Source organism: Pezoporus flaviventris, unplaced genomic scaffold (assembly GCF_033815535.1).
Source record: "Pezoporus flaviventris isolate CSIRO_AGI_PZ_B2104156 unplaced genomic scaffold, CSIRO_AGI_Pfla_v1 ptg000037l, whole genome shotgun sequence".
NCBI classification, from domain to species: Eukaryota; Metazoa; Chordata; class Aves; order Psittaciformes; family Psittacidae; genus Pezoporus; species Pezoporus flaviventris.
The window spans coordinates 3767597-4337695 of record NW_026892585.1 but is presented as its reverse complement, the minus strand read 5'-3'; the positions used below and the strand labels follow the sequence as shown (position 1 = coordinate 4337695).

Genomic DNA, 570099 nt, shown 5'->3' with positions numbered 1-570099 from the left:
TTCCCATCCAGTGGGTTTTCTTCTGACATGACCTGTAACAACTACAGTTTGTAAGGACTCACTAAATACAACAAGTACCGAGACTGCAATACAAAGATGGATTACAAAAGAAGTTAAGTGTAAGTGCGTTGGTAGTCATGGTGAGAGTTGATATCTCATGTTCCAAAAGGGTGATCATGAAGAATACAATGCTTTCAAGCATTTATTACTCTATAAACTGCACCCAGAATTTTAAATGGAGAGCTATAATCCTGTGATATTGCAACATATAGGATGGGTAAATTGAATTTACACGTATTTATTTCCAAGCATAACATGAGCAATAAAATATACAAGTACCATGCAATATGAATTGCACAAGCATGTTTATTGCATAGTTAAGGGCAAAACATGCCAAAGGAAGCAAAATAGCGTAAGCCTTAAGATTAGAATTACATCTGTCAGCAGGGGAAGTAGTCTAAAAATGGCTGCCTTGAAAAGTATTTTTGTCCATAGATGTTTAACATGAAGGTCAATGGGGACTCAGCTTTTGTTTAGCAGTGTAAAGTGGGTATTGTTTGGCTCTGATAGGCAGGGTTCCTGTGATCAGAAGAGATGATTTTAGAAAGCCAGGATTTGAGTACTGAAGGTTAATGACCTCAGTGTATTCAATTTCGTGTATCCACAAGGCAATTAAATTGAGTCTAAGACTGGTTTTAGTAGCTGCTGGACATTTTCCATTTGAGAAAGCACTTCTAGTAATTTCAGGGCATCAGAAGCCCAAACAAAATGAAGAAATTTAACCCATTTTACCCAGTCTGAGTGTTGTCTGGGTTCATTGCTGATGAAACCATCTCACTCCTGCTTCTCCTAGTTAGGTTAGGTTTGGCTGGAGAGAAATCCCTGTGAATGCAGTGCAGGGGGTGCTGGGCTGTCTCTGCTCCCATTGAAGTCCAGTAAGAGCAGAAATATTTTAACTGCTAATCTTGATCCTTAGCAGTTAGGATTAGTCTACTTCAGGCTTTGCTCTTATCTTGAGAAAGGAATTCTGGTCAAAGTATTTAGTGAGTGTTTTTAGGCCATTCTGGTACAGGGCATCTGCTTTCTGACTCCCATTTACTTCTGCAAAGAAAGTGCTCTCCAGGCAAGTATTTGGAGTAACCTTCATCTTCTCTGAAGTTCAAAAATCATAACAGTATTAGAGATAAATAGCATCCTTGCAGCTAATGTTATTGAGGATAATATTCCATCTTCATCCAGGAACCTTGTTGCAGACTAATGATACTAATTGGCGGCTCAAGGCGACTGTCCAGTAGCAGTCAAGGATGACTCTATCCTTGTCACTCCCCTCGACCTTCACATTCTGAGTGCTTTCTTCTAATGGTCTTCTACTGAGTTTGAACATCCTGTATTCCTGTAAGGATAACTTCTATGTGTAATATATACTCACGGGTTCACACGGGAAAAGTTCTTGTAATACTTGAAACAGGAAAGAAAGTTTCTTCTTCTTTGATTGCAGAAGTGGTCTTTTTATTTCCAGCTTCTTATTTGATTTTCTTGAAAGACTTTGCTAGCTGTTCTGGAGTACTCACTGGTCTCTCTTTCAGGTACCAACACCTGTTAATCACAGATGTACGAGTCGTCTATTTCAGGTGTGAAAAGGCTGTTGTGATCTGTGTCTAGCTGCTCAGAACACACATGTTTTAAGGAGCATCACCCTCTTACAGTCAGTCTTTCAGGCTTTAACAGCTTGCTGCTGTTGTTTCGTTCCACAAGCTTAGTGATGAGTTCTGCACCAGCAATAAGTATTTTCTGAAGAATACAGTGGATTACTAGAATCAAATCCTAATATAATCCTGTATTTCCTATAAAGAAACTGTCTGTGTCTTTCAATGTCTACAACATGTTTTTTTTGACGTGTGTCACATCTCTTTTGATCCTGATTTCCCATTTATACTGTAGCTGACAGGAAATTTGTAACAGCTACAAAAACTATTCTCGTTTGTTCTGTACTTGGAATGCCACTACCTTACTTGTGCGCAGCAAATCTCCTCTTTGATATTCCCTGCATATATGTTTAGTTTCCGTATATTTATAGATACGGAGATATAGTTCAAAGGGTTTAGAGAGTCAGTAACAAGACTTGAAATCTGAGGATGTACCTCTGTTGTAAAAGTAGATTATTGACTTCTAGCAAGCAGTTACTTGTTTTCTGTCATTCCAGTGTATTTTAGGTAATAGCTAAAGGAAATACCAGGTGTGCACCACTGCTTTGATTTTGGAAGGGTTTTATATTTCAGACTCTTCTCCCCTCTGCTTTCCAGTTTGGGTGACATTTTGTCTTTGTGATCTAAGACAGTATACTGTTTTGAAAGATTGTTTCCATAAACCAGTGGTTTGGAAGGCTTCAGTCGCTCATGTAGCTATCCATCTATCGCACACGTTAATGTATTGTCACCCCTTTATGTTTCCTTTGAGCAAGTGGATGAATTGCTCTGCTTCTAGTTTCAGAGTTATGTTGGTGGAAGCCAGGAGAGCTTTCCCTGTTTCTGTAAACTGTCAGGAAATAATTTATGTGATGATTATTACAAAATGAGTCATTTGATACAAAATGCTTCACTTCATGTAAATTATTATAATTGGATGTAAGTGACAAATTGTAACCGCGTTGAACTTACGAAGTTACATTGCCACTGAAATTGGTCCCATATCCAACAGTGATCCGTAACTGCTATATGCTCAACATGGTACAGCAACAGTTCTTTGTAAGGTCAATTGTTACATGCAGCCCTCAGTTAAATTTTTGTCCTATTCAGGGCCATTTCAAAAATGGCACTGACTGCTCACAAACAGAATCCTGTGTTCTGGTTTCTGGGAGAACTACAGGACTTATTTTAACTGTTTCACGGAATGGCAGTTTTCACTTCATTGTGTTTTGGCCATCTGCAGTTTTACAAATACAGTGTGTGAGGCTTCGTTTTTTCAGGGAGTGTGTCAGATCATCCGCTTGTAACTTAATTGTGGGTACCATCAGCATCTTGCCTGCTTCACTAGTTACCAATCTGCAGCAACAATGTAAAGGGTGAATTTAGTTCTTACACTGTCCTGAAGCTCATGACAACAGTTAAAAGAAAATATTCTATTAATTACAATGAAAAAAAAACCAAGTTGTTTCATTTTTTTCTGGGTGGATGGGGTGGGCAATACCACTGTTTAGTTATCAGACTTCTTTCTTGCATGATAAAACTAATCCTCTATGTCACTTCGGTTTATAATGTATTTCAAGGCTAACTGTTTTATGCCCCTTACAATGCTGTGAGTGCAAACCCATTATTGCTCTGTTTCTGCAGCTGTGTTCAGCACCATTCTGCGTCTTGGAGAGAAGAAGATACAGAAATAATTTTGCAGACTCTTGTGGCTTTATTATTTTAACTCTTCGAGTTTTGAAACTCAACTCTCTGACAAGAGAAAAAGATGAGAAAAATTTCTTGTCTACTTTCCCATGATGAGTGCTTGAAAGTGACTTCATTAGAATCATAAAATGGTTTGGGTTGGAAAGGACCTTAAGATCATCCAGTTCCAACCCCCTGCCATGGGCAGGGATACCTCACACTGGACCATGTCACCCAAGGCTCTGTCCAACCTGGCCTTGAACACTGCTAGGTATGGGGCAGCCACAGCTTCTCTGGGCACCCTGTGCAAGTGCCTCAGCACCCTCACACTAAAGAACTTCTGCCTTATATCCAATCTAAACTTCCCCTGTTTCACTTTGAACCCATCACCCCTTGTCCTATCGCTACAGTCCCTGATGAAGAGTCCCTCTCCAGCATCCTTGTAGCCCCCTTCAGACACTGGAAGCTGCTCTGAGGTCTCCACACAGCTTCTCTTCTTCAGGCTGAACAGCCCCAATGTTCTCAGCCTGTGAAAATTAAAGTGAGAATTAAAATAGATAAATATTAGTGAGAATGAACCCCACACTTCATGTGGCTGCAGCTGAATAAACAAGCTACTCTTTCAAGCAAGGATAAACTTTGAAAGTCAGAGGAACTTTCAAGTCAATGGAGACAAATTCATTAAAGCAAATTTTGAGGAGTTGTCCTTGCCATGTGAGGTGAGAAAAATGACCATCCATATATCACAAGTGACCTTAGTAATACAGTTGTCTGGATAGGGACTCAAGTATTACATTGCAAAATTTAAGACATTAGTATGAACTAAAACTTAAAATCAGAATTCTTAATTCATTTATTACATACTTTATAGTTGCAGTAATTGAAGTACAGCAGAAATTAAAGCCATCATTTGTCTGACAATCTTTAGATGAATCTTTGCAGTTCCCCCTGTTGATGGAGATACATCACTTCTCACAAACCGCGGGATGAAAAGTAAAGTGCTTCTTACCTTCCCCCTGGCAAAAATGAGAGTTGCAAAATTCAAACAGGGCATTCCATTCATCCTTTGCACTTCTCTTGTGTATGTAGATGTTGGACAGGACAACAACAGGTTATAGAATCGTAGAATCATAGAATAATTAGGGTTGGAAAGGACCTTAAGATCATCCAGTTCCAACCCCTCTGCCATGGGCAGGGACACTTCACACTAAACCATGTCACCCAAGGCCTCGTCCAACCTGGCCTTGAACACTGCCAGGGATGGAGCATTCACAACCTCCCTGGGCAACCCATTCCAGTGCCTCACCACCCTAACAGGAAAGAATTTCCTCCTTATATCCAATCTAATAAGGTTATGACCGTATTTTCAACAGTATTTTAGCTGTCTAGTTTTTGATTTGTGAGTTAAAAGCCTTAGTTACGTATGGATCTAAGAAGCAATTCTTTGTTTCTTGCACTGATTCAATATTAACCATAAGATGCTGCTTTACTTGAAGGAATACTTAATGTGAGAAGGAACTGTCATGAGTAAAATTGAATGGTATAATGGAGCATTTATTGTACTGTTGGTAGATGTTGGTATTTTCAAATCAGTTGGGGCTTCCGGAATACAAATAATGGTGAATATAGAAATTCTTACTCCCACTTGCCTTTAATTGAAAAAAAAAAGAGTATTAGATTTGGATTTAGAAATGTTTCTGCAATATTTTCATGAAGTAATGACTGTTACAAAGAAAGCTGTGCTGTAGGAGATAAATCTAGTCACCATGTAATTACATCGCAATCAGATTAGCAATAAAGACTTCATTTCCATTTTTTGTAATAGAAACCCCCACAAACTATTTAGATATTTAAGAGCTCATCACTAAAATGGTCTAGATCTCACTTTAAAAATTAGAGCTTTTAGCTTCCCTCTTGCAGTTAGACTCTCTTCTTCAGTCTACTAAATCCCTGTCAGATGGGAATCTTGAAACTGTTCTGTGTTGAAACTTGCTTGAATTCCATTAAGATACATAGAGGATAATTTTCTTTTCATCCCACTGACTTGTAGCAGTAATTTTAAATTGTAATTCCGCTCTGTCTCTTAGTAGGGACATCTCTTTACTTTCTGTGAAACATTTTCCTGCGTACTTACTCTCCTTAGTCTGTATACTTAATGTTAACACAGGAAATAGTGTTCACACAGGAAATTAGTGTGTATTAGCTGTTGAATTTCAAATTCACCTGTTAGCTTCCTCAGCTAAACAAGGCTAGAGAGGAACAAAACACCCACCTTCAGGTGCATTTTAAAATTGAATTTGCAAGTCAAAAGAGTCTCCCATCTCCTTCCTGTAATTCCATGAGCTGTCACAGAAATGAAGGCAAGGAGGGATACTCTCCTTTAACCCATCTCTATGCAAATGCCATAATTATAAACGTTCTGACCATTTTCACATACATTAAACATCATATACACCCACACCATATTTATAGTGCATCTAAATCTAAATATATGCACGTATAGGCTCTTTTATATGTGCCTAAGATATTATCTATATCAAAAAGATATAACGTAAAGTTTTAACTTGTTTCCTCATGGATTTCAGGATGTTAAAATGATCCTCATTAGAATCAAATCCATTTTGATGTGCATGCATACATATCAGTTATTGAATTTTAGTTATGGTTTCATTCCAAAATTAGCTCCAGCTCTCTTTCATTCTCTCACAAAGATTGTTACATGGCTGGTCCAAACTCCTAGCAAAGTCTGGCTGTTTGAAACCCTGATAGGATCATGCATCTTCAGTCTGATCTCAGTTCTAACGTGATCTGGGTTACAATTTTTAGTAATCCAGAACAAATTCTTCTTCCAAGATTGGTCATTCAGTTGACAACAGACAAATTGTGAGAGTCTTGTAAACGTGTGGCTCTCCTGTACTCTCTTAGAATTACTATTGGAAGAATTTTGTATTTTCTAGAAGAAGCTGTGGGATTTAAGGTCTTTCTTTTGCTGGCATACTGAATTTCTAGAGCAGAAAAACACCAGTCTATGCTATGTGGACTATACACAATATGCAAGTTCTATTTCTTCCTCTTGGAACCATATGTTGATTGTTTCTGTTATCCGAACAATTGACAGTGTAGCAAGCAATGGTATATAGCACAATTGCAGTCTATTCAGTAGGTCCTGTTTGGATTTTGATCATTCAAACACACTCTCAGAAAGGACAAAAGCAAGAATAAAACTTGGTTTTTGGGGTTAGGTTTAAGGAAAGGGATGTTTCTGTCTATCTGCAACAAAGGAAGGAGAACTGGTTACTACTTGCAGCCTTCATAGCTTCTGCAGTGTGCAGTGACGGGAGGGCTCACAGAGAATAATGCTGGTGCCATGAGGTTGGGGGGGTTGGATTGCTGCTGCAGGGGACATGCAGGCATCCTGCACTGGAACAGAGTGTGCCACGTGCACTTGTGAACAACAGAAATGAAATGCAGAGGTATGTGACAGCCCTTTGAGGCTATAATGCCTTTTATTCATGCAGCACATCATTTTAATTTGTAAAACCATTGTAAGAGCAATGTCAGGAGCTGCCAAATGCAGCTATCAGTCAGAAAACAGCGCGTACTGCTTAGCTGTATTTACCTGAGGCACAATGGTAGATCACAAACATCTTGTAAAATGACCTGTGAAAGGCACGGTTGTTTGTACACCAAATTAAGATCATGGCATACAAAACTGCTTTGTTTCAAAGCAATACAATGAAAGTTCTGCCTGTTTTCATGTTGTCCCTATGGATGTTGCTGCTTCTTAGCTATTTATAATTCATTTCCCTTTTGTTCAAAAGAGGAGGAATTAAATTATAAAAGGGCAGCTCAGAAAAGGAGGCTATGTTCTAAACATAGTTGTAACAGGAGGAAGCCTGGTGTATAAACTCCCCTCCAGTAATTACTTGAAAATAAATAGTGAATGCCTTAGGCAAGGAGAGATCCTGAATTCCTCCTGGAAAAGAAGGAAATGATGTTATCCTGTGGTGTTTCACTCTTCTGAAGCCTATTTAGAATTTGAAAGAGCTCCTGAAATTAAAATGCATCAGTCAGAATGCAAATGCTTCAATCCTAAACTGAACCTGAGAGCCAATACCATATTCAAAGCATCTGAAGGGCATCATATGTAACATACATAGCTCAGCAACCTTACAGTAAAGTGTGAACATGGAATGAGCTGAACACAGCAGTATGATTTTAGCTCTTAGCTGGACTCTCTTCATCCAAACAAGAAAGGGGGCAGGCTTGGGAAGAAGTTGAGATAAGCCTCTTTCCATGTATCTGTGGAAACCATGTACTTAATTGAGGCAAGAGCCATCACATGTTAGATGAAGGGTATCTTCTTTTCAATAGAGCCCTTCATCCCATGGCTTCATGAGAACTCTACTGTCTATTTGCATTGAACTTGCAGTGGTGTTAGGAAAAGTCCTGGGTGGAAGATCTGCCCTGACTGCTTTGAAAATAGCCATCATCATTGTTGCAGCTGTAACAGAGAACACGACCATCCTAAGGGCCTGGACTCATCATGACACAGTCAGTATCTTCTGCAGTCGTGGTTGTTCCCACTTATCCACTTCAAAACTGGCACTTCAAAATTGGCAGAGTATCTACTTAGCATGTGATGCACTGGAAGGAGTGATTTAGACACATGATCTGGGGCAGAGAAGCTCGTGTAAGTCTATGTAGTGCTTCTGAAAGCAACTGTACTTCAGACCAGAAGTACTCCATTGCTGTGGTCCTCTGTTCCCTTTGGGGAATATTACACTAAAAAAGTGAGGATTGAAACAACTTAATTGAGAATTTTGCAGATTTCTTCTTTGCCTGGCACGATGAGGGACTGGTAAACACAGCACTGAAGAAAGAATATGGGGAAGTACCAAGGGTTGTAACATAACAGGCCTGAGCAGAAAACAAGCATGTAGGAGTGGAAGGAAATGTTGGAGATGCTCTTTGTTGGTTTGGTAAGAAAGGATAAGAAGGGCAACAGGGGAATAGGGGAGCTCGTGTGTGGTCACCCAGAGCTCTGGAAAAAATGTAATTAAATGAAGCAATTAAAAAACCTTATCTAACAAGAAGTCATCTACCACTGAATATCGTCTGCTTGGTGGGCTATGAATTCAGAACCCTCAGGGCATATAAGAAATCCAAATGATGTCCATGGTAGCTGATGTTGCATTGGGGTCTCAATGTAACTGACAGATATGTAAAATCTCCTGAAGACAGACAGCTCCCCACTGGCTCTGCATCTGAGGAAGGTTCCTGTGCAGTGCTTTAATTAAGGTTATTTATTTCTCTATTATGATGATTGCGTTTTAATCGCTCGTGAAGCACCCCAGGGGTGGAGGTACCACAGAAATATGATTTGACAGTAAATAAAGGGAAAATGTTGCAGTTTTAGAAGAGCAACCAGCAGCTATACACTTCTGATGCAATTGAAGAAGCAAAGCAGAAATGCTTCTTTAAACTCTTTCACACCTTTCAAGTAAATAATGTTATCTGACTAGTCTATTTAACAGTGACTGGCGGTGTAACTCATAGTCTTGTCCGCATCTTTGCTTAACTGATACACTAGCTAACCACATGGAAGCTGTCTGATGTGCATTTCCACTTGGAGAATGTAGTGGGACCTTTTGTATAGGGTCAGGGACAAAGGTCTGCCCTGCTTGTACAGCTTTATATAAGCCTTATGCTTTCCTTTGTCGTCTGAGCAATGGTTTTGCAGCCAGGTACTCAAGTCCCCTCTTTATACTTCTGTGTATCTCTAGTCACATGCACAGATTGTTGCAGGTACAGATTCTTGCTTGTGGCACAAACTTGTGTTTTCGTGCATAACAAAACAAAATCCCAGACTGGTTTGGTTTGAAAAGGACCTCAAGATCATCCAGTGCCAACCCCCTGCCATGGGCAGGGACACCTCACACTAGACCATGTCACCAAGGTCCAACCTGACCTTGAACACTGCCAGGGATGGAGCATTCACAGTTTCTCTGGGCATCCTGTGCCAGCGCCTCAGCACCCTCACAGGGAAGAACTTCTGCCTTAGATCTAACCTGGCCTTCCCCTGTTTCAGTCTGAACCCATCACCCCTTGTCCTGTCACTACAGTCCCTGATGAAGAGTCCCTCTCCAGCATCCTTGTAGCCCCCTTCAGACACTGGAAGCTGCTCTGAGGTCTCCACGCAGCTTCTCTTCTCCAGGCTGAACAGCCCCAATGTTCTCAGCCTGTCTCCATACAGGAGGTGCTCCAGCCCCTGAGCATCCTCGTGGCCTCCTCTGGACTTGCTCCAACAGCTCCAGGTCCTTCTGATGTTGAGGACACCAGAGCTGCACACAGTGCTGCAAGTGGGGTCTCAGGAGAGCAGAGCAGAGGGGCAGGATCACCTCCCTCAACCTGCTGCTCTCCCTGCTTTTGATGCAGCCCAGCACACAGGGGTTCTCTGGGCTCAGGCGCACACTGAAGCTGCTCATGTTCAGTTTCTCACCAACCAACCCCCCCAAGTCCTTCTCCTCAGGCTGCCCTGAATCTCTTCTCTGCTCAACCTGCAGCTGTGCCTGGCTTTGCCCTGACCCAGGGGCAGGACCTTGCACTTGGCTGCACTTCATGAGGTTGGCATTGCATTTAGCTAAAGTGGTGCTTTAGAGGTTGGGTGGTTGGTTGGTGGTTGTTTTCTATTAGCTATTTGTGCTATTTAATTCTTGATTCATAAAAGGTTCTTGTGCAGGGAGAGAAATAGTTTTTCTTTCTTCTCCAGCTTTATTCTCATCACTTAATTTACAAATTTAGAAAGTGATATTTTTCAAGATATTTTGAAGCTGGGGTTTTTGGCTTGCTTCCAACATGGCAAATTGTTCCCTAAAGGAAAAGAAATAATAATAATTGAAGCATTTCTACAGCTTAAATTATTTGACATTGTATAACAATTTGAAATCCATTTGAGCTTTTCAGGTTTTAATATGCACTTTAATTAGGAAGAGATTTGGCATTTTTTTTTCACACAAAGACTTAAAAATAAAGGAATATCTCACTGGGATTATAACCAAGAAGTCTAATTCTGTCTATCTGGAGATACTTTTACTCAGCAGTCAACATAAAATCATATGTCTGATTTTCTCCATCTGATTATGTTAAGGCTTGCCACGTGCATTAAGAAGCATGGCTTACTGTCCAAATTGCAGCTGGTGTTCTGAGCCTGAAGAGTAGTGGTGCTTCTTTTACCTGTCCAGCCACTTAGGAAGTTCATTTAAACTCTGGTTATGGCCATGAATTGGGTATTTTTGCATCATTTTGTGGTGGGATAGTTCTGTGTGGTTTCTGTATGTCTCAGTAATACTATGGTTTGATACTAATCCATAATTTGAAACTGGCTGCTTTGTCACTTACTTTTTCAGAACTAATTCCTGTATCTCAGACAATGTTAAGATTCTGCATGTGAGAATGTCCACTTGCTGCTAAAAACAGTATCACTGTTTATATGGCCACACTTTGCTGCACATATGTGAATAGCGTTCATGTACACAAATCGAAACTACATCTTCCAAAACATTCCTTAGATCTGCTCCCTCTTTATCTGCCTCCACTTTATCTGGCTGGCAACGCATCAGAAAGGATGTGCTACTGTCTGGATCTCCTCAGTCTCTAAAGAGAGTAAAAATCCAGTGGTGACAGGCATTTTCTATGCTCTTTGTTACACCTGCATGTCAAACATCCATGTGAATGATTCTGTTGTCAAAAGTATTTACACTGATGCTCTCCCTTGGCCGCTCAGGAAATTGGTACAGAGCCAGCTCTTTACCACTGGGGATTATCTCCTATAGTTTGAGGGCTATAGGTTCAGGGTAGCAGGGACTTTTTAAGCTATTTCTGCATCACCCTGTGGTTATTCAGTCATTGAATGTTATTAATTTTCATATGAAAGCTGACAAAAATTCTTCCATCCTTCCCCCTTTGGTTTTTTTTCTCCATTTTACCTGTTTCCCTTTTTGTCTTTGTAGCTCCATAGTTTCTTTATGCCTCTTCCTCTGGTCTCTCTTCATCTTCCATTTCCTCCTACCTGTTCCGTTTCCATCCCAAACCAATGCTGTCCAATGCAGTGTCTGCAGTACTCAGTCAGCTACATGGAGACGTACATGAGACAGCTTTATGCTAGCTGATTTGGGTATAGACAGTACTGTTTCTATTTTTGTCTAAAAGACCAAAGAGGTACCCAGCTCTTCACCAAGTACTGCCCATGCCATCATTTTGTGCTACTGTTGGTGTCTGAGCTAGCTCCCATGTGTGAAGGCACAGTGACTGCATTTTAGATGCACCCTGAGTGTAATGCATCAAAGGTTCAGGATATTCACTGCCTCTAGTTTTCAGCTGCTTAGTTATTTCTTACAGGAGAAAAAAGGCACCTAACTTAGTAAGGAGCTACTGGCTTTAATCAGTTACTTAGATGTCTGAAGGGGGCCTCTAAGGATGCTGAGGAGGGACTCCTCATTAGGACTTCAGTGACAGGACAAGGGGTAATGGGTTAAAACTTAAACAGGGGAAGTTTAGTTTGGATATAAGGAAGAAGTTCTTTACTGTAAGGGTGGTGAGGCACTGGAATGGGTTGCCCAGGGAAGTTGTGAATGCTCCATCCCTGGGGGTGTTCAAGTCCAGGTTGGACAGAGCCTTTGGTAACATGGTTTAGAGGTGTCCCTGCCCATGGCAGGGGATTGGAACTTGATGATCTTAAGGTCCTTTCCAACCCTAACTATTCTATGATTCTATGTTTTAGTAACTTAGACCTGTTTATTCTGCAGGAGTCTTAAATTCTGCAGGAATCATGGCATCTGCAAGGCCCTGACTGTATTCTTCTCAGCTGAGTATCTTTAAAGTGTATTCAAAAGGGTACAGATAGGGAAAATTTGAAGGGATTTGAGTTTTTTATTGATTGATAATTTATGGAAATGGTTTCTGAGCTTGAAAAAAAATGAAGTCACAAATGATGTTATAATTATCAGATATTTTATTCCTTTCCCACCATCGCCTCCCATTCAAAACAGAGCTTGATATGAAAGCATCTTTTTTGATTTATTGGTTTGTGCACCTGCATCATCAAAAGTTTCAACATCACTTTCAGAACGTTCACTGATGCGCGGTGTCTGCTACACGTGGGATGGACAGGGAGAAGGCATCGTGCTTAGCAGTGGTCAGATCTATAGCAGACTGCATTAGCTTTAATAGGAGTGGATGACATGAGTGGCAACATCAGCTAGACAACCACTTAACTCATCTGAAATAAACTAGCTCAAAGCAGTCAAGGATAGAGGTGATGCTTGAAGGAATTTATGCAGTAACTTTAGGTAACGGTGGTGTGATGACAGTATCTTACTCATGACTGTACGAACAGTGCGAGATGCTCAGGGAAAAGAGCCTCAGTGTTTGGTAAGTCAGGATGTTTCCCTTCAATCCAGTATGTCATTGCCTTGCTTACCAGTAAATCTCCAACCAGCAATTGCTTAGTTACGTCAACATGCACATTCATTTCTCTTCTGGATCTTCTGTTTCTACAGGATTGGAATAGTTTAGGAACTTGGGTCAGACAGGGGATAGGGAAGCACATCAAATACATTCATTATTGAATGCCTGAGGAGACAATTGGAAATTACTTTGTGGAAGACTAGGTTTGTGTGAGCTTAAGCTCTGCAGCAGAATAACCCTGGTACCACTTGTTTGCTAGATTGCATTTGTGCCTGTCTCTGCTCTGACGGAAGTGCTCTCTCTATTTTGACCTAGCCACTATCCCACTCAGGTTTTTCTGCTGCAGGGTCAGGATTTTATGCAACTGTGGTTTTGTTAATTTTTGTAATGATTTCATTATGTTGCTAGTAGTTCTATTTCATATTGGAACCCAAGTCCAGTAATGTATTAGAAACGCCATGGCAAATTACATTAACTCCCAAGTGCATTTAGCAAATGGTGGTATAGTCTTGCCTTTAATTAGAAAGACCTTGAAGGGTCAGTGCATGAGCCATGTATGCTCAAGGTGGAAATTCTTTTGAAAAAACATATTTTAACCCAGTTTAATGGCAGGTCAGCTCCGGAAGAATAGAAGAGGCGCATTCTGTATGCAGAATGAGCACAGAATATGTCTGATTCTTTGTTATCCTTCTAGGTTTTTAAAAATCCATCTACGGCCATCTACTGAGTGCTCTGGGCACTCTTGATGATGGACTAAGAATTACAATATAAGCTTTGACAAAACACTTCTTACAAACGTATCTCCATGTTCTCACAACTTCCTTAAAATCTACAGAAAGGAAGGAAGGAAAGAAATATGGGCTGGGAGCAAATTAGTCCATTTGATGTCTGGGAAGTAACTACCTCTTTCCAATTACCATGATCCTTTTGAAATAGTGCCATTGTAACCAAGAAATACTCATAGAGGTAAGGACAGGGCCTGTAGGTGTTTTGAGGGAAGTGGTTTGATGTGAACAATTTAAATAAAAAAAACCAACAAAACTGTCCAGAAATATTGGGTATCATTTGTGCTGTTTGGTCATGCAAGCTTTTTTGGGTTTGTTTTTTAAGATCTCCTGTGGCCCTATAGAATATTAGGCTTAAGTTTTTTCTGTAAGTTACACTGAATTACCTGAAGTACGTGAATTCTTCTGCAAAGATCTATGTTGCTGGAAACCTCTGTGTAAAGTGTACCTTTAAGCTTTGAGGGCCACAAGGGTGATCAGGGGCTGGAGCACCTCCCATGTGAAGACAGGCTGAGAACACTGGAGCTGTTTGGCCTGCAGAAGAGAAGCTGCGTGGAGACCCCAGAGCAGCTTCCAGTGTCTGAAGGGGGCTGCAAGGATGCTGGAGAGGGACTCTTCATCAGGGACTGTAGGGATAGGACAAGGGGTGATGGGTTCAAACTGAAACAGGGAAAGTTCAGGTTAGATCTAAGGCACAAGTTCTTCCCTCTGAGGGTGCTGAAGCGCTGGCACAGGGTGCCCAGAGAAGCTGTGGCTGCCCCATCCCTGGCAGTGTTCAGGGCTAAGCTGGATGGGGCTTGAGCGACATGGTCTAGTGTAAGGTGTCCCTGGCCATGGCAGGGGGTTAGAACTCGATGATCTTAAGCTCCTTTCAACCCAAACAATTCCATGATTTTATGATTCTATGATTCTTTTTTTTCACCTTAAAATTTAATAAATCTCTTAAATCCTTATAAAAGAAAATCCTTATAAATGAAAATACCTGGTCTGCAGCTTTCAAGCTAAGTCTGCACTTCAAGCTAAGTATAACCATTAACAGAAACAAGATTTTACAGGTACCCAAAAGTCTGCAGACTTTGGCCACGACAGCTTTCTGTCTTGGACACACATTTCGCTTCCTTCTTTTAAGTGCTAATTCAAATCCTCTAATTCCGTAGAATTGTGGCTCCAGCAGCTCCGTGTCCTTCTTACGCTGAGGACGTGAGAACTGCGCACAGTGCTGCAGGTGGGGTCTCAAGAGAGCAGAGTAGAGAGGCAGGATCCTCCTCTTTGACCTGCTCGTCATGCTGCTTTTAATGCAGCCCAGTATATGGTTGGCTTTCTGGGCTTCCTCTCATCCATTTTCATAGCATACAAACATGAGTGTCTATGATTGTTTAAAAAATAAACAGAACCTATTTCAGTGCAATGCCTCAAGGTTAGTTTGGGCTAGCCTTCCTTTTGCCTGTTTTTGCTTTGTCTGTGTGTGCCATTGTCCTGTTTTTGTAATGTCTCTACAAAAGACACAACTTGTTTAAACACTCTTTCAAGCCTCTGCACCCATAGAACTGTGTTAAATGTTAGGCAACAAGGAAAGCCTGCTTTACTGTTAGTCACACATTAAGATTCCAGCTCCCAAAGCTACAAGTTTTCTCTGTATCTTTTGAGCAGAAAATTTGGCCATATGTGATACAGTTATTAATGAGAGATTTGGGGGGGAAGGAAGAGTTTCTACTCAGGAGATTTTATTACAGGGTGCTGGAAGAACTAGATGCTAATCCAGGCTTATTTGTGATAGACACAAGTCACATTACACAAAAATAATGCTTCTGGGGTCCAGAGATGTTCCTTTCTAAACACCCAATAAGTAGATGAGATGCATACCCAGGCAATGCTTAAAATAATTACAACTGGTGGGTGAATAGTGACAGTCAAATGCCAGTTGTCCATTACCTCTCAGGAATTCTGTAGGAAACCAGGCATGATTGCGTTTCTTTCCATAACAGCATTCATTTCTTCTCACATTTTGATGCTGTGTTTCACCAAGTAGTTCCTTGGCTGTAAAATGAAGATAATTTTGAGTTTTCGCACTCTTCATTACAGAAAAGGCTGGAATCCTCGTGTCTGGAAATCCTCGTGTCTGGAAATCCTGGAAACTCAAAATATCTCATGCATCATCTTGTCCTCTAGATTCTCATGGCATGAAACTATCATTTTGTTTCCGGATGAATTTGTCTTTTTCAGTGGTTCAGAGGTTTTATTCGGTGAGCTTTACTGAAGAACATCATCAGTGGAAAAATTAGCTCTCTTTTTTACTTAGCCTTTATTTAGGTATGGTCACTTTTGACTTGTTAAAGGCTGCCAGGTGAAGATCTAGTTGAGATTTCCTAAAAGGCATGACAGTGAAGCTTGTTTGAGCTCTTTCCTTTTCCAGTGCTCCTTGCTTCTGTACTGCAACCTCCTTTGTGAAACCAGGTTTCTTTGAGACAGGCTTTTCTTGTGTAGGTGGCTTGAGGGTATTTTCAGTTGCTGTTTGCAAGCCCAGCTGTGGGAGTCTGTCATTTGCATCTTCTGATGTTGGACTAATCAGGAGGTGTTTTCTTGTTGTGGTTTCTGTTGCATCCTGCTGGTATCTGTTTTCCAAAATTCCCAAATGGAATTTACAGTTGCTGTATACTTAGAATTGCTGTAACAGACTGCTGAAATCCTCTACTGAACTTCTACTGTTCCTGCAGTCCTTCAAATACAGAGATTTGTGCAAAACTGCTGAAAAGTAAAACAGCTGTTGTAGTTGGGACACATTGTCATCGTGAGACCTGATCAAGTCCAGTGGTAGAAATACACTTATTCATGTATATGCTTATTTCTCCATCCTTGGCAGTGTTCAAGGCCAGGTTGGACAGAGCCTTGGGTGACATGGTCTAGTGGGAGGTGTCCCTGCCCATGGCAGGGGGTTAGAACTGGATGGTGTTAAGATCCTTCCAACCCAAACCATTCTATGATTCTATATTAGCCATCCCAGAATTCATAGTCAGTAACAGGCCTGTATCTACTTGGATGCTGAACACATTGGCTACCTTTCTACTTGTGAAACAACAGTTCAATATTTTCATGCTTTTCCAAGTCAATGTAGCTTGGACAGCTGCTCATATATGCTTTCAACAAGCAAAGATGCTGCTATAGATACATGTCTTCAGGGATGTTTAGAAATGTGTTACCAGGTTCTCTACATGTCTGTAAGCAGCGCCTGAAGCTTTAGGACTATGTTTTCTATACTTTTTAGTAGTGTCACTGTTTCAAAAACAAATATGAGACTATACTGAGAACACAGCTTTGTCTTTGCTTGTGAATGTTTTTGCCATGAGAAGAGTACAATCTATGCATGTGAAATACCAGCAGCGTTGCCTCCTATGTGCTGCTGGGTAAGAAGGCGACACTTTGAAGATTGTAATAGTTTTGGCAAAAGGTATTCTGTTGAGCAACATCACAGGGTATGGAAAGACTACATGCTGTTAGGTGATGGGGTTAATTGGTGTGTAACAATGAATGCAAACATCTGACATGCTTTGAAAGTAGAGTCATGCTATGGTTTTGGTGGTAGATGTATTTAGAAGATAAAATAGACAAGCTTTGAAGAAGTTCAAAGTGGGTTTTGTTTGAACCACATCTAACAATGATGTGTACCTCATCTGAACTAGATTAGCAACCAAGAAAATACTTTTTTCATGCTGCTTCCATTGAAAAGTTCCATTAGAATTAGTGGCATATGTACAGGGTTGTTTTGGGAGGAAGAGGGAAACATGCTATCTAGTAAAGATGATTATTTTCTTACCCAGTTCTAGAAATCACTTTTTAGAGTTGTGTCAGTGTTGATCCTTTTCATTCCTCGTGGCTCCCCTGCCATATAGGGTTGGTCTTCAGTGAAATCCATGGTGTACAGCATGGATCCCATAGTGTGACTTCATACTTGAATATTGCTCTGGGCATTGACTTTTCATAACTCTGCTTCTTATTAGAGAAAAATATCATTAGTAGAAGCCAACTGTCCTGCTTAGCTTTAGTTCATTGTTATGCGGCATGTTAATGCTAGAAGCAAGGCCTTGGTGGAATTGTTCTAAACAAGACCAGATGCTTATACAAGCATTTCTTAAACTCTGACAATAGGGATTGCTCAATTCCATCAGTCATCATTCTGTTCCAAAATCTCGTGTGTGCAAAATACAAGTAACAGGCGATTAAAAAAGCCCCCAAAGCTTTAAAGGAAATCTATGTGTAATTCTTGTTACAGTTGGGTTGAAGCTGTTGTGTAAAGCAGTTGTTCTTCCGTTCAGTTTGAATGAAGGAGCAGTTAATTCTCTTTTGTTCAGCCATAGCAGAAATAAAAGCTGAATGCATAAGATAAGGATAAGAATGAGCAGAAACCTTTTAAGGTAAACCTTTTGGTGGGAAATAACAAAGCACATGCAGGAACTAGAGTTGCTGTGAGGAAGGGGAGAAGGAAAAGGAAATGCAGCTGAATCAAAAGCAAAGAAGCCAAAGTCATGATGACCTTTGAGAAATTAAAGTCTTGGGTTGAGTGCTGACTGCAAGAAGGCAGGGAATTCCTTACTGGGGTTCAGGGAAAGAGGGGTTTATACTCCTGAGTTTATATGTTAATGAAGTTACGCCAAGGTATTTGTGCTCCTATTATGAGTTTTTCCTCTCCAAGGGACTAATCTGAAATCTGCCAAATTTGACTGTTTCATCCAAGAAGTGGGCAGCAGTAATCTGAGCCAGACCCTGACCAGCTGGTGACCAGGTATTCCAAGACAGTCTTCTACTAGTAGCTCAAAAATGACATTCAAGGGTGTACGGGAGATGTGTGTTTCTACTTGTTGGCTTGCCTCCAGAACTGGCTGCTTGGACTGTGGAATCAAAATGAGCATTTGGAAGATCTAACACTTCCCACTGCAGAGTGCAGATAATATGTCTGCAATTAGTAATTTATGCTTGAGTCCATTGAGGAGGCCAGCTAGTTTGTAGATGAAAGTTGTAACAGCAGGGAACTTTCCACTCTTTCTAGGCTGCTCTGCACCTTATCAGCATCAGTGAGGGGTGGGGAAAACAACCCAGTTTTGGTTTTGTGGCTTCATTTTTCAGCTGTCAGAAGCAGTTATATTTGTTGCTTATAAACTGAAAAATGCTGACAGAATAAGTGGATGGATCAGATTTGCTATTCTTGTAAACGGGTACAATTCCATTGAAATTAATACAGTAGCATCAAAATTACCTCTAAGTATCCTTGTACTGTTAAGGTTTTCGTATGCTATTTGGAAATGTGACCTTGCAATGGGAATGATCAGTTTCTTCTTTATTTGCATCTCTTTGCCATCTCATTCCTGTATTTGCAATTGAACCTGGCTGTAAAACTATTTGAATGGTTGAGATGGTAATTTTCCAGGTTGAGGAAGCCTTTACTTCAGTAAAATGAGTTCAAGTTGAGTAAAGTCATCTTTCTATGCTAGTCAACACTCAGAGTGTTAATACCTGCAAAAATAATGACACTAGAAGAAAACTGAGAGAATCTATGATTGATACTAACCCCATGGTTGCAATAGTATCACTTTCCCATTGAAACAAAGGGAGAAGGTTCTTAAAAATATATTCCAGGTAAGCCTTTTAAGTCAGCTTTCCTGTCATCAGTACAGATAACTTGTCTGCTTTCTGAGCTAATCCTGATGTTTTTTTTCCCCAGTCAGCCAAGTAACGTGGCTACTGAAAGTCACAGAGACCAAATCGAACTCTGTTAACTTTCAACATGTAAAAGCTGAGGAGTGCATCCCCTGCCAGCATTATACTAGCCTAGATCAAAGCACAAACACTTATGCTAGGATGCCAGCTTGCCAGCAAAGGAAGTAAGAATTAAGATGCCTTTTGGGAAATCTGGAAAGCTGTAATATTGGAGACCAAGAGGCTGATTTGTCAAAATAAGTGGGATATATAAAGCAAATAATGAAGACATGAACCAAAATTTACTTAGACTAAGAAGTGCTGAATATGAAATTCCTCGGTTACCTGTATTAGATATTTGCAGCTTTGTGCAAAACTTGGGCTTCCATTTGCCTACCTCAGTGTTTCTATAGTTGTTCCCTTTTGTACAGACTTCTTTAGGATGCGGGGCTTCATTAGAGTGGCAACCTTTCTAACCGTGAGACTTCAAGGTGTACTTCTGTGATGTAGTGTTTTCAGTTCTCCTGGAACCACTTCTTCACTTTGCTCACCTCTTCAAGGTACCATTTCAGAAATACTCCAGATAAAATAACTTGACAAAAAATGCCCAGAAGCACATCAGCTGGTAAAGAAGAAATAACTTAACAGATGTTACCTCTATGGCATGTAGGTCTTTCAGAGGCAGTTTCACCTACGTGCTGTTTCTGCCCTAATGGGCAGTTTAAGAGTTCCGTCACATTTAACACCTCCTTTCTTGACAGTCTCTTTCTTTCATGTCAGACAGTGAAGTAAATCCTTTTGTGAACACAGAACCTGCAAATAAAGGAAACAAAGCTATAGGGATGCTGGGGGTGGACTCTTCATTAGGGACTGTAGTGATAGGACAAGGGGTGTTAGGGGGGTGAGACAATGGAATGGGTTGCCCAGGGAGGTTGTGAATGCCCCATCCCTGGCAGTGTTCAAGGCCAGGTTGAACAGAGCCTTGGGTGACATGGTTTAGTGTGAGGTGTCCCTGGCCATGGCAGGGGGGTTGGAACTGGATGATCTTAAGGTCCTTTCCAACCCAAACCATTCTATGATTCTATGAATCCTGGGGAAAAAAAAGTTATAAAGTAGTAGCAGTATAGATTCTGACCGGAGCTGTCAGAAATCCATTGATAGAAGAGAACAGTTGCAATGAGAGTCTGGACATCATTTTTCCAGCAAACTTTTCTTGTTGTAATTGCTATGTTTAGAGTTTTTAAAATCCAATATTGATGAAATTGGCACGAGTCTGACATCTGCTGCATGTTTTTCCTTATAAAACAGTTCAACTACTCCTATGTCTATGTAAGAGACAGATATTTTACAAACTGTGAGCCTGTATCCAGACAGGAAAATGAGATGTCTTTTCATCTTCAGTATATGCAGAGATGTCTGGAATTGAAACAGACACAGAGGAAAAGAGACTGTGAGTAATTCCTGTCTCTCTTTTGTTAAGATTCAGACAGCTTGGTCAGCAGTCAGCACACATAAGTTGAAGAAGGGAATTACAATCAAGACACTCGTGTTCTCCCATTCAGCCCAATACAGTTAAACCCATGTTTATTCCAACATACAGCTCCAGAAGCGATGGGGAAAGGAAACCAGAACCCTAGTGAAGATGCCAAGATGAGCATAATTAGCCATGTTGTCTTTTCAAATGTTACTTTTGTTTAAAGACTGTACTGTTCGTAACTGGGTTTTCTTTGGAATGCATTAAGTAGAAATTGTTTGTACAGCTTTCTTTGGGTGATTATGAAAATATTTGTTAGAAAATGACCTGGTTTTTGGTTAACCTAATCTTTGTGGCATTTATTGCATACCTGGCACTGTGGTATCTTAAAACTACCTCCAAAAGTGACTGAGGAAGTTCCACACTTGAGCAGAGGCTTCATCCTGTCTCAGAAACATGCGGTTTGCTACAGCACATGTTTTGCTTCCTGTAATGTGTTGGCTTGTCCTAGGAAAACTTGCCAGTTGCTTGAGAAGTGGCTCACGGGACAGGATGTGCTGACCCAAGGTAGCATAGAAGTTGCAATTGCTGATTACTTACTACAGCCAGGTTCATCATGAAGTATCTTAAAGTTTTACTTCAGTAGTATCTTGTAGATGGTGTGTAGACAAAGTGTTTAAAATGTTGGATTTGACATTGTGGAACATACTCATTGGGCCTTTTTTAAACATTTGATAATTTGACATACTGCTTTGGTTGACTTGTATCTGAATGTCCAAACCATGACCTTACCTAAAGATCCAAATGTGGTGGATCCTACAGAAAGAAGAGCAACAGAATCCTACCTCTATGTTGGCTTCAGCGGGAGGATTGCGTATCTCTGGCTTAAACCATCACTATCATCATGAGAGCCCCCTGGGACTGCTGTGAAATACAAGTCATGGGCTAACATGACATAGAGACCTTCAGTTTAGGGGCTAAAGATGGACTCAGTATTTTTTGATGTCTAGAGTCTGAGGGTTGGACTAGAAGATCTGCTGATGTTCCTACTTGTCTTATTTGCTATTTTCCTGCCATAGACTTCTGGTATCTTTTTTCCCCTCCCATACTGGCTCTTTGCATACAGTGAAATCCTCTTTGCCCTTTTCTTCTGAATATTCCTATAAAGGATGAGAACCATTTTGAAGTCTTATTTTTCTCTACTCATAACTTTGTTATCCTTGAGGTTCTTACCATTAAGAAAGGTCCTGTAACATCTTTATCTGTTTTTAAGGCATGGAAGTTCTTCCCTGTGAGGGTGCTGAGGCGCTGGAATGGGCTGCCCAAGGAGGTTGTGAATGCTCCATCCCTGGCAGTGTTTAAGACAAGGTTGGATGGAGCCTTGGGTGACATGGTTTAGCGTGAGGTGTCCCTGCCAGCGGCACGGGGGATGGAACTGGATGATCTTAAGGTCCTTTCCACCCCCAACTATTCTATGTTTTTTCTTTATTCTGTTTCTCTGTATTGGTTTTGGGATGAGATCACAGAACATTGACAATCAAGATGCACCAGTGATTTAGGTATTAACATTAGTTTTTATAGTATTCTGTATTTCCTTCCACCTAAAGTCTTATCAAGATTTTTAGGTACTGGCTGCATATTGAGCAGACGTCTTTATTCAGTTCTTCTTGATGACTCCTTAATTTTTTCTTTCCACCAGGATCTTATAACTATTTCAGAAGTTATCAGTGCATCTGAGGAGTTTAAATTGTTCTTTCCAGTGTGCACTACCTTGCAGTTTTCTACATTCAATTTAATCTGGTCGTCATCTCATCCAGTTGCTTTGTTATAATAGGTCCTTGTGGAGCTCTTCAGAATCATTAGCTCAAAGGTTCCTGAGCATTTTATCCTGCTGCCTTTCCTGTCAATAGTAACATGCAACGCTTTAGCAGGAGTTAGTGGATCAATATGCTACCCCAAAGGGAAAGTCTTAGGCAAGCTAACAGAAATAAAACCACTAGGCAGCCATATATGTTATGATTAAAAACACGTTCCTCTTATTAAAACATGACCTTTTTTTCTATAGGCTTTTCAATTATGCCTAACATAACCATATATTTTTGGTTGAACTTTAGCTGACCATTCAAAAGGGTAAGTTGCTATGGAAAATGTATGGTTTTCTACATGGCATTGTATAGGTCTCTGCCGTGAAAGTATAGTCACAATCAACACTAAAATATATTAATGTGTTTGAATAACAAAGCGTGCTTCCAAGGGGAACATCAAGGAGATGTTCATAAATTCTGCATAGGCCCTATTAATAGACCCTGTAAATAAATAGATGCAAAATATTCCTAGAATATGATAGTATTGAATGATTTCTGGCTTGCTGGACGCTGACTCAGTCTTGATTCATTTGGCAGTGTATGTTTACCCTTATATCTGAAGTACCTGTAGTACCATATCAGATCCCTTATTGCTCTTGGCTTTTGATGGTTTTCTAGCTGACTTTTCTGGCTTTTGAAGTTTTTACTTCCTTGCATTTATGTGGCGATGTTCTGCTCTCACTAAGCTTCATGGTACAAAAAATGATTCTATTTTGAACTTCTGAATGAAACAGTTATTGAAGGTGTTTGGGCAAGCGTTTAGTTTCCATTGTAAACTGAGGCTGTTCTCTTTCTGGTGTTGTTCTTTACCCCATGTTCCAATCCATTTGCTGATTGATTCAGAAGAATCTTGAAAACTTTTTAAAGGGCAAGTTATTCTAACATGAAAAATAAAATTCACCCCAACTCCAGGCTTCAGTTCTGCTTTAAATAAACGTTTGAGACAATCTGCTTCTCGCTATGTAAGATTATGCATAGTTTAACAAGGTTATCATCCAGTAAACCACTTGGAATTAATGTACTTTGCAGGGCATTTGCAGTCACAGAATGCTGCATGTGTCTTTAAGGCCAAGCTTATTCTTTCCCTACTTGTGCATTTCCCTACTTGTGCTTTCCCTGCTTGACTGAATTTGTAGTCACAGGTTGCTAAGCGTGTCATTAAGGCCATGGTTATTCTTTCCCTACTTGTGCATCCAGTATTAGTAATGAAATTAAATAATTGATTTTGTTAATATTTTCATTACCTAATTATACATAAAATCAAATCCCGGAGGTTTTTATCTATGGAATCATGAACCTCCCATCACATCCATATTTATCACTCACACTAGCTTAAACTCGAATGCTGTGTGGTACAGGTTGCCTATGTAAAAAGGAATAGAAGAAGGTAGAAATTAAATCAAAATGGTGTTAATTGCTAATAAATGCAGGATGTGAAGCTGGAGTGACATTTTGTTCATAGGTAGAGCCAAGATTCATGTTATTTGGCTGTTTATAATGTCTACAAACTTGCTTGCCTTTACATATTGCTTCCATTTTCAGTGCTACAAAATGTGGAGGTGGAAAATCAGAAATTCAGTGTGATGCCCTATCTTCTCTATCTTCATCCTTGAGATAGCAATAGCAAGAAGCTGTGGGAGAATACTGTGTTTGACAGACTCTTACTGTTCAGATAAGCTACTAATTTGCCTCAAATGCAGGTGAGGAATCATATAAGGAAAGGTTGTTTCTTACTCCAGATGCTGGCTATCCCCTCACAAATAATATCAAGATGTAGACTGAGAACACACAATTTTTCAGACTGTCAGAAATGGCAGGATGTCACAGAGCAATAATGCACTCCCTCTCAAAAATGCACACAAGATGCCAGTCAATTCCTGCAGTAAAAGAACTGTCTGCTTGCCCGTTGTGAACAAAGCACCAAGCCACAGTTCACAACTGCATACTAGATGGGAATATTTTTCTTTGCTATTTGAAATAACAGCCCCACGAGAACTCCGTTCTGTCTTTCATGATTAAAACATTTCTACAGAGGGAGTTAGAGATTGAAATCTATTCATTATGGAAACTATTTTCATGTTGTCGGAGCTTTCATGAAAGATTCCAAGTTTCCACACCATTTATTAAGCAATAACATCACAAGAGAGAAACCCCAGGAATATTTTAGATTAGAGGAAATCTAATAAGGACTTTCAGAATGAGGGTGAACATGTTGTGCTGGAGATTTGCAAATGTTTCAAAGAAATCTTATCATGGCTTTAGAAAGAGGGAATGGTCCCCTTGCCCCTCCCTACCACACTATCCACTGGGACCAAAGTCATATCGTTGCAATTAAATCCAAATTATTATGAGTCATATGGTGACTTTCCGTTCAGTAAATGGGAAACAACAAGGATGTTGGAGCAATAGTCAGCGAAAGGATTCACTGAACTGGAAAATGCAGTTTGACTGTAAACTCCAAATCATTTGAAACCTATGGAGATGCGATGATGGGCTTTGCTGGCGTTTTATGGAGCGGCATTAAAAACTGTCATCCGTTTAACAGTAATTCTGCTGGAATACAGCAAGTGAACAATGTAAAAGAAACCCAAGGGGAAAAGGAGATGAAAGTGTGGTTTATTTTGCATTTGATTGCCCTGTGCAAAGGTCAAATGTAGCCCTGTGACCCACTGTGTGAGAAGCCCACCTCTTTTTCCAAGGGAAAGTAAATGATGCATTTTCCTTTCTGTGACTAACACACCAATATCAGGCAGAGCTGTGCTTTAGTTTTTTGTTTTATCCAAACAAAGAAGAAAGAAAGGTACTGGGAAGTTTCTCCCTTGCTTATTTGTGCATACTGTGACTTTGGAGCTTGGAGAAGAAAAGGACTGGAAATCCTTTGTGCCCAGAACTGAGGCAGGGTAGAACTGATTGACTGCTGTTTCACCCACTGAAATGTACTTCAGTCCAAGTCCCAGTGTGCTTGTGGAACCTGTCAAATGTCCGTGATTTCCTGAATGTCCACCGTTGTCTAAGTGGAGCTGGTAGAAGCCTCCTAATTCCCTGAAATCGCTTGGGGTGATGAAGAGGACGATACCCTTAACACACGGTTAATACATCATTCTTAGCTGTGTTAGCCTAGCTGCTTTGTCAAGCAGGGGCTACATTTCTTTCTTCATTTGTTCTGCTTTAGTCTACTCCTCTAAAATATCACCATTTCCTTTAGTTCAGTTGTTTTATGGGAGAGCCATCACCAGTAATTCTTAAATAGAATGTGAATCATACACACAGCATAGGAGAAAATGGCTTGTGCCTGTTTCACATAGATGTTTGGGGTTATTTTATTTTATTTTATTTTATTTTAAAATATTTTCTATTTTTTATTTCTTTTCTGCTGTTTCATACTATTTTATTTTACTTTCGTGTTACTATTAAACAATTACTGTTTAAGGCTTAAGATTTTCAAGGACTCGGTAAGAGAGATCAAGCACATTTTTTATCTATTGCCTTTGGCTTTACCTCTTGGGGTTGCTGATCTATATTTATTAATTCACGTTTATTTTTAGCATGTGATCAGAAAAATCTCTGCAAAATCATTTCGAAAAGATTAATGTGTGTGTAAGCGTGAGCGTGTGTAGGGGAATATATGATGGACCTTTATTAAACCATGCATTACAGTTTCATTTCTCTCCTCTGGTATGTTCAAGGCATCTACAGACAGGAGCTTCTTTTTTGTTATTATCCACCTGTTCTGGATGCTCTTCTGCCTATTAAAGTCTCCCATAAGAAGTAAATTTCATCTGGAAAAGGTAATGTTTGATAAAAGGATTCAACATTTGTCCAGGGTTAGCTCAGTGGCCAGAAGGCTGCAGCTACCCAGCCTGAGGCAGGGCTGTACAGGAATATCTGTCTTAGATCAAATGCTAGAAATTAAAGAGTTGCATTCACCTAAAGGAGGAGCTGTGCTAATTATCATTGCTGAGACCAGTAGAATATGTGTATAGCATGAGAGCAATAAAAATGGCAATAGGAACTCCTGCAAAATGAAACCCGTCAGAAACATGCCATTAGCAGTCAGAGGCCCCCTTCAACTGTCCCTGGTAAGTTCCTGGAACTGGTCAGTAATTGCCCAAATTGGCAATCTGTTTCCTCATAGAATCATAGACTTGTTAGGGTTGGAAAGGACCTTAAGATCATCCAGTTCCAACCCCCTGCCATGGGCAGGGACACTTCACACTACACCCTGTCACCCAAGGCTCTGCTCAACCTGGCCTTGAACACTGCCAGGGATGGGGCAGCCACAGCTTCTCTGAGCACCCTGTGCCAGCGCCTCAGCACCCTCACAGGGAAGAGCTTCTGCCTTAGATCTAACCTGAACTTCCCCTGTTTCAGTTTGAACCCATCACCCCTTGTCCTATCACTACAATCCCTGATGAAGAGTCCTTCTTCAGCATCCTTGTAGCCCCCTTCAGACACTGGAAGCTGCTCTGAGGTCTCCACACAGCTTCTTCAGGCTGAACAGCCCCAATGTTCTCACTGGGGACTGGAAGGCTTTAAAATCAGATTTTGAATTTTTTAGTATTTGGGCCTGGGTAGAGAGCATGCAAAGAGGAACTGAAAGGAGGAGGAGGTCATTAAACACAGGCGGCAGAATTAAAGATCAGGCTGAATTGTCAAATGTGCAACAAGTCAACAAGTTTCACGGTGCTTTTTACTACCATGTCCTTTGAGGCTAGGATGGAACCCAGCTGCTCCGAGCTCAAGAGTTCCCAATATTCCTCAGCAGTTGTTAGTAAGATTGTGGAAAATGTGGTCACATGTAAATGGAAATAAAAGCCAGAGCATAAAAGGAAACTTTTTGTTGTGAACCCCTTTCATTCTGAAAGCTGTCAGGGGCTGAGATGAGTTGCAGAGATGACAGAAAGCTTGAAACAATATAAATGATGCTCTTCATAATTAAGAATTAAAGCTCTGAAGCTCCTTCCCCAAGGCAAAGAATGGTTCTGAATAGGTCATTTTTGTTCCACAGGAAGTCACCAAGCACCCTTCTGCCTACCACTGTCCCTATCAACATATGAGTCCAGTGCTTAAGAGGATAGAATGTTTAATTCTGGAATAGAGTGTTACTGCACAATTACATGAATTGAGAACATCCATACCACCCTTTTAATGTCTCTGGTTTCCTAAGTCCTTCTGAAATGGGAGCAATCTGTTTATAAGATGCAGGCTTCATTAAAAGAAATGACTCTTTGTAAAGACCATTCCTAGACATCAGCATCTTCCCTGTGGCAGCTTAATTACAGAATAGCATACCTAGTTATAACTAATTTCTTATTTAAGAATGAGGACCCAAGATCAAACTCACACCAAAACAGAGATATCCTGCAGCCAGCTCCTTTTGTTCTCAAGGGATAAAAATTCACAGGCTAACTAATAAACTTCATTAGAATTTACCATTCTGTTGCTAGAAAGAAGTACTTCCACAGTGAATGATTGGAAGGTAGTGTGTGTGCTGGTGAGTTATTTGTCTCCTTAGCACATATCACATTTAAGTACATACTCTTTCAGCCAAGGCATGCCACACAATGAGGGAGAGTACCCCACAGTAGTAAGATTCTATAACCTCTTATGTGGTAAGTGGACACAAAAGCCAAAGGTTAAGTTAGGATTTCCTTGTGGCAGAGCAGGATCTGCTCTGTCCTCATCCCCTGAACTCAAACCAGGTGAATACGGTGATGTCTTCCTGGAGGTCTGGTCTCTGAGCGCTCTGAGCTATGGATTTCATTCCAGTTAGGAAATTCATCGTGACTTCCCAAAAATGTTTCTTTGTCTCACCGGGAAGGGCAAGAAGAGAACTGGGGCTTCAAGGTAGAAGTTTCTGACCTAAAACAGCTGGGGAAAGCTACCACAGAAGCAACTACGGATCTGGAAAGGAGCTCATCCAGGGTCCTGGCTTTTACAGTGCATCCATCCCATGATTAGTTACTGCTCTTCTGTTGCTTTAGCCGAAGTCAGCTGAAATTTCCCATTGACATCTCTGAGTCTTCTCAGCACTTCAGTCAATAGGATTTGTACTATTGATCAGAATGGGCTTAAAGCCAGGTCCTTTGTTTTCCTGAATTTATATCTTCAAGTAGGAGCCAGAGAGGCTGATCTGTCATCACTAATCTGCAGAATGCAAGAGGCTGTGGAGAACTTTTTCCTTAGCCTTTCGGTCTCTTGTAATCCCTGGCAACGCAGATCTCAGACACTGTGATATGATCATTGACGCTTTAAATCTCAATCACAAAGTAGACACTAAAGAGGAATGACAGCAAAGTGAAACTGGGCCCAAAATGTTAATAGAAAACACGTGACCAAAGGTTTCAGATGGATTCTTTGTGATTTGACACATAGCTTTTCTTCCATGTAATGGTAGACATCTGAAATCCAAAGATGTCCAAATGAACCCCAAACATATCCATTTTCAGTTGCTGAGACTTAGGAATTCTGTATCTGAACTCTGTAGCACAGCCCATCGCCTCTCTGTTGCCTTTCTGAGTGCTCAGAAACCTATCCTCCAGGCTGCAGGTTCTGTGTACCGCTGTATCTAGTGGCACCACATCTAGTGGCATGCTGTTGCCTGTCACAACTTGACTGGCCTTAAAACAGAAGTATCACAACGTATTTTATGTTAGAGGGACTTCAGGAGGGCATATGGTCCAACACCTCCCACACCAACAGCTTTCTTAAAGTGGAGGCAAGTTGCTAGCAGAAAAGATCTTTGTGGAAAACAGTTTATATACACAGTTTGGGAAAAAAAAAGACATTTTGGGTCCAGCCCTCAAGAAAAGAAGGTGCTCAGCATCTTAAACCATTAGATCTAGAGCTGTTATGGAAAGTGACATTTATTTCAAGTGAGCGTGTTCGCAGTATCCCAAGAAAAGGGACTTCCTACTCACATTCAAACTTTCATGATGTTCCATCAATAGATGGTGCTGGATTTCAAGTAAGTGTTATAAAAATAAGCTAGTAAGCCCGGCAGATAGACTCATCTTGGGAGTACAGATGAAAGAGATGCCTTATGTTTTAGCCACATGTGAAATATATGGTATATCTGCAAGTTTCTGAGCTATGGAGTAATTAAACAAAGTACAAAAGAGAACAAGAAGCATTATCCAGCATCCAAAATATCAGCTAGTTTATTTTCTCCGTTTGATATGTTTATTAAAATAATCCAAGATGTGGAAGATGCTGTGTAACGCTGTGATTCTCAGCAGGATATTGGGTATTTTTTATTAGTTCATTAAAGTTTTACACTGTTACCTTTTTAATTGAATATATTTTTAATAGGTTACAGATAAACTGATCTGCTGTTCCCATTTCTAGACTTTAAGAAGTCTTCTCAGTAGTGGTCCAAAACTATTAATTGATAAAAAAAGAATGCAAAGACTGCTCATGGTATTAGCACGTGAGCGGAACGGGCTGTTCATAATCTCTGCAGTTTCATTAGGACTGGAAGAGAGTGAGTTGATTACCAGCTATAAACTTATTCATAGGAAAAACCTGTACAAGGTCTATTTTCATAGAATAGAATCACAGAATCATAAAATAGTTAGGGTTGGAAAGGACCTTAAGATCATCTAGGTCCAGCCCCCCTGCCATGGGCAGGGACACCTCACACTAAACTGTGCCACCCAAGGTCTCATCCAACCTGGCCTTGAACACTGCCAGGGATGGAGCATTCACAACCTCCCTGGGGAACCCATTCCAGTGCCTCACCACCCTCACAGTAAAGAATTTCCTCCTTACATCCAATCTAATCTTCCCCTGTTTAAGTTTGAACCCGTTACCCCTTGTCCTGTCACTACAGTCCCTAATGAAGAGTCCCTCCCCAGCATCCCTATAGGCCCCCTTCAGATACTGGAAGGCTGCTCTGAGGTCTCACACACATGAGGTCTCTCACACATTTCCCTCTCACATTAGGTCTTAAATTAGTCCGACAAACATAAAACTCTGTTCCTTCCCATCTCCCACCTCAGCATGAATCTTGGGATAGCTTAAATACTTATGTTGGAGTTAAAATAGTGTTTAGTGTGAGATGTCCCTGCCCATGGCAGGGGGGTTGGAGCTAGATGATCTTAAGGTCCTTTCCAACCCAAACCAATCTGGGATTCTATGATTCTAGGATTCTAAAATCTGGGCTATAGAACTAGTTTGTCCTTCTGGAAGGAAGCAATTCTTATCCCATCTGAAGATGGACTCAGACACAGGGAGTCTTACAAGCAAAAAAAGCTTTGCTACATGCACATTCCACTTTCAGCCTCTGTACCATTCTGCTTGCTAGGACAAGTGGATGTTTGTGTGCTTGTCTTTCTTGTACTCAGGAACCCAGAACTGGACACAGTGCTCTGGATGGGGCCTCGCAAGGGTTGAGTAGAGGAGGAGGATCACCTCCCTTGACCTGCTGCCACACTCCTCCTGATGCACCCAGGATACTCTTGTATCCTGGCTGCAAGGACCAGCTCATAGTTAATTTATCATCCACCAACACTTCTTCTCAGCTGAACTGTTCCCTAGTAGTTCGGGCCCCAGCCTGTATGGTATATATCTTTAGATACATACCTAAGCTATGTATCTGAAGTACATCACTGTTCTTTAGAGGATGTACCATTATTACAGTGCAGAGGTATCCTCTGCTGTGCACAGAGCCTATTTTGATAGGTTCATGAGCCGGTGCAGAGACCTTGACAAGACCTAGAATTGTGCCATAGGGTTTCTTCATCAGAACACTTGGGTACTCAGGTTGTACTGCGGATCTACCTGGCTGTGGAGCAAGCACACTCTTGCAGAGCTAAACACGTGCCTTTGATTTCAAGGGACTTGCGTCTTCTGATAAATGATGCTGTGGATCTATAGCCTTTTCTAGAAGCTGTATCTGGGAACATTTTCTTCTCTGAATAGATCTTATCCAGCAGAGTGCTGTTATTGTGAAAATAAGTCTTCTGTAAAGATACGTAAATCTTACCTTTGAGTACTGTTTTGCAAATCTGAAGATCACCTGGGGATATTACATCCTATTCTAGGTGGATTGTGAGCTTTTCACTGTTGTATGCCATCCTGCCTGTCTGAACTGCATAGGCAGATAAGAAAGAAATTGTCTTCCCTTTCTCCTCAGTAAAACTATCATAATATGGGTTTGGGAGGTATGAAACGTGTCCTCACATTAGTATCTTAAGCCTAAGAAAGCAACTGGTTAAGCAGCAAGGATTCAAAACGTGCTCGACTGCAATGTATAGTGGTTGATTCACCGAGCAGTTGACAGACATTTTGGAAACTCCAGAGTTGCCCTTACATTGAGGTTTTTTTTCCGTCTGAATTTGCAAAATGTAATTGCTTTTCAGATCTTGACATGAAGAGGGGAGAGTGGTTCCTGATGCCATTTTCAGGGAATGACATTGGAAAGGCGTTAGCAAGGTTTTTAAACGTACGGTTCAGAAGACAGCTCTATGCATCTCAAAATGTAATATGGTTTTAATTAGGGTCTCCATTTCAGAACATACATAACCTCTTCCTGCAAATCAGCTGTCCTTAGTGAGCCACTCTCTACACGGTATGCATCGTAAAGCCAGATTTTTGAGAATGTGTGATTTTGACTTTCTGGCTGCAAGCTTTTCACCTTCCACCGTTATTCCCATGGGATGCTAGAACCCTCAGCTCCCCCTGCCATTCACACAACAGAGCTCTGAGCATACTTAGGTTCTTTGATTAAAAGTTTGTTCCTTCGTTTGGTTTGTGCTCCCAAAGGTTTTCCTTCCAGGCAGCTCGCATTCATTAAAGACTGTGTGGAAAACACATGGGACAAATGTAATTCAGCACTGCCGGTCCAGAATAGCAATGCACGTTCAGTGAGAGCAAGGTGCAAGACAGTTGGCTGCTTGGGAGCTGTAAACCATCAACAACATCTCCAGAGACAGCACAGGGTATCAGGAGATAACGGATCTCTCTTCTGTAGAAACACAATGACTTTAAAGGTTACTGTACAGGGTGAAATCACAGCATCTCTTTAACCATTACAAATCGTCCCACTACTCTTGAACTATGTACAGTATACAGTGTCATCTTCATCCCATTGCTTATTTCAGATAGTTTCAGATGGTTTAGGGGGTTTCTGTTATATGCAACAGAAATGGGCTTTGGTCCTGTTTCTGCATTTACTGAGACACATGAAGTGTTTCCATCCAGTTATGTAAAGGGCAAATTGGATTCCAAAAAAATTAATGACTGTTATTTGGTGTATTTAGTAGTAAGTGAACTATCATCTCGTGTAATAAATACCTCATTAATAGCTCGCAAGTCCTTTTACATGTAAATTAGGAGTGAAGTATAATGCAATTATTCAACTCTGCTCTAAAATATTTACATTCCTTAATTGAAATACAACTACAAGGGTGGTTTGCAACAAGCTATTGTAAACGCTACTTAATCCTTTAGACATGCAGATTTCCTGATAAGGTGATTCCACAAAGGATGATTGATCTTGGTGAAAGAAATTCTGCCCCTATTGCCCAAGTGACTTTAAGGAACTATAAAATTAGGATATTTATTTTTTTTAGTGTAAATTTTACTGAAGTTCTGTGTTTTCATTCTCCTGCACTGGGCACTGGTGAGGCTCAATGTCTCTCTCTCTAAGAGAGACATTGAGGGGCTGGAGTGTGTCCAGAGAAGGGCAACGGAGCTGGTGCAGGGCCTGGAGCACAAGTGTGATGGGGAACGGCTGAGGGACCTGGGGGGTTCAGTGTAGAGAAGAGAAGGCTCAGGGGGAACCTGATCGCTGCCTACAACTGCCTGACAGGAGGTTGTAGTGAGGTGGGGTCGGTCTCTGCTCCCAAGGAACAAGGGACAGGACAAGAGGAAACGGCCTCAAGCTGCCCCAGGGCAGGTTTAGATGGAGCTGAGGAACAATTCCTTCCCCAGAGGGTGCTCAGGCATTGGACCAGGCTGCCCAGGGCAGGGCTGCAGTCACCGTCCCTGCAAGTGTTCACACAGCGTGGAGACGAGGCCTCAGTGCCATGGGTTAGTGGTGGCCTTGGCAGTGCTGGGGAATGGTTGGACTGCATGAGCTTAAAGGGCTTTTCCAACCTGGTTGAGTCTGTGATTCTATTTTCCCTTAAAGGCTGGAATTTCTTCTCTATGGCAAGAAGTCATAAAAAATGATATATTTTATAAAAGTACTTGTCCTGAGGAGTTACACTAGAAACTGCAAAGCTATTTTTAATCAATATGCAGCTACCTGAAAAGTATACACAGTAGACATAAAAAGGGAAATTAGCCATCCGTAGGTATATGTAGAAGCTTTTGTTGCATTTTTTCTGTGTTTGCAAGAGAAAGAGATTTCTGGAGCTCATGATAGGGCTGATTAACCTATTATCCAGCCTTTCATTTGCAGCCTGGATCCTCAGCAGTAGAAGATAGGACTCAAAATGAAAGCTGCAGAAAGCTCATGAGTCGACAGCAAATAAAATCCCAAGTCATACAAAAGCTTGAAGCATCCTAAATGCAAAAGACAACCATGAGGGTTGCTGACAACCACAGGTACTCCTGGGGCTGATTTGTCACTGCAGAGACCTCTAGTGAATGGTTTTTAAGCTTTGTTTTGTTTCATAGGTATTTTTTAACCTGTTTTCTTAGGAGAGATGGATTGAGAGACTGCTTTTCCTTCTTCCCACAGAAAGGAGAGGTGATGGAAAAGGTTGTTTCAAGCCATTTTTGAAAGAGAAGGAATTGGAGTTTGGGGTGTGTCGTTTTAGGACCAGAAGGGATGCAACCTTTCTGAAGTCAGAAAGATCTTGTTTAATTTTTCATCTTACTACATATGTCAGTTTTGTACCTAAAATTTGCAATGAACAGCACAAATATTGCATTGTTTCTACTTTGGAAAGTTTTTTTGGTATCTGTGAAGGCCATTTCTCCTTTGGTATTATTGAACCAGCCACTAGTGTTGGATGGGTTAGCGTGAGGGCATTTAACTTCCTCCTCATGCTACCAGAAGGAGTCAAAGACCCAGGAATAGGTCACAGAAACCTTTTATATGTTGTCATCTAAACTGAAACCAGGATTGCTTTTAAGTTGTAGGGACGATGTTCTGGCCATTTAAATCATAGCATGCTATATGCAGCTGACATTTCTCTGCAGTCCCACATTTGTCCTGTTCTCAAGAATAAATTTACAGCTCCCGTGCTCTTGGACATGATATAAATAAAAGGAGAGAGTGAGCTTCTAGGGAGTATTGAAACTAATGTAGATAAGTTTGCAAAGAATCCTGCGTGGAAAAATGGTACCAAATTTAAGAGAGGTGGAGACCTCTCTACAGTGATCTCTACAATGATATTCGTAGGATTTACCTGTTTCATCCATTTCTGAGTGGTGCATCTCAGCCTTTGAATAAATGACCAGTGGACCTTTCTCTTGGAGGCCAAGGCAAGAGTGTGGTTTTCCAGGAGTGAAACCCCAGAACCTTCACACTTTAAAGTTTATTCTCTCAATGTGTGTGCAAGTTAAAATATTCTTTAATCAAAACTAGTCGTAGTGGCAATAAAGGCAGAAGAAGAGTTACACATCATGTAGCTTGGGCATTTAATTGCTTTCTCAGAGCTGTTCTTTAATATTGAAGAAAGAACCTAAGGAGTCCTAAGAGCCCTTTTTACCAACTCATTGGTTTCTACAGTTTATTTCATTCCTTTTAGAAATTACACATATGTTGCCATTCAGTTATGCGTGCTGATGAGAATTTTCTGTGGTTTAGGGCATAACTTCCCTAAGTGAATATAGGGGAAAGCTTTCATGCCAAGAAGAACTTTTTTGATGCCGTGGCTTTGCTGAGCTGCAATGTCATGATATATTAGACACCAGTAAACCAATAAAGATTTCTTGGTACAGAGTAAAGCTTATAAAAGGAATATTAAGAAATGTTTCTTTCTGCAGCAGAATTGGGTTGATGGATACTTCAAAGATCATAGAATCACAGAATCATAGAATGGTTTGGGTTGGAAAGGACCTTAAGATCATCCAGTTCCAACCCCCTGCCATGGGCAGGGACATCTCACACCAGACCAGGTTGCTCCAAGCCCCGTCCAACCTGGCCTTGAACACTGCCAGGGATGGGACAGCCACAGCTTCTCTGGGCACCCTGTACCAGCGCCTCAGCACCCTCACAGGGAAGAACTTCTGCCTTAGATCTAACCTGAACTTCCCCTGTTTCAGTTTGAACCCATCACCCCTTGTCCTATCCCTACAGTCCCTGATGAAGAGTCCCTCTCCAGCATCCTTGTAGCCCCCTTCAGACACTGGAAGCTGCTCTGAGGTCTCCACACAGCTTCTCTTCTCCAGGCTGAACAGCCCCGATGTTCTCAGCCTGTCTCCATACAGGAGGTGCTCCAGCCCCTGAGCATCCTCATGGCCTCCTCTGGACTTGCTCCAACAGCTCCGTGTCCTTCTTATGCTGAGGACACCAGAACTACACACAGTGCTCCCAGTGGGGTCTCACACCAGCAGAGCAGAGGGGCAGGATCACCTGCTGCTCACACTTCTTTTGATGCAGCCCAGTGAGAAGGATTCATCCTGTTGAAAGTTCCGAAGTGCAGTCGGGCTGTAATCATGATCTGTATTTGCTGTTTTCTCTGCTTCCAGCATCTTGCTCTGGTAGAAAGCACCATGTTCTCTGAAACCATTGACTTCAGTCTCCCATGGCTGGTCATTTGATGAAATGAGTTTATTATGTGGGCTTCTGAGTGAGAAAACAAGAACAGCAATAAAAAGCAAGCAGATTGGCAGTTGCTATGGCAATCCCATCCTTTGCTAGGGTTTGATATAAGTCTTAGGAGCTGGGGGAAATGCTCGGAAATGGTAATTAGTTTTTTCAAGGGAATGTAATTTTCCATTGTGAGCAGAGATTACGAAGTCAGTGGTTTAAATGATACAACTGGAATCTAAATTTTCTATTATCTGTTTCTTAAGGGGGGGGGGACACATTTTCTCACCAATAAATGTATTGTTATCTGCAATTCCAATTAGGCAGTGTCCAGTTTCCTTCAGATTATTGACTGTTTTCCAGTGTACCTTAGTGACAACTCATCACAATATTATCTGAGCGAACACAAGCCCAATCAAAGTGTGTTATTTGTTGCAAGAAGTCCATTAATTTCAATATAAAGCACGGTGCTAAAATAACTTGGATTTTCCGATATCCTAAGAGGAAATCATTGAGTGGGTTTTGGGACACAGCTTTGAGGGATGATCTCCAGGGAAGTTCCTGAAAATGAGAGAAAGTTGCAACTCTGTGGTATTTATCCATACTGTACAGTTAGTAGATAGCAAAGGACTTCCAGAATGGAAGTTTGATGCCAAGCCATGTTTTTCCTGGGACAATGCACATACTACTGCTGCTAAGCTTATGGAACACCTCTGAGGATTGGGTAGACGAATGGATTAGGCAATACTACGTTTCCTATAGCCAATTACACTGGCTACAGCACAGACATCTAAATGCTCTTATTTATATACTGCCTTCTTACTCTGAGGCTCTCCTAATATTAAGACTTACTAAGCATTTTCTAGTAATGGATCTGTTATATTTGTGAGGATGGATATTGAATAGATTTGGTGGTTATTTTGGAAGTGTCATACCGAAATGATTTTGGAAGTGTCATACCCAAATTCCTCTCTAGATACTGCAGCACAACCACAGCACACCAGTTGTATTTCATTTGCTGTCTGTTTCCAATAGGAAGTAATGTTTGTTCCCATGAAGAACAAGAGATTCCTACCCTCTGTTTTAATACCAGCACACTTAGAAGAAATAGTAAACGTTCATCATTTGGGAATAGCTGCATTCAATACCCCGTATTTTCTAACACAGATGTAACACTGAGAAACATACTGCTGTGGCTGTGAAGACAAAAGAGACATGCTGGGCAAGTGTGCTGAGAAGACGATGTTTAAAACCACCCACAGACAAAAGCATGGAGTCTAGCTAAGAGCTGGCTCGCAGGATAGGCTGGAACCAAGCTACAAACTCAGCCAAAGAATCCTCTGGCTTTGTTTTCTCTTCAGGTTTTAACAGTAATGTTTAGAACCCCATTTGAAATAAACTGTCATTGCACTTTAAAGGGTATTTTTTAAAACGTATGACAGCCAAACCCAGTCAAATTCTGAGTTATGCTTTTGTTTCATGCCAGAGTAGTATTCTAAAAGCAACTTCAAAGCAGAGGGATACCATAAGTCCCTATCTTCCTAAGCCACAACACAAAGGAGAAGAAATTAATTCATTTCAAGGAGGTACTTCAAAGGCTGAACACGATTTCTTCCTCTCTTGTTAATACCGCTGGCTTCTGGTTTACACAAAGGAGAGAAAAAGCAATATTCGTGTGTGCTTCAATTAAGAGGTACACAGGAGTATTGCACACCTGTGTGGAGAGAAGGCTCTTCATGCATGTGCATGCATTCTCCTTCTGCCTCCTTATTGTCACCAAGTATTCAAGGGACCTCAGCCCTTTAGCTAAATGATGAAAAAGGCAGTGTAAGTAACCTGCAAGTGCTGCACAGAGTCATAGTTCTGAAATTAGGGGATATTACTCTAAAATTCCCATATGCTTGCAGCATACTTGAAGGTTTCCAGTGAGGACTAGACAGCATTCTTGGAACAACTAATACCCACTTGTATTTGTTACAGGATATTAATTCACCTCAGAGATGACCCAAACACTTGCATAACCCATTTACACAAGGCTTTGTACCTTGGTCTGCTCTGTGGGGAATGCCCAAGCATCACTGAGGGCTACACTTGCCTAGTAAGTGACCCCAAATGTAAAAGCAGATGTGTTCCCTCTTGGGGACTGTGGGCTAGCAGCAACAAACGTGTTACACAGCACTTTGCAGCTCTGAGAACCCATTAGAAGATCTCACAAAGAATATTTCCCTTACTAGCCTAAACCTAGTAAGAGGCTGTGCTCTGCAGAGGAACCCAAGTTAGAGTTTTAAGACACTTGGCAAGAAGGAATTGAGGCTTCTCAATCATATGCTATCAGCTGCAGGGGTGTGTTCCTATCAGGAGCACAACTCATGCATTGGCATCTTCCTTAGTGCCCTAAAATCTGGCAAAGCAATGCTTCCATTCATTGAGCTTGACCCCGTGTGCCATGACAGGGGGATGGAAGCATTCAGAGCTGTAGCGTGCATAAGCAAAGAGGCTCAAATCCTTCTGCATCCTCTGTGATAGAAAAAGAAAGAAGAAGTAACAGTGGGGGAAGTGACAGAGGCGATGGGTGGAAGAAAATGGAGTAGTGGGAGGTGTTCTGGAGCATCTAAATGTCTCGATGCAAGAGCACCAGCTCCTTGACATTATCTTTCCTGCCTTGGGTAGTGGAGGTTGCCAAAGTGAAACATGGATTTTAGCAACATTGGGAGAAACAAAGCAGGAACAGGCAGCATTTTCACACAGGCATTTACTTCCTGAGTAGTTAAGCCTTTTTAGTTCTGCAGGTTTCTCTGTGCTAATGTAATGCTGATACAGTTTGTCATACCTTTACAACGTGGTAAGGTTGGAGAGAACAGGAATTTCACAGTAAATGGAGGTACAGTGAAAGTGCCTTGTAAGGTTCACACCCCATATATCAATGTATTTAAAAACCCAAGTAATTTTGATGATATCTTACATTTTAATGTATTAGTTAAAATATGGTTCATGGTCTAAAATTAAACAGCCTAGGGTGATCAGATGGTAGAGGATAAAATATTAATCTCATCATAATTACAGAACTTAAATATAAAAGACTGAAACCTGGTAATGTTGCATTTTGAGAAATAAAGATTCTGTTGTAAATCTGGATCATGTGAGTAACTCATATATAATAACATATGTAATCATACTTTAAAACCCACTCTAGGATTTTAAAAGACTATTTCCTAGCCTTAATACATGCATTTTGTGTTGGTTTCAAGTTTTTCCTCAGTAAAACAGGCAAACTAACAGTGCCCTTTCACTGAGTGGTGGCATTTCCATATTAAAATGTACCTTGCAATGCATATTTTGATATCATGTACACAAATTTGAAATCTGGGGGGTTTACAATAGTACTGCATAAGTAATGGAAGCAAATGCTTCCCTCCCTGCCAAACAGAGAGCGGAAAACCCTCTTGAAGTCTAGCCAAGGAAGATATGAAATATATCCTAGAGAAGAGCAATCAGAGGCAAGGTGATATCAGTTTTCAAACAGGCAGAAGGAAGCTACAAGAAGAGATATTCTGGGTCCATCCACTTTGTTATTCTAAATGTAGTGCTCTCAGAGGACACGAAAACGCCTGTAGTTTGTACCAAGTAGCAGCAATTCACCTTCATTATGTATTCCTTCACCAGTGTAGTGGACAACCCAGGTACGGCAGTTCTAAATTATGATGACACTATGGCTGGGAGCTATATGATGGAAAAAACTGTTATGAGACAACAAGAGAACCTGCTTAACTTCAAATGAAGACAGCTCCCATTCTACCCGTGATTTACTATTAACTGCAATGACATCAAGGTTTCCTGACTCAACTTCTGAATCACAAATTTCTGCCCTCTCTATGGCTGTAATGTTATAATAGTATTTTAGGTTGGAGAAAGGAATATAAGAAGCATGTCCAAATAGCATTGGGCAGGTTTGTTGTAAGTTTGTCACGTGGCTGTTGGCAGAGGATCACAGACCAAAATACATGTAAGCAGAAACCTAATTCGGACTTCAAAAAATGCTTTTAAGGGAAAGGATGCAGTCAGATAAGCATAAAGACACCTAAAGGCAGCTATTGTCAAAGACTTCAGCCTTTTGCTGCCTCTTTTCGAAGTCCAGAAGGGATGGGTTAAGCATCAATTCTAGTAGATAAATGAAAATGGTAAGGGGTGTTAGATATAGATCCCTTCCCTCATTCTATCTTTCCATTGTTGCAGATAGACACTGTTCCCCTGGAGCACTCTTCTTTAATTCTGTTGCATTTACGGTGCCTCCTTTTTTTGTCGTGTGAGCAACTCCTTCAGTAATTGCAAGAGCTTCTGGGTCTGGTTTATACAGCAAATCTCATTAGACAGGTGACACATTCCTGTCTGGGAGGTCTAGAGCAGTGACTCCTTAATAATATGAATCATATTATGCTCCTCTCATTCTGCAGGATTGGTATGTCATGGTTAGAGCAGACAGCAGTGCTCCAGGTCAGCCAAGCACAAGGGAGAGACTTCTCTTTTGAAAGCATTTTGATTGTAGTATGGACAAAGAGCTTTCACAAAGGTCCAGGTCTCTGCCTAATTTTAGACATAATGAAATTTGTATGAATAAGAGGAAGGTAGAAAGAGAACACACGGGTGATAGGGACTCTTCAGGTCACCAGTTTATTGAGCTAAGGCGTGGGATAGAAGTGTGTAGGTAGATTTTCTCCATTCTTCTTTGCATTGAGTATTTTGTTAGCTATGTTTGTGCTGTTCTTGTTAACCTCAGAACAAAGATTGGATGACCAAACCTCTAGTAATATACTCGTCCTTGCTATGTTGTTTGTTACAATTTCAAAATGCATAGGAATGTTAGGTCTACTAAACACTGAATTCATTTCAGCTCTGATGAGAGTTTTGTGAGGGTGAAGGTAAACCTCTCCAGCAAAGTAAGGAATGAATTCCTTTTAGTGAAATCAAACAATAGTTCTCAGTTTAAACACGAAATGAAACACAATTATATAGACATACTTGCAACGTAGGAAGTAGTGACCATGCCATCCTCTCACAGGAATTCATGTAAGCAAGCAGTGCAATAATTGTGCAATAATTACAGAAAATCTTTTGGTCATACCTGCAGAAAACATGCATTACATGGATATATATTTTTAATTTGCTCTTTTGTTAGGGCAAGTTTAGGTTATTTGTGCATCTAAAATCAAGGTTTGGGGCATTTCAAGCTCCTCTCAGCCACAGGTGAGAACGCTTCTAGTCTTCTGATAAGAAAGAAATACTTTTTCCAACCTTGAAGAAGGAAATGTTTCATAAGAACCAATGTAGGAGCACCTCCCATATGAAGACAGGCTGAGGAAGTTGGGGCTGTTCAGCCTGGAGAAGAGAAGGCTGCGTGGAGACCTCATAGCAGCCTTCCAGTATCTGAAGGGGGCCTATAGGGATGCTGGGGAGGGACTCTTCATTAGGGACTGTAGTGATAGGACAAGGGGTAACGGGTTAAAACTTAAACAGGGGAAGTTTAGATTGGATATAAGGAGGAAATTCTTTCTGTTAGGGTGGTGAGGCACTGGAATGGGTTGCCCAGGGAGGCTGTGAATGCTCCATCCCTGGCAGTGTTCAAGACCAGGTTGGACGAGGCCTTGGGTGAGATGGTTTAGTGTGAGGTGTCCCTGCCCACGGCAAGGGGGTTGGAACTGGGTGATCTTAAGGTCCTTTGCAACCCTAATTATTCTATGATTCTATGACATATCCCATTTTGAAACATATATGTTATATCCAATTTTGAACCTTTATAAGAGCTAAAACATGTCGGTTTCAATTGGCAGTAAGTATTCTGGTTCTGCTTATCTGCAGTGTTATACATGCATTTAAATAAACCTGGAGAAAGAAATACATGTACATTGCCTTTTGTAAAAGTAGTGTACAGAACTTGCTTTCTAATTTGGGGAGGAGGAGAAGGCTTCATTTTTGTTGTTTTTTTTAGTATTTGATATTGGCCGTCGATGAGATTGTCATAACATGTAGTCAAACATGATGCTCTTTCTTTTAGTCTTGTCAACAAAGCAGATGGCATTCTACTCTTCATTGTTTCTCTAGTTTTCTGTTCCAAATGCTGTAAATTCGGTTAAATTGACCATCTTCCTTGTATCAAGACTAATCTTTTTAGTAATGAGGTATTTGAAAAGCCTCCAGCAACTTTGACTCTATTCTCCTTTTCCTCCTGGTATAAATCAGCACAGATTAAATAATAGAAACCTACCCTTGTGTCACAGCTAGCACTGAAGGTCCTAAGCTGTGTTTTTCTGGTGGTGTGAAGAACAGGAGAGTTTAAGGAACCCTTTCCTACCAATAGGAAATAAGAATTCAGCCTTTCTTTCCTCTGGCAATGGGTTGCTTGTGAGGTGAGGATAAGTGGAAATGCCCTGACCTGATTATCAGTTCCTTTCATGCAACCCATTTGAACCCCTTTCAGTTTTTGGAATCAGGAGTATTAGTTGTGCACACCCCAGGTGACAGAGCAACTGTGCACAATGGATTTCTGTAGCAGACATGCATGTGGCAGTATTCCTGCTTCCTTGCCTACTCCATAATAGGTAAAACATGATTTTGTGTCCCATGAAACACATCCAGCTGTTAAATAGTGGCAGTTATCAGGGCTAAATCCAAAGCTATAGCTGCAACAACACCAGCAAGAGGGAAAAGTTTGCACCATCTCCGTTTGTAGACAGTCCTTTGGCTATTCCCCATCCCCATACCAGAGCAAGTAAACTGCGGTTAATCTTAACATCAGCAACCTGAACCAGAAATTAGACCTTGTCTGTTATTTATGAGGATGGGTGGAAAATAAATAGTCTTTCTTAACATTAAATTGCAAATTTGGAGAGAGAGATGCTGGGTTTGAACGATGTGACACAGAGAAATAAACCTTACTGCTCTCCCAACTGAACACATCAGATTCTAAAGGCATAAAAATGGTTTTGTGTCCTGCGTCCCCTTTGGTCTTACATGTTAGTGCATTTACTCTCCATTATTTTACAAGAAATGAAAGTAAAACTTGGCTATGCTATCAAGATGGAAGAAGGAAACCATTAGCCCTAAGCCTCCTTTCAATTGCACCGATGTGAAGGAATAATTTCATTGAAATCAATGACATTTTCCTAGTGTGAGACCTGCTGACAGCTATAGGCCCTCTACTAAGAATATAGTAGAGTAAAAGACAGTTGATGGATTTGTTGCTCACTGGCTGCAGTGGCAACACCTGCTTTTCCATTGCCAGCATCAAAATACTAGGCCACAATAAAATCTGCTGCTTGTACAGCTCCCATTGCAAACCTGATGCCTTGATATGAAGGAGAAAATATAATGTGACAATAAAGTGGTTGTCTGCCATTGGCATATTTGAAGGAGCTCTTATTTAACAAGAAGAGACATTCTCTCCCCACTCCATGGTGGGTTCGGTTCCCTCCTTCAGCCAATGTCACGTTTAAAACCTTGTTTCCTGAGTGATGGTAGGAAGATGAATCCTTTTGCAAAGAAGTAAGGACAACTTCCCTTAACTGTGCTCCAGGCTGCTTTCCTTGTTGCCATCACTCTGCAACCACTCTGTATGAAATGGTCCATGTATACAATCCAGAGAGCCAACTTTTGGAATGTGTTGGAGGCTATTGACCCTGGAAAAAATAAGCTAGCATTTCCATTGAACTACTGCCTGGAGTCTTCTCACTTCTGTGTTAGAGATCATTGTCTGCAGAGAAAATCAAGGTTAAAAACCAGGAGAAAGGGCTGGGTACGCATGTTAAATGTAGAAGAAAAGAGCTTCTTGCATATCTCAAAGCTCTCTCTGGGGATGCTGATGTAAACTCAACCAGAAAGTCCAGTTTTTTAATGTCGGTGATGCAGCACACTCACAGCTATGCTTCCAATTTTAATTGTCATGAGTCATGCTGGCTTTCTTCTTTTCCCTCCTTCTCCCCTGTGTTTTGATCTGGTAGGTTTTTAACTCGGTGTTTTCCTGTTTTACGTTCCTCGGGGAAGCTGCACTCGGGAGTGTAGCCTGGAGTCATACAACTCTTTATTACAAGATGTTGCCTGTAGGAGTTTATTATTATCAGGTCCTGCTCCATTGCATACTTTTCCCTATGCACTGCTTCCATTATGGGAGAATTCATTAGCTGATTGACTCTCTCTCCTCATGGAGGCTGGTAATGTCAACTCTCGATCTAAATCCCAATTCAACCCCATGTTGTATGGTCATGGAAGAGCAAGCTAAAGCTAGATCTGTACTGAGGGATAGCGAGATCAAGCAGGAGAAAATTGGGTCCTTGTTCAAGAGCTACTAATTCCTTATGTGCAGCACAGTGTCCTGTCAAGGTAAGTGGGTAGGTTCCTCACCCACATAGTAGGGCATACTTCCTTGAATGAGAAGTCTCCACCAGGGACTACAGCATGTGGAGCTACCAGCTCAGTTAGAGCTGTTGTGGGAAGTGGTGTGTAAGGGCTACATGGCTGAGAGGTACTAGGCTACTAACTAGCATTTTATGGTGATGAGGAATTACATATCAAGGAGGGAGTTACCTTTTCTGCTGCCATCTTACTGCTGCTATGAAGCAGCAATGAAAAATAACTGCTAAGAGGGTTTTTTAGGCAAACTGCATATAAGTTTCCCCTAAAATAGAAAAGAATGGTAATTTCATTAGTCTTTCTAAGAGCTGAGAGCCCAAGGACAGGTAAAAACAAAATCATGCAGATTGTCTAGGACTGAGCTCTTTCTGTATGCTTTGTAGACTTCTGATCTCTAAAGACATGTTGGGTTGCCATACAGAAGAGGAGGTTCAGTTGCTTCCCCATCAGAAAGGTTTGTTCAGCTGCATTCTAGTGGGTATTTTGCCCCATAGTTTGGGGCTGTTCACCAATAAAATCACTTAAGCTCCAGATACATAATCACCAGATCCATCTTGTATCCAGTGTTTCAGGATCCATAAGCCATTTGCATTTGAAATGTTAGTAAATTCTTAATCCATCTGCATAATTTTAGACTGGCTGCAAGGTTACCAACTGCAACCTTTGGTATGCACTTGGATTTCAAAGCTATGTTGTCAGTATCATTCCTTCTCCAGGTGTACACAAGTTACTGACCTAGTTCCATCAGTTTAATAACAAAAATAAGGTTGTGTGTGACTATCAGGTTTGCAGATGGTGGCACAGAGGATATTAGCTGAACTCTCGCTTATATTTACTGCTTAGCAAATATAGTCCACTGTAGATTGGAAATATCCTTCTCCCTTTAAGTTTCCTTTAGTGCAACCAGAGTAGATGTAGGCTGATAAACAGAAAAGGCAGACTGCAGGATGTTAAAAGGCCTTGAAATAACCTTTGGAGCCTGTACAGAATGATGTCATAACTATCATATATAAGGTGCCATATATCCATTTTGTACACAACTGGTTTACGTTTCCTGCTTAAAAAGTCCTTTAGGTAAAAGTTTTGGAAGTGAATGCCTATAATCTGACATTTACACCTGTATTCAGGCACATCAATAAAAGTACACGACTAAATGCATAAATAAGGGTACTCGGTACATAGACTCAGAACTTACATCATGACCGGTGAGTTGTAAGTGACATTTCTTACATAGAACAGCTACAGCAGGTCAGACAAGAGGGCAACCTTTTGGCAATGTCTAATAGCGGGTGCTTTTGAGAGAGTATTAAAAAATGACATGCATATAGTGACACTTCTGTTAGAACATCCAATTTCTGTCTGTTGAACACATCAGGGGCACCTCTTGAGTTGGAGTTTGCATCTATAATAGCATTTGATAGCTACTGAAGGATTTTTCTTACATGAATTTCACTAGTAATCTTTTGAATCCCTTCATAAATGTGTTCTCCTGTGGCCACGAGTTCCACAGCTGAATTATTTACTGTGTTAAATTGTTCTTCTCTTTTGCCTCTTCTTTAAGTCCATACCTTTAAAAATAGTAGTGTGGCAAGCTCAGTCCCTCCTGGACTCTAATTATTGCTTCAATACTTCAAGAATTAGTTAAGAGTGTACAATTTCCACTTGGAAAAAAACATGGCTCTCTTCTTTCTAATAGTTCTTTAGTGCTACCTAGGCTAAACTTCCTTCTCATGCAGATACCCTCCACTAGCAGCCAGGAGGCAGACAAAGACAATACCATATGTCACTTGGTAACGTTCCCAGGTGGTAGGTAAATGATTTCCAAACACAGGAACAGATTGGTGATGTTTTAGACTCTTGTTCTCTAAGGAAAACTACTTCCCATTAAGCTCACTGTTGTAAAAGCCAGTCGATGTCTTCAAATATTCCTTTCAAAGTTATTTATCACAGTGCTAAAATTAGAACGTATCTGAACATTTCAGACAATTTAGAATAAAGAAATGAATCCTCAGGAGGAGAATGTATTGCAGAAGCCCACAGATTTCTTCCCTTTCTAATTTCTGTTATAGTGTCGTTCATGCTTTTTAAGATGTGTTTCTGACAAACAGGAACCCTCTGATACCTCTTAGAGATGTGCAAGCAGCCTCTTCAAGTGAGAGTGGTGTACACCAGTACCTCTGAAATGTCAAGGATTACCTGCCCAATCTGCACAGCAAATTTTAGGCACTAGGTGAGAAATACATTTGCTGCTGGCCCTAGGGTGCCAATCCTACCATCCCTTCTTAATGCTGCTTCTTCACAGTTGTGCTCCTCTTTCAAACTGCTTGTTAAGGAAAAGATCATTATGGCACAAGTATCTCTCCAAATATTGAACAGATAGTTCATCCTGAAGATGAACGGATAGTTCATCCTGAAGATGAACAGGATTCCAAAGCAGCGGGGCATGATTTTTCTCTCCTTAAAAATGTCACAGCTGTCTAAAAACTAAACCTCTGTATCAAATTTATCAGTCTAAAAAGAATTCCTCACCTCCATACAGTGTATACGCCACTGAAGTTAGTCCAGCAGTTTTTAGGTTTGGGGGGGTGTTGTTTAAAAGAATTGACTTTTGGGAAAAGAAAGTAAATTTGAAATGTGCCAATTTTGATGGAAAAATATTTACAGGTTTTCTTAGATTTAGGATACAGACTTGTGCAACAGGGGCACGTGAGATGAAGAAAGATCCCACAGCAGCTAACAGCCACTGACCAAGGCTAAGATCAATTCTGGTTAAATAAACAGGATCTTGTATATGGAACACGGACTCAAGCAAGTGCTGACCTGTCCTGTGTGTGCCTTATACTACAGGCAGGGAGTCTCTCAGACTCTCCAGATTCAGTTATTGTGCTCTGTGTAAGAATTCACTGCTCTTGGCACCACAGTCACAAACCCTTGTGGTGGTTAGATTTCTCTCTTGGTTAGAATGAGGGAGACTTAAGTTGCTTTTCAGTAAGGGCAGGACAGTGGAACTGTGCCTCTCACATGTAAGGTCTTGTTTGCCTGTTCAGCTTCTCATTCTTCCCAAGAACACGCTGACAGTTCTTTTTAATGAGAGCATCCAAAGACTGAAATCTCAGAACTTCTCATGCATTCTGGTTTCCTGACCACCTATACCAAAGCATTCACTAAAGGCCTTCTTTTGTAGAGGCCATAGGTTTTAATTGTCAAAACCACTGCAGTCTATTGGAGAACAACAGCATTGTCGTTGTAGTTATTGCTGCATCTAGATAGACATGGTTTACTCCCCAAAAAGGTTTCTAAGCAGTGCAGTGAACATGTGAAAATATTTTCTGCAATTTATATGGCACATGCAGTCTGCAGTACAGGAGAGATGTTGGAGTGGTTCAGTATGGGATGATCCTCATGACTTCAGCACTCCAGAGTAAATAAGCCTTCCCCTGTTCCTACTGCTTCTTATCACATTGTCAGTCATGTTCTTTCTTCTCTGAGTGCAATACCCCAAGACCTTTGTTTCTTTCTCTATCCATCTCCTTTAATAAAGATACAAACCCAATATGGTTAGAGTCACATTTTCTACCCATTGTATTGATTGATTATTCAGCACAGACTCTGCTCCTTCCTCCATAACTTAAATTAATCCTTAGAGGAGAGCCAGAATAAACTCATATCTTCAGTAAAATGCTAGTGATGTCTGCACAATGACACAACAAGGAATGAGAAATAAACTGTACATAATCATCTTCTAAAAACAGCACTTGGATTGCTCAGAGCCAGCTGCTGACTGTCCACATCTTGGAAGTTTTACTGGGTACAGGAGTGGAGGTCACTGCATTTTTTATCAGTGTCTGCGTGACCATGGGATGAGAGAAATGTAATTTGGCATCACTTCAGCAGAAGGACATCTGGTTTACAGATATTATTGCTGTCCTAGGAGATATTTCTGAGCTTTAAGGTGATCAAATTTCACTTAGTACGTAGACCAGGGGAAAGTTGGCAGCTTATAGACAGTACATGAAACACTTGTCATCTACTGAAAAAGCAGTAAAAATGAATTCCTTTTTTCCTCTGCTTGTCTGCAGATGGAAAAATTATTTTTCAAAGTATTTCTGTGCAATAAAATTCTGAGATTTTATTTCCTTGTCTATCTTATTTTACTCTTAATGCATCTGGGGCTTAATCTGTTAAGGTAGTTAAAATAGAAAGGTAAATGAAATGACATTTTATACCAGGCATGCACTGTGATTTGGGCTGAGCTGAAAAGCCTGAATTGGGTTTCACACCCAACTCTCCTTATGAGTCAAAGAAAGATGACGACACTGGCATCACGAGTCCTGGAACAGCACACTCTGGAAGCAAAAGGCAAGTGTGATGGAGAGAAAATAGCAAATTTAGCTTCAGAGTTTGGATCTGGTATTTTGATTCAGATCAAACTCCCTTATCTCTTAACGTTCAGTTCAGACATGTAGGTATTGCATACCCTGTTGTTAGATTCCCAGAAACAAGGCAGTTCCCACTAGCTGCTTTCCATTGTTTCATACTTCGCTCCCCATCATAATTTTCAATGAATCTGCACTACAAACTGAAACTTGATATTTAATGGAGGGATAAACTTCCCTGTTGCTACTCAGATATTGAATTTAAGGCATGGGAAATTGGGTAGTCTCACTTCAGTACATTTTACCATCGACGGTATCTCTCAGTTTACTCCTTAAATAGTGATGGTTGCTGGAAGCTGGATCAGAACCTGAAGTCAGTTCTCATTTCTCGCCCTTACTTAAGCAACCTTCTCTGGAAATCACTGTGATATAAGCAAGCAGGAATTTAAGCAATACTTCATAATGAGGTCTGTTGGGAACAGGAGCAAGTGTGTGGTACCAAAAGGCAGTGCTGGTTTGTGTTACCTCTCAGCTGGGCCTCGTAAAAGCTACTCCAAGCAATGACACATCTCTGTTAGTCTCATTCTTATGCAAAGCCAGTGGAAATGCTGTATGTTGGATAAATCAGTGAAGATAAAGATGACAACAGAGCTGTGAAATAAAGCAGTAGGCCGGGTGCTGAGAAAACAGCCTGGTTTTACTCCATTTGTAGCTGTGACCAACTTAAATCATTTCACCTGCACTTGGAATTAATTAGAACCTTAAGGGCTAACCAGTACTGAATAATCACTCTAATAATCTACAACATGCAAAGGGCAGTAATATGTACAGGCTATAAATAACTTGGCAGACAAAACTTGAAGACAGAGACTGCTTATTGTGGTTTAATAGAAAATTACTACCTTTTGATCCTTTTTACCTTTGATTTCTTGTTGAAGAGAAGATAGCAATCTCACATTAATATGCTGCCTTTCACCTCAAAGCACATCAAAAAGGTGTATACACATAGTAGCATGTGTGTACAATGTACATAAATTGAAGGCTTTTATTTAATAGGAAGTAGCGAAAAGATGGAGGCTTAGAGGACAAAGTGGGGAAAAAAACCCAAATAACTGTTTTAAATTTGTTTAAGTTCCTAGAATGTGATTATCCAAGTTGGACTGGTTCTGGGAAAAGGATTCCCGACCTTTTGTGGCCATGTAGCACTCAGCATTTCTGGTTTATCAATGCAAACCATCATCTTTATGACAGTATGGTTGCGCAGACTGGGCACAGATCCCTTTCTGTGGCCTCCACGACAATGGAAGCAGTCTCATCAAAACCCTTGGGATTTTCAGTGACCTCCAAAGGCCAAAAGGATCAGTTTTGTTTCATCATCTGAGTAATAATCATGTTCTTCATCATGGTGGTGAGGAACTGTGTAGGTGCTGATGTGGCACAATAACCGGCAGTTTCCTGTGGCTTTGGGCTGGAGCTTCTACTGTCCAGCATGGTGCTGGCCTCATCCTCCTGAGCTTGTGCAAACCAAAGCCATAGCTTCAGGTGTGCCATAGAAAAGAAGGGTAGAGATTGAAGGGTAGAGATTGCTGTGTGCCAGTAGACAGCATTTAGGAACAATTCCATCATTCCTTACTGCAATAAGCAGCTGTTGTGGTCCTCGCAGTCAGAATAGAAGCAACAAAGCATGATTGCACCAATAAACACACCAGAATACATAATACATAGGCAGGGAGTTTACAGTTCGATGAAATCTGTCCCAACCTTCCTTTCTCCTCTTGACTTCAAAGTGTTACTCTTACGAATAACGGGGCTAGAAAGGTGAGCAGTAAATAGTATTTGCTATTGTCCTACCATGTAAATCGTGCTTTACAAATCCTTTTAATCTTGGTTATGTCCACTGCACTGTTATGGGATGGTATAAGCCCCGCCAATGTCAACCTTGATTACAAAATGCATTCATTTTCTCAGATGAGCCATTTCCCTGTGGCATGGGCAGCACTTGAGCCAGGCTGGTTTCCCCAGGGCCCAGGGGAACTGTTATCTTTGGGCTACTTTTTCCAGTGGGTAATATGTCCTATTCCTGTGATCATAATAGCTAAGTTGTTTGTTGTTGGGGTGTTTTCCATTAGCATCATGAGTCTCTTTGTTCTGTAATACCATCAACCTGAGACTGATTTTGCAGCCACCAGTTCAGTGGTCCAACAACTCACCATAGTCTTTTGCATAGTAAGTAACTTCGTCCTTTAGTAAGAGCTCTGCATGGTAAATGTAAGATTGACATAGGACACACTCAGACAAATGAAGTCTTCACTGGCTTGTCACTTACATGGATAAGAATTTCTTGCTTTCACCAAGAAAACACGTTATCAAAAGCAGTGGGCCTTCAGTGGTGACAACTTCTGTGATCACTGTGAGGGTAAGGACATAGTAGCCAAATGTCTTGTATTTTATATAGACAGACTCAGAAATAGGGTGGCTTTTAGTTGAGAGTTAGTAAAAAAAATGTCTTTAATAATGTGATCCCTTGATGGTGCAATGCAGCATCCAGAGGGTCCTTTGGGCCAGAAAGGTTTTGACACAGTTCATGAAGGTGAATTTATAATAAGGAAACAATACCAACCAGTGGTGGGGCTTAGGGGCATGGCTATACATGAGGAACTGGAGCCTAGTCAGGGGCACCAAACACGGGGAAATGATGTGCTCCCAAATACTCTCATTTGTGGCTGCATTCAGAGGTGCTAAGCTGCAATTAATTTTGCCTTTGCAGATGTCTGTGCCTCTCTGGGTTGTTTTTTTTTTTTTTGCATTAGGCATTATTGGGAGGTTGGCCTTGTCGTTTTGCTGCAGGACAGAGCTCAGATACCTCTGGATCTTCTCTTTAAAACTATGAAAATCATTCTGAGTAGCAGACTGTACTGGGAACTGTCACCAGACTGTTTTCCTACCAAACTTCCTACCAGTCTTCCTATTGTCTTTTTCTAGCTGTGAGTGCAGCACTTGCAGAGCAAGAGGTTGTGGAATAGGCCATGTATGTCTAACTAAATTCAATGTCCATCTCCTGCCTCCCTGGTTATCTCTAATACTTTAGCAAGTGCTTGGGTTTTTGTCCTCTCTTTGCAGGTCTTCCCTTTTCCCAGACCAGTTTCTCAACATTTCCCTCATTTCCCATGTCTTTCTCCCCAGCTGTCACACCCCATATCACTAAATTCAGGCAGTAAGCATCTCAACACCAGAATAACCTGAGAGAATGTAAATCAGCACAAAGCAGCTCAAAATCTGTCATGATTGCAATTTATGAAGCCCAGCGGGCTGAGCTTTGGACCTCGATGACAGTCATCTCACAAGGAAATGTGCAGCCAGTTGTGGGCACCAATACCTACTCTGTAACAGTCTTTGTAAGTAACTACATCTATTGTTCAGTTTCAGGGAAAATCAGTGTTATCTCTTGATCATTTTTCTTACTATCCCCCTCTCCTAATTTCCTAGATAAAAAATGGAAATGCCTTGCCAATAAATCCTCATTATTTGAAGTGCATGTGCAAGGCATGAAGAAGTACTCTCTGCGTGTCGTGTTGGGGTGTGTGTATGACAGAGACAAAGCTTTTGGAGAATGCCTTAAACCAGCTAATACAGTTGAGACAAACAATGAGGCTTCACATGTTTGTGCCTGGAAATGTGTCCCTTTTTCCTAACTATCATTTGATCTAATAACAAGATGTGTTGTGTCTGTCCTACAGAACTATAACAATGCATTCTTTATGCATCATAGTTTCCCCAACTCATGACTTGCAAGCAAAGCAAACTCATATGCAGTAATTAATCTGGCACTGCAATCCTGTCAGCACAGAGGAAGTCTGAATGACATGAAGGAGTGGATGTGAGAGACTGCACTCAGAAACACCCAAGTGATTCACTGAAAACTAAATGAAGATTTAAGAATACACCTGTTCATCAACCCTGAGACAGCAGTGAATAAATGTGTTTCAGGAATGAGCCAAAGAAAGTGAAACATATCCCTCTTATTAGGACTGGCAGGAATAAGAGCAGAAGAAATAGTGCAGTGAATTGCTTACTGCCTGTATTGGACTGACAAGTGAGTTATCCAAACAAAGATGGAGAACATAAAGTGAACCAAGACTTCTTTTTATGCCTGATGGGGCAAAATCTGCATGCTTGACTTGACTTAGCTCTGAGCACGACCTATTTATAACCACGCTCCTGCAGACTTAGTGGAAACCTCCTGTAATCAGATGTTCATTGCAGCATCTGGCCTTCAATCAGGACCATGCCTTTGTCTCCTACAGTAGAGCAATGCACGCAGTCAGGTCCTTGCAATGGGAATAGATGTGTCAGAATTACGACCTTTCTTTCCAGCAAAGTGGGTAAAAATCAAGAGATTTGAGCTATAGCAATCTGTCTGAAACGTGCAATTGGAGGTCATCACAGTTCCTCTCTGATTTCATAAAGGTTTATGTAAGCTCAAAGCAGGACTACATAATTCTATGCAGTGAAAGCCACTATTGCTTTCACGCTGGATAGGTAGCAAATTGATAATAGCAGTCTGTGTGTGGTAGTAATTGAGCATTATTAACACAAGCAGTAACTCATATTGCTATCTTCCTTTTGAATACAGAATTCCTTGAGATTATTTACCTTTCAAAAAATAAAATCCATTATTCTTATGAGATAACCACTAATGGTTTGCCCCAGGCCTTTCAAAGTTATGACAAATAAATAGGCAGCATTCTTAGGGCCATGCAAGTAGTAGTAGCATTTAAACCCTGGCAGATGATTTCTGAGGAACAGGTTTTAAAGCGACAATAAACAAGGCAGCCAGGGAGGGCAGGGTTGTGTTTTAACATCCAGAATGTAGCAGCTGACAAAGTTAAAATGAGAGGTGGAATTCAACTGCTTCTGGCTGGTAGAGCAAATGGTAACTCACTTGTATTTTCCTGTTAAAGAAACGCATCACTCTATCAGCATGTTGCTGTTATTTCCAGTGGTATAAACTGCACATTCAGCTAGGCAGAACCTCACACTGAAACTCTGAGCCTCCAGACTCCCCCGTGTCCTCTTGCTGTACTACAGCCTTTAAAATAAACCCTCGTTCATATCAACGTTTGTAAATCTGTCCAGGTTTTGAACAAATGTAGGGCTGGTTTTGAGTTCTCTTCCATAGCATTCTCCATTCAAACAGGAGTAATGTGCAGGAAAATACAAGTATACTCATTTATATTTTGGTGACCTTGGGCAGCTTTTTAAGTAGGAAGAAAGAGAATCCTTCTTCTAGCAGAAAACATAACATACCTTGCTGAACAGGAAATCCCTCCCGGGTCATCCCCTTGAATCATCCCAATTGCTAAATAGATTGGTGGTAAGACCAGGAAACTTGGTATGACCTGTGTTTGTCTATTTAGGGGCTCTTAGCGATAGGACAAGGGGTGATGGGTTCAAACTGAAACAAGGGAAGTTCAGGTTAGATCTAAGGCAGAAGTTCTTCTGTGTGAGGGTGCTGAGGCGCTGGCACAGGGTGCCCAGAGAAGCTGTGGCTGCCCCATCCCTGGCAGTGTTCAAGGCCAGGTTGGACACAGGGGCTTGGAGCAACCTGGTCTAGTGTGAGGTGTCCCTGCCCATGGCAGGGGGTTGGAACTGGATGGTCTTAAGGTCCTTTCCAACTCAAATCATTCTGTGATTCTATGATTTACTTCTGTAATCAGAGTATCTGATAAAAATGGGTAAGCATTGCCTGGTAGAGCATATTCTAGGTGTGCTTTTATGCAGCTTCTTTTTTCATTAAAGGTGCTTATGCACAAGGATTCATAACTTTCATATTTCAAAAATATCTGCTGGATTCCAAAGCAGTCTTGAAAATGAAATTTGATTTTAAGCCAGATGCAAGCAGGAAGCTGTCTGCTTGAAAGCCAGTACCAAACACACAGGGGTTTTGCAAGGGCATAATGTCCTTCAAGGCAAAGAAGTCTGATACCTTACATTTGCATCTTCTAAAGGGATTATTTCTTGCTCTTTCTATACAACTCTCAGCACTGTTGCTGGTCTCATGACTGACTGGTGTAGCTCCATGCTATTTTTCGTATTTCCTTAGACCTTCATTGCTCAGTTCTCTTTAGTTTTTTTTCACATTACGGACAGAAAACCTGTCTATTTGTATGTCTGCTATAAAGTCATTAACCGGGGCTGTTTGTGTCATGGAAAGAGACAGAACTTCAAAATGGGATGCGAACTTTAAAGAGGGCTGTTGCCCTCCCGTATTTATATTCCTTTTATTTAAGTCTTCCCTGTCCTTAAGTCACAAAGTTGGCCAATTACAATTACACTCCAAAAGAAACTGTCCCTAACAGGTTTTGATCTAATGCAAAAGATCTCTCAGCTTTCATGTCATTTCCCCTTGTAGTCAGGGGCATTAGTTATTTAAAACCAAGTAGTTATTTTTAGTCCTTCTACTGAACAAGATAGGAAGAAAGCAACAGTTATAGAGAAATTGAAACCACTTTTGAAGCTGAGAGAAAAATGTTGCTTAGAAAGCAAAATGACGTGTCTCAAATACAGTTCCTGATCCTTGGAGTCAGCAGCAAGGCCTATATTGATGTCATCTGGACAGTACCACTGCGAAAGGTCTTGTGATGCCAATGCAGATGCTGAGCATGCTGCCTAACAGGTTAGAGGCATTGGAGTGGTACCCCTGTTATTTACAACATGGTATTTCTAACCTGTGCTGGTAAAGGGGGCCTATAGGGATGCTGGGGAGGGACTCTTCATTAGGGACTGTAGTGACAGGACAAGGGGTAACGGGTTAAAACTTCAACAGGGGAAGTTTAGATTGGATATATGGAGGAAATTCTTTCCTGTTAGGGTGGTGAGGCACTGGAATGGGTTGCCCGGGGAGGTTGTGAATGCTCCATCCCTGGCAGTGTTCAAGACCAGGTTGGATGAAGCCTTGGGTGATATGGTTTAGTGTGAGGTGTCCCTGCCTATGGCAGGGGTGTTGGAAGTGGATGATCTTAAGGTCCTTTCCAACCCTAACTATTCTATGATTCTATGATTCTATGATACTGAGACATCTTAGGGCAACCACCCAGAGCAGAAGCAAACTTGCTTACAATACAGCAAGAGGCTGTCGTGTTTTTCCTCTAATATTCTCCTTCTTCAGTAATGGATCCATGCAGAAGAAAGAAAGACTTTCATTTCTTTAACCAAAATTAAATCAAGCCTTAAAAACAAATCTGATTTTTAACCCTCCCAAACTGTAGTTCATACAACTGCGCTCCAAGCCTTTCTTATAGTGATCTGAAGCTCACGTCTGAACTTCAGCACACATTTTATTGGCAGATACAAAGGAATTTGTTCTGGAATTTACCTTGAGTAAGAGGGCAAAATGCTTTTCAGGAGCTAGAAAACTACACTTCTCTAAGTATATTCTATGAACATCTATCATATAAAGAGCACAAAGAGAGAGCCAATAGCAGCAACAGCAGTAGAAAAATACTGGCACATCAGTGTTCTGTAAAGCATGCCTGTGTCTTTCCTTTTGAGTTCATTTGTTCTTTATAATTTCTGTGGTCTTCAGAAAGACATTTGACAGAGCTTGTCTCTTCAGGCTGAATTTTCTTTTGCCTGAGTGTATTTTGTTCCCCATATACTCTTTCTTGCCCTGGCTAGGAGAGACAGGAAAGAAAAATCAGGAGGAAACAGAAGAATCAGTTCTAGTTTGTGTTGCTAGTGATAGAATCAGAGCTGACTTTAATATGGGTAATGTGAGAACACAGTTTTTTCCTAACACCGAGGCAGGGAAGCTTCCATGATTGGGAAAACGTGTAGTGAGTAATGGAAACATACGTATGCATATGTGTATGCATGTGTGTGCATGCAGCTGACAAAGAGAAACGAGCTCCTTCACTCCTTTAATAAATGGAGAATGGCAGCTCTCCATTAGGTAAAGCATTTCTTGGAGGAGATGAATAAACTAGTGCCTAGCGAGCCATTGGTGAAGGATGAATAGGACTGAGATGAGGCAGGTGCCACACTGAATGGCACTATAAACCAAAGGGTATTGAATAAATAAAGTCAGTGGTTGGAAGAAGTCGATTATTAGTTGGCTAAAGTTTGATTTTCATCTATGATGAGGCTGAAGAGACCCATTGGAGGTTGAAAGGGTAGAGGAAGAAGGAGGCTAGAGATTTCTTACTGAAGAAGCAATGGAGGATGAACTCCAAGGATTTAGCTGTGTGGTACAGAGGTCCTAAATAGTTAAAGCTGGCAGCTGTAGGGGTTGCAAATGATTACGTCAAAGCTGAAATGTGGTCAGTGTCTCCTAAAACAAATTCAGAGAGAGAAGAGGAAGTCTGAGCTTTGGAATACAAGCACGTGTCACATGAGGGCTAGAATTCCTCAGGCACATTCTATTAGTTGGTGTTTTACACATTTCCTTTGGTTTCTGTTCGTTTGTTCTTTCCTCCAATCCCTCCAGCACTCACTGCAGTGGGAAAAACGACTCATGGTCCTGCTTTAAGACAAAGCACATTGAAAAAAGAGCAGCACTAACACAGCCGCATTCTTTGTGTCTGAATGCAGCCAGAGCCTTGCATTTCCTTTTTCCATGATTTATTTTGAATGGCAGCTTAGGAAAAATGAATTATACCTGAGGTTCTGCTCACACAAGTGCAAAACTCAGTCACCTGTTGCCTGTGTAAATCTGTTACAACTACCTGCACGTGACTTAAGTTGAAGCTCAGTGTATTTAGAAACTCGGACATAACTGTGCAGTCCTAAGGGACTGAGGCTTAATAAGTACTCATACTTCTTCCCACTTTGTCAGTACTACAATATTGCTTTCTTATTCCACTGTCTTAACTTGTATGGCTTCACTGCTCAAGTAGAAACTCATTGACTAGAAAATGAGCTGCTTGCAGTTGGTTCTATAATGTCTGCCTTGGAGGGTAATTTTTAATAATATAAACCTCGTGAAACCGCAGACATTTACATAGGAAGAGGGAAGAATGAAGCAACAATTTCCATTTTGTCTTCAAGAGAACCAGTGGTATGTAGGGACATTGTATTCTTTGTTTCTGTGCCTGCAGCTTTTAACCGAACGCTTTAACATTTGTGAAGTCCTTATTCAAGCAAAATGATTAGCTTCCAAGCCTCAGAATACGACCGTGGGCCTCTAAAACCATTACGATCATCTGCGTTGATGTGGTTTAGGACTGTGAATTGCTAGAGGCTGGTTAATAACAACATTGAAATTTAGCATTCAAAACAGAACCAGATGAATAGATTGAAACCCTCCATTTTCCATGTTCAGCAAGGAGGCTACAGGGCAGACAGCAGGACTATGAACATGGTCCAAGAAAAATCCCTTGCTTTGGAGCAGAGAAGCTTGCCACTAATGCCGCACAAGTAGTTGATCAGGCACATTGATGAAAGAGGACACAGATGCTATGTTGGAATTGAGATGCCAATCACATTTATTTACTGCTGCATGTGTGCGCATACACACACACACACATCATTCATCTGTTCTGTGAATTCAAGTCATGGCACAACATCCCTAGTGAGGGATACCCAAGTCCCACTCTGCTTGTTTCAAGGGAAAGGATCCCTGCTCCTATCAGTCCAAGCTCAACATCTAGCAGGCTGACTCCTCACACTGCAGCCACAAGGCTGGCGGAATCATCACTCCAAATTTCACAGCCTATTTTCTTTCCAAGGATTGGCCTGTTGCCATCCCAATGCATTGGGTTCTGTTCATTTCAGAGTGTGACCAATGTTCAACCCACGTTATAAACACAGTCACCCATGTTTAGGACCTTTTTTTACTGGAATTAAATAAGATGCCAAAACATTTCCTGATCCATCCTTTCCAGGCAAATCCCTATATGACTCTTGCAAATATCAATAATTGTGCTAGATGCACTGAGTAATTAATTGCTTTGAGGTCAAGACAAGGTGGATGGTTGTGTTTCCTTTCTGTGTCACCCTCTCCCAGTGATGGGAGCTTGCCAAGCAGCCAAAGACCTGCTTAGAGGTGCTTGCAAACCTGTCACCCTGTGCCTGCATCTCATTGACAGTGGGAAGGTTGTTCTGAGTCCTTGAGGAGCAGTGCATCACCTGAGCCCAGTGCTGTCCCCGACATGAAACCAGAGTATGGCACTCTGTGAGCCTTGTCTCTCAGATCATAATGCTGTGTCTGGCAATTAATGGCAAAGTTAATGAATACAGCTGATTCACACACATTGCCAGGTACATAAATATCCATGGGATATTCTAAGGATGAAGCAAATCTAGGATTTGATGGTGGTTTGCATGGCAGAGCTATGAGCTGGTCTTCCCACAAAGTCAGACACCTGAGGCCATGGGAAATGAATGGGCAGGGTTTGTGTAGGAGGTTGGCCCTTTTACAAGAACCTTTTACAAGCAGGGATGAAAGCAGCAAATGGTAGGCAAAGGGAGGATGGCACATGGATGGAGAACAAAGAGCGTTTTTAACCCCCTGGAAGATAGTAAAGGAAAGAAAAAGCTCTCTCTGAAAATGAGTTTTTCCCTTATCTATGTAGTAAACAACACTTACACTCTGCGCACAAAAGCAATCAAAAGCAATCAATAGAACAGAATCCACATGCCAGGGTTCAGAGGGTTCAGTGCCATACAGATTTTTACTTATTTCTTTTGTTTTTTCTTCAAAGAAAACACCATATTCTGTTTTGTCCACACTCCACATTTAGTTTTGCTGATAAATAAAAGGCAGATACCTTGGCCATACCTTACACTTGGCTGAAATACTTGACACCTCCATTGCAAGTCCTATTTAGGGAAAAAAAAACCCAACCCCTTCTTTTTCTTTTCCTTGACAAAATGAGGAAAAAATGTTGATGTCAGGACATGGAGGCTCTTGTGGAAACCTTTTGGAAAGCTGCTTTGACCAAGGGATTTCCAGGAATCGCAGCAGCAGACAAGTAACGCACCAATAAATCAGAATCCTACAGTCTGTTTTGTGACCAAATACACTTAAAAATCTCTCTACAAAATGCTAACTTTTACATGGCTGAATTTATGGCCCTTGAAAAACAACGATTACACTGTTTTGTTAAGGAAGTTGTTCAAATACTCTCATCCAGCTATAAACAAGAGATCCAGCAGGCTTCAAATCTTAGAATCATAGAGCTAACTGGGTTAGAAAAGCCCTTTAAGCTCACCCAGTCCAACCATTCCCAGCACTGCCAAGGCCACCACTAACCCATGGCACTGAGGCCTCGCCTCCACGCTGTGTGAACACTTGCAGGGACGGTGACTGCAGTCCTGCCCTGGGCAGCCTGTTCCAATGCCTGAGCACCCTCTGGGGAAGGAATTGTTCCTCAGCTCCATCTAAACCTGCCCTGGTGCAGCTTGAGGCCGTTTCCTCTTGTCCTGTCCCTTGTTCCTTGGGAGCAGAGACCGACCCCACCTCACTACAACCTCCTGTCAGGCAGTTGTAGGGAGCAATCAGGTCCCCCCTGAGCCTTCTCTTCTCCACACTGAACCCCCCAGGTCCCTCAGCCGTTCCCCATCACACTTGTGCTCCAGGCCCTGCACCAGCTCCATTGCCCTTCTCTGGCCCCGCTCCAGCACCTCAATGTCTCTCTTGCAGTGAGGGGCCCAGAACTGAACACAGGATTCGAGGTGCAGCCTCACCAGTGCCCAGCACAGGGGCACGATCCCTGCCCTGGCCCTGCTGCCGCACTGGTGCTGATCCAGGCCAGGATGCAATATATTTTCATTAAAAAAGAAATATAGTGCCACCATGGCACAGTGCAAACAATTTCAGCAGACACCTGTATTTAAAATCTCACTTCCCAGACTTGTAAGTTATGTGCCAATTAATTTTCATTACAAAGCAGTCCCAGCCTTTGAGGTTGGAAATACAGGAGTTTTCCTTTTCTTCTTGAAAGGCACGCTTCAGAAGAAGGCAGAGCTTAACAGAGCTTAGTCTGCTTAATTTGGGAAATGAATTAAGCAAGTTTGGAAGCTGATTGTATTTCTAGGGAGTTTTACATTTATGAATCAGGTTTGCACTATCCTCTCAGGGCAACTTTTAGCTTAATATAACCTTTTGCAACGTATTGACAGTCTGGATGTTCACTGGAAGTTTCATTTCTGCTTCTGAAAAGCTCTTTTACAAATAAATGCATCCAACCAAAAACTGCTGCGTGCTTCTCTAAATGCGGACAGAACAACTCCAGAGGAAAGGAGAGGTAATTTAGGAGGAAAAGGCAAGGAAAATTCCAAGTTGCCTGTTTTTTTACATGACAAATGGTGAGCAGAATCCCAGGAAATCTGTTAGTCCTTCTGAGTGAAATCATTAAGTGTAGAAAGGCTATTTATTGCTGGGCAGATTAAAAGTAATTAGCAATTATAAAGGAATCTGCAAGGCTCGTAATCGTAATGGAACACGAGTTTAGTTTCTGGACAGGAGGGAGGTTCTAAATAGAAGGGAAGTTTCTATCTGTTGTTTATTGTGAAAATAGCAAGCTCTATCTTTTTGCTATGATGGTGATGATCTCTCCAAAGGCCTCCTGGATTTTCAGCATGATGCTGACACAGTAACAACAGCCCTAATGCCAGTTTATTCAAACCCAAGTTCAGGATTAAGCACTTAGTTAAGAACATTGAGCAACAGATAGGAAAAGAATTGAAGAGATCACTACTGTTGTATCTAATAGTTTTTTCATAGCTAATCAAAACTTTCCTTGCATTTACTTTTAGTTTCATTTATGCATTCATTTGTGCCATTACAGTCATGGGTTTTTTTTCCTCTGTTTCCAAGAGCTGAGCAGAAGGTACTTCTGAGAATTAACTGACACCACTCGGTTTCCATGAGGTGTACATCTGGCTTCGAGACTAAATTCCACCTATTTGAGCCTATTTGCTAGGTTCTTGCAGTAAGCAAATCTTTTTCTTGTTTAAAAAGTCTATTGGTTTAGGTATGCAGATCTTTTTAATGAAAGCACTCACTCAAATTTACATGAAGAAGAATTGCTTATGGGGGACGGTTGGAGGATACACAAATGCCCAAGTAGCTGTTGTGGGGTGCAAAGCAAAGTGCAAAGATGCTCCTAAGAAGTTTCCAGTTGTCGTGGTTTAAGCCCAGCCGGCAACCCAGAACCATGCAGCCGCTCACTCACTCCCCTCCTTCCTCTACCTGCTCCTGGAGGGATGGGGAGGAGAATAGAAAGAATGTAACTCCCACAGGTTGAGATAAGAGCAGTCCAGTAACTAAGGTATAACACAAACCACTGCTGCTACCACCAATGATAATAATGATAAGGGAAATAACAAGGGAAGAGAATACAACCGCTCACCACCCGCTGACTGATACCCAGCCCAACCCGAGCAGTGATCTAACCCTTCCGGGTAACTGCCCCCAGTTTGTATACTGGGCATGACGTGCTGTGGTGTGGAATACCCCTTTGGCTAGTTTGGGTCAGGGGTCCTGTCTCTGCTTCCTCCCTGCTTCCCCTCCTCCCTGGCAGAACATGAGACTTAGGAAGTTCTTGGTCAGAGTAAACATTACTGGGCAGCAACTAAAAACATTGGTGTTATCAGCGCTGTTCCCAGGCTGAAAGTCAAAACCACAGCACTGCACCAGCTACTTAAGAAGGAGAAAAATCACTGCTACTGCTGAACCCAGGACACCAGTGCAAAGCAATTTACCAGGTGATCACCAGGGATCTTTAACTATTGGAAACCACTGGAAAATACGACATGAATAACGTCTTATTTTTTTACATAAAGGTGGTCCTGGAACATTTCTGTCAACTATGCAAACTAGGGAAACACTTCAGATGAAGGAAAAGGCAGCAGCAACAAAAACCTAGAGTCTATAGGACATGTGAAGACGTGAGGTTTGTTGAAGAGGTTTAGGCATGCCATGAGAGGAGGTCTTCTCAGTCACTTGCTGTCCAGTGTGCCTAAGTTTCTTCCCTTCTGTGCCACTGCTGTTATTCCTGACTCTGATACACACATGGTAAAATGGATATTTAAGCCTCCACTGTTTCAGTGTGATGTGGAAACCCTTCAAGAAGACAGCGCCTGCCAGTAGTGACTGCTCAAACAGCAGCAGGAATCTTTTATGGCTGAGGGCTTCCTTAAACTAGCTTTCTCTGTTGACATGTTGTAAGAAATGCTTTTCTCCATGTAAACTACTTTGCCTGTGTTGAACAAAATATCTCTATTTTACATTGAGTTACCAGTGATCACGCTCAGAAACGTGCTTCATTAAGATGCAGGTGAGGTGTGTATATGTCCTCAATGCCTCTGGTTTGGAGCAGTCTCTTCAGCATATTTATAAGAAAAACATTCCTATTTTGAAGCCTGGCATCCAGTGTTTGGAGAACAGAGCTAAAATAATTGTGACAATGATTACCATTTTATATTCTAGTAGCCTCTTTTCACATGCAGCCTGAACAGCTGCAGTCTTACCCAAAGAACAGTATTCTCAAAGGCTTTTCAATTCTTCTCCAAGCCTTAAGGTTTTATTTGTCCCTTTCTGAGAACATTTAAAGCTTTGGTAATCTCTTTGTTTTGTTGTATTTTTAGCATATTGCTTCTTTTCCATCTTTAAGATATTATTTGCTTAGAGACTTCCGGTATGTTCGTGCAAGCAACACAAGAACAACTTTCCCCTATTAACACTACCTTTTTGAGAGCCCATCTTGTTATTGTGCATCAAAACAAAATCTGTGAAGGCTGTCCTCAAAGTAGCCAGTATGTAAGCATGTCCCATGTGTAAATGACTTTGGCATTCATCTGTGATCATCTTTTTGGTTCTTCTGCCCTTCCTTTTCTCTTCTTCACGAGTTCTGGGGTGATCTAAGATGAATGTCAGAGACAGAAAAGGATATAAACCCCCAAATACGAAGTTAAGGGGTTTGAAGTTTGTATGCTTAATGTTAGACTTCCAGGACCATCGTGTATAAAGATTTAGGTAAACCTTATTCTCTTAGAGCTGCTAGGTATTTATAGCTTCTGTGATTGCCAGTGATGCAGGTGAATGCTCAAGATGCCTGAAAAGCATGATAATCAGGGGACTGGACCTCCTCCCCTTTGAAGATAGGCTAAGAAAGTTGGGGCTGTTCAGCCTGGAGAAGACAAGCTGCATGGAGACCTCAGAGCAGCTTCCAGTATCTGAAGGGGGCTACAAGGATGCTGGAGAGGGACTCTTCATCAGGGACTGTAGTGATAGGACAAGGGGTGATGGGTTCAGACTGAAACAGGGGAAGTTTAGATTGGATATAAGGAAGAAGTTCTTTACTGTAAGGGTGCTGAGGCACTGGAATGTGTTGCCCAGGGAAGTTGTGAATGCTCCATCCCTGGCAGCGTCCAAGACCAGCTTGGACAGAGCCTTGGGTGTCATGGTTTAGTGTGAGATGTGCCTGCCCATGGCAGGGGAGTTGGAACTGACTGATCTTAAGGTCCTTTCCAACCCAAACTATTCTATGATTCTGTGATTCTAATTAAATGTTTTAACTGTGGATTCAGAGACCCAGTGTTAAGCATAAGCATAAATATAGAAGACAGTAAGAGAACGCTCTCCTGCCTGCTGTCATTTGAGCTGCCCATCAAAATTAGTCCTGTGAATGCAAAATGAGAAGCATTAGTTTGAAAACTTTCTAAAATGGCTCAGGCCAATGTAGTGGTCCTGAAAGTCCAATATCTTCTATATTCTTCCCAGTACTTTTACTGTTAGTTTACTGAGTCTGTATGAGGTCTTTCCTTCTTTCAAGCTCCCTTATCTTTCTTAGCACATGAATAATTTCATGACTTTGTAAAGACCTGGAAATGAATTAAATTTGAGATGAAAGGAAAAGAGATTAATAGTGAAAAGGAAAAAGCTTTCTCCTTCAAAAATGTGGCTCTCATACTACAAATTCACTGCCAGTGCTTTTCTGGGCAGTATTTATGATCACAGATGTTTATAAGCCGAGGCGCTTATGTAAAAAGCCCTATGTGTTTAAGGGATAGGTTTATACCTATCCTTAACAACTCATTTCCAGGTTTTATTTTTAGAACAGTGACACAATATTTTAGTATAATTCATTAAAAACTTAATAGGCTGTTAGCTCTCCAGTTGTAAATGAAGCATGTAGGAGGAGAGGGATTACTCCTGTACAGCTCATGCAACAGGGAATAATTACAGTCCTCCTAGAATAAGAAGGGTGTGGAAAACCTCTGTGTAATAAGTCCTGTATACTTTTGCCTTCCAGTGTGTATTTAAAAGCTCCTGCTGGATGTTTGTTACACACCTTACGTCTGGCCTACAGAGAGAAGGAGTGGTTACAGGCATGGAGGAGTCATCTGTGGATCCTCATGGCGGTAGCTCTGTTGGCAACAGAATTACTGTCCAAGAGGGCAATTTTGCTGGGGTATGTTTTGAAAAGGACGCTGAAAAATTTGGGATGCATTTATTTGCTGGCTGCAGTTCTGTAGATTTGCTTGGTTGCTTTTATTGTACCTCCTAGTTCTCGCTGAAATTGGGAGCTCTTTGAGTCTGTGTGCTGGTTTTAAGGCTGTGTCTATCCCAGAGAGCTTGAAGTCAAACTGGCCCAAGACAGGAGAGAAAAAGAGGAGCTTGAGAAATGACCTGGCTTTTCAGAAGAATGTGCTGAGTGGCAAGCTTAGGAAGAGAAACTCAGCTTCCCCTGGCTCCTACATGAATGTCACATTCACGCTGGATCAGCGTTGCTTATGCACCTCATTCAGACTCTTTGAAGCTGATGGAGATCTATCAGGCTTCAGTTCTCTTGAGTGCTGAGGAGTCCTTCAAGGACAAAGAATTCATCCCACTTAATAACTTCCATCCATTTTAGAAAGACAGATTTTACTTTGTATCTAAACCAGTTTGATCCATGTTCTGTATGCACGGAAAGCTGCCATTTATTTGGGTTTGGAGCTCCCTTTTTCATTTTTCATTAGGTACAAGGATGAATAATGTCTTATCCTTATACAACTCCCATGAGGACTTTGAAAAGGTGTTATAACTCTAGTTGTAACATCAACATGAATTTTGTCCCAGTGAGAGAGAAATTCCAGTCGTTCTCATTTGCTCTTTATTATTACTTATGAATGATAGTGCCTCAAAGGAGCCGAGCTCCCTGGCTTTTGACGGGAGACAAGCCATAACCTCTTTTTAAATTGTACATTTCTTAAGAGGCTCAACTGTAGCCTTCTGAAAACATCTTTAACCTGTGAAAAACTACTGCTGGTTAGTTAAAACCAAACTACTAAACTGCCTTAAAGCGGTTACCCTCAGGTATGCCAAACACACACAGGGATTTCTCTGCAACATGGTCTTCACATATGGTCTGTGCAACCCTTAGGATAATGCTTCCTCAGTAGCTGAGATTTCCTCTGGAATAGCACCAAGCAACTATAGAAGACAGAGCTTTTAGAGAACAGAATGACTTTCAAAGGTTATCAAAGTGGATGGACATTCTGCCAAACAAATCCTCTCTGTGTGGTGCATAGGGGTGCTTTTGAACTTGGGAGTGTTACCTTCTTATAGGTCAGGATAGGTCAGGAGGAAGATGAGGCAAACAGATGCGCCTTTTCTCTGGACCGAAGCTTTATTTCTAGCAAAAAGAAACCTGCTCTTCTTGAGCTGAGATCAACTATTCCATTTCCAGCACCTCCTCTGCATCTGGTTCATCCTGTCAGATCAGGATATGAAGCTGTCTGTTATCCACCTTCAGTAATATTCCTCTACTACCAACTTCAGAGCAAAAGCTCTGGAATGGGATGCTGAGTGACCAGGCAGCTGGGGAGACCTTGTTGTGGCCTTCCAGCATTTAAGTAATACCTAAGCAAGATGGGAACAAGCTTTTTCATAGGTTCAGACTAGATATAAGGAAGAAATTCTTTACAATGAGGGTGGTAAAACACTGGCACGGGTTGCCCAGAGAGGTGGTGGATGAACCATCCCTGGAGACATCCCAGGCCAGGCTGGATGTGGTTCTGGGCAACCTGAGCTGGTTGAAGATGTCCCTGCTCATTGCAGGGGGTTGGAACTGGATGAGCTTTGAGGGTACCTTCCAACCCAAACCCTTCTGTGGTTCTATGGCTAATGAGGGAAGCGGAACAAAGGCTTGACATTTTCAGTGAGTGGTAGTGCATAGGGTAAGGCATTAAACTGGAAGAGATCTGGGCTGGGAGCTGGCACTGTTTCTGGACCTGCATTCCAAGGCTCTATTTCTTTTGGAGCAGCCGCACCAACACCCCTAGAAGCATTCCCTTCCCTACAGGCTAAACCCTAACTCAGTGGTGGCAAATTCCCCGCGGGCATCTCTTCCAGCCAGCCTCAAACCTGTAGAGCTCTCCGGAAAGGTGTCAGTAGGAGTGGTCAAACGGCACCAGAATTCCCAACAGCCCACTCACTGCCTGTAGCAAAAGGCAGGGAGCAAACCGCTGCAGCAGCCACCTGTAATGTCATCTGAGCGCCGTGCTCCTGCCAACAGCTTTTGTGTGCGCTTAGCCTTTGCAACCCCCACCCCCGAACGCCGGCCTTTCCCTTTAGGCGCAGCTCCCGCTATATAACCCAGCGCAGCGCTCAACAACGCGGCTCCTCATCCACCCCAGCGGCTGCCCAGTGGCCCGACGGGGACCGGGACGCCCCCGCCTGCCCGCCCGCGGGGCCCGTTCCCGGGGAGGCCGGGCCGGCGGGAGCCCCGCCCGCGCCGTCGGGGGAGCGGCGGCGGCGGAGGCAGCAGCAGCAGCGGCAGCAGCAGCAGCAGCAGCGAGCGGCTCCGGTGCCCGGCCGCCGGCAGCGGAGGTGAGCGGCTCCTGCCTGAGGGGCTACGGCGCCGGGATCGGCGGCACCAGCCCTGGAGTGGGAGATAGGGAGGGAGAGGATGGGGCTCCGCTTCTGCTTGTCGGGTTGAAGGCGAGCGCCTGCGGGTTCGCGCTGGCAGCGGTGTGAAAGCATTGCGCTGTGGCTGTCCTCCTGCGTCTCGGTGGGCTCGGCTGGAGGTGAATAAGCAGTTTCAGGGGTAGGCACGCAGGGGGAAACTCGTATGGATTGTTTCCACTCTTTTTTGAATAAGAGGAAAGCTGTTAGGGAAGGTGACATTAATACTTAGCATCGGATGAAAAGCATTGCATCTGTTGTAGAAGGGAGGGTAATTTATTTTTTACAGGCAGAATATCTATCTGTATCTGTCTATCATCTATCTATCTACAGGCAGAATATCTATAGCTATCTGTCTATCTGTCTATCTACCTAATCTATCCGTCTAGAGGAGCTACAAGGTGCTTGTCACAGCCAGCGAGCATATGCTTGCTGAGATGCATGTTGGCAGCATACAACCCCAGGCATGAGACTGCTCCGTATCGTAACCAACTGGGAGCCCCCTGGCTTGCGTGTTGGATTTGGAGTAGAGCACTGCATGGAAGGCAGCACCCTCTTATTTTTTAAGCAGGGCTTGAAGCACAGCTGGTTGTAGTGCTGTGATAGGCAGTACCTTTCTCTAGGCGGTTTGTGAACCTTCATCCATTGCTCCTTCATCCATAGTAGAAGGGACCAGAAGACTGTTTGAGGAACAGATTTTAAAGCATAGATTGACTAGATGGGCTGTAACAGATAAACCAGCAAGGGATACCGTAGTTAAGGATTGAACTGACTTCTGCAGGAAAAAATAGGAAGGGAACCGAACCATGCTATGAATAAATGGCTGTGCTTGTGCAACACAACTATGAGGTACATAATCTAACAGAGAAAATCCACCTCTCAGCTGCAGAAAGCAGTTAAGGTCTATGGAGGGAGTCCTTTATATGGAGAGGCTTCTGTGGAAAATGCTGCTAATTGAAGCAAGTGGGATCAGTCCCTCTTTATCCTATTGACAATGTAATGTTTAAAAATGACCCCTTGACTGCCCCAGGAGGTAAATCAGCAGTGGGAATGTGTGTCTGATGAATGAGGCAGTCATTTTACAGCTGCCTTGGGGGAGGGAGGGCAAAATAGTAGATTGAGGAATGCAATTCAAAAGGGAATTTTAAAAAGCTGTAATTTTCTTCTGCTTTGCTGCAGCACCTCTGGAGGACAGATGCCGCTGTTAAATCTGTATGAAGTTCCAACTCTTCTATTTGCAGAGTAGTTTTAACCAGATAACTTGCAGGGATAACAGTATGGTAACAGTGACACTGCCTGTGTCTGAATAGATTCTGGGGACTTTATTTCAATGTCTTAATTAAACCTAAATCTACACATGCATGCGATTGGCTATTGCTTACTATGCTCTTGTCCCAGAGTGACCTATTCTCCTCTGGCTTATGTGGCAGCCTTACTGTAAGTCCTCATCATAAAGTAATCGTTGATGGAGACACAGTGAAATTATTCTGATAGATTTGTTATCAGCTCTTCTGGCTGAGGGGGACCAAGGTGAACATCAGCCTTCCAGGATCTGAAGGGGGCCTACAAGGATGCTGGAGGGGGACTCTTCATCAGGGGCTGTAGCAATAGGACAAGGGGTGATGGGTTCAAACTGAAACAGGGCAAGTTCAGGTGAGATCTAAGGCAGAAGTTCTTCCCTGTGAGGGTGCTGAGGCGCTGGCACAGGGTGCCCAGAGAAGCTGTGGCTGCCCCATCCCTGGCAGTGTTCAAGGCCAGGTTGGACACAGGGGCTTGGAGCAAGCTGCTCTAGTGGAAGGTGTCCCTGCCCATAGCAGGGGGTTGGAACTGGATGAGCTTTAAGGTCCTTTCCAACCCAAATCATTCTATGATTTGATGATCACCCATTCCTGTAAAAACTATTTGGTACTTCTGAGGATTTGAAAATGGCAGAAATACCTTTAATCCTATTAGGACTGATGGAATTTACCCTGTAAACTGATGTTCTCTAGATTAATGCCAGATGTGGAATAGTCTGAACTTTAGTCTTTCTGCTGGAGAGATTAAGGAAAGAGGAAGGCAGTTACAAGTGTTACAGTGGTAGAGATGCAATTATAGGATTGTATATAGGATCTGCAGTTACAATAGCATGATGCAGAATAGTATTAAGCTTATTACTGACAAAGCCTTTTATTTCTGCTGCTAAAACTAATGTGCCAATATAATGCTAAAATAGCTGCAGTAATGTGCATACATTAAAGACATTTATGTATTGACACTGACTGCCTTAAGAAGTTGGAAAACACTGGGCAATCTTTCCTCTATTGGCACCAGGAGGCAATATTCCTAAGTGCTTGTGCTGTAGCATCTGTTCTGGTGCTGCCTTCCTTTGGAGGTCTTGCCAGGGCTGAGTTTCGCCTTACCAGCTGAGCTGAATCAGCACAGATTGCATTTCTTCATAGGCTACAGCTGCCCATAGTCAGAGTTGAGCTAAGCTGAATCCTTCACTGGGCATGTGACAGACCTCCCTTGCTTCAATAAAACCTGACCAACTCCTGCTTCAGTTTAGCTTGTTGCAGTAAGCAATTCCTTCTCTGAGGATGGTAGCTAGACCAGGGGGTCTGGCTGTGCTGGAAACTGGATTAAGCAATGGCCAGGTAAATAGAGGCTATTAATGTACCTAAATTGTGGTGTATATACTTGCAAATGACTTGTCCTGGTTGGAGTTAAGGGCTCTGTGTAAAAACTTGTGCTGAGTGGTTTTGTGGAGTCCTTATTTGTGGAATAGATGAACTGGTGTGCCTGGCTGTATTTGCTAAACAACTCAATGAAGTAATAACCGACACACTTGCATGGTTGTGGCTTTTTTTGCATCCAAAGCTTAGCTGCATGGTGGGCACAACTAAAGGCAATGTGGTGCCTGCAGCAGATCTCCTTTGAGTGAATTTAGGGTAAATTTATGGCTGTGATACTGAAGATGGTTTAGTTAAAATTAGGAGAAATTAGTAAGCCAAAAGCTATCTTGTCATTCCCTGAATTACTCCAAGGAAACTATTAGACAACACCATTACTGTGGGGTAAATGCCTGTAGCTCAACTGGAGGCCTGTGCATGTGTATGACCACAAATATACAAAATAGGAACAATGAAAATTGCTGTTAAGTTTCCAACTTAAAGCTTCAGAGTTGACTCTTACCTGACTCAAGACTGTAGTAGTATTCAAAAGGAATAGGAATGAGACCAGATTGTAATTTTGGACCTATTTGTAATCAAGTTTGTTGTAATTGGAGCTTCAATTAGAGGTACTAGAACTCAGAAGGTTAGAGGTGTTACCTGTAGATCATTGATGAAGATGTGGTAACTGTTGCAATAAGGAGTGATGGGCATGGGAAGAATGATCCCTCTTTTGCTGCTGGCTGAGTGAGGAACAGGATTATGCAGAACTCTTAGCCACCTGTGAGTAAGAATATGGTGCATCTCTGCTTGATAATGGGTAATCCTTGCCACTGATGACAGTATATGTAATCCATAGCTAAAGCACTCATTGTCATCTTTTGCTGATGCAAAATGATGATGTTATCGTTTGCTGATAGCATTCCCTGAAAGCAGTGTATGAACTGTCACACTTACAGCTTTCCTTTGCAAAGCTCTCTTGAGAGCTGTGTAAAGGTCCAACTTGTTAATGGAGATGAATACTCTATGCTCTCATCACTCCTTCTGCATCAGAAAGGTTTTATCCAATGTGCTGTAAGACTGAGGGAAAGATTTGCCTAATTAAAATTGGTTTGGCTGTCTCTGGGATCAGGATATAAAGGACAAGACATAATGCCACAAGTGGGCAATGCATTAAATGCTGCAAGCAGAGTTACTGATCTTAATGCAGACAACAGCAACCACGGGAGCTCTTGCTTCTAAGAGAAGCACAAGAGGACTTGTGTGATTCTTAGAGTAAGAAGCACCTCTGACATCTAGGTTAATTTTCCAAGTCATCGTTTCAGCAGTCCATTGCATTCATGAAGGGTGGAGCCCTCAAATGAAGTTCTCGTCCCACTGTTCAGAATCAGGTTTTCAACTTCACCATGTCAATAGCATACTTGTAAGAACTAAATAATTTGGGGAGCTGGGCCCTGTTTACAGGCTCACAGAACAGCCGAGGTTGCAGGGACCTCTGGAGGTTGTGTGGTCAAAACCTCTACAGCTTCTCTGTGTGACCTTGTGTTGGACCGTCCTCACAGTGAGTGTTTCTTATATTTGAATGCAATAGTTTATGCCTCGGTTTGTGCTTGTTTCCTCTTGTGATTTCACTGGCCACTCCAAGAAAAGTCTGGCTCCATCTTCTGTACTCTCCCTTCTTTGTCACAAGGGGCATGCTTCTGGCTTATGGTCAACTTGCTGTCCACTGGAGCTCCTAGTTCTTTCTCTGGCATGACTTGGTGGCTACCTGTCCTCACCTGCAGGCCCTGCTCTATCCAATAGGTCTGAGATCACAGGAAGATTTAATGTCTTAATACCAGATTTACTTATTTGGAGGTATTTGACATGATGCTGGATTTTGATTTAGAAGAGTGGTACAGTGTTATGCTGAAATCACAACACAAGCATGATGTGATGATTGTAAAGTACAGTGGAATCTCAATACAACCTGATTGCCCAGGCCAGTGGACATGCTCCACTGCAACAAAGAGGGAGGTTTTCTCCTAAGTAGAGAGGTTCCATCCAGCGATTGAATGAAAACATGGAAATGTTCAGAGGGGCTGCAGAGTGAGGCATTCTTAGCAGTTTTCCTTAGCGGTTTGCATTCTGATGCTTCATTTCTAAGAATCAGTGTTGTCTTTTTTTCCATGATAAGTCATTGTAGCCAGTACTTATGAAGGACAAAGCTTGTACTTCATTGAAATCGAGTCCTGAAAGTTGTCAGGGGGAAAAGGAGATCCTGCATATGGTTGGGAGCTATCTGGAGATTCAGTCAGTGTCTATAGGGTAACTGTTCATGACCTTTCAGATCTGAGACATGTCTGCATTGAGGAAGAGGCACAGCTTACTTGAAACATCTTCAGCATCAAGGCATTTTCTGTCTCCATCAGGAGTTTCAGGTTTGAATAGCAGTTAAATCAGGTGTACGTTGTGCCATCAGTGTGTGACATGCCCGCTCTGCCATGGAACATGGTGGGAGTTTTCACCAGGATGCAAGGTTACAGGTGGTTAATACGGTCTCATTGCTGCTGATGTTCAGGCATGTGGAATGAAGTGAGTTAGATTTCAGTTTTCCATGGTAAAAAAGGAGATGGTGGGAGAGAGCAGCCTAGGTAAAGTGTGTGTTACAGACCATATATACAGGAAGCTGTGTTAACCTTTGAGAGGCTTGTAGAAAGCAGAGGCAGTTTCTAAGCAGCAGTAGCCAAAATGTGGAGAGCAGCAGGTGTTATACACCCCATTTTCTGTGCCGTGGTACTGGAGCTACTGTAAGTGACTGCTGAAAACTCATAATAAAACAGTTGAATGCTTTGAGCAGTTGAACACAGCCCAGTCAGATCTGAACTAGGGAGCACTGTCTGTCTGCCAGGAAATGGGTAACTGCACTCTGTTCAGTCAAACTTTCATGGAATTAAACTGTGGTGAAATCCACCATGGAAAAAGTGTTCTGCTTATGGATCCTGCATACAGGGGATCAGGCTAGCAGGTGCACAGGTAATGCTCTACATGCTGTACAGGCTGAAGTGGGAAATTAAGCACATACAAGTGCCTTCCCCCATAAGTCTCACTGATAGAATCTGCAGTGGCTAAGCAGAAAACCTGGTGCTTGGGTTTGGATGACCAGATTTAGGTACCCAGGAGGCACCGCAGCTACAGATATGTTCAAGGAACCTCACTGTGATTCCCCGAGTAGCTCTACCAAAAAGTCCCTCTGACTGACTTTTCCCACTGTCCCACTAATTCACGCAGCTCCTGAAAACCTCTGAACAGTGTCCAAAGGCACTTTCTGGGAAGCAGGGCTGGGGTTTTTTGTTACCTTAATTGCTGAACATAAATCTTGGCCATTCTGTCAACCTCCAGTGTCGCAAATCAGCAGCATCCCTGTTCCTGAGCTAATATCAAAATTTAACTCAACTGAAATTAACTCAGTCCACAAGAATTGACCTTTAACAAATCAAAGAAAATGACAATTCAGAGATGCAAATCAGGCCTTTTCTTTGTGTGCAGTAAAGTGTGTGAATTCCATAAGGCAGGAACATGTTCTTCATTAGATGATATACACACATGGAACGTAATACTCTGGAAAGTCTGCAAAGAAATCTTGGAGTCCTCTAATTACATTCCCCCAAATCAATAACCTGCAGAAGTATTGCGGTCTGTAATCCATTACACTGAAAGCTCTGGAGAGCAATAGGAGCCACATGGCACAGAGCCATATATATTTAAATTGAATGCTTTGTGGAATGTGACGAATAAACATCTCGGACTAACACACCCACTTCTGTAAATGTACAGGGTGCAGAAGCTGGAAGAATTGCTATTACCAGGAAGATCTGAACCAATGGACTGTATGGATATAGATATGTTTGAAGGCATCTGCTCTTCCCATTACAAGGTAAGACCCAAAGGGTTTTTTTTTCCTGCTGGTTTAGTTTCTCTTCGGTGCAGTGCACTTCTCTTCTGTGGCACTGCCCAAGATGGCAAGTGAAGCTTGTTTTCTGAAGCTAATAACTGTGGCCTGCAATGAATGTGTAACTGAACTATAATCAGACCCAAAATGGCTTCAGCTTTTGAAAGTCAATGACAAATGTGGCTCCTCAGGGCCTGTATGATTTGAAGAGTTACTATGTAAAGCATCTGTTCAGATAGCTCTACAGGTTGTCTATTTTTAGTATGTGCTAATAGGAGACCTTCCCACTCACCTAAGGCATCTTTTTTATGTGCTTATTAATTGCTGTAGATTGAAGTAGGTTTGAAACCTGAACTACTTCAGTGTGGGATCTTAATCGGGGGGAAATGTCTCTCACTGGAGATGCAAGTTAGGCCATTTTCTGTGTGGAGTCTTGGTGTTCTTTCCCTTTCAGGATTGCTTTATGGTTTGCTTACAGAAACTGCTGCATTTTTCTTTCTTTTCCTATCTATTTCAGCAAAAACTAATCACATTGCCCTGAGCCCAGGGCGGTGGAGCGCTTGATGCGTTCTGTTGACATCTTTTGCCTGAAGCCTGGGTATGCTGTCACTTGTCCTGAGTGCGTCCTTTACTGAGCTGTTGTCAGGGAAGGGACAAAACTCGGGTTTTCCATATTTTATTTGGAACCGGTAGAAACACAAGAGAGAGAAATGAGGCAAACTAAGTTTAAAGTCAAGCCTTTCATTTCCAAGGTGAGATAGCTCTGTGTGGCTGAGGGATGGCTGCGTGGGACTTCACATTATAATGATCCTGATCAAAGCAGGATTGCTACAGAGCAAATGCATACCCGCAGCACCAGCTCTGTGTTACTCAAGAGCTCAAATCAGGCAGCTGTGCAGTTGCAAAAAGGGGCAGTTACAAGTGGTCTTGGCTGGTCTCAGCTTTAACCAAGAGAGGACTTTCACCTGAAGTCACTCCATTTTCACCAGCCAGTGTTACATGATGAGGGAAGCATCTGTGCTGGGGCAATGCACTGCTATTGCTTCTGTCTGTACAGAAATACTGGACACCAGTGTTAGCAGTCTGCTGTTCTCATAAATACCGGTCCAGTGTTATCAGTCTGCCATTTCCAGGAGCACGAGATGCTCGCCTCCAATTCTTTCGTGGAAGAGCTAAATGGAAGGGATCCTCTCCCTAAGGTGGGGATTGAACAGACTCTGGCACTGCATCCTATGGAAACAGGAGATGCTTGCTGACATAACGGGAATAAAATGTACAAAGTACTTAGAAAATGCAAAGATAAGCACTAGCAAATACAACTTGCAAGGAAAAACACACTCAAACTTTTGAGTGCTTGGGACATTCCAGTAATTTTCTGTAATGGTTGTTATGGAGGAATGCACATAGACTGTGAGAACCAGTAAAATCTGGTCTAGATAGCAGACCCTTCTCTAAAGGGTTCATTTCCCTTCCCAGATGCTTGTGTAACCCTTGGTATCTGTACACAAGTGCTCCAGTGGTATCTGTATTGCCACCAGTTACTGCCAGCTTCCACAAGTAGAAACGCTGGCCTGGCTCGTGCTTTCTTGTTTGAGCTTCTTGGCACTTACATGTTACAAAATCCCCAGCTTTAGTGCAGATCCCTAATACAATGGAGGGGAGGGGAATGACAGCCTTGGTTTCACATATCTGAAATGGGAATGGCATTTTGTGTTGCCACCTTGCCTGCCTTAATCATGTCATTCTCTGAATCGGAGTGTCTAAGTCTGTACTTCCTAGCATGGCAGTTAGCCCAGGCCTCTGGCTGTTGCGTGGCAAGTAATCCTTCCAAACAAGATTTGCATTCTTGCAGCAGCCGTTCTGGGGATAGAGGATGAATACATGGAGGCAGATTCTGCTTCCCCAAACATAGCTCAAGTCCAGCCATTCAGAACACGAGTCAATGACAAACTGACTTGCTCATAAAATGACTCCCTTCAGAAAAGACCTGGTGGCTAGGGAAAATGCACAGGGGCAGAGCGTTTGCAGTGTCTTTAGTTAAGTGGATTTATAGGCACTTATTCACAGCAAAAATGTTGTTAGAGCCTGAGAGTTGCTTTGTTAGGTTTCATTTGCCAAAGGCTGTTATCCCTGCAGAGTTGTCGTGTGGAAATGGGAGCTTGCAGCCTAGCTACTTCTCTGTTCTGTCTTTGTCTTCACTTTAAACTTCAGTGCTCTTTCAGTGCTGTGTACTCTCTAATGTATGTGAGATGGTCTGCTACAGCGACTCTTCAATTTGGGCTGTAGGATAGACTAAATAACTGGAGGTAATAGTGGCTTAAATCAAAGCCAGACCTTGATTCCTTGACTTTTATATTGCCATTTATTTGTGGGCATTATTCTTGATGGCCTTCTAGGTATGCTTATCCTGTTCTAGCTGAGAAGGTATAGAAACATCAAAGGTAACTTAGGAAGTGAAGGAACAGACTATGTTCTGGTTTATACCCAACACGGGTGTTCTGGTATTAACAGAAGCCATGTCAGCTTCAGCTGTTTTCAGCAATCTAACTTTGGAATGAAGGCCTGAAGAAGCAGCACCTGGAAACTTCTGGGAAATCATGTATTAATGACTAAAAATGTCCATCAACTCATAAAAATGTTTTGTAACTCTTGATGGTTTTCTCTGCAGAACATAAAGATGTATGTGTTTGTTCTTTGTATTGAAGCACTGGTGACTTATAACTGCAACATTTCTTTGCAGACTTCAGGACAGCTGAATCAGAACCAGTTCGTTTTTGTAGGAGTCCATAGTTCACTGAAAGGTTTCCATATGTGAAAGATCAATTTATTTTATCTGACTTACTCCTGTCTTTCTCCTTTCTGGCACACTGAATTTGATGTTCCTATTAGTCACTTTTACTAGTAGTGCTGAGGGACCCTAGGTGCTGATGAGGCTTCAGTTGTGCTGGGTACCACACCGGGTCCAACAAAAGTTGCAAATGCACCTTTCTGCAGAGGGCTTATGATCAAGGAAGCAAGAAAGATTAGATGGGTTCAGACCCAGGAGCACAGGAGAGCAAGGCCTTTTTCATCAGCATGGTAAGCAATGGCCTCAAGGGCCCTCAGGCAGCCGTTTACATGTGCAGCTCTGTAGCCTGGAGGTGGTCGAGAATCAAAGCTTTTCATCCTTCCAAGTGGAGATGGATCCAAAGGCTTGCCTGTACTGTCACCATAGTACTCCTGTGTTGTTTTGATTTGAATGGGAGCAGTTTGATTTAAATCGGCTCGGAAACAGGAGGACTTCTTGCAGAAGCCTTTCCCTTTAGGAAGCCAGGGTGATGCACAGCTTGCCTGTCCTGCAGTGTAATTTGTCCTGACATTTCCTGGCACAGTAAGTTCTTATGAACTGCACTGACACTTGACCTGTGTGACATAATTGAAAACACTTTTTCATAATACTTCCACTTGAACTGAAAGAAGCCAAACTGTCTTTTCTAATTTCAGCCCTTTTGATCCCTTGTCCCCGGTGGTAAGTTCTGCTTTGCAGTGTTTCCCAGTACTGCCTGAAGTGAAAGGTTGAGATAACAGCTAGCAAGCCAAAGTTTATCCCCAGCTGCTACTCAAGAGCGTTCTAAAAGTCCTTGATCCTTCCTGAACTAAATCCTTATGGGCTTAGCTTCAGAAGTTAACCCTGTCAAAGCAGACTTTAAGAGATAGAAGTAACAGAGCCAACTAACAATCAGGTGTGTTTGTGCTTGCCTCCATTTGTTACTACTAATATTGGACATCAGTTGGTTTTGTTTGTGTTGATGCCATTGAACATGCTGATGGAATTCAGTATGCATAATTCACTGCACTTGATGATCTGGCCCTGACAAGTTTATTATTCCTAATAGTAAGCAATAACATTCCTTTTGGGGTGGTAGGAGACCATTATGTGCAACATGGGTGAAAAAAGCCCTATGGGTGGTGAAATGCAGTCGAGTGTGGTGGGAATTCACCAGTAAGGAGATTGGGAGCGTGACCTCTGGTTTAATAGCTGGTATAAAAGTAAATTGGTATATTGTGTAAAATCAGCTGGGCAACCTGCTACAAATGTAAACTTGCCATGAGACTAATTTAAGAGGGTCAATAAGTATGGGCAAAACCAACTGGGTACGTGGTTAGGTTATGCAGGATGCATAGTGTTTCCTCTCATTCCTTGTCAAACATAGAAACAAAAACTTGGACACTTTTAGGTCTCGGCTTATTTAGCCTTGGGTTCCTTACAACCTATAACAAGTCCTGGTTTTGAGGGCAACCCGGTATCAGCTATGCGAGGTAAGGAAATGCCCTTATCCAACCCCTGGTACAGATGGCTGCTGAGATTAGCCCAGGATCATGCAAAGCAGAGAACTAAATTCCACTCCTAAAACCAAGTGCCAGACCTGGCTCCTCATTCAGGGCTCTTACACCAGTGGGCTGATCTTTCTGCAGACTGGGGAGGCCATGCCATTCCTATCCTTGATTAGATTAAGGATCAGTCTGAGTTTCAGCTGTGTGTTTCTAGGTCAGATTTAAAGTGAGTGAAAAGGTTGTGCGTCGTTTCAACTTTTTGCTGTTCAGGAAGAGAACTGAAAATAGTAAATGGAGTAGAGAGAGCTATAGAAATGCAGGAGAGACTCAGTTTTGGAGCTCAGCTGCTTACAAAAAAAGAGGCCAAACTGAACTTTTCAAATCTGATCTCTCTGCAAAGGTGAGGCTGCAGCTGCGACACAATCACCTTGGGCTAAAGAAGTCTCTGTAAATAAAGATCCTCATCCTGGAAATCAAATCAGTATAAAAACTATTACAGATGTCCAGAGTGACTTGTGTGTTTCTATATCTGCACTGTTAATGACAAGTTAGGTTATGAAAAGTGCGCTTTTAAAGCTCTATTTGTGGCAGAAGACTTTTGTTTCTGTTTTTATCTTTGTTTTGTTCCTCTCTACATGCATGTACCGATTGCTCAGATTTAGTTAGATGTCTACTGCTTGAGCAAGCCTTTGTAAAAGCAAATGCAAAGTAAAACCCTTTTTGAAACGAGTGCCTTTCAGCTCTTTGCATGCCAGCAGCTGCTCTAAAAAGTCAAAGGAATGCTCAGGAGTAGGAAGGCAGAAGCACATCATGTGAAGTTTTGCAAGTGAAAGCCAGCATCCTCTCCTGCACATAGCTGGAGTTGTTTATAGCTGTAGAGAGCTAGCTGAGTGCTGAATAAAAGTGCTTAGAAAGTGGGGAAAGAGTTTGGCTTCTAAATGTTCTATAAAAGCATGTTTTCATGCATTTTGGTGTGGGGTCCTGATTTAAGTTGTTGGCATCTTTCTAAAGGCGTATTGAAAGCCATGGGAAAATGGGATACATGATAAACTATGTCAGAAGGAGGAATGGTGATTTCTTTTGCTAGAGAGCGAGACAAAGTTGGTCTGGAGCATGGTCTTAAGCACAAGGTCTGATTGGGGGTTTTTGTATGGCTTTAGCCAAATTACCTAATTTACCCACCTTAAATCTTTCCTTTGGTTAAATGGAGTAATGGCATTAGCTTTGTATGACTTTGGGAATGAAATGGGGGGGGGGGGAATCATGTGCAGTTGCTGAAGATCTGTGTTGTTAAAGATGTAAAGTGCTGTTATCCTATGACTTTGGTCTAGTTTGAACGACCCAGTCAGCAGGCAGCTTTGTCTAGACATCTGAATGAACTACCAACAAAGTATTTAATCTCCTAAATCCCCTATTGGGGTTGTCTTTTGATTACCTCATTGGCATAATTCCTGCTTTCTTTTATAGCTATTCAGAGCAGAGATGGTCTGATCCTGGTTTAGAATGTTACATTCTCTGTCCCAGTCATTTTGCTGAATGCTCTGAAGAACTGTATGTTTTGCTCACCTAGCTGCCTCTATGGCTGGCTTTCCTTGCTCAGCTTAGCCAGATCTTGGAGGTAGGGTATATTATCTATAAATTTGAGGTGGTTCATCTGCTTTGCCTTTTATGCTGAGTCTTTTCCACACCATTCTCCAGAAGAGACTTTCAAAGCCAAGAATGACTTTAAGGAGTCACCTTGTACTGTTCTCCTTTCTGATTTGACCTGTTAGCTGCTGCTGTGTTACCATCCGGTGGAGGCAACTGTTCACCAAAAACGGTGCAGGCAAAATCTTGTTGCCAGCTCTTTGCTTTACATTGAAGAATGTTTTGCCTGTCACAGGAGGCTCACTGATTGGCAGTTGCCGATTCCTCTTTTCAGATCTGGTCTTCATGTCCTTATGTCGAATCTCTCTTAACGTGCTACTGTCTTAGGTGCACATCATCTACTTTATTTCCTGATTCTGCCCTGCAACCCGGTAGCTTTCAGAACGGAGGCTGTCAGGTACCAATTGGCAGAAACCACCAGACCACTCTTATTTTGGACTCTCCTTAGCAATGTCGTAACACAGTGTTCTTCAGGTTTCTGTTTCTTCGCAGCAGCTTACATCTTCCCTTATCTCTCAAACTCAATATGTTCATGTCATGCCTTAGGTTTCCCCTTTGGAAGAATTTGACATCTTCCACCTTTCCCCTTAGGCTGTTGAAATCCTTCCTTCATCTTGCTGTGCCTTTCTAGGTCAATTTAAGTTGTCTGCTTACAGGTGATCAATCTGCTTTTATCCAGCTTTACACTAAGTGGGATCTTCTTTGTCTTTCTCTTCTGGGACTCTGTCACCTCTTGAACTTTTCCTATGTAGAGAAATGAGAACATTCTGCTTCTTGGTCACAAAAAACCAAACATATTTTCATGTTGGTAGTTAGCTTTTTATTGTCTTGCCTCCTTTAAGATCAAATAGATTTGCATGGTGTCTCTTCATCTACAAGGAAATGTAGTAGCATTCCTAGTCTCTTGTGCTAAACTTACTAGACAGGCATGTATAACACCATACCTGCCTCTTGCAGCTTCACTTGCATGAAAACGGTGCTTTGTGCTCCTCATGTGTGTACGTAACTTCCCAGTGACATTGTGTTCTTTAAAGTTTCTACTCTTGTTCCATCCAGCATCTTTTATAGTTTAACGTTGCTGCGCTCATGATTCAAGTTGCAGGACACCTAATTTCCAGGTGTGGAGGTGTGAAGGAAATTGGGAACTCGTTAAAGGAATGTTGGCAAGAATGGAGGTGGCAATTTTCAGTCCCTCATCCAGCAATAGGGTGAGAAATCTGAATACCGGTGTTCTCTCTGATGTAAGGGGCACCGCTTATCTTCAGGGAAAGTAGTAGTGATAGGACAAGGGATAACAGGTTAAAACTGAAACAGGGGAAGTTTAGATTGGATATAAGGAGGAAGTTCTTTCCTGTAAGGGTGGTGAGGCACTGGAATGGGTTGCCCAGGGAGGTTGTGAATGCTCCATCCTTGGCAGTGTTCAAGACCAGGCTGGACAAGGCCTTGGGTGATATGGTTTAGTGTGAGGTGTCCCTGCCCATGGGAGAGGGGTTGGAACTGGATGATCTTAAGGTCCTTTCCAACCCTAACTATTCTATGATTCTGTGGAAAAAAAAGAGCAAAATGGAGTGACCTGAGCCTCATGCTGTACACATGGCAGATCAGAACTGAGCAGTCCTAATGAAATAGCCCTTTCTTCTCTCCTCACATAAGCAGCTTCTGGGAAAGAAGTGTTGTCATTTTTTCTCCTGCACTGGTAGAAAAGTGATGTGATAAAACCTGTTAGGAACACGTTCCTTTAAAAAACTTCCCTAGAGTGTTGACTCTCAAGTATGAAGACTGTCTGCACTGGTCAGTACAAACGTTCAGGTATAGAGGAAGCCATTCTGCCTATTTTCCTGCAGATCTTTCCCTAAAGATCTGCAAAACATTTCTAACTGCTTCAGATACTAGAGGCACAGGCTTCTCTAAGCTGCGTGTCTGTCCCAGTGGAGCAAACGGGAACGTGGAAAGGTGTAGGTTGAACAAATGTAGTTCCCCGAGGGAAATTTGTCTTCATATCGAAGATCCATTTCTTAAGTTCTTGTAATTCTTCACAGGGAAAGAAGTAATTGAGTGCAATTGAGGAGAATGGTACTGCAACTTCCATCCAGCCTGCTGTGTACCAGGCTAGTAAATGCACTAATTTAGAAAGCTTTTAGGACCTCTAAAAACCCCAGACATAGGTTTTCGCTCAGTGTAATTCTGATAATTGCACTGGGCAGCTAGCCATGACTGATTTGAAGGCTACCATTAGGACCTGTCCACTATCATTGACAGCAACACATCTTCTCTGTAGCGGTGTATTCCCATGGAAGGTGTGATGTTGCTGCGCAGAGGTGTGTTTGGGAAGTGCTTTAAGACTTGTAGATGAAAGCTCTTCTGTCTGGAACATACAAGGTGTTAGATAAAAACCTCTACCCATTTGATATTCTAAGATCAGAAATAGATAATTGGCTACTTCCCAATATGTGTTTAGTTTTCAGGCTCATAGAATCATAGAGTTAGGGTTGGAAAGGACCTTAAGATCATCTGGTTCCAACCCCCAGTCCACAGGGTACAGTGTCCCAGCAGGGCTTGATAAGGCTTAGCTTTGGATGCATGGCTCTCAGCAGTGAGTCTTTCTCAAGAGAAGAGGTGGGTTTGGATATCGGCAACTGATAGTACAAAAGCAGTCTAGCACCCAGTCTGATAGCACAGCCGGTTTGGTTCCGAGGCGGGAGCTCAGGAGGCAGAGTTGGGGAAGGTGTTGAGGGAGTGGGAAGAGAATTTTCACACTCTTCACAAGTAACATAAGCTTTTTCCTTAATCTAATATCCTGAAATCTGATATGGATGACAACCCATGGGGACATCGAAAACCTGCCATTAAGAACCTTTTACAGCAAATACTCAGTTCTATTGAAACAAGTGGAACATGGCTATTTTTCTGCCAGCTACCAGCAGCAGTGCTCTGTAGCTGTGGCGTGCTACCTTGCAGTGATGACTAGGCTCAGGCTTGCTGAGTATGTTGTGTGCCTTACTTAAACTTCACAATATCCTTCTGAGGCAGTGTCTGCCTTAGGCCAGGCAGTGCTCGGTGAGTAGTCATAGTGTCATTAGTGCAGCTATTGACAAGTATGATGTTGGCTAAAGTCATGGAAGCTAGCCTCATCACGTGTCATAGATCCTCTTCCCAAGGTCTTAATGCTATGACAACAGGCATGCCCAAAATAGAAATCAGGAGGCTCAGCTCCTGGGAGGGTGATTTCATCATTGGGCAGTGTTTCCTCCCTGAGGACCTTGTGCTGTTTGTCTGCTTTAACCAACCTTCTTTCTACCTTTGTTGCAGAGAAACAGTCTGGCCCTAAACCAACTTCTAAGTGAAGGGTAATTGCGCTCATAAATCTCTTCCACAGGGGGTTGGCACTGTCTTTCTTTTTAAGTTAGCTATACTAGAGATCATACTGAGCTGATGCTTGCCGTGCAGGCTGCAGTGCATGAGCATTGACAACACTTGGGCACCTTCTTTGACAGAATGCCCTTACCAATGTGCAAGGCAAGGTGGTTGTTAGTTTGTTGAAATACAGCCAAAACACCACCACCATCTTTTGTTTCCCACCCGTTTCATGACCCTCTTTTCATGTACATATGTTAGAAGCTTAGAGGCTCATTCTCGAGAGAGCCTGCACAGCTCCACTATAATATGTTGGGTCTGTCACATCAGGTCTAATACAGGGTTTTCCCTACCATTATAAAGGGAACAGAACTTGCAAAACATGACCACCAAAGCAGGGTTCAAGCTGATTCCTTATCATTGAAGCTTACTGTCTGTAGCTGGCAGCTGGGTAATCATGTAACTAGGCAAAGGTCAGAAGTAATCCACCACTTTGCATTCTGGCACTGCAGACCTTTCTAAGTACAGACTAGCTGTGCAGGGGGGTTCTGTTTGAACCTCCCTCATAGCACCCACAATGTGATGGGAAAATCAATGAACAAAAGCTTAGTTTCTTACTTTGAGAGGGATTGCCTGATTGCTGTTATTAAATAGCTGGCTTCTCACTGCTTTGCTGCAACATCTCCATCATCCGAAATAACAGGCTGGCCACAAATACTGATCAATCGCACAGAAATGAACTCATGCCATACTGCTGGGTGGGTAGAGACAAGAACTCTTAAAGAGATACAAGATCATTGCATAGATGTGGAGTGGCTTCTGGGATGTATCCCGGGCTGAATTGATTTTCACTCTCTGTTTCTGTATTTTGGACGGTGATTTTTTTGCTATATATGTAATATGTGCTGTATCAGGACTGCAGAAAACAGGCTACAGCTGAAGTATTTTTGAAAGAAGCATAGGGAATCAATGGAATAGGGATGCTGGGGAGGGACTCTTCATTAGAGACTGTAGTGATAGGACAAGGGGTAACGGGTTAAAACTTAAACAGGGGAAGTTTAGATTGGATATAAGGAGGAAATTCTTTCCTGTAAGGGTGGTGAGGCACTGGAATGGGTTGCCCAGGGAGGCTGTGAATGCTCCATCCGTGGCAGTGTTCAAGACCAGGTTGGACGAGGCCTTGGGTGAGATGGTTTAGCGTGAGGTGTCCCTGTCCATGGGAGGGGGGTTGGAACAGGATGATCTTAAGGTCCTTTCCAACCCTAACTATTCTATGATTCTATGAAGTAACCTTTCTATTGAGTTAATCATTGAAATGGTGTTGGCTATATTTGTACAGTTGTACTCAATGATTTGAACAGAACAGATTGGAACAGGACTGGTCGCAGGAGTATGACAAAGACTTAATAGCAAGGAAATAGGGTTTATTAGAAACTCCGTGGTCCTGCACTGACCCTAGAGAACACTGAACTAAGCAGGACCTCTGTTGGCCATGGTGCTTGTTTCTTGACTCCAAAACGATAAAACTCCAAAGTGTGGATAAAGTTGTTGTAGAACGGTCTTCTCCAGAAAGTGTTATTTATTGGGATAAAGCAGCTTTTGGTTTCTGTTTCAGAACTGTTTGAAGAAACACGGATCAGATATTCCCTTCACGAGTCAGTATGAGATTTTGGCCCTGTACTGTTAATGATCATAGTTTTAATTGCAGTGGTTTTGCAGTGTCTTTAGTTGTAATTCTTCTCTTGGAGATGATATATTTTTGTTGTTTTCTGTAATGCACAACATTGTTTAGCATATTTGAAAATTCTGATTTGCCCAAAGTTAGGATTTCTTCCGTCATTTTGCAGTGCAACAGTGGTGGTTTGTTACCATACTCTAGCAGTCTTCTGAAGAACATCATCTCTTGATTCCTGCATCACTTTAGTGTATTTAAAAGGCTGATATGTTATAGTGTACTTTAGATCAAAAAAGACCTAATGAACACTCCAAGAACATCAGTGACAAATGGCAGGTAATAGTAAATCCTCTCCAGAGCTTTTTTTTCTCCACTCTCTAGTTTTAATAGGAAGAATTCAACTATTAATATTTTTATTCTCCTTTATTCAGTGAAGATATAATTCAAAATATAATAGCTAACTGCAGAGTGCCAGAAAAGTCTAAGATAATAAATTACCTTGAAAACTATACAACTTTCTAGAGCTTATTCTTGATTCAGGATCGTATAATTTCATAGCTGCATACTTAGGCCAATGTTCTTTCAGATATTCTCCCACACTTACTGCAGTAGGTTGGCTTTGGTCAGTTTACTATTTGGGGTGAACAGGAGTATCAGAATCCAGTTTCAGGACTAATTTATCTGTTCTAGTCTGTTAAAGGAAATACCAGCAATTTCAGGTCTCTCTTCTGAAAAATTAATTGTTACAGTGTATTTACACTGTTTTCAATTCACATAATTCAACAGTAGATGATGAAAAAGATCATAGATAACATGATTCATTGCCATGCCAAAGCAGGATTGTTCCTGGTGTCGTATTTTATATTGCTTTGCCCAATACACTCTTCAGTGACTTGAAAGACAGATTGCCCATAATTTCCTCTTTCTCCCTAGGTAAGGTTCAGGTTCTTACATGACTGGCAATAAGGGGTTTGTTCTTTGTTGCAGTAAGCAGTTCATCAGTGTGGAATGACACTTGCCGGGTTGATAGAGATGAATCTATGTTTATCACGTAATAATGGAGCAGTTTATAAAACCTCAATGGCTAGGTGATGAAATTGGAAGAGAAAGCGTGTGACCCCTTGACTTACAAGGGTCTGAAAAGGTGGAGGCATTGCTTCTTGAACGTTAACCGTGTAACCGTGCAACTGCATGGAGAAGGCAGCCAGCCAAATGGGTATGCTGCAGGTTATATACTGAGAGATTGTAGAGGGAAAAGATGTGCTTTGCTGGAAGACTTCTGCCTCAAGTCAGCGAGACTTCCTAGCTCAGGCTCTCACTGCTTGCCCCTTTATAGCTGTACAGAGTCTTTCCAGGTGGTTTATTAAGTGGTTGTTTTTAGGGCTCAGCAGTAAACATGGGGCTTTGCATTTCAACCTCCTGGGAAAACTCTGTGGTGAGTAGGTTGTCAGCCAGGGGAAGCTGTGGGTTCAGTCCCATGTTAAGGAAACAGCAATGTTCTGTAACCATACTTACTAACCTCCTTGTAGTCTGGGGAGAGGCTGCTCTCTAGTACGAGTCCTTTCCTTTTTCATAACTCTTAATCTACATAGAATGATAGAATGGTTTGGGTTGGAAAGGACCTTAAGATCATCCAGTTCCACCCCCCTGCCACACCTCACACTAAACCATCTCATGAATAAATTGCCATTCTAACCTCATCCTACAAAGTCATCTTAATCCAGGTGAAGCTTTTCCTTCCTCCTCTCTTCCTTTCCACAGTCCACCAAGTCTTAAGTCCTCAACTAAACCTTTAATTGTATATACGAGATTACTTTGATAATGTTTATTAATTTCCAGATTGCATTTGGTCTCTTCCATAAATAATTCCCAATGTGAAAGTGTTGCAAGTGAGCTCCTTCTTTGAGTGGAAAGTTTTTCTACTCTATTCATTTAAAAGAGCAAAATGCATAGAAGAAGTATAAAACTTCAGCCTCAATAGCTCCTCTTGTGAATTAAGCCAGGTAGCAGAAGTGGTTACTGAAGTATGTACAATCCAGCATTTATCCTGCTTGAGTAACAGATCCATACACTGAATATTGTTTTTCCTGTCTCTGGGGAACTGAATCTTCTTGCCCATCCTTCTCAATTCTGGCCAGGTAACTATCTCTGTAGGATTAAAAAAAGGAAACCCAGAAAGGTTTATGCTTGGCTTTAAAAAGAGATGTTGGATAGTCATTCCCATTCGTCCTTTTTGTTAAGGAATTATGCTGACACAAGCACTTCACTCATGAAATAAGAAGAAAGGGGTGTGCATGTGGCTTGGCAAGTTGAGCAAAGGGAGGAGGTGGGGTTGGAGTTCCCAGCTTCCCAGCTGAGTGACTGATGTGCTCTGTGACACAAAGTACCTTTGCTCTCCCATGTGCCCATCCATAAGAAGGTGAAGTTAACTGATTTAATAGAGGGTTCTGCAGGTTATTTCCGAGATGCTTCGAGACCTTTGAATGAGAAGAGTTACATATACATAGGTACAGCTGTAGAAATAAATGTAGGCATGCACCTCGGCATAGTGCAGTTCCAGAGCCCAGCATTGCTGCCACTGTGGAAAGGACTGGAAGAACCCCTCTGGGAGCTATGATTCTAAGTCTTTTTGGACATTTACTATATGTTACTTTGGCTTGGCAGCAAATGTGGGGTGAATCTCAGCTTAATACATCAGAGTTCTGGAGGGAAGAGGGGGAAGCGTGGGGAGGAGGGGACATCTCTTGAGGGTTTTTAAGTCCTTTTGTGCTCTTACCCTGTCATTAGGGCCAAAATGCATTCTTTCTGCTACAGTCCTACCTATTTACTCAGTGTTATGCCACAGGCATTTTAAAAAGAAAGATTCTCAATAGCCAAGGATTACATCCTGAGGGGAAATAAAAGGCTTTTTCAAGCATGCTCTTCCTTGAAGACAGAATACTGGGTAGATGGGTGGCTGGTCAGCTTCAGGATGGCACTTCTTAGATGATTATAGCAGCTCTGCTCTGAACACTTGTTTCTCCTCCTGCTTATCAATTCCATTTGCAAATCACTCCATTTTAAAACCATTTAATGACTCTATCTTAAAAACTATTCAAGTTATAGTGATCTGCCAAAAATAGTACCACTCTGCTCTTCCACAGCACCAGAGGACCCATTCCCCTGGCTTCTATATGTTTTTTCCTTTAATTTCTTTTTCTTTCTCTTCCCTCAATTTTAGCTGTCTTTTGTGACGGTGATGTTCAGATGGAGTAGAAAGTGAGAAGGAAGATAGTTCCCCTGATGTATTTTTACTGCACAATTGAGTGAGAAGCCTATTTGTATAGGCAGGTGAGAGGTAACAGATGGCATGAAGGGGGACTGAAGAAGCCATGAAGGTACAAGGGAGCAGTAGTTCTCAAACATAAGTAATGTTGTCAAAGCAATACACAGGGAAAGGAAGACAGCTGGGGACCTAAGGCAAAGTTGGTCAGAGCTTGAAAATGGATTAAACATCTGTCTTCCCAGACAGAGCATTCTCTCTGGTGGACTTGATGATCTTAAAGGTCTTTTGCAGCCTAGTTGACTCTGTCGTTCTATTGTGAGTGGCCCATGGTGAGCTGCTGGCTACTGGGGGCAAACCTTTTGCTTCTCCACGCTGAGTGAAAAGACTTGGGTTTCTGGATCAGAAGACATCCAGGCCTCTCAAGTATTTCAATTCATGTTTCTTCTTGGATGATTGGGATGGAGCCACAACCTGTGCTATGCCATTAGGCCGTGTGGTAAGGGATTAGCCACAGCGCTGCAGCTGGAAGCTGGAATGTATGTAGCAGTATGGCTGCATCAGTATTAATGAACAGAACAGTAGAATAGAATAGTTGGGTTTGGAAGGTACCTTCAAAGCTCATCCAGTCCAACCCCCTACAATGAGCAGGGACCTCTTCAACTGGATCAGGTTGCCCAGAACCACATCCAGCCTAGCCTTGAATGTCTCCAGGGAGGGGGCATCCACCACATCTCTGGACAACCTGTGCCAGTGTTTTACCACCCTCACTGTGGTGAATGTGGCTGGCAATTCCAGAGTCGTACTTGGACCCAGAGCACAGGTACGTGCAGCTAATCCCTATAGAATTAAACTCTTTCAGCTTCTAGAGGACAGTCACATGCAAACTGCTTGCTTGGGGTGGTATCTGCGCATTGCTGACTCCCAAAGCGTGCCTGAGAATTGTCAAAACCAAGCCAGTGACCATTTGAATGATTTAGCAGCATTGATGGCCGATTTCCAGCACCCAGAGTGCAGTGGGTTGGCTTTCTCTAAAGGGTATGGAAAGAATGGGAAAGATGATGTTACTGCGGCATGTAGACATAGGCAGTGAGGATGTACAGTGAGACGCATTGATGTTGACAGTGCCACTGCGGTGGTTTGGGTTGACTTTACCCCACCTTCAGGAGCTGAATGTTTTGAATGAGTTTTGCTTTTGGATGGTTGCCATTCGCTTGAGCCTGAGGAGCTCAGCTGGCAAAGTGAACAGGGGTGGATCCCAAGTCACTTTCCACAGAACTGCTGCAGTTTTTCAGCCCTCTCTTCACAAGGGAAACAAGATTTTTGGGGACTTTATTCCATGAGGATGAGCCATAAAACAGGTCTTAAAAGAGGCACTTTTCTGTTGACTGCCCAAGGAATTGCACTTGCCAGTGCTGTTATATGAATGTGATCCTAGTGCCAGTTTGCAGCAGTGCTGTAAGCAAACATGTACTGTGCTTTATTTCTAACTAATTGAAGTCTAGTTCAGGCATGAGTCATTTATACACCAGAATGATTGATTTGAAATCAGAGACAGGCATTTCATACTGAGGTCTGCTGCCTCGATAGTGCAACTTATTGTCCCCAAGATCTGGGGTTGCTTCTCTCTGAATCCAAGCATCTGTGACATTAATGGTGCTGCATTTTATAATTGGCACTTGATAGTTTAAGTGGATAATCAGCTAAGACATAAATGCAGCTTACCAGGAAACAATTGAGAATTTAGGATAATAAGGCTGATTAGACACTGTTTTATGCCAGGCTCATGCTAAGATAATTCTACCAAGCTGAAGTTGTGCAAATAATGCTGTAAGATGCAGTGGTCAGGCATAGCTCTTCAAATACGTTTGACTGCCTGTCTTTGAGGTAGTAAGCTCCTGCTAGTGAGAACAATTAAATGCTCCTCAAGTCAGGATTCTAGGCACTGGTTTGCTGAGATCTTTGCAACTTCTTTAATAAAGAAGCTTGAAAACTGTTAATGATGTTCCATAGCAGTCATTGTTTCAAGTACTTCCCTTCTGTGTTATCTAGGCTTAATATTTTAGACTAAAACACGGCAGGAGGAGCATCTTGTCCACATAAACCTGTTGGCATTCATTTGGAATACTTGGTTGCTGCTAAATCAGGTGTTAATGCTCTGCAGAGGAGGGAACCACATGCATTTCTCTGATGCACAAGCACAAGACTGGGAGCTCATGACTTGTTCTGGCTCTCAGTTCAGGGCTCAAGCCGTGGAATCACGTGGCCCACTCGAGCTCTTGGGGGAGAGGTGAACAAATAAAGCTTTAAATTGCTTTCGTGACTACCAGGCAGGAGGCTTCATGGGGACCAATTTAGTCTCTGGCACAAAAGATAACAGCCTCATTGCCTGGGCAGCAGAGGGAGGTGATGCAGCCTAATGCGGCAGACATCATCGCTGGATATAGTTTCTCATGGTGTTGTTTGCAGAGACCACTCACTCTTGTGTCCCAAAGGCTCATTCCAGCCCTGTTCCCCATGCTGAGGGGATCGAGAGGGCTTTCTCTTGAGGGTGCACTGCTTCCCTGATACCAGGAAGCACTTCCACTGAGCAGATGGAGCTGTCAGTGTCTTGTGTTGTTCTGGGACTTGCTAACCTGAATCATTTGGATCTGTTGGTCAGATTCCTCTCTACTTCCTAGGCTTGTAGAATCCACACACTGAGCAGTTGATGCTGTCTCCAGCAGTGCCGGCTAATCCCCCGAGTGCCCGTTCGGCTTGCCCTTGACAACTTCAGTGTCACAGGCGCAGCAGCTGGAGCTGTATGTTCAGGGTTGGGTGGGATGTGTTAGACATATGCTGTGTGTGTTCAGGGCTATTTAAAGGATTAACTTACATGAGCCACGCAGCTGAACTTGAAGGTGGTGATCCTCATTCTGTGCTCCACCACACTTAAGTACAACATTCATCGTATTCTGTGTTTATTTTCCCCCCTGAGATTCAGTGTGGATGGGGTGGAATAATGGAACAGCCTCTGTGGCTGGTTAGAAGGGAAGGAATGAATTCATTTCCTCCAGGGAGTGAAATGCAGGCAAAACTTGCTTGCTACAGGCTCTGGCAGAAGCCAGCTGCTCAGTCTCAGAATAGCTCAGAATGAGCTGCAGTACGGACTTCCCTTACCCAGGGAAGAGATCAGGTTGAGGGGCATAGGGGCTTCTGGGGTTATGAAGGTACAAGGGAGAGAAGATGACTGTTTAGGAAATAGGCTACTGGTGAAAAGATGGGTCTTTAAAGCAGTCTGGTGGAATGAATGCTTTTGAAACAACCTCGCCAAATTTCTTCATCTATTGTCTATATATATTGGGCTATTCTCTTATCTCTTTACAACAGACTTTCTTTTCTATAATGGTACTTCCCCCTTGTACAATGAGGGTCATTTCACAATGTCCTTTTTTTGTCCAAGGATAGGAGATTTCATGTTTTCCTTTCTTTGAACTTATTAGATACAATTTGTGGTTCTTAAGATAAGATTTATTACTTAACAATACTTTGCTTGTAGAAGTATGGCAAAAGTGTGCATAACCATTGGCCAAGAGGAGGTTTTGCCTTGATGCCAAAGTAATTTGTGTGATGGGATAGCTCTGGTCTCTTCAGAGTTTTGTCACTTAGAACCTGGCTGAGTTGGTTTGAGTGGTATCTGGTAAAATGGGCATCATCCTTAACCCATGGGAAAAGACACTTCACGTCCTTGGCTTACTTCCTAATAACATCACAGTACCGTTTCCATCATGGTTAGAAGATCCTGAAGAGTTTGGAGCTATGTCAGTGGATCAATGGGGCTATGAGTCAGGAAGACCGAGATACTGATTTCTGCCCAGTTTTTGGGATGCCAACTGTACATCTACCTGCCCTCCTATTGAGCTGTTATTGCTACCTGGGCTATACATTAAATTTCTAATAGATGAGTTTTTCTTTCCTCACCCCCCCATCTTTCTGTGAAGTTTTATTTGATTTTGCATGTATTTATTCTTTTATCTTGCATCCAGCAAGATAAATCCATCTGAAGAGCAACTGCAAACTGACTGGAACTCAACCATGTCCTCACACAGCGCTTTTCCAAGGAGACCTGGAAAATCCCACTGCGGCAGCCACAGCCCAGCTGCACATCTGAAACCCCAGTGCCTCCATTATGCAGTTTAAATAATGAAGTAGAGCCTCAACTGTTTCTATTGCAACCAAACAAATAGACACACACTGAGCATAGCCCTGCTGCTATTAACTGATGAAAACCACCAGAAAATGTCATATTTCATGGTGCAGTTAAAAACCCAACAGCCCTATATCAGCATGGCTGTCACATTTATATTGTAACAGTGGTTTATGATGGCCACAGTTTTTATTGATGACCTTTAGTACCCATATAAAATATGCTTTCTTCTAGCAACTGTATTGTCAAACTGACATTGCACACAACCCTGTTCCTACTCCCCATTGAAAGCAGCTTTTCACAGGCATTTCACCTGGTTAGGTATTGAAAAACCAACCAAACCCAACAACTAATCCTCTCCATTAGTGCTAGGTTAAAACTATAAGAGGAAAGATGTCAGGTTGGACAGGGCCTTAAGCAGCCTGGGCTAGTGTGAGGTGTCCCTGTCCATGGCAAGGGGTTGGAACTGGATGATCTTAAGGTCCTTTCCAACCCAAGCCATTCTATGATTCATTTCTTATAGCTCCCCTCACAAAGGGCATGTGGCACTTAGCTTCATGGAAAGAAATGTCAAATCCAAACGCTTACATAGCACAAACTAACCCAGCTCACACTAACGACCACAGCGGCTGTTGTGTGAGATTTGGGAATGATCTCAGCTTTGGTAATGAACTGAAGACAAATCACTTGAAAAATCTGGGCCTTGGCCTTGCCCTTTCAGAGGGAATAAGCTAAGCTTATGTTAAACAGCCATTTCCAGCATGGGTAGCCAAAGACGGTGCTAAAGGAGGGAAGTTTTGTTAAGTTCAGAGAAGCCAAATTGGCACGACAGTCAATAGGATAGTGGGGTTTTTGGATGATTTTGGCACTTAGTTCTGTGCAAAGTTGGAAATACCACGTGAATAGTGTTCCTATGGAAAAACATAGTATTCTATTTGCAGCCTGGCAGGAATCTACAAGCTGGGTAAAGTGGAAACCAAAGAAGATTGTTTGGATTGCCTGAGGAAAGCTTGTTCCGAGTGCTGGACTATGTAATCCTCCACATTAAAACAGCCCCATTATTCAAGTATGTGTCTAAGCTAGTAGGCTTTGAGGAAAAAATCCTCCAAGACTGAATTGGTTTAGGAATGTCAGCTGGAGCTGCATCCCATCTTAGGATGGGAAGTTATTTGGATGTTTTCTGGTAGGAAACCTCAATTAGTTGGGGAAATAAAGTATAAATGCCAGGTATCTTTATGGATCTGTAAACCTATTGAATTTCCAGTCAGAATTTGGTCTTAGTTGGGATAAGAAATAGAGCAGGCTGGATAATCTTTCTAGTAAATGGATGAGCACTGGGAGGAAACAACTGACTGATATTTACCTATAGAAGTAGTTGGTGTTTTTCAAGGTTTCTTCCTTGACCTTTACAAGCAAAGCCTAAACAATGAGGGATGGATCTTCAGAGAATCTTCTTCACATCTTCTAGTAAGAAGTAGCGTGCCTCTGAGTGGATGCCTGGCCCTTACTGTATCATTGCCTGCACGCATGGAGCGGTTCTGCTTGTTTCCAGTTGTGTTGAACTTACTGCACGTTGTTATGCTTAACCCATAGGGCAGGTCTTATGCAGTTAATCTGGGCACCCGCAGCTGCCAAATTCCTTTTAGATATGAGCTGGTCCTGTCTGATCAGGGCTGTTCAGTGTCCAGAAATTCCAGGCAGAGTTGAATCTTTCTGGTCCTTGTCTGTACAACTGTTCAAGCAGTATAAAAAGGATGTGAAGAGGGAAACAGAGTAGGCCTGTCAAGGTCATCTCTTGTGATAGGCTTCGATTTCAAAGCAGGGCTGGTAATTCTGAAGCTTCTGAGTATTGCAAGGAATTGCCCAGTCACCTTGGCTGCATGCTCCATCCTGTTGCTTGTCTATGTATGAAGTTCATAAATATGACCATGTAGTTCACAAATAGGCTTGTGTTCTCCCTTTCCAACTTCAGTGTAAGGTTGGTGTGGGTTCACCTGGAAAGCTGAAGATAAAAGCAGGCGTGGAAAGTGGAGTGACAAATAAATGTTCTTACCTGTTTTGTCTGAGGCAAAGTAAATGGGTTACTGACCTTTTCTTGCTTTAATGATCTGTCTTCCACCTCTTATTCCAGGAAGCTGTTCTTATCTGCTGGTACTCATGACTAGCGAGCATTATCCTGGACACTTGGATAACAAAGAGTTGTTTATTTGCCCCATAAGCAGCTGCAGTGTTGTAGTGCAGCCTATGGGGATGAGAAGAGCACATGATGGACACTAATTGGAAGGCTTAGACAACTAAGAGGTACCTGCCTTGAATGATAACCTTGTGCTGTGCTCCACGCAAGGTCTGTAAGATCAAGGCAGAAGCCCTCACTGAGAGCTAGGATACAGAGGCTGCAAAGAAGTCTGACGGTCCTTGAAATGCTTCAATCAAGGATGAGTGGTAGACGTGCTTCTCGACTGCATCTGCCTGTGGAAGGAGTTTTGTCATGCTGTTGGGGAGCTGTAAGCTGTGTGGTGTCAGGTCTGCATTGCAAATCCTTGTAAGTTTAAGGGAGAGCTAATCCTCAAGACTTGAGCAGGGTGATTTTTCATATATGATGTTCTGCAGAGACTGCTTTGTAGATGGTTCTGTAGACAGCTGTGGACTTCACAAGCATAAATTGATGGGCAAAAGTGAAAACCAGACCTCAAAAGTACAGGCAATGAAAACAGTTATGTCACTATGAGTTGTAAAAAGAAGCTTAGTGATAAAATGTGTCAAATTCTTACTTTTCCCTTTTGGAGCCAAGCGTTGATTTTAGAGGGTCATTCATCACAGCAGTGACTTTAACATGAGGGGAGATGGTGAGGAGGCAACAGCCTGATGGAAAATTACCTTGTCATTCTCATATGATGGCATCATCTGAGAGAAGGGAACTGGAAGAAACGCCACGTGCACATCACAAGATGCATTCTTGTTGTAGGGACTAATGCAGTGATGTTTGCCATCTTTCCTTTGCAGTGCTGCCTAGCAGACAGGCTGCTCTCAGGAGCAGTATCTTGGCTTGCAACAAAGGAAGGGTTGCTGGATCTTGGTTGCTTTTGATAGTTTCACCAGTAGACACCATTTCAATGTCTACTATATTGAGACCCTGTATTTTCTGTGTGTCTCCTTGAAAGGAGTTGTTGCCCCAGTCCTTCTTTTTCCTTGTAGATGCACAGCAGCCTGTGATGAAACATAAATTTAGACTATTGTTCTGTGCCAAAAATCTGTTCAGTGTTTTCATAATGCAACCAGAGTGATTTTAGGCATGTGTTTCTTTTCTCAAACCTGCTTACAAGTCGTGTTCGTGGCCTAAAGAGCACATTGCTCAGTGTACTGCTTGGCCATCTCTGTGATACCCCTTTTCAAATGTGATGTTTTGCGTCTGAAGATGGAAACGTTTTAGCCTTGGCCTTTCACAGCGGCACATTCACCAGAGGTACCCACTTTGTAAATGAAGTATAAGGCTAGATGTAAGGGAGCAGTTGTTTGTTTGGCTTCTTGCTCTGTGAGCATGGGAGTCCAGGGAGAGAGAACTGGCATCGAGCTGGAGTGTAATGGCTGTGTGGCTTTTCAGGTGCAGAATGACAGTGCAGGAGCCTTCAAAGACAAGGGGCATAGAAATACAGGGAGCCCAGTTGTCAGCACGAGCAGGCTTTTAGCATGGGGTATTTATTCCCTTAGAGGACTATTTTGGGGCATGTAGGGAAAATGGTATCTGTTTTTAATAACATATGCATGACAGGTTTTCTAACCCAGTATCTGAAATGCAGGTCTTGCTTTCACGGAAGTGCCAGGGTTAGAGCCTCATGTGTTCCTGTCCAACAAAAAGCCCTTCATTGCTACGTGTGCCTCATTTCAGTATGAAATACTGACCTCGAGCCTTGCTTGTGTTGCTGCTTGTATACCCTGGCAGCAAAGTAGCTGTTGTTGTGGCTGCACGAGCAACAAAGGAAGCCTTTTACCATCTGTCATGTCATACTTGGAGTTTGCAAGATCCAAGCACTGCCCTCCTGGTGTGATGGACTTCAAATCATGATTGACATTAATAGCTGTGTTTAAAAGTCAAAAAAACAGGCGCTGTTTCTGCCAAGGGGGGCAAGATTGACTGATGCTAAACCCATTACAATAACTTAGTTGAGTGCAGGAGTCTTGGTGCAGTGACATTTATGAGAGCTCTGTTTCAGCACTCGCAACTGCATCCTGGCTGTGGCGGGCTTGCTCTGATGCTTTGCATTTAATGCTGTGTTTTGGGGGGTGGAGAAGGAAGGAGAAGTGAAGAGGCACCTGTAGAGGAAGTGAACAGCCTTTCTAGACAGTTGACTTTTACAGAGTGGGGTAGCATAAATGAAGCATAACTCTTAACACATTGACTTTACCCAAGTTTGTGTTTTGTAGATGGTCATACCTCCCCTTTTTAAGCTGTGGCATGCTGACATGGGAATGTACAGGGAGTTGAGATGTTTTCTGCATCGAAAGATGCTCTGCAATAGCAGTGAATCTCTAACTGTTGCAACAGGCTCATTACATGCTTGAGAAAAGTGGACTTTTCAATTAGCCTTGCTTTTGTCATTCATGCCTGGTGCCTTTTTGTTTAATATACGATAAGTAGATATGGGAGATGCAGCCAAAAAGTTTGGATTCAACTTTGAAGCCAAGCTAGCAAAATATACTTCAGCCAAAAGGAGGGGGGAAAATTGGCACACTTGGATGACCAAAGCTGGCAGAAGTAAATATTGCAGTGGCTTTAGTTGCATTGATTACAAGAAGAAGGGACAACTGAGAATGAAATCTAAAGGACAACAGCTGTGGCCTGAAGAATCAATATATTAGAATAAGTTGTGTAAAACAGCTGCTGTAGCTGCAAAGCATGTTCTTGCTGAGGACGTTTTTAGAAGCAGGTATTGCACTTGAGAACTTTGCTCTTCTGGTCAGTGGTTTTCCTCCTTCTGTGTATTTTTCATAATCTATCAGCAAGCTAAAGGAAATTGTGAAGCTGTGGGTTGTTTTTTTTTTTGTGGTGAAATTCCAGATTTTTCAGTATTCAAAACAGGACAATCTCAGGGTTAAAAGAGTTACAAATATGTAAGTTTATGGAATAGCTTATGGAAACAGCAAGCCATGAAAAGCATGAATTCTTATGGGACTATATAGCAACGTGTTATGCGAGTAGAATCGTAGAATCCAGGACTGGTTTGGGTTGGAAAGGACCTTAAGATCATCCGGCTTCAACCCCATGCCGCAGGCAGCGACACTTCACACTAGACCAGGTTGCTCCAAGTTCCATCCAGCCTGGCCTTCAACACTGCCAGGGATGGGGCAGCCACAGCTTCTCTGGGCACCCTGTGCCAGCACCTCACCATTATGGTCATAAATATTAAAAAGGTGAAAAAGGAGTTCGTTTTGATCCAAGTTGGTTTTACAGCTGTCAAGTGTGGTGTACAGAGCTTGTGCAGTCACAACTACAGGCAAACCAGGTCAGTTACTAGTTGAAGGTTTCCTATTCAAGAACATGCTAATGCCAGTATGAGTTGACTTCTGGTGACAACACTGTGGTCATGGTGCTGGCAGTCTGCAGATCCCTGGGTGTCACTGAGCTACTTCTAAATGTCCTACAGCAGAGAGCAATGTAAAATAAACCTCCTGTCAGGAGGCTTAAATTTGCCTGAGACTGTCTCACCTCCATTGGAAAATATCAAGGGGAAGGGTCTGCAAAGGGAGAAAAATTGAAAATCGCTAGACTACACAATTGTGCCTGTATGTTTATAACAAGGAGCTAATCTAACCCCAAATAAAAGCTCTCAGGGTGGCTTATTTTAACAGCTTGCTTCATGTACATATGGGAGAAGAAAATGCTTTTCTTCTGGTTTCTTCAGATGAAAAACATTTAAGTTTTAACATTTAAGTCAACTGGATGCTGACTTGTGGGCCAAAAAAAACATCTCTCATGAGAGCTCTCCTACATGACTGAGCTGTTTTGAGCTATTATAGCAAACAGACAGAATGCTTTTGTGGTCAGCTATCGGCTAGCAAGGCTTTTAAATCAGTTATTTAGATATTAAACACCACCTTGGCACAACTGTTACCTTCTAGCAATGACTTTCTGAGTAGATTGCACTCCAGAGAGAAAGGGAAGTGTCTGCTGTTAGTGTGATTTATGCTTCAAGTGTTGTGTATAACTTCAATAACAATATTTGCATACTCAATCCTAATTCCTTGCAAGCAAATCATTTTAGCCTTTAAGTTACTTTTGCTTACATCATGTGCAACGTGGTTAACATAGAACAAGTGTTAATGGATGGAGCTAGTTGCTACAGAACGGATGCTTTCGCAGGCAGACTCTATGCAACTGAGGTGAGTTTCATGTATAAATTTATGTTTGGATGTTAAATGCTTTCTTTTGTCTAGAGATTGAGGTGATCACATGTATAAATGCAGACTATTAAGTGAAAGTTTGGTTCTAGACCATAAGAAAAGAAACTACTAATAGGCTAGATTTCTTAGGAGGTAGCAGTGTGATGAATAATCTGTTGGTTTACCTTAGTAGTCTCAATGCATTTGAGAGACCTCTTGTCATTTTTTAGCACATGCATATCCTAGGGTAGTTGTTTTAATTGGCTTATTTTACATTTGTGTTTGAGTTTGAATCACAGAATAGTTAGGGTTGGAAAGGGCCTTAAGATCATCCAGTTCCAACCCCATGCCACTGACGGGGATACCTCACATTAGACTAGGTTGCTCCAAGCCCCATCCAGCCTGGCCCTGAACAGTGCCAGGGATGGGGCAGAGTACTTGTGAGCTTTGGCTTTTCTCAAGGTCCTTTTAAAGAAGCAGGTTACTATAATGTTGAGGGAGGCTAGAGCTATAGACTCTGTACTTTGCATGCATGAAGAACTCGGAGTAACAGAAGGATTTTTGCATGTTATCCTGTGTCTTCATTCAAATGCCTTCTGCTAAAGAAAGAGCTTGTGATGGGAGAGGGGACTTGGATCTCTTTGTTAGTCATTCATGTGGTTATGTCATATTGCTCAATCAAGGTCTTTTCCTTAGCCCTGGTCAGCATGAGGAAAGTATTGTCTGTGGCTTGTCTGCAACATGAGGGTGGTGAGGCACTGGCACAAGTTGCCCAAAGATGTGGTAAAGGCTCCATCCCTGTCAATGTTCAAGGCCAGGTTGGACAGAGCCTTGGGTGACATGCTCTAGCGTGAGGTGTCCCTGTCCATGGCAGGGGGTTGGAATTCTATGATCTTAAGGTCCTTTCCAATCCGAACCATTTTATGATTCTATGTCTTCCTTTTGCATGCTGTCTTCTAATGCCATAAGACAGTATCACTCTGAGGATGTTAGATGGAGGATTCCCAACATATCCTCATAAAATAAAATCTTCAACTTCAGAGTGTCGCTGGCGACTCCTCACTGGGAGAGGAGTGCTCTAGAAATAACTGTTCCAGGAAGAAGTGCTTTCTATTCTTGTATCACCAACCAAGTAGAAAGTCATAGAATCATATCAATTGTGGTTAGAAGGGATCTCCTGAGGTCACGTAGCCTAGCCTCCAGCTCAAAGGGGGCTACTGCCATCAGTAGAGCCGGTTAACTGCGGCTGTCCCTTGGTGAGTCTTGGAAACCTCTGAAGGTGGCGATTCTGCACCTTCTCTGAGCAAAGTAGCCCTCTCTAATCAGAAGGTGGAATTAGGCTCTTGAACGGTAAGACCTACATCATTAGTCAGAACACTTTCTGGGTGTGCTGAAGGAAATGTAAAAGTGCAAATTCCGTGCTTTAACCACTTTAAAACACAGCAGAGGAATTTGAAAGTCAATTATACGGACACGACAGCAGGCCGGTGTAGCTCTTCTGAAGAGAGCAGCATTTCTTTCCCTCGTTTTGCTGATCGTGTCATGAGGAATCTGAAGCAGCAATCGGAACCAACTGGAGCTTAGGCAGTGTTTTATCAGCACAACAGTAATGGATTTGTGGTTAACAGCATATCGACCACGTATTTTAAGCGCAGTTGGCAGTTTTCTCCTTTGATCTGTTTGTAATCCCTTTTCGCAGGCTTTTAAAGTAGGCCTTCTCAAATTACATAAACTGCAGAGGGCATCGTGTGTTATGTTATGCCAAGGTGAGCATCTCGTGGTTAGTATGATGCCCTTTCTTCATATTAGGACTATGAAAACAGTTTGATAAATACTGTAGTTATTACCTTAAAGAAAGGGCAAGAACAGAGTCAGGAGTAGGTCAAGCTGGCCTGAGCTAGGTACCACAGTAATTGGTTTGAAAATATATGAAAGACTTGGAACAAACCCAACAAAACCTGTACTGGGGCATGGATGTAGTCAGTGGGATTGCTTTCACAAGTAATTCCTGATTTCTGCTAGGAATAAGACCAACGACACTGAAATAACAGCGATGGAGACCTTTTGAGATACATTGTTGGCTTTGCTGTGTGTAGAAAGTCATCAAGATTCTTTCGAGCTAATTTCCACTGGGAATTGTGTGTGCCTTTTGCAAGCCAGTTTCTCTGTGTCTTAAAGCAATTGCTCATTCTTGAAATTAAGTTGTAACTGTTTGATGATGGAATACACATGGAAATGTGCAATATTAATTACATAGATACGCAAGATGTGCCCAAGACACGTGTACCTGAGGTGAGGTCTTGCTTTGTGCATCACTTCCCTGGTGAGCCGTGCAGGCCCGCTTATCCAGAGATGCGTGTCTTTCTCCCGTATGAAGACAGGCTGAGGAAGTTGGGGCTGTTCAGCCTGGAGAAGAGAAGCTGTGTGGAGACCTCAGAGCAGCCTTCCAGTATCTGAAGGGGGCCTATAGGGATGGTGGGGAGGGACTCTTCATTAGAGACTGTAGTGATAGGACAAGGGGTAAAGGGTTAAAACTTAAACAGGGGAAGATTAGATTGGATATAAGGAGGAAATTCTTTCTGTTAGGGTGGTGGGGCACTGGAATGGGTTGCCCACGGAGGTTGTGAATGCTCCATCCCTGGCAATGTTCAAGACCAGGTTGGACGAGGCCTTGGGTGATATGGTTTAGTGTGAGGTGTCCCTACCCATGGCAGGGGGGTTGGAACTGGATGATCTTAAGGTCCTTTCCAACCCTAACTATTCTATGATTCTATTTCAGAATTTGCAGGTTGCTGTGAGCACGAAGTGGTTCAAAATGTGTTCTCACATTTTCACAGAGGCAAGTTCCTGCCCTTCCAGGGCTGGTTGGTAATGCAGTTACTGTGTAGAAGTAGATAAAAGATAAATGAAGTGCCGTCGCGTTTGTGACGGGTGATATGGGGGAATAAAACACTTCCAGGGCTTTCATTTGTGCTGCGTGGTGTGAAATGGATGAGGAATGGCTTCTTTGTTCAGTCAAGGCTTTTGTTATGAGGCAGATAGGTCACCAAGGTTGGCTTAGAGTGAAATCAGAAATGCTGAATCCTCATTGCTAGCCAAAAGCAGGACTAAGTGAACAGTAGTTCGTTCCCAACAGAGAAACACGTAATGGCATAGAACACACAAACTTTCTGTTTTATGAGAAAACCTAGGTAGAGGACTTTGTTCTCATTGTGAATAGGCATCATACTTGATTGTATGTACAGTCATCGATGTTCAAGGTCTGTTGGTGTCATTATTGGCTGTATTGGTGTCATTAGCTGAGGCCCTTCCTTGCAATCCATGCCAGCCCTGTAGTACCTACATCCCTTTATTACATTGAAAAGTAATGACTGAGAAGTCTTTCTTTCCAGCTCTCTCCCCTCCCTCTTATGGGTTAAGCATTTTCTGTCTTAAGAGATGAATCAATACAAGTGGCTGAAACTCCTTCAAATGTACATCATGTTTCTTTCAGTTAAAGGGTTTTTTTGATGATAACACTTAAATTCTATTATGTAGTTAAGAATCCTAACCTTCCCCTAAGGTAGGTAGGTAAGATTCCCTTCATTTACAGCTAGCTAAACTGCAGCAAAGAGATAAAGTAGCTTGTCAAAAGCAACACAGCATCACTGACAGAGCAGAGCCTGGGACTTACAAGTTTCTAGTGTTCGCTGGAGTGCATTTTTGAATGACTGAGCTGCTGTAGCCTGACATCATAATATGCACATGTCCTTTGCATGTAGTCACACAGGTGAATGAGAACAGTGTATTCTGTATTTGTTGCCTGTTTTTTCATGCCAGTCACATTGTTGTTCATTTAACCAGCCCCTGTTGCTGATGTTTTTGTTAGCCCCTTGTGTATTTTGGCAGGTTTTCTGAGTTCTGTGTCACTGATTCACTGAGAATGTCATAAATTGCTAACAAAAGGGCAAGAGTCAACCTCAATAAATCCCTTCTTGAGGCATTTCTTCATCAGATACAGATCTCTGTGCACCATGTATCAAAGACTAGTGGATTGCTTGGTACCATAAATCAAAGCTGTGATGGAATGAGTGGTGAAATTCTCTGAAGGGTTGAAATAGTAATCTAATTTGCCTGGTAGGGCTCCTTTTAAATATGTTTGTTTACCCCGTTCCAGACTATCTCGATTGATCATTGTTCACCGCTTTCCTTCCTTTTCTCTTTTGCTACTTAAAAGTTACATTTTTTGTTTGTTTTCTGAAAACAAGGCAAATAATAGTTTGTGCATAAAGAGCTGTGCGGAGCATTCCCTCTCTGATCAGAAAAAGATAGAAGGAAATCTAAAGCACCGAGTGGTCAAAACTGACAAAGGACAAATACTGCACATATATGTAAGCTCATAAATCATGTGCAGAAATAGAATCATAGAGTAGTTAGGGGTGAAAAGGACCTTAAGATCATCCAGTTCCAACCCCCTGCCATGGGCAGGGACACCTCACACTAAACCATCTCACCCAAGGCTTTGTCCAACCTGGCCTTGAACACTGCCAGGGATGGAGCATTCACAACCTCCCTGGGCAACCCATTCCAGTGCCTCACCACCCTCACAGGAAAGAATTTCCTTCTTATATCCAACCTAAGCTTCCCCTGTTTAAGTTTTAACCCGTTATATAGTAAAGTCACAAGCCCATGCATGCTTCTTCGCAGTCACTCCAGCTGCTCTACATTCAGTGTGTTCACAGTTGTGTTTATGAACATATTGACTTGTCTGTGTGAGCAGCAGGTGCAAGGAGGTGATCCTGCCCCTCTGCTCTGCTCTTGAGGCCCCACTTGCAGCACTGTGTGCAGCTCTGGTGTCCTCAACATCAGAAGGACATGGAGCTGTTGGAGCAAGTCCAGAGGAGGCCATGAGGATGGTCAGGGGCTGGAGCACCTCCTGTATGGAGACAGGCTGAGAACATTGGGGCTGTTCAGCCTGGAGAAGAGAAGCTGCGTGGAGACCTCAGAGCAGCTTCCAGTGTCTGGAGGGGGCTACGAGGATGCTGGAGAGGGACTCTTCATCAGGGACTGTAGCAATAGGACAAGGGGTGATGGGTTCAAACTGAAAGAGGGGAAGTTCAGGTTAGATCTAAGGCAGAAGTTCTTCCCTGTGAGGGTGCTGAGGCGCTGGCACAGGGTGCCCAGAGAAGCTGTGGCTGCCCCATCCCTGGCAGTGTTCAAGGCCAGGTTGGACACAGGGGCTTGGAGCAACCTGGTCTGGTGTGAGGTGTCCCTGCCCATGGCAGGTGGTTGGAACTGGATGATCTTAAGGTCCTTTCCAGCCCAAACCAGTCTGGGATTCTGTGTACATCAAGACTTAGGGGTTTTTTTTTCCTTGTATCAGAGGTGGGGGAAAAAACTGGTGTGATATGAGGTTGACATTGTGTGGTAGATCCATAGAAAAGAGACGCTTGTTCTACATGTTGAATGCTGGCAAAATTAAAGGTCCTCCTAGCTTGTAGGATTTCCAGACTCTCTGAGCTGGAGCTGCAGTGATTAAGTCCCTACAGTGCTCTGATGGGAGAAGGGGAGAGGCAGACATCCCAGACACTGATAATCACATTAGAAGACCTTCATCTAGAACTATTAAGGTTGCATGGAGTTTGGTATATGGAAAGCATCCAGCTGTATGTGCTGTTGGAGAGCAGCTCAAAGACTCTTCATGTTTAGGAGAAGACTATTAAAAGTAGCGTATTGTCCACAAGGACAGGTCCCTTGAAGCCTTGATATAATACATTATGTCTGGCCAGTGAAGACAGAATAATTAGACATGATCCATGATGTAACTTTGCTTCCTGCATTAAAGATTGGGCATGGAGCATTGCTGTTGGTCCAGACAGCTCGTGACTGACATTGGTTGAACTCTGCTGTCTAGCCAAGCCGTGCATGGCATGGCAGAAGGTGAAGCTTTCTGTCTCCCTCCTCTTTAGAACTGCCCATGTTTTCACAGACCCAGGAACAGGATAAATCTTACAGGGATGTAAGTGAAATTCTTCTACCTCTCTTCCCTCTGATTACATGGTCACAGTCACAGCTTAATCGTCTCCTAGCTGTGTGATGTGAGAATGATTCAACGCTACAAATTAAAGCATTCATCCTTTGGTGTACCTCTTGTGACATCTGCTGCCCATCTGACACTGTATTCCTTGCCTTGTACAGTGGAATTCCAATCGCATACACACACACACATATACTAAATCACTTTTCACTAAGCCATCTCTGGAGTGGGAGATGGAGGCTTTAAAGCTCATGTCAGGGTTTCAGAAGAGTGAATCCATAGGAAATGGCGAGAGGACATCTGCAGGCTGGCACAGCGTCGTTTCTCAGTGAAGAATTAACACTTGGCCATGATCTTCCAAGATTACTTCAGGGTTTTTTTTCAGCCTGTGCCTGATTTTTGCACCCCCTCTGGCCCTTGGTATCACCCCTTGTTTGTCTGCTCAGTCCTGCCTCTGAGGTAAGTCTACCACCTATTGAATCCCCAATACTGTCTTCTGCAATAGCTTTCCATCCAAGTCCTGACCAGTTCCAGTCCTCCTTTATTTAGGAGACCTGACAAGACTGGAGCCTTCTGTCATGCCCACAGGCTAAATCGCCTTCCAGGCAGTCACCAGAGTGTCAGGAGGCAGCAGCCGAGCAAGAGCTTGTACCTTGCTGTGCTGATTCCTTTTACGCTGCAGATGCATCTTTCCAGAGTTCAGTTGTCAGATGCATTTTTCCAGGGCTTGTCAACTTGAGTGGGATGCAGCTGCCTTCCATCAAAGAGAATTTCAGGCACTTGAGGATAATAGAAAGAAAGAAGCAGGAAGAACTTTCAGCAAACACCAAATTGGAGCATGATTGAGAAGAAAAAAGAAAACCTTCCATTCAGTTAATTGATTCCTTGCAGCAGTTTTCTTTCTGCTTTCATTTCTGTGCAAGAATACTATCGAGTGTAATAAGATTCATCCCCTGCACAGTAGTCGCAGGAGCTTTTAAAAGCACTGGCAGTGTGCTATTTCCAGCTGCCTCCTCCCTAGACACCACTTCACCTTAATAGTTTGATAAGGTGGAAAACCCATAGGCACAACACTTGCCATTTATTCCTCTGTGTTTCACGGTGTGTTTTGTGATTAAAAGCCTGCTCCAGCGCCATGGAGATCCTCTGTTGAATGGACTTTAAATAGGACTCCCTCCTTCCAAGAACTAAAACTACCACAACCCAAGTTTATTTGAACCCATGTGGCTCACTGATCATTCCTGGATGCCAGCACAGTGGAGCTATAGCATTTTACCTATGCAGAGTTGAAAGGCCTTGAACACCATTGCTGAAGCTTTCTCTTTTAGCTTCTAGGGGACTTCTCTTATGTAGACAAGAAGAGCGTGTGCAGATGGTGAAGCAGCTGAGCAGAATCACTACTAACCTAGCACCTTTTCAGGCATTCCCTCACCATGCACTGAGCAAGCATCTCTGTCTAGAAGCCCTCGTGTCTTTTGGGCTTTTTCACTGTAAGGCTTTCCTTCTTTAGCAGTTTTCCTTGGGATATTATTACAGACTCCTGTCTGTAATAATTTTCAGTGGTACCATATCTTTCAACCAAGTTCCTGAATATCACATGCTGCAGACTGAAGCTAAGCATTGATGATATCAAAGTTTAAACTGTGGATCCCCAGAATATAAAGGGTTCTCATTTTATGTTGCCTGTAATGAAAAATGCATGCAGCTAAGCCAAATTATAAGGTACATAGCAGCCCCAGTTCTCCCCCTTTGCTCTCCCAGGAACTGATCTAAGTTATTGTGAGCATTGAATCCCAAAGTGTGGGCTATTTCCCTTCAGTAGTAAAGAAGTAAAGCTGCTTATGCTTGCAGATCTTTCCCTTTGGATTTAGAAAGGATAATGCTTTCCTATTCAGGCACCATAAATGAGATAAGGCATCACCATCAGAAGGCAACGGTAAAAGGAAGGAACAAAGGTTAATCTTACACTAGCTTGACATTGCCTGGGTATTAGGAATCCACTGTCCCCTGCTCGCTTTCTACAGCATGAAGAGCAGAGGCCTCATCTTGTTCTGCACGAAGTAGTCATTTGTGGCACTTACCCTGAAGCTCTATGAGCAGTGAACTCCTAATAGAGCTTGAAATGCTCAGCCATTGTAATGTGCCATTGGAAAGATGGAAATGTCTTCATTCCTGCTAAGAAGATATGCTGAATGTGCCCAGCAATGAGAACAAAAGGTTTTGAAGTGGATGAAGCAACCGATATGTTTTGCCACAAATAGCGTCAGCACATATAGGGTGACTATATTGCTCAAGAGGGTATGTTGAAGCACATGACTGTTCATGTATGGATACATATACTCCTGTGTTCTTTCTGTTGGTATTCTCGCCACTCCTGCATAGTGGTCCCATTTTCAGCACTTGTGCAATAACCTTGATCTGAACGGCATCTAGTGAACGTAGGACTGAGAGGAACTGGCATCAAAACTGAGACATGCTTTTCTTCCTTGCAAAATCTCCATTTTCTCTGCTTACCAATCATCCTTGGGGCTTCTCATGCAAATGTCGATAAACTTGCCCCCAGTTGGTGAGGACCAAGAGAATGATGATGGACCAAGAGTTCATTGTGTGCTGCGGATGGCAGCATCTTGTCCATGATGTGACTGCAATGTCTAAGGGAGATCTGATTTCCTCAGGCACATTGGGAAAAATCTGGGAAGTAGTTGGGCATTTACAAAAATAAATCTCTCTACTCTTTGAGTAAGGTGTTAGCCAGGAAAAACAACTTAACTGGATGCTGTATGTGTTTTATTTCCCCTGGAGCATCATTTGTTTATGCTGGACAAAGAATTTGCATAACTTTAATAGGACTTTGTATTAGTTTGTGATAAATAACAAAATACCAATGTATTCATCATTCCAAACATTACAGCTGTCTGCTTTACAAATGATTGACAAAATGCCCTGATTCAGACTTGCACACCCACTAAGTCTGAGGCACAGCATTCATACCAGTTTCTCATCAGGGATAAGTAATTGGCCAATTAAATCACAGGCTATGATATCTCATAGAGTGGCATTGAATCAGTAATATCTAGCTCTGAACAATTGGATTCTTAATGGAGGATAAATTAAGCTCTGGCCTTTGCAGTTACCTTTGTATGGAGACTTCTGTTTTGAATAATGAAAAACCCAAGTTTGTCAGTCAGATAGGGGTTTAGATCTCTCTTTTATCACAGATGTGTTGCCAGACTGGGCTCCACCTCTACATGTGTTACTGAGAAGGCATTACCAGCTTGGTTGTTAAAATTATGCCTGCCTTCTTTATGGCTGAATCCTGACACCTTGAGAGCAGGAAGAGTTTTGTCAGTACAAGGCCTGCATGACTTGATTTTGAAGCTTTCACAGTTTACCTTCCCCCAGTAGTTTTGGCTTCTCGGAGTAATAGTTGAATATTAGTATTCCAGTGGTGTCTAGAGGGTTTGAGCTGTACCAGCGCCCCACTGTATTGTAGTTGCTGTATAAACCCATAGTGGGGAGAAGTCCCAATTCTGCAGAGACTGTGGTATAAAAGGTAAGACAATAGGTAGCAAAAAGGAAATGGTATCTCTGTTTTTCAGATGGGGTGTCACCATTCACAGGGGGTAACAGAACAGTAACACTGTTTTCAGTAGCGTGGAGAAATAAAGCAGTTGGCCAAATGTCCTAAAGAAGATCCCTGTCAGAGCAGGGAGTGAGTGGAATTTTCTTGAGTCCCAGAGCACTGCTCGGATAAAAAACTAATCCTCCTCCTTTGTGATTCCTGAACAGAATTCAAGCACACCTCTGGTAGGCTGGAAGCCGAGTAGCGTTCTTTTGGGAGATGAGAAGAAGCTATGCCGAGAGGGTAAGGGGCAGAATGTCAACAGGGATCATAAACAAAAGTTTTTCTTTTGTCCCTGTTAATAGCTTATAGATACCTTAGCAGTGCCACCAAAAATGTAAGAGCTGCTTCTGTTTGGGCATCGAGCACCACCTCATACTTGGAATAGCTCTTTTTAGCACTCGAGGTTAGCCTGGCTGCTTGGACTAGTAGGAACGAAGCAGGTGAAGTGTGTGTTTGAGTGCAGAGTGACCAAAGTTGTGTATTGGTATTTATGCTCCTGGGTCACGTTTGTGCATTCCTATGCTGGCAGTGGCTGTTCCTTAACTCGGGAATGAATGTTTTTAGGAAAGTCCCTCCCTGAAATAGGCACCAAACTCAAATGCTGATGTTTATATTGAGCCTATGCCCATTTTTCCACACAGAGGCAGGGACTCTAGCAGGGGAGGTACAAAACACAGTGAAATCTCCAAGTTCCCTTAAAAATAGGATCATAAAATCATTTAGGTTGGAAGAGACCTTTGAGATGATCAAATCCAACCATAAATAAAATCCCTTTGTGAATTTGAAGAAGCCTCTCTGCTGATAAAACATGGCTCATCTATTCCTCACCCATCCTCTGGGTGCAAGTCAGACAGCGCATTGGCAGGAGCAGTGATAGGACCATGAAAAGCCCTGCCTTGGGTTACATTCTCCACTGAATCCATGGAGCAGAACCCAGCTTCCAGTAGTGAGGAATTTGGTCTGATGTCTTTTGGCAGATGCAGGGAAGGATGAGGAGGGCAGCAATGCTACTTCTGTGCTACAGGAGGGGTTTCCTGATGACAAAAGCAGAATGTCAGCTTTGGTTGTGGTAGGGCCCTTCCCAGCCCATCATGCAAAAATGAGCTGTCGAGTGGTTCTTTTTGGCTCTCTGTGACCTTTTCATACATTCAGGAAGGAACAGACTTGGCCTTTAACACCACATTGGAAGAGGTTGATTGCTTTTTGGGAGGGAAAGTGCCCAGACACCATCAGGGGATAAGTAGTAAGCAGCTGGTGAGAGGTATTTAGAACAGAGATGCATTTAGACATTAAGTTTTAGCTGTTGCACTGATGGCCTTCAGCCTGGTTGCCTTAATGGGGCAGTCTTGGCAGCACAGAGTAGGAACACCTACAACTGTTGCCTTCCCCAGCCCTGGCTTGGACACAGTGTCATTTGAGATGCTTGGACATCTGCTGCCTGACATTGCTCTTGTGAGCACTTGCACTCATTTTCAGATAGTTGCATATGGAATAAATGCAAAATTCCAGGTGTGAGGGAGCAGAAGCTGCAGGTGAACACCTTTGCTTCCGCAGTGAGCAGCGAGCCGACTTACTTCCAAAGAGCTGCAGAGAAATGGGTCTCATCTGTGGTGCACACTCAGCTTATGTAGTCTCTGAAAGCAAAGCACCTGCATTTAGTCTGGAGAGAGTTGACTCTGAGATTTATCAGGGCTTCTGTTAACTGCTGGTGCCAAACAACGCCCAGGGAGGCACTGGGAGCTGTGTCACTGGCGAGAGACATTGGTGTTATTAATGTAATGCTCTTTAGGTTGTTTAATTTGGAAATTCAGATGTAATCAAATGTCAGCCTCGTGGTCCAGATTCCTAAATGAAACATGAACGGCTTGGAAGCTTTTCCAGAACTGCTGGTTGCTGCATCAACCCCGCAGTCACTTCTGTTAGTTGTAGAAGCAACCATTTTGCAACCACCTAATTTGGCCTTTGCTACAGGAGCTGGAACAGCTGCCTTGGGGCATTCCGAGCCCATTTTCCATGAGAAACCTGTGTTTTCTAATAACATCATCAAAGTCATTTTGATGGAAGCTGAGCAGGAGTGGTAGAAAAACCAACAAAAGGAAGGGTAATTCCCATTCTCATGATGACATTCATTTGGTCTCCTGATCTTGGTAGTTGTCTGCTTAATGACTGTTGTTTCCTTGATCCTCCCCAGGGTATTCACATTTGTCTACTTTGATAAGAAATGAGTCATGCAGCTTGGGCATCATCATTGCGGAAAAGCACCTATGGAGATCTAAATGTAAACCCTAGGATTTGCTTTCCTGGTTAAAGTCATGCTGTGGGACTCCATTCTGCAAACACTGTGCTGTCTAAAGTTGCTTTGTAACCGCTTTGTGGGAAAGAGGAAGATGAGACTTAGACTGTAAATGTGGATGGTTGGTTGTTAACAGATGAAGCTCTGGAGCACCTTTATTTGATCCATACCAGAATTAATGGTGTAGTATTGAACGTGTCTGTGTGCTACAGCACTGCAGTCTGGTTCCTTGTTCCCAGCAGGGCTTGCATGAGTTGTGTGCTCCTGAAAAGCTTGTCCCTCTTCTGCATGGGAATGCTTCACAACTGAAATGCAGGTCATCCAGTTTCCATCCACTTCTGTCCACCCTGGCCCTTTCTGATGGCACTGAGGAGGGGCTGTGAGTCAGCAGCTATTTGGGATTAGAGTCTAAATGCCATGTGTCTCCCCTTGTCCCCTGAAGAGCTGAAGTCTTTTGAGCAAGGGCTTTGCATGAGCCCATTTCATTGCGTAGATGCTTGTGTTATCAGAAGAATTTTCTGGACAGTATGGGTTCTGATTATTTGAAAACCAAGGACAACTGAAACAAATCTATTTCATCATTTTGTAAGGTAATTTAAAACATGATTTAGTCCTTACTAAACAGTATAAAAATGAAATGGGCATTAAATTCAATCCTTTAAAAATAACAGTTGGCACCGTGCTAAGTCCAAAAGGGCTTACAGAAACACACTCTGCTGCTCCTCCCTTCCCAGGATCACAAGCAATGCAAAGCGCTTTGGTCCGTAAATAGACTTAAGAAGTACCACCAGTGCTTAGATTTTTCTTGCATTTGTGCCTAGTCATTCCCTGGGGTTTAGCTTCTTTATTAGATAGTATTCAACAGATAAATCGACTTCCCTTAATAAAACCATCTGGGTGTAGTTCACTTACTCTCATCCTGGAGTTACTGGATGAAAGGCAGTTACAGTTGGGTTGTGTTCATGCAGGATGGATTTTGGCCTGACCCATATACTCTTTACACTGAGAACACCAAGACTCATCTCCCACATCTATTCAGAGACTTTCAGCAGTACCCAAACCATGCATTCTGGTTTGAGTAAGAAGTGAATCTTTAATACTTTACAGAGGTACGCGGGATGCTTTGTTGTAGCAGTTGGGTATTGATGGGACTCTTGGACTTGTCTGATCTGTTGCAGCAGGATGTGACTGCGATCTTCTCACTCTAGGCCAGTAAAAGTCTGTGTGTTTGTGTGTAAAATGTGACTTCTCTGGCTTCAGCTGAGCTGCTGAACAGTTTCAGAAGCCAGCAGAGAGCTCCTATTTACCTTCTCCTCGGTCGCTTTGTTGTTTCTGACCCGTTACTTTAAACTTGTTTTAGCCTGATTTCCACCCAAATGTGACTCTGCCTGGTCACTGGTACCTGCAGTATGTGGAGCAGAAAGGAAGGGAAAGGAGGAGGGAGAAAGGCAGAGGAACAGGAGCTGACCCTGTGGTCAGAAACAGACGGTAAAGGGGTATGTTTGGGGAATAATACCTTGCTTCTGAGAATATCTTATACCTTTGTTATTCTGTTTTTATGGGTTAAGAGTCTGCAGTTAATATTGCCTAGCCTCCGTAACAGCTAAAATGTGTTCTTCCTAGTGCTGTAGAAAGCTGTGTCCCAACAAGTGTGAAGCAAAGCGTTGGAAAAGCCAAATGACATCCTCAGTCCTGAGCAAGGCTTTCCTTTTTTCCTGAAGAGTAATGAAATCTGACAAACCAGAGAAGAAAGCTGCTTTGGCTTAGTATTTCTTACGTTAACAGAGCCTGCTCAAGGGCACTATGGGTATGCTGTGAAGTGGATGTACAGAAGGGGTAATTTCATTTTGTTGCTGTTGTAATGTACTGGGCTTTTTCCCAAAACAAGAGTAGCTGGCATCTCTCAGTACAACTGCCCAGATGACGAGGAGGAGACTAAGCCTTTAAATACAAGATCATAGAATCAACTAGGTTAAAAAAAAACCCTTTAAGATCATCAAATCCAACTGTTCTGAAACGGAGCATCCTGAGCCAGTGTTAGACCTGATGGCTGAAGCCACAGCCAATCCTAGAGAAATCTAGAGGGTCTCAGATCACCTGTATGTACCTGCTGAAGACTTTCTGTCTTGCCTACTTATGTATTCAGTTGATTGAAATGATACATATATATGTTTTAAGAGGATTAACATTTTTTGTGACTGGAAGGATTCCTGGTCTCCTAACACATTGACACCACCTGGCAGCCAGTTCTTTTCCTCTGTGTTTGCATCTCAGCAACATGATTTTTACCAAGTGCCACACTGTGTGGGTAGGATCTTCAAATGCCATAGTTAAACCCCTTGTCTCCTTTATGACTTCTCATGTTTGCAAGGCTGGTTGCCATCAGTGGTTGTGAATGATTAACGGTCTTGCTGATTTTTGCTTGCCATCAGACTGTCAAGCTAGGAGATGACATGCAATCCTCATGTAGAAATGGAAGGGAAAAGGTTCTTTGTGGGTTTTTATTTCTTTCCTTGTTGTAAAATAGGTGGAAAGCTGAATGGAGATGAATGGCATCACGAGTACCAAGGGCTGTGTTTCGAGAGTATTTCATTAAGCCACCCTCTATGAATGAGTGGATTTCTGTTTTACTCAGAGCATTTGGAATAATGATCTTTCACTTGAATATTTTGGATTTTTAGGGAGCTCCTTTAACTCCATTTGGCTCTAATGGGAGTTGAGAGGGCTCAACTTATTAGAGGAGGAGTGCTCTAAAATTATTCCTTTATGCGCAAGACTTGCAATTTGGGATCTGGCTGTCAGTGGTGCTGTATTCAGTAAAATGAGCTGGAATAATAGCCAGAGCAGAGTGATAAAATTTATTCTACTAGCTCTCATACATATACTGAAGATTGGCATGGAAAGCTGTATTTTGCCTGTGTCAGATGGTCTGGCAGTGAACTGAATGAGAGAATTCACTGGCATGATGCTTGGGTATTGCAGGCAGTACCTGGCTGTGAAGGCCAGTCACCCTGTCTCAGCTCCCTAAAGTTGTAAAACATAGATCAATTTTGTTATTCAGATACTGTAAGACCTGCCGTGTGGTCATTGATGCTGTATGATCAGTTAGCTCTTATCTCCACCCAGGAAGTCTTAAAGCAGCTTGCCATCTTGGTAGGACAGTGTTACTGGGCTGTTCTGGGTTAGAAGTTAGTGTGGCCTCATGCTCTGGGTGTAAAGCGATCACGTAGCTTCAGCAAATCCTTCTGATAGCCAGATATTGCTGGGAAGTTTCCCGTTCTCCTTTGGGAAGAAGATGTTTGGCAAAACGGGGGCCATGATAATTGGATATAAGGGTTCTTAAAGGCACCAGAACAATGTGAATAGCTTTACTGGCTCAGAAAACTGTTTGTAACTCCCATCCTAAAAGCAGCATGCATCAAAAGTGACGATTGAAAACAGCCATCCAGTTGGACTGTTTCTTTTGAACACACTCGGTATGCTCCTAGACATGTGTCTGCCTCTGGTTGGCATGATGTGGCATGAGAGATCCCCAAGAAGGGGGCCTATAAGGATGCTGGGGAGGGACCCTTCATTAGGGACTGTAGTGATAGGACAAGGGGTAACGGGTTAGAAGTTAAACAGGGGAAGTTTAGATTGGATATTAAGGAAGAAGTTCTTTACTGTGAGGGCACTGGAATGGGTTGCCCAAGGAAGTTGTGAATGTTCCATCCCTGGCAGTGTTCGAGACCAGGTTGGACAGAGCCTTGGGTGGCATAGCTTAGTGTGAGGTGTCCCCGCCCATGGCAGGGGGATTGGAACTGGATGATCTTAAGGTCCTTTCCAACCCTAACCATTCTATGACGCAAAAATGCATTCTTCCAGATATTACAGTGTGCTTGAGAGAGGAAGAACTCAGTGGCTGCGGACGCATCAGCTGTAGCTGGAATATTAGTAACCATCAGGAAAGCCTTAAAAACAAGCATGGAATTCTGCTTTAATGAGGTTATTGTGGAAAGCAATGTCCTGTGAGAGCCTGGTTTTAGACACTGCTACTCGGAAATCCTGTAGATGACAACGAATGTTACAGAGAAGCCTTTTGCATGGGAAAAGTGGACTTTGGTTTTTGCAATGCAAAGTTATGATCAGGCAGTTAAATAGCTGGGTTACTTGGGTGATGCACGTTGCACTGCTGTGCTATTAGCCATTCCTCTTAGTGTAATGGGTTTAAGAGTTTGTATTTAATTGCATCCTGAGGCCTAGTCTTGTCCTTGTGTTAGTTAGCAAGGAGACCAAGAGCTGCAGGACAGAGCATATCGCTTTAGTGTAAGAAATCCAAAGACTCTGTTAAAGTAGCTCTTTCTGTTATGAGTTCTTCTGTATTCTGCTTTGCATCCTTTGAACACGACCAGGATTTATCCCCCCTAACCCCTCCCAGTAGCAGTGTACATTGTGAGCACCATCTATGTCCCTTGGCTATAGCTGAAAAATAAAGGAGAAACCAGTTGTAGCTATCCCTTCACCAGCGGCAGCACTCGCTGCACGCTGCCGTCACTGTTTGGCAGGCTCTGCAGCTCCCTGCTCAACAGCTGCTACAATTACATTCATTTATTTATGGTTACGGGCTTGCATAAGGAGTGAATTCAGGGGAAATTTCCATTTGCATGGTACACCTGGAAGCGTTAGTCAATGCACAGACTCGGCCACCTTCCCTCTGTGGATGCAGAAGCTGAAATACCACCCATTCCAGCCCTGCTATAAACATCTTTCTTGGCCATGCTTCTGTCATCGCCTCACATCTGGGTGTTCAGTGATCAGCCCCAATGAAAAAGCAAGCCAGCTGGCACAGGGTACATCTGCACTAGCGTTTTAGTTTGGTTTAGCAATCTGGTTTTGATGTGAATCCCTCCAGTTGTCTGCACGTCTTGTGCTTTCATTCACAGCAGTCGTGGTGCTTATGAGCTGGGATGCTTTTGGAGGAAATGAAACAGAAGGTGCACCCAGTGTATCCAAAATCTAGTTCTTATTCAACCTGTGGGAGACTAAAGTAAAACTAGTCCCAAGTAAGCCACCCTGAAATATGTATGGTGTGGTTACTGGGTTCTTAGCACCACTGTTTGTCATACTGAACTATCGCTACTGGGCTACACTACTTGCTCAGTAGATGTTGACTGGGACTACCAAGCTGGGTAGAGCAACTTCAGCTCACACTTTCATGCATCTCTACTCCTGGATGGAGGACACCATATTCAAAACAACCTTGGTGGAGATGGTGGTGGTGGTAGCTTCAGCAGCCCCATAAGTACATTCATTGCTGGGGAGAGTGAGGTCCCTTTCTCAAACACCAGAAGCTAGCCAGGGAGGAATGCCTCCTTTGTCCTACAGTAACTGTGGTCCTTTGAAGATGGGTGGTCCATATGAATGCCATAATTCCTTTTCATTCCTCAGTGAAGAAATGCCACTGCCAGGACTCTGGATCTGTTGAGGGGTGGAAGAGTAATTATGTTTGCTTCATTTCACATGCTGTTAACTACAGAGAATCATAGAATGGTTTGGGTTAGAAAGGGACACCTCACACCAGACCAGGTTGCTCCAAGTTCCATCCAGCCTGGCCTTGAACATTGCCAGGGATGGGGCAGCCACAGCTTCTCTGGGCACCCTGTGCCAGCGCCTCAGCACCCTCACAGGGAAGAACTTCTGCCTTAGATCTAACCTGAACTTCCCCTGTTTCAGTTTGAACCCATCACCCCTTGCCCTATCGCTACAGTCCCTGATGAAGAGTCTCTCTCCAGCATCCTTGTAGCCCCCTTCAGACACTGGAAGCTGCTCTGAGGTCTCCATGCAGCTTCTCTTCTCCAGGCTGAACAGCCCCAATATTCTCAGCCTGTCTTTGTATGGGAGGTGCTCCAGCCCCTGAGCATCCTTGTGGCCTCCTCTGAACTTGCTCCAACAGCTCCATGTCCTTCTGATGTTGAGGACACCAGAGCTGCACACAGTGCTGTGAGTGGGGTCCCATGAGAGCAGAGCCGAGGGGCAGGATCCCCTCCCTTGACCTGCTGCTCACGTTCCTTTTGAGCTGCTGAAGACAGTGCAGGCTACAAGTACTTCCTGAGTAGCAGTGTTTATTGCTGCCGCTATCTGAATGAAATAGGAGAAATTATTGCAGTTACATAGGTGATAAATGATCAGCAGAAAACCCACGCAGAAGATGCCCCACAGCAGCTGAACAAAAAGCTGCAGTTGCAGTTCATCCCACCGGCTGTGTAGTGAGCAGTGTATTTCATCCTTGCCAGGATGACTGGGTGGTCTTTTTTTCTTTCATATTCTACAAGAAAACTCTCTGGTAGCCACACAATACCAGTGTTCTGTTACCATAACTGAAGATCCACTGTATTGCTAGAAACCCACCAAATTAAATGTTGCAAACAACCATGGTGCCGTTTGTCTGGCAGATAGTGCTTGGTTTTCTCAAGAACCATTCCACATGCAGAATTAGAAATGAGGAAATACACTGCATGGTTATTAATTCTCTAATACTTGAAACTACTTAGCAATGAACATGCAGATCAAAGGTTTGCTTGAGAAGATTGAGCTTTCCAGACAGGAGCTATGAGGAGCAGGCTGGAGCAGTGTAACAGAATGCTGTCGGATAAACCCCCCACTGATTACATTTCCATTAGTTTTAAAATCCCTTTTGTGTTCAGTGTAGACGTTTTGGTGGCTCTTGTATTGCAGGTTGAATGTGACGTGTTAACACTCGATCCTTTTCCAAAAATTGGCAGGGTCTAGCTTTCCATTTTAATAAATACACTTAGAATTCCAGTAGCCATCACGTAAGGAGAAAGCAAAGATATTAGTTGATTTCTGACTGTTACCTTAGATGATGAAAGAAAGAAAGGGCTTCAATAATCTTCTCTTTATTGAAACCATACCCAAAAGGGGTACTTCAGAGAGGTCAGGTATTTGAGACCTTGTTTGCTATAACTCACGTGAGTGATAACGTTGTATTGCTGTTGTGATGCGCATTTAATGATCCGGCTCATCTTTAAAGCCCGAGCCTATCTTAAGTACATTTGCCATTGGAGACAGAAATAGTATTTTATGCCCCAAAATTACATAAATCAAAAATGTGACCCTCCGAAAGTCAATGACAATTATACCAGAGATTTTGAAAGTGTCAAAACTTGGCCTCAGGCCTCTTGGGATAGATGTGTGAGCTTTGGAAGATGAATTGGAACTCCAGCTCAGTGCCATGAAAAGGAAAATAAAACATTAAGGGTCATTTGCCTCTCGGGGGCTTTTTAGCATTTAATGCACTCAGCAATTTGATAGTATCAAATCTTCTGCAATGGTATGCTAGTGTGTATTACCATTTAGTGTTATTGAAAAGGATCCATTAAGCAAAATACTGATTTTTTTTCATTGCAAACCCATCATATTTCATTAGAAGTAAATGTGTTCCCCTTTGTGCAGTGTTACTGAAGAGCCTGAATTTCGTCTTGTGAAGCTCTCAGTTGAAGCAAATTAAAATCCCACAAATCCTACATTAGTAAGAACAGAAACTGATCTAATGCATTCTTTGTGTTTCCTTGATGTATAACGTGCCTTTATTTCTGTAATTAGCACAAGTATAAAAAGTAGCACATATTAAGGCAGTAAGCAGTGCTGTTTATAGAGCTTTGACTTTGCTCACGGGGAGGGGAGTGCTGAGTACTGGCTTAGTTAAATGCGTAAGCCAAGGAGTAGATCATCAGAACAGAGAAGCAGGTTTCAGGAGATGCTAATGCTACTTACGTTAACAACCCTCCATGTGATACAGAAAAGATTCAGCTCTTTTACCATTGCTGGTTTTGCCTTTTGCTGCTAACTTGCAAAGCTCCAGTGAAGGAAAAGGTCACCACAAGATTGAATCCTTAGTGTGTTGGGTTCTTTCCTTCTTTGTAAATAAAAAACAGTGGTTTAGATTCCTCCTCCCTATAACCCCCCACACACACACCCCTCTTTTTATCTCCTTCCATCTTCACTGCTACCACTTTCAACCACTTTTGGGTCTGCTTGGTCTGTCTTTAATAGGTCTAAGCAATATTGGGGTGGATTTCGAGCATGTATAAAAATCAGTGTGGCTCCACTGATGGCAGTAGACATACATTGACTTTGACCAAACAAAGAGCTGGTATTTTATTTTTCCAGCGTCTGTTCTCCCAAAAAGATGCCTGAACCTTGACTGAAGTCTTACAAAGATGCATTTAACACCGCTAGATATCAAGAGGTGCTTTCAAAACAGTGCGAGTAAATAACAATTAACAGAAAGTATAATATGCCATAACAGAAATGCAACTGTATCCTCTATGGCTAATTAGCAGTTGAGAGTCAGATTTTTACATTTAATTTGGGTGTGAATAGAGCAAGTCTTTGTAATTGAAGGTTGTCAGAAGAGGAGATTTTTAACAGCTAGCTTTTAATTTATAAGCTGATTTGTGTGTTAACTGGTTCATGGCCACCGGAGTTCCGGGTGCCCCTAAGCCTGTGGGCACCCAGCACGCTGCCCTGTTTTAGCTGCAAGCCTGGAGGCACCATCACAGCAGAGGCTGTTGTCTTAGCAATGAAGTGCTGGGGGTTACATACAGCGAAGAGCTATGTGTAGCAATTTGGACACTCAGAGTGCATCACAGCCCCCTGGACATACCCGAGGCATGTGGTGAAGCACCTTGAGAAAGGCTGAATGATTTGTGCCTACCCGAACTGTGCGCCAGTGGTGCATTAATCCATGCCTTGTATGGGTTCATTGGTGCTGAAGTATCAAACTCTCATGAAGAGGTGAATGTGTAACATTAAAAACGAGGGGGTTTGTAAGCGATAGGCTAGCTTGCACCTGAGGCATCGTGTGTGTCAGAGCAGAAAGGGAGCCTTTTGGCTGGTGACAGGAGGTATATTGAACTTTTCGGTTCGTGCTGTGGTCAGTTGGTGTGATCTGCTTTCCACTGTCTTCTGTTGGGCTGAAGGTGTCAGGGAATGATTTATCCTAGAACTTCTAAAAACCAAATCAAAAGAGGTCTAAATCTGCTGGGTTTTCTGCCCCATTTTGACCTTAAATTCAATGGACCATGGTACCATTCAGTGTAATAGTAGCATGTTGGCAGCAGCTCTGATACATGGAAAACACTGAGAGAAGAGCCTCAGATGGTGCCATTAGCTCAAATTGATGAAGTGCTACTTGCCAGCACCCTGGCTATGTTCTCCTGAATTTCAGACATGTTTACTCAGTTCTTACCCATACATCTTTGTTCGTGTAGTGTCATAGTTTGAGTCAATTTGCTTGATGACAGAGCCATTGCAACATGATGTTGTGCGCAGACAACTGATGTTGCAGTGCCTTTAACGTCATTTTGTCGCTGCATGTGAAGCTTGCATAGTGAGTACTTCTGGTGGCTCAGAGCTTTGGGGTTTGACCTCTTAGGTGTAACTTACAGCAAGCCTGGGAATTCAAAATGCAACGAGCTTCGTCAGAAGATACTTAACGCTGTGTCCATGCTGTTGGGAAGATGGAGGGATGTGGGAACACAGTGTAAGCTCCTTTCAGCAAGGTCTCCACACTTGTGGGGAATAGGGTTTGCAGATCTGGGGAGAGGGTGGTTCTCATGCTGTATGGAGGGCAAGGACATGGGTTCTTCCTGGCCCCTTTAGAGCACTTGGGTGGGAGGGGAAGGTACCTTGGACTTCCGTAGGACTCTACTCTATCAAGAGACAGAAAAAACCCTTTGTTTTCTCTTTGTTTTCTCCTCCTCCATCTTCCTCTGCATCCCCCACGTAACAGTTGTGAAAAATCTTCCCTTATAAATACACTTTAAATACACATCTGTATATTTAGGTACGCACAGGACTGTACATGGGTGTTTCTTGGATTGTCCCAGGGACGTGCAGGTGGTCAGGAGGTGGAGAGCACTAACACATAGCAAACGACCCCATTAACTTTCCTCTGTTAGCCTAAACAATGCCAGCCCTGCTAGTTATTTCTGGAATGTGTTACAGCAGAGCCACGTTCAGCACACCAGCTTTGTTGCTAAGGAATAGTGGCAACCAGAGGGGAAAAAAAAAAGAGCTGATTTGTAAGCTCTTCTAAAACAATGTCTGGAGGGATTTCCCTCGGGAAAAGGGAAATCTAAAGGGGCCAACAAGAAATCTGGAGAGAAACTTGTGACAAGGGTGTAGGGGGAATGGTTTTAACCTGCCAGAGGGGAGACATGAATCTTTATCTCTTATCAGAATTGCAGTGTATTCATGTTCAGGTATCACAGCTTGGCTGGGGGAAGGTTTGTAAACACAGACAAATGTGTCTCCTCTGAGCATAGGGGGTCTTTTTGTTTCAGGAAAGTAATTTGTCCCCTTCAAATGGTTCTTTGCATCATGTGAATTCAGTACTCAGGGGTGGCTCTGGCTCAGCACCCCAGGTACATGGAGCTTCTGCTTAGCCAAACAGCTTTTACTTGGGCAAGGGAGAGAGATGTTGTCTTTTCTACTGGGTGGTGGGTGGATCAGCACCTGGTCAACAAAGAAGGAAGCCTAAGGAGTAAGCAGCGCAGAGTTCTTCATGTCTGCAGCCATCCATATGAGTAGAGAGACTCTGCAGCATCCTTTAAAAACCCAGCACAGTTACTTCCAGTGATGATTGTCCAGGCAGGCCATGGGTTTGCCGCTGTTGCTAGTGAACTGCGGTATCCCTTTAGTGCCAGCAGTAGGTTTGGTGCCTAAAGCCCTATTGCTGTAGCTGCTGTAGTCTGTGATGGTCATTCTACACGAACCTGTTAGCAGTAGGTTTCTTAGCTTCTGTTCAATACCTTGTCTGAGTTGGAGCTTGCAACAGCTTTCTGGAAAGAACAAGGAAGAAAACATTCAAGTGAAGAAGAAAATTGCAAGGGAGGAAAAGAAATCTGTATTTGTCAGCTGCAAACATCATCTCTAAACAGTTGGCTTAAAGCCTCTTCAGCAGCCAGGTACAACCTATGCCCGTAATAGAAGGGTGATGGGTACTGTGAACTGCAATTGTCAATACCCTTTTCTCTGTGTGCTCATGGGAATGGTCAGAAAACTGGATAACTGTGATGTTAATACCTAGAGGCAGTCATATGAATTGTCACTCAGTGTTACCTCCTTCTTTTGCCTTCAGCGATGTGCAACAAAACCTATTTGCTCTCAGTTCACTAGGAAATCTTACAAACTTCGGACAAGAAACTGTTTCTACTTCCCTTTAGCTAAAATATCTATTTTTAATACCACCAAAATTAAAAAAAAACAAAAAAAAACAGACTATAGATTGTGTCCTTTTTTTTTTTTTGAGTATTAGTGTCAGTTGAAATCCATAAAGATGGTTAAAAACTGTCTGCTTCTCTCGACCCTTTCATTTGTAAGGAAAGAAATGTGCCAGGCTCAGCAAACAGATGTCCATGTCATAACAGCCATCATCACAGTTGGCTTGAAATGTTGTCTGTGTTGTAAATGCATTGAAGAACTGGAGTGGAGTTTTACTTCTCTTGGTCTCTTTAGGTCAGACCTGAGAAAATAGCAAAGGAGAGAAGTAACAAAGCTTTGCATGTGAAGTTGTATTGGGGTTGAAATCCTGTGTTTTCCGTCCATGTCCTTTAGGAATATGACGTTATTAAACCAGACATGTAACCAAAAAGATGTAGGCAGTGTTGTTGTGTGATTGTAACTTTACTCACACCTTGCTCAGCCTGGAAGGGGGTTGCGTTACGGATTTAGTGCAAAGGAGCTGGGAGAAGGAATTCAGTTTTATCCCCAGCCCTGGCACAAGCATGGGATCACTGTGAAGGAGCGAGCTCATCAGAACAAGGGGTTGATCTAAATGCTTTTGGAGTTTGCTTTTGCGTATTTGGGGAGCTTTGTGCAAATTCTGTCACTGACTCCCATAAGTCGGGCTCACTGGGATCTAGCTGTATAGTTTTCACATTCAAAGGCTGTACAGTTTCCTGAATCCTGGCTTTCCATCCTTTCTCTGGATAGCAATTCTGCAAGCCAAGAGTAAATTTACAGACAAAATAAGGTGTTTAAACCAATACTTAATTGAGGAAGAACTTTGCTATGGGTGGTATAATTTACCTGCCACCGGCATATGCAAGGCGAGAGGAGGATGCTCTGGGGGTACTTTTGTTCCTGAATGGGTTGCAGGTTTGCTAAAGACAGCGACATCTGCCAGTCAGCATTGCTAAGTAGTATCTCACTGTAGGATGATGCTGAAATGCTGAAGTCCCATTTCATGGGGTATGGGGCAGTTTGGTGCATATGCAAAGAAACTGGAAGTACTTTTAGTGATCTCAAATTGGACTTTATGGGGAGAGGAGCAGGTGATTTTAGACTTCTACGTTGTTAGGGTAGAGTCCTGTAATCAGAACTGTTGCAGACTTCTGCCTCTGGTTTTCTGTAGGACTTGATGGTGCCACAGGTGAAGTCTGCTGGGGCATTGGCATGGGAAGGATCTTTCCTCACAGTCCTAAAAGTAGTCCTGTAATGTTAAACTAGAAGTGTGAGTTTGATCTGTATAGGGAACCTCGCCATACCCAAAGCTGTGCTGCGCTGTACACGGCACGGGTGTCTTTTGGTTCTTGTGCTGTGCTGTGTGTGTAGGATGGTTAGGGGTAGGCAGAGGTGTCGGGAAAATGTTTGTCTTTCAAGAGCACTGCATCCTGCCTGCTTATAGGGAAATGATAACGCCTCTGATAGTTATAGTGAATTTTTTACATTGTTAATTTCCATGGCAACGAGAATAATCTCATAAATATGGGATTATTGCTTCAGGATCAAAGAGGGAGGGAGAGCCTGGGCTGTGAAAAGGAAAGTTCCTTATTTAAACATCTCAGCAGCCAAAGGAGTAACAGAACAGCTCTTGAGATCTGAGCAGATTTCCCTTTACTTATCCATCACCTGCGAAACCAAGCCTTAAATATTAAGCAAATAAAGGCAAAAATGCCTGGCTCTTTTACTGTAATAGCTTGTCAGCATCGTTCACTACTTCTGGGTGCTCAGCAGATAGTGGAAATAATTGCAGTTGGAGCAATAAAGTGTATCTGAAAGCAAGCCCCTCTGACTCTTAGCTATATGGTGGCCTCACACGGCTAGAGGGTTAGAGCCCAAAAGAGTAAGTGATATTGTCAGGTGTTGTGAGAGGAAACAACACATCCCAGACTGCTCATAGTGAGGACTTTAGTGGGAATATTTCTTTTCAGCAGGCTGGTTTTGGGTGGCAGCAAAACCACACATGGGCTCCCTGAAGAATCCTGGGTGGGGGTCCACTGCAGTTTTCCCCATGGGAAAAATCACTCCAAGCATCTCTATGTCCTCTGCTTCTTTTCATCACATGTCATTTTGAAGCTGTTTGTCTCCTGCATACCTATTTACACATCAGAAAGTTACAGAGGAAATGTAGGTTTATAGAAGGGGCTCACCAGCTGCCACTTCTCCTAAAAGAAAAGCTGCAATTTAACCTAGCAATTAAGCAAAAATTTACTCTAACGTGCTGCTTTCTTGCATAAAAATCCCTCTCAGCAACTCTGAAAATCATCTCCAAGAAAGGTAATAGAATAATTCCCAGCATCTTTGATTTGGAAAAGCCATTTTCTGGCATGATTGATATTTCCTTTGTGTTAGCATGGGAGGCCGTAGAAAGAGGAGTAATCTCTCTAATGGGTGTACTCCACGCTGGTGCCTGGGGTCCATGATACATTTGTCAGGCTTTAATTAAAGCGCTGGAGTGGAATTTCCACAGTAATTAACTTTTATTTGCAGTTACACCATGTCTCTCATTTCTGACATGGGCACTTTCCCGTTAGAGAGAGAAGCAGCAATCGGCACAAAGAAGAATGCATGTGGAAATGAAGAGTAACTTAAGAAACGGCTTTGTATTTGCCCTGAATTCTGACAGGAGACAAACCCACTTCTTCTTTCAAAGCTGGTTTGGTGTGAGCTCCCTAGTATGTTTTCTCTCCTTCATGAACACATAGCCCATTACCTTGGTTACCCTTCCTTATGCAGTGTCCAGTAATAAACAAGCAGCTTTTGTGCAGGAGTCAACACGTAGCCTGAATCCAGGTGACGAGAGGTCTCTCTCATCACGGCTTGCAGAAAGGTTTTGTTATCTTTTGGCAAATGTGGACTTTTAAGTATGAACAATATATGGAGCCTTGGGTGACATGGTTTAGTGTGAGGTGTCCCTGCCCATGGCAGGGGGTTGGAACTGGATGATCATAAGGTCCTTTCCGCCCCTAGCTATTCTGTGATTGTGTGTGCTAGGGAGGCTATTGAACCATTATCTGAGACTCTTAAGTTCTGAGCAAGATTCTTCACAGCAAACATCACAGGAGACTCCATTCTATTGCCAACGGTGGGTTTGGACTGCAGGAATCTGTCTCATTGAATGTACAAATTACTTTTTTTAATAAGAAGTTAGGTACTTGAGCCTTCTCTTTGGATTTCAAGTATCTTTCTCTTCCACTTTTAATTCATGTGGTTTTCTACTTGCGTTTCACGTGTGCTGTGAAGTACTGTTATGTAGGAGCGCGAGTAGCAAAAACACGAGACATTTTTAGTTGGCTTGGCTTAACAAAACAGCCTTTCCCTGAAAAGGGAAGCACAGACCTGGAACCCAGTCCTCTTCTGTCACAGCTGCTGTATCCATCACCCTTTGACAGACCCACTGAGCTCCAGCTGAAAAAATGAAGGGGTTTTTATTCCACTGTTGCAGGCTGAAATCTCTGCTGCTCAGTGACTAACTTGTGATTTCCAGCCTGAACGCATTCACAGCTGGCTCTCACCAACCTTGGAACTGGCTTTGTGTAATTTACAGCAGTATCTTGTCCCCCAGATTCTTGAAGTGTGTCTCTTGTTTATAAACTGTGGATCTGGACTTGCTGCTATAGCTTTGAAACTGATGATGGGATGGTCCCTCTGAATGCAGTACTGCCAATAAAGAAGCAGCTAAGAATAGTATCGCTTCTGAGATAAAGCACTAGAGGTAATTAAGTAGACCAGTGTAGTAAATCAGCGTGGCACTTAAGGGCATGGTGAAGACCATGAAGAAGAAAGGTAATAAATTGTATGGTGAGAAATGCTAATTGATCTTTGTTTGCAATTTCAAGCAGTGTCTCCAGATTTCATTTTAATGTTTCTTGTGAAGTGAAAAGCAAGTGAAGAACTGAACTGATTGTGATAGCATAGAAACGTGGAAGCTGGAGAGAGACGTGGGCTATTCAATCACAAATCTCCTGTGAAATTGTTGTGTCTGGCAGTATATTTCCAAGTATTTTGCCTATTTATTTTATAACATACTGGCTCTACTCACGTCACTTGTCTTGGAAGACTGTTCTGCAACAGAATGTGTCTGGGTACTGTGAAATCCTTTATGGTATTTTCTCTATATTTTGTCTTTCTTAATTTGTCTTGATTCTTCCCACTGCTGCCATCTCTATACTACGTGTGTCTATGCAGTGTTTATCCTCTGTCTATTAAAACTGTTCCTTGTAATTTCCCCAGCTCTTTGATCAGTTTTATCTCTGAGCTTACTTGAGTGCTAGCATCTGTTCAAGGCAATACTGTGCCTTGAACTGAGGACCATAGTTGCAGTTGCTCTAGACATATTGTGGAGAGGAGTCTCATGTATATGTTCCGTTGCAACACCCACTTGGAAAAGAAGCTTGAGTTTTAACCTGAAGCACTGGTCAGAGACTCTGGAAGCCTTGGTTTGTTTTCTGATCCTGCTCAAGTCCCCCAGATCTGCTATTGGACTAACCAGTTAAGCTGGAATCTATTTTAGATGGTTGAAAAGAAGGGGAGATGGAGCCTTGCCTCAGGTCTGCTGTGAAGTTGGGTGATAATTCCTCCAGACACTATGGAGTCTTCCAAAGCAAGAATTAATGTGCATGGGCCCTGCATTGGCAGAGAGGAATAGGCACTGATGGGGTCAAAACTCATCAACCATATTTGCAGCACTGTTTGTGTGTGATGTGCTGTATTGTACACTGCTGCTGTTTATCATTTTTGTTGTTAGTGAATTGCCAGTGTTTCCTTCTTCATCTGTAGAGCGTTTATGCCATGAATGTATCATTCATTTCTTCCCGGATCTGTTCGTTTTCCACACAGATCTATTACTTCATGTTTTACAGACAAATCTCTTACCAGGAATAGGGTTTCCTGACTATTAACTTGCTTTGATGGCGTTTTGCAGGCCAGTGCAAGTTCGCTTTGCTTCCTCCTACCCCAACCTTGAATGGGAAGCCTTGTAGCTATCTTAGCTATGCTTGATCCAGTAAGCTCTGTGAAGAGGTTGGCTTTATTCCCTGGAGCATAGCACCACACTGTGTGGTTTTTGCCTTCAGCCAACTCACATCTTCAAGCAAAATGTTTGCCTTTAACTGGAAAAGGCTGTGTAGATATAACACAGATGTTCAGAGCGTGTCTGTCTTGCCTAGGACTGCGAGCTCTTGGCTCCTTGGAGAGATACTTCTTTACATGTAGTTGGTATCTAGGAGCAACAGTTTCTGACATTCCCAAACCTTTAAGCTGTTTGAAGCCCTGCTATTCACACAGTTTTTATTATGCTGTATATCCAAGATGAGAGCATACTGTAGCATTGGCTGGAATCATCCCATCACATGTGGAAGCTTTAGAAGCACCTGCCCATCATCTACAGCAGTCTGTCTTGACTCTTACCGCCGCCAAACTATTGTCAACACAAAAGACCTTCAGTTAACTCAGCTACTTTGCATCCATGTGCCTGTGCTTAATATCTCTGACAAAATGTGTGTGCATTTTTAACAGGGAATTGCTTGGTTTAATGCTGTCCAGAGCATTATTTGTTGATGGTTCGACCTGGGTGTCCCAGTCAAGAAATAGAGCAAGGAAATAGCTACCCGAGTTTCAAAGTTCTGTGTGTTGGTTTATTCTCTTCATCTAAATTATAAGCCAACAGGCTGCAGAATCAGTCTGTGTCTCTTAGTTTGTCCTGCTGGAGCTGCTCTGCCTCAAATAAGTAGTTCAGTGTTCATAGCCAGAGAGAACCAGAGAAACTCACCCTGGCACACAGTGGTGAGGGCACTCACATTACACACAAGAGACTCAGGTTCACTCCTTTGCTGGTTTTATAGCTTAATTATTTATACAAAATGGAAAAAAATAGCTGTAGCACGGCAGTGAGGGAAGTGTTATGTTAGAGTACTCAGTGGAGTAATGGTTAAAGCACTTACCTAGGTTTTGGGTAACTAGCTTAACCACTATGCTAAAGGGTGGAGCCTTATTTGTGGTTGAAATGCCACTTTCTCATCCAAGAAGAGTGGGCAAATATCTGAAGCCTAAAAAAAGTAATAGAAACACTGGGGACAGAAACACATGTAACTGGTCTCACTGAACAACACCCTCGGTTGTACATATACCCCATCAGAAAGTGTCAGCGTCGCATGTCACTCTTCAGTTTTGCATTTCCACCACTGACTAATCAGAGGATGGGGTAACACCGCATCAGCTTTGCTATCTCTGCACTATTCTGGGCCTGTGAATTAAGGCAGTAAATAAAATACAAGCCAGAAAAACTTTGAATTCCTCCTTAGGCAACGACTCTCCAAAATGCACGAGTAGGTGAAACTGGAGTAAGGAACTCCATGAACACCTTGAATTTGCAGTTTCTGGCTAGTGCCATTCCAAAGCCTAAATACAAAGGATCTGTACATATTTTAAGCTCACACATACACATTGTCCTCCTACTGACATATATAATGCCATTTGCATGGTCAGCCTGATATACGGATAGACTCCACAACTTGTTAAAGTTGTAAAGTAGGTATGCTTTATTCAGTGCTGAGGCACATGGGGGATAGCTCCTAGCTCCTCCAAAGGCGTGTGCACCTCAGCGTCGTTTCCCTCTTTACATTTATGCTCTAAAGTTATACATATGCATGAGGTTGCACAACACACCTATACATATTCGTATCCTATCCTCGCTTCGTATTACAATGAGCTAAAAGGTCCTTTGTGCTTGCGCGGTGCCTCCTGGTGGTTGTGGGCGAGGGTCTCAAGATGAAGTAAACGAGTCTTCCTGGGGCCTGAACTTTTCACCCCTAGTTGTTACACACTCTCCCTGGAGGCTTGGTCATTGTCCAAAGCACAGAGCCAATTTCAGCCAGCCTAGGCATCCAAAGGACGGGAATCAAGTCATGGTCCCTACCTCTTAACAATAGCTATGTCCTTTTATCTTGTTCTAGCATACACGGCGAGTACAGTAAGCATGAACATTGTTAAGCAAGCAGCTTAACCCTAACCCCCTGTACATCGGTTAACCCATCGCATCAAGCCTGCTTTAGGGGCAGACAGTTGTCAGTAAAAGTGTCACAGACGCTAGGGAAGATAAATCTGAATATATAGGTCTCATCTGCATTCATAGTACAATGGGAAAGACTGACAGAAAGAAGATGTAAGGAACGGGAGCTTGCAGAAGGCAGCTTTTGTGCGCTAGGTTACTTAGGCAGCCGAATATAGAGATGTGTCCTGTTTCTTCCCAAATTCATGATGAGAAGGATTATTCAGAGCTGCAGTTGATTTGTGGATACTGCAGAGGTAGTGTATTTTTGGTGGATTGCAGGGAGAACTGGTTCATACAGATGAGTTATTAGGGGGCAAGATTTTCTTTCCAAGTGAATAATCAAGCATTTGCATTGCTCTCATAATGTCTGATATTGACCTTTCCCAAGAACAGAACATCAGATTCAGTGGACCACTGCTTTCTCCGACTGTGCCCTCTTCATAGATCCCGTGGGCTGTGATCCCTAGGACAAATCCCACCATTCTTTGATGCGAGAGGTTCTGTTTTCTCAAGAAAACGTGACTTTATTTATATAAAGTCAGTCTATCTCCCAACCCTACCAGACAACACCAGAATTGCTCTTTGTCTGCATCATTCCATGTTCATTTAGCATTTGTTCTGCTGTGTTACAGCATGCTCCTTGTAGCCCTACCTGGTGGGAATAGATGTATCTACTTCTTCTTCAGAAATGCCTTGCAGGGCTTTGCAACTTGAAATGGGCTATTATCTACTGAATAACAGATGTCTTCACAGATTAGCCTCTCGGAGTCAACACACAGTCACACCACACAAAAGATGATGATTAGCTAGTTGAATAACAATAGCCAAATTCCAGTGCAGATGTCCAGAAAACAAGGGAAAGATCAGGCGCTTCTGTTTCTATTTTTCCGAGTTCATTACGTACATTCATTTTTACAATGACATCTTAATGTTACAACTGCCGTTATGCAGCTTTCTCTTTCAAAACCTCTAACTTAGGGTTTTTTTTTTCCCAATGAAAATAATGTATTAATATTTCCCCCAATTTCATCCCAATGAAAGACTTAATTCAGTTTGCAGACAATTAATACAGTATTCTGTATGCGATTGTAGTTAATTTCCTCAAATATTTTTCAGTTCAAGATTTGCATTCATATCTTTCAACATGAACGGAATTGAACTCTGCACTGATAAATCCATAACACACCTCTGAGTAGCTATGGTCCAGCAAAAAGCAGACAGAAGGGTTTTCTGCATTATTTGGAGGGAAGTATGCGAAGAATCAAACACATTTATCTACAGGACTTTCTGTTCTTGATAGTTTCATTGCTCCCTTGGAAAGACTTAAGTGCCTGATGTAATCTGGGAGCTCTCAGAGTCTTTCTGAGTGTAGAACAGTAGAGGCAAGGACTCTGTTGACCTTGAGTGTGGTGAAGTTTGCCGGCTGCCTCACTCAGTAAAACTGTTTAGTTGCCATTCAAAGTGGAATTTCAGGCTGTAGTGGTTTAATTTCACTAAAAACAGTTCAATCTCTGAGGGAAAAATAAAGAGGGGGGAGGGAAATAATGTTTAATGAAATTCCAGTAACTTCTCTTATTTTGTGGGACTTCTGTAACACAGAGCAGGAAACTGGGCTTTATCAGGCGGAGAGGAGGATGCGGGACAAAAGCTAAGAGGGGTTTTTATAGTGGGAGTCAAGGTTAAACGTTTTTGGATTGTAGTGGAAATCTGCCAGATCAGACTGCGTTCTGGTCTGAAGAATCCTTCGCCATGTAATGTGTCCTTAAGTTTGGCTGCTCCTAGGATGTTGTCAGTAGGGAGTGTGCTGCAAACTGGGGATTTGAAGGTTGTGACCCTGGGCAAGGTGGTTGATGCCGGTATTGCAATGATGAAGAAAGGACAGGGCTGGCATTTGGTCTCCATGTAAGGGAAAGTAGAAGAGGGACAAAGGAAATGTGGACATCAAGTGGTAAGACAGAGAGGGTAGGAACAGAGGGGACCTGAAGAGGGACTTTGAAGAAGAGGTGGAAGCAATACAGCAGAAACAGAGGTGGACAGGGTTGGTCTGAGCGCCTAAAGACTCCAGTTCTCGTGGGGGTTTTAAGGGTGTCAGTAGGGCTGTGGGATGCACTTTCTGAGCTGGGGTCTTTTTTGCCCATTTTCCTTTTTGTTTTAATTAAACTGTGTAAGTTACACTTAAAAGCCTGTTAAGGGCGCAGAGCAAAGCTCTCTTAAATAAGGAGAGATTTCAGTCAACACTGCTCCGATGAATCAATATTGTATTTTATCTTAGTAGTTCATTATGTCACCCCTTCCTCCCATGACTGTACATCATTCAGATCCAGCTTTGAAGCCAGTTATTCATTTCCTGGGGAGCACTTTCTGTGGCTTCATTATTGCAGCATGTGAGTACTTTACAAACATGAATGAATTTATCTCCGCCGGTAAGGCGAAATGACATTGTACACCAGGGAAAACAAGGCACAGAAGCATAATGTCAAGAAGGGACATTTAATTTAGGTGCTCAACTTGGGATGTTTGTGCCCTCATTTTCCAGAGATAGTGTCTGGTTGCCCTTTGTTCTGGAGTCTGCTTTCGCCGAGTCCATCACAGTTGGAATTGCTCCACGCTGCTACAGATCAAAGCGCAGGTGGTTTGTGCTCTGCTCTAAGCAAACAAGGAAGATGCAGTTGATTGCCTGGGCAGACTTTGAGTTTTGTGACTTCCTTGGCATCAGGCACTGAGGCAGGGAAAGAATCCAGTTCCCCAGGGCAACTCTCAGCTGCCCTAAGCATGACCATGGTGGTTCTCCAAGCTCTTACCTCATTCTTATCGGACTATCCTGTGCCATCGGTGGCAAGGCAGAGATACAGCGAACAGCAGGTTCCTTCTTGATGTGACCTTGACTTACTGAAGCTTTTCCAATGAGTGAGGGTAGATAGCAGACAAAAAACCCAATGGAGGTGAGTTTGTTACTTGGATTGTCACAGTGTGTACAGACTCTAGCACTGCAGGTAAAGATGTCCCAAAAGGGCTCTCATTGCTTTTTATTGTTGCCCATCTTCTGTAGCTCTGTCATGGGAATTGTAGCCCACGGGAGTAGGGGCTCCTGAAGCAAAAGAGGAGGCTGCCATTTCATTTGAAAAGGATCTTTCTTTGCATCCCTGAGCAGCCTCATTGCTCAATTGCATGAACTGATACAGGGCTGAGGGGGGAACTGTCTTGTATGATACGCCTATGGCTGGGCATCTCCCATCTTCTGTCCTTATAGGGCTGAACTCATGGCTCAGAAGTGACTTGCACTCAGAAGAGACAACGCGTTTCCCCCAGCTTCTTACAGCTTACAGGAGCAAAGCCATGGTGCACTCAAACAGGGCAAGGAGAAAGCAGTCCCTGCTTCCCTGAAAGACTTCTCTGTAGTAGAAAAACAAAAGGTCAGGAAGATAGTGGTGATTTTCACAGATGGGAGTAAGGTTCCATTGGCTTTCAGTATGAGAGAGGAGTCTCACTGAGGTCTGTACCCACAAAAAGTCCTGCTATAATAATCCAGTGCTCTCCCAGTCCTTTCCTGCTCAGTGCTTTACAGCAGGCTATTCTTCCCCTTTTTCCTTCATCAGTTCATTTTCATATTCAATCACATCATGCAATGCAGTCATTGGAATTGTACTGGGTTTGCACTTGACAGCCCAGAATATGATTTAGTCCATCTTAGTTGCAATGTGGGAAAAGAATATCTGAAGTTATCCTCCGCACATTTTAGCTGAGGTAATGTCAATTCATTAAATCTGCCTATCAAACATGAAGTCTCAGGGATTCTTATGCTTTTCTTGCCTATGCTGCTACTTACCTCTGGTAGAAGGAAAAGAACAACCCCCTTGAAACAGTGGCCTTTGCTTGCACTGCTTCACAAATCCTGAGCCAAGGGCTGGGGTTTGTACTGGAACAAAGCTCCCATCAGGGTCAGTGGGTATTGTCCAAGAAAGAACTTGATGCTTCTGAGCACTAAATGAGACTTTTCACTAATCTGTTAGAATAAATTGTGCATCTGAGCCTAGTCTTACTTGGCACCAGGATGTGTTTTCAGATGCAGCTGTTTGAGGTTTCCTATATTCTTTCATATGTGTTTTCTTCTGGCTTGCTTGCACCTTTATATATGTCAGTGTTTGAACCTTTTGAAGGAGAGAAGATGAGCTGTTCACCCAGCAGCAGTCTGGCTGGCTGCACAGAGCGAAAGGGGAGAAAATAAGGCAGTGATCAGAGTGCTAAATCCTCTCTAAAGCTGCAGAGCTGTCATGCGGAGCTAAATCTCAGACAGTGTAAGGTTAGCACATGATGGGCCCTTATCTCTCCTTCTTTTGCCTTCAGTCCTGCTCTCCAAAGCCTGAAGTTGTTGACATCACGTTGACACAAAGCAGGGCATTATTATTCAGAGTTGCATAAGAAGTGAATTTACATTGAGTAAACCCAATAAGCTTCACTGCTCTGACATTTAATTTTCTTGGAAACTCTTTGTATTGAATCAGGCAGGACTACATACATTTGCAAATGAAATGCAGTGTTTGCACTACAGTAACCTTGTACAGACAAGAATGTCTAATTTGGAACTTAGCAAAGCCTGTTTCCTGCCACCTTCCCCCAAACCTCAGGTTTTATGGGGCTCTATTTCTGTTTGCTGCCATGTAGAGTTTTCATTTTATTCCCAACCCCCTATGGCAAAATGTGTGTGAAATATTCTCCTATAAATGGGGTTGTTATTTATGACCAAGTCACCGGTTGCTTGGCCTTATTCTGTGGGAGGCCACTTGTTCCTTTGACATCAAACCCTGGGGCTGAAAGTTGAGGGTAAATAAATGGTGTCCCCTGAACTAGACACAGTCATAATAAACCCTTAGATGAAATGTCAGCTCTAAGTGAGTGTACTCTTCTTTCCAGTGTATGCTGATCAGCCTTCCAAAGCAGAGCAGTCATGTTTCAGAGCTCATTTTACCTCCCTTCTCTTCTTACCATATTGAATGTCTGATTATAAGAGGGGTAGTAAATGGCTCTGTTAGCAGGAGGTTTAACCAGGGAGACATAGGTCAAGGCATCATGTTGTTCTTTGCGGTGTGTGATTGCGTACATGTGTTTATGCATCCATCCAAATCTGCCCAAGGTGTTACTTAGAGCGTGGGTTGTTACCATTTCATAGAAGAAGCTACTTTAGACAGACTTAGTCTTTGAAGCGATAGACTTTATTCCAAGATGAATGTGTGCTCTAAAATAGCTGTGTGAAGGAAACAAGCAACCAGTTTGGTTTGTCTGGATTGTCCCAGAACTGTCACCCTGTCATGAGAGGCTAAGAGGATCATACAGTCATAGAATAGTTAGGGTTGGAAAGGATCTGAAGATCATCCAGTTCAAAACACCTGCCATGGACCCGGACACCTTCCACTAGAGCAGGTTGGTGCAAGCCCCTGTGTCCAACCTGGCCTTGAACACTGACAGGGATGGGGCAGCCACAGCTTCTCTGGGCACCCTGTGCCAGCACCTCAGCACCCTCACAGGGAAGAACTTCTGCCTTAGATCTAACCTGAACTTCCCCTGTTTCAGTTTGAACCCATCACCCCTTGTCCTATCACTGCAGTCCCTGATGAAGAGTCCCTCTCCAGCATCCTTGTAGCCCCCTTCAGACACTGGAAGCTGCTCTGAGGTCTCCACGCAGCTTCTCTTCCCCAGGCTGAACAGCCCCAATGTTCTCAGCCTGTCTCCGTACAGGAGGTGCTCCAGCCCCTGAGCATCCTCGTTTCTCCTCTGGACTTGCTCTAACAGCTCCATGTCCTTCTTATGCAGAGGACACCAGAGCTGCACACAGTGCTGCAAGTGGGGTCTCATACCAGCAGAGCAGAGGGGCAGCATCGCCCCCCTTGACCTGCTGCTCACGCTGCTTTTGATGCAGCCCAGTGCGGGGGGGTCCTGGGCTCAAGCACACACTGAAGTGGCTCATGTTCGGTTTCTCATCGACCAACACCTCAGATCCTTTTCCACAAGCACATGAGGATGTGTTTAAAACCCCCAACTGATATTTTTATTAAAATACCATTGTAGACCTTGTTGTTTTGGTTAGGAATTTGTGGTCTTAAAAATAACCCCTAAACAGTACGGGTTACTAGTAAATATATTAATGCACCATTGAGACTGAATGGTTAAGAATTCAAAAGGTTGTTAGGCTTTCCTGCCATGCTTTTGTCAACTATAATAAAATGTTTCTTTCAATCTTGGGAACTTGTATGTGTCTGTTATTACCTGTCATTGTGAAATTAGATCCTTATGCTGTACGTTATGATTAGAGCTGGTTCAAAACACTCTATCCATCCAAAACTGAAATGGTAATATTCTTAAACATATATTTTGATAGGAAATCTAATATGATTTCACCTTAGAAAAGGTGAAATGCCAGACATGTTTAATAATTTTTTTCTCTTTTTTTTGCTTTCCCTTTGTCACTGGGAGAGGCATGCTGCTATAAATAGGGAAACAAGGAAAGACAAGCAGCAAACACCAGCTATATACGTACATAAATATACGTGCTCAATTCAAAAGCGCACCAATGAATTTATTACTTTTTATCTAACCTTTTTGGCAGCTGAGGTGTTTATATTCTTCTGAATTATGTGATCTTGTTTGATACAATGGGATGGGTCACAACCAAAATACACTGATGGGGCAATGTGAAATGATTGGAAGCTCTTGTTCCTCACCCAGCTTTGGTTTTCGGAAAGGCTGGGTTTAGGGACTGCATTCAGCATCTGATGGAGTCAAAAGAGGGCTATGTTGGTGTCCTTCACTAGCAGTTATTTCTTCTGTGCTTTATAGATGGAGATTAGCCAGAGAGTTGAGAGCCAAATGTATGGGTTGTGGGCTGGCCTCTTCTGTACTTGTCTTACATGAGGTCAGTTGAAATTCCCCTGGGGATGGTCCAAAACTGAATTAGCTTATCTTGACCTTTTCCTTCTTGCATATCCCGTTGATCTTCTTTATCTTTACAGTCTCTTGAGGAAAGTTACTGAAAGGGACCCTATTTATACTTGAGGTTTTCAGAGGCAAAACCCAGTGAGGGAGATTTTTGTCAAAACAATTACAGGCACCTTCCTTCCTTAGCTCTCATCTTTAGTTCGCTGTAGATCAGATAATGGTGATGCGCAATATTAAGCCTCCTTTGTGGTGCTTGAATAAGGGTTGTTTGTTTAGCTGGGTAATTGTGGTGTTTACTAAAGGGAAGATGATTTTGCAGTTAAAATGTTACATTGAGATGCTTCCATCTCTACTGCAGGTTTCTTTTCAAATCACATAGGGCCTATGTAACCGTGTTTTCAGTGCTATAATACAGGTATGTTTGACAGCAAGGCGCTTGCTTGTGTTTTTGAACGCTCAAGCATCTTTATGAAACTGGTATTTTGGTCTGGGTTTCAGAGCATGCATACTCCTCTGTTTACACCTGATGCTTTCCAGTCTCTTGAAAATTGGACTCAGTCAATCATCCTTAGGGATATGGTACCATACTATAAGAGAGGGAATATAATACCTTCTCTTTTGCACCCTTTTTTCTTCTCTACTTGAAGTATTTACATTTAACCAACCTGAATAACGTGAAAAGCCTGATTTCAGCAGCTTCACAAAGGTACACCCCTTGACTCTCCAGTGTTTATTACAGTGCAGGCAGAGCTGTTTGCTTACCTGTTCTTTACATTAAGTCCTTTTTATTGTGTACCCTACACAATAGGAGCAAGGGAACAGCTTAACACAGATGCAGAGAAGTTAACCCCATAAACCCTGCGATTGCTGTAGCTGGACAAAGCACTGGCTGGGATTCCTTTGTACAGATGTTGCCATCCTCAGTGTCAGTGTTATGAGCTGGAATCAACAGTGGACCTTCAGCCCATTGAAATTCAATGGAGAGAAACTGCCCTACATAAATGATGGGTCTCTTCCTTCCAACAGAGGTGTTTTATAGATGTCACAAGCACCCGACTTCAGAGGGGGCAATCTACTTGCTGTCTACAGAGGGAGTAAATCAAATGTCTGCATCCATGCTGTGGATGCCCTCAGGCCAGTGGGATGCTGTGGGGGATGTGGGAAAAACATGCTGTAACAAGAGTGACGTGCAAATTGAGCTTGTTTCTATGTCCATTCCCTGCAGTGACTGACAAGAAAGAGTAAGGCATATTTTCTTTATTTTCCCAGCAGTTATAGATGTATCTTAACCAGTGCAGTTTTGTGTGCCAGGGAGGTCTTTTAGCAGGAGAGCTTCCAATGGTTCCAAAGTTTTCCTGTCGAAGAGCAGACAATTTGCACTGCTTAATGCTTCCTGGGCACAGTGCGGAGTGTGAAACGCTCATTATAAACTTGATGTGATACGAAGAGATTTCCTTTGGGTGTGCTCCAGTAAGACCCATAAAGAAAACTTTGGAAAATTGCACAACTTCATCTTAAATCCATCATTTTTCATATTGTTACGTGCAACAAAGTTGCATCATCAACAGTAAGTTTCAAATGGCCATTAGGAACTGGAAAGAAGTAACTCTAAAGGAAATATTTATGTAGCTAGACCTTAACATATTATTATGAGTTTTCCAGTGGAAGTAAATTGACAAAGCACATATTCACCTGTGTGAGATTTCCTGGCAGCGATTTGAATGGCTCAGGGTGTTTGTATCTCATATTATTGTGAGGTAATAGAGATTTTCATGTTATTCAAGTGGCAGAAGTTACTTCCTCCAGCTGGAAAAATGGCACCGTGGCACTGAAAAGAGAAGAAGCCTTTTTAAACAACAGGAGGCAGATGGGAACCCACAAGCCCTTCTGCAGCAATAGGTTTGTTGTAAAGTAAGGGTGTCTAATGGCATTCTGTCATGCCTTAAAATGAACCAGCGTTAGGTTACTGTAGATAATAGGCAGTGACCTGTGGGACTGTCATTCAGCTTTCATCTCTAATAATTTGATCACAGGAACCAGATGGTGAATTAATTTGGAACTAATTGGCAAGAGTGGAAAAGAATTTTTTTATGTGTGGTAAAACTGCAGCAAAACAATACCTAACTTATAAGCTGCATAGCTTAAGTCGTGGTGTAGGAGGAAAGCGGAGCAAAGGAACTTCTGTTACATAAATGCTACTGCATCTGAATTCAACCATATGAAGGTTTTAAAATGCACACAGGGGTCTTCTCCTTTCCACCCTTAATGCATATGAAGGACCAAATTCTAATTATCCTTATAGCTAAGTCAGTTTGATGCTGAGGAAGATGTTAGCTCCTCAGAGCTCCACAGAGATGAAGGATGAAAAGGAGAGGCTTCTTCTTAATCGTCCTACTCTACAACTAGACAGACAGGCAGACACACATAGGGTCATGTCTGTGCACTCGTGGGAACAAGAAGCAAACGGGGCAGTTGATGTTTAGACTTCTGTCCCACTGGAGCTGCCTTCGAAAGGATTTGCTAACGCTTTATAACTAGGAACGAAATCAAGAAATAAAGTCTCTTGCACTATAAATTGAATGTGAAGGATGCTCAACAGCCCAGTGCTTTATAGTTGTTCTGATCTCCATCTCTGGGACTTCTCAGTTGTAACCATGTGATGCAGAGAGAAGAGATGCTTTGGGGTTGTTTTTTTCCTGGATGGGGTGAGATTCTCTGCTTCTAAATCCATATTACAGAGGATGTAAGTCTTGTCTATGCAGAAAAGCATGGTACTGTCTCTGGTTCGGCTCCTACCTGACTATTCCTTATGCACATATGACAGGTGTACACAATGCCAGCATGGTTCTGATCAGCTGTGATGTCCTAAGGGTAGATCCTATCCTTTGGAGAACTTAGGAAAGGGGAAGGTGTACACTTCTGAGGATAATTATGGAAGTAGATGTGAATTGCTCTTGAATCTGCAAAGACGGATCCATTCCAAAGAGTACTAAAAGTGCTAAGGGCAAAGGGGAAATAACTATCAAAATGCTGCACTCAGGATGTTATAAAGAACGATGGTGATGGTGGTTTGCGTGTTCCACGCAGTGGGAAATAAATCACAGCAGACAGTGTGGCACATGTTGAACAAGAACACCGAATTCCTGCTCTGAGCAATCTTATCACTGCAAATTAATTGTGTTTTTATTAGCATCCCCTAAAGCTTCTGGGGCCATCAGTTTTGCAAAAGAGCAGCTGGGTTGTGGAAGTAGGCCACTGAATTAAGAAACAGATCACGCAAACTTGGAAACACAAAGTCGCCCTTAACCCCTGTGTAGTTGAGGTGCGCTTCAGTTACCCTCTAAGTGACTAACCTGTGGGAAGCAGCGGGTGAAGGCCTTGGTGGTGGAATTTACACTGGGTGAGTAAGTCCTAGGGGCAGTCCCAGCTCTCCGAGTTGCGAGGAGGCTCTACTCTTGCAATCTTATAAGGCAGTCGTTGAACATCATGGGACAGTAGGATATGGAAAGGATCAAGGCTGTGTTTTCTTCCCTGGGGATTCAACAGGGATTGAAGATGGAAGAACTTCTGGGTGTGTCTTTTCCTCTTTGCAGAAGCAGGAATAATACAGTTGAAAACTGTCAGTGATGCAGCTTTTTCTTCTTTCCAGCATGATCTGTAGAGGAGAGAAGGCAGTCAGAAATCATTGACAAAGTTTGGGCGCTTTATGTGATGGAAGTAGCTGTCTTTTGCTTGTCCCTTCTTTTGATTACCCTTTTTTCAGCTGCTTTATTTCATTCTCCTGGTTTCTCTTAGACCAACTCACAAAGAACAAGGATTGTCCATTGACTGTTAGCTTTGCCTCAATGCTTACCTTCTGTTCTCCTCCATTCCTTCTTTAATTCAAGGCCCCATAAGGAATTTTTATTCCCATGAGACATAATGAATGGCTGGGAGCTGTCAGCTCTTTTGGACTCTTTTGTCTTCTATTCATCATTATGTCTTCATTGTTCTCTTTAATTTAGCTGTTGAGGGGATCACTTACTGTGGAAGACAGTATTGCTACCCATCCAGAGGGATTTCACACATCTATTCATCATCCCTTGTAAGATAAACTATACATGAAATATTGTGCACTAAAAGGTGTCCATTTCTGACACCAAATGCTTAGCTGATATTTTGCACACAGGCTAGGCATGTGACACATTTTCTGCAAACAAATTTTCACCAACTTACCTGTTGAAGATGGGTCTTTCTAGAGTGAGGTTGATTTGAGTACAAACTGGAACTGGCTTTATAGAGAAAAAACACCCCAAAGTCAGAATTAGGCCTTTATTTATAGAACTATACAATCACGGAATGGTTTGGGTTGGAAAGGACCTTAAGATCATCCAGCTCCAGCCCCATGCCACAGGCAGGGACACCTCACACTAAACCATGCCACCCAAGGCTCTGTCCAGAGGGTTGCTTTCATTTAGGAGAGCACACCTTGCAAACCCTGACATTTCTGCAGGTTACACAAATGTTTTTAAGGTCCAATTTTAAATGCAAAGGAAAGCATGAAAGAGCCAAAACCCACGTCTGTGTACATGAATTTCCATGTCTAATAACTTAACAAAACCCAAGCATCTCTTGTTGCAGAACTCGGGCAAGAAAAGTCACGATCCTTTTGAGGCTTCCCCAGAGAAGTCAAACATAGTTCTGTTTTCACAAACTGTTCATCATTTATTCAGTTCAGAGGTGTTATTTATTCATTTTACTTGTTTATTTTATGTCTTCATGATTGCATTTTAAATAGGCTCTGAAAGATTTATATGAGGGCATGTTAGAATGACTCAGAAATGTCTCCAGGAGTTCAGAAGATGAAATTATGTTGTCCTGAAAACTAGAGGCCACATAAAATGTTGTTAGTGACTCCCCAGGTGGGATGGTCGGATATTTTTGCTATATCCCATTTTCAGTCAGTTACAAGAGTTACGAGATTCCCACCTACACCAAGATAGATGAACACCACTTTAGGAGAACACAGAGAGGATTCTCCAGTTGCTGCAGCTCTAGCTTTCAGCCCAGGTAGCTGCTGGGGTAGGCCAGGAGGTGATGAGCTGGCTAGCATGATGCTAACAGTTGCCAGGACAAAGCTGCATTTGCTCCTCCACTGAGGACCCTTTCTCCAAACTACAAAGCCTCTTGTGATACTGATTTTTATCAAGTCAGAGGCACGACGTGAAAGTAATCCTCAGTGCGTGTATTTTGTATAGTCTTGAGAATTCTTCCCCTTTTTGGCCATAGCTCTACCCTTCACTGCCACTCTGTTGGAGAATTAAGTCAAGCAAAGCTCATTTAGGCAATTTCCCATTGCTAATCAATACCATTTTCCTGTGAAGCTTCATATTATTTTGTGATCAATAGGTGTAACAATAGCGTGTATCTTCTGTAATAAATCATTTTCTTCTCCTTTTGATTTTTTTCGGACAGAATCATGAATAAACTGGCAGACCAGCAGGACCACATGATACCATGAAGAGAAGCTTACAGGTCCTCTATTGCCAACTGTTTAGTAAGTAAATACTGATTTTTCTTTCTATAAGAAAGGAACTATTCAAATCCTTACATATTTATGCAGGGCACGGTTCAGGGAGATACTTAACCATGTGCCTTGCTTCAGGTACCTGGAGAACCATATGGAAGTTAAATGACCTTGTTAACTGAGGTATTTGGAGATGTATTTAAAAACCAGGTTGAACTACCAGCTGATTCTGCAGAGTTGCACAAGAGAAGTGATTTGCTGTGCCTTGGGACTGTGAGATGTAGAAACAGAGGATGGTGGCTGGAAGAAATAATGCAGTGGTTTTTGTCTAGTTCTTGGTAGACAGAAGGAACCCATCCCACTTGGCACGTCTGGTGATGGTCTCTCAGTATCTATGAATGAGAGAGGGAAGCTCCAGACTCATGCAGACCTAAATCCTATGTCACTTCCTGAGATGACTAGTTTCTTTTTATTAAGTTTTGGCTTGGCATGCATGGAATGAGTAATGGAAGGACCATTGCTTTTATTGGCATGTGTGAAAGGTAAGTGTAACAAATATTTTAGGCACTGTTACAGAAATCTAGTTAATACTGTATCTTGGCTTTACTTACTGCCATCAGGGTATAACGTGGGAGATTGTTTTGCTCTGCTAGATTGACTAGTGTTCCTATTCTTAGTTACAGCTTCTCCTATAACATAGGAGAAACTCAGCTGTGTCTTCATGGCATCCAAGGGTTGATTCTGGAGGTGCACCCAAGATTGTTTTGCTCCCATAAGCATAGAGCTAGGCCAGATGTGTCTACCCAACCTTTGATGTGTCCAGAGCACACCTTTGGCTCCAGAGGTTGGCTGCGGTGCTATGAGGGTAGAGTTCCTCAGGGAGGGCTCTAAACAGAAGCCCACTGACAGCAGTTTTACAACAGCTGGGGAGCCAGAGTACTTTGTCTCATGTTTTATGTGTTGAATAGTTAACTTATTTCTATGTTGATCTCAGCTGCTGGACCAATGTTAGGTTTATTGTAAAGAAAATACTAAACTAAATACATCTCTAATAAGATGGTAGGACCAAAGGAAGTTATACTCCACATCCAACCCATCGCAGTGTTGGGTCTTCCTGTAGTTTTTTAATTCCATGCTTCCCTGCTTGGCATCATTCCCCATTGCTATCCCTGCTGCTTTAAATTACTTTTTTAAGGTAATATGTAAAAGATCTAGACAGAATATAGCGAAACACTGAAACGGAAGAGGGAGAGATTAAGCAAATTATACACACACACATATATGCAGCGTGAAGAAGAAACAATCTTGTGAACTCCATGATGTGATTTGCAAAGATGGATTCGGAACATATTGTTTTTACCGACAGATAAACAAACTGCTTTATTTCCAAGTGCAGCAAAGCTGTGTATGAAGTGTAGTTATCATTAACACATGCAACAGCTAAAGCTATGGAAGAGATATTTTGGGCATCTGGAATGATTTTTTCTCACTTGGCTGGTTTGTAAGAAGCCTATGGCAAGATCCACCAAGTTACTTAATTTCTATTAAATCAGTTTTCTTTTAGATGCCCTCTAGGTGTATTACTTAAGCTCACTTTTCCCCCAGTTTCACCACAGTGCTAAAAACAGTCTCCAGAGCGTGCATTCTGAAACCAAGGAAGAGGAAATGACTTTAATGTGCTTCCTGTAACTGTACTTCATGCTGTAAGACCGGCCCGCAGCATGGTCTTACTTGTTTCATTTGCACAAAAGAGGGAAAATTGCTGTGACTATACAGAGAAGAAATCACCCAAGCCTTCAGAGAGGAAGTATCAGGAGAGGGTGTTCTTCTTCAGGCTGATTCACCAGTGTCCTGCATGTGCTCACCTTCCTCATCTGCTGCTGCAATAAAGGGGTCCGCGGTGCTGCCTTTCTGATGGGGCAGCCTTTTCATCTTGTCTGCTGTGTTGTGAGTGATCACTTGAGGCTTAGGGCTATAGAGAAGTGCCCTATGTGTGTACTCTTGTACACGAGTCGAAGATGAGGGTGGCTTGAATAAAAGGGTTGGTGGGTTTTGTAGCAACAGCAATCATCTGGAGAGACAAAACTCTGTGCTTGTGTGAGTGTGCCTGGGGCTAAGAAATGTAGGAAGAAGCAGTTTCATCTCTAACCTGGTGTGTCGTTACGGGGCTTGACACGTCTTGGTTCAGTCCCTGGGCCAGAAGTGGCTGCACTCATCTGGTATTCATTTCCACCTCTTCACTTGGGCTGTGTTTAGCTGTGTCTGTGCAGTGCCTGCCAGTGGGACACTCACACTTACAAGGGTTGCTTGGCTTTGGGGCTACAAGAGAAGACTTAAGTAGATACTTGCCTGATATACAGACTGGTGAGGTTTGTTAACTGTACCTTTAAAAGTCAGGGCCATACCTAAGTAAGATTGTAAATGTGGCATACTATTTTGTTCGTTTTGTGTGTGAATTCTAGCTGAGTTATGTAATCAGTCTGTTGCCATCCATATTCTTCTGCTGTGCTTTCCAAAAAGAGCATATTCCACCCATTTATGCTGATCAAGAACAGTATGTGTGAAAATGGCACTAGCAGCAGCTGCTCTTTTGAATATGGCTGTATCTGGCTTGAATCTGATCCCAGTTGTAAAGAGGTAGACTTTGTAAAAACTGCAGTGCTACGTTTGGGACAGGGGCTCTGGGTGATGCTATTTTACCTCTTGTCTATTCATAATTTATGAATAAGCGATTAAACACGTGATTTAACTGTAAAGAAGCAGTGCTTTCAAACTGTATCTTCAAAGAGACTATTTCATCTGAAATCTCTCAGACCCTTTGAAGTCACTGGCTAGATTGAGTCGATGAGGACCAATTAAAGCAAAACATGTGTCCACAATTTGCTGCCATTTGTTCTAGGCGCATCTTTATGGATGAAGTTTGTTGCCTCCGCAATGATGAAGATGCAAATGCCTTTCCCATAAGGCTGAGCGATCTCCATCTTTTATAAAGACCTAATGTGATGATTTGAGCCCTCCAGCATGAGCCACAATATGTCTGCATTCTCTGTAAGAAAACAGGAACGTTATAATTTACCAGGCATGCGCTGTTCACTGAGGGCTTCCAAGTTGCATATAAACTAAGGGGGAATGTGGTAACTGGTGAAGCCCTTGGCACACAAGCTGTATACGAGGCTTTCTTCTTCACACATTTATTTTTCCTGAAGAATTGAAGGGCTTTTATTTTGTGTTTACTTACAGCACTAGTGTCTGTCTGAGGACCTGTCACCAGAGCATAGCATCATAGAATAGTTAGGGTTGGAAAAGACCTTAAGATCATCCAGTTCCAGTCCCCCTGCCGTGAGCAGGGACACCTCGCACTAAAGCATTTGGAAGTAAATGCCAGGCTGAGTGTTTCTTCACGCCATTATCACTTAGGTGTTCCCAAGCAGCACTCTCTCATCTCCAAGCTCTGGCACAATGCCCAGTGCTACCAATAGAAAGAGTCTCCTATGTACAGGCTTGCACCACTCTGCAGCAAGCTGAGTGAAACCGGCGGTGTGTGGCTGTGCCTTGTGATGCAGGCTGGCACACATCTTGTGTCCCCTTGCTCTGGAGGCAGCTCACCTTCCTCGGGTTTAACTTTTGATTGTCTCTTCAGGGAGCTCACCCTGCACAAAGGTTAGGACAAGCCAGCGCTCCATTCGGGTCTGAAGAGAGTCCGGGAGCTCATCATTCTTTTCATGAGCGTTTGAGAAGTTGACAAAATTCCTCTTTTAGAGAAGACCCAATTCTCAGTGCCTTCTGAAAGGTGCTGAGCAGCGTTATCTGCTAATGCCTATGGCCTCTAACAGGAACCCGCACCCACCAACTGCTGTTTCTATTGCCAAGTACCGTCTGTGGATAATTACATGGTATTAATAAGATAGTATGCACTGATGGCTCTTTTGTACAATTATACATGGCTCATGTGTAGCCATAGTGGAGAGGCAAGCTAACAGTACAAAAAGACTACTGCCAGAGGAAGAATAACCTGTTCTGTGTCCATAGCAGTAGATAAGACATGAAGAAATGCATTTATAGAGCAGGTAGCTTGACGTTAGACATCAGGCAAAAATGTATTAGCAGGTTAGGACACTGAAATGCTAGAGCAGGCTAGTCAGGAGGATTTCAGTGTGCCCCTGAAGCACTGAGTGGAAAAACCCCATCTCTCAGTGAGACAAAGGTCATCTAGATGATTTCAAAAGCTCCATCGCACCTTCTGATCCTGTGACCACTAGGTACTGTGTCCTTAGCGCAAATGAGCCTGCTTGCTTTGTCAGAGGGCTCTCAGCTTCCACAAGCCATATATAATTAATCCCTGCGGTAGAAACAGAGAGCTGACATATGCTTAAAGGTACTGGGGATCACTTGATAGAGATCAGCAGAGTCTGCTCCTGTCATTCACGAGGCCTCCCAGGGAGAAAAGGAGACAGCATTTGTGTTGTGCTCTGTTAGGCTGGTAGGTGTTAGCTTGAGCAGAGAGAGCAGCAGGGAGCGGTTATCCAGCAACAGATTCCATCTGATTTGCTATGAAATTGGGCAGGTAAACAGCCTCTGGGTATGTTTCACATAGAAAGCTTTTTGGGATACTCACTGGGCTGGAGCATTTGTGTTGGAGAGTCACGTGGCTTGGTAACAGGCTGCCCATCGGGCAGCTCGCAGCAAGCAGTCCATCAATGCTTGCTTTCCCCAGAATTCAATTAAAGGCTCTTGCTTCAGTTTGTCAGCAAAACCTTTGCCTTCTTGAGAGAAACTGCAGCCTCCTATTTTGTGATCCCTTCCTGGAAAACAGACCTTTTGAAAGAGAGCTTTACAGGCAAAGCGATGCACTTGATAAAGAAACTAAACCTGATACGTGTTTTTTGATCAGGTATAGGCTCCACTGTCTTTGATGTGCCCTTTAGTGAGATCTCAGCTGCACACACACACAAAACAGCAGGTTCCTGCTTGCTGCCTGGCTGAGCACAACTGTGGGAAGCGGATGGCTCTTGTGATTCTGAGCCCGAGATTGTTCCCATGAACAGGTTGCAGTGTTCAGTGTAGGTTTGCTGGTTCCGTGAACATTCTTGCCTTTAAAGACATTATAGTTCAGTTGCATTTCACAAACTCATTGAAGAGTTTGAGATACAGGTTACTGGGGAGGGGATGGTCCACTCTGTTCTGCCAAGAGAAGATACAAATTTAGGACATAGTAAGCCCCCCAAACAACTAGATGTTGTGAATACTTCTCCACTGCCTCGTAGATTTGCTGAAGCACAGGAAGATGTGGAATTTCAGGTCATCGGGTAAGTCCTTGACACTGAATTTGGGATAAAAAGCCAATAGACAGTGATTATTATATTAGCTCTTTCTACTGGCAAGCAATTTGTGCCTTTGCACATATCATTTGATCATCTGATTATATTCTTGGCATTAAGTACCTTCAATTTTATGCTTAGACTGGTACTATTTGCACAAGAACCCTCTAGATTTTTCAGAGTAAGCGATAACATAGATGACTTCCCAGTGCTTTTGTTCATCAGCCATCCACACACCAGCTGTGGGACATTATGTCCATGACCCTTATGCTGGAAACCCAGGAGATCTTAAATAAGTGCATAGAGATATGGATGTTTACCCAACTTGGAAAATGCTGCAAGGATTTGGTTTTGAAATTCCTTTCTGTCTTGATAAAACAATAATTGGAGAGGTCAGAAATGAATCCACAATATTATTTCCGTCTTCCGTGCTGAATTATTTGTGGTTTGGACCTGAAGCAGTCCCCACTGTATGACAATGTGTCTGTCTAATCTTCTGTTTTAGATTCAGTATTGTTTGCCTCAGGCCTTGAGAAGAGAGGTTTCAGAGGGAGAGTGAATAGGCAGGAGTGCAAATTTGACTCTTCCCTATTTTCTCTTTCAAAAGTCTATTCATCCATCTCCAATAGAAATGAAACTTCAAGAACAAGGACGTAGCAGATTGTGCAATTTCATGTGTGTCTTTGAGACTCAGTGTCAAGTGGAGGAAGAACTGTTGCTGATGTGCGGACAGGAGCCTAGCAACCATGAAATCTCAGTCCTATTGAGTTCAGTGGCAGAACTCCCATTGACTTTAGTAGGATTGGGGGTTTATTCCCAGTTTTCATGTCCCCACCTTGCTTTGATACATTGCATTGTAAAACAAGAATATCTCCTTCCCCAAAGCCTTCTTTTCTTGCTGGTTGTGCTTATGAGACATTGATATGTTTCGGGCAATGTTCTGATGAAGCCCTAATCCAGCAAAAGCAGTTAAATGTGTAAATAGAGCTCTTAGCACCAGGCAGACTGCTCCTACAGCAGCCACTAGCCATAGGCTTGAATCGCTCTTGGGCTGTGTTCCAGTAATTTGAAGGAAGAATTACTTCAAAGTAATTCAGACTAAGCGTGCACAGCAGGTCAAAGGAGGTGATCCTGCCCCTCTGCTCTGCTCTCATGAGACCCCACTTGCAGCACTGTGTGCAGCTCTGGTGTCCTCAGCACCAGAAGGACATGGAGCTGTTGGAGCAAGTCCAGAGGAGGCCACGGGGATGCTCAGGGGCTGGAGCACCTCCTGTATGGAGACAGGCTGAGAACATTGGGGCTGTTCAGCCTGGAGAAGAGAAGCTGTGTGGAGACCTCAGAGCAGCTTCCAGTGTCTGAAGGGGGCTACAAGGATGCTGGAGAGGGACTCTTCATCAGGGACTGTAGCGACAGGACAAGGGGTGATGGGTTCAAACTGAAACAGGGCAAGTTCAGGTTAGATCTAAGGCAGAAGTTCTTCCCTGTGAGGGTGCTGAGGCACTGGCACAGGGTGCCCAGAGAAGCTGTGGCTGCCCCATCCCTGGCAGTGTTCAAGGCCAGGTTGGACACAGGGGCTTGGAGCAACCTGGTCTAGTGTGAGGATTGGAGCTGGGTGATCTTAAGGTCCTTTCTAACCCAAACCATTCTGTGATTCTATGATTCTGTAAGATGTTCCTGCCAGCACACATGCTGGTGCCTAATGTCCATGAATTACCCAGTGCCTGTGACTGCATTCCTGTGAGAAACACACGAAAATGGCTGTTAGATACTTAATATACATTGTTACTGATGTTGCCCCATGTGTGAACTGCCGTGCACAGGAACACACAGCACTTGGGTCAGTAGCAGAGAAATATTTCTATCCCCATGTTTAGGTGCTGGAAGTTTTATCTGTTAAATGTCTTTGACCGTTTGCAAAGCCTTCAAACTCTTCTCCCTGCACCCACCCCTTGGCACTCTATATCCCGTTGTTAATGAGGGAGGAAGAGCTAACTGTGGAGGTTGTGGCAGCTTCAAGCACTCGCGTGTGTGTCCTTTGTAGCTCACTGCAGGCTGTGTAAATAATTCAGGAGAAATAACACCAGGCTCATTGCAGGCTGTGGAAGCAGTTTGGATGAAATACATCTAAAGCAAAGTCTCATCCAAGCATACGATGGGTGTTGTCCCTGTCCCATCGCAAAGTAGCAAAGATATAGACGGCCTCTCCAGTTCAGGTTCTCCAAAGAACTTGAGTGTATGCCAAGATTTGAGCACATTTAACTCAGTGAAGGTGTTCAAAACTCCCCCTGCAGATAAATCTTGCTGTGAAATATCATCTAAGTTAGCCTTTGGAATGAAGCCATTACTTCTCAAAGCGGCGCATCCGGCTGGTCTTCATTTCGAAGATAGGCATCTGCAAAACTTCCTTGACAAATCAAGGCCTATGCGTAATTGGTATGAATGTACTGTTTTTGTATTATTTGTTATTATTGGTTTAAACTGTGTATATTCTCTACTGCCTGAAATCTGAAGGGCAGGATGTAATCCCAAGGTCTGGGAAAAGCCCATGGTCTCATTTCACATAATTTGTTCCCTCCCATTATTCTTGGATGAAAGGAAGATTATTGTTATATCCCACAAAAGATGTATGAAAAGTGACCTTGGCAGAAAGAATACTCTCCCCCTGCTGTAGTAACTTAAAACCACTCCTCTTTTGGGTTCAAAACCAGTTCTGGAAATGAGGAATTTTATAGCTCATCACATGTCTTCAGCTAGGGAAGTCAGGGAGCCACAGCCCCAAGGCCTGTTTTGTTGGGGTCCCCATGCTGACTGGTGTGTCAGTTATTATGTGCACCATGAGTGCCTGGGAGGAACCCACTGCTCCAGGCTTCGTAGGGACAGTGCAGCGTAACCCCACCAGCCTTCCCATCACTGAGTTTTTCTCCTATACTGTGACAATGACGTGGTTCTTGAGCTACTCTTTTCACTCAAGAGCAGGCTCCTGTCAAATGCAGGGACAAGGATCTCGGGCCAGGTTACTTGGTTGGGTACTCAGTGAGTTTTCCTAAGTACCTAAGCAGGTTATGCTGCTATCTGCATGGTGGCTAAGTGGGAAACTCCTGCAGGTGCCTTTAAGAATTGCACTAGGTATGTCTCTGTGATAGGGAGTGCCAAGATACTTTGGAAAACCTGATGCCTTTTCTTCTAATGTAAGGAGAGCAGACTTTGTTTCAAAACTATGTGATACTGTGCAGAACGTAAATCTGTTAGTCATCAACTGTAAAGCAAAAATCAGTGCTTACTGAGACTGAGTTACTCAGAAAGAGAAAAAAAAGGATGGGTCACTGAACCAAGTGCACATCCATAGTTCCTAGGAGTGGTAACAAATGCTTCTTAGGCAGCACTTGATGAAGTCACCGTATTGTGCAGACACTCATTAATTCATTTGGGTTCCAGTGAAATTATGCAATTAATCTAAGCCTCCAATGTAAAATGTTATAGCTGATGAGCTGATCTGTCTCGTGCACTAGGAGATGCATTCTGTCCTTTCTATGCACCCTATTTACTCTATGCACTATGCATTCGGTTCACAAAGAGCAGCTCTTGTGTGTTCACACTGCCATGGTCAGTGTTCCTTTCATAATATGTTGCTTCCTAATTCTGTTATAACAGATTCCAGCTGCTAAGAGAAGAGTAAGGAAAAGAAACCTTTCTTTTATCCTGTCAGGGAAGGGATCATCAGGAATGAAGCAATGCAAGGGGAGGGAGAGATGACTTGGATATGCTTCTTAATAAAGCAGGTCTATTCATTTCTTATTGCAGGTATAGTTACAATCTGTGGGTGTATTTCATGTACCTATTTAAAACACTTATGCTGATCAAATGGGTGCGTACTCTGTATTCGCTATACTGTTCTCACTCTGTACTGCTGGTGCATATAGATATCTTTCAAGCCACTGCCATCATCAGTGGAAGCACACGTGTATTCTGTGACAGAATAAAGCATGCTCTGCATAGAAAGCTTAAATACTGCCTACATGGAAATGTTCAGTCCATACAACAGACTCTGTCTCATTGGGGTCTTTAATTCATGGAGCTTCCTTATTGTTAGAAAGGGAACAAGGGGCTCTCAGTGCTTCAACATGAAGTTGCTAATTCTTTATGCATTTGAAAAACAGACTGCTTCCTGAAGTTAGCATCTTATGGGAAGAGGAACGATGACATTGCAGGACCTTCTAAAATGTTAGGTATCACTGACTCCTTTAGAGGCTACAAATTCATTGTGGTATCAGAGCTTCTCATTGCTGAGGGTGTTAATGATTAACATAGAAGCACCACAATTATGATATCAAAGAGAAGAAAGTGAAGATAACAATGAGAGCACCTGATAAATGGACAACAGTGTGCTTGCAACTCTTGTAGTAGAGAAAGAGTTAATTCAGAGCCTTAAAGCACAGGGAGAGAAAGAAAGTGGGTTTAAACCCTGTGGTCTTTTGGCCTTGTCTTGGAGGTAGAATGGACCCATTTTATGTCTTTCACTTCAGTAGTGCTGGGGTTTGGCAGTGCTGTTCCCTTAGAGCAACTGGCCATTTCACCTAGTTCAAAGCCGGTTTGTTCTGCCTTTTCAGGAAGGAAGAGCTGGTTTTCTCATCAAGGCCATATGCATGCCTGAGAGCCTCATGTTAAATCCCTGCCACGGGACCTACTTCTTAATGCTGAGGTTGTGAAGCATAAAGTTAATCACATTACAGTCTGTGCTGCACAGAGGTGCCCTGAAAGATATTGAGGATGAATCCTGCACCAGAGAAAGAGCAAGAGGTGCTTAGGGAATGGGGATGCTCCAAGTCTGATTCCTACGAGTAGAAAAGGAGGGGGTAGTTTCTATGGCTTAATAGGAATGGTCACTAGCAGCTCTTTTCTAAGCAGAGCATTCCCTTAGGAGAGAGATCATCTACAAGATAAAGTAACAGGATGCTGGCCTCAGCTATGTATTTTGGAGTGCATCTTTCCTGGCCCTTGGGACATTTGTGACTGGGGCCATTAGTTTACAAAATCACTGCAAAGCATCGGTGTGATTGACAAGGAATCTGATATAAATCCTCTGGCCTCTGAGATGGAGTGGAGACAGCATAAGACAGTGACTGCTTAGAATAGATCATCCAAGGAAGGGCTTCTACAGGAAAAAGGAAGGTCATCTCACCTTGTAGCTTACAGAGCCAGAGAAATCCTGGGGTGAGTGTGCAGTGTATATAGACTTGACTAACTCTTGTGTCAAGTCTGTTTCAGAAATCAAAGGCAATGCTGAGAAAACTGTCTTGGTCTGGATCATTATGGTCTGGAGCATGTCTGTAAGCTCCGGGTATTAAGTGTCTCCCAATTACAAGGCATCTGTCTTCACTGGCCTTTCTTGCAGAAGGTGATGATGCCACTTGGTGACTTCATGTGGTTCTTTGCAGCCCTGAGAAGGCCAGTGCTCCCTCCTGTGCATGTCAGTGCTCATGTAGAATAGGCAGGAGAGTCAGAGAGTCACAGAATGGTTTGGCTTGGAAGGGACCTTAAACCTCATCCAGTTCCAACCCCCTGCCATGGGCAGGGACACCTTCCACTAGAGCAGGTTGCTTCAAGCCCCATCCAACCTGGCCTTGAGCACTGCCAGGGATGGATCATTCACAACATGCTTGGGCAGCCTGTGCCAGCGCCTCACCACCCTCACAATAAGGAATGTCTTCCTTATATCCAGCTTAAATTTCCCCTGTTTAAGTGCAATTCATTCCACGACTCTTTCAATGTAAGGCTGTACAGGCAGTGAACCTGGCAGCAGGGAGAGCTGTGGGGATGCCATAACACCAAGCCGAAACCAGGACGTCTAGTTCAAGGTGCTTCACTCCTCCCAGAGCAGCATCTTTCCCACAGTGGTTTTCACTGGTGCATCAGAGTTTCCAGCATCATTCCCCTGGTTTGTAGGCTCTGTGGTGACCCAGAGCTACATGGCATGGTTCAGCATAGCAGCTTGTGCTTCTCTGGGCTCTAGTCTGGCCGTGCTCCAGAGGAGCCCCATCGCAGAAAGAACAGCTTGAGGGTTACATTCCATTAGCATAAATTGCCAAAGGCCCAAAATATGCTGCAGAGACACTGCATATCAAGCTTCAAAACATGATTCTATGATTCTTGCAGCTTCTTTGCTCACTCTGTGGAGGACAGAAAGCTTAGAGCTCGTTTTGTCATTCTCAGAGGAGGGCTGCTCCTGATGCAGCTGCAAGAGTAAGTCCCTGTCTGCCTCCCGGTATGGGGGGGATCTTGGGCTCTTGTTGCTGCATTTCATAGATTCATGCATTTCTCAGTATCTCTTGTTGCTACATGGCTTATGTTTTGAACTGTACGCATTTTGGACTAGGGGTTGACAGTATTTAGATGTGTTGTACAGTGCCGAGCATACATTTGGCTTTTAGTAATTATAACAGTTAATAGGAAATACCATATGGCTACAAATATTGAAACTCTCCAAAGAATTGTTGGGCCATTTATTTTTTGTGCATATGAATGTGTGCCTCATTTAAGCCAATTATTTTTCTATTAACAGGCATTGGTCGTGCCATCCTTCTGCTTTTATTTTTAGGCATTTTCAGATTATTACAGAAAGTGTGAAGAATGAATGAAAAAGAAAAAAGGAAATCTGTTTTTCTTGTACTTGTCTTTTAAAATTGACTTTCCTGCTTGAATAATGCTACATTTAATCCTCAAAGGGATGAGTCCCCTACAGGGAATGTTCTCTGCACCCTCAGGTGCCTGCTGTCAAAATGTCAATGGGTGGGAGATGAATCAGAATGAGTCAATGAATCCAAATGCTCATTTGGAAATCAGGTGGCGTTTGATTATGATGTTACCAGCACCTATCTTAATATACTGAATTACAAATGGGAGAGTTGTGGAGTACAGAGATGTTGCTGTCCGATTTTAATGTGCAAGCTGTGTTCTGCTTTTCAGACAAACCAGAAGAGCTACGAGTGTCCCTCTTACTCACTGTCTCGTGGCTTGTGGGAGGCTGGGAAATCTCAGTCTTCAGCGCTTCCATTTTTAGGTCTAGCTGAAGTGATGCTTTTCAGCATGGCTTGGATAAGCGTAAAGCTTCTTGCGCTGTGGATTGAAAGGAATCAAGCTTTTTATCCATGGAGGCAAAAGATCACAGGAGGGTTGGAACTGGATGATCTTAAGGTCCTTTCCAACCCTAACTATTCTATGATTCTGTTGCCAAACTGCATATTGTGTGTCCCTCTTTTGGGACTGGAGGCGTATGGTCACTGCCTGGGACAAGAGTTTCTGTTTCTGTTCAGTTGACTGTATTGACAGGAGTGGTATGTTGCTGAGCTTGTGATCAGCTGCAGAGGATGCATCAGTTCTGGGCAGCAACATTCACAAGGGAATGAAACTCGGACCAAGCACTTGGCTTCCCTTGGTACTTAAGTCATCGAAGTAGTATCTACAGGTGATTTTTAAAGTAGGGCATGAGCTTACAGAGGTGTTTCTTCAAAGTCTAGAGTGTTTATTACTATAAAGTACATGACATTTAGCCACAGTGATTGTGAACCCGTTATTCCCCTACCCTGTCTCAACCAGTACAGAACAGGTCTCAATACCTACAAGCGTATTATTAATGTTACTTTGAAAAGCAGTACAGTTTTGCATAGTTTCAACATCCTTCGTGTTCCTGGCTTTGGAACATCACTCTAAAACTCACAGTGAATCTTTTGCTATTGAAACACATGAATTTGGGGGAAACATTAACAAAAAGACTTTGAGAAATGACATTTCATCCCGATGCTCAGTGGAGCATATTCCTGCAGTCGGGAGTCCCTGGCAACCACAAGTGCAAACCTCTTGAATAGAGGCTTCTGAAAAAAGCCAAGGGGGGGAAATCTCCTGTTCTGGTTTTTGCCTGTGGTGCTGTCTCCTCCTGTTGGAAGCTTCCATCCTGCGGTGTGCTTTGTAGGAAAGACAGGAGAAAAGCAAGCTGAAAAAGGCCATGGGAGGGAGGCATTATGTCACGTTCTGCACTCTGCTTTTCTGCTGCATCCATCAGCTCTTGTGCTAAGGGGAGAGCAAAAAGACTTGGTAGAAGGGGAGAACCAAGAGCATTTTGTTTACAGTCAGGGCTAACGAGACAAACGTGCTAAGAAAGATTGTGCAGCACATGTGGGTTTCTCAGTCATGGGATGAGTGAGGGCGGGTTCTTCCTTCTGCTTCTCAGTGCCAAGCAGTTCTTCACCCATCCACCTCCTGCTCTTGAGCCACAAGCTGGCCCTGCTGATGTTTAACTCCTGCCCAGCCCCACGGTTCCATGTATTTCGTTGCTCAGCATCTACAGCCAGAGATGAGGTACCAAAAGAAGCTCCTTTACAGCCAGAGCTGCCCTGTTGGCATCCCTTCAGAAACTCTCACCAAAGGAGGGGAAGAGCGGAGCAGGCAAGGGGTGCTCACCAGCAAGGTGGGGAAGACTGTTTTCTGATCACTGCGATTCCCTGCACGTCAAAGCTGTAGTAAGAATGAAAATGAAGCTGTTCTGTGAGGCTAGTCATCTGTGGCTGCTTTTTCAGAGCAAAACACGTTGAATACAGTGCATCTGTGCAAGAGTAGGAAACAGTCATGAATTTGGCAGGGAGAAAATGTTCCCTTTATGAAGTTATGAGCTGCAGTGGTTTCACTGTGACAGCCCTATAATGCACAAGACAGTGAACTGAGAGCTTCTCAGGTCTGGAAAACTCAAACCTGGTAGTTCTGGACTGAGTTCTGGCAGAATGTTGTGGAATCCTCGGGTAAATGAGCTTTAGAGATTTACATTCTTAGGTTTGCTTTTCTGAGTAAGCCAATCTCTATTAGTGCAGCAGGCAGTATTTTTTATGCAGCAAGTGTAGGATGCCAATAGCATTATACTTGTCATTATACAAGATCAAAAATGCATTCATTTGTAATGCATATTCCAATTTCAAGACCCTGTTAATTTCAGTGAATTGCAGGGTTTAGTCTGAAGGACAAGGATTTTAATGAAGATATAAATCACCACACATAAGCACTGCTTTTGTCATTTTCATATATATAATCAGTAGGTGCATTAGAGGTTCACTGATACCATTCATAGTGCTTCTGGCCGCTACTGAGGATGTATTTCCATGGCAGGTGTGGGGCTTTGTCACTTGTATTAAGCTGTAAGACTTTGGGAGCAGTAAGGATCCAAGGGGAGCCAGGTAGCTCATAGCTTGCTGAATTTGCCACACATTTCAGTGTTTTACAATATTCATTTATTTTGATTCCATTACTCAATCCATTTGTCCAGCGTTCAGCATAAGAGGAGTTCAGCCTGTGTGCCATACACGCGTTAAACACATCTGCTTCCCTATGGTGCAGTCATCAGGCACTATATATTGTTAAGGTACTACATATAGGGCAAGGTTGCATATGAATTCCATCAATCTTGTGGTTTCTTCTCCTTCTCCAGATCTGTTTTCATTTGTAGAGGACCTTGGTTGTCATAGGAATGTGGTAGGATTGTTCACCAGGAGAAGGGGAGATGCATAGCTTTGCCCGTAACTCATTCAAGACATGCCCATCCGCATCAGCAAGGAGCACAACATGGAAAGAATCATCAGTGAGTTTGTACTCACACATCAGTGGTTGTACTACATTCTGGTGAGGGCAGTGGCATTTCAGCATTCCTATTTACAGCCCAAAAGCCTCTACAGACCCCGGCAAGAACCGGGAGCCTGATTTTTAAGTGCTCTACAGACATAAAGGCGATGGATATCTGTGAGTGAGCTTTACACCCTGCTGTTGTAATCTCATGGAGAAGATATATTGCAGTGATACACTGACAAAAATACTGCAGACCTTCCCAGGTGACTTGTGTGGAGACACTGAAGTTACAGCCTTTGCAGAGAGGCAGGGGCTAAACTGTAGAAGGAATGACTAGTCTTCACCCCAAATGAGTGCTCCGTGGCACAGGTTGGAGATGATGTAAAGGAGAGACCTTGGAAATGTCTGTCTGACTGCTGTACTTCTATAGTATTCCTGCCAGAAGCCTTCTGGCTATTTATTCAGCTTTGAACTGAGTTATATTTGTGATGACTTCTCTCCACAGCCAGTTTTTGTGGAGGGGATTTGTGAGGGAAGGGATTAATGGTTCTCTTTTTTAAAAGGAGGTTTGCTTAGTTCTTAGTCCATGTGCTAAAAGCACCCCGAGGCTGTTTTTAATGTATGTTGGGATAGCAACACTCTACACCACTGCTGGCAGTGATGGAACACCTGCAGTTTTCTTTCCTTTAGCTTTATTTTGTAGCATTTGAATGAGAATTAATCGGACCCTGAGGAGAATGCTGCAAAGTTTAGGTAGAGTTGTGGCTACCCAGGCTGCTTCCCTCAAAACACCCCAATGTCTGTCCATTCCCTGTGCTGGCAGTCTCTAAATCAAAGGCTTAGCCTGAATGAGTGAATGGAAGGTCGGGCTCAAGAGAAGATCCAGAGTGTTTGGGGAAGAAAAGAAATAGCCCAGAACTTCTCTTCTCTAAAAGCTGTTATTATAACTGACACAGCAACCTTTTGCATGCTTTGGTAAAGAGGCAAGTGCAGGGCAGTGAATAAAGCAAGAAGTCCCTCAGTGCCATGGGTTAGTGGTGGTCTTGGCAGTGCTGGGGTAATGGTTGGGCTTGATGATCTTAAAGGTCTTTTCCAACTTGGTTGATTCTGTGTATAATGGGAATGTGGAAGCAGTGGGAATGAGGACTGTTTTGTAGTGCTGTTTAGGAGGTATTTCACACAAGTGAAGGAGAATGGAGCAGCATGAAACATGCTGCCTTCACTGTGTTACAAGAAGGATGTCACTGAAGGGAAATCCTGGCATACCCAGTCCTCTGAGTAACATTTCCAGGTTTCAGTCTGAGCTTTCATATTTCAGTATGTGAGCTGCTTGATACCAAATTGTTTCATTGCCATAAGGAACAAGTAAAAGTAGTTTATTCATAATGCTTCTACAGGGTTTAAAGATCACACTCTAGTAGTGTTAAGTGCAGAGTCACACCAAATTTCTTTAATTCACTGAATCAGATTGGCAGTGCACAGAAATCAGTGCATGATTAGCTCAGTGTAAGTGCATGATTAGTTCATTATCACTCCTCTAAAATAAGTTACACTATTTTATATGTACTTTCTATATTATGTATTTATGTCTTATATTAGTAAAATATGGAGAGGGTACAGGCAAGAATGACAGATATAAACTAATTACTTATGTAAGCTGTGACTGGCTTTCTTGTGCCCTACTGTCAGGGTTCGGATTGTTGAAAACACTGTTCATTCTTCAAACCTTTTGTATTAGCTTGGATGTGTACAGTGCATACAATATATAGAATCATAGAATCACAGAATGGTTTGGGTTGGAAAGGACCTTAAGATCATCCAGTTCCAACCCCCTGCCATGGGCAGGGACACCTCGCACCAGACCGGGTCGCTCGAAGCCCTGTTCAACCTGGCCTTGAACACTGCCAGGGATGGGGCAGCCACAGCTTCTCTGGGCACCCTGTGCCAGCGCCTCAGCATCCTCACAGGGAAGAACTTCTGCCTTAGATCTAACCTGAACTCCCCCTGTTTCAGTTTGAACCCATCACCCCTTGTCCTATCACTACAGTCCCTGATGAAGAGTCCCTCTCCAGCATCCTTGTAGCCCCCTTCAGATATTGGAAGGCTGCAGTGCGGTGAGTTAAAGAGCACAGTGACTACGTTCACTCACAGTGTTCATTCCTGTTTTGACAGCAGAGTGATGGGTCCTAGTAAATAGCAGTTAATTTAAATATATTAAAACCTGGTAATAGTAGTAAAATTTAGGTTCCATTTAATATCTTTGCTGGGGATGCTTCTTGCCCATGATGTCTGTAAAAGCTTTTAAGTAGTTAAGCAGCTGATGTGCTGTGACTGGTATTTTTTATGCCAAACAGAATCATTTTCTAGTGTCCTGTTGTGAGTGAATATATTCAGTAAGCTACAGTGTCCATGAGCTTGTTGTTTTATTCTTCTGTTAGACATAATTATAAGTTTAGGACATACCTGCAATGCAAAAACCCACTCCTGGATTAGTGGGTTACATTCAGAGAAGTGAAGACAAACAGTGAAGAAAAAGCAGGTTTTAATTCAAGTTAGGACTTGCTTATCTTTTATTCACAGTTTACTGCAGTTAGTAAAATAGTGATACTCTACTGCAAACCCACTGATTTAGCAGAACATTTACTTGCAAAACTTACAGCTCATAGATATGTCTTAAAGCATCTTCTTAAGGATGTTCCTCCTGTTTTCCACATCAGTGTAGTCTCACAGGAGCATGTGTGGAAGGTCTGTGCAAGTCCTTTTCCACATGCAGCTACTTGCATGAATACTCACACTGAAATCCCTCACGTAGCTCTTAATTTATGTTCTGTTCCTTTGCAGCTTCTTTCTTTTGCTAGTACAGTCATTTAGGCATGGTCAGAGCAGCGCTGGTGCCATCAGCTCCACATTCTCTTCTTGGTTGCTTTGACAATGTAATTTTGAGGAGAAATAAATCCATTCAGCAGATCTTCTTTGGGTTTATACTGGTGTTAAATGTGTTTGGGGCCCCTCCACGCCTCTTCCAATGAGGAAACTGATCAAATTAATGATTTTATTATTTTTCATATCCCTTCCTTGCTACATTTGCTTTAGATTTTGCCTGTTTACAGTAGTCCTAGATAGTAAGGAGCTATCTAAGTTGGTTGGCTGTCATGTGAGAGACCAGTATCAGACATCTGGCAGGGGCAGGATGCTTCATAGGGAAATGATCCCCCTGAATGATCCAATTTTGCAGCTATATGAGTGGTGCAACCCAAGGAGGAAAGTTGGATGAGTGACAGATGGATGCCTCTGGTTGACTTCTCTGTAGGTGCAGGAGGAGCAGATGGCAGGCACTATAATGTCCAGCCATATGATTTTATGGACCTTTGGCCCCACAGCATGGCTCTGAATAGCAGTAAGTAAGACTGGCATCTTGTGAGTTCCTTTTGCATGGCGCAACGTGTTTCTCTCAGCAGAGCAAAAAGAAAACCAGCCCAACCCAACCTCTCTGTTGTGCATTGCATCTTTGGCCATTCAGACATGGATGCAGTTATGAACAATTATGAAGACTAATGTTGTGCATTATTTCTTCTTTTGAGGCTCTCCTGGTGTTTTGTGCAGATAAACCCAACAGCTTATACCTCATTAGTAAGATCAGAAATGACCCTTAATGACTTCTATGCGTGGTGTACTAGAAACACTTGTAGGTAAAAATGGGTAGTGTAACCAGATGCATTATTAGTTTCTTTGCCTGTTTTGTGAGTGGGAAGCTCAATATATGCAGGGAAGAAACTTACAACGTACTTGAATATCCTCAGTGAGCTGGTGGCAGAGCAGAGCTGGAGTGGCATCTCCAGTGCATCCCATAACTGGGGGCTTTTAGTGCACCTGAGCTGGAAGCTGGGGTTTAGGTGTGGTAGGGGGGTTGGACTTTGGGTAATTCCTGTTTGTTGAACGTTTTTGGTGAGCATTCACCCCAGATTTGAAGCTTTCCTCAAAACATTTTTTTGCCTTGACTGGACTTTGCTCAGATGGTGACTTGATCAAAGCAAGAGAGTGATGAGCTGGTTGAGATGGCTTCCATTTCTCTGAGTGATGGCTCGGTAGTTCTCGTTCCTTCTCGGATGAAGTAATGCCGGATCATGAGCAGACATTAATCTCTACTCAGAACAGTTTGTAAAATGGAAAGAAAATGAATCCAGGCTTTTTATTTGCAGCTCTTGGCTTTCTTCTTCCATAGCTGAAAGAACTGAGTGTTTTATAGGAAGAGCTCCAGCTCTTTTATGACTTCAGCCAGCAAGAAGCTAAAAGGCTGGATACAGCAAAGTGGTTGTACAGTCAGGGCATAGTGAGAAGGCTAATCTGTGGTATAACAGAGCCCATGGACTGCTGGGGAGCCCTACAGTCTCCACATCAACAGTTTGCCCACGGTAATGGAATCATATAAGGAAACCTTAACTTCAGGAAGCTTCTTCCTCTCACTGATGAACAGATCCAACCCTCAGTCTCTCACCTTTCAGGAGCTACTGGATAAATAGGGCTGTTTATGATGAATAGGGTGAAGTCACTGCAATCAGAATAGTTCCTCTCAGGCACAGCATTGTCAGGGTTGTGCTGCCCATCCTCAAGTGCCAGAAACAAGGGCCCAAAAGTTGAGAAAACCTCTACTTTTATTATTTCTAGTGATGAGAAGAGTCCCGGTGCATTCAAGCAGGAGAAGGGGTCATTTTTCAATCCCTGTACACACACATGTGCAGTAACACCCTGAGTCCTAAGGCATTCGACAGCTGAACAGAGGGGTGATGAGCAAAAGCATTATTTTACCCTTGGAAAACAGAAATTATGTAGGAATTGGCTTACACAAAATGGCAGGGACATCTGGTAGATCCCAGTTCAACGCTTGAGGTCCTGCCCAATGCTTTAGTGCAAGTTCTTCAATCATTTTATCAACCAGTCCAGCTTTCTGAACTAGGGGAGATGATCTGGTGATGGTTTAGCTCTCTGGTCTTCGGGATTGGAAAAAGAAATGAGCAGCAAAGAGTAAACAGCTTGATTTTTACTTCCCTCAGTACCAAGTCCTGCAGATAGCTGCTCTGTAAGTGATTAGCACTCTGCTCACATAGGGAGCTTATCTTCTGGGGAGGCAAAAGTCCCCTGCTGATTCCACATAATCACTCTGGCTTTAGGAGGGAGAAAAGCAACACGTAGTTTCTGTTCAGAAAGGAAGGCTTTGTACTTATCACGGATGTGGATGAACTACAGTGGAATGATAGTGCCTGTTGAGCACATAGTAGGACACCGTTGCTTGCCCAAAGGACAATGAAGTACATGTATTTATTCCCTTTTTAGTGCACAATGAAACCTTTGCCCCTGCTCTTCTGTGAGACAGATACAATATAAGTAATAGAATGTAATGTAATATGTAATTAAATATATAATGTAACGTAACATAGCATAGTGTAGCATAGCATAGCATAACATAACGCAATATAAAATCTAATTCCAGAGTATTCAGCAGGTACAAACTGAAATGCTCCTGTGCACATCTTTCCTCACTGCCCCTGTGAGAGATGAGATTGCTCCACTTTACAATTTTCATCCTATTAAGCATCTCAGATTCAAATCCACTTTGGTTTCATTGGGGTTTTTGGCTATTTTTGGGGTGCTTACTGTATCATGGAGGGGGGGCATTGACAGAGTTTCTTTCTCTCTCATGTGTTTTTGTTCTCATTGTGTGGATTCTCTTTGACTCTTGCATTTGCTGCTTAGCTCACTGATGCTTGCTGCTGGCATTACCACGCCAAGTGATGCGCAGCCAGCAGGGATGTCTTGGCTTAAGCATGGCAGAGCAGGGCTGAGCTGTTCTGAGTAACTGCCTCCACCCCAACTTCCTCAGTTAAATCTCTCATTTCACCTTGAAAGACGTCATAGAATCATAGAATCCCAGACTGGTTTGGGTTGGAAAGGACCTGAAGATCATCCAGTTCCAACCCCCTGCCATAGGCAGCAAACAGCAGTTGACTTTTCTGAGCACAGCATCCTCTGTGAGACAGACTCAGGCCTGCCCCATTCCTCTACTTCCTATTGGTTTGCAGGTACCAGCTAGACAAGCTTTCATGCTGGTCTTTCAGGATCACTTGTATAAAACCCTACACTTGGGGTTTTGTGCCATATGTGCATGAAGATACAGGCGTGATGAAGACCTAGCATGTATGAGGAGAGAGACTGAGAGAAACGGGGTGGCTTATCAGCTGAGGAGAGATGTTCTGCTCTGGCTGCGGCGTCTCCGGATGTGCTCGGCGCATCAGGAGTATGTGAGTGTAAGATGTTCAGCTGTAGCAGGGATGATCAGGTACTGTAACTGTGAGAGAAGGGATGCTTCTTCTAACCTTATGCTTAGGAACTATTAGGTGCCACATGGCCAAGCATGATCATACTCATTAATTTGATACCCTGCTATTAAAAGCTGATTTTATAAAGCTGCTTCTTAGCACAGAATCACAGACACTGGGAAAAAATATTAGGAGAAACAATCTATTTTTACACTGCCAATTGTCTCCAGATGTTCCCACATCACATTTTCCAGCCCTTACACACTCCTCTTTAATCACACCTTGGAGTTTAAAGTTCCTAAGGAATAACAATTTAAGGTCTGTTCTTTTCTCTCCCTATACCCCATGATCATGCAGAACATGAAACCTAAATATAACACAGGGCTAGAACTATATGGAAAAGCCCCCGTATTTTCTCCTATCATTTCTTTTTTTCTTCTCATCCATATACCTTTGGGTTTGGTATTGAGCTCCATGTATTTCACATTGACACATATCTTCCACTCCTGGTGCATTGATCACGTGCAGATGTGGATGGTCAGATATCCTAGTGTGTACAGAAATTGTCCAGAGAAAGAAGATACATATTTAGTGTCTAGATACATCTAGATATAATATATGTAGATATATACTAGATATAGTATCTAATATATAGTAAATAGAGAACATCTTTGGGGACTTTTGATACTTGATATTGATTAAAAACCTGATGAGGAGTGAACCTCCCCTTTCATTCCTTCTTTACACAAAGCTGGAAGTAGCTTGGGGAATCTTAAGTAATAACAGATTAACATATTGCTTCATATATATAATAATACTACCTACTGCCAGCAAAAAGCATGTTGCACTTCTTCCTGCTGCTAAGATGATGAAGATCTTAAAACGATGGTGTTGAATTTGTCAGCATTAGTATTCAGAGTGAACACAGCTTTGTTCTGATTCATATCACTTCCAGAGCTGGAACTGCTGCTTATGCATTGTGCTGGTCACATTTAGAAGGGGTTTTTGTTTGTTTGTTTTTCTGTTTCTCTGTACTAGAAGCAGTGGCAATTTGAAATCAAATCTCAGGCAGGCATGAAGCCAAGTTGTGACTTTAAAACCGAGGCATTCCGATGGCTCTTTCCATCCTCTCTGAGCCATATATTCAGCGGAATTGGGTTATTTTCTTTCCTTGCGCTCTTAATTCTCTGACTGCAAAATCCCACTCACTGATTCATTGCTTCCTAACGTGCCATGTGTGTGTCTGCCAAAACTGCTGTGGTGTCCCTGTACAGGCCAACCGAGAGCAGGGCACCAGGTGCTAGTTCTACAGTGAGAAATAGGAAGTGTGTATCCTCATCCACGTACCTTCACCTCCCCTCTTAGTGAATGTCTTAAGAAATTCATTCTGGGATTTGGCAAGGGAACAGGAGATCATGGTGGACATACCCCTCTGCACAGATAGCAAAGCAGTTAGTTCCAGTATAAGACAACAGTCAATCGAGCTGCTCTGCACAGAGCCCAGTTGAGGTATGCCCAAAGCCGATCGCAGGATGTGAGCCTCAGTTTGAAACCTCAATACTCTTAGAGCTTTTCTTATTTATTATTTACTATTTGTTTCTTTTGTAGCAGCTCTCCCTCCCTTCATCCAGCAGAGCATTCCCATTGAAATCAGCCAGGCGATTTGTGTAAACGTGGCAGAATCAAGCTTTGGAATATTATAAAGAAAGAATCCATTGATGGGCTGTTTTTTCCTCAATGTAATGCCAGCTCTTCTTTCCACCTGAAGAGACTGGCTGTCCCATGGCAACTGGAATCGAAATAGCATTTTTCAGTTGAAACATCCTAAAGAGACTCCTAACAATGAGGCCCACTCAAGACTGATGCGGGGTGGGGGGGGGGTGGGGGAAATGGGTGTTTGGAATACAGTGCTCTGACCTTTTTAGACAGGGCTATTTTCTGACACAGTGGGGCAGCAAGTCTCTGAAAACCCAACTACAATCAGGCAAAGAATGAACTTCTGCTTTATGGCTGCTACATTGAATTATCACTGGAGGGAAAAAAACACCGAGCAGCTTACCCAGACATCGATTCTCTGTTGTTGTCAAACCCCAGCTGTTCTGTGAAGAGGAATAGTGGGGTCAACACATCGCTCTTGTTCCACACCAGAGAGGATCAATACCTGCAGTATAATTTGGGTACTTGTAATTACAAGGGCTTGGCAGCTTTGGCTGCAGGTTAAATGAGAGTCAGTGCCAAGGTAGTGGAGTTCTTTTCCCTGACCCCTCCCCCCCCAAATGTTCAGTTTCTGCTTCTTTTCTAACAAGAAGGGATCTTTGATTCCTGGCGGTTTTAAATTGCATGCCCTGCAGGCTGGTGGGTCTACCGAGGGTGGGTGTGTGGGGTTAACTCTGGCACCATTTACACCAAGGCATCGCGTTTCTTTGCTTCTCACGCCGCTTGTGATTGCTCCCGTTTTATAATGTCAAGAGGAACAGATTCTGTGAGCCATGGTGGGAATGGGGAAAGGCCTTTCCAATGGCCAGGACTGATTTCCCTTTCATGAGAAGGACAGGGCTGAGGTTTCCATGTGCTGGTGGGCAGATAGCAGCTCTGCAGTCAAATCACCAGTGCTCCAACAGATGTGCCAGAGAGCTTTCGGATGGATTGCTGCTGCTCCTGGGTCTCAAGTGCTCTCTTGAAATTCTCATCCATATCAGCTGTCACTGTGGATTAAATTGTTCCTGTCCTTCAACGGGATGAGCTGGAAGGTTTCTTCTGGACCTGTGTGCATGCAGACAGCCATGCCTTCCTAACTCTGCTGAATTACTGCCCTGTCGTGAGCTAAGCACAGGTTCTGCGATAGACATCTTGCCCCTGAGGGCAGGCATTGGCAGGAGACATGGTTGCCCTTGAAGTGCTGTCCTGCTGAGCACTACTCCTTCTCTGCAGGTCAAAGTGCTGTTACCACCAGAGAGGTGGAGGGCAGCAGCACAGGTTTGGTTCATTAATGGGACTATGGCTTTGAAAGGAGCTGTCGTGGCTTTGTGCCAAGGCCAGATGCAGACAGCTTCCCTGGCAGTGCTTCCCTGCCCAGTGGGCAGCCTTTGCATCCCAGGTCCAGCTAAGCTCTTGCTAGGCAGGGGAGCAACCTGGGATGGGGGTTTCTGTTTTACTCCAGCACTGCTCGGCCATTAGCATCGATGGGAGGAAGACAATGGTACCCAAGATAGCTCACTGGGACCAATTGCCATTGTATTGCCAAGACCTGCTTGACTGGCCCTGCCTAATGCAGACAGCATCTCATGTGAAACAGTACAGGTGCTACTCTATATGTTAAAAATGATATTGTGGTGCTAAACAACATAAAGTAAAAGCAGCATGGTCTGCTGCCCCAAGAGAACCCTGTGCTGGGGCAGCTGGAGCTCCATACACTGACTCCAAAGAGCCCAGAAACTCATGTAGTGAGTCCAGACTGTGGTGATGTGTGTGCATCGTTTTGATTTCATCAGCTCAGTATATATGGGCGCTGCTGAATGGTCCAACTTACATAGCATTAAGGAGGGGAAAAACCTGAGTCACATTAGTTTGTGAAAGGTGAATGCTTTCCCTGACATTCAGTACATTTTGTGCACAGGAAGTGTCTACAGACTGATCTTCTTATACATACTCGCTGGGTGTATGTTCATGTTGGAAGTTCTATATTATGGTAAATATTTCACCCTGAATTACAGGGAAGAACAAGGAGATTTCTTGCTTTGATCTCCCTATCTTCTCAAAAATCTGATATCCACCTAATAGCTGATGTGCATCCAACAGTTTTCCCTGCCTTTGGAACAATGCAGCAGCTCCAGAAATTCAGTTGCCTGTCACAGCAGTACCTTTATGTGGAAGGCCTTAAAGCACAAGAAGATATAAAATGAAAAAAATCCTGATCTTCAAACAAAGATCCATTGTTCATTATTACCAATGATGGAAATGGGAAGAAAATCCCGGCTCACCCTTGCAAATGAGATTTATTCTCCTGCCTTCTCTTTCATCTAAGAAAAATAGCATCCGTAGCAGCATTTAAAGATCATGCTCTGCATTGACAGAGAAGGAAACGTGCCACCCAACAAATAATAGATACAACTGTCAGCAGTACCCAAACCCTACCATTTTTTAGAGGTCTGTCATCTCAGAATTCACTAGATTTAGCTGGTGAGACCAGATGAGGTAATAGACGAGCTATAGACTGTCCCTGCTGTGGACAGCTGGTAAAGTCATTTCATTTTTAGCTGGAGATTTATCTACAGACTTTAACAGACCTGAATACAGAAGCAGGGGAAAGGATTACATTTATCTATCCAAATATATATGTATAATTCTTGCATATTTTAAAGAATGAGAATTTACATATGGGTCAGGGAGATTTCAAGCTTGTGTTGCTCTAATAAGATATAAATTGCTCAATATATCAAATTCATTCCAAAATTGAAGGACAGTGCGAGCAACATAACCTCAGCTCTTCCATATGGATTGGGAGTGAAGCTGTGCAGCAAAATGGAGATAGCTCTCAGTAAAAATCCTGGTTTAAGTTTGATGTTTCTGTAATCTCTCTGCAGTCATGGGATACACAACTAATTGATTGGGATGTGGGGGTTGTATTAACACAGAAAATCCACCCTGTTTGCACTGAAACGTCTGGTATTGGAATTGTTTTGGATCTTCTTTAGCTAGGAATGCCTAGGACAGGCCTTTCAACTAAATATATGCAACAGAATAAGGCAACGATGTTTACAGGAGTCCCTTGAGTCTAAATCAAGGCATTAGCAATCTTTATTGTAATAACAAAGAAAGGTGCATCCCCCCTTGGCAAATTCCTGTTGTTTGCTTATTTCATGTGTGGCTCTCAGGTGTTTTGTTTGAAGAACATTGATTGATTGTTCTTCATTAACAGTCATGTGGTATTGAATGAAAAGAGTCGAGTCATGTTTGATATACTGCCCTCAAACCCCTTAAGCTTAGCACATCCATCCTGGTTGTATTTTTCCCCCACTGCTTCTATTCATTAGTTTTAATGGCCACTTTGAAAGCTGCATGATTAGAAGCTGATTGTGCTTAGTTTGGGTTTTTTTTTCTTCCAAATGAGGAAAGAGCTCTTATATTGTAGGAACCAGCTCATCCAATTTAGTACATCCAACGCTGACTATATCTATTCTGATACTATCTTCCTGGGAATAGCCAATATACTAGACAATGGGGAACAGAGTCTAGGAGATTCCCTAAGGAACGACTCCTAGGTCAACTTTGCTTAATGACTGACTTTCATCCTGAAATAAAAGAGTTTATTGTTCCATTTTAAGCTATTTAGATGAGCAGCACAAAGTCTTTTTCTCCACATGGAGCTAAATTAGCTCTTCTTTGAGTCTTATTAAATTCCTCTTCCTGCAAGAATAACACAGACTAATTGTGGTCACCACCCTGTTTCTCTCCCCTTCTGTTCAAGACCAAATTAGTGTTATTTCTGCAGCATCTCAGTTTTCACATATCTTGCTATTCTAAATGTATTATTGAATTCCCAGACAGAAGAAATAGGAATGGTAGGTTTACCTTTTCTGGCTGTTACTGTGCCGAACTGTTTTGCGATCTCTTTCTGTGTGTGTCTTCTCTAAGCTTCGTATCTTCAATTTATCCATGTAAAAACCCTGATTTCTTTAATTATTATTATTAACATCTTTCACATTGTGCTTCAGCTAGAAAACACAAGGTATTGATAAACTGGGGGCTCGCAACAGTACCTTTTAGCTGATCGTATCTATTCCTGATTCAGATACCTACACTTCTGCTTCGGCAGATTATTGACGACTGAATTAAGGAGAGCAGGACAGGTTGTGATTTTGCTTGGTAATTGTATAAACAAGCTATAAGCCTCAGGAGTGAGATTTTAGCAATCATCAGCTAATTGAACTGAAACTTATAACTGACTGGGGAGGTGTGACCTCTGCTTGAAGGATGTAGTCCTGCTCCTCCAGCGTAACCACAGTGCTGCTGCTGGAGTCCTCAGTTCCCATGCTGCCTGTTGTTCTCTGGATGGTGATGCTGGACACATGCGTCATGCAGCACTGACACAAAGACACTTTATTAAGCCACTTCCATCTCTGATGGAAGTAAATACTACTGCTGATGCCCGTTGCAAAGCCATCTGTATCAGCTGAAAAAGTTCTGCTGTTGTTGCCACCTTACAGGCCATGATTCTTCAGAGCTCTGAAAGAGAAATCAGTGCCAGCTACTAGGTAAACTGGAAAACAAGCTGGTCTAGGGGTGCCCAATATTTCCATCTCCTTGATACTTTCTAGCCTTAAAAAATGTGGGAAAAGCTCAAGAATGTGACCTCATTGTCACAGGACACCCTGCTATGGACAAGCCTTTTAGGTGATTGATCTCCTGCTCTGATCTAGGATGTTTTGAAGCACCCCCAGTTTGCAGTCTGCAGTCTCGTCACCAGCCCATGCAGATGGCAGATGCTTTCCAAGAGGCACATCTATATGTGGATTTTGCTAGATGGATTTTACAGGAAGGTTTCCTGGCTCACTGCTCTCACCAAATAGTCTCCTTTTTTCACTTTAGCAAGATCTCACCTCTGGGAGATGCAGCTATTTCCAGCTTCCATCTCTCCTTAGACTTGATGATCTTACAGGTCTTTTCCAACCTACTTGATTCTATGATTCTGTGAATTCCCAAGTTACCAGAGGCTGTGAGACAGCTCATTTCACAAAAGCAAGGTCAGCTCAGGAGCAGTATCTCACACCAGATACTATGATGTGCTATATATGCAGCTTGGGGCTCTCAGCTTGTGCTGGTTTAAAGTCAGATGCCCCCAGCAGCCAGCAAGGTGCTCAGCAATCCCTGGGAACCAGAGCCAGGAGACCTGCGCTTGGAGCTACTGCTACCAACCAGCTATCAAGCATCTTCTAGGCAAGTCTGCTCCGAAGTGCCAATAAAATGGCAATATCAGCTCCAAATAATGATCAGTTGAGCACTGTGTCCTGTTCAGGCCTGCATCAAAATATTCTAAAGCTTATTGATGCATCATGGGTTTTTTATATGGGTGAAGGTAGCTCTACTGTAGATCATGGGGTTAGTATCAGAGCACCAGAGCAAGCTTTGAAGCTTTTCTCCTCTGCCCAAGACAATTTATCCTATGGTCATGTACAAGCAGTAGCACACTGACGGATAAACAGTGTTCCTGCTGTGTCCTGTTTGGGAGCTGTAATTATTACTCAACAAATGACTGGATACCCTGCTGGGACAATATTTAACGTTACCTCAGGTGCACAGGAGCTGATTAATTGAATGTTCCTGTATGCAGGCATCACATTTCAATAGGATTTAATTGTTTTGTCTCCCCTCCACTGGGTACTTGGAGGGCTTTCTTATTGCTTAACTATCCCATGTCACGATCTTTTTCAACTAAGGAGGAGATCTAGCCCTTCAGAGACCGTCTGGGACCGTGACTTGGCTTCTGTGAGAGTGTGCATCACCTCAATTAATGTAAATCATAATGGGTAGTTCTTAGGCTGATGTGACTGAAGGTTTTCCTCCCCGTCAAACCCATACATCAGATTAGTGAAGCCATTTAAAATGACTCTCAGGCACAAAAGAGACCAGTAATCAGGGCACTTTAGCCTCCCAATCCAAATGAGTACATCTGAGGTAGAGCTTGCCCTTCATATGGTGGTTGTTGGGATCTTGCTAATCAGGATGGGTTAATGGCAAGATGAGTTTGGACTGCTTGTGAGTTAATCCACAGCAAAGATCTAAATTAGCTGTCTGAGTATGGAGAGCATTAGGAGATTTTATAAACCTTTAAACGGCTCGTGCAGTTCATGTTTTATTCTGCATTTTAAATCAGTCTCATGCAAATCAGCCCCATGGGAGGACAAGGGTTAGTTAGATCCTGATTTCTAACCTGCAGGTTTGCTTAAATTGTGTTTTTCCGGTACTAATTTACAGTCCTGGTGTATAATTCTGTAAGCAGAACCTCAGATGGACTAAAATGTGATCGTTTGCACTAGGAGAGCACCGTCATTTGGCTCTGCCTAAATTTATGATGCAGTAAAGGAAGAACTATTTTTGTTCTTTCATTTTGCTTTATTTGAGGGACTTCATCCTGCAGAGGAAGTAGGACCGCAGATAACAAAAGATAGTTTGGAACTCCGTTAATATCATTTTGTTAAATATACTCAGAGTTGGTTTTAGTGTCTGGCTGCCTAGTGCTGATTTCTAGTGCTTTTCATGCAAGTGGCTGCATCCCTTGTTATGAATGTCCTGATGTCCCTGCCCATGGCAGGGGGTTGGAACTCGGTGATCTTAAGGTCCTTTCCAACCCAAACCATTCTATGATTCTATGGTTTCTTAACTCCAATTTCACTCATGTTGTTACCTGGATCAGTTACCTTAAGGTCCATGGTAAGACATGTACCTGCACTTGTGTGTGTGCTGACTTCATTGTTAATGTATCTCAGCCACAACTGGAAATTAACTGCACGTACATGGAAAAGTTAATCTGATGAGCAACTCCTCTTTCTTCTTTTCCCTTGTGCTCCTTAAAGACCTTAATTAATCTCAGTGGAGAAAAAATAATAGCACTTAAACAATAAGGTTTTGCTGAAGACCCCGGGGGGGGATATTTTTTAAGCAGCTCATGGTGGTTCAGTAATATGCAACTCATTTGAATTCAGTGAGAGCTGCATGGCTAAAACCATGCAAAGCACTTTAACATTTGCACATACAGCAATGTGCATGTGTATTTTATGTACTTTATGTATGTACGTACATAAAGTATGAACACAGCTTGCATTCAAGTAGGTTTTCACCCCACATCTTGTGCATGAAGAGGCATCAGTTCCACTGAAATGTTTAGATAGGAAGATGTCATAAACGTATTGTGTTTTACTGCTGGCACCTTCTGAGACATGGCACAAGGTTGGTATCTTCTGTCTGACCCAGTATCTTCCTTTATCTATAAACTTACCCATGAAGTCTTCTAACTCTAAACAAGTAGTGTTATCAGTTTCCTGATTTCTTGGGTGCCTAAAGCATAAGTGACTGCCCTTAGCATGGCCTCAGAGTACTGTGTGTGATTCATGTCATGTTACTCTGCCCGAGAGCTCTCTGCATGTCAGTGACTGGTTCTCATTTAGACTAGCAGTCTAGGCTAGGTCAGCATTTTCATTCCAATTGGGAAGATCCTTTTGAAGTGAATCTGCTGCCTGTCCCCACTTACCGCACTTTGGTTCGCATCGTGGAGCTTTCTCAGTGTGCAGCAGTTTGATCCCCAGGGATGAAACTAGGCTGGATTCTGTGCCCTGGGAGCACACTGTTGTACCCCAGCTGCTGATGGCTCCTAGAGCTAATCGGAAGTAGCCCCACAAAACACAGAGTAGACCTTGGGTCCTCAGCACCTCCTGCTCTACTCTAGAGCTCCCCACATATTGTACCACACTGTTTGCTAAGGTGGACTTTGGTGCTTGCTTCTGAAGTCCTCTAGTGCTCCAAGTCACATTGGGCTGTGCATGATCTCCACTTGTAGTCAGCATTCCTGAGTGAGATAGGTGTCCCCAAACCAGCCACAGTCTCAAGCTTCGTGGCCGCACCACGATCATTCCATAGCAAAAACATTGTGGCTGTAAGATTGCGGCATATACGTGCCCAAGGCAAAATGAAGGTTAGAATTTTCCCTTTGGAACTGGGTTTGCAAGAGACTGAATGAATGAATGTGCAGCTCTTCCTGACACTGGGAACCTAATCCAGAAGTCATCCTGCCCATGTTAAAATCTTGATTACAAGCAAGTGAGGAAAACATCATTTTGGCTCATGATGCCTTTATTTTGATTTGCTTAGTTCTTGGTTTTCATGTGCTCTCAGGTGATGAGGCCCCAGTTGCAGGTGTAATTACTCTAGAAGACTTGGTCAGAATTCCTCTCGGTTCTTCAAACCCTCTTGCCTGTGATAGGAAATGCGGTCAGGTTAACTTGGTGAATGCTTGAAATGAGTGAATAAACTCCTACTTTGAGTGTAGAGGACGGAGGTTCAAAGCAAATGGTTTCATATTCAGAGCTTAAAATAGAAATGCTACATAATGAGTATTGAAGGAGCAGGGGAAAAAAGCCTCCTTTCATTGTGTGGTGAAATGCTGAGTTCTTTCAACTTCCCTTGCAGCTATTCTGATGTTTATATCGTTCTATGTTTTAAACCACAATTTAGATTTGATACTATGCCACAGGAGATGATTTATCTTTGACTGCATATTTGTACTTAATCTATTTAACAGGTTTCTGCTAGCTCTGTCAACCATAAACACAACTGTATACCCTTACACAGATTTGTTTCAGTGCTCGTGGCTGTGTGATTACCTCTCCTATCCTTGCTTCTGTAAGCTTTTTTTTCAGCCATAATGGCTTACAGCTTGGTTGTGACTTCTCAAAAGCAATTTTTCTATGCACCTGATTATCCTGTTGGGAATACGGCACCCTCCTTCATCAGGAAATGCATTCCGCGTATACAGCAAAACTGCTCTCCTAAAACACTTCCCACTGCTACTGTGTTTAAGTACCTTACAACACAGTGTCCAGTTCCCAGCTGGCTCTTTGTGATATAAAACATCAAGCACATTATTTTGCATAGTCTCAAGTTGTGTAAATATACATGAAATGGATTGCTCAGGCAGGTCCTGCTTTTCCCAGCCTTGCTCCCACTCAGCATGTGTTTAACATCACACCTCTCGAAGTGGTTCCAGCTGGTCTTCATCTTATTCAACGTCTCTCATGAGTACTTCAGACTATTTATGCTAGTATCTACACTAGTAAATTAAGTATGCCTGAGAACAGCCCTGAGAGCTGGTGACAACTGGCACAAAGCTGAGGTTTATGGGCATCTCTAGGCTTGGTAACTGAACGTGGGGAGATTCAGGCTGGATGTAAGGAAGAAATTCTTTACAGTAAAGGTGATAAAACCCTGGCACAGGTTGCCCAGAGAGGTGGTGGATGCATCATCCCTCCCTGGAGACATTCAAGGCCAGGCTGGATGTGGTTCTGAGCAACCTGGTCTGGTTGAGGATGTCCCTGCTCATTGCTGGGGGTTGGAACTGGATGAACTTTGAAGGTCCCTTCCAACCCAAACTCTTCTGTGGTTCTATGAAACTCTCCCAGCCTGCAGAAGAGGCTGGCTGGGTCCCCACTGTGCTCAGCAGTACCAGCAATATGCCTGGAAACCTTTTTTGCTTCTGGATAATTTGGATCCCCAGGACCTGGGGATCTTCCCGAGTCTTCCATAATCAATTAGTGTAGGCACAGCTTTATTCAGTGTTTGTGTGCTCTTTTCTAAGGAACTTAATACGTACAAATCTCTAAGCCAGATGTGCAATGTAAGATTCATTGCTCTGAGATGGTAAGATTTCCCTGCATTTCTGATGGAAACATTTACAATTGTTCATGCTGCCTAGTTGTCATGCCAGTGCCAAAGTGCTGGCAGTGTAAAGGGGATAGAAGATGGAGGAGACTGCATAGCTGTTCTGTGGAGCACTCCAATACTAAGCAAAATCAGAAACATTGGACTTGGAAATCAGCATTGGTGCTGTGTGGTAGAAAATGGCTATGGAATTACTCCTTTTAGTTGACTTACAGTGCCAAGTGCCTCTGGAAATGGACTGCGCTGGAACCCAGCGTGAAAGACTCAGAAAAGCCTTGTACCCGAATCAAGAAATAAAGAGAAACAGGCATATATGATTTGATCAAGTTTGATACTGGAGTAGTATTTAGTAAAAGAGCTCAATGTAACCATTTTTGTCTCTTGGATGGGGAGTTTGCGCTGAGTTGGGGAAGAAACTGTTACTTTCACTCAGTCTACTTGAGGAACTGTTTTAGTTGCCAAATCACTCTTTTCAGTAGGGAAAGAACAGAAAAAAAAGGAAAAAAAGGCTTTAAACACAAATAATTCTCTCTTCCAATTCAATTATTTTAACACCATGCATTTTATAGAAGTAAGTTTCCATTGATTAAACAGTATGGAGCGAGCCAGAAAGTTCTGACTCCGTTTTTTGCAGTGATGGATTGTAATAATGCTTGTTCCTCTTTGAAGTTAAGATATGCCAACTGAGCTTTATCTAATTTAGGCAAAAGAATTGCAACAGCAGCAGTTTGTTGTTCTGTTGTGTTGCATTTTTGGCCCACTGAAAAGGATGGTAACAGGAGCTGGTGGTGGGTTTTGCTGAATGAAGGAATAAAAATGCCGATCTCTTTTGGGTGCATTCACCTGTGTTCAATCATCTTTCCATAAGGAATGAGATCGGCTGAGAGAGATGGAGACTTTTTTCTGCCATGAAATGCAAGTGAGGAGATGAGTTAATGTTCTGCTGTTAAACATCCTCTCGATAGGGAGCCTCTGCCTCAGTTCAAGATAATAGACAACGAAGCTCTAAGACAGGAGCAATTGAAATGACATTTTAATCAACTCTCAGGAGGGAAGGCAGCATTATATGAAACCATTAATAGAAGAACAGCAATGTTTCTTACTCCATCATTTGTGTGCATTATGCCTGAACAATCTGATGAATTAACAGATTATCTCCTAATTCATTCAAACACTCTTCTGTGATGCTTTGAAAAAAAAAACCCATCCTGCCTTCATGAGCAATAGCATCAGAGAAGAGTCTCTGATCACTGCATTTCAAATCTGATAGAGGGGTGAGGGTTGAAGGCGATGCAAATGGAGGAGGTAGTGTTGTTCTCACCGCTGTGTTGTGACTTTGAACAGAGATATTTTGGCTCCCTTAGACTTTTACACACCCTGTCAGCGTCGCTGGAAATACCTATAATCTGTGCCTGCACTAAAGACCTGGCTCGGAGCCCAGTGAGGGGGCTGTGCTTTCGTGTGCTTGTTCTTCCTCCAAAAAGCAAACTCAATCAGCAAACCGTACCAAATGTAGAAACTATTGAGTGTGAGGTAGCAGTGACAGAGACGGAACGGTCAGTGTGCTGCGCTAATCCCACTCCCCAGGCTGTAAATGGGAACTGCTGATTAAGAACAGCCAACCCATTTGCTAACTCCAGCTCTAAAAATAAGGTGTGCTACAAATAGCAAATTAATGGGAAATGGATCATGTGGAATGGGTCAATCAATGGAAATGGAAGAGAAGACAAATGACATATGACTTTACTTTTACCTTGCCTAATCAACTTCATGCCCATATGCAACCAATAAAGGGAGAGGGAGAGATCACATTAATACAAATTAACCAACCACTCCTCCAGCACCCTGAGGAATTAGTGCAGGAAAGAGGAAAAATGTTTGACATGAAAAAAGCTTGTATTGCAAAGAGTCTTGGTTTAGCTGGAGTAGAGCAGCTATGTGCTTTAGATTATGCTCCGACCCACCAGTCTGTAGTGAGGAGATACTGGGGAAGGGGGAAAATATGGGCAGGAAGGAGAGGGGGTGATGTCTAAGGAGCTTACACTGAACAAGAGGAGATATCAAAGGGTGACCTGTTTCATTGCTCATTGCCATTACTGGGTTTAATTTGCGATCGTGGTCTCACCTCACATGCTATCCCAGTGACCGCTTTGGGATTCCTTAGGGTGAAAGCAAGGGAAGAACTTTACCTCTTCAGGTTGAGTGACGTTAGTGAGATTTGGAGGAAACAAGGCAAAAGTAGAACTCCTCAGCTCAGAGGTGCTGTCGTGCTGCGGCGCGGGTCAGTATGAACGCCTGCGGTTGTGCTGTCTTGTGCTGAGTTCCCTCCTCCTCCTTCTAGAGGAGAAACAGCCAGGTTTGGCCTTTCCTGGGATTCAAGTGTCTGTGTTATCGCCAGCACCTGGATATGCAGCTCTGGCATGGCACGGCATCCCAAGGAGAATGCTGTGCCTGAATCTTCAGAGATGCTCTTGTGTTGTCAGCTTCCAGTTTATGTTTATTGGCAACCTACAGCATGTTGCCATGCAGCTGGTATGCAAGATGGGGAGAGCAGAAACAGCACAGTTGGGAGACAACACAGCAGCAGCAGCAAAACACACGTTTTGACGAGAATTCCACACGGAAACAGAGCAAAGCAGAGAACCAGTCTCCCAAATGATTACTTTTGTGGCAAACCTTTCCTCACACCTGAGACTTCCTCTTCAACAAACTACAGGTGTAACTCCTCACTATTGACTATAAGGAGTTTGGCAACCTGCAGGCACAGGTCTAACTTGAAGATAGCCTTGAGTGCTATCATCCTGAAGGGAAGGATTACCAGGACTGCCTTATCTTTGCTTTGCCTTTACTGATAGAGGTAGCTGTCATAGTCCTTAATAGCTCTAAGGCAGCAGCATCCATCAGCTCAGGGCTTTGGCCAGGACACCGCAGCCATGCTTTGCATACACAGCAATGAACGTTAGAGCACAGGGTACTGATTTTCAGAACAACAGCAAAGTATGCTACAGGATACTTTTGTGATTAATGCATAATTGGTTTGGGGTGCTGAGGTATATTCTGAGGGGAGATGTTTGGGTTTTTTCCTTTCCTAAGCATGCCATGTCATTTCCCAGCCTCTTACACTGGTAATGCAGCTTAACCTCCTGGTTGGCTTTCCTTCCTGGACTCCCCGCTCTTCCACCCAGCAATGGCTTTTTGGCACAACATCCAGGTCTTAAGGTGCATGTTTTCTGTTTTAGATGTCGTGGCAGTAGTTCATGAGAGCTGGGCATTACTCCAGCAGATACACCCTAGTGATTCTGAAATCACTGCCTGCTTCTTCCCACTAACTGCGTGCAAACTACTCAGCATGCCTTACTCTTCTGCTTCCCACTAACTGCATGCAAACTACTCAACGTGCCTTACTCTTCTGCTTCCCTCTGTCTGCAAAGGACTGCAAATCAGGTGCATGCCAGGAAAATAGACAGAAGTCACATTTGAATTGAATCTCTTTGGAGAGACTGGAGTGTCAGAAAAGAATAGCAGGTCAAAGGCAACCTTGGCCCCCTCCAGTGTGCTTCAACCTCTTTGACTTCAGAGATGCCTTTTCTCTTCACTGCTTGGTCTTGTGTCTCTACAGTCACCTTAAGCTCCGCTTTGTGAAGGCAGGATGTTGGCAGTGCTCCTTGTCTGGATCAAGCAGTACTGGTGGAGAGTCTGACTTAAGTGAGTGCCACAGCCTTCCCATGGGAACAGATTTGGGCTTTGCTTTTGAAAAAACGGATGTCAAGGATCAGATATATGGAAAGGCAAGCAGTTGTTATGAAGTAATTTAGTCAGTAAAATAAGTGGATTTCACATCCCCAGCTGGAGTCATTGCAGTCCTAAATGCTTAAAAATCATTAGTCAGGCTCTGAGAAATCCTGAGATTGTCTTAAACAATATGAGATTAGGAAATGTATTTGTGGTTCATTTAGTTGCCTTTCGATATCAAATCATTAGAGGCTTAGGTGGGTTAGAAACTGTCCTGGGTTCAGCAGCAGCAGTCATTTTTCTCCTTCTCAGTAGCTGGTGCAGTGCTGTGGTTTTGACTTTCAGCCTGGGAACAGCGCTGATAACACCGATGGTTTTAGTTGCTGCTCAGCAGTGTTTACTCTGACCAAGGCCTTTCTGAGTCTCATGCTCTGCCAGGGAGGAGGGGAAGCAGGGAGAAAGCAGAGACAGGACACCTGTCCCAAACTGACCAAAGAGGTATTCCATACCACAGCATGTCATGCCCAGTATAGAAACTGGGGGCAGTTACCCGGAAGGGTGAGATCACTGCTCGGTCTGGCTGGGTATCAGTTGGCGAGTGGTGAGTGGTTGTATTCTCTTCCCTTGTTATTCCCCTTATTATTATTATTGGTGGTAGCAGCAGTGGTTTGTGTTATACCTTAGTTACTGGACTGCTCTTATCTCAACCCATGGGAGTTACATTCTTTCCATTCTTCTCCCCATCCCTCCAGGAGTGGGGGTGAGGAAAAGGGGGGAGTGAGCGAGCGGCTGCTTGGCTGGGCTTAAACCATGACAGCAACATACTTTTATTAAAAGTATGCTTTTCAGTGGAGCTGCTTCCGGGTTTGAAGAAAGTCACAAAACATGGCAGGAATTGCTGAAACAGTTCCCCTAGTTTCAGTCTGGGATGGGAGAGCATCATCAGCTTTCCATGGGTAAGTGCTTGACTCCCCTAACTCCGCAGGCATCAAGGCAACTGCTCCAGATTTACACCTGAGCGTGTGAGACCAGAGTTAGAGAAGACTTCAGCTGACACAAAATATTTACCTTCTAATTCCCTCACATCCCTTCTCATTTTCTATGTCAGGCAGCAGTGCACAGCGCAAAAAATGCAGTATTATACAATGAATAAGTGCATTGTATTGTTCAATGAGTATGTGCATTCATGCACTCAGGGTCATGTTTTCTGCAGTAAATATGATTCTTTCCAGTTAACTCCATTTATATGCTGGCATGAAGCATACAAAATTGAGGATTTTCCTTTGAGATATTCACGTGTCTTCAAGAGTGATAAAATCTGTTACTTGCTGTAATCCCTAAGCAGTGGCACTGAGGTAGGTTTTGATGAGCACAGTCTAAAAGAATCTAACTTCCTTATTGATACAAAGTGATTATAACTAAATGTGCAGGAGTTCTAATTACAATGTCAGTGTAGTGACAGTGACGTTGAGAAGATGGTTGCACAGTCATTCCTTTTTAAATGTGTCTCTTCTTGGCAATTGGGGTAATTCCAGATTTAGGAGGATTAGAAGAGCCATATACCCTAAATTCGTTCTTGGAAGAAACTTATTGTGCCATTGCAGTGAAACCAGAGGCAGGGTAATGACAGATAGAGAGTTCTCCCTCTCTGAAATCATGTCTTGTGTCTTCTGGAACATCTTCACATCTATTATATGTGTGGCTAGAGAGAGTGCAGGCTGCCACAGGTGCAGAGACGACACTAGAGTGGAGGGATGATGGAAGAGTGCTTCTGATGGAAAAAAAAGGGATGCTGCTTATGATAAGACAGTCTCCTACAGTAAAACCTTGCCTGCTTTTTAAACGGGACTAATGCTTTGGGGCAGCTCAATCTAAAACACTGTGAAGGTTGGGGAGTAAGTTTTTAGAGGATGGGCAGTAGCAGTCTGTGTGGAATCAGGATGCTGTGGTGCTTCTGACACCGATGCTCTAGCCAGAAGAGGGGTCAGGAGATGTGCCTAGTGAGTTTGCTTCCTTTCCTGTTAGGGTGGTGAGGCACTGGAATGGGTTGCCCAGGGAGGTTGTGAATGCTTCATCCCTGGCAGTGTTCAAGACCAGGTTGGACGAGGCCTTGGGTGATATGGTTTAGTGTGAGGTGTCCCTGCCCATGGCAGAGGGATTGGAACTGGATGATCTTAAGGCCCTTTCCAACCCTAACTGTTCTATGATTCTATGATTCTATTTCCCTCATTTTGCTTCGCAGAAGACTGAGAGAGTTGGAGTTGCTCATCCTGGAGAAGGGAAGGCTCTGGGGAGACCTTATTGCAGCCTTTCAGCTCTTAAAAGGGGCTTATAAGAAAAATGAGGAGAGACTTCTTAGCAGGGGCTGTTGTGACAGGACGAGGGGTGATGGTTTGAAACTAAAAGAGGGAGATTCAGGCTGGATGTGAGGAAGGAATTCTGTACAATGAGGGTGGTAAAACACTGGCACAGGTTGCCCAGAGAGGCAGTGGATGAACCATCCCTGGAGACATCCCAGGCCAGGCTGGATGTGGTTCTGGGCAACCTGATCTGGTTGAAGATGTCCCTGCTCATTGGAGGGGATTGGACTGGATGAGCTTTGAAGGTCCCTTCCAACCCAAACCCTTCTGTGATTCATGACTCTTTGATTCCATGGTTATATGCAGCACATATGCTTGTGCAGGCCAGCAGAGGAGGTGAGGCGGTGGCAGTGCCAAGCTTCTGTCCCCCTCCATGTGGCAGGCTCAGCGCTGCCTACCCACACCAACAGGATTTTCTCTGATAGCTGTACAGTGTGTGGCTCATTGCTTCTCCTTTAAGCAGCAGTGTGTCATTACAGCTGGTAGGAAAAAGCCCTCAGAACAGGAGCTGAGAAATGAGGTCCCAGGGTAGGATGAGAGGGAATGGCCAGTGCTGTGGGGTGCACCACACACTTAAGGCAAACCCTGACATCTCATGACTAGTTTGAATAACAGCCTCATCATGTATCAGAGTGAAGGAATGACGTGTTGCTGTGTATGTCATTCCTGTTCGTCCAGTACCTGTTTCTCCTGCACAAGGGGATAGATCACCATGCACTCACCATGATAATGCACCAAATTACTTTATAACTTCTTCCTACCTTTTCACATGTCCAGTTCTTGCAATCTCTTCTTTTAAAGCGAGACAAAGTCACACCTTAACTATACTTAACCACTCTTAAACAGTTGGACTTGGTGATCTTAAAGGTCTTTTCCAACCTAGTTCATTCTGTTCACATTCTGATACTGAAATCCTTAGCTCAGGGTAAATTTCCTCTGATCCCAGTGCAACTCTCATTTGGGGGATTGAGGGTTAATTCCTTAACATAATAAACACTTGCTGTAGTGGGTAGATGCGGCAGAGCCCAGTGCTGTGCTGGGAAGCCCTTGGTTCAAGGTGGTGGTAGCACAGCCCTGCCCAGCCACACTGAAGCTGAGGCCACATCCAGTGTGGCTGGAGCCGAACAGGAGATCCACGGTCTTCTGCCTGCCCTGCACTGGGGCATGTCTCACCCACCGGGCTGGTTAGCTTATAGGTGTGGGCATCCCCTCAACGCAAATCCCATTCCCTTAAGAATGCCTCTTGTTTCTAAAGGAAAATGTATAAATGACAACATAAAGAGCAAGCCAGAAAGTGGTAATTTATGTCCCGTGCACATGTGCAGCGTCACTGATAATGTTGCCTGGTAACAGAGGAAGGGATGGCAGAGCCCTGCCAGGAGCCAGCCGCAGCCTGTGAGTCCCCTTCAAGGCTGAGGCTTTGCCCAGGGGCAAGAGAGAGCCCTACAGACAGCCCTCTCCTCCTCAGAGACCCCCATATGCAGACATACATGCGTACATACGTGCATCCACACATTGCTTTTGGGGCTGCAAAATGCCATCCTGAATAAATAAAGACAAGCACTCGCTTTTCATCTTGTAGCAGACACTTGTGTTTTGCTGTAAAGTGCCTACAAAGGGCTTTGACTAGCAGTGTTCCAGTGAGGAAAATTTTCACTTCCTAGTCCTTTGATCATGATGGCATGGGGAGGAGGAAGCAGACTGTCTTCATTTCTGTAACTGGGTAGGGTGCCCAGCTTGACAAGAAAAACAGTTCTTACCTTACCAATTTGCTTTCCATGACCTAAAGAGCATTAGAACAATTCATGCATTTGTAAGTGCAGTAAGAAGAGGCTTGAAAAGAAATGGCAAATTCCTCAGGAATCAGCATTCTTTTTCTCCCTTTAGCATATTCCATTGGATGAAATCTGTTTTCCTAGGTTTTCTTTAGTGTGTTTTCCATAGTTAAAAGGCTGGTGTCATTTTGGACTCCTCCGGCAGTGCATAAAACTGTTAACTAAAACTGGTATTCGGTCCATAAGCAGAAATACTTTATTACTGCACAAACTATCAAGGCCACAAGTATATACACTCCTAAATGCACACTCCTGGCAGGCCCCAGCAAAGATCTTGGGTTCAGCTACTCTGAGTCCCACCTAGTGCTGAGAACTGCATCAAAAGGAGCGTGACCAGCAGGTCGAAGGAGGTGATCCTGCCCCTTTACTCTGCTCTTGTGAGACCTCACCTGGAGTATTGTGTGCAGTTCTGGTGTCCTCAATATAAAAAGGACATGGAGCTGTTGGAACAAGTCCAGAGAAGGGCCACGAGGATGATCAGGGGACTGGAGCACCTCCTGTATGAAGACAGGCTGAGAAAGTTGGGGCTGTTCAGCCTGGAGAAGAGAAGCTGTGTGGAGACCTCAGAGCACCTTCCAGTATCTGAAGGGGGCCTATAGGGATGCTGGGGAGGGACTCTTCATTAGGGACTGTAGCGATAGGACAAGGGGTAATGGGTTAAAACTTAAACAGGGGAAGTTTAGATTGGATATAAGGAGGGAATTCTTTCCTGTTAGGGTGGTGAGGCACTGGAATGGGTTGCCCAGGGAGGTTGTGAATGCTCCCTGGCAGTGCTCAAGACCAGGTTGGACGAGGCCTTGGGTGATATGGTTTAGTGTGAGGTGTCCCTGCCCATGGCAGGGGTGTTGGACCTTGATGATCTTAAGGTCCTTTCCAACCCTAACTATTCTATGATTCTGTGATTCTATAGCTGGAAGCCCAGGGTAGAGTCCACCTCCAAACAACGCACATTGTGATGTGAAAAGTGCGCTCAGAAACAAAGGTTCCATCTTGCAAGGACAACTAATTGTATTGGGTGTTTTAGTGCTGAGGCCTCCCAGAGGTCAGAACAGTCTTTGCCTGCGCTTGAGTGGGATCACAAAGGATGTGCATAAGACACTATGTTATGCATTCAGCTAAATTCTTCCATGCTAGAGGTGCAGCAGAAAGTGCTGGTGGCCAGCACGAGCTTGTGGAAGTCATCTACATATGTATCTGCATAAAGTGATTTTTGCAATTCATTCAAGAAACTGTTTGTTTCTCTCAGTAATTCCTAAGTGCTGTATTAAAATGTTGATGGCACTGGCTGCAAAGGAAATAAAAGGATTTTTTTAGTGATGAAAAGCCTGTAAGTAATTAGTAGCTCATGCTTAGGAACCCATCCACCTGCAGCAAAGCCCCAAGACATTTTTAGCATCTACCTCTAGCTATTTCTTAGAGCATAGCAGATTAGAGTTAAGAAAACCTGTTAAACAATTGAATGCCAGCTTTTACAGTAACTGTAATCTAATGAAAGATTAACCCCTCAGAGCAGATCTATAGATGTTGCCAGTAGAGAGCTTTTTGACTGAGCTGTTAGATGTGTCCCTTTCATCACAGGCTAATGACTAGATAAAGAAAACAAGCTTATAAAAGAGTTTCAGAAGGCTTTTTTTATGGTTAAAAGAATTAATTGCCTCCAATCAAAAGTGGAAATATGAGGATACAAGGGAGATCTATTATGTGAAGGGAATCATAAAGACTGTTAGGAGAATTAAAAAGTTACACCACATACAATGCGGTACCTCTCACCACAATCCTATGAAGAGGAGAAATACCAGCTTTGGTTTTAAAGTCCAGCAACTCTAATTGAGGACAATAAAGAACACGAATGTCATCTTTTAAAGGCACTTTTATGGACTGCATTATTCAGAGGCCGAGTGCTCAATCCACTGAAAACCATTTTATGTTTACAATCCTGACCCATACAACTCTGCAGGAAGGATACGCAGCCCCGATTATCTTTAGCTGTGGTACACAGGATTGATGGATTTTGTGTTTGCTTGTGATTATCACAGGAGCTAAAAACAGTATTTCTGAGCAAGAGAGCTAGTGAAATATTACCTAGTGCATTGAGTAGCCAGGAGATTGGAGGCAAGGTTAGATACCCTGAAAGGTGCTTTTCTGCAACTCTGAAGCCATGAAATTGAACAGCAGCCAATGCCTTTCAAAGGCTGTGCAGTAATGAACTGTAGAAAGAGGGATAGTTCAGTGAGATACTGCTTTATAAACAGTAGGAGAGAGTTTCTGGCTTGCAGACAAACTCCTTCCAGCATCGTGATGAAGCACGTGTCGTCTTCCAGCTGGGATGCTGCCCATTAGCATAAATCCAGACCACATCGCATTGGGGCTTCCACAGGAGCCTTTTGCGCTAATGACATGAGCAAATACAAATTCAGATAGCACCTTTTAACCTTATATGGCTTCTTTGTGTGCTTTATAATCACTAAACACAACTGTAATTACAATAACAACATGTCTGAAGAGGGAGTAAAATTAGGATGTGGAAATACAGTGCACCGCCACAAACCCGTGTCAGGCCAATCATCTGATCTTAGTGGGAGCCTCAAGCTGTGGCAGTCGGGTTGCTGTTAATATAGCTCCATGACTGCTTACACCGAGGAAGAAAACATAACCAGCAAAGCCTATTTATTGTCCCCTTCTCTGTTTGCTGTGGTCCTGCTATAGTGTTTTTGCCAAAGAGCTGCTGTAAGGAAAGGATTCAGGGGAGGTTGTTACAAATGGTGTCCTCTCCTGTTCTCAATGTAGAACATACCTGGTTTTGTGGGGTTTCTCTCTGAGCCTGCTCACTTTGAATGTTTCCTGATGACAATCTAGCAGATTAAATTCCAACCATCAGAAGCTTTGTTTAATGCTGTATTATGAAGCAGATTGAGCCATGGCAGCCGTAGGGAGTGACAGAGGAAAATAGGTAAGCACAGCAGGATGGATTTAGGTACCATCTGGCTTCAGGAGTTCTTTATTACCTGGCTTTTCTCATTTTCTCCAAATTACTTCTTCCAGGAAGGGATTACTTCCCTGGAAATCAGCTCACTTTGTAAGGTGCTAGAATACGTACTAACGTACTTGATGTGTTCACAGCTGATGATTTCTAAGAACTCACAGTTTGAATGGGGATGGGGGAGAAAACTTATGGAAAAGTTTTTCTTTCACATAAAACAAAAAAAAAAATCTGTAATTTTGAACGCTTTGTTAGATCTGTGCTCTTTGAACCAAATTTTTCCATCATTGTTCATCAAATCATTAGTTCCTACAAACTGAATCTGCTCCAGAAAAGGGAACAGTCAGCAAATAAAAGTAAAGAAGTTTCCTGGAGGGGATTTCATCCTGGGCATTAAAAAGGGAGTAAACTTGATAATGCCATATTTAGAAGCACATAGACCCCGTTTGCCTCTATTTTACCCATGGTTGGTCCAGCACGTTTTGATTAGCCAGGGGTCTCAGATAATCCTTTAAAAGTCTGGCAGGTTTCATTAGTCTTCAGGAGCCTATTGGGCCCAACTTGTTGGTTTGCAAAGCACCAAAATCAGATCTTCAGGAGACCTCCAGTGTGGTTTTGTTTCATGGGAGCTAAAATCCTCACTGATGGCTAAGGTATGGCTTCGTCCGAGTGGAGTATTTGAACCAGTTCTTCCTGAATGCTGTTATCTGCAGAACCACTTAATCTGGAATATAAAACCTGAGGGTGACCTTCTGCACAGCTATGAATGTCATTTACCTTACACCTGCAGTCTCAAGTGCCCATGATTTTATGGCAAAACACAGGGAAAACGGCTCATAAGGATCTCGGGTACCCAAATCTTTGTGTTCACTCGTATATCAGTACGTCTCCGTGTTCCGTGTCCCCCTGCCACATCTAGCATAATAACAAGAAGATGCAGTCCCAGAAACTGACAAAAATGCACGCCTCCAAGCTGCCAAAGGAAGTAAATTTGTCAGCGAAGCAGTGAAAGCATCATCAGGCTGAATCTCATGAATTTCCTAAGGCAGAGAATTCCACCAAACTGGGGCCAGGCACATTCCAGATGGCACAGATGGTTTAGCAAGTGACAGATTGGAAACAGAACCCAAATTATGAGCAAGTACATAAACAGAAATCAGAACTTCTGCAATAGGTAGGAGTCAAAGTCTGAAGGGTCTTCAGAAACAATAACAACATGTTAATTTTAAGCCTCCAAAGGTAGCCAAGTGCAATGCCTGACTAAAGATGGAAGATGACAGGTTGTGAGAAGAGTGCCCCACTTGTCAGGAGCTGCCAAGTTTGGAGAAGATTCTCAACAGAACAGAGAGGCAGGAAATGGCCCCCCAAATGCAGCTATAATCCAACCTGGGAACTGCAGTTCAACAGGTCAAGGTTTCCTTAACAGGCTCATTGCAAAAGCTGGATGGGCGAAAAACTACATTGTTACGTCTTTTCTTTTAATCAAGATGTAATTTTGGCTGACTTGTCTGAGAGCCAAGTGGTAGATGGATGAAAATATGCAAATCATAAAACCAGTAAGCACTCATGGCCATGTGAAGAAAATGTGTGAAAGCAATAGGAGCAATGCAAGAAGAGTCGGAAGTAAGAATATTGCACTATCAATAGGGGAGGGAAGTAAATCACAGCAAAGCTAACCCTCAGAAACAGCATATGGGGAAAATGAGAGGGATCTTAGCTCCGAGTTAAACAAAGACTGATTATTTTATACTCCAGTAATACAACTCACCATATGTGCACTCTTTAAATTGAAGACAGCAGAAAATGTTAATTAATAGAATAATAATGCTAATTGCATTCTAGGGGCAGCATAAGAATGTATGAGTGTGAAAGTACTAATTATAGTTTTGTGTGTATATGTATGTATGTGCAGAAATGTATTTATACACACAGACAGATAATACCTATGCATAAAATCTTCCAGCTGCCTCTCCTACCCTCTTTAAGCCATTGGTAATGAAGCCTCCAAACAGCCATCCTCTTCGTGACAACACCGTCATCCATTACTGATGAATCCCTGGATATTAAACATAGGGTATGGTCCTTACTGATGTGTGTGAATGGGTTTTGTGATGCAGGAGGTGATTTCTGTAGAGGCAGAGTGATGGGGAACATGCCCTGGAACTGGCATGCTCTCTCTAACACCTCCTAGACTTTCTGTGGCATTATGGACAAGGAGTATTTTGCTGGGAAAAGGTAATAACAGTAAAAGCAGTGGTGGTTTGCCCTTTCAGCCATGATAAGCTCTTCTCTGTGGTCTTTTTCCAGAGAGGCTGTGGACATACTCTCTCTTCCTGCTCTTTTTTATGGAGCTGAGTATGTTCCACCTCCTAAAAGCCACCAACAGCTGCATAACATGAAGAGGCTAGAGTGCTTCAGGAATTACACATCCATTCCCTTTCAGTTTTAGGGCTGCAGAGCATCATGTAATCTGATGGGGTTTGTTTATGCTTTTGCCTGGCCAAGTGCACTGAATGCGCATCCCTGGGAGCCAGTTCAAGCTCTGGATTTTTGCTGGGAGACTGTCTTACTGCAGTGATTGCTCCATAGTACTTCAATGCAGAGCTGTATCATAGCTCTCTGTCACTCAATGTCAGAAACCCATGTTTTCAAACAGAGTATGTGTGACCTATGAACAGACCATAAAATGTCTATTTGAGAAAATTAAAGGGGGGGGGGAATAAGTCTGTTCAAGCTGAGTGTTTTTGCCTGCTGACCAGGCATGTCACCTCCTTTTTCATCCTTTAATCTGCCCTATCTGTAACACCATCTCTGTACCGCCTCCCTGGTTTCTTATTTCCCTGTCAGTCTCTGCCCTACTCTTTGCCCCACTGCCTTTCTGAATCTCTTTGATATTCAGATTGACTCAAATATGCTCTCAGATCAAGCAGTGGGGGAAAAAAGGCAGTCATTTAAGTCACAGAGGCCCATACGCACTACAAATCCTAGACAGGCACTAGAGGTTTCTGCCTCCCCTTCCAAGCATCATTGGAATGTTTTCAGGGTCCGATGCCTCCTGCCTCCTCTGTTCTTCCTGAACAAGGGAGGAAAATCCCTAATGGGGAACACAGAGACCCCAAAGCCTCCTGTCTCCTGTGATGTGCAGCAGACGCGGGTTGCACAGGAAGGAGGGGAGGGAGCGCTGCAGGGGGGAGATGTGTGCTCTGCTCCTTGGGTGTAGGTAGGCAGCGAGGCTGTAGCTTAATGAATCAGCTCGATCTGAAGAGGGGATCATGCAATGCCCCTAATTGGTTTCTTCTGAGCAACTGTAGGGCCTAGATCAGCGCCTGGGAGGCAAAGGAAAGAGTTGCTCAAAGGGAAGACAAGGCACTGGCTGTGGTCACTAGAGAAGCAGGCATCACTGTGTCCTCTGTTTAGAAAACAGCGTTTAAAACCTTTGTGTGCCACCATCTGTGGAGGTGACAGTGTTCTTTCACTAGAGGGCTGGGCAAGATCCACCAGGAAATGTTCCCAGTGGCTGGGAAATTCCCTGTGTAATTCCATGGATGACCATACCTTGCTCCTGCTGTTGACTTCAAAGTAACCAAAGAGACTAACTGCGTTTCTGTGCGTACAGAAGGGTGGTTTTGCCGGCGCTGGCTTTGTCAGAAACCAAAGGGGGTCTTCACACCAGGAGCAGATTATCTGGCTTTAATTCCCTCTGTTATGACTTAATTTTTTAAGTGATTTTGTTCTTTCCCTTTCCCAATTCCCCTTCAGATCCTTGATCCTGATGAGTACTTTCTCTCTGACCTCACAGTCTGTTGCCATGGAAATTCAGCTTTGGAACTTCGCTGATGGATTAGGAAGAAACAAAAGATAGACTGGGTAGGAAGTGAACCTTCATTCGTGAAAGGGGCAAGACTTAGGTCGTGGCTGTACTGCTACCGAGCCTGGAAATGAAGTCCTGACTCTGGATTTGCTGTGCCATGCCTGGGATTAGGCTGTGGCCCAGCTTGCGTATGACAGCACTGGGAAAGGGTACAACCGGCAGCCCAGTGCTGGAAAAGGGTGTTCAGTCTGCACCTTTGGTCACATTTTGGTGTCTGGCAGATGAGTGCCAGAGCTTCATCAGTGCACAGGCCTCTGCTGGGAGCCAGGGCTGCAGGGGTTTGTGTGGCTGTAAATCCAACCCTGGAAATACATGCCAAAGCACACAAGGCTCCCTGAAATACTTGCGTTTCAGTCACAGGTCTTCAAGAAATCCTACAGTGAAGGGCTCTCTATTAGCAAGGCAGATATCCATTGAATATTTTGGCTTATTGAGCCTAACATTTGCTGTAGAAAATTGGCCTGCTCACCCCTAAGGGATTGCAGGATGGCTTTCCAACTCCCTTCACACAGCACGTGCTGCCGAGGGAGAATGGGTCTGGCCAGGCACAGAGACATGCAGCACTTAGCTGAGCAGCTCCTGAGATCCCTGCAGCATCCAGGATGCTGGTTGACATTTAGGGAGAATCTTGAGTGCTTGCAGCATGTGCCCAGAGCACTGTATTGATGTCACTTCGCTGGGCGAGGGCCAAGCATCCAAAGGGCAGTGAGCTGGTTAACATGATAATCACGTCGCATCCCGCTCTCTCCACATGACAGAGCTTTCCATTCCTGCTTGTGACGCTGCCACATTTTTCTCTGAGGGCAAATGTGACTTAAGCAAAGTGGCAGAAAGGAAAGAGACGAGTCAGCCTTCATCAGGGGAAAACCAGCAATCTGTGGTGAGAAACAGTCATACTGGTGATGATAAACATCAGGAGCAACTGCCACCACTGTGGGATCTGTTCTGCTGTGTCTGCTAAAACTCTGAGGGCTGAGAACCCCTATAAGCAATAAGCTGGAAAATTAATAACCCGATGAGGAGGCCATGAGGATGCTCAGGGGCTGGAGCACGTCCTATATGGAGACAGACTGAGAACATTGGGGCTGCTCAGCCTGGAGAAGAGAAGCTGTGTGGAGACCTCAGAGCAGCTTCCAGTGTCTGAAGGGGGCTACAAGGATGCTGGAGAGGGACTCTTCATCAGGGACTGTAGCGATAGGACAAGGGGCGATGGGTTCAAACTGAAACAGGGGAACTTCAGGTTAATCTAAGGCAGAAGTTCTTCCCTGTGAGGGTGCTGAGGCACTGGCACAGGGTGCCCAGAGAAGCTGTGGCTGCCCCATCCCTGTCAGTGTTCAAGGCCAGGTTGGACACAGGGACTTGGAACAACCTGGTCTGGTGTGAGGTGTCTGGGTCCATGGCAGGGGGTTGGAACTGGATGATCTTAAGATCCTCTCCAACACAGACCAGTCTGTGATTCTGTGTTACCCTAAGAATTTGCCAGTACTGTCAGCCATGAAATGGCCTTCACTTTCCTCCTGCCTGGCGTTTTCCTTCCCAAATATAACCTTATCATGTAGGTGTCACGAAGGTCCTTTTCCTCTGTGTTTCCTGCAGGTGTGGAGAGACCTCCTTCAGGAGTCTCCAGCCATACTGGCTTCAGCTGGGTTTGTGCAGGCTGAATTTGGTGGTGTTGCTTTGAGCTTGGGAAAAGGGCTCTCAAATGTTCTGTGCCAGTACTGGGCTCATGAAACCTTGCTCCTGGCTGCTGCTTCTGATTTGTTTGTTACAGCTTGGCCTAATAAACAAGGCAAGAGGAGCATAGGGAAGGAAGAGGGCCACGATGCACTCACCCCACCTGATTTCTTCTTTGTCAAACAGATTACATTAGAATCACAGACTCACAGACTGGTTTGGGTTGGAAAGGACCTTAAGATCATCCAGTTCCAACCCCCTGCCATGGGCAGGGGTGCTTCACACTAGACCATGTCATCCAAGGCTCTGTCCGACCTGGCCTTGAACACTGCCAGGGATTTACCACTTCTTTGGGCAATTAACCAAGAATTCCTTGCGTTTGAGTCAGGTGGTGTAGTAACATTGCTCGTGCAATACGTTGCTCAGGCCATGCATTTCCCATCATCAGTCTGAAATGGAAAACTGATGGGTATGGTATTTGACTGGCAAAGCTGCAATGTCACCAGCTGAACCAGAAGCACTTTCAGCTGGGTGGCAAAGTCCTTTCTTAATGTAGCTATACAATACCTCAAAAATATTTGTAATGGATGTATCTCCAGTTGGATCTAAATCCTCCAGCAAACTCTAGACAACTGTGGTGTGTAAAATGCTTTCTTTATACCTTACATCAGCTCCCTTTCAAACCAGATGCTACTTAAAGTTTATGGCATACTACATTACAGTCATTTACCATCATACATATTGTGTTCTTCTGTGGCATTAAATGTTAAAGGACACCTTTCTGCCCTATTTGAAAGGAGGGGGAGAGTAGAAAACCCATGTATTAGCAAAATTGCTGTCATTTATTTCATCACATCGAGGCAAGTACGGTTGAACTAACCAATCCATTACAAGAGAGGTAATACATCATTCATTATTTGCTGCTTGCTATGGCAAGCCATTGGGTCTGCACATACAGACTTGTGGATTTGGTATGTGGAAAGCTATAATGAATGTGTAGTTGTGATGAGCAAAATTAATGCTGATATTTATTGCTCTACAGTGACTGCTATGGATCAACTGTTTCCCCCTCCCTGCCTATTTGCCCCACTCTGTACATGCAGGGAAGTGTTCCATCTATTCCATTTCCATCCCAGCTATCCCCCCGTGCAAGCCAGTCAGCTGGGGCTCCTGCCCCTTAGCAGAACAGAAACCTGAGGGAGGTTGGTTTGCCAGGCTCCCTCATGGCTTTAGCTGTTGTTGTGCCTCTGCATGAGGGCAGCTGTACAAAGATGCTGGCTGTGTGCTTCTCTCCCCACCAAAGATCTTCGTCAAATCTATTGGATCAACTGGAGGATGTCTGGCTGTGCAAAGCAACAGGGAAATTTGGCACCAAATGTTTTGAACTATTTTAACAACATATCTTATACTGGTGGATATATATTACCCTATTTATTTCTGTATCTACATACATACAAAGGAGTGTATGTGGTAGATAGGTAGATATTACTATATCCTTAAAAAGCCAGCTGGTTGAAGCATCTTGTAATAAGTCCTTTCATTTAAGCCCCTGCCCCATTCATTGCAGGGTCAGAGTGGGGCATAAGTGGGCTGGATCACCTGTGTCCTGTCCCACTTTGGGCAAGAGGAGTCCAGGACACCATGGGGACGCATCAGGCTCCATCCCTATGCTCCCAGGAGTTGCAGACAGCCCTTCTGCAGCTTCACAGGAAGGTTCCTTTGTCAGCTCCTGAAAAGGCAGGGGCAGACAGGGCAGCACATCGGATGTCAGGGCTTGGGTGGCTTTCCTTGTGTTCCCTGACGTTCCTTTGCATGCAGGCTCTAAGGTTCCTTTTGAAGAAAACCAGAAATGTCCACGATGTCCAAGCCTAGCTCTTCACAGTCACTTGTCTATCCATACAGCAGGGCATGCTTGAGGTTTGGTGTTCATAGCTTCTGGACTCACTAACTACCTATTCAGGAAGTCATCCATAAACCAAATTCACACTGAGTGATGCACCCCAGTCCCTGTGGTGCAGACATCATTCCTGTACTCCTAGTGCTGCAGTCTGGACAGCAAGAGCACGCTCCAGAATTGCTGAGGCCTGGCCAGAACATACAACTATTCCAAATGCACGTTCGAGGCATTTGAGCCCATACTAAGTCACCTGCCCATTGGAAAGGCAGGGAGAAACACAGGGTCGCCTGCCCACTAAGAATCACTTGTTTCATATGCAGTACAAGAAAATCCAGTGTAGTCTCTACTGGGATCTATCCTACAGTATCCTACCAGCGACTGCTGGTCACTTCTCCTCCCTAAAATCTATCTGATCTTCTTTCCCACTTTAAAAATGCCTTTTTTTTTTTGGTTATATAAAAAAAAAAGGTACTTCCTCATCCCTTGTCCCCCATGTCCCTGGGCAAGATTGTATCTGCTTTTCTTCTTTAATTCTCACTACTATTGCATTATATCATCATGTTTAGGGTTCAGAATGTTTTTCCTGATTAAATTCCCCTCTTTTCCTGACTGCTGATTTGCAGATGCTTTCTAAGTACTATTATTCTGTTATTTTCAAACAAGAATGCTGTATGGACACTGGAAGCCTGAGTGGTAAACCTGTGATTAACCCATCTCTCCGCCTCTCGGCATTCCCACGCCAGCCACAGTAGCTAAATGGGAGTTGGGGGTCAAAGCCCCATAAATACACACACCCTGCAAGCCTTTTCTACAGAGGAACAACTTCACTGTCACACTTCATTTCTCAAAACAGCCAAAAGATAATGGGTCCAGATCTGCCCTCAGCTCTGCTTCCGTAACCCCCGTGACTTCAGTGCATCACAGGTCCCTCGTGGAAAGGCAGATCCTGCTCTCCCTTGCATCTTGGTATGTCCTGATCGTTGTCAGAGCATCAGGGGGAGACTGAACCTGATTGGGAATCCTGATGGCGCAGGAGGACCCTGCAAGCTTTTTTTCTTAGAAGCATGAAGTGGCAGCCAGATCCTTGAGAAACTCCTGTCTTCTGCCCACAGCTCTTGCCCTTGATCATCCCCATAATGCTGGTGAACTACATACGAGCGTTTCTGTCTCAGTATTTCTATTCTTGCCAAGAGAACTTGATCAGGAGCAAAACAAGTTGTTCATGGCTCACTAGAGCAGTGAGCGGTTGGAGCTTTTGACAGCGTGACAACTGAGTAATAGCATGTTTTCACGTGGTAGCCCCGTTTGATGTCCTCCCTGTCTGCCTGCTGTACTTGATGCCCTGTCCCAGGGAATGACATGTGAAACAGGGTACTTAAGTACTGTTCCATAAGCACTGCCTTTGGCTAAAGAAGTGCATGCACTTAGGCTGGTCAGAAGGTTTTCAAGTGCACATGATCTTTAGCAGTAAAGAGCTGACTAAATCACTAAACCAGCTTTTCTTGTCAGTCTGTGCATCTTACATGCAACAAAGAAAGCTTGTTTTTAAGCACCAAACTCATTCTCCTTCAGCCCTCCATTATGAGCAGTTGGAGTTGGGGCTTTTGCTTCCAGCGGCTCCAAGTTTTAACTGTCTATTTTGCTCTTATTAAAGCTGCAGAAGACAAACACGGGTGCAAGCGTTCATCAGAGAACGAATGGGCAACTATAGTGTCCCTGCACTAACTAAAGCAGTGAGGGCCCCTCATCCGATTGACATGTTTCAATGTGAAAGCCATAGATGTATTGGATGATGATAAAACCTTTGTGAGCAGCAGTGTGGGTCTGCTCATGCAGTTCCAGCTGCAGTCTGGGCTGCAAGGCTGGCCTTGAAATATGGGGCTGCCAAAGCAGGCGGTGAGTAAGGATCTGGATGAAGCCGTGCTGATGTTCCCAGTAGTCACCATGGCAGGGTTCTTGTCTGCCAGACATAAGAAACAGATTAAAATCACCTTAAACAGCCTATGATTACTTAATGCTAAGAGCAAAAACATCTCTTGTAGGAAAGAAGAGAGCCACAGGCCCACTCAGGAGCATGTAGGCTCTTAGAAAGCTGATTTATGATGCAGGCTAATCAGTCCTGTGGAAACAAATCACTGTTACGGCTTCGGGCTGATTTTACCTCCATTTTCCACTTGTTCCTAATGTTCTCGAGCAGGTTCCTCAGGTACTTGGTCTCACCCTAAAGGTGACTATTTTGAGAGCCCTCAGCAAAAATCAGACTGGCTGTTTTTAATGAGATGTGGGTGTGAAAAGAAACCAGCTATTCCTATTCGTTCTGGCTGCAGCTTCTCTGCCCTCCTAACTCAGAAACAGCTGATGCTAGGAAATCTGAACTTGTCTTGTTCTATAGAGCTCAGTGATGAAGGAGGAGACAGAAGGAAACCAATTCAGTATTGCTGGAGTTGGGAGCAATTCAAGTCAAAGGCCAAATATGGGGTTGAAATACAGCAGTGCAGCCCCACTGAAACACCAGTCCGAGGGCAGGACTGATCTTGGTGTTTTGTATGTACTCATGGAGAGGTTTGTTTCCCCATCAGTGTTAAACAGGGTGGATGTCAGGTTTGTTCTGCACAAAATGCCCAGTTCCAGCTCTGATGCACAGCCATGGGCTGAAGTATCAATAATGGTCATTCAGCATGGAGTAAATACCTTGGCTGTGTCACCGGGGGGGTTGTGCCATGATCTGAGATAGGATTTGGCCACGTATCACAATTAACCTTTGCAGATAACATCATTCTGGACATGCTTCTTGTATCCAGTGTTGCTTGGTAGGAAAATATGCATACTCTGCCATTTTCCATTCCTATTTTTCTGTTCTCCTTTTTCTTTCCTCTGCCTTTCTCTCTGAGGGCACCTCCTTGCCCTTCCTGCTTCCTTTCCATCCTTAAAGAGATGCTCTAGGCCTGATGTCTGCAGGGGTTTCTGTAATGTCTTCCTCATTCTAGAGAGTGATAGTTAAAGAGTTAATGCTGCCATTTAAGTGTCAGTTTGGGGCTTTGACTTGATACGTTGGTGACAGGAGAGACAAACTTCCATTTCTTAGAAACCCAGAACACAAGCAGAGATTGCATCTCATCGGGATATTGTGGGATCGGACACATAAATCCATTGAGAGGGTTTGAACCAGCCTTTGACTTGGGCTTTTCATTGGGTGAACTTTGTGGCTTCAGGCAAGCTGAGCTTTTGCTTGAAATTCCACATGAATTCCACTTAAAATTCCACCAAATCTGCCTCTTCATCCTCAAATAAGCTGCTTGTCGCAGGAAAAATCACTGTCAGCTGTAAATGGTTAAGGGGAACAAACATGTTAAACCCCCTTAAAACCACAGTGTATTTACAGGAAGTGAATCTTTCCAGCCCCTGCTTGTTATTGTATCGCCATGTGCTGCATCAGGCAAACTGCAGATGAACAGCAGGTAGGAAATGGAGTCTTCCTACTCCTGAACCATCACAAGAAGCCTCCCCAAATGGCCCAGCCATCCCCTGACATCTCTTGATGTATTCTCTGCTTGGTCCAGCAGCCATGTGCCTCAGAAAGGCCCTCCAGGTCTAGATAGAGTCAGAGCACTCAATCCTTACACCTGGGCTGAGCTTCAGCCGTCGTGACACACATTTAGAGTTAAGCAAATGAGATTGTGGCTTCGCTTTGCATAAGCAGGCATCCTTTAAAATGGGTTTATCTTCATAAGCTGTATGCTGTGCATACATGATAGGGGATTTTGACATATGTCAAGGTGATTCCTCCATACGAGACGTTTTTGCCCAGGGTCTGTAAGAGAGATTGCCAAGGGGCCTCACAACTTCCAACAAATTAAAGTCCCTGATGCATTTAGTGGCAGAGGATCTACACTATAAAAGATTGCATTTTTTTCCTTATATGTTTATTGATAAAAAGAACAAATAATCAATATGAAATATATCTTATTCATGATATATATGATATGATTTCTAATACCAGCGTTAGAAATGACACTGCTATGCCAAGCCTTATTCCCCCACCACCACTGCTACAGCATGCTTGTGCCTGTGGGGACACAGAAGGGGTGCCTTGTGAGTCCAGAGGTTGCATCTTTGGACAAGAAGACTCAGCATAATCATACACACATCACAGAACGACATGTAAATGTTCATCACTAGCATCCGCTAGGAGTGGATTTGCATAACTGCCATCAGCAACTCTTACTCCATGGAGGGTGTGTTTGAGCATATTCATGCCTGTGAGTGAATGGAGAATGTACCATTTTGTCCTAAAAACATTATTCCTCATCTCCCTTCTCCTTCTGTCTACCCTTTCCTCCTCCCCCTTGCAACCAGTGTGTTTGTTTAAGGTTACTACCTAACCAGCACTGTCTCAGGAGGGAGGTGTAAGGAGACACATGCCCTGACACAAGCCTGTTAATGAACTGATGCCTCTATGATGAGGCTAGAGCTTTGGAGAACTTCTCTGCACTGCTGGCTGTGAGCGTGGTGTGGAAACATCACGAAAGGATAAAGCACACTTGGCCTTGCAGCTTTGCAGGTACGGAGCCAGCCAGCTGTGGGGTTTGGGTTTCAGTAGGGCCAGACAACTCTGGTCCCTTGCTCTGAAGTGCTGCAAGATGGTCAAGTGTATGTGTTACCTGTGCCAGGAGGTGAAAACAAAGGGCTAGGTGGTACCTGCTCACACCACAAGTCCTGCTGCCTGCTTGCTTCCTTGCTTCCTTTCTTCATGCCTGCCTCCCTCTGTCCCACTGGTTCTTTACCTCCACCTCTTGTGGAAAAGTTAACCCTCTCTAGAGTTAAAAAGGCTGGAATCACGCAGGACAGGTTTTAGCCTCTTGTAGAAAAAGAGCTGAATCTTTACTAAAACTTAAAGGATTTTAAAGAAAAAATGTTTGCAGCAACCTGCTGGTTTCATCCATGATTTTTCTCCCAGGCCCCCGTATGGGCTTTATGGCAGCAAGTAAGAAAACCCTGGTGCTATGTGCATCTGATGTTCCTGGCCCCAGAGCTTGTGATGCCCTCTCTTTCTCACTAGGTCGTTGTGGTTCTGAAGCCACAAAGAGAGCAAGATTCAAAAGGCTTCCCTTTCAAGCAGCAGCGAAGCAGAGCACCTCTCTGCAAAGTGACTCAGCCTGCCCTCGGGCACTTCTCTTTTCCAGAAACCAAGAGGCAGAGCTTTCCAGCTGCACCCTTTCCTCTTCATCCTCATCCCTGTCCTTGCATCCCCTCATCCTCATCCGTCGCATCAGGGTCTGTGATAGGCAAGGTAAGTCAGTGCTATGCAGACAGTCCTCCTGTGTCAGAAGGGTCTTGTTGAGGGAGGTCGTGCTCTCTCTGTGCCTCCAGAACCACTTTAGAGGTGACTGGGCAGTAAAGAATCCGTGGAGATCTGCTCAGATCAAAGCTTGGTGTCGTCGTTTTGCTTTCCAGCAATTCTGCATAATGTTTCACTTTAAAAACTAAAGATTTAATTTGTTTTCAGGGATCCTTTTTAAAACAGCTCCTAAGAGTTGTTGTCATTATATTCACTTTTTCATCACCACTGCCAAGAGTGGCTGCTCCAGTGGTAACAGGGTGTTTGTGAGACCCTGATGAACGAGCAGAGACAAGCACTTGCTCTGCTTCAGTTTGAGGCTGAGCCTTATATTGCTCCTTCTCCTCCTGTCCTCTGGAAATATCATATCTGGACTGCCTCCAAGCCTGAAAAGTTTTAGCCCAGTTAAATCATTATTGTGACAGTTCAGTGTCTCTTAAAACCACAAGCTTATTAGGGATCCATCATTTTGGTTGGTGCTTAAGTACATTCTTCCCTTTGGCCATCTTTTTAGTCCTTTCTAAGCTATTCCACATACATTTTTAACGTGTGCCAAAGGTTTTATATATAAAAAGAGGGAACGTTTGGAAACAGCACTGGGTAAGTTAGGTAGCATGATGTCATTTCAAGGAATAAGTCTAGATGTTTCCCCCCCCCCCCCCCCACATGGTATGTGCCACGTAGCTTGGAAGCTCAGTTAATGCCTTGGACACATGTGTGGTAGGTAGATGAAAAAGCAAAGCAGCCAAGTGTGTGCCTGGTGTGAAGCCTTTGACTTTAGCTGGTTACTAAACCCAAAGATGAACCTGACTGTTGAAGTTACATGTATTAGAAAAAGCCCTGTAAAGCTCCCCAGGCCCTGCTGATACTCATGAAACGTGTGTCTTGCTCAGTGTAGTTTTCCATAATTACTCGTATATGGATTTGCATTGTTCAAAGCCCTAACAGTGAATCTGCTGTGATGGATGTGCAGTAAAACAGAACTAATTGGAAGCATTAATTTAGACAGAGGCAGACGTTGACACGGAGCTCTGAGGACGAGATGCTTTATATTGCCATAGCAAGTCCACAGTGTTTGCTGGCAGTATGCAAGCTCAGATCACACCACCTTCACAAACAAATTGCTGCAAATTATTGCTGTCATTTTTTTCCTCTTTTTGTTTTATTTCCCTCCTGAAAGATATCTTGGACCCAAGGTCATCTTAAGGAAATAGTTGTAATGCAAGAGAAAAGTTGCTGTGGGTGCTGCTGTGTTTCTGGCAATGTAATTGACAGTGAAGGAGCAGGCAGGAGCAGCTCCCAGCAGGGACACTGTTGAATAAATATAATAAGCACGGCAGAATGGGAGAGTAATGCATCTGCATAAAAAGATGCATGCTGTATGTCCCCTCAAAAATACTCTGTGCTTTAGGCCTGTAACAGCAGAGGTTCATGTTGAACTTGCTGCTCCCTCTTGCTTTATCTGCCTGCTCTCACCCTGGTCCTGGTTGAGGGTTTACCGTGTATGATGCTTTTGGCACATGGGTGATGTCACTGACATCGGGTGGAAGCAGCTCTTGCTCCAGTGCCCAAAACAAGAAGTCAAATTCTGACTGCATCAAAATACAGCCTTATGTGTTGGTTGTCATCTGAAGCATTTCAGCCTTAGTTCATGCCACATAAGTTAGGTTTACCTGCTATATACAAGTTGCTGTTTGTCAATAATCTTGGGCCAAGCAGCTGTTTTCTGCATCTTTGGTATGCAAACACTTGGATTTTATTTAAATCCCCTATTTGTCTGAAACACTGATTTCCAACAAACCAGGTAAAGGGGGGAATTAAGCACCCAAGCACTGGTTGTGCTGAGCTGTCGTGATGGCTTCAGGTGGCCCACCCAGCGCCCAGATTTGAAGAGAACAAAAGATAAGCCTCTCTGTTCCTTTGACTACTCCTTCCAGTTCTTATTGGACATAAATCTTCAGATTATTTCATACTTCTCGTTTGGTCATTGGTCTTCAGTTCCCAACCACATTTTACTTCTGTTGGTTATCATAGAATCACAGACTGGTTTGGGTTGGAAGAAACCTTAAAGCTCATCCAGTTCCAACCCCCTGCCATGGGCAGGGACACCTCACACCTTGCTCCAAGCCCCTGTGTCCAACCTGGCCTTGAACACTGCCAGGGATGGGGCAGCCACAGCTTCTCTGGGCACCCTGTGCCAGCGCCTCAGCACCCTCACAGGGAAGAGCTTCTGCCTAATATCCAACCTGAATTTCCCCTTGGTTCCTTTATTTCTGTGTTCTCCTCTCAGAGTCATTTGTATGCTGCATAATCTTGCTGATTGCAGAGGAGTTGTCCTGGATTTACACCAGGGCAGCAGAAGCTACCATCTGTCCCAGTGGACTTCTCCTGACACTGCTATTTGTGGTCCTGGAATTGGTCCCTCAAGCAAGCCTTCTGTTATTTATTTCCATGCAGTCCTTTCAGCTTGTATTGAATGGGGCTGAAACTCAGCACTTTCTCTTAAAATTATGTCCTTCCTATAATGCTGCTTGATATTCCTTCCTCTCAGTGTCCTGACCTTTGCTAAGGCTGTAGCTAATACATTCTCTTAGCCATGGTAGTTAATGTTAATGCAAAGACTAATGTTCTCCTGCAGCTTTAACACTGATGTGCCACACTTAGTGCTCTGTCTCCAAACAGAATTGCTTTCCGATACGGCACTTTACTGGGGGGATAATTCTACTGCTCTGGTACAGTGACAGCTGAGGATGCTGAAAAAGAGAGAGGGGAGAGAGAGGAAGGGGAAAACGTAATAAAGTAAAAGTGTGACAAGACACTTATGTCAGTATTATCATTGCATTTCATGGGAATGTAACATCTGACTGCCACACAGCTCTTGCAGCATCTCTCTGTGGAGGACCCAGAGTGATGTTTAATTGTGGTTCATTCAGAAGGCTTGAACAGCAAGTTCTTGTTATCTTAGGCATTTCAGCCACTGACCTTTGTTCATGCCAGATAACTTGGGTTTAGCTGTCAAAAAACAGTGTAAGCTGTAAAACCATGTTATGAGCTATTTCAGAGATGAATTTGTCTTTCCAAATGCATCACTGGGTACATTTGCAGTTGCATCGTTTCTGAGGAAACAACCCTCAGCTGTGTTTGGAGTTTGTTGCTGATGCATCGGGAGGTCTCAAGCCCTTGCTGGGCTCCAGGCAGTCATACATATTAAGGGCAGTGCAGCAAAGCCAGGTGCTACCACTGAGATAGGCACTGAAACCCCCACAAATCGAACGTTCCCGTTACATGGCTGGCATTTGTGCACTTCCACCAGGAAACAAATCAATAGCCTTCAAGAGCAGAGGCAGTCGGATCACAGGGCTAGAGACACATCACACAGCAAAGCATTAGGACATTGCTCCTGTGATGCTTTCTCAGCACGGGGCACCCAGGCTGCATGTTTGCTGTAGAGGCAGAGGTGTCTGAGCACAGGGTGCTCTCTGCTGTGCAGCATCACGCAGCCATGCTGATGCTCCCCTCCTTCCTGGAGGAGAGATGATGCAGGGGAGAGGCAGGAGAAGAGCTGACTCTGGCCCCCATCAGCAGTAGCTGAAGAGTAAATACCATGCTTTGGGAACTGTGTAATAACCTGACTGAAGTGCAATGGAATGAGGCTCCCAGTGTAGCTGCTGGAGGGGAAAGCGGAGAGATAAGATGACCACGTCATATCACCAACAACATAACTGGTATTAACGAAACAGAAGTCAAGGATGGATGAACCCTGAGGCTGAGCTAACTTTCACGTCGAGAGAAGATCCCTGAAGGGCTGTGTGCTGACAGGGCAACACGGAAAAGCTGGTACGTGCAATCTCTTCACAAGGGCTGTTGTGTGAATAATCAGAAGCAGTTAGGGTTGTCAATCCAATTTCCTTCCAAAATAGAATTAAAGTGTGGAGGCGATGACATGTCAGGAATGGGTGAAGTAGATTCTCTTCTGCGTAGTTAGAGGCTGGTGGAACCAGAAAGGAGAGACAAACATCTAACTTGTGAGAATAACGCTGCAATAGGGGTTATGCTTCTTCTTATTATTACTATTATTCCAAACAGTGATTCTATGTTAACAGTGCAGAGAAGAGCATATATCAGTGCTAGCCTTTCATGTTTAAGGCAAGGTGAAATTGATGACCTGAGTCCACTGTGAACACTTAAACCATTGAATGTAAATGAGATTTCAGATCCGCAGTAGTTTCCTGTGAAAAGACAGGCCTAGGAAAATAAAGGACAAACACGTGTTTGAAATGACACTCTGAAGCAGCACACACAAAGAGACTATCCAGATGGAAATGTGAAACGTTTTACTTTGCTGTGAACTACACGCATGCTGAATAGGAAATACGAGTTGCAGGAGTGAACTGCAGAGTTGGCAGAGCATATTTTTATAAAGTGAGATCCTCTTCCTGACTTCGTATGTCTTTCCACGTGAATTACTGATCCCCCTGACTCATCAGGTAATTCTGTAGCCCCATGCCATCTCATCCTTATGGGTTTTGCGTATGATATTGCATATCTCCATCTCATGAACCTAGTGCAGGAGCAGTTACATGGAGCGAAATATAAGCAGCAGAGTCCTGCTTCCATTAGCAGAAATTATATCCAGCTACTGCTGTGACCTTACTTATAGGAACGTTTGATTTACAACACCAGGTTGGACCATTGTTCCTTCCAGACCAATACCCAGCTTTCAAAGGATGGCAAAAAATCTGTATCTCAGTCTAATGGAGCAAACCCCATTTTCTTCATCTCTGCAGTGAGCAGCTGATACTTCCAGGGAGAGAATTTGATCTTTCCCTTTTATCTTGGTATGTCATAATGCAACCTGCACCCCTGACCCACCTGAGCTTCAAGCATGTACCTCCAGTTTCTGACCCCCTCGGGCCATCAGCAGACCTCATGGAGCACCCATGTGGCTCAGTGCAGCTGGGCCATGGTGAGCATCCAGGTTATTCTGAAATCAGCTTTAGTTGAAACTAGGTTCAACTCAGGACAGCTAAGGGGCAATACAAGCTTTTGTTCCAGAAGCCAAACGAGAGCTGTCTCTAGTCTATAGAAGAACGAACAGAAATGAAAAGTAACAGCTCACTTCTTTCCTTAGCAACGTGACATCCACTCCAGAGGCTTTGCTAGCCCTGTATAATCCAGCAGATAATAAAAGCAGCACATTACAGCCTTTCCAGCTGGTTTATACATAGCCTTATATCCTCAGGCTGTGCTCACAGGAGAAAATCTGGACATGGAAACTCTCACTGCCTTTTATAGCCCAAGTCCACCTTGGGGATTATCCCTATTCCAATGACCCTTTGTACCCACAGAGCCGGTCCCCCGTACTGGAAATGCTGACTCCCTGCATCCTGACCTGGTTTGGTTCTTACTTGCCCAGATGATAAACTGAGGCCGTGAATAACTACATAAGTCCCCAGCATTTGCTTACTCTGAGGCTCAGTGTCCCTTTTGCTTCAACTGGTCCAAACCTCAGAGTAAAGCCTTCCTGCAGGTAAATACAATGGTTACTTTCTAATTACGTGTTACCTGCTCACATAACAAATCGGTGCAAGCTCTTCATTACAAGCTCTCATTGGAGATCAAGCATAAGGGTAACCAGGCACTTGGAGGTAATAATGTGCTTGAAGGAGGCATAAGTAATACATCATCCAAATTACTTTCAGTGAGCAGATGAAATGAGTGCAATACCTTCAGGGTTTGTAGAAGTTAGTCAGCCTCTGCCTTGCTGTAACATCCCTTCTGGCTGTAGCATCGACATCTCTGCATCTGCAGCTGGAGTATTTAAGCACAGCTTTTGCAAATAGAGGAACGAAAAAGGCCTGAATCGTTGCAGCAGAGGGATCCATGAGTAGGGTGCTCTGCTCTGCTCTGCCTCCTGGCAGTCATCATACAGTGTGTTGCAGTATTTGCAATTAGCCATGGGTCAAAGATGGGCAGAGGGATAGACAACCTGTCCCTACAAATGTTTTCTTAGAAAAGGCAAGCTAAAAATGACTGTGCTGTAATGAAAGAGCATCCTGGGTCTCGAATAAGTGTCCTGATTGATGGGTAAGTCAGTGTAAATTAAAGCTGGAGGGTAGGTTTGGAAAAGATGTATAGTGTGGCTCTGGAATCAAAAGCCTCTGACTTGTTTGCCTCCAGCTGGGGTTTTGAAAGTAGTGCAGCAGGTCCAGGAGCTGTGGTTGTTTGGAAAAGGCTTGTGCATGAAGCAGTGGCTCCTGCTTCCTTGTGCTACCTTCCAGGCCCCAGACATCTTGCCTTGCATGCTGTTTAATTGAGAGACAGCAGCTCCTTGCTTCATCTGAATTAGTGCTTGCCCATTTACCCTCTAATATGGGAAAGAAAAATGCTTCCTAATGTGTTACCATGGAAGGGCTGTCTTGCTGTAGTTCACTCTTCATGTCAATGAAGTGTTGCTCTATAAGGTTTGTTGTGTGGTGCTCAGGAGAAACTGGTTCTGAATGGCCAAAGCAGTGGCATTTCCTCTCCTGGAAGGTACTGCAATAGAAAGACTACATTTCACCTTTCCAAACATCACTTTTAGTTATCCCTTGTATGAAGTAAACAAATCCTCGCTCTGCTTTATGATGATGCCACGTAAACAGATGGAGGGATACGAGGTGGGATTCATCTCACCTAATTCTCATCACCTGAAAGCTGGACATCTGGTTAAAGCTCATCATCCTCTATGTGACCTCTTGCTAATGGCAAGAGAGGAGCCTCTCTGGGGTACTAGTCAGTGTGTGGATGGGGTGAATTGCCTGCCAGAGCCACAGCTACCTTAGGCTAAGCATGTAACTTCCATATATCTGAAGTTACTCACTGCTCTCACTGGGGAGTTGTCAGAAACCTTTTGAAGATGGCTCTGAATCCTCCTTTCCCCCTTCTTATTGTTGCTCATTAAATGGATACCCTTGCTTAAGTCAGCATCTGTGACACCAACTGCATCCTCTCTTTGGTGAGATCCTATTTTAGCTTTCTATCAGAGGCCACAGCTATTTGTGTCATTGTTGAAACTCTTCAGAAGGTCCGGTGACATTGACAGGAGGTCTCTTAGAAGCCAGAGGTTCTGCAGTAGCATAAATAGGATCAGCATCAGTAAGTGCAGGTGAAAGAAAAGCCAGCTGCACATCCTTTCTGTCTCCCTTGGCAACAGCATCCTGCCAACAAAAACTGCTGCCAAGTAAAGGCTGGAAAGGAAGGGATGTGCATTTGCAAAGCTGGGGCTGGACAAGCTTTGTGTGAGGGGGGAGCTGTCAGACCAAGGAATACTCACATGCTTTTAAAAGGGTCTTTGGTTTGTTCCATGTGTTTTTGGACAAGGGAATGCACAGAACCTCTGTCATTCAGAAGGCTTTTCATCTGAAATCCCAAACGATGGTTTCTGCAGTTTTGAGCCATATGTTTCCATCCATGACAGCACACGGGGAAGAAATCTGTGTGAGTTACTACTTACAGATGTGGCAAATCCTCCAGCAAAGGTTAAATACGTGGCATGGTTCTCTTGTTATGCCAGCTGCAGCTCTGTGCTAAATCATTGTTTCAGCAGCAAGCTCTTCATCAGCCTTGAGCTCCAGAAACTGCTAAACAAGCTGATATTTGTAAGGACCATTTAGTTTATAATTCACTAAATATCTTTATTTAGAAAAACCTTCAGACTGGAAACAGCAAGGGGGAAAAGTGAGCTGCAGATGGGAAGGAGAAAAGAACCATCAGCAGGAGAACACAAGAATGCAAAGCAGATCTCAGATCATTATAATTTGCACTTTGTCTTCCCATATCCTTCATGCAATGATTGTGGCTGTGAAAATAGAGTTCGTATAACTAAGGGTAAGATATGCTTGTGATATACATATACACCTGCCTAGCCTTCCCGTTAGGGACTTCAGTCAGCACTGGGGTCACTGTTGGAGGCCCCATAGCTGCTCGTGCTGCCAAACTCAAACCTATTGTCACAGCATCATTCCTGTCTGATTCAGCCACAGCATCAACAAAGAAGTCTGGTTGCAACATGCTTGTATCAAGACCTGAAAACAGAAGGATCTTCTCAGCTGGTGGGAGCAGAGTGAAGAAGGAACTGGCTTTTCTCTCTAGCAAAATACTAGGATTGAATTTTGTGGGGAGCCCATGTAACAAACTGCTCGGGCTGCTGCAGGGGCTCTGAATCAAAGCCTGAGTGATGGGGATTGCCCTGGGACTCCCAGGGGATCCCCACACCACTCTCAAGAAGCCCCTAACTTGTTGCTCTCGCACCGTTTCCCTTTTGAGGGATGGGTAGTTGGCTGCACAGGGCACGTTTGTGTGCTCGCCAGGCAGCGTGTTCTTCCAGACACCCAGCTGTGCCAGAGAGACAGGGGAAAAAAGAAGAAATGGAAGAAGAGAGGCAGGATTATGGCTTTAAGAATCACGGGATCTGTGAGCATCTTTATGGCCAGTTCACCACTGAGGAGTGAAGAAATCAAAACCAGACCATGCATTTAGATGCCAGAAGAGAGATGAGCCTCTGATTTCGTTCCCTGTATTTCCCTCTGACAGGAATATTAATATCATTAGAGGTAATTGAATGAAGTGGAAAGTCTGGTGGAGGCACAGAAGCAGGAGGTAGATGTGTAAAAGCCATCCACACACAACAAGCTGGAGGGAGGGCACGCTGCCTTGGAATGGGGACTGAGCAGCTTCCCAAGGGCGTGCAGCTGGGGTGCTTGTGGCTGTTTTGTTCCCAGGGAAGGAGCACTGCCAGCAATCCTCTGGCATCTGAATAGACCCGTGTCAGACAAACTGTATCTGGACTTGATGGGAAACCAAGCTGGAATACCAAGCAGCCCGTGGATCTGCTGGCAGAGAGGGGGTCTGGCTCCGTAAGTAATCCTGCCCTGCAGTGGCAAAGGTAGTCCATAAAGGAGCGAGCCCTCTCGCTGCACAGCCCTGCAAGACACGCCTGCCTGGGCTGTCTCTGCCCTCATTCCTCCAAACCAGTTCCAACAATAACAGCAACTCCTGCTGCAGCTGCCTCATTAGAGAGAAGATGTGTTTTGCCTTTCTCTGCTGAGGGATGAAGCTTCCCAGTCCGTGTGATGTGAGCAGGTGAGGATGTCTGCTGACAAGCCCAAATGATATTTCCAGGTGAGTGATTACCTTAAGCAAGTAGCTAGAGTCAGGCTCTTTCTTCTTATTACCCTCCTCTCAGTCATTACTGTTGCCCTAGATTGTCAGCAAGCCTTTTCACAAGGTTCAGCAGCTCGGATGTCTGTGTATACTTAGCTGAACAGGGGATCTGAAGCATTCCTGTAGGATCTGTGAGTCTCTAGTGCAGTATGAGAATGAACTGGGAGCTGCCTGCTCTGCGACTACGCGATACTGTCCTATTTGTATCGCCCATTGTTTAACTCCCTGGAGAAATGGATTTTGGTTTATAGGCTCACTCTCTTGAAGTCCGTGATGGAAGTGCACCTTAGAGGAAGTGCTGGTGTTCTGCACTGGGTTTATGTGGTTAAAGGGCCGGGAAGTCTTGCCTCATGAGACCTGGAGCCGCCGTTACTGTTGTTGCACAGGGAGTGTCAGTGAGTGCTGCTTAATTTGTGTTTGTACATGTGATTTCCAGAGCTTCTGCTGATGCTGGCTTGTGTTACTGCAAATAGAGCTGTTAGTCTGTGTCTAATGCCCTGCAATGCCTCGTGTATTGAAGTCGGCGTTAATCAACCCAATACTTACAGAGGAAAGCAGGCAATAACTTGTAAATTAATACCTGGGAGTTCTGGTGTAACAGCCACTGAGAGATGGGCAAGGAAGAGAAATTTTCTATGCTGAGTAACCTACTTTTTGTTCCCTCAGTTCTGCCACCAATCATGGGTGAAATTTGCTTAACTCTTTGTTTGTACAAGGGCTGCTTTATTGTGAATGAAAATCATATTGCTCTGACAGATGACAAAGAAACCGTAACCAAAATGACCGTAACGAGAGGAGTGATCTGTACTTTCTGCACAGTTTCCATCTATTAAAGATTCATTTTACTCCTTGTAACGTTTGAGGTTTGCCGAGAGGCACGTGAGAAGTTAATAGCGTTGTGAAGGAAGCTTTCAGCACAACAATAACATTGCTGTTGCTTTGAACAGGTTTTGCACAGCCTTCTCTCACTGTTAGTAAGTCACGAGTGTTGGAAGCGGCTTCAGCATCCCCTGCACTGCCCGTGTGCCCCCAAGCCTTGGGTCTGGAGATAATGGTCCTTTGTAGGAAAGCTCCCTTTGCTTCTCCTGCCCACGGCAGCCTGAAATAATGAGTCCAGCAGTAGGGCTCCGAACAAAAAGCTCTTCCTGACTACCTAAAGCAAAACTGTTTGGCTCTGTTTGTCCTGCTGCAAGGTCTGAGGCAGCAGAGGCCAAAAGGGGTCAAACACCAGACTGAGTGCGTTCATTTGCTGTAGAAAACATGAATGTGCAGCGCAGAAGTTTCCACTGTACCTCTGGCGGTCAGGACTTGGTCCAAAGCCTGCTAAAGTCATTGGGAACCTTTCCATAGGCTTCAGATCAGCACTTGGTTGTAAATCCAAAGTTTGTGTCATTTAAAGGGGGTGCCTCGGGGAGGCTGAACGCATGAGCTGACTCTGCCATGTCGTGCAAAAAAGGCTGCTCCCAAAAGTGCCCATGAAGCGGCCCGTGCAGCACCAGCAGTGTTAGCTCCTAAATGAAGCCTTTTCATATTGTTCTGTGCCAGGACACTGGCTTCTAGCAGGGGCTTCTGAGCTCCTGAGATAAAACAGTCAAAGGATGTCAGCTGCTGGGACCAGAATTGCTTTGGTTTTCTGGTCCGGAGGGAGGCAGTTCTGCCTCCTGCATGCAAATAAAAGGGCTGCAAGGCAGTTCCCAGATGTTAGGACCCTGCAGCCTGGGTGGGAAAGCAAAGTATTCCTAACCCCAACTTCCCTGAGACTCACTGAGGACATCGAGCAGTACTTGGAAACATTGCTGGATAGGAACTCCTTCATTTTCTTCACGTCCACTCCATTTCTGGGCTCCTCATGTGAGTGTATGATGGGAAGAAGCACTGTAGGGAGACGCTGCTGAGATCGCACCATGTTGTTAGGAAGGAGGCTTTATGGCTAAATGCACATCAGCATCTTCTGTGTACTCGTCACTGTGCTGGGCTTCATCCTTGAGTTAATTCATTCTGTGTTAATTCCCTTCTTGGTGCGCTATGCAAAACCAGGGGATGACACCATTCACACTGCAGGGGTGTCAGGTCAATCGGCCTTCTCATTAGGGTTGAATGTTAGATCAGTCCTAACAGTCTTAGGCAGCCAAAACTGAAGGATTTTGGCAAAGAGCTGCTGGACTGTGCTTTGAACAGACCAAAGGCATCTGCTGGGTACCACCTCAGCTGGGATATCCAAACTTTGGCCATGACAACTTGATAGCAACCAGGTTTCATTCCAGTGGTAGTCTGATTGAGGGTGAGCTGAGGCACTGGGGGACAGTTGGCGTCATACCCACCATGGCCCTTTTCTGGGTGCAAAGCAGAGATAGAGGTTGGGAAGGAAGGAAAATGGAAGGGTTTGGATAAGTCCATTTCTGTGATAAACGCCTCCTGCAACTTAGTGGAGGAATTTAGAATACCATTTTCCTAGGCTTAAGGCAGAATTGACAAACAGGGCAGTGTAATATCAAGGACCTCAGTATGAGTCCTACTTTGGAAGACATTGCATATCCTCAAGTGTTAGAAAAGTAACTGGGAGCTCTGGGCAATCAGGTCACTGCACATCCAGCCAGAGCATGCTTAGGTAGTGATGCAGAGCATCTGGAAATGCCAATTCCAGCTTTACTTCTGCTTTCCAGTTGGCTGTTGACCAATTAGAAAGCAAATTAATTCTACTTGAAAGGCCACTGTGAAGTCCTTATTATTATCTGGTTCTCCCTATATATATATATAGCACAGGCTATTTTCACAATGATCTACTAAACTGAACAGTTTTTGAGTAGTTAGGGGCACAGATTAGCTCTGGTTGACACTGAAGGAGTCCTGTGGTCCATTCAAACAGTAAACCAAAGTCCTAAGTAGCTTATGGGCCACGTTGGCTCTGCAGAAGCTGTTAAAAGGAGCCTAGTGGACAAGCAAACTGTGACTGCCACCACCTGAGACAGCCAAATGTCTTGGGGGTCATTGTTTATTGTCAGATAAATGACTTCTGATGTTGTATTTCCTTTGAATAATTAGACTTTACAAGCCACCTACAGGTATTAGCTAAATGCATCTGGCTTCCCATGCCTGGTATGTGGTGACCTGCACAACAACAGGCTGCCCCAGGGAGATCATAAATCTTTGTAGCAGCAAGCTTCTGATTTATCAGTTTTGCAAGCAGTGGAGGTGGATGTTGGGTGGGTGTTCAGCCAAAGAGCAGGGTTTCTAACCCCAGGGCCCAATATGCAGAAGAGCTGTCAACTTCCTCATTCCTTGAGGAAGATCCTGAAGAAAAGTATTAACCCAGTAGAGATGTTTTTCTGCATGAGGTGTGAGAGCAAGTAGTTACACAAAGAACATCCCCAAATCTTAGCAGGCATTATAATCATTCCGATTTAGTGTCTCCTAAGGTCTGCCAATGCAGTTTCTCTTGTGTGCTCAGAAAGCAGGGCTAAAGTTTCCTGAGCCATTATCTCCACACACCATACCCCAAATACATCATCATCATCCTTTCCTCTTTGAATTTGTTCTGTGGCAGCAACTTGTCTTGGCACGAAGTCTTAGCCATATGGACACTAGAATATCTTCTTTGACCTTGACCTCAGAATAAGCGCTACCACAAATGTGCAGATATGGTTCTCCTTTTCACTTCCAAGAGTGATGCTCCATGAATACAGCACGGTCTGCTCTCCTGGTTGCATCTCAGTGCATGGAATATGGTCTTCCTTTAGATGAGGTGTTCCGCTAAGAGCGTGTTGTCTGCAGCTGGCTGGGACCTGGGAAGCAGGATCACAGGCGATGGTTTATTTGGCCTAGATCTTTATTTCAGGAATAAATAAATCAAAAAGCTAATTTTAGCATCAGTAGCACACACATTAGTAACATACGCATTACAAGTACATCACATTACAAGTACATTGCTTGTGATTGTCTTTCACTATGTTACCCAGTCGATGGTTTCATTTTCTGGATGCTGTGAATTCAACAGGAGGCTGGGGGGGGTGGGGGGAGAGATAAGGTGAATTTTGTTGGTTGAAGAATTCTGTGCTGTTCTGGTTCAGAAATCAAAGCTAGTGATCGAAGTAGAGGATTTAGCTGGGTTGGAGGCGTAGGTACTGCTCCTTTGGTCAGCTTTGCTGCATGTGGATGGGTGTGAATGGTGCACAGGATTCAGAATAAACACATTTCATGGCATCTGCATCTGCCCAACATGCAACACAGAGCCCTAGGGCCCACTGGACACCTCGTCAGAGATCTTTTATTGTCTCAAGCCCCTGCCTTCCTTTTCTGCTGGTGCCCGTAACAGGTATTCTTCCCAAGTAGGGTAGAACCAAATGGCCTAACAATGCTCATGGGGGAAGCTGGCACACCTGGGAAGGGTGGAGAAAGGGGCAGGAAGGTTCTCCACAGTCTTGGCTGGAAGGTTTGGAGTCCTGCAGCTTTGATGAACTCGTGTCCCTGATTTATTAAGACTGTGGCAACATTTTTCACCCTGACACTGAAATCCACACTAGCACAGTGCTGATGGTGCCATCTGACGATGCTCAGTGGACTGTGCAGAGTGGATTTATTCCGTGTGCTTCCTAGTGGGCAAAGTTCCACATTACACTCGACAGCTCCAACATATGGAAATGGTGACTTGTGATCGATGTGGTCACTGCATGTCACACTAACTCACAGTGTATTAGCCCTGCATCCCGGGGAGGCTTATGCTACTGCAGCTGCCCATGTCTGTTATCCGGACTAGGGATAAAAGGAAGAATTGATGTTCCTGGTGGGGTGAATCTGGTACTTCATGACATGTGTGCACTGCAGAGAGTGGCAGGAGACAAATTTCATGCAATCCAGTTCCACAGCACATGTGAGCACAGAACAGGGTACCACCATTTGCACATGGGTACAAAGGGCAGTCGTGTTAGATTTGAGTCAGTCCCTTCATAGTCGCCTGACTTTTAAAGATGGCTGTGATTTTCTTCTTGTTTCTTTATGTTTTCTTGTTCACTTTTAGCATTTGGAGGTTGTCCATGTCTCATACTCCAAAAGAAGTGACTAGATTGTCTGAAATTGCTCGGTAAAGGGCAGCATGTATATAACCCAGGAAGCCTTCTCATCAGACATCCCTTCTTGACCTAATTTTCAGCAAGGGCTAAGCAGCTGCTCTCTCAAACCCCAGATTGCTTAATGACATCCAAGACTGGAGGCAGCCCAATTTAGGGTTTTGCAGCCAAAGGAGTGACTAAGGCCCCCCATAGTGATGCAGACATTGAGCTGGAGGCCTCCTGGACAAAACAAAGATGAAAAGATCTTTTGTTTCTACCCCTAAATGCTTTGTCTATGCCTATGGCACTTTAAAGCACTGTCCTGAGTCCATACTCTCCCTCTTTTCCAGATTCCCTGCGACCTTCCCATTCCCACCTCACCTCTTCCACAGCCATGGGGCCACCATGGATTTTCCTTTCCCTTCCTACTTTCCCAGAGAAGCCAACAAAGTTGGATGCTAACTCTGAATATGGAAGGTATCCCTTCCTGCCAGACGCACAAGCTGTGCCGTTCCCTGCCCGCTGGTCCCTCCCTGGTCTCACCCTCTCTCTGTGCTTCTCCCTCTAGGTGTTCTACTGATCTTGGCACTGACAGAAGAGCTGGTGTTTTCTGTTCAGGTACTGTCTCCCACTGTCTCCTCCTCTCAGGGCTTCCCGATGAACACTACCACTGTCACAGCCATGGGAACGACGCCTCGCCACAAAGACCACCACGCAGCAGAGCCCCTTCCCACGTCTGCTCACACCATGCCCCATTCCATCAACGTGGTGGAGAAAGCCCCTTCCACCGGGCAGAAGCAAGCGAGCAGCCCTCGCCTCGGCGACAAGGGAATGTATCATTTACACAACCAGAGTGCTTTGTACTCGGGACAGACTCGCCCCAAGGGGAAAATATTCCAGGTTTTCAAAGGCAACTTCACAGAGTCCTCAGAGCCTTACCTAAAGACGACCCTGCACTCTCCCTTCCCTACCCTGAGGAGCCCCTTCACAGACCACCCCTTTCAGTCCCAGACCCCAGCATCCGGTGATCCGAATGGCGTGGGGCTGGCAAGAACTACACACTCAGACCCTTCACCCCACCGCAGCCCCTCGGGAAGCCTTAGGGAAGCAGAGCAAGGCGATGGGGCCGAGCTAGTGCTGCAGGAGGCAGATTTTGCCACCACAACTGCTGGACCATCAACCGATCCTGAAGCGGTGTCGGTGCCTTTTAAACCCACCCACTACAGCGTATGGGATATGCTGAGCAAAAACAACTCTTGGGTAACCTTGAACCTCAGTACCAATGTCCCTCTGTTTGCTGGCCCTGGATCTGCAACAGCAGCAGCGGGGCACTCGGTTCAGACCAGTTTTGATGTCAGTGTCTCCTCCGCGGCAGCGGGAGACCCCAAGGGACCCTCTCCAACGCAGCATGGGACGGTGAGCAACGTGACCTTGCTAAGCACTGCTCTGTCTGCAGCTCCTGCCACCAGGTTGTCCAGCTCCATTTCCACCGCTGGCTCCACTGCCACTGGGAACTTCCTAAACAGACTGGTTCCTGCCGGGACCTGGAAACCTGGAGTGCAAGGAAACATCTCCCATGTCACCGAGGGGGACAAGCCCCAGCACAGGGCAACCATCTGTCTCAGCAAGATGGACATTGCCTGGATCATTCTGGCTATCAGCGTACCTATATCCTCATGTTGTAAGTTAACAGCTGCTTTGTTCTGCTTTCTCTTTCCATAAAATTCAGATTTCAGCCCATGTTTCAAGGAGGAGGTGGTGAGCTAACAGAGGAGGGTGGCTTGAGATGGACGAGGAGCAATCGCTAGATACGAGATCGCATTCACTGACCAAAGTGCTTCAAAATGCAGAGCTGAAATGTTTACACTCAAAGCATACTTGCTTTGTTGCTATTAGAAATCAGTCATTTTGGGCCTTCGTTTGTGGGTATAACACGAGGCTGAACAACTCCAGAAGGTGAAGCAGCTTTACTTCAAAGCATATAAGCTGGTGACCAAAAGGTTGTACCAGTCTTTAATCTAGGAACTGCTATATACTGCCCTGGAATTGGATTTAAAAAGCCCAGCGCTAACGCAGAGGATTAGTGCCAGTTGCAATGACTGATCCCTGAGGAAACACCGGTTTTCCAGGGCAATATTTCATTGCAGGCAGTTCATGAACTATCAGGTTTTAAAGAATGGCACGCAAAGTGCTGGCTTCCTCCGTTTGAATTCCAGAGAGCAGGAAGAGTTTGAAATCCTGGTCTTTGGGCACCTGCGAGAGCAGGGCAGGTTGGGTTCCCAGAGCTGGCTTTAGGGTCTCAGCATTCGACACAGGTACAAAACCCACTGGAGACATGATGAGAAAGCTGGGTGCTGGGTGTCCCCGGCTTAGCTGGGGTATGTTGGCAAGCTGGCAGTGTATTCTCTGGGGTTTCACTGGTGCGGGGTGTGATTATGCTGATCTGTCTGGAGTGGAACAAGAGCCAACATTACCCAGCCTTTGCTGCCTGAGGAAACATAAAAGAGGAGCAGCCACCAATACTGAGTATTAATTCTGTTACGTATGGCTCCAGGCTGTACTGAGGACATCAGCAAGGGGAGCTGACTGAGCCAGTCCTGCACACACAGCTTACCCCTGCTGCTGTCTCCTGTCCTCCCTGAGGCACAGCCTCCTGATCCTGCCCCTCTCCTTCTGCCTGGGCCTGCCCTGGCACCTCCCTGAGACACTTTCAGATTGCTAAACCCTATTCATTTTGCTCTTTGGTACTTTCTGTCCACCCAGGGAGCTGAATCAGGCTCAGACCTAGAGCTATGAGGCTGCAGGAATACACACCTGGAGAGGGAGCTGCACTAATCCTTTCCAGTCTATTGGGTTGGCTCAGCACTATCTGTTAGACTTGTGCCTCTGGAACCATCAGTTCTGCTATTCCAGTTGTGGTTAAACACATGAGTGAGAGCAAAGCTTTAATCTAAAAGATGGACAATCAAAGAGACACCAAAGCAGAAGTGTGAAAGCACGCTTCTGCAGCAGATGGGGAGGAGAACCTGGGATATAGCAAGCACAGGGTGAGAAGCAGCACTGTTTGATTTGCTGAACAGTGCTTTGTCTATCAATGAGGAAATAGAGGATCAAATAAATTCTCCCAAGCATTATTGTTTGGGCCAATATTTAGAAAGCAAACTGATCTAGAGAGAAAGCATTCAAAGCACTGTGTGCAGTTCTGGTGTCCCCAACATAAGAAGGGCATGGAGCTGTTGGAGCAAGTCCAGAGGAGGCCATGAGGATGTGCAGGGACTGGAGCACCTCCTGTACAAAGACAGGCTGAGAACATTGGGGCTGTTCAGCCTGGAGAAGAGAAGCTGCGTGGAGACCTCAGAGCAGCTTCCAGTGTCTGAAGGGGGCTACAAGGATGCTGGAGAGGGACTCTTCATCAGGAACTGTAGCGATAGGACAAGGGGTGATGGGTTCAGACTGAAACAGGGGAAGTTCAGGTTAGATCTAAGGCAGAAGTTCTTCCCTGTGAGGGTGCTGAGGTGCTGGCACAGGGTGCCCAGAGGAGCTGTGGCTGCCCCATGCCTGTCAGTGTTCAAGGCCAGGTTGGACACAGGGGCTTGGAGCAGCCTGCTCTAGTGTGAGGTGTCCCTGCCCATAGCAGGGGCTTGGAACTGGATGATATTAAGGTCCTTTCTAACCCAAACCATTCTGTGATTCTATTATTAAATACAAAACACAATGTAATATGATAGAACACAAGCACAGGAAGCATAAGCAGTTTGTAAACTGATGTACATCTCTGCCTGAAGTGTGCCATATATGAGCTAATAACTAATGCTAGTAATTATTATTGCTGTTATTGTTAATAATAACAACAATATGAAGAGTCTGTTGGCAGGGCTTCTAAGCCACTTGTTAAATAGTGTTTAAACTCTTATGTGCTGTAACAGAATGTGCTTGTTCTTGTAGTTGTAAGCTGTGCTTTGTAAGCAGGGTGAAAGTTATTTGGAATATGATCTCTAGCAGCTCTAATACAACTGAGCATATACATTATTCCTGTATTGAAGTCCTGGTCTCAGGACCCGATATCCGAGGATGCTCTTTAGCAAGACTCTCCTTTTACAGTCCTCAGCCGTATTTCAGAGTGGAAATGAATGGTAGGCAGGCATTTAAATGGGCATTTTTGGGATCTGCTTGAAATGCCTCATCCAAAAGTTGTGCTGTTTCACCTGTGCCGTGCTGAGTGCTGTTGTACAGTCAGTGGTTATTCCTAGAGAGAACAAAAGCAAGTTGTAATACCAGGACTGCTTTTACCCAGGGGCACACGTGTCGGTCACGGCTCCCCTCTGTGCTGTACACCTGAGGAGCACTTTATTTCCTGACCCTCAGGCATCTGTGTATCTTCAGGCATGGGTGTGCAGGGTACATTGTGCGGTATGGGGTGTACATTGTACAGTATACAGTGTATGGTATTGGGTGTATGTTGTACACTGTACGGTATGGAGTGTACAGGACAGTATGGGGTGTATGTTGTATATTGTACACTGCATGGGGTGTATGGTGTAGAGTGTGCAGTGTATGGTATTGGGTGTAGGTTGTGCAGGGTACACCATACGGCATGGGGTATACGCTGTACAATGCACACCATACAATAAGGCGTGTAGATTGTACAGTGTATGGTATGGGGTGTATGGTACAGTGTACAGCATTGGGTGTACGTTGTACAGCACCAGCTACTACGAAGGAGAAAAACGACTGCTACTGCTGAACCCAGGACAACCGTGTATGGTATGGGGTGTACACCGCACGGTGTGGGGTGTACCGTGTACACTGCGCGGTGTGGGGTGTGCGTTGTACCGTGTGTGGGTGCACGGTGCGGGACATCTGAAGGGGACTGTCGCCACCTCCCGGGCACAAGCGCCTGCAGCGGAGGACAGGCGGCCCCACGCTGGCACTGTCCCTTCTGGTGTAGAGGGGCTTGATGTCGAGAGATGGGTGAAGACCACAGAACACTGGGATCTCATTTCCTCTTCAAGGGGTGAAAACGTTTCCGGTGAGAGGCTCTCGCAGCCTGCGGGCTTGTGCTGAGAAAGCGCTGTCCTGCTCCAGGCTTGGGATGCTGGAATGTGCAGGGATCTCGGGTATCGAGCCTCGGCTCCATGCTCTTAAATATCTGAGCCTGGCTCCCCAGGCGGGGAGGTTGGCAGCACACCTTGGATAGAAGCGGAGGGAGGTGAGGAGATGCAACCAAAGCCTATGAAGAGATGCAGAGCTGCAGGAGCCTGATTAACTGGCTGTTGCCTGGCAGAGCTGCGCAGTGGCCAGAGTAGGGATGCCTTTCTCCACATCCCTGCCCTGCATGAGGGGTGGGGGGGAGGCTGGAGAAGCATTTCTTATCAGGGGGCTTGTGGGGACAGCTTGTGCTGCCCGAAATCCTTGGAAGGGAAGGCTCAGCATGGCGCTGCAGGGACGCGTCCGTCCTGCTCCGACACGTGGACCGCTTGCTGTGATACCTTCTATTGACAAGCACTTGCTAAGTGAAAACCTGTGGCCATTTTAGCTTCCATAGCAGGGGAAGTGACCTGCTAGAGCGTGGCCACAGGAGCTCTCTGGAAGAAGTGCCTGGGATGCTGTGCTTCTCCTCATGTGCTTTTTCCATCTTTCCTGGCAGGAAGGACCCTGCGAGGGCTCCTCGTTGTGCACCTAAGAGCAGGCAGCAGCAGAGGGTTTGCACAGCATTGCTGTGCCCCGGCATCTGAGCCCCACTGAGGACTGGCAGCTCCCTCCCACCATGCTGGTGGCACAGCTCAGTGATTATAAGCACTAGCCTGAAGACGTGGGCCTCAAATAAGAGATGGGATTTAGCCTCCCTGTCCTTATGGTACATGTTTCTTTAAGGACGCATAGGGTTCTGAGTCCCACTGAAATCCCTTAAAATGCTAGCCAGAAAAGTAATTCTTCCAATAGGAATGTGTGGGCCATGTCTGCTACGTGAACCTGGGGAAATCGTTTCACCTTTTGGTACCTCACTCTCCTGGTATAAATAGCAGGGGTAATGTTACCTGTGCCATTTGAGGGTTGCAAAAAATGAAGGGTTCTGTATCACTGCATTCCTGGAAAAGCAAAGTCCTATATAGCACTGATAGCAGCATTTGTGGCGTGTCACAGTTGGGGTTGGATTTGCGATGTCCTTCAGGCAGCCTTGACCATGTTTGTGCCCATGCCTTCGTACATGTGGAGGTGCTGCAGTGAAGAGCAAGACGCAGTATGCATTCATTTAAAACCCCACCGTCCTGGTCCTTGGGCTCCCCGTGCTTGTGTCTCTGTAATTACAGAATGACAGGATAGAACGTGGGAGAACAGAGACTTGCAAATCAGATGTGCAGAAGTGAATCCATTCAGGCAGTTCTGCTGACACGGGAGAACACGAGAGGAAGGCTGAGCCCCTGAACGCCGGCGTCAGCAGAACTCAAAGAGTATGTGAAGAATTGCCTTGGACCTAACCCCACTTAGCTCACATTGCATGCACTGGGATGCTTTCCAGTATCAGCTCCAGCACTTGCTTCCTGGTCTGAAGCAAGAGGGATCCCAAGGCCTGAGTGTAATCCTCAGGTGTGAGCTCAGGCTGAGCTGGAGAAGAGCCTCCTGCCTCCACAGGGAAGCAGCTGTGATCAATAACCCACCCCCCTAACATCTGTATCATAGTTAAGCTATATATATATATACACACATACTATATAGCATATACTACATACTATATATATGCACATATACTCTCTATGTAGTATACTATATATACAACTATAGATGGCCACAGTGAGTTAAGGAAATTGAAAGGGACTTGAATCCTCAATATTGTAGTCATTGAGGCAAGGGTGCCGTAGCAACACAGTTAATGTTACGATCTGCAGGCATAAGGAGAAGGAAATTGCCAACCTCTGGTCTGAGTATTTCCTTCAGGTCTGTTAACGTCGTGTTCTGTGTGGGAAAGGGGTATGCTGCTATGCAAGATTGGTAAACTATTGAAGTGAGTTGAAAGGAAAGGGGAGACTATCAGGAAGTGGTAGGGAGTTGGTATGATCTGATTACACTGTGTTTATGAAGCCAGTATGAAACATGGGTATAATCCTGGTGGATTCTGGTTTTTAAAACATTGGAAGATTAGGAAAGGGCCTTGTGAATGGTTTAAGAGCTGGGAAATGCAACATAACCACAATTGTGTCACACTGTAGTCCAAGAAGAGGCTAAAGCCCACATGTAAGGGGTATTTCTGATACACAGGGAAAGCTTTTAATACAACAGGCAAAAGGAGATTGAGGAAGTGGTGGTTGAAGCTGTATTTAGACAACAAGGGGAGTGTGAACATGCCCCACAATGGAAAATGAGCATTCAAACAAACACTGTGGGAATGGGATGGATATCTGGAAACTCCATGTCCTTCAGTGATGCTGGGTCTGAGATGTGCTGTACCTTAAATGCAGCTTGTGGTTAACAGGGCAGTGTCTCCTGGTGTGCAGGTGTTGTGCAGGAGATGTGGGTCATGAACATGTTCCCAGCAGCCTCAAAACCTGTAAAGCTGTGAGAACCTCATGTCTCCTGCTTGTGGGATGTGTTATGTCCTGTTCCAGTGCAGGGGGTAGGAGATGGACAACAGATAATGCACTTGTAGGGCCAGAAAGAAGCAAGTTGTCAGCTGCTCAGCCCCTGAATGCATGGATTGAAAGTCAGAGAAGAGCTAGTCCTTTTCCTGGCCAGAGGGCTGGCCATCTCTGAAGCAGAGGTGATACATGGCAGCACTGAGCAGCAGCACTTTCTCCTCCATTTGAGGCCATCACATAATGCAGCAGGAAAGATAAGCAGGGTATTGCAGCTACTCTTTCTCCCCTCAGCTCTGTTGTTGGTGCTGTTGCCATCTCTCCCTCCCAGGCCATCTCTGCCCTCTGTGTATCTTCATCCATTTAATATAGCCTAGCTGCCCATTGCAGCTGCCTCTCTGGGAAGAGGTTTTTTGCTGTAATACACATAATTCTAATTGTGGGAGCACATAGGTCTCTGAGAATATTGGTAAAGCTGTACCCTGCTCCTAGGAATGTTCTGGAAAAGATCAGTCCTGTGCTAGTTACATTAATTTCACTAAATTATACCCCAAAAGGGTAGTCCACATAAGATGGAAATAGCCCTGTTCCAGCCCTGCTGTCCTCTCTCTCCCTCTTAAATCTGTGCTTTGCTTTGGTAGACAGCCTTCTGCTAAAACATGTTTTATTCAGGGAATCTCAGGAGCCCATTTGCTGTGGGTTTCCATCCATTTGCTTGTGTGTGCTCTAAGGTTGGAGGCCAAGGGTGTAATTAAGGGAGAGAGCATTACTGCTGTAGGGCAGCCATATCTGCGCATGGCAAGGTCATTTCCTGCTGGAAGAAGAAGGGTATCTCTTGACTGTCACCAGCTTTCCAGCCCCTAAAACCCAAATGCAATGCTTCTCTGTCAGCAGCCACACCATTTTATAGCTGGAAAACCTCAGCACAGCAATCGAGTTGGCTTTACTGGGGTTCTCATATCCTCAGGCACGTTCACAAATGCTCTGTGCCTTAGGGAGCACTTGTTGATGCTATACTTGGAAAGCTCCAAGGTCTGTTGGCTCTCGCCAGCAGTGGGGAGGACTAAAGGTAGGGCTTGCTTCACTTTCTAATCTTAAGGAAGGGTGGGACACGGAGAGGGCAGAGGCAAAGTAGGGATGCAGCCCTTGAGGAGGATGGGCAGTTCTGGTGGCCCCCATGGGGTGCCTGCTAACAGGCACAGCAGCAGGAGTCATGCTGTCAGCAAATGAAGTTACTGGTGACAGAAAGACTGAAGCAATATGAGTCAAAGCTAACAGTCAGTGTGATGATGACCTGCTTTTGTGAGACCTGCAGGAGCTAGTGCGGGGGATTTTTCCATTAGTTTCGGGAGAAGATTTATGGCCTCAGCTCACCTTGCCCTTTGAATGAGACATAAATTGCCTGAACTCAAACCCATCAGGGTTTTTTTTCTTAGTAGCTCATTATTTGGTTTGAAACAGGGCTCTAGCCTTGCACTGCTGTATTGCCACTTTACCCACAGCTTATGGGGAGCTGCAGTGTTTGTCAAAACACGCAGAGCAGCTCTGACCTCTCTGCAGTCTGGTCTCGCCTCTGGGCTATCATTCTAATCAATGATTTTGGCTGTAGCAGAGAAAATCACATCTTTTTCTGCTTCATGAATATTTTATCTCTTCTTTTCTACCACCGGGGGCTTAGAAAGAAAGGGGTGAATTTACAGCAGGGCATTCCCTGGGTAAATCAGGTGGATCGCAAGCACAACTGGTCGGTTCATTCCACAGGTGTAAGGTAAGCACGCGGCTGATGCATTAACCCTCTGAGCAGAGCGGGGTACGTGCCTGGGCTTCTGCCTGAGCAAGGACCGGTGGGAGCAGCGAGTTTGGTACAGTGGGCTTGTGACAGTGCCAGGATCACCCGTCTGAACGGCAGCAGGGATGACTGAACAGAAAGCAGTTCCAGAAAACAGCGCTGCGCTTTGTGTTCGGACCGCGCGCTGCGGGAGCGTTATCCCGTTATCACAGGAGATACCAGGGGAGAGCAGGCAGGTTCCACTTCGCCTTCCCTCACTGCTCTGCTTTAAGCTCAAATATGTCAGACTGCCAGAGCTTCGGTGTGCTCCACAGATAAGAGAAAAAGGCAGGCTCAGAAACTGCTGCTGCCCAGGGAAGTGTGGGGAATGGATTACACTTATCAGTAGATCCCACATCCCGATAGAGCTGATGGAGGCAGGCAGGAAAACCCCAACTCTGGGGTAAATGCTGCACTGGAAGCATAAGCTTCACATGTGTGACAGGTACCAGAGGGTGTCTCCATGCCACCTCATCCCGCTCAAAAGCCCATCTGGTCACTGATGTTCTGGAGCATGGTCACAAAGTACCCAAAATCCAGGTTACAAATGGAAGGTGCCAGAGGCAGGGATCGGTGTCACTTTAGCGCAGAGGCTTTTGGTGTTGAAGACGTGCAACTACCTGCATGTATTAATTTGGTGTCTGAGCCTAGGACACATCTCTCACTGCCCATTTGCTAATGTGCTCGTCGCTGAAGTGTCTGAACACACTAGAAGCAGAAGAGATGTGCACAGCAGCATCCTTCACGTTCCCTGGGGAGAGTCCTCTGTCCTACAGGGTCTATAAATCCCCGCTTAGGTATTAAAATGCCATCAGCTACACCACCCTTAGCCAGGCAGCCACATCTTGGAGATTATAAACTCACATCAAAAGGGAAGCAAAACCTGATCTTTCTGCCAAGCCCAAAGTCTCATCCGCTTGGCCCAGATTCTCACGTAATTGTGTGGGGTTTGGTAGGAGAGAGCTAGATCTGACCAAGAGTGAATGGTATGAACAAAGGTCACCAGCCTTCCCCTTAAGTAACGTAAAACCCAAATCCATGGTACTGAGGAGTCCTTCTTGAAAGGAAATAACCACATTTTTGACATGTTTCCATTGACAGCAGTTCTGCTGACAGTCTGCTGCATGAGGAGGAAGAAAAAGACATCCAACCCAGAAAACAACCTGAGCTATTGGAACAATGCTATTACCATGGACTACTTCAACAGGCACGCTGTGGAGTTACCGAGAGAGATCCAGTCACTGGAGACTTCAGAGGTATGTGCACCTTCAGGGAAACAGCTTTTTGGGAAGGACTCACCCCTACACACGTATGTCACCAAAAGCGGATTGCCATCCTATTCCCAGCTGTTGCACGTGTATTCCATAATGCTGTGTGGTCATGGGAGTTCATCACCTCTAGGTGACTTTGTTCCTGAGTTTCTCTTCCTTTTGAGCCTATGGCCAATGTCTGCCCCGTACCACAACTGCTTAGGAGAGTTCTTTGGGCTGGCTTGTTCCTGACAGTCAGTCCTTCTGCTCTGTGTGCTGTGCATGTCCCACACAGCATCAGGTAAGGGGAGTAGTGGGACTTAATAATGCAAAGAAACTTTATGCTTTTATGTCTCAGGAGCTTCTTCAGTACCAGTTCTGGTGAGTGCTGCCAGGATGTAAGCAAGTGAAACATCAATGGGAGTGTGTAATAGGGGTGTGTACTCATCAGCCTTGACTTGAGGGATCTGACTGGTTCACTGGGATTATTCATACATGTGCAGGTGATCCTATGGGTAGAAATGCATCCCTGGCCTCTGAGACAGAGAAGATTTAGCTTAGTTCAGAGGTATTTAAAACTTAGAAACAGCAGAGAGTTTGGGTTTATGCTAAAGAGCTTTTCAGATCAGTTAGCTACCAACTCATCTCATTAGAGACAAACAAAAGCGTTTAGAAAGCAACCTCTGAGATGTGATTAAACAAGCACTCACAGCCGCTTCATTAACCCCAATCATGTTGCTCAAGCTACGGCAGGAGTTGGTCTAGACTAACCAAGAATCAAATGATATATTTACATATGTATATGATGTATATTCACGTATTCAAAAGCTGTCATCTGGGTCACGTCATCTGTCTGAGGAGGGCCACGAGGATGCTCAGGGGCTGGAGCACCTCCTGTACAAAGACAGGCTGAGAACACTGGGGGTGTTCAGCCTGGAGAAGAGAAGCTGCGTGGAGACCTCAGAGCAGCTTCCGGTGTCTGAAGGGGGCTACAAGGATGCTGGAGAGGGACTCTTCATCAGGGACTGTAGTGATAGGACAAGGGGTGATGGGTTCAAAGTGAAACAGGGGAAGTTCAGGTTAGATCTAAGGCAGAAGTTCTTCCCTGTGAGGGTGCTGAGGCGCTGGCACAGGGTGCCCAGAGAAGCTGTGGCTGCCCCATCCCTGGCAATGTTGAAGGCCAGGTTGGACAGAGCCTTGGGTGACAGGGTCTAGTGTGAGCTGTCCCTGCCCATGACAGGGGGTTGGAGCCGGATGATCTTAAGGTCCTTTCCAACCATAACTATTCTATGGTTCTATGATAAAACATCAGCCCATTCCCCACACGTGCTGTACAGGGCAGCAGAGCGCCCCGTGTGCTCACAGCGGAGGTGCGAGGTGCTCAACCGGCTTCTCTGTCTTTGTCCTAGGACCACCTCTCCGAGCCGCGCTCCCCCGCCAACGGCGACTACCGTGACAGTGGGATGGTCCTTGTGAACCCCTTCTGCCAAGAGACACTGTTTGTAGGACACGAGCAAGTCTCTGAAATATGAGCCCCCAGCTCCCCCGTACTGCAGTTCCATCTCGACTGTCCCCAGATTATAAATAAATATATATATTATAAATATAGCCTTTGTGTAACCCTGAATTACAAGAAACGTTTTCAGCTTTTTTTTTCTCCCTCAGAATTGTCAGCCCCTTTTTTATAAGTGTGGTAAAACTTTACAGAACTGTGGCTTTATAAAATAAAGGTATTTCTAAGCAAAACACCTCTCGAGTGGACTGGTTTCTTCACTGTCATTTACAGCCTGCTGCTCAATATGCTTGGTGTGGAAGAGGATTGGGTAAGGCTGGTTTTGGGGCAGGCAGCATGTGCTGGGCACAGCATCCTGCATCCTACGTGACATCCCTCAGCCTGGCTATGAGCATTCCTGCTCAGCAGCCGTCCCTTCTCCTGCTGTAAAATGACTTTGGTCACTCCTTTCCTTTAGGAACACAAGCAGACAGGACCAGCTCCATTGCCAGAAGAAGTCCTTACAGCTTGAGTGCCAGTCTTCTGTCCTTTGTGTGACTCCAGTACTGCCTGAGCACTGACTGGGATAAACCCTTCAGAATCCTCTTTCCAGTAGGAACCAGCCAGGGTCAGCAGACGGGGAGCAGGAGAGCTGGGCTGAAGTGGGATGACAAGCAAACCTACTGCACCCATAGGATCCAGAGCCAGGCAAGACACGGGCAAACCTGTTGGGGTTGTCATGTTGCCTCACAAGTTTTTTTATGTTGCCTTCTTTAGACTTAATCAGGGGAGCCAAGGTCCAGATTGAGCTCCAGAACAATGAGCATGGACAAGAATTACCTTTTCTCCTGCACAGATGCCCTAACCATACTACATGTTGGACTCAGCTGCTCCACTTGGCCTGGTGTGTGCAGTTCTGGTGTCTGCAGCATAAGAAGGACATGGAGCTGCTGGAGCAAGTCCAGAGGAGGCCACAAGGATGCTCAGGGGCTGGAGCACCTCCTGTATGGAGACAGGCTGAGAACATTGGCTGAGAAAACTGAAACAGGGGAAGTTCAGGTTAGATCTAAGGCAGAAGTTCTTCCCTGTGAGGGTGCTGAGGCGCTGGCACAGGGTGCCCAGAGAAGCTGTGGCTGCCCCATCCCTGGCAGCGTTCAAGACCAGCCTGGACAGAGCCTTGGGTGACAGGGTCTAGTGTGAGGTGTTGTCATGGTTTAAGCCCAGCCGGCAACCCAGAACCATGCAGCCGCTCACTCACTCCCCCCCTTCCTCCCCCTGCTCCCAGAGGGATGGGGAGGAGAATGGAAAGAATGTAACTCCCATGGGTTGAGATAAGAGCAGTCCAGTAACTAAGGTATAACACAAACCACTGCTGCTACCACCAGTAATAATAATGATAAGGGGAATAACAAGGGAAGAGAATACAACCACTCACCACCCGCCGACTGATAACTGCTCTGGTGTGAGGTGTCCCTGCCCATGTCAGGGGTTGGAACTGGATGATCTTAAGGTCCTTTCCAACCCAAACCAGTCTGGGATTCTGTGAAGGGAAGTTTTGAGGTCAGGGTCAGTGTAGCATCGTTAACCAAGCACCTTGTCCAAGGGGAGTCACAGCTGGTACCAGATAGGGGAACTACAGCACATCTGGTCCAGATGTTCCCACCTGCCAGCAGTGTCCTGGTGGCTGCAGTTACTCAGAGCAACCTGGCAACTTCACTGCATGATGGCTGTAATGACACCAAGACGTGGCTCCCCCCGGGACCAAGGGGGCCACAGAGCCTTTGTCACCCTCCTTGCTCCCTGTCCCACATGTGCGCTTTACTGTGCCAGGGTAGACATCCGAATGGGGGGCACAGGGTGTCTAAAATGAGAACACTGTAATGCTATAGGAGCCCTCCTGGATATGTGGTTTTCTGCTCACATCAGGGTAATCCACTGCTTCCTTGCGAGGTGACCAGGGCAGGCAGGAAGACGTGGCTGTGTATGGACACGGATGGGAACTTTGGGAATGTATCTTTTCACAGTGAAATAAACGCAGTGTGGTATCTGTGAGCCTCAGGATCAAATACCAAATGGCCTCCTGGAAATCATAGGTGGATTAAGAGAGTAAAAACTTCCCCAGAGTCTTGCCGAGAGCAAAAGCAGCCCCCTGAGGACCATCATGTCTGTTTCAGCAAGGAGGTGGGAAGAAAGAACAAGGATAGAGAGGATTAAATTCAGTTCTTTGTTTAGGAGTCCATAGGTTTAGGTCTGTTTGCTGTGCACGGGGCTGCTTTTGCGAGGCAGATGTTTGGTTTTTATTTGACACAAGCAAATACACTGAGGATGTCATGTAAGGAACACTGGAGGATTCCTCTCATTTAGCCAACCCAGCCTGCTTGGTCTAACTGCAGAATGCCTAGAGGCCAGGCAGAGATGCTCACCAAGCTGCGAGATGCTGCGTTATTCCCAAGCATCACACAACTGGGAAGTGGGGACCCAACTTTAGGCTGTCTCTCAGTTCTCAGGCTTAAAAAGCAAGTCAAACAAGCACCAGGCACCAATGCGGCGAGCCAGGATTAGGGTCCCACGGAAAACAGGGATTTCTGATTACATTCCGTCTCGCCAAAGCCTCGCCGCCACCCCTGTCCAAACCTACCCCGCATTAGGGCAATGTCCGACATCAGCACATTGCAGGCATGCCTGCAAGGATGGGAATCCTACACTGGAACAAGCCTGGCATCCTGGCTGGGAAGCTTCCCTGGGTGTAGGTAGAAAAAGCCGTATCTAACACTGTACAGTGAAGGATCCCACTGTACCATGAACGCATCCTATTTGCGTACTTAGAAACTGCCCACTTGGTTGCTGCTCGCTAAAGAGCAACGACTTCAAAAGCTGAGCAGGGCAAAACTGCCCCATCTCCTGCAATAAGTCTCAGGGATTGTTCTGCCTCCTTCTTTCAGTTCACAGTTGCCTCACTTGGTGCCACGTTTTGCAGTCAAAGTGAAATGGGCCCTTTTTGAACAGACCAAGTGCAGCTGATAATGTGACATTAAACTGAGAAGGGGCAGACATGAAGGTGCTTGTCCCTAGTTAACATCTGCTGGGTTTGGGGCAATGTGCCTTGATCAGGTGCTCTGCTCTCATGAGACCCCACTTGCAGCACTGTGTGCAGCTCTGGTGTCCTCAGGATCAGAAGGACATGGAGCTGTTGGAGCAAGTCCAGAGGAGGCCATGAGGATGCTCAGGGGCTGGAGCACCTCCTGTATGGAGACAGGCTGAGAACATTGGGGCTGTTCAGCCTGGAGAAGAGAAGCTCATGGAGACCTCAGAGCAGCTTCCAGTGTCTGAAGGGAGCTACAAGGATGCTGGAGAGGGACTCTTCATCAGGGACTGTAGGGATAGGACAAGGGGTGATGGGTTCTGAAACAGGGGAAGTTCAGGTTAGATCTAAGGCAGAAGTTCTTCCCTGTGAGGGTGCTCAGGCGCTGGCACAGGGTGCCCAGAGAAGCTGTGGCTGCCCCATCCCTGGCAGTGTTCAAGGCCAGGTTGGACACAGGGGCTTGGAGCAACCTGGTCTGGTGTGAGGTGTCCCTGCCCGTGGCAGGGGTTTGGAACTGGATGAGCTTTAAGGTCCCTTCCAACCCAAACCATTCTGGGATTCTATGGAGCCAAAGCACAGAGAAATCCAGAAGCTGCAGCAGGACCGAGGGGGCATTTGAGGCTCTGCAGCAGCAAAAGGCTGCTCGGCTCTGCTCGGCTGTTGCCCTGCCAGCTCCTCAGCCGTTTGGGTTTCACCACCTTCAAGTAACATCTCGCTGCAGGAGACTGCCTGGAGCAAGCACGAGTGCGAGCGGCCAATGCACGTGTAACGTGTGTCGCGATACCTGTGCGTGCAAGGGCAGGAAATCACCGGGCTGTCAGCGTAGAAAACACCGCTGGTATTTCAACACGTGTGTGGTGCTGAATGCTCGCCCCGCTGTCCCTGTAAACACCATTGTGCTTTTCACCGGCCACATTTGCAGCAGCAGCAGCAGGGAGATTTCGCCTGCAATGGGATTGCTGACCCAGCGCCCTCCCGCACAATGTGTCGGGTGCTCCCGCCCAGCACAAAGCCCTCGTTCCAGAAAGCCGTCGCACAAAGCCGAAGCCCCCGGCGAGCCCCCGACGTGCTGGGCTCGGCACATCCCTCCCACCAGTGCGGGCCGAGCTGCGGCACGGGCCAGGCCGGAGCAGCACCATGCCCTTGCCGAGGCGCCGGTCGTCCTTCCTGGGCCAGCAGCCCTCCGCCTCCGCCACCGAGAGCTCGGGGCCGCCCGGCCGCCGGCTGAGCATCGGCGGTGCGGGGAGCCTGTCCAGACCCCCCGGTGTCTACGTGGGCACCGTCCCCACGGGCGGCGTGAGCAGCTTGGGCACCCGCGTGTCCCGCAGAGCCCTGGGCATCAGCAGCGTGTTCCTGCAGGGGCTGCGCAGCTCCTCGGCCGCCGTGCCCTTGGCCGCGGGGCTGGAGAAGGGCCGGGGTCTCTCGTACGAGAGCCTCAACAGCTGCTTGGTGGAGTACATCGAGAAGGTGCGAGCGCTCGAGCAGGTGAACCAGGAGCTGGAGGAGCACATCAGAGTGTACCTGGACAAGAAAGCGGCCAGCGTGGGCAGCTGGGGAGCGCTGCGGGAGAACTGGGAGGCCATCTACCATCAGGTGAGAGGGAGGGGAGGGGGGGAGAGCTCCAGCCCCAAGCGCAAGGGTTGGCTGGTGCTGGTGGCGAACGCCGCCTCATCTCAAGGGCTTTGAATCCATCTTCATGGCAGTTATCGTTTCACAGTGTGCTGCGGAAGGCGCCTGTTGAGCGGAAGAGTTGCCTTAGGCAATACACGGGGGCAATTGAAATGCAGCCCAAGGTGCTGATCAAAATGGGGGGAAAGGGTGTTTCTTATGTTTTGCTTGGCGGTAGTTAGGACACTGAGCATCAGAGTGATTAACAGAAGACTGCAAGGGCTGGGTCAGTTTATCCCTCACCTTATGGCTAGCACATTGGGCTGGGTTTATTTATCAGCAACTCAGGTTTTTACTTTATTCCCTCAGTTGCTTCATTGCCTTTCCAAAAGGTCTATTTATTTAAAACCAGTAATTGCTTGATAATAACGGCTACCAATGAGTGGCTCCTTTCCTTCCCTTCGTCACCCCTCCACCATTCCTTACTCCCACCTTCTCCATACGGCACAGGCTGCGGGTGGTCCGGGAAACTGCTTATTGCAGGGGTGCCAACTGGTCTTTGCATTGACCCTGTGGACAAAACCCAGTTCCTTTTGCTGGCCAGGAGGACTTGTGAGTTGATGTCCTTGCTTGCATGAACACAGGGCTCTATCCGCTGAGTTCTCGGTGCGAGTCCCAGCTTCCCAACTCCCAGCCAGTGGAGCCAAAGAGCTGGAATCCCGAGTCTTGCCCATCTCTTCCCAGCAGGCACAGAAGACACCATCTTCAGATGGTCTTCTGCAAGCATGAAGGACTTAAGTTCCCCAGGACAAACATGTGTTTTCCCTTGGGCTGTCCCGAGTTTCACACTGGTGCAGGAAGAAGGGTGCATTTTGATGGTGTGCTCCATTTTTAGGGCAGGTCTTCACCCACAACACTACAAATGGCATCCAAACCCTGAATGCAGAAGGAGAAGCTGTTATACAAAGATCATGTCAACGTGTGCTCCCAAAAAACATGCCCTCAAAACTACCATCCCCTGGGGTAGATGGAGACTGATGCGAGATGGGGGGGTTAATGCTTTGTAACCATCCCATGTTTTCCCGATGAGTGTCCATTTTGCAGTTGTAGACTCCCTTGTAAAACCCACCAGAGCTTATGGTTAGGACCAAAGAAGTAGGACTGTAGGTGTTTTAGGAAGGACCACTTGATTTTTCTCCTTAGGAAAGCCCAGCATTGTAGAGCTGATGAACCGACTCATGTAATGAGTTTTCACCCAAATTGCTTTCCTTTTAACCTTTCTTTATAGCGTCACCCTGCTGCCTTGCCTCTTGTATGAGTAAGTAAGAGCAGCTCATAATGAAATTGAGCTTAGACAATAGGCTTTTCCTATGTAAAACCAGCACAGTAAAGCTATGTAGTAATAGCATTTGCAAGTGTCATAGAAAATAAAAGATTAGCTTAATCCATACCTATTTAACCATTAAAATGCATAACGTTTTCTGAATTACATCACTTTACTGTGAGGGTGCTGAGGCGCTGGCACAGGGTGCCCAGAGAAGCTGTGGCTGCCCCATCCCTGGCAGTGTTCAAGGCCAGGTTGGACACAGGGGCTTGGAGCAACCTGGTCTGGTGTGAGGTGTCCCTGCCCATGGCAGGGGGTTGGGACTGGATGAGCTCTCAGGTCCCTTCCAACCCAAACCAGTCTGGGATTCCCAGGGAGCCCCATCTGTTCAGCCAAGAAGGATGCCCAGCAACTACAGCCCCCTTGGTGCCATTTGCATGGAGCAGCTGTGAGAGTTTTAGGGTGGAAGGAGCAGCCACTGGGTTTAGCCCAAATGTGCATGGTAGGAACCGGTTTTGAACAAGAATCAGCACAGAAACACACACAGCTGGGCAGGTGGGGTATCCAGACAGGAGCCCTTTCCTCCTGCCACGCTGGTGAGAAGACAATGATACAGCACATAGGGCTCTCCTGGTCCCACAGTCAGAAATGTGACGGGCTCATCTCCACAGTGGGATAGAAGAGACGCCAGTGGTCCTGAGGTCCTGTTTCCCCCCTACCTTTCCTGGGGTGTGTTTTGGCATCCCAAATGTCAGGTGGTTTTCCTCCCAGCAATAACAACTGAGTGCCAGTACTGAACACAGAGCTAGGGGGGAAAACGTGACAGCGAGAAGAGAAGGCTCAGGGGGACCTGATGGCTCCCTACAACTGCCTGAAAGGAGGTTGTAGTGAGGTGGGGTCGGTCTCTGCTCCCAAGGAACAAGGGACAGGACAAGAGGAAACGGCCTCAAGCTGCACCAGGGCAGGTTTAGATGGAGCTGAGGAACAATTCCTTCCCCAGAGGGTGCTCAGGCATTGGACCAGGCTGCCCAGGGCAGGGCTGCAGTCACCGTCCCTGCAAGTGTTCACACAGCGTGGAGACGAGGCCTCAGTGCCATGGGTTAGTGGTGGCCTTGGAGTGCTGGGAACGGTTGGACTGGGTGAGCTTGAAGGGTTTTTCCAACCTGGTTGACTCTGTGATTCTAAAACTCCCTCGTGTTGCACCACGATTGTCAGGGCTGTTACTGCAGCAGGGGAACACTGACAGGAGCTGAATGATGGGAAGCCATTATCCCGCTCACAACATCGGTTCTCTGCTGGGCAGCTGGTTTTTAGCAGAGCAGGGGGACACACACTAACCGGGACAGGCAGAAAATGGGAGGAGCCTTGCAGGAAATGAGGGAAATGGGAAATCCTTCTGGAGAGGAATTCATGTGAAAGAAATTCAAATCCATCTCATTTCACCCTGGGCACACTTCTTGTCTCCAGGCTTCATCCCAGTGTTCTTGTGGAAAATCCCATCTCTGATCAAATGTCTTTCGGGCAGGGTAGGAGGTTGGATGTAACAGCAATTCCTTCCCCCAGAGCAGGGCAGCACCTGGGAAAAGAGGGTGCTTGAAATACTCTCAGCAAGTTTATAGAGAAGAAAAGCTCAGCCTCTGTGACCGTGCAATTACAGCTCTGTGGGACACACAGATCTATGCTGTCTATGAGCTGGCATGTAGCATGGTTCAGGTCACAGGAGAAGGAATCGATGTCCTGGACCAACTTGATCACTGCTGTGACTCCTGTGCATGGTTGGGAGCGCTTGAAAAATCATCACCATGGTTTTTCTATAGAGATACTTCTATGTGCACCTGACCTTACCGTCAGCATTTACTCAATGTTAATGTTAAGCCTGGGGAATATACAGGACTGACAGCCTGAGGACTCACATGCAGTGATTTATTTCGGGGGCCAGGAGAGCGGCTGGGTGTTACCTGTAACACAGTCCAACACAACACAGTGCATGAGTAGTGTATGGAAATGTGTGGAATGGCACAACAAACTCCCACCAAATGACATGGAGCTTGATCAACCACCGTTACAGAGGATGGCAATAGATCAGGTTTAATGGTATCGTCTCAGGCACCTCCAAGAGCACAACCTTGGACTCCCTTCACCTGCAGATGTGAGGAGGAGGGCTGAGGTTTTCTCCTTGTGCTTAGGCAACACTCCAGGTTTTACAGAGTGTTTCTTTAGAAGGTATCCTGCTTTAAGAACCAGGCATTCTCTGATGCAGTCCTGTTTACTTATAAAGTATTTGATGTACAAATGAAGTCGTGCTTTCCTGGATGTAGCAGGAATCAGCAAAGAACCCATCAATCTTCCCAGCCATTCCAGGTATTACCTTTACCAAGGTGGTGTTACAAATGCCACTCTTGCTACCTTTGAATCGTAGACTTATAGAACCAACCAGGTTGGAAAAGCCCTTTAAGCTCATCCAATCCAGCCATTCCCCATCACTGCCAAGGCCACCACTAACCCATGGCACTGAGGCCTCGTCTACACCATTTGTGAACATGGAGTTTTCCTTCTTCAGGCCCTGAGAAGAGGTTCAACATGGAAAGCATGACAGTGTTCTGCTCTTCCTGCTTGGCACCTGAGCAGCAGACACTGGGTTGCATGCTTCTGGCCTGGTTTAGGCATGAATTAAAGTGCGTTGGAGGTGATGGGTTGATAAGAACTTCCTTCTGTGTGTGGAAGGAAAGACCAGACCGGCGTCTTCTGATCTTTCTCCAGAGACACATCATTTGCTTTAACTGAACTTAAAAGCCAGATGATTCTCCACTACATGAATAATTAAACCATGCGATTCATTATCACAGGTCAAACCTGAGGCCACAAATATGGCTGCATTCAGAAAGGATTTAGGCATTTATAAGAACGGCAAAACTATTTAAAGCTATTTAAAGCATAGCTAAGATCTTGAAAGGCATAGTAAACCTTGCAATGCCAAGCTTGGTCCCATTAAAGGTTGCCAGTCACCAGGGATAAGTTCTCCCCATGTGTGTCTGTTTCACATCAGGCTTTGAGATGAAGGCTGGAGTCTGCAGTCCCTTGAAGCAGCTGGTTTTCCTTGTTGTCAGTTGTAACACAGTAAATGGGCCGGGATGTTGATGCAGATTTCTGATAAGGTTTTTATCCTAAAAATCAGAACTGCATTTGCATGTCCATAAAACCCCAGTGAAATCAAAGAAAATCGTTGCTGCTCTCTAGTGAAGATGCTTTATACCACAAATAGTGTTAGTTCAAGAGCCGAAAAAAAACCACGTTCAAAAGGTGTATGCACATCACAGCTCCGAGTGTTGAACACAATGCGTGACTTAGAGGAGCCCTTGTTAGTAATGATATTTGCATTTTTATAACACTTCCCATTCTGGCTGTTCAAATGGCACAGGAGCATCAGTGACCAAAGCCTCCTGTAAGTCCTGTGAGGCAGGACAGTGCTGCCTTCTGCTTTATGAACAGAGAATCATAAAATCATGGAATCAACTGGGCTGGAAAAGACCTTTCAGCTCTTCTCCACACTGAACCCCCCAGGTCCCTCAGCCGTTCCCCATCACACTTGTGCTCCAGGCCCTGCACCAGCTCCGTTGCCCTTCTCTGGCCCCGCTCCAGCACCTCAATGTCTCTCTTGCAGTGAGTGGCCCAGAGCTGAACACAGGATTTGAGGTGCAGGAGAAGGCGATGTCTAAGTGCCTGCAGCATTACAAGCCCTCTCATTCCCAATGGACTCAAAGAAACGTGTTTCCTAAACCGCTGCACCGTGCACTTCAGTGCGTGTGTCAGCAAAACGCTGCGTGTTCGCCTCCCGCTGTTGATTGAGTTCAATCAAACCAAAGGGCCGCTAGATGGGACTCTCACATCCCTTCTGCTGAAGCCTGGGAAAGGGCTTCACAGCCTGTGCCAAGCACAGTTTCCCAGGATACCTGGTTTCTGCATAGAGGCTACCATGTCCTATTTACCCTGCAAGTCCACTGCTGGACTTGGAGCATACTCAGCTGATGTCCAGGAGGGTTGAAAGGCTAAAGCCTGCTGGCTCCCCCCACAGCCCTCGTTTGAAGCCTTCCAAACATGAGGCTTTGTTATACTGTTTATACAGTTCAGGTCTGTGTGCAGCTTTGGAGAGCCCTGGTCTTCCTCCCTGAGTATTTGGCATTAGCTGCCGGCCTATGGCAGGGGAGTCAGGTACTGACCAAGTCCTCAGGAGCATGGTACCAGGGTTCCACTGTGGGGCAGGTAAGAAGTCACCTCAAAGGCCTCAATAAACCCACAGGATTTCTACTGAAAAGCACTTTTAAAAAGCACTTTATATAGGGGCAGGAATCCAGGCAGCGGCACATCACCAGCTATTCCCTGCTTCTGCTCTCATTGCAGCCCAAGAGCCATCTTCCACTGGATTCAGCCTCTAAATGTGGCCACCAACATGCCTCTGAGTGGCACCGTGCAGCTCACAGCATTTAATGTTGCTTTTGCTCGTGGGATGTTCCAAATTCCCTCAAAGACATTCATTCTCATCAGACTTTAAGTCAGATTTGGGCTCACTGATGGGTTTGTCCTGACAGGGCAGGGCAAATCACAGGGCAGCTCCCTGATTTGAATCAGGAAAAAGAAATCAAAGCTCCTGTATGATCCACAGGGGTGTGAGTTGACAGGAATATAAAACATTGTCCATAGGGAAAAGGAAAGGGAAAAGGAAAAGGAAAAGGAAAGGGAAAAGGAAAAGGAAAAGGAAAGGGAAAAGGAAAAGGAAAAGGAAAAGGAAAGGGAAAAGGAAAAGGAAAAGGAAAAGGAGGAAGAAAACAGTTCAACCATTGAGTCTGAGTCAAAGAACTGCCTCTAGCTCCATACTGCTGCCATCTAAAAACTGAATGTATTCCCTCCATCCTTCAGGAGACACTCAGATCTCCTGGTGCACTGGGACCCGAGGATGGCAAAGCAGCATGTCCCCAGTGCCGCAGAAGGACAAAGAAGGTGTTGGGGTGTTAAGCCAGTGCTGGCAAAGTGGGGCTGCAAAAGAGCAGGGAGAAGGAAATACGGGGTTGAACAACGAAGAAGAGCCTGTTCTGTGTGCCAGCAAGCACATGAAAGTCTCTTGTACCTGCGTATGGCCCAGCAGGTCTGGCTGGTGTGCCCTGAGATACCATCTCCTTGCCCATACCTATGGCTTTTGTAACATCCCTGGCTCCTGCTCTCCCTTCATTCTCCCATGCTGAAACCCATTTCTGCCCAGCAGCAGTGTTCTCAGGCCTCTCTCCTCTGTCTAGATGCTATTTGCATGCAGCGTGTTGGAACTGCCTGTCTCTGATGGCCTATCCCTCTACCCTATGGGGTGGAATCGGCCAAGAAATCCCACAGGAAAGAGAAATTGGCCGCCAGTGCAATGGTATGAGATCTGTTTCCTTCGGAAGCCAAGCGCCGAGCTGGAGCTGGCAGGAATGGAGCTCCAGCCACAGCCACCTTCCCTCTTTGTTCCTAAGAGTAGGTGAGAAGCAAGCAAACCACTTCTTTTAACTCTTTAGAAGATGCAGAGTGCTTTTAACGTCATGATCCATTATGCACTTCCTAATGTGTGGAATTCCTCCGGATCTCTCCTTGTCAGATGCCTTCATAGATTTCATATTTGCTTGTCCCAGACATTTGGAGCAGTAAGCCCTTTTTTGTGAGGATGAATACTCATAACCACATAGAAAAGCTTCAGCCTTGCATGTTCACCTTCACCCCATCACCAAGCAGCAGGCTGAAGGGCAGGTAGGACCGTACTAAGGCAATGATCCCACTTGTGGTACTTCAGATAACTTGCAGGATGCAGCCTTGATGTCTCCACATGACTTGGCCAGTTTCACCTCAGGGCAGCAGAACACTTTGGGGGATTTGTGATCTCATTTGGTTGCAGACTCAGTTGTCGAAAGAAAGATTTCTGCTTCAAGAACTCTCCCTTTAAATCCCACTTAAAAAGCTGCTTTTATTCACGTGGTGGTTTAGATTCAACTGCAAATCTCCATGGGTATGTCCTGAAAAAGCCCAAAGAGATGCTCAGTTTAGCTCCTTCAGAGCGACATCACGGACCATGGGAAGGCTGGAGTCCTCAGATAGCTGTTTGCAGGGGTGAACTCTCTGGTGCTAAATTCCACATGGTTTGGGTCACTTCCATAGCTCAGTGCACATGTGGTCTTTTTAACCCTTTTATCATTTTATATATCCTTGAATCACAGCAAGCTGTTAAGTCACAAGCCTCTCCGCTTTGCTTACCCCTCAAGCCTCTCCTGGGCATTAAAGATCCACCCCAGAGCCACAGCAATGATAGCACAGACTTATTTGCTCAATCTTTCCAAAGCATTTCCCATTCAGTGTAATAATCTCGCAGGACCCCCTGCTTCTCAGGTCTCACACGTATCACAGGAGCTTACAGGATCCCATCAGAGGAGGAAAACGATGCTCTGGGAGCTGAGGACGGCTCGCAGGCAGAATAAGCAACAAGTATTCCTTGACTCACTGAAGAGGACAACCCCGCAGAGGCCTGCTGATATGGGAAGTAGCATAGGAACTGCATAAGTGCTGCTTAAACTGTACCGTGAAAATATAAGTGGGACTTAAGCGATGCCCGGACCTCGCGCGCTGGAATGAATTTTGCCCCTTGCCACCAGCTGATGATCACAATAAATGTGTTTCCACAGGAAGATGAATGCTGGGGAGGAATGAGTTTGGTGACAAATTACAGCCTCTTTGCAGAGAATTTGTGCCTTTATAGGTACAAATGTAATTGATTACGCTATCTATCTGGAATGAGTCACTTGAACAGCCCTCGGCTAGAGGCTTGTTTTCAGACTCAAAGCTATCCATCTGCTTAAGACACATGTACAGTGCACGTAGTTAGGTGCTGAAGCTCCTCATTGCTTGAGCTCCGTTGTCTCTTTCTTCTAGGTGGGCGAAGCAGTCCTCGAAAATGCTCGTCTTATGCTGCACACCGAGAACATTCAAGCCTGTGCTGAAGATTTTAAAGACAGGTAAAGTTGTGGTGGCACCAACTGGCCACATCCTTTGAAACTTTACCCTGGCAAACCCCTACTCTGTGATGGAGCAATGCTTAGTGAGTAGAATGGGCTCATTCTTTTGACTATTCATAGAATCCCAGACTGGTTTGGGTTGGAAAGGACCTTAAGATCACCCAGTTCCAACCCCCTGCCATGGGCAGGGATGTCTTACACTAGACCGTGTCACCCAAGGCTCTGTCCAACCTGGCCTTGGACACTGCCAGGGATGGAGCATTCACCACCTGCCTTGGGAGGGGGGTTGTAACAGCAAAATAATTCTGATGCTAACATTATTTGGGAATATTTTTAAGGTTTAAAGGAACATAAATGTGCACTACAACATTACGCAAGCTATTCTTTGGCATACAGACACAGGTCTCTTACTGAGAGGTCAGTATTCATTCACATTTGGGTTGACATTTAATAAAGGCAAAATTTCCATGTGCTTTTTAGTTGTGATTTTCAGTCCCACATAAATGGTTTGGGAAGTCACGACCATTCTGCTGCAGCAGCTGACAAGCAAAAACCACACCACTACACATGTCCGCGTGGAAGTGTTAGATAAGAAAACAAATGGGCTGCACTGGTTTTCCTCATCTCTACTGAGAGAAAGGAATAGCAAAAGATCTTAAATACTGGCAAACTACTTGCTTGATGTCTTTTTGTTCTCAGAGTCTGATATTGATGTGCATGAGTGCATGCAGCTCTTTAGATTTGACTCAGCTTCCAGCTTTTCCTCATAATGGGCTCGTTCATTTTCAAATAGATTTTTGCACCACCTGACACACAAACTGTGTTTCAGACTCATTGGGCTTTATTTCCTCTGATTTTTATCATCCCTCTGGTATTATTTTATTTAAACATATCAAAAAGAGCATTAATCCTGTTCTGAGGTTTGCCTTTCATTTCAGAAAGGTACCGCTCTGCGATACTCATTTGACGGCTTTATGTCCTACACTTGCGGTGTAGGCACGCAGTTTCCATCACAAAACCAATGTCAAATCAACCCACTGCATAGGAAAAGCTCCTGATTCTCACCAAGGAGATTCATCACATCTTCAGTGGAAAGCCTGAAATGAAAAGGCAGAAACAAGAGTGATGCAGCAAGCAGCGCTGTAGAATAGCAACAACTGCCTGACACAACCTGTTCCTACCACGGCAGCCACGGTTTAGAAACAAGCAGCAATTCTAGTTGACAAACCAGCCACTCAAATCCCCTTTTTCTTTTGATACTACTACATCTTAAGGATGGGCTGGGGCCCTGGAACATAGACCAGACTTCCGTCAGCATGTCTGTAGTAACAGTAATGCATTTGACGTGCAACGTGTTTTCTTTAACCATAGCTCTGAATAGTCTTCATGTCGATGAAGGAGCAGTGGTTCTCATTTTACAGCCAAGCAAATAGAGAACGAGCCACCCGTAGTCATACTGTATATAAATACCATATGCCTCTCCGTGCTTGTTCAGGACTCCTATTGGGCTGTAACCACGGCAGCGCAGAGCGCAAAGGGGCCTGTTTTATTACACTCTGAGTTCATGAAAGGGTCCTTTGGCAGTTAAATTCAAGCACAGTGAGACAAGGTGAGAGCAAAGTATATCTTCTGTGCCTCTGTCTGGGACACAAGGCAATTAGCCCAAATGGTGTCATTGAAAAGAAAGCAGGTTTTTCTCGCTGAACTGTGCTGGATTAAGGTTTTGGGGGGGTTTTGTGTTCTCTGCAGGTATGAAAATGAGCAGCCATTCAGAAAGGCAGTGGAAGACGAAATTAATTCGCTATATAAAGTGATTGATGATGCTAATTTAACTAAAATGGATCTGGAGAGTCAGATAGAGAGCATGAAAGAAGAACTAACTTTGCTGTCAAAGACTCATGAAGAAGTAAGTCCAGACTCGGGACACTGCAAAGCCAATGTGTGCCTGTTTCATCCGGTTGGTATCATACATCTAGTGCAAACCAAGCACTAAAAAGCTCTGCCTGTCATGTCTGGGGCTGGGGATTCTTCTGAAACCCGCTCTTATGTCTCTCTCTCTCTGTTAACTTCAAGCACTAACCTCTAAATTGCTTGCCTTTAAGTCTTAAGTCTTTCCTGCCTGATAAACATGACATGGAAGACGTGTCACTTCTTGCTAGACACCACACGGTGGTCACAGGGTTGCACCTATGTGGACATCTCACCAGAGAGGTCTGATCCTCAGCCAGAGATGTAAAGAGTGTGCAGGGAACAAGCTCTGGTCCTGCTGCACTAACACTGAACATTATAGCCAGGTCCTTCTGAACATGCCCTGCTTGGCTCAGCGAGCTGCTCAGCTCCCACAGCAGAATCTCTCCTGAGCAACACACCCCAGAAGCAAGTCAGGGGGACAGGCAGCTGGAAGGGAAGCCCATCATTACCCAGTCTTGCAATGCTTTCCCACTTACTCATCACATTCACCAGCACTGTGCATGAAGGTGGTTTATTGCCTTCAGCAGGGGTTTCAGGATCAGATCCACATCACCCTCTTTACTGATGGCAGTTTGGATATGGAGCTACTACTAATTCCACATAAGGGGCAACAAGCAAGGGTCCTGATGCTTCAAAAGTTAAAAGGGAGATCGGGTTGAGGTGGTTCATGGAAGCAAGGCACTATCCTGCCTTACCTTTCTTCCAGGTTATTTCTCCAACCACAAGATTCCAGCATCACTGGCAGGTATATATGGACTTGACTTGCCAAGATGAAGTTCCTTTATCCCCTCCCTGCTTTCACAAGTCTAATCCCAAGGCTGGCATTGTGCAGAAAATAACCTATGGCTCCATCAGTGCTGCACAGCACGAGAAAGATGGAAATAGTTTTAGATAAGAGGGAAAACAAAACATTGATAGAAATACACAGGATCCCCTTTAAGCCTCTGTCTGTGTTCCTGAAACCAGAAATGCTGGCACTGAGGCTGTTCTCTGCCCATAAATATGGCATAACAAGGACACCACCTTCCCAGCAGCTTCTCTTGCTCCACATTTAGCCAGTGAGGAGCCCGTGCAGGGTAGAATGATGTTCATTTCCTTACCCATTTGGAGTATCTGAGCAACCTCAGCACGGACCTGGTTTTCCCATGGCAGCAGCACCAGGGGAAGCTGCTCAAGAGAAGGCAAAGAATAAAGGCTGGAAGCAACTATTGCCATTACTCCAGCTGAGCTGTGGCACAGTGAAGTCCCAAGGACTTTCCTGAAATCATTCCAACTTTGCATTCCTCCAATCCATGTCAAGCTCCTGTGAACACGGAGTGAGCACATTTGAAGGCTTTCATTCTTAAAGATTCATAATTCATGTAATTCCCATCCACTTTCCCCCAGTATTGTCACTGTCAGAGGCTATTGCTTACAAATACAGTTAGCAGATGGCTTTATGCTACTTTTCATTTTGCTCACACCAATAGGACATACGAACAGATCGATGTAAAAGGCCTGTGGTGCCAGATAGTTCAGATACATGTGCAAACCTCATTTATTCTTGTGTTCCTGAACACAAGGTACAGCTGATGGGCTACCTTTAAGTTCTAGACACAGCAATTCTCTACTGCTTACACGGTTTTGGAGCACTTACAAGTAAAGAAACAGAATGCTGCCATGGAGAAGGAGAGTGCTCTTCATCTAACATGCACATGCATAGAAGCACACAGGTGGCTCACACAAGATTCTTTGCACGACTTGTGTCTATGTCGTTGCATGGTGCAGCAGAGAGGGAAGAGCAGGGTTTGGTTTGCTGCAAGCTGTTAGTTCCTTGACCCAATGTCCACACTGCAGCCTTCCTGGCAGCGCAGTTGTGCTGGGTTTGGGCCCCAGGTTTGCAGTGTGCATGTGTCAAGCTCTGACTGCTGGAGAAACTTGCCACGGTGAGGGCAGTGACTTGGTGCAGGGCTTCAGCCTCCTTCACCAAAGGGGAAACGGCTTCCAGTACCCCAGAGCTGAAGCAAGACTCCCCATGAGGCAGCAAAGGCAAATCCATATCTGGCAAAGAAACCCTCCAGTGCATTAAATCATTGATGTAGAGATGCCTTTCGGGGCCAAATGTAATGATTCTCTTTGTTGGCACCAAGCAAGCTCTTCCTCGAGCCTCTCTGAAGTCAATGGTTCAGTTCACTTTCTGCCTGTCATTTTCGTTCAAGGATGTGAAGGTATTATACAAGCAGCTAGCGGGATCTCAGCTGGAAGAACTGGATGTTCCCCTGGGAAGTGGCCTGGATGACATCCTGGAAAAAATCAGGATCCACTGGGAGAGAGACATTGAAAAGAATCGTGCTGAGACAGGAGCCCTGCTTCGTACCAAGGTAAGCACAACAGCACCACAGGTTTGAAGCAAACACCAACCTAACACCCTGCAGTAACTTTGAGGGTTGGGTGTTTGGTTTCTCCTTGAAACAAAAATGGTCTTAAAAATCTAAAGGGTTTTGGTCCAAGTCCATGGGAAAACACACACAGAGTGTGTGGCTCTCTTGGGAGGCAGAGGTAAGCAGTGGTGGGAATGACCCTGCTGATACCACAGGTATCTGTGGGAGGCTTCAGGGGCTCTGAAATGTTGGCCAAGGAAAACAGACTTAGAACCATAGAACCATAGAATGGTTTGGGTTGGAAGGGAGCTTTAAAGCTCACCCAGTCCAACCCCCTGCAAAGAGCAGGAACATCTTCAAGTGGTGGCCCAGAACTCAATCGGTTGATACCCTTCTCGCTAGGGCCGCTCCTCTGCTGAACACTTTAGAGGGGTCTGTAAATCAAAAAGGTAATACATAATGCTCTCTACTAATTACACAGACTCCTCATGGATTCCTCCTTACTACTGTATCCTTTGGCAGCAGTGGGAAAGCTGGATACTAACTCAGAAATGAAAAGTGATGAGAAGAGTAATGATCATAGATGACCATCAGGGAATGATCCTGTCTGTTAGCAGCCATCTCATCCTGCGGTGGCTATTACAGCACAGCATGGCACAGCAGATCATAACTACAGTTGGGCTATATGTAATATTTATATGTAATATATAGTAAAAGCACACACACCCCTGTTCCATGGTACAAAGTGGGGGGAAGTGAAGGCAAACAGCAAGAAAAAAGCCAAAACTGTGTTTGCAAACATATATGCAAGCTCTGAGTAGGCGTTTCTTTTCAACAGAAAGAATGAAACTGTGACAACAGTTGATACCAAAGGTGCCAGGGGACGCACAAGAAGCCAACCAGAGAGAGGGCCCATCAAGTCTGTGGCCGTGCCAGACCATTACTAAGCAAAGTCTCCATCAGGTTGTTCTGTGGGGCCCTGATTTTCAGCCCCAAAGGACATCAGTGACACATTAATAAGCTACGTGAGCCTGGAGAGTGCCTCCATGCAAGGCATAGGCAGCCTTGAGAAGCCAACCCATCCTCAGAAACCTCCTGAGCTATTCCCACAAAATCTGTTCCTGGTTCACAGACAGGTTTCATGCCCCTGACACACCAAATTCCTCAGTGTCCCCACTTCCCTGTGTGGCCTGGTCTGCCTCCTCCTGTGCAAACAAAGCCCCACCACTTCTTCCTTCCTATTTCTTTCACACCTTCCAATACCTGCTCTTGCAGAGATATCATTTGAGGACAAAACTGCCAGCTCATACTAGACTGATCATTGGATCCCGCTCCCGTGTCTTTGATACCTAACCTATCCCTGCTCAGCCATCCTACCCTAAGCTCTCACTAGTTTAAGTTCTTCCTGCTTTGCTTTTCTGGCAAGATCAGTTGTGGTTCTGATCACGTTCTGGTATGACATTCTAGAGGGTTTTGTCCCCAGGTATACCTCTCATTAAATCCGCATGATGATGTATCTCATACCTCATGCGGTTTTATATCTCAGGCAGATGTATTTAGGTTATCACTATTTATACTGGTAACAAGAGCTCAGCTTTTTTCAACTTGTACACTTATCTTACATGGCCAAGTTGCATTACTTGGTTACTCACACTGTGAAAAACCTGCTCTTACTCTTGCAACAGCAGAGGGAGAGCAGTTCCCTCCTCTTTGCCACTTCCTTCAGTTTCTCCCTGTGAGAGTTTCCTTGGTCCCTGATATTTTAACTTCATTTCTCAGGGGGCTGGAGTACAAAAACAGGCTGAGAAAATGAGAGAAGAGTTGCCCATTGGGTAACAGCACACCATTCTGTGCTCCGGGAGTAAAGAGCGATCAGATAATAAAATGGGAACGAGCAAAATGAATGAAGTTACAGACTGGATTCCTCTTTAAATCATGAGCTTAAGCTGACATAGAAAGCTCCCTGTAATTGTTGGAGCAAGTCCAGAGGAGGCCACGAGGATGCTCAGGGGCTGGAGCACCTCCTGTATGGAGACAGGCTGAGAACATTGGGGCTGTTCAGCCTGGAGAAGAGAAGCTGCGTGGAGACCTCAGAGCAGCTTCCAGGGTCTGAAGGGGGCTACAAGGATGTTGGAGAGGGACTCTTCATCAGGGACTGTAGGGATAGGACAAGGGGTGATGGGTTCAAACTGAAACAGGGGAAGTTCAGGTTAGATCTAAGGCAGAAGTTCTTCCCTGTGAGGGTGCTGAGGCGCTGGCACAGGGTGCCCAGAGAAGCTGTGGCTGCCCCATCCCTGGCAGTGTTCAAGGCCAGGTTGGACACAGGGGCTTGGAGCAACCTGGTCTGGTGTGAGGTGTCCCTGCCCGTGGCAGGGGGTTGGAACTGGGTGATCTTAAGGCCCTTTCCAACCCAAACCATTCTATGAGTCTATGATTCTATAATTCTCAGTACCCACTCTTTGGTGTAGCTGTGACCAGCTGAGACCAAGGTATTTCAAATGATGTCCTAGCACTGACTTACACATCAGGGCAGTATTTCTGTTATTCTCTGACTCTTGCCCTTTTTGCTTTGTTTCCGACTGGAACTGCAGTCTTGCCTGGATTTCTCAGGGATATGCAGGCACCAAACCATACCAATTTACATACATACCTAAGGGGGTTTCACATGAGACTTCCTTAGATGAGACAGTAACCTCAAAACTCAAGCCCATTGGTTTGACATCTGCACTTTTCTTTGTCCATAATGCTCGAACCCTTCTCCGAATTGTCAGAAGTGATTTAAACCCTTGTAAGACATGCAAGCTCTTTAATATTCTTCCCTGAAAAATGCTTTACTTAACGACGTGGTGCTGTTCATTCACATAGCTTGATTCCACACATCCACCCCTGCTCATTGCTTACCTGCCCCCCATAAACCCTTCCAGTTCATGATTCATCCCCAACGCAGTAAAACCTTGAGGCATCAAGCTGTTGAGCTTCTGTCATAACGGAGCTAGACCTTAATCCTCTTGATGTGCTGTCTCTTGACCAGCTGTTGATCCATGGCAATGCTCTGCTCTGAACACACAATTATGTGGCTTCCTCTGTGGTCCCATATAGTCCATCTCATGAAAGGTTCTCCCTTGCTTTGCTAATACGTTCCCAGAATTATTCAGAGCTTATCAAAGCCACTTTCCCCCTGCAGCTGTCATGCTGGTCAGACCCTGGGTGATGGTGTTCTATCCCTAATCATCCTTTAATTCTTTTGATTCCATGAAAAACAGACTAATGAGAGATTCTGCACAACGCCTGGCTCAGAACTGTACAGATGGGCTTGAAATCCACACATCCCCAGGCAACTCAGGCACCAAGCTGATTGGTAAAGATTTAGGAGGATGATTTCATCCTCTCCCTTCATTAATCCAGTTGTTTGTGGGCACCACAGTTCAGTATGGCCTTTGCTTTGTGGAGCCTCTAAGGAATAGGAAGAGCAGAGCAGAAACCACAAACTGACAAGGGAAGAGGGCACGAGGACCATGTCTGAACTTCTCTATAGAAGGAACCCCTAGGCTGAGGTTTCTCTATAGAAGAAACCCAAAAGTGAGGGTCCAGCAGCACCCTCCACTTGGACTGTTGGTACAACTCAGCTGGTAATCTGTAAGGAGGTTAGGGAGCCCCTGCGTGTACCAAAAGCTTTAGAGCTCATTCAGTGTGTGCTTACTTGCTGTGTAATCCTTGGTATTTAGGGCCCATCTACTCCATCTGCCTGTTGTATCCTTCATATCGCTAAAGTCAGGTAGCTGTGACTGCTTAGGGTATCTCTTGGAGGAGATTCAACATCACCCGTGGTAAAGGCAAGCTGGATTTATAGGTAGCATTAGGGCCACCAGCAGGGTAAATGTGAATGAGAGATACTAGGCTTCAGGTAATGGGTGTAGGTTATACGTATAGGAGCAAAAGCACCCTTCTTGCCCTTTAAAAAGAGGTATTATAGTCCTCATAGCATAATAACACGCAGGCTACACTTTCAATGCAACTTAAGAGACACAAATGACTCCAGAGTGGCAGGTCCAGGGATCACTAGGCTGGGATCATCAGGACTAGTGAGGTGAGATTAGGTCTCTCTGAAGCACAGCCTCTGTGAAGGACAACTGGTGTTTGCATTGAAATTCACCCTCTGCAATACAGCTTCATAAAGCCTAAATTCTGTTTGAGGTTAACCCTGTACTTAAATGACCTTCTGCACCTGAGATGATTTCGTTCACAGTGACCAAGGTGTGGGGTTCACATGACGGTACCAAAACCATCCCCTATAAAAACTAGTTCTGATGCACGGTCCCAGACTTACTTTAAATTTGTTCTTATTTGGGAAGAAAATGCATGATCAGAAAAGCAGGACAGGGTCAAGATGAACTTTCTGAGTGGAACAGAGCTATTCTGCATAGTTTAACGTCAACCAGAAGAAATGTAGGTTTTGACTGAAGAATTCCATTTGCCAGAGAGCCCAGAGCTCTGGACTGAAAACCTTGACCTCAGCCCTCATTAAAAGCTATAGACACTTCTGGTTTGCTAAGGTACATTTTCCTTCACCTCATTTCAAGGACCCTGACCTAAACACGTATAAAAGCCCACAAGAAACAAGAGCATGAAATGACATAAGAACATCTTAATTCAACTTATCTTTCTGACTTGTGTGAGATGACTTGCTCTGTGACTCACCGAATCCTAAGTGGGAAATCAAGCCACGAATACCTCTGAAATCCAACAGACTAAGTGAAATCACTTTGCTTCTTAAAAAAATTATAGCATAATTCTATTCTATTCTAGATCCTATATTCTATATTTATATTCTATATTCTGTATTCTATATTCTATATCATATATATAGCATAATTATATTAATTATAGCTACAAGATGGAGAATTACAGTCACATTTTCTTTTTATAGGTCATTTTAAATGTACTAGTATGAATGCTGAGCAGCTTTTGTGGTCAGAGATAAAATATACCCACTTAGAGGTATAAGCCATTTTACAGTAAATGCATCGAAAAGATGGTAATTTTGACACTAAGAAGTATCCCAAATTGTTCAACTGAGGGCTTTAAAATAGAAGAACGAGATGTAAAGTCAGGATTGCCATGAACTGTGTAAATATTAGCTGTCACTTTGGTTCGTAAGGAAACTAACCCATCATTTGAGTAGGTTATGATGACAGTGGCAATCCTTTACCAGCAGCAGGCCGAAGCGACCGCGGCCGTGCGAACCCAGGAGGAGGAGCTGGTGGAGGGCCTCAGGACCGAGTTCCATGAAACCGCCTGCAAAATACAGAGCTTGCAAGCAGAAACGGAATCCTTGAGGACCTTGGTAAGTCATGCTGGGGGCACTGCGTGCAAATTCAACGTGCCTTCTGGGGAAAACCCTCCCAGCTTGGGATAGAGACTTAGGAATAGATCCCGTTTTCCAGTGGATGCTGTTTCCAGAGATGCCAGACCTTTCCGGGTTCCTCTTGATTGACGTGGTGCACTAAGCGTACCAAACCCCAAATGTCAATCTTCAATGTCTTCGTACTCAGTAATAATTGCTGGGTGGGCAGTACTTGACAACGTGAAGAACACCTGCACCTTGTAACCAAAGTAGTTCAACCTTTGTCATGGTAATAGACATTTTGCAAAGTATCTAAAGAAAGGAATTCTCAAAATATTCCATCTCCACTTAAGCATATTCAATAGAGATACTGGCCAAACCTGAATAAAAATCCCTATGAGGCATATGTGACCTACTTGGAGCAATCTAGTGGGTCAGGGCTCTAGAAGGTTAGGGGGGGGGCAATAGAGCTGGTTAATATTCAAGCATCACTTCCTCCAAGCTCATGATCAATACACTCCTCTGAGTAAGAAATGAAGCAAAGCAGGCAGGAGCCCTGCAGGGATGAGCAAGGAGCTTCTGGCAAAACTCAAATAGAAGAAGGAAGTTTATGGAAAGTGAAAAAAGGGACAGGCCACTTGTGAGGGATATAGGAACGTTGTCAGAGTATGCACGGATGCGATGAGGACAGTTAAGGTCCATTTGGAATTACATCTGGCAAGGGATGTCAAGGACAACAAGAAGGGTTTCTTCAAGTCTATCAGTAGCAAATGGGAGACTAGGGAAAACGGGGGCCTGCTGCTGAGTGAGGTGGGGGCCCTGGTGATGAAGGATACAGAGAAGGTGGTGTTACTGACTGCCTTCTTTGCTTTAGCCTTTACTGCCAAGGCCAGCCCTCAGGAATCCCAGATCCTCAGGAATCCCAGAAAGGCTGAGAAAGCAGGGCCCGTTTAGCCTGGAGAAGAGCTGACTGAGAGGAGATCTTACCAATGCATACAAATATCTTAAGGGCAGCTGTCAAGAGGTTGGGGTCAGACCCTTTTCAGTGGTGCCCAGTGATGGGATAAGGGGCAATGGGCATGAAGTGAAATAGAGGAAGTTCCATCTGACTATGAGGAAGAGCTCCTTTCTTTTGAGGGTGTCAGAGCACTGAACAGGCTGCCCAGGAGGGTTGTGGAGTCTCTGGAGACATTCAAACCCACCTGGACACATTCCTGTGTGACCTGCTCAGGGTGGCCCTGCCTTGGCAGGGGGTTGGAATGGATGATCTACAGAGTTCCCTTCCATTGCCACCCATCCTGTGTGACTCTGTGATATGAAACCTGACTGTTTTAATGTCTGCTGTCCTGCCCTTACAGAAGAGGGGTCTGGAGAACTCTTTATATGACGCCAAGCACTGGCACGACATCGAGCTGCAGAACCTAGGCTCTGTCATTTCCAAGCTGGAGGCAGAGATGGGGGAAATCAAAATGGAAACCGAGCAGCAGCAGCGGGATCGTGAAAATCTGCTGAGCAGCAAACAACAGCTGGAGAAAGACATTGCTGCGTACCACTGCCTTCTGGATGGAGAACACAGCAGGTACTGCTCCTAAAAAGCAGGTGTGCCACGAGGATGGAGAACACGTGCTGCCTGGGAAGGGGTTGGGAGGTTGCTGGGAGCAGGAGGACTAGGAGGGTTCTCGTGTTTCATAAGGCTGGGTGGTAGATGGTGAGGTTTGGAAAAGCTGCCAAATGGGAAGAACACCTCAACCCCAGTCGTTCAACCCCAGATTCCTAATGTACTGGGGAGATGGTGGTTTGCAGGGAGGATGAGGTTTAGCAATGCTCCAGTAGATCATGAGTTTCACTTCCCTGAACATTTGAGATGCGAGATTAAAAAGCTACTACAGCATCTGGGGGCTACATTAGCCGCAAAGCAGCTCTTTTGTTTCTTGCCTTGGGTACATTACGCCTTCCCTCCTCCTACTATTACACAATCCTAATACTAAAGCTGCTATCCTGAGGAAACTCCCTTTCTAAGCACACCAGTGCCCCTCAAAGTCAGAGCACAGGACCTGGCACTCTGACTGTACCTTTTGTGAAGAAACACAGTTCAGACTCTTGACATTTGTCCTCTGGGAATAACCTGTAAATGCCTTTAGAGTGGGTGGGTTGCTGGGTTGGGCTTTTATAAGAACCTTAATCACCATTAGGCATGGAACCTCTGAGAATCTGATGCAGAGGTTTTGACTTGCTCTTCTGCTCAGGTCAGGGAGATTATTTGTTATAGTAGGATCCCGCTGAGGTTGATGGGATTTCAGCAGCTGAGCCAAAGGCAGGTCTTAGTTCAGCAATTTTCCTACTTGTAGTAGCGACCGGTTTATTTCTATCTTCTCTGTTTTACTTTCAGCTGATTATGAAACTCCCAGCCCACAGAAGACCACTGCCATGCGAGCGAAAGATGTCACTGCCCATTCTGTTCATGGAAGCTAAAAACCCAAAAAGCAGCCTGCTCTATTCAGTTTGACTCAACAATCGAAGTAGGTTGTAGCTTGAACAACTTTATTAGACCCTCCTCACGTAATTGCTTTGCTTACAGATTCCAATTTACTCATGTTGTTAAAATTATAATAAACATACAGAAGATCAAGGGGGTTGTTTGACTTTTATTTCTCCTTCTAATATTTGGCATGATAGGATTAAGAACATGGGCCCTCCACTTCCCAGCAAGTGCTTGGCTCTTTCTTGCTATCAGCATCCCTTAAGGCAGGTTGGCCAAACTCCCTTTGAACAGGCTCCCAAGCAGCATGAACATGTGGGTGACCATAGGTAGTTCCTCTTATTTTGATGGTATCATGATGAAGATTTTGCCCTCTTACCCTTCCTTCTATTTTAAACATTGATATATTCATGGTGTTGCATGTGCCGTATGATCATATAAAGTGCCAAGATGGACCTGCCCTTTCAGAGATAATAACAAACTTTGGCCCCTATTACACAAAATGTTAGAATCCCAGCCTGGTTTGGGTTGGAGGGGACCTTAAAGCTCATCCAGTTCCAATCCCCTGCCACAGGCAGGGACGCCTCGCACTAGACCAGCTTGCTCCAAGCCCCATCTAACCTGGCTGGCCTTGAACACTGCGAGGTTATATATAACATATCCAACCTGAATTCCCCTGTTTCACTTCGAACCCATCACCCCTTCTCCTATTGCTACAGTCCCTGATGAAGAGTCCCTCTCCAGCATCCTTGTAGCCCCCTTCAGACACTGGAAGCTGCTCTGAGGTCTCCACGCAGCTTCTCTTCTCCAGGCTGAACAGCCCTGATGTTCTCAGCCTGTCTCCATACGGGAGGTGCTCCAGCCCCTGATCATCCTCGTGGCTTCCTCTGGACTTGCTCCAACAGTTCCATGTCCTTCTTATGCTGAGGACACCAGAGCTGCACACAGTGCTGCAAGTGGGGTCTCACGAGAGCAGAGCAGAGGGGCAGGATCACCTCCTGGTCACGCTCCTCTTGATGAAGCCCAGTGTAAGGCTAGCTGCATCTGCAGCTAGGCAGATGGCTGCCTTTCTTGTTCAAGTCCCTGCATGGGAAGTTAACATACATGTGTTTGTGGGATGAGGACTTTACAATATTAACAGTTACACAGGGTGACAACATAGTTCGTTATGTGGACTCAAAGACTAGAGAGAAATGGCATGTGTTAGAGAACATAATGGCACACAGCATGTATGAGAGGTGGTCTGTAGACATTCTGATCTTCCATTGGAACACTAGCTAACATAGCTATTTAGTTTTTAATGACTGATGAAATCAAATACACTCCAAATCCACTATACTTGACCCACGAGTGAGTAGCAGGAATCAGCACACAAGTGTTGTCATGGCTTGCCTTGCTCATTTCCCCAGACATGGAAAATCCTTCCCGATAGGATTACTTGACAAACAATTCCTTAATCTCTGCAAAAAAGGCCATTTGGCATGTACCACCTGCAAGACTGTGATGAAAAAATCCCCCAGTTCACTGCATTAAGAGATTACCTAACAACCACCAAGAAAAGAAAGGTTGATGATGACAGATTCCCTTTTTTTCCCTCGCAGTATGCACGCAATGATACCTACTTCCACATCAGTACAGAAGTTACCAAGCTGAGACTCCATCAATAGTGGTGATGAGGGAAAACAGACACAAAAGGTGGTACAAAAGATGGGATGACACAGACCCTTGGGTTGTTCACTGGATGCTGCCTAGGGATAGTCACTTCTGGACATCAGTGAAACATAACCTCCCCCTCCTTCTTGACACATAAGAGAGAGCAGTTTCTGTATGATTTGATAAAGAAGAGGGAATTTACACATTATCTGTGTATTTCTTCATAGCACGCCCCGATAGGTGTTCAGGTTTTCTTTCTGTCTCATGTGTGCTGAAATTACAGACAGCAGCTTCTATAAATAATCAAATCTATAGCACAAAACCATACAATCTGGAGTCAGATCTCTTTGCTGTTTTCTAGTGACGCTGCAGGTATGAAAAAAACACTGCTGGCTATCCCACTGAGAAGCTGTTCTTTATAAATGTCACCAACAGAGAGAAACCTGGCGAAATTATGAGTCCACAACTGTGATATGAGAAGAAGGATTTCTTTTGAGTTTCTTACCTGCCATTCCAAGTGCTTGTTCCAAAAAAAACTTGGATCGTAGGTTCAAACGATCCAGCATATTTCATTAAAATTCAATTAGGTTCCTACCAAGATGTTTATTCAGTGGAATGAAAATAGTTTACTGCAAAATCATCAAGGTACTCCAGGGAAGTGGCTGGAAAAGGAGAGAGCACCTAAGCAGAAATAATGAATTTCCAACAGCTTTTCTCTCTATCCCAAGCAAGGACCAAAAGCAACTGAAAAGATTCTTTCTGTGATTAGTTATCAGAAGTCAAATGTAACATATCTGGCCTTTTGAAAACAAAGTGCTTTCATGGGAAGTGCTAAAGCTCTTGTGAACAGATCTATACCTTCACACAGGTTGACACTAGCTACCTATACAGCCCCTCCAGCACGTCTTGCCAGCCTGAATGCTAGCTAAGCATTAACAGTCCTCACTGTGTGAGATGGGAAACTGAAGACATAAGAGACTAAAGGCTTTCACAAGTATTTGTCAGTGCTAAGGTTCATAAACTGATTTACCTTTATCCTCTGGTCTAGCAGCTGCTGTATTAAATACATGTGAACGTTTCCAGCTGGTTTTCCTAAGAAAACCAAAACCAGGAACCAGATTTGATTAGCTCCTACTGCAGTAACTATCACACCTCTACTCCCATGGAGGGATTTGTGGTGTTTGCTGTTATGAACTCAAGATGCTGTAGACAATACAACCTAACAGCCAGCTGCTGCATAAAGGACTTGCTGTGTTCCCATCACACTGTCCTGTGTTTGCACCAACACCCAACATCTCAGGAGACAGTTCAGGAAGCAAACCCAGCAGAAAATTAGCCCTGCAAAAAGCAGGGAAACCTTCCTGCCACTCAGCTCCCTGAACCAGGCTAACACAGGGTCAGACATGCACCAGTACAGGGCTGGATTGGGCAGGGAGACTAGCACAGTCACCCCCTTGGTGCTTGCTAGTCACTCAGTTGGATTTGCTGCAGTGTCAAACCATATGTGTACTTTATTCTCCTCTTCACCCAGGCACAGCTTTCTCTGTGCCACAGCTGGAACAGACACTGCTGCACCCTCGGGGGAAGCAGAGGGTACCAGCCCAATGCTAGCTCATGCTTCATTTCAGGTTTCACACTGAGTGAGCAGCATCCCAGCCAGGAACTGGTATTCTAGCCTACCAGCCTTGTGTTTTCAGTTTAGCATAAGCAATAGCATACTGGTTCTATGCCTGAAAAATTATTTTTAAGGTGACTTTGAGCTGGCATTGTGTATAATAATACTTAACAAAACACCACGCGCTCCTTCTACCTCTGCCTGCTTTCAGATGGCACCTACTGGTGGAGAAATGGGCATAGCAACACTTCTCCCTTCTGAAACACAGTGAAATCATAGCATCCCAAAGCTGACTGGAAGGTTAACCTCCTCAGAAGAACCAGGGCTCACGCTGCTGCAAGGGCCCACCAGAACCCTTCTGCAGGCTGCTCAGTGCCTAAGGGCACCTTCTCCAACTTCCTTACGCAGGCATCTGTTAAGTGTTATCAGATGAATTGTTCTGCTTGTGCTCTGCAAATGTCAAAGCAGTTTGCAGTGCTATCACCTTCATGTCACAGAGTGGAAATAATTTGGTGTGAAGAAGTAAGGGCAAGATAAAACGCTGGATGACTGGAAAGGGAAGCCTGCTCCTAACTCCTGCATCACCCACAGCTCACTTTAGTCTCTCCATGTGAACAGTGGCTGCTACATCACTTACCCTACAGGGAGCAGCACTTCATCTCTCAGTCTTTGTAAAACGCACCAGGATGCACAAGGAACAGCACCATTGCAAGACTCAGCTACAGGATGGAGCCAAGGCACCTCCGTGTGCCACAACAGGCACGCTGCAGCATGGGGGAGGAGGCAGAGTCCTCCAGGTAAATCTGTACCTGAGCTTCTGCATTCAGAGCAGTGTCTTGGCAAAGGTTGCTCACACAGGTCAGTGATATCTACTGCAGGAGAAAGCTGTCTCTGAGCTCATGCTCCTGTCACAGCAATGTGGCAACCCGCATATATTCCTTGCATTATGAGCATGACTTCTGCCAGTCCATGCCTGTGAGTCATCCTTCAGCCAAATGCCCTCTGCACACGTAGTGAAGATCATTGCATTTGAGCGAGGAAAGCAGAAATACTGACCTTTTCTTTTCCCTGCATCTAACATTTTACACAACCACCTTACCCATAAAGGCTAACATGATGAATTCACAGAGAAACTGCATACAAATGGGATGCACCAGCACGTTTCCACAATTTTACATAAATAAAACTAGAGGTGGGAGGCAAATCCCAGCATAACTGTGTAACTAATGCTGCCTTCAAAGTGCCAGCTGAGACATGCCTTTAAACCTGGACCTAAGCCTTCCAAGGCCTAAAATGTTGCTGCTACTTTCTATGATTTCCACTGAGTCTGTTCCAGATTTAACAGCTGAAATGCTTCTTGGTACTCTGCTCCTGACAGCTTCTAATCCAGAGTTGGGCATTCCAGCCTTACAGCTTCCTGCTGGAGTACAGACACAAAGGAAGGCAATGCAAACACTCCTCCAGATCTAACTGTCCTCTGTCACATCTTCCTGTGACCTTCTAGCAACCAAAGGGGACAGCAGGAGTAGGAGGGGAGCCTGGGTGCACCAAGGAGGCACAGGAAATGAGACTTACCTCCCAACTTCGCTCTCTGCTTCAGTAGTTATTCCCGATACAAATAGGTGCCACTGATCACATCTTTGGTGTTACCAGATGAACTGTCACACTTGCACTCTTTAGTTCTTAGGGCCTGCTCTGTGTGAAGCCAACCCCTGTAAGTGCACAGCGGTGGTAGAGAAATACAGGGAGAACACAGCATGACGGACATAAAGAGGATTGCAACAAATCTCCCCAACACAGAATCATCAACTACAATGGCTCAGTTACAGCTAACAACCCTTTCACAGAGAGTGCCTGAAGTAGGATAGCTGCACCTTCCCTTTGTCAAGTAAGCCCAGGAATATGGGTGGAAAACACTATATAACAGTATTTTCATGGGCACAGAGACAGTCAAACACTCCCCCAAAATCAGAAGCACTTTTTATATGTTTATATACACATATGTAATGATTTCAAGTGAAGAAGTCACAAAGCATGAAATGATCCTGTATTGGGAACACATACATGTTTACTTTTACATTCCTGTAATACAAACCAGTGCTTATTTGACATGTATCTGTCGTTTGGGCTCACGCTTTAGCAGCAGGAACACTTGTCTCCTCCTGAGGGCTGACCAAAGCGAGTCATCAGAAACAACGTCTCATGCAACTACGACTCCTGTTTTCCAACACGTCCTGCCTCAAAACTCTTTAACACATTTTAAAGCCACGGTGAACCTTTTAAACACCGTTCTTCCCCTCTCCGGAGCTCAAGGTCACTGCAGCACGCAGTGACCACTGCAGACACCCACTGTTAGCTTCGTTTTGCCGCAGATACTCCCGAGGATTCACCCTTGACTCAGGGAAGCTCTCACCGACACATCCGGACATCGCACACAGGGCGGTGTGTCACGTCTTACTTAACCGCACCAAGACGGACCCACACCGCATTTACGAGGTGAAAAGCGCCATTATTCCCTTGCACCCTTTACAACGGTGCGCGGCCCTTTCTGGGCTGGTCACCTCAGCGCACGATAGGAGCGAACGCCGATTCGCCTCAAGCGCAGGGCACAAACCCGGTAGGACGGGCGGAGCGCGGAGGGGGGTGCAGCAGCCCCCTCTAGCACCTCAGCCATGGGTCTCCGAAGGGTGATCCCGTCCCGTCCCGTCCCGTCCCGTCCCGTCCCGTCCCGTCCCACCCGCGACCCCAGACCCAGCCCTCAGCGGTAGGCGGGACCGGCCGCGGCTAACGGCTGCCGGGCGCACGCGCCGCCCCGCCCCTCCCCTCCCTCCCGCCTCGGCCCAGCCAATCCCTACCCGCGCCTCAGCCTGCCGGCCCGTTACGCAATCCTCACGTCGTAACGTCACTGCTTGCCCCCTTCTGACTGGCCGGCGGAAGCGTCCTTTCCGGCAACCTCATTGGCTGGAGCACTGGAGCGCATGCGTGAAGGGGGGGGGGGGGGCGCAGCACGGAAGCCCCGCCCCGTTCCCCTCAGAGGGCCGCCCCCACCGCCACCCCCTCCTTCGGGCCGTGTCAGGCGGCGGCCAGCAGCGTGGAGCGCGGCGGCTCGTCCCGCGGGGCCTGTCAGCCGCAGCCGTCTGCCGCGCCGGGCTCTGCTGCTGGCCCGCGCCGCCGCTGCGCTCTCCTTCCCCGACAGTCTCTCTAGCCCCGCCGCTGGGAGCCGCCGCCATGGCGGCCACCGAGGAGAGGAGCCTCGACGACTTCTTCGCCAAGCGGGACAAGAAGAAGCGGAAGGAGAAGAGCAGCCGAGGGGCCGCCGCCGCCGCCTCCAACGCCGCCTCGAGCGCTTCGGGGGCGGCCGGAGGAACCCGCCCGGCTGACGGAAGCGGCTCCGGGGCTGCCGCCTCCAACGCCGGCTCCGCCAAGACGGCCACCAAGGTGCGGGCGGGAGCGGGGCCGCGCCGTCGGGGCGGCGGTGGGGGAAGGGTCACGGCTTCCTCCCGCCGGCAGGGGGCGCCGCAGTGCCTGGCCCGCGGCAGCGGCGCGGCGCCGCCCGGCCATGCGGGCGCCCGGGGCCGATGGGGCCTGGCGGAGCTGCCGGCCTCGTATCCGCTGGCGGGGAGGGAAGGGTGGGGTGGCCGGTTCCCGGTCTCCGGCTTCGGCCCTACCCAGCCCGCACAGGTTTCTGGGCCTCGACGCATGGTAGCAGCCGGAACTGGCTGTTCGGATCAGGTGACGGCTGTAGGCCAGCTGGGTGTGTGGCCTATGGACCTCGGTGGTAAGGTCCCCCGGCTCTGCAGGAAAAGTACTCCGAGCTCATTGCCTTCCCCGTTTCCGGCAAGGGTTGTACTGCCAGTCATTAGTCCTTTTTGTGCCGATTTACAGTGAAACAACGGGAATGCGAGAGAAGCTTAAGTGCTCATAGTTGAGTTAATGCCTTACAACTGGTCGTGCTGTGTATTTTAAGCAATTTGAGGAACACCCTGCTACTTCCCAGTGTTCTTTAACTTGCGGAGCTTGACACCAACAGTAGCTCCCTAAATAGACCAGGGTCAGTGGTACTCTTTAGCTGCTCATTTGCTTGTAGAATAATACATGCTTGTGATTGAAACTTGTAGTTGGAATAGAGATAAAGATCATTAAATGTGAAAGGTACTTTAGTTTGGAAACAGTGATGTTTCCATGGAGATGGGGATATAAGAAATCCAAGAGATTTTAGAGCTGTTGGCTCAGGCTCTTCCAAAGGACTGGATCTTCAGCAGACGGTGCAGTACATCAGGTCATTTTCTGCTTCTGCTGTTACTTTAAAGCAGGTCAAAGTTTTCCTGCTAGAGGTTGATAATGTAAAGGTCCTAGGACAGGGCTCTTAAAAGAAGCTGTATTCCCGGCTGAAAGGGGCCATGCCATGGGTAGACCCTGCTTGCCGGGTCTTCATATTTGAAGTAATAAAACTGCATTTCATGTAGAGTGTAGGAATTATGTTTAACTTAAAGCCTGGTAACTTTAATTAGGCTGAGTGTGTGTGTGTCTTAAAGATGTGACTAGAAACACGGGAGGCCTGCTTTTCTGGTCCATTTCTGGCCTACCTTATCCCCAGAATCTACTGATTACACAACAGGACGAAATTGGACCCACTTAGGTGGGTCCTGATTTCTCCAAACATGCAGTCAAAATCCTGTTTTAAAACCTTAAAGTGGGGCTCTCCAGAGACTTGTATTCCACTGGTTTTGTGTGCTCAGATTGCTGTGGGATTTGAAGCTGACCTTTTTACTATTCTAAAAACACTATTAAAAAGCCAAGAAAGGCTGTAAATGTGGTTGTGAATGTGAAAAAGTCAAATGTACCAATATTAATCTTTGTCATAAATCCACTGTAAGCTGTTCCAAATGTCCTTTAATGTTTGGCTCATGAAATAAGCGATGGAAAAGTAAATCTAAAGCCTTCTGTGCATTCAGGCTGTCACAGAAGCTTTCCTTTATGTAAAGGGAGAGGTCTTGTCCTTGTATTTTCCTGGTCCTGTGCTGCCCTGTGACTTCCCACTGGATTTTTACTGACATGATGTGGTTTTCTTTCACTTGAACAACTTTTTGCTGGGGCATCTCTTAGCTGTGGCAGTGAGTTAGTCAGCTCACAAGTGCATCACATATGGTAAGTGAGGGGAGGAGGGAGTGGAATTCCTTCCCAGTTGGCAGTGGCGCAGATAGATCAGTTTCCCATGGAACTGCACCTTCACCCTTAGTTTTCTTTTTATTATCTTAGTTACCTTAGTTACAGTCTTCTACTCTCAGTGTAAAGAAGTTAACTTGTATTTCTCTTGTCTTACAGGAAGAAGATGATTGGAAGGAGTTTGAGCAAAAGGAAGAAATTGATTATAGTGGTCTTAGAGTTCAGTCCATGCAAATAAGGTACTACTTCTCTTGTTAATTCTTCTCTCCAGTATAATCATTACCTCTGCCTAAAAACTATGTTCTTCAGAGCTGCCTTCCGGGAGTCCAGTTAAACAGAGGTCTGATATGTTTCTGCTAGTGCAGAAGTTTGCTGAGGTTTGACTGTTCTCTGACAACGTTCTCTTTATTTTCTGTATCTCTGTGGATTCTCCAGGTTTGTTTGGTTTGGTTGGGGTTCAGATTTTTATTACAAATGCTTAACATTGCCCTCTGTAAAGATAGTGAAGTAGGAATTTTCCTGAGGGAGGAGTGCAAGACAGTAATTCCCACTGAATCATTGGACTGCTGTAAGGGTAGCTGACTCAGTCCATTCAGCATCTCAGTTTGGGGAGTGAATTCCTGAGCCATTGCATTTTTATGTCAAAAAACCCAATCCTGTGCCATGCCATTGAAGTGGCTAATCACATGTCTCAACAGACACGTGACAACTGGGCTGCTGCTTCACTACCTCTTGGTACTTTGCATTCCGGATGCTTTTGGTGCTGTGGCACATTCTCAGGCGCATGGAAGCTTCTGCCAGAGGATTTTATAGCTACTCAGTAGGTTCAAGGGAAGAGTGGAGAAGTAAATGGAAGAGCAGCCCACTGGAGGTTATAAATTATCCAGCTCTGGAGATCTCTTTGCTGAAAATAAGCCATGGAGTCTGTGGTGGGAGTGGGATGTGTGTGCTTGCTCTGCTGTAGCTAGCCTATAGGCATCTGCCTTTGACTGGAGTTTAAAATAGGATAGTGATGTGTATAAGTTCTTGGTCCAGCTTACTGTGATTTTTACTGTGTTTGGACAATAAAAGGGCATTTAATTTTCAGCAATTATAGGTATTTTTAACTGTTCTCTGATTACTTTTAAAGAAAACTTATCCAATCATGATGAGTGTATTATAACTTCTGTATTCCCACTTTGGTGCTGCGATGCACATGAGTGGCTTTGGTTTTTCTATAGCCTCCCCCTGTACCTTTATCCCATTACACCACACATCTTTCTGAAGCAGCTTTGTTTAGCAGCTTATTTGGAGTCTTTTGACTATTTCTGAGCAAAAAAAGAATAGTCTAACTAAAATAGTTTTTTTCAGAGTATTTCTCTTTAAAAACTGGGGTAATTCTGTCTGTGGTTTTTCTGATTCCCTCTTTTAAAAGCCCAACCAAACAGCACTGACTTGGTTTGTAGATTGCCTTGGTATGGGCAATAGGAATGTTTCTTGGTTGTGGTTATAGGGAAGGGGAGCTCAGGACTTGCTTTCTGTCACTGTATTTTTCCACAATTTCTTCCTCTTGAGTAAAGCATTTTATGAAAGCAGGACTTGTAGCGCTTTCCTTCCTTAGCTTCTCCTCATGTCCAAATGCTTGACTGTCTTGTTAAGTAACTTGAAGCACAAAATAAGAAATCAGTTTATTTGGGTCACTTAGTACAGTTTGAATTCTTCTTTAAGGACTTTTTTTCTTCTCATTTGCCAAGTTATGTAGCAGTGTACCAAAAGCTGTTCAGGTGCAAGTACCAGTGCAGTGGTTACAGGACTGATGCAGTCTGGTTAAATCCAGTATCTTCAGTGCAGCAGCTGTGAAATCTTGTCTGTGGTGATAGCGTAGCCTTTGGCGAGTCTTAAACCTCTGTGTGTAAAAGGCTACTTATCATTGCTCTTTTTTAGTGAAAAAGAAGATGAAAAAGATGATGATGAAAGTGAAAAAAGAGAAGAGCACGGTGACCACTGGGAGGAGACTGGTGGTGGTGGTGTAGACAGATCATCTGGTCCTTGGAACAAGTCAGCTCCTGCGCCGGCACCTGTCGTCGAACCAGTTGGTAAATTTAACTCAAGAGTTGTTGTTTTTTCCAACCAGAAGCATGTTGGGTGGAATGAAGCTCCTCAGAGAGTAGGGCTCATGGAACAGTTCCTATTCAGGCATGTTCTAACATACCATTGGCTTGGTTGACATACTAGGAAGTGTAGTTTTCTTGTAAAGGGATCTGAGGAACTGAACTGATAGCATTGTCAGGTACTTTAAGAAAACACAAGTGGAAGGGTTTTTGGTTTTGGCTGAAAGCGATCTCTCTGCTTTGCTATCTGCAAAATACCTGTTGGAAGCATTTCTGTTGATCCAGAAATACTGCTTTGACAGTCAAGTGGATGTTCAGCCACTATCGGCTGTGTGGATGGCAGTTCTTGGGTAGGGTTCTGTAGCTGGTAGGACGCTTTTCAAATCTGCTCTAGGGCACAGAGAGCATGACATTGTAAAATTGACTCTTTAACTGGGATAGGACTTCAGTGGAGATAAATCACTTGGATGTGATCCGAATTCAGGCTGTTCTCTTCCATGGAGAAACTCATTTCAAAGTGGGCTGATGTATTTTCTCTTGTTTCTGCAAGCAAGGAGATAAAATTAATGAGTTACTTCATTGTAGATTGTTACGTTAAATATGAACTGTTTGGGAATTCTCTTCTGCATCTGGAGAGGTGCTTGAAGTAAGATTCAGCCAATACATAATTATGTGTTTGCATCTCTAGTTTTAAATATAAGCTGCTAATAAATAGCGGATAAGAAACGTGAAGTCCTCATCATTGCTTTTGGTTCCTTGAACTTTGTGAGGCAATACACTGAAGCCACATCTTAATTTGACTACTAAGTATAGTTTAAATCAGGTGACACCTGATGTCAGAGCTTTTAAAAGCGCAAAAACATACCTGTCTTTTCTCTTTATCATTTGTGGTTTGTTTTTTTTTGGTGGTGTTTTCCAGATATGAAGGCAAACTTCTCTTGTCTAAATCTTGTTTTTATACCCAGTTACAGAAGCCCCTGAACCAGTTCAGACTGGTGGTGTGTACAGGCCTCCTGGTGCCCGGGAGGGTGGCAGGCCACGGAGAGCACAGCAAGGACCACCAGAAATCTATAGTGATACGCAGTTCCCATCACTGCAGTCCATCGCCAAGCTCATAGACAGTCGAAGGTAAGTACATCCCTATAAGATGCATTTTAACTGCCTTCTCTAAGGTCTTGCTTCGGTTTAGAGCTTAAGCCTAAATCAGTCAAGAGAGGAAAGAAATAACTAAGAAATTATTTATGGGAAACAGGATTTTCCAACTCTAGGAAGGACACAGCCCAGTGAAATAGCCAAACAAGACTGCCCGTTCCCTTATCTTTGACTTGCTGAAGGGTTTTCCTAAAGCAGAATATTGCTGTAGCAGTGATAGCATCTGGTTCCCTGGGATACTAGCCACGGTGAGGCTCTGTGTTACTAGCATCAGTAGGCATGAGTAGGGTGTCTCGAGCACACTGCCCTCTTATTAGAGCTGTGAAGATGAATAAGATTCCTTCTTAAATGGAGGAATGGGATTTAATACCAATATAAATCAATAAACCTGCTGTTGGAGCTGTGGTTTACAATGATGAGCTCCCAGAGTTTGCTGAAGGGTTTTCTTTTCGTGGTGCTGAAGACTTGCAGTCTCACCCTGCTTTAGAGTCTTCATCTTTTCACAGCCATATTCCCTACAGAAGATATAGCTAGGCCAGTACACTTGGGTTCTTTTGTTTCTTCTGGGTTTTTTGGGGTTGTTTTCTTCTTTTTTCCCTTTTTTTTTCTTTGTGTGGCTTTGTCTGCTTGGCAAATGAGCTGTGCTGTCATTGCTCCTTTAGTGTTTGAGGGGTGCAAATTGAGCTAAGAGGAAATTCTGAGCGAGCATTCTAGAGATAGACTGCTGCCTTTTAAAGCCTATTTTTCATAAATGCACTGAAAGTTACTTTTGAGAATGTTAATACTGAAACTTGGAATGTGATCTGAATTGTAGTGGGTGATGAGCTTATTCTGGAGATAAGGTTTTACAAGTTTTGCTTGGGAATGCTTGGCTGTTGTGTTAAAACTTTAGACCTTAAGTGTTCTGTGTTCTTAATGGTTTTGTTGGGCTGGGGTGGAAGTAGACTAGAAATTCACAATTCACAAGCTAGTGATAAGATATTTACTGATTACATTTATTTTCCCTTAGGGATAAAGAAATGGAGAAGAGCTTTGAAGTAGTAAAACACAAAACTAGAGGTAGGGATGAGGTGTCAAAAAAACAGGCACTTAAACTTCAGCTAGACAACCAGTATGCTGTGCTTGGGGATCAGTAGAGCTGCATACACATTACAATTAAGGAATGCTTTTTTGGTAACCCTTCTACTAAGGTAACTAAACTACAGCTAACGGCTATGATGAACATGCCACCTTATTTCTGCTGGATCTACTGCAGCAAGTGCAGACTACTTTTGACGTAAGTGCTTGGTTCTCCTCCGCTATGGAAGCGTTATATGTTACAACTTCTCCATTGGAAATGGGGCAGATTAAATGTAAATGATTGAACAAGAGTCATCAGTGTTCTTTAATTGCTCAGAAAGATACCTTCAGCCAGTGGTCATTTCAAAATCTTTTTATGTTCAGATACTGAGCCTTCGTAAAGGTTGACTACCTCAGACTTGCTGCACTCATTGTGGACACCATGTGGATCACAACTTCTGGAAGAGAAGGTTACAGCTGTTTTAGTGGCCATCTGAAACTTGAAACCAGCTCTACTGGATTCCTGTCAGAAATCCTGCAGAAGTCAGCCATTTGGTTCCAATTTGCTATAACAAAGATTTAAGTGACCTTAAATGACAAACATATTCTGTTCCCCTTCTGAGGAATCCTGTCATGTGTAGCCATAGCCTACTAGAGACTTCTGGAGCGTACCAATACCACTCATGCTACCCAAGTATAACAGAGCTGTAGTTTGTTTACCTTTTTAGATAGCTGTTCTGAAGTAACTGCAAAACAAATTAAAACTCACTATCAGATTGGGGGAACAATGGGTTTGAATGGTCTGTTTGCATTAGCCATTTTCACAGTTGTCTGTTGAAGCATCTTATTTTTCCTGTTCTCCACAAATGCCTGCCTTGTTTCTGATATCAAATTGCAGTATATTTAAGTAATGATGAGATGTTGTAGTGAAATAGGGTTTATTTTGGCTTTTGTCATGAGGTTTGTCTTTCCTACCCTGCAGCATTAAGAGTTTTTTTTACACAGAGGTATCCAGACTCTTTAAGTAAAGAATTTGGCTTTTAAAAATGAGATACGTGGCAGTAGTGGTACTAGATAAAAACTTCTCCTCTATTAAAAAGTGATTTGTTTGTTGAAGGGTAATGGTTACTTGATAACCAGAATAATGTAGTATGCAGAGGGATAACTAGAGCTGGTAAGCCTTATTTGTTTGGCTACTTCTGTGAAGCATGCAGGCTCTTTGAGGCATAAATCCTCTATGTAAAACTCAAATGCTGTTTATTCAAAGTTGGGAAGTTTAGTACTAATGGAAGGCAGTGACTTCTTCCAGTTGTTTTCATCTTTGATTTAATTGAGTGGAAGTAGGCAAAATGGCACTGATACACTAAGAATTTAGGACACTGCCCCCAACACTGATTTGATGAACCAAACCTGTCAAGTACCAAAAGTGTCCTGCTGTAACTGCTTTTCTCTTCTCTGAATTCTTATACCAGAAGCAAAATGAAGTAAAATAGTGGCATGCTCCAGTGTTGAGGTCTCTCAGAGTAAATGCCAAAAACTAGACCCAACATCTATAGGAGTTGCCAATGGCAAGAAAAACCAGGGAACAAAACAAAACTTGTTGGCTCGTGTGGTAGTTGTGTGTATGTGCAGAAGATGAGGTTAGTGCAGGAATCGCCTCATTGGGTTCCCTTTTGACTGCTGACTTTCTTTAAATCTGCTTGAGGCCAATGGGAATTTTGCTGTTGACTTCAGTGGGGCTGGGGCTTCACCTGAGTCTTCTGTGCACAGACTAAAACTGGCCTTGCCCTTGCAGAGTTACCTGTCTCTAAAACTTCTGCTAGAAGCTGCTATTAAAGAGGGCTCAAGAGACTATCCTTAAAGTTGGAGAGTTCATTTGGAAACAAAACCTCACAGAAAGACTCATACCAATACCTTGGACTCTGAGCCATGTATCTTCCTTGAAAATATGTTGTTGCCAGCAAAACTGTTGATTTGTCACTAAAGATTTCTGTGGAATTCATGGTAAACGGACACGTTGCTTGATGTGGTAGAAACATGAAAGCTTAAAACACTTTTCTTGATGCTCTAAAGTAATTGGGATCACCAATGAACTGAGTTTTAGTCTACTGTATGAAGGGTAGATGAGACTGTTCATTGTACCATCTTTGAGGTTTTGGGCATGAATTCTGGCAGTTCAAGAAAACCCTGTAACAGTTTCAAATCAAATAAAATGGAAATACGGAGTCTGGAGTGTAATGAATCTTTACCTTTAGTTCTAGCTTATGACAGACAGCTGAGGAGACACAGCATTTGGATCTTAAGGGACAGGCCATGGAGTGGGTAGTCAAGTCAGCCTTATGGTCAGGTGGGCTGTGTGTAAGAGCTTATAGCAGTGCATTCTAATACAACTTCTGTTTGTACAGAGAAGTTTAGTTGCTTTCTGTCAGAGTGTCTTCTTAGTCCCACCCTATATGACTGGATTGAGATCGTGAATTGAGTGTGAATGAAGCTTTGATTTGCTTTTCACTTGAAAGTAGCTCTGCTAAATCAAAGAATGAAATAAACCCGTAAAACCTCTTGGATGGGTGCTGCCATCAGAGTCCATCAGCTACTGATAACTAGAGCTGTAACTCTGGGGGGCTTTTCTTAAGCATTTCATTCCAGGTTCTTTCTGGAGGCATCAAGGAAAAGAAAGAAAACACAGCAATTTCCATAGCACAGAATGTTAAACTATTGAAAACTGTTCCTTGTGTTAAATATCGCTGCCACGAACTAGCAAAAAACCAGTTGTCAGTATCTTCCTGTAACAGTGAATTGTTGTGCATGCCTGAAATCTTGGAAGTCATCCCTCTGTGGAAGCTCAGTATGCTTTTGAGACTCTGAAGTCCAACTTTACCTGGTTTGTTGTTGCATCCATTCGAGGCACGCTGAGACTGTCCATGTCATTCCTTCAGAATGCTTCTTGAAGGCTCATTCCATAAATGAAGGATTGTAGAAATGAGATTCTTGGTACCAGTCAGTAAAATGCTGTTGTGTGCTCCTTCCGAACCTGTAACATGCTTTTGTGGTGGCTTGGTTGTTAGTTTCCAACTTCAAGATTCCATTTTACTTTGTCTGTGACATAAAATGAAAATACAGCCATGAAGTTACCGACCTGCTGGTAGAACGTTTAAACGTCCAGTACCTAAAGGGAAAGGAACAGTTGGGATTTGTGACTCTCAGTGGTGCAGTCTGTATTTAAGGAATGTTGAAATGCCAAAACCTAGATCATTTTTAATAAAGTTGGACTTCCCAAATCCCTGCTGTAGGAATCTGGCATCTGTATTTCCTTGAAGTGATGATAAATATAGAAGAGGATTAGTTTTGATCCCTGCTGCCCCTGGTTTAGCTGTGCCATGCTTAATCTTACAAAAAAAGAGGAACTGACAACAAAAAGCAACCATCTCCTGCTCCTTCAGTTTTGTCTCTGAAATTACCTTTACCAGTCATGTCCAAAGTAACTCTTGCAAAACTTGGGAATAGCTGAATTGTTAATAGCACAGACTGTGTTACAGACCTGATACCAGTGTTTTGGTGTCTGCATGTGCTAGCTCTCAGAAACTTTCACCACAACACACTGTTTAGGTCAGGTAAACACCATATAAATGTGATAGGGCTGCAGATCTTAGAGTTTGCTTATCTGAGCTTTTGCAATACTTGTTGGGTTTCTTTTTTTTGTCTAAGTTCAGCCTGGTTGAGTAGTTTTAAACTTGCTTGGGGTTTTCTGTCAAATACTGTAAGTAACGAGCGGATGATTGGTTTTTAGATTAATACAGCTTCATGTGCTTAAAGGGTGCTTAGTTACAAGGTATTAGTACATTATTCTGTCCAATACTGACATGGTCAGAGAAATGAATACCTCCTCTTTTACATGACCAATTTGTATCAGAGGCCCAAGAAACTAAATATATCAAAACCACCTTGAGTACTTCACAGTCTTTATGAATAGCCACAATCCAGGTTTCAGCACCTGGCTGTAACTGAGTTCCCAAATTGTCCCCTCTCTGCTTTCAGTTTTTGATTGCACAAATTGAAGGCAAATTGGGGCTTTTTTGGGGAATGTAACAAAAATAATAACATGCCTTTACATTTCAGAGAGATGAATTAGGTACGTACAAAGGGGGAGGAAATCTGATGGGTATTTGCTAAGGAGTTCTGAAGAAAAAGTTAAAAGGGTGGCTTGTCTGTGTCCAGGTTCATACAAGAACCTGCTTTAGCTGATGGAAGAAGAAATGGCAGCAGGAAACAGCTGAGGAGTCTAATACTGATTTGGATAAGTTGTAACTGTCATGTACCTATAGTTTGGCTTCTGAAGCCCATGTGTAGTCCTACTGTGTTCTGTTTGAAGTGAAACTGAACAGCAAGGAAGAGATTTTTATTCTTTTTAAATAAGGGAGATTGGAAATTATGCAAATAGAACAGAAGGTAAGAGAGGGATTGGGAAGGGGGCTTTCCTAAAGGATAGTGTTAGATGCATAGCCTGAGGCAGGGAGTGGAGTGTAAGTGGTTGGGTAGAAGTGCTGCTTTCGCAAGTGACAGATCCATCTGACCTGAAATGAGGCAACGTGGAGTTCAGTACTTAAGGAAGCCATCCCATTTTCTTTTTTCCCTTAAAGAAAAGGATTGGGAATACCTGTCCAGAGAGAAGGTAGAGTTTTGCATTGGTCCAAAGCTGTCTTAACTGGTTGCCTGTGGAGAGAACAGAGAAAGGACAAATTCCAAGACAGCTCAGCAATCTTCTTAGGAAAAAACTTGTTTCATTTTTAAGAAACCTTTCTTGCTTCTGCATGATGAAAAGCTGAAATGCTGATTCAAATTGCTGTGAAGACCTTTCTTTTTATTGTGAAGCATGTTCTAATGGTACGTATACGAGGGGCTTATATTCAGTAACTTAGGGGCTGCTATGCCAGAATACAACTATTGGAAATGTTAATTAACAGTGTTAATGAATCACCAGAACAAGTTCAGCTGGAATACCAGAATGGAAAAGATTGTCTGAAATCACTGCATGCACTGAGAAGCATCCCATTTTGTAGCAAGAGCATGGACCCAGGAGAGTGGGATTTGACCTTGGTTTTCCACTGTGCTGCTTTGTTGACTTCAAGCAGTTTAGGTTCCCTTTGCCTCAGTTTCCCCAGCTGTACCAAAAAAACCCAGCCACCTACCTCACAGGGGTGTTGTGAGGCCAAAGCTGCTCCTTGTCAAGGTTTGGGACTGCTGGAAGGTGCTGCAGAGGACTAAAAACCTTCATTAGAGGCTCTTTATATTAGCTTTCATTACAGTATTTTAATACTACTTTGGGAAAGGCTTATTTCTACAGAATGTAAATTACATTCTATTTAAGCATTATGTAATTAGACGTAGTATGTATGGGTAAGGAAAAGGCTCAGGCTGAGCACTCCATCTAACTGGTATTTCATCTCTAATTCTCTGTGCAACACAAATGGTATACTAATATAAGGCTTTTTGGGTTTACGAGATAGGGCAAAATTGATTTCATGTATTCCACATAAAAACCAATGTCTGAAATAAAATCCTGTGCACAGTGGATAGCCATCTCTTATAACGTGGCTGGTTTAAAGTCTATTCCAATTATGTGAACTAGAAATGTTCACTGTTGGAAGTATGTATTTGTGTCAGGGTACTAAGTGGTGTTTTGTGATTGGAAAGTAGTTTTCTTCTTTCACTGTAAACACACGATTGTCCTGCTCTTTATCCTTTCCCATGTTGAAGCAGCATACAGGTACAATGGAAATTGGGAGAGACAGTAATCTGAAACTTTAAAGGCTGGTACTGAGGCAGGCTGTGGGGGAAAAAGATGAGGAAATAAAACAAAAGGACACAGTTGCCCATGGGGAGGCCTCTGTCAAAGGGATAAAGAAATGCTCAGAAGGCAGAGCTGAGAGGGGCAGGCAGGAGAGGAAGGTGTATAAATACAGAGGTGGTGATGACCCTATCTACTTATCTCCTGTTTAGCAGTTAACTGCAGCTGAAGGAACATGAAGAAATGATCGTTAGGAATACTAGAGACCCTTGTCTGCTATAGTGGTGAGATCAAGGCTCATTGCTCAGCTTTTACAGTGGGCCTCCACTGGAGAAGCAGAGAACATGATGGTGGCATACATGCAGACAGACTGCAGCTCTGGTGGGGACTGGCCAGAGGTGAGGCCTGGCAGCTATTTTCTCTTCCTAATGTTTTTCTCACTGCGGCACCTCTAAGACAGTTGTTCCTCTGCATCAACCATGACAATGCTCTGTCAGAAATGATTACTGCTAAATTTCAACACATTGCTGCAGTTGCTTCAGAGGAAACGTTGAAGTTGCTGAATTACAAGCATTAATGAATAACACAGGGAGCTTTTTGGAATACTTGATGATGAGTGACATTGAGGTCAAGAGAGTTGTAGGTGGCTTAAAATGGATAAGATAAATATCCTGCTATATGGTGGGGAAGAGAATAAAGGTGTAGATCATCTATCCTTTTTCCCTTTTATTAAACAAATTACTTTGGTCTTGATGTCTTTCAGCTACAAAGAGCTGCTTCTGCCATTCTCTTACCACTTTCCTCCCTATACTTTCCTAATCTGTCACTTTTAAAGATGCTGATGAAACAGCAAATACTCATTGAGGCTCTTTAAGAGAAATACGTGCTGTAATGTTTTTCCATATTATTCTGTCTTTAATGCAGCCTAACACCTTACTCGCTTTCTTGACTGCAACTACACATTGAGCAGATGTCTTCATCCAGCTGTCCATGGTGATGCCTAGATCGTCCCTTTGAAAGATCACAACTAACTCAGAATCCACCAGAGCATGTATGAGCAGTTTAAAGCCCTTCCAGTTTTCACTGCCTTGGGCTTCTTTTCTCTCACCACTGAAATGCCAACTTTACAGAGGGATTTAGCATCCCCTGGCACTCACCCCCTTCCCCAGTGCTGACAAACCTAACAACTTTCTATGGGTATTGATTCTTGCCATCCGATGTACTTCAGTCTTCAGTTTCATGTGTATAACCCACTCTCCCTACCAGTTGTTAGCGCATGGCACGCTCTTACCAATTTTTACTCAGTCTGACCTTTTCTGTTCTATTTCTTGTCTCATGTATTGAGTTTTTACCTAGCTCAGTTATAGCACTTAAGTAACCAAGTTAAAACTACTTCATTTCAAGTAATTTGCCTCCAGAAAACTGTCAGCACAAGCTTCTTTTTCCATTAAAACAAATAACTTACCCTATACCTCTTTCAGAGTATGTACAACCACAACAAAATGATTCAAATTGTAAAAACAGGCTGATGATAAAAGAACAAACATATTGAGAAACAAACAGTCTGAGTTTGATCTCCCAGAGCTTAGCTTCTTTGGTTTCAGTGGAGTTATTTGTGTCACATGAGCTCAGTTTCATTAAAACTTGATTTGAGATCTTCTCACTTGAAGTCTAGATACAGCAGCTGGAAAGGAACACAATGAATAAGCCCCATAGCAAGCTTGCTTTAAGTTCCTGGGTTATTCTCCTCCATGTTTGTGGCAGAGATGAAGCAGATGTATTACTTGGTCTCTGAGCAGCAACCAGCTGGGCTCAGCCACACTTAGCTGAACATACCTGTTGTAGTATTTAACTGGACTTTGAAATTAGATTACAGGAGTTGAGATGGAGATGAGTGCAACACTGGATGACAGGCTTAGTCTTTGTGGTTTGTTTCATCTCTTCACATTCTCATCTTGTACTTTAAAGATGGTACAGCTGTAAAGAAGGTTAAGTTGTTAAGTGCTGACTGCATCTACCAGCAATGCTATATTTATAAATACAAAGGGGATGTCACGAGGGAAGACTCAAGCCTGTTGGAATGCACAGCCTGCCACTTGAGAGCTGCACTGTCTCAATACCAGAATACAGCATCGTATACAACAGCTGCAGCTCAGTTCTAATAGATGAGTAGTATGAAGAACATACCTTGGATTTTTCATGCAAAGTGTCCGGTGTTCTGTTCCACCACTACCAGTATTCTGTCAAAAGCAATTGTGGCTGCTGGTGTTTATAAAGCTGGCAAATTGGAGCTGAGGTGCGAGTTAATTCTGAGGGGATGAGGGGGAAGAGAGCAGATAAGGAGTAACTGAGAGCTGTTAGTGCAGTACTTCATGTGTGTGGGACGGGGTATGAAAGACTCCTCTCTGCTGCTACACTCATCAAAGCCATGTCTTGCCACTGTAAATCCTGTTACCTACTACCCACCCCGTGACCTTCAGGACTGACTAGTTGGTTCTCTGACTGTGCAATGTCTTTAATCTGGGAATTAGGTAGAAGGCAAACTGGCTTTGTGAACTGGCATAACAGTGTGTTCTAGACAATTGGCTCTGCTGCTGGTTTTGGTTGGTTTGGTTTTTTTTCTACAACTCACAGCCCAGCAAAAATCTCCTGATTTGACCTTTTTTCACCCCAGAGCATTCCCTCATTTCGTTCATCTACGTTATTACCATGCCAAAGTTTTCTAGTCAGGTACCTGAATTATTCACCACTGTAGAAATTCACCATTTAGAAAGCTCTGTAAGCAAAACCTGAGTCTTGATCATGCTGTATTTCTTCAGTCCGGGCTCCCAGCATCAAAACATGGCTCCATCTGTTGCAAAACTGCTTAGCAAGTAAATATGGTCTCCATGGGCAATTTAAACCTAGACCCTGGAAGGCTACACAGGAGCCTAATTCCCATGGAAAGAGCAAAATGAAGGCAGGAAGCACTGGTCACAGTACAGCACAGTTCAACTATGAGAAAGAGTAGGGTTGCATGACTGGTAACATGCTAGCTCAAACAAAACTGGCGTACCTGGACATCAGGGTCTGGCCTAAAGCCTTTATTTTTTTAATGAAGAGATGACTGAAGAATAGTCTAACTGAAAAAATAGGAAACTGACTTTGCTTTCAGCAGTGTACCATAATGTCTCACCACCAGACTGAACCTAAAGAAAGGAAGATAAAGCCATTTGAGTGCTTACTGTAGTGCAAAAGAACAAACAATACCATCTGGTTGGGAAAAGGGGTGGCTGGGAGCCCCCCGAGCACAGCAGAAACTGCTTGAGCCAAAGCTGAGTACAATATGATCTGAGAATCCCTGTGTGGCCCCCACAGTTAACACAGGAACCGAATGGTGCCTGTATGTTTATATATATAGTTTAGAGTTATAATTTAAGCTCCAAACCTGAACTCCATTGTTTTGGCAGTAGATTTTTTTTACCCTGGTTTACCTCGCATGGCTTCTGCAGATGACAGCTTCAAACTGTGCAGTGCACACACCCCTTGTTGCCCTTTATGTCCCACGTTAAAGGAATGGTATTGAACTCTGTAAAGCACTTTTGTGATGTTTCCTGTGAAGAAAGCTGAAGAAAATAAACTGATCTTAACTGCACCAACTGAATTCCTACCTCCAGTTTGTCTCGCTCTTGTGTTAACCCCTCTCTTCAGTGACAGAGCAGTCAGTGTGGGGACAGCAGCATGCTGGTTCCAGGCTCGGTGTGGAAGCGGGACTGGCACACACGTGCACACGCTGAGCAGATGCCTGGAGAACAGGTAATGCTCAGATCCCATGTCACTGGTCCCACTGGAGCTTGGGATGTGTCTGATTTCAGCTGCTCCCCTTCTGCTTTGCCCCCAGGATTCACTGTGGCTGTGTGGCTCCAAGACTGCTTTAAAGCTTAGCTAAGTGGGTCAGGGAGTGGTTCCTTAGCTGCAGAGTGAGAATAGCAGCATGACCCTTCCATAGCAGCTTTTTCCAAGGACTGGGAAGAAGAAAATACAGCAAAATCCCAGGACCCTCATGTCTCACCTGCCAATATCCATGCCTGTTTACAAAACTTGCCAACCAAAGCAGCATTTTGGGGATAGAACAGAGAATTGCCAGGGAAATACGAAGTTAACTCAAAATGTGATTTAAGGCATTAAAAGCAGCATTAGTTTCAGCATGTGGATTTGGAGCAAATTGGAGGTGTTTGTTGGGCACCCACAAAGAGCAAAAAGCATTCAAGCTGTTAAGGTCAAGAAAAACAAAGCAGGTGGCAAGACTAGTGCCTGCAGCTCAGCAATCGTGCCACAGCCCAAGTGCCCACTGATGGGAGCACAGAAAAGAATCAGATCCCTCATGGCCACGGGCATCTTCCTGACAATTCCTTCGGGTCATCATGACAGTGTGTTGTGGAGCTCACTGACAAAACATCCCCTGCACTGCAGCAGGAAGCAGACAGCGGAGCCTTGCACACCAGGGCAGGCTGCCTTCCTGTCCCCTCCCACCTGGAGACCTTTAGCCCTTCCTCCACCACTAGTTCTCCCCAGCCTGGGGCAGGGCTCTCCAGACTGCACAGCACTTACTAGATGCTTGTGGCTCCTCCTGTCTTCTAGCTGCAACCAGTACTGATGCAAAGACTTCCTGTACAACAGTATTCAGCAACTAGAAAATACAAGTAGGATAAATCTCCCCTTCAAAACAATGGAGAGGTAAATTAAATATAAAGATGTTACATGCTCCCCCAGACAACCACACTGGGTCCTGTGTAACTGGACATTGTGCTTTTCCGTTCGGACAGGCCACAGCAATTCCAGCTGCTTAAACACAACTCTTTCCTAAGCACACTTTTACCCAAGCACAGTACAACTCACATACAGTAAGTTCAGTAAATAGAGACCCAGACCCCATAGTTACTAAAAGGTCAGTTTGTCAAATGTGGTTGTCTGAGTAAGGCCATTTCCAGCTGCTGGAAACCAGTATCTTTGTTCTGGCTCTGATTCCTGTCACAGACCCAGACTGGGAGCGTGGTCAGGCAAAATTCACCTCTCATGTTAAAGAGCTGGTTCTGTGTTTGCTGAACAGATGCATCAGCACTCAGAATGGCAGCACCTCAGCAGTGCCTCTGCTTTATAGAGGTCATTCATATACTCTTAGTACAAAAATTTACAAGGCAGTTCTTTTTGTCCTGTTCCCCCTTTCCCCTCCAACAGAAAATAACAAAAGGCAAAATTCATGTGGAACCTAACAGAATTCCTGAATAGAATTCTTATCAACTGGTATTTTCCCCACAACACACGCAGAGAAGACATGACAAGCACCTCACAAAGTTTCTTACCCATTATTATACAATGGTGTTCCTAAAGGAAACCATTAGTGGAACAGCTCGCACATTTTGGAGACACTATTTTTTGGATGAGTTCTTGCTGTATTTTTAGATGCTCCTGGTAACCAAAGCAATCTTTCCTATGAATGTTACTGTAAGATTATTTTAATCTCAAGACAAATGAGAAGAGAAACTCAGAAGCTTTTAATTTTGGTGGCAAGAATGAAAAAATATAAATATGAATTTAAAAATGTACAGCTGGAAAGCACAGGAGTTGCTCAGTGGACTTTGGATCGCTTGACTCGGCTCATCTCTCCCACTGCTTTTCTTTTCTGGGACAACCCCGTTCCAAATTCTGGGTTGTTCTGAAGGGAAGATACAGCTTCTGGTAGGCAGTAAGACTCCACTGGGGGAGGTGGATCCTTCAGTAGAAGAAGACAAAAAAAAGACACAACCCATAGATTTACCTTAAGTCTTTGTTTAGCTCAAAAAGCTTCTGAGAAGAAACAGCTCATTTGTTTTCTAAAATGGAAACTATCAAACCCAACATTGCACACCTACATTTTGAGTAGGTTTCACAAGCTGCCTATCCTGCAGCACTGCCAGCTCTAGAACAAGTCAGGTTAAAGTCTGAGGCCACATACAGAAGTGCTGAGCACAGGCACTTGTGGCCAGGATTCCAGCATGCACACCTGGATGAGGTAGTCAGCGATGTACTCTGGTTTCAGGCAGTTCACTCCTTGGGCTGCTGCCTCTGCTATATTGACCCTGCTGTCCCCTGGCTTCAGCTTACTGAAGTCAGCGAAGAGGTGAGTTGTTTCTTTGAAGAGAGACACAGAGTGACCAGAGAACACCTACACATCAAAACATGACAGACAAAACAAGTTTAGTTTTGTGGCTCTTTCCCCAAGACAAATGCAGTTCATGACCTATAATTTCACCCATCAAATTAACTAGTGAACCAATGGGGAATAAAATGCCATTTACACTGCAGTCTGTACCCTCACACACCTTTAAAGAAGGGTGATCTTTCTCATCAGAGCAGGGCACAGAAATTCTATCCTAATTCCCACCAGCACTACTGACTGTGTGACCCCAGGTAAGCTGCTGTGCCCAACTGCTTGGAAATGGAAATGACACAGCTCTTTCCTCCCACCCTGTGACCACGTTTCAGATATCCTGTTGTCGTGGTTTGAGCCCAGCCAGTAACTCAGAACCACGCAGCAGCTCGCTCACTCTCCCTCTTCTTCCCCCCAACTCCCAGAGGGATGTGGAAGAGAATGGAAAGAACAGGTTGAGATAAGAACAGTCCAGTAACTAAGGTATAACACAAAACCACTACTGCTACCACCAGTAATAATAATAATGATAAGGGAAGTAACAAGGGGAGAGAATACAATTGCTCACCACCCACCAACCGATACCCAGCCCAATCCGAGCAGTGATCTAGCTCTTCCAGGTAACTGCCCCCAGTTTCTATACTGGGCATGACGTGCTGTGGTATGGAATACCCCTTTGGCTAGTTTGGGTCAGGTGTCCTGGTTCTGCCTCCTCCTGGCATCCCGTGCCCCCTCCTCACTGGCAGAGCATGAGACTGAAAAGTCCTTGATCGGAGTAAGCATTACTTAGCAACAACTAAAACACTGGTGTTACCAGCGTTGCTCTCAGACTAAAGTCAAAACCACAGCACTGCACCAGCTACTAAGAGAAAAAATGACTGCTACTGCTGAACCCAGGACACCTGTGTAAGCAATTTTCTTGCTTCAGACCTTTTACTCATACAGAAACTGCCCAGCATAGAGTTTAACAGAAAGAACCCCCCCCAACCAACCAAAACCCCACAAAATCCAACACATATGTATATTTAATTATTAAAACCCCAAAACTCTACATACTTTTGCTCCTCCTGACTGAAGAAGGCGTCTGAATCCTGCTTCCTTGGTTTGATCAACATTCAGGATCACTTTCCAGCCACTGAAAGCTCCCTAGATAAAAGACTCAATTTAGTCAAAAGTACATCTGTACTACAAAGACTTACTGGATCTCTCATTTTCCTCTTTCAGGAATATCCATCAGATAAAGATATGCCATCACCTCGTTTTGTCTTTAAGTGTAAATAGCAGAAAAAAAGCACTCTTTCTACCTTTCAATGAATGCTCAACTCCAGTGCTCGATGTGAGAGAAGAGTTAAAAGACTTTAGGAAACACTTTTTGGGACCTCTTTAGGGAGTCTTTTAACAAGAAGGAAAGTCCCACTTTCAAAAGCCTCACTGAAAGACTATGGAACTCGCACCATAAAGATCACAGAAGGTGCTTTAGGGAAGCACCTTACACTGTTTTAAATGTAACAGTATGCACACCGCCCTGTCCTGTCCACCCATGCTGAGTATCTAAATATCTCCACAATACCATACCTCAACAATACCAGTTTCTTGTCTCCCTTTATGGATTTTTTTCCGCCACCTCATGGCAGCAAGTGCTAGTTTCTTCTGGTTTATGCTAATTGCAGGCAAAGCATTAAGTATGGAATTACTTCCCCACTCATAATCTTCTTCCTAGAACAATCAGAAGCTTCAATTACAAAACATTCCTGACAACTTTACCAGCAGAAAAAAAAGTTTAAGAGTAAAAATTCATCCCCCCAATCCTCTCCAAATCCCATCTCACTCTAGTTTTATCCGTTGAGTTTATCTGGCCCAAGCAGCTCTAGTTAAGGATGAGAGACCTGGCTCTTCACTGCACATACATGTCTAAATCTACTCATGTATTTCTGTGACATCAAGTCATGTACACAACCAGATTCCTCTGGCAGTTATCTACAAAGGAATTCAACAGCAAGTGAATTCCTCTGTGTGAGTCCAGAGTAGTGAGCAAATTAACTCACTACTCTGGGTGCCATCAACTCTACATTTCTGCAGTGTCTTCCACAGCAATAAGAGTTGGTGTTGATACATCAAGATATGAACCAATTAGCCTGGTCAATGTAAAAGAACCACCAGACTCAGGAGAACTGTGAAGTAACAGGAAGGTGAGGAGCTAGAAGAGATACTGTTCAAAAACTGTTTATGTCCATGGTTAGAGAGTTGGATTATTTAAAACTATTCCATGCTCATTTACTGAAAGGATCAAGATCAATTCCTGGTGCAACAAAGCCCATGTGATGCCAGCTGATACTAGTGAGAATTTATCAAAAGGTATGCAAGCTGCAGTTTTCAGAAGCAGCTATAAAAACTGTGGGTATTTCATTTAGCCAATACTGGGAGTTTGGTCCAGGACTAGTTTCCAGAGAAAAGCCTGTCAGTCTTTGGATCCTCTAAAACTCCTAAGGCACAGGCACCCTAAAAACCTAATTGGGTTTGAGAGTTTTAAGTCTAAACTAAAAGGAAATGCAGCAGTGTACAAGTACAGGTCACTTGCCTGAACAAAGCAGCCAGCTCCTCTACATGCCTCCAGGTAGGAACGATGAAGCACCCACTTCCCAGCTGCCATCGAAGCCAAGAACTTTTCGTTTCGAAGAGGATGTCCCACAACGGTGTGTGTGCAACTTGGATCAAAGCACTGTTTCTCAAGCAATACTCCACCTTGAATTGAGAAATGAATTTTATTCACGTTATTTAAAAGGTACCATAAAAAAGATCAACTCAAAATGAGAATTACTTGAATCCAGATAAAAATATATTTCACTCAAATTCACATTGAAAGCATTATCACTGAAGTCACACTGGCAAGGAAGGAGAAGCAGCCGGGAAAGAGTGGCTCTGATAAACAGACAGGAATAAGAGAGACACCAGAGGACAGCAGATCCTGGGCACTCCCAGCAGTAAAGAATGAGGCTGTTGTGGAGACAGCTAGAAGAAAACTGCCAGCAGACAAACCCACTGCTGTTTTATGGCAAAGCTGAGTGCTCACATCATAATAATACATTCAAAGAATCACTCATAAGCACAGAAAGCCATAAATTTCAGACCTCAAATCTGGTAAGTCAGTAACAGACGTCCTTTCTTTTCCCCAGTGAGCCACAGCTGACCAGAGACATCCACACACATACTATTCTTTGCATTTCACAAATAGCTGGTACCTAATTCCTCAATCAGATGGCAGTAATCAAATCTTTCTTCAGGATTAAAAGAAGACAGCTGAAATTTACGGACTTTTTCTGGTTCTTCATCAGCCTTTTCTTCTTCTGTAACAGCCTGGAAGTACAGTAACAGATTCTGAATGTATGACAGAAAGATTAGGTTGACAGCTGACTATTTCTCTCCCAAACATTCTGGATTATTTTTATACTCAGCTTTCTTTTAGCCAGCAAAAGCAGAACCAAACCTGTCAATTACTTGACAAAAAACATTGCATCAAATCAATGTTAAGTTCCTGCTTAACAGCCACGTGGTTGCCCCTTTCTTCAGGGCACAACTGAACCAACCTGTCATAAAAACTAATCCTTCATTCATATCCAGTGAATGACAAGTTGAACGCATGAAAAAATCATCATCCATCTATCACACTGCCTCATTCATTCACACTTCCTATAATTCAAGGGTCTTCTGCATTTCTACCACAGCTTATGTACTCGCATGACAAGTTATGCCTCTAAAGACACACTGCTGCTGGAAGTTTGTGCATCAGGTGATACACTACAAAAGACTAAGCTTTTTTTCCTAGCCCTTTCCTAGTTCCCTATAAAGTAGTGGAATTTTAAATCAGGTTTTTGACAGAAAAATAACTTCCCCTTTGTATCTAAGCATAAATTCCAGATACCACAACCAACCACTAAACTTCTTCCATCATCCTAACACGGCTGGAGGAGTTCCAATGAATGCACATAATAACTCCTCATTCCAAAGCCTACCTCAGCATTCCAGCAGGAACTAACTGGACAAAAAGCTTTATCTGTCTGAACAAAAAAAGCTTTTTCTCTTTCAGCAAACATTCTTTGTCCAAAATCTCAAAGAAAGGAGGAAAGAGAAATAGAACTGCACAGAAGTTATCCACAGAATATCCACAGAATATCCACAGAATTCTGTGGTTTTAAACCACAGAATCATAGAATCAACCATGTTAGGAAAGCCCTTTAAACTCATCCAGTCCAACCGCTCCCCAGCACTGCCAAGGCCACCACTAACCCATGGCACTGAGGCCTCATCTCCACGCTGTGTGAACACTTGCAGGGACGGTGACTGCAGCCCTGCCCTGGGCAGCCTGGTCCAATGCCTGAGCACCCTCTGGGGAAGGAATTGTTCCTCAGCTCCATCTAAACCTGCCCTGGTGCAGCTTGAGGCCGTTTCCTCTTGTCCTGTCCCTTGTTCCTTGGGAGCAGAGACCGACCCCACCTCACTACAACCTCCTGTCAGGCAGCTGTAGGGAGCGATCAGGTCCCCCCTGAGCCTTCTGTTCTCCACACTGAATCCCCCAGGTCCCTCAGCCGTTCCCCATCACACTTGTGCTCCAGGCCCTGCACCAGCTCCATTGCCCTTCTCTGGCCCCCTCCAGCACCTCAATGTCTCTCTTGCAGTGAGGGGCCCAGAACTGAACACAGGATTTGAGGTGCAGCCTCACTAGTGTGCAGTGCAGGGGCACAATCACTGCCCTGGCCCTGCTGGCTATTCACCTCTTTTATACCTACTGTCATGTTCAAAACTATTTTAAGTGCCCCTACATCTCTCAGAACACAACTCACTGTAAATATTTCTTCATCTGACCAACCTTTTCTTTGGGCTGAGGTGCAACAGGAGGGTTAGCCAGTGGGAAAGCAATGCTGGGGGCCTGCAGAGTGGGGATCGAGTGATCTTTGATTGGTGTTTCAGGATCTCCACATACAGGATTCTTTAGACCTTCAATCCCATCTCCATCTACAGCCTCAGGAAGAGCTGTGAAAATAAAGTGCTGACTTGCTTTTGGCTGAATATAATTATGGGTAACAAAAATTAACAATTAAAGAAGTAGCTATCCTAAAAGGACAAAACACAACTGCTGCTGTAATACCTACAGTTACATTTCACCACTGCCCTTCCGAAAGATGCTCTTCCTCACACCACAAACCAGCAATTGTAATATTGCAAACTCATGTCCCTGGATGCCTTCCTTGGAAAAAAAGACTCAAAACCTCAACAGTTCCGGTTTCTTTGTCTAAACCACACCAACATGGTTGAACCAAAAAGCAATGGAATGCATTTAGCCGATTTTCTTCGGCCTCCTCTAGGACAAGGCCAGTTTTCAGGATGACTGTTGCCACAAGCAGAAACTCTCCAAGTAGACTGAGGGAAGGAGATGGGGGCAGGAGGGAGGCAGTGGGGAGAGAGGAATAAAGGATTCTGCTATCTCAGGAGGCAGAATGGGAAGAAAGCAAAAGCACATGAAAAAACAGACGTATGTTGCTTCCTTAGTCCTAGCAGCAGACTAAGGCTTAAAAAAAACAGGGAAGACAAATACAGTACCTTCACTGAATCCTGACTGAAGCACATCCATTGGCAGCTCTGACATACCTGTTTTTCAGGCTCATGGGTTATCTGCTTCCTGTAATCTTCATTCTTCACTTGTTAATACTTCCACTACTTTGCTACTAGTATTCCCTTTAGAATTCCACTACCCTGACCTGAACAGGTTATCTGGAAACCAGTTGTGGTTCAGAAAACACTGGGATTTCCTGAAGTTGAGGTAGACCATTTTAGAGAAGCATTGTTTTGGTGTTTGACCACAAATGGTAAATGGATAGGAAAGCTTCTCTTTATAAAACAGCAATACATAATGGAGCTCAAAGATGTGAAATTGCATTTCTGGCATTCAAGAATGGCAACAGTGCTCTTGTTTTGTTTCTTTTTAAGTAGAATTCAAACACTACCATATTTTAAAGTCCCCAGTATTAAATGGATGCTGTAGCAAAGAACAAGGATATTGTATTTCTCATTTTACCTATAGCAGCAATCTCTGCATCAGCTAAAGATCCTTTGAAGACAGTTTCATCTGTGTTCTTATTGGCATTACTCTGACCTTGCTCAGTGTACTGGGAAGGACTATTAGGCCACTGAAAGTTGCTGACAAGTCTTGCCCTCTCCTCCCTGGCAGTAGGATCATCCCAGATGATCTGCTCACTCTGCGATGGCTCTGTGTTTATATCTGCGACAGCTTGGCGGGACTGCCTAAGGAGAAGAGCACAGATACCTTAAATATGCATTTGTTGTACAGACTGCCAGAGCAATGTGTTAACAAATCACATCAACTGTAGCATCCAAGTGACCTCGTTATTAGAAGGCATAGCTGGGAAAGGGGACAATTTCAGTATAAAGGTAACTCCAGCAGCCTGACTTTGGGAGCTTAAGTGTCAGCATGGCTGGAAAAAGGCAACCAAAATCTCACAGAATCACAGACTGGTTTGGGTTGGAAAGGACCCTTGGGTTGGAGAAGACCATCCAGTTCCATCCCCCTGCCGTGGGCAAGGATGCCTCACACTAGACCATGTCACCCAAGTCTCTGTCCAACCTGGCCTTGAACACTGCCAGGGATGGAGCATTCACCACTTCTTCAAGCAATCTGTGCCAGGGCCTCACCACCCTCAACATCTCAGTAGGAGATGTTTTTATTATGTGTCATATTGATAAATTACTCCAAAATGAGTGTACTCCACTCTTTACTGAACCTGTGAATTTGCAAATGATCAAGTTAAAGGAGTAATTTTGCAAGGTTTCCATTACATCCTCACTGTAGCTCAGCACTGTTAAGAGTTCAAAACCTATTCTCTGTTTAGAGAGAAAAGAAACAGAGGAGAACCATCCAAAGAGGCACTTTGCAGGAATACCCACTACTTGTATATGACCTATGTATTGAAATAGTGCAGCATTGCTGTCTTTGGAATTTATGAGAACACTAACTAATCTGAAGAGAAAGCAATCAGTTGGCCTAATTCAATTAAGACCTAAAAAACAATCATACCATTCTGTGATTTTTTCTTTAAACCAAAAGATTAAGGTAACATTCTGACTTTATCTGGCACATCAAGTTAAAGATTGTGAATTGCAAGAGACGCAAATTAAGTGTATCAGTAGAGAAAGACAGTACACTTGAAACCCTGGCCACCTATTCATGTTTCAATGAATGTCTAAGTATGTGCAGAGATAACAGCTCTGAAACACAAACCAATACCTGAGAGCTTCCAAGACCCTACTGCGGCCATTCCGCGCAGACCGTGCGCTATCAGGAGTGGCTGGAGAACCATCAATACTGTTCCTTGAAAGGGATCCTCTTTGCCCTGGTGGTTTCACCAGTGATGTGGCAGACATGATCTCCTGCAGCTGCCTTTGGAAGTTCTCCCTCATTTCTAGTGCTTGGGTTAAAACTTAAAGAGAAGGAACAGAACTCGTAAGATCAAGACTGTTATAACAAGTGAAAAGTAACCAAACCTCCAGTCAGCTTCCCCCCTGCACTGGGACAAAGACAATACATTGAGGAAAAGAAAAGATACCTGGGAAAAATTACCTAGGAAAACTACACATGGCCAGGTCACCTGTCCTAGACACAAGAAGTCTCCCCTTGGCTCACTTCTGAATTTGCTAACATTATCTAACTTGCACCCACAATTCTCCTGTCACACATTTCTTTGCATAACAAAAGGTATATTCTGAAATAGAGATTTCTCATGCTAAAGACCAACTTCAGTGCTCTAAGAACAAGGAAATGGCAGTTAAGTAATTGCAAGGGATGATCATGATTTTCTATGGGCTATCAAAGTCTTCAAAATAGAGAACAAAACCCTTTCCTGTCATCCAGCAACAATAAGAGCTAGCTATACTTGACCAGCATGTAATAAAGAAATACCAGATCTTAATATTCAGCACCTGAAACTAAAAAATTTATCTTGTTAGTGTGATGTTCCACAACTATTTTGATTTACATTTACCTCCTTTGGATTCACTTGCTCCAATTTGTTCTTCTCCTGCAGTGACCATTTCCTTTATTTGGTCAGTGGTTGCATCATCTTCCACATCATCTTCATCCACTGGAATAATCTACATACAATAAAGCAGAATGCTCAAACACCATTTTGTTTTTTGCTTTTTACCCATGTTCACCACCTGTATAAATACTGAAGATCATTAATCTTGCCTGAGAGTAAATCTAACCTTTCTGCTACTGCAGGGACAGCAGAACAGTAGAACCGTGCCATCAGTGACATCTATTCTGCAGTCTAAATGTCAGCTAAGGGAAGTTCACACCTTGGATCTCGTTACCTACAAGGGAAGGCGAAGACTGGACCTATATTCATTTCAAATCTGGGAAGTGCTTCTAAGCCCGAAATGCCTGTGTTTCCATCCACTGCACTACAAAGAAGAGTATTACAAATGCAAAAAAACCTGGAAGAACATCTGCAATAGCTACTATTAATTACTAGCTAAACCTGATACAGGTCATCACTGAATAAGCATCTATGTTTTTTATTTATAGAATAGTTTGTGTTGGAAAGGACCTTTAACACCCTGCAGCCAACCCCCTGCCATATGTTATTATAACAACAAACTGAATCTAAATTGCTTTTTAGTACACGAATTCACATCACACATTATACCTCGGTTTCCTCTGATGGTTTTCCAGTTGATGGAAGTTTACTGGAGGAAGAGAGTCTGTCATCTTGCATTGCACTGATGTCCAGGCTCATTTTGGGATTGTATGTGTGAGGAAAGAGAGATTCAGGAAGCCGTTTACATTCTTGGGCACACTGCAATAATATCAGTTAACGTAAGAAAGATGAGAAAACGATCTAGGATAAAAGAAATTTCACGTCTAAACACAGGAAAAGTATAATAAAAACGCAAAAAAGAAGTATTTTACACAAGAGAAAAACATGGTTCTCTTTCTGGGAAAGACACAGAAGAAACGTTCAATGGAACAGAATTTCTTTCCTCCTCATGGACAGCAAGGTAAAAGTACATCAGTGAATACTGATGAATTTATATATTCAAAACAGGATGCAAAACATCAGTAAGTATACATGTTCAATATAAATGCAAAACAGAAAAAATGAAGGGAAATGGTTTTAAGACTCCATTTCCCTTCAATTTTACAAAGCAAGCTCCATACCTCCAAAAGCCAGTGTTCTGAAACAATATGTATACCCCGTTCTTTAACTGATTTGTACTCCTTATTACTGTCATTTTGTCCTCCCTTGTAGATGAAGTGTGTTACTGATTCATCAAAACACCATCTAGAAAAGAAAATGAAACAGAATCACAGCCTGGTTTGGGTTGGAAAGGACCTTAAGATCATCCAGTTCAACCCCTTGCCATGGGCAGGGACACCTTCCAATACAACTTCAAGATATCATTTCAAATAATTTTCAAATGTAACTCCAAGATATCATTTCTATGAAAAAGTATCAGAAATCCAAAGCAGAAGTAGTCCTATCCCTTGTTCACATTAACATATTGGTTTGCCTATTTTGTTATGCCTAAATAAGCAATGAGCCCACTTTCATCATCAGAAAAAGACAGCAGTTTCAGGATTGAACAACTTCAGTGTCTTTTGAAAGCATTCCTGATGCAAACAAACCAAATGTGATAAACACATGGAATAGGAGGAATTTTGCTTTGGTTTGGTTTGGGTTTATGTAAGTAAGTGGAGTTTCAAATCAGTTTCTGAAAAGAATATGTGACCCAGGATGAGAAAGCTTTTATCTTTGGTTGATGTACTCAGCTACAAGTGAAATACTGATCCTCCAAGCTCAAAATATACAAAATGCAGGATTCTAACACTTAAACTGATAATAAACCCTAGTATTTGCTACCTAATGCAAGTATCTTCAGCATTTCTAAACCAAACATAAGTGTAACCTATCCAACCTGTGAATAGTAACACTTACTGTAGAAATCAGTAACAAAACACATAAATTGGATTTAGTGGGAGCAGTCTTAAATCCCAAAAATTCTTTCCATGACAACCTATTTTTCCTGAGCTTTTCTACACACACAACTTGGCCAGGCTTACAACCTGCAAGATAATTCTTTTTCAGTCTTCCCAAGACAGACTTTTATCAAGACCACAGAGACTGGGGACATGTCAGGGAATGTGTGTAGCATTATTTCTCATTAATAGTGGATGGCCTTATTTGCAATTGAAATTGTTCAAGATGGTGAAATCTAATGTATAGCTATAGCAAAAGCTCATGTAGATAAAGCATATTAGAATCCTAAGATTCATACTTATTAGACGTTACATCACTGCAGAAGCTTAGAAGTTGTTTGTATCAGTTCATACCTGTAGTCTGCCCCCAGAGAAGCTGCTACTGCATTCAGTTCACTTTGTTTCTTACCAAGTTTTTTACTAACATAAATAACAACATCTGCTAGAGGCTTGGGCTCTTCTTCCTGTTCAAGCAGCAAGGATAAAACAGAAGATAATGTCTGGAAGGTTTCTGTATCAATCACAAAAAAACGCTAATATTAAGTATGACATACAATCATAGAATAGTTAGGGTTGGAAAGGACCTTAAGATCATCCAGTTCCAACCCCCCTGCCATGGTCAGGGACACCTCACACTAAACCATATCACCCAAGGCTCTGTCCAACCTGGTCTTGAACACTGCCAGGGATGGAGCATTCACAACCTCCCTGGGCAACCCATTCCAGTGCCTCACCACCCTAATAGGAAAGAATTTCCTCCTTATATCCAAGCTAAACTTCCCCTGTTTAAGTTTTAACCCATTACCCCTTGTCCTATCACTACAGTCCCTAATGAAGAGTCCCTCCCCAACATCCCTACAGGCCCCTTCAGATACTGGAAGGCTGCTCTGAGGTCTCCACGCAGCCTTCTCGTCTCCAGGCTGAACAGCCCCAACTTTCTCAGACTATCTTCATACAGGAGGTGCTCCAGTCCCTGATCATCCTCGTGGCCCTTCTCTGGACTTGTTCCAACAGCTCCATGTCCTTTTTATGTTGAGGACACCAGAACTGCACACAATACTCCAGGTGAGGTCTCACAAGAGCAGAGTAGAGGAGCAGGATCACCTCCTTCAACCTGCTGGTCACACTCCTTTTATGCAGCCCAGGATACGGTTGCTTTCTGGGTTGCAAGCGCACACTGAAGCCGGCTCATGTTCAGTCTCTCATTGACCAACACCCCCAAGTCCTTCTCTGCAAGGCTGCTCTGAATCTCTTCTCTGCCCAACCTGTAGCTGTGCCTGGGATTGCTCCGACCCAGGTGTAGACCTTGCACTTGGCATGGTTAAACTTCATAAGGTTGGCATCAGCCCACCTCACAAGCGTGTCAAGGTCCCTCTGGATGGCATTCCTTCCCTCCAGCATATCAACCGAACCACACATTTAGTAAAATAAGCAATAATAAGAAAACTAACCACACTTTTACTTCTCCCAAAATCCAAGGTCAAAATCCAGTACTATTGTAATTCCATGCACTTGGAATCCAAAAGCTGAAGATTCACCCTCAGCCAGTTTCCCTGGAACATAATCTCCGCATAGAATCATTAGCTAATCCACTTCCAACCCCCCACCATGGGCAGGAACACCTTCCATTAGACCATGTCGCCCAATGCTCTGTTTAACCTGGCCTTGAACACTGCCAGGGATGGGACAGCCACAGCTTCTCTGGGCACCCTGTGCCAGCGCCTCAGCACCCTCACAGAAACCCCAAAGTTTCCTACCTCTTCTGGCTGTGCAGCAGTCAGATGTGGGCTGGCAGTCAGAGCTGCTGCATGCCTCGTGCTGTTTGCCAGGGCCGACTTCAAGTTCCTGCTGATGACTTCAGAGAGGGGTGTGCTCAGCTTCCTGTTTTTTTGATCAGGACCTACTGGACTTTCCAAAGCTGCCAGAGCATCCTACCAAAAAAGAAGCAAGTGACTTTCAGGACCACATTACATGTCCTAAACCAGGACAGGATACTACAGTAGAAGCTGGCAAGTGCAACTATAGTACCACTGTACAAAGGCAGTACAAAACAATCCCAATCTCAGATTATATAAGCAAAATAGGACGGTAAATTATTAGTCTCTCTTTTCATTGCATCAATGAAAACTGCCTTCAGTGGAAAAGCCAGTGGCCAAACCCTGGTATTCTTAACCCCAATCTATTACTTTAATTTACTAATACCTCCCACAAAAGTTGCATATGAGTATGTGATTCTACCTGCACCTTTTTAAGAAGGAGAATTTTTGGTCTAGAGTATGTCACTTTTGAAAATACCAGTGTAAACTATCAGATTTTGAAAAGCAGGGCACCAAACTGAATCACAGAATCACTCAATCCCAGCCTGGTTTGGGTTGGAAAGGACCTTAAAAAGCTCATCCAGTTTCAACCCCCAGCCGTAGGCAGGGACACCTTTCACTAGACCAGCTTGCTCCAAGCCCTGTCCAACCTGGCCTTGAACACTGCCAGGGTTGGGGCAGCCACAGCTTCTCTGGGCGCCCTGTGCCAGAGCCTCAGCACCCTCACAGTAGAGAACTTCTGCCTAATGTCTAATCTAAATCTACTCTCTTTCAGTTTAAAGCCATTCCCCCTCATCCTAACACTACACTCCTGATAAGGAGTCCCTCCCCATCTTTCCTGCAGGCCCCCTTTAAGTACTAGAAGGGTCCTATAAGGTCTTCTTGGAGTCTTCTCTTCATGAAGCAGAACACTGAATTCTTCTGGTTTGGTAATACAGGTTTTGTTTTATTGCAGGCAGAGGCATTAAAAAAAACCTGAAACAAACCAAAACCACAAAACCAACAAAACAACCCCAAAAAATCCCCAAACACCCCGAAAAACAACACCACATCAAAACAGCCAACCTACAACAAACCCCAGAAAAACCTAACAACTCTGCAGGAACTCAATGCACTGATCTTTCACTTAAGGCCTCAAAAATGAAAACACAGATTGCATACTGTGTGAGGTGTAGAACACACAAGCATATGATGCAGTGGGCACAAAGGAGATTTGTTAAGAACATTATTGCATCTACTAGTCAATAAATTTGGTCCACAGGTCATTAACTATATATATTAATACAATATATGTGTGTGTGTGTAAGCAGAGCCAGTTTTCCTGGCTTGGCTTGGGTTGGAAAGGACCTTAAGATCATCCAGTTCCAACCCCCTACCATGGGCAGGGACACCTCACACTAGATCATGTTGCCCAAGGCTCTGTCCAACCTGGCCTTGAACACTGCCAGGGATGGGGCAGCCACAGCTTCTCTGGGCACCCTCACAGGGAAGAACTTCTGCCTTAGATCTAACCTGAACTTCCCCTCTTTCAGTTTGAACCCATCACCCCTTGTCCAATCACTACAGTCCCTGATGAAGGGTCCCCCTCCAGCATTGAAAATGCAAAGTCTACATGTTAAGAGCATGAAACAGGGTAAGCAAAGGTTTCTGAGCTGTTTTAAGATTATACACATCTTTACTGGCTTTACAGACTAAAGAATATGCAATGATGATCACCTTTACATCAAAAGAAGGCTTGAACAACTTGTCCTTGGAAAGAAATTTTGATGGTGTATCAAGATGTAAAGACGGCTCTTTCTGTAGCACTCCCCCTTGGGCAAGAGGGGTTGTATTCCCCATGTGACGAGAGATGGCAGCCTGGAAAGCTTTACTCTGGAACCTGCTGATATCAAGAGGAGTCACAGGTTTTTTTCTTCCAACTTCAAGGAGATAATTATATTGTTTCACATCAGGAGATTTAACAGTTGTTGGTGTCTTGCTAAGCTGAGTAATGGAACTCTCCTTATCTTTAAAAGAAGCAAAAAAAACATAAGCAAGCAATCGATTTTTAACAGAGATCTCACATATACTCTTATTAAACAAGAAGTTCATCTGACCTTTCTTTCCCTAAAAAAAAATATAATTCATATCCTCTCCAATAAATGCTTGAAACTGACAGTTCCATTTTAAAAGCCAGTATTGTAAGTGTCTCTTCCAGTTAACTACTTCCATTAACTACACTGGCACTGAGTGTCAATACTGAGACACCCTAAGTGTCTGAAAAGGAGAGAGCAAGCCCAGGTCTGCTCACACAGTTCCACACATCCCTGTATAGCTCATACACCTCATACAACTACCAAAATACAGATGTAATACACAACAAATCCTTCCCTTTCAACATTAAAGGCATTTCCTCTCTGGCTCCTTACTTCCCAAGCAATGTAAAATGTCATGACTCTTAATCACACCTCTTTAGGTCACTTCCAGTCCTTTATGCCTTCGGATAAATAGGACTGAAATTTAGACAGCAATAAGCCCTCAAAGCTTCTCCATCATAAATGCTTCTATTTAAGCATAGCTCAAAAACATTAGCACAAGAATTGCTTTTACATTTTATTGCTCATGTTCCCAGTTTCCCCTTCTTTTTTTTTTCCTTAAAAATGTAATATACAGGGAAAACATGCCTATGCCAACAATGTATTTTTGTTCTCTAAGTGATCCATATAACTAATTCACAAGGGCACTGGTAGTACAGGTCTGCTAGCATTCAGTATTAAATCACTGAATCATTAGATATGGAAGAAATATTGCCAAATAAAAAGCATGAAGTAAAAGGAGCAGAAGCTTCAGAACATGAAGCAGGCATCAGAGGGGCATCATGTCATTGCAAACTAACAAGTATGAAGTTCTAAGCGGGATCTACCATCAAGTCCCAAGCAACCTACAGAGCAGAATGTGTCCAAAAGGACAAAGCTGAGCAACTGAGCCAGATTCCCAACTGACTGATAACTACAAGAATCCACTAGGTTGCTCCAAAATACTTAGAGCAAATGCACAGTATTGTTTCTGTAATCACAACTCAACAGCAGGAGAAAGAAATATGGAAAAATACTTGGAAAAATATCCTATAGCTCTAATACTTCAAATGTGTCAGGGAAGAAAAATTCATACTACCTATACTCTTCATTATGAATGAACAGTGATGTGACACAACCATATTCCCTAACTTGCTAATAACCAACCTTCAGCCTCTGCATTTTCCACCAAGAACTTGCTTTCATCTGCTCTCTTTCCTGTCCTTGCAGAGTGCAAAAGCCAAGCTACAGTGACTGCTGGTAAATTCCACTTCTTTGCAGCTTCATATTTAGAACCATCCGCTTCTCTTACCACAAGGTGGGTACTGGCAAACATGCCCTTTTTTGCATTGGCTTTCCGCACAAAGAATTCTTGGACTCTAAAATCAGATTAATAAAATACTCATTGAGCCATAAAATCTTCATTTAGTCATAAACAAAATTCATTTAGGGCAGATTTATACTATTGTAAAGTGCATTCAAGCAACAGAAAAAGGACCTATAGAATTATCTAAGACCATCCACATTGTAACTTAACCTACTCTACACTTACAGGCAAAAAACCCCATAACATTTCTCATACTCTAGAAATCCTCACATATCCCATTTTCAAATCATAGCATCGCAGAGTGGCTTGGGTTGGAAAGGACCTTAAGATCATCCAGTTCCAACCCCTTGCCGTGGGCAGGGATGCCTCACAAAAGAACATCTTGCCCGAGGCTCTGTCCAACCTGGCCTTGAACACTGTTCAATGGCCAACAACCATCGTTTTCAAATGTACAATACTTTTCCTCATATTAGTTTTTCTCTTATCATCAAGGACCCATATTCCAAGATGACACAGGACTGAGAACTCACAGGCAGAGAATTTAGTCCAAACAGACCACAAATCAGATCAAATGATATTCTAAGTTGTACAGTAAAAATATATACAATGTATGAAACGGCCACTTCGTGATTAAATATGTTGTTCTTAACAACGGCTGTCTAAGAACAAGAAAAAAGGGTGACAGAAGACATACCTGGCTCCTAGCAGTCCTGCCAGATAAACCAGAGAGTCTCTCTCTGCACCAGTGAACTGGCTAAAAGAAAGAACACAATCTTCCAGAGGGGTAACTCCTTCCATTACCGGGACTGGTGTGAAAAGTGGATTGGACTGAGGATCTAAAAGGAGCTGCTGTTCCACACATGTTAACTTAATGAAAGCGAAAGAGAATAAAATACAAATCAAGCCAAATAGCAACAAAGCCAACAATATTTCAGTAACTGTACTATAGCATTTATGGACTCAACAGCAAGCAATTCTGGGTCCATCCTTACATCTGAGACAAAGTATTTCCCATTGAATCAGACAAATTCTTCCCTGAAGGATTTTGTCAGGTCTGACATACTGAGGCATTATTCAGAGCTTTTCAGTTACTACGCTTCCAACCCTGAAGGCTCCCTGAAAGTAGTTTTAAGACATGTCCTAAGATTCTGCATAGATTTACTTCACAGAAAGCTACCTAGTACTGAGAAATACTAATAGCAGTTAGTCTACATCATGTGCACACTCTTGGCAAATAAGGTTAGTATTTGACTTTGAGCTATGAAGCTGACTTGCAATTAAAAAGCTGTAAAAAGCATGAAACAAAAAGTTAAGCACAAAGATATCATACGAAATCATTATTAGTCAAATGGCTCCTTCTACAATTATTAGTTAGAGAGAATGCTGTCAGACTGTCATATAAGGAGCCTTTGAGTCATGACAATGAAGTCTGTTTAACAAGCCAGCAGAAAACGAAGTGGAACAGATAAAAGATTACTTACCAATGCAGACACTTTAAAACATGCTTTCATTTAGTACACATCAAAAGCAACAAGGCTAATCTCTCAGAATCTTACTTATATTTAAGCCACTCATAACTCTGCATACTGACAAGACATATCTCTAATAGATAAATGTCTACTCACAGAACTGACAGTGTAACTCCCTTACCAGCCATGTGTTTGTGACAACATCACCAACAGTCATCTGCACTGTGCACCCCAGTAAAGGTACCACTGCATAGTCTGCCAGGGTTCTGCTTTGCAGTGGCAGGACATTCCCAGCATTCTCCTTTATAATATCTGCAATGCAAGACTCATCCTCTTCACCAAAACCCAGAAGAAGAAAGCTCTTTCTGACAAACAGTCCTTCTTCAGCTAGTGCAGACGACTCTCCCAGAAAACCACTATGGATGGAAGATTCATTCTCTCCTTGAACAGTCAAGTGAGTAACATCACTGAAGGTTCTGGTTGTTAGTTTTCCAGTTTCATCTGAAAGGGGAAAAAAGAATAAATCTAAACCAACCAAAACCAGTAATTGCTTGATTAGAAAATTAAAGACAACTCAAAATAGTTTCATGAAGAAACTACAGTACTTAAACAGGGGACACTGGGGGCAAATGGAAGGAAGAAGTTATACATTGTGAGGGTGCTGAGGCACTGGCACAGGTTGTCCAGAGAAGCTGTGGCTGCCCCATCCCTGGCAGTGTTCAAGGCCAAGTTGGATGGAACTCAGAGCAACCCGCTCTAGTGTGAGGTATCCCTGCCCGTGGCACGGGGTTGGACCCAGATGATCCTAAGATCCTTTCCACCCCACACCATTCTATGAGTCTGCTGTTTTCAGCCAGGTTTAGTTAAAACTGCTCTATATAGGCCTGATTTCTAAAACACACTAGCTGTGGCTAGCTTCTTAATAACGAAATGCTGCAGGACTTGCATGCTAATAACCATGAGCAGTTAAACTTTCTATGGTATGCTGAGACCAGAACATACCTAATGTAGAATCATTAGTTACATATTGAGAGAGGACATCATCTTCAGCAGCTTTCTGATGCTTTCTAACATTCACAGCTTCTTTCTTCAAGAGACTGTTATTTTTAGGAAGAACTGACTTCATTCCAGGTTGCTCCAAAATTGGATTCTCTAACAGCTGATAGTTTACAGGGATATATTGCTCCACTGGCTGTAGATTATTTTTACTGAATGAGTCCAGCAACCATTTTGCTGTGACTACATGAGGCCTATAAAATGAAGTATGACACACACAAGTTACAGCAGGTTTCAAACCTGTTATTCTTCTTTCCTACTCCACAAATACTAGTAAATACACACACACACGAATTTTGTAACTCCAACACTAAAAAGCTTTGGGCACTTTACAAACCTCAAGTTTATTGTTTGATTGGTTGGTTTTTCATTCTTTGAGTCTAAAACCAAAGAATTTCATACTCATTTTCTATAATGTGAAGTATATCTGCCACTGCAGGGTTGCCAAACCCTTTCCTCCTCAATATATTAACAAATACATGTTAACACTTCTTTTCAACAATTAGAATACTGTTCTTCTATTTCCTGAGGTGACTCATAGCTACCCAAAGAACTACAGTATTCAAGAACCCATGAGGATGTACTTATGAATACTCACTGAAGAACTGGTTATCCTTTCTACAGGGTGGTGGGAGAAAGAAAACAATCTAGAAGTAGACCTTAAGCAACAAAGTTACTATAACCTGTGAGACGTCTTGTCCAAGAAGTGTTTCAGCTCCTCATCATTTTCCCCCCAAATGACATGGGTAACATCTTCATTAAGTTGATTAAATCGAACACCACCACCACAATTAATAAGCCGCCTCATCTTGTCCAACTTCCTGCCGCTGAAGCCACATAGATATATCTGCAAAGGGAACACAGCAACAAAAAAGGCTTTGAAAAAAAAGGAAAATAAAAAAAAGAAAGAAAAGAAAAAAAAAAATATTTTGGTATAATTTGACTGCTGTAGAACACAGAAACAAGTGGTATAGCTTCTGAGAAGCAGCAACAAAGTTAAGCATTTAGAACTCGATTCATTTATCTCTGTGCATAAATCGAGCAAAGTGTTTACTAATGGAATGAACCCCCAGCCACTCTCTATAGTGTTTAAATATATGTCTATGTCATTTTGTACTTATACTGCGTATTTAATACAATCACACACACACACATACAGTTAGACACACATGCAAACTACAGCATGTCGACACAAAAGAAATGTGGCGTTTGCTGCTGACCATGGAAACAATTTACTCAAGCAGCAATTGCCAGCTTCAACCTAGATGCTGCCACAGGGTTAAAGGCTGAACATTTCAAAGTAGACATTGTTAAACATACTCGACACCCATCTAACAGATCTTCGGGGGCTTGAAAGGAACTTATATCCAAGTTTTCCAGCTCATCAGGAAGAGGATCCTGCCTGCTGCTCAGAGCAGAGCTGAATTCGGTTTCATTAACACTACTCAGATTGATGTTGGAAATGTGGCTGACATCTGGAAGGGCATGATCTGTAACAAAAATTAAAATTAAAGAGGAGGTGTTAGTTTTGATTCATCTTTCTCTGCTGCTTCACTAAACAGAACACAAAACTGCCATGTATGATTTTGTTATGATAGAAGGAAACATAAATCTGAATAACAACAAACGCTAGAGAAGTACGACTGGTTAAACCAAGGGCTTTATTTATACGCAGACTGAGTACAGTCTTACTAGCAGTTTTCAAAGCTTTTATCCCAGTTTTGTGCTCACCTATTAGAAACACTCTTAAAAACAGATAATCCTCTCTATAGTAAAAAGAAATCAACATGAAGTCCAATGATGTTAAGAGTTATATGCAGTTTCCATAATACCTAACTTGAATTCCCAATGCTCTTTTGGTAGTGCTAACCCAGCGCTCCTGCTTAGTCACTTCCTGAAGTCCCAGGCAGTAATAGGTGTTTCGAAAGGCACATTTAAAGCCAACTGGGTCTTTCATGCTGCTTTCATGTTTGTTTACAAAATGCTTTTAGTTTTCCTTATGACAACAGCATGGATTAAAGTAAAAAAAAAAAAAAAAAAAAAAAATTAAAAAACCCCAGAAAATTAATAATTAAAATAAAATCAGCATTTGTTTCCCCCCTCCCCAAAACTGCTTTTGAGATTAAAATCATAACAGACTCATCTTAACCTATAAATGTATGAACAGTCATGCTTTTTTAGGAGATACACACCACTGATTCTTAAACAGACAATCCTGTGCCTAATTCAAGTCTACTTTTTAAGTATTCACATGTTAAGTCTACACACATTGGAATATTCAATGTGCATAGAAGTAATCTGTTGTGTTTTAAGCATAAGTAGAATCAGAGCCCAAACTGCCAAACCAGCATTGCAAAAGCAAGCAGTGCCCTACTAATTAGGAACAGTCTTTCTTCCTTACTACACGTTTCCTACCTTAAACGTATTTTAAAATGTCTTACTTACTATCAGGCTTCCCAACATCATTCGTAGGTGTTGATGTACTGGGTGTCAGTTTTGATCCAGCTTCTATTTTATACATTGTCTCATCCTGACAGAAGCCTTTCTCGATGCTGTCAGAAAACCACTTGATAGACACACAATGCACATTCCATTTTCTAGCACATTCATACTTCTGACCTTTCAAATGTAAGCAAAAATACAAACCACAGATCACCAAAATGCTGTCAAAAAGTGATCACTACAAGGTGGCTGGACATGAAGAAAAGTTAAAAATTCATGATTTCAATGTGCAGGTTGTGTTACCCTTGGACTCTTCTGATAAGCTGCTTATTTATTCTCGAAATAAAGTTAGAGCAAAAACTCTCATTAATGATTAGCTCAAGGGTACAATATGACAGGACACTAAAGTAAAATTATAAAAAGGGCTTTAAAGCTTTCATACACAGGGGAAAAAAGAGTTTATAAAGTCCAAGGATATTTACCCATAGGAAAAGGGAGGGAAATTGGGGAAAATTTTCTTCTCACAATAAAACTACAATTGTTTCATCTTCCCAAGAGGAAGGAAAAGTAGCTTAAGGAAGCTTTCATTTTACCTTAGTAGGGTGCTCAGAGGGCACACAGAACAGATCAGGTAAAAAAACATTAGTCCACAACACAATTTCAATCAGAATATAAATTAAGTCCTATGCAGCTCTCCCAAAAAACTTAGTTTTTCCTTATTCTTCCATCCCCTCTTGGAGTCTCCCTTTTTCTTTCCTTAAATACCATCTGGGTCTCTGTTCTTTTGCTCTTTGGTTCTCTTTCTCACGCCTTTAGAGCAAAGTCAGGGTGCCCTGTGTTACTCTTCTTATGAACAGTGCTCCCCTAAACAGCATCAGTGAGAGCAACACTGAAGCAAACTGACAGTTTAAACTCTCATACATATTTACACTACTTCAACTCAAGAAGTGAGAATAATGTTTATTCTGCAGGTCCTACCTTTTGGCTCTTGAACTATCAGATGAGTACATTCATTCATCTTGAGCTGCCCCGTATATTGTCCACCATGTTCAACAGTGAGGCGCTGGACTTCTTTCCTGTCTGAAGTGTTTAAGCCAGTTACACAAATTGTACAGCCAAGGAACACAGGACAAGCATAATCATCCATGTTAACATCAGTGTATGTCATTATGCTAAAGGAGGAAGAGAGAAAAAGAAACAGTTTTTCTTCCAAGTAAAATCAACCAGAAAAGGAAAGCAGACTGTATCAGCATAAGAATTAGCAGTCTCCAAAACAAAACTGGTTTTGTTTAGTTTCTTTATACCTTTGCTGAGACTTATCCCACAGAGTCTTAACCCAAGCTGGAAGCAAAACAGGTTTTTTCAGAGAAGCAGCTACTACGTATTTCTTGCTGCCAACTTCTCCAGCTATCAGGTGAGTTACTGCCACACTGAGGTCTCTGGACACACGTCCACCCATCAGCTGCACATATTTATGAACTTCTTCCTGAGTGAGGAAAAAAATACAGAACATTATGAAGAAAAAAGAAAACCTACAGTACTTATGTTCTACAGTTGGACTTGATGATCTTAAAAGATCTTCTCCAACCTAGTTGATTCTATGATTCACCTTAAAAACCAAAATCGTGGATTTCAGTAGTCCATGGTTTCTCCTAAAAAATGGTTCAAAACACAAAATGGATCTATATGGAAGCCATAAAAAACCCATCAAATATAGTTTACATTTGATTTGTATTTATGATAAGCTGAACATAATACACATTCTTAATATAAATACTACATTCATATGGTACAAGTAAAATTTTATGGCTGGTTGACATCTTTGGTACTATATATTAAAAAGAGATACTGGAATAACTAAAAGGTCAACTTCAAATTAAACCATTTAAACCATAGCTGCCTGGGTAGCAGATCTTTACTATGTAGTTTTGAGTAACCAGAAACAGAGCATGTTGCCTGCAGCGCTACAGCCACAGATAAACCAGCAAGATAAGTGATCTGTCCCATCAGTTAATAAAAATCCCTAAACCCTCCATGTACCCCCATATTAATACAGCTGAAATCTTCTATAACTACATATATACATATGCTTACATAATATATATATGTGCATGCATGGATAAACCACCAGAGAGATACACATTTATACACTACATCTACAACTCCTTCTTTCCCCATACAACTCCCTACATAAATTATATGTAGTGTATGAACTACAGCAGACGAATCCAGACAGAGGCACAGTAAAACTTAGATACAGTATGACTGCTGCTGTAGCAGTGATCCATCTGAAGCAAATGTCAATGACAACCACCTAAGCAATCTATTTTGTACAAAGCATTACCCTAACATCCTTTTCAAGGCTGGTACAGGATACTGTTACATCGACCATGGTCATGTTGTACACGGGATACTCAGCTCTTGGGACACATCTCTGGGCCTGTATACAGTACAGGACTACCTGTGGTCCAACAATCCTACAGCCAAGCTGCAATAAATTAACAGGGGGAAAAAGAATTAGCAGAAGGTACAATGGTATCAGAAAGGTTTTCCTTGTCTCTGAATCCTGAGGAAGGCAGGACCTCTGGTCTGTACTCCTTTAGCATCTCCAGGTAGCTGACAGTTTTGGTTTTACTTTCAGCTGTGGATTTCAGTACAATCCTTGTAGATTTTCTGACCTCAGTAAAAAGCAGCAGATGGTATAAGCTAACATGCCAGAGAATCCCAGCTATTCCTTGCATGTCAAACAAAATCATATTACTCAGGAGGCAAAAAGGTGTGAAAATAAGCTTAAACCTCCACCAGAATCAGAACCGATCATGCCATTTATTTTTGCACGTGCTTCAAAATATTCCTTATGCTTTGCTAGTCATCCTCCTTAAACACAGAACACAGTGAAGCTTCAAAGACTTTATTGTGAATACTTCATACTGCTGTATTCAGTGTAAAAAGAGCATACAAAATAGGGGCACCTATGCTTCTAGAAGAGAATATAGGTAGAAGTAAGTTGATGGGTATCATACCTGTTTGAGATGATTGAAAACGACACCTGTAAAAGGATCACAAATGTAAAGCGATTTATCATTTTCTCTTATATTGAGCGCTGTCCCTTCGTCAAGGATCTGGAGATGTTCTTCTGACTGAAATTCTTTCATAGACTGCAGGTAAACAGCATATACACCACCACTTACTTGATTATCAAATCACAAACAGCCAATCCTGTGGAAGCTACATAAGTACATCTGCCTGAAACAGCTCACAGCAAAGCTACCACACAGGAGTACACTGGCAAAAGAAAGGGCTAAAACACCTCATAGGTGTCACCCTTATTCCCCGGACTCTTCACCACACACACTTTCAGGACCACACAGTGCCCTTAGCTCCCACTATCCTCTCAAGGTGGATTAAGTCTGCTTAGTTTATATGAGTGACACCCATCCAGACCACTTAAACTACATGCCACTTCACTAAATGTCAACAGGTTTTGAAATTACAATTATTTCGTGTTCAGGAAGCAACTTCTTCAATAAAAGCGCCCATCAAACTTTATTAAACACCGGAAGTAGCTTTATTTATGTATGCATGTAAGTTACATCTAAGCCAACCACAGAAATCATTTAATGCCTCACCAAGCTCACTCAGAAAAGCGATCAAACCTACTCACCTCAAGAGCTTTATAGAAATACTCCGAGCTCGCAGCAGACTTTATGAACTTCACAAAAACCAGCTCCTTACTGCGTTTCATTCTTTAACTGAGAAGCAAAGCCCAGTAAGCCTCCTAGCATTACGGCCTAGCCCGGAACCCCCTCCTGCCCCTGATCCTCAACGGCCCGCCCCAGGCCGCCGGAGAAGTAAGGGGCCCACCGGGAGGCCCTTTACCACAGGGTCCCCTCCTCACGAAGGGATCCAGCGCACCCACCGTGCCCTGCTCCGCACCGGGTGCCGCCGGTTCAACCGCACACACACACCCCCCTCCCAGTCCAAGTCCCGGTCCCGGTCCCAATTCCCGGCCCCACAGCAGGACACAAACCCCAACCCGCAGAGAGCGGGAAAGCAGCGCTCACTGCTCTGCGCAGGCGCGGACAGGGGCCAGGCGGCAGTGGGCGGGGAGGCGGGCGGTGCCACGTCGCTGCGTGACTCTGCGTGACCCTGCGTGACCCTGCGTGCGTTCCGGGGGGTAGCTCGATGGGGGTGGTATCACAGTATCACAGTATGTTAGAGATTGGAAGGGACCTCGAAAGATCATCTAGTCCAATCCCCCTGCCGGAGCAGGAACACCTAGATAATGTTACACAGGAATGCGTCCAGGCGGGTTTTGAATGTCTCCAGGGAAGGAGACTCCACAACCTCCCTGGGCAGCCTGTTCCAGTGTTCCGTCACCCTCACTGAGAAGAAGTTTCTTCTCAAGTTTAAGTGGAACCTCTTGTGTTCCAGTTTGTACCCATTACCCCTTGTCCTATCATTGTTTGCCACTGAGTAGAGCCTGGCTCCGTCCTCGTGACACTCCCCCTTTATATATTTATAGACACTGATAAGGTCACCCCTCAGTCTCCTCTTCTCCAAACTATAGAGACCCAGCTCCCTCAGTCTTTCCTCATAAGGGAGATGCTCCACTCCCTTAATCATCTTAGTTGCCCTGCGCTGGACTCTCTCCAGCAGCTCCCTGTCCTTCTTGAACTGAGGGGCCCAGAACTGGACACAATACTCCAGATGCGGTCTCACCAGGGCAGAGTAGAGGGGAAGGAGGACCTCTCTCGACCTACTAACCACCGCCCTTCTAATACACCCCAGGATGCCATTGGCCTTCTTAGCCACAAGGGCACAGTGTTGGCTCATGGTCATCCTGTCGTCCACTAGGACCCCCAGGTCCCTCTCCCCTACACTGCTCTCTAACAGGTCATTCCCCAACCTATACTGGAACCTGGGGTTGTTCCTGCCCAGATGCAGGACTCTACACTTTCCCTTGTTATATTTCATCAAGTTACTCCCTGCCCAACTCTCCAGCCTATCCAGGTCTCGCTGGATGGCAGCACAGCCTTCTGGCGTATCAGCCACTCCTCCCAGCTTAGTGTCATCAGCAAACTTGCTGATAGTACACTCAATTCCCTCATCTAAATCATTGATGAATATATTAAATAATACCGGTCCCAGTACTGACCCTTGAGGCACTCCACTAGTTACAGGCCTCCAACTAGACTCAGCCCCATAGACTACAACTCTCTGGCTTCTCTCCTTCAGCCAGTTCGCAGTCCACCTCACTACCTGATCATCCCCCTCCTTTCCCCTTCCTTCGCCTCCCCTTCGCCCCCTCCTTTTCCCCTTCCTTTTCCCCCTCCTTTTCCCCCTCCTTTCCCCCCTCCTTTCCCCCCTCCTTTTCCCCCTCCTTTTCCCCCTCCTTTTCCCCCTTCCTTTCCCTCTCCTTTCCCCCTCCTTTCCCTCTTCCTTTCCTTCTTCCTTTTCCTCTTTCTTTCTGCTCCTTCCCCCCCTCCTTTCCCCCCTTCCTTTCCCCCTCCTTTCCCCCTCCTTTCTCTCTTCCTTTCCTTCTTCCTTTTCCCCTTTCTTTCTGCTCCTTTCCCCCTCCTTTCCCCCTCCTTTCCCCCCCTCCTTTCCCCCTCCTTTCCCCCCCTCCTTTCCCCCCTTCCTCCCCCCCCTTTCCCCCTCCTTTTCCCCTTCCTTTCCGCTCCTTTCCCCCCTTCCTTCCGCCCCTCCTTTCCCCCTCCTTTCCCTCTTCCTTTTCCCCTTCCTTTCCGCTCCTTTCCCCCCTTCCTTTCCCCCTCCTTTCCCCCCTTCCTTTCCCCCTCCTTTCCCCCCTTCCTTCCGCCCCTCCTTTCCCCCTCCTTTCCCTCTTCCCCTTCCTTTCCGCTCCTTTCCCCCCCTCCTTTCCCCCCTCCCCGTTAGCAGTAATTCTAGAGAAGCCTCTCCAGGTCGGGAGTCGTTGCTGCCATAGGAACTGTCGGGAAATACTGCTTCCACAGTCCGGCACCCCCAGAAACTAGTCTCCTAAACCCCCCTCTGAGTCCATCGGGGAGGCTACATGGAATAGGCTTGGGGTGTCGGTGCTGTGCTAGGGACAGTGTCACAGCTGCCAGGGGCTGCGAGAGGTTGGAAGCGTGAGCATCCCATTGCCGTCCAAGTTTCAATCCTTTCTGTCTTTCCAAAGGAAATAATGGCAGGGAATGTAGTTTTATTCTTGTCGCTTCATGGACAAGAGTGCCAAATGCTCCCCTTCCAGAGCAGATGGCTGGAATCCGGACAACCTGAGGGCGTGCAAAACTTGTGCTGACACCAAGCCTCACTTCTCTTACATCCCACTTGGACCACCGTTAAAGGGTGACCATGCCCACCCATCAATGGTCCTCCTTTCGTAGTGGCCAAGAGTGTTTCCTAAGCCCCATCCCTGGCAGTGTCCAAGGCCGGGTTGGACGGGGTTTGGAGCACCTGGTCTAGCCGAAAGTGTCCCTGGTTGGAACTGGATGAGCTTTTAAGGTCCCTTCCAACCCAACCCGTTTGATAGCATGAAACAATACGGTGTGGCCACAGGATGGCACCCTAATCCTAGGAATTGAAGGGAAGTGTGTGCTCAAGTCTGCTGTGGCTGAGGTGTTCGGTCGCGGGCAGATCCTAAACACACTTAACAATTCTTTTGCATGCTTATTTATTTTACAAACACTTAGTCTTTTAGGATCAGCGTGAATTGTGTGAGATAGTGCTTTTACCATCGGTAAAAATAAAGAAAACCAAATGTGACGATGACCAAACTAGCATATTTAGCATTAGATTATTAGTGGCAAGCAGTTAAGAACACTGGAGTCATCTTGGTGGTCCTGTGTTATCTGATCATGCTGGTTCTTAGTCCACTTGTAAACCCCTGACTTCATCCTGCCTACTCTTTCAGCAACCTGTTATGAAGAGGAATTTGTCTTCATTAGATAGGGAATTTATGTTCAGTTAACGGGGGGAGATCAAGAAGTCTAACACAAGAAAGTTAACCAACTTTAATGGCTTGTATAACACAAAACATTATTACAATCTATTGGCAAAGTCTATAACTGAACGTACCAGCAGAGCTACCAGACACTGTGTTCTCTGTTGTCTCCTTGAATGTGGAGCACAGCTCACTACAGTAGCTGAAATCTGGTTTATTCTCATTTGCTGAAGTGTGGTCCCTTCTCGGTGATGGGATAGCAAGTCTTGATAAGCTGCTGAGGCACTGGGCCACCAATCTCTTCAGTTCCACATCTTCCCTCTGGAAGCTGCTTGTCACTTGGAAACATCCAAATGATGCTGAAAGTAACCAGTTTCTGCTTATACTGATGTGTGTTTTAAAGGCATATGCAAAGTCCAGAAAGTAACAGATGTGCAGGGTCTTACATGCAGCTGAAGATCTTGTATATTAGAAGTTGCAGCATACTTCTGTTCCAGTTCCCACGGGGATGTAGTCCAAAAGTGGGGCTTAATATGACAAAACTGAATAACTTCAACCAAGTGGTTTGCTAAGCAGAGATTTCCCTATTTTACTTCCTGCTTTCACAAGCACATGGCAATGTAAAACCTCTTTGGGGCTGCTTAAAACAGTTGCTTCTTTGAAAAATAATATTTATGAGGCTATCTAGAGGAGCAGAGAAACAGAAATTGCTCTGATGGAAATCAAAATCCTCAGTTTTAATTTCCTGTCTACACAGTTGTCCAAACCCACATATTTTAGGGGGAATACAGGAAATGCTAGGAAGGACAATTTGTCCTAAATTAATACTGTGATCTTAAGAACACGAGTATTCCCCTTTCATTTCATCTTTTCTACATGCTCAAGTGCTTTGTAGCATCTGAGCTTTAAGGGGAACCCCAATCCTATTTGTCCACCAGTCTTACTAATTATGGAAGCTTTTTATCTCAGTAAAACTCCTAAAGGGCAGAAAAAGCCTGCTTCTAAAACAGAAAAGAGATGCTGTAGTCTGTAGAACAGTGAATATTTTTACTTACTCGTATGTTTCAATAACTTAAATGTCTATAGCATATGTTTATCACTGAAAACATCTGGGTCAACCCTGTTCAGACATCATTTTCACACCTCTGATGGTGTTGTGGTTTTGCAGCCATTGCGGCTGTGTTCTTTTGAGATTTTAAAGTTATTCTCTTATGTAGGCTAGAAAAATGGCAAGCAAAATCACTGCACTAAAAAGCTAAACCTGTGTTGATTCAGCCGTATTTGATGTAGCCTGGTTAAAACTCCATGTGCAGTGCTTTATTTTTAAGGTATCATAAACACATGGGTTTTTCTGATCAATGATAGGTCACTGGATTAGCTTTTTAGTACAAATAGCATATAAAGCAGCAGTTGATTAAGAGAGAGCTTGCTGAAATATCAAACTCTTAAGTCACTCACATGCCAACACCTAGTAATCAAAGCTATTATGAGAAAGATCCAAGAGATCGGTACTCAACCATACACAAAGGAAAATATACCTTGAACTATCAGAGTCTATTCTAAATGTGTAAGACTTTCCCATACCACTTGTAAGGATTCTCTATCACAGGCCTCAGTAATTTAGCATTATTTACAGAGATATACAACCAGGCTTAGTAAAAGCTGTGACTGAGACTGATTTAAATGAGTGAGATACCTTGTATAAGGTACAGTCAAGAGATCTGTCCGAAGAACCAGTGTGAATTCCTAACCTCTAGTTCACTTCAAAAAACCAGTTCATGAGCCTGTTAGCTTAGGCCCCCAGCTTTTGTGTGATTTTGGGCTCTCTGATACAAAACCATGCTTTTGCAGTCACACAAAAAAAGCGAACACCTTTTTCCCCCGTACAGGTGAGCGTATCTAGGTAGCTAATTTGATGCATCCTTTTCATTAATCATAGAAACAAAGAAGGGTTTACGTTGGAAGGGATGTTAAAGCTCATCCAGTTCCAACCCCCTTCCACGGGCAGGGACCCCTCACACTAGAGCAGCTTGCTCCAAGCCCCATGTGTCCAACCTGGCCTTGAACACTGCCAGAGATGGGGCAGCCACAGCTTCTCTGGGCACCCTGTGCCAGCGCCTCATCACCCTCCCAGGGAAGAGCTTCTGCCTTAGATCTAACCTGAACTTGCCCTGTTTCAGTTTAAAGCTATTTACATACAAATACCCAAATACATGAGCAAAACCAAGCTTTGGTAAACATGCATTCTGTGGTCTTTTGCAGCTGCCTTGGAGCCAAAATCCAGGACAGATTCTGCAGGTTTCCATCACAGACTTAATTCCACGCTAGTCAATTCCCCCTTTTTGCTGGGCACAGCTTACAAGGCAGCAGAAACTTCTTGTTCCCCAGTAGACTGCGTGTAGGTGGAGCTGGCCCTTTCAGCTGTGTCAACATAGAAAACGGGACAGAATTTAGGGAAGTGGAATGCAAGCTGCTTTCGGAAAAAGCTATGGAGGTACTTCCTGAATTTTTCCCCAGCGAAGGCATAAATGACAGGGTTGATGCAGCAATGGATCATGGAGAGCGTTTCTGTCACTTGGATCGCTTTGTGCAGTTGACCACTGCCTTGACAAGTGTTGATGAAAAAGGCACCTTGAAAATCACGCAGGAAAATGCAGATGTTGTACGGTGCCCAGAAAACAAAGTAGACAATCATGATGATAAAGATCAGCCTGACCGCTTTATGTTTCTTCTCATTCCTACATTGCAGTAATGTCTTTATAATTTGCGTGTAGCTGCAGATCATAATGAACATTGGGATAACCAGTCCCAGGATGTTCATTTTTAAGGTCAGGAATTGCTTCCATACATCTCTCTGCTCTGATGGATAGTGAGCACTGCAGGTGTAATGTGCGTTTTCCTTCTGAGTTGTGTGGAATACCATGCCAGGAACGGAAGCAAACGCTGCAACAGCCCAAGTGACCACGCTGGTGAGGATGCCGTAGGTAACTGTCCTGGCTTTCAAAGCAAACACTGCGTGCACTATGGCCAAATACCTGTCTAGGGTCAACAGGATTATGAAGAAGATCCCACTGTAGAAGCCAAGGAGGTAGACACCGGAGAGAATCCTGCACAGCGCCTCTCCAAAAATCCAGTCGTGGACAGCATAATAAGCCCAGAAAGGGAGAGAAAATACAAAGAGCAAATCGGAAATTGCCAAATTGAGCAGGTAGATGTCAGTCATGCTCCTCAATCTCTTGTATTTTACCAGGATAAGGACAACAAGCATGTTGCCTGTGAGGCCAAAAATCACCACCAAAGAATAGAGCGGTGGCAAAAGCTTCTCTGCTAAGTGCTTTTCCTCTGTTCCCTCACACGGTACTGCATCACCGTAGTCATATCCTGTTGTCTGTTCCCAGTTGTCTAAGTCTGTGGTGTGGTTTTCCATGGTGCGTTGGTCTGGAAAGGAAGAGAAGGATGTTAAAGTAGAGAAACTCCAAGCTTGTCAGTGATGGGAACGAAACACGCTGGTGTCCTCCTCTGCAATGCTTTTTGCTGTTGAGCACATGAGCATTTGCACCTCAGGGTGTGGATGAGAATGAAACTGCAGAGCTCCCAGGAAACCCATCTCTGTACCTGTGAAGCCACACTGCTGCATGTTGGAAGTGTGCTGAGGATGATTTCCTATGTGTACGCTCTCTGGTGTGGTTTCCCTTACCACCAGCTGCCTGACCCAACCAGAAGCAGAGGAATGATGAATTCAATCTGAGCAGCGGGTAGTTTGGTGCTGTTGTGCTCAGCAGTAGCTCAAAACCACCACTTCATTCTCTCTGCAGGAAGAAACTCAGCTTATGGCTGGAGGGAGCCAGGGGCAGACCCTTGGTCTGCTTTTGGTGATGCTCATAGTGATCCACTCTGATTTGCAGCCTGTGAAATCCCTGAAGCGCCTCTTTGTGTCTCTCTAGACAAAACTGTTAAGTTCAAAGGACTTTTTCATCCTGTAAGCACTGATTGCTCAAAATGGCAATGTCCTTACTGTATTTTGTGTTAAAGGGGTTAATTTAGCTAAACCTAAGCTGAGGTCCTTGGGAAGGGACTGGTTGCACGGTCTTTGACCAGTTTCCTGTCCCAGGATCTGAGCCCCTCCTGAGCTGCCAGGTGCTAATGGAGATTCTCATGCTGTAGAGCACAGACAGGAACCTGCCCCAAAAGGAGCAAGAACTATTGGAGCCCAGTCTGCACCTTGGGGACAAAAAAGAGGTGCTGTTTCTGCAAACCTTTTTCCCACCCCTTCCCCAACTTCTTCCCCAGTCCGGCTGTCATCTCTGCTCCGAAGAGCATCAAGACTGAGTACATCCATGTTCATCCATTCCTTTGGTGTGTGGAGCATGGCGTGAAGTTTTCAGGAGAACAAGAAGAGAAACTTGGTGTGTTTTGGGGTTTGGGTCTCAGCTTTGCCCAGACACAGTTTCTTGGGGAGGAAAGATTTGCTGCCAGACTTCTCAAAGGCAATCTCTGTGAAGCCTTTCCCCCCCGCAAGCCATACTAACTACACAGTTATTTGTATACTGAGACAGTGGGATTGTTGGGAAAGGAAGTGGTTGTGGCTCAGGTGTATTGACAGTAAATAAGTTGATTTTAATGTATCTGAGGGTTTAGATTTAAGTATTTTCAGCAACTTTTCTAGGAAAAAAAAACACAAACCCACCTTTATAAAACACTCTTTGGTCCAAAAAATGAACTTCTTTCTTTCAAAACATGACCAGACTCAGACACTGTGAAATAGTTAATATTCCATTCAGCTACATCTGTGTTGCATACCCTGACAGTACAAGTCCCTGGTAATGCACCTAGCCAAATACCTTCATTTCGGATGTGTCACTCAGCCATGCTGTGTATTGGGATTATGGGATGTGGCACTGGCTGCAGCAGAGTGCCAGACTCAGCACGTCCTGTCTTGATCGTTTGGCACCTGCGTGATGCTCGTGTATAAACACGGGTGTGGAAAACACCCAGGTCATAAACCCAGAATGGGATTTTATGAGTTTATGGTCAATAGGATTCATGCAAATGTTACTGCAAAATGCTGCCTCCACATTATTGTGGTAATTCTTTCTGTGCCAGCCCCTTCTCCCTGCTAACTGCTGTCTCAATGCCTTCCCTCCTTTTCCTCTGCTTTCTTGGAAAGACAACCACATCTTCCCTGCGTTTCATCTCCTTCCTCTCAACCCTTTTTGCATGCTTAAATTGTGGTCTCCCCTCCGGGTGCTGCCTTTCACTGAGCCCTATTCCTCTAGCCCAGCCCTTGCTTCAGCAGCCTCTCTGCAAAAGCTCTTACTACTTACTACATTGTATTGTGTAGTATGCAGCACATGCTGACAAGGGAAACTTGAGGTACTAAATGTGGAAAGCAGAAGAAGGAATTGTAAGTGGTTTTGTGCTTTATGCAGAAATCTCACTCCTTTAGGACGCAGTGCTGGCCACTGGCTAGAACGCTTCAGTGGGTTATAATCGACCTGGCTTGTTCACCTGATGTTCTAATGGTCAGATAAGCTCAAAGATAATACTGGAAGATCCCTGAAGAAAGGATGTTTCAAAAAGAGGTCTATCTTATGTTAAATACAGCTTAGATAAATGCAGGATCTCTGGATATCTGCAATCTGCTGTACAAATTCTGTTGCTCTGGTTAAGACCAGCAGTCTGTCATGCAGTTCTGGAGAGAAAAGCTCCATAGAAAGGCTGAGTAACTCATGCCGTGTTTCAGTCTGAGTTTCAGGGCAGAGCCCTCTGTTTCTAAAGAAGCAAGACTTTATTAAGTGATTTTCAGTTCATTTGCACAGTGCTATATAATGGTAGCAGTTCAAAAGCTGTAGTAAATAGAGGTAAAGTGCCAGCTATGCTGCACGTGAACAAGTTCCATGGCACAGTGTTTAAAACACAGCATCAGATTTTCTGTACTCATCCTGTGAGAAGAGTTAGGACTCTTCACTGAAACAAGCTGGTTTGTCCTTGCAGTAGCAGGTTTAAAATCCAGACTTCCATCACTATTTATCATCTTATACATTTCTTATATATTCTCCCTGCTCGTGGCAGGGGTTGGAACTGGATCATCCCAAGGTCCTTTCCATCCCAAACCATTCTGTGATTCTATGATCTTCAGAGAAAAAAAATATCACAAGCATTCTCCATCATATTTCTTAGCTCGATCTCTACAGGTTTACTTTTTTGCTTGCCTGGGTCCTCTGTTCAGGTCTTGTAGTGGTTCTGTCCCTTAGAAATAATGTATTCCATTTACAATATCCCATGCATTTCCCAGTGTAACTGTTAAAGGGGAGTTCCCAGGCAAGATTCCACAAGTGTTTTTTCACCTCAGGCATTAGACTACCTAAGCAACTCCTATATGTGAAAAACAAGCAAAGATGACTTACCATGTGTCTTATGGTGGGAGTGATGGCTTGGGTTATTAGATGGAGAATAACGCTAAACCGACTTGTCAGTCACGAGAGGAAGCTCAAAAACACCTCTTCCTGCTTGAAAAAGGATGTATCCGTTTGAAAACTTCTAGCAAACAAGTCTGTTTGCATTGAAAAAAAAAAAAATAAATCAAGGAGCAGTTCTCTTTTTGCTAAAAATGAGCCATCAGATGTTACTTTGCTGTGAGACGTGCAGAGATGTTGAAATGTGGATCCTCCTAGGAGCTGAACTCACGGTTTCACAACCCGCAGCTGGAGCTTTAGAAAGGGGGGTGTTATATTGTTGTGGTCTCTTTTTGATTGAGCTAAGCTCCTTGGAGCAGGACCAGTTTGCAGGAGGTTCATCCCTTTATGTTTCTGAATCATTCAATGCTTTATGGGGTTTGCCCAGGGACAAAAAGTGAAGCTTTTGTAGAAAGCTTCTGCTTCTACTCAGAATTACCTGTGCTTTGCGTTGGCTTGCTCTGAGTTTCAGTCTTTGTATTTTAGGAGATGTGATTGATTCTATTCTCCTCCAACCTAGTCTTTTGGACTGTGGTTTTTGTTTCAATCCCTCTCATAAGACTATGACTTAGCCTCTATAGTGAGTCTCACTTCTTTTAAAACAACACTGTTACTTCGGAACCAAGCTTCAGAAAAACCTGATAGAATCTGATTTCCGATCAGTTCACTTCCTTGTGGCTGATCCTGTGCCTTTTTGAGTCAAACTGAAGCTGCACCATGAGCAGCTTTTTAGATCCTTCTTAGACATCAAAGAAACCACACGGGAGGCTGGAAAGGTACAGAAAAAAGCAAGAACAAGGTGATGCCTTATCAGATACCTGGGAACCCCTGAGATAGAAACCTTGAGAAGATACCAAATAAAGCACATCCTCCTGTTGTGTCCCCCCCCCTTGACATCTCTTTGGGCAGTTCCAGAGTGTCTGATTCTATCAACCTAGTGAAGGTGCTCAAGGAACATCTTTCCTGCACTCAGTCCTCAGTAGCCTTAAAAGATTCTAAACTGCCAAAAGCCCAATGGAGATGTCTTGCTTTGGATGCTGCCATTCCTTAATGGAAGCCAAGGGAATCACGGCTTCTCAGTTACCTCTCAGATCTGGGGGGAGACAGTAACAAGCAAAAAGCATGGCCTGTTTTCCTCGTCAGCCCTTCTTTGCATGAGGGAAGGACTCTTCAAGGTCTTTATCCCAAAGGATCAATAGATTTTTCTCTTCCTTTCCAAATCACCTGTTTCAGTGAGCTCTCTAAGGGCTGGATTCTCAGGGTCAAAGTGAATGGCCACTGTAGGGTATTTTAAGGGTATGCTCGCACTACCTGATGGACCCCCTATAGAGTCAGTGGGAAGAGATGTTTCCACTCCTAAATAATCAAGCTCCTAATTGCTGCCAAAATCCTGCACTTTTGCCATTAATTCTTATAATTCTCAATGTATCAAATTAATGTTTCAGTGTATAATTCCTAAAGAGCCCACAGACTGAAATTAAGAGACACTTAAAAGAATTCCTTTCTGAAACCTGCCTCACTGTTCTCTGTTACATGTTACTGAGCCTGCTGGAGGCTCCAAAACCTTCCGCAATCTCAGTGTGATCAGCAGCTGGGTATCGCATTTACTGAGCACCACTGTAAGAGTGCAGAGGGGGTTGCACGCCAAAAGAGGGCCTCTGGCACTCACGGTTACAGCGGTTAACCAAGGGGAATGGTTTTGGTCCGCTCATCAGCTGGGTCTTACAGCTGCCTGAGACGCAGAGTGAGAATAGCTGTGACATCTGCAGCCCCAATACAGGGACACATGCTGGCAGCAGGAACCTGCGCTGTGGCTTTTGTTATCAGCACCTACACCGTGTGTTCACTCAGCTCTACAGCAGCTGCACATAAGCAGAGCTGCTGGGAAGTCAGATTTGATCAGGTCTTACATGTGGCTGGAGGTGAGCCCGGGCCCCTGGTGCTGTTTGCTGGCACTGGGGTGCTGCTGGTGTGCTCTTCACCAATGCTGTTAGAGCTTCCTTTTGGCCCCTGCTCCCCTCAGTCACTGTCAATGAACCTCTGCAGGACTCGATCTCCCACCCAATCTGAAGCTCCATCACACCAGGCTGGGACTGGCCATCCTCTTGCTGCATCACCCCTTCCTCCCTGCTGCCTTCATAGAGTCCCAGAATCCCAGACTGGTTTGAGCTGGAAAGGACCTTAAAGCTCATCCAGTTCCAACCCCTCCCATGGGCAGGGACACCTCACACCAGACCAGGCTGCTCCAAGCCCCTGTGTCCAACCTGGCCTTGAACACTGCCAGGGATGGGGCAGCCACAGCTTCTCTGGGTACCCTGTGCCAGTGCCTCAGCACCCTCACAGGGAAGAACTTCTGCCTTAGATCTAACCTGAACTTGCCCTGTTTCAGTTTGAACCCATCACCTCTTGTCCTATCGCTACAGTCCCTGATGAAGAGCCGCTCTCCAGCATCCTTGTCCTTTAGATTGCCTCCATCTAGCGTGTGTGTCAACACTGAGGTATGGACAATGCCAGCAGCATTGCTACAAGTCAGGGTTTTTTCAGCTTTTCTCAGTCCCTTGCCCAGCATCTCTTTGGGAACATGTGCTGCTGCTTGCCAGGAGCTACAGCACATGTAAGAATTTCACCTGCAGGTGAACCTCCTGATTTTACCAAGCAATTGAAGCTATTGTTCAGTAAGAAAAGGAATCACACAGTGGGTTGATGTAGCTCAGAACTGTACCTGTTATGGTTTTATTTCATTGATGAGTAGGAGTCCTGTTTAGCATTGTGGCACTCACTCCCGCTGTAAAGACATTCCTAGAATGATACGGTGAAGCAGAAGCATATTTCCATGTTGAGCTTTAAACGCTTAACATTCCTTAAGCATAAACCTTGAGAGATCAGGTGCATCACCTGGCTGGTGTCACTCTATACAGTGCAAGGAGGTCGGAAATCAGCTGCAGAAAGTCTATGGAGTCTTCATCCCAATATTAAAAGTCTTTATATCACTATTAAGAGTGTCAGCTGTTATTACGCTCCTTTATACCTCCTCTTCTACTTATACACAGCCCTGTTTCTCCAGATTTCACCCATCTAAAACCTGTGGTCCCAAAGCTTTTGTAATGCCCTCTACTCAAGCTTGTGGATAGATAAATCTGGGCCAGTTACAGTAGCTTGAGGACTGGGCAGACAGTTCTTTCTTTGGTTTCTTTTGCTGGAGTGTGGTATGGCGAGGGTTTAAATCTGTTCTATGAGCAGAGCTGATGCCCTTTTACTGATGGAGAAGGACACGGTGCTACAGGGTTTACATTGTTTTTCAGACACTGATTTTATTAATTTCCCTTCATTAACATGGAAACAGAAAGAAACATAATTCCAACAGGGCAAGAATTTAAGCTACAGCAGTAGCAACATCACAGTTACAGCAGGGTTTGTATCACACTGAACTCATTTCTGCTTTAATATTAAAAAGGTGCTTCCCCTTTTGTGCAGTAAAACAGTACAAAAGGAAGGAAGAGTATTATTTCCAAGCAACGAAGCTTACTGTGGGGATAGTTTTGGGTCTTTTGGCTATTGACATCACAAGACAGTGGGCAGATTATAACAGCTGATAGGATAAAAACTAACAACTAACAGATGCAGTGGTTGATGCTACAAGGCTTGAGGGAGAAGAGTATTTGCACCACCTGGATTAAGGCATCTGAACCCAAATGAAGAGGGTTTTCTAAGTTCCTCCTGCAGTTGGACAGGTAATCGTCCCGTTTCAATCATATGTCTGCTTCTGACTTGGGCATCTCTCTTTCTCTGCTGACCACTGAAGGACCTTGAAGATACTTGCTTCAGATGAGGCATGTGAATCATGTGCCTCATGTTAAGTAGTGTGGAATCCCTTCTTGTGTCCTTATGTTGCCTGGAGGTTAGTTGAACTTCCAGATTCCCATAGGCAAGGCCTTACCTGTAAGAGTGGTGCCCTTTGATGTAAATGAGAGAAAAAGCAGGAGGACAGTTCTCTTGTATAAAGAGTGTTCACCTGCACTTCCTTACAGTCTGAAGCAAGTTCTCCCTCTTCTTCTTTGCTAACATCACGTCCCCAGAGCACCACTTTCTTGTACAGCAATGGCATAAATGTATGGCCATAGGACACCAGTTGACTAACGGCTTCGAGTCGTCAATCAGCATGCAGTAGGCCATGAGCACTCTTCTCCAGGTATGACTCCTCTGCAGTTGGTTGCTTTTGCAGTTCCAAGGCTACTGTCTGCCTGGAAGTGTATCCCAAGCATCACACTTAGGAGCTGTGAAGAGCATGTTTTTCTCACGCAGGAGCCTAACCTGACCCACTTACTGCATCTGCCATGTAAAGTCTTCCTCTACACACATGATTTACCTTGTCCAGGAATAGGGAGGCCCCCACTCAGTGCTGTGCTCACAGTGTCCAGAATCCTTCAGAGAATCCTGGTACTTCTTTAAAACAGAAAGTTGCATAGCAAAAACCAAGGTGATTTTCATTCTGGCCTTGCAGATCTCTGCTCAGGGGCTTTTATTGGTTAAAAGTGCTGCTTTCCTTGGAGAAAAACTGCATCCACTAAGCCCACTTTGGAAAATGTTAGCACCTGAACAGAGCTATGGCAGGCATAACATTAAAGAACTCCAACAAAAAGACTATAACTTAGCCTATAGTCCAAAGGATTATGTTGAAAAATTACTACACTATTAGCTAACAGGTAAACCCCTGGGTTAAATGGCCCTGTGAGATAAAGGTGGTTCAACTCTCCCATCAGAGGAGAGATATCACATTGATCTATCTCATATTCATCCTCAAATTCCTTTTCATGGAAATATCTTTTATTCATGCAGGGGAAATAAGGGGCTGGACATGAAGAAAACTTAAGGCCTCCCCCTATCAAATGCCTGTGACCGTGTTGCAGAAAGAATACAGCCACTTCCAAACGTTACTCCATTAATGCTGAATGCTAAACAGGTACATCTATCCTCAAAGCTTCATCCCAGCGTTCATTTTATGGTGTTCACACACCAGTAAATGGCTCTTGTGAGATGATATAGTACTCCTTAGTCTCTTCAATACTGTATTGTCCCCAGGTCAATCTCACTAGCATTGGTTCATTGGACAGAATTTGGGTGAAGAAACAGAATCATACTGGTTTAGGTCCCACCCAAATCTTGATGCTCTGGAGAACTCCATGATTCACTTAGTTTAAGAATGGAAAATGCTATATATAAAACCCCCAGGAACAGTTAACCACAAGAACTGAGGCTCATTCAGTAGTGGTTGGCAGAAAGACCTTCAATAGCATCAGGCGGTCCCTAAGGCAAAGCAAGTGATGCAACTAACTATTGCCTTGGGGTATCTTTACAGTCCAGTAGAGACGTCACGCTCTGCAGTGGATGGTGTGGCTATGGAAGTTACTCTTTCTAGGTCCTCATGATAAAGAGCTGGGCATTTCCTACAGAGGTGGGCAGCAACGTGCTTTCGGAAGAAGACACGGAGATACTTCCTAAACTTTTCTCCAGCGAACGCGTAGATGACAGGGTTGATACAACAGTGGATCATGGAGAGCGTTTCCGTCACTTGGATTGCTTTGTGCAGCCGAGCCTCGAATTCACAACTTGTGACAAAAAGTACATATTGAAATGTGTGCAGAAAAGTTGAAATGTGGAACGGTGTCCAGAAGATGAAGTAAAAGATCATGATCACAAAAATAAGCCTGACTGCCTTCTGTTTCTTCTCATTCTTACACCTCAGTAATGTTTTCAGAATCTGTGAGTAACTGAAAATCATGATAGCCATTGGAACAATGAGACCCAGGATGTTCATCTTTAAAGTATAGGAGTACTTCCAGTTGATTGCGGTACCACTTGGATAATGAGGACTGCAAGTGTAATGTCCATTTTCCTTCTGAGTTGTGTGGAACACCATGCCAGGAACGGAAGCAAACGCTGCAACAGCCCAAGTGACCACGCTGGTGAGGATGCCGTAGGTAACTGTCCTGGCTTTCAAAGCAAACACTGCGTGCACTATGGCCAAATACCTGTCTAGGGTCAACAGGATTATGAAGAAGACCCCACTGTAGAAGCCAAGGAGGTAGACACCGGAGAGAATCCTGCACAGCGCCTCTCCAAAAATCCAGTCGTGGACAGCATAGTAAGCCCAGAAAGGGAGAGAAAATACAAAGAGCAAATCGGAAATTGCCAAATTGAGCAGGTAGATGTCAGTCATGCTCCTCAATCTCTTGTATTTTACCAGGACAAGGACAACAAGCATGTTGCCTGTGAGGCCAAAAATCACCACCAAAGAATAGAGCGGTGGCAAAAGCTTCTCTGCTAAGTGCTTTTCCTCTGTTCCCTCACACGGTACTGCATCACCGTAGTCATATCCTGTTGTCTGTTCCCAGTTGCCTGAGTCTGTGGTGTGGTTTTCCATGGTGCATTGGTCTGGAAAGGAAGAGAAGGATGTTAAAGTAGAGAAACTCCAAGCTTGTCAGTGATGGGAACGAAACACGCTGGTGTCCTCCTCTGCAATGCTTTTTGCTGTTGAGCACGTGAGCATTTGTACCTGTGGAGCTCCCAGGAAACCCATCTCTATACCTGTGAACCACAGAATGATTTGGGTTGGAAAGGACCTTAAGATCATCCAGTTCCAACCCCCTGCCACAGGCAGGGACACCTCACACTAGACCAGGTTGCTCCAAGCCCCATCCAACCTGGCCTTGAACACTGCCAGGAATGGGGCAGCCACAGCTTCTCTGGGCACCCTGTGCCAGCGCCTCAGCACCCTCACAGGGAAGAACTTCTGCCTTAGATCTGCCTTGAACTTCCCCTGTTTCAGTTTGAACCCATCACCCCTTGTCCTGTCACTACAGTCCCTGATGAAGAGTCCCTCTCCAGCATCCTTGTAGCCCCCTTCAGACACTGGAAGCTGCTCTGAGGTCTCCACGCAGCTTCTCTTCTCCAGGCTGAACAGCCCCAATGTTCTCAGCCTGTCTTTGTATGGGAAGTCCTTCAGCCCCTGAGCATCCTCATGGCCTCCTCTGGACTTGCTCCAACAGCTCCATGTCCTTCTGATGTTGAGGACACCAGAGCTGCACACAGTGCTGCAAGTGGGGTCTCAGGAGAGCAGAGCAGAGAGGCAGGATCACCTCCCTCAACCTGCTGCTCACACTGATTTTGATGCAGCCCAGCACACAGGGGGTTTCTGGGCTCAAGCACACACTGAAGCTGCTCATGGGGCTGTTGTGCTCAGCGGTGGTTTTCCAAAGGGATGGAGAGGGCAAGGAAGGCAGCAAAAAGCAAGCACAGCATCCAGTGTGCAAAGTGCACCGTGCTTCTCCTTGGGACACGGCCACCTTCTCACCATGCCAGCCCATACTGCAGCCTAGAGGACGTAGTTTAATCTGGGTCTTTATCCCAGTGGATATATATGTAATATAAATAGTGTTCTTGAACAAATTCTATCTATTATACTGTGTTAAAACAACTTTCTTTGTGTGTAATGCACAAGTGTACATGCATACATATACACTCATCTATTGAATCATGGCATTGTAGAATCATAGAATGATTTGGATTGGAAAAGACTCTTAAAATCATCAAGTCAAATCATTACCACACACTGCCAAGTCCACCACTAAACCATGTCCAACAGCACCACACCCACAGATCTGCTAAATACCTCCAGGGATGGTGACTCAACCACTGCCCTGGGCAGCCTCTTCCAGTGCTTGACAAACCTTTTGGGGAAGAAATTGTTCCTAATACCCAATCTAACTGAGATTTTAAAGCCGAAGGGAACATCTGCAGACTTCCTTGCCAAGAAGTCTGGGTTTGGCTGTAAAATTATCTAGGCATGGAGCACCATGTTGGTGTGTAAGCAAAGAAATCTCCAGCTACCTCTGCTCTTGTGCTGTACATATAAACAGGCTCTTCAGACAGGTTATGATTTGACAACTTGTGATTATTTGGCTTATTTCCCTCTTCCAAAATGACAAATGAACATTGAGGAAGTCTTCGTGGTTTTCAGTTGAGGGGCTTTCTCGTTGGTTTTATGGACTGCATGTGGCCACCAGTGCCCACACCCCCCCTAGTCTCTGCCTGTGCAGGGTCCTTTTGGTTGCTAACAGGAAGTCTGGACGATTTCTGCAAAAGCAGGCAACCGAGGTGCGACCTCACCAGACAGTCCCCTCCATAACGAAACCTCGCTTTGGAAACCCCTCCCCTGCTATAAGAGCTAAGCATTAGAAACAGCTCCTCAGAACTGCCTCCTGACTGAGGAGGTTTCTTCATCCCTGCAGAACTTGCACGGAAAAAACATATTCTGGGCTGGAAGAAACTGCCTTAATTCCCTGGGAAGCCTCAGGATCCAATTGTCTCTATTCCCCACCAAACCCAGAAAGACACTGCAAACATTCTGAGCTTTTATGCATCTAAATAGAGGCAGTCTGTGGTCACAAGACAGAAGTAGGAAGCATTCTTACCTAAACAAATGTACAGTGAAAGAGCAGCATAAGCACCGAAAATGAGCACTCTGAGAAAGAGAAACTTGTGACAGCTATTCAATGTCTTCCTCTAAATCGTGGCTGTATGTTTAAGAGGACTTTTCCCTTGTGTAGGCAAAGTCCTGTGCTAGTATCTCTGTTCAGTGGTGTGGGTTTTCCGCAGTGTTCTCTACTTAAACTGCTTCACATAAAACATTGAGTTGTAGTCACAACCCATCTGGAGATGAACTCGAATATAAGAAAGAAGGATAACAGTCCGGAGTGGAGATGGCCACTTGCATGGCAGGATCATGTCCCGGTCATGTTATTGCTATAAGGGTCTCCACGCAGAGTTCAAGCCCACTGTTCCTTGCAAATCACAGTGCAGTTTTCCCATGAAAGCAAGTGTTGCTATAGCTGCATATTTGATATATTACACACACACAAGTTATATTCTTAGGCTGTTGTAGCTGTTTTCACTAATACCCAAGTGGCAAGTCTCATTTATCCAAGCAGAGAGCTCACCATCCCTTGTATATGGAGAGAGTACAATTCCAGTGTAGTACTGATGAGTTTTATTCATGGAAAAACGTGTTCACAAAAATTGCAAGCCAGATTATGGCTGATGTCTCCAGCTGAGTTACGGGGTAGAGGCTTTCTAATGTAATAGCACAGAGACATCACATTAAAAAGCAGAACTGATCCCAAAGAACATATTCTTCTATAACATGACAATGAAACAGCACTTTTAACAGATTAAACAAATAACACAAAGAAACCATGCGATAGGATAATGATGAGGAGAGGAGATGCAGAGCATTTGCATCTCACAGGGCAAGATGCAGCTAGGATTAGCAGAGGTTAGGTTAAGCATGAAGGGTTTCACATCTGAGTGGTTTATATCCTTAGCAGAATACATCTTCAAGCTACTGATCTCCTGGAACAGGTTCAAAATCAAGACCCAGTAAGTTTCTAGTACAAAAAAAGAATAGCATTTCCTACACCGTTTGTCCAGTGCAATCCTCTACTCTCACATTTAACCTCATCCCCAGTCGCAAGCTAGTTACGAGACTCAATTGTTCTTAAAGATAGTGCCTCTGCTTGAATGGTTGCTCTACTGCCACTGTCATTAGGCACATATACATCCCCACTGAGTGAACCTGTAACTGCATAGACACATTTACATGTAAAAAAGGAAAAAAAATAAGCTACTCACTGATTTATCAAGCTGGGGCTGTCTGACCGGGTCTTCTACTTCGTGAACAAGCACATAGTTAAACCCTATATCTGAAAATAGGAAACAGCACTTCCTGTGTGATGTGTGTTGCACATAATTACAAGAATCAAGGGCATGGTTCTTCTTTTCTGGAAACACTCCATTTCCAGGCTGGGTTCAGAACTGAGGGATGAAGACCTTATGGGTGTCCTGCTCCAGCTGGAACTGGAGCAGTCAGTATCTCAACTGCTGGGTTAAGACTGGGTGGTTGAATTCAATCAGACCTGAGTATTTCTAGCTGCTCTAGACACTTCTGCAGCCCGACAGAAAGTGGTGTGAAATACCTGGCATCCAGAACGTGTGCTTTAGAAATGAAATTGTTGTCTCTGTTGAAACAACACCACCAACGTATTCTTTACGTTCATTATCACCGATTGACTTGTACATCATTTCGACACGGTTGTGTCATCGCTAGTGAAAAAGAATCTGTAAGCAAAATTAGGATGTGTTTATACTGCGCAAACCGTTAGTGTGCCAAGTTCAATAGCATCACACTTGCCTTAGGTGAGCATTGCGAAGAGACACAAGTGAAGGTCCAGAGGCTTCTGAGCTTATTAGGTCAGGCAGAGCACTGTGCTGGTACACCTACCTTCCTTCCAGCTATGTGGTGCAGACTGCTTGAGCTGGTTTACACCACGCTGCACCCTGTGGTGCAGACCCCTTCCTTGAACATCTATTGTAATTTCTGTAATGATCTTACACTTCCAAGAGCTTCTTGTATGAGGCAAGCTGGAACCTGCAGCTCATTCCCTTTCATGATGGGACATCGCGGGATTGAAAGCAATAGAAAGAAAGAGATTAAAATAACACAAAGTAGCTAAGATAAGTTTTTGCTTCAGAGGCAGGAAGTGCAGTCGAGTCTAGAGGGTGGTGTCATGCATTTGTTGGTTTTAGACATTCACCTCACCGATGCCATTGGCACTGCATCTGCAACAGCCTTCAGCTGATGGAGGCCTGTATAAGTGATCATTATCACAGAATCATAGAATCATAGAATCATAGAATAGTTAGGGTTGGAAAGGACCTTAAGATCATCCAGTTACAACCCCCCTGCCATGGGCAGGGACACCTCACACTAAACCATGTCACCCAAGGCTCTGTCAGGGATGGAATGGGTGGATGGATGGGTGGGTGGATGGGAGGATGGATGGATGGGTGGATGGATGGATGGATGGATGGATGGATGGATGGATGGATGGATGATAAACCAGGACTAATGAATGATATGGCCACTTACCTGCTCCCTGAGGAGACTTTGTACAACTGTGTAGCAAGTTACAGCAAGGCTACCCATTGCAGGCTTGCAGGCAGCAGCTCTTGACCATTTTCTCTAAGACTGCTGGGTGGTTTCCTACAGCATTTCTCAAAAGCAGTGAGACTGCCTTGTGCTATAGTTATAGCTGGATTGGGTCATTTCCTAGAAAATCTAGGTAGTTTCAATAAGACCAGCCATACAAGACATGACCACAGGCGTTCCAGAGAGTGTAAAGGAGACTTCGCCAAGCTGGGGCTGGTGCCTAAGCAAGGCTCTAGGAAGAGGGGTTTCTGTGATGGTTGAAAGAAGAGAAACATTTCCTGTTGATCTCAAAGGAGCTGTGTAATTTTGCTGGAAGTAGAGACAGCAAATCACGGAAAACCTTCAAGCCTGAGCAGGAAGGACTTTCCATACAGGAACACAACAATAACAGGGAGACATATACCACAGATTTTCTTCTTGTACCATCTCCCTCTGAGTTGCTGTTTGAATTTGCAGAGTTATGTGGTTTACCACTCAGGAGATCTCTTCCTCCTCCACGTACCGGCTGCTAGCTCAGCAGGTTGGTTTGCAAGTGTCATCTTTGGTGAACTGCTGTTGCTGGTGAAGAAACACTTGGCTTGCAGCACCAAGAATCCTGCCTAAGGCACCTTGTTTTCACTGCCTTATCAAAAAGAGGGGCTTGTCTTCACTCTTGAGAGTAGGGCTCCTCTGGAGTCTATTGCCCAGGGGCTACAGAGGGTTTGAATTGTCTGGGGGGTACCAGAAGTAATCCTCGCTCTGTCTTGTGACATTGGAGCTTCCTTCTGCCTTTTCCAGGGCCTTTCAGGAGTCACCAAGCTCCTTCTTTTTGCTCGCTGTATCAGTTCACCCAAGCAAAAAGCTGGGACAACAACCTGTAAGATGGCAAAAGCCTGGGGAACTTGGCAAATGCGGCACTTTGGGATCGAGTCCCTCCCATGCAGGGCAGGAAGAAGACCTAGTTGAAGGGCAGACAACCGTTTCTAAACAAATGTGGGAAGAAAAAGTGCATGCAAACCTGCAGGCATCCAGATATTGACTGAATTGCTAATATTAGAAGGCTCTCAGGAGTTAATGAACTTGGTTTTGTTTTCTGTCTTACACAGACCAGTTGTAGGAAAGATCATAAAAGAAGTCATTGCTTGGAAGACCTAGGTTTGGTTCCCCTTGTGATGGGGAAGGAGTGACTCGTGACTAAAAACGTATCCTTTGAAGGAAACAAAGCATGATTTTGCACATCTGGTTTTAAAAGAGCTTTAATTCTTTGTGCCTCCAGCTTGGGTGCTTAGATAGAAGACAAGTGGGCAGTGTTCTCAGGTTGCCGGAGCTCCAATTGCTCTCACTTTTGATAATAATGGACAGTTTCTTTCCAAAAAGGTGATGTGAATACTTGGAAGCTACTTCAGAAAGTTTGATGGAGATTACAATACGGGGGAGGGGGGAAAGAAGGATTCAAAAGAGAGGAAATATTTCATATTGGACACTTCATTTTAGGTGACTGGAATGGGTTGCCCAAGGAAGTTGTGAATGCTCCATCCCTGGCGATGTTCAAGGCCAGGCTGGACAGAGCCTTGGGTGAGATGGTTTAGTGCAAGGTGTCCCTGCCCATGGCAGGGGAGTTGGAACTGGATGATCTTAAGGTCCTTTCCAACCCTAACTGTTCTATGATTCTAACTGGGACTACATTTTGAGTTGTAGCTATTTTTGTTATTATCATTGTTCTAATTGTTATGTTATAGAGGATAGGACCTGTTAGAAAGGACAGAACAACCCCAAAATCCCTTTTGCAGGGATCTTGAGACTGAAGAAGTATAGGGGAAAGGAATGCAATGTTCATTGGTCTAGGAAGCATGGTCTGTGAGACAGGATTGGGAAAGGTCTCCCAGACTTGCATCTATGATTTTACTCCTCACATCCTTCCTGCAAGGGTTCAATGAGCTTTATAAACATTCACTAATCCAAAGAACTGCCCAAGAGATGGAAGGGGAGGAAGCAGTGGGAGAAAAGCATCCCAAAAGCACAGACAAGTTTAAGTGGAACCTCTTGTGTTCCAGTTTGTACCCATTACCCCTTGTCCTATCATTGTTTGCCACTGAGTAGAGCCTGGCTCCATCCTTGTGACACTCCCCCTTTATATATTTATAGACACTTATAAGGTCACCCCTCAGTCTCCTCTTCTCTAAACTATAGAGACCCAGCTCCCTCAGTCTTTCCTCATAAGGAAAAACAGTTTGTCGTTCTTCTTGGAAGAGATTGTGCAAGTGTTAAGATGAAAGCCACAAATAAGTGATAAAAATAACCAAGAGAAGAGCTATCTGAGCAAGAGAATTCAAAGGAAAGCTGGTATTTCTACCTCCTTCGGGCTAAAGTACGCTCAGATGAAGTCTTACCTAAAGCTTTAAGTGAATCTTAGCAATAAAACGTATTTGCTTTGCCTGAAGTGCACTTGGATTCACCTGAAATCTCAAAACCAAACTACCACTTGAGTGTTTCTTTAGGGAATTACCATCATGCACTGAGGCTCCATTTCACAAGACTTTTTCAAGTCACTATATGCTTTCAGTACTGTTAGCACTTGTCCTTGGAGAGTGAAGTTTACTGTCTGTTACCTGTTTTTACACTGACAAAGGTCTATTCCTTATCTCCTAGATGTTCATATGCTAAATGCATTAAGCATTAAATACTTACAGAGTGCTCACCACTGACAACTTCCAGCTTCCCTCCCTCCACCCATTGAACTGAAAAGACTGTCAGGTAAGCCTAAGCCCCATAAACCTGTGTTTTTAACCTGAAATCAGGGAGTCCCCTCCTATTGTTTTCTCTGCCTGTGAAAAAAAGCCTGGAAAAGCTAGGCCCAAAGGCTTTGGACATCACAGCCTGGAAAAGCTGTATCAGGAAGCTGTAAGAAGGGAAAACACAGTTTGTTACCAAGCCTGGGCATCGGTGTGAAGGAGGGGGAGAACAGGATGACCCATTAGGAGGGGAGACAGACTGAGCAGCCAACACTGGAGTGCACTGGGATGGATGAGAGAGGCCACCTGGTTATCTTCTCCAGCTCAAGAGAAGGAAAGGAGCTGCTGACAGAGAGAGAAGCTGAGCACAGAAGTCGTCTAAGGGCCATGAATATCTCTGAGATGCTCAGGTTCTTAGAGAAAGCTGAAGGCAGGCAAGCTTCAGAACTTCGTGGCATCATGAGGTTGTTTCAGCAGATACTGTAAACCACAAAGTTTTGTGTCTCACTTCTGGGTCAATTCATTAATGCATTTGGGGTTTGCATTGGATAATGTATTTGGGTTAGAGTGTGTTTCTGATTCAGAAGAGCAGAACCCACACAAGGTGTCAGAAAGAAGACTGGATGAGGTGTGCTTTTGTAGCCAAGGGCTAGAGGTATTTAGAGTGCATGGCCACAAATGAACAATATCAATTTTGGCTGATCCAACTCTTCTTTATATCTTTATCTTAAATAAGAGCAGAAGGTAATAAGTAGTGCTTATCTGGATCTTTTTAACGCTGATGGAGAATGTTATACAAGTCATGCTGACCGTTGCACCCAACCTCACTGAATTCAGTGGTGGATCTCAAATGTGTGACAGAACCTGGCTTTAAATTGGCTATAATACACAAAGCAGTGAAAGCTCAGGGTTTCAGGGTGAGCCACATTCTCTATCTCATGCCTGTGTTGGGTTTCCCCATAGTGGTGCTGTTACTCAGGAATTTGCAGTGCCACAACCCAGCCTGTCTGCCAAGGTGCAGAGGACTACTTCCTTTGTTACAGGAGGTGTAGCCTGGCCTTCAACACTGCCAGGGATGGGGCAGCCACAGCTTCTCTGGGCACCCTGTGCCAGCGCCTCAGCACCCTCACAGGGAAGAGCTTCTGCGTTAGATCTAACCTGAACTTCCCTTCTTGAAGAGTCCCTCTCCAGCATCCTTGCAGCCCCCTTCAGACACTGGAAGCTGCCCTGAGGTCTCCACGCAGCTTCTCTTCTCCAGGCTGAACAGCCCCAGTGTTCTCATCCTGTCTCCATACAGGAGGTGCTCCAGCCCCTGAGCATCCTCGTGGCCTCCTCTGGACTTGTTCCAACAGTTCCATGTCCTTTTTATGTTGAGGACACCAGAGCTGCACACAGTGCTGCAAGTGAGGTCTCACAAGAGCAGAGCAGAGGGGCAGGATCACCTCCTTTGACCTGCTGGTCACGCTCCTTTTGATGCAGCCCAGCACACGGGGGCTTTCTGGGCTCAAGCGCACACTGAAGCCGGCTCATGTTCAGTTTCTCATCACCCAACACCCCCAAGTCCTTCTCCGCAGGGCTGCTCTGAATCTCTTCTCTGCCCAACCTGTAGCTGTGCCTGGGATTTCTCCAACCCAGGTGTAGGACCTTGCACTTGGCATGGTTAAACTTCATGAAGTTGGCATCAGCCCACCTCACAAGCGTGTCAAGGTCCCTCTGGATGGCATTCCTTCCCTCCAGCGTATCAACCGAACCACACAGCTCGGTGTCATTGGCAAACTTGCTGAGGGCGCACTCAATCCCACTGTCCATGTCAGCGACGAAGATGTTGAACAAGACCGGTCCCAACACCGATCCCTGAGGGACACCACTTGTTACTGGTCTCCAGCAGGACATTGAGCCATTGACCACAACTCTTTGTGTGCGGCCATCCAGGAAGTTCTTTATCCACTGAGTGGTCCATCCATCAAATTGATGTCTCTCCAATGTAGAGACAAGGATGTCGTGTGGGACAGTGTTGAACGCTTTACACAAGTCCAGGTAGATGACATCAACTGTTCTACCCCTGTCCATCAGTTCTGTAGCCCCATCATAGAAGGCCACCAGATTGGTCAGGCAGGATTTCCCCTTAGTGAAGCCATGCTGGCTGTCACCAAGCACGTTGTTGTTTTTCATGTTTCCTAGCATGCTTTCCAGGAGAATCTGCCCCAAGACCCTGCCAGGCACAGAGGTGACACTGACTGGTCTGTAGGAATTCATTGTAAGATAGTTTCATGTGATCTTTTTTCTTTTCCAGAGCTGTAACATCCTAAAGTATTGCATCATTCAAGGACAAAGGCAAAGCCCAACACAGAACAAACCAGCACTTTACCCTGCTCTCACACCAGGCACAGCTCTTCATTTATTCCTTATGGAAAGAGGGGGGCTTCATGGGGCCAAAGAGAGAAAGGATGATCACCAGCAGCACCACATCTTACATGATGTTCTTGCTTTTCTCCCCTGCACTGCTTTGTGCAGTTTAATAGCACCTTATTTGTTTTAAAGGTAGGTGTTTTTGAAGGTGTGTGCATTTGGATGCTTTGTTGTACACTGCCAAGTGGTCTTGGACTAGAAAAAGGCCAGACTTTCCTCTCAGTGCCCTCCGCACCATGCAAAAGGGCAGAAAACATGAAAGGGGGGATTGTGAAACGTGTTAGATGAAAATCAACAGCTAGAAAGTTCGGTTGGGTTCACAAACCTTCTAGATCTAGCTAGGGAGATGCTAGCAATGTGAAAAGCGGTACTTGGCAATCTGATAGCAATGGTACGTGTTACAGCTTGGCCCTTGGAGGAACACCAGTTGCTTTAGTTGTGCAATATCTGATTAGGTGATCTGGTCTACAAACATCAGTCGTTTCCTTACTCCATCCTCTTCAGAACAGTGACCAGCTTTCCACTGATTTAAAGGAACAATATTGGGCTAGATATTTTGGTATATATATTCACATCACCTTGTACAGCACCAGGAAATCCAGGTGACATCAAATCTGAATGTTCCTTGCTGCCTTTGCATCTGACAACATCTCAGCACATGAAAATGAACTGATCTGAGTAGACTGCAGAATCCTTTTGCCAACTTTACTTTGTGTCAGAACCCTTTCAACTGAGGAAATAGTGCATCTGCTACCTGCTTTATCCCAAGGAGAATATTATGTCTGCAGGAGAAAGGAGATTGTCATTGACAAGTCTCTAGCTAAAAGTAATTGTAACAGAAAAAATGGCACTACCAGCTCCTTAATAGTGTGATGCTGTGGTCCAGAACTGTTTCAGTGTGTAGAAGTGCAAACATTTTTGAGCACTGCTTACCGTCTCCATAGATTCTTTCCGTCGCATATAGGAGCAGCATAAAATCCTGCGGGTTTTCAACAGTGTCATGTTTAGAGAAGAGGCACAATGCTCCTGAGAGCTCTGCTGTACATGAGAACTTGGGGTTATGTTGGGTATGTTTGTGTCTCTAGTCTGGTAGTTCATACTTAAAAGGGGGAAAAGAGCTACTTGTATTATTGCTTTCTACAGACACATTAGGCAGAGAAATAGCCTTCTGAAGGGAAAAGTGTCCTAAGGATCAGCAATCTTAATCTATGAGAGATCAACAGTGCTTGAGAGAGGAGGGTGTGTGGGTGTGTGGGTGTGTGTGTGTTAGATGTATACTACTGGATTCTTAAATACCAGTCAACACTGCGAATCTCTATGCAATGTGTTTTATGTGACACTGGCTAGAACATCCTTTCCTCCTCCTAACCGAAGCTTGTCATCCATTGGAAAGACTTTCAGGAGCCAAGACAAAGAGGTGCAGTTAATATGTTTATTCAAAGAAGACAATTCTAAAGCAGCAGATGATGATGTATGGAAAAAGAGACAGAGCCTACGTGCTACATGCTACATTGGGTGGTGCTTACATTCAGCTGCAAGCTCTGGGGGCACAGAGTTGGAGATCCCACACCCCCAGCAGTGATGCAGACTACCAGGCTGCTTTGATGATGACATATTGGAGTGTACGGGACTCTATGAGGCACCTGGAGGTGTTGCTTTGCTGTTTTTGAAGGCATCACCACCCCAAAGGCTCCTTTGGGCAGCTGCAGCTGCAAGGACCCCCCTAGCTGTGTCCCCTGGGATCATCCCACAGGAAAGCAACAGGGCCCTGGTATGAGTGGCCTCGTTATCTGGGAGCTGAAGCAAAATGGGAATGGTGACAGTTGCTGACGTGACTCCCTCTTTGCAATGCGAAGTAATCCCATGCCTTCCTAGAGGAGCGTCCCATGCCTGTCCCAGGGATGTAAGGATTCATGTATGGAACAGCTTCCACAAGGCAGAGCATAGTCTGGGGTGAGGCAGAACCGATGCTTTCATCAGAAGAGAAAATAAATAGTAGAGGAAGCACGCTACTTGCTGAAATGAAAGAGCTCTAAAGCTTAGCTAAAACCCATTCTGTGGCAAACTCGTAAAGTCACCATCTTACAAACCCTTAGGAAACTAACGTGGCCTCTTCTTCTGCTCACAGCATACCCCAAAAGGAGGTATACTGGTTCTCCCAAGAGGATGCTGCACACATGGTACCAGCCTCCAGGTCCACGTTGGACCTTAGGCCAACTACTCACACAGGAAGAAGGCAGCTCGGATGGGCTCACAGGATCACTGCACTGTCCGAGCAGCTGGAGATCTGGCTGGGTGCTGGGAACAACTGACCAGCCCCAGCACCTGCAATGGGGCTGGAGAGGACACGGACACAGGACTGCAGCAGTCCCTTCAGATGGGCTTTGAATGTCACCCCAGCAAAGGCGTAGATCACGGGGTTCAGGCAGCAGTGGATGAAGGAGATGGTTTCCGTCAGCTGCAGCGCCAGGGCTATCTGGTAGCTTGCCTTGCAGTCATTGATGATGTGCAGGCTCTGCAGGGAGTCGAGGAACAGCACGACGTTGAAGGGAGTCCAGAAGAGGAAGAAAACAATGACGATGATGAAAATCATCTTGATGGCCTTGATCTTGTTCCGGTTTTTGCATTTTTGCAGGTTTTTCAGTATCTGGGCATAGCAGCAGATGAGGATGCTCAGGGGAATCAAGAGGCCTAAAATATTGGATGCAAACTGAGAAGCAACCTTCCAGGTATTGTCGCCTGGGGGGTATATGGGGACACACTGCACAGACTGCTCGATTTCCAGCTGCTGGTTGAACATGATGTTGGGGACAGAAGCCAGGCCAGCCACCAGCCACAGGATTAAACTGGTGATTATACCACAGGAGGCTGTCCGTATCCTCATGGCATAGACAGCATGGACAATTGCGATATACCTGTCAATGCTCATGAGGGTTATAAAGAAAATGCTGCTGTAAAACCCTGTGTAATAAATGCCAGCCATTATCTTGCACATAGCGTTGCCAAAAACCCACTGGTCTGAAGCATAATGGGCTTGGAAAGGGAGAGGCACAACGAAGAGAAGGTCAGAGGCTGCGAGGTTCAGCAGGCAGATGTCAGTCATTGTCGTCAGCCTTTTCCTGGTCAGGAGAACCCAAAGGACCAAGGTGTTTCCCAGAAGGCAGAAGACAAACACAAGGCAGTAAAGAATCGGCAGGAAGAGGGATTTAAACCTGCGAAAGCCATTTCCTTCATTGCATGGAGCAGTGTTTTCATCATATCCATAGTCATATTCTGTTGTGCCAAAGAATGGGCTTGTGGGATTCATCTCAGATACCTGTGCAGGAAAGAGCAAGGGATAAATGGCTGGTTGTCCTGGCATGGGACTCCCAGAGTGGCTTCTGCCTCCCTCTGTGCTGCATCGAGCCCATGGGTCAGCCTTCAGGCAGAGAGGGACTGCAATATGAAGTCTTGGTCTCATTTGTACCACTCAAAAGCACGGGGCTGGTGCTGGAAGCCTGCCACCATTCCTTTACATGCATAGTTATGAGCACTGGGGTGCTCTTTGTTTCCCCCAAACTGCCTCAGTGGCAGTGAGTTAGCCCCTCATCAGAGGAACATAGATTTAACTAGGTTGGAAAAGACCTTTAAGACCTCAAGTCCGACCATTACCATTAGAAAGAATTCATGCTCTGAATAGTTGTAATGGTGTAAAATGGTACAAAACCTGCATCTGATCTAAGAATCTGGATTTTATCGTGGTTCCTTGGCTGGGGAGGTTCTTCACTTGTAGCATAAAGACCCTTATGAAAGTGTGTTGACTGAAGAAGCCATCAGCCAGCAGCATCAGCACATTTTCAGCTGAGCTGATGAGGGCATGGAGAGCATTTCCTCTCTGTCCTTTCTGAATCATTGCAGTGAAGACAGTGTTAAAATAGTCTGATCTCCTCTCCAAAAGGGAGTCAGTGCTTTAAGCCACCTTTTGGGTTTTGTTTGGTCATTTGTTTCCAGATGTCACCTCATCACCCCTATAAGAGGGATCTGGTTTGCAGGGTGAGGTACCCACATTTTAAGGAGTGATGCTTCTTTCGAAAGACACTGTTTCAAAGGTGTTTGCCTTGTCATTGCCAAGACATTTGTATGTTTCTTGTTCACTGCACCTCTGTTACGCCTGCGTACAGGTTGATCACGTCTTGAAAGACCTTTGAAGATACCGTTTCCAGGACTATAATTATTGCTAATAAGCTCTAATAATAAAATAATTGACAGTGATTAATTCATTAAAGCAGAGGCCATGCTCTTGTAAGTTAAAAGGTATACAAAAAGGCAGAGAATGGTGGAAGTGTTCATATTGACAAGGAAGGAATCAGAATTCACCCCTTCTTGCCTATCTTGTGCCACCTTGTGCAGGGAAATAGGAGGATCAGTATGCACAACACAAAGAGGTGCTGGAGTCAGTGGTCATCCTCTGCTCCAGCTATGGATACTCATCCCCCACTGATCTGCCTCAGCTTTCCTTGGGGCACCAGGACTGTTTCCTCCAAAGGCAACTGGCATATGCAATGCAGAGAAACCTTTTACAAATACAGCACTCAGCCCTATGGAGTTCCTTGTTCATAAATATGAGTAATGAAAAGAAAGCAGCACTGCAACCTATGCTGATCGTGTGATGCTTTCCTATATTGAGGTTTCAGCTGTACGTAGGACATTTGTGTTATTAACTTCAACTTTGTTTTCATGCCTAAGCCCCTAAATATTGACACTTCGAGTCACTAGATAACGGCTGTTCATGCAGCAACACATATGGGTAGAAAATGTTTCCTGCTAATGCTTTTGATGTGTGACCCCTCACACGCACTGTGACTGTTCGCATTTCAGCAATGGCTTGATTTTCTTATTTCCTTGAGGGACCCCTTAAAAGCAGTCAATAGATTGAATCAAAAGTAAAACCAAAAATCAAACAATAATGAATGCTGTGCTATAGATATATATGGGTATATAAATACATGCATCGATTGGTAGATTTATAGATATAAAGCATCTGATTTTGGTTGAATAGGGATTGGAGAGGCTCCGCTTTAGGCTTTCAGATGACTTTTGAAACATTTAATACCTTTGACAGCTTCCAACGTGGGCACATTTTCCATCATCTCCCCTCTCCACATCAGTCAGTGGAACAGTCAGAATGAAAAAGCAGTTTTTCCGAGGAGAGAGGTAACTGCTGCAGGTCCCTTCACCCTGCTTGCCGAGGTTAGACTATTACTTTTATGAGTAGCGCATTAAATGTGGATGGACTTTACCTTTGACAGCAAGAAGCCTCTACTCTCTCCGCTGACCCTGGTCCCGTCCTTCTACCGTGTCCTTGTCTTCTCTTGCAGGCTTGGGAGCTTCCAGGACGCTTACTCCATCGCCTGTGGAGGTGGCTGAGCTTTGGTGATATGCAGGTATCGAATGGGCAGCTGCTAGTTACAGAACAGAGGCAAACCGAAGATCCTGAAGCTGCGGTAAACAGGAAAAGAGGTGACACAAACACATTATGTGAAACAAAACTCAAACACGGCCCTTTTCAAGGCAGCAACGGTAGCACCTGAATAGGTGTTCTCCTTCCAGAGCACTTGCTAAACCCCACTGCTTCACAGCCGCCCCTGACAGAGGTGTGAAGTTGAGATATCTCCATCACAGAGCACATACATAAACTTGCAGCTTTTGACAGAAGCTGGTGGATCATTTCCAGCTTGTGTTATTTTAGTGTTCTGTTTCCTTCAGCTAAGATCTGCACCCTGGCTGGGGCCCTCCCCATCAGTAGCCTATTCACCTTAGGAGCAAAGTAAGAACTCACAGATGCTGATACCTCTTCGCAATCGGTTTTTAAGCAGCTTTTATTCAAGTGGAGCTATCTCAGAGCTTCTTTGCTACTTGGGAGTTCTTTTAGGTATAATCTAATGCATTATTTTAGGTCAAGGATAAAATACTGAAACAAAGACAAGCTTGACTTTCTTTACTTTATTCAATAGCTTTAAATGATGTCTGTACTGTATGTTGTAAACTGTGGTGCTTTGTAAGTCAGCCAAATGATACGTTTCTCATCCATTAATCTCAACAAGCACCAGTTTCCTGATTTATAGGAGCACAGAGAAGATGAGCTTTGCCCAAGAGACACAAACAAGTACTTGTTAGATCCAGAGCTTGGTTGTTATTAAAGTCATTCACTTCTTTGGTAGCAGCTCCAATCCAAAGTAGCTTTCCAGCTTGCTGGCTGGTGCAGAAACAAATAGTGAAAGAGGATCCCAAAAAAAGAGAAGAGCTAAAAGCTGGAGGCAGACAAAGAAAAAGGTGAGAAAATGGGCTAGAGAAAAATGAAGAAACAACCGATTTATAGAATCATAGACTCACAGAACGGTTTGGGTTGGAAGGGACCTTCCAAGCTCATCCAGTCCAACCCCCTGCAATGAGCAGGGACATCTTCAACCAGATCAGGTTGCCCAGAACCACATCCAGCCTGGCCTTGGCATGCTGGCCACACTCCTTTGGATGCAGCCAAAGGACTTGGCATTCGTCAGTAGCACAGGCAGAAAGATAAGACCTCTCCCTTGAGGAATTCAGAATGCTACCAATGACCATGGCACCACTCTGCCTCTAAGCACCCAGTTACAGGGTTTACTGTTAGAACCCTCCTCCTGTTACACGCATAATGTAACTCCATTCTACCTACTTTCATTGTTTAGAAATCAATAGCTTTCATCATTTCTTCTTATGAGCGAACATCAGTCAATTAAAGGTGCCTCCTTTTCCATTGGATGGTTTGTGCATTGGCCAGTAAGTTATTAACATATATACAAAAGTATGAAGAGTTTGTCGTGAAAGCAATAAAACAATGAAATACAGCTAAATTTTAAATATTCATGATTATTTTGAAATGGAAAGAGAATCTTGTGCTTTTTCTTGAATCATTTTCTGCTGCAGGTATTATGCTATTGCAAAAGACTTCAGTTCACTCAAAATGCCTATTGGTTTCAACTGGGAGATCTTCAAGCTGTGTACGTGCAGCAGCAGCAGTCCTGCAGAGCCAGGCAAAGTGAGGCATGGAGGTGGAAGAGTGTGGCAGGGAGCACTCTGTGGGTTGGAGAAAGCAGGAGCAAGCAAGAAGATGCAGAGAACCTTAAAGGCAAGGAAAAGAGCTTGAATTCAAGCAGCAAAAGAGGAGATACAAGTGAGCAGGCCTGGTGACTGCTGTGGTTGGAGCTCCCAGGGTGATGGGTGATCCTGGCACAGTCATCCTCCAAGCTTTCCTCAATGGAGGAAGGCAATTCAGTAATGGCAATGGAAGATGTAATCTGTTGAAGGCAGTGAAATGAGGGGAGCAGCGATGGGTTTAGGAGATGACTAATCTGGCTGCTCACTCTCTTACAGGTAATTTGAGGTGAGTATGGGCAGAGAGAGCGCTGCTGGGCTGGAGGGTGGTAGAGATGAATGTGTGTTCACAGATGTGGGAGGCTGAATGCTGTAGGCATGCTACGCTTCCCTTGAAAGCTCAGAAGAGGTTACCTGGAGGGGGAAGGATGGGAGGGACGTGTTTCCAATGCTCTCCACCATCAGCTATGAGCCAGGCTGCAATGACCTGCACCCTTTCCATCCTTTTTCAGTCTGCAAGTAGCATCGGCAGTGTTCAAGGCCAGGTTGGACAGAGCCTTGGGTGACATGGTCTAGTGTGAGGTGTCCCTGTCCATTGGCAGAGGGTTGGAACTGGTTGATCTTAAGGTCCTTTTACAACCCAAACCATTCTATAATTCTATGACCCTGAGTTACACCTCCTCCTGAGTTACACAAGGACCACGCAGGCAAACAAGGACTCTCTATGGAGCCAACAAACATCCTTTGGAGTTCACCTGCAGAGGATAACAAAGCAAAAACTGTGGTAAACCAGCAAGAGGTTTGAAGTTAAAGGTCACCTGCATTTGAAAGTGCTGAGCTCGGATGGAAAGAGGTGCAGAAATGCTGCGAGGTGGCAGGAGCACCCACATGAGAGAGCTGGGCTTAGCCTGATAAAGGAAAGACATGTGAGGGATACATTTGGAACATACAGACAGCCCAGCATGGAGAAGGGCAGGGGAAAAGAGGATTGTCTTGCTTTACAGAAAGCACAGGCATAGCAGGGCAATGTTTGCAGGTTGCCCCTTGGGCTGAAGGGAGCTGGTGCTGGTGCTGTGGAGCAGCCTTCCTGCAGGAGGAGAGCAAGCCAGCTGGTGTAAGTGCTCCTTGGTTAAGTGTGGGAAGGGAGACACCAGACCCGGAGGCTCTCATAGCTGGGGATGGGGCAGCAGGCACCAAACAGTCCCTCCCAGGGCTTTGGGGGTGATCCCAAGGTGCTGGGTGGGACACGGAGGGCAGGGAGGTCTTAGATCTGCTTGCTAAGAACCCATCCAAAACCCACCCTAGAGCTCCCTCCTCCAGCAGGCCTGGCTGCTGCCTTGCAGCACACTCCAGCTGAGTTTTATCTGGATGCTAAAAGCAGTGGTAGTGATGGCTCCCCATGTTCTTGTGGGCTTCCCTGGTAGAAACACCTTATGGCAAGAGAGACAGCTGATTGTTGGTATCTCCAGTGCTCCAACCTATGGCCAGTTTGGGTGCAGGAGCTATGCCACACACTGCTCCATGCCCCCAGTCAGAACTGCAGAGGGAAGAGCCACGTGGCATCACCACCATGGTGAAAACATTGGTGCACAGGTTCAAAAACTCAGGGAAAATGTCACTGTAGGAGAAGCCTTCTGGTTTGTCTTATGTTTTGATGGTGGTTGCCAGGCTCAGCCTGCAGCAGCCACTTTGAAGTTATGGCTTCTGCCTCAGTGATGACGAAACCTCCCATGCAATGCTTCATGTAGACACTGTCAGCCTAAAAGTGACCAGCACATCTGAGTAACGCAGAGTTCCTCTCCCCCAGACTATTCAGAGCCCTGAGGTCATGGAAGTGATGCTCTGTGGAAGCCCATGTAAATTGGAAAGGCTGTGGCAAATGCCACGACCACAACGAATCTTGCTGTGAGGCAAGGAGCATGGCCACATCTGCAGCTCCTACAGCCAGCCATACCTGCTGGCACTGGGGGAACCACCATGCACACCAGCTCAGCTTCTGACATCAGCCCCAGAGGGTTTTCTTGTCCCTTTGGGGTGACAGCCAGCTTAGCTGCTGCAAAACTATGCCTGCTCTTGTAGAAACCTCTCCTTCCTCCTGCAAATGGTCTGGGTGAATCGAGCTTCATCACAGAAAGGAAACTGCGGTTGAAACAAAAGACACCACCAGCAAGAACTTGCTTTGGCCTCAAGAGCCTCAGCCACAAGCCCTGCTATAGCTCTGGCTGTTTGGTCAAGTGGAGGGGAGGCACCTTTGTGTCACCATGGTAAAGGCTATGGTGTTGGTGCAGCAGCCATTAAGAAAGGATGGGAATAAAAGCAGAGTAAGATACCCTACCTGGTAGGATATTTCCCAAGAAAAGACTAAGTCTTTCCTGGAACTGCTCACTGTCATAGTGGAAAGTGGAGGACAAGTTTGCCTTGATGTGATGCTCTGCTTCCACCCACCTCAACACGGTGGTAACCATCCAAGTGAGGCCCAGAGACTTTCTCTACCTTGGCTTGACAGCCAAATAAGAGCAGCTTCTTAGTCAAAAAGAGGCCTTTCCCTTTCAAACCAGCCCTCACCTTGCATCTCAGAGTTCTTACTCTCCCATATTAGAAGAGGAGGAGAGGTGACTTAGCTCAGGAGGGGAAACAAAGGCAGGACTGAGTGCAGCAGGGGGTATGCATGCTCACAGATGCTGGGTTGCTCAGCGAACATGGTTTATAAACCACCAGGAATCATCACTATTGATGGGGAGAACAATGACAACAGCTTGACTTTGCAGGGAAGGCAGGGGGTCGGGGCAAGCATGTCCTTTGTGGAGGGAGAGCAATGCGGCAGGTAGCACCTTGACGAACATCTCACCCCATATTCCTCTCCCTGGCCATCCCTCTGCACCAAAATCCCTCTCCCAAGTGTCTCTGCTGCCTGCATGGACCCACAAGAACCTTCCACTGGCTGTATCCCCCTTGCGCCCTTCTCCCACAGGGCAGCAGGGATTGGAAAGCACTGAGTGCACAGAGCTGGCACTCACCTGGGAGCTACAGGAGGAAACCCCACACAGGAGCTGTCTTGGAGGAATCTTGGCCTTTTTCAGTTATTGCCACGGTATCTGGGTCTATCAATCAGAAGTTCTTCAAACGTGCCTATGGATGATCTTAAGGTCCCTTCCAACCCAAACCATTCTATGACTGTGATTCCACAATCAGCCTCAGCTACCAAGACACCAGCTTAGCGGGACTGCATGATCTTAACCAAAGATGTTTAACCAAACACTGCCAGTGTAGAGGTACAAAAATGCCATACACAGAAGGGCTCGTTTCACTTTCCTGATGGGGATATCGTGTCTGTATGCCTGCGTACAAAGAGGGGGCTGAGGTTTTGTGACCAGGTGAGATTTTGAGTATTTGGGGCTTTTTGTCATCAAAAAAAGTAGGTTTATATTGACAAAAACCTCTGAAAGTGCCGAGGGGGATTCCCCCTTCCAAGTTAGAGGAAAAAGAAAAGTAACAGAAGAGTCACAATACTCTTGTATAAGTTCCAGCCAAACCGTTGCCATTTTTCACCCTTAAAGGTGTCGTTTTCAAATACAGCATTTTACACAGAAATAACCTCTTCTTCTAACCCTGCTTCCTCAAACCAGGCAGGCTGCAAAGCTTCAGAGGTTCTTCCAGTAGAGCTAAGATGTGCCTGTTTTGCTGACAGCAGACACAAACGTGTAGTTTTCTTTTCAGCTTGGTCAGCAGACACATTGACACCCTCCACCACAGTGAATGCATCACTGTGACAACGCACTTGTGTGTGCAAGCAGCATCATAGAATCAACCAGGTTGGGAAAGCCCTTTAAGCTCACCCAGTCCAACCGTTCCCCAGCACTGCCAAGGCCACCCCTAACCCATGGCACTGAGGCCTCGTCTCCACGCTGTGTGAACACTTGCAGGGACGGTGACTGCAGCCCTGCCCTGGGCAGCCTGGTCCAATGCCTGAGCACCCTCTGGGGAAGGAATTGTTCCTCAGCTCCATCTAAACCTGCCCTGGTGCAGCTTGAGGCCGTTTCCTCTTGTCCTGTCCCTTGTTCCTTGGGAGCAGAGACCGACCCCACCTCACTACAACCTCCTCTCAGGCAGTTGTAGGGAGCGATCAGGTCCCCCCTGAGCCTTCTCTTCTCCACACTGAACCCCCCAGGTCCCTCAGCCGTTCCCCATCACACTTGTGCTCCAGGCCCTGCACCAGCTAAATTAACCTTCTCTGCCCCCCCTCCAGCACCTCAATGTCTCTCTTGCAGTGAGGGGCCCAGAACTCAACACAGGATTTGAGGTGCAGCCCCACCAATGCCCAGCACAGAGGCACAATCCCTGCCCTGGCCCTGCTGCCTACGCCACATGTTCAAATGTGCCTATGAAAAGCCTTCTGGGCATTGCCCTGTCTCCCTCTTCTGCAGCAGATGCTCAGTGCAGATAAAAGGCTGTGATCCAGGGCATCCTCCAAAAGCCGGTGCTGAGTCTGTGAAGGAGAAGCAGCTGGAGGTGCATGGCGAGGCCTCCGGCTCACTCTCCTCCACGCTCTGCTTCTCACTGCCGCCACCAAAGCCACAAGGATTACGGCTCTGACAGCTGCAGCCTGGCGCAATTGCTGAGTTGCAGCCAGGCAGGAATCAGAGCGTTGCAAACCTCCCAGCACACTAACTCATTCACAGCAGTGCCAGCAGCCAGAGGGGTTTTCTCACCCAGGTTTCACAACAGGGCGATTGTGGGACAGAAAGAAGTAACCGAATCCACCCCGTGCACATGGGATCTCTGAGAACAAGACTGCCCCTTGTTTGCCCCTCATCTGATGCATTTCTTCTCACCCTGAAGCACTCTGCTGTCCCACACCTTTGGTATCTCAGCACAGGGCACCTCTCAGATCTGCATCTGACCCTGCTTTGCCTGAGGGTGGGGAACACAGAAGGACAAAAGCAGGAAAGAATGAGAGCAGAGAAATCCCATGAGAGGGCTGGATGGGATGCTGGCAGATCAGGTAGTCCATCTCCTGTCTTGAAGGCAAGGGCAGTGTCCCACTGTTATCCTTGCCGAGCCTGCTCCTACAGCCCCTGCTTTCCCCCCAGCTTCTCCTTACAAACCACCCAGTGCTTCTTCAGACTCATTCCTAGTAAATCTGTCTTACTACTTCTTCTTCTTTAAGTACTTACTGCTTAATGTCTAAAACCCTCCTGGTATGATTCGAGTCAGTTATTGACCTTCTCCCTGGAGGAACAAGCACTACTTTCTTCTAGATGCTTCAAAGCACCCTAAGTGCAGTTTTCCCTTCGATTGCAGTAGCTCATATTCCATCATCTTTCTCCTTTTAGGCCATGTTTTCTAGACTATTAATTGTGGCCACTGTTCTCCTGTAGCAGCTGCCAAGCTTTCCTTAATCCTTTTAGCATCACAGTGCCCAAAACTAGACATAAAGCCCCAGCTGTGGCCTCACCCCTGGCAAAGCAGACTGGAAGCCTCTTGCCTGCAGTAGCTGTCTTGTTCTGCAATTCACGTACCACTGGTGACTTATGCTTCTGTCGTGCTGGATGACAGCACCCAAATCCTTTTCTCCAGAAGCCCTGCCTTCCCCATCCTGTGTTTGTGGTCTCAGTTGACCACAAACTCAATGTCTATGTGCAGAAGTTGGTGCTTGTCCTTAATGAACTGCAACCCATTGCTCCCAGGCTTTTTAATCTGTCAAGGACACTTCATCAGGGGCTGTAGCGATAGGACATGGGGTGATGGGTTCAAACTGAAACACGGGAAGTTCAGGTTAGATCTAAGGCAGAAGCTCTTCCCTGTGAGGGTGCTGAGGTGCTGGCACAGGGTGTCCAGAGAAGCTGTGGCTGCCCCATCCCTGGCAGTGTTCAAGGCCAGGTTGGGCATGGGCTTGGAGCAATCTGGTCTGGTGTGAGGTGTCCCTGCCCATGGCAGGGGGTTGGAACTGGATGATCTTAATAATCATAGAATCACAGAATGGTTTGCGTTGGAAAGGACCTCACACTTCCAGGGATGGGGCAGCCACAGCTTCTCTGGGCACCCTGTGCCAGCGCCTCAGCACCCTCACAGGGCAGAACTTCTGCCTTGGATCTAACCTGAACTTCCCCTGTTTCAGTTTGAACCCATCACCCCTTGTCCTATCACTACAGTCCCCTATGAAGAGTCCCTCTCCAGCATCCAATTGAGGATGATGTGATAAAGCTGCTTCCTGACAAATATGTATTGTCTTTTACATTTTCTGTTCTCTTGCAGGCTGTTTATTCTTCCTGTACTTCCCAGCAACTGCAATTACACTGACTGGCACGGAATTCCCTCTCTGGTGTAGGCTGCTGTTTCCTCACCATACTGACTCAGAGCAAAGGGCCACTGGAGTCTGGCACTGGCAATTCTGCTTTGAAGCAAAGAGCCACCAGAGCCAGCACCCTGCCCCAACAGCACCCAGCCCCAGTCTGCAAAGGGGACAAACTCTCCTGCCTTTGGCCATGCCAGCCTGGGGGATGTGAGGGGTTGCAGGGTGGGATATTCCCCGTGCAGCCCCCGGTGCCCATGTCCACTCTCACCACAGGAAGCAGCTCTGGTCATTTAGCATGTTCTAAAAGGAAAAATAAAAGGCCTTCAGTGTATGCAACCATGCTCTTAAAACAGGGAAGCCTGTGTGGGTTAAGAGCAGGATGGTGACTTGGGGACCCTGCCACTTGCAGCAGGACCCCTTGGAGGGACCCATGCCTTTAGCAATGCCCTCGCAGGGTGGGCTGCTCTTAGCACAAGAGCATCACACAGCGCATCCATTGGCGATGCCCATCTAGACCACAGTGCCTACGATGGCAGAGCAGGCGTCTGAGCGGTGTTATCCCATCTTTCACATCTTCCCTCAGGCCTCTGCCCTTGCCGGACTGTGAAGAGAGCTTTGCTGAGGGAGAGGAAGCGTTAGGAGAGCTCGGCAATGCCGCTGATCGATCTATACCTGAGCCGCTGGTAAACAGGAAGCTGCTGAGCGGCTTTATTCTTTTTCTTGGGTTTTTTAGGCTCTTTTGATCTGGTTTGAGTAGCTGTTTTTTTTTCTGCTTATTTCATCTCAGGAAACACATTTTTTCTGCCACCTCTTGCAGGAAACGTGCAAGATACAAAGTGTTGAAAACCTCCCAGTTAGCCCAAGCCGCTCTACAAGAGGCGGTGAGTCAAAGGCAAGGAGGGCATCACAACGGCACTGAAAACTTGCGCTGAAAAGCTGAAGCTCGTAGTAGTGAAGGAAAGGCTAAACCAATTCAACCGTGCAGAATACAGACACTTGCACACATCTGTGCTATGATTAGATCACAGAGTCACAGTCATTAGGATTAGAAGGGCCCTCTGGAGATCATCTACTTCAAGCCCCAAACTCAGGGGCTTTTCATCAGTATCAGAAAGAGCTTTCAAAGCATTGTGGTCAGGAGAGCCAGGGGCATAGAGCTCTTTCCAGAGCTGCATCACCAGCCTCTTAGGAACTCATTTTCAACACCAAAGTCCCACCATGGAGCCTGCTGTCCCCACCAGGCTCGTGCGCCATCCACACTGCTGCAAACAAGTGCAGCTGCACTGAGCCCATGTGCCAGAGTGTGATGGGGAAGAGGGATGCCACTTGTGCTCAGCACCTTAGCATGGACCCAGCAAGTCACCCCAGACACATCAGGAGCAATGAGGACAGACACTACAAGGGTTTGGCAGATATCTGTGACTTGTCCTATGCTGCAGGCAGCAGTGCAGGTACAAATCCTGCAGGGATCAATGCTCACTGTGTTTAAAGTCTCTCCTAATCTTGCTTAGGAGAACAAGCAGATAATCAGGCCCCTGATGCTATCAGGGAGACAAGGTAATGCTGGCAGGAGAGGGTGAAGCTGTGGGGAGTAGAGGGACGGACAGGCATTCCTCCCACCACAGCCTGGAGCTGCAAGCTTGGCTTTGTCTGCAGCAGGGCTGATCATGCACTGACAGGAATGGGTTTGCTTTATGCATCAGTCCTTCTTAGCCCCTCTTCACCTCACCAGCAAAGAGGATCCCTTAGGATACCCAGGGCTATCCCACCACCTACACTGTCCTCCTCTCCTGCGGGCTGGGGATGGACATGCACACCTCAAACATGATACAAGATACAGCACAAACCTACCAGATCCAGCAAGAGGCTGGGTTGAAGAGGAGGAGGAAGAGGATCTTTCTGGCATGCAGATGCATGGGGCAGGTTTTCTCATTACCAAACTGCAGTTTCATGTTTTTCTGGTGTACTGAAAGCACAAGAGGTGCTCTTGTGGGTTTTGAATGAGTGGGACAGAATAGATGAACTTTTGTTACTGTGAAGGTAACTTCTGCATTTCCTTTTATAATACCCAGAATTTCTCTTGCTCTCTCTTTGCTGATACAGCCCAATCATCTCAAGAACCATCAAGGATTCATACCTCACCTCTGGTAAGTTTGGAGGCAGAAGGGGTAAAAAGTCAAACGTCTCATTGCTGTTGTGAAATCACTGTGTGTGAATGTGTCTTTCTGAGCAGAACCTAACACAAGACCAACTTCAATAGACAAGAGTAATAGCAAAGTGTCCATATTGCTTGGGCAGAACAAAGGACAACTGAGAAACCCTGAAGTCAAGAGCTGAGCCCCGATGCTTTAGGCCACCTTTAAAGAAAAAGGAAGCTCTTGAATTAGCCTCAGATAATATTGAATATCCACTAATGAAAAGTAGTGGTTCGGGTGTTAGTGCTTCTTCTACCCCGAATGCTGTCTGCTTGTTTCATCTTTATTCTATCAAACATGTGCAAAGGCTGTGATTCCAAACACAGAGGTTTTCCTTAAGGAAGAGCACAGAGCAAAGGTGGTACCCCATTCTGCACTGGGAAGTCTGTGCACCCCACTTTGCTACTGCTGATTGTCATAAGCTGGGACAAGGAAGGCTTTCCTTTGTGGTCACTTAGGCTTTTTGTCAGTAAAGTGGGTCTGAAGGTGAACCAGAACAACCCTCGTTTATTCCTGTTGTGTTTCGTTTCAGTTTTGGAAAATTAAATCCAGAGAGTTAAAGTGGAGATTCTCCATTATAATGTAATAAAATAGATCCAGGGTCCAAGGCAGCAAAGTGGAACCACTTCATAAACCCCCAGATGCACAATGTTTGGGGTTTTCTTTGCCTTTTGAAATGTGAATAGATGTTCTGATGAGATATTAAACAGCACCTAACCACATATACCACAGGAGGTTAATGTTCTATGTACTTCCCATAAAGGCATGCTACTCAACAACACGAGTGTGCTCCCAACATCACTTCATTTATGCTCTCCGTGTTGAGCTTGGATTAAAACACACCTTTTTACTAGCCTATTGTGGAGGAAGTAACTACATAGAGCAATTACATGTTTGCCTCCAGGCTTTCCAGAAACCTGTGACCAAGAAGGGTCATTGAATCACTCGCTGTGTTAAAGCCTCAGCCCTGGGACTCATCTACAAGCCTGATATTCAGACATGATTTCAACACGAAGCTGGGTTTGAGTCTAGGATCATAAACTATGGCCTGTGCATGCTGGTGGCCAACGAGATCACACAAATGGCCTGCAGAGGTTACAGAACCATGTCAGGAGCAGCATTCACCACCCTCCATCAAAATGCTGCCCCCAAGGGTGGTCCTTCAAGAAGCTCTTCAGGAAACAAACTCATGTAGGCTTTTGGATACGCATGCGACCAACAGGATGCTAACCGAGGGACCTGGAAAGGACTGGGAGAGGTTGGCCTAGCAAAACACAGCCATAACTGCGGCTGGCACAACCCCTGCAGCACACACTGCCAGGGGCACGCCAGGGCTGCCTGCTCTCCCTGCCAATCCATCTGCTGCAAGCAGAAAAGGCACCAGAACAACAGGTTTTCAGCAGCATCAGAGAAGAGGCCGGTTCCCTCTGCGGTGGCAGGGAGGTGCCATGCAGGCAGTGGGGAAGAGATGCTGCCTGCTGCTGCCTGCATTTGCCTGCTGCTGCCTGCATCTGCCTGGTACTGCCTGCATCTGCCTGCATCTGCCCACTGCTACCTGAATCTGCCTGCATCTGCCTGGTACTGCCTGCACCTGCCTACTGCTACCTGAATCTGCCTGAATCTGCCTGCTGCTGCCTGCGGCTGCCTGCTCTTGCCCTGACATCTCACTCCTGCCACATGGTCACAGTACAGTCCACCTGTGCTGAATGGAAGGAGCTTGCCTATGGTAAAAGCGCAGTGGGGAGGGAATTGCCACCAGACAGAACATGATGCTCTTATGAACAGCAGGCAGCTCGGCTGCAAATCAGGGGTACCAGGGATTGGGACCTTCCAGAGGTCTCACATCCCATTTGAAGTGTTTTCAGAGAACCAGTCAGGTGAGAAAGGATCAGCCCTTTGGCCATTGCCGAAGTGTGAACACACCGTGCCTGAGCTGAAAGCATCATCTACGCTGTTCCTCCCCTAGCAGGCCTGGCTCAGCTCCTCTCTCATGTCACAGGCAGTAGGGACTGAATTACCAAAGGTAAGAAGCACCACAAAGCTGACGGATGCATATGGTCACTGTCCCCCGAGCTGTGGGTGCAAACATAGAGCAATCAAAAAGAGGGGAAGGAGGGGCAAATTTTCCATATGGCAAAGGCAGCTGTGTGAGGAGGAAATGTGTGGCAACAATTAGTCTTCATAGAGTCATAGAGTCACAGAACGGTCTGGGTTGGAAAGGACCTTAAAGCTCACCCAGTTCCAACCCCCTACCCATGGCAGGGACACCTCACACCAAACAGGTTCCTCCAAGTCCCATCCAACCTGGCCTTGAACACTGCCAGGGATGGGGCAGCCACAGCTTCTCTGGGCACTCTGTGCCAGTACCTCAGCACCCTCACAGGGAAGAACTTCTGCCTTAGATCCAACGTGAACGTCCCCTTTCAGTTTGAACCCATCACCCCTTATCCTGTCGCTACAGTCCCTGTTGCAGAGCCCCTCTCCATCACCCAAAACACACCAGGAGAGCACAAGAAGGAAACCAACGGGCTGTCCTAAAGAGAAAACACCACCACCACGGAGTCCCCCTGTGGAACAGTGCCGGGGTTTGGGCACGTTCTCCTCAGCGGCGGGGGGGTAAAGCAGGTTCCCGTGCCTGGGAGCGGTACCTACCTCCCAGCTCAGCTCCGCTGCAGCCTCCTCCTCCTCCTCCTCCTCGGCCGGAGCAGCGCTGTGGCAGGAGCCGTGCGGGATGCTGGAGGCAACAGCTCTGAGTGCTGCAGGGCAGCAGCTGCTGGCTCCTGTGGAGCTCCCAGCTGGAAGCTGGCGCAGGGACAGCACCGGTGGCTTTGGGCATCACGGCTCCCCCCTCCCTGAGCAGTCAGATAGAGCCTGGGTGTCTCCGTGTGCTTCAGCCCATGAGGCTGTTGTGTCCATGGCTGCTGCCGCTGTCAGGCAGCTCCTCTGCATGGAACTGTGAGCTGGGGTCCGAGAGCGCACACAGATTTCATGTTACACCATTACAGTGCACAGTTCTCAAGCCACACAGTTGCCTCTTAGGGGTGTCTTCCCCTTGCACAGCCTCTTGCCCTGTGCACCATCTACCCCCCTGGGCAGCAGCATCTCCTCTGGAGGTGTCCCCCACCAGACTCTTCCTCAATGGCCAGAGCCACCCCCCCACCCATAAGACATGCACGTCTAAGTCTTGGGCTGATGGGATGGCAGGGACTGGCATGGGATGGCAGGGGCCACCACGGGATGGCAGGGACCACCATGGGATGGCAGGGGCCACCACGGGATGGCAGGGACCACCATGGGATGGCAGGGGCCACCACGGGATGGCAGGGACCACCATGGGATGGCAGGGGCAGCCTCAAGCAGAGGATGGCAAGAGGCATCCAGGCACCCCAAGAGGAGCAGCAGGAGGAGGGATACAGACAACATCTGCTGATGGGACCCCTTCTGGGCTTCTGCAAAGCACAGCCCAGAAGTGCCTTGGATGCCCACAGCTCTCCCTCAAAGGACATCTCCGCAACATGGGGTGACAGTCCTGCAACTGCAACCATTCCCCTGCCAGCATCTCACTGCTGGGAAGAGGGGGCTTTGCAGGCATTCAGCAGAGGAGTCAAAGGGATCTTAGCTCCTCTTTTCTGTCATCTGGTGTAGCATGTTAGCCAGGAATTGCAGACAACAGGAAAAGAGCTGAGCAATGGATTTGGGAGAAGAGAGCGAAACAGCAAGAGCACAGGGAGGGGAGATGCAGGGAGGTCATGGGCAGCCCGGACAAGGCAGGACGAGCAGTGATGCACCAGGAGGGAAACAGGAAGGAGCTGGTGATGAACATCTTGCACAGTCCTCAGCCTCGGCCACGCTTGAGCTGATCTGTCTTAGGTTTGTGTTCTGAGGTGCTTCAGCACCAATCCCTCATCCGCAGCACCATGCTGACCCAAGGGAGCAAGCTCTGCTGCCACTGCTGCCAGGTGGGTGTGGAGCTGGTTTTCTGCAGCTAACTGATGCTTAACTTTACCTGCTGTAAACCGAGAGCATCCAGTTCCCCTTTGTGCAAAGCCTATTTGACTACACACCCCGGCATTCACTTTTGGCCTCCTCACAGCTGTGTGGCTCTGCAGAGATGTGGTCCACCTTCTGCTCTGCTACCAGCTCTCCTCAGCTTCTCCTTGCACACCCTGGAGTTCCTACTCCAAATCCCTCCAGACAACAGGAGAAACCTTCCAGAACACACCATTGCCCTGTAGCTCTCCAAAGCTACGTAAGTAAAAGTACTGTGAAGATCAGACCTGTCCATGAGTAGTGCCAAGCAAGCCAAACTCCTCCCATCTGCCTTGCCCTGGGGTCTTTGTCTCCTGGCATTGTACCTCACTCTCAGATGCTCCTTCTCCAGTGTTCTTCTTTAGCACACTAAAGACATGCTCTTTTCTGCAAGAAAACATTAAAGAATAAGCTTTGGATCTGGAGCTAGCATTTGTCCCGAGGTCCTGACTCCAAAACCTACCCTATTGAAATACCCTCAAATGTTCACCCTCACATCTCAGATCCTGATTGTCGTCACGTCACGGGGCTGGTTTTGTGGTGGCACACATTGCAGCAAGGAGCAGAGACTACAGAACAGCTTGTGGGAAGGGCAGGGCCAGAGATTAGCTTGAAAGGGAAGCATTGGGAAGAGGAAGATGCATCAGGGTCCAGACTGTCCCCACCCAGATTGCTCCTGCCTGGGTTTATACTTGTAAAAGTAAAATTAAGACTATATATCTTTGATTATCATCACGGCTCCAGTTCCAGAGCAGGATTCCAGTTCACTCCTGTGTATTTCTCCTCCCTTTCCACTTTTCCTCTTGCAGTTTAGCAGGACAGAGGCCCACAGGGTCAAATTCAGCCACCCGGGTGCAGCTCCACTGACCACAGCGGGGTTGCTGCACAAAGCACTGGGTGAAATGCTCCAGCGATCTTTCTTTCTGGCCTCATCCCTCTTCCCATCCCTGCTGCAGGTCATTTACACTGACTCGGTTTGATCTGAGCTCTTGTGGTGACTGTATTCCTGAGTCAAAGCTGCAGAGTGGGAACAGCAAACTTGGGAACGGGCACGCAGATGTGCTGCATTTACCCCAATGGAGAGGGCCTCGCTGATTTGCTCCTTGTTCTTAACCTTCAAGCAGAAACCCAAAGAGGTTTCAAAAAGCAGATGGTTCATACCTGAGGTTTCCACTTTGAGGCTTTCATTGTGCAACAGTGATTTGCTGAGGATAGCTTTTATTTTCCAATCTGCTCCAATCCTCAAGTCATGCCAGCAGGGATTGACTCCTGCGCCCTGTGCTCCTCATCCCTGCAGTGTTGGACTGGCACGAGACCTTCCATAGGGTCACATCTTTCAAAGTACTGCTCAAGAGGTCTGGGCAAACTCCCAAACACCATTCAGAGCCTCATGGCACCAGCCAGGCTCCCAGGACCCCTCCAAAACACTACCCCATAGGGAATCACCCTAAAGGAGAGGGGCTGCTTGGATGTGTGAGCCCTGGGTGCAGCTGGCCCTGTGTCAGCCACACTTTGTCAGGTCCTCATGGTGTCCTCTAAACAGGACATGAATCCACTCTGCCATCTTCAGCAGAGCAGGGGCTCAAATGGGGAAAGGTAATGTTTCAGCTAAGTCTGATGCTTGGTTTCATGATGACTTCAGTAAAAACGTGCAGGAAGCTACCAAAACCGTACCAGTCCCCGATGCAGGAACATGTGGTGATGCTTTGACTCAGTTTCTAGAATAGAAAAGTCTTTCAGGCAGCTTAAAAGCAGGTTTTAGAGAAACCTGTTCACAAATGGTTACACCAAATCTGATTGAAGTGGGGCTTATTAACTGAGCTTGCCTTGAGAGGAGTAAGGTATGAAGTTGATACAGCAATACATAAACAGATATAACCAGACTTGAACCGAACTGCGATGTCACTTGCATGATTTTAACCAGATCAGCTCATAACCACCCATTAAAGCGTCATAGCTTCTTATGGCAGCAACTCGAATCCCTGCCTTCAATACCCTGTGCTAAAGCAGCAAAGCGGGGTGTTGAGTGATGTCTGGTAAAGCGGGGCACTAACGTTAACCCTGCTTTCCTCACCAGTTTCAGCTGAACAACCTGACCTGCATGCAGGGTGCACGCATTTCATCCCTCCAGGGGGTGAAAAACCTGCCCAAGGGTCAGCACATACAATGCTGCATCCGTTCTCCTCCGATGGGGTATGAAAGCCCACAAGAGCCCGACCAGCTAAAACCCCACACAGGCACTTGGAACAAGAGTTGCAGGGGCTGTTCTGGTGGTGTTGTCTTCAAGCTGCGGCTTTGGTTTTGTCTGTCTGGAGCAGAAGTAGACCTGTTGCCTTGGCAGGGGGTTCTCAGGCTCACTTGTGCTCTGCCTCAGCTATACTGGGGTTGAGAAGCCTGGTTTTGCTAGGAGAGGTCCCTGCTTCCCTGCACTTAAGAGCTTTCCCAGCCTTGAAGTGGAAACATACTCAAAACTTCATTAAACCTGTTTTCTCCAAAGCATTCCTTTGTCATTAGAGGTAGAAAGATATTAACAAAATCAACCTAGCATGCAGGAAAACCACTTCCCATCTCAACCAGTCATATTTCATTTGCCAGTCAGCAGAAGATCTCTGCATTCAGCTGCAGAGCACTTCAGGAAAACCAGAAGAGTCAAACCTGCCATGTGCTGTGGGCCACAGCTAGAAGTTTGCCCTGCCTTTTTGCCTGTATTTAATTTTCTGAGCTTCCTTTATGTATCATAAGGATGCATTTCCAAGCCAGGGTGCAAACTTTGTCATTTTTCTCTGTCATTGTTAAAGAAAATATAGGCATTAAATCTTCAGCACAAAAGAACAGAGTTATACCCTGTTGCTCAGATACCTGAGGGACAGTCACATAAAATCCTAGATTAAGAACTGAAACAAAAATACCTCTATAGGTGTGATAGGACAAGGGGTGATGGGTTCAAACTGAAACAGGGGAAGCTCAGGTTGGAGATAAGGCAGAAGTTCTTCCTTGTGAGGGTGCTGAGGCGCTGGCACAGGGTGCCCAGAGAAGCTGTGGCTGCCCCATCCCTGGCAGCGTTCAAGGCCAGGTTGAACAGAGCCTTGGGTGACATGTTCTAGTGTGAGGTGTCCCTGCCTGTGGCAGGGGGCTGGAACTGGATGATGTTAAGGTCCTTTTCAACCCAAACCATTCTGTGATTCTATGATTCTATGAATTGAGATTTGAGACTTAGTTTCATAACCAGAGGCTCATAGAAAAGAAGACTTCATCAGTTCATCTTGTATCTCCTCCACTCGAACTCCAGTTGACTATAGCAGGGTTATTTCCTTGTTTATTACCTTAGAAGCATTGCTGCAGCCAAATGACCGTCCATACATGGTAGATACAGCACTAACCACTGCAGCTCTGACAAAATCCTGTCACCCCTTTTTGCTGGTTCCTGCATCACCTGCCTCATAGGGATATTTAGGAACAAGCATCATTGATGAGCAATGTGGATACACCCAGATGGAAGCCAAGATGGGGCAAAGTATCAGGGTGTCTTTGAGAAAGGGAACGTTGAAACCTAGATACTGTGTTACCACATTAGGCGGTTGTTATCAGATGAAGTGTGAACGTGGCTGCTGGTGGTGGAGCTGTGATGAAAGAACATGCTATCTTTTTATCTAAAATTGAAGCAAAACCGTAACACTTCCATGCATCAGACCTGGCCAGTTGGTGCCTCCTGTTTCAGACACCTTCTCTTTGGAAATCCCATGAGAAAGATGCTTCAGGAGGAGGTGCAGGCAGCAATTCTGCATTCCTCCCATCCAGGGGCAAGCCAAGGCACAAAGATGCATGGCCTGGGTAATGGAGTAAAGGCACCCTGCCTCTTACCAAAAGTCGACATGGGAAGTTTCAGCTTCTAAATGCAAGGCTTGCCCTTGTGGTTGTGGTTTAAAATGGTATTTGTACTTCCAAAACTGAGAAGAGCACCAGGCAATATGAGTGCTCTCCTGCCTTCCCCAGGAAACACTTTGGTCCCAAGCAAATGGATGTTTCTCTTGCTCTTTCACTAGGAACAAACCCCATGCATTTTTGTTTCAAGTGTACTTGAAATCCTCCCTTTGCTGCCAAGGTTTTAGTCCAGCTCCACAGAGTGAGCCATGAATTACCCATGTGGATGCTGCCAGTGCTCAGAGCCTCTCGTGTGCTTTCCAGGCCTGCTGAAGACCATGGGACCCAGAAACATCCAGCTTGGTGGCTTGAAGGCAGCAGGGAGGAAGGGGTGATGCAGCAAGAGGATGGCCAGTCCCAGGCTGGTGTGATGGAGCTTCAGATTGGGTGGGAGACCGAGTCCTGCAGAGGTTCATTGACAGTGACTGAGGGGAGTAGGGGCCAAAAGGAAGCTCTAACAGCATTGGTGAAGAGCACACCAGCAGCACCCCAGTGCCAGCAAACAGCACCAGGGGCCCGGGCTCACCTCCAGCCACATGTAAGACCTGATCAAACCTCTGCCTGTGATCTAATGCCAGTGTGGATATGGATGTATCTGCTTGCAGATGAGCTCAGCTAAGCCTGCCTTTGGAAGAGAGCAAAGGGGTCCTTTCCACGGGATGTCTTGAGCTGCTTGGGGGAAGGCAGGGGTTAACCCTATTAAAGCATGCCACCTATTGCTAACCCTCACCACTGCACCCGTCCAGCACCCTTCTTCCTTCTGCAGAGCCAGTGTAGGCAAGATGTGCTGGAGCTTTTGTCAAATCAGCTGGTCCTGCTGCAGAAACCAGGCAGAGCTCTTGCCTCACGAGTCTCCTTTCCTCCAGCTCTACTTAGAGATCTAAGAAAAGCAATAGTATCTGTGAATATGCAGGAAAACTCCCTTAAATACGTGCACACCTCATCCTCAAGCAGGACGGAAAAGGGCAGCGCTGCTGCTGAGGGGCATGGGCAGGGTGGGTTGTCACCAATCAAAGCAGACACCCCAATAACCCTTCTGGATATTAGGGTGTCTTCTATAACATGCATGTAAGAAACTGCATTATGCCTGAAGCCCAGGGAAGCACAGGGCTCCTAGTTCTTCCACTTGTAGAAGGAGCAACCTGGTCCAGTGGAAGGTGTCCCTGCCCATGGCAGCGGGTTGAAACCAGATGAGTTTTAAGATCCCTTCCAACCCAAACCAGTCTGAGAATCCATGATTCTGTAAGAGGTGCAGACAAACACAGAGGTACTGCTGTGGGGGTGTGTGTGTCTTAAGTTATATAGCAAAATCTAACAGCGTTGTCTTTGAGTTTTAAAGTCTTTAAGGTTTCCTTCAAGGAGCACAGGGGCACTTGAAACCCCTGTGCTCCTTGGGGCTGGGACCCCTTGGAGCTGCTCCTTTGCGCAGGGAGGGGGTATTTGGGATGACATCTGTCCCAGCTGTGAGGAATGGAGATGTGCTTCTTAATGTTACATCCTGCACGGATCCTTCATGCCATCCATGGCTCATCAGCCTGAATTCAATTCCACGTTACCATCCACAAAGGTATTTAAAATCTGTTTTAAGTAAGGAACAATTGGGAAGGAAAAGTGTCCTTTACACAAGCCTGGAGACTCATGCTCACAGCTCCTAAGCACATTACTGCCTTCAGCTTCTTGTTTCCTGCCCCTTAATTTGAGGGAAGGAATTGGCCATCCTTCCAAGCTCCCAAACTTCATTTTCCCTGAGAGAAGCAACAGTGGTTGTTTAACGTGGTTTGAGCACAACATCACTAGAGAAGAAGCATAACCCTCTGCCATGTGAATTGACCGGACAGATGGCCTGAGCGATTGGAGCTACCTTGGAGCTGACGTAGGAGCAGAACATGCCAACCCTTGTTGCATGACGCATTGGTTGCCCTCGTTACCCTTACCACAAGTCCACGCCAAAGGACAGATGGCCGGAGATGTGTTGAAATGCCTCAGGAACTGGAATATGAAGGTTTCGTCTCGCTTCACCCATGCTTCCCGCACAGAGCCCCTGATGTTACTTCCTGCTGTGGAATGTGGCCTAGAGCTGACTTGATGCTAAAGAACAGATTATCTGGGTGGGCTTGGTGCTTTTGGCCACCTGCTTGCTCATAGTTTGGTGCTGAAAGATGTGTGTGCAAACCGCACGGCACTGGCAGATGGAAATGTGCAGATGTCTTCTGGTTGTGTCAGGGTAAAGCGCTTTGTGCTGCCTCTAACAGCAGCAGTGGATCTTCAAGATCAGGAAATGAGCTCTGGGAATGTGAAAGCAAGCCAGGGCTAGCAGGAGCTTCAGAATTGCTGGGCTCAGTCTGAAGGTTTCAGCCAGCTGTATTTCAGCCCAAACCTTTGAAAGGAACAACTGGGCTCAAGGGGAGCCAAGGGAAAGGATTTCTGCTCTGAAAAGCCTATTGAAAGGGAAACATGCACTTTGACTGCCAGGAGATGGGTCTTGCCTGGCAGCATGGACCAAGAGCAGTCCAGTGACACCTGAATTGCAATCACCACAGATCAGCTTAGGAGGGCTGGACTCTTCATCCAGTACTGTAGTGACAGGACAAGGGGTGATGGGTTCAAACTGAAACAGGGCAAGTTCAGGTTAGATCTAAGGCAGAAGTTCTTCCCTGTGAGGGTGCTGAGGCGCTGGCACAGGGTGCCCAGAGAAGCTGTGGCTGCCCCATCCTTGGCAGTGTTCAAGGCCAGGTTGGACACGGGGGCTTGGAGCAACCTGGTCTGGTGTGAGGTGTCCCTGCCCATGGCACGGGGTTGGAACTGGATGATCTTACAGTTCTTTCCAACCCAAACCTGTCTGTGATCCTATGAAGCCATTGCTGCCAGTGTTGTTCTTAAGAACTGGGGGAAACATTTGAAGAGATGAGATCCCCTCTTCAGATGAAGCTTTTGCAAATGACCCTGATGGGGCTGTGCCTCTGGCACCAGGAGGAAGCGCTGGCATTTGGGGAAGTAGTGGCTACACCAGCACAAGAGTGTTTCTGGTTGCGGTCAGTCCGTTGTGGTGCAAGTTACGAATTGCCTCATTGCTAGCATAAACAGTGCTCTGAATGTAACCACAGCTTGGGGGTTTTAATGAAATGCGATTTATTTTGCTCTGTTTCATCAGTGCATCCACAGCGAGCTGGGAAACAGTGCCTCTCCCCTGTACCTGCTGTCACACCAGCACTGCCAGCAGCTTCCCTCTGGTTCAGCATCATTCCTGCAGCAACACTGGAAATCCCACCCCACATGTGGTACACAAGTTCTTTGCACGTATGGCTTATAACCCTCTTGAAAAAAGTGTTTAAAAATGGGGTGTGTATAGCAAAAATACACCAGCAGCAATGGAATTCTATAGAGAAATACATCCCTGGTCTGGAAGTTGCTCCTGAGCCATAAAAATGAGCTCATGAACTTCCTGCAGAGGCCGAAGCTTTGCTAAGCTTCAGAGGGAAGATAAGCAATTATTTTTCCCCAAAGTGGAATATGCTCCTTTGCCTTGATCACCCTCTTTATTTTGTGACTGAAAGAACTGGTGAAAGAACAGCATCAGCTCCTTTACACACATTTACTTAACAGACCCCTTCCACAGTCTTAACATTAGCTAATGAAATACATGGTGTAGTGTTTGCTGTGTTCTGTCAACGCCAGCCCCATTTTGCAGTATACCATGGGGGGATGCTTGTACATCGACACACAGAGAGCCAAAGCAGGCACAGGGCAACACTTTGTTGGCAGCAGAAACCTGCAAATCTGTTCTGCTTTAGTATTAAAAATAAGAAGCCAATTTGCTTGGCTTCCTACTAAGAACCAAAGAGATGTTCTTTTCACAGCTGAATAATGGAGCGTTTATGCTCTCCATGGAGCAGATGGAAAATTGATCTGTCACATCCCTGCTGTCTGGCCTATGAGAAATGCACTAGTGTTTGGTGCCTGGTAAGTGTTGCTATTATGACAAATCAGAATTACATGTCAGACACAGAGATCAATGCAATCTCTCTGCTTGCAGACAATACACTTAAAGTCTCACTTGTTTCTACCCTGTAGAAACAAATGGACAAGTTCCTCACTCAGAAAACCCCAGACAGCTCCAGTTTGCTGTTTCCTGCCAGAGGACTATTTCTTCTCATGCTCAGGGTGCTCACTTTTGCTCATCCCATCCCTTCATGAACTCCCAGGAAAACCATGGCCAGACTCTGCCCAGCAGGGGCTGGATGGATTGCTCGTTCCCCTTGCTCTTGGGCAGCATGGGGAATACCCTGAGCTATAAACACACTGGCTCAAAGCCTATTGCGGGCAACCACAGGCTGGTTAACTAACACCACTTCCATCAAAGCCTCTTTGGCCGACATTGCTCCTGCCTGAGTGCTTCATGGTTGGTTGCTGCCCAGCCACCAGCACCACATCCTTTCCTATCAGCTTTAGAGCCAGCAAAACTGGATCAAGTAGGCACAGGGTCATGGTTTCACCATCAGGTACCATGGTCCTGCAGGCTATATGCCCTCACCAGCAGGGTGGCAGGAGAGGGGTTACTGCAATGCCCCCAAAGGGAGTCCCCAAATGCCAGCACGTCCTGTTGATAATGTGTAACTCACAATGACAGTTTGGTTCGCTCTTATCCCTTCTGTCCAGAAGTGTGGTTTGGGATGGAAGGAAAGGTAGCAAAAGCAGAGTGTGAAGGCCAGGGTGTTATTTCCCCCCCCACAAAATACCTCCAGAAGAGAGGAACCTACAGTGAAACTGTGATAAAGGGCCCCGGGCATGTGCTGGCAGCTCTTCGGAAAGAAGAAGCTGGAGAGGGAGAGAAGAAGAAGAAGACACCATAACCTCTTCCTCATTGCAAAGACAGACTTGGCTGCTAATTTTACCACCAGGGCAACTCTGGATGAGGAGAAGGGCTGCTGCTTCAGCAGCTGCTGTGGCAGTGCTTCCAAAGAATATCATCCTTTGCATGGCAAGTGTCACACACATTAATTCTCTGTGTCTACACAGATAACATAACCTGGTCCTGCCTTGGCTGTAGTGGTACCTAGTATGCATATTTGATCTCCTATAGGTATTTCAGGAGCGGGGGCCAGGCTCTTAGTTTGAGATGTTTCTGCTTCCCTAGACTGAGGTTATCAAAGGGCTCAGGACTGAGGGCAGAGATCAGAGATCAGGGGGGAACTGGAGCTCAGCAAGGAGCTGAGTGCACCGTGTGTATTGGGAACCTGCCTTGGGAAACCCCTGGAGCACAAGTGGAAGCACTAGTCCCCAAAAAATGACACCAACTCAAGAGCAGGTTTTGCTTTAAAAGTACAGTAAGAGTTTTCTTGAGGAGCTGTGCTTCTTGGGGCTCTGCAAAACTGAATGGGGCAAAGAAAGTCCTGCTGACTTTTCACTTTACCCATGTACTGAAAGAGTCTGTTACCATGTGCAAAACTCCCCTAAGGCAGACAAAAAGTCGTTTCACCCCACACTGTCCATAATACTTCTGTGCTTTGGGCTAAGTCGACATCCTAATCATGACTTCCAGGACTTAGCTGTCCACCTCCTATATGTGACTCCAAGTGTGTGCTCTGAGATTGATACCAGTCATAGTTAGGGAAGGAGAAACATTCTTTAATGTGCTTTAACTTCTTTCAAATAAAAGGCTGTTCCATCAACCTGTTTGAAAAACTAAACCCCCTTCCTGCCAAAAAGAATCCCCATTTGGGGTTTTTCTTGCTAGCCCGAATTGGAACAGGAGATTGGTTGAGGAAGCAGCTACCAGGTAAATTCCAGGTTAGGGGAACAGAAACTTGGTTTTTGACCTTTGCTGCCTCCGTGCAACCTAAAGTGCAAATCAGACTCTGAGAAACCTGGAGAACAACCTGTGCTGCCCAGAGGAGCAACAGGAGTCTGAACACAGATGCTTTCAAGGTAGGTGCCATCAGTGCACGCCTCATGGTAGGGGGCTTGTCCATGCTAGATTCACTTCGTCCTTTCCAGTGAAGATGTGGTTAACCTCGGTTTGCCTGTGTAATTGACAGGAACCTTCCCAAAGCGAGCTCAGCTCCCACTGCAAGGGGATGAGGCTGGTGTAATACCCACTGAGGGTGATGCGGGTTCTGCCAGTGCCAACTTCTCCCTCCACTGACTGTAAAAGGAGCAGACAACTCTTCCCAGCCACTCTGTCCAATGCTCAGCATAAGGAAGAAAGGAGCTGACAAACATCGTGGACCGCCAGCTGACAGAGGAAGTCTAACTGAAAACCAGGAGTGAACTGGAGGCCCCTAATGATAACACTTCCCCATTTCTCTGTTAAAATCCCTTTTTTTTCCATGATCCAAGGCAAAGAACAACACTGCTAGAAAAAGACAGCTTCTGGAAAAGCTGTGGTTTCTGGCCGCGAATGCAATGAATGCTGAATGCCTTGCTGAGTGCTCTTCACAAGGACAGGGATGACTTTGAACTGTAGGATGTGCTTTTCTTCCGTTCCTATTTGTCCTGACAACAGAAATTGAGGTAATTCCCACCTTCCAGTCACCTTCTGCTCTCATTTGTATCATCATATATATAATGACAACACCTGTATGATTTGTACTTCATGTGTTACCGTAGCATCTTCGCCTGTTGATTCAATCCGATCAGGTTTTTGCCTCCTTTGCACGTTTCTTTGCTGAAAAATCCATGTACAGGAGTTCCTGTTTACAGAGCAGAAAAAGGTCAAATACAATAAAGAAAATATACAGGTTTAATCCCAGCAGTGCTTTACTGAATCTCAAGCAAGAAGGGAAAGATCCAGGTGCTTCAGTTTCCCACAAGGCTCCTTTATTAATCAGTGACCTGATGGAGGGCTTGTACAAACACAACATCAAAGCACATACTTAGTCCTGCTCCACCCAGGAGCAGGAGGCCCCAGGTGACATGGAAACAATGAGCCATCTCTGGGGGCAGGTGAGATCCTCCATCGAGATGCTATGGAGGAGTCATACCTTCAGCCTAAAATGAAAGGGGACATGATGGTGATCAAGACCTCAATCTAACCCATAGAGAATCTCAGACTGGTTTAGAATTGGAAAGGATCCAGTTCCAATCCCCTGCCACAGGCAGGGATGCCTAGCACTAGACCACATCTCCCAAGGCTCTGTCCAACCTGAACACTGCCAGGGATGGGGCAGCCACAGCTTCTCTGGGCACCCTGTGCCAGCGCCTCAGCACCCTCACAGGGAAGAACTTCTGCCTTAGATCTAACCTGAACTTCCCCTCTTTCAGTTTGAACCCATCACCCCTTGTCCTATCGCTGCAGCCCCTGAAGAAGAGTCCCTCTCTTAATCTCTATTAATCCACAGATATTAATCTCTATTAATCCATATATATCAATCCATATATCTCTGAAATACCATCTGTACCGCCAGTAAAACCAGAGGATGACTTCCTCGGCAGGTACTTGTCCTGCAAGCCTGAAGATGGCAGCATGGGACAGACTGAGGGCCACAAGCACCGTTTCCAGTTAGAGCTGCGACCGGTGACAAACGTGCCAGGGCCACTTGCTGTCACAGTGCTGAATCCCACACACACCTCACCTCCAAAACTGGATGACCACATCCCAGTGGATAGACGGTCCCTGGATTGTGCTGCCTGTGCGATGCTCTGGCTGACCTGAAGCACCTACCCCCACGGATGGCATTCAACGCTGGCAGCCAGCAGTGCTCCCTGGCAGCTTTCCTGCTGTAGACAACCCTCCCTTCATCCAAAGGTCTTCCAAAGGCAGTGTGTCTTTTCCTGGCTGTAGCAGGCAGGTTCTGCCTTCCCTGATCCAAAAAGGAAAACATCACCAGCACAATTTTGCCCTGAGTCTGGGAGATTCTTTCTTGCAACTGTACTGCCAAAGAAATCAGCGGCAGGTCCCTCACTGGCTTCAGTCAAATCAGTATCCAAACAGGGTGCTGTAGGTAAGCCTTCATCCAGGCTGTTACTTTAGACTTTGAACCACTGGCTGGAGCCATTATGCACTTTTCTATACCTATTTTTAGCTGACTTTCATGAAGAAATGCGGGTACTGTGACCATGTAACGTTTAGCTGATTGTATGTCATCTTCCAAGTCCCAGTAACTTTTAATACTGTTGGCAAGTTTCAAACCACCATCCAGTTGGGATTAAACTCCTGACTACAGACAGCTAGACAAGCAGAGGGCAGAACCCCACAGAAGAGGGCTGTGATGTGAGCTCTGCTCTTGCTGCACTCCTGAGAATCAATGCACCCTCGACCTTCACATTGTAGAAGCTCAATAACTAACAGTTGTCACCAACCATATTCATAGAATCCCAGACTGAAAGGACCTTAAAGCTCATCCAGTTCCAACCCCTTGCCATGGGCAGGGACACCTCACACTAGAGCAGGTTGCTCTAAGCCTCTGTGTCCAACCTGGCCTTGAACACTGCCAGGGATGGGGCAGCCCCAGCTTCTCTGGGCACCCTGTGCCAGCGCCTCAGCACCCTCACAGGGAAGAGCTTCTGCCTTAGATCTAACCTGAACTTCCCCTGTTTCAGTCTGAACCCATCACCCCTTGACCTATCGCTACAGTCCCTGATGAAGAGTCCCTCTCCAGCATCCCTGTTTGTTTTGTATTGATTTAGAAGCATCTTAGTTTCTGACTTCTTAAGTATTTAAGATCTCAACATTGCTTTGAGGGTAAATCTTCAGTACCCATCAATTCATTCTCTAGCCATAAGCAATGACTTCTTTCCCTCCCAAACCCAGGACAAACAAGGTAGTTTCACTGCTTCTTTTTGTCTCTTAAAACAGAAGGCTCCACAGCCGGAGTTTAGTTATTGGGTTGATTGTCGTAAGGATTTTGGGTTGATTGTTGCAGCTCTTCAAACTAGCTGCTGGAGAACAGTTCAAGAGTTGCAGAGGCAAATGGATGAATACTATTATACACCCAATTCAGGCGATAATTACTCCTATGAAGATGTTTTTAATGAAAGCAATGTCTGTGAAATGGGCAACTATTTTGTATTTTACACCCATCTCTCTACTGTCCTCTACACTCTGGCATTTATGCTCAGCCTGCTTGGAAACAGCCTCGTGTTATGGATCCTATTCAAATACGAAAACCTCACATCTTTAACGAACATCTTCATCATTAATCTCTCTGTCTCTGATTTAGCCTTCTCCTGCATGCTGCCTTTCTGGGCAGTGGACCAGTCCTTTGGGTGGATTTTCGGTGAGTTCCTCTGCAAGGCAGCAAATGCTGTTTTCTCCATTGGCTACTACAGCGGTGTTTTCTTTCTGACACTCATGACGATCCTGCGGTACTTGGCCGTAGCGAACCCACTTTCAACCTTGAGATCCCAGACGCAGTGCTGTGGGCTTCTGGTGAGCTTGGCTGTTTGGACTGGTAGTACATTAATCGTGGTTCCTGAGGTTATCCACACCACAGTGCAAGGAAACCTGGGGGACAAGATCTGTGATTATGATGATTGGAAATGGAAGAAGGTGGACATTTATCAAAGAAATATACTCTTCCTGCTTTCCCTTGGGGCTATTGTATTCTGTTACATCAAGATACTGATAATCCTGCTCAGATCAAGATCTCGCAGAAAGCACAGAACTGTGAAACTCATCCTCACCATTGTGTTGGCTTTTTTCCTGAGCTGGGCACCTTACAACATCCTCAGCTTTCTGACTACTTTTCCATCACCTACCTGTCAGTATGAAAAAGACTCCAACCTTGCCTTTTACATCAGCCGTAAAATCGCTTTCTTCCACTGCTGCCTCAACCCTGTGCTCTATGTCTTTGTTGGAGCCAAGTTCAAGAGGCATTTGTTCCGTTTATGCAGTCAGTATTCACCCTGTGGCCACAAACAAGTCTCCAGCCCCAGGGTCTTCTCCCAAGGCAAATTCCACTATGAAGATGTGTCCATCTACTGAAGCAAGACCTCACTCGTAACACTTACCCTGGATGAGCTTTCTGATTCTAAAAGCCATGGATAACCTCTAATTCTTAGAGGCACTTCCCTGAGAAAGACACATAAATTTACTCTTTGCAAACATGCCGTGTATGGAAAGTCACAACAAAATGTACTTGTGGTGGGATGGGGAACTGAGGATGCTGAGAAATCACTTCATTGACCTGTAAGTCTTATCTTTATGTTTTGTGCAGTGAGATGGGTTTTCTCCCATGTTTAGTTTCTTTTTAAAAGCAATATATTTTAAAAGAAATATATTCACCTTTTCTTTGGGAGCTAAAACATTGGGTTTTAATATAAGCAGTGCTGCATGTTGCTTTGTCACCTGACTTAGAATACATGGGCTGTATATAGCAATGGACACATGTATTTCTGTAGCCTTTATAGGATTTGCAGTGTTTACCAGTGCTGAACTCATTGGTTATCTCTTTTGGGGACTCTCAGGATTAACTGGCCTGACAACAGCGATAAGAACTCTAAGTCTTTGAAGTTCTCAGCACAAATGTTCTTTTATCTCTTGGTATATATATGTATATATATATAAGTAGATTAGTGTAAAAGTAGTCTTTCAGATCTAAAATGGGAAGTTTGGGAGAGCTCTAGAAGGAACACAAGCTCTTAAGCAGATACTTCACTAGGATAGTAGTTTTCCTCCTGTTACTTCAGGCACCTTCCAGCCTCTGAATATCCCTTCAGGAGGCTGCAGAGGATCAGCAGCCCATCCCCACAGCAGCACAGGAGCATATTTGCCTCCAAATGCTCTCTCCCTTTCTCCTTTTGCCATGGAGCTGAGAAGACTTAAACTTTCTAAGAAGCTTATAGCACAAGTCAGTCCTGGTATTCCATTACTACAAATATTGCCTAAAACTTAAAAAAAATTGAACAGGTTACTCATTAATCCCAAAGTGTTCAGACAAATGGAAAGGCAGAGGTTGCCATGTGTCTTGTGGTGAAGACCAGCCTTTGGCTCTCGTCACCTGATAAGAGACATTTGAAATGGATGTGGTTGTTTCTGTGCACTTCAAGAGACTTTGGACTAGAGACTCAATACCACCAATTATGAAGAGACAACCTACTGAAGGACTAATGAGTCCAAATTCTTCTTCTGCTAAGCCAGGACCCCCTCATGGGCACCAGCAAAGCTCTGCAAGAGGAAAATGCTATGATGAGGAGTGAAAGGTCTTATGCACCTACATCATTTCAACAAACTGTCCTTCAACTCCTGGCACTAGAGCTATACCACCCTGAAATCAATACATTTTACATGTCTCTAAAAACACCAGTCAAGAATTAACAGGAGCAATAAAATGAGAGATTGAAATATCTGCTCTGTGCAGGCTTGAACAGGTTATTTAGTTGTCTGTAGCTTGAGCATGTTTTGTTACAGTATGTCTGAGTGTGTAAAGGGAATACTTAATACTGCTCACTTGTACTGCTACCTACCATAACCAAAGTAACTCAGAATCTGGAGATTTCCCCTCCTGATCTAATAAAGTTGTACTAATAAACATTCAGGAATTCACTGTGACTATGGTTCTCTGCCTTTGATAACCACCTATTAAAGTTAAGGTATTTGAAGAAGTAATTGTGACTTTTCATAGGTTCATTTATCTTGGAAGAGTCCTCGAAGCTAAGGTGGAGGAGGATGCTCCCAGTTAGACAAGGCTGCCTGGGGCCTTGTCTGGTCAAACTCTGACAACCCCCAAGACCAAGGACTGCATAACTCCTCTGTGTCTCTGTTCCAACGCTTAACAACTCTCATGGTGGAATTTTTTCCTTCTACATGAACAAAATCTCCTTTGCTGCAACCTGGTGATGTTGTCTTTTCCTTGCCTTCTCTATGTCCTTGCTGGCTGCTCCCAAACATTTTTGTCCTGCTTCTGGCTGGTAATGGCTTCCAGGAGGATTTGCTCCACCATCCTCCAAGGGCACAGGAATGAGACTGACCAGTTTCCAGGATTGCCCTTCTTGCCTTTTCTGAAAATGAGCATGAGTTTTGCCTTTTTCAAATCACCATGGACTTCCCCTCGTCACCATGGCCTTTAGAGGCAATAGATAGCATGCTGCAGTGGTACTGGGCAATGCCCTCAGAAACTATCACATGCATCCTGTCCAGTGCAGACAACTATATATCCAGTCTACTTAAGTTGTTCCGAAGCCATTCTCCCCTGTGTGGGCTGTATCCCTCTCTCCAAACTCTGCTACTAGGCACAGAAACCTGTAAGGCACTTGCAGCTACAGCCATCAGCAACAAGAAACACATTGGTGTGACTTCCACCTTTGTTTACACATATATGTTATTAAATATCTATATTGCTAAAGCCATAGGATGTGTCCCATGCAGATCTAGGGATGGGCAGCCTTTGCATCTCTTTCTCTCCAGGACCCCCAGATGCTTGGAAAATACAGACTGCTCCAGATAAAACATAATGCTCAGGAGACCTTGAATCTTTAATTTCACTCCATCAATCAAATATTATGTGGTCTGAGCAAATGCAGAACTGAGAGAAAGAAGCCTGTGAAGTGAAAAAGGAGAAATCAATTGGGTTTGGAAACCACAGTCTATCTGGGGGCTGGGAGTGGTGTCAGACTGAGTGGTCGGAGTACTACAACTGTTGTACAGTGCCAGGGTGGCACCTCTAACCCTAGTTGCAAGTTCCAGTTAAATGCACATGCTCTCGCTGCTCTGATTAAGTCCATACTAAATTCCACCCAGTGGGAATGGGAGGACAACGGCTTCTCTCACAAGCAGTTTAGCTGGATTGAGCCCTTCTCCCTAGCTCTCTTTACAGCTGGTCAACACAAAGCTGAGCATCACTGCCACAGCCTGTCAGAGCTCCAACCTTCCGTGCAGCCATGGGAGCTTGTACCAGTAGGGAAGATTCTCACTGGTAAGGGTCAAGGCACCAAATTCACCCTTTCCACTGCTAATGCAAACTGACTTACATAAAATAAGCAAACTTAAAATCCACACATTTCAGAAAGCATGCTGTTCGTACTAAAATAAATGATAACTTTGCTTCTGATCATAATCAGAGCAACAGTCAGACTCGTAAGTGGGTGCAATGAATTGGGCAAAGCACAGCATGCACCGCTTATTGCCAGAAGGATTGTCACTGGGAGTCAGGATATCTCCATCTGTAACTCAGTAGTTTGAAAATACCACCAGTGTTATTAAAATCGTAAATAAAATTCTATTGTATCTTCTCCTTATGGTTACTACTCAGCAGTTTCAAATGCTCTTGCTCATCCAGTGTTTAAATAGGAAGGGCTTGTGTTAAACGGAGAGTTTTACTGATAAATGAAGGGAAGTTAAAAGAACATACATGTATCTTCAGTTTTACATCAAAAGAACGGTGTAATATGGCAGATCCTGACTGGAGTGAAGCAAAGAACTGAGAATGGCAAAGGGAAGTGCAGGGAGTGGAGTACTCTCTCCATAGACAGGAACGGCTGATACCAAATTTAAGATAACTCTGTTTCTTTCATTCTTCTAAATAATGCTGCCTTCTGAGGTCAAGTTCTCTTTCTTGGTGGTGAAAACCTTCCAGCCCTCTGAACCAGCTCTTAACTTCCTAAACCTCAGTATTCTCTTTATACATATGCCATACATCTCAGTGTATATAAAAGACAGCTCATTTAAACTGCACGGTCCAGAGTCTGTGCCCTGGTTCTCCCATATCATTGCTGCTCCAGTTGAACCAGCATCAAACCAGCTCTACCTGCTTTGTCCACACAAGAGTGAAATTCAGCCAGTTCTGAGCAGTGGTAGCTCCTAAACCTGCTGTGCCCTGGTGGAAGTCAGTCTCAGAAGCTGACAGCTTCCAAAAATCAAAAACCTTGACCCTCTTGTTGCTAAGAAATGAGAAGATGTAAGGAATTCTAAGTAAGTTTTGGTCAGGTACGGGCATAACTGGAAACAGAACGTTCTTCTCAGAAGAAATTGTCTGTATAAACAGGCAAGAATACAATAATTAATGTCAATTATTAAATATTTCAGACAGTAGCTTGTCACTACATGATTAAAAAGAGGAACACTCTATTGTACTTGATTAATGTTGAGTGAGAAGTAAAACTGCACATAGACTTTATGCAAAGTTGCAAAAAAAAAGGCCATTGCAGTGAGATGATGTGGGGTTTCATTTATCATTATTTGCAACTGATGACCCTGAGGTTACTTTAGGAAGACACCCAGTTGTCTGCTGATCACTGGTAGACATTTGTTTTCATCAGATGCTCTTGGTCGTGTAGTCCATGATGCCGTAAAGAACACAAACAGAAGTCAGCCTGAAGGTTGCTTCTGAACTATGCGAGACATCCCATCATGCTTCACAAGTCATGTACTCACAACAACCTCAGCCCTATTGATACACGGATAGACTCCACAGCGCGTTAAAGTTGTAAAGTAGGTATGTTTTATTCAGCGCTGAGGCGCATGGGGGATCGCTCCTCCAAAGGCATGCGCACCTTTCCTTTGTTATTCAGTTTGCTTATATTACATATAATGATTATATAAACACGATTGTTTCACACCTAATATATATGCAAAATCTATTCCCGTCTAGTATTATAATTAGATTTTCTGGTATCGTCCCATTGATGCGCTTGCACAGTGCCTCCTGGTGGTGGTTGTTACGGGGTCGTGAGGATGAAGGCCTGCAGTTCCTCTTCATCACCGTGAGTAACCTCTTGTTTTCACGCAGACTCAATGGGGTTTTGGCTCCCATCCAAACTTCAGGTTTGGTACAAGCAGGTTTTATGTATCTTAAAGCAAAAACTTGTCAAGTTTGTAAATTTTGTTACTCTGGCTATCTTTTGTTCCTTTTCTTTCTAAAGATACTATTTGAACAAGAATGTCTTCAATATTAAGCTATGAATCTTATCTACTACAATTCTGCCTAGCAGCTGTTAACTCCTACAATTCTGCTTCGCCATTCTAGCAACTTTAACTCCTACAGTTCTGCTTCACCAAGCACAATGACTGCTTAAGCAAGCAGGCCCAATGTTAACCCTTTATTCCCAGGTAGCACTATAACCTGCACTTCTGAGGGCATCAGAATGCTTTTGAGCTATGCAAAACCATGGGGAAGATTAATCACCAAAACTTATGGTCCCTTAGTCATCCTGAAGCTGAGGATATAGAAATGAGGATGATGGTGACATGCCAGTGACTACATACTATATGTATTTCCTCAGGAGTGTTGAAAATACGATGCTTTGACCTTATGGCTGCCTTAAGCTGAAGATTATGACGTTAACATAGTCACAAGCATTGTGACCAGAATTGATGACAAACTGGTCACGAGTTTTATTTAAAACCATTTATTTACCAAAGCAACGTGCAAAAAAAAAAAAACCCACAGAAACTGAGTTTTCAAGTACGCTTCAAGTTGCAATCCAGCATAGCCTATTTCAGCTGCGGTGAAATAAATACCTTTGAAGTACCACATGTGTTACAGAAGGGTTAAGATTTGCATAGTGGAAATACTTTGCTTGTAGGAGCTGGTGTGGGAGTGTTAAGGAACTCCATGCACCACATACCCCCCGCACCCCACCTTAGGAAGGGGGCCTCTTCCAGTTTCACACCTGCTTCCTCACAGTTCCTTCCCATCTGTAGCCTTTACTAATCCCTACCTACGCCTTTCAGCTGTGGGAAGAGGCTTTTCCTTTCGTCAACCAGGGCAGCAAGGGCAAAATCTGTGCCTTGGATTTGCCGAGCCTGACTTCCACATCCGCTTGCATTGTCCGTGCAAAGAGCTTGAGGAACTGCTGCACAAAACCCAACATAACCCAGAACAAACAAAAACCCGACAACGAATCCATGCTGAACCGTGCTGAGAGCAGGTCCGTACTGCATTAAAAAGTGCTTGGGGGTCCCAGCAACACAGCCCCCTTCAAAGTAACCCCCAGACCCTGCAGCTGTGCGGAAAAGCGACTATTTCCCCCACAGAGACATTTAAAACCCCTCCGTTTCCACCACGGGGCCTTCCCCCGGCCTCCCCGCTGAGGCGGCCGGGCCGGGCCGGGCCGGGCGGGCAGCGCACACCGCCCGCGGGGTGGGGAGGCACGGCCAGCGGCCTCACGGGAGTTGTAGGCGGCGGGGAGCGGCGCCGGAGCCGGAGCTTCACCCCCAGGGCCTCCTCTCCGCGACATGGCGGCGGCCGCGCAGGTACCGTGCGACAGCCCCCGCACAGCCCGCTGAGGGAGGGAGGGAAGGAAGGAAGGAGGGAAGTAACTTCGGTGGCTTCCACTTGTTGCCTCTCGGAGCTCGGCTCCGAGGGGAGGAGCTCCGGTGGGACGGATGGAGGGGGGCAGAGAGCTGAGCTGCGGGCCCTCAGCGCCGTGGGGGGGGGGTGTCGGCCACCTCTGCCCGCCGTGCGGGGACCGGCTCCGAGCGCAGCGGCCCCGGGGGTGGCCCGTGTCCGGCCAGGCGCTGGCTGTCCCTAAGGGGGTGGCAGCCAGCCCCCAGGCCCCGTCATCTCAGGGGTCGTTGTTTGTACGTGGTGAGCGGTGGCTTTAGGCCGACATAAACACTGTTCTGTCCCCTGGCATCCACCCCACTTCGCGCAGCGGCGGGAGCAGTCACTTGGGGCCCTGCTAGAAACTAAACGCCGGCCCGTGTCCGTGCTCTCACCCGCTATAAAGTGCTGACAGGGAAATATTTGCTGCAGCCCTAATCCCGCTCGCCCTTGTGTCGGCAAATCGCCGGCGGACAGACGGACAGGGAGAGTTCTGCTGGCACAGACGGGCCGGGTCTGCCTCTAGAGCAGATGCTGGGGTTGCAGCCAGCCCTCTTGCGTTGATCCCGGTAATCCAGAGCCAGCAAGGAAGGAGGGGGGGAAGCGAGGCTTTAGTGACATGGTCATCTGCTGCCTTTGTGCTCTGGGCTCTCCTCGGGCGGAGGTAAGTCGGGCTGTGGCGGGGCTGTGCCATGTGTTGGACGCTGGTGGATCTGTTGCTGCCGGTTTCGGAGCTCAGGGTCCCGGTGTTTATGTTCCCCGGGTCATTGCAGCCAGCCTCCTGCTGGTTTTGGCCTGTGCAAAGGTTTCCTTGGCCTGTGGAGGTGGCCTCTCACTTGAAACCCAGTTACTTTTCAAGTGTAAACAGGGAGGAGTAGCAGTGCTGAAGAGTGAAAGTGGGTGTTTGCTTTTATCCAGCTCTGGCTTCACACACCCATGGAAGCAAGCTGGAATTAAACTTCCAGCGTAAAACACAGACTCTGTTTGCTGGCCTCATGGTGACGCGTTCTCTGTTACTGGCTCTGACGTGATGTTGCAGGCCACGCAGCAGAGGAGATAAACTGCCTTGCAGGACTGCGGGTTCTGGTTTCTGGATATTACTCTGTACAAGGCAACTTTCTGGAGTCTTCCAATGATCCTCATGGGAGTGCTTGAACTTAAAAAATGTTCCTGGTGTTCCAAACAGCGTTTCTGAATGTTCACATTTAGAAGAGAACGCTGCAGTTAGAAAGTTGTATCTGAGATATTATGGTGGAAAACAAGTGATGGTCGATTTTGCTCATGTTGCAGTATATATATATTTGACAGCATTTGTTGTGAACGCAGTTTCACGACTTCTTCTGACAAGCCAGTTAGTTTTGGAGCCTGATTTTCCTGTAGAAACTAGCCTTTTATGTACACCATCTGATAACAGTGAAAGAGTGTATTGTATTTGCAGGCACTCTTCTCCATTGCTGCATAAAAGGAAGACATCCTGGATCCCAGGGTCTTCTATGCCTTGGTTGGTATGGGATCAAGACATAAAGGAACAAATAGGGAAAGAAAGCTATTCAAAATGTGAAGAAAAATATGTGTAAGTACAGAAATGACCTGGTGGACTCCAGGAAAAGTAGTGCTGAGAACTGTTTTCGGTTTAGAGTGTTACTTGTTTTTCTTAGTTGATCCCGTTTAAAATGAACAATTGCCTATTTGTCAAATAAATGCCAAATCCTTCTGGTATTCCTTAGATGTTGTTGAGATGATTAAACCGGAGGGAACTGTAAGAGCCCTAAGTGTTTTTATTGTGACACATTCTTACTTATTGACATTCCTATGGTTTTATTTCTGTTTGGTTTTGCCAGTGCAAAGAGACTTTTTAGCAGCTCTTGTCTAATCTAGTTCATATTTTCTTGTAGGGTTTGTCCAGGGAGTGGTTGCTCTTTGTGTCCAAAAATCCTATAATAGTAGTAAGCTTGAATGCTTTGCCCAGATGTGTTCAGAAGAAGGCCTTACAGTTTGTAACACTGGCAGAAGGAGCAGAACCTTTTGCGTAGAGCATAGCTCTGGGAAGCTGTTGCTGCACAGGGCCTTGACTTGTACACCCTTCCCTTTGGATTAGTGTTTTTGTCCATCACAGTGTTCTGTGATTGTGGATGATAAAGTGATCTCAGTAGAGATACCTGTAAACAGTTAACCCCTGAGTGTTTCCACCATGACACTGAGTTTACAGCTCAGTGGTGACAGTCTCATACAGGTCTCTCTTCCAAAGGCTTTTAAATGGTTGGGATTTGTAATGGAAATTTCCCTTTTCCCCCAAAATGGTGACCTTCACAGGAGAAAAGAGGGAGAGAGAAAATACTCCGTACCTCCTGCTACAGAGGAAAGGAAACAGGGTGTTTTGCTGTTGGCTGGAGTAGCATTATTCACCCAGTGACCTGTCAGTGTGGGTTGTCTCAGCGCGTTTTTTGCTTAATGTGTTTGCCTCACCTCCTATTTGATTTATGTGCGTGTGCCCAAAACCTATAATTTCCAGTGTTGCTTGTTGCTAGTTCCCTGGGAACTACATATGGGCTAGGGAGCTACTACTGCTGTTGGCTGGATGGAGGACAGATGGAGTTCTACAGATGAGCCAGTCTCAACATCCACCTGCCAAACTTCCCAAAACCTTTAGTTGGAGGCAGCCTTTCGAAGTACTTCTGAAACCTCGGCTTGGAAGGTCAGTGTGGAACGGGAGATGCAGAGGTCACAAAATCATCCTGAGGAAAGCTCCCATTCAGCGTTAGGTTGCAGTGGTTGTTGCTTTAAACTATCCCAAAGGCCCGGAGGTGGCTGAGATGCTGTAGGCAGGCCGAGCTTGCTGAGGAAGTTAAACTTCAGAGACCAGCTTTGGAGACCTGAAAACCTCAAGATTTGTTGAAGACTCCAAGCTTGTATGATGAGCAAGTATCGTGGACCACCAATGCTCCTTCGCAGCTGGAAGACCTCTAGTGTTTCTGTTTCTGTAGGTGTCTGTGTGGTGCTCCTCAGAGTAGCATCTGATCATCAGGAGCCTGGCTTGAAAACATGTAAGAGATTTAAATAGTTGGGTGAGTTATGGAGAAGAAGAGCAGGTTTTATGGCAGGGTGTCTGTAAGTGTCTGTATTGTTCTCCTCAGAGTATCATTTCAGCAGCAGGAGCCTGGCTTGAAGAACGTGCAAGAGGTTAGAATAGCTGGGTGAGTTATGGAGAGGAAGAGAGCAGGTTTTATGGCAGGGCAGGTACATAGGGCCATGGGGAGAATGGCTTGGAAGAATGAGAATGCAAATGGGGAAAATAACTTTTAACTTTTGGATGAAATATATCTTTTAAACTAGCCATACAGGTGCTGAGGCAGCAGGGTACATTTTAGGGGAATGAAATAGGATGGGAGCAGCTGAGGAGAAGCAAGTCTCTGAGAGTTAGATGTTAGATGTTAATAGACACAGCCTAGCATTCCTGACGCACAGTGAAGTCTGTGGTGTCCTAAGGGAAGAGGGCAGAAGTGTTTGTTAAAAGCGATACGAGTGCAATTCCTGTTATCAGAAGAGCTTTCTTCTCCTTGTGAACTGACTGCTTCCTCAAACAGACAACTTCTTTAGTCATAAGACAGGGCTGAGACAGGCTTGACTTTGTGAGATACGTACAAGCTCATCCCTGTGGTGGTGGTGGCAGGAAGTGGTCATTTGAGTTCGCGTTGTTCAGCAGTTGTTGACGTGAGGAGTATCAGAAAAAGCACTGTATTTTTCCAGTCAGGAATTTGTGTTCCTGGTCTAACGCATCTGCCCTTAAGGCAGGTCTTGCAGTAGAGATCCAATTTGGGAAATGTGGCATTAAAAAATGTTGTTAGGGTTGTCAGCTTTCACCACTGAGAGTTAAATATTAACTTATCTCATGGAGCTGTTATCCTGCCACTTGTATACTTGGTTATGTTTTGAGCTTTTCCAAAGAACAGCTTGCAATTATAAGGAATAAAGGGGGAATGCAGGCCAGGTGTCCATAGAATAGAGAAGTTTGCACAAAGATTATACAAAACTTTTCCAGTTCTTTTGTGTCAGTCTCTCCTGTCAGGGGTTAAAGCAGGATTTTGTCTATGTCATTAGCTTGTATTCTTATGCTGTTAGATGCAATTATGGCTAAAGCACAAGGGCCTCCCTACAAAAGGTCTTTATTGTAGGGACCCCCTGACTATAAGCATGCTACTTTTTCTGCTAGGCATCTGCAAAATATGTGATTGGCTTTGTGCACTTTGTCTGGTTGCTCGGTTTTGCTGAGCTATACTCTGTGAATTTCTTTTTCTGGATGCATATTTTCTGCAGGATATGTGTTAGTACCGAATGTTAGATTAGATCTAAAGCAGAAGTTCTTCCCTGTGAGGGTTCTGAGGCGCTGGCACAGGGTGCCCAGAGAAGCTGTGGCTGCCCCATCCCTGGCAGTGTTCAAGGCCAGGTTGGACACAGGGACTTGGAGCAAGCTGGTCCGGTGTGGGGTGTCCCTGCCCGTGACAGGGGATTGGAACTGGATGAGCTTTAAGGTCCTTTCCAACCTGAACCAGTCTGGAATTCTATGAGTCTAGGTTTATATGCCTGAACACTTCAAAACAAGGTTTGTATCTGTGAGTGTGTGGAAATCCAGCATAGGTTTGCAGCATGGTCTTAGATTTGAAGTGCTAAAAGAAAGAAAAAATATTCCTCCAAAACATTAGTTTTGTTATTGAAATGTGAAGGTTTGTTGGTGTAGAAAATGAAGGGGGAAGGTTAACTCAGCAAGAAAATTTCACTTCTTGGAATGGAAACCTTGGTTGACATTCAGGCTGTGCCTGCCTTTTGTTTTTTAATGCTCCTATTTCACGTAGGCCAGTGTGTGTTTTTATCAGTCCCATATCTTTATATGCAGTGTTGAGCACAAAGGGTTGGGTTGCTCAGGAGAAGGATGTGTGTGTGCCTGACAGAAGAGTCGTGCTGTCTTTTTTGGAGTTCACCTCAGAGCCTTATTTCTAGCAAACAGTTCTTTAGCTTTATGGATGTGCAGCTTTGTGGTGCAAAAGGAGGAAAACTAACTCCACAGCTGTAGTAAATTCCACTGGTGCTCTGATATTTCCTGCAACAACAAAGTGCTTTTCCCCACATAGTTACTGGAATGAAATAATTTAACTGAACCAGTGGTGGTACAGTCCTGTGAGGTAGAGGTAGCTCTTTTTCCCCAGCTCCCACTTCATCTTTGCTGTGAGGTTTGCATTCAGTGTTCTTTGTCAATGTTTCTTTTAGCATTGTATGACCGAGTAGGTTGGTTTTGTCCACACGCTTTCCAGAAGTGTGCCTTGCAGTATCTGCTTTTATGGGACAAATCAAGATCCACATTACCCAAGAGAATAACACAGTTACAATTGTTGGGACTCATGGATGTAGGATTTGGCTGGTTACCCTCACTTTTCTGTTTTGTTTCAGAGTGTTAGAACAGGTATGGAATTGCAGGCACCAAATAAAGGTCTGGTGATAGTAGTGGGTGCCAAGTGGTGAGTTGTCCTTGTTTTGAGTGGCTAGACCAGAGTAGTTACGTCAATGTAAAGTATTTTTGTAAGCAGTAGACAGTTGTGGCCTTGGTTTCCAATGAATTTGCCTTGCAGATATGATTTGAATCATAGAATCACAGAATGGTTTGGGTTGGAAAGAACCTTAAGATCATCCAGTTCCAACCCCCTGCCACGGGCAGGGACACCTTCTGCTAGACCAGGTTGATCTAAGCCCCGTCCAGCCTGGCCTTGAACACTGCCAGTTTGAACCCATCACCCCTTGTCCTATCTCTACAGTCCCTGATGAAGAGTCCCTCTCCAGCATCCTTGTAGCCCCCTTCAGACACTGGAAGCTGCTCTGAGGTCTCCACGCAGCTTCTCTTCTCCAGGCTGAACAGCCCCAATGTTCTCAGCTGTCTTAGTATGAGAAGTGCTCCAGCTCCTGATCATCCCTTATTATTTGATTTTGAACTGAGCTATACCACGTCTGAAATGTGAGCTCTGCCCTTAGTATGCACTGCAAATGACTTGGATGGTGGGTGTATTCTCTGATACCAGGCTGTGACACAGGTCTCGCTGCAGCCTTTTTATCAATGAAGAGGAGCTCTGCTGATGGACTTCCTCCAGCTTCCCGTTGGGATTGCACATGGAGGAGTGTAGTATTTTGAACACCTCTACCTTGTCAAGGTTGGCCAGAATTAACCAATGAATTAAGCAGAATGTAGCTGCTGGAGATGCAAATATGCCTACAGAAACACAAAGAGAAATGTTATGAAATCAGATTAAAAGTGGGTCATTGCCACTGCTCCACTAACCAGTTTAATTACAGTCATTTTGCTTCTTGTTTTGGATGTGTCTCACTCCCCTTCAGGTCAGTCTTTTCCTGTAAGTGGGCTGTTTCCTATCTGCTTCTTAAATCTCCAGGATATCCTGCTCTGTAAAGAAGATTGACACCCCCACACCAGTACTTATGCCAGCAGGGAAGGGAGCAGCCACCTTCAGACACCAGCAGGCATGGCCCAAGAATGCAAGGAGGGACTGGTGACATGCCCTGTCTTGTTTCTCTGCCCTCTGGGTGCCAGGTCCTTCGTGTAACTGCACTGATGTCATTGCAGCTCTGCAGTTTTATGCCAGTTAATGCCCTCCCCCTTAGTCAAATGCTATTGCATAAGAGGGAGCGATGCATCATCTAAAAAGCTTTTGACCCACAGCTGGCCACTCGTGCCTGACACATGGATGGTGCTGTTTTCACCTAGCAAATATTTATAGGCCTACATAATAGGATAGGAAATGCTGGGGAGGAACAGGATTGTGCTCTAAAGAATCCTGGGCAAAGTGTTCCGTGGTCAGGAAGGACTAGATCAGGTGTTACAGAAGCTCTTCCTGTTTTGAAACCTCAGGAAACCAGTTAAGGCCCGTTGTCAGCTTTCTTTGCCATAGGAAGTGAGAGCTCTGAACCTTTCCATGAGATGGACTGTGCTTCCAAGGACCACATCTGGAAGGACCATGGAGAGGATAAGTACCTTTCTTCCCATATTGCAGACAAGGCAGGTAGAAAACATTCCAGCACATTAAGGTGTCCCTGCCCATGGCAGGGGGTTGGAACTAGATGATCTTTAAGGTTCTTTCCAACTCAAAGCACCCTGTGATTCCCTGATTCTCCATGTGCATTTGCCCAGGTCTAAAGATCCCTTTTACCTCCAGGAAGAGGAGGGAGGAACTAAAAGTTTCATGGGTGGGAGCTGATGCAAGGGAGGGGGAAGCTGTGAGATCCTGCTTCCTGTACTGAGGAAGGGGGTGACTGGGAGCAGACAGGAGCTCAGCTGTCAACTGCCTTCTTTTCCGGGATCTCTGTTCATGCCTGCAGTTGGCCTGTTCACTTTTCCTGGCATGCCTCTTGCATAGTCTTTGTGCCTCTGGGACCTTGCACTGGGGCTTGTTCCAGCCATTGAGAAGGACAGGCAGGATCCCCTGGTTTGTCCTTGCTCTTTTCTCCCGTTGTGTGTGGAAGAGCATTTTGTTTGGCCACGTGCTTTGGTTTTCCATTGCCCATATTTCAGTCTTCTCACTTAAGCTCCTTTCTGTAACAGTTGCTGAAGTGAACAGATACAGCTGATGTTAATGCACATGTTTAGACATGGAAACATTGACTTGCTGGGTTCCCTTCTTGCTTTTTTTCCCTGGCACCCAAACTCAGCAAGGAAGTGTGGTGCTTTATATGATCACTCAGTAGAATCAAGATAGGAATCCTGGGTAAGTAATATTGTTGCTTTAGGGTAAAAGTCTATGTTTGGCACGGCAAAGGGTTGTGCTGTGCTGGCCTCCTCTTCCTGAAACAACCCAGTTGGGGTGGGGATTTTGCAGGCCAAGGCCCTTCCTCAGACACCACATGGGCCATGAGACACTTGTGTTGTAACAACTGCCATCAAAATATGGAAATAGAAACTAGCAGGTAACAAAACACAGGTATTGAGAGAAGCATCACACTAGTAAGATTAATTACAGCCTTTTCTTTATACTTCCCATGTTTCTATCTCTATGGCTTTGTTAAGGTTTGCTTTGTTTCAAATGGAAAAGAATACAGGCTTACACCAGGATAATTTCCAAACAATACCTCGATACATAGGGCAGAAGGATTTGCGTTTTATTCATTCAAACACCTGCTTCAGCCGCGCCAATGTAGTTAGGGGAGTGAAAGAAAGGAGTAAGATGTAATAATTTGACCTAATTACGTGTGTACTTCAGAAGTTTGTAAGATTTTCATTACAGCTTAATTTCACTATTGTTGAGCTTGAATGATAGCAAAAGCACAGAAGTATAACAGCACGTTTTCTGAAAATTCAGTACTTTGTTTGCAAATTTGGCTGTACCATTGCAGGCAGAATGCCTGGTTTTGAGAACAAATGTTCCTAGGCTCGTATTTGAAAGTTTGGGTCGCCAGACGTGGTTGTTTTAGCAAAGTGTTTGAGGCTTTAGATTCATCTTAGTTCATTAAATTTAACGAAGGAGAGGTTTTCTACGAGTACTAGGTATAGAATAGAAACACAGAATGGTTTGAGTTGGAAAGGACCTTAAGATCATCCAGTTCCAACCCCCTTGCAATGGTGTAACTTGCTTGTCATTGTTCTAAGCAAGGGAAGTGGTGCAAGGTATATTTATCTAACCAGGGGTGCTGCTACAGAGCTTAAAATAGAGTGGTATCCTCTTACATGTGTTTGGAACAGCGGGTTCTGAGGAGGGGATGTTTCTCGTGCTAAAACCAGTGCTAACTGTTTTAAGTAGCTCTGATGAGTTAAAAATATGCATCAATGCCAGAGAATCAAACATACATCATTTTTTTGACTCCTTGGTCTCTGCCTAGTCTGTGTCTTGAAATAACCTCTCTGCAATGGAAAAGTTGTTGTACCGTTTTACTCTGCAGCCTGTGGGGAAGATCTGGCAGAGGGTTTGTGAGAGGAAAGTCCCTTGTCATCAGAACCGACATCAGGGTCACAAGGTGAATGGCATGAAATGCCAGCCTGTGTTGGGCTGTCAGACCGACTGTGTTGTAACTCCAGCAAGGGAAAATTGCTCTCTGAGGTTTGCTCAGGAGTTTTGAAGGATCTAACTGAAGAAATAACTGAAATGGAAACTCAAATCTAGACGGAAATAGGAAAGAGGTTCCTGGAAAAGGCTTGGCCTTGTGGGAATTCATTACTAACCAGGATCTAAAATGCCAAAGCACCTCTCTTCTGCTTCTTTGACACTATAAAGTCTTTTGTTTTCATTTTGACTTTTACAGAATTGCAGGTATCACAGAGAAGAATCATCTTCATTAGCCCAATGATCATCAAGGACATGAACTTTGCTGTTTTAACTTAAATGGATGAGAAGGTCAACAGCCCATAAGGGGAGCTCCTTTGGTGTTCAGCATGGCAGCAAGTGGTGGTGAAAGCCAGTTGCAGCGGATTATCAGGGACTTGCAAGGTACGGTGCCATGCTGGCAGCTTCATTCTGTAGGCTGGAATGCACCTCTGTGTTTGGAAACAGAAGGAGTTGTGTTTTCACTTGTGTAACTGTTGTGCGGCAGTTGTACCAACATCGTTCAAGGTGTGTGATGTGCTCAGTAGAGATGTGGCTGATGTTTCTTGTGAGAGATGTGCTATACCTTCTGCAGCTCCTTACATTCTTAAATCCTGCAAATTTAACCTTGCAAGATGAGAAGTAAGTTTTACAATTAAAAAAAAGAAGTGTCTTTGGGGTGTGTTGTGTGAGCTAGGACTTTGTTGGCTATGCTGTTACAAGACTTAATGTGACATAAAGGAGGAGGCCTGGTTTTTACACCCTCCCTTGGTGGGAAGCTGGTGAGGAGCTGTTGCTAATGTGGGAAGGATAAAAAACAAGAGGCCAAACCAATCTTGGAATAGAGACACAGAGGAAGAGTGCTGAGTACTGGATCTGCTGTTCTTGGAAAGTGCTTTCTGTGCACCTGATTTGTCCTCCGCTACCAGTAGCCAACTTAATTTTCCACAGCTCTTGTTGCAGGCAGGCAGAGATTCGTAACTGTTTTGCTTGCTCTGTCTCTGTCCTAACCAGCTGTCTATACCAAGATCCAGATATTTCTCCTTTTAATTTTGGTTAAATGTAAAGTGTGATATGCGCCAAAGCTGGGAATCTAGATCTTCCTTTAACATACTAAAAGAGATATGTGCCTGCTAACAGGAAGAGACTTTACTTCACAAAGGGGATCAAGTGGGACTGTGAGCTAAGGCTCACTCAGGCACCTGGAAGAATTAAAAAATCAAGTGGAAAGCAAGCTCAAAACCAGCAATTTCTGATGCTGAGAAGTGCACCCTTTGGGGGCCAGAGTGTCCAGGAAGATTACAGAGTTTGCTTTGACTTGGGGTTTCCTTACCCACTAAGGGTGTAGGTTTTAGGGAAGAGCAGTTGCTGTCTGCTTATTTTAATGTAAATTATTTTCCCCATTTGTGTTTGTAACCAGCACAAGCTGAACCTTCCTGAATAAAGCATGGAGAAGATAAATGTGCTGACTGTTCTCATGTTACTGATCCCCTCTAGCAGATGACATGCTTTGTCCTTTCTAATCAGAATCCTCTTTGTCCTGTGGCACTACCTTAATGTGCACATGAGGCAGCAAAAAGTTATTTCTCTTTCCTCTGTTGAAGAACCAGTTAGCAACTGTCTGTTACTCGTGTCAGAAGGAGGTTTTGCTCTTTTCAAGAAGAATTAGCCCGTGCCACAGATTGCTGTAACTTGAGCTGTAAGTTTTTTATAGGTCATCTTAAATTGCACACATAATCAGGAAGCTTTTTGCACTGTCCTTAAGACACTTTGACTGAAAGAAATTGCATACACATGTAATGTCTATGCAGAAAAGCCATTCATTTAGTCGTTTATGGATTCAGTGCTATATATCTATTGCAGTAGTTAACCGTTTTGGTGTCTTGTTTTCAAGATGCTGTGACTGAATTAAGCAAAGAATTTAAAGAAGGAGGGGAACCAATCACAGATGACAGTGTCAACTTGCAAAAATTCTCCTACAAGCTCGAGTACCTTCTACAGGTAAAAAGTGATGCTTGTCATTCATAATCCACTGTCAAAGTTAGGCCTTGCTTTCTCTTCTTGCCACTTCAGTATGTGGGATTCAACTCAAATAATCATAAATATCCGTTTGAGTCTCCCTCTTTTCAGTAAGAACTGAAGTATGTGCTACTCATTGTACATACTTCAAGTGACAGTAAATAAATGTGATCAAAAGGCAGTGCTGGCAGTTTGACTGAGGAATGCAAGGCATTTTTTAATTGATCTGAAAGATTTAAGCTTGAGTTTAAAGATATCTCCTGGTAAATTATCCTGGAAAAAAACAATGGTAATGAGATCTTGACAACATTTTAACACAAAATAAATACTAGTGAGGTGTTCACAGTGCAAATATAGTGCTGTGAGTAACTGACAGAATTTGTAGCAACTCACTTTGGAGATTCATTTTAATTGTATGGAAGGCTTAATACAAAAGGCTGATTATTCATTTGGCATGCTGCTCTTTGTCCATCCTCAGGATTTAAGTAAAAAGAGGACACTGCTAGGCAAACTGAAATCCAGTTTGCATATGTTCGTGTCCACACATAGTGCGTCCATGTCACTGATTGCGACAAAGACATGCTAATCTAGGCAAAGGGAGTTTTAATTGGGTTGCAGAGGCTTCAGCAGAAGCTCTTCAGCTTTCCTTTGGGATTTGGATGGTCCAAGCTACAGTCCATGCCCTCACTGCATTGCTGCTCTGAAGGTGATTTAGATAGACCAGGTTTTTCTGATACATACACGTGTGCTGTTGCCACACCTGATTCCAGGTCTCTCAGCAACTGATTGTCACTCTTAGACAGCTGCTGAATCTGCTGCAAATCTTTGTTTCAGCAGTTTTGAATGAATGTCTGTATTTTAACTACACCCAGAACATTATTATCTGTTAGTGTCTGTAAAGTAGCTTATGGATCTCCTGGATTCCATCAGTGTCTCTTTCCTTTGTGCATACATTGGCTAAAACAAAGAGGAGACACGAAAGCTTGTTGCTGGGAGAGGAAGAGAATTCCAAGTAGCTAAATATAACTATATTTGTATTTAAGTTTTGCTTATTGCATTTTCTCTTGCTTAAGTTTGACCAGAAAGAAAAGAACTCGTTGCTGGGGAACAGAAAAGACTACTGGGATTATTTCTGTGACTGTCTAGCAAAAGTCAAGGGAGCTAATGATGGAATCCGCTTTGTCAAGTCTATTACAGAAGTGAGTATATCAGTTCATCATCATAATATATGGCTTTACATTCTGCTGTGTCTTTGAGAGCAGTAGAAACCAGAAGAAAATGCACTGCTTTTAACATACAACAAAAAAAGTTGGGAATTTGTATTTTTAATTCTCATGTAAAGCAGCGTGAGCAGCAGGTCAAGGGAGGTGATCCTGCCCCTCTGCTCTGCTCTCCTGAGACCCCACCTGCAGCACTGTGTGCAGCTCTGGTGTCCCCAGCATAAGAAGGACATGGAGCTGTTGGAGCAAGTCCAGAGGAGGCCACAAGGATGCTCAGGGGCTGGAGCACCTCCCATACAAAGATAGGCTGAGAACATTGGGGCTGTTCAGCCTGGAGAAGAGAAGCTGCATGGAGACCTCAGAGCAGCTTCCAGTGTCTGAAGGGGGACTTCCAGTGTCTGTCCAGTGTACATCAGGGACTGTAGCGATAGGACAAGGGGTGATGGGTTCAAACTGAAACAGGGGAAGTTCAGGTTAGATCTAAGGCAGAAGTTCTTCCCTGTGAGGGTGCTGAGGTGCTGGCACAGGGTGCCCAGAGAAGCTGTGGCTGCCCCATCCCTGGCAGTGTTCCAGGCCAGGTTGGACAGAGCCTTGGAGCAACCTGGTCTGGTGTGAGGTGTCCCTGCCCATGGCAGGGAGTTGGAACTGGATCATCTTAAGGTCCTTTCCAACCCTTTCTATGATTCTATCAAAATACCTAGTTACTGTTTTTACTAAGGCACTAAATTATATAGGATCAAGTAATCCAATTCTTACTTTATTTTTAAGACCACTTATGCAAGTGATTGTCCTTGTTTGTCTCTGCTTCTGCCTTGCCTTTTCATAAACTTAGTGCCATTTTCTCTTTAAAAGAATGAAGTCAAGGGTAGAGCCTGCCATTCTTAGCATAGCTTACAGCAGGACTTGGCACTAAGTAAGAGGAAAGATTCACCATATTTCACATTTTTAAAGACTTTTTCAGCTAGTCAGTAGAGTTGAGGATGACTGGCTGATTCCTTTAGAACTCAAACCAAAAAGGTGTTGCTGCCTCTGCTCCACATTTATTTCCTTATTCCATTTATAAAGAACATTTTTGTATATAGTGTATCAGTGAGTTAAATGAGGAACCTGAGTCTGAGTTGAGCACAGAAGCCCAGTAGCAGCATGGAATACTGATGAAGAAGGAAGGAAAGTGTGGCCTTTGAGCCTTCTTTCACACTAACTGTTCAGTCAATATTCACAGTAACCTACTAACTTGTGCCTCAGCCCCTCTCATGTTGGATTCCATTTCTTGAGTCTTGAGTACGTTTGGTTTGTTAGTTGGATGAATGGTTTAGTCGGGAGCATTGCTGCCTGGTGAGAGATTCTTTCATCACTATCAGTTTCCATTCCTAAATTGATCAGTGACTTTGATGGCTAGAAGAAATAAAACACTGCTGTTTAGTGTTTCACTGTTTTGCAGGACAGCAAATAGCTCAGATGTAAAAAACAAACCAACGTCTCAATTCCCCAAGTCAAGAGCTGTAACAAAGTTAAATACTGAGTTTTGTGATGCCCTTTATGTTGATATAACAGCTGTCTTCATGGAAAGAGCCATTAATTTTGGTCATGCAGCTGCTCTTGGTCTGAAGTAAGAATTAGGTTTTTATTAACTTAATGGCTTAAGTATTAAGAAAGGGTGAATGGGTCTGTGGGGGTGTGTATTTGTGTATGTGTACATCTTTGTTCTATGACTAGAGCTGCTCTAAAGCTCTTCCAGCTGTGGCCAGACACATCCCAAGTAACCTAAGCAGACACTTCTGGCTTTGCTGGGCACATTGGGATTTTGCCTTGTGTTGGGAATCGTCCTTAGCGTAGTCTGTACTCATGTACTCAGTATATGAAATGAATCATTGGTCCTGTGATGTCTTTTACACTGTTAAAAAGTGGACATCAGCCAGCTGTAGGTGCACATTCATCATTCAAAAAGGGTTCCACCCAGTGACAGTATTGGGAGAAGGCGTCTCTCAGTTCTTACTGCTTCCTTTACAACTAGTGGCTTATTGTGAGTGGTTTTGAGTTGATACGTAGGCTGTTCTGGCCACGTCTCTACATCACAGATGATACTTAGGATTTTCTTTTCTTGTGGTTTCTCCCTTTCAGCTACGAACATCTCTTGGAAAAGGAAGAGCATTTCTTCGTTACTCCCTGGTGCACCAGAGGCTAGCAGACACCTTGCAGCAGTGTTTTATGAACACCAAGGTGACCAGGTGAATAGCGAAGTACCTTGTTCACTAATGGGTGTTTGCTCAGTGTGATCAGGCAGCATCATAAAGTAGCTATTGAAAGGAATTGAAACGCTTCCAAATGGTTGGCTTAGAGAGCTGGTAATAGGATAGGAAGGATAACAGACCTTTTGGCCTGGGTCACTGGTTCATACCTATTTTAGGCTGGTAAAGATTGAAAGTTGTTACAGCTAAATATCTGTCCTGATGCTTCTGTCTGTTTGTTTCAAAGGTGACATTTTTAGAAGCATTGAAGATCCTGGGCTTGATCTTCTGTGCTGGGCATCATAAAGGAGGATTAATTTGGATGTGTTGCTCAAAGCCCGAGAAAGCATTTAAGTGTATCTCTGGGTTGTCACATAGAAGAACAGCTTGCTCCTGGCCAAGGAACACCAAAGATAGTTTGTAGTTGGTTGGGGGGGGCATTGCTGTGGCTGTTAGAAAAAGCCATCTATTTACGCAGTGTATTTAACTCTGATTGCTGCATTCTTTGCCTCATTTGTGATGTTTCAAGTGTGTGCTTTAGGTATCTACTGTGTGATTACCCAGTGTATAGCAAATATTTTGTCTTGCTGGTGTTTTGGCCAAGCACTAGAACAAAAAATACCTTGTGCCGGGGCTCCTCTAAAGATATTTCTGTGGACTTCATTAAAACTGTTGAATTTCATTCATATCAAAGGGATGGGTTGTTTCAGTTTGTGTTAGTACAGTGTATCATAATTTTTCTGGGATGGAGTGAAAATGATGCTGTGGGGCTTTTTGCAAGTGAAGCTGCTGCTTCTTTTGTACTTATGAATGAGTTTTGTGACTATTGCTTACTTTATTTTTGTGTCTGTTTGTTTTCAAGTGACTGGTACTACGCAAGAAGTCCATTTCTCAATTCCAGGATGAGTTCTGACATTGTGGGTCATCTCTATGAGCTGACTGATGTTCAGTTTGACTTGGCATCAAGAGGCTATGATTTAGATGCTGCCTGGCCAGCATTTGCCAGGTATGATAGAACTACTTTGTCATTTAGTATTAACAGGGCCATAAAATGTAGCATAAAATTCTTCAGAGTCTGTTAAAGCTTCTGCTTTTGAAGGTAGGAATATTTGTGTTAGAGCAGTATACGCTTTCTCTATGTAATTAGTCTATGATCAAATTGGCCTTTATTTCTTTCAGTATCCTGTGTACCAGAGATCAGAGTTGGTGCTCTGTAATGGAGTACTTCCAATAAGAGCAGTTTAGGCCACCTCCCAAGCTATTCTCACCTTCAGAGGAACAAGAACAAATATTCTTAGCTCCTTCTGTTTTAAGAGCTGAGACATGCGGTGACTGAAAAGCCAAGCAGTGTGCTTCACTTGTAGCGATGGTAGAGATGACAGTATGTGGTCACTCACAGCCTGATCCTACTTCAAAGACGGGGAGAACTTTAGGCCTGATCCAGATCCATTTTCCAGTGGGTGTTTTCGAGGGCTGCATGCTGCCACCACCTGGCTGAGCCGCCACCAAGCAATTGCTTAGAGCAGAGCTGCATCGTGGTTCTCGTGGATGTGGGAAGTCATGGCTGCCAATCCCATAAGCTTTCTTGACATCCTTAGTTTGTTTTCCATCCACTTCAGTGGTTGTTTGCCCCATAACTGCAGGTGCTGTGATGTCTTTTGGTATATAGTAGTTCCAACTCCACAAATGTTACATGTGAGAGTAGGAAGACATGCATGTATGTGCTTAGACTTCTCTTATAGCATGTTTCTCTGTGTGATCAACAGGAGGACACTGTCCTCACTTGGATCTTCTGCATATTTATGGAAGCCCCCAAGTCGCAGTTCCAGCATGAGCAGTTTAGTGAGCAGTTATTTGCAGGTAAGCATATTACAAAGAAATGTTTATGTGACATATTAGATCCTTAATTAATGGCATCATTCCAGAGCGCTTGATAGCTTTATGGTGATTATGACTCATGTAATGGTAAACTACAAAAAAGTGTTCTTAGTTAAAAGTAAAGAGAATTGTCCAGTAGCTGATTCAACTGAACACGCAGACCTTGTATCTGCCTGCAGATAGAATCATCGAATGATCTAGGTCGGAAAAGACCTTTAAGATCAAGTCCAACCATTACCCCATGACTGCCAAGAACACCACTAAACCTTAGGGCCTCATCTACATGCTTTTTCGTTTATCTTTTGTGAAAACAAACCCTATTTCCTGGGAGTTGATATCTTATAACGCTGCGAGTGCAACATACAACATCACTGTGCATTAGAAACCTGAATTTGCTCTCATCTGAGCACACCATTTAAATGCATTCTTAAACTTTCTGCTTTTTCCCCTTCTGTTCCTTTAGGCCCAGGAGTTCCCCTCCAGCCCTGATGCAAATAACTCACTAAATGTTGAACACCTTGAGGGCTTTGAAGAGATGCGTGTAGAACTTGACCAGGCTGAGTTGAGGCAGAGGGAACTTCAAGATCGTATTCACCAGCTAGAAATGGAAAATCAGGAGCTCCAGGCAGCTGTCAGCCTTCAGAAGGAACAAGTACAGGTAGAAAAGGAGAAGAGCAATAACTACAATGAGGAGAACTCCCGGCTGACAAAGATGATCACAGAGTTACAGAAACAGTGTGAGGTCTCACACTCCACTCAGAGCACTGTTCATGACCTGCAGAAGTGCCTGCAGTCACTAGAGCTGAATGCAGTGGAGCAGCAGAAGGAATATTCAACAAAACTCGAGCAGCTCATGGCCAGCAAGGAAGACTATGCCTCAAAACTGCAGGTGTTGAATCAGGAGCTGGAGGCCTCTAAGGCTTTGGTTGCTATGAAGGATCATTGCATTGATGAGCTCAAAGCCAAGCTGAGTTCCACAGAACAGAAGAACATCAATCTCCTTGCAAAAGTTGATGCTGCCTTGGAGGAAAGGGGACAGCAAGCCACAGCCCACTGTGATTCTGCCCTACAGGTACATGCACTGTTAGAGAAGCTTCAGGAATCAGAAAAGGAAAAGGCAGGCATGCAAAGACTCAATAATGAGCAAGCGTCTCAGCTGAAAGCAATGAGGGAGGAGCTGCAGCTGAAAGAAGAGGCACAGAAGGAGCTGGAATCTAGATACAATCACCTCACTGCTGACTCCAAAGAAGAGGATGAAAAGCTGCTTGGGAGGCTGGAATCCATGGCAAAGGAAATGGAAGCACTTCAGAAGGCCCTAACCCTGAAAGAAAAGGAAGTGTCTGAGCTCCAGACCCAGGTAATGGGGTCGCTGGCTCAGGTGGGGTCACTGGAAAAAAGTCTTGAGGAAGCAAGGAAAGAAAAAGAGAAACTTGAGGAGGAATATGGTAGGAAGGAAGGAACACTGAAACAGGAAGCCCAGTCACAAGCAGAGCAACTTGAACTGCAGGAGGGTCGCTTAGCAAAGGTGAGTCAGTCTGTGTATAGCCTTGAGGAGCAAAACCGGAATCTCTTGTCTGAGAAGGAGCATCTCGGCCAGAAAGTCAAGGAGCTGGAGGAGCAGATGGAGCAGCAAAACTCTGCAGTGAGTGAAATGGGTGAGGAGGGCAGGAAGCTGAAAGCAGAGAATGTGGATTTGCAGCAGTCCAAGAAGAAGATGGAAGGGAAGCTGAAAAATCTGGAAGCTTCTAAAGCCTCCCTGGAAGCTGAGGTAGCCAGGCTGAGAGCCTCTGAGAAACAGCTTCAGAGTGAGATAGATGATGCCCTGGTGTCAGTTGATGAGAAAGAGAGGAGGCTCCGGAGTGAGAACAAACAGCTGGATGAAGACTTGCAGAATGCCAGGAGGCAAAGCCAAATCCTGGAGGAGAGATTAGAGGCTCTGCACTCAGACTATGAAGAACTAAAGCAAAGAGAAGAGACCATGAAGGAGTTTTACGCCTCACTTGAAGGACAGCTGAAGAGTGCCAAACAGCACAGTTTACAAATGGAAAAAAGCTTAGGCACTTTGGAAGAAAGCAAAGAGTGTCTCCAGACACAGCTCTCGGAGAAGGAACTAAAACTGCAAGACATGGAGAGCCAGTGTGAGCAGCTAAGAGCAGAAGCTGAAAGACATAGGAAGAAGTCAGAGGCTCTTGAGGTAGAAAAGCTCAGTGTTGAAAAGACATGCCTTCATCAGACAAAGCTTATAGAATCCCTCACATCAGAAAAGGAATCCGTGGAAGAACATCAGCTACAGCAGGCAGCTTCTCTGGAGAAGGAGGCAAAAGAGCTGACCTCCAGACTGGCCATGAGTGAAGAGCAGCTGGAGGTCAGCCGTGGTGAAGTGTCTAGACTGCAAGCAGAGGTCCTTGACCTGCGAGTCAAGCTTCAGCAGGCTGCTGATGAGAGAGAGCAGATGAGAGGTGAGCTGGCAGTCACAGAGGCTTCCTTGGGAGAGCAGAAGGCGCTTGTCCAGCAGCTTAAAGAGCGGAGTGAGTCACTCAACAGAAACCATGTGCAAGAACTGGTGCAATGTAAAGAAAGAGAAGAAGTGCTGAAAAAAGAGCATGAGACAGCAGCCCACCAAAAAGCTCAGCTAGAAATTGATTTGCTGAGCATGAAGGAAGAGCTATGCAAGGTTAAGCAGTGCCTGGAAGTTGCTAGAATAGAAAATGAAGAAAACAAAGATCTCCTCCACAGGACCAACACAGATATGGCTGAACTTGGTATTCAGATTTGTGCCTTGACCTCTGAAAAGGTGGATGCAGAAGAGCAGTTAGCCCAGGCTACAAAAAGCTTCAAAGAACTGGAAGAACAGGCAGCCAAGCAACAGGAGAAGCTGAAGCTTGATATCTCTAATCTCAGACAGGAGAACAAGAGCCTTCAAGAGAAATTAGAGGAGGCTCAAGTATGTGCCTCAGCTGTCCCAAGTCTGCAATTGCAGCTGGAGGCAGCAACGAAACGGGCACAGAGTTTCCAAGAGACCAGCCAAGAAGAGCTGTCTGCAATAAAATTTCAAATGAGCACTGAGATTCTAAATTGTCAGACAAAATTCAAGGTAAATGAATGTGATGGTTACAGCTGAGGGAGCTGTGCAGGATTTCCCCAGCTTTACCATCTGCTGCAGCAATAACTGCATGAAACCCTGAGGTTTGTGATTGTCAGGCTCTGAGACTAGCACACAGCTAGTCTTAACCTAGGAGTCTTAAAATGCCTCTACACTTCTTACCTAGGACTATTTGAGGTAAAATCACAGAATCATTAGGGTTGAAGTGACCTCTGGAGATCATCTGGTCCAACCTAAGTGGAGTGGGGCCAAGGCAGGGACACCCAGAGCAGGTCACACAGGAATGTGCCCAAACATGTTTGAATGTCTCCAGAAAGGGAGACTCCACAACCCCCCTGTGCAGCCTGTTCAGTGCTCTGACACCCTCAGTGTAAAGAAGTTCTTCCTCATGCTGAGGTGAGACTTGTTGTGTGTTAGTTTATGGCCATTGCTCTTCGTCCTGTCACTGGGCACCACTTGAAAGAGTCTGGCACCATCCTCCTGGCACTCTTCTAGTATTTTGGAGATGTGTAGTGTGGCCACCAGAGCACAGTGGAGAGGCCATGTAATATAGAAAAGCCCACCAGTAATGGAGAGAGAGTTGGCACTTTAGGCAGTGTATTCTGGAGCTGTTCCCTCTGGTCACAGCTTTGATTTCTTTCTCTTTTGGTAGGAACATTGCAAGACCTGTTCCCAACACCCACAGTGCTACTTCTCCTTAAAACTGATACTGACGAAAGCAAACTTAGACTGAGACCAGATACTTTTGCAGTTAATTCCCTCATGTAGTTTTGTGTTCAGCTGTTCAAAGCAGGAGCAGAGAAGATCAAAGTTTTGCTTCCAGAAAACATAAGTCAGGCCTGTGTATGTGAAACAGCACACCTAAAGGCTGAAGGTTTTATTGTGTTTGTGCTGCCGTGCTGAGATCATGGCTAAGAATGGCAGTCGATCAGAGGCGTATGCTGCTGGTGGTATCCAGAAATCCCACAAGTTTGACAAAACAGCACCCATTCACCTCTGTTTCATTTCCATGAAGGCTTCATAAACCTTTGTATGATTTGGGTTATCTCCCTCTTTTGAGCCAAAGCATTTTGAAAGTTGGGCCGCCTTTTTGTTGAGAGCTGTAATGGGAACAGTAAACCACAGCTAGTCTGCCACAACAGAGGGGAATTTCCTTGCATCCAGGAGTTGTGTTTCTCCTTAGCTGCCTTTCACAAGGCTGACAGTGGTGCTGTGTTTATCCCATACATGGCAGTAGGAGCACTCTTGATTTACAGCTAGGAATCTTGTAGAGGTTCCCATGCATAAGCGCCTCAGCTGAGAACATCCCATCTCAGGAGAGCACATCTAAACAGGAGGCCAGTGTCCACAGAGCAACAAGTGAAGGGGAAAGTGAAGGAACATGAAATAGGCCTTTGAAACACCTCTGGTGGCCAGGGAGGAGACGGCTGCCTGGAGAAAACTGGTCAGAGGGAGACAACTGCTCTGTGGCATCTGTGGCAGATACAAAAGGGAATTTATCTAGGGCTGTACTAACAGGAGCACTCCCAGGAGCCTGAGGGCAGTGATTATCTCTCTTTACTCAGTACTTACAAGGCCACATCTGAAATATTGTTTGCCCCTTCAAAACCATCAGTAACCTGCAGCTTGATCACCAGAAAGCCCTCAGGAGGATCAGTGCTGGAGCACTTGCTCTGTGCAGGAAGGCTGAGGAATGGGGCTTATTCAGCCTGGAGAAGACACAGCTTCATGGGGACCAAAGAGCAGCCCCCCAGCGCCTTCAGAGTTACTAAGAAGAAAGAGCTGGGCTTTTTACAGGGGTGCAAAGATGGGGCTGCACGAAAGACAACAGACAAATGGGAGAGAGCAAGGGTGGCTGCTAGAGGAATGCTAACTCTTGGCTCCATCTCTCTGCTAGGCTGTCAGTGAAGAGTGTGGGAAAGTAAGAGAGCAGCTAGAGGAGCAGAAGCGACAACAGCGTGCTGCAGAGGAAGAGATTGCAGAGTTACAAGTAGGTGCTTGATCTGATTAAAAGGCAGAGGTGTTTGTGTCAGCAGGCATTAGTGTTCTCTCTGAGAAGGCAGCAGCATTTCTGGTGACTGGATATGAGGCTGGGAATGTCCCTGAATGAATACAAGTGCTGCAGACAAAATACTTGGCAGCTGAAAGTTAGCCACTGAAACAGCACTTAGGATTTGTCCTGCAGTGAAAGCTAGTTAGGGTTTAAGTAAAACCTAGCTATGTGTACACTTCTAAATGGGGGTGCAGGTTTAAAAGGTGTCTGTCTTAGGCCCTGCTTGCCCACTGCACACAGCCGTGTGTGTGGATCCAACTGTTTGCAGGCTGCAAAGCACACTGAATCTGAGAATTAATCTGGTTGAGAAATAATCCAGCTGGGAAGAAAACATGATTTTTGCAATACATTTATCAAACAGTTGCGTTAGGAGGGGTGTAAGGACCCCAGAAATAAGACAGTTATTGAACCTGGCCCTGCCTTCTAGCAGAGATATGTACACCTTTAGATGCAGCTAGGTATGTTCCCTGAGGACTCCCAAGTTTGCCAGACTCCTCTGGAGAGGCTAGGTGTGAAAGAAGTTTTTGTTTCCATTATACTTCATGTGTCATATAGCTTTAATAATCATAGAAGCAGAGAATGGTTTGGGTTGGAAAGGACCCTAAGCTCATCCAGTTCCAGCCCCCTGCCATGGGCAGGGACACCTTCTGCTAGGCCAGGTTGCTCCAAGCCCCATCCAACCTAGCCTTGAGCACTGCCAGGGCTGGAGCATTTACCACTTCCTTGGGCAGTAAACATTTCCCAAATACATTCTTTGTTCTTTTGAAACTTTCAGGTGGTGAAAAACCTTGCAGGGCATATTCTTTTGCCATTATCTTTGAGAGATGTTCCTTGATAAGGAGGCAAAAGCTCAACTGATACGGACTAGTAAGAATTAGAGACTTAATACTGTCTCGCTTTAGAGTCTATCCCTTACTCAGTGTGACAGGAGTAATCAATCAGTAGTACACAACTAATTAGCATCTGCTTATAGAAGAATATCTTAATTGGTGGTTTGGCTTTAACAGATTCTTTTAAAGCATTGTTTAGGTGTCTTGGTAATTGTCCTATACTTGATAAAGTGTTGTTTTTCTATGTAAGGAAATACAGTCATTTATTTCACTAGGCTACAAACACAAGCTTGTCTAGAAAGCTGGATGAAGCAAGAGAGCTGCTGTCTGAATCAGAATCTGCTCGGCTGCAGAAAGAAGAAGAGGTGGCATCTCTGAGAGAACTCTTGGAAAGGTGGGAATTTGGGTCCTTTACACCATTACCTGTAAGCCAAGTAAGGGGCCAGTAACCAAAGCATCTTGAAAATGGCTGTGGGTTATGAAGTGGCATATGCCACAGGGTTTATATAGGGCAAATAGTGCCTGGGCACTGGTGGAAAGTATGAGGTTGACACTTCAGATGAGAAATCTGTAAATTGCACAGCACACGTAAGTGCAAGGTTGGGTTTTGTTGTATTTTTAATTTAGCTGATGACATAAATTCATTGTATGACTTCCTTTATGAGACTGAAAGACATTTTACAGCTTCTTTTTACCTTACAGCGTAATAACAAAACTAAAGCATCAATATTGGCTCTTTGTTTTCATAAGGAATGGAAAATTTGTGCTTTTTAACAGGTTTTTTTTTCCTCTCCTCAATATTTCAGAGAATCAGTAAGAATTATTTGAATGGGGCCACATCCTGCATGTCTTTGTCATGTTTCTTATCAGTTTAAAGTATCTAACACAGGTTTGAAATGTGAGCCTGTGTGGTGTGGATTAACTGGCAGTCCAGAATAGATCTTCATGGGGCATGGGCTCACACAGAGTTTCGGTTAACCAACTTTGTTTGTACATTTTTTGTGCTGATATCATCTGTCTTTGTGGGAAGACTGATGATTCTTGATCTGTACTGAAGGTTGTCAGTGCAAAATCTAACTCGTCAAAATATTTGAATACAGTTGAATTAGCTGAGTGAGTTCAGAGCAGCTCAACCGTTTTGGGTTGTGTTGCTGTAGCATCTTTGATCCATTGCTGGGACTCACAGGACTGAAACTGCCATATTGTTAACTCAAAACTTACATTCTTGGAAGCTTCCTGGGAAAATTTCCTTCCACTGACTGTGCAGTGAACTGAGTTGTCTCTAGCCTTTAGTTCTTGAATTGCATCTGTGTTAGAAGAGCATAGTGAGAAACTGGTTTGCTTCCCTTTTGTGAACGTGAAGCTCAGTTTGCAGCTGCTGCTGATCTTAGCTTCCAAGAACAGCTATTTTACTCCCAGTGTGGTAGCCATCATAAGCTTTGCTATAAGCAGGGCATCCAAGAAATTGCTGGTTGCTGAGTGTGTTCACTAGATAACAGATCTGTGTGCACTTTCAGTGATGTAGAAAAGTGGAGAGATTCTGACTAACTGTAAAAACTATGCACACTGAGAACATATCTGTTTATGAGGGTGAAGGACCCCTTTCTTCCATGGGGAAGACTTGAATGCACATGAGCTAAATTATTCTTAATTGCCTTTGTATTTGATCAGGATGCAAAAAGAAGCTGAGGAAGCAAAAGAGAAGGTCCTGGATTACAGTGAGAAGCTCCGCAAGGTGGCAGCAGACAAAGACAGAAGCGACCAGAAGTTATTTGCTGAAGTGGATGATCTGACAAGAACAAAACAGTTCCTTGAAGAACGTTTGATAGAACTTATCAGGTTGGCATTAAAATAAAGAGCAAGAAGCGATTAAAATCCTAGCTTAGGATGTTAAGGGTGGTTCAGTCTTGTATTCCTGAGTGGAAGATACAGGTAATGGCCAAGTTCAGCAGCAGTTGAAACTCTGCATTTCCATAATGCAGTCAAAAATATAGCATCCACTATTATTTCCTCCTTAATTTGCTGTCTGTTTTGCAAAAATACGTAGTTCTCTCCATGACATACGTTTTTCTCTGCTCCTCCCTAAGAGCTTTGGTGGGTTTCTGATCTATCTTTATGTCTGAAACCTCCTCAGAAGTTTCATCAAAGCAATTTTTACTGTGAAACTTTTGCCAACGTTCAAGTTGAGGTCGGTTATCAGTAAACCAGCAGTAATCATTTCTGTGTGTTTTTCCTCTCTTTTAACTGTGTCTCTGCAGAGATAAAGATGCTCTGTGGCAAAAATCAGATGCTCTGGAGTTCCAGCAGAAGCTTAGTGCAGAGCAAAGGTGGCAGGGGGACACGGAGGTTAACCACTGCCTGGACTGCCAGAAAGAGTTCTCATGGATGGTGCGCCGACACCACTGCAGGTCAGTTTGTGGAACTCCACTACGCTGCTCAAAAGCAAAATCCAGTTTAAATGTTTTTATGGATGAAGTACTTCCTAATGTTCACAGTTCATTGGTCAAAATCATTAATACGAGTCATTGTAGAGGTTGAAAGAACACGAGCTCACAAGGGGAAAAGAGACATCAATGGAAAGGTCTCTTGACATGTATTAAGGCAAGAATCTGGATGCAACTTAGTTTCTCATTTCTGGAAACAAAGATAATCACACCTTATATAGCGTGTGTCCATGTTTTAATGTATTTATTATGCACTGCTCTGTGCATGGTGTAAACAATATTCACTAAAATGATTTTGCTATTGTGATAGAAGTATTTCAGAACACAAGCAACGTGCTGTGCAATTACAAATTTGGTTCCTTACGCTAGGTATGCTCAGGGATATTTGCTGATTGCAGAGTAAACTGTAAAAAAACCTTAACATTAAATTACTTCCTATGCAGTGAGCCTGCTTGGAGTTAACTAATGACTTGATCTAGATTTACTGAAATGTATTTAAGTGGATACATTTCAGGGTCTTAGTCATGTTTGTTTTGTCTCTCTTTACTGTTCTCTATCCTCGATTCATCCTCTAAGGTGAGTAGTACTAGGACTGTTTCAATTGCATATGAACGTAGGGAACATTCAATGAGGATTAATGAATAGTGAAGTCATTTCCAGTACCAACTTCCAGATTACTCATTTCTACTAAAATCTGCAAAACCTGCTTGTGTTTTCAGCTGCTAATGATTTATTTAAGAAACCAAAACCACCAAGACTTCATGAAGAGCAGTCATCCCTGCTGGGTGCTTTTCTTCAGGAAAATCTTAACACATTCATTAAGAAGTAGTTGTCAGGTTTAGTACTGAGAGGCTGCAGAGGTGAGAGAGCAGGAGGGGTGGGTGTTCATATATGTGTCCAATGCTGGTTTTTCTCCCCTGTCTGAAGGGGAAAAGGATGGTTATTAATAGAGATGTCTAGATGTGTTCTTGTAGCCCTTACAATGAAATGGAGTTTGGCTCTGAGTATGAGATTTGGCCTGTGTAATATTGTTAAGTATATTTCCTTCCTTCAATATATGTAATATTTATTTGTAAGTATATTTCCTTCCTTCAATATATGTAATATTTATTTGTATTGCACATTGGTGAGTATTTATTTGGCTTATGTTTTTATATTTAAATGTATATGTAATTGGGTTTTTAGTGTTTTTTTTTTTTAGTTTTTTTTTCTGTTTTCCCTATTTATTAAGGCAGTTAAGTATGAATCTGTCCTGTTTGTCAAGAAAACTTGCTTCATCTCAGGAAGCAGCACAGTCTGTATTGAGTACATGGGTACAGCATTTGTGCCTTTGCAAAGAACAAGACCATCATGACAAAGCCCCTGGCTCTGTCACATGGATGTGTTCCACCTGGATGTGGTACTATTCTAACACCTTTGGTTTTGACTCATTTCTAGAATGTGCGGTCGCATTTTCTGCTACTACTGCTGCAACAACTACATGGTGACAAAGCCTGGTGGAAAGAAGGAGCGTTGCTGCAGAGCTTGCTTTAATAAGCCTAGAGTCATTGTGGACAGTACAGATGACTCTGGATCCAGTGCCAACCAGGAAGGATCACCAGCTTCACTGGAATCACCCGTGTCACCATCCGAGGGGGCTTTTGGTTAGCTTATTGTTTGCATGCTCTGGGGAAACAAGCAGAGTTCTTAGGCATTATCCAAGAAACCCCATGGCCACCTCGTGCATCAAGGACCTACATGTTCATGGAGTGTTTTCAGGGTGGGACTGGTCCAATTATTGAATTTGATGAGTATTGACAGACATTTGCATGTGTATTCAATGAGTGTCGTTCAGCCTGAGGTTTTCGGTTGATTCCAATAGTGACCTAATGCTTCCGTGAAAGTAAAGGAATGGCTCAGGCTTCCCCTGTAAGGGTTTTCCTTGTTTGGTTTCCAGACAAGCAGCTAATATTGTTTTATGTTTCTTTTTGTATCTTTGAATGGCACCATTTCAGGTGAAGCCTCGAAACCACCAGATGATGCAGCATTTGATATAATCACTGATGAGGAGCTGTGCCAAGTACAGGAATCGGACTCTCTCCACAGTGAAAGTCAGATGGAGCAAGATTCTCTGGATCAAAGCGTGACAGATCTGTGAGTAAACACTGCTTCGTGGAGAGGGGACTCTTCTGGGTTTTATTTGCAGTACTGTTTTTTGAGTTACTTTTCAGTTCACTGGGGATAGCCAACCTCTGCATACAGAGAAGACACTTCTGCTACCAGCCACGTGTTCAGTAGACCAACACAAACTGATTTTGGCCTGTTTGCACAATCCACATCAAGTCTACTGAATCCAAACAGGTCCACCTACTTCACCACAGCACAGAGGAGTAGTCACAGTTCAGTGCATGTCAAAATTAGCTTGCAGGCTACACTGGATCACGTTCACACTTAACTTACAGTAGGAGCAAAGCAGTACTCTTTATCAGACTCACCATTACTTAATATCAAGTGAACAAGGAGGCCGGGAAAAGATAAGGAAAGATATGCTCTTTTTATGACAGGCTTTATTGAACTGAATATGAACTAGCTGGTCTGCATCTGTAGGATTCCTTACTGCTTTAGAGATAGCTACTTACAAAAAGCAAAAAGAACAGGAACTGCATAGCTAAATCTGGCACAAGTTTATTCTTTTTTTCTGAAATGAGCACAAATGCAGGTTTCAGTCATGTCTTTTACATCTAGTTTACATAAATGAGCAAGGAAGAGGACCTAAGGCCATCTGAATATCAAAGTACTTGGTTTGCAAAATATGTTGTGGCATTAGAGTTTAATATATATCCATATTTAGACAAAATATTGTTAAAATGCTACTAAATATTTTCCAAAGTTTCTGTTCTGTAATATATAGTCTTTCAAAATCTCCTATATATTTGAGAATCAAAATAAAAAGAGGGCATTTTCACCTCAGTTCTGGGCTTGTTCTGCTTCTGAGCAGGAAAAGAAGCATGATAAATGAAAATGCTAAGCTGAAGATAGCCACAGAGTAACCAGCCTGCTGCTGAGGAAGCAGACTTTGACTCTTTTGCCCTCAGCAGACCAGTTTCCAGCACAAAGCACAGCATTTTGCAGTTTGGGTAGAAGGCAGACTGTACAGACTGGTTTAGTTGGGGGAAAAAAATCCAATTTTGTTGTTGGTAAATAAGTTGTATGTATCCTGCTCATTTTGTGTACTGTGACAGTGTATGTTTTTCATGCATTAGACAGACATGAGCAAACTGAACTTCACAGTGCTCTTTTGAAGTGAATCTGGCCCTTGTTTTGCCAAGGGACAATTTGTGCGTGGGGTTTTTGTTTCTTTTAAGAAGAAAACCAAGTGTAATGTACTTCGAATTCATGCTGTCTGCAGAGGGGATGTCAATGAGTTAGATCCGGTGACTACAACCAGGACTAAAGAAATTAGTGTGTGTCACCATTTGTTTCAACTTGTCCCACAAAATGTTAAAGCTGGACGGAAGGATTGCCACTAGTGATGGAATACTACTCTTGAAGGGCACTTGTGCAACATCCTGCTTGACCGTGTAAACTGTTAGAAGCTGTCTGTCGCCCCTTGTTCACAGCTTAGAGGTAGGAAAGCCAAGTAATAGTGTTTTAACCTCTGTTGCTCTTGGTTCATCAGTCCTACTCTGTGCTTGAGACACTCTGAACACTGGAGAGGAGAATTGCTTGGATGGAGAATTACACTGTGGATGACTTGAGCATCTCAGTGTGGCTGAGATTTTCACGCTTGCCTTACCTTATTCTGGGTGTGAGTCCTTGCTGCCTGGAAATGCAAGTTAGTGCTCAAAAGAGTGAATGATCTTAAAGGATATTTTCCTTTTTACTTGTGCCCCTTTTGGTGTCTATTACACTGCGCTTTCCTAAAGGCTAGGATTAAAGAGTAGTCACTTCATGCTTTCAGGTCTGTTACGTAAGTTTGAAGCAATCTGATTGTGAGAAGCTGAGGTAAATTGTGCAGTTGCAGCACATCCTGCTACTTCAAGGCTCATGGGTTCTCTTTTGGAGTGTTGTATTTTGAAGCTCTTATTTCTTTTCACATTTGCAGATTGTGTTCTAAAACACAGGTCAGGAGGATATTGCATAACACTGGATCAAAGTCCCCAGGGTAAACCAGTGTTCCCATTTTCACATATTGTAGAAATTCCATGCCTGCAATTAACATTGCAGCAGCAGAATCAAGATCAAAACAGAAGTGTGAAAAAAACCAAAAGGTGCCACTACCCTGGTATGGAAACAATGTCTTTGTTCACACCTTTTGTGTGTATTCACACCTTTGGCTGCTTTTGGTAGAAAGCACATCTTGGCCTGTCTGCACTGTGGTTGCTTTGGTTTGGATTCTTGTTTTTTAGAGACTCATAACAGTCTTTCCTGACCTGATTACAACTCACATGGCTGGGCAGGGTGCCAGTGTAGCCAAAAGGGGGAGCTGACTGTGGTCTGAAGCATTCTCTGGCCTGCACAGAACCAGCAAGGGAGAGAAGTGGGGACAGGAGAGCTTCTCACCACTCTCTGCTGATAAAAGCAGCCTTGTTGGAGCAGCTTTACTTGCCACACAAGCACAGCACATTACTTCCTAGTTTTGTTTTTAAGGATGTTGCGCTATTTCACTATGGGAGAAACAAGAGGAATTGGGTAGTAAGGAAAGGATTGCATAAACAGCTAAGGGGAAAAAAGTGATATGGATGTCATGGTGCCAATAAAGGTCAGATACAACTGAGCTGCAGTCATCTGGTAGGAAAGACCGAATATGGGGAGAAAAGGAACATCCAGAGTGAACATGGCTATTGCAAGAATGGTTTGAAACAGGTTAAACCTGGTATCTGAAAGCTGTGATACAAAGGACTTTCAGCCTTTGGGCCAGACCCAACCCTGTTTTCATCATATGTAGCCCACAGCTGCATAAAGCTCTCCCTCAGCTCCTCTGCAGCATCCCTTCTTTCTTTTCCCTAATCCAGTCTTCACTCCTGTTCTGCCACTCTCTGCAGGAGCTTTTGCATACTTTCTGCCCCAGTCTGCACTGCCCCTGTGCACCTTTTTGCCTTCCACTGAGAAATTAAAAGGCCAGAGGTGGAAAAGAGGAACTGCAGGAACAAGGAAGGAGAACAATTTAAGGAACCCAGAGTTTCAAGGCAAGAGATCCAGGGTGCCAAGGAGATGCCAGGAAAACCAAGAAAGACGTCGTGGTGCAAAGAGTGTGTGGGAATTAAGGCATGAGAGTTTACATCTGAGGAATGTTAGAGCATCTTGGTGTTAGAGCCCAAGGGTATATGATGTCACTTAGTTTATGTACCCACTATAAAACTGCCTAGAAAATCTGGCAGCTATTTACAGCTTCTTTTCTTTTCTTTGTAAATACTGAGATAGGCAGCCTGCAGGAAAGAGGAAATACAATCCCACTAGTAAAGACATTGTGATCAGCATTAGGTGTTTCATGCTTTTCCTGATCAGAGCTGATCCTGAGCCAAAACTGGTCACTGAGTTAAGTATATCTTATAAGACCATTCAGTGGAGGGATAGTGACCAACAGCAGATGCCTGAGGAAGAGCATAAGAACAGGACAAGCATTAAGTAATACCTCTTCAAAATGCTCCACCAGCCTCTGACAATACTTGTCTCAAGGAGCTGCTGAACCAGAGCTGTTCTCTTCTTGCTGTAGTGTCTTTCCCATGTGTCAGTTCTTCCTGCTTTTCAGACCCGCTTCACTTTCAAAAGACAAAGAAGAGAAACAGTCCAGACTGTTTTAATAGATACCAGAGGGTGCATATTCACAAGCTGGGGAACTGGCAAGCTGCAGGAACATCCTTAATGCTGCCACCTGGTGTGAAAAGCCAGGCAAGAATCAATTCTGTCAGGGAACAAGAGCTCTTGTTAAATCTTGGGACTGTTTCTTATATTTTCCATATAGGCTACCAGACCTCAGCTTAGACCATTGGACTCAATGGGATATCTTAAAGAGAAGGGAGATTTGCTTTGTGATTGTAATGCACTTGGGTTTAAGAGACAAAGTAGAAGACTTAGTGTTCCCTTAACCTATAGCGAGTAGGTCTGCTGAATTTATGGATTAGAGCATCCAAGTGGCAAGCTAACCACCAAGCCATGTGCTTGCTTGAAGCAGCAGGAATAAGGAAAATCACATTTCATAGGAGAACATGGAAAATGTATTGGTCCTGGGATTCAATTTACATTTCCAGGTCCCAAAAGAAAGGTGAAATAATGGATTAAATAGGGAACTCTAATGGCATTGCATAATAGATCACGGAGTTAGACACTTCTGGGAACCAAAGGCTGCATGGAGACCTCATAGGAGCCTTCCAGTATTGGAAGGGGGCCTATAGGGATGCTGGAGAGGGACTCTTCATTAGGGACTGTAGTGACAGGACAAGGGGTAATGGGTTAAAACTGAAACAGGGGAAGTTTAGATTGGATATAAGGAGGAAATTCTTTCCTCTTGGGGTGGTGAGGCACTGGAATGGGTTGCCCAGGGAGGCTGTGAATGCTCCATCCCTGGCAGTGTTCAAGACCAGGTTGGACGAAGCCGTGGGTGAGATGGTTTAGTGTGAGGTGTCCCTGCCCATGGCAGGGGGGTTGGAACTGGGTGATCTTAAGGTCCTTTCCAACCCTAACTATTCTATGATTCTATATTAGTTCTCTTGGTCTGTATAAATTCCAGGCTGCAAAATGAAAGCTGTGTACCTGTCGTGGTGAGAGGGTAGAGTTCTGTGAATCACAGCATGAAGTCTGCTGCTGTGCAAACAAAATATATGCATAGGTTTACAGGCTGTAGTTTAGTTTTCTAGGGTTTTTATCAGAAGCAGTTTTCTTACATAGTTGTGTAAAGATAATAAATTATTTGTATTGCTTTATTTGCATAGGTGTTGTATTAACCTTTAGGGATGAAAATGTAGTATTTCATTCCTGCATTTCAGTGGACAGACTGTGCTTGTTTCTTGCTCAGGTTTGGGCACTTAGTGACAGGTTTGAGTCTTTCCTGCAGGTCACAGCTGTCTCCTTAGGGTATAAACGGTCCTGGTATGACTGTTAATAGGCTGAGAACATTGGGGCTGTTCAGCCTGGAGAAGAGAAGCTGCGTGGAGACCTCAGAGCAGCTTCCAGTGTCTGAAGGGGGCTACAAGGATGCTGGGGAGGGACTCTTCATCAGGGACTGTAGTGATAGGACAAGGGGTGATGGGTTCAAACTGAAACAGGGGAAGTTCAGGTTAGATCTAAGGCAGAAGTTCTTCCCTGTGGGGGTGCTGAGATGCTGGCACTGGCTGCCCAGAGAAGCTGTGGCTGCCCCATCCCTGGCAGTGCTCAAGGCCAGGTTGGACACAGGGGCTTGGAGCAACTTGGTCTGGTGTGAGGTGTCCCTATCTGTGGCAGGGGGTTGGAGCTGGATGATCTTAAGGTCCTTTCCAACCTAAACCATTCCATGAATCTGTGGACTGAAGGTGCTGTTACCTGGAGATGTTTTCTCCTGCTCTTCTACTCAACACTGCTGCTTATAGAGCAAGGTCCCATAGGATTTCAAAGAAAATGCTGAACTGTGCATTGGTTTTAAGAATCGGTCTACAGAATGTGTGGCAGTTATGCTGTTGCTACATGATTGATGGTTCAGAAGCACATATGCTACATGTGATACAAGGTTTTATTAGATACCACTGGTTTTTGGAAGGAACCAACCAGTTGGTTCCCTGTGTATAAGAAGCCTTGGCTTTTTTTCTGGGAAAGACAGCCTAATTGTCTCAGTTGATCAACCTGCTGAGGTGCAGAGAAGCAAAGTAAGTATCAGTTAGAGAAGCTCTTACATGGAAACTATCAGCACTTGTTTACTGACTCTCAAGCTCATTCTGTCTGTGTCCCAGTCCTGTAATTCCTAGCCAGTGATACCCCAGTGTTCACCCAGAGCTTGCACCCTTTTGGAGGCAAGGAGTCTATTCCTTACCATCCATGGCAGGTTATTCCATCTACTTCCTTTGCTCTTCTGGATGCATCATGGTGGGGAGGAGGTATCCTGCTTTGTCCTGTAACAGCTTGTTTTGAGGTATTTGTGTTTGAATCACCCAGTATTTCTTCTATGAAAAGAAGATACATGGTAGTGATTCTACAGCAATAAGATACACCTGGGGCACCATTGTCAGAGTAGGGAACTGGATAACATGTCTGTAAAACACCTCACAGATTAAATCCAGGGCAAATGGCACATCCCTGTGGAAGCTTCTTTAAAGGACAAGTCTTGCTTGTGCCTGCCCTCCATCAAGATTTCCACCTGCCAGGGAATCTCTAAAACCTGGCAGCATCTCAGATTATCTTCAGACTGTAGGAGGGATGTTCTGGATGTATGTGCTCCTAGCTCATGGAAACAGGATCAGAAGAGTGTGCCATTTGTGCACAGTGGGTAGCAGATTGGGGCTGCAGTTTTGCCCAGTTTTGTCACTAGAATTCACAAAATAAAGATTCTAGAATTGGGCATCGTGACTGTCGGAAGGTTTCTGTTTTAGGAAGGCATCAGCATGCAGATGGTATTTGACCACATATCACTCAGAGAATCATGTCTTTCCTCTTTTATCTTGTCCTAGAAACAGCACGTGCAATTCTTCAACCTTTGATGAATCGGAAGAGTGGCAAGTTGCTCAAGATGCTGAGATATGCTTGTTGAAGTCAGGAGAAATCATGTAAGCAGAACAGTTTCATTACTAGCAACCTAAAAGAGTAGACTGAGCTCAAGTATCAGCCATGCAAGAATAAGTTGCAGACTCCTGGGAGAGCTGATCACAGTAGAATTTGGTCTGAGGAGGAGGAGCAGAGGGTATAGCTCAGCTACACAGAGCAGGAGCAATAAGCGGGGCCCTCTCTCTTCAGCCCTGCAAAACTTCAGTGCAAGAGGGAGCAAGAAGGAAAGATCTGGGTCCACATCACATTAGAAAACCTTCTTTCCTGTTCTGATTGAAGGAGGTGCAATGAACAGGAAGGGGGCTTAGAGAGAAGGCCATGTATTTCTTGTAGTCTCTGGAAGAAACTGCAAGGGCAAGTCAGGAAGTGCAGTGTGAGTTAGACCTTTGTCCCAGGGAGGGAATTTGTGGCCTTTTAGAGCATGTATGTATTATTTATTGGTGGTCTCATGGAAACTGCATTGCCTAGCATAGCATAATATGTTCAGCATCAAATGTTCAGCTGAACCTCTGTTCAACCTTTGTGAAGAGTGTGCACACAATTCCCTGCTGTATCCTGCTCTGAAATTAACAGTTGCATGCAGTAGTGATACAGCATGTCACTTGCACAGCCAAAAAGGGAATCTAACATACGTAAATGCCTGGCACATGGAGAAATTCCCCTTTTTTCCCTGTCCCCTTAGGCCTAGCTTTGAAATTTTGGCATAGTTACGGGGAAGGTTTTAAACTTCAGTCTGCAGGGAGGTAAATTAGTCCGTGTTTCAATCTGGTTGCTGCTCTTTGCAGAACCAGTAACTAAAATCATAGCTGGGCTGTAGGGCAAACCCAAGAGTATTAAAATCAAAGAACACCTGAGACACCCCAGAACACCAAGACACACTTCAGCCAAGAGGAAGTAGCAAGTTAGGCAAAACTTCATATAAAGTTTCCTCTGTTGCGATCCCTAAGCACTGTGTAGCCATGGCTGGACACTGAGCTCTTCCTTACTCTAGAGCAGCAAATTGTCATGGTGACTGTATAATATCCTCTGGTAAATGTGTTGGGTTTTGATAACAAATCGCGGTACTGTGGTTTGCTGTGAGCCCACTGATTTGGAAACAATTTAGTTGGCCTAAGGAGAGAGGTGTTAGATCAGTTTTACTTAGGGTCATGTAGAGGAGATCCACAGCTCTTAGAAATGACAGGTCTCTCCTGAAGAGAGCAAGCAGCGTTCTCCTGTTTAAGGGCCTCACTGTTTGCATTTTGGAATACATATCAGAATGAGGTAGGCTAATACAATGCTTCAGGACTTGGGATCATCTAAGAACTCCGTTTTTCCTTGTACTTTAAGTCAGCTTTTATGCAGCTTGCTTGGGTAAAACAGCTGTAGCATTAGATGCTTTGGAGGATCTAGGCAGAGCTGCTGTTCACATTCCAACCCTCTGTCCCATCTGTACTCCTGATCCCTATTTCCTGAATAAATAGTATCTGGAAAGGTGAACAAATTAGGTGACTATTTTTTGTTTCAGTTTTTCTTTAAAAAGAACAGTAGAGGGCAGCAGACCTTTTTTGTTGTACTCTATGTGTTGTACTCCTTGCGTTGTAATTCTATAAAGCTTTATTCAAGCACTACATTTTTCTAGTCAAAATGAACTAAATAAGTGAATAATATCCACATTTGCCAGAGTAGTGAAAGTGCTTGATATCAGTCATCTCTTCTGTACCTCTTGCCTTCATCCCAGGCTGAATTTTCCTGCATCTTGTGAACATGTGCCAAAGTTTCTGTGGAGTCTGCCTCAAATAGATGGAAAATAAAAGACAATGATTACTGTTTCTGTCTGAGTGATTAGACTGGGTGTCATGGTTTAAAACCACTGGGTCTCTTCAAGTAATTGTATTTTTCTCCTTCCCAGGGTCAGATTACCCCTTACAGTGGAAGAGATCTTAAATTTTGGGGAAAGCAACAAAGAGCTGTTCATTAAGTCCAGCACCTACAGTATCATTCCCATCACTGTTACAGAGACAGGGCTAACAATCAGCTGGATCTTTTCATCAGACCCTAAAAGCATATCCTTCAGCGTTGTCTACCAAGAATCAGAGGACACACCGCTGGAGCAGTGCAAAGTAAGGCCTTTGTTTCCTTGTTACAAGAGGTTGTAGTACACTACAGTCAGCCACCAGAGGAATCAGCAAATATAGCTAGAAGGTATCCACAAGAGTGCCAGTTGCTATTGCATTAAGGACTTGATTCTGCAATTAAGCTACAGTGCTGCTGAAGGCAGAGCTACATCTTCGTGTTGCCTGGAAATGTGAAGTTGAAAAGCACTGTAGCTTCTATAGGTCACATCTAAAATTCACCTTGTTATTAATCAAAGATAAAAGTCCAAGTCTCCAAAATTATTCTTTTTCCCCCTCCTCTCTCTGCTCTTAAGCAGAGGCCACAAGGAGACAGATGAAGCAGTGAGGCACAGACTTAAGTGCCTTGATGGTATGCAGAATTGCTTTGCCAGTGCCCCAGGTACCATTTTCTATGTGTGCTGTCTGTATTTCCTGAGGATTATGGATTAAGTGAATCAATGTTATTCAGCTAATTACAAAGTTTTAATGAAGACAGGGCAGCTGTTGGTTTAACCCACTGTGGTAAGGGGGGACTGCACTTGCAGCACTGTGTGCAGTTCTGATGTCCTCAACGTAAGAAGGACATGGAGCTGTTGGAGCAAGTCCAGAGGAGGCCACGAGGATGATCAGGGGCTGGAGCACCTCCTGTATGGAGACAGGTTAAGAACACTGGGGCTGTTCAGCCTGGAGAAGAGAAGCTGCGTGGAGACCTCAGAGCAGCTTCCAGTGTCTGAAGGGGGCTACAAGGATGCTGGGGAGGGACTCTTCATCAGGGACTGTAGCGATAGGACAAGGGGTGATGGGTTCAAACTGAAACAGGGGAAGTTCAGGTTAGATCTAAGGAAGAAGCTCTTCCCTGTGAGGGTGCTGAGGTTTCTGGCACAGGGTACCCAGAGAAGCTGTGGCTGCTCCATCCCTGGCAGTGTTCAAGGCCAGGGTGGAGAGCCTTGGGCAGCATTGTCTGGTGTAAGGTGTCCCTGCCCATGGCAGGGGGTTGGAACTGGATGATCTTAAGGTCCTTTCCAACCCAAACTATTCTGTGAGTCTATGAATTCTAAGGCTGTGATTTCTCTGGGGCAAGACGACATTTATAGTATGCATTAATTCCCTCCATGGTTTCTTTTTTTTTTTTCTTAACCTGAAAGCTGAAGGAAAAGTGAATATTGCTTTTTGGTACATCTATTTGATACAACTTTGGGGTTTATAGGCTTGTCTTTGATCTGTGTCACTTGCTGTTCTGACAACTGTCTCTGGTAGAGTTTTACAGCAAGATAGATGGTAACACATACTTTTGCTGTCAGCTTAGATAAACAATTCAGATTTGCTGAGAAAGCTTATTTTATAATGCTGGGAGTATAAAACCAGGTATTACCAGACATACTTAGCTAAATCATGCTCTTGGATATATTTAATGGATCATTGCTGATGTTAGTAAACTTACTTAGATTAACATTAAAAAGATGCGGGTTTGACTCTGTCTCTAAAGCAGAGATTTATAGCCATGGTTTAATGCTGTAAAGAGGTTATTAAAGGAAAGCAGATGTCTCAATGTGAGGTGTTAGTTTGGGTGAATTTTTAATGCTAATCAGTGAAAATAAGTAGTCTTGCAGGCACAGAAGGACTGTGAGAGCTTCAAGATAGCTCAAGTCTGAATATGAAGGCAAATGTCAATTTATAGGGCAAATGGCAAGTTTCATTTTGATTTGTATTGAATTCCAGGTCCTTATTCCTATGACCCGCTGCAACTCTCATAAGGAAACTATCAGAGGACAGGTGAAAGTCAGAAACTCTGGAATCTACACGCTGATATTTGACAACACATTCTCTAGGTAGGTCCTAGCTGGCTGGAAAAGTTAGTTTTACAGACTGTGGAACTGACCATGGTCATGAGGGGTACTCTGTCCATCATGGTCATGGTCTGAGAAGATCTCTTTGTGAGATCACTGCTGTAACTCAAAGCAAGGGCAGGCTGGATGTGAGGAAGAAACTCCTTACAATAAGAGTGGTAAAAACCTGGCACAGGCTGCGCAGAGAGGCGGTGGATGAACCATCCCTGGAGACATCCTAGGCCAGGCTGGATGTGATTCTGGGCAACCTGATCTGGTTGGAGATCTCCCTGCTCATTGCAGGGGGTTGGAACTGGATGAGCTTTGAAGGTCCCTTCCAACCCAAACCATTCTATGATTCTATGATCAGGTGTACCAGTATTCTGCCATTCAGAAGTAAGGATAAGGAATTGGTCCCAGCCTGCCAGAATATCTTCAGCCTGAGTTTTGGTTCTTGTTCTTGTTTTGGTTTTAAACTTCACCTCACCAGAATTCCACCTTTCTGTCTCAACATCTGGGAAGGTAAACAGAAGTAAGCCAGTCACTTGTGACTATTTCCAAGACAGTTTAGTCAGGATTGTCATCTTATATTAACAACAGCCCTGGCAGCTGTTGCACAGGCATTCTTTTGTTAACAACAGTCAGTGTTTTGACTGAGTATGAGCTGAAAGCCTGCAATCCAGGCTTCCTGTCTAATTGTCTTCAGCTAATGTGATTATCTTTCTCTCTTTTTTCCCTTGACAGGTTTATCTCAAAGAGAGTGTTCTATCACTTGGCTGTCGAGCGACCTGTCATCTATGATGGAAGTGATCTTCCATAGCCTTGACTTATACTGTGTTATTTTAAATTAATTTTTTAAGAAATGATCTTATTTATGTACACAGAAGCATTATGATTACCACTGTATTTGAAGACTTTGAAACTATGCAATAGTTATAATGCACTTAGAGAATGTGTATACACTAAAAATGGAAGTCTTTTTAGGAACACTAATGGTTCTGTACTGTGTACAGATTGCTGAAAAGCCATGTTCTTTGATGTAACAGGTCGAGAATCAGTTTCAGTGCAGAGAAAAATAAGTGTGGGGGAGTGTTAATGCAAAGTGAAATTTTGATTCCTTCCAAAAATCTCCGTCAAAAGGAAATTTAAGAAAAAAAGAAGTGTATTTTTGTTGACCTCTTCACTGAGGAGTAAATACAACCACTTATGTTCTGCTCTGCTGCTCCTGCAGTCAGAACAGCAAGTATGCAATGCTTCCATCTTCACAGGCATATAGAGTAATCCAACTGGAAGATTTTATCTTTTCCAGGTTTTATAAACAGCAAACATAGGGGATTCTTACATTTTAGGATAAGATTTGGGAAGTCTTACCTGGCTTTTAAAAATGCTGTGGTACTGAATGCCAGTTACAAAACAACACAACAGGAAGCAGCAACTCCTTTCACTTTTTCTCACCAGCGTCTGTAAGCTGGTGCACTGAAACCAGTGCTTATGGTGAGTACCAGCAGCAGAATCAGGAGTGTCATTTGTAGAATGAAGCACTGCTCACTGTGGTATTAGGAAAGGGAGCATTCCCTTTTCCTGCTTTAGCACCTTAGTCATCAGCATTCACAGGGAAGCACAGTTTCTGAGGGGGTCAGCAGTGTCTCTCTCTCTCTCTGGAACACATGGAACGTAGCAATAATGTCTGAATCAGTCTCAAAACATCCATCCAAACCCAAATGCATATCCAGCCCCATGGGCTCTTCACCCAGTGCTGGTGTATTCTGTCCCTTCCTACCCCTTGCACTTGCCCTAGCCAGCTGCTAAGTTTGTCTCAGATTTGGGGATAAAGCTGGCTCTCAGTCCTGCCCTTTAGGGCAGGCTGGGTTCTCATTTATGCAACATTTCCATGCAAACCATCTGCTGTCTATATAGAATTTCAACTTTTTGTCAAGATATCTAAAATGAGGGGTTTTTCTCTTTAAAAATCCTGTCTTCTAATGGAAAGGCAAAACATTTGACAGGAGAAAGAAGAAAAGCTCTTTCTCCTGATCAGCCCTCCTCATCATTTTAGGTGTGTTTGATTTCTCATGATGTTGTTCTCCCGGGGAAACCTCAAACCTGGAAGGTTTTAGCACAGCATTTAATAGAAGGCCAACACAGCCTGCCAGGAGCCCTGTAGACTCTTGGTGGCTGGTATACAAGGGGTCATGGTGGGAGACAGCAAATAAACCATGAGGGGAAAGAACAGCACAAGCTGAAGCATATGATTTAGGGGAGGGGAAAGGGGCAAATCTTGTAAGTGCAAAAGCAAGGGAAGGGATTTGGAGGGATCAGCTCGACTAGGGAAGGTAGCCAGGAGAGTCCAGCTGGTGTTTTGTGTTGCAGGTCTGATCCATTACCTGTAGGGATCTCCTACACCAAAAGGCTGGTTGTTTAAAAGGTGGGGTTCACAGGGTAAGTGTTGGAGATTCAGTGGTTGGACTTGATGATCCTAAAGGTCTTTTCCAACCAAGTCGATTCTGTGATTCTATTTACATAGCAGCAGCCAAGGTAGAGGGAAATTCTGATTATAGGAAAGGAAAGAATACTGCAGGTGAAGCTGAAGGTTGCTGATCATTCATTCCAGTTGGTAACAATGCATAAATCCAGTGATGTTGGAAAAAACAGTGAAAGGATGGCTCCGTTTCATGGAGCACCTAGATTTAGGTGTCTGCTTCATCCAGCTCATCAATAGCCTTCCCTTCAGATGCCTCTTCCCAGAATTGGTGGCGTGCTCCCAGCCTCCACCAGGCACCAGTGGAAGGTGCAAACTGGTTTACTCCCCTCCTGAGGGCACAGGCTGCAATGCAGTTAAACCCTGACCTGGCTGTGTGCATGGCAGTGAGATGGACAAGAGACTGAAGTGGGCAATAAACAGGCAATAACAGGCACACGGATCGGTTGGTGAGTTATGGCAAATTTCAGTGTTGAAGCTATGTTTTATATTTAATCAGACAAGAAAAGATTATTTATTGCTTAAAAATGTGTACCATATTCTCTGCAGCTTCACTGAGCTGCTCCTCAAGTTTTCCTTTAAGCTTTCAGGTGTGTTTTTTTAAAAGCATTTTGCTGTTGGTTTAGCTAGAATACTAATCTTACTAGGATACCTTTCTTAAAATGCCAAATGTAAGGTAAAGGGACACTGTCAAGTATCTTAAGCCAAAATAGGACATACATCTCTGCTCAGAAGTATTTGAAATGTCTTCATTCAAAGTTCTTTGACAGATTTGCCTCTTGATTTCCTCTCTGCATCCCAGTTCTTAACATTTTTCATCCTCTGGCGAGTATTTTTAATGGTTTTAAGTATATTTTAAGTATTATTAAGTATTTTAAAGGTTATTAGCTCTTCAAGTAGTTGCCTCCATCTAGTAAGGCAGGTGTTTCCCTGCAAGCCTTCCATGTAATCAGTCCTGAGGCTGGCTGAAGCAGTGAGGAGGGGAATAAAAACACTGGATTGGTTTTAGTTAGCATTTGTGTTGTTATGGTACCTTTTCTTCAGGTTTTCCTGCCCCATGAGAGTAGTTTTATGGGGCTTTACTGCTCTCTGAAAGCGGACACTAAGAGAAGGAGCCAGAACCTGTACTTTAAAGATGAAAAGTTTGCTTTTAACCAAGAAGAGTATTTAAGAGGGAGAAAAAAGATTAAATACACTGGCTGGTAACGTACCACAAGTGGGCTGGAGTGCAACTGCTCCAAGCAACTATTCAAGAACAGGAATCTCATCCTGTCAGTTGGAAGAAGGAACCTTTTCCACCTCAGGGGATGTGCAGAGCAAACAGTCAAGCCCTTTTAAAACTGATGATGAAATGAGTTGAAGGGGATGTCACATTCATGTGACAAAGAGGTCAGCAGAAGCAATTGAGGTTTTTCCTGGGTGCTGGAGCAATGGTGGGTAGTATTTGTTGTTATGCAGAGGTTTATGTGAAGGAAAGAATGCAGTTGCTTTAAGAAATGACAGTGTTCCTTTACTCAGCGTTACTCCATGTTGCTTTATGACAAACCAGAGGTGTATTGCACCAGAGTGCACCGCGTTACAAGACAGCAAAGCTACAAAAGCCTGTCTTTGCTCCTTACTGAAAATGGAAATTGCACTATAGTTTTAGCTGTGCTCAGTCACTGAGATTGTAACTTGTTCAGAAGCATCTTTTGGTCTTAACTGCCAAAGAATTGCAAACCCTTTTCACATCAAACTTCATGCTTCAGATAGGGGAAAGAGGGATTTACGTGTCCCAGCGTCTGTACAGTTACAGAGATGTAGACGGTTGTGTACTGGGATGTTTCTTGATGCTTTTTTCCTCCTTTTTTAACCTCAGGAATTAAATAAAACTCTCTATCACTGAGAACGTGTGTCCCTTTTCTTGTCTTGTAGGGAAAGCTCTGCCTGGAGGATCCATCAGGTGATTGTATGATTCTGCTTCTGAGCAAGAAAGAATTCTCACAAGAGAAGGAAAATAGGAACCAGTTTGTGATGCTGGTGGAGAAGGGCCACATCTGTACAGCAAAACAGAGCAACAATAGACCCATAAATCAGTGCTGCGTGAGCTGGACCCCAAGATAGAGGAAATATCACTGTGTGCTGCTGGCTAAGAGCCACCGGCAAAGTTCTCCCCTGTGAGGGTGCTGAGGCGCTGGCACAGGGTGCCCAGAGAAGCTGTGGCTGTCTCATCCCTGGCAGTGTTCAAGGCCAGGTTGGACGAGGCTTGGAGCAACCTGGTTTCGTGTGAGGTGCCACTGCCCATGTCAGGGGTTTGGAACTGGATGACCATAAGGTCCTTTCCAACCCAAACCAGTCTATGAGTCTATGATTCTATGGGGATGAGGAGTTAAAGTGAAGGCTCTCAGGGTGATGATGCAATGCTTAAGGCATAGAAAAGCCAAGCTTTTTTATCTTCTCCTTCAGAAAATGGACAGCAGAGGAGGCTGCAGCCCAAAACTAGGAACATCTGGGTGAGAATGTCCTTAAAGAGAGGGGAAGGGAGCTGTGGAAGAGCCCAGACTTCTCCAGTGTTCCATCAGCTGCTTAGGTGGCCATCCTGCTGGAGCTGTGGGTAAGGCACAGTGTCCCATGGGACATGTGAGAGGCCACAATACCCCTCACCCTTGGGGAAACCTCCCCTTCAGGGAGAGAGCATCAGCTGAAGGCTGGGGACACCCTTGGGAGGCAAAGGTGGATTTTGCTGGGATAAATCCAGCTAAAACCTAAGGGCAGGGGGATTTAGCAGCCCCAAGACCACAGGCAGCCCTGGTAGGACAGACCCCAGGAGAGAAAACCTGTCCTGGGGGTGCTGGAGCCCTGACTCAGAGTGGGATGTGCATGACCCTGTCACAACCTGACACCCCGAGTGCTGAAAGTTCAGGGCCGTGTCACCACCCTCAGCAGTTTCACTCACAGACCAAGCACGGTGGTTTCCCACCGTGGTTTGTAGAGCAAAGATGCTTTTACCTGCTCTGAGAAGGCCCCAGAATGCAGGCTCCTGGGGCTGGGGAGAGGCTGTGCAGGGGTGATGAGCCTCGAGACTGCAGAGCAGGACCACAGGTCAGCAGCAATTTGGTGCCTGTTCTTTTGCATGACTCAAGGGCTCTTCTGGGGCTGGGAGGACCCTCTGTGTAGGAGCATCCTCATGCTCACCCCTGGAAGGGGTGGTGGGGCTCAGCTGCCACAGGGAAGCATTTTCCTTCCTCCCCTGGCCTTGGAAACCTGCCCTCCTTCCTGAAACTGCACCTACCCCTCGCCTCGGGAGCCAAAACCTGCTCTGGGGTGCTTGGCTGAGGTCTCGCATCCCAAGGGTGAAGTAAACCCTGTTAGCAAAGGTTTCCTTTTGCCTGGTCTGGGAAGGGCAAGTCCTGTCACTGGAAACAGGATTCCAGCCTGGGAAGGGCATGGGGGAAGCAACAACCAGTTCATCCTCTCAGCATACCTGGCAGTGCCTTTATTTGACAGAATTTCAGCTTCCGTTTGCATTTGAGCTTAATGCAAATTGCAACCTCCTCCTCCCCCCCACATCCTTCTTACAGATGTAGTAAAAACTCACATCCATCTTCACCATTGCTTTTTCCCTAAGGAAAAGGTACAAAAGCTCACAAAATCTTAACACATACGAAACTAGAACCCCATCTGTCAGCTGGAAAAGCAGCACCAAACGGTGCAGAAACTTGTGTTCATCAACCTGCTTTAGTGATCAATGCACAATGAAAACACCTTCTACCTGCAAGAAATAATAATGACCAAGAAATAGTGACCAATAATGCAAGAAACAATGACCAGGAAGCAAAACAATTTCAATGTGGCTGCTTAAAACAAAGCCTCTGGGCACTGTAACTTGCAGTTGAAGACTGGGAGATGCAGGACAGGTAGGGGATGGCCATGGGCACCGACCCTGGCACACCAAAAGCCCCATAGAAGTTGTGGGGTGCATTAGAGCACACTGCTTTGGGGAGCCCCTGCCTTCACCAACCTGGAGTTTCAATCTAGATTTCATTAATACTTAATCTCTGTCTTACTGGCCCCAGGCTAAATGTGTTTTTCTCACCATTAGCAAAGATACTAGTGAATAGCCTGCACTTTGTTGACCCACAGGCTTGGGTTTGCTTTCTGGTTTACTATGGCTATCCCCCACATGGCAAATATAACTTAGTGTCCCTGATGATCTTGAATTTTTATTGTGAGGTGTGATTTGTTTCCAGTATCAAAATAAGGAACTGTAGCAAATAAATTGTACCCAATTTCACCTGACATCACACAGCTAAAGTATAGAACTACTTCTGCATCAGCCACTTGATAAACACAAACTATTGCCCTTTCTTTGCAAGAAGAATCACCTGCACAGGCACAGCCACAGAGAGCAGCACTTTCTAGTGCAGTAAACCGAGGAGCTAAAGGCTGCCCTCCATTAGAGGGGAGAGGAGCTGGTGTAGGAGCAGGCAGGCTCCCCATAGGAAACTGGGTAGACAGCAAATGAAGGCTGATTCCCCCTCCTGCTGCTTCCTCTGCCTCCGTTGCTGCTGTAGCTGGTTTACCACCTCCCTGCAAGGCTTGTTCTGTCAGGCTGTGGTCTGAGCTGCAGATGGGACAACTGCCTCAGAGACAGCTTTTGTTCTCTATCAGTTCTGCTTACGACTATGGCTCCATTTAGCTGCCCTGTGCTGAAGGTTTCCCTTCCTTTCAAGCCAGCGAGCCCCAGCTGGATCCCATGCAGCAAGGATGGGGCATGCAAGCAGCTCCCAGCCCTCCCCACTCCTCTAGGAGAGTCTTTGGGATATAGAGTTTCCAAGGAGTCTGGTGCTCCTCTGGAGCAGGGCAGAGACAAACACTAACTTACAAGAAGACTTGGCACGGAGGGGCCATAATGGAGGAGGTCAGTGGTTGGACTTGATGATCTTAAAGGTGTTTTCCAGCCTGGCTGATTCTATGACTCTATGATTAAGCGTGCGCTTGAGAGTGAAGGAGCTCCTCACCCGCCGCTTCCCCAGCACGGCAAAGGACCAGTGTGAGCTGTGCTCATGGCTGTTGCAGGCAGAGGAGCACTGGTCTTGGCCCCTGCCCCAGCAGAAGCCACCACTCAGCATTGCCCTGCCCAGGGCTGTCCTGAACCGCTCACCAGCAAAGGTGTAGAGAAAGGGGTTGAGGCAGCTGTGGAGGAAGGCGATGCTCTGGGTGACCTGCAGCGTGATGTCCAGCCGCCCGGCAGCATCACAGCTCTCTGTCGCCCTGGCACAGGTGCTGATGGCTTTGACCAGCAAAACAATGTTGTACGGGAACTGGGAGAGGAGGAAAGCGGTGATGATCATGGTGATGATCTTCAGTGACTTCTGCTTGTGGGATCTTTTGGCTTGCAGGAGGGTGTTGATGATAAGGGTGTAACAAATAATCATGACAAGGAGCGGGAGGAAGAATCCAAATGTGACTTTCAAGGCTAGGACAGTAACTCTGAAATTCATGCTGATGGTTGGTGGATATGTGATTTTGCAAACTGTTGTGTCACCCACCTGCATGCTTTGGCTGTACATGATTTCTGGGATGCACAGGCTCACGGATGTCAGCCAGACAGCCCAGCGCATCACTTTGCTGCGCAGGAGCTGCCTTCGCTTAGAGGCGTTAGCTTTCGTCACCTGGACAATAGTGATGTACCTGCCCAAGCTGATGCAGGTTAGAAATAAGCTGCAGCTGCAGAAGTTGATCTTATACATACTGTTGACAACTTTGCACATGAGGTTCTTGAAGATCCAGCCATCGGAGGCAGCCTTGGCCCAGAAGGGGAGGGTGAAGAGGAGGAGGAGGTCTGCACTGGCCAAGTGAAGCAGGTACTGATCCATCAAGCTCCTCCTGAAGCAGTGTTTGCAATACACGAGCAGGACCAAGGCATTTCCCACAGTGCCCACAGAGAAGATGAGCCAGAAGAACACAGGCAGGAAGGCTCGAGCAAACTGCCTGACCTGCCTCATGTCACACATAAAGTCCCTGTTGTTCACTGGGATTCCATACAGGGACAGCTCTGTGCTGTCGTTCCTATAGTATTCCAGGTTGGTCTTGCCAGGGTGGGTGACCTGCAGTGAGACATGAGGCAAATTTGTATTGAGAGGTATCTCAGTAAAGCACAAATTTGCCTCTCTCCACCAAGTGCAGTTGAAGATCCCCAATATGTTCCATTTCAGATGGGAAAGAGCAAAGGCTGCCGGTGAAACACAGCACGTTTCAGACTGCTTGAAGTGTGTGGCATGGCAGAGATGTATAAAAATGACCCGTTGAGTAACAAAGTCTTTATGAAGGAGCAGTTCACCACCTCCTGCCCACTTCAGCTATTAAAATGGCAGGTGGGGAGATCTCTGTCAGACTATTCAAATCACTGTTGGCTCAGCAGCTTCAAATACAGAACAAAAGGCAAAATCCCCCCCTTTGAAAGAGGTAAGAGGCTTTTTGTGGGACACCATCAGTGGCTCAAGAGAGGCAGAAAACTGATGGGGGCAAAGAGAGGGGAAAGTAAAAAGGAGATAACACAGCATTGTAGCTGTATACTCACTACACTTGCAGCAGCCATCTTCACCCAGAGCTTCACTCAGTCTTGAAGGAGGCTCCGTGACCTGGAGAGGAAAGACGCAGGGAAAACAACTGATCTGAAACAGCTCTGAAGTACAGCTGTGACTTTGTGCTGTCTTCTTTTAATGTAAAACCTCAACCTTTTGAAATGCTTCTGGCTGGGAGACAAACCAACGCCACAGAAACTGACGGCTGGGTTCTAATTATTTAGCTGTTTTCATCATCACAGCCAGCAGTCACATCACTTTGAGGTTTATGTGGGCTGAGGTGGGTGTGTGCTCCCTCCCCGGACCCCAGCCCAATAAGACCTGTTACAGGCTGTTTTCTCTGCATGGTTTAGGTGGCTCAAACACAATGTTCTCTTTTCAATAGCAAAGGGAAGACCTCTCACAACCATCATTTTTCTGCTCATTTTTCAGGCACAGCTACAGATTGGGCAGAGAAGAGATTCAGAGCAGCCTGAGGACAAAGACTTGGGGGTGTTGGTTGATGAGAAACTGAACATGAGCAGCTTCAGTGTGCACAGCAGGTCAAGGGAGGTGATCCTGCCCCTCTGCTCTGCTCTCCTGAGACCCCACTTGCAGCACTGTGTGCAGCTCTGGTGTCCCCAACATAAGAAGGACATGGAGCTGTTGGAGCAAGTCCAGAGGAGGCCACGAGGATGCTCAGGGGCTGGAGCACCTCCTGTGTGGAGACAGGCAGAGAACATCAGGGCTGTTCAGCCTGGAGAAGCTGCGTGGAGACCTCAGAGCAGCTTCCAGTGTCTGAAGGGGGCTACAAGGATGCTGGAGAGGGACTCTTCATCAGGGACTGTAGCGATAGGATAAGGGATGATGGATTCAAACTAAAACAGGGGAAGTTCAGGTTAGATCTAAAGCAGAAGTTCTTCGCTGTGAAGGTGCTGAGGCGCTGGCACAGGGTGCCCAGAGAAGCTGTGGCTGCCCCATCCCTGGCAGTGTTCAAGGCCAGGTTGGACGGAGCTTGGAGCAGCCTGGTCTGGTGTGAGGTGTCCCTGCCCGTGGCAGGGGGGTGGAACTGGATGAGCTTTAAGATCCTTTCCAACCGAGACCAGCCTGGGATTCTATGATCATACCACTCACACTCCAAGAAAGTTTCCAAATCACAGTTCAGGCTCCGTTCCAGTTATGGAGAAAACAATGATGTGGGCTTGGTTTTGGATGAGCTCAGCTGTGACTGGGCACCACGCTCCAGCATCAGCAGCATGGCATCCCCTTCCAAGGGGAAGAAGCTCTGGTGCTAAACTGCAAAATCGCCGCTAAGGTGTCTCTGTACCCTCAATAACCAGTTGTCATGCTGAAACTCCTCCTGCAGCGGGTGTAGGCTTGTATGTGCCAGTACCTCTGTACAGTGCATGGCACATGGCTGCCTGCCAGTGGATCCATGGAAATACCCCTAATTCCAGCTAGTTTGGCCCTCAGTGTAATGCAGTCATTCCTCGTTGGGAAAGCTGCATTAACTGCAGTATGGTAAAGGCATGCCCATGGGTAAAGCCTCTTGTGCAAAGGATCTTCATGTCTTTTGGCCTCTCCTTCATGAATCTGAGCCTTCACATTCTGTATTTCAGTGACTTTAATTAGGCTTAGCTTAATTATCCCTAGAAGCAAAGTAATAAATGTAACTTAAGCTACCCACGGCACACAGACACTTCCACTGTCTTAAGAGTCTCCAGAGCAGAACATGGGCAGCTGCTCATCCTGTTTGTGCTTTTTCTGCCACGTCCCACTTATTCAGTGACCGCAGTTGATGCCACCATCATTTTTACCCCATTGGTGGGAACAAAAGGAGGAGAACAGGGTGAACCTTACAAATCCTCTTGCCAAATTGGTTCCCTATTTGCATCCTTGCTCAGGGCTGTCCCCAGGTAATTCATTTCAAACCAAAGCAGAGACAATGGGCTCAGTTCTTGCAATACCAGCCTGGATCGTGAAACAAGCTGTCACTTCCCTCCAGCTCATGTCATTACAAAACTAAGCATCTCTCTTTGCTCACCAAGAGAACTTGCAAGTGTAACACTTCTTTTTGGTTTGCTTTAAGTGGGAAAATGACAACTACCAGCATCTCTTCTGTGTCTTCATTTACCTTCCACATACTCACTTTTGAGCCCAATTTGGGGTTGACTTTTAAGCTCCTCATTCAGTGTGTGTGCTAATGGCAGGGGCATACGCAGCTCCATGTGCTGAGCTTAAAAACCATCAGATTCTGCAGAAATGGAACAGAACTGGGGGTTACACCCTCTGCTGAGGCTGACCAAGAGGTTTCCTTTCCTCACAGTGAAAACTCCTCTGTGATTGCAGTAGATCTATCTCTTAACATACTTGTTTTCCTCTACCAGGGTAAACGGAGGACATTCACCCTTCTCTGTCCAAACAGGCTCAGCAGCCCCTCAGCTGCAATGTGTGTGGCTGTGATCCAATGCCATAGGATCCCAGACTGGTTTGGGTTGGAAAGGACCTCAAGATCACCCAGTTCCAACCCCCTGCCACGGGCAGGGACACCTCGCACTAAACCCACATCACCTAAGACTCCATGTACCTCTACGAGGAGCATGTTTGTGCTCGGTGAGGTCGGTGCCTCTCACACACAAGCAAATCCCATTATCTGGGAACTTTCTATAGCTCAGAACTCGAGACGAGCCTGCCCATGGCAGGTCCGCTCAGCTGCTCCTCGTTTCCCCAAGGCGAGGTAAAAGCAAAGCACCTGGGTTACTCCTGACAAGCAGGAACTGCTCCCTCTCACCTTCAAGCAGGGCCAAGATGCCCCTGCAGAACATCATTCCCACCCGAGACACCTGCAAACGCTTTGCAAATCAAAAGCGTGGTCCTACAGAGCTATAAATCACACAATTTCAGCCTTGAAAGCTCCTGGATCTGGGCTTTGCTCCATGGCTGACAACCGGGGCAGGGCCATCTGGGAGCGGAGCGGGGCGGAGCGGGCCTCGTCGGGGCGGAGCGGAGCGGGGCCTGGCGGAGCAGTCGTTCCCCTCCGCCGACACCGCCTCGTCCCGGGGCGCTTGGCTGAGGAGCGGCCGGTTCCAGTCTGCCCACCGCCGGCCGCCATGCTGCGGCTGCTGCTCCCCTTGGCCGGGCTGGCGGCCATCCTCCGCGCCGCGGTGAGTCCCTTGCCGCTTCCTCCGGGGGTTCGGGGCGGCCCTGGGCTCCGCGGGGGTTGCGGGGCGGGCATGTCTGCCCGCGGGTGGGAGTGATGAATTCGGTCCGTTTCGCGTTAACCAGCTCCGGTGGTTGCGGGTGGTGATAACCCGGGCCTTGTCCCGTGAGGCCTGGGCCGCGCCGGGACCTCGCTGCCGGCGCTGAGGAGGGGCGGGCGGTGCGGCCTTTGCACCGCGGCGGGCGGGCGGGGGGGGGATACCGGAGTTGGGGAGCGCATCGCAGGGGAAGCTTGCTCTGGTGTGGTGTGTGCAGGGAGAGGAGCCTGGCCGGAGCTGCCCAGGGTCCGCAGCCGCTCTGCTGCTGCGGTGTGTGCAGTAGGTGCCCGGGCACGTCCTGTGTCGCTGTATCGGCTATGGGAGCCTTGTGGCTGGAGCTTGAAGCCCGGCGTTGATGTTCCCGTAGCAGGCGCTGCAGCTGGGTAAGGCACGGGTTGCCCAGAGAGGCGGTGGATGCCCCATCCCTGGGGACATCCCGGGCCAGGCTGGATGTGGTTCTGGGCACCCTGATCTGGTTGAAGATGTCCCTGCTCATTGCAGGGGTTTGGACTGGATGAGCTTTGAAGGTCCCTTCCAAGCCAAACCGTTCCAAGGATTTGCTGCAGTGGGAGGTTGTAGAAGCAGGCAGGGTTTAACAGGTCCCAAATGAGGATTAGCCAAATTAAAATACATTGGGTTAATCAACAAAACAATCCAAAAAGGCCCAGGCAAGGATTTGCCTTCCAACATCCCTGATGCAGGAGCTCTTGTCAGCTGGAGCGTGAGGAGAGCAGCCACAGACAGTGGCCGGGGTCAGGCTGTTCCCTTAAACAGCATTTCTTATTGCTGTTGTCCAGACAGAATGTGGCCTGGTGTGTCGAGGAGCTGTGGGCTCAAACCAGTAAGGCATTTCTTATGCTCTGATCTTCCTGGCTCCGCTCATTTGCTGCAGAGGCATGTGTGTAAAATAGAGTAGTTTTGTACCAGCTGCGAGGGCTGATGGTTCACTATCGACCCACGGCTCCCTGAGCAAGCACTGAGGGAAGGGTGCTCGTTAAAACTTGGTCTAGTTCTCAAAATACAGCAGGGTCCTGTCATCACAGAGGTGCTGATGCGCTTTGAAATGAGCGTGGGGAAGTATGTGCTGCAGGTAAGCAACCAGGCAAACTGGATTTGTAGACTAAGGGGCTCAAGCTTGCTGCAGGGCACCACAAGGCTGCTTTTGTGCCCTAGTTCTGAGGTATTTCTGGCTGTTAAGATTGCTTTCTCTTTCTCTAGTCAAGTGTGGGCTGAGAGAGAGGAAGGGTTTTGAAAGTGTGTGTATGCTGCTGCATGGCTTTAAATAAGGCACTTTGTCATCTCAGCCTTCTCTCTACTGTGTATTATGAAAGACCAGTAGGTTTATTTTAACCAGAAATGTGCAAACTTTAGCAGAAGCCCTATGAACTCTGTGCAAAATACAGGGCAAACAGGGAATTACGGTGGGATTCAAACCTAACTGGTGCTTGCTTGCTTACTTTCAGTCTGAATCAGTGATGTGTTACACTTAGTGCTCCCTTTACTTCTGCAGGAGCAGTGTGTGATGTTTTAGTCCCTTTTCATCATAGTTGCATCTGTTAGACCAGGATATGTGTGAGTAGCTGTTGAGCCTTAGGAGTTGTACATGTAGTGGAAGTGAGCAGGAGGTGAGTAGCCAAGCGCAGTGTGGTTTCGCTGGCCCTACTGATTCTGAGGGCTTTGGGGAGGTGTTATTTACAGCTGGAGGCAAAGATACCTGTGGATGATGCATCTCCTAGATTTTCTGGTCCCACAATTGCATCTGATGCTGTTCCAGTGGGGATTTCACTGCTGCTGCAGCAGGTGTTAGTAGAATGCCTTGCATTCAGTGAGGATGATGTGGGGTGAGACCTGCTTTTGAGATGGAGCTGGCTGCTTGGGCAAAGCAGAAAATTGTGTGTGTGAAGTTAACAGCAGAGCATCTTAGTCCCAGAACATGTGTGAGGCTTACAAACAGTGTCATGATTGTTCCCAGACTTGTTGCATCACTGTTGTGATCTGCTGCCATCTACTATAAGGAAGTCTTAATGAGGAAAGAGTGTATTAAAAAGTAAAAGGGGGGTGGAAGGAGTAATTGAGGGAGGCAAGCAGAGAGCTTGAAAGGGGACTGCCAGAATCCAGTGTTTTCAGTTGCCTGATTTATTCCACACCAGGAAGTCTCCTCTCTGTCTCTATGATAGTGATTCTGCATGACCCAGTCTCTTGTAGCATGTACAGAGTAACAGTCCTTCATTGCAGGCTGGGAAAAGGGAATGTCTGTGCTGTTTTAAATGGGCTGATGCTGGTTCCTGGTTGCAGGCTTCGTTGACCCAAGGCATCCCTTCATAACCACATTATTGCCTACTGGAGACTCCTGCAGAACAAAAGGGACCGGTTGGGAAGCCAAGATGATGTCCTTCAAGCAAGCATCCCTTGAAGCAAAGGCTGCAGTGGCTGCAGGAGTGGTTTTCCTCTCCATGATGCTGTCGCGGAGTTACCTGTCAGAAAAGCTCGACCTCAGGATGCGGCGCTGGCTCCTGAGGCTGCAGATGGCACTGTTTGCTAATGCACTTATGTTGATAGGATCTCTTCACGTGTGGAGAAGTGTAGTTACCACGTTCTCCAGGGCTTCGTTTGCCAGCTCGTTCTGTTTCATGCCCTGGAAAATAGCTGTGTTCATGTTTCTGGCTCTGGCACACTCAAGCTTCTTCACGATGCTGTTTCTTGTTGCAGAAGAGCCCTATTTCTTTTCTTTAGCTGCCTACACTTGCCTGGGGGCCTATATCATTCTGATGTTCTTCCTTTTCACTCTAGGCTCTGTAGAGCAGGCTTACAAGCTGTTGGCTGGGAAAGGGGCTAAGGCAGGCACTGGCCACAAGAACAGACCAGCGATGAAACCAGTCTTGGCAGTGCTGCTGACTGTTGTGCTGACTGTTGTGGGGCTTTTAAATGCCTCCCAGCCTCCTGCTGTGAATTCGGTGGAAGTTCCAGTTCACAAGCTGTCCTCAGCCATGAATAACCTGAAAGTGGTGTTGCTTTCAGATATCCATCTGGGGCCTACAGTTGGGAAGACCAAGCTTGCTATGATTGTGAGGATGGTTAAGGCTTTAAAACCAGATATCACTGTGATTGTTGGGGACCTGACTGACTCTGAGGCAGAGATCCTCCGACCTGCTGTTGAACCTCTTGGAGAACTTGCCTCCCCTCTGGGGACTTACTTTGTCACAGGAAACCATGAGTACTACACCTCAGATGTTAGCAACTGGTTTGAGCTGTTAAAATCATTCAACATTCGGCCGCTGCATAATGAGAATGTGAAGATTGTTTCCCCACAGAGCACCGAGGACTGGTTCTGTCTGGCTGGTGTTGATGATATTGAAGCAGATGCCTTGCACTACTCGGGACATGGCATGGATTTAAAGCAAGCCCTGGAAGGCTGTAGCAGTGAGCATGCGATAGTGCTGTTAGCTCATCAGCCTGTTGCTGCCAAGTGGGCCCTTCGGGAGAGACCAGACATCAACTTAATTCTCTCTGGCCATACTCATGGAGGGCAAATTTTCCCACTAAATGCTGGAGCTTATTTGCTGAATCCGTTCTTTGTTGGCTTGTATAAAGTTGGGCAGAACACCTTTGTGTATGTCAGCCCGGGGACGATGTACTTTGGAATACCCATGAGGCTGGGCAGCAGAGCTGAAATAACAGAGATAATTCTCCGTTCTCCTTGAGGAGTTTTCCATTTGACAGACTTGGACCATGCTTTTTGGTCAGTATCTTGGCTCTTTCACTCTGGAAGCCCACCCTGTTTCAGGGAAGCTGCAGAAGATACGTTGGGGTGGACTTCAGCAGGTTCTGTTCAGTGTGAGCAGAAAACACCAAATGTATCTTGGGCCTACAAAACAAATGGGGGCATTTTAAAATGCTGAGGAAATTAATTCTTTGTGTTTATTATTACTATTGAGGTTCTGCATTTAAAGATAGCACTGATGTGACAGAGACAATGTGTCCTGTGCATGTTCAGCAATATCTGTGTCGTGCAGCTGCTTCGTGTTCCACTGTTGGTTATCCATCAGGAGCTGCCTTCTCCAGCCTGAGGCAGGTGAAGTCCTCATCTCTTGCAGCGAAATCATTTGTGCATGTTTTGCAGAAGGAATTGAAGAGTATCCACAAAGTCTGTAAACTCAAGAAGCCTTTTGCTAGGGTATTTTCTTAGCTGTCTGCAGCACGCACTAGGGCTTCCAGTCTGTGTTATCAGTACTGTAAGTTGCCATGCATCAGTCCTTGAAATCCAATTTTTGGGGAGACTGATACCAAAGGGTGAAGCAGCTGTGTTTCTGCAGGCATTTCCCCCAGAATAACTGGGCATCGGATCATTACTTGCTGAAAATAGCTCTCATAAAAGCAAATAAGAGAGAAAACTTGGAATCACCAAACTTCTCTTGCTGTCTGTGCATACAGGACCTCCTATGTAAAGCAGAAATCCAAAGCTGAAATAGTCTCTTTTCATTCTGCACGTTTTTTGTTGATGCTCAATTGATCTTCTGTGATTTTTCTCTTAACAAGAGTAAGAAGATGCTATTTGAAAACAATGCAAACGGGTTAATGCTTGAATTTTGCTCGAGGTTTTAATATTTCAAGTAAATGGTGCCCTATTTGAGAATACTGAACTCTGCAGCAGTTGACTTCTCCTTAGCAGTGTTTATCTGTCAATGTCCTGGTTGTCTGATAGGCACATAGCAGAACAACTGCTACAGAAAAATGAGGGATGGAGATTTTCTGTCTGTGTTTCCTAGAAGGGCTTAACACAAATCCATATAATTCTGGGCATATAATTCCATGCAATTCTTGCTTTTTTATCTCTCTTTTCATATAAGAAAGCCAGGATGTAAATTCATGTGTGTGTGTCATCCAGGATGATGAAGCAGTTGACTTCTGCACATCTTCCTCTCTTCTGCCCTTCAACCCTGGTGTTGCTGTATGAAAACCATGAACAGTGCAAGTCTGGGAATCCTGCCTCTGAAGTCTGTAGCTGCAGGATGTCCCTTGCTTTGCCCTTCTGCCCAGCAGTACCTGGGTTCCTCTCAGGAAGACCCATGCAGCATGTGGCGAAAGAGATCGGTTCTTACACAGGAGACTGAGGATGGCATGACCAGGTGGTGTTCAATCTTTTCCTGCTTTCCTTGTGATCCTGAACCAGACACACTGCTGGTTTGTTCTTCTGCTCCTGTTGTCCTTTTGCAGGAGGAATGTGGGTGTATTTGAGCAGTGCCACAGTGAAGTTGAGCTTTTCTGTCTGCGACATTTCAGTTTCACTTCGTCCACTGCCTTCAGACACCCCTGCCCTAGCAGAGTTTCTAGCTGCTAAGCTGGTTTTGTATCCTCTGCCTCTCTTCAAAAGCTTTCATTTTTACTACAGGAATGTTGAGAAATAGGGCAAATGTGTCATGTGCTGGAAGGTTGGTAGAAGACTTGGAGGAGTCATGGAAAACTGAGCACGTTATCAGCCAGGCTCCCTGCTTTCTGGACTAGATAATTATTGCTCCCCAGCACTTAAAACTTTATGAACTTCTTTATGCTTGTGCAATAGTATCTGCTTAATTATCCTGAAGTTTCCACATGTATTTAATACTACCCATGTGGGATCCAGCTGAGGTTCTTTCCCATCAGTAGTGTAATGTCAAACAGTCTTTATGTAGAGAGAATCTTGATAGCCTGTAATCCTCTCTTATCACCATGCCTTCAGTTAAAAGCAGTATTCTGGGCTTAGTAGTGCAGAGGATTCACTCTAGGCCAGTGGTCCAGGAGGATAGGTTTTCACTTGTTAGGCTGAGGGTTAAGCTTAACTAATTCCATATTTATTAGATGGAATACATTTTTAAGCAAGTTTTCTCATCAGGATGCTTTTGTGGGACTGGTTTTAGGTAGTATTAGTTTCCCAGTGAGTTGCTAGTATTGTTTTTCTCTTTTTCCTCCCTATCCTTGTTACTTCTCTCTTCACTCTGTCCCACTGTGTGCAAAAACCTAGCTGAAGTGGGCCTTCCATCACAGGGGTGCATAGGTGGCTTCTTTGTTACTTTGTCCATGCCTCTCTTAGAAGATCTCCATGTATCCTTTCAGGACCAATGCACATCCTTTTAGGAGTGGTCACATTATCATTTCACGAATCTATTGAGTACTCCCAGTGGAATTTAGTAGTTCTATGTTATTTTTAAGTCTCTCCCTCTGAAGCCTTGATGGTTATCACTTCCAATGGTTTCTTTCTGTGCCAAAACACTTCAAAGCCTTTTCCTGATATGCCTTTTTCTTTTTTAAGCATGGGTGGAAAGGATTCTAGATCAACTTTGGTTTTGATAGCAAGAGGAATTAACCTCTTGTGAAATCTGACAGCAATCCCTAATTATCCTTCAAGGCTTTCTCCATACTTTTCCCCATTTGACTTTTCACCGTGCAGACCTATGTTCAGTATTCCAGATGGGAAGAAAATTGCTGTGCTGTTTTTTTTGTTTGTAATGATGTTTTTGTTGGTGTGTGTGGAATATATTTGATTTGGAGAACTTAAATGAATATATATTTCTTCCTGAAAAGGCCAGTTGAAGGGTTGGGAGGAAGTTAATCACTGTAAGAATAATACCAGAATAGAACAGTATCATCACTCTGTGGAAGTTATATTTATTACATTAAATAATCAGTATAGAGTGGATTTGAAAATATGTAAATTGTGGTATAACAAATGCTTTAAATGTTGGGATTTAATAAAACTTTATTTGCTTATTAAGAAAGATGCCTCTGAGGACCTTTTCTTTTGTACCAGTATTTACTGTAGCAGTTCATGGTGAATCGTTCTAACACACTAGTTCTGTTTGCCAACAGAACGGTACTGATGATAGATGTGAGTAGTTTGGGGGAGTCTTGCACCAGCCCTGTGAGGCGTGGTGGGAAGTGGGAAAGGTAAGGCCACTTAAAATTGCCTGATGCCTCTCCTAGGGGGAAGAAGTGCAGTTTGAAGAGATGAGGATGTGATGTAGAGAAATGGAACGCTGCAAGGGCAGAGAAAAGATGATGAGAGGACTTTTGGGGAAGGAGCAGATGAAAATAAGTGGTTTGTGTTTATCAATTTTGATACTTGAGCTTTAGGATAAAGTAAGGGGTGTTGTATGGTTGAATGGTCTCCATAAGAGATTCTAGATGTACTCCTGGGTGGAAGGACTCATTGAAGATTTGTATCCACTGTTGTTTGCTTTCCAAGTAAGGCAAAAAACCCTGTTTTGTAAATTTGGAGTTAAATAGTTTTGCATGCTGAAGCTATTAATTTTTTCCCTATGGTGAGGGACATGCCCATCCTAAAATGTTCAAAGAATATTAAGGTTGCACAAGTAAGTTCTTGTTTGATTTAAGAAAGAACAAATCCTGTAGTTTCTTTCCATGCGGGTGTGTTCTGAGCACGTAAGATATGACATTATACCGTTGCCTCCAAGGGTCTGGATTTTCATGGGTGTTATACACCCATGGGTGTTAATGTGATGTGGCACGAATTACCTGGCATCCTAAAGTGCACACCGAGTTTGTCTGTTGCATGTGCTTACCGGACTAGCAGACCTGCTACCCCATCTTCTAGGGAGAAGGAGTGGGAATGAATTCCATGCTTATTGATAATGGTGAGTACACAGCATTAACAGAGCAAGCCATAGATTCATGATGAGAACAGGTTCGGTTTTAAGCCCTGATCTGCAAGCAATGGCTGGAGTCATGCACTGACAATAAAAGAATGTTGAGTAAGTGCACGTGAAGGGATGTTTGTTGCAATGGGCAATAAATGAGATGAGTCAGAGCAAGTGTTCTGGAAGCTTCCTCCTTCTCCTCACCCCTGTAATACTCCTGTAGCAGGTAGTGTATGTGTAAGAAAGGGGGTGTACAGTTATGGTCACAGCTTTAAAAGTGTGGCTTTTAAATGGCAACTGGCTCAGTGATGATAAGCATAATTAATACCTTCTCATAGTTTTATGACAAGTCTTATTTCTCTGCCAGAGGTTTGTGTCCCCTGAGGATGTTGATTCAGTGGTCATAATCTCCCAACAGTTACCTGCCATGAATGGAACAAAGTGTCTTTTGCATAGGCCTCTGTAGTTAGTCTGAATGAGGGGGCTAAAATCCTCTTTCAGAGGGAAACAGCAGCAACTTATTTTTGACTCTCCTCCTTTATTTCCAAGGATAATGGTTTCTCAATGTGCTTTTTCCCTAATGCTGCTTTATGTCTTTTAATAGCGTTGCAGAATTGTGTTGCTCCACCTGAGCTGTGCGTTTCATTTAGTCCTGATCGTTTTGAAGCTCTCGGTTCATTCACTGATGCTGCAATTTGTCTCAGTGCCCTAGAATAAAAACCATGCTTGGTGTTCCTAAGGGTGAATGATTTCCTTTGGGGATATGCACAGTGCAATCCCATCTGAGTATGGCACGCTCAGGAATCAAGAAGCAGGTTATAAATTAAAGGTCAGCACAACACTCTCATGTATTTGAATTGAAAGTAAGCAGATGGTACCTACCTGTGCCACCTCTGCAGTGGCGATTTACTTGAGGTTTAACAGTCTGGACTTACTACAACAGCATAATTTCCCAGGAAGAACCCCAGCCTTTGAGGTGCTCCAGAGCAGTTGGCTTGTATTTCTCAGCTCTGTGAGGTCCTGATTTTATGGAGACATGGAGCATCCATGCCTTTCAGTAAAGATTATTTCAGTGTTCATGGAACTCTGTGTTAATTAATATTAAAATGAGTCTGTGTTTGTGGGATCAGGGCTTCAAAACCTTCTGTTGTGCAGTACTTGCCAGTCCCTTGCAGCTCTTCCCTGTGAGGGTGCTGAGGCACTGGCACAGGGTGCCCAGAGAAGCTGTGGTTGTCCCATCCCTGGCAGTGTTCAAGGTCAGGTTGGATGGGGCTTGGAGCAACCTGGTCTGGTGTGAGGTGTCCCTGCCCATGGCAGAAGTTGGAACTGGATGAGCTTTAAGATCCTTTCCAACCCAAACCAGTATGGGATTCTTGTTTCCCTGCCAGCTTAGGGCTGTATCTTACATCTGCTGTTATATATCCACCACACAGGCGATTTCACTTGCTCACTGTAGGCAGGGCAGAATCCTTTGGGCTGCTACAAGCATTTAAGATATTTTCCACAGCTTTATTTTAGGTTTTCTGTGAAGAAATGCCTTTGTCACAGTTGCAACCCACTGTAGTCTTCCTCCTCCTTGCAGTTTGTAGTGTTCAAGTGTTTGTAGAGCATTACTTCGCTCAATGGCTCTGTTTAACGGCACTCTAGGGGTAGGCATGTTTGCTCAGCAGCTTCATCCTCCAGCTCTCAGGGAGCTTGCTTTGTTCTTTGTACTGTGCCCAGTAGTTTGTATTCTTGTTCTTTTGGCCTATGACACGCTGCACTGGCTCCTTTTTGCTGTTGTGTTGCACTAAGGATATGCTCTTAGCAGTTGCACCCAGTTGTTGGCCAGGAGTTTCTGTCCTGGCAGCTTGCAACTTTACATGCCTGCTGTATTCCACTTTTTCCATCCCCTTCTCTCTGCTTTTCCTGTAGTTGTACCCACTATTGTAACAAAGCAGTTCACCACTTAACAGAAAGAAGTGGTTTCGTGGGAAGGTTCTTCAAAACTGTGTAGTCTGTGGGTCTCTACTTAAACTTTGGGCAGGTTTCCTCTGGTGGCGGATGCTCTCGTGTAGTGGGGATCACCTGGGGTTATATGATGGCCTACCTTTCCCTTGCTTTTCAATTTCATTGCTTTTATTTCATACAAGCAATTTCCTAATTGCTAAGCCTTATTTTCCATATGGGACAGAGCAAGGTGTATCATTTCAAGAGCAAGGCCAGTGTCCTTCAATAGCTTTAAATTTACCTAGTGAAAGGTGTATTTCACTTAGACTAGTATAACATTAACTTCCAGTGAATCATGAGGTTACTTTGGCTGACTTCTGACTTATTTTCTGATAGATACGGAGCACTAACTGATTACATTTGCTGTCTCATTTTACTTTGTAAATCCCCACTGATCTTTCCTTGCTCAGTAATGAATCTGATGCTAAGTCATCAAACATGATGAACAACCCCAACTACTCATGGTTTCTGGAGGTCCGAAGTAGTACTGGGATGCCAAAGACATATGCAAGATGTGAGAGGTTAAGGTTTGTTTCAATAAGTTAATAAAGTTAAAGGTTCTTAAAGACACAGGGCCAGGCACTTAGCGAAAGTCCTTCTGGTTTCCCTTGTTTTTAAAAGCAAAAGAAGTACTGCTGTGGTCATAGTAATCTGAATCTTACCAAGATCTTCATCTCACTTGAGGAGTAATCCCATACTTGGAGAAGCGAAGGTGGGTTTTTTGTGGCTGTGAAGTGCAGATTCTTACATTCAATATACCTGCTTCTTTTTGAAGTCACTGGTTTGGCTCAGCTGGAAGGCATATAAAGTAGGACTTTCTACCCAGATTACTTATTTTCATGTCTGCACTTTGCCAGACTGATCCATCAAGCCTTCTTATACTTACTGGAAGCTAAGCTTTCAAATGTGTTTTTCAGACATGGAGCATTTAGAATGGGTTATTTGTCCCTCAAAAGCTCCCAGCTTGCTTTTGCTCCTAGACTTGAGCATGACATGAAGTTGGAATTTGGGCTGTGTTTTCCAGCAGTTTGGTAAACTAATCCCTTCAGTGCAAGTGCTGGCATTCACCAAATCTCCTAAGTAATTCCCTTATCCTTTGCACCGGTGTGACTGTGAAATGTATCACTGTAGAGAGGTAGTACTATATACCACATATGGCATATTTTAGTATAGTAGAGGTTGTAGTAGAGTTCCGAGTGATTGGCAGATGTACTGTAGTCCTTTGGTGTGTTAGGCTCAGGAAGGCTTTATGTAGCTAGAGGAGAGCCATTCACCATCAGTTAGTTCAACACTATTGTGTCTTCTATTGTGGACATCCTACAGATGTTGCATAGGCTGTTCTCCATGTCTTTCAATGCAGAAAAAGGTTATATTGTGTATTATCTCTTTTGGTACACAGAGCATACCCCCAAGGAGTTTTGGGATTGATTATGACTGCAACTGCTTTGTCAAGGATGGGAGACCTTTCCGTTACATCTCGGGTAGCATTCACTACTCCCGGGTGCCCCAGTACTATTGGAAAGACCGTCTGTTGAAGATGAAGATGGCAGGACTTGATGCCATTCAAACGTAAGTAGCTGTTGACTTTCAAAGTGATTTGTAGTCCTGGGACACTTATGAGCAGTAGTGAAGTGGAATGCTGCCATTGTTATGTGGTTTATTGAGTTGCAAGTCACAGGTAGAGCTTTAAGAAAGCTCTGAAGAAGTGAAGGGTGGTAGAGGATGACTGCTGCTCCTTCCTCCTCAGGGAGGATTCCTCACACTCTTCTGCTCCAGTGTGGGGTCCCTCCCATGAGGGACAGTTCTCTGTGAACTTCTCCAGTCTGAGTCCTTCCCAGTGGCTCTAATTCTTCATGGGCTGCTCCAGTGTGGGCCCTTCCATGGGGTGCATCCTTCAGGAACAGACTGCTCCAGTGTGGGTCCCTTCCATGGGGTGCATCCTTCAGGAACAGACTGCTCCAGTGCATTCCTTTCCATGGGGTGCATCCTTCAGGAGCAAGCTCCTCCAGTGTTTGTTCCCCATGGGTTACAACTCCTGCAGCAAACCCAATATATATGTGCTCTGCATTGTAGTCTCTGGTAGGCAGAAAAGGGGAGAGGAGCCAATAACATCTGAATACAGCCTAATATCTCCCTGAAGCCTTGAAAATACTGGCAAAAGCTGCAGTAATATTTAAAGCTGCTTCACCAGGAGATCTTAAATTTAGAAGAGTAGTTGGGAACTAGGTGTTTAAACAGCTTTTATTTGCAGGTACCAAACCTCTTCCTTGTCTTTCCTATCTGGTTGTGTACTTAGTACAGCAGCCGAGGCACAGATTAAACGACAACATGCAGCTTACTCTTATATTTGCCAAGCTTCCTTGACAAGGGAAGAGGAGCAGTACTAAAATGTAAGGCACAGTCTTTTCAAGCAATGAGTGTAATTCCCAAACACATTGGTTTTTCTCTCCTAAATCATTCCAAGGCTTAATGCTTCTCTTTGAAAGAGCTGCTTGTGTGCTATGGAAGACCAGACAGTGTTGGCTCGGCGAGTCGTGTACCATCTTTCCCTTCCCCTTCGGGGTTCTCTGTGTTGGGGTGGCTTTTTCATGTGTTAACCCTCTTCCCTGTCTTGTGATGATGTAATGACTGTTTGGTGGGTGTGTTTTGGGGTGGTTTCTGGGGTCTTTTTTTCTAATAAAGCAAGTTCTGTTTTCCCTCGCCTCAAGTAAGAGCAATGGAATTGACCCACTTGCTCAGGACATGGAATTGCCCATGGAATTGTTTTTTGCTGTAATAAAAGTAATCTCAAATGGACTTGAAAACTATACTTTTTGATGTCTGGCTTGGAAGATCAGGGCCCTGACAGTGGCTCTGTGACTCTTATGGTCTGTAGTGTCTCATATTTCCCTTATGTCTCTGATTTATTTTCCTCTTCCTTCCAAACCCCATGTATCTTCAGTGCCTTCTGTTCACTTCCAGCTTTTTCAACCAGTCCCTTCTTTTTTCCTTTGAAATTGCCTGTTCATGTCTCTGCTGTATCACTGGTCTTTTGGGATCCTCCCTGTTCACTCCATCACTGTTGTTTAACAGCAAAGTTGCTGCAGGGCTGTGAGTAGTGCCCCCCCACCCTTGCTTCCTTCTTCCTTCATAATCTGCTAACAAAGTTGTGGGTTTTCCTTCTTCAGTTTGTCTTTTTTCACCTGTTGAGATCTCTTACTCTGTGCTTTACTGTTTCCCATCACTGTCCTTCCACCGTGCAGGAAGGAGAGGAAACTGCCTTGCGTTGCTGTTGCCAACCTGCTGCACGTTGGTCTTGGGCGGTTTGTTTCTGATACAGCTATCAAATGTTGCTCTGTAGTTACACGACCTGTGGCTTTAGATGTTGTTGCTGAATCACTGGTGACAGGTAACAGGTTTTTACATGCCTTCCTGCTCTGGGTTATTTGAGATAAAGCAGTGTTTGTTTCATGTTACCCCAAACATAAACTGCCCTGTGATTTTGTGTGGTTTTGGTAAAAATGGAGATCAGTCTAGGTGGTTATTTAGTTGTGTTTGTTTCCTGTTATGTCCTAGATCAGTAAACCTATTAGCAAGGCACTGAGATACCACTTGGGTGAAGTTGTTGTGCAAAGGGCAGCAGCGCTGCCAGACTTTCTGGCTGAATGTGGTACTTGGACTCCCAGCCTTGGGGCCACCTCTGAAGGCTGTGGCTTTTGTTGCTTGTGGCTTTTCCTGTTAGACAGGGTAAGGTCTTGCTGTAATCCGAAGTATAGGAGCCTTGTTCTTATCAAGGTGGTCCCAGTGAGGCTTCACCACTTCAAAGTAAACATGATCCTTTTATTACAGGATCGTGCTCCTAAATTAAATACCTTGTGGTGAAGGCATGCCAGGCTTGCTCTCCTTCCTGTTCTGCTCATGCCTTGATGCATGATTCAGCTGATGTGTGAGTCAGCACACAGCTTATCTGGGACTCTTGGATGGCTGAAGTCAGTATATGTCCATAACCCTCTGCACTAGGAAACACAGAATCATAGGAAGGTTCAGGTTGGAAAGGAGCTTAAGGTCATCCAGTTCTAAACCCCTGCCATGGCAGGGATGCCTCACACCAGACCAGGTTGCTCCAAGCCCCATCCAACCTGGCCTTGAACACTGCCAGGGATGGGGCAGCCACAGCTTCTCTGGGCACCCTGTGCCAGCGCCTCAGCACCCTCACAGGGAAGAACTTCTGCCTAAGATCTAACCTGAACTTCCCCTGTTTCAGTTTGAACCCATCACCCCTTGTCCTGTCACTACAGTCCCTGATGAAGAGTCCCTCTCCAGCATCCTTGTAGCCCCCTTCAGACACTGGAAGCTGCTCTGAGGTCTCCACGCAGCTTCTCTTCTCCAGGCTGAACAGCCCCGATGCTCTCAGGCTGTCTCCATACAGGAGGTGCTCCAGTCCCTGATCATCCTCGTGGCCTCCTCTGGAATTGCTCCAACAGCTCCATGTGCTTCTTAAGCAATAACAGAATATGAGTAGACAGGCAACAGGAAGCTTGATCTTACATTAAAGCTATAAATATATCAAGGCCCAAATGTTCAAATAGCAGGTTGAAATTCGATGTTGTCGTTGCTGTAACATCCCAGAAGATGAAGAGTCTTGTTCTTGGAGCTCCAGTCCTGACCACAGCAGGTAGCATGCAGAGGCATCCGGTCACACAAGGGTACCTCTCCTCATTTTCAGTTCCTGAACATCTGGAATATGAAAAGACATCTGGAAAATACTGAAAGTTTGTGGTTGGTTTGGGGTTTGTGGGTATTTTGGCATGGAGGAGCTACATAATTAACCACTAGATGGGGCTAAATATGTACAGGATTAAATGAGAGAGGAAAATGACCCGAAGAAAATGAAGTTTATAGGATAAAGCTTACAAATTGTATGTAAATAGTGAGTAAGTGCTGCTGCTCAAATACAGAAACACCGTGTTTCAAGTCTGTGGAAGGACTGTGGCATTCCTTTGTAAATTCATTATTCTGTAGCTAAAGCAGTACAGCATTAACAACTGCCTGTAAATTTGTACAACGTTACATAGGAATTATAGTTGCTAATAATATCAATTTCAAATTAAAATGATTTAGTTTGAGGCTGTTGCTAGCTGTAGACAATAGACTGGGGGATGAAAGGGTGTTAGTAACAATTTTTAGACCAGTGTTTAAAATACATTTATATCGTGATTCATTCTGCAAGAAAACGTTTCACATATGTTTTTGTCTTCGTTTGCTTCCCTTCTCCACCAAAATCTGTGGGATTTTTGTGGCCATGTGGGAATGCATGGGACATAAATTAGAACTATTTCTGGAACTACCTTACAGGAGGTTGTAGTGAGGTGGGGTCGGTCTCTGCTCCCAAGGAACAAGACAAGAGGAAACGGCCTCAAGCTGCACCAGGGCAGGTTTAGATGGAGCTGAGGAACAATTCCTTCCCCAGAGGGTGCTCAGGCATTGGAACAGGCTGCCCAGGGCAGGGCTGCAGTCACCGTCCCCGCAAGTGTTCACACAGTGTGGAGACAAGGCCTCAGTGCCATGGGTTAGTGGTGGCCTTGGCAGTGCTGGGAATGGTTGGACTGGGTGAGCTTAAAGGGCTTTTCCAGCCCGGTTCATTCTATGATTCTATACTTTTCTATCTTGAACATAATAGAGCTGGAGAAACCCTTTTATCCTCATCTCGGACGCTATTAAGCACAGACTTCTTTCTAGAACAAGATCATGAAACTCTCCAATGATTGTTTTTGCAATTAACAGGTTACAAGGTGTAGTTGAATTACTAGAATGCTTTTCTTGTATTAACCTGTAACAACTTACGAGTTATAACTTGTACTAAGGTTAGTACAAACTGACTTGTTTAGTACAATTGTTGTACCACTAACTTGTTTTGTAGCTTAAAGAGAAAGGAGTATAAGCAGTTGCTTGTCTTTCTGTAGTAGTATTTTAGGTAGTGAGAAACTGTTATGAAGTTAATATCTAGTCATCCTGATTTAGCTGAAACAATTACAGGTGTCTGCTAGAAGCATTTTTCAGTGAATGAGTTGCTGTCTGACCTGAGTTATATCTAACCTGAACTTCCCCTGTTTCAGTTTGAACCCATCACCCCTTGTCCTATCACTACAGTCCCTGATGAAGAGTCCCTCTCCAACATCCTTGTAGCCCCCTTCAGACACTGGAAGCTGCTCTGAGGTCTCCACACAGCTTCTCTTCTCCAGGCTGAACAGCCCCAATGTTCTCAGCCTGTCTCCATACAGGAGGTGCTCCAGCCCCTGAGCATCCTCGTGGCCTCCTCTGGACTTGCTCCAACAGCTCCATGTCCTTCTTACGTTGAGGACACCAGAGCTGCCCACAGTGCTGCAGGTGGGGTCTCGCAAGAGCAGAGCAGGGGCAGGATCACCTCCTTTGGCCTGCTGCTCATGCTGGCATACTGTGAAGTACTAAGCCTTATTTCAGTATTAACACTTTCTGCCATCTGAAGTACCTCACAGAAGAAAGGCCTTGGGGTTATTCTTGTATTTTACTAATCTGAAGACCAAGCCAGCATTACAGATGTGAGGTGTGTGGTGCAGGCAGTAGTTATTCAGAGTTCTGCTTAAGCCTCAGTTTCCTAATGGAAGGTGATCTTCTCTCTTCATAGGTATGTGCCATGGAACTACCACGAACCCCAGCTGGGCGTGTATGATTTTTCTGGTGACAGAGATCTAGAGTATTTCCTGCAGCTTGCTAACGACACTGGTTTGCTGGTTATCCTGAGAGCTGGACCTTACATCTGTGCAGAATGGGACATGGTACAGCCTTCTGTAACAGTTACCTCATTTCATGAGTAAATCTAATGCAAGTACTTCTATCTTAAGTAGGCAAACATACTTGGTATATCCTTGGACAAGACTCTTGGTTTAGCGTATTAAAATCCGTGCATACAAGTGATTTCTTCCAACACAAGCTTACTTTGTGTTTGTATTTTGATTGGGAGCTGTTACTTACTTGTTGAAAATCAATTTTCAGGTGTATGTTTTGATAAAAGGCAAAATTCTTCTTACGTTTCCTAAAAGAAAAAAGAAAAAGCTCACTTATGTGATTCCCTTTCTTTTCCCAGGGAGGTCTTCCTGCGTGGCTGTTGGAAAAGAAATCTATTGTTCTCAGGTCTTCTGATTCAGGTAAAGGCATCAAAAAAGACTAGCAAAAATACACTTTAGCAGCAGGGTGACTTACTGTTTGGGGCTGTTATTAGGCAACTCGTATTTCAGCTTAGGGCATCTTGGAATCAGAAGTGTGTGGTCAGAAGCATATGGAATGAACAAAGTAGGGTAGAAAGTTTCCAAGGTATTGACAGCCTTCATGAAAACTGGTGCCAAGAGAGAAATCACCGTCGCCACTGAGGAAAAGACAGGTTGCCCTCAGCTGTGAGGTTTTTGGTTTTACAACAGCCAACTGGGCTGGTTCTCATGGCCATGGAGGGATTGAGATGAGATAGGAGATTAACAGGGTTGTTAAGAGTGCGTATTAGGGGACAAAGATACGTATCGTATCTGGTTTCAGTTCTGCTCGTGGTGGGGTAAGTTATCTATTTAAAGAGCAGAGTACACATAGCAGCATGCATTTTGCTGTTGAAATGTATTAGGACAACCTGTGTGAGACATACTGAAGTCCCTCTGGTGGTTTTCCAAGTTCATCTATTTTGTAGGAACAGTACTGGGCGTTGCCATGTATGAGAGGTATAAGAGCACATCAGTTCATTAAATGCTGTTCCATTGTACTTTACGTATTTAGAACACTAGGTAAAAACTGCACATATATCATTTAAAACAAAAACTAGGAAAAGAAAAAAGGCAGAAAAGCTGTGAAATCTCTATTTTGTGTATCACAGATTACCTGGCAGCAGTAGAGAAATGGATGGGTGTCCTTTTGCCAAAGATGAGGCCTCACCTCTATCAAAATGGAGGTCCAATCATCATGGTGCAGGTAACTCCGTGAGGATTCAGTGTATCCAAGCAGCATGGGTGCTTATATTGCTCTTGCAGACCCTCCATGGGTGTTGGAGGGTAATGTCACATGTGTTCTTTAACAGTTTCAGGAAGCTCGAAGATTCTGATGAATTTCCTTATCCTAAAGAACTGAATGCACTGTTTCCAGAGCCCAGAGAGGATTTATCTGCTCTATCAAAGTTGTTTCCCACAGCTATAGGAAGCAATAGAGGAACGTTGTGGAGCTTTTTAGATCAGAGTTTTATGCCATAAAGCCAAAATACATTACAATTGCTAGAAATTCTCTGACAGGGAAAAAGGGAATAGGGATAATTTAGGATGCAAGGTTACCTTAGGATAAGAAATACAGATAGAAGCAAAACCAGCATGGAGCAAGGCTAAAACTTGTGACAAAAAGAGCCTCGAAATGTAGGGTGTGTTCATGGTGAGTAGCTTGTCTCTTAAACTCCTTCTAGATGTGCAGTGGTGATTATTCAGTGTTCTTAGTATTTGACCATAACAAAAGCTTTGGTATAGTATTTCTTTAAACATCCTGGTTGGAACAGGATAAGGGTAGGAGACCCTTCTTACAGCATGTCCAAGATGTTGAACAATGTATTATGCATTGTTCTTGAACAATGTATTACATCTGTTGAGCAAAACCACTGGCAATGTTATTCTTTGTCAGAAATAAGATGCTTATGACATGATTTCTAGAAATAACCTTCAGGTGTGTGTAGCATTGGATCTGGAACTTGAAAATCCAGCCCCTTGGGAAAGGGGCAGGATGCATACTTCTCAGTAGTAGCAGGGTTGTCCTTATTCTTCCAGTCCTTTGAATCCATTGCAGGGCATTGCTGTTTATGTGAGCCCCTTGTAGGTGTCTCTGTTCTGAAAGTCCAGTTTTGATCATGTCACAACCTGTTCTATGGTTTGACTGTTGTGCTTGTGCTCTCCATTTTTTAATAGAGACTTCACTGCTGTGAAGTAGCTAGAGTGGAGACTTCTATGTGGAGGGTGATTCTATAGGAAAATGCCTTACCTCCACTGAATGCTTGCTTCATTGTAAGATACAGATGAGAGAGATGAGAACCTAAGTGTTGTCTTCTGTTACTCCTCAGGCATGGAGTTAAAATGATGTTTTCAGCATTGGTGCCAAAGAAGGAAGAGGGTTGGATTTGGGCTTTCCATTGTTGATATATGATGCAGGCTGAAACTGCCTGCTGCTTTACTGACTTGCTTTCACTGTGCAGGTAGAGAATGAGTATGGAAGCTACTTTGCTTGTGACTATGACTACCTGCGTGCCCTTCTGAAGCTCTTTCGCCAGCATCTTGGTGATGAGGTGGTGCTGTTCACAACTGATGGTGCAAGCCAATTCCACTTGAGATGTGGAGCTCTTCAGGGTCTTTATGCAACAGTGGACTTTGCCCCAGGTTGGAGACTGCTGTTTGTTACTGAAAATCGTTGCATGTGTGTTTGTGGCAGGACAGAGTGACCTGACTGCTTGACAAACCTGCCTGCTTTGTTTAAAGGGGGTAATAGGCATTTAGGTGTATTTGATATACTCTTAAATGTACAAGAATCACCCACAAGTACCCAGTTAGAGAGTCATAATCACTTCCTTGCATCATGAAACCATGAATAAGGAAATGACACTTCTCATAGCATGTATCTCCTAAATCTTAGCACTAAAAGCTGGCATAGGTTCCATTGATTTTTTTTTTAATGTGCTCTGTCTGTCCCAGAATCCAGCCCTCCTTGTCTGTTTCTTTTTAAGCCAGTGGTTACTGTAAAACAAAATGACTGCTGAATATCACTGGAAATGTGCACACTGCCACAGTAGGCTGTGATACAGGCCTGAAGCTGTTCAGAGAGTGCCCTTCTGATGGAAGAGGAGTGTTAATGTAATGATGAAAATGTTCATATGCTGCATGTACTTGGCAAAATGGGCTTAAGGCACAGGAAACAAACTCCAGGATAGATCTTTCTGTGTTTTCTTATATCTGGCCTCTTTTGTACATTATTCTCAAAGATGTTTCCTTAGAAGGAAACTGTTTTCTTAGAAGTAGATTGAACCTGGGAACTCCTTCATGCAGATCCTTTATGAGATGGAAAGCTCCTATTGGAATTATTATTTCCAGGCTGTGTAGCTAGAGCCACTGGGATTGATGAAGAGTGAAGCTCCTCTTTAGAGACTGCCTGGCTTCTGTTCTTCACCACAGTCTTGGTACCGCAACCCCAGACCTCAGCTTTCCAGTGACCAAGTAGTCCTTTTGCACATATCTTTTTTTTTGGTGCTAAGTTGTCATTCCTGGGAAAAGCTGGGGTTTCAGAAGATGTATGTATATATTTTAAATAAGTTCTACAACTTAAACACTGTAATCAAAGGTGTTGATTCCTCTGTTTTCTGAAGTAACTTTCTTGTCTAGATTTTCTTAAAATCCCAGACTGGTTTGGGTTGGAAAGGACCTTAAGATCATCCAGTTCCAACCCCCTGCTACGGGCAGTGACACCTCACACCAGACCAGGTTGCTCCAAGCCCCTGTGTCCAACCTGACCTTGAACACTGCCAGGCATGAGGCAGCCACAGCTTCTCTGGGCACCCTGTGCCAGCGCCTCAGCACCCTCACAGGGAAGAACTTCTTCCTTATATCCAACCTGAACTTCCCCTGTTTCAGCTTGAACCCATCACCCCTTGTCCTGTCACTACAGTCCCTGATGAAGAGTCCCTCTCCAGCACCCTTGTAGCCCCACTCAGATACTGGAAGCTGCTCTGAGGTCTCCACACAGCTTCTCTTCTCCAGGCTGAACAGCCCCAATGTTCTCAGCCTGTCTCCATACAGGAGGTGCTCCAGCCCCTGAGCATCCTCATGGCCTCCTCTGGACTTGCTCCAACAGCTCTGTGTCCTTCTGATCCTGAGGACACCAGAGCTGCACACAGTGCTGCAAGTGGGGTCTCAGGAGAGCAGAGCAGAGGGGCAGGATCACCTCCCTTGACCTGCTGCTGTCCCTGCTTTTGATGCAGCCCAGCACACGGGGGGTTTCTGGGCTCAAGCGCACACTGAAGCCGGCTCATGTTCAGTCTCTCATTGACCAACACCCCCAAGTCCTTTTCCGCAGGGCTGCTCTGAATCTCTTCTCTGCCCAACCTGTAGCTGTGCCTGGGATTGCCCCGACCCAGGGGCAGGACCTTGCACTTGGCTTGGTTGAACTTCGTGAGGGTGGCATTTGGCCACCTCTCAAGTGTTTCATGGTCCCTCTGGATCCCATCTCTTCCTTCCAGCGTATCGACAGAACCACACAGCTTGGTGTCATCGCCACACTCGCTGAGGGTGCATCAACCCCACTGTCCACGTTGCTGACAAACATGTTGAATGGGATCAGTCCCAACACTCTCCCCTGAGGGGAGATAAGACATCTATTTCAGTAAAATGAAGGACCAAAAAAGCCGTGGATGTAGCAACTCAGTTCTATTTCTATTTGCTTATAGGTGGCAATGTCACAGCAGCATTCTTGGCTCAAAGGAGCAGTGAACCTACAGGCCCTTTGGTATGTCCTTTCACTTAAATCTCTTGTATTGTTCTTAATGGTGCACTTAATAGGAGAGGAGTTGACAACTGTGTGTTGGACAGTGAGGGATATGTTTACAAAGATGTAATTTCCAAGTCAGAGAAACTGAATAGAGGAGCTTCTGTGTGTGTTTGAAATCCACGTTAACTGCTGCTCTGCAAATACTATTGCAGTCAAAGGTAATGATTTTGCCTTGGCGCTTTCCTTGCAAAGACAAATGTTTACAAAGCAGTGGAAACAGTGAGGATGGAGAGATGGGTTAGTGAGGTATGTGTGTAGGTGGAAGCTAAAAGCAAGCTTAAAAGGGTAGATTAGAAGTTGCTTCCTGTTTTCAGCTACCTTAGAGGTTTTACACGAGCTATAATGGGGTTTGAGATCACTGGAAGCCTTTTCGACAAGGGGAGAAAGCCCACTGAGCATGCAAGATTATCTCTGTGCTGTGAAGTTGTTTAGAATGCCATTTGATATTGGAAGGATCTATTTTAATTTAGTCTACTTGTGCTGCCCTGCAGATAACGTGTTACTTCCATCATTTATTTGAATGTCAAGCCTCTGCAGCGTGTTCATGTTGACAGGTTCATAGGAAGCTCATGCTCTTTGGTACTTCCACATTTATTTTCAAAGTGTTCCTATAAAATGATTGGAACAATTGTTTAATTTATTTGCCCAGTAATCTGCTGAAAAGGCCTGACTTAGTGTGTACTTTGCTGTATTTATAGTAGCTCAAAAATAGCTCTAATGAGTCAAGGTGCCCTTTTTCCTTCCCTCTTACAGTTAGTAACCTGAAATCACATTGCATTCTGTTCTTGTTCCCTCTTCATATTTTCCCTTCCTCTTTTGCCCTTCCTCCTTTCAGGTTAATTCTGAGTTTTATACTGGATGGTTGGATCACTGGGGGCACCGGCATTCTGTTGTGCCCGCACAAACTATAGCTAAAACACTTAATGAAATCCTGGCACGTGGTGCTAACGTTAACCTGTAAGTGTGTGCTTAGTAGAGGTTAATTTGGGGGGAGCATTTTTTTCCCCAATTCAGCAAAACCTGATTTAAGTGGATGGCTTTTTTCCCCTTTTTAGGTACATGTTTATAGGTGGGACCAACTTTGCCTATTGGAATGGTAAGAGATGATTTAAGTGATGCTCATGATGTAGGGGAGATCTTTATGAATTAGGTACTCTGTGAAAGAGTAAGCTCTGCTTGCTTTCACGTGACAAAGCATGACTGTGTTAGCTGTTCTCTGTCTGTTGACAGCGTGTTGTCCTAAACCCACATGGTTTTGGAGGCTTGCAAAGGCTACTTCTGCCTCAGTCCTCTGAAGCAGTTGAAACATGGATAAACTTGTTTCTCTTCAGAGTATTTCTGAAGACTTTATGATAGAGCAGTGTGAGCTCAGAAGAATGTTGTCCTCCATCAAGAACTTTCTCTGTGCTAAATACCACTGTTTGTAATTGCCTTTTTTCCCCCCTTCAGGTGCTAATATGCCCTATATGCCACAGCCCACTAGCTATGACTATGATGCTCCACTGAGTGAAGCAGGGGATCTGACAGAGAAGTATTTTGCCTTGAGGGAAGTCATTGGCATGGTGAGTGTCCCCAGGACATGTTCCCTTGAAACATCACTGGTGTACTGCAAACACTCTCATTTTTGTGTTGGTATGGGTTACTTCTGAGTTTACTGCTTCCTGCAGGGAAGGGAAGTATAACAAGGCAATTAGGCCAGCCTAACTGCTCCTTGTTACAAAAGGGGAAAGATCTTGCACCTCTCTGGCTATCCTTTCTGTCCTGATGGGGAGTGAACAGAGCTTTTCCTCTTGCAGCATCTATCAGCCGTTGGGTTAGCTCCGGCTCATCACTGCAGCTTAGTGCTTTGGCTGACTGTACCCAAACCTGCATGGTGTGGTTTGGAGTCTCTCAGAAGGAGTGTGCTTGTCCAAATGAACACTTACTTGGGTTTTGTCATGCCACAAACTGTAACTAGTGCTTGGGAGCAGCCTTGCCTTGCTGTAAAAGTGCACGGTATCTTTACAAACTGGAGACTGAAGTGAAGCATGGAACCTGCATCTGGATTTTGAATATCTTTGCATTGGAGGGTTCAGATGAGGCTTAAAAACAGATTCCATGGGAATACCAAGGCTCAAGCTTGTACTCGCTGTCCTGTTGCATGCTAGCAACATCCCTAGTGACTAAAAGACATATTTCTGATGGGAGCAGGTCTCCCAAAGGTGTACTACACTTTCTCTAGGATTGAGCATGCCTTTGTCTCTGTACCTGTAGAAGGCCTGCTTATCCCTAAGCTTTCCATTGAGGGCATCATTTTAATAGCCTTTCAAGGGGAGCCTCCTGTCTTGGTACAGCTTTTCTCACCAGAGAAATTCCCAAGCTTCCCGTTTTTGAGTTGTTTTCTTCGAGGCAAGATCCTTATCTGAAATGCAAGTAGTGTTCTAGTGCAGTGAGAGCCTTCATGAGATCTGAAGTGTTCAGTATAAGCTAAGGCGTGTTGGTGTTGTGGTCTCTCTCTTACCTTCCATATCATCTCAGTAAAGTTTTCCTGTATCTGTGGGTTCTAAATTCCTGTATCTGTGGGTTCTAAACCCATAACAGTCCATCTACTCTGTTGCAGTTTGAAGTGGAGCTGATGGAAGAAAATTAAGTTGCCTGCCACTAATGACTGTGTTCCACATGTTGGTTGTGTAGAAGGGTAGCCTGTTACAATCTTCCTTTACTGTTCCCTTCAGTTACTAAATATAATAAAGAATAAAGGTTTCAGTGTACAGCTTCTTTCAATTGCTGACAGCATTCTCTAATTTTTACTGCTTGGGCTGAGATTTCCTACTTTTGACATCTTCTCTTGGCTGAATTACAGTTTTTCTTTTCTTTAAGCCTAAATGACCATGGCAGGGGTTTGGAACTGGATGATCCTATGGTCCATTCCAACCCAAACCAGTCTGTATTCTGTATCTTGATTATTTTCAAATACAGAAAGAAAGAAATGGACTTGTTACCAGAAATAGAAATCAGGTTTTCCTCTGTTCGTTGATAGGAAGGCTAATGATTCCCATATTGAAGTGCTGCTAAGGAAGGCTCAGCTTCAGACTTAGAAAGGTTCACTCAAGCTCCTGTGGACTGAGAAGAGGACTGCAAGAGGGTTTTAGAAGCCAGTAGTGCAGGCTCTAGCCACGGGAGGGCTCCAAGGGCATTGATTGTTTGGAAGTTCAGTCTTACACTAGATGCAGCTGTAATCCTTTAGCACAGTGAGATTATCTCCTTAAAGTGGATAGTGGAAAGTGAGACTTCCATTAAAGCATGCTTTAATCTGTTTCATGTGTTTGTTTTTTTTTCCTCCTTCCCTTTCTAGTATAACCAGCTACCAGAAGGTCTTATCCCTCCAACAACACCCAAATTTGCATATGGGAAGGTTCGCTTGCAGAAGGTAAATTGTACCTGTGATATGCTGTGTGTTACCTGCATAGAAAAGATAATTCTTACATTATGCAGTTTGTACCTAAGTTTTACTAAACTGAGATCAATATGTTATTAAGACAACAGAATCATAGCTGTCCAGGATCACTCATGTCTGATTAACGTAGCTGGGGGAATGCTGGCATCAGAGCTATGAGCAAGGAGTGTTTCTGTAGCTGGTGATGCCTCTGAAGTAGCAGCAGCAGGTAGGATATACTTGTCTTTGAATTATTTCTAGGTGCTTAAAGTTTGAATGTGGAACACTTCAATGCATTTGAAAGTCTGCTGGACTTGTGAAAATCTGTAGCTGGTGAGAGGAATCAGTTTCCTGCCGACAGAAGGGCATACAGATATGTTAAACCCTGTCTGACACAGTAGTATATAGCTGCTCAGCACCTGAGTAGCTGGGATTTGCCCACAGCACCATCATTTTGCAAGCTGGGGCAATTCTCTGTGAAAGATGGTTGAGAACTGTGTTCCTGCACTGAGTATAGAGGATGGTTTGAGGGGGGGATGGAGGAGACCACAGGTATGAATTTGTCTGTATTCATTCTGCTGGGCACAGACAAGTTGCTTTGGTTACTGTACTGGATGCTGTAGTTCAGAATGCATTGGTTTTGTAATTTGAATTTGGAGGTCACCTTTCCCCTCAGTGATGTATCTGCTCTGTTGTGGAAAATTGGTAATGCAGAGGCTTTGCAGGTGCTTTCAAGTCATCCCACTCAAGCTGTGGGCAGAAACACCTCCTGTATCAAAGTGATAGCACCAGATCTTCATCATTTTCACCAGCCTTCGAGTATCCTCGGTCGTTTTAGGTTGGAGACTGCCATATGAGGTTTCACTGAACAGGCTGATGCTTGGTAGTGACTAATTTTATACCACTGCCAGTACACCCACCACTTCTGCTGCTATCAAAGCTCATCACTAAGCACAGCAATCAGATTTTGCCTCTTCCATCTTCTTATGGTTCATGGCTATCAGATAAGGCTGTTCAGTTTCAGTAGAATGATGAGCTTTCATGCCTTCAAGAAATGAATGCTGCAGAAAGCCCAGACCTCTGTCTTACAGAGGATGAGTCAAATTACTCAAATATCACAGTTTTGACCTAGCCATCACACTGGGAGCCCTGTTCCTGCACCTTCTCAGCTTCTATAATCCCTGCTTTCTGAGGGGAGGCATTTTACTCTCCGCCTAGTAGTTGTAGCAGTCCAGATGGCATGTCTGACCTGCCAGGTGTGAGGTTCCTATTGCTGCCTGTACATATGCTGCCATCTGCACTGAAAACCTCTAGAGCAGTTTTCTGGGAGGAAGGCTGCTTCCGTTCTGTGAAACCACTGCTTCGTTTCAGCAGCACTTTGTTCCTCTGCTTCATTAACCTGCAACGCAGGAGGAGTCTTAAATTACAGAGTGTTTATACCATCCCAGCCAAAGCCTTCCTCCCAGCTTCATGATGCATTCTAGCCCCTGTTGGAACCAGGTCCAGTGAACCTTGTTGATGGAGAAGCTTGAATGTGTTTGGGTGAATATCAGAGAGGGAATATTCAGAATGATAGGACTTAGCTTTGGGAACAGCAAACTTCCCAACTGTATCATTTGCAGTGATGATGCTAGTACAGGTACTGTGTGAAGCTTCACTGTGCAGTCAAGGTCCAGCAGTCTATGTAGACCATTGAATCTACCACAGTGAACTGAATCCCTTGGTACTTACACAGAAAGGAAGAGGGAAAGGAGACTCCAAAGTGTTTTCAGGGGTCATATGGTGTGTTTTACAGGGGTATATGTGACCAGAGCAGGCTGGGTTTTTTCTCACAGGATATTCTGTGACAATTCAATCCTTAAGTGCCTGATCCACTGCTCAGGACCTAACCTAGAGGAAAAGAGAGCTTTGCCCTTAGCAGTGTTACCTGTCATATTTGCTGGCTTTCGGGGGTCTGCAAATAGGTTGCCCCAGATGAAAATAATTGGGAACTTAGGCTAGTTGGGGAGGGGTAAAAAAAACCCAACCAACTAAAACCACCACCAAACATAGGACAAGGAGTAATGCATTTAAACTGAAACAGGGGAGGTTCAGGTTAGATCTAGGGCAGAAGTTCTTCCCTGTGAGGGTGCTGAGGCGCTGGCGCAGGGTGCCCAGAGAAGCTGTGGCTGCCCCATCCCTGGCAGTGTTCAAGGCCAGGTTGGACACAGGGGCTTGGAGCAACCTGGTCTGGTGTGAGGTGTCCCTGCCCATGGCAGGGGTTTGGAACTGGATGAGCTTTACGGTCTCTTCCAACCCAACATTCTATGCAACCCAAACCCTACAACAGCAGCACACCTCCCCTGCTGTTCCCTTCTCAGACACTTGTTCAGTCTGAGCTATTGAATTATTTTAAAGAAATCCTGGTGGGATAAATTTGTTAAAAGGTGCTGGGGACACTGACATTGCTGCAGAAGACATGAAAGCAGGTGATAAGGAAAAGATCTTGTTGCGTAGATGCAGAAGGTGTGTTGGAGATAAGGAATGAGGGTAAGCAAAGGCAGAATGGCAGTAGATGGGCTCAAGAAATGTGAGCAGGATGACAGGGTTTAGGCATTAGGCAGAATGTGGGGAGCATCGTTTCCAAAGGGAAGTGAATGAGTCTCAGTGCCTGCAATGTGTCTGTACAGGCTTGTGAGCAGGTGGTAGTTTCTGGTCACCACTAAGGAGGGCTTGTATATAAGTGCCCCAGTACTGCAAGCTGCAGACTGATAGGCTCTAGAGACATAATCAGTCCTTGGGATGTGCATACCTCAAGCAATAGCAAACAGTGGGCAGCACTGGTATGAGCTGGGACAGAAAAGGGTTAAGGAAACGGGATGCTGGTAGTTGCTGATACCATTCTTGTTGAGGCTTAGTTTCATGCTTGCTCTTACACTTTGGTTCTGAAGACATTGCTCTGGAGGATAAGAAAGCATTCCTGTTTTTTGCTTAGTAGTCATCTGTTATTTTACAGATGAAATAACAGATTTTGATCTGGTTTTAAATGTTCTTGACAGTATTTGTGATTTTTAAGTTTACTGTGAAGTTTCTGTTGTGAACCGGATTATCCACTGAGTAGCAGTCGACAGGAACTTGCAGCAAGAGCAGATCATGCTTTTGAGGTTTCTTCGTGTATTCACCACTTCATGGTGAAAAGCTGAACAAAAATAATCCATTGAAGTGTCAAAGAAAGAAGCTGCTACCAGCCCAGGCCATGTATGAATCATATGTGGTCAGTCTGTATTTAGAACAGAAGTCTCCTTGATAGCAGGAACTTAAGACCAACAAACCCAAAGTCAAACAGGCACAGATCCAAGCTGCTGATATCAGTTCAGCAAGGCACAAAGGTGCACTTAGTGCCAGTAGCTTGTTCAAGTGACCATGTATGTCCTAATACTGCTTACATTAATTTCTAATTTCATTTTCCACCTCAGGCCAAAACTCTTCATGCTCATAGGACTGTTGTTTAGTTCTGTGAATCGGCTCTGTCAGTGTCTATGTGGAGATACTGATCTCTTGCTTCACAGCCACTGTACAAGACCTGGTTGGTTGAGTCTCTCTTGTGGCCTGCCAAGTCTTACATGTTGCTTTAACATTACTGGCTCCCTTTGAGGAGCACAAGATGAGGAATGGAGCACATCCAGGACAGAGTGTTTGGGGAATTCTGGTTATCAGTTTAGGTACAATGCTTCAACTGAAAAAATAAGAACAAGCCACTATCATCCAGATTTTGCAAGCCATCATTTGCCTGACAGCCCTCCTGCCAGAGTGACCATCTTAGCTATGGACTAGTGAGGGTGACCCAACCTCCAGGTAGTGATGGTATTGCCCTTTGTATACTTACAGCCTTCTTTTGCTCCATCACATGTAACTTGGGAAGACAAATGCCATAACATCTCCCCCTTCGTTGTTTTTTATCCCCCAGCTTTTATTACATGGTGTTGAATATCCCTTGGGTCAGTTAGGGTCATCTGTCCCCACTGTGTCCCCTCCCAACTCCTTATGTACCCCCATCCTGCTGACTGGTGGGGTGAGGAGCAGAAAAGGCCTTGATTCTGTGTAACCACTGCTCAGCAGCAGGTAAAGCATCCCTGTTATCCACACCTTTCAGCATGAATCCAAAGCATAGCCCCATACATTATGAAGAGATTTAACTCTATCCCAGCTAAACCCGATACTATACTGAAGAAATAAATCCATGTACATAGATGATTCCTGCTGACTTCCATCACGTACAGCATTTTGCACAGTGATGTACATTTTCATTTCAGCACTGCTGACTTTCATTTGTGCTCTGTGCAAAGTCAGTAACTTGCTATTGAAGTAGCCTCAGAAGTTTGACTTGCTGTGAATGCTGTTAGAGTACACAATTTTACATGATTTTAAATGCCTACATTGGGGTTTTGTACCGTTTTTCTGAAGGATTTGTAAGTAAATCTGCATTTGAGGACTATTTTGAATGTCTAATTTGTTATTACCACAGTGAAATAGTTCTTGTGGAACAGCCAAGACATCTTGCATGAAAAACATGAATGCAGTTAGGTTTCTTGAGCTTGTAAAGCATATAGTGTGCATCCTGACTACCATCAAATTGATAGTGGACATTGAGAGAGAATTGTAGAGAGGGGAAAACTCCAGAATCACAAAAGGAAATTGCAAATGGCAATGAAAGGAAATTAAATTGTACACATGCAAGTCCTCATTCAGCAAGGTACTTATGCATGTGACTAGCCTCAACCGTGCTCCAGTCTTACTAAGATCGGTCCAGCTACTTCAGTGTGACACTGAATCACAACATTAGGGTTTATAAAATCATTTCAAACTAAATAGGGTAAATGCATCTTGGATAACTTGTGATGGAACCAAATGAGATCCTTGCACACATGGTCCCTCACAATGATTCCAATGTAACTCACTGGAAATCAGTAATATTTTCCCTACTTTGATTGGAAGTCTAAGTGAGCAAAATTCAGATAATCTAACTGGTTTGTGTTAATTGTCCAGAGCAGTTGTGTTCATAGAACCTTTGGGAGAAACTCCTGGGTTAGTTCTCATTAAATGATAAAGTGTCACGTTTATGAACGTATAGCAAATTTAGAACATCTGCATTTGTAAAACATCGCTGCACGTGGGGCAAGTTTCTGTCAGGGTTCTTCAGTTCTCCGCATTGTATTATTATCTCTAAGGATGATGTAATGGCTTAGGACTTCTTTGCTTTCTGGAAAGATGCAGGTAGGTGGCAGGATATACAAGCTGTTACTTTTGGACAGGTACTTACTGACCTTCATGTATCTGCATTTCCTGTGCTGCAGGTCGGTGCTGTGGTGGAAGTTCTTGACAGGCTGTCGCATGCTGGACCAGTGAGAAGCACTTACCCACTAACCTTTGTTGAGCTAAAGCAGGTGAGGATCCTTTCAGTAAGCACTTGTCAGTAGTTTTGTCAAGTTCCCTTGAACAACCCTCTGTGATATTACTCTTCTTGAGTCCAGCATCTTTACCATCAGTCAGCAGGTGGTGAGCAATTGCATTGTGTCTCACTTGCTTTATGTGTTCTTTTATCATTGTTATTATTTTCCACTTCTTTTTGTTTCCTATTAAACTGGCTTTATCTGAACCCATACCTTCTTGTTTCTCTTCCTCATCCCATTGGGGAGAGTAACTGAATGGCTGGGTTAAACCACAACAGTCCTTTTTGCAAGCAAGGCACAACACAATTGCTTTTCACCCACTGCCTGATGCCCAGCCATCCCCCAGGCAGCAGGATGCCAACTCCTCCCAACTTTACTGTTCAGCATAATGTCATATGGTGTGGAACATCCCTTTGGGAGGTTGGGATCAGCTGTCCTGGTTGTGTCCCCTGCAAGCTTCTTGTGCTTCCTGTGCTGTCAGGGCTATATGAGAAGCTCAAAGTCCTTGACTTTAGTGTAAGCACTGCCTAGCAACAACTGAAACAGCAGCATGTTATCAGCATTACTCTCATCCTAAATCCAAAACACAGCACTACACCAGCTATAAGGAAGAAAATTAACGCTATCTTAGCTGAAACCAGGACACAGGGTTACGTTCTAATCCAAGCCTATAATATAAATGGTTTTGTGGCTATTGAGTGAAACAGGTGGTCCATTTTTACTTGTTTTTTATTTGCGTTTCACTTTGTGATGAGAGCAGATCTAATCATTATGACCTTTGTTTTCTGATGGAGAACTTAGTGAAAAATATAGGACGAGGAGTGATGGGTTCAAACTGAAACAGAGGAAGTTCAGGTTAGGTGTAAGGAAGAAGTCCTTTACTAGGAGAGTGGTGAGGCACTGGCATAGGTTGCCCAGAGAAGCTGTGGCTGCCCCATCCCTGGCAGTGTCCAAGGCCAGTCTGGATGGGGCTTGGAGCAGCTTGGTCTAATGTGAGGTGTCCTGCCCATGGCAGGGGGTTAGAACTGGATGAGCTTTAAGTTCTTTCCACCCCTAAACATTCTATGATTCTGGGATATTCTTGATGTAGATTAGGTAGTTCTTAAAATAAATAATATAGGCTGGATGAATATGTCAATTATGGGCAGGGGGTGATGGAGTTTGTTACATAAACTCAGTTGGGAAGGGGTTTTCCAGCTATCTTTTCATTGATTTCGGTGAAGAGATAATACTGTCAGTTATTAATTGCTTTGTTTTGAGGAGATAACTTCATAGGCAAGATCCTTATCTTCTAAAGTTACATAAATGTTTGGGTGCAACACTTAAAAATGGAAACTGTGGAATTTACACCCGTTACTTGAAGGTCAAAGTGAGTTCTAATCTGGAGTTGGTATCTGATAGATGCTGTCTGAAGTGAATGAAAGTTAACGTTTCAGTCTGAGCGTGTAGGCAGGAATGTGGGATACATCTAATTCATGACTTGAACTGAAGCTACAGAATGACTCTGTTCATTAATCTGTTTGGGGTTTTTCCTTTCTTTTCTTAGTATTTTGGGTTTGTACTGTACAGAACTGCGCTTCCCAAAAACTGTACGGAGCCAACGCAACTGTCTTCACCTTCAAACGGAGTCCATGACCGTGCCTATGTCTCCGTCGATGGGGTAAACAGTGTTTCCTGGTATTAATTTCTGCAGTGGGTGGCCTCATGAAAGTCATTCCTGTAGTCTGCCTTACCAAACTAACTCTATAAGGTAATCTTATTCGGTCACATGAAGGAAGGAAGAAAGTATACCGTTGATTCTCTTCATCAGGGACTGTAGTGACAGGACAAGGGGTGATGGGTTCAAACTGAAACAGGGGAAGTTCAGGTTAGATCTAAGGCAGAAGTTCTTCCCTGTGAGGGTGCTGAGGCGCTGGCACAGGGTGCCCAGAGAAGCTGTGGCTGCCCCATCCCTGGCAGTGTTCAAGGCCAGGTTGAACGGGGCTTGGAGCAACCTGGTCTAATGTGATGTATCCCTGCCCATGCAGGGGGTTGGACCTGGATGATCTTAAGGTTCTTTCCAACCCAAGCCATCCTGTGATTCATACTAAATGTTCATATTTCAGAAAATACTATGTTATTTCTAAGGAAAATGTAATTGTTTCCATTTTTGACACATTTGAATGTTGATACAGAGTCCTTACTTAAGTAAAACCAGCCAAACTAGAAGAAGGATTTACTTGCAGGTTCATGAAATATGTTAATGATATATATACTTGGTGGCTTTTTACAGTGTTTCCATAGCTTTTGAGGGATTTCATTCTCTTTAAGTGTGGGGGAAGTGGAAGCCTGAGCCTAACTCTTGTCTTAAAAAACTGGTTACTGCCTACAGGTTAAAAAAGACCCCAAGTTTATTGTACAGGATGTGAACTGTACCTTTCTTCCCTTAAGAAGGGGTTTGTTCCTGCTTAATGAGAACTGATATGAATTCACAAGCTTTGATAGCCTTTTTTGGAATTAATCTCTGACCTGTGCTGACTCTCACAACCTTTGTGTCCAGGTCAAGCCTTTCTTTCCTTATGTTGTTAAAATGGGAATAAAGAAAACTCAACATTGAAGCAAGTTTAATTGGAAGATGAAACCCCTTTTTATTGCCAACAACTTTTCAGTCACTAGGCTCAGTTTGAGAACCTGCTTTTTTGTGAAGCAGGTGCCTCAAAACCCACTAGGTTTCTAATAGCTGAGTTAGTTGAAACCAGGTAAGGAAAGAGATGGTGTCAATTAGACAAATGCCACCTAGTAGCACTTGCTGATGTACTGAGATGTGAGTATTGATATAGCAGCTTTTGTGTGCACGTGTTCTCACATGCAAAAGGAGGAAAGGAAAATGAGGGGGTTCACTTATTTTGTTTCCTTTTTCCCCTTTCTACATGCAAGTTGAAGAGAAAAATAACAGGGGTTTGTTGGTTTTCACTGGTTGTCATTTTCTTCCTCTTGGTATAACTCATATAGGTTCCTCAGGGTGTTCTTGAAAGGGACAAATCACTTTCAATAAACATAACTGGAAAGGCTGGAGCAAATCTGGACATCTTGGTGGAGAATATGGGCCGAGTCAACTTTGGTAGATACAACAATGACTTTAAGGTAAGTGAAATCATTTATGTTACTGAACTGTGGTGGGTTTTCCTCTTTTCCACAGGCTGAAAAACAAGTAGTGGCTTAGAACAAAAAGGATTACACAGCTCTAACTTTACCTCAGGGTATAACTACTAGTTTTCATCTGAGTTTTTTTTCCAGTCACCAAAATCTATGTGTAACTAAAAACTGCCAAACACAGGAAGTTTTTTGGTGGTGGTGGTGGGTCACTTCTGTTGTGAGCCACAGTGTCACCCACAAGACTTTCAGGTTGTCAAGTCTGTAGCTAACACTTTAAAATGTGTGAAGCTGTTTGGATGAACTCCAAAAGTGAGTTGGAAAATCGCTGGTTGATTGCCAATCGATCTGGGTTGTCCTTTGAGGTTTTTGAATCCTTGGATTGCATTTGTGTGTGTTTACATGCCTATAGTGTATCTCTCACCGTGTCACGTTTCCTTTGTCAGCAGCGTATCCTTGCAGTATTTTTGGTGTGGCTAGGAAGGGCTGTCTCATGAGCACTTTACCATGTAAACACTGCCAGTTCAGGTTTGGACTGATCAGGTGTTGGAGATAATGATCAGAAAGCTTCTGAATGTTTCTGAGTCAATGCTACACTTTGGGACTGACACCTTAAGTGGCTGTGGTGGGTTGACCTGCATCACTCTTCCGTCAACAGGAGGTGGGAGAAAATACCAGAAGGGTTCATGAGTCCAGATAAGGACAAGGAGATCACTCACCAGTTACCACTGGTACTGGGCAGAAGAGAGTTGACTGGGGGAAATCAGCAGCGGGTCTGTCTTGGAACTGGCTTTGTCCAACGCAGGGGCAGCTTCTTGCATCTTCTCACAGAAGCCACCCTTGCAGTCTGCCTGCTACCAAAACCTTGCCACGTAAACCAATGCAGTGGAGGTGCTGCTGAGGTAGGAAGGGCAGGGGCAAAAAGGAAACCTTTCTTGGTTTAGACTTAATGGGATCCCTGGTGTGATATTTGTGAGGGCATTGTAGAGGCCAGGCTTGCTGTGCTTCATGTTGGCTATGTTCAGTGTCAAAGCAAGCTATTTGTTTTTAGGTTTTGATATTATTAGGCCACAAGTGATAATGAAGTAATTGGAAAGCTTTACAATTAAGAAGAGATTTGCAGCCCCTAACTGCTAGATTTGACTTGCCTTGTATTGATTCCATGATGTTCTTTCAGAAAGCTTGTCAAATGTTCAGTGGCTGTCCAGATTAATGGCTGGTTATTACGGTGCTTTTTGGTGCTAGGGTGATGCCAGGAAAATGAGAAGCTGCTGTTTCCCCTCAGTCTTTCTGTGATAGGTGTTGTGGAGCAGAATTTAGACTTCTCTAAAGCAATTCTTCATTAATTTAGATGCAAGAGCAGCAGAAAGATAAACATCACAGGAAAGACATGGGCCTGAAGAGTACCATTTAGTTATCAAGCAGAGGCATGGGTGCTGTGAGGAAACAGGACTTTAAAGCTTGTAAATAGAGGAAAGAGTGAACCCAAGTGAGGATATATCTTTTCTAGCCTAGTTGATGAGACCAAAAGCTGGTAAATTTGGGGGTTGTTAGAGAATCTAGCTCGTTCTGTCTAAAACACAGAGAGAGACTTGAAAGATTGACAGCAGCAGAAACTCCCATTCTCACACTTGTGTTGTGCTGCCGTGAGTAGGATGGGCCTGTTTGCGTTGTTGAAGAAGGATGTATATTTGTTATAGAAGATTTGGAGCTGAGACTTGGTTTAAAGGAATGTCATTGACCAGTTGTCTTATTCTGAAGTGTGTTGTGGTGAGGTTTTCTAGGTATATCTCCAGTTATGCTAAGACTCCATCCAAGGCAAAGCAATACAAACTCTAAGCATTTGCAAAGCTGGTAGCCTACAGGCAGCAGTAAAAGCACTTTAAAAAGCATGCAGTTCTTTTAAATCCTAATCAGAACAAGCTAAACTTGTTCTTATGGGAATTCTTAGGATGTATGAAAGCCTCTGGATTAAAACCATCAGCAACTGAGGCTTTTCTGTGCTTGAGGCGTATAAATTCAGTGGGTAGCAGTAGTGTCAACTCTGCTCATGCTATTTTTCCAAGGTACCTTGCCTTTATCTGAGTGGCAAGAGAGGGCAGCTAGTACCCCAGTGTGTTGCCTTTGTGTTGAAGCAGCAGAAGCGTTGCATTCAGTTATTTAATAACAGGCTAGGTGATAAAGAAGCCTATGTACTTACTGTGGACTTAAGGTGACCGAGTTGAGGGTTAGATGTTGGATCAGGAAGGTGCTCAGTGTTGCTGTGAATGAGCTGAAATTCCCCCTTACAGCAGGGTTTCAACCTTGCAAAGCAAGTTGAGTAGGCACATAGCTTGTGAGGATAATCCTCTAAAAGCAGGCTTCCTTCAGTACAAGAGGTTGCCTTTCTCAGGTAGCTTTGGAATATGCGCATTGCTTCTTCTTGCAGAACCCTTCCCTCATGCTGTTCTTCGTGTTGGTTTTGAAACCTGGGAATAATTGTACCTTGGGGTTTAGGCACTCTATGCTTTCAAAAGCAGTCTGGGGGAAGAGGTTCCTGCCTCCTGAAGCCTTGCATTTTGAAGCAGATTAGGGTGGCTTGTCTGGGTTTTGGTTGGCTGGTTTTCAGTCACTTTTATGGAGCTTGAAATTGAGCAAAGCATCGAGCTTTTGGGAAGGAATCTTAACAGGGTTTTCACTTTAAAACATCCTGCTGATCTCAGTCTTGTTGAAGGACACAAAGGGAGAATGTGGCTTCTGGTTTTTCTGTCTCTTTTCATATGCTCGCTTCCACCTACATCATTGTTTCACTTGGCAAATCTATATCCATATCTGACTGTTGACAGAGGAAAGTCTGGGTTGTGTAGAAAGGTTTTGCCACTTAACTCCATTGAGATACATTATTTTGCTATGAGAGAAATAAGATCCTGTTCTATAAACTGGGCATCTAGGTAAAGGAAGAGAAAACCAGTTAGTGCTTGAACTGATGATGAGGCTGGTGGAGTCAGTGCAGTGCTTACTAGACATCAGAAGAGACACACAACATAGATCAGCCCTCCAAGGCCATAGAAAATGTGGTTTTGCTTGTTCCTGTTTGACATGTGGTGTTTGCAGAACTTAAGTTGCACTGATAAACAACCTCTCTGCAGGGTCTGTTCAAGCAGTTATATGGATGTAGCAGCAGTGGTTTAAAATCAACCCTTTGTGTCACACTAAAACACCGTTTTAGAAACTTATTCTAGCACAATTAGGATTTGTGCAGGGGTAACAATGTTCCTTCTTATAGCATGCCCATACCTTGCTTTTGCATTTGCTGTGTGAGTCCACTGGTGTGCTGCACACTTGGTTCCACCATAGAAGTGAAACAGAACTCTGTGGTCTTGAAGCTGACTGTAAGCTTTAGAGTATTTCACTGAATCAGGGTCACAAAGCATGTGCCCTTGATTTTGTCATACTGTATCTTAGCTGGAGAGGGTTTGCAGGAAGGAAATACTGCTTTCTCTGCTATTGTGCAGGTTGATGTCTTGGGTTAGTGACTCAGTGTTACCAAATCTCTTGATGATATCTCAGACCTATGATATTTAATGCTTCTTCCACTTTATATTAAGGCCTAGGTTTTGGAATCATGTTCATGTTGAAGCAAAACAGAAATTTTCCACAGTTATGGTGAAGAAAGCTTGAGGGAGGGGAAGGCACAAAACACCCCAGCACCAGAACCACAAACAGACAAACCACAGACAAAAACCCTTGGGCATTGGTGAAAGATCAGAACTTAGAAGGGGAACAGATCTTTCCCAGTGAAAAAACTGAACTCTTTGTTCTTAAGCAAAGCTTTTAACTTGGTGAAGACCAGATGCTAGGGTTTTATTCAGACACAGGTTGGCAGCTGTTGCAAATGGTTTGATGCAGTTTTTATTCCTGACTGAGTTATGGCTGCAGCCAAATAACTTCAATAGCATGAAGTTAATTATGTTCTCTTTTGGGTTTGTTTTTTTTCCTCCTCCTAGGGTCTCGTTTCAAATTTAACTCTTGATGAAGATATACTTGCTGAATGGGAAATCTATCCTTTGGACATAGACGGAGCAGTGAACCATGATATTAACAGGCACCTTGATGAACCAAAGAGATCTGTTGACGATCCACTGAGTTACGAAGCACCTACTTTTTACACTGGAACACTTTCAATTCCTGGAGGAATTCCAGACTTGCCTCAAGACACCTATGTCAAGTTTCCTGGCTGGACAAAGGTACAATGTTTTGCTGTAAAAAGTTGGAAGTCCACTTCTATGGACAATCAAAATCCACCTTTCTTGGATGGGTAGAGGTTGATTGTAGTGGTGGGGTATCTCAAATATATTTAAGCAACTAGGAAGTTCATTCCTTAAGTAAATCTGGAGAGAAACTATTAAAAGAGAAGGGAAAGGTATATTCAAATGACACATAGTGTGGGTGTAGAAAATGGAGCCATCATCAGAAACTAAACCCCTAGTCTTTCAACACTGAGAAAGCTGAAATGTCAGGCTATTTAGAAATGCCTGTCCATGGTGAAGGACACTTTCCTGGTTATATTAATTGATTAAAAACATGTTTGCAGTGCTGTCTGAAGAAATATGGACCTCTTAGAAAACAGAGGGTTGGACACAACTGCTGGTGGTGTGCCCATAGATACAGATCCAATGCATGGAATATGTTACTGCTTGTCTTCTGGAGGTTACCTGGACTGAATGGATCAGAGAGCACTACTCTGAGAAGCCTGTGGGCAGATCTGTGTTAATGGAAACTTCTCATAGGGCTGGAATGCAGCTAGAGCAACAAAGTGTGTTTTCACAGTGCCGTGTTTGAAGCAGCCAACATGCAGGGTGGGTAGAGACCACCTCAACTCACTGGTGGGAAGCCCAGAGAGCAGAATGTGTGCACTCAAGTGCCACTCTTCTTAAAGACCTGAGCATCTAAGTCCAGGCTTATGGGAAGTGCCTGTGATAGTGTTAGGTGGCAGAATTATTGATTTCTGAAACAATTAATTTACTGCTATTAAAACAGAATAGGAGAAGGAGATGCTGGTGGTCTATTTACAGTATTGCAGTGGTTAAAGCACTTCCCAATAGGCAGAAGACTCTGATTTGTTGCTGGCACTGAGCTTGGATGAGGAAGTTTGATTTATTCATTCCTATATATGTGCATGTCTTAATCACTGCATAAAATCCAAAACCAGCTGTTTGCACAGCAGCTGGAATCTGAGACCCATGAATCGCAGATCTTGTTCAGGCAGTGAGATGACCATACCTGCCTGCTGGCAAACTCGTCTTTGAAATGGCAAATGAACCCAAGAATACTTATATATTGGTGGAAATATATTCCTCTGATCTGTAGAAACCCCTATTATACATAGTTTATATACCCTCTAAAGCAGTCATGGTGAGGAGATTCCAACTGAGCTGTAAGTAGGGCTATTGAATTGATTCTTCAAGCTTTATATGGATCAGACCAGAGTTTTAAGGCACCCAGGAGTAAGATTGAAGTGATACTGGGTATTGAAACCAAGACTTCCAAATAAAGGCATTTGCTCATTGGTGAAGTTAAGGTAGAGAGCCTTAAGGGTGTGAATTCCACTCAGGTCCCACTGTATCTGGGCCTTAATCCCTTGAGTGGCATTATGTGAACTGGCGATGCCACGTTGAGGAGAGGGACTCTTAAAAGGGGTTGAAATTGATGTATTGGAGTAGTTGGAAAACTATGGAAACAAACATTTAGCAAGAAAACATCAGGGGGGTTGGAACTAGATGATCTTAAGGTCCTTTCCAACCCTAACTATTCTATGATTCTACGGTCCTGCATATTAAGACAAGAAGTCTGACATGCTGGATAGCCTGGAAGGAAGGGTACAGCATTAACAGTCATGGCCTATGGTTGTAGCTTGCTTGGCTTCAGTGGTTTTTAAACTCTTTATTGATAAAACTTCCTCCACCTTCACTTGAGGAAGCACGGTGGCCTTGAGTATACATGCCCTGCATGTGTGGTTAGGTTTATCAGACTTTCTCTTCAGCAGAATAGAGGATTTGGAGTCGGGACACTTCTTGATTTCTGTGGAATCATGGGTTGTAGTTGCTGACCCTGCTGAAGGAGTTCTTGGTACTGAAGATAGAGATCCCCCCATGCCTTTATTTTGTCTGAGGCACATTGACTGGTAGTCTATAATATTGGGATTTGCTGGTTAAGGGCATACAAATTCCTGAGCGTGCAGTCTCTGGAAATTGCAGTGCTAATAATGATAGTTTGGAATTGAGCAGTGAAGTCCAGAGCTTTACTGGGAAAATGAGTTTACAACCAGTGACCAAGATCAGAAACAAGGGACCTGTCTGATCATACCATCTGTATTAGAACTGTAATGCAGTTGATTCCTATAGTAAGCCCCTTCTTCCCAGAGGGTTACAGTCCCTCTCTGTAGTAGGTGGAGTCACTCTGTAGCAGATAAGCTACTGTCTTCTGGGTACACTAATTCAGTTTGTGTAGGGAGGCTGCATTAAGGCCATGTTTTCCTTTAAAACTCTTCAAGCTCACTCCTTTGCTTCTGTAGTAAATAGTTCTTCCTCTTGCCTTTTAATGCAGCAAAAACAAGCCACAAAGCATGATGAACTTGGTCAAAAAATGAACAAACTTTGACCTCAAACCTGTTTTTTAACGACCACCTTAGCAGAACTGTGTAAGGCAGGATTTCATACCACAGAGCTGAACTAATTCACCTGCATTTGCAGATGTGCCAGCTCCTCATACAATTTCTCTTGGGAGTTTGGCAAAACTTTGTTTCCATAAATACTGGAAAGAGAAAACGCAAGAAAAATGCCTCAAAACCAGCTTGAATGCCATTATTCACTGTTAAAATTGTGCTGCTGGAAATCTTTTGAACTTGAGGTATTTATAATGTTAAACCAGTATTCAGAACTAGGGGTTCTGGCCATTTCCACTGTGAAAAGTAATTTCAAGGGAGTTTACATCCCAGGTAAACCACAATTTCATTGAACTTCAGTTAATGCTTGCAGACCTTCAGGGATTGTAATGGGTGTAGGTAGCTACAGCAAAATACAGTACTCTCTTGCAGTGTGATTTCAGCTTCAAGCAAATACAACTTTCAGGTTTGCTGTGCTCTTAAACTTGGTGCAGAATTCAGTGCCAGGAACCTGCAGTTGTGTTGTCTGAAGTGTTGGCATACATGGAATCACTGCAGTATTTGACCACTTTCTTTTTAAGCATTAATGATGGCTTTAACTCATCAGGTGATTTACATTCTTTTCACTGTTACTAGCATTTCCTTGGACCAATCTTCTCTCCTTGTGTTCTGCCAAACAGAAGGATGGAGGGAATTAAGTTACTATGTGAAGAGCATTATACTTAAAGCTATTGCTCTGCTTAAAGCATCATTTGTTCTCTGTCAAATTATTAATCTGTTGTTTTTCTCTCTCAACAGGGGCAAATCTGGATCAATGGCTTTAATCTCGGTCGCTACTGGCCAGCCCGTGGTCCTCAGCTGACCCTTTTTGTCCCAAGGAATATACTTGTTTCATCAACACCAAACAACATAACAGTGTTGGAGCTGGAGCATTCACCTTGCAGCACCCAGGCGTGCGAGATAGAATTTGTAGACAAACCTAGTATCAACGGAACCACACAGTATCCAAGTTATGCTCCCCAGCTCTTTGTTAGAGACTTGTGGCTGAACCATCTCTAATGATTTGAGTGCTTCCTTATCTTCCCTTTCCTTCCCTTCCCCTCAACCCGTACTTCCCTTTTTTAAAGCCTCAGTTTTAACCAGTAGGTTTCCTTTTCTAAACCTGCCAGAGTTAAATACTGAAATCATCTCAGAAAATAAAAGCTGTAGCTTCAGAATGTGCCTTGGACTGTGAAATTGAACTTCACTGGAAGATGCACAGCAGACAGGTGAAAATGTAGTCCTTGTAGGCTGCTTACAGCCTCTTACACTTCTCTCTCTTTACCATGTTTTGCAACTGGAGAGGAGCATGCAAAAGGGGTATGCAGTCTCACTAGCTTGCTGGTTTTACTCATGGGGACGGGTAGATCCAAGCTGCCAATAGACTAGACACTTCCAGCTGATTTTATCCCCTGGTTAGTATCAATATCATTTGAGTCTGAGTGGGCTTACTGCCTGTGTTGAGGGGAACCTCACCTCCGTGCAAGTGACCTTGGAAACATTTCAGTTGGTTTCTTACAGGGGCAGTGAGAAGTGTGAAAGAGAACAAGCTGGTCCAAATAGCAGTAGCATGGAGAAGGACCTGGTAGTCTAGATCTGGAAAGCCAATTGTCATCTCTTGGACAGCAAGTTCACTGCTTCTTTTCTGCTTCCTCTGAAGACTTTAAGTAAATTGATAAGTACAAGGATGCATATAACATATAAAATTTAGGCTGTTTTGGCTGGGTCAAAACAGCCTGGTTAACCTGCCTGCAGTGTATAGTCTTAAAATGAGACATTTTTCCTTTAATGGATTAATGGATCCCAGTTGGGGTTTATTTCCCTTCTTTTTGGGGTCTGGAGTATGTTTTTCATAGGCCAGCACCTTGGGAGCAGAAGGCAGAATCTTCTTTTTGATTCTTATGGCTTTGCTGTCAATCATGCAGACTCTTTGGTGAGATTTAAACAACCAACAAGATGGAATTGAGTATTTTCATAATCTCTGGTTTCTTCCTTTGATTTGTCTGACATGATTAAAATGGTTCTTTAAAGATAAAATCAGTCCTGTGTGTTTGAGAAGGAAAAGGGAGAGGGGGGAGAGATAGGAGCGATTACAGTATTAAGGGAGAAATGAGGTTGTAAAGTCTCTAATGGACAAGGAGTTCTTGCTGATGTCTCATTTTCCTGTGTGATGAAGATGTGTGCAAAGTAAAGCACAAGTATCTGTAATGGGCTGTGTGGACTCTGGAGGTGCCACCTTTTGCTGAGATGGCCAATGCAAAAACCTGACTGTTTCTTCTCAGCTGATGAGGACTGATACTTCCAGAGGAGAAGAGAGTGAAAAGCAGCACCACTTGTATGGGTATCTACATCTCAGTTATGTGATTGACATGTTTGGGCTTTCAAACCAGACACATGCAGGTCACTTGAGCCAGAGAGCTTCTACTCTCAAGTTCCTACCCCAAATGCAAAGTCTAATGGCTGGGGGCTGTGTGGTCATTACCAGATGTGCTTCATTCTTGGAATAAAGTGGTCTGCTCTGACCCCAGACAGTTTTTTTCTTGACACCATTCCTTTGCAGACCCTGGAACAGACCCTGCAAGCAGTTTATCATCAAGTATTAATTACCTGAGAGCCAGGCCTTGGAAGGAAGGAATGGAACAGGATTAGCTTCATACCAGCTGTGGGTTTTGGGGCTTGAAGTGTGCAGAATGATGGTGGTATTTGGGTATTATTCCTACAACAGTTTAGTGCTTTAACTGCCAGGAGGACTTCTATTTTTCTGGTTTCTAGTGCTGTAAGAGGAGTGAGACTCCTGGCTCTTATTCCAGCTTCACTGGGGTTTACACTGTACTTGTGAAAATGTAATGTAACACATGAGACATCGCTTTTTTGCCATAACTCTGTGTAATATTACAAGCAGAAAGGCTTTGCATCACGGTTTACAAACCTGCATCTGGTTAGATACAGGAATTACAGCATACCAAGAACAACACAAGACTTACCCTAGGATTTTTAGCCTTGGCATGCACTTCTGCAACTGGATTATGGGATGCAGAATGGGACAATGGCCTTTCTTCCTTTGCAGTCTCGAGCAGGTCAGTTATTTTAACCTCTCAAGTGTAGTTTGTTTTCCACATCCAAGGGTGGAGATGAGATCTGAATGAAACCACCTGACTGAGGGCAAATGCATAGAAGAGGGACTGTGGGGAGTCATCTGGCTCACCTTGACCCAAGGGTCAAGGCACTGGCGCATCTAATGTTTTTGAAGGCCATGGTGTGGGATTACTGTCAGAGCCCTGGCTGGTACCTGTGGTGTAGCTGTGTGATCTAAGGCAGATGCTGAAACTCAGTGGGATGGCCTGTCTGGTGGAGCCGGCTGCCTCCTGAAGGCATGACAAGAAGAAATATTCCTAATGCTATAAATGGTCGTTCCTCACATCCTCCCTGCTGCCTGACCTTGGGAATTTGGAAGTGCTGCTTTGTTAACACAGCAGCTAAGAGGCACAGTGGTTTTAGCAGATGGGTGTAAACCTGGTATTTAGCCAGAATTGGTCTGTAAGAAGAGGTTTTACACAGGTCCATCTGGAAGATAGGTGTGATGTTTGCAGTTCTGTAGGGGTTGAAATCTGCCTGCTCAGTGTAGCTGCAGGCACTCATCTGACCACAGGTATTTTTCCTGTCCCTGGAGTGAGATCTCTAAGCTCAGACTCTAATCCTGCTTATGCATGGGTGAATCCTTTAAATGTGATTACTCAGGATGAATGAGCAGGTAGCTGAATATGAAGTGGTGAATAGTGTGTGCTATGTAGTTGAATTCTCTTTCTTAACCTGCTCTTTCCTCCTGACTGGCCAGCAGACACTTTCCACTTGACAAATACGTGTTGGGTGTTCTGTAATGGCAGTCACAGAAGAGGCCTGTGTTTAACAGCGTGCTCTGAAGGAGGTGATAGTTTATTGTCCATGCTGAGAAGGACAAGTCCACCCTAAGCTTGGACTGCAAGGGGAAGGAATCTGCTCTCTTTGGATGGAGTTGGGCACGTTGATATCGCTGGATGTCTGATTAGACTATTGCAGTGCCTTTGTACTCTCATTGTGGATATATTTAAATCACTGGGGACAACAGGATCTCTGTATGTCTAAATAGATATTCTGATCCTTTTCCTAGGACACACTTCCTGGAAATCCATCTGTGTTTGAGCAAATAGCTCACAGTATAGACCAGAGCCTCTGACAGCAGCTTGGTTATTTACTGGTCATTGTATCAGCAGGAAACTACTGGAGAATGTTCTTCTGACGTGGCTTTGCAATCACTTATCTTCCCTTTTTTGCTTGCAAATGTCCAACATAAGGTCCCAAAGGAACTGCTGATGGATGTGCAGTACATTGTCTTTGACCTGGTCCTGTATGTAGCTTTTACAAGACTGCAAACGTTATTTTAACAGGTAATGCAAGATGAAAGGCTTGTGAGAGATGGTCTAGCTCTGTATTTCTGTACCCTAAGCCAACATCATCTGTATCTGAAGTACTCCCAGTCTCTCTAACCTGTTATGATGGGGACTGTAGTCTTCCCTAGGCAAGCTGTTCTAGCTTCTACTGTTAGGAAGCTTGCCCACAGCTAACTGAAGTCTTCATTGCTGTATGTAAGCCAGTTATCACCTTCACTGTCCATAGCAGTCTGTGTGCTCTGAGACTGTTCTGTGCCCTCTCTGTTGTTTTCTTACCTCCCTGATGGACTGGATTTACAGATACATTAAAAGGCACAGAGCAAAACAGAGAAGACTCAGCAAGGATGTGAAAGGGTGACCAGATCCTGACCTGGTCCAGGTTCTACAGCAGCTCTTTCTGAAGAGATCAATGGCAAGAATGCTGTCTTCCAGGCAAGGACTTAAAAGGTAGGTGACCCTGAGATCCTGGCTGGAAGATGGTGTGTCAAAAGGAACTTGAAGATGCCGAAGAATGGGGTCTGCTTTAATGGTTCTCCTTCCACACAAAGGCAAACCTGGGCAGGACAAGATAATCTTGGGACTTGATGCAAAGGGCTTAATGGGAAAAAAGTTGGAAACATGTCACAGGGATCTTTGTCTTGTTTGTACTGAATAAAGAGTGCATGTCTCAAAATCCCTTTTCAGACAGTATTTTCTTGTTATGCTATCAAAGATGGGAGTAGTGACCCCCAGCCCCCAGCTATGGGGCAGTTCTTGAGCCTGTGTGTTTCACCTACAAGAGTTTCACAGAACCAGTGCTTGGTTCGGGTAATGCAGTCCCCTTTCAGTAGAATATATGGTCTTTCTGGCCAAGGAATTGGGGATATACTTAAGAAGTCCTATTTTGTGCTTGCCCTTCAGGAGCCAAGTGTACACAGGACTGCAAAGTTGGGGTCTTAGGAAGGTCCCACTTTTAACTCCGTAGTGTTGCAATGGGAAACAGTCTTGCTCACAAAACTCCCCAGCATGTGTTGTTAGCAGACTCTGTGCGAGCATCACGATAAGATCTTTGTGCTTGGGTAACGTGCTTACAGCTGCAGGACAGGAGTTGTGTTGTCTTACTTACTGGCTTTGGTAGACAGTGGGGGATAGAGGGTGGGAAGAGGCTCCCTAATGGAAGTGGGAATTGCATTTGAAACTCCACCAGGTAAGGGCTTGTGTTGGGTGAATCTGTTGAATACTGGTGCAAATGGAGTAGGAAGTGCAGCCAGTGCCTGTGTTTCCAGAGGATTTTCTGTGAAGCTTCCTTATTTGTTTTCAGTGTAAGCACTATTTCTGTTTGGAGCTTGGTGTTTCTGTAGGGCTCGTGCTTCTCTACCGATACTAACTGAGCATTTCCAGTAGGGTCAGTGGTTGTGGGCCAGAGATCTGAGCGTGGAAACACCTCATAATTGTGGGTCACCCCTCTAATGCTATAGCTAAGAAATTGCTCTTCTCTGTTTCAGGTTTTAGTCTTCCTTTCTCGTTTTTACCCTCACACCAGGGGAGTCTTACGTGTGTCTTTGGTTGTCTGACGCAGAGCTGATGTGTCCACTGCTTCCACCTCTCTGCTCCTGGTTCACACGCTGGGTAAAGATGCGTTTGCTTCCAGCTTGCTTACGATATTCTCCTTGCTTCCAAATCTCACTCACAGATTCCTTCTCACAAGTCCCACAGATCTCAGTCAGGTGAACAGACTGAACGCTCTTTATGGATCTCTAGGCTCAATTTAGCCAGAAGACTTCCCTGGTTGTGGAATCCTGCAATAGCACCCTCCAAAGCACTTGTCTTGGGAGAAGGTGAATGGCTGTGTGTTGGGCGTGATGGCTGCAGGATCTGGACTTAGAATCATGGAATGGTTTGGGTTGGAAAGGACCTTAAGATCATCCAGTTCCAACCCCCTGCCATGGGCAGGGACACCTCGCACTAGACCACGTCAGCCAAGGCTCTGTCCAACCTGGCCTTGAGCACTGCCAGGGATGGGGCATTCACCATTTCTTTGGGCAACCTGCCTGCTGAAGCTCAGGTAGAACTGTTGAGAAGAAACTGGTATCTAACTCTTGGCTTTCTTAAGGCCCTGTCTGTGGCTGAGCTTTAGATTGCACCCTTCCCCTGTTAACTGACAGTGTTGGTTGCTGTTTTCACAGCAGGCACATACGGGGTGAGAAGCTGTGTGGAAGGAAAACTTGCACTCCTTTCTTTCCTTTCCACTGTACCAGTGAGGCGTCCCAGAACACTTCAGGCTCAGAGAGAGGGGTCTGCATGCACTCAACATATCTTCTCTCAAGCTTTTGTGACTGTTTCCCCCCCCCCCCTCCACTTAGGATGTGGTTGGCAGTAACCACGAGTAGGTAGATCCGGCGTGCTGAAGAACCCAAGAACCTCATCCTGAACTGCTGAGGAGTTAGCATGATTTCCCCCACGGTTTTCTCAAAGCACTGGCTTGTGCTGCAGTGCTTTCCTGTGGTGCTCTTCTGGGCCTTTGAGCCAGAGCAGTATCTACTGAGGATAAAACAGCGCGAGCCTTGCATCTTATGTTTGGCTGTAGTCGAGCCATGACTTAGTTAAAGCACTGAGTCCCACCTATCTTGCCTTGACAGAGAAGAAAACTGCTGCTGGTTGGTATCTGCTGAGGCAGCTTTTGGGGTTTTTTCTTTTACCTTTTCAAGTCTAACCTCTCGTCTCTGCTCGCTTTGACTCAAAGGCTTCAGATGTCTCGAAGAAAACCTCAAGCTTCTCTGGAGCCTGTCTAATTTTAACTGTCTGACACCGAGATGCTTGGTGGTTTAGGATCAGCCACATTGCACACTCCTCTTAACGCCTTTTGTTGAGAAAGGGACACCCCACCACCTGCAAATTAAGCTTGTCCACCCGGCCTAGGTAATAAAGGAGACTGGGATACAGATGCAGGAGTGGAAGCAAGACCTGTGCTGCAAACACCCCAAAAGGCTTCTTTTCTTTTTCTCTTCCACTCTGAACCTGTGCAGAACGGCTGAGCTGAGGTTACAGCAGCAGCAACCTTGACTTGCATGGAGTTTGTTTCTCCTGTAGGTACGCTATAAAGTGCTCTGAAGGGATGTTGAAGCCTGGTGGAGATAAGAGCAAGCAAGAATACTCAGTGTTCACAACCATGCTCTGGAGGCAGAGGTCTAATGGAGACAGAGGGAAAAGCACCATAATGAGTCAGGTGAAGAGTGGCTCCTCGGTGGGTTTTATGGCTTTATTCCTATCAATTCCTTTTGCAAACCCAAGCAGGTTGGCAGTGGAGAGGGGAAAGAGACTCATTTCCTTGGTGCCTTCAGCCACCGCCGCGCAGCTGCATGCTGTGGCTTTGCATCTCACCGAGCTGGCGAAGGGGAATGATGCTGAGCTCTGTCGTTTGCACGCTTTCAGAGTGGAGAACTGCACATGAAGGAAAGGAAGTGACCTGGGGTGAAGGTTCAGCTCCCCTGGCTGGATGTGCAGGGGGAGGAAAACACATCCACGTCCTAACAGAAATCAGCCTTACAGCAAGGCTGTGAATACCCAAAGATCTGCTCTCCAAGTGCTTTATCGTTGTCTTCTGTTTTATCCTTGCAATTCCAGGTGCAAACCGTGCTTTTTGTGACAGCCCTTGATATGCATCACCTCTTATCAGTCGTTCATGAAATACCAAGGGGAAACGATGCCTGCCTTGGTTTCACTGTGGTTGCTGGTGAGCAAGCACCTTGCTCCGAAATGCAGCCATCCGGTTGTACATGCCCTGAAAGGTGGGTGAAAGAATATCCAGGGACTTGTTCTCTCTCTCTGTGTGATGAGTTTGAGTGTGCAGCACACGAGAATGCTGCTGTCTCAGAGGCTGAGGGCTTCAAAAACACCCAGCTCATGTCATTTGTTATCTTTTTCTCATTTAATGAAGGTGTATTTTGTCATGTAAGTACAATGGCGCTGAGTTTGACTGGGGCCATTCAGCCCTGTATCCTCTTTTGGAGGTGGGCATATCTGACCGCCTCCTGAGCTTCAACACCTTAAGCTTGCAGGTGATTTTTGGTTTATAGAATCCTGGAATAGTTAGGGTTGGAAAGGACCTTAAGATCATCCAGTTCCACCCCCCCTGCCATGGGCAGGGACACCTCACACTAAACCATCTTACCCAAGGCCTTGTCCAACCTGGCCTTGAACACCGCCAGGGATGGAGCATTCACAACCTCCCTGGGCAACCCATTCCAGTGCCTCACCACCCTCACAGGAAAGAATTTCCTCCTTATATCCAATCTAAACTTCCCCTGTTTCAGTTTTAACCCATCACCCCTTGTCCTGTCACTACAGTCCCTAATGAAGAGTCCCTACCCAGCATCCCTACAGGCCCCCTTCAGATACTGGAAAGCTGCTACAAGGTCTCCACACAGCTTCTCTTCTCCAGGCTATTTGTTGGTTTGCTGTTTCTTGCTAAGTTGAGCTGCAATTTCAGTGCTTTTAAGCCCTTTTCAGTGGAAGAGACTCAGCTTTAGCTGCGGATTCAGCTGCTTGCTCACCATGACTCAGTATGTAAAATAAACCAGCCCCAAACTCTTAAAGCTCACACTCTGAATTGCAGACTGGTGTTTGGAGTAATTGAGATCATTTAAAAGCATCAGCTCTCTTTGAACAACCTTGGTCTGTGCTTCACAGTGTTTTGATTTGGGGGATTACTTGCTTGTTGTCAGGCTGTATGCATTTTGATGCAAAAATGGGATGCTCGTTCGACTTGGGAATCATAGAATGGTTTAGGTTGGAAAAGGACTTTAAAGCTCGCCCAGTTCCAACCTCCTGCCATGGGCAGGGACACCTCACACTAGAGCAGCTTGCTCCAAGCCCTGTCCAGCCTGACCTTGAACACTGCCAGGGATGGGGCAGCCACAGCTTCTCTGGGCACCCTGTGCCAGCACCTCAGCACCCTCACAGGGAAGAACTTGTGCCTTAGATCCAACCTGAGCTTCCCCTGTTTCAGGCTGATACAAACTCTGGTTGATAGGTAGTGACAGATCTGTTTGGATTTTGTTTTACTGTGCTTTGTTTTGCTTTTGCTAAACTTGGTGGGCTCTTACAGTATCCTTGTGGGTTCCTGTGGACTCAGGTGTCAAACTATGGAAGATGATTTTAGTTGTCACCGAAATGAGCATTGATGCTAGCCGCCTGTTTCCTCCACTCTCAGTATCAGCTTTTCCACAGCTATTTCTGTACAAGCAGCTGATGTTTCTAGAGCTCTTCCTGTATTTTTTCCAGGAACTTGGAAGACTGAACATCTCCAGTGCTTTATGTCATTGTGACAATTCGTGAATGAGACACGTGCCCTCCTGAAAGCCCAAGCCGCATTCAGTCGTACCATATTATGGCTCAGGTCTGTATTGTGAGTCACCTTACAGAAGAGGTGGGCTGCTTTCCCTGTTTATGCCCTGACTCCATCCATACAAACCCATTCCTGGAACTGAAACAGTCCCACAAAGGAAAAGCTCTGCAGAATCTTGCTTCCTGCTGACCCTTCTCGGCCTCTGACGCAAATGGTTAGATCACTGTCACTGAAGAGCTGACCTTTCATAATGCACATTCAAGGTTTAACCATCGACACTGAATCCATGCAGTCCCGTTTTGATAGTCTATAAAATGCTGTGGGGTTTTTACACTGCAGCAGCATCAAAACTTCATTTGCTTGGCAGGTTCTTATGAACCAAGTCATTATAAACCAACTGCCATTAAAACCCCTTCTCTTCCTGGTGGGTTTTCTTCAGTAGCATTCATCACCTTAGTGAAACCTTGCTTCCTATGCTGGCTTTGTCCTAAACTCCGGCCCATTCCCATGGGTACATGGAGTAAATTACTGTATTATTAGTAGTGGATTAGTGTGGTGGATTTCCTCTATCCAAGTTGCTCACAAAAGGTAGTGTGTTAAATTAAGACCAATCCATGAGTGCTTTCCACAGCTTTTGGTTGCATGAAGGCTTCTGCAATGATTTCCCCCATCAGTATGTACTTTTAATGAGAAATAATGAAATATTCTCTTTCAATAATGGTGAAAAACAGGCTGTGCTTACTCAAAAGGGGATTTAAGCTGAAGTGAAATGCAAGCAATGGTGTTGGGTTAAAGGGCGTGGAGACCTCATAGCAGCCTTCCAGTATCTGAAGGGGGGCTATAAGGATGCTGGGGAGGGACTCTTCATTAGGGACTGTAGTGACAGGACAAGGGGTGATGGTTTCAAACTGAAACAGGGGAAGTTTAGATTGGATATAAGGCAGAAGTTCTTTACTGTGAGGGTGGTGAGGCGCTGGAATGGGTTGCCCAAGGAAGTTGTGAATGCTCCATCCCTGGCAGTGTTCAAGGCCAGGACAGAGCCTTGGGTGAGATGGTTTAGTGTGAGGTGTCCCTGCCCATGGCAGGGGGGGTTGGAACTGGGTGATCTTAAGGTCCTTTCCAACCCAAACCATTCTGTGATTCTATGATCAGTAGCCAGTGCATCTGCCACCAAAAATCTGTCCTTTCCAGTGCTGAGATCTGCATAGAACCAGAGAATCCCAGAATGGTTTGGGTTGGAAGGGACCTTTTGAAGGTCGTCTGCTCCAACCCCCTGCCAAGAGTGGGGACATCTTCCAGAACCTGCCTCTTCAAATGCGAAATGCTCTGCAGTGCTGTCAGAAGATGGGGTCCTGCTTGCTTGACTCTGTGGAGAACGTGAGCTTGAGCTGGTGAGGGAATGAATGGATTTACTCCATGTGGCTGTGGGAGAGGAGCTTGTGGCATGTGTGTTCATGCAAGAAGCCAGAGCAGGAGCAGATGAGAGCCAGCATCCCCATGGGGGATTGTTGCTGAACCCAGGACAGGGATTTTGGGGATTCCCTAGTATTTCTCAGGAAAGGCAGCGAGCACTGACCTGCGTTGTGCAGAGATGGGTTGGTGAAGCAGAACTGAGGAGAAAACAGCCTAAATCCATACTTCCCTTTTCTTTCTTTATGTAAGCTCTGCAGCCCCTGCTCTGAAGTGCTGCAGGGGTTTTTAACCCAAAACACCTCGTGCTATGGGTTTCACTCTTCTGGAGAGTGCTTTGATGGCAAGGGTGGACTTATGCTCTGCAGCTTCTCAACACTGTTTGTCTACAAGGCCCTGTAGACGATGTTGTTCCTTGCAGTCAACCAGCCCTGGTTCCTTTCTATTCCTGGTACTGTGAAAGAGCAGCAAGGGCAGAAGCAATGGGAGCAAGCATCCTTTCTCTTCCTTATCTGCTTTTTACAGCTTTCCCACCTATTTTGGTAGCGTCAGAGGCAAGTCACCGGGTCTGACTTGTGGTCAAGTTTCAGTTTACCGATTCTGAGTAAGTACAGAGATCTCTTGTGGTCTTTCTCCACTTTGATTAAGATACCTCAGTGTTACTATTAGCTGGTATTGCTCTTTCTCTTTGTGTGTGATGGTGACAGGCCCAACGTCAGGGAGGGACCTTTTCTTGGATCCGGCTGCCCAACCCACGACACTTCAATGGCGATGCTTCAAGAAGGACAATTCCCTGTGCACAAGAGACAAGCTTTCCACACAGACACCTCTACCAGTTGTTCCAATCGCAGTCCCGGGTGCAAAAGTCTCATCCTGAGCTTGGCTGCTTGGGAAATGCTGATCAAATGCCCCCGGTCTCTTTGGAGCGGAAGAGTGGGTCTGGTACCGCCAACCTTCACGCAGTCTGTTGTCTTACAGGTTGCTAGCAGCACCGAAAGTACCTTTTCTGAGGTTTTCCTATCTGCGGAAGCAGAGCAGTGCTGCAGATCAGGCTCTCGATTACTTGCTGTACTCGTTAAAAGCAAAAGCAAGGAAACAAACATCTCTTTGGAATCTTCCACAGTTCTTGGTGCCTCTGTAGCTTTCATTTTGCAGCACCGTGCCATTACTGAGCTTAAATACACTGCCTGCGATCAGGACCTGCATCCATCAGTGCTGGGTTACAGTAAGATGACTGCAGATACCATCAGCACTGCATCACCTTTGAAAGGTTTTATCAGTTATGCAAGTGTAGAAATCTCATAACAGTTCTATCGACTATTCATTTCCAGCCTCCTACTTAAAAGCTTCATTCATACCCAGAGTAGCAAAGTCCAGTGGGGTCCTTATAGGATTTGCCTTCAGTAGTGTTTTAATGATCATTTGGAATGGCATTACTAAATGGCCCTTGATTTCTGTAAATCGAGTCAAATGGGCATATTTGTGTCAGAGATGGGAGTTGATGAAGTTGGTCTCAGGCTGTGTTAAGAGAGAGAGATTGGATATAATTGGGAACAAGGAAGAGCTCCTGGAGGAAAATGTGTGCGTGTAGATCCCTGCTGGAAGCATCCTAGTGTTGGAGGAGCACTGCAGTGCCTGTTGGATTGTACTAGCCTTCAGACCAGTGTGCAAAGCTGGTGCTGGGGCAGAGGCAAACAGCATTAGGATAGGAAGGAGAACAGCAATTCCTGTTTTGCTCATAGACTCGGAGGAGCAGACTGGGAGGATGCTGGTGACCATAGTGCTTCTTTTGCACAGTCATAGAATGGTTTGGGTTGGAAAGGAACTTCAGTTCCAACCCCCTGCCATGGCAGGGACACCTCACACCAGACCAGGTTGTTCCAAGCCCCTGTGTCCAACCTGGCCTTGAACACTGCCAGGGATGGGGCAGCCACAGCTTCTCTGGGCACCCTGTGCCAGCGCCTCAGCACCCTCACAGGGAAGAACTTCTGCCTTAGATCTAACCTGAACTTCCCCTGTTTCAGTCTGAACCCATCACCCCTTGTCCTATGACTACAGTCCCTGATGAAGAGTCCCTCTCCAGCATCCTTGTAGCCCCCTTCAGACACTGGAAGCTGCTCTGAGGTCTCCACGCAGCTTCTCTTCTCCAGGCTGAACACTCCCAATGTTCTCAGCCTGTCTCCATACAGGAGGTGCTCCAGCCCCTGAGCATCCTCATGGCCTCCTCTGGACTTGCTCCAACAGCTCCATGTCCTTCTTATGTTGAGGACACCAGAACTGCACACAGTACAGTCAAAAGGAATGAGGCTGACTTCCAGAGTAAAAATCAAGTGTCATGCTTAGGGAGTGCTGCAGTGACCTAAGTGCTGTATGAAAACAACCAGCCAACTTGGGTTTATGTTTTCATCATGATTCGTGCTTCATATAATTAAGCTGATTCTTCCCTTCATCTGTTTTGCTATGCCAGTTGAGCTCAGCAGAAGGGAGGGCACAGGCTGGCCTTCCGAGGAACCCTGATGTAAAAGTGTGGGTTTAAGAATGAGTCAGCTTTGCTTCACTAGAATGCCCGTCAGTGGATTGATATTCTAGTCTTTAATGGTCCAGGAGGTCTGTACTTCATCACTCATTGCTTGGAAACTTCCTGTTCAGCTAAAACGGCACCTTTGTCCAAGTGGCATTATGAAAATCCCTGCTGTATTCCTGTCTGTACTAACACCATCCTCTTGTCCTTTCTCACCAGCAGATGCCAAAGCCCTCTCTACAAAGAGGAGCGGCATCATCCACTGTAGCTCAGTGCACGGAGGAGAAGGGTTTGTTCCAAGTGACAGAGGAGGAAGCCACCCAGGTTTGATGAGCTCCAGGACCTGAATTCCTGAGCCCATCACTTTAAAGGTGAGTCCCCCCCCCTTGCACCCGAATCAGCAAACCTACTCAGAGCACAGCTTCCAGCTTGGTTGCTTCTCCAGCACACACATTGAGGAGTGATGGGTATCACTGGGTGGACTGGGAGAGGTTGTTTGGTCAGAGGAGCAAGGACAATGCTCACCCAGTGAGAGTTCTGTCTGCAACAGGCACCCTCTGACCAAAGGCCCATGCCCACAGGCTGTGGGGCACAACGCCGAGCTATGTGAAGCGCCTGAGTTTCGTGTGGAGAAGAGAATCAGAGCATCACAGAGGTTTTACACCAGCTCTATGCATGGCAATGGGTGCAGCACATTCGTTCCACACATGAGCAGATTCAGTGCCCTCCCCACCACAGGGTGTATGCCCTGAGCTGGACCAGCCTGCAAGCTGCTGGTTGTCTTGATGCCATTCCTCAACCCTGTATCAAACACTTGATGACCTCTCTTACCTCATGGTCATCAAGAACCTGTCTATGGCTTGCTTTTTGCTTGCTTCCCCCAGACTGGAAAGCAAGGCTCCTCTAAAGGAGTGATTTATTCTTACTGACTAGAACCGTGGTGCTCTGTCTGGCTTCCAAGTTCATCTGTGCACTTAACCAGTGAATAGCTCAGCAGCTCACAGTGCAGCATCGCATCTGTGAGGACAAGGTGCCGTGCTGGCTTTGGGAGTGACGTGTTGTTGGGTTCAGTGGCTTTCAAGCACTTGTAATTTGTCTTCTCTTTCAAAGTAGGTAATGAACGGCTTAACCCACTTCTTGCAGCATTTTTCCACAACCGATTTACTCAGTGGTTGTAAGGTTTTGAGTAGTAAGACTCGATAGTGGTTTTTCTTGGGAAGGAAGACACTTCTCTTGCCACAAGTAATGTCTTCCACAGCTATTCTTGTTACCTGCATTAATGCAGATCCTTGCTTGTCAGCCTCAGCAAAGAGCTGATGGTAATTCAGCCCCAAAATTGATGGATGGATGTGTGTGTGCATGAGACTTTTTCGCTCTGTCTTGTGTCACACAGATGAGCTTCCACTTAACACTTCTTGTTTAGGGTCATGAGAGCAACACCACTATGGTATTTTTACATGTCTTCTCCAAGCCTTTCCTTCTTGTCTGCTCTTTGCCTATGTGCTGAGCAGGCACTTTGTTACTGGCAACCTAAGTCTTCATGTTGAATGGTCGTGATCCAGCACAAAGACACAAAGAAATACCTGCCAATGTGTACTTTTTCAACTCTTACTTTACCTGCCGCCAACCACCGTACTGAGTTTTAACTCTTCTTAAGTCATTTTTGTGCCACAACCTCAGCACTGCAGTGTGAGTTTGCTTCCTGATCAGGTCTTTGATTAATGCTGTGTAGTCTGTGAGTGGCTACTGAAGCATCGCACTCTTTGCGTTTTGCTGTTATCAAGCCCCAGGATTCTTGGTGTGGTTTCTGACAGACCATTTCTATACAGTCTCTGGTTTTACTCTCTTGATGGCCAGATACATGTTCAGTGAGTGAAAACTGAGCCTTGGGGTTAAGTACTTCTGAAACAAAGAACATTCACTTTTAAAGACAGACTTTTAACCAAGATGCTTTGAATTTATTCACACAGGCTGGAAAATAAGGTTTTTTAAAACACTTCTATCCAAAGCACTTAAAAAATGTTAATTAAAATACAGAAACCTGAGTTACAGTGATAAAGTAATTCAAAATGCCTGTATACACACTTACACATAGGTACAAGTGGCAACTTGGATACCTAAGAGAAACTGTCTGTAACACAATGTAATGCATTTGCTTTGCGTCTTTGTGCACATAAAGAGCATATCTGAGGTCCTTAATGACAGAGGGCTTATCCCCCTCCCCTGAGATGAAACATTTGACAGTTGCAGGTACTGTTAAGAGCTTGCTAAGAGTCAGAGCGAACAAGTCCTACGCAGAATAAAACACAACAGTACTAATAATCCTCCTGGAAGAAACAAATGTGTTTTCCAGATGCTGGTGACAAGACTCTCCTTTCCCCCTCCGTGCGAGGGGCCAACCTCCATGCTGACCCTGGTGAAAAGCAGATGCACAGCACAGTGCTTTGCAGAGAGCTGGGGCTGCCGTTACAGCTGAGCAGCAATTGGGGATTGCAGCATACAAAACTTGTGTGTCCATCTCCCACACTTCACACGTAGGGCACCTTCTGTCATAGCCTTCAGCGAATCTAGGGGCAGAAATCAAAGCTGACGTGACTCATTGTCCAGCACTAGCTTATTGTTAAATGCATGTGCACCTCCTTGGCTCTCTGGAGTTCCTCCCCTTGTCAGTCGGCTTGCTGGTGAGTCCCGTGGGCGGTGCGAAACGCGCTACAGAGCCTCTTGATCCCCTGTAGACTGCGTGTGGAAAGAACTGGTGGATTCGGAGTGGTAAGTGATGTGAACTCTACACCACTTGCACATCTCTCCAGGTAACCACCAGTTCTTAAAGAGCATCTTCACGTACTTCTTAAACTTCTCCCCCATGAAGAAGTAGATGACTGGATTGAGGCAACAGTGAGAAAGGCCGAGGATTTCTGTCACCTGGAAGGCATAGTCCAGACTGCTGCTCGCTTGACAGCCTCTAAAGACTCCCATGTTTTCCAGCAGCTTCAAAAAGATAACGATGTTGTAAGGGGTCCAAAAGAAGAAAAACACAATCATGACAGCAAAGATCATCCTCACGGCCTTGTTCTTTTTCTCGTTTCTACAGTGCACTAATGTTTTAATGATCATGGAGTAGCAAAACGTCATAACTGTAAGAGGGATTAGGAGCCCTAAGATGTTGATTTCCAAAGTGGAAACAAGCTTCCATGTTGTGAAATTGCCTGGATATCTTGCCATGCAGGTAGTATAATTCTTTTCAGTAAAAGATTCTGCGAATACAAGTTCTGGAACTGAGGCTGAAAGAGCTACAAGCCATACGACAAAGCTAGTAACCAAGCCATGGAAGGCAGTCCTTGCTTTCAAGGAAAACACTGCACGAACAATAGCCAGGTATCTGTCTATGCTCATGAGCATAATAAAAAATATCCCGCTGTAAAACCCCACCAGGTAGATCCACGAGATAATTTTACACCAGAGAGTTCCGAAAACCCATTGGTCTATCATGAAATAAGACCAGAAGGGCAAGGATAAAACAAAGAGCAGGTCTGAGATGGCGAGGTTCAGCAGGTACACATCAGTCATGCTCTTCAACCTCTTGTATTTGAAGAGGACCACGACGACCAGAATGTTTCCCGTGAGCCCGACCAGGAAGACCAGAGTATAGAGAACAGGTACGAAGGAGGTTGCGAACCTCCTGACAGCCTCCTTATTGCAGGGTTTTGGAGCATCGTCGTAATTGTCGTAATACTCATATGAGGTTGAGGTGTCGACTTCAAAGGACTCAGTACTTGAAAAATTCATGGTTTTTCCCCCAGTTCCTGAGAAGGAGAGAACATAAAAACGTCAGTAACTTTTGGTGCACGAAGATCGCGCGGTTACCTCACAAGTCTGAATCATTAGCAGTGATTGACTTATAAAACGCTTCTCACTAAAGGCTCTCTAACACAGGTTAAGCATCCTGCACGTGCACCCTTGCAAAATGTACTGTCATAGAGCCAACCAGGTTGGGAAAGCCCTTTAAGCTCACCCAGTCCAACCGTTCCCCAGCACTCCAAGGCCACCACTAACCCATGGCACTGAGGCCTCGTCTCCACGCTGTGTGAACACTTGCAGGGACGGTGACTGCAGCCCTGCCCTGGGCAGCCTGTTCCAATGCCTGAGCACCCTCTGGGGAAGGAATTGTTCCTCAGCTCCATCTAAACCTGCCCTGGTGCAGCTTGAGGCCGTTTCCTCTTGTCCTGTCCCTTGTTCCTTGGGAGCAGAGACCGACCCCACCTCACTACAGCCTCCTCTCAGGCAGTTGTAGGCAGCGATCAGGTCCCCCCTGAGCCTTCTCTTCTCCACACTGAACCCCCCAGGTCCCTCAGCCGTTCCCCATCACACCTGACATGCATTTGTTTAGTCCTTACAGCACTGTGCAGCCTGGATGTCAAGCAGCAGAGCTTAGTGAAGAGGAAAGCAAACAGGAGTGAAAGGTACGGACCACAGATATCAAATCTGAGAGGGATAAATCCTGTGTGGAATAAAGCAAAGCCTCTATTCGTAGCAGTTCAGGGTTTCACCCCCTCTCTCATCAGGCAAACATTATTGTAAGAAGACAGTAACGAAAATGGATCTGACCTTTCTGAAGAATTCACACTCACTGAAAGCTGACCTCAGGTTTCAGTAAGTGCTGTCTTCAATGGCTAAATGAGTAACAGGAATTGGTCATTTTTGTATGCATGTTCTTTTCTAACAGGCAGAGACAGGGGTTTAAGTCATAGAATCATAGAATAGTTAGGGTTGGAAAGGACCTTAAGATCATCCAGTTCCAACCCCCCTGCCATGGGCAGGGACACCTCACACTAAACCATCTCACCCAAGGCCTCCTCCAACCTGGTCTTGAACACTGCAGGGATGGAGCATTCACAACCTCCCTGGGCAACCTATTCCAGTCATGTTACTTTGAGGTAACCTGGACACAATGCAGATATACTGCTGATGTATCACTGATGTGTGTTACTGTTTTAGCTTCACACAACAGAGCTTTTCTAAGCCTGAGTTCTGTCCTTCACCTTTGTCTGTGTTTAGGAATAGCAGAACAGCATCATTGATTTCTTTGACTTTACACTGTGCCTTGCTGCTGCATAACAACAAACACTGACTTCCATTAACCCGACCCCTCCTGTGTGTCATCCCAGGCACAACACCTCTCCAGCCTACAGTCGTGTCCCATTACACACAACGAGGAGCTTAATCTGAATCACAAGTGACAGTGACAGAACTGTTTGATGCCAGTGGTGTGAGGATGAGAGCGCTGCGGCAACTGCACCTAGCCGTACCTGAATGCAATATACCTTCAGTGCAATATACTGCAATACTTAAACCTGAAAACATATCAAACAGAATGCACATACACCTCTGCTGATGCAGGAGTTAAAAGGGTTTTAAAAGTTACCTTGAAGCTTAATGAAGCAGCACTGCAGCTACATATGATGAGCATACAGGATGCGCAACTGCACTTTGTGAGCTTTACCTTTTCTCCTCCTTTCTTCTGGGATGATGGGAAGAAGCTTCTTTGCTCTAAAGGTGCAGGATCACTTGCTTCTGCCCAGGTAGCTCTGTCGAGGTGCTGCCTACACAGCAATAGCCAGCAGCTGCAGGAGCATTGGGTAGCTGCCTCTTAACGGAAGCTTCGTACTTCCTTACAGATGGTATCACGAGTGCTTTCTTCCCTCAGTGCTCATCAGAGATGGTCCCTTAAACTCTGAAATCAAACAAAACGCACCTTATGTGTAAGGAAGCGCAAAGTTTCCACTGGGTCTGATCACTGAGTGAAAGCAGCTTCACCTTAACCAATGATCAGTAAAACAGCTGTCACTGAGCAGCTCACACTCAGCCGAAACCTTGTTCTTTCTTATGGGGTGTAAAACGCATCTTAACCATAGCAAAACTACTCAAGGGGTCATCTGGGGTGGGCAGAGAGGAGGAAGGCACTCGAGGTGTGTGTGTGTGTGTGTGAGTGAGGTGTGGTTCCAGCCACATCATTCAGTCTGCAGATTGCACTCTGTAATTGAATGTATATGGAGTCACTCGGTCATGCAATGGCTGTATGGAGTCAGTGAGGGGAAGGTTCCTTCTTGTTGCTTGAGCTTCCTGACCCCCACTTATCTTGCTATGAAACCAAACGAAGGCGTGTTAAGTCATGCTGCTTGGTATCTCCTGTGGCAGGTTTTCTATGCAGCACATTATCTGCTACCACTGACCTGGTGCCAATGGTAGCAGTAATAATATACCAGATAAGAAGCAGGGTGCGCACACGTGCATGGGTGCGTGGTGTAAGAGCAGGAGTTTACCATGGCTCTTGTCACAGCAGGAAGCTCAGCAGCTTCCATGCATTTCTCCTGGGGGCTCTGTTGGTCTTTTGGGGGATCCTGGGAAAGGAGAAGGGAGTGCAGAGGCCATTGGTAGTCAAATGGTTTGAGTCCCACCAGCAGAACATCAGTGCTAGCACCTGGCAAGCGCTGCTCTTCTCCATGTCCCAGAAGAGATCAGTTAAGCAGAAGTAAAAGCTGTTTCTCAACAGGGGAGGCTGCTTTCTTGGTAGCAGGAGAAACTGAAGAGACATGATGAGAAGAGGAAACAAGAAAGCTACAGGAGGTGGTTGGGAGGGTAGGAAGAATCAAAGATCTCTGTCCAGGACAGAGCATACATCTCCTGGTTTGATCTCCAGTGTTATCCTGTTATACCTTTGGTTCAGTTATGCTATTTGCTGCTGTCCTATATGCCACTAGCATTGTTATCCTGGCCAGTAACTTACACTTGGCTGAAGCATTTCTTCCTGAGAAGCTTGGTGTGCAGACAGCAGGAGATGTGGGATCTCCTGCTTCTGTGTTTCACTGGGATAAAAGGATTGTAGGGAGATGGCTTCTCAGTTACCTGTCACAAGCTGCACCTCTGGAGGTTTTCAACTCTGTCACTGGGAGATGTTCCTCCAGTGCACTTTGTCGCCCTGCACAACGTGTGCATCTTCACTGCAGTTTACTAGCAGTCCTTTGAAGATGCAGACAGCAGATGAGCAGGCAACGCTGCGGTACCCGTTTCATCAGCTCTGCTCAGGGAACAAGAAGCTGCTCCTCTTGGTGCTCTGCTGTCCATGTAAGGGTCCCACTAATCTCTTCCTTCACATGTCGTTGCACTAGGGGCAAAATTCAGCTCTTCACCCACGTTAGCAGTGACATAAAATCTTTCTTTAAGCACCTGCTTTTCAGGAAAACCCCACCTCTTGCTCTATAGGCATTGCTCTCTCTTAGTTTTGGCTGTCATGTTTTTGCCCCAGTAAACCACCGTGTATCTGCATGCTTATCTTTGCTCCACTCATCATTTCCTACTCCATCAAACTCAGCATCTCCTTTCAAGTTCATCAGTGGTGATTTTTCTTGATTTCCAGAATAGGAGTAGTGAATAGCATTGAATCCATATATGATCTACCCTGGAAGAACCCTTCTTGGTTAAGGGGTGATCTCCCATCATCAGCAACCCTTTGAGATCAGTCGACCTGTCCTTAGCACACATGCCACACTTCAGATGTGCTTCTCATCTTTCAGTCACACTGTTAGCAGGGACCAGGTCTGCAGCCTTATGGATTCCACTTTAATACGATTCATATGGCACTGGCCTGAAAGAAGAACCTATCTATCTGGCTTATTGCCTTTTGCCCAGTCCTTCCTTGGAGGACTTTCAAGTAGGAAATGCTTCTGAAGCAGGTTTTTGTATCTGCTCGCTGCCTTGGGTGAGAAGCTTGGCTTCCACCAGAGGAGCAGGGCAGCAAAGGATCCTTGTTGGGTTGGGTGGAGAGGAATGGTGGGACCACACTGCCTTGCAAAGCAGCATTTGTACTGCAGAAGCTGCCATCCCAGTGCATTTCATGCTGCAGCAGGTCTGTCTTTGTAAGGAGACTGACCAAGAGTGCATGCATAGAAAGAGGAAAAGAGCCACAAAAAGAGAAGAATGGTTGTGGCTACAGACAATGAAAACTTAGGATGTTTGAACACCAGCAAATGAAGCTTAAAAACCCCCGTATCTGCCAGCTCATGAAAATTAAGAGGATAAAGATGAACCCAGAAACACCTTGTGATGGCCTCCCAAAGAAAGGAGTCCCTGGGAGAGCCTGTGAGGAAAACTGGAGAGAGGATAACAAAAAGAAATCTCTGAGCAAATGAAATGCTGCAGAAAATGGCTGGAAGGTGGCGTGAGCAAAGGTCCTGCAAGAGCTTGGAGAGAAAGACGAGTGAAAAGCACTAAGGATAACTGTAGACCATAATAGGGGAGCTCTGAGGTCCCCTTCTAACATGGCAGCGTGGTTTTATCACATCCTCCTTGGAGAAGAACAACCTGGCGGAGACTAACAAGAGGAGACCACGAAGTTGAGAGGAAAGGGTGAAGAGCTCTCACTGCGATGCAGAGGATGCTGCTGTAAAACTAATGGTTGGCAGGAGAAGGGGAGCAGAAAGCAGCCTTACCTCTTTACTAGGTGACATCAGGTATGTGCCACTGACCAAATAAATCACGACAGTGCAGAGAGGTCAACCAAAACTGATTCGCATGACAGGGAGGAGAGTAACCTTTTATATGGGATGGGAGGCGGAGGTGGGGGCACATCAAAACCAAAAGAAGGGAACTTAATAAAAGCAAAAAGCAGAACAAGCCAAAGAATTAAAACCTTCCTTGCGACCGAAAGATGCGTTCAGCCCCTCCCACCTTTACAGGAGGTCTTATCATTGACTTGCCAGTTTACAGGATGCCCAAGAGTTTTCTGCAAGGAAGGGTTAGAGGGAGATGTTTATCTAAGCCACAAGCCAGGCTGTGAGATACCCACCACTGATATGGCAGCGCACCATCCGTTGCCTCCGGTATCAGCGTTGGCATGGACAGATGACCCAGAAGTGTTTATTAGAGAAGTGCTCATCCAGAAGACCCTGTCTCAGGAGAGATGCAGCTGATGGTAACTGAAGGGAGCAGCTTTTGCAAAAACGAGTATTTGGACTGATTTCGTGGATGAGCCAAAGTCACACCTGGCCAAACAATCCCATCCTCTCCATCTGCTGGCGTGGTCAGGCCTTGTGCAATTCTTCTTCTGCAATTCAAGTGAATTGAAAGGGCGGTTTGCGCATCTGTAGTTCTCATCCTTGCTCATTAGGAAGGTGTTTGTGCCGTCTATTCCTTGTGCAGTTCCTTTCCTTGTCATTTAGATTTAGTCCACTTTCCCTGTGCGTGACTCAACCCGCAGGCATGGGACAGAGCTGAAGCTGGTTTTAGAGACAGCCACTGTCTACGCTGTTGTCCCAGGTGATCCACTCATCATTCACCTCAATCTTTTTGAACCTCCAAATTCCCTTTGGCCAAGACAGCCTTTGCACTGACAGCAAAAGAGGTAAGGCCAAAACATCTTCTCCTTGCCAAGTTCAGTTCCCTACATCTGTTTTCCTCTCGGTGGTCCAGTCCTGTGCGTCCTGCTGCTTGCATCCACCGGCCTTTCTGTGAATGGCCCCAGGCATCGTTTCCTCAGCCTGATTTGCTTTCTTTCACATGCTTGCAAAGGTGCTGTATTTAGAGCTCCTCCTCAAGAAAGAACTGAAACTTCAAACCTCAAACACGACTGGAACGGTCATTTTGAAGGCTGAGTTTTACTTGAAGTAAAAAACATTGATGTGAGAGCCATGAGCTGGGTTCTTCTTAAGCGTGCAATGACACGGTGAGGAGCTTGCTTTGTCTGTTTCAGTCACCTACGGAATGCTCCCAAGCTGTTTCTAACAGGAGGAGGACAAATTTGGGGCTGTTTCCACTGTGAGATGATAGAACTTTTCTTCTTTAAGCTTCCCAAACACCCCCTAAGGATCACGGATGTCCCGTTAAAGGCTGGTCTCTCCAAAGGGAGGAAGAAGACAAGGCAGCATCGAAGAGCAGAGGTCTCCTCAAGCCAGTTTGATGCTCACGGAGATGTTTAGGTACAGAGGGATGGTGGCATTCTGGTGTAAAAGCTTTGATTTCTGGTTGATTTGTGGTAGTGCCCCCAGCTCTCAAACCTGTAGTGGTTGGTAGTGTTAAAAAGCTTATTGAAAGACTGGCCTTATCCTGGACACAAGTGTCTCCACAGCCTTTCCTGCCCCATTCCTCACATGGCAGCTGGGACATAAAGGAAGGTAGTTAGAGAAAACAGTGTTTGAAGGGGATCAAGGCTGAGAAAGAACCAGTCCTTGCTCTTATCAATCACTAATCTTCCTTCTATGCTTGCTGAGACGCAGTCACTGCCATCCCACTGTGAAAGCTGTTTCACTGCACGTCCTCCTCAAGACAAGCTCTACAGCCAACTGATGTGGTCTATTCAGTAGCAGGGGAAAGCACGCGGGGCACTGAAATGAAACTGTGATAACAACACTAAAAGCTTCTCTTTGGAACAGCTCTCTCTGTGATTCACAAGAGATCCTGATGTGCTTCGGGAATCGCTGGGAAAGCTGCTTAATTTAATACCCACAGGCTCTCATTCGCTCAAGGACAAGCAAATCAAAAAGGCCTGAAGAAATGGATGTTTCTTCCAGCGCCAGAATGCAAGGACTAATCTTCTTCTTACTTCCCTTAAGTACACTTTCTGCACTCTGCTGGTTACTCAGTGAGTCCATTACTGACCTTGAAGTCTGAGAGGGTTTAATGATGCCACCCTCTGGTGAGAATGCAGAGACAGCATTGCCACTAAAGATGGACAGAAGAAATGATGGGGTGAGCTCAGGACAGAGGGTGCTGCATTAGGGACTGTAGTGATAGGACAAGGGGTAACGGGTTAAAACTGAAACAGGGGAAGTTTAGCTTGGATATAAGGAAGAAGTTCTTTACTGTGAGGGTGGTGAGGCACTGGAATGGGTTGCCCAGGGAGGTTGTGAATGCTCCATCCCTAGCGGTGCTCATGGCCAGGTTGGATGAAGCCCTGGGTGACATAGTCCAGTGTGAGGTGTCCCTGCCCATGGCAGGGGGTTGGAACTGGGTGATCTTAAGGTGCTTTCCAACCCAAACCATTCTGGGATTCTATGATTCTATGGACAAGGGTGGATAGAAGGATAGTGAGAAGGGAAACTGGAAACACTTGGTTCCAGGTGCTGGTAGCCTTGTATAAAAGGACGTATGCCAGTTGCCTTTTCTGAATCTGGCTTGCTCTGTAACCTCTGGCCCATGCATTCAGTGTTGTCTTTATGGTAGCTTGTATTCTGACCATCCCTTGCACTGTAGTCTCCTGGAACCTGAGCTATGAGGAGGATCTGGAGAGCAGGAACCAGCAACAGGACCAAGAAGAAGGAACTGAACAAGAGACCAAGTGATGGTGAGTCTTAGTGCTTCAAATGAGGGCTCCCTCAGAAAAACCATCTGGCAGCAGTATGAGGACCTCTGTGCCCTAAGGTAATACTGAGAGGGGCTACAGTAAAGCAAAGACGTGCTGGAGAGGGGCTCTGAAGCACCCAGGGGTTAAGACCTGGTCAAATCTGAGCCAACTCTAGTTTATAAACCATTTATAAACCAGACAAACCCAGCTTTAAGCCTCCTCAAATACCTTCCTTCCAAAACGTGGTGGTGAAGGTCCTTCTGTACCAGGAATCTAGCGAGATGTCCCTAGGAAGAGCTGGAAAAGCACTTCCTGTGTGTGCTAACCCAATTCCCCATCCCTGAGCAGTCTTAGGCCATTAGCACCATTACTCAAGGCCCTTCCAGTGGGAGATGCTCCTCGCTGCCTTGTGCTCCTGTTATGGCCAAATTGGAGCCCACGTTACTCAGTTGCCTGGGGCAAAGGGGTGGGATAGAGGTGGTGCCATTTCCTTCTAGTTTGCTCCTACTTCCTTGAAGCCCAGAGAAATAATGGGAGCTGCAGCTCAAGGTTTCAAGCAGTTCTTCTATGTAAGGAGCTGTGCTAGTGAAGTGCACACGGAAGCAGCAGCACATCTGGCACTAGAGGGAACTGTCTTGTCAGCAGATGCATGGAGCCATCGACCCTTCTGCTTCCTCAGCATCCTCTGATGTGCCCTGCAAATCCATTGCAAGCTGTGCTGCTGTTTCTTAATGTCACCGTGCTGCTGGGCTTGATTTTAATACAGCAAATGTAGTATTCAGGGGCTAAATGCAAACTTCTTGCGGGTGAAGCACAGCTTCTTTCTATGGCCTGCATTATCCCCGCCGATTGACCTACTTGTAGCTGGATTGTTGGATTACAGGCTAGTATGGAACAGTGACAAATGCATTTAACTTATCAGAGACCTAAAATCTGAGGGGGGTGGCAAATGGACTGTTCTGGTTACAGCTGCTGATGGCAAGTGGATAATATCATCTACAGAGCGAAAAAGTAGTGCCAGGGTCCTTGCTTGTATTCTCTGTCCCACCACTAACCTCTGCCTTCGGTGACACAAGGTTAATGTGCTGCTTCCAGCTGATTGAAGGACCACAGCTGGAAGTTGGATAGAAGCAAGCTCCTTCACAAGCAAACTGCTTTCTCCATCTCCAATGGGAGCTATTATACACTGTGTCCTTAGGAAAAGAATGACAAATACAATACATTAACTACTAAATACAGTCTATTAACTACTGACATTCATGTCTTGAATATCCATGCAACAAAATCATACAGGAGCAGTTGGTAGGTGTTCTTTTCTGCATTAGCACTGATACTGCAGAACCCAGGTCTTGAGGTCTGGGTGTGTGTATGTTGAAAACCAAGCTCTTGCAGTAGTTACCAAGCAAATTAGGAAGTTCTTACGAAGAGTGGCAGCAGGATCACCACCAGCTTCACCAGAAGGGCTGTATATGTGTGTGACAAGTGTCCTTTAGCACATCCAAACTCATGTTTAGCTTTGGTAACGGGGTTTGAATCTCAGGATGACATCTCTGCAGGTCACGGGTTTTCATTAGAGCTCTGGGTCTCTTACAGAGTCAAGAGACCGGAGTGCAAGCAGTAAATCTTGGTGCATTAAGGACTTGGGTAAGTCCTTAATACAGAAAATAGTTCATTCACTGCTAAAATGGGGTCTGTAAATGGCCTTTGGCAAAGCACCACAGCGTGCGTTGGTGATAGCTACAGAGGAAATATGTTACCAGCCAGGAGCTGCAAAAGCAATGATGGGGAGAGAGACAGTGCAACCACTAGAGTTCAGGTTTGGGAAGAAGAAAGCTGGTAACTGAGGTTTGCTTTGGGCAACTCTCCTTTGGTGGTTAGCAATAGCAGGACTTGGTATGGAACCTTGCATGGATGGGACTTGTGCCCTCATTGGCATCAGAGCATCCTGCTGGGACAATGGTTTTGTATTACCTATGAGACCTCAGCGAAGGACGTCCCAAAGGTAACAGAGGCAAAATGGAAATGACAGAAGTTAATCCACAACCAATGTGTTCATAGTTTCTCTATTAAATAGAGCCTTAAAACTTCAGACTACCTTGGACCAGGGCTTCAGATCCACTCCCAGCGAACTCTGATCCAAAGGAAATGTGCAGGTAGGGGCTCCTGATGCCAGTGTTGCAAACAATGACGTATTATATGGGATATTTGAATGAGAGGGATTCACAGTGGCACCTAAGTGGACATGAAGTGTCCTTTTTATCTCACTGCAAGCAGTCTGGCTAAATATGTGCCTTGTTCATTCTATTTATAAGTAGATGAGGACTCAGGTTTTATCTGTTCCTCAAAAGGTAACCCTGCTGCTAAAAGATTTATGTTACGTGTCAGTGTGATTCTCAAACAGGAAGCGTTGACTGCAATGGCAAAATAAGATGCAAAGATAACTCACCACCCCCAAAACCACAATGCCCAGTCCCCATCCCCCCCCCCCCCAAAATCCCCCAAATCCAGAGGTTTTCTGACCATTTTGCACAAGCAGATGCTATTCAATGGATAGATTATACCAAGTGTGCTTCTGTGTGTGCATTTTCATGTGTAAACTGTGACTTGCCAAGTAAGCAAGAGTCTATCTGTAGTTTCTGGTAGATCAAAAGGGGTTATCCTGTACTGAGAGACTGGTTTCCTTTCTCATATGTGATGGATAGGGACTGGATGATCCTCGGGGATGCGCTGATCCACTCTAAGGATGTATGCAGCCTTAGTGCTGTACATAGGAAAGTGTATGCTGTAAACTGGCTGGGCAGTTAGAAAGCACCAGCTTCCCACTGCAGAGGCTTTGAAAGGGAAGCAGCATCTTTAAGTAAAGGCTGTACTTAACTGGAAGTCCAGTGGAGGGACTTAAAGAGACACCAGTGGGCTTTCAGTCAGGCTCAAATGGTGCAAGGAACACCTCGAGGTATAAGATAAGCAGAAACACAGGAGACCACACAGTATTTGCTGTCACACAGCACAGCAGAGGCACGGCATGGGCAGGAGCTGTGGGGCTGTGGCTCCCCGTACATCCTGGCATGCTGCAGTACAGTGAAGAGCAGCAAAGCCTTCAGCTGCAGCTCAGCCCAGTCCTGGTAAAGCTGGTTACTGGTTGCCCTCAGAGCACTGGATGTTTCCTGGAGGCTGAAGGGTTTCTAAGGGACAATTACAAGGAAACTCTTAGTGCTGATGCAAACAGAAGGAAAATGGTTTGGTTTTCAGTGGGTTTTCTTTGATTTACCACTTCTGCTATGAGGAGGCATCTGCACGGACAAGCTGTTTGTTGCAGAACCCAGTGCCAAGAAGCCACCCTGAAGCTTTTAATCCCATACCAACTCTCAAATACTGAGCACATAAATAACACATTCATGATAATAACTTGCAAATACATGGCATAAGCAGTGATGATCTTAGGCTGACAATCATTGGGCTCACAGGAGCACTGCACTGCGCAGGTGGATCTGGAAGTTATGTGTGCTGGGATGTCCTGGGCTGGGGATGGGCAGGATTGCTGGGAAACCACTGGGATAGGCAGGAAAGTGCTGTCCTCCCTGGAGAGCTGTCAGAGAGGCTTCATGCTGGACATGGATCATATCCAAATGTGCCTGTTACTCCTCCCACTCAGTAACTCCCTGTTGTCTGGAATAGAAAAGTGAATTCAAACAAGCCAAGTGAGACTGCATTGCTCAGCTTGGCAACCCACCCTCTCCAGGCTGATTTCGTGCAGACACGACTTCTTGTTTAGTCTCGGAGCATCTTCCTCTTTCTTTCTTTCTGCACATCTTAGCATTTCTTTAAAAAACACTGTAAAAATCCCATTTACTTCCAATGCCACTTGCCTGGGGGTGGGGACAGAGGGGATTGTCTGATCCCGCTTGGGCAGGCTGGACTTTGAAGTGGAATCTGATTTCAAGTGACACTTACGCTGCGTTTCATCTTAGATGGTAAGTCTGGTATCTGGAAGTGCACTGCTAGCTTCTGGTTTTAAAGTTGAGCACATAGAATGTATTTACACCTAATAAAGGGTGTTTTATGAAAGGGGCTGTGATCCTGTAGAGCGAGCTGGGTGTGCAGTAGCCCAGGGTGGACAATTTCATATATGTGTAGTTACTGTAGATCTAAGGCAGAAGCTCTTCCCTGTGAGGGTGCTGAGGCGCTGGCACAGGGTGCCCAGAGAAGCCGTGGCTGCCCCATCCCTGGCAGTGTTCAAGGTTAGACGGGGCCTTGAGTAACACAGTTTAGTGTGAGGGGGTTGGAACTGGATGATCCTTTCCAACCCAAACCATTCTGTGATTCTTTTGCACATGGAAAATGTCTCCATGGAAAGGCTCTCCTCCAGCCTTCTTAGAAACAAGTGGTAGGAAAAAGGGCTTACTCCTCCCACTGATAGCGGAGAACAACTCTTTTGTGCTAGTTGGAAAGTGAGGGGGGTTCTGCAGGTTTGCCATACTCCCACTTCCATCAGTGTCTACAGAGAGGGTCCCACTGGCATGGACTTGTTTTGGGAGATCAGTCCTTGATTTTTCCTTGTAAGATGACCTCAGCTTCGCAGGTGGCTGCGGTCCATTCCCTTACCTCCACCCCACAGCGCCAACGCAAACCTCCATTGCTCTTGCAGCAGATGATGGCAGGAGGGCCCTGCAGAAGGTCTCTCACTTGTCTGATTGCAAGAGTAGAATGGATGTTTGCAGGATGAGGAGTGCACAAGGTAAATGTGTCCTCTGGGATGGGTTTCATCCGGGTACAGCTGCAGGTTTCCCTGGGGAAATCAGCTATGGGAGGGGAGGCCCCAGAGGTTGAGGAAGGTTGTGGTAAACAGCATGGGCAAGTGGTTATTTTGTCCTGAAAGCTCTTGTATGATGGGATAGACACAGCTGGTGTTTACAGTGGGTGGCAAGCAGAGTATGGGCATGAAGCATGTGCTTACCACCCTCTCCAAGCAATTCGCAGCCTGATTGTGATGTACTTGGACTAAGCACAATGATTCCCAAACCCGTACCTTTTCCTGGATCAGCCCCAGGTCTGGACCTAAATCCTTAAGCATGGTCTTTGCTCTGGTTAGTGCATGCTACAAACACCGAGTGCATTGCTGGCAGTAAATGTGTGTTCAGAAATAAGTCGGGGGTGTTTTAACAGTAGGATTTTATTAGGTATGAAAGCACAGGTAAAACATTTATTGCAACCAATACCCCAAAATCACTTCTATATGAAGCATCAAAAATATACCCCTTAAATATCAAAACCATTGCCCTTGCTAACAGTCAGCTACCATTCATTAAACAGATATCCAGTCCCTCAAAAACTGAGTTGAGGTCTATGTACATTTGTACCCCGTGTTCATACACCGGCACATGTGCAAGTTTCAATGATGAAACTACTCAACAGCTTCCCTCTCCTTAAATTCTTCTCCAACTCCCACGCCAGGCCAAGAGTGCTGCTTTTGCTCCACTTTCCCCCTTCCTCTCTCTCAATTCAATTCCACATTCAGCCTTGACATGTTGTACTGCTTTGGTTCTTAAAATCTTCACTGGTTTAGAACTTCTAATGCTTAACAAGAGGCACGTCAGTGAGCCTCTTCATACGGGTAATGGCAGCTCTCAGAGGTGGCTGGCCCTGCAGATGATGTATTCACACACATTTCTTCTCCACAGAGCCTTTCAGACGAAGACAGAGCCATCCTGGTCGCTGGTGTTGAGGGTTATGTTGCTGTTGACAGTGCTTTCTGCATAGCTGGCGGAAGGGGTGACCTGGTAGCGGCTGCAGGGCCCACAGAAGCACAGGAATGGGCAGTACTTTAAGCAGACACGATGAAGGTATCTCCTGAATTTTTTCCCAGCAAAGGCATAGATAAAAGGGTTGAGACAGCAGTGGCTGAACGCGATGGTTTCAGTCAGGTGCATTGCGTAGTCCAGGGATTTAATTTGGTTGCAACTTGTGAATACCTCATAGTGCCTTAAAGTCTCTAGAAAAATCAGGACGTTGTAGGGGGACCAAAACAGAAAAAACACCACCACCACGACCAAGACCAGCTTTACAGCCCGTGCTTTTTTCTGGTTCTTGCAGGACAGCAGGGTTCTGATGATCCCACAGTAGCAATAGCAAATGATACAGACCGGGACGAAAAACCCAAGGGTGTTCAGCTCCACATTGCAGAACACTGGCCAGATGTTCTCCAGCTCCTGGGGGTAGACAGAAATGCAGTCGTTTTCTACCAGCTGGGAGAACACAAACTGTGGCACTGAAACTAGAACAGCTATTGCCCACACTGCACAGGTTATAAGGAAGCCATGCTTCACCGTTCTGAATTGCAGAGAATACGTCGCCCGGACAATGGCCAAGTACCTGTCAATACTGATAACGGTGATAAAGAACATGCCCCCAAAGAAACCAATGTAATACAGTGAGGAAACAGCCGTGCATGGAACAGTCCCGAGGGTCCATCCACGCACAGTGTTGGAGGCCCAGAAGGGGAGGGAGATCACGAAGAGCAGGTCCGAGATAGTCAAGTTCAGCAGATAGATGTCAGTGATGCTTTTCTTGCTGCCTTCTTTCACAATGGCAAAAACCACCATGAGGTTCCCTGTGAGGCCGAGAGCAAACACTGCAATGTAGAATATTGGCAGGAATATTTTCCCAAACTCTTGGATGTCAGTCTTATTGCAGGAAAAAGCTTGTTCGTCGTAAGCGTATTCGGCCGTTGTTCCTGTGAATGCTTCCGTCATGCTGAATCTTCTGGCTACATGGAAAGGGAAAAGAGGATAACGTCAGAGAGGGAGATCCAGGGAGATGACAACACGGCCAAACCAGCCTGTTAAAGCTGGATCTGGAAGGAAAGGTCAGCGAGGAAAAAACCTGCAACTGATAACTACCCCTTGGTCACAGTGTCACTGTCTTCTTACAGGAACCCCCATTGGCTGTAAGGAAGGGACTTGGTTCAGTGACCATAAGCTGCCTCTAATCAGACGTTTACATCTCCTGTCAGTGGGAGATGTGGTCAATAGAGCCAGTGAAGAGCAGTGTGAGGCCAAATGTACTTTAAGACAAGGCAGGCTGCTTTCCAGACTCCGCTGACCGTGTTGCTGAAGCTCCTTTTGACTATAAGGAGAGCATGGGCACGGTACTCAGTGGTAGACGCCGATGGTGTGTAACTGCTCCCACTCCTAGCACTTGGAGTGAAGTGGCTGGAATCCCAGCACGTCCACTCTTCACTGATAGCAATAGTTTTTATAGCCTCTGTTTAAAATAAGCCTTGTGAGACTAAGCATGAAATAGAGATGTCGTGAGGTGTGAGACAGTCCTTGCCCAAGAAGTTTCATTTGATGTAGTGGTAACAACAACAAACTCTCCCATGGGTGGCTACTGTGACCATTGGTATTTTCTCTTAAGGCTTCATTGCCAGAGCACCCTTTGTGGTGTGGGCCATGAATTTCTGGCCTCTTATTTTGCAGTCATTTCTCAAAGATGGGTTTTCTGTGCTAGTTGGAAATGCAGGCTCTCCATCTGAAAGTACCTTCTTCTTCTGAAAGTTCGAAGCCTCAGTGTCTCCCAAGCATTGAAATGAGAAGTGCCCACAGTCATTAGAAAACAATCTTTGTGGTTATGAACAGGAAAAGTGGGCTACAAGAAGGGCTGTCTCAGCGCTGGCAGTTTCAGAGCATGGGCATGGACGGGAAGGCAGTTTGCAGCAAGCAGGCACACCCATGGGCTCAGCACCTCTTGCAGTGCCTGCCCACTAGAACTGGGAGCTGAGTCTGAATGCACAGCCTGGCCTTGCTTGCAGCCCAGTTTAATTCTCCAGCTTCTGGAGATGTGGTATCTGACCAGCAGAATTAGATGGGATGCACAGGAAATGCCTAGGTGCTGGGGCAGAAGCTGACAGCAATTGCAGACAAGATACTGTGAGATTAGAGGTGCCTACAGGGGTATGTGTCAGGTTCCTTATCTCTTTACTTTATCCTGCTGAGGGATACAGAAATGAGCAGGACAGATCGCATATAATCCCAATGGCCATCATGTTCTACCTTCCCATCCTAGAACTAACCAGATTGGAAAAGCCCTTCAAGCTCACCCAGTCCAACCGTTCCCAGCACTGCCAAGGCCACCACTAACCCATGGCACTGAGGCCTCGTCTCCACGCTGTGTGAACACTTGCAGGGACGGTGACTGCAGCCCTGCCCTGGGCAGCCTGTTCCAATGCCTGAGCACCCTCTGGGGAAGGAATTGTTCCTCAGCTCCATCTAAACCTGCCCTGGTGCAGCTTGAGGCCGTTTCCTCTTATAATGAGATGTTTTCTTTCTCCTTTCCTGAGCTGAAATGTGGGCAGAAGGTGCCTTTAAAATGGAAAGACTTGTCAGGGTACACCAAGTCTCTTGTGTGGAAAATAAGTCACTACAGCAGCCTACCCAGCTCTGCCACTGAGCTGTGACTGCACCAGAGCCTCCATCTTCCTCTGTGGGCTGATGTGCTCCACAGCTGGTTCTTCACTGAGGTACCAGTGTGCAGTAGCTGAGGGCTACCGAAATGACTGGGTCTGGTGCATGAGAAGATGCTGAGAAGTGGGTTTGATCAGCCCCAACAAGAGGCATCTCAAAAGGGAATCTAATGGCAAGGTGTACATGCAAAGCAGGCAACTTCCCTCAGAGGAGTAAGAGGCAATGGCCACGGGAAATTGTTACTCACTATATGGAAAGTCATTTTAACAAACACCTCCACAGGGCTTCATGGAGGCTGTGGGCTCTCCATCCCTGGAGGTACTTATAACTCAGCTGGCCCTGTTCTGAGCATGCATTTGGACAAGAGACCTTCAGAAGTCCCGTCCTAACTTCATGACTCTGAAACAAAGCCAGGCAGAGGCCACAATGTTTCTGCAAAGTGCCCCAGCTTCTTCTCTGCTCTGTACGCTCCTGTTTCCATGTGTGTGATGAGCAGAAGTCCCACTGTGCACAGAGGTAACAACTGATTGATGCCTGCTTGTATCCCATTAGCATCCAGAGAGGGTTGCTCGGTGGTGCTTGCCTAGACTGTGTGTGCTGGGTGAAATCCCTGACCTGGAGAGGAAGAGCACACAATGATTTAGTCTCCTCTCTGAGAACCAGTAGCTGCACTGGTCTTTCTGATGCTTGCTCCCTTAATTCATGCCTGGAAAGGCAGCTTGTTCCTCTGGAGGTTTCCATACGTGCCCACACAAACCACTGCGCTCTCCTGAGCACAGGGAGGGTTTCACATGAGTAAGGAAATGCAGCTCCCACCATGGGGTAGCCCTCAGGTCTGGCAGACTGCTGCGCAGGCTGCACCCACTGGCACTGCCTGCAGAGAAAGCTGGGTGCAGGAATGGCCACCTTCTTCACGGGACACCATTTACATGGAGGTGCAGGAGGAACTCCTGCTCTTACTGAAGCAAAGAGGAACGTCACCTGGGCTCTGGTCTTTCCTGAAGTACCTTTTCAGTCAGGTAATCTCCTCTAGCTCACTGATGGGGATCATTTATTTCTACAGTAACAAATCATTTCCTTTACCCTGGATGGGTGGTTGCAAAGCTTGTGGTACCTATGCTAGCAGGAAGGGTGAGATGCTGCATGGCGTGGCCAGGGGCAAGCAAGAACTACACTCACATAAATGACATTGGCATCCAAAACTGCTGGCACAGAACGGTCACAGTCTGGGGTATGAAGTGACCTGAAGAGCACAGAGGATGCTGAAGAAGACTGCAGGGCTGTGAGGTCCCTCCACCAGATGTTTTCCCTTGCTGAGTACAGGAAATAGTAGATTCACTTCTGCTTCTCATGGAACTGCTCAACCGCTTTGCTCTCTCTGTCCAGACTTCCCCAACAGTTTTACACCCTGCTCCCCACAAACACTTCTGCCCTTCATCATGTTTATAGCTGTCTCAAAGACAACAGCCTGCAGGACCCAAACCCCCTGTTTCTCAACCCAGCTGTTCCAAACAACCACGTGCACTATAAGTAATACATAGGGAAGTGAAATTAGGAGAGAGCCACAAACTCCTCTAAGCAACAGAAGGTGCATTTCAGCCTTCAAAACTAGCACTGGCATCAGTCTGGGTGACAAGAGCCAAATCCTTTATGCATCTGAGCTTTCCAATTGCCACCCCTGGTGCTTCAGCCAAGTGCCACGTTACGGCCAAGAAGGGGGGTTCGTGGGCACTTCACCTCTGCACGGTGCTGTCCCCCAGTGGGAAGGTAACAAACAATAACCAAAAGCAGAGGGTCACGCTTCAGCCTTGCACAATGTGCTGACAGAAGCATTTTTAAGGCTCAGAAGGATTTTCACACCTTAGTCAGCACTTCTGGGGGAGGCTGAGTTGTGCACTTCTCTCATGAAGGCAAAGCTGCACACCAATGATTCACCGACCCAGGGAAGATGGGAGGCTTTGTGGGAAGCCCTATGAAACCCAATGGGCACATCTGCCTTTCTCACCCTTAGATGTGAGCTGTCACCACCCTACCCAAATATAAACGTGTTGCTTTTGTGCATTTGTGACTACACCCATCTGCTTCTGGCCAGCCCGGGGGGTCTCAGCCACACCATAGGGGTGTCCTTGGGTACATCCAAATGACATGGTTTAGCTGCCGCTGGCTCTTCTAACACACAAAAGAAAGAGCTTTAAGAGAATTAACCAGAACTAGATGGAAACCAACAGGAGAGATGCAAGTCTTAACAGCACTCTGGCTGAAATGCTTCAGCAGCCTGGCACCAAGCAGCTACCACGCAACCACCAGCCTGCTGCGGACATCTCTAACCACCATTTGTATGATACCCAAAACAAAACTTGGGCTTACTTACAGCAATGTGTGATGGGGCCCAGTTTCTAGTCCTACACCCAACTGGTTCCTGTAATACACTTAGCTCATCTTTCAGAGCTGGGCGGTTCTGTTGTTACGGGACAGTCTCTGGAGCTGTTTGGGATCCTGTTAGATAGCTGGGGTCAAAAGCAGCACAGCAGCTGCAGTTACTTTAAATTTATATCTGTCTTTTATTCAGTCCTGAATTGAGGAGATAATTTCCCTGTTCCACCTCTACAGGTGCTGGAAGCAGCTGACGTAAGAAGGACATGGAGCTGTTGGAGCAAGTCCAGAGGAGGCCACGAGGATGAGGTGCTGGTGCTGGCACAGGTTGCCCGGAAAAGTGGTGAATGCCCCATCCCTGGCAGTGTTCAAGGCCAGGTTGGACAGAGCCTTGGGCAACATGGGCTAGTGTGAGGTGTTCCTGCCCCATGGCAGGAGGTTGGAACTGGATGATGTTAAGTTCGTTTCCAACCCAAACCATTCTGGGATTCTATGACATGATTCTGACCTTTGGAAGCAGGGAGCAAGGTGAAGCAGCAACCTTGAACCTGGTCAAAATGAAATCTGAACAGCAAAGAGGGGGAGCATAGCTGATGCCAGTGTGGGTGGCTTAGAGAAGCTTTTGTCTGGACATCTGATGCAATTACAGGGTTGATAAAGGGTATTGTGCAGAAGAGTTGAAGCTTTGACTTGCACTGACTGCTTATTTCATAGAAACATAGAATAGTTGATGGACACAGCTCTCCAGACCAATGCAGCACAAGCCCAGCAACACGTTACGATGGGATTCAGGCTGGTTAACTGTCAGAGCTCAAAAGCCAGACAACTGTGGAGGATGTCTCACCAAACACAGAGTATTGCTTATAAAAGGTCTGTGGGAATAATGAATTGAAAGCCCCAGACTTGTATTTTCACCCTTGGTCTGAAATCTGACTGGGAGTCACAGCTGGTAGGGGAAGTGAGGAACGAGTTAGAGAATTAGACAGTAATTCAGACAGACCTGAATAATCTGGGGCTTCCTGGATGATTCACATTGGCTTTAATGCAGCTGAAGCGACACGCTAGGGAGTTAAACACCACAGACCGTGTCTCAAGAGTGGGAGATCATCTGCTGGGAAACCTGGCTGCTGCTATGGGCAGTCTGAAAGCCAGCCCTCAGCCAGATGTTGCAGTAAGAAAAGCTGATGCAACCCTCGGGTGCTTACAGATGTTTAAAGGCGTGCTAAATGGGAAGTGGCTTTACCATTGCAGAGCCTGGGACTGGGGCTGTAGGCATACACTTGATTTCATAGCCTTGCTCATGCAGTGGGATTAGCTATACCACAAACTGACGCATGGAAATTCAAACCAGAGACTTGCAAGCTGAAAATCAGATACACATTTTAACAGTGAAAGGCAAATCACTGGAACAGACTTCGAGTAGGAAAAGAAGGTTTTTGTATGCCTGAGAACCTCCACAAGAGAAAATACCAGTCTGGGATATGGCTTTAGGCCAGACACAGTGGAGGAGCCCAATCCTACAGCCCCTGATAGGCAGGGAGGCAGAGCAAATGGGCTATTGGGGCACACTCAGCAACGACTCTGTTTTGGTCCCCTGTTTGGGGACAGGGATGTTGCTATCAAACAGCCAGTCTGTACGGCCTCTGTTAAACCCTGCATGTTTTGCCACCTTCTAACCGGTTCTTTTATCATTCCTCCATCGCTTCCAAGTGGGTGTGTGGTGTCATCCCAGATGCATCCTTGCTCCCTGGTCCTCCAGTCCTTCCCTGCTGACTTTAAGGTGAGAAAATGCCTTTCTTTGGTATTTCTTTTTAATTCTGTGATTTATTCTCACATCAGCCAGGCCATTTCCAGAGTTATTCTTAATAATCACTTACTGCTTTGGTTGATTTCATTTATGGAGACTTGGCCCTGGACTTTGAGGGTGAGCTCTTTGAGAGAGAATAGTGCTGCGGGCTGCTTCATTATTATAGTTTCCAGCTCAAGGTGGATTCAAGGTGCAGAAGCGTGATGCTGAGGCTTTCTGAAAATTAGGGCATTCAAGGTGTCCTAAATAAAGCACCCAGCAATGGAAGCCGATCAAACCACTGCTGATTAAGATAAATGCAAGTCTGAATCTTGCAGAGGTCTGTGGTCCCTTTAGAAAGGCATTTAGGTGAAAGAGATCTAAAAAATGCCCCTTCCCTGGACCAGGTCTACAGTTTTGACACCAGCATCACAAACTGAATTGGAAGCAGACTCCACCAGCTGTGGAATAAAATCTACAACCTTAAACCAAGAGTTTGGGGTAAAAAAATACACTTGAAAAGATCAGTCTTGGATCATGGAGGGTGGGAGAGGATCTTTTTCACCTTTCCCTAAGGCTTTATAGCATTGCAAAGTGCTTTCTTAGAGATGCTCCATGCTAACCTGGAGATAACTGCAGGGCAGCAAGTAACCAGGGCACAAGTTTCAGCTTAACCCATCACATCAAAAGTGATACTCTGATTTTGTCATGGCTCCACTTTCAGGGCATAACCAAGGCTTTTGAGCAAGTGACCATGCCAATAGTCACATCAAGGCACCTTGCTGGGGAGCTATTATTGATACCAATCATAGACTCACAGAATCCCAGATTGGTTTGGGTTGGAGAGGGCCTTAAAGCTCATCCAGTTCTAATCCCCTGTCATGGGCAGGGACACCTCACACTAGACCAGGCTGCTCCAAGCCCCGTCCAACCTGGCCTTGAACACTGCCAGGGATGGGGCATTCTTCTGAAAGGGAGCTAAATACTGGGGGGCTTCTGAAAAGTCCCACAGGGCATTAGCCTGAACCTCTGGCAATCAAAGTACCTTTAGTAATCTGGCCCTATGGAGGTCAGAGCCTTAAAAACCCATTTCAGAAATGACTTGGGCATTTAGGAGCCATGGCCTGACAGTATGATTCAGACTCCTGTGTTTTCTCCAGGTCTTAAAACTGAGGTTCAGAAATCACTGAAATGCTTCTGAAGTTTTCATCCGTGACTCTCAGGGTCATGATTCTGTGGCCAGACCCAAGGGTCCTCTGCAAAGCCTCTGCAACCTGAGCTGGTTTCCAGGCAGAGACCAGCCAGGAGACAGGGAACCAGGTGAAGGCTGCGAGAATCCTGTTGGAGAGCAGCAGTTGTATTTGTCCTCACAGAAGCTGGGGAGCACTTTAACTCAGCTGCTGGGGCACAGAGCTGCCCGCAGGACACTGGGGTTTGGGGTTGTCATTTGACTGGATGGTGATTGCCAGGATCAGGGTTTTCTTGGGAAATCTGCTTCACAGGTATGTCCTGTAGTTAGTTCCCTTTTGCCTTTCCTGCCCGCGCAGTCACTCGTGACACTGTGTAATTTTATACCTGTTGCTGAGCATTATGGTGGTGTTTTCTCTTACCTGCTGCTCCTCAGGAGTCCTTTTTCCCAGGCCTGTCCTTCTTAAGCAGCATTCAAATTCCTTCTGTTTTCTCTGTTGAGGGGACAGTGAAAACAGATGACTTTTTTTGGAGCTATGTGCACCGTTTGTGCTTGTTTATGGTTACCACTCGCCCCATCCTCTCACCACATTTATTGTGGGGCCTATTTACTTCCTGCCCCCCCCCCCCTTTTTTGTTATTAATAAGCTGACATTGCTTCAGCATCCTTCAGAAAACTGAGAAGGCTGTCTACAAATGGGGCATCTCTTAGATCACCTTCTCTGTTATTTTAAAGAGCATTATTCCTTCTTGACTATGTCCAGATGAGATTTAGGTTCTGGAGTTGACAGCCCCTTCCTGGGAAGATCACATTTACTCTGTGATCTACTCTCAGAGTTAAGTCTTAAGTGTTCTCCTTTGCCAAACTTTAGCCTTTTCCTCTCCCTTTTGGACTTCTTCTGTGCGGCCCAAACCCTCAGAATTCATTTCAGTTCCTGTCTTTTATCCTCTCACCCAATTCACTGCCTCTGTCTGGCTGCATCAACACAGGGTTTGCCCCAGCAGAACTTCTGTTTCTGGATCTGTGTTTATATCACACAAACACTTAACGGGCTGCCGTCACTGGATTACCCAAATGCCTCACCCCAACCAGCAGCCATCCTTGTAACAACAAAACCTTCCCATGGAAATCTGAGTCACAGAGAAATTAAGTGATTTGTTCATACAGAAAGTTGGGGTTTCAAGGGTTCTTTTCATTTCTGCCATTCTCTTGCTGCTCTGTCCTCATCAGACACTTGTTGCCATCTCTAGCAGACTTTCTGGTTCGGGCTGTCCTTCAGTGTCGGTGATGTTTGGGATGTTGGTTCACTGACTGGAACTAAAATCAAGCAACACTGGTGAGTTCTGACATCTAACAAAAGCCCTCTAATGAAGTAGAATGGCTGCATCTTCTTGCTCTGTCTTTTCTATGCTGCACACTAGCCATCTGCCAGCATTAACCTTGAAGACTTCTAGCCAGGGTGAATGTTGCCACAAATAACGCATCACAGTAAAATCTCTCTGCTTTGGGTCACTTTGATTAATAAAAGCTTTTCCCTTTCTACTTTCACAGTTTGTAAGCATTACCCACATCATCTTTACCCAAATTAAGTATTATTTAGATTCCAAGCACTAAGCAGTGAAGAGTTCGCTTAAGTAAGTACATCAGACACCATTTGTTGTCCTCCTGCTCCGTCAGATTATAGGTCAAGTGGAATTGTCTCTTACCTTAATTCATAGCTGCAGTGAAAACCAATGTTTTCTTCGAGCGGAGCCTGTTTGGGTTTAAATGTATATTTCCTCTTTAGAGCTGATGCCTACCCTATGAAACATGTGAAGTTTGGCAGGGCAGCTTCCTGGGCTGAGCTTCGTGGCTCTGCTGAGAAAGTATTAATGTGCTCTGCTCCGGTCCTGCTGGTGCCTTGTGAAACTGTGAAGCAGGATGCGGCCACTCTGAGGGGCAGAACTGCTTACAGGGGACAGGACTTGCACAGCAGAAATGCCTGAGGAGCCTCATATTTGGGGTGTAAAAGCTGCCACCCCCTTGATTCCCCTTGTCCTATGCAGAATGAGGTATTTTTGACTCGGTGCAGTGTATACAAGTGCGAGCCTGGTACGCTCCCCTGAGCAGTGGGGACACAGGATGCAGCACAGAGGAGTACAGGTACAGGATGGTACAAGGTTATATCCTTGCAGCTATAAGAAACTCACTGGTGGTCAGTTAAAAGAATGCTTCCTGGAGCTGGCAAAACTGCATTTAGCAGTAACACACAGAATAAAAATAGTACCTAATGTATGTAAGGGGCACCACACATAGTAAATTGGGTGTTACACGAGGCTGCAGACCAGGGAAGGCAGAAGAAGGTATTAAAGCATGTCAGAAAACATACAAAACCAACCCTGAGCAGATCCTAGAGAGAGGGAGAAAACCCATCAGCAGGGCCATTGCACTGGTCACAGGGAAGGGCTGGAGATGCTGACAGCTCACTCCAACACCTCCCTTCCCAGCATCACACCACCCCCTGGGTAAAAGCACTAGCCTTAGGACCCAAAGCAGCAGGGAAGGGTGAATGTGCCATCATGAAAAGGGATAGAAACTGCATGTGCAGAATAACTTAAACTGCATTAGTAGTCTTCCTTTTTGTGCATCCAGCAGATCTAGACTGACGATGATTGGAGCTTTGAGATTGCTGTAACACTGACAATCAGTTCTTGGCTTTACCTACACACGTGCTTCCTCTTTGCCTGTAAACAAGGTTTTGAGTACATCTCTCTGCAGCCCAGGGCTTCCAGTGGACAGGAGGAGCCTGAAGGTTTAAGCACTGGCATGTTCATTAATCAAGGAGCCTTCTTGGCCCCTGACATGAGCATTACCCTCAGGGATGCCACACATCCCAATTGGCATGGCTGGGGCATGTGCAGTGGGATGTATTATTATGGGGATCCGAGACAGTGTCCAGCTGGGGAAGGTACCAATACCAAAGTCCTCTGGCACACACAGGAATACAGCCCTGGAAAACACCTCCAGGTCCTGCCCCTGCCTCAGATGCCAAGGGAGGTTAAAATGCTTTCTCTCCAAAGTCAGTAATGCCGCATCCAGACAGGCTGGGCTGGATGGGAGGTTTTGGGATGGTGAGCATCTTCCAGGTTGTCTCAGCTCACTGACTGGTGTAGTGACTTGCCAGGCAAATATTCCTGTGTAAGTTGAGTTCTGCTATTTCTGATAATTACATATCTTTTCGTGGCATTATGCTTTGTCTAGCAAAGGTTACATCCCCAACAGCCACACAGCAATACACCAGAGGTCAAACTGAGCTTCCAGCCATCAACCAAGCTGCACAAGTGATGTCAGCACCCGTGGAAATAATCAGGGAACCAATTCCTGGTTAGGCATTAGCCAGGAACAGCAAAGGTACATACTGAAAAGGAAGTTTAAAGGTTAGGGAATAGGAAAGGGCCAGAGCAGCAGATCTTTAAACCTCATCGTTTCCTCTTACAGCTGTGTTTCCCTAAAGGCAGCAGTCAACCCCTGCCCTCCAGCGCTGCCCAGAGTTCAACTGGAAGCTAGCACAGAAGAAATGAGGTTTGCCAAAAGGAATACCCACAGGTTTTGACTGGAGGACCTCAAATAAAGAGAAACCAAATCAGGCTGATTCACAGGCATCCTCAACACATCTCCCCAGGGAGACAAAAGAGGCTTTCTGTTAGCGATAGTGATAACCCTAGGTAAGGGTGTCGCTCATTATCATGGTGTGCACTTGCAGTGGAACATGAATAGGTATGAAATGAACACAACACCGCCTGAAAAACAATTGCAACATCAAGAAATATCTCTGCTCTCCATCTTTGACCTCTGTTCACCCTCTGGTGCTCAGGAAACACCTCAGGGATAAGAAAGTCTGAGAAAGCTGCTGCAAATACTTTCATTCTGGTCTTTACATGAAGGGCAAAAGCATCTTTTGTTTCTCCAAGTTAAAAAGAGACCATGCATCTCTTGTAACCAGCAAGACTTTTCCTGGAAAGGGCTAAGACAGACTTTGGTGCCTTCCCAACTGTGGGGTATGGGAGGTTTTCAAAGGAGGAAATCAGGAGTAAAGGATGTGCCGTGCAGGGTTACAGTGGGTAAAGAGTGGGGAAAACCCTTTTTCTTCTTATTCCCCCTCCTTCTTGAGTTTCCTTCCAAATCTGAGACCTTATTTCTTTCCACATGTGGGGACACGAGTGGTGTTTCCACAGCAGCAGCATCTCCTCCTGCTCCTGCTCCTGAGGCTGTGGCAAGTTCAAGCTTTGTGGACTAAAGCACTTTGTGAAGAAATATCTGGCCTTCAAGAGGGGTGACCTTATTGATCTCTGCAACTGCCTGGCAGGAGGCTGTAGGGAGGTGGCCCTGCACCAGCCCCATTGTCCTTCTCTGGCTCCACTCCAGCACCTCCATGTCTCTCTTGTAGTGAGGGCCATGTGTGTGTGTATGTGATCACATACACAGCCCTGCATAGAGTCATGTCTGTGCCTGACTTCTGCAGGAAAACCTAGCAAAGGGAGCCTCATCCCTTCATGTCACTGAAAGATGCAAGGGGACAGCTCAGCTCTGGTGCCTTTCCAGCCGATCCAGCCACCCCTGGGAGACACATTCATCCTTCATTTAAAAGGTGGGGATGCAAAAATTGTCCTTTGAGAGAATAAGGAGTTACGTCTGGGGATGAAAATGTTTCCTCCTGCTCTGGAGAGCTGACAGAAGCTCAGCCAGGTCTCCTAAAACCTAATGCACCTTTCTTCCAGAGCCAGTGCCTAATTTGCCTTGTTCCCAGGCGCCCCTCGGACAGGGCTTTCCGCTGCCATGCAGGGCACAGCAAGGGTCTCCTACACTGGTGTGTGACCATGTCTCTCCCCTGCACAAGAGGTGCCAGCAGCCTGTGCCACTGCCATCACTGACGCCTGCTGACCCCTCATCCTGCCCCCATAGGCACAGCCTGGGCTGGAACTCGGTTTGCTGCAAGCAGAGGTGCCCTTTGGTGTCAATTTGTCCCTCTGGGGATACAGCCTGACCCCAGGAAGGGTTGTGAAGCCTCCCGTGCTGTGTGTCCCAGGAGCAGCAGTGGCTCTGAACGTGCTCTGTGCTGCCGTGTGTGCACCAGAGGATGTCCTGCCACAGGCTCTGTGCAGATGCTGCAGCAGCCAATGCTGCTCCTCTTGTGCTCAGCTCGCTGAAACGCCTCCCTGAGCAGGATGGGAGTGGGGTGAGTGTCCCAGTGTCATCCTCAGCCCCAGCTCCCATGGGGTGGCTACTGACCCACTCTCCCTGTGGCGTCTCACAGCTCCACAGCAGGCTTAGGGCTGCTGGCGCTGCTTGTTCCTTGTGCTGGGCAGCCTGGCAGCTCCAGTTTGGAGAGGTACAGGACTGACTAAGGAGGCCATAAGGCACCAGCAGGCACTTGGCAGAGCCAGTGGAAATCCAGTAAAGTTATTCAGGGCTTTACTTCAGTGTTATCTGTGAGAGTGTCTTCAGCGTGGGAAGGAAGGGTGATACGGAGTTGTTAGGTTTATGGTTAGGCTTGATGTTAAAAGGTCTCTTCCAACCTAAATTATTCCATGAGTCTATGATCAGCTCTCTTGGGTACTTTTGTCTGTGAGTGGGTGGTTGCAAGGGTGAAGGTGCCTCCCAAGGATAAATGTTAATGTGAACATCGTGCCCTTTACAGTTGCTGACTGTTGGCAGCCTTGGGCCATCCTCCACAGGCTTCTTCATCAAGAATCCCTGGAGCAGAGGAGAGGCAGCGCTGCTTCCTCTCTCCCTGCCACAGGGACTGCAGAGCAGGGGCAGGAGGTGGGATGGGAGCACGTCATGGGCACAGGGGGGTAACTGCAAACCTCTTCCACTGACGTTCATAGAGATGCTCAAAGTGAAAACACACTGCTTATTCAGAAAATATACCTGGCAGTTTCCGTTCCTCTGACTGTCACTGACAGGCTGAAATCATTGGTTTGGGGTTTCACACATCTTCAATGTAGCACTTATCTCACAAAGGAAAAGGCACTTTATGACTGTGCACTGCTCCAGTGAAGTCCTTGGCTGTGACTTGCTAAGGTAAATGCTGTCATCATATACGGGTGAAGGTATGCTTCTTAAAAGCTGTGATACAAAGACATCACTTTGCCACTTTTTCAGACCCAGTGCTGGATTATGGAGGGGAACTTGGCATACCTGCTGGGCTCTGAGGACATGTCGGTGAGTCTCTCTCTGCTGGGCTGCTGTCCTGCAAGCTGAGGCTGGTAGCACTTGTGAGGGGTCCAGTTTTGCCTATGGGGACACACAGTGCTGGTAGGGATGATGGGGGGTTAGAAGAAATCAGTGTGACTGTTCTTCTCAGAAAAAGAAAAAACCATGGGGTGAGAATGTCTTTGGCTCAGGAGGCTGTGTTTGTGGAGGAAGGGTGGCTTTAAGGGCAGGGGTAATGCTAGGAGGACATCCTGGGTGGGAGATGTGCTGTCACCCATCTTTACCTGTTTGGTGTCACAGGTGCTGCCCAGGGATGCTGTGGTTGCTTTTGGGTGGGCTGCAAGGGGCCAGGGAGCACGGAAGGGGCATGTTGCTGATGCTGGTGCATCCTGATAGCTGCTGGCAGAGCAAAGCCACTGGTTTTGAAAGGAAAACCTGTTGGCAGAGGAAGGTCTTGGTGGGCAGGAGCTGCTGGCAGCAGCAGTTTGTGCTGGGAAAAGCTTCTGGTGGGGAGGAGGGAGGAAGGGGCAGAAAGCCCTGTCTGCTCTTTGAGAAGTTGTCCTTCAGATCAGACCTGCCACTTCTGATCCCACCTGGCATGGAGAAACGTGCCATGTGCAGCACCCACTGGTGACCTGTATGTGCTGGTGCCTTTACAGCTGAAAGCCTGCTGGAACTGTGCAGGAACTGGTCCCACGAAATGCTATTTCTGGCACTCAGCTAACTGGAAACACAGCCTTTAAATGAGTATCAGTTCCTCTTTGAGCCCTACTCCTTTCCTCCTTTCAAAAGGAAACATGGAACAGGACTCTGAAATCTATGTTAGGGGCTCTCAGCCCCCTGGCCATGCCCATTTGTTTTCTGGTTTGTAGATGCATCCTGTCTCTGGCGCTGGTGCCCCACCTGGACTGAGGCATGGGGCTGGGCACCCCACACGGAGCTCGTAGGGAATACTGGTAACCTCTGGTTTACCACCACAGCTGCCAGAGGACCTGGCAGGGGAGGACTGATCACTCATGTTTATTCCTTGTTTGCATCATAGAATCATAGAATAGATGAGGCACAGTCCTCATGGAGAGGGACTTTTTGCAAGAGCAGGTAGTGACAGGACAAGGGGGAATGGCTTTAAACTGAATGAGGGGAGATTGAGATGAGCTCTTAGGCAGAAGCTCTTCCCTGTGAGGGTGCTGAGGCACTGGCACAGGGTGCCCAGAGAAGCTGTGGCTGCCCCATCCCTGGCAGTGTTCGAGGCCAGGTTGGACACAGGGGCTTGGAGCAAGCTGCTCTAGTGTGAGGTGTCCCTGCCCATGGCAGGGGGTTGGAACTGGATGAGCTTTAAGCTCCCTTCCAACCCAAACCAGTCTATGATTCTAAGCAGCCCGTTGTGAGCTGACTTGTGCCTAGTATGCATACTAAGAGGGTAATTTGGTATTTGAGCCTCATGAACTTCATTGTTCTTGGACAGGTGGGTTACATGTCCCCAGCATCTAACTCCTCTGCAGCTTATGAACACAACTTCTACTACCCAGAACTGGACATCAACTGTGATCTTGACAATATCCCAGCATTTGCATCTGCCTTTTTTCCGGTGCTGTACTCCCTCCTGTTTGTGACTGGCCTCGTGGGAAATGCTTTGGTCATTTGGATCCTAACAGCTTTCAAGAACGTCAGGGCCATGACTGATGTGTATCTGCTGAACCTCGCCATCTCTGACCTCCTCTTTGTTTTCTCCCTGCCCTTCTTGGTTCAGTACTCCATCACAACTCAGTGGACTTTTGGTAATGCAATGTGTAAAATCATCAGCTCCGCTTACTTCATTGGCTTCTACAGCAGCGCCTTCTTCATAACCATCATGAGCGTCGACAGGTACCTGGCCATTGTCCAGTCTGTCTACGCTCTACGGGTTCGGACAGCTGCTCGTGGGGCTATCACCAGCCTGGTCCTTTGGGCAGTTGCTGTTTTAGCATCAGCACCAGACTTGATATTTTTCCAGGAGACAACTTACGATAACCAGACTAAGTGCCTGCCTCACTATCCTGGCAGCAGCAATGGCTGGAGGACTTTCAGTAACTTTGAAGTCAATGTCCTGGGGTGGCTGATCCCCGTTGGTGTTCTCATCTTCTGCTACCACAGCATCTTGAAAAACCTGCAGAAGTGCCATACTCAGAACAAGTACAGAGCAATTAAACTGGCTTTTATTGTTGTCATCGTGTTCATCCTCTTCTGGACCCCCATCAACATTGTGCTTTTCCTGGACTCTCTAAAGAACATGCACATCATCGATGACTGCCAGACAAGCCAAAGGTTAGACCTCGCCATGGAGCTGGCTGAGGCACTCTCCTTTGTACACTGCTGCCTCAATCCAGTCATCTACGCCTTTGTGGGTGAGAAGTTCAAGAAACACCTTCATGAAGCTTTCAGAAAATATGCCCGTTTTCTGTTGTTCTGCAAAGACCACAGTGGGCACAGACTGGACAAGCACTCCTCTGCTCATGCAGCATCCTCACAGTCATCTTCTGTTGGTGTTGTCTTGTAGAGCTACAGGTGAAAAACTTTCATCCTGAACAGATGACCTGAAACTGAGAAATCCTCCCAGCAGGGCATCCACAGGGAAGAACTGTTTGGGCAGCCTTTTAGGATAGGAAAAGTGGAAGCAGCTGCTTCAGCCTGCTTTTTAACACAGTTGGGGTTCTTAGTTTTTAGTGTCTTTCTTTAGCATCTTCCTCCCTTTTCCCCGGCATGTCCTGCCCTGCCTGCATTGTGAAAGGGAGGATGGAATTACCAGCAGACCTCTGCACTCTCTGAGCAGCATGGAGAGGTGCTTTAGAAGCACGTCCTCCCCTACCTCAGATTCAGTACTGAAAGAAACTGGTTATGTTTCCAAACTCAGGACACTTGGCTGCTCCTTCCTTCATCCCATCAGAGTGGACTGGCTTTGTAAGCAGGGTCAAGGCTCACAGCAGGAGCCCAAACTCACTCTTTGGGGAGAAAACGTTAATGTTTCAGGTATCATGCCAGGGCCTGGCTTTGTTGACAGCTCTGAATGAGGCTTCCAGCCCAGAAAGAGCTTAGTAGGTGAGTAATTAGATAGGCAACAAAGAGAAATGCCATATGCATGTGTTTTGTTGTAATCAATGTGGAGGAGTATCTAGGTATGATCCTCGCTCTCCATTCACTACCAAGGCCTGCAGCTCCTGGGCTGGAAGGGTTTGGAAGTTGTAGCTCAGAAATTACACTGTGGTTGTCAAAGAAAAACCCTTACGGAAATGAATGAGTGTCCTAAGGATGAGTAGAGAAATAGTTACCATGAAAAAAAAGATGAGTTGAAAAATACTGAGTGTGAGCTGAGAGAGCAGTAACAGTGATATGCCAAAGCTTCCTGTGGTCCTGCTTGCTGGTAAGCCACAGGCCAAGGTGGTTCCTGCTTTCAGCAGAGCCCTGATCTGTTTGCCAAGGGGATGATGTACGACTGGAATTACTGCTCCAATTTGGTAACTGTGAGTGACTGGTTTCATAGAATCATAGAATGGTTAAGAGTGGAAAGGACCTTAAGATCATCGAGAGATTTATATGTGAATGGTTACCTATACATATAGATGTACATAGACAAACATATATACACCTGTGTCTATATACCCAAATATGTACACACACATAGACATGCATATATATGTGTATCTTTTTTATATATATAAGTATTGATAGATAAATGCAGTGGTTTTCTGAAGCTTTTACTCCTGCTCTATTTCTTCCTACAAGGTATCACTATATTTGAAGTTTTGTAATAAAGACACTGCATGCAGTGTAACTGCACCATACTTGCACCTGAGAAACCTACTTCATCATTAATTCTTTCAGCTTGTGTGTTTTCTTCTGTCCTGGGCAGTGCTACAAAACTGCCAATCTCTCCAGCTGCCTCTTCTCTCCCTCCCTCTTTCTCCTCCCCTAGGAAAAAGCAGAGAATAGATTTATCTTTTCTTCTAGACATTTATTTTCATGTCAGTGGAACATTTCCTGCCCTTACAATGTTTCCACACATTGGGCTGTCCTCCTTGAGGAGAGCAGAACAAAACACAAACAACAATTCTGACCACAGAGAAAGGCTCTAGTCCCAGCAGCAGGATCACATGCAGGACCAGCAATCCAGCTGCTGCCTTTCAGTGCGCGACAGATCCCCCTTGGACAAACAGGGGGGTTTGTATGTTGCAACCACTCAGGTGTTCAGAAAGGGATTCACAGAAATTCAGGACAAATCCAAAGGGTGGTGGACAGCACCACTTATCTCCCCTGCAGATTCACACTGTGAGCCCTCTAGATCAGACCTCGCTCAGCTGAAGCACAAGAGCTAGAAACAATTTCTGCAGCCCTGCAGCCAACCCTTCTGTGAGCACTTTGGGATATGTGCTGGAGCCTATTTGCCCAAACTGGGAAGAGGACGGCCTTTCACTGGTGCTGCTGAGTGTATCTATTAGTGGATATATGTCCCTCTTTTCAGAGGTTTCACTGCTGTGTGTAGCTGTTGGAGTGAGGCTGTTATCCAGGGCTTCCCCACAAAGGTTGTGAACCTGTAGTGTGAGCGCAACATAAATGTGCAGCCTTGTTTGCAAAGCCTTTCACTTCCCTAGCTCTCACTGGAGTCTAAAGGGCACCCTTCCCCCCTCTGCTGCCCCAGCACTGGTTGCAAACCCTTCCAGTGGGGAGGCAGGAGATGCTTTCTGCAGCCCACAGGATTTCCTGCCAGAGGCAGGTACCTTCCTCCATCGCAGCAGCAGCACCAGCACCAGGAGCACTGAGCTGGACCCGACCTCAGCTCTCCTCACAGCCCAGCTGCTTTGAGATGCTGCTGCCTTCCTGTGCAAAGAAAGTAGGTGAAACCCACATCCAGAGGCTGCACAGGACCTGCCCTGTGTTGCTGTGGGTAGCCAGCATCGTTAAGACCTCAGAGCTCCTCTCCTTCCTGAAGAGACAAGCCTGGGAGCAGTCTGCTGCCCTGTCAGTGTCTGGAGGGCATGGAGAGCACAGGAGAGCAGGAGGCATGTTCCTGCATCTGTTCAAGCTTGAGGGTAGGGCCAAATTTTAGGGTCATCCCAAGAACTGGGAGCACAAGAAGGACCCAGCTGCTGAGGCTAGACCATCATGGAATCCCAGACTGGTTTGGGTTGGAAAGGACCTTAAGATCACCTAGTTCCATCCCCCCTGCCATGGACCCCATGTCTGTTCACCCACTTGCATAAAAAGTACCCACCACAGTTGTTATATTGGTCCTGCTCATATCTGCTACTTAGCTTTATATCCTGATCTTGCTTTTCCTTTTTGCTGAGACGATGCACGTTAAAGAGGATTCAGGATGATGCTGGCATATTAAATAGTCTTGTTTTGGCTTCACCATGTCACCTTAAAATAGAGACCAGAGCAATTGTTAGCCACGTTCAAGCTCCAATCTAGAATACACACTTGTTTTCTTTTGATTTATTGGTGTTATTCACAACAGAGGGTCCCTTCTACAGAGGGTCTCTGTTAGAAAGATGGAGTCTTTGATACCACCTATAATGCTCTGTATGTTTAGTTGGACAGGACTTGACATGCTGGAGCATCAGTGACATCAGTGGGGCTCGTCTTGCACAAATGTCACTTGTTGCACTGTGAAAACCTTGCAGCACTTGCAGAGAGCAAAAGGGTATGTTTAAGGACCACCTATTGAACTACACCAGCTAAAAGTGGGATATATGAGGAAGCGCTCACTTAAAGTGTTGCTAGACCCTTTGGGAAATAGCATGAAGTGGGACCTGGTGGATTCTTCCACATCTTTCAGCTCTGCGCTGCAGAAATTCCACTTTAGCAGAGAGAATGGCAGTGTCTGGATCCAAAATGGCATGAAACTTGTCCATATCCGTCTTTTTTTGGCACTATGCTGAAGCCTCCTTCCCAAGGCAACATGGAGACAATGTTAATTAAATCCTTGGCAGCATCTCTGGCTTTCAAGTCACTTGTTCAAGACACTGCATGCAGTCTGGGGATGAGGATGGGAGCTTCTGATTTGATCCTTTCCAGAAGAGTCCTCCCAGCCAGCAGCACAACTCCATTTCTGCTGTGGTAACATCCAGCTGTGCCTGCAGGTCAGAACCAGCCAAAGGTTTAACAAGGGAGTAAAAGAAATGTTAACAAAGAGTATTTGTGTCCTGCACCACTCTTGGCTGAAAGAAGCTCCTGCACAGGAACAGGCTTGCATTATCATGCACAAAACTCCCCTCCTGCCCCAGTAATTGTATCGTAATCCTGTTTTATTTTCAGCCTCTTGAAAACACTGATTATATACCATTATATACCAGTTACGAAGCACCATGGAGATTCTTAACTGTCCCAGGACAGGATCCATAAAGATTCACAACAGAAAATAATACAAACCAAAACCCCCATAACTTTAAGTATTCTGTCTAGATGTAAAAACCAGTTTAGGTAATTAAAAGAGAATTAGATCCTTAGTCTGAATATGTCAATTTTAACTGTAAGACGTGGGCTGGCATGCATTTTGGGTTAATACTTGTACCTCAAAGGCAGCAAGTAATGTTGAGCAAAGCAAAGCTCCTGCTGTGCTACACCAGCTTTGATGCACATGCGTGCTGCTGCGTATCTGTGTGCTGCTGCATCGGTCTGCATTCCTGCTGACTTGGCTGAAGTGCCCAAATGCACAGAGCCAGGTCACAGAAATCCCCTCCTCGGAACAGCAGCAGCATGATTTGGGTTACCACAGCCTCTGCTGACGAGTGCACCTGCTGGGGCCTCATCCTGACCCAACACTGCTGTCATCTTATGGCTGGTCAGGACTATCCGTATGGGTCCAATGTGCTTTCCATAGGTCAGTGAAGCAGCATCAGTGCTTAATTTAAGGGAGCAAAACTCTTCCAGGTCCACAGCAAGCCAAGAACCCGGAGGCTGCTGGTACTGTCAGGGTTTCATGCTGGAAGAGCTCATTTGTGGGATGTGCACTGTTTGCTACTGTGACAGTCCCTGCTTTGCTTTGGAAAACAACAGAAGTGTCCATTGTCTCTCCAGCCAAAGACATACAGGGAGAAGATCCAGCCACACCACGCTCAGCTCCACACAAAATCTCACCTCCATACAGAAACATTTCAAACACATCACGTGGGTCTGTCAGCCTTATTAGAGTCCTTAAGACCACTCCTTTACACAATCATTTAAATGTGTTTTTACTGTGCCTTTTTGAAGGCAAATGTAAACTGCCATGGTTAAAGTCAGAATTAGTCCTGAGAACAAAGCATATCCTTCAGTGCTCAGGCACCTAACCAGTCCCACCCAGCACAGCAGAAACATGCCAAAGGACACCAGCCAAAGGAGCTTTTCCAAAACTAGATATCTCCCTGCCAGTTTCCCTATCAGTGATTATGTATTGGGTTTGTGCGGCAGGATTTGATAGCAAGGGTGCTGCAGGGGTGGCTTCTATGAGAAGATGCCAGAAGCTGCCCACATGTTGGAAGTAGCCAGTTCCAGCTGACTCCAAGATGGACTCATCAGTGGCCACAGCGGTATCTGTAGCACCTCTGTGCTAACACGTTCAGAAAGGGTAAAATCCACTGTGTAACAGCAGCTAGGAGAGAGGAATGAATAACGAGGACAGAGAGACAGCCCATGCAGACACCACGGTCAGTGCAGAAGGAGGCAGGCGGTGCAGAGCAGAGATCCTCATGCAGCCCATGGTACAGACCATGGTGAGACAGGTTATCACTGGTGGTGGCCAAATGTGAGAGCTAGGGAAAGAAGCACCAGGAGGGATGGAGTTGGGCTGATCCTCTTCTCCATGCGTTATCAGCAGTCAGTTCATGAAACATAACGCAGTCACTGCCTGGAGGAGGGAACTGCGTAATGAGAGAGGAGCCTGCAGAAGGCAAGAGGGGGTCCCTAATGGAGAGCTTTTGCTGGCCTGTGTGTTATTTTCTCAGAGAAGTATATTCTCTTTCTTAAGTGGTCCACGCATGTGGCTGTTGCTGTGCTCACGACTTCGTTTCTAACAAGAGCCCACAGCAGCTGGAGTGTGTTGGGATATGCAGGCCCGCACTCAGCCAGGGCACAGCAAGCTGGTTCCCAGAAAAGCAGCTCCTGGAAGCTGCTGTGCGCTCCTCCCAGCCTCCTTCTGCTCCTCTGATAAGGAATGGAGCTCAGGCCCGTGGGCTGAGGGCTGATGCCAGTCTACAAGTGCCTCACTGCCGTGAAGGTCCCTTCCAACCCCATCTATTCCATGACCCTGTGACTCGATGCTCTGGAAGCTCACCCCTCTGCTGCAGGCCCAGGAGGTGGAAGACCAAGCGGACACCGCGGGGGTAAGGCAGCGCCAGGGACGCGCTCGGGTTTATGAACTGGGATCTCCACAGCGAGGCGGCTGAGGGAAGACACGGAGGCCACGCCGTTATACACCACCCCGTTCCCGCTGCCTGCGCCTCACAGAGCCCGCTGGGTATCTGAACAGCCAAAGAACGTGACAACAGCTAGAGATGTGACAAGAGCCCGGCCCAGCGGTGCGCGGTGAGGCGAATGGCCGCGGTGCCCCCTCACAGGCCCGGCTGCATGGCGGCGACGCCGCCTCAGGCGGCACCGGCCTGCGGCGGGGGTACGGGGCGCTAAGGGTTAAGCTCAGGCGCATGCGCTTCCCGCCCCCCGGGTTGGCTGCTCGGATTGGCCAGCGGCGCTGCTTGCGTCAGTGCGTCCCGGCGCGCTCAATGGCTGCGGGGCGGTGCTGGGATGCCGCGGCGAGAGGCTGAGGTACGGGTGGAGGTGGTGTCGGTAACGGGCCGGTGCCCCCGGGCTCCCCTCAGCGAGGGGGTGTGAGAGGAGCGGGCCTTGTGGGCCCAATGTGGGGCCGGAAAGGGGTTTCATCCGCGTCCGACTGTCCGTGGTTGAAGGCGGCCGTCAGCGTGCTCCTCGGAAAGCGCCGTGCGGCAAGCCCCGGTTCTGGCGTTCGTCATTAACCAAGCAGCGTTAATGTCAGTCTTTAAGCGGGCCTGTAAGAAAGATGGGGAGAGTTTTTAGCGGGGCCTGTTGCGACAGGACGAGGGGTGATGGTTTTAAACTAAAAGAGGGAGATTGAGGCTGGATGTGAGGACGGAATTCTGTACAATGAGGGTGGTAAAACACTGGCACAGGTTGCCCAGAGAGGCGGTGGATGAACCATCCCTGGAGACATCCCAGGCCAGGCTGGATGTGGTTCTGGGCAACCTGATCTGGTTGGAGGTGTCCCTGCTCATTGCAGGGGGTTGGAACTGGATGAACTTTGAAGGTCCCTTCCAACCCAAACCATTCTTAAACAGGGGAGGTGTAGGTTGGATGCAAGGAGGAAGTTCTTCCCTGTGAGGGTGCTGAGGCGCTGGCACAGGGTGCCCAGAGAAGCTGTGGCTGCCCCATCCCTGGCAGTGTTCAAGGCCAGGTTGGACACAGGGGCTTGGAGCAACCTGGTCTGGTGTGAGGCATTTGTGTCCGTGGCAGGGGTTGGAATTGGATGATCTTAAGGTCCTTTTCAACACAAACCGTTCTGTGATTCTCTGTGGGGTTTGAAGTGCCAGGAGGTGGCAGTGAGTGTGGATGGGAAAACCGTGCCTTAGCTAAGCAGGCCACGCTGTGTGTGGGTGTGTCTGGGACAGGTTTAAGGGAGAGCCCCGCTAGTGTCCGTGGCACTGTGTGGCCTTGGTGTTCACTGGGAAGGGTTGGAGGCACTGCCAGCAGAGTGCCGAACAGAGCTGGATGGGATTAGGGCTGAGACACAGGGAGCTCTATGGTGGTGGGAAGGAGGCACCCACTTCCTTTTACATGGCAAATGGTTAGCAAATGGTGGCTGGGAGACTGCTGCTGTTGCTGTTCCTGAGGTTGCAGATGGAGATTTGACTGAAAGTATAAAGAAATCTATGTGGAGATCCTGAAATACCAATCAAAGATCACTTGATCCCCACTCTGCAGGCCCCCAGCATTGCTTTCCCACTGGCTAACCCCCCTGTGGCACCTCAGCCCAAAGAAAAGGTTGGGCAGATGAAGAAATATTTACAGTGGGTTGTGTTCTGAGAGATGTAGGGGCACTTAAAATAGTTTTGAACTTGACAGTGTGTATAAAAGAGGTGAATAGCCAGCAGGGCCAGGGCAGTGATTGTGCCCCTGCACTGCACACTGGTGAGGCTGCACCTCAAATCCTATGTTCATCTCTGGGCCCCTCACTACAAGAGAGACATTGAGGTGCTGGAGGGGGGGGCAGAGAAGGGCAATGGAGCTGGTGCAGGGTCTGGAGCACAAGTGTGATGGGGAACGGCTGAGGGACCTGGGGGTTCAGTGTGGAGAAGAGAAGGCTCAGGGGGGACCTGATCGCTCCCTACAGCTGCCTGAGAGGAGGTTGTAGTGAGGTGGGGTCGGTCTCTGCTCTCAAGGAACAAGGGACAGGACAAGAGGAAACGGCCTCAAGCTGCACCAGGGCAGGTTTAGATGGAGCTGAGGAACAATTCCTTCCCCAGAGGGTGCTCAGGCATTGGAACAGGCTGCCCAGGGCAGGGCTGCAGTCACCGTCCCTGCAAGTGTTCACACAGCGTGGAGACGAGGCCTCAGTGCCATGGGTTAGTGGTGGCCTTAGCAGTGCTGGAGAATGGTTGGACTGGATGAGCTGAAAGGGCTTTTCCCAACCTGGATGATTCTGTGATTTTGTGACATTCAGAAAATTCTTTCCAACCACCGAATTACAAGGACATTGTGGAACAATCTCCCAGGGAAAGCAGAGAGACCAAACACCAAAAATAAAACTTAGGCTCTGAAAAAGTTTCCTGTGCCATGTCCTTGGCATCTGGTATTTACTCGTCTTCTTTTCCTTTAACATGCATAATACCAGCTGCTCTGTTTCTTCTGGTGCCATTCTTAATTAAATACTCCTTTTCTTCCTCTTCCAGATGCATCCAGTCTTAAAGGCCTTTGTGTGTGGCTCCATCAGTGGGACTTGCTCCACACTCCTCTTCCAACCCCTGGACCTGCTGAAAACTCGCCTGCAAACTCTGCAGCCTGCTGTGAATGGGTAAGAAAGCGGGGATGTGTGTGCACAGGGGCTGTGGGGTGCTCCACCATAGGCTTCCACCTCGTTTGCTGTCTGGGGTTTGGAGTTCATAGGGCTTTAACTTGGATACTGAGAGTCTTTCTGAAATAGGAGCTATATTTTTATAACATAAAGGATTGATAATTTGCTCCAGAAGAGAGAAAATGGGTGCTCTTGTGAGCATTTTATAACATGAGGTTGCACTTGATATCATGCAACCTCAACGTTTGTCTATTCTCACTGGAGAGACCAGTGTTTGCTGGAATGGCTGCCTGAAAAATCCTCTACTGTTGTCACATAACATTTCCAGGTGTGCTGCTACTCCCATTTGCTTGGTGTAGTCAAGTATGACTACATCTACTGCTGCTAACAAAGGGAGTGAGCAAGTGAAAGTGCTAATGACAGAGACATGTATTACAAATAGCAGAAAGGGATGGAGCAGCCCTAGAAAGAATACACAGAAAAGTAGGCTGAATTGAGAAAGCACCTCAGAGGTGCTGGGGTAGTGCACAGAGGTATGAGTGAAAGGGAGTGGCTGTGGAGTACATCTGCCACAGTGCAGAAGCAGGTCACCTCTGCAGTTCTTGTCTTCCTTTCAGGTCCAGCCGTGCTGGGATGGTAACACTGCTCTTCAGGGTTGTTCGTACTGAGAGTCTTCTGGGGCTCTGGAAAGGAGTCTCTCCAGTAAGTGGTTGTTTTAATTCTGACTTCTAAAAATAAGTAGATAAATAAACCTATTGCTTCATAGGATCCTAGAATAGTTTGGGTTGGAAAAGACCTTAAGATCATCCAGTTCCAACCCCCTGCCATGGGCAGGGACATCTCACACTAGACCATGTCACCCAAGGCTCTGTTCAGCCTTGCCTTGAGCACTGCCAGGGATGGGGCATTCACCATTTCTCTGGGTACCCTGTGCCAGCGCCTCAGCACCCTCACAGTAAAGAACTTCTTCCTTAGATCTAACCTGAGCTTCCCCTGTTTCAGTTTGAACCCATCACCCTCTTTTATTACTAACCATGGCTGCCAGGATTGTACAGTTGTGAGTGAAACCATGTGTGTGTTAGATTACATCCTATTTTAAGCAATTAATGTTGTGAATTCCATGGATTTGGTCATGGTGGTCCTTGTGGTTTTGGAGTCCCCAGCAGCTGAACACTTTGATACTTTTGCAAATGTGGGGTAGCAACTGCACCAACTTAATATTTTGTTTTGGAATATTTTGTTCCTAGAAAACTGAATCAATTGGCTTTCAGTGCCATACATCATAGAATCCCAGACTGGTTTGGGTTGGAAAGGACCTTAAGATCATCCAGTTCCAACCCCCTGCCATGGGTAAATGATTTGTACTTTGTCTTCTTTCCTCAGCATGTTCGCTTCGGTGATTTTTCATTTTCTACCAAGCTTCCTGTCAAGTTTAACAGTCTTTACAATGTTCTGTAGTACATTTTGTCTTATGTATGCTTTTTCTTTCTTTACCTGCGTCTGTTTCCTCTGAAGTCCTTTGCAAGATGTATTCCTGGGGTTGGGATTTACTTCAGCACCTTGTACATGATGAAGCAAAAGTTTCTAGTGGACCGGTCACCCACAGCCCTGGAGTCTGTCCTTCTGGGTGTCACTGCACGTGCAGTTTCTGGGGTTTGCATGTTGCCAGTGACTGTAGTGAAGACCCGATATGAGGTGAGTATGACTTTGTCACACACCTTCCTTGCGATGAGACAGAAATTCCTCTATCTGGAGAAGGTTCCTGCCTCTTGGCTACAGCCAGGGATGTAGTCCTGATTTCATCTGCGCTATCCCATTGTGCAGGAAATGCCATACACCGATATTTAGGCAAGAGTTGTTAAGATGAAACAGGATTCACCCTGAGATTTTTAAGTTCCAGTTGTATAGAATGTTTGTGTAGCGTTTTTCATATTTTACCTTCCTGAAGGGTTGTTTTAAAGGTAGGTGAAACCTGCTTTTGGCCTTGGGCTGTCCTCTATGCTGCTATCTTGGGCATACTACAGGGTGCATACTACAGGGTTTTTTGGCTGCTATGGTCTCAGGCTGTGTATAGGGCTCCTTGTCCTGTGTGAGTGACTGACTGTCTCCCCTTGCAGAGTGGAAAATTTGGCTATGGGAGTGTATATGGAGCTCTGAAGAACATCTATCAGACGGAAGGGGTTCGTGGCATGTTCAGCGGGCTCACTGCCACGCTACTGCGGGATGCTCCCTTCTCTGGCATCTACCTGATGTTCTACACACAGACCAAAAACCTCACACCTCAGGGTAAGGCTGAGCACTGGAGGCTGCAATGGAAAATGTTTATCTTCTCACCATCTTGCCCTGCAGTTGCCTGCTTGCATGCTCTGCTTGTTGCCCTCTACCTCAGCGGTTGTAATTAGTCTCTTGTAGGGTTTTAGGTGGGACATTCACATTTTGGAGAACTCTAGACCTATAACTCGAAAATGGAAATTGGCCCTAAATTGATTGATTGTCTTTATGCAGACTGGTGCATCAGGTGGGTTAGGGAACAGTTGAAAGGGAGGATGTCTTGAGTGCTGGTTATCTTGTATACTGATCAGTTTCGACTAAACCAGAGCTTCTGTGATGTTAGAATTGGCTGGGGCAACACCTGCACAATCTTTCCTTTTCTGAGTAACTGAAATTCAGCTCCCCAGCAAGTGAGGCTTTTTAATAGTGCTAACTTTACACTCGTAGCCCCTTTTCCCCTTGAAAGGCTTCTCTACCCTGCATGGATTTTAACTTCCCTTAGACTCTGACGCTGATTTTAATCATTTGGTAGCTTTTCACTTTGTCACGCAGCATGAGTGTTCCTGGCCTGTTTCGTGTCTGAGTGCATTCCCTTTGCTCTGTTGCAGACGAGCTGGATCCAGTGCTCATGCCCTTGCTGAATTTTGGCTGTGGGATCTTTGCGGGGATCTTGGCCTCGCTGGCAACGCAGCCTGCTGATGTCATCAAAACACACATGCAGCTATCCCCACAGAAGTACCGCAGGACAAGCCAGGCCATTGCCTTCATCTACAAGGTGAGGTGAAGCCCTTCTCTTGTGCCCCTCAGCCTCACTGGTGATCTCCTTTCACGAGGCACAGCTATTGTAAGAAAGCTGTTGCCTTTTAAAGGAGGTGAACAAATGTGACTGATACGCTCTTGCAGTCAGGCTAATCACTGTCAGCTTAAGAACCTGAAGTGGGTCATGCTGTGGGAGTCTGAGGCTGAATCTTTTGTTTATGTGCAGACCTGTTCAGTCTTAAGTGGAAAGTACTCCAGTTGATGCTCTGAAAGCAGTCAGAAACTTCAGCCCATTCCTTGCATTTCCTGGTAACTAGAGGGGCCATTGTGATGATGTGCTCCTCTTGAATTTATTACAACGCAGTGAATTTGCTCCCTGATTATTTTATCATTCCTCAGCCCACTGTCTGTTTTCACAAAAAATTGCAATTGGAGAGCAGGCTCAGAGTACTGGAGCACAAAGGTGGGCGTATTCCAGTAAGCATCTCTCCACACAGACCTGCTTCATGTTTTCAGGCTGGTGAATGATTTCACTTCAGTCCTGTCTGCTACATACTGATTCTTACACTGGTAGTGATGGAAAGCTCTTGGCTTATTTCATTGTAACTTCATTTCAGCGTAGCTTAGTATGTATGCTTGAAGCAGCTGTGCTTGGTTTATCGGTGTAGGCACATCTGTAGTTACCACACTGGGGCAAAGGGTTTCTTCATTGTGAAGGGCTGGTTTCAGATACAAGCCAGGTACAAAACAATTCTTTGCCCTTTGGACACTAAAAGAGATCAATATTCAGGAATGGGATGGAGATAGAGTCAAAGCCCACCTTTCCCTTCGTGCCCTCAGAAGGGCAAGGCTTTGACAGGTTTCCTCTGCTTCTGTATTGAATTCTACTCCTTAACTGAAATCTATTTGTGCATGTTTTTTTTTGTGCATGCTACATTTTTCTCTCATCAGAATGCTTTTTCACTTCAGTACTCGCAGATCTCAGCTTTTATCAGAGCAGGTAAACCAAAGAATTCATTTTCCTGAAGTGTTTTGAAACTGTTGCACTCTCAGCTTCTCTTCGTTGGGCTTGAGTGTGGTTTTCCCCATCCATTGTCTCCATCCTGGCATTCCCTTCTTCACTCACTGCTCTTCCTGCTTTCTTGGGTAGGCTCTGCAGTTGTACAGTGCTACAGGTTCTTCCTCACCATTCAATGCTACTGAGTCTTTCAGAAACGATTCTGTGTCTGAGCTGAAACCTGTCGTGTGCTGTTCTGTGTAATACACAGTGAAAAATGAAAACACTAGAGGCAGGTTGTGATGGATTGCTGTGTGTTTCTCTCCCGTTGCAGGACTTTGGGTTGGCAGGCTTTTTCCGAGGCGGTGTACCCCGTGCCCTCAGACGCACTCTCATGGCAGCAATGGCATGGACGGTGTATGAACAGATGATGGAAAAAATGGGCTTGAAATCTTGACTTTCTTGCACAAGAAGTGACCAGCTTCACTCCTGCTGCTGCTTGCTGTGGTCAACTGGCACTAGGAACTTCCCAGTTCCACAGAGGAATAAGCTTTGCTCAGCCAGGAGGAAGAAAGTCCTGATACAGGGGATTAGGCCTTTTGGCAACTAGAGGAAAGGAAGGGTTGGATCTTTGTGTCACTAGATCAGTCCATTCCAGAAGGACTTCACTTGCAGACTGCCATGGGCAATGGCAGGGTTTCTACAGCCTGATAACTATGCTAGGAAGCCCCTTTTACAAATAGCTGTGTTCACCACCTTTATTCAGTGAGACATTGCTGAGCCAAAAGCATTTGAGGCGAAAACAGTGGTTGAAGAACCTGCCAGCCTGATCCTTGCTGGTCTGGCCCGGAAGACCACAATGACCCACTGTGTGATGTAGATCCTCCTTCCTGCTATGGTTTGTTCTGTAGATCCTCCTTCCTCATATGCTTTGTTCTCGCAGGGGAGCGTTGCAGACCACGGTGGGAAACTGGATGTCTCTTACTGTGTATATCACAGGAGTGGGTGGAAGAGAAATGCAGTGCTGAAGGAAAGCCAGGAACATTGTTTCTGTCACGCTTTGTGCTGTGCATGGTAGCAGAGAAGGTAACTGGTACCTCCTTGCTGTGTCATGTGTTATCATGTAATTAAGCGTCTTAACATTCTTGAAATGTGCTTCTGCCTCTACAGCAGTGTTTGCACAGGAATTAAGAAGCATAAGGCACTTTAAAATTGATTGCTACCAAAGTTGTACTTCTTCCCTGAGAAACGTTTTTCCTGCTGGTCTCACAATATCAGGAATGCTCAAGTATTACATTTTTTATCCAGTTGTACTAGAGATTTATTTGCTTCCTACTATCCATTTGTTAATCCCTGATCAACACCCTAAGTGTGAGCTGGTCCTTAGGTGTAGCTTTTAGGGTCATAGCTCATAGTGCATAAATGTATAAAGGAAGTAGATATAGATACTGACACTTTAGATTTCCCTTAAAATCTGCTGCTGATTGCATGTGGAATATGTTTGGGTTTGGAAAGAAAAGGCTGGTCTTTTCTGTTTGAAGAAGTTTGAAACATGAGTGTTTGGTAGGGAACTTGAATTCTCTTTGGGCTCCACACAGACCCTTCGCAGTTTCCTGACTTATTGTTTTCTCTTAGCAGGATGCCCACAGTTCAGAATTCCCGAGTTTAAGCTTAGATAAATACATTTCTTTTCATCCACTGTGCCTTCTTCCTCATTCCTACTGTGTTAAGGCAGACCTCAGAGCGTGTGCTGTCCAAACTTGGGTACAGCCTGCTCCCCTCTTCACTTGTGCCTCTGCTGGCTGGCTGGGTTGGAATTGTTGCAGCTCTGTTGGCATTGCCAAGCTGGGCATGGAAGTGTGCATCTTCTTCTGTAGTGTGCCTTGCAGAGAACATAGCTTTGGCTCTTCTTAAATATCTAGGGATATTACAAATCACTTTAGAAACAGAGCAGATGTCTCTGAACATAAAGACATGGCACTGTAGCTGTACAAACAACCAGTACTACCTACCTGTTTGTAGTTCAGAGAGGAATTTGCACAATCACTGCCTGCCCTGGCAACCTCCTGAGCACAAGAGTAGAGGGGATTTGGGTTGTAAAAGATGTTCTTTACCAGACTCCTACTTCAAGAAGGTTTGATGACTGACGTGAAAGTTAAGTGTGAGTAAAGTGTAAGGTGGCAGGCTGGAGGCTTGGGAAGTGCTGCCTGTTTTCAGCCTCAGCCTGTCTGTGAGGGGACCGTGGTGCTACACAGTTCAGGAGTCTCCAAGAATGGTGGTGAAGGGTCCTGTGTGTGCATATCTACCTGTTAATAGAGCACTGCATGAGATCATTCCCTGTTGTGACTGACAAGCTGTCAGATTCCCTCTGCTGCTTCTCACTGTCAGGCACGTGGGCACATAATTGGCCAAATCCTAAGTATGAAGAACTGTTCCTTTCTTTTGCTTCCCCTCCTACCCTTAGTGACTTGAACTTGTGAGAGTACATGAGACAGTGGTAACTGCACACCCTGCTGGTAGTTATCCTGAGCCAGGTGGTAAATCTTGAATTAAGTAACGTCCTCATCAGAAACCTGAAATGCAGGGACACTTCAGTGGCTTTTATGCCCCGTACTCCTGCCTGGTCCAGTTACAAAGGAAGAACTAGAGAATTTATTCCCATGTGGCAGTGTTTTTAAGTCCGCTGATGTTATTTTTTTAGGTCTAAAGCAGCGTTAGCTTTTGTTTTGGGAAAGTTCTTCCATTCCTTTTCTTTGTGGAGAATGAGGAGGCTCTTTGTTGTTGCGGCAGAGGAAAAGTGCAGGCTTTTTGACTTGTGAATTAGCCTGGGCTCCTTTGAGTTTAAGAAACAGAGAATCTAAACTGCACCAGCCTTTGCAATTCCAAAAACTTCTGCACATGTGAGCTGGGGAGAGTGAGTTTTGTGGTGTGAGTTTTATTTATTACTTCCTTTGTCAGGTCTCTCATACATGGGGGAAGGGAAAGCCTGAAGTGCTGTTTCACTGACTCCTGAAAGCTGTATCACATAGGCAGGCACAAGACTTTCTCAGCTCTGATCCTTAGCATCCTTCACCCTTTTGCCCTCTTCAAAACCATTTTGTTTCTGAAGTGATTTATTGTGTTTCTTAATAGCTGTAGGAAGTCAAGAAAGACAAATGTGTGGACTTGAAGCTTAGATAGATTACCCCTGAGGTTGTGTGCTTCTAATCAACAACAAATGGCCACTGTACAGCCTAAATGCAAAGTAAATCAACTAAAAGATCCAGATACAGGTGTTTAATCACATACCTGCATCATGACAGCAATTCAACACTAATGATCCTATCAGGTAATCACTTCCAAAGCCATTTTAGCTTGATGCCAGGGAAGGTGGTGTGATGCCTTCTATATGTGGCAGGATGCAATCATATTCCTCAGAATGACCTCAGGTACGTATTAGTGAACATGCTTTGGCTTTGCTTGCCCTGTGCAGCTGTGGTGTAAGAGCACAGCTGGTTAACATATTGAGGCAGTCAGTATTTGAATTGTAAGGTCACAAGAGAAATAATCTGGTTATTTATGGTTTAGAAACTTCACATTTCCATTCTTCCTGTGTGAGTATTCCCCCTGAACTGTTTAAACAGAACTGGAGCTTTGGAACATGGCATAGGTTTGAGTATTGTGAGTGTTTATGTGTCTATATAAAATATTTATGTGAGAAGGTGTATTATATATTTCTATTAAAAACTGGTTGCCAAAATGAACCATGTCACCTCTGCAGCATTTCATTGAAAACCCCAGCCCTCAAAACCAATCAACCCACAAGGGGTGGGATGGAATAGAGTCTCCCAAGAGAAAAGAAAAGGAAAAGAAGTCTCCCAAGAGAACAGAACTATTGGATGAGTTCAGAGCATGTACATGGCAACACATATTCTCTTTTTCTGTGAGTTATAATATACACTGGCTGTGCTAGTGCAACCTAAATCAGCTTAAATGGAAAGAACACATAACAATGCGGAATCTTGTCTTTTTCACAGCTTCCTCCTCCTGCCTGCTGTGTGTAAAGGCTGTTGGAAACAGAAGCCCCATACTAGCTGGTAAAATACCCACCTTTAGGACAGTGGGGTTTGAGCACTCTGTGGGGGGACTGTTTTTAATCTCCTGCTAACCAGGTCTTTGCTACTCAGGCAGTCTGATCTCAGCAGGGGACAGGACATTGTGCCTGGGGCATAACCCTCTGCTGCAAGGTGATGCTGGGCTCTCCTCTTGCTGCCACAGTGTGGTCCTGGGATTCATTAGCAGGTTGTGCAAAGGAAAGCACTGCTGTTATTGATACTGAGATGTGCATCTGTAACCCCTTCTCTTTTCAGATATTGCCTAAGTGATACATTCTAGTATGGAGTTATCTGTGTGTAACAGTCCTACCAGACAGTCCTGGTGTGCAGCCTTGGGCCAGCTGGACCTGAATTGCTTGTGCAGGTACTTGATACCATGTTATGCTGGTGATAGCGCCCAGTCCTGCACGCAGGGCTCCCCAGAGCTCTCCTGCTGCCTTGGAGAACCACCTCCAGTGTAGAAAACATTGCTGCTTGTGCTGCTGAGAGCTGCCCTAGCTATGAGAAGAGATAGCGGACAAGCTCCTTAATCCTCTTGGGTAGTAGAGGGTGGGAAAGAGAGGGAAAAAAACAGTTTAAAGGCACTGTCCTTGTAATAAAACACTGAAATAAGGATCCTCTTTACATAGAAAAACCAGGCCAAAGCAATACTTGCTTTTTTAATCTATTATGTGCCATAATCACTGACACCACAACTGCACAAAAATTATTCCTTATCTCACACACTTCTAGAGACTCAATGTGGAGCTCCTGAATCCTTTCTGGCATTGCTTCTGGGCTCAAAGTACCGAGCCAATTTTCCACTTTGCACTGTCTCCATTTCCAATTCGATCACTATAAAATGCTTTGGGAGATTTTAGCGTAGTGCATTAAGGATTTTTTTTAGTAAAAATGACAAAAAAAAGCCCAGCAAGAGGTTAAATGAGACCTCCACAACTTCTGTATCAGGTGTTAGGCAATTCTGGCTTTGTAGGATAAGAATTGAATAGTGACAGGAGGGACGTGGTCTAAAATACATGATCGGGTAGATACATTTCCATCTGAATAACATGTCCATTAGTGAGAGAGGTTTATTTTAAAGTATCTCAGCACACAGGTGAAAATAACCCAAACTTTCAGGTTGCTTAAGAAAACAATGTGAAATATTTTAGTGTCAAGCTTTAGCATGACTTTTCCAAGCCCTCTCATGGGCTCTGGAGCTCATGGTCTGCCAGAAAGGTCCAAAACTAACAAGAAGAAATAAGTGAAGTATTAGATATATCCAGAGGAGTGTGGAATGCTTACCAGCAGCACTCAGAATGGTTGATGCTGGAAAGGACCATGGGGTCACCTAGTCCAACCTCCCTGCTCAAGCAGCTGCTTTGATAACATATTTAGTGCGATATTTGTTACTGAACTTCCATCAATTTGTTCAGATACACTTTGAATGCAGATGGCTTTTGGTGACACAGGGGAGCTCTCCAGACTAAATCTACTGCACACAGTACGGTAACACCACCACCTTGCCTCTTCTCCCCACAAGCTAATAGTCACATCATATCTGTTAGGAGATATATTGGGCATAGCCCCGTCGTGTCAGCTCTCGCTAGCCCCAGCAACACAAGTTTATAATGTGTTAGGCACCTGTGTAATAGTCAATGATCTTGCTGAGAGCTCGCAACTGTTTGCCGAGTTTCATTTTACTCATCTTTGTCACCACCATGTGGCAAATGTCTGAATTACTGTCGTAAAATGTATCCCACAACTGTTCTGGTGATCCCGCTGATTAAGATCATCAAACAAGCACACAGAAGACTGTGAGAGCCAGCTCCTGACACTCAGGTTGGGCTTTTGGGGGAATGTTGGAAAGTGGCTGCTCACCGAAAGGGGACAAGGCTGAGAACACTGGGGCTGTTCAGCCTGGAGAAGAGAAGCTGCGTGGAGACCTCAGAGCAGCTTCCAGTGTCTGAAGGGGGCCACAAGGATGCTGGAGAGGGACTCTTCATCAGGGACTGTAGCGATAGGACAAGGGGTTGGAGGAGCAACCTGCTCTAGTGTGAGGTGTCCCTGCCCATGGCAGGGGCTGGAACTGGATGATGTTAAGGTCCTTTCCAACCCAACCCATTCTATTACCTTCAAGCAGCTTCTCTTCCCCAGGCTGCACAGCCCCAGTGCTCTCATCCTGCCCCCATGCAGGAGGGGCTCCAGCCCTGAGCATCCTCGTGGGTCAGGACCGGGACCCGTCGCTAGGAGCCTCCTGCCCTAGCAACTCCCGCCCCTCCCGCGGCTCCTCATTGGCTGGCGGCGCTATATATAGCCGTCACACGGAGCCGCCCGTCCTTTTCGCTCCGCGCCTGCTCGGGCCTCCATACGGCGTTGTCAGTGTGAGTGCGGGCCGGCGGTCGGGGCGGGCTGCGGAGGGGCTCCGGGGGGGTCCCGGGGCACCGCGGGGGTCCCCAGGAGCCTCTTCCCGCGGACCTCGTGGTGCCGGCGGGCGGCCCTGGCCGAGCGGCGGGGAAGGCCGAGGCTTGCGGGGGAGGCGGGCGGCGCGGGCAAGATGGCGGCGGTGGCTGAGGGGCCTCGTGTGGCGGTGAGAGGCGGGGGTCCGCGGAGGGCTGAGCGCGATGTTTGCCCGTACAGGTTCCCCGTCGTCGCTTCCAAAGGGAAACCCCACAATGTCCGGAGGTCTCGATGTCCTGCAGATGAAGGAGGAGGATGTCCTCAAGTTCCTCGCTGCAGGGACCCACCTGGGAGGCACCAACCTTGACTTCCAGATGGAGCAGTACATCTACAAGAGGAAAAGCGATGGTAAACACGGGGGGTGAGCGGCTCCGTGGGCGCAGCTGAGGAAAGAGCAAGGTGCGAGTGTTTGAGCTCTTTAGCGGCGTGTCCATGGCCTGAAAGGCACAGGCGTTTCTTACCGATGCAGTCAGTTTATCCGGAGAAGTAGAATGAAACACGTATTTGATAACTTGCTGAATTAACCACAGCTGCATTTGGGCACTAAAGATAGTTCTTGACTATAGTAACAAAGCAGTTTTAACGTCTCACTAGTGATTTCTGCTGCTTGTTTGCAGTGTTCTTCAGTCTGTGCCTGTTAAAAGGGTGACGTTCATATCAGGCCCTGGTTCATGTTGATAGATGTCTGAAGTGTTGCATCCATCATGTTCATAGGTTGCCTCCCACATAAATAGCTTTCCAGTAATGGAATTTTGCAGTAACCACAGCCATGCAGCAAGTTTAATGGCAGGAGAGTGCTGCCCTGTTCTAGGGTGTTGTATCAGCTGGTTGCTCTAAAGCCTTTTGTCACCGATAGGTATTTACATCATCAACTTGAAGAGGACCTGGGAGAAGCTCCTCCTGGCAGCCCGTGCCATTGTTGCCATTGAGAACCCAGCTGATGTGAGCGTCATTTCCTCTAGGAATACTGGACAGGTAAGGATGTGCGTTGGTCATGAAGCCTGCAGTCTTGGCACCAGGACTCTTGGCTGCATCATTGCCTGCCAGTGGCAGTTTAATGGTGAAAGCAGCACAGATTCTGACCCTGAAAATGTTTTTTTTTGTGTGTTTCTTATGTTGCACTTGCAGCTTGGATCAGTTGAAACCCACGTCTCATTTCTGTAGTTTAGGGCATTTGATATCTTTGTTCATATACTCTAGGTGCTTCGTATTGGTGGTCAGGCCGCCGGTGCTCCCCTTGCTCTTAATAATTCTGTGAGCCATTGCCACTGCTTTTTGGGGACAATAAGTGCTTGATACATGCTTTTCCAAGGAAATCATTTGCACTGTTCCTGAGCAAAGTGGAGTAACTGTGCTTTTAGTTTCCTCTCTAGATTCCTAGCAAAAAAAGTGTCAGAGAAGGGGATAACAACGTTTAAGTAATATCCAACTGCCCTCTGACGTTTAGCTGTGAACTGAGTTTCTTTGGATCAATGTAGGTGGTGCCACAGATATTTAAGGGAGATTGTGGATGACATGGGGTGGGTTTACAAAGGAAAAGCTTGGGTTCACATGGGATTGACCTGCACACTGTTAAAGCTTGATGCTGAGGTCAGTTTTTGGCCGGTGAGCTCTCAAGTGTCGGAAGTGTGCTACAGCAAATTGCATGGCAGGGTGTTCGCTAACGCCAGGAGAGGGGCTCCCTCTGTGAGTGGAGTTTGATAGTAGGCCCTGCCACACGCCCAAGGAGATGGTGCAGGTGAGTAAGCACTGCAGATTTCATGGGCACAGCAGCAGTTTGTCTGTATTTATTACTGAGTTTTCCCTGTGGTTACGCTGCTAGATAATGGAAAGATGTAGAAATAATGGAAGAAAATCAGCTTTTCTTCCTTCATAAGCTGTTTTCTCCCCCTTTTTGTGTTTTCATTATGAGACTATGGAGTAGACCATGCAGACTTCAAAAAACCACAGGGTTTCCTATCCTGAATTCCTGCTTTGCTGGCGGATATGATCTTTATAACACCTGGTGCTGGCATAGCCATTTTCAGAAGCATCCTTATTTTGTCCCATTCTGAGCGCAGAGCTGGTGGTGAGCCCTGATTTTACCCAGGACTCGAAACAAACAGTTCAGCTCAATGTTGTGCATGCTCACACCTGGGTGGGTGGCTCGAAACACAGTTTTCATGCTTCACTCTTGACTCTGGTCTATTTTGCAGCGTGCTGTTCTCAAGTTTGCTGCTGCCACCGGGGCTACTCCTATCGCTGGACGTTTCACCCCTGGCACCTTCACAAACCAGATCCAAGCAGCTTTCCGTGAGCCACGACTCCTGGTTGTCACAGACCCCCGGGCTGACCATCAGCCCCTGACAGAGGCATCTTATGTCAACATCCCCACCATCGCACTCTGCAACACCGACTCCCCGCTGCGCTACGTGGACATTGCTATCCCCTGCAACAACAAGGTAGAGGCTTTGTAAGGGTTGCCTTGTGTCTCACTAGTTAAGGCCTCTTGCAAGCGAGCAGGAGGGAGGGGGTGAGGAGATCTGCACACAGTTGGAGCTTGGAGCTGAGGCCTGTTTCTGGCCAAGGAACTCTCAAGTGTAGGACGTGTGCTATAGTAACTTGGCAAGACTTTGTACTGGCACCAGGAGGGTCTTTGTGGCCCAATGAATGAAGTTTGGTAGTCACTCTTGCCACAGTCCATGCATATGAATGAATGCTCCATCCCTGGCAGTATTCAAGGCCAGGCTGGACAGAGCCTTGGGTGACACGGTCTAGTATGAGGTGTCCTTGCCCATGGCAGGAGGGTTGGAACTGAATAATCTTAAGGTCCTTTCCAATCCAAGCCATTCTGTGAGAGAGACATGCTGAAGAAACTGCTCAGAAACATGACCTTGCCAGAAACCACCTGAAAGTCTAGGAAGATGGGAAACTTACCTTTGATCTCCATCTAGATGTCATTCACTACAACTTATGTAAGCCAGTTCTGAGCATGTTTTGAGATTTGCTCATTTAGCTGACTTTTCTATTCATTTTAGGATGTGATGAGCATAATCCCTGTCTTTTGGATAAGATTCACGTGGGTTAGCGAGCAGTAGGAACTCCATAGCAGGAGAATTGCTTCAAGCAATGCTGGATACAGCAAATTCAGGTGCTGACGATTTGAACTGTGCTTTGATTCCTGCAGAGACCTGAAAATGTCACTGGGAACTCAGCAAGTTGCCTTTTCCTGAGTCCCCAGTGCACAAGTCTGGGCATTAGCAAGTAATGTCTTTCACTTGCCAAGTAAGAACCTTGGATTTGATGCACGGAAGTCTTGCTCTTTCAAAGAAGAAAAGGTGTTTTGGAGGTTTTAGCTTTGCAGCAGGTCTTATACCCTGTTCTCCTGTTCCAGGGAGCCCACTCTGTGGGTCTGATGTGGTGGATGCTGGCTCGGGAGGTCCTGCGCATGCGTGGCACCATCTCCCGTGAGCATCCATGGGAAGTCATGCCTGACTTGTACTTCTACAGGGATCCCGAGGAGGTAGGAGATGTGTCTGACGTGCCTTGCTTGCATGGTGCTCCTGCCCCATGTCTGTGCCTGCTGTTAGAGACAGGCTGTGCCAGTATCATCACTGCACTTCACATTGGAAGGTGATGGTTGGTTCACTGTGGTGCCTGTTGTCTGGTCCATGTAGGGTGGTGAGGTGTTTCTGGGAGACTTAGGCTGTGTGCTCTTCCATTGCAGATTGAAAAGGAGGAGCAGGCTGCTGCTGAGAAAGCAGTTACAAAGGAGGAGTTCCAGACGGAATGGACGGCCCCAGCTCCTGAATTCACTGCTCCTCCTCAGCCTGAGGTTGCAGATTGGTCTGAGGGAGTTCAGGTCCCATCTGTGCCCATCCAGCAGTTCCCCACAGGTCAGTTTGGGGGGTGGCTGTGGGAAGTAGAGGGGCTGTTGCAGGGGGTGGGAAGAGCTGTGCTGTACTAATTGTTGGCTTTGTAATTGCAGAGGACTGGAGTGCCCAGCCTGCCACTGAGGACTGGTCAGCAGCTCCCACAGCTCAGGCAACTGAGTGGGTTGGCACTGCCACGGAGTGGTCCTAACTTCAGTCCTGCTGTACTGCAAGGGAAATAAAGACTGGTTTAATACACACCACACACTGCTGTCTTAAACTGGCAGTACATGGGTAGTGTGGGGCATGGTCTATGGCCAAGGGTGGTGGAAGCTCTGTGCCTGCCATTGCACGTGTCCCAGCTTCCACCAGGCTGCAGGGCATCCTGTGGCCCGCTGAGGGTGGGTGGATGGAATAGGGAGGAGAGCCCTGGACTGGGAGCTGCTCCCCTGATGAAGCTGCAGTTTTAGCACCGGTGTCACCGGTTCCTCCCTCAAAAGTGCTGCAGTAATCCTCAGAAAAAAAATATCAAAGCCAAACCAAACACCTTTTCCCCCCTTAATTCTTTGATTTTAGTTATTTTGGGGGAGTATATTTCTGTGATTAATAGCTATGATGGAGGGTAGACCCTTTACCAGGAGAAATGGGATTGGTTAGAGGTGGAGATGGGTTCAAATTGGATGTGCTTACCCATGTTGCTGTGATCTGGTATTCTCCTTGCACTCCCTTTGGCCATGTCAGTCAACCTGTGAAGAATGTTCTCCCTTAGCACATGTGCTCATTTCTTTTACTGTAACAGTGCATATTAGCAGTAAAAAGCCTAAAGCAACCCAGCTATGCTGTTGTGCAAAGGGAGCTGACCTGTTGGCATTACCTATTAGATGCAAGGCAGCTACAGATACTGTTACTTAATGCACAGCTTTTATCTGAGAGGCACATGAGCGCTTCACTGTTTGGCCCTAAAAAGGCCCTTCCCATTCTGTTTGCCAGCAGCACAAATGTCACCCGTGGTGCTGGGTTGTGTCAAAAGCAGTGTGAGCAGCAGGTCGAGGGAGGTGATCCTGCCCCTCTGCTCTTGTGAGACTTCACTTGCAGCACTGTGTGCAGCTCTGCTGTCCTCAGCATAAAAGGGACAGAGCTGTTGGAGCAAGTCCACGCAAGGATGCTCAGGAGCCGGAGCACCTCCTGTAGGGAGACAGGCTGAGAACACTGGGGCTGTTCAGCCTGGAGAAGAGAAGCTGCGTGGAGACCTCAGAGCAGCTTCCAGTGTTCGAAGGGGGCTATAAGGATGCTGGAGAGGGACTCTTCATCAGGGACTGTAGCGACAGGACAAGGGGTGATGGGTTCAAACTGAAACAGGGGAAGTTCAGGTTAGATCTAAGGCAGAAGTTCTTCCCTGTGAGGGTGCTGAGGCACTGGCACAGGGTGCCCAGAGAAGCTGTGGCTGCCCCACCCCTGACAGTGTTCAAAGTCAGGTTGGATGGAGCCTTGGGAGACATCATCTAGTGTGAGGTGTCCCTGCCCGTGACAGGGGCTTGGAACTGGATGATCTTAAGGTCCTTTCCAAGCCAAACCATTTTGGGATTCAGGTGTGTTTCTGGCACATCCTTGAGCCTTTCTCCTGGCACCCAGCAGTGGGCAGCTGCTTCCTGCCACCTGCGGTTGGTCACTGTGTGTCAGGGGATGGTGAGATCCTGTTCGCTTTGAGACCCTGGGTGAGTGCTGTAGCTCCATTGGGCACAGTGGCTGCTGATGCACTCCCCAGTTCTGAGATTGCCCAAAATGATACCCTCAGATCTCTGCACGTGGAATCAGAATTGCCTCTGGGGTGACTGGGGTGGGGTGGAAGGGTTCCTTTGACAGGACCTCTGCAGGGGGGATGGATAGCAGGCCTCTGGAAAAGGAGGCAGCTTTGGCTGCTGCAACAGAGCTCCTTCGCTTCCATTGCAGGAGGGCTCTGTTCCTAGCATGCAGGGGCACAGGGGAGGAGAGAGGGATCTTTATGTGTTTGGGTTGGTTGAATTGAGCTAGGTATGTTTTTTAGGACAGCCTTTCTCTCCCACATTTGGTCACAGCAGGAGCTACCTGGTGCTGCTGAGCATCACAGAGCCCCTCTGGAGAAATGAGCCGTTGAGGACAGTTTGCTATGATGTGATCCGTGGGTCTCGCATACACACGTGCTTCCTAATTCCCTCTCTAATCCGTGTGCCCGCATTCACAGATGTTCCTTTTCCTCTCCGGTCATTTCTTTGCTCAGATAATCACTTGGCATTTTTAGTACTCGGGTATTGTGGTAGGATTACAGCAGGGCTTTTTCTCTTCGAGGAGGCAAAGGGCTTTATGCACAGCTGAAGACTCGGCTCTGTTTGCTTGATGTTCCACTCTTCCCATCTGCAGGCTGGTAACACTGATCTGCCTTTACCCTACTCTACCCAGAGAGGCGGTGGATGAACCATCCCTGGAGACACTCAAGGCCAGGCTGGAGGTGGTCCTGGGCAACCTGATCTGGTTGAAGATGTCCCTGCTCATTGCAGGGGGTTGGACTTGGATGAGCTTTGAAGGTCCCTTCCAACCCAAACCTTTCCATGGTTCTATATTTGCCTTTTGGGTCTGAGCTAGGGGAGGATGACCCTACCTGCCTGCCGCTGCTCTCGGACACGGGCACGTTAACAAACATGGGCCCCCGGGGGCAGACAGCCCTCGGAGCGTCGCTCCCACCTGGCAGGTATCAGGAGGATGATGATGGTGCGGGGCTGCACAGCTGCCAAGTGCCGGGGTGAGGATCGTTTCCAAGGTCCCAGTAGATGGGGCTGTTGTTCCTGGTTTGTCCGCTTTCCTCCGCTGCAGGACAGAGGGGAAGGACGGCCAAAAGCTGCTTTGTAAGCACACCTGAGCCTTTTGAGGTGACTCCCTGCCCTCCTAAACACCCCAGCTGCTATTTAGTGCTGCAGGAGCGACTTCACACCACTGCAAAGCCCCTGGCTGTGGGGTCTGATGCATCTTCAGCGCCTGGCTCCATCTCTTGCAGTGGGAGCGGGGCTGGTCCTGCTGAGGCTTGCTGTGCCTCTTGCCTGGCTTTTGACTTCCCTGCAGCAGGATGGTGCCACCCTCTCACAGGGATCCAAATACACTGTTCGTAAGGAAAACCCCAACCCGGACCCTGTGTTATTCTCTATGTGTCTGGGTGTTAAACTTGCCTCCACGCTCAGCTGCTTTTAATTTCCCTAAGGGAGCAAGTGTGGGATGCTGCTGGCTTTCAGTGCAGAGCAATACAGTGCTCCTAGATGAAGATGCTCATCCATCCTGCTTGCCTTACTGCTTCCAGGATTTCTAGAGTGGCTTGTCCCTAGTACCCCCAAAGCTCACAGGTACCCAACTTATTGCACCCTTTGGCTTTACCTATATAGGGAAACATTAAGCAGCACATGTAGAGGGGGAATTGGAGTGTGCACCATTTTCCTTCACTTGTTGTTTTGCTTTTAGAGGCTCTCATCTGAGAGGCAAGATCACCCTCAAGACCAAGCCACCAGCACTTGCTCAGCAGTGCTTCTGAAGGCTCCTTTGTGCCACAGCTTGCTCCCAGCTGGGTAAGGTTTTATGAGCCTCAGGGGTGAGGGGCTGGAGCATCTCCTCCCCCTTGCTCATAAGGAGTGGGGTGGAGTAGGAGCGAGGAGGGTGTTGGCTTGGTGGGGCAAGCCCCCTTTGACTGCTGCAGGCAGCTGATGTTCTCCATTCGCAGCTTGTGTTTCTGTATTCCAACCTTTGGGAAGCTTTGAGCTTGGTTTTTAGTCTTGATTTGGTTTGTTTAAGCATGACCTGGATCCCTCCGTGACTCCCAGGATGCTTCTGCGCTTTGTTTCAAACCTTATTTTCCCCTCTGAGAAAGCAGCACATCCGTGGTTGTGTTCCAAGAGGAGAACTGGGATTTCAGGAGCCACACCTCGAAGAGGGAAGCAGGAACTCCATTAGAATGTCCCATCTGAGGCCTGTGCTATGGAATCCTGCAAGTTCCCAATGCTCAGGTTACCAGCGCTGCGTGGTACCCAGGTGGGACAAGCGCTCTGTTGTGCTCACAGACTGGCCTGTGCTGGTTCTGCTCCCCTGGGATCTGGGATCCAGAGGTTGCTCTGTTAAGTAAGTGCCAACCTTTTGTGTTCATTTAATCTTTATGTTGACTCTTCCACTGGTGCAAGGGTATGGATTGACCTTCCCTCCTCGTGTCCGTTGCGGGGCAGCTGTGTTAGAGCAGAGCATCTCTTGGCTGGCTGCGGCTTGGGAAGAGGCTCGGTGTGCACGTGGGTGCTCGTGTGCTTCCCAGGACACAAGGGCTGCTGTAAGGCCCTGCTGTCTTCTGGGACTGTGGCTTCGTGATTAGAGACTCCTGGGGCTCTCCTGCTAATAAGAGCAATGAGTGCTTCCCATGGGGCAGTGGGACCTGGAGGGGAGCAGGGGAGGGACCAGGCACTGAGCAGCCACCTCTTTCCTTGCTGAGGCTTGGGGTGGGCTTAGCTGTTGTGGTAGGTGCTCAAGCAGTGTGTTGTTTCCCCCTCCTATATCTGGCCCTGAGCCCTCCCATTACCTGATCTAAAGAGATCTGACAATAACCTTCATATTCTGAAGCTCCTAAACATCTGCTTGGGCACTAAAATACTCACTGCTGCTGCTAGCCAAACACCCCCCCAAACCAACCCAAAAGGCCCATATGTGTGAAATCTTTCCCAGTTAAAGGGAGGTTTGGATCTGCAGCCTTTTGCAGAAGTAGCTTTGGTTTCCCTGAGCAGCTTTGCTTTGAGGGAAGGAGAGTGGGGACAAGGGGAGGACACAACAGCCTGGGATGCTTGTGCAGCTCCTGATCCCTGTTGGAATGGGTTACTATTAATGTCCCACCTCCCACTAGCGTGCTCTGCACGCTGTGATGCTTTGCCCTCCTCGAGCCGCCCAGGTAACGGTGCCACGCTGCTATGGTTGCTCTTATTCCATCCTCAGCTGAGCTGAAGCTATTTTTTCCCCTTCCCACGTTGCCTGCAGACAGGCAGCACTGGCAGCCTGTGCAAGCACCACTGGGTTCCCACCAGAGGAGCTCTCCTCGCCTCCGTTCCTGCTTTAGCATCCTGCCGCTGTAAAGCTCCTGTGCAGCAGAGGTGGGCGCAGGGCTGCTGGGTTCTAACCCATCTGCTGGGGCCAACCCCCCTGTAAACTGGGTTTAATGATGCTCAACCCCAATCCAGTTCCCCTGGGCAGGAGCTTCGGGGAGCAGAGCTGGGCTCTTGTGTCCAGCATCACCCTCCTGCCTTGGGTCTGGTCGCCAGCAGGGTGAGGGAGGAGATGCTGCCCCTCTGCTCTGCTCTGGTGAGACCGCACCTGGAGCGCTGCATCCAGCTCCCGAGTCCTCAGCACAGGAAAGACGTGGACCTGTTGGAAAGGGGCCAGAGAAGGGACAGAATGATCAGAGGGATGGAGCAGCTCTGCTGTGAGGAAAGGCTGAGAGAGCTGGGGTTGTTCAGCCTGGAGAAGAGAAGGCTCCAGGGAGACCTTGTTGTGGCTTTTCAGTACATAAAGGGGCTATAAGAAAGATGGGGAGAGACCTTTTAGCAGGGCCTGTTGCAACAGGACGAGGGGTGATGGTTTTAAACTAAAAGAGGGAGATTCAGGCTGGATGTGAGGAAGGAATTCTGTACAGTGAGGGTGGTAAAACACTGGCACAGGTTGCCCAAAGAGGTGGTGGATGAACCATCCCTGGGGACATCCCAGGCCAGGCTGGATGTGGTTCTGGGCAACCTGATCTGGTTGAAGATGTCCCTGCTCATTGCAGGGGGTTGGAACTGGATGAGCTTTGAAGGTCCCTTCCAACCCAAACCATTCCATGAGGTGGGAGGGATCCTCTGTGATTGCCCCTCTCCTTGGCTGCTCTGCCACCATTGGGTGGCTTTTGCCCTATGGCCTTCCCATGAGGGTTTGATGGTGATGGTAGCTTTTGTCTACTGGGAGATGGCATCTGTCTGTCCATCCCTGCGTGCCTATAGGCTCTTCTCCCTCTGCTGAGTGCATGGGGAAGGTGGGTATTCCTGGGCAGCACCACATGGCACCCATTTCAGACTCTGAGACAATGCCCACCACTGGGTTTGCTGGTCTATAGATGGCTGAACTGAAGGGGACCCAGGGAGCTGGGCCCTGTGATTGGAAATGAAGGCGTGCAGCAAAGCCAAGCCTCCCTGCATTAGCTTTGTGTTGGTACAGACCATTAAAACACGCTGCTGACTTCTGATTCAGCAATGGTGACTGTGTTGTGCGAGGAATGGGCTGGTATTAGAAACCCTTGGTTTCCAGAGTTGATTTTTCCCCTGAGGAAAAACTGTATCCGAGCATTTGTGAGTGCTGAAGCCTTGGCTGCAGATGAAACGGGGCTGCCCCTTGTCAAAGGACGAGCTGCTGCCTTGGGGCTTAGGCAAGCAGCAAGAAGAGCATGATGGAGAGAAGAAAATCCCCATGGCTGTCAGGCTGCAGAGCTGATAGTGCTGCAGGCAGCATGAACGGGAACTGGGGGGATCACTCTTTAAAGCTTTCTGGTGAGCACTTCATTTCTGTTGTCAGGACATTGGTGCTTGGCAGAGCCATGGTTTGGAGATGGAGTAAGGTCAGGTTTCAGATGTCCCCATTCAACCTGCTTTGGTGGTAGCAAAACCAGCTGATATTGTTGTATAGAGGGGTCTGAGCATGTTGGGGTGCAGAGAGAGGTGGGCAACCTGCTGCACCCATAGCCTGATGGGGTCTGCAGGACATCAGATGGAGTTTTAGTGCATCTTCACCAGCGGGAAAGCCACGGTGGGGATGCTGAGCAGTGCGTCTTGTGGGGTGGGATAGGCTGCAAACACACGGTCTCCATCACCAGGCATGGTCTCTGGGCCTGAGGAAACGGCTGTTGGTTGTGTTCCTCGCCTGGATCCGATGGTGGAAGTGTCTCAGTGGGTGCTGGAGCCAGTGGCCCCTATCCCTGTGATGGCTGTTGTGGTGCCTGGAAGCTCTTTGTTGCTGAGAGGTTTCTTTAGATGAGATGTGTGGATGATGCCCCTCCTTGGCACCTTGAAAGAAAGCAGAAATCCCTCCCCAGAGCTCTGGTTTGCCAATTGGTATGACTGGTATGAGGAACCCCATGACTGGTATGAGGGTGTAAGCGCAGGGTCAGCTACAGGAACGGATGAAAGAGAGCTCAACACAATAGTCTTGTCTGGAGCAAGCGAGGCCATCAGAACAGAATGCTGTCAGCAGTGGTGGTGTGCAGTGCTTGTCCCCTTTCTCTCCCGGCAGAGCTTCATACAAGCTCCCTGGAAATGCAGGCTCAGCTCTTTCAAAGCTCTATTTTGGAAGGAACTTAGGAGTGAAAAGCTGATTTTTCTGCTTTGGAGAAGCCAAGGCCTCGATATTATGCTTCTGAATGCAAAGCCGCTCTATTCTTTGCATACACATCAGATATTTAGGCCACTTTTCTGTCTTTATGAGCAAGCCTGTTTAGCGGCATCTACTGTTTTCCGTTCCCTATGAGTACGGAAAGCAGTTTGTCTCGCACCACAGCCAAGCACAGGATGAAAGGGATGGGTGAATGACCCTCAGAGAAGTGTGTGTGTTGGCATCCCTTTCACAGCTCCGCTTCAGCCACGTGTGTTTTGCACAGCTGTCCTTTCGGGTTGTCCTTTCGGTGTTGCTGAGATGCCTGTTCATGAGGAGCACTGCGCAGATGCTCAGTCTTTCCAGGCTAAAAACTGATGCCCATGGCAGTTGCCTGCTTGAAAACAAGGCTTCAGTGTGAAGAATAACGAAAGAATTCCTATATAGATAGAGATAGAATAGATTGCTATCTATGTATTTATATGTAGGTATATCTAAACATAGATGTTTCCTTGGTTTTTACCAAAACCTTTTGAACACAGCATTCCAGCTGCTGACTACTCTAATGAGTTTGTGGAGTTTAACCTCCAGTTCATAGAATCACAGAATCATAGAATAGTTTGGGTTGGAAAGGACCTTAAGATCATCCAGTTCCAACCCCCTGCCATGGGCAGGGACACCTCACACTAAACCATCTCACCCAAGGCTCTGTCCAGCCTGACCTTGAACACTGCCAGGGATGGAGCGTTCACAGCTTCCTTGGGCAACCTATTCCAATGCCTCACCACCCTAACAGGAAAGAACTTCTTCCTTATATCCAGTCTAAACTTCCCCTGTTTAAGTTTGAACCCATTACCCCTTGTCCTATCACTACAGTCCTAATGAATCAGTATCCCTTCGGAGACTGGAGGGGGGCTATAGGGAGGCTGGGGAGGGACTGTTGATGTAAGTAACTGTTAAATAGGCTCAAAACTCAGAGAGGCAAATAATCAGTTTTGGTTAATATGAAGACCAAGGGTTGGCATTTTTACACCCTTCACAACTGTTGTGCTCTAACAGAGAGCCCTCTTGTGAGCTGGAGTTGGGGAAGACGATTGCCACCAGTCTGCAGAAATCATTGTCTAGCTGATACCAGCACCCTTGTATCCTGAAGCCTCTGAGCTTGCAAAGATACTGATCAAGGAGTGAACCTAATGTGTAATAATTAGAGATGAGCAAACCTGGAAAGATTACTTAGCTAACGGGCAGCTGTGGGCTCCAGAGCAGACAAAGGCTTTGTAAGGCTCAGTATTATTGCAGGTCTTGGGGGGCTTGATTCAGAGAGCATTCAAATCCTTCAATGGTTACTTATCTGGTTTAAGTCTGCTTTTCAGGTCTTCTAAATCGGCCTCGAGTTCTCTATGGCTTCTTCATAATCTTCCTCATTCCCTTCACATTCCTTGTGCAAATAAGTAGATAGTATAGAGTCATGTTCTCTCCTCCTCTTCCGTGGGTGCACACACGTATGCACATGCAAGTTTTCAGCCCCTTTCTGTTTTCTTGCAGAGGTGAGTGAGATCTGAAGCCACATCTCCCCTTTCCAAATCATGTTTTAATGGGAGATGAGGAGCTAAGAGGAGGGAAATCCTATTCCTCATTATGCAGCCATTCCCTAGGGTACCGGTCTGCAAGGCAGGCTGGCTGGGGTGCAACCAGGGCACTGTGTCATTTCTATGACATCCTTATGGATGAGCAAGCTGGCAAAGCTCTCTCCCAGCTTTCTGACCTATGTTTTCTATGGACACGTGTGCAGAAGAATAGGGACAACAGCTTCTTTCTCCCTCAAAAAGCCACCTCCTGTCTGGTTTGTATCCAGTCCAGTGGCTGGGTGTCTCTGCAGACAGAGGTGCAGGGGAGGCAACAAAACCGTGCTGCATCAGCAGCTCTCACAGCAAAGAGGCAAGACAAGACCTTCTCTGTGAGACCCAGCTCAGGGAAATGTCCTCTTAGTTCCTATGGGGAATCAGCTGTCCCAATACTTTGTTGGTTTGGACCCAAAAACCAGAATCCTTTTCCCAACCTGCCTTAGGGGTCCTAACTGGACCCCTTTACCCAGCTCCTTTTGGTGGATATTCCCAGACTGAAGGTCAAATGCTCTGTGCTCTGTCAAGCCATACAGGAGGGGAATTATGTTATCGAGTTTCCTGTCCTGAGCATATATGGCCAGACTTGTGGCATTTAGTGGGAAAATTCAAGGTGAGAGCATTTAATCCCAGCTCTCCCAGCTGCAATGGGATTGCTGCTGGCTATACATTTGGATTTGGTTCTGCTGAAGAACAGGAGTTTGTTACACAAAAGTTCATGGAGGAAAACACATAGGAAACCATTCCCTGATTCTATAGGTGATCTAAGCTGTCCCAAATGAGTTTTTGTCAACAACAGGAAGAAACTGTAGATGTAAAAGAGCAGACCAATGGAGAGAAGTCCTGCATGGAGTCCTGGGAAGTTCTGTAGATCTGGAAGATGTGATCCTCAAATTGTACCAGAAATTCCTAGCTAGTTATAATCAGAAACTAGGCCAAAGCACTTCTAGTCTCTTAGTTGTGCTGGGTGGTGTTGCTAGATTGGGAGGATCCCATCAATGCAGATGAGCATCTCAAAGGTGGGTGCCAGGAGGATGGTGCCAGACTCCTTTCAGTGATGCCCAGCGACAAGACAAGGAGCAATGGTCATAAACTAACACACAACAAGTCTCACCTCAGCATGAGGAAGAACTTCTTTACACTGAGGGTGTCAGAGCACTGAACAGGCTGCACAGAGGGGTGTGGAGTCTTCCTCTCTGGATACATCCCAAACCCTCCTGGACACGTTCCTGTGTGACCTGCTCTGGGTGGCCCTGCCTTGGCAGTGGGTTGGAATGGGTCATCTCCAGAGGTCCCTTCCAACCCAAATGACTCTGTGGTTCTCTATCTAAGGACTGAAATAATGGTGCAAGCTGTCAATGGACTATGAAAAGAGGAGCAAAGGAGGAGCCTGTGGAAAGCAGGGCTGAGGTACACAGTGGGCTTGGAACAAAAAGATAAGTTTGGAGGTGGCAGGCTGGAGGAAAGCTGTCATGACGGACAAAATGCTGCTGACAACACCTCCTCCTGTGCTGGTCTAGCAGGGCTCCTCCACTCCTAGTAGTGGCTGCCATGCAGCTGGACACAGACACTCATATATACTTAATTCCTCAGGTAGAGGGACAGCAAAAGAACCCAACACCCTTTGTTGAGCTGACACATGAACTTGCACTACTTTTATTAACTCAAGAAGCCTTTGAAAGGACTGGCAAGCACTTGCACCACCAAGTGAACTCACCGTGCTGCTGTTAGTGGCCACAGGGCTCTGTTCGGTATGTAGCAGCTCAGCAGTGCCACAGCTGATTTTCATCCTGACCTCCTCCCATTTCCTCCGTGCTCAAAACCAGCACAGCCATTGAGGGTTACAACTCCAAAGTGCTATTAAGCTTCCAAACACAGCTGCTTTAGACAGTGTTAGATAGAAACAGATGGTCACGAGTGGATGACCAACATACAGTAATCATTTCCTACTAAATCTACAGCAGTTCATTGCAGCACCTCTGCTTCCATGTCAAACAGGAGGAAGGTCACTGAGCTTATCGAGCAGCGTGTGGGTAGCGTGGCTGCCCTCTCCCCCTCGCAGGGATTGGTCCCAAGGGGTGCCCCCTTGGCCTGTGCTGGCCAGGGTAAGGTGCACGGACCCCCAGTGTCAGCGGCTGTGTCACCAGCACGTGCGGCGGTGGGGTGAACGCTGCTCCTCTCCCACCAGGCATGGGGCTGCCATCCAGGGCTGCTGCTTTGCCCTGTGTCCCGACAGGGCTGTTTCCATGAGGAGGCTCTCTTTTCTTGTCTAGAGGGAAGATGATGGATGTTAGTTTCTTGAGGGCAAGCGCTGCCTTTCTTCCTCTCCCCAGTGGCTGCTGTTTCTCCTATGGGCAAGAACTCCAGTGTGTGGGGATTAGTGTTTGAGTGTCTGAGTGAAGAAGCCATAACTAAGACCCTTAGCCCCTGGCCAACAGCCAGTATGTGCCTGTGCTGCCCGAGCCCTCTCTGCAGGTTCTTGCTGATGCATTTATAAGAGGTGACAGTCCTACCAGCCCTGCTGGCACACCTCCAGCCACATGGTGGTCATGGGTAATTGCTGGTTTTAGTCTTTATTTCCAGTGCCCCCACGATGCTGCCAGCACTGTTTCCATTTAAATGAGTACCCTGGGTCTTCTCTGAGGGGGATCTGTATTGGGTCAGCCTCAACTTTGCAGCTTGTCTTGGCCTCTCCAAGAAACAGCCCTTCTAAATGCGAGAGGGCTGTGGTGGCACTGGTCTGCTTTACTTGGCTGCATCAGGGTAAAATCCATATCTTTCACGTGTGTTGCACTGCTTCTCACAGAGGAGAGCAGGAGGCCCCGGGTCAGGGAATGGCTGGCTCGGACCATTCCTGGAGGATCTGAATTCCTTGAGAGTGCCCAAACCCTGGTGCCGATGCCTCCTCCTGCAGCCTTCTGCCCAGCCATGGACCCCTGCAGCAGAGCTTACAGCATTTACTTGCTCTAAGGCCAACACAGTCCTATAAAAAGCTTCTGCCCCATTCCTAATGGATTCTTCCATGAAACCTCAATTTGGAGAAAAGTCAGTGCCTGGATCAGCTCATCAGCCCAGAAACAAGGCTGGAATTCCAGTACTGCTCCTAGAATGAATTGCTGGTTCCATGACCGGCATGGTTAATAGCTGGAATATGAATCAGAACTTTGGACTACAGTTCCCACACTGTGATAAGCCTATGTGAGACATAATCCAGTCTAAAAACTTGGCCTTCCTCCATGGACTCTATAAGGGGACAAAATCTGTGCTAATAATACTTATCCCATCCCTTACAAATGTGTGTCCCTCCAGTTTCTCCATCCTTAGCCAGTCTGCTGTCAAAAGAAGCATTTTCAGGAGTGTTGGGGTGTGTGCATTTTGTTTTTACCTTCTCCTTGCTTGGGGTGACTTTCATTCTTTGTCCTTGGTGTAAACAGCTCCTCCAGGTCTTGCATCATGGGGTTAGTGCTGGCTTTGTTGTTTCTCTTGTTCTTCTCCTCTTCACGTTGCTGCAGCAATAAAAACCATTGGGTTTAGTTTGAAACTGTAGATCTAACCTGTGAAAAGGTGGCCTGACATCAGGGTTGGCCTGCCTAAGTGTGTGTTGATATGAATGCAATCCCTTTGCCGAGTTCAAGGTGCTGACCCTTGGTCTGGAGCCCAAGGGTTTTAGGGAAAGAAAGCAGGTCCAGGCAGGACTGAGAGCTTGGGAAGCGACGGCTCTGCTGCTGTTGGGGCAGAGGGCTTGCTGACAACGTGATGTAGGGGTGCCTGTGTGTTTCTGGAACTGCCAGTCTGCTCTCCCTGGGGATTTGGTTCGGTTTAAGTGTGTGCCTCTTGGGAGGGAGTGCTAAGTGCCAGAGGAAGAGGAGGAAGGCACAGCAGCACGGGGATAGGCTGTAGGGATGTCTGGTTTTACTTGTATACGTTTAGGTCTTCAGAAGACTTCCTTCTGGGTGGCAAGAAGAGGAAAATACCCCAGGGGCTGTTTTTGTTCACACTAAGGGTTCTGTATGGTGAAGGGAGAGGCTGCCTTCTCTTTTGCAGTGAGAAAGTGTGGATGGGATCCACTCCATCTCCATCTTCCCTCCCAGAAGGGTGCTCTGCCAATGGAGGAAGCTGTGTGCTGGGGCCATGGAATGCAAGGCAGTGGTTGTGGCCTTGCTACAGCCATTTGGCAAAGCTGCCAGACTTTGGGGGCAGCTGCAGCAGATCCTTCTGAGCTCAGCAGGTCATCATACAGGGGACTGTGGTGAGCTCCAACTGCTGACCACCCCTGCCATGACTGGGCAGCTCCCATCCCTTGCTCCTAAGCAGGGGGACTGTGATGCTCCTTTGGGCAATACCAGGACCTGCTTTGTGACCCCTGCTTGAGGGCTTGAGCTCCCTTAAACTGTGATCACAACAGGTTTGTGCAGCATGAAATGGACTACGTGCCCGTAAGTCCAAGTGTGCTGTAGCACGTGTTCAACTCCTGCAATACTTGAGGATGCCTTGTGCACCAAGCCCTTATTTTAAGCCAAGTGCATGAGCGCATGAACTATTCAGAAACTGATGGTTCTGAATTTGAGCATTTGGATTTAATTTATGTAGTCTCATTTCTCAGTGCTGACATCCTCACTTTTAATGTTGAACTGATCTCTGCTTTCTGTAATGTGTTGCTCTTCTCCTAAGGAACAAGGGACAGGACAAGAGGAAACGGCCTCAAGCTGCACCAGGGCAGGTTTAGATGGAGCTGAGGAACAATTCCTTCCCCAGAGGGTGCTCAGGCATTGGACCGGGCTGCCCAGGGCAGGGCTGCAGTCACCGTCCCTGCAAGTGTTCACACAGCGTGGAGATGAGGCCTCAGTGCCATGGGTTAGTGGTGACCTTGGAGTGCTGGGGAGCGGTTGGACTGGGTGAGCTTAAAGGGCTTTTCCAACCTGGTTGATGCTATGATTCTATGTGTCCTTGCTTCCTTGGCTTGGATGCTGCCCTGTATCAGTAAAGTGTCTGATACCAGGTTTTGGTGGCATTTTGTCTTTTCCTGATGCAAGACTTGGCACTTTGGACACATCTACATAGTACAAAACAGCACAGGGTTAGAGACCCACCAGTAAAGCTCTGGGGTAAACTGATGCTGCCAGACCAGCACAGGCTCTGATAGCAGGACACCTTTGCTGTTTCTCATTGAGACACATTGTCTAAGCAGAGCTGTGTTTCTGCTGCAGGTATTCTGCTGCCAGACCTCATTCATATTGATTGAGAGGTCCCTGCCTTATAGTCTTCTACTTGTTGCATCCCTTCTCAGCTCTAGATATAACGATGTCCAAATCCTACCCTGCTAATTTGAGTCATTGCATCTGTCTGTATCTTGTCTTTGCCTTCTGTCTGGCAGAGACAGTCACCAGCCTCCGTTGCAAAGTGCTTGGAGAATTACTGGTAAAGAACGTTATTGCCATGCTGTTATTTATGGCTCTTTGCTTTTCAGCTCATACAAACTCTGGCTGTGGTTCTGATAGGCTTATCATTGTCCCTGGGAAATCGCAGGCTCCAAAACATTACTTGAACTGCTTTTTGTAGGTGGAAAGTGCAGTTTAAGGGAAAACTCACTGTGGTTTTGATGTACAACATAGCAGCCTACTACAGGATGTGACCACTCGTTGCAATTAGCCATTAAATTCCATCAGAGACGACTGAACCAGCATAAAATGCCTCTCCCCCCTTGTGTTGCTTTCGTGTTCAGAAGCGAAGAGCAATTCAAAAGCACATGTTGCCCATCAAACTTGAGGGACATGGTAGTTCCTCCAAGATGGCTTTGCCAGGTCAATACTTACCATTTGCATCTTCTTCTTCAGCTCTGCGTTGGCGCGCTGGTATGCTTCAGCCACAGCGTTCAGGTAATAGATGGCAAGGCTACAAAAACAGATGTATTGCTGCAGTGACAGGGCCAGGGCAGAGAGAAAGTCCCATAAGAGGGAAGAGTTAACTTTCTGGCTATAGTCTAACACCGAGTTTCCCCACAGGCTGTCTCCAAACTGCTTTTAGAGGCTCAAGGCTTAGGAAGAATCCCATAGCGTGGTCAGCTAAGATGGGCTGAGCCAGCCCAAGCAGCTCAGCTCTGCTCAAGCAAAAGGAAAGTGAGCATCCTGCCCTCCTGCCTCCACCTGGGCTGGCCGTGGGCTCCCTGTGCCAGCCCTGGTGAAACCAGGCACCAGCCTTGAAAACCAACTCTGCTGATAAAACACAGGGCTGAAAGGAAAACCCTGGCCTGGGTGACAAAGCAGGTTACACAGGGACCTTTGGAAAAGCCTAGGAAAACAGGAAAATGGTGGCAGAGCAGGGCCCTGAGCCCCCTCCTGGAAAGCATATTGGTCAAGGCACGGTCCTCCTCATTTCAGGAGCAGCTGCTTCCTGCCTACTGGAAAGGGGCTGTCAGGAGGGAGCAGAGACTGGAACTGAGGGAAAGCAGAAGCCAGGTCAGAGCAGAGCCACTGGCTTTGGTTTCAATCCCTTCTTCGGCAGAGAAGGGCATGTCAAAAGCCAGGGGAAAACTGAGCCAAGCTTGAGGGAGCTGAAAGGTGAGCCGAAAAGGGACTCTTCATCAGGGACTGCAGCGATAGGACAAGGGGTGATGGGTTCAGACTGAAACAGGGGAAGTTCAGGTTAGATCTAAGGCAGAAGCTCTCCCCTGTGAAGGTGCTGAGGCTCTGGCACAGGGTGCCCAGAGAAGCTGTGCCTGCCCCATCCCTGGCAGTGTTCAAGGCCAGGTTGGACACAGGGGCTTGGAGCAACCTGGTCTGGTGTGAGGTGTCCCTGCCCATGGCAGGAGAATGGAACTGGATGATCTTAAGGTCCTTTCCAACACAAACCAATCTGAGACTTTATGAATCTATAAAAGAATAAAGGTTTCCCATAAGCTCACATGTGCTTGTGTGGCTTCAGCCCAGCTTCAGCATCCTCAAACCAGGCTTGAGGATTTTTGGCAGCAGAGTGCCAGATGCTGAGCCCATCAAGGCACCATGTCCTGGCATATCAATTTCCAGGTGGGAGATCAGGAAGGATGACCTCTCTTGAGGCTGTTTGCAGGGGTCTGTCTAGAGGGAAGACATTTGGTTTCTTTTGCCTAGTATTAACCCCAAAGTCAGTCTCGGTGATGTGGGCTCTCTGAACCTCAAAAGCATCTTGGAAATCATTGTTATTGCCTACCTGTCTGCACCACAGCACAAGCTGAAGAATTCCAGGGAGAAGGCAGGAAACTGAGGACTTACTGGGATGTAATTCCCTCAACTGAGAGGTTTCCAAGAGCAGAAAAGGACCCAAGCCTCAGGAAACATCCTTGCATGCGGTCTGTGATTTCGTCTTGGATTACCCCAGGAGAAGTTTGTGTGCCCATAGACAGCAGCACGTCCGCAAGACCCTTGATGCTCTTGGGGCATGTAAGAGGTACTGCCATGGGGCTGTAGGTCTGACTTGTCTATGGGGGCAACCACTTCTTTTAGGGCTCCTGGTTGCTGAATGACTGGAAATCATAAGTATCTACTGTCCTCAAAGGCAGTGTAGGTTGGTGGGAAATGGGGTGGTTTAGGTAGTGTGGATGTAGGGGGGGATCTCTCAGTTTGCAAAGAGATTCGGGGCAGAGACAAATTGGTGTCTTGAAGAGAGATGCACAGATAGGATGGCTGTGGTGTGGGAGTAGCCCAGACTGAGAAGGGGTGATAAAAGGTGTCTCTTCAACAGATCAGCTGGATCTGTGCTGTCCCCTGACCTGCCTGTCATTGAATCACTGACTATTTTGGTTTGGAAAGGACCTTAAGATCATCCAGTTCCAACCAGGTTGCTCAAGGCTCTGTAGCTCAAGGCAGGTAGAGGGATGACATGGAACTGTCAGTTTGGTTGGGATTTTTCTCAGTCTATTTCTTATTGAAATTTTGTAATGTGGGAACTGGGATTTGATTTGATTTAATGGTATTTTCTTCAGTGCAACCTATTCAAAGTGAAGGGGCACAGTGCCCAAGAGGCCCATCTCTATTGTCTGTGGCTGCCTAAAGAAGAGTGACAGAAGGCAAGCAAATGTAGTACACTCCCCAGCCCTCTCTCCCTGTCTCCCACTGTTTAGTCTGGAGTGTTCAGAGCTGCCTATAGAATTTGGTCCCAGCTTTCCCATTATTTTGATAGCTACGGAAACCTCAAGAACAATGCCAAAAATATGTGTTTAAAAAGAAAGAACTGCCCTGGCCTTAGTGCTGTGGAAGGATTTAAGTGGAGATTTAAGTGTTGTTTCAAAGCTGAAATGATCAGACATCATTGAAAAAAATCCATAGGACCATAGAATCAAACCAGGCTGGAAAAGCCCTTCAAGCTCACCCAGTCCAAACGTTCCCAGCACTCCAAGGCCACCACTAACCCATGGCACTGAGGCCTCGTCTCCACGCTGTGTGAACACTTGCAGGGACGGTGACTGCAGCCCTGCCCTGGGCAGCCTGTTCCAATGCCTGAGCACCCTCTGGGGAAGGAATTGTTCCTCAGCTCCATCTAAACCTGCCCTGGTGCAGCTTGAGGCCGTTTCCTCTTGTCCTGTCCCTTGTTCCTTGGGAGCAGAGACCGACCCCACCTCACTACAACCTCCTCTCAGGCAGTTGTAGGGAGCGATCAGGTCCCCCCTGAGCCTTCTCTTCTCCACACTGAACCCCCCAGGTCCCTCAGCCGTTCCCCATCACACTTGTGCTCCAGGCCCTGCACCAGCTCTGTTGCCCTTCTCTGGCCCCCCTCCAGCCCCTCAATGTCTCTCTTGCAGTGAGGGGCCCAGAACTGAACACAGGATTTGAGGTGCAGCCTCACCAGTGCCCAGCACAGGGGCACAATCCCTGCCCTGGCCCTGCTGCCGCACTGGTGCTGATCCAGGCCAGGATGCTGGTGGCTTCTTGGCTGCCTGGGCACAACCTGCTCATGTTCGGCTCCATCAATCAGCACCCCCAGGGCCTTTTCCATGAGCAGTTTCCAGCCGCTCTTTCCCAAGCCTGGAGCAGTGCAGGGGCTGTTGTGGCCCATGCTCTGTTATTCAAGCTGTATTATTTGGAAAAAGAAAAAACCCCACAAACCCAAACAAGCCCCACGCCTCTTCATAGTTGTGGAACACGTACGTTTTGAATGCCCTGTCTTAGCAGTGCTCTAAATGCCACCGGTTGTGACAGAAATTGCTTCTCCCAAAGGCATCAGGTTGGGACTGTCCATTTGTGTCCTGCTGGCTACTGAAGGTTTCTTGTAGGGAAGCTGTGACAGCTTTGATATCCATGAGGCCTCTTTCAGCAGTGTGCTTCATCTGCAAAGTTGTGCTTAATTGGGTCAGGTAACCCCATTTTGGTAAGTTGGGTTGGGTGAAGGTGAGGGGATAGTGAGCATGTGTCTGCCCTCATCTGGGCTGTCATCTCAGCAGAAGCTCTGTTCAGACCTCGCTAGGATCCCATCATTTCTCTCTTTTCTTCCACCTCCTCCCCCCAGCCAGGCATATAATATTGCAAGGAAAACTTACACCATGAGCAGAATTGCAGGTATGATCAGTCCTGGATTTGCCACATAGCTGAAGATCTTGGCAACAAAAAGTGGGAAATCGAGCTCAATGGTCTCTTGAATGACTTCATACATCCTTTTCTTCCCACTGGAAAGACAAACAGCCGGTTAGGGAGTATAGGTACGTCCTGGAGGGCCAAAATAGCTCCTAATCTAACAACACTAAGTAGCTTCCTCTGTCTTTCAGAGCATCAGCTGGTGCTTGGCCACCAAGGTTTTTAAACAGCCTTCATTTGAAATTATCTATTGGTGCATCAATTCCTCCTTGACCCCCATTGACTATGAGAATAATCTTTGCTAGACCAACTTGCTCTTGGAGTGAATACATTTATTTCCACACGTGGCTCCTTTATGAGCTCTATTTATCCCTCTGAAGTGTATAAAAATGTACAGATTGCAGATCCATCATATATTTCTACTCAATATTGTGTTAAAGATGGCCTTTTCATAGAGATGACTTTCCATATGCAAATTCCAGCTTTCTGAAATGATGAGCCAACTTGAAGAGCTGCTAAGGAATGACAGAAATAGCAGGCTGTGATTATTGCTTAATAGGAAACTCAGTGAAAAGAGTCATTTCAAACCGGATTGATAAAACAGATGAGAGTGTGATGTATGAAAGGAGAGCAAATCTGGAGAAGGCTGGGTTGTGTAATCGACCTTCTCTCCCCAGCATCCCTTTGGTTGTGAATTCACCCCTACAAAAGCTATTCCTCCTATTTAGGCTTGTGGCTCCTGGGATCTTGCAGGAAGGTGTCCTGATGGTGGGAGTCAATAAAGGCAAACTTGGCTAAACACTGTCCCAGCTTCATTAAGTGCCTGAAGCTCAGGAGCTCTCAGTAAAGCTGTGCCGTGTGCCAAGGGCCCGAATCGAGCTCAGTGGCTTTTGAAGGGTTGATAGGGAATTGAAATCACTGTTTCACATTGCAGATTAGTCATCTCCAAATGATAACGGATGTACAGCGAGTTTCTTGTCAGATCTTTCCACGCTGCTCATTGACACCTGTCCTTGTTCTGGAGCTGAGGGAATTTTGGTCTCTTGCCTTCTCCTCTGAGCTTTGAAGCTTCCTGTTGTCATTCCCCATTAGCAAGTGGATAACCTATCTTACAGAGACAACTTGTTCCAAGCTGGCTTCTTGCTGAGTCAGGCTCAGCAAGCCCAGGAAATGGCATTACTCAATCAAATTAGACTTTATTGGTATGTTAATCCGGTCCACTGAATGCTCCGTGAAGTGCTGATCCTGTCCTAATTAAAACCCAAAATAGGCATTTTTCCTTTTTTTTTCCCCTAAAGATGCAACTCTTTGGGCTCAGACCTATCCATTTCTATTTTTATTCTACATATATTCTATCGTATTTAATTCTAATTTATTATTATGGCATTTTTAGTCTCCATTTACTGAATTTGACACAATTCAAGATGTGAAATGCATCTCATGCTGGAGGAGCTCTTGGCTCTGTGGAAGGTCTTAGAAAGAGTTTTTAGTCTGTTTTCCTCCCATAGTGTTCCAGATAACCTTAGAGGTGTTCCTGTTGCTTTTTTGTACTGGGGGCTGCACCCTGATGTCCCACCCCTACTTTCCCTGGTGCTTTCATCGGTGTGTGTTAGGAAAACACCAGGAATCATGCAGCAGAGGAGCTTGTCCACCCAGTGCAGAACAGCAGCCAGGAGCTCAGAGCCAGTTCACTGCTCCCAGGTGACTGTTTGCACCCCACAGTGGGGCACGGCCCATTGATAAGGATTTAACCAGGTGGAGAATGGAGGCATTTCATTAACTTCATGAACATAATCCCACATATCACAGCACAACAATGGCCTTTATGGTGTGTTGCTAGTACCTGAACGGTCCGCAGTCAAAGGAGGGAGGCAGGGACATGATGGTGTAAGCCACGGGCAGGAGGCTGAGGAACAGGATCAGCAGCAAAAGTCCCATGTAAAAATTATTAGACTTGGATGCTTTGAAGACTCGTTCATGAGGGACATTGCTACTCATAACAGCCCAGCACTGAAAATACATGGAGGTTAATAAGCGCAGCACGTTTATACCCACGAGCCCTGGTGCGTAAAAGGATCCCATCCTGAAAAGGAAAGAAGAAGGAAAGGAATTGGGTTTTGACAGGCTGGAAGGAAGGTTTTTTTACTCTCAGAAGGAGAAAAACAAGTTTTCATGCTGTGAAGTTTGCCCACAAATGAAGTCTGACTATGCTGGCTTGTGCTACCCCTCTGCTTCCGAAGGAGAAGCTGCTTGCATCCATGTTTGGGTAAGGTAGCCAGGCATTGAGGACCAGTGAGATCTCTGGTCCCTCAGTGATTGCAATGAAAGGTTTTGTCAGTTTGTGAGCAAAAAAAATCTCTTGGAGATAGCTTGGGCAATGCCAGGTGAATATCATGAGTATGGAGATACCCCTTAAATCTGCAGAGATGCTGTAGTAGGGGACCAGGCAGAAGTTATCAATCCATGGCATGAAACCTTGCTCCCAGAGGAGGTGAGGGTGCTTTGTGCTGTTGCCTATTGCAGCTGGTGCTGCTACAGCAGGGCTTAGCAACTCCTGTTTGCTCTTGCTTGGGGCAGTTTTGGGATGTGCCCCTCCGTGCCTGCCCTTGCATTGATGTGGAAGCTTGCAGTGCCTCCAAAACCCTTTCTGGTTTCTGCATAGGAAGCCAAATAGAGAAACCAAACCCCAAAGGTTATTCCAGCTGGTTTGGAAGCTTTCTAACTCCACTTGCAGGTGTTCTAAATGATGCAAAACACAAACAAGGAGGCGGGGGGAAGGAAGTATCTTACCAAATCATTCCCTGGTTGAAGACCAAACCCAAAACATTGCCGCTTATGTCAAACTCTGCATAGGATGGCTGCATGAGGAGAGAAAGGAGAGTGCTGTTGGTAAGGGTACCTGCTATTTGCTGCTGGGTATAAGGATGCTTATTTAAAGGTAGTGTGAAGGGATTTCTGGGAGGGCTCCTGCTGAGTGCATAATGCTTGAGTGACCAGCAGCAGAGCAGTGAAAGCAAAGTTGGAGCTATTGTGCTCTGGGCTGCTGCTTCTCTCTTGGCTTGCTGAAAATTGCAAGGATATATGGAAGTGCTTAGGATTGCTCTGTGTTTCTCTCTCCTTTCTAATACAAAACCATCTGTGAGCAAAGGAACCACGGCATGGTTTTAACACTCCAGCTGCTGTATCTGGCTACAAACCTGCAGTTCTACCCTATTGAATGTTTGAATGGTGATAACGAATTGCTGGAGGGAAACACACCACCAGATGCATCCATGTCCCCAGCTGCAGAACACAGAGGGCAGAGGGAGACAAATCTGAGGGAATACATGACCTGATGGGTACTGGGTGTTATTTTGCTCTGTGAAAGCAAGCAGTTAAGATATTGCTTTGTATGCAGCAGCCTGCCTGATGTGAGTGCCAATGGTGCTATGTGCAGAACAGGCTGGTCTAACCTATTGGCAGCATTTATTTCATACAGCGGTGTTCTGCTACGTTTGCCTATGATGAAGTTATTGTTTCTTATACATAGATCTGCTTTTTTTTGCATGCAAAACTCAGTTGACTTTTGGTAGATGGAAGTACATGTAAATTTTTCTTTTATATTTTATTGAAAAAGACTCTTTTTTTTTTTTACTGTGATGCAGAAAACATGGTTCTAAAAAGTGATGGGAATATGTTTGAAATTTCCTGTGCAGGATGTCACAATGTGCATGTACATAATACTGTCAGTAGTTCATCAAGCTGAGGCTTAAGATGTTTGTCTTTTATGATGAAAACTGGAAAGGAGCCTGGTCAGAGCCTTGCTTCGCTGACTGCTCACAGCTTTGGGAAGGCATGGGTGCAAATACTGGTTTCTTTGTTCTTTTGATTACAGTCCCTTTCTACTTCAAATCACAGAATCATAGGATGGTTTGGGTTGGAAGGCACCTTAAGATCATCCATTTCTAACCACAGGCAGGGACACCTTCCACTAGACCAGGTTGCTCCAAGCCCCGTCCAACCTGGCCTTGAACACTGCCAGGGATGGGGCATTTACCATGTCTTTGGCCACCCTGTGCCAGTGCCTCAGCACCCTCACAGGGAAGAACTTCTTCCTTAGATCCAACCTGAACTTCCCCTCTTTCAGTTTGAACCCATCACCCCTTGTCCTTTTGCTGCAGTCCCTGATGAAGAATGCCCCTCCTGCATGTGGTTTGTCTCAGTGCAAAAATCACCTCACAGCCTGTGTGGGCTGATGCCAAATGCCAGGGAAAGGAAAGAAGGAAGCATGAAATAATCCCTAAAGCAGGTCTTTTAAATTGCATTGAGAAGCGGAGGATGGATGTCCAGGGAATGTTTGGGGTCTTTTTATACACCAAGGAGTGCCTGCAGGACAGAAGAGACTTCCAGCTCTTTGTACAATGGTGATCTTAAAAATGATGAAAACCCCATGCGGTATTTCTAAAGGTTGTGCAGAGGAAACATCTTATAAAAGAAATACTCCAAGGCAGCTAACAAAGTGAGAGGAGGGCATGGCCCAGAGGAGGAAACCAGAAGCTTCAATAAGACTTTGATCTGTGAGCACCCATAGTGGGAACAATCTCACGCTTCTTGGTTGCCAGGAAGGTTCTCCAAGCTCTAACATCTCTCAGCCATCTTGGGAAGCATCCTCTGCCTTCCCTAGAAGAAATGCAAAGAGCTCCACAAGCAGCAAAATCCCTGTTGTGCCTCAACTGCCCTTGCTTGACCAGGCCCCTATAGATACCTGCAAAGCCCTCCTCGTTGCTCTTCCCCAGACCCCTCTTGGAAACCCTCCCAGTATGAGAGCTCGGGCAGCTGGTGCACTGCTATATCTGTCATCTTGCAAGGTATTTCCACCTCTGTCTGAATCCATCTGTTTTTGTCACTTCTTAGGGGAAAGAATGGTTTTCCCCTCTTCCCCCCTGTTATTTTCTTCTGTATTTATGCTGCTTCAGTACTGTCTGCTTTGGTAATGCAGCATTTATGAATACCAAAGAGTCCAGCGCTATTGTGTGTTATGCGTACATGAGAGGGGAAGGAAATGCTCCTTGCTCCATTGCAGACAGGAAGGTCTGGGACTTTGAGAGGAGATACAGAACACCCCAAAGGTTTGGGGTTATAAAAACTGAATGAACATCAGATTAACTTCTTTTAAGCTCAGTGTTTTAAAGACCTGAAGCTGGGGAGAGAACTGCATTTTTGTAGGGTTCTTTGGGGATGGAACTGGTTGATCCAAGGTAGCGATGCAGAGGCTACCTACATCAAGTGAATGTTCAGATAAGACTGGAGGATCACTGTAAGCATTTAAAACAGTGTTCTAGGCCAGGTTGGACAAAGCCTTGGGTGACATGGTTTAGTGTGAGGCAGGGGAGGTTGGAACTGAATGATCTTAAGGTTCTTTCCAACCCTAACTATTCTATGATTCTATAAAACCAATCTATTTGTAGCATTTGACCAAATGGTTACTTCTGTCTTCTCAGCTATAAGGCACAGACTTACAAATCCAGCTTCTAGGTCCCAGCACCAACAGTAATTCACAAATCTGACAAAACAAGCTCGGATGAAGTCTCCCACCAGGATGGTTATGTAGGTCACCAGGATGTCGGACACAGTGAGCCTTACAAACTCCTGTGATTTAAAACAAGGAGAAAACATTCAGCTCCTATAATTTCAGCAGTGCGTTTGGGACTGTGGTTTTGTATTAAGCTATTTGACTTTATATAACAGTAACCTTCAGAAAAGCATGCCACGAGCAAAATCCCTGCTTGTTTTCAAACACCCAGCAGTGCCTAAGCTTTACTTCTGTGTTTGGGAACCATGAGCTCCATTACAGCCGTTAGCCCTGAGAGTTGCTGTTAGCATTATCGAATGCACTACGTGTTGTGGCAGCACATACACTGGGAGCAGAATGTTAATGCTGCAATAATGCTGGTGTAAAACACACATACACCAAGGGTAATGTTGATTGCGCATGGCTCTGCTGAGGCTCAGCTCCGTAACCTAACATGGACTGGCTCAGTTGTGAACAAGAGCCGTGAGGAAGTGTAGAGAAGGGAGATGTACAAGATAAGAAGGGTAAAATTGCAGGCAGATGTAAGACTTGTAGGATGGAGACAGCTGGTCCCAAGGATTCAAATGGAAACACACAAGGAAAGGTTTAAAAGTCTGAGGGGATGAACTAAGGATCGCTTATGATCTTTAGTTTGAACTGAGGATCAGTTGCTCCAAAGGGGCATTGGTGGCTGGTCTTTCCCCTACTTGACTGAAAAGCACTTAGCTTGTGAAGACCCATTGGGTGTACCCAGCAATGCACAGCCTTGCAGCTTGGTAAGCCTGTGGTATCTAAGTCAGCTTGTGCACAGCCTGGCTGCAAAACCTCTTGGTGCAAGGTGAAGGTTGCAGGGTGGGTTTGTGGGGTGAGAGTCTGAGGACTTGAAGGCCACCCTGCATGCATTTCAGGGGTTACTTCTGCTTAATTCTGCTCTGATCCCATGGCCTTAGGATGTGTCAGGAGCTCCCTTGAGGCGTGCCTTCCAGTTGGATTTTAGTCGTGCTCCAAAGCTGTTCAGCATCATGAAGTGCAGCAATAAGTGGAGAAAACACCTTTGCTTCAGAAGCACAGCGAGGATCCAAATGAAACCCCAGTGCAGGCATGGCTGCAGGATACCTGGCCTTTTGTGCTCCTCACAGCACGTGCCACAGAGATGTGTGTGCTCCCAGATGGGGATGTCACCACCATGGCTTGAGAACTGTGCCCAAGGACTTACACTGCCTTGTGGCCAAGGATTTACACTGCCTTGTTGCTGCTGTATGAGTCAGGAAAGGAGATGTCATTTGCAAGGAAAACTTCAAGCCTGGAAATCAGAGACTTATGGAATCTTGGAAATGACCTTTAAGCTCATCCAGTCCAACCTTTACCCAAGCACTGCCAAGGCCACCACTAACCTATGGCACGAGGGCCTTGCCTACACAGTGTGTGAACACTTGCAGGGATATGTTAAAACATAAACCACCCCTTCCCACCACCCCAAACCAGCCCAGAGACTTACTACATAACAGTTTTCTTACAATGCCGACCGTTGTCTCCCAGCAGGGTCCCCTGGGTACATCTGCAGGATCAAGGGGAGGTGGGGTGGCACTGCTGCTGTTCCCCATGGATGAGTTATGGTGGCCAAGCAGCGTCCAGTGTGTGATGTTCTTCACCACATCCTCTTCAGCCAGCTGCAACAGAGAACCCCCCCCAGCCAAAACTATCAGGACATAGGGGTGCCAGAGGACCCAAGGCATTGGGTTTCCCCCTCATCCCTACCAGTTACCACTTGTCATATAAGCATCTGCTTACAACAGAATTACAGTGCTGGCAATAGTACAGAAACTTCCCTTTTGCCAGGAGCAGGGAGGAGCAGCAGCTCTTCCAGACCTAAAGCAGACTGGGGAGCCATGAGTTCTAAGGAGCTAGCAGCCTATTTCCTGCACATGGAGGAGCCAGGCCTCCTTCAAGACTACTGTGTGCAGATGGAGCCTCCATCCAGCCCTTCTTCTTCACTTTCTTCATAATTTTTCAGGGCAAAACCGACCCTCATTCCTCCAATTCTTCTCAGCTTAAACAGTTATTTTCTCTATGGATCAGCTAGTTAGACATTTATCCTTTCTTCCAGTTATCTGCCTGCAACATGCTACCAGGATAATGTTAAAGAGGGGAAGGCGGGGGAAGAGGATTATGAACTATATCCTTGGGTTCTGCATTAATAGAAACTGCAAATGGTGTCAGATGGAGAAAAAAAACCTCAATTTACTCTCACACACCACGATTATAGAAGGCAATAAACACTCTTTTGTCAGGGCTGTGAAGAGAAACTGGAGATTTGATTCCATGATTCTGTGACTCTCTGGAAACCCCTCTGCTTGGTGAGTCTCCCTGGGGCACTGCAGCCAATGTGGGCGAGAGCTGGGGATGGGGGAAGCGCCTGCTGCAAAGGGGATGGTTACCCCTGTTGGCTGCAGGGATGGGCTGCGCTCACCCCCAGCTCTGGATAACAGTAATGAACATCTTACTTTTTCATTGACATCATCCATCAAGGCCAACAGGAACGTGTAGAGGTTCCCGAGGAAGAGCGCAAAGATCCGCCCCAGCTGCCACTTCAGCCCGATGCGGGGGTGGTAGTTTTCTAGTGCAGCGATGGTTTCAAACAGCGGAGGGCAAAACATGCCCAGCAAGGACATCACGATTTCAACCTGCAGCATGAGGAAAACGAGATTACTACAAATAGTAACAGCAGTCGCTATCTTACTGTGAGCAGAGTAGGTGGTGTCAGCCTTCGGGGCTGGGTTTCGTGGCTTGCGCTTGCAGGAGCACTTTTGCTTTTGTCCCAGAGGGATGAGTTCATGAATATTTAGGTTCCTCGGGTCTCTTGTAGTACTGCTTGCATCAGCTCTGAGGTTCTTAGCTTGCCTATTAGTTGATGCTCATGTTTATTTTCTGCATTCAGCACCTTTGCTTTTGCGATAGGCAACTGTGGATTTGAATAGAAGCACATCAAGGACTCGTTTTTGCAGTGATAGTGGTATTTTGTTCCTCTATATGGTGCAAGATGCTAAGTTATACTGTGGTCAATGAGGTCATCAGCAAGTCAGTGTTAGCTCATGCAGAACAGCTCTGTGGGGAAGGACTTGGGGGTGTTGGTCCATGAGAAACTTAATATGAGCCAGCTTTAGTGTGCGCTTGCAGCCCAGAAAGCCACCCGTATCCTGAGCTGCATCAAAAGGAGCATGACCAGCAGGTCAAAGGAGGTGATCCTGCCCCTCTACTCTGCTCTGGTGAGACCTCACCTGGAGCATTGTGTGCAGTTCTGGTGTCCTCAGCATAAAAAGGACATGGAACTGTTGGAACAAGTCCAGAGAAGGGCCACAAGGATGATCAGGGACTGGAGCACCTCCTGTATGAAGACAGGCTGAGAAAGTTGGGGCTGTTCAGCCTGGAGAAAAGAAGCTGCGTGGAGACCTCGTAGTGGCCTTCCAGGATCTGAAGGGGGTCTATAGGGATGCTGGGGAGGGACTCTTCATGAGGGTCTGTAGTGATAGGACAAGGGGTAATGGGTTCAAACTTAAACGGGAAGTTTAGATTGGATATAAGGAAGAAGTTCTTTGCTGTAAGGGTGGTGAGGCACTGGAATGGGTTGCCCAGGGAGGTTGTGAATGCTCCATCCCTGGCAGTGTTCAAGGCCAGGTTGGACGAATCCTTGGGTGAGATGGTTTAGTGTGAGGTGTCCCTGTCCACGGCAGGGGGGTTGGACCTTGATGATCTTAAGGTCCTTTCCAACCCTAACTATTCTGTGATTCTATGACTTTCAGACTCTATGAGGTTTTTACAGCGCTGAAGTGCCTGTTGGCCTGCAAAGGATAGTGTCTGCACAGCTGCTGGCAGGCTCAGACTCACAGGTCTCTTTTTTTTGTGCTTTTCTTTCCAGGAGAGAAAAAGTACCCAGAAAGGTGCATATTCTGATCTCAAATTATCATCAGCAAAGTCTTTTTTCTTTGGGAAAAAGTTCAGTGAAATCATAGAATCACAGAATGGTTTGTGTTGGAAAGGACTTAGAGCTCATCCAGTTCCAACCCCCTGCCATGGGCAGGGACATCTTCTGCTAAACCATGTTGCCCAAAGCCCTGTCCAGCCTGACCTTGAACAGTGCCAGGGATGGAGCATGAACATATCAGAGCATTTTGTGAGGACGTCCTTTCTTGCTAATGTTTTCTAGGGGAATTATGAAAATGCATGGCTTTGACTATCATTTGCCTTTGATCTCTAACTACATGCTAATGTCGTATATATTGAAATCAAACCTTTCCGTATGTTGAAATGTTGGTTTTTTTTGGTGAAGACCTCCAAAATCTGAACTTCCCATCCAAAATAACACACCAGAAAGAATCTGACAACTGAAATCTTTCTGCAGCTCCTCAAATCTTATTCTCACAATTCCAGATGGATGATAAAGATCTGAGTTTAGTTTTATGCCCAAGCATGGACATTTCTAGCATCCAGAGGGCTTTCCGGTATAACAGTTTGTAAGCAGCAATATGCAACTTGAGTTAGATCCTTTAGAAGATGGCCAGAGTTGTAAGTGCTGAAGACCCATTGACTTTTATTGTGATTGATTTTAAGGGTATTTTGCCCTCTCTGCAGAAGCTGTTCTCACTAGAAACAAACGGTGAGACCAATGCTCTTCCCAGCTAGAACAACTACAAAGGTACAGAAGGGGCCTTCTGAGCCTCGGTAGGTAGCCCCTCTGCCTTGGATGCTGTCCTCAAGCTGTGACAATGATTATGTGGATGTGCAAGGAAAACTATCACAGCAGGAAACCGGAAGCACAGCTCCCTTACCTCATTTCTTTCATACCACCCAACATTTTGCATTTTAGAAAACGTCTGGGAGCGTTTCACCACGAAGTAGATGAGGTAACCGCTTCCACACAAGCAGCATATGATGAGGACATTGGCCAAAACCCGCAGGAATCTCCTCAGGTGGATGTTCTCATCCTTGTTGCTTTCTTGCTCATCCACGATAGACTCCTGAAAAAATAGGGGTGCTCATAGGATTGGAGTGAGTACCACATGGCACCAAGCCTAAGGCAACATCAGGTGGTTTTCTACGCTTTGAGATGCAAACCTATGCTACTCTGGCTAGATTGAACTTGGTAATTTGTGTTAGATTCAAATGAAGCTCCATACAGGCTTCCCAGTTTGACTGAAAGACATCAAGTAGCAGACAGTGCCCCATATCCCAGGGGAATGTGGTGGGGAATTGCACTCTGAAGTGAAACTAATTCTGTCCAATCCTATACAGAGGGTTTGGGTGACCCAGGGCACAGGAACTGGAGCTGCTGTGGTTCGGCATCCTGTCTGTATGGAGAGATGCTGCCACAGGTACCCAGATTTCCCCTTAAACCTCTGCCACGGTGGGTAGGTGCTGGGAGCATCCCCAGAAGCAGACAGAGAAATGCCACTTAGGGTTACCTTGAAGCTGGTGGTGATGGATGCAAACTTGTTGTCTGCTGTCTCTGGGTTGCCAATGAGGTAGTCCCAGCTGGTGAACATTTTCCAGCTGAAAATGAAGTTGTCATCGTCCCCGTCTGCTGTACTTTCGTTGGCGTTGCGTGCCATCCTGTGTAAGGACACGGTCAGACAGTGTTTGAGAGAGCCAACACGTGTCCTTCAGCTTTGCAAAGCAGTGCCGGTGGCTTTAGGTTGCTGATGGGTAAGGAAGGAGCAGGGTAACCATTCTTGGGGTCTGGGTGCAATTGTCTGTGCTGTTGGATTTTAGGTTTAAGGAGGACTGAACAGTCAAACAGAATCTTCAGGGCCATGCAGGTCTTGTATTAAAAGAAGTAACGCAAAAAACCTTACCATAGGTGATTAAAGAGGTTAAAGAATGCTTCCACCAGCATGAAGAAAGTCTATTTACAGTGCTTCTGGGTCCTTGGCTACCACAGGATTGTGGCTATCTTTGGATAGTTAAACTTACATACTGATGCTGTCCAATCCACCCACTGCAACACAAAGTTTTAGTAAGACTGCAGTAGGTGCACAATGCTGGAACCAGTGGAGTAAGTCATGCAGGGAGAGAAAAAGGATTATTCTTGTTAATCAGCACAAGGGCAGATATGGCTTCTGCTGTTTCCTCTCTATTATTTGATCCCCGAAATCCTTCTGTAACTCCCACCAGAGTTCCTAGCACCAGTCCCTCAAGGAAAGCAAGACAGCAGATGATGAAATCCCCTGGCAAACGTATAGCAAATCCCCCCGTCCCCCCCCAGCCAAAGGCTCAAGAAGCTCTTTCTGCTGCACAGCCACTTGCAGCAGCGATAGAAATCCATGGGTTTATTCTTTCTTACAAAGGAAGAAAAACCTTTGTATGTGAGTGCCCTTCAGGCAGAGACAGGGGGTTATTTTTGGCTTTGCAAAGCACATCTCAGCAGCAAGAAGTAAGTGCCTTGGCTGCAATGTTGGTGCCCTGGGGACGTTGCGGGGGCATCACCGGTAATGAGGGACAGTGCACCAGGAATATGGAGATTGGGGCACTGCTTTAAAACTCCACTGGTTGCTTTGGAGACACATCAAAAGCAGTCTGGTACTGTTTGGCTCTTTTCTGTACCCCTTGCACCATCTGTGTGACTTGCATTGGCTTTCAGGAGTGGTTTTGAGGGTGGTTTTTTGCATTGAAAGGATGGGGAAAGGAGCCTTTGAAATTTACTGTAAGTAAAATCCTCCTTCATGTACAGAAATGGAAAAAATCCATGTGCACGTACAAATTCCACCTTTTTGATGACCCTGTAGTGATGTTGGTGAAAGGGTTAAAGCACTCTAGAGAGGAGGAGGAGGAGGAAGAAGAAGAGGGAAGGGGAAGGAGGTGGGAAGGTTCACAGTAATGCACATAGCACATGGCTGAGGCGAGGGCTGCCCAGGTCCATCAGAGCCAGGGGTGATGGATGCTGAGGCCAAGTGCTTGAAGACAGCAGGCACACAGCCCCCTTTGCCCCACACTCCCCCAGCCATCCCCAAGGGCTGCATCAAGCCATAAGCTGTACCCATGGAGGGGAATCCAGCTGTGAGACACATCTGGGAGCAGAGAGGGCAATCCCAGCTGTACTTACGATCTTATAACAACCATCAGGCTGTAGCCAAAAACACTGACTCCAACCATGAAATATGCCATCGGGAGCCTGTATTTTAACCAGCCAATTGTCCTCTGGTTGTTGTAGTAGCCGTAAAAGAGCGCCGAGTATTTGATATAGCCCTGGAGGAAAAGCAAAAGCCAACCTTTGTGCAAGCTCTGCCGCTTTTCTTCTGCAGGAAAGGGGTTTCTGGTGAAAACTGAAGATTTAAACAAGGAAAATCAACGTGGAAAAGTTTTTAGCATCTCATTCTTGGCTTTCTTCTGCCCTGTCCCCTTTGAGAGCCATCCTCCTAAGAGCTTACCATCCTAAGAGGGGGGAAAGAGGGAGAGCACATCAAAGGATCCTGGCTGGGAACTAAAATGCAGGTTTTATCCATCACTATTTCACCCCTCCCAGAAAAACCTCCTTATTGCTTTTTGTGGCTGTAGCCCACCTGCTTCTCTAAGCCAGCATCAGACCCTCAGATCTTGTAGAAATGCTGTAGCAATGGGATTTCCCACCATGATAGGAAACTTTTCCTTTCAGCCAGGAGGCAGCTGATGCTTGGTACCCTGGAGGTTTAGTTCCTTTTACTGGCTCCCACCTGCAGAGCAAATATAGCTAAAATCTGAAATCAAAGCATTGCTTTCATGTGGAAAGCAAAGCTCAGACATGAGCTCTGTTATCAACCATGTTGTCTCAAGTAGATCTACTTTTTCCTGTACAAACTGCTGGGCATTCAATGAGTGTGCAGATTCCTGACCTGCGTTAGCACTCTCTCCCTGTTTTCCTGTCATATCTCATCCAAGTTGATGTGTATCATTGTGTATTGTACTTCTCTATTTTTTGCCTGTTGTCTTTCAGCTCGTCAGTTGTGTAGTCATTCAGTCTGGCCATGGAACTTGAGCAAGCTCCCCTCTGATTAAGCCTTTGGAAAGACCAGAATTGAGGCATAACTTGAAGCTTGTATCAGAGGCTGTGTAATAGATCTTGTTTAGAGATACTGAACACTTTAAATGGGGAGGGATCTCTGGAGGTCATCTAGCCAAGCCTCCTGCTCAAAGTAGAGCCAAGTTCCAGATGATGTCCAGCTGAGTTTTGAAGATCTCTAAGGATGGAGATCCCGCAGTCTTTCTGGGCCTCTCTATCCAGTGTCTGACCACCTTCATTTAATCAATTAGACTCAGCTCTCCCTAAAGCACTGGGATTTTCATTCCTAACCTAATATAAAGCTTTGGTATCCCTGGGTGCAACATTAGCTGGGTGTTTTCCCTGCACAAAGCGCAGTCCCACAGGTATGGGACAGCTCTGCAGTCAGTGCTTCTGAGCCACCGGGGAGCATAAAGCAAGCCTGTGGCTCAATAGTGTGTTATGTGTAACATGTGCTGGGGAGGTGTAATGAAAAAATCCTCATAAAGATAATGTGCCTGGAAAGTGCCAGTGAAGCTTGTTTGTCAGATTGTAATCCCAGACCTTTGTCTTTTTGATTCATCAAATAGCAGGGACTGAAGAATGAGGATTTCTGCTCGCATCACCCAGTATGTTCTGTAAACTGTATTTGTGAGACATGGTGTCTGGTGTCCAAGTGAGCTTTATTCCTTTCTACTCCTCTAGAAAGCCATGATGTGACCTTCTTGCTGCCAAAGCATACATTTCCTTGGCTCTTTTGTCTTGAAATGCGTTTTTCAGTATCACAGTTTTGACTCTTCATTTTATGCCTGCTCTGAAATAAGTTTCCTCACTGAATTTCTTTGGAATACTGGAATAAGCTTCTATTAATTTTCAAAGGGCAAGCCTGTGAAGGGCTTCATTTGACATCTTCAGGCTGCTGAGGGTATAGGTGTACATCACTGCCCCATAGCTTCTCAGGCCTGTCAGATTGCTCCCTGATGTCAAGCAGCGAGGGAGTGAGTATCGGACCTGTATGGCGGAGGGGTTCAGAGGATCAAGCCTTCGATGCAATGTAGATGTAGGTACCAAGACACAAACAAGAGACTAGCAGATTGTGGTAGCCAGCCTTTCATGCTGGTAGGGCCTCATCCAAGAGCAAATTTCCTTACTGACAAGTGCATAGTCCATGGTCTCCCCGATGAAATCAATGGCTGCAGTTCAGCAGCAGTGCAGCACAGGTTCTTCTTTGTTTTGGAGGGGATTTTTTGTTGTTAGTTTGGGTAGTTTTCTGGTTTTGGTTTGGGTTTTGACAAATGAGTTTAAATGCTGCTTATTTTTACAGTGTGCTGCTCAATTGAGCTTTTGATTCAGCGTTATGTTATTCAGAGTGTCACCAATTCACTTTTAATTTGGGATTCTGGCAAATGAGACAACGTGAAGAGCAATAGCCAGAAGAATCCTCAGCAGAAAATGGGTGGTGAACAAAGGTTTGGTCCTGTTCAGTATTTGAAGCCTTATTAATAAATCCATTTAAATCATCTGCCTTACATTAAAGAGTTGAAGGGGGTTGTTTTAGCTAAGGGAATTGCAGTGAGGTTTATGACAGAAGAACTGGGTCTCTAATATGTGGACCAGCACCAACAAGCATTTAATAAGCATCTCCAGAAGTAGCAGCTTTGAAAGTCAGATCCCAAGGTATTGGCCACAGCAGAACCTCCTCACTCCTGCACACATCTTCTTTTTTTGCCCTATCCCCTAAAAACACTTAATCCTTTTGGCCTAAATCTTCAAAGGCAGAGTCACTGACTTGGGGGGTGTGTGACCTGGGGCTGCAGCCAAGCTCTTGTGGGCAGATGGAAATTTAGGTTTTACTTTTGGGTGCAAGTCCTAAACTTTGGTTCCAGCTCCAGGCTCTTATAAATATTTCAGGGGAGCAGGGATGGTAGGGATGTGGGGAATGGTCCCCTTCCTAAGGCTATGAGCAAGTTCGTAGTGGCTATTCTGAATAAAATCCCAGTGAGGAATGTGAGATGATGATATCTATTTCTCTAGCTCTATGTATATTTAAAATACAGCAGAAATTTATTTATCAAGTAGTTCTTTCCTCTGAAAAAAGATCTTTCATTGAATGAGTTCTATGTCTCTACGAGACAACTACGTGCACGTGGTTTAAGAGAGTTGCACCAAGTTCACCACTGGGCAATTAACATTGTCACCTGCTTCTACTAACGCTCACAGACAAACCTAACTTTGGCTTCTTATGCTTCAGGAATAAGAATACTGTGTAGATAAAAGGACATGGGTTTCCCAAATCTACCTTAACTACCTTCTGTGTGGAACTGTGTAACTCCACTTTGTCCTGTTGCGTCTCACTGACTCCAGACAGACACGTTTCGGATGGTGTTAGCCATTGGAATGGTTGGTCTTGATGATCTTAAAAGTCTTTTCCAACCTGGTTGGTTCTATGATTCTATGTCCCCTTTGGAGTAAAAGTGTATCTGCTTTGTACCTGCAAACCTGAGACATACATGTCTGTGTGTGTATGTGTGTGTACAAACGCACGTGACATACAGAAGCTAGCACATTTGCGCATGGAAGTGGTTCAAATCCATATGTTGTTTTGGCCAGAAACCTCAGCAGATACACAAATCTTTTTCATTGCAGAAGGTGTCTTCATCTTCTGGAAGGAATAGGTGCATTGCTGGTTTACCTGGGCTCAAATCCATTCCTAACTAACTTCTGAAGGGCTTCAGGAGGTATTCAACCAATCTCAGACGATTAATGCTCATGTGCTTACCTCAAAATCCCATAGAACTGAAAAATCCATAGCTGTTGCTTGCTCAGCCCGGGGTACAGTTTTCCTTGGCATGCTCCCGTATGGCATTCCCATCAGGACCTAGTGGACATTAATAGCAGTGATGCATGTATAGTATGATACACTGCACAGTTTTTGTGGGTTTTTTGTTAACAAGACCCTTTGAGGTTGCTTTTGGTTGGTTTTCCTTTTGGTTGCTTTTAATTTCTTAATTCTGGAACAGCAGTTTAAAATATTTAGAATTAATTCCATTCAAATAACCAGAGGACTTCCCTTTCTCTGGTAACATCAGGTAGTATATTGCCAAGGACCTATATCCCTCAATGATCAGCTCCAGTTTAAACGTCCTTGGCTTAGCAAGAAGTTCTTAGCTTGAACTTCATGGGTGTAATGCAATAAAAGGATTAGCTTAATCTCTTTATGCAGGACTCCTCCTTTGAGAGAAGTCAAGAGCACTGGGTCGAGCTCGCAGTATATTTTGTATTTTAGGTCTCAAGGTGAGGTGAAGGACAGTTAGGTTTGGGAAAAAAGCATGTGACAAAATGGTGCAAAGAAGACTTTTCATGGCACAGCCTCTTCTGGCACCACACAAAGCAGCAAGCCCAGCAGCTATGGAAGACCAGGTGGAGAACATCAAGGGCTATGGAGAGTTAAATACATTTACAAGCAGACTCTAATGCTTATACCAAAATATCTCATTAATATTCATAGCCTAGAAAGGTCTTAGTATATAATCTATCACTTACTTTTTTAGGGCTATCTAATTAATTTCCAAATAATTTATGGATAAATGTTTATTGCCCAGTGGCTTTCCATATCATAACAGCTCAGCAGGCAATGAGTAACAGTATGCATACTTTAAAGAGGAAAGCTGTTCAGTCTTCTACCATATGCATAGCTCCTAACAAAATACATTTGTATTGTTTAGTGCTAATGGTTATGTCTCTTCGTCCTGGGAGGAGGAAGAGCTTTCACTTTTGATAGCATGAGCAACCACATTAAGGAGAACAAAAGCACATTCCTCGGGGGAGGCTCTGTGCTGCATTTCTGCTCCATAGAAATCTGCATTGAACAGAACAGATGCCACTGCCTGTGGATTGCACAGCCTTTAACGACTGCACTGAGTAATTTAGCCAGAGCTGTAATGGCTGCACTAAGAAATTCTTCACTAAATGGTCATATGAAGTTGGCGATGAGATGTTTTTCCTTCTCCAAGAACAGCGAGAAATAGGAAAACTAAAAATAAAGCTCTACCTTGTGAATCATCCGAATTAGAAGGACAGAAAAGGGATATTTCCCAAACAAATGTTAGATGGCAAAGTGCTGGGAAATTGTTCCTTCCCTTGACGGTTCCTCCTGTGGGGCTGTGCTTTAGCTGCTGCCCTGGGGCTACGCCACATATAGGGTGCAGAAGGGGTTTTCTAATCACTTTTACACCACAGTCCATTTCTTATGGCTTTTATGGACCTGAGCTTGTATCTAGGATTCCTAGGTCATGTTTTTCACTTTAGTTAAAACAAAAACTGGCCTTAAATTAGGGGTTTGAGCCCCTGATTTAGCCGCTGAATGGGAAAGATCTTTTAGGGCCTTTTAGGCCTCTTGATTTCAATCTGACTTTTTGTGTCAGCAGCAGCCTTACAAGTTCTGTCTAAATAATCATCCTTGTACAATCATACTCATAAAGCACTAGCTGGTATAAGACACCTGTTGGTGCTATAAATCTCATGTCCATGCATCCTTAAACCATCATCTTAAGCAACGGGCAAGATACTACTGAAAGGGGAATTAAGCACTTACCTCTGGAATTATAACCAGCCCAAATATTAAACCAAAAAGGACAAGATTCACTCCGTACATCCACCGCAGAAATATGAAGTAGGAAGCGACTGAGGAACCAAAGTGACCTTAAACCAGAAGACACTTCATGGTTAGGAGTTTAGGAGGGTTAAACTGTCCCCAGCAACCCCTTTACCCTCAGGTCTCCCCAGTGTGCTGCCCAAGACCCTCCTGACATTCTCCACCACTGATGGAGACAGCAAAGCCCGGAGCTACCCGGGGTATGTGCTCCTCATTTGGCATCAGAGATGGGGATGAGGGAGCTGGAGCATTGTTTGGGTGAATCAAAGCTGGCTTACAAAGGACAGAGACAGCACAGCAACTTCCACTTACTCTCCACTTCTTTTATCTTCATCTCCCAGGGTATGCACTGGGTTTTGAAATTGTCAAAGTCTCTCTTAAACTTCACCCATTTCTGAAACAAGACAACACTGCAGTGAGCAGAGAGGTGTGAAGAGGGAGGATGCTTCCTCTTCAGGGCTTTTTAATGGCAGGGCTGGGTAGCATTGCTAAGGGTGGGTATAAAGTCCAAACCAGAAGCTCTGGTCTGGGTCTCATCTTTTGGGCTGTTTCAGAAACTACCTTCAATCCAAAAGTCCCCCAGCCCCAAGTGTTCACATTCATTACCTGAGTTTTAACCTTCCCAGGCTTTTGGAAAGCTGCAGTTGTGCTGTGTGTGCTATGATGCAGAACCAACTCTATTGGAAATACAATTTGATTTGGTAATATACTGAGCTCACATCCTTTCTCATCAGGCCAGCAGCTAAGCTCCCATTGATTTCAGCATCTCAGGCCTTGCTCCATTTTTCACTTCTCGATATAATCTCCATGACAACATGCAACTTGGCTACCATCTTCAGTCTTAGAACACAGCCATCATTCTCCCTGTTATCTCCTCATTACTGGGGAAGATGGAATTTTACAGGAGCCTAAGGGGCAGTGCAAGCATTTGGTGTGGCCTTTCGGTCCTTTAGGGGTACCTTGTCTCAAAGATCAAGGTTTTGGAGACTGCAAGCAGAAATCTGTCGTTTTCCGTGCTCCTACAAGCCCTGCCTTGCTTTTAGGAAGGTCTCAAGGAGATTCAGATGGGAGGCAAACTCTCCCTGTTGTTTCTGTAGTAGTCATAGTTTAGAAGCTGGCTAGTGCTTCTTTGAATGCAGGCAGGAAGTTACTCTGATTTGCTGCTGTTTCCAAATACAGGTTAATACACTCTACCAAGCAAAAAGTGCTGAGTACAGAACCAGGTACCCAAGCTTTCCCCTGACATCACTGCTGCACTTACCTTTGCCATCATCATCTTATACGCGTACAATTTTTTGCCCTTCCCTTTTCCTAGAGCTCCTTCAAACTTCTCCACAAAAGCTTGTGCCTCCCTAGGTACAAGATAAATAAGCAGGTTATTGAAACAACAAAGGAGTTGTTTTCTTTTCACTTCTTCACACATCAGTGCGAAAGCAGCTGTGCTCATGCAAGGATGGATGTGATGTCTGGTCTCCCTCCACACTCTGCCAAACACGGAGCAGAGGGGCATCACCACTCCCCACGGGGCTGTGCATGCCTTCCAATGCTATTTTGAAAGCTCTCCTGCTAGAAAGGGTTTTTTTAACCAACAGAGCTGGGATTTGAATCATTGCCTTGACACGGGGATGGTTTGTGATGATCCTGTTGACCTGTGGGGTTTGGTTTCCCTGATCTTCTCTGCCCCACTGATCCCACTGCCCTGCACTAAGGGGTCTCTGCAGCTGCCTGAGCCCTTCCCACATTCAACACTATCTCTGCTCCATAAACCTTTGCAAATAACACAGCATTTTTCCAAGCAGCCCCACTCAGGAGTGTGAAGTAACATGGCACTTTGCTGCTCTGATTTCTGCCTGACAATGGGCATGAGTAAGGAAACCAGGACAGTCTGCTTTAATAAGTAGCCTGGCAGTAGTGAGTCATTTGGTTTTAAATACAAGGGTAGAATGACCCGGCCATGGGTATCAGTTGAACAGATTTGCCTGTTCTTTGGTTACAGAGGCTGAAAATCAAATTCCACATTTTAACTCTGATCTTTGATGCCCAGACAGGCTGGCCAGGCTCTGCCAGCTGCTTTTCCTGAGGCTGTGCTGCTGCAGCAGCAGCAGCAAATATGCAGTCTCTAGGAAAGGCAAAGTGCATCTGGCAATCAGCAAAGACACCCGGGCTGTGGGTTCCTGGTGTGAATGGTACCTGAGCACCGAGAGCTTCTTCACCATCCTCCAGGGCTTGTTCCTCATGGTGGAGATCAGCTTTTTCTTTTGCTCCACCTGCTCCATCAGCATGGCAAGCTCTTCCTCGGATGGTGACTCCTCATCAGATGAGTTGGAAGAAGCAGAAGTGCTGGCAGAGACACAAGTAAAGGGCACAGAATAGAAAGCCTTTCAGGAGTTAGAGGGAAGGTCACTGGCCCCTGGAGATCCCACTCTGATGTGCTCACAGTGTCTCACCATCTCCTGGCTTGCTGTGAGCCGAGATGCTCAGGGCAAGGCTGTTTAAAGCCAGGATAATGAAGAGATGGTTGCTCCTCACCATAACTCACCCAACTTGGTGTTTTAGATCACACTTCAGCTACGGTAGCACTGCCTAAGCTACAGTTGGCTCTGGAGAAATGCTTTTCACATGTTCAGAAGGAAATAGAAGATATGGGGAGAAGCAGAGGGTTGGGACAAGCAAGGTTTGGAAGAGGAAGCGATTTGAAAACGTGAGAGATCCATTTTAACCTGAAGGAGGGTTCCATAGGCCAACCAAGAAAATGTGCCCAGATCTGAGTGGTTTAAGCTGTCCTGTTGAGGAGTGCTTTTCTAGCCCCAGCTCTAGGCGCTGGGACTCCACTACATGCATGGGTCTGATCCTGGCTGAGAAATAACAACAGAAGACCTTGGTAACCCTTTGTTTATGTGCCATTTTACACTATTCTTTTCCACTGTTGTACCTCTCCTGGGAGAGCAGTAACTTATTCACAGTCTATAGGTTTTGCGGTTCCGACCCTTATGCCACTGGCATGTTTATACCGCTGCCCACCCGACACGAGGCACCATACCCGGGGGTTGTTCAATTACCTGTTTTTCCTGTCTTTCTTCTGTTTGTTCTCCCCCTCTTTTCCTTTCTTATTTGCTTTCTTTTCCTTGTTTTCTGACTCCTTTTGACCTTTGGTAGGAGCCCTTTTGCCTCTCTGCCGGCTTCGATCCTCTCCTGCCTTTTTTCCACCACTGCTTTTCCCTTGGTAGTTCTTTCTCCTAGAAGCTTCGTTTTCTTGGCTACAGCTGTCTTCCTCTTTGCTCTCATCTTCTTCTTTGTCTCTCTCTTGCTTTTTCCTTTCAAGTCTGCTTGCTCTGCCAGTTTCCCTGAGGGTTTTTTTCTTGGGTGTCTTGTCCTTTATTTCATCTTCTGCAAAAGATAAAAACCAAGTGCATCGGGAAATCCATGCTGGCAAAATAAGGATTCATCAGAAAAGCATGGGCAGCCAGGTTTGCCTGATGCAAACCCTAATGAAGCCAATAAGCAGATGCCTGTTGAGGTTGGTGGGCTTTGCATTATACCCCCTCCAAGAGCCACATCCAACTGTTCGGTTATGGAGCTCCCGTTTAAGACAGTATGGCTGATTTTAGCACATCAGTGACTTATATGTGGCCATAAGGAAACTGGAAATCAGCTACCAACGCAAAAACCCATCCATCAGAGAGCACAGACAGGTATCTTCCCAACCTGTAAAGATGCCAGAGCAATGGAAACAGAAATCACAGTTGGTTATACAGCATGAAGTTTGCTTGTTGGCACAATGTCCTTGAAAGACATTTACTTTTCAAGGCTGGGGATGGAGGTCTTCTATTTACAGAGAGAAAAGGCACAGCTTAGGAAGGACCCAGTTTTGTTTCACTGAGCTTGCTTTTATATAGGAAGGTCTATATCCAGAGATAAAAAAAAAAACAAACAAATAGTCTCTGATGCATGTTCCATTCTTATTGGCATGCAAGCTAAAATCCTCTTTTGTGCTGAAGTCAGAAGTGCTTCCAGCTTGAAGGACTGGAATGGAGCAGGATTTAATTGCATGATATTATAGAAAGGGGAAAAGGAACCAAAAAAACCCACGCTTTTACCTCCAAGGGCATTAAAATCAATTGTAAGTTTCCCACACTCTCTTGGCTTCTAATTTTCCAAAATTTCTGGATGATGCAAATCAAGTGTTCAAGCAAACAACAACAAAAAAAAAAGGTATAATTTTGGCGTTGGTTTATTTCCCCAGGGTAAGGGAAATTGTACTAGAAGGAGGAAATGAGGCGGGAATGGGCTCCAGAGTGAAAACTGAGCAGCCGAAAGGTGAACAAAACTAGAAGGAAAAAGAGTTTGAGCATCTTTGTGAGAAGCTAGAAATTAGTAACAAGCAAATGGTTTTGTTAGTAGGTGGTGGCTGTCACTCTTGTCACTGGGAATGAGAAGTTGCTTTCAGCTCATTCCTCAGGAGCCATTAGGGTAGGCTTCAGTTACTCTGTAATGGTCCATCTCAGCTGAATTTCAGTTAGTGACCTAGGTCAAGGGACCACCCTTCTTTGGGTAAATGTTCATTTTATGGAGCCAACTATCACAGTTTTCATTTGCAACCTATCAAATACAAGGTTAAGTGTGGAAAAGGCATTTGTTACTTTTATTGCCTTGTCTGCAAGTATGGAAAAGGTGGATATGATTTAAAACCACAAAAAATCCCAGTCATTTGCTAATTATTGTCTCATGTTTTATGGATTGTGCAGACACGGTTGTGAACAATTGTTGTGGTAGCATCTATATTCATATCACCTCTCCAGTGCTATTGCCTCTTTATCTTTCTTTAGTTAGTGTTATAATGCTACCACATAGCTATTTCTCTTTATTAACCATACTTACAGGGTTAAAGTTGGTTTTAATCCTGTCACTGGCTCTTCCTGATTTTCTTCACAGCCATCACTCTGCTTCCAATCCATTTTCATTTTTATCTTCTCGTGGCCATAATTAATCAAGATACCAGCATGTTATGGTCTAAGCAAGCATTACAGGGAGGGCAAGCAGGACCTTGCTGTGATGCAAAGCACCTTGCATAGGATGGTGCTTTACTGCAATGCCTGGTTTACTAAGGAGGACTGCCAAGGGACATGGGCTCTGACAGCTTCCTACCCTAGAGCATGGATGAAAGGGAGCAGACTGCTTAAGGATGATAGTTTACATATCACCAAGTCAAACCTCTAGGGGAAAACCTGCTTGCTTACTAGTAGCTGATGAAATGGTTCCTGTTGTCGAGCAAGTAACAAGCCACAGAGAAAAAGAAAAGGTATCACCTCTTGTATTCCAAGCAAGACCACACTTTTAAATCTCTACATTACCTTCACTGTCTGTGTCACTTTCCACTTGTCCATCAATCTCTATTCCAGCTGCAAGACAAAGAGCAAAGAGGAATCGCATTTGTTACTGGGATTTACAGACGTGATGCTTTACGCAGCTAGCCATTAAGTGCCAGCTGGAATTGGCAGAAAGTCCCTTACTGATTAGACATTATATTCTTTTCCTATAGTGATGTTCTTCATATTTGCTTTAGTTTGGCAGGTTGACAAAAGTTCCCCGCATGAGCAAACTGAAACTGCATTGACAGACACAAAATGGTGTGCTTGGAAAGATTTGGCAGCATCAAAATGAAACAGTGATACCAACCATCTTCCATGATGACCTGTAAAGCACATTTCTTTTTCTTCCCCATGGCAGCCTCCGGTCTTATGCACAGACACCGTAGCTGCTATGCTGCACACCCCAATCATATGCAGGTTACTCTCTCTTCCGGTGCCCATGGGCTTGTCTCCTTGGCGTTGCAGACAGATGGGCACACCCAGATGTCAGTGACTTCTTGCTTCCGAGCCATGTGAGCAGGGGAGGGAAGGAAAGGGTGGGAGAGGCAGGGAAGACCCGGGCTCTGCCTCAGCCCACCCAAACGCTTTCCCTTCTTCTCCCTTCTCCCTGTGAAAAAAGCACCCATTGGCATTACATTGCAGTTCATTATTTAAACATGAAGGAAAGCCCTTTGGTGGATGCATGGGGGTATCGTATGAAACACAGACACAAGTCACGTCTGGTTCTGACATAAGCATGTGGCTGAAGTCTTTGGAAGGATCAATTTTCTTAATGCCATATTCTTTACTGAGCTACGCCAATCTGTGTAACTCTGTTAGTCATCCCCCTGCCCCTTATTAAACCTCTCAGTCGGTACCCCTCAGGGCATGGCTGTGGGTCACCTTCTGTCCTCCACGTGTGCCTTTAGTAGGGAACCCATGAGCTAATAGATGCAGCAAGGAGTCAGGAGTCAGGACACCGGGATCTCTCTTTCCTTTGCACCCTTACTCTGTATGACCTTTGCATCCTCATTGCACTCGCTGGTAAAATAGGATAGATTTTCCTTCTAGGTGCTCAGAGGCTTAATTAATTAATGCGAGACCCTCATGTGGAAGGTCCTTTAGTACCGCAAAGTATTGTATTGCAGGCTGCAGCTTGCAGCCCTCTGATGGGTCAACAAGAGGTTTGTCTGAGCAATCTCCGGTGTAAAACCTGCAGCACTTGCTCCAGCTGCAGCTCCTTTGGAGAGCTGGTGCATCCCTGGAGCAGGGCTTCTCCCCCAGGCATGCGGGATGGGCAGGAAGGCTCTCACAAGAGGAAACAGACCCTCGTTCCTTCTCCGAAAGCTGCTGCAGACCCCCAGCTTGCACAGGCATCCCTTGGAGGGCCTGGCATGGTCACAGTACACAAAGCCTCTTATCCAAGTGCTGATAGGGAGAGTGTTAATTCCCCCCTTCTGTCCCAAAGGGATGAGCTTTGTTGGACATCAGCTTGAGGCTGCTGGCACCGGGGACTCTTGTGGATGATTCCTGCTCTGGGTCAGGGGCAGCACCCAAGGAGGTGCCAGCCTGAATGGGAGACTCTCTGATGGCTTTTGCTCACTGAATTCTGGTCCAAAGGCACCTTTCAAGTATTTAAGTCCAATCCCATGGATTTTTTTGATCTGCCTTTGACTTTACCTCAACTTGCCTGAGCTAAATACATAGCATATGATATATACCCGCACATTATTAACAACTCTAACCCTACACATTCATTGCACAGGGCATTTTCACTGTGGGCTCCCCACACCAGTGGGTCTGACTGGGTCTGAAGACAGTGGCAGTGGGTTTTGAAGGTCTTCCCAGTGAACAGGTTTCACCTGTAGCCCTATGTGTAGATGTGGCCGGTTGAAAAGTTGTTCCAAATGGGATCAATAGGTCATTGCAGTTGCTGGAAGCTGATGGAACGGATTTGCTTCAGGCTACTTCAGTTGCCTCAAGCCTCAGCCCTAAGCATTTCTTTCCCCAATAGTCTTCATTTTCCATGTTAAATGAAAGCCACATTTCTGGAGAATCATGTGGTAAGAGCAAAGGGTTGTGGATGCCCATCAACCAGCCGCAATACTGTGCTTGGTGCTGGCCCTGCTTCTGTCTCATGGCATCCTTCTTCTCCACCAAGTCATACTCAGATGCTTTTGGTATCCTCAAGGTATGTTTATGTGAGCATCTCAGTGCCAGATGAGAGTGTCCTTGTTTCTACCCTGCCATATGGTCAGTAATTCACCCATTGTCTGCACTGGGCTGGGGCAGATGCAGGATCCAGACCTGCTTGTGTCACTTGACATACCCAGAGGTACCAAGTAGATGAAAAATCATGGGGACTAACACTTCATTTTACTATCAAAATATACAGCCAGGTAATACTTCTGTCCTGCATGTTCTTTGATATTATAATCTGTCCATGGTGATGGTGTGATGCTACCTGGCAGTCACAGGGGCTCTGGGCATCCTTTGCCCCATGGGGTAATCACCCACACTGTGGGTGATAGCTGAGTGGTCCCCTGGGATCTATTCTATGGAATAGAGCAGGAATGGTAGCTGTTTTGTGCAGCACTCATGAGGCAACACATCGGTATGGCTGTTTAGTGGCTGAACATAACTTGCAGTAAGCTCTGTATGGATGTTTCTTCACTCCCCTGTACTTACACTTTCCAGTGTAGCGAGTTTGACCATGGAAAAACTGTGCTCTTGTAGGCTGGGTGGCAGCCTTTTACCCTTGCATAGGAAGGGAACATTAATTTTCACACTTCCTACTTCACTGGACTCCATCCCATGGAGGAGTTGGAAGAGGCTTATTAAAGTGGCTGCTCAAGCACTTAAGCTTCAGAAATCCCTACGTTACTTTTCAGACTCAGCCTATGGTCCAACAGATCCCTTTGAATAAGATCTGCTGCTCCCCTTCCTTTGCCTTAGAGCCTCAGAATAAATAAACCCATCCCAGCTGATGCTGTCTTCCTCCCGTGGAAGCAAAATGGTCCATGTGCAGCCACACAAGCATGATGAGAAACCCTGAGGTCTTTGTCCCTTATGGGACATGTCCTTGGGGGTAGAGGCAAAGCCACTGTCACTTTGGAAGCAGACTAGGCCATGCCAGAGGGTGTGATGCAGAAGACAGGCTGAGCAAAGGAAGTTTCAGGAGTGGGGATCAGGGCAGCAAAGTGGTGTCACACCAGCCAAGACCAAGTGCAGCTTGGTGAGGCCAAACCATGGACGTGCCAGCCTCGTTTGCCTTGGGTTTGGGTATGTGCTTAGAGATCTGTGATTTCCCTTCCCCACCTGAATCAGACTGGTGGAGATCTCACTGTACGTCTCTGCTGGTTTTGCCTGTGTGATACTGTGCTTATAGTTCATGGCCACCGACAAGTGCTGGTCAAAAACACAAAGTGTAAAGCATAAAATGCATAGTTTTTCATGTTCAGGTTGAATTAATAATGGGGAAAAAACTTAAGGTGGGACATTCTACACAATGCTGTATTTGAAATAAGGAAAATGTTCTTCATTTCATGTCCTTTTGACACCCATCTTGCTTGGTGGTAGAAGGTGCTTCATTAGAAGAAGCACATATAAAAACCTTGAAACAAGCCCCAGGCATGGCTGGCCTGGG

General features: G+C 45.2%; 18 protein-coding genes, 1 long non-coding RNA gene and 2 other non-coding genes across 53 annotated transcripts; 12 read left to right on the top strand and 9 right to left on the bottom strand.

The window, feature by feature from the left end:
* Nucleotides 1–74499: 74499 nt before the first annotated feature.
* Nucleotides 74500–225130, top strand: TMEM108 (transmembrane protein 108). Of its 4 annotated transcripts, none has more exons than XM_061464556.1 (5): nt 74500–74594; nt 142081–142162; nt 213302–214414; nt 223237–223388; nt 224792–225130. In XM_061464556.1, exons 2-5 carry the CDS (start codon nt 142123–142125, stop codon nt 224912–224914), a joined length of 1428 nt encoding a protein of 475 aa, XP_061320540.1. In that variant the 5' UTR covers nt 74500–74594; nt 142081–142122; the 3' UTR covers nt 224915–225130. The 4 variants fall into 4 exon arrangements, with proteins under 4 accessions (XP_061320540.1, XP_061320539.1, XP_061320542.1 ...); XM_061464555.1 differs by having other exon boundaries at nt 223234–223388; XM_061464558.1 differs by lacking the exon at nt 142081–142162 and having other exon boundaries at nt 74521–74594; nt 223234–223388.
* Nucleotides 225131–229047: 3917 nt separating this feature from the next.
* Nucleotides 229048–250220, top strand: BFSP2 (beaded filament structural protein 2). 4 transcript variants are annotated; one of them, XM_061465052.1, is made up of 7 exons: nt 229048–229549; nt 237834–237916; nt 239666–239822; nt 242086–242247; nt 247460–247591; nt 248950–249170; nt 249981–250220. In XM_061465052.1, the coding sequence occupies exons 1-7, from the start codon at nt 229094–229096 to the stop codon at nt 249982–249984; spliced, it is 1215 nt and encodes a 404-aa protein (XP_061321036.1). In that variant the 5' UTR covers nt 229048–229093; the 3' UTR covers nt 249985–250220. The 4 variants fall into 4 exon arrangements, with proteins under 4 accessions (XP_061321036.1, XP_061321035.1, XP_061321034.1 ...); XM_061465051.1 differs by having other exon boundaries at nt 247430–247591; XM_061465050.1 differs by having other exon boundaries at nt 239666–239873.
* A 6227-nt stretch (nt 250221–256447) lies between these two features.
* Nucleotides 256448–269858, top strand: CDV3 (CDV3 homolog). Of its 9 annotated transcripts, XR_009745334.1 has the most exons (7): nt 256448–256776; nt 258664–258743; nt 260428–260579; nt 261560–261722; nt 262756–262805; nt 262937–263022; nt 263190–265030. XR_009745334.1 is itself a non-coding variant. In XM_061464537.1 (6 exons), the coding sequence occupies exons 1-6, from the start codon at nt 256567–256569 to the stop codon at nt 263204–263206; spliced, it is 672 nt and encodes a 223-aa protein (XP_061320521.1). In that variant the 5' UTR covers nt 256448–256566; the 3' UTR covers nt 263207–265030. The 9 variants fall into 9 exon arrangements, 6 of the variants coding, with proteins under 6 accessions (XP_061320521.1, XP_061320522.1, XP_061320523.1 ...); XR_009745333.1 differs by having other exon boundaries at nt 262756–263022; XM_061464537.1 differs by lacking the exon at nt 262937–263022.
* Nucleotides 269859–274109: 4251 nt separating this feature from the next.
* Nucleotides 274110–298788, bottom strand: TOPBP1 (DNA topoisomerase II binding protein 1). Of its 3 annotated transcripts, none has more exons than XM_061464513.1 (27): nt 298637–298788; nt 297996–298130; nt 297317–297460; nt 296277–296458; nt 295951–296144; nt 294976–295149; nt 293851–294020; nt 293214–293377; nt 292477–292724; nt 291656–291975; nt 290700–290872; nt 289846–290057; nt 288341–288630; nt 286565–286738; nt 285162–285271; nt 283989–284112; nt 283477–283626; nt 282811–282919; nt 282057–282249; nt 280830–281056; nt 279624–279787; nt 277999–278113; nt 277334–277501; nt 276335–276471; nt 275816–275905; nt 274613–274774; nt 274110–274342 (listed from the first exon to the last, which is right to left on the bottom strand). In XM_061464513.1, exons 1-27 carry the CDS (start codon nt 298715–298717, stop codon nt 274199–274201), a joined length of 4554 nt encoding a protein of 1517 aa, XP_061320497.1. In that variant the 5' UTR covers nt 298718–298788; the 3' UTR covers nt 274110–274198. The 3 variants fall into 3 exon arrangements, with proteins under 3 accessions (XP_061320497.1, XP_061320498.1, XP_061320499.1); XM_061464514.1 differs by having other exon boundaries at nt 280908–281056; XM_061464515.1 differs by lacking the exons at nt 297317–297460; nt 297996–298130; nt 298637–298788 and having other exon boundaries at nt 295951–296052; nt 296277–296414.
* Nucleotides 298789–301720: 2932 nt separating this feature from the next.
* Nucleotides 301721–435093, bottom strand: LOC133274927 (uncharacterized). The gene is made up of 2 exons (XR_009745336.1): nt 434125–435093; nt 301721–303911 (listed from the first exon to the last, which is right to left on the bottom strand). It is a non-coding gene; the product is annotated as an uncharacterized LOC133274927 (long non-coding RNA).
* On the bottom strand, nt 303974–308471 carry LOC133274921 (C-C chemokine receptor type 5-like). The gene is made up of 2 exons (XM_061464530.1): nt 308305–308471; nt 303974–305335 (listed from the first exon to the last, which is right to left on the bottom strand). The coding sequence occupies exon 2, from the start codon at nt 305322–305324 to the stop codon at nt 304254–304256; it is 1071 nt and encodes a 356-aa protein (XP_061320514.1). The 5' UTR covers nt 305325–305335; nt 308305–308471; the 3' UTR covers nt 303974–304253.
* LOC133274912 (C-C chemokine receptor type 5-like) lies at nt 311638–318272 on the bottom strand. The gene is made up of 2 exons (XM_061464506.1): nt 318040–318272; nt 311638–314784 (listed from the first exon to the last, which is right to left on the bottom strand). Exon 2 carries the CDS (start codon nt 314771–314773, stop codon nt 313703–313705), a length of 1071 nt encoding a protein of 356 aa, XP_061320490.1. The 5' UTR covers nt 314774–314784; nt 318040–318272; the 3' UTR covers nt 311638–313702.
* LOC133275187 (C-C chemokine receptor type 8-like) lies at nt 326635–343096 on the bottom strand. Of its 3 annotated transcripts, none has more exons than XM_061465046.1 (3): nt 342769–343096; nt 329796–329954; nt 326635–327832 (listed from the first exon to the last, which is right to left on the bottom strand). In XM_061465046.1, exon 3 carries the CDS (start codon nt 327821–327823, stop codon nt 326768–326770), a length of 1056 nt encoding a protein of 351 aa, XP_061321030.1. In that variant the 5' UTR covers nt 327824–327832; nt 329796–329954; nt 342769–343096; the 3' UTR covers nt 326635–326767. The 3 variants fall into 3 exon arrangements, with proteins under 3 accessions (XP_061321030.1, XP_061321032.1, XP_061321031.1); XM_061465048.1 differs by lacking the exon at nt 342769–343096 and adding an exon at nt 330889–331151; XM_061465047.1 differs by lacking the exon at nt 342769–343096 and having other exon boundaries at nt 329796–330064.
* Nucleotides 356892–358257, top strand: XCR1 (X-C motif chemokine receptor 1). The gene has a single exon (XM_061465044.1). The coding sequence runs from the start codon at nt 356975–356977 to the stop codon at nt 357986–357988; it is 1014 nt and encodes a 337-aa protein (XP_061321028.1). The 5' UTR covers nt 356892–356974; the 3' UTR covers nt 357989–358257.
* FYCO1 (FYVE and coiled-coil domain autophagy adaptor 1) lies at nt 364063–402899 on the top strand. Of its 6 annotated transcripts, none has more exons than XM_061464507.1 (18): nt 364063–364195; nt 373554–373738; nt 375228–375334; nt 376426–376551; nt 378694–378800; nt 379663–379806; nt 380567–380660; nt 381142–383772; nt 385679–385771; nt 386940–387058; nt 388336–388503; nt 388923–389072; nt 390546–390751; nt 391103–391241; nt 397724–397819; nt 399709–399919; nt 401633–401742; nt 402484–402899. In XM_061464507.1, the coding sequence occupies exons 2-18, from the start codon at nt 373684–373686 to the stop codon at nt 402557–402559; spliced, it is 4632 nt and encodes a 1543-aa protein (XP_061320491.1). In that variant the 5' UTR covers nt 364063–364195; nt 373554–373683; the 3' UTR covers nt 402560–402899. The 6 variants fall into 6 exon arrangements, with proteins under 6 accessions (XP_061320491.1, XP_061320492.1, XP_061320493.1 ...); XM_061464508.1 differs by having other exon boundaries at nt 364139–364195; nt 373562–373738; XM_061464512.1 differs by lacking the exon at nt 364063–364195 and having other exon boundaries at nt 373253–373738; nt 381142–382035.
* On the bottom strand, nt 409032–413108 carry LOC133274911 (C-C chemokine receptor type 9-like). Of its 2 annotated transcripts, XM_061464504.1 has the most exons (3): nt 412871–413108; nt 410781–410841; nt 409032–410307 (listed from the first exon to the last, which is right to left on the bottom strand). In XM_061464504.1, exons 2-3 carry the CDS (start codon nt 410796–410798, stop codon nt 409120–409122), a joined length of 1206 nt encoding a protein of 401 aa, XP_061320488.1. In that variant the 5' UTR covers nt 410799–410841; nt 412871–413108; the 3' UTR covers nt 409032–409119. The 2 variants fall into 2 exon arrangements, with proteins under 2 accessions (XP_061320488.1, XP_061320487.1); XM_061464503.1 differs by lacking the exon at nt 412871–413108 and having other exon boundaries at nt 410781–410900.
* Nucleotides 413803–418189, top strand: TMPPE (transmembrane protein with metallophosphoesterase domain). Of its 2 annotated transcripts, none has more exons than XM_061464523.1 (2): nt 413803–413927; nt 416316–418189. In XM_061464523.1, exon 2 carries the CDS (start codon nt 416405–416407, stop codon nt 417719–417721), a length of 1317 nt encoding a protein of 438 aa, XP_061320507.1. In that variant the 5' UTR covers nt 413803–413927; nt 416316–416404; the 3' UTR covers nt 417722–418189. The 2 variants fall into 2 exon arrangements, with proteins under 2 accessions (XP_061320507.1, XP_061320508.1); XM_061464524.1 differs by lacking the exon at nt 413803–413927 and adding an exon at nt 414559–415645.
* GLB1 (galactosidase beta 1) lies at nt 413812–455038 on the top strand. The gene is made up of 16 exons (XM_061464522.1): nt 413812–413927; nt 425040–425209; nt 430284–430434; nt 430743–430803; nt 431514–431608; nt 432864–433044; nt 435102–435160; nt 436038–436159; nt 436258–436298; nt 436652–436764; nt 438537–438611; nt 443951–444040; nt 445593–445706; nt 447038–447169; nt 451165–451404; nt 454620–455038. Exons 1-16 carry the CDS (start codon nt 413874–413876, stop codon nt 454878–454880), a joined length of 1959 nt encoding a protein of 652 aa, XP_061320506.1. The 5' UTR covers nt 413812–413873; the 3' UTR covers nt 454881–455038.
* A 14817-nt stretch (nt 455039–469855) lies between these two features.
* Nucleotides 469856–476174, bottom strand: LOC133274920 (C-C chemokine receptor type 4-like). 2 transcript variants are annotated; one of them, XM_061464528.1, is made up of 3 exons: nt 476031–476174; nt 473045–473275; nt 469856–471347 (listed from the first exon to the last, which is right to left on the bottom strand). In XM_061464528.1, the coding sequence occupies exon 3, from the start codon at nt 471328–471330 to the stop codon at nt 470254–470256; it is 1077 nt and encodes a 358-aa protein (XP_061320512.1). In that variant the 5' UTR covers nt 471331–471347; nt 473045–473275; nt 476031–476174; the 3' UTR covers nt 469856–470253. The 2 variants fall into 2 exon arrangements, with proteins under 2 accessions (XP_061320512.1, XP_061320513.1); XM_061464529.1 differs by lacking the exon at nt 476031–476174 and adding an exon at nt 473865–473915.
* Nucleotides 473771–502336, top strand: LOC133274918 (C-C chemokine receptor type 8-like). Of its 5 annotated transcripts, none has more exons than XR_009745331.1 (4): nt 473771–474180; nt 478742–478879; nt 484558–484719; nt 489949–490021. XR_009745331.1 is itself a non-coding variant. In XM_061464526.1 (4 exons), the coding sequence occupies exons 2-4, from the start codon at nt 478877–478879 to the stop codon at nt 501415–501417; spliced, it is 1134 nt and encodes a 377-aa protein (XP_061320510.1). In that variant the 5' UTR covers nt 473775–474180; nt 478789–478876; the 3' UTR covers nt 501418–502336. The 5 variants fall into 5 exon arrangements, 3 of the variants coding, with proteins under 3 accessions (XP_061320510.1, XP_061320509.1, XP_061320511.1); XM_061464526.1 differs by lacking the exons at nt 484558–484719; nt 489949–490021 and adding exons at nt 498831–498890; nt 500347–502336 and having other exon boundaries at nt 473775–474180; nt 478789–478879; XM_061464525.1 differs by lacking the exons at nt 484558–484719; nt 489949–490021 and adding exons at nt 498831–498890; nt 500347–502336 and having other exon boundaries at nt 473775–474180.
* LOC133274922 (CX3C chemokine receptor 1-like) lies at nt 484473–494471 on the bottom strand. Of its 3 annotated transcripts, XM_061464534.1 has the most exons (3): nt 494393–494471; nt 493108–493179; nt 484473–485642 (listed from the first exon to the last, which is right to left on the bottom strand). In XM_061464534.1, the coding sequence occupies exon 3, from the start codon at nt 485626–485628 to the stop codon at nt 484564–484566; it is 1065 nt and encodes a 354-aa protein (XP_061320518.1). In that variant the 5' UTR covers nt 485629–485642; nt 493108–493179; nt 494393–494471; the 3' UTR covers nt 484473–484563. The 3 variants fall into 3 exon arrangements, with proteins under 3 accessions (XP_061320518.1, XP_061320516.1, XP_061320517.1); XM_061464532.1 differs by lacking the exon at nt 494393–494471 and having other exon boundaries at nt 493108–493213; XM_061464533.1 differs by lacking the exons at nt 493108–493179; nt 494393–494471 and adding an exon at nt 485776–485903.
* A 5184-nt stretch (nt 502337–507520) lies between the features above and the next one.
* On the top strand, nt 507521–517704 carry SLC25A38 (solute carrier family 25 member 38). Its single transcript, XM_061464502.1, is given in 8 exon segments — nt 507521–507583; nt 507585–507656; nt 509813–509934; nt 510552–510636; nt 511450–511629; nt 512052–512220; nt 512814–512980; nt 514296–517704. Coding segments are annotated over 8 exon segments (966 nt in total). The 5' UTR covers nt 507521–507535; the 3' UTR covers nt 514419–517704.
* Nucleotides 517705–520320: 2616 nt separating this feature from the next.
* LOC133274923 (small ribosomal subunit protein uS2) lies at nt 520321–524608 on the top strand. The gene is made up of 7 exons (XM_061464535.1): nt 520321–520418; nt 520675–520842; nt 521351–521469; nt 522690–522935; nt 523868–523996; nt 524201–524369; nt 524462–524608. Exons 2-7 carry the CDS (start codon nt 520710–520712, stop codon nt 524554–524556), a joined length of 891 nt encoding a protein of 296 aa, XP_061320519.1. The 5' UTR covers nt 520321–520418; nt 520675–520709; the 3' UTR covers nt 524557–524608.
* On the top strand, nt 522056–522215 carry LOC133275263 (small nucleolar RNA SNORA62/SNORA6 family). Its single transcript, XR_009745452.1, has one exon. It is a non-coding gene; the product is annotated as a small nucleolar RNA SNORA62/SNORA6 family (small nucleolar RNA).
* LOC133275264 (small nucleolar RNA SNORA62/SNORA6 family) lies at nt 523016–523174 on the top strand. The gene has a single exon (XR_009745453.1). It is a non-coding gene; the product is annotated as a small nucleolar RNA SNORA62/SNORA6 family (small nucleolar RNA).
* Nucleotides 524609–535365: 10757 nt separating the features above from the next.
* TMC2 (transmembrane channel like 2) lies at nt 535366–566827 on the bottom strand. Its single transcript, XM_061465088.1, has 20 exons — nt 566782–566827; nt 566457–566504; nt 564165–564549; nt 563296–563445; nt 562367–562457; nt 561418–561499; nt 561046–561152; nt 559231–559329; nt 555540–555682; nt 553903–554050; nt 553270–553458; nt 550948–551127; nt 549961–550113; nt 548392–548520; nt 545683–545750; nt 544736–544975; nt 542859–542984; nt 539164–539242; nt 536736–536856; nt 535366–535619 (listed from the first exon to the last, which is right to left on the bottom strand). The coding sequence occupies exons 1-20, from the start codon at nt 566825–566827 to the stop codon at nt 535366–535368; spliced, it is 2838 nt and encodes a 945-aa protein (XP_061321072.1).
* Nucleotides 566828–570099: the final 3272 nt, after the last annotated feature.

Bases quoted from the DNA above. Each gene is read 5' to 3' on its own strand.
- TMEM108 (XM_061464555.1), top strand. From the start codon at position 142,123: ATGAAGAGAAGCTTACAGGTCCTCTATTGCCAACTGTTTA. The intron at 142,163-213,301 runs GTAAGTAAATAC...TTCTCCCTCTAG, and splicing joins CCTCTATTGCCAACTGTTTA to GTGTTCTACTGATCTTGGCA. The intron at 223,389-224,791 runs GTATGTGCACCT...TCTTTGTCCTAG, and splicing joins AGTCACTGGAGACTTCAGAG to GACCACCTCTCCGAGCCGCG.
- BFSP2 (XM_061465049.1), top strand. From the start codon at position 229,094: ATGCCCTTGCCGAGGCGCCGGTCGTCCTTCCTGGGCCAGCAGCCCTCC. The intron at 237,917-239,665 runs GTAAAGTTGTGG...TGTTCTCTGCAG, and splicing joins GCTGAAGATTTTAAAGACAG to GTATGAAAATGAGCAGCCAT. The intron at 239,874-242,085 runs GTTGGTATCATA...TTTTCGTTCAAG, and splicing joins ATGTGTGCCTGTTTCATCCG to GATGTGAAGGTATTATACAA.
- CDV3 (XM_061464536.1), top strand. From the start codon at position 256,567: ATGGCGGCCACCGAGGAGAGGAGCCTCGACGACTTCTTCGCCAAGCGG. The intron at 256,777-258,663 runs GTGCGGGCGGGA...CTTGTCTTACAG, and splicing joins CCGCCAAGACGGCCACCAAG to GAAGAAGATGATTGGAAGGA. The intron at 260,580-261,559 runs GTAAATTTAACT...TTTTATACCCAG, and splicing joins ACCTGTCGTCGAACCAGTTG to TTACAGAAGCCCCTGAACCA.
- TOPBP1 (XM_061464513.1), bottom strand. From the start codon at position 298,717: ATGAAACGCAGTAAGGAGCTGGTTTTTGTGAAGTTCATAAAGTCTGCT. The intron at 296,459-297,316 runs GTAATGCTTTGT...TTCCTCACTCAG, and splicing joins GCCTTGAAAAGGATGTTAGG to GAAGAAGTTCATAAATATGT. The intron at 292,725-293,213 runs GTTATAGTAACT...TTCATTTTATAG, and splicing joins TTGGACAAGACGTCTCACAG to GCCTCATGTAGTCACAGCAA.
- LOC133274921 (XM_061464530.1), bottom strand. From the start codon at position 305,324: ATGGAAAACCACACCACAGACTTAGACAACTGGGAACAGACAACAGGA.
- LOC133274912 (XM_061464506.1), bottom strand. From the start codon at position 314,773: ATGGAAAACCACACCACAGACTCAGGCAACTGGGAACAGACAACAGGA.
- LOC133275187 (XM_061465046.1), bottom strand. From the start codon at position 327,823: ATGAATCCCACAAGCCCATTCTTTGGCACAACAGAATATGACTATGGA.
- XCR1 (XM_061465044.1), top strand. From the start codon at position 356,975: ATGGATGAATACTATTATACACCCAATTCAGGCGATAATTACTCCTAT.
- FYCO1 (XM_061464507.1), top strand. From the start codon at position 373,684: ATGGCAGCAAGTGGTGGTGAAAGCCAGTTGCAGCGGATTATCAGGGAC. The intron at 373,739-375,227 runs GTACGGTGCCAT...CTTGTTTTCAAG, and splicing joins GATTATCAGGGACTTGCAAG to ATGCTGTGACTGAATTAAGC. The intron at 397,820-399,708 runs GTAAGCAGAACA...TCTCCTTCCCAG, and splicing joins TTGAAGTCAGGAGAAATCAT to GGTCAGATTACCCCTTACAG.
- GLB1 (XM_061464522.1), top strand. From the start codon at position 413,874: ATGCTGCGGCTGCTGCTCCCCTTGGCCGGGCTGGCGGCCATCCTCCGC. The intron at 413,928-425,039 runs GTGAGTCCCTTG...TTTGGTACACAG, and splicing joins CGGCCATCCTCCGCGCCGCG to AGCATACCCCCAAGGAGTTT. The intron at 436,299-436,651 runs GTAAGAGATGAT...TCCCCCCTTCAG, and splicing joins CAACTTTGCCTATTGGAATG to GTGCTAATATGCCCTATATG.
- TMPPE (XM_061464523.1), top strand. From the start codon at position 416,405: ATGATGTCCTTCAAGCAAGCATCCCTTGAAGCAAAGGCTGCAGTGGCT.
- LOC133274920 (XM_061464528.1), bottom strand. From the start codon at position 471,330: ATGAATTTTTCAAGTACTGAGTCCTTTGAAGTCGACACCTCAACCTCA.
- LOC133274918 (XM_061464526.1), top strand. The intron at 498,891-500,346 runs GTGAGTCTCTCT...GTTCTTGGACAG, and splicing joins TGGGCTCTGAGGACATGTCG to GTGGGTTACATGTCCCCAGC.
- LOC133274922 (XM_061464534.1), bottom strand. From the start codon at position 485,628: ATGACGGAAGCATTCACAGGAACAACGGCCGAATACGCTTACGACGAA.
- LOC133274923 (XM_061464535.1), top strand. From the start codon at position 520,710: ATGTCCGGAGGTCTCGATGTCCTGCAGATGAAGGAGGAGGATGTCCTC. The intron at 522,936-523,867 runs GTAGAGGCTTTG...CTCCTGTTCCAG, and splicing joins CTATCCCCTGCAACAACAAG to GGAGCCCACTCTGTGGGTCT. The intron at 524,370-524,461 runs GTCAGTTTGGGG...TTGTAATTGCAG, and splicing joins CATCCAGCAGTTCCCCACAG to AGGACTGGAGTGCCCAGCCT.
- TMC2 (XM_061465088.1), bottom strand. From the start codon at position 566,827: ATGGGGAAGAAAAAGAAATGTGCTTTACAGGTCATCATGGAAGATG. The intron at 562,458-563,295 runs GTACCATTCACA...TCTTGTACCTAG, and splicing joins AAGAAGCTCTCGGTGCTCAG to GGAGGCACAAGCTTTTGTGG. The intron at 539,243-542,858 runs GTAAGTTTTCCT...CTGTTTTTGTAG, and splicing joins CCTGCAATTCTGCTCATGGT to CCTTGCCATCTATTACCTGA.